Source organism: Lynx canadensis, chromosome A1 (genome assembly GCF_007474595.2).
Source record: "Lynx canadensis isolate LIC74 chromosome A1, mLynCan4.pri.v2, whole genome shotgun sequence".
Taxonomy (NCBI): domain Eukaryota; kingdom Metazoa; phylum Chordata; class Mammalia; order Carnivora; family Felidae; genus Lynx; species Lynx canadensis.
In genome coordinates this window covers 205,315,464-205,892,179 of record NC_044303.2, presented here as the reverse complement: position 1 = coordinate 205,892,179, position 576,716 = coordinate 205,315,464, and the positions used below count along the sequence as shown (strand labels likewise).

Sequence of the window (576,716 nt, the reverse complement as noted above, 5' to 3'; positions counted from 1 at the left end):
CATTCTTATACACTAACAATGAAACAACAGAAAGACAAATAAAGAAACTGATCCCATTCACAATTGCACCAAGAAGCATAAAATACCTAGGAAAAATCTAACCAAAGATGTAAAAGATCTGTATGCTGAAAACTATAGAAAGGTTATGAAGGAAATTGAAGAAGATATAAAGAAATGGAAAACATTCCATGCTCATGGATTGGAAGAATAAATATTATTAAAATATCAGTACTACCCAAAGCTATCTACACATTCAATGCAATCCCAATCAAAATTGGACCAGCATTCTTCTCAAAACTAGAACAAGCAATCCTAAAGTTTGTATGGAACCACAAAAGACCCCGAATAGCCAAAGTAATATTGAAGAAGAAGACCAAAGTGGGAGGCTCACATCCCAGACTTTAGCCTCTACTACAAGCTGTAATCATCAAGACAGCACGGTATTGGCACAAAACAGACACGTAGACCAATGGAATAGAATAGAAACCCCAGAACTAGACCCACAAACGTATGGCCAACTCATCTTTGACAAAGCAGGAAAGAACATCCAATGGAAAAAAGCCTCTTTAACAAATGGTGCTGGGAGAACTGGACGGCAATATGCAGAAGGTTGAAACTAGACCACTTTCTCACACCATTCACAAAATAAACTCAAATGGATAAGGGACCTGAATGCGAGACGGAAACCATCAAAACCCTAGAGGAGAAAGCAGGAAAAAACCTCTCTGTCCTCAGCAGCAGCAATTTCTTACTTGACACATCTCCAAAGGCAAGGGAATTAAAAGCAAAAATGAACTATTGGGACCTCATGAAGATAAAAAGCTTCTGTACTTCAAAGGAAACAACCAACAAAACTAAAAGGCAACCAACGGAATGGGAAAAGATATTTGCAAATGACATATCAGACAAAGGGCTAGTATCCAAAACCTATAAAGAACTCACCAAACTCCACACCTGAGAAATAAGTAATCCAGTGAAGAAATGGGAAGAAAACATGAATAGACACTTCTCTAAAGAAGACATCCAGATGGCCCACAGGCACATGAAAAGATGCTTAACGTCGCTCCTCATCAAGGAAATACAAATCAAAACTACACTGAGATACCACCTCATGCTGGTCAGACTGGCCAAAATGAACAGCTCAGGATACTACAGATGCTGGAGAGGATGTGGAAAAACGGGAACCCTCTTGCACTGTTGGCTACAAACTGGTGGCAGCCACTCTGGAAAACAGTGTGGAGGTTCCTCACAAAATTAAAAATAGATCTACCCCATGACCCAGCAATAGCACTGCTAGGAATTTACCCAAGGGATACAGGAGTGCTGATGCATAGGGGCAACTGTACCCCAATGTTTACAGCAGTACTTTCACAATACCAAATTATGGAAAGAGCCTAAATGTCCATCAGCTGAGGAATGGATAAAGAAATTGTGGTTTATATACACAATGGAATACTACTTGGCAATGAGAAAGAATGAATATGGCCTTTTGTAGCAACGTGGATGGAACTGGAGAGTGTTATGCTAAGTGAAATAAGTCATACAGAGAAAGACAGATACCATATGTTTTCACTCCTTATGTGGATCCTGAGAAACTTAACAGAAGACCATGGGGGAAGGGGAAGGAAAAAAAAAGTCAGAGAGGGAGGGAGCCAAACTATAAGGACTCTTAAAAACTGAGAACAGGGGCGCCTGGGTGGCGCAGTCGGTTGAGCGTCCGACTTCAGCCAGGTCACGATCTCGCGGTCCGTGAGTTTCGAGCCCCGCGTCGGGCTCTGGGCTGATGGCTCGGAGCCTGGAGCCTGTTTCTGATTCTGTGTCTCCCTCTCTCTCTGCCCCTCGCCCATTCATGCTCTGTCTCTCTCTGTCCCAAAAATAAATAAACGTTGAAAAAAAAATTTTTTTAAAACTGAGAACAATCTGAGGGTTGATGGTGGGGATGGGGCAGTGGGAGGGATTGGGTATTGAGGAGGGCACCTGTTGGGATGAGCACCGGGTGTTGTATGGAAACCAATTTGACAACAGATTTCATATTAAAAAAAAAAAAAAGAAATAGTGGCCTTGGGAGGACAGGACATTTCTGAACTGCTCTTGTCCCCATTATAGTAGCTTATCTACTGCACTTACTTCTCTGGGTTATGAACATCTTACATCTTATTCTGAGATGGAGAAAGTATATCTGGCTGCTCCCAAAGACCATACTAAAGCTCTGGGAAGCATGGGAAGCAAGCATCTGACCTGTCTATTAGGTTACAGCCATCTTCTCACCATTGCACAGAGTAGAGGACTCCACAAACACCAGAAGGAGGTCAGGTCCTGGGCCACCAAAATACAACAAATATCATTAGAGAAATTCTCCAGAGTGGGGGGAAATATAGGGAGGAGAAAGATTTCAAAGAGAAAAAAAGAAAAACAAAAAGGAAAGTCTGCTATGCATGAACTTTTTCTTCTTGTAATTTCTTTTGTTCTCAATTTATTTTTTTTAATGAATTGGTACATAGTCATTTATTTTTCACATATTTTTTTTTCTAGTCAACACATTTTAAACTTGTCAGGAGCTACCTGCAGCTTTTAAAAACATTTTTTTTCCCTATCCTTTATAGCAGTGTTTTTTCTGATTGTCCTCTAAGTGTCCTGAAGAAGTAGCCTCAAGAGATGAGAGAGCTCTAGACCATTTTGTTTAATTTAATTATTTAATTATTTTAGCTATATTGAGGTATAATTGACAAATACAATTGTAAGATACTTATGTTTAAAAATTTTTTTTAACGTTTATTTTTATTTTTGAGACAGAGAGAAACAGAGCATGAATGGAGGAGGGTCAGAGAGAGAGGGAGACACAGAATCCGAAATAGGCTCCAGCTCTGAGCTGTCGGCACAGAGCCGGACGCGGGGCTCAAACTCACGGATGGCGAGATCATGACCTGAGCCGAAGTCGGACGCTCAACCGACTGAGCCACCCAGGCGCCCCAGTTGTAAGACACTTAAAGGTGCATCATAGTGATTTGATATATGTGTCTCCCTTCACATATTATCTGGCTCTTTTCTTTCAGGGATGGGTGTGGCAAGAACAACTACGGTTCTGGTCTCTTAGCAAATTTTATTTATATGATCATTCCCTTAAGTTATCCACATTACTCAATTAGGTGGCAACCCTGTGGAAGCAATAAAGTGCTATTTCCTTGAACCAGTATTAAGCTGTCCTGTTATTCTAATGGTGGCAGATAGGAAGTAAGTAGTTATTAGTTAAAAGGGCTTAAAGTCTGTGGGATCTCTACAAACAAGAAAACAATGCCAGAGTGTGCCTTTGAACTTCAATGCTTTCAAATGGGACAGGGTCAGAAGAACTTAACTGGGGCAGGAAGGAGGACCATAGAGGCTGACTTTATTTGTTTTTGGAGGGTCAGGATACAGATGAAACCCTGCAAGAAAACAAATTCTTCTAACAACAAACCAGAGGAATAGGCCATTGGTCCTCCCATTTTAGGTCAGTCATATCAGAGCTATGACTTCCTGGTGATTTTGTAGGGAGTGAGTTACAAATTTGGGTTTAAAGCCCATCTTCCACTTGTCTGGATATCAAAGAGCTCTTCCTGGATCTTGCATTTTCAGCTCTCATTATGTCTATTAATGCACCTAAAAGTCATGAACACTTAATTGAACAGTTTATATTTTACTTGAGGTGATATTTCATTGTTTTGAGTGAAGAGTAAAAAAAAATGCATATATCTCATGGAAGATTTAGCATATTCCTCAAAGCTGAAACTTAACCACTGTTCCCTCTCTTGCTGTAGCAATTTATTAGTTTTTCTCTTCATTTTCCATGAACACCTACATGCTGTCAAAACAATTTTATACAAAGGTGTCAGCTGAATGAATTGGCATATAATGAATGCCTGTACCCTAGGAAATAGCCTTTTGATTGAAATGTTCTGTAAATGTCTTTTTTATACTACTGAATTATCTGGTCTTTTCTTTCTTTCTTCTTCTTCTTTCTTTCTTCTTTCTTTTTCCTTTTTTTTTCTTTCTTCTTTCTTTCGGTTTTGTCTTTCAGATAACAGAGCACTAATGCAGCTGTGGACCATTCTACACTAAAAAAATCTTTTGATTTGGCCCCCCCACTGGGCAGAATTCACATTCTGTAACACTATCACACATTTACAGTTTACCTGATTGGTGCCATACACTTTCATGTATATTGCTTAATCTCTGAACATCTTTAGTGACAGCTGAATTCAATGTCATGTTTCTTGCTACAGCGTTTCTTCCTGGTCGTCTACCACAAGCCTTATTTTATAAGTACATCAACAAGTACTAAAGTATTTTTAGGATTTCAGCACTAGATATTCATTCAAAGAATAAAAGCATGCGTTAGATTGCATGTTTCTTTTTTATATTCACAAACAATATAGTCCCTTAAAATGTGACAGTTTACATTGAGTCACAAATTATGTTCTTATTTTCTCTGTTCTTCCTATATCTGAGGCAAAGATTAGCTGACTTGTGGGATAATAGACTAGCATCATGTTTTGGTGATTTCAAGCTCATTGGTGACATATTTTCTTCTCTTATTTCAGTATTTAATGGCAGTATTTCAGTAGCACCAGTATTTCAGGGACAACTGAAAGAATTATGCATGTTTCAACCATCTAGATAAATTCCAAATCATTGCTAAAATAGCCATTTAATGCAGGAGGTCAAATCGTATAATGCAATGAGTGCCCAATAGATTCTAGTCATATAGTTTGGTAATGATGATGATACAGAAGTTGATAAATTATAAAAAATTAAGAAATTTGCATTACAAGTGAATTCGGCAAGTTTCAAGAAAGGTAAAACCTCTATTCTTCCCTATGTCTTAGGTTGTTTTAGGAAATAAAACAGAAAAGAATATTTTATTTGGAAAGTCTAACTTCAAGGTAAGAATTGAAAGGGAATTACATTTTACTTAGGAGTAAGCCAAAGCAAAACCAAATGAAGCAAAAGCATGCATATAGTAGAATATAAAAATGTCAACACTGCCTAGAGACACATAGTGAAACATTTGAGGAAAAAGATCCACTGGCTAAGCTCCTTATATCAATGACTTTTTGCCAGCAACTTTCCCATTGGTACTTACAGATTTCTATAGATGTGTTTGTTTTACTCTATGTCTCTCCCCTTAGCTGCCAATCTATACACACATCATCTTTCTATATGTGTCATACTAAAAGGACAAGAAGTATCGTATTGTCAACACTATTAAGTTATATGATCTAGTGCAGAAAGTGCAGAAATAATCTCATAAGTATCTTATTTATCCCAAGCCATGACATTTATATTGATATAATCTACTTTCTTGTTTCAGAATTTTAGTTTAAGTAGCAGAACATTTTAACTTTCACTTTCTAAAAATATTGAAATTTCAAACTGTCAGGGAGGAAGTTACCTTTTTTTTTTTTTAATTGCACAGAATTTGCAGAGTCTTTTCCAATATGCCACCCAGAATGTTTCTCCTGGAATGGTGTTTCTCCTTTGCATTCTCATTCTTTTAAAAAAAAAACAAAAAACCACAAAGCTTGATTTTTCTTTCCAATTTATGGCCACTCTTATATGATATTGAGCAAACCATTTGGTTTTGTTTTGGTTCCTTAAATAGCTAATGACTTGGAAAGATATAAATTTTGTTTAAAAAATTTAAAGCAAAATAACATTATCCTAAAATTTTATAAAAAATCCTCTACATCTAAAATCTAAAAAGGATTTCCTTAAGTATTTTCAATGCCACATCTCTCATGGTAAATGGGTGCCCAAAATATTTAAAAATTTTTTTTCAAAATATAACACCAATATTTTTTTATCCATTTTTGACCATGGACTGTGATCTTTTTGGGTAGACTAACAGGAAGTTTTCAGATGGTCTTTATTCCTTAACACTGGTGGAGACTGGTGCTGGTGGAGAAATTTGGCAACATAAAAGTTAAGAGAATTCTGTGTTACCTAAGTTGGAGAGCTGGCTTTCATCCTTGACTCTATAATTATGTCACTATGACCAAGTCAAATCTTCTTTGGACCTCTGTTTCCTTATCTATTAAGTAAAAGATTTGACTACATGATTCCTAGGATGATTTCATGATTGATTTGGACATATTCTCACTCCAGATTCAGTAACAAATCTATGAGGAAACTACGATAAAATATTGTTCCAAATTTTATCTTATTTTTAGTTCTTATATATGTAACTTCTTGCCACATTTGTCAAATGTTCATAATGCTTTAAACAAACTGGAAACCAGTATCTGTCATTAGCAAGATGAATAAATTGCATATAGTCATATCAAAGAATATTACTATAGCTACACAGAACATGGTGAATCTACAATATTCAATGAAAAGAATAGGACATGCAAGAATATAGTTTTATTCCTTTTGTAGAAATTTTAAAACCAGGAAAAACTAAACTCTACTATTTAGGAGTACATACATAGTTTATAAAACTATTTGTTTTAAGAAAAGGAACTATTATTACAAAGGTCATGCAAGTGTAGGAAATTGTTTTCCATTAAGACTTTTGATTTAGGGGGCACTTGGGTGGCACAGCTGGTTAAGAGTTCCACTCTTGGTTTCAGCTCAGGTTATAATCCCACAGTTTGAGAGTTTGAGCCCTGCACCAGGCTCCATGCTGAGTGTAGAGCCTGCTTGGGATTCTCTCTCTCTCCCTTTCTCTCTACCCTTCCTCTGCTCATGCTTCCTCTCTCTCTCTCTCTCTCTCTCATCCAAATAACTAAATAAACTTTAAAACATTAATAAAAAAAGACTTTTGATTTAGTTTGCATGGTATCTGTGGGTATGTTCACACGTTAGATAATGTTGTTATCTAATGTTTATCTAAATGTTGTTTATTTTATTGAGGGCACTATGCTGCTCACCTAAGGATATAGCAAAGTGATTTGGTACCTAAGTAAATGACACAGAAGGAATAATCTAATATCAACATTAGCATAGCTAAGACATAGCTGTCCTTTCTTATAGGGGACAGACATTGACTTGGAAGTCTGTATTTTTCCTAATCTCAATCTGATGAGTTCATATAGATGATATGAAAATGTAAGTGTGTTTGATTAGGTAGGGACAAACTGAAGGCAAATTTATCTTATCAAGGTATTAGGCATTGACTGACAAAACATATTGCAGTGAATTTGCCAACAAGATATATTTAACCTCAATGACGTCATATTATATAATGTGAAAAGGGAATTTATATTTAACTCCTCCTTCCCTTCCTCCCTCCCTTCCTTTACAATTTAAGATAGGTATTAGAAAGTGATGAGGGAAAAAAAAAGGCAACTAATTAATTATCCATGAGACACTTTATATATGGGTCTAATTTGTAATTTTGACAAAATGATGACAGAATATTCACCTTTCTGATTAATTTTGATAAGATGATGACAAAATATTCACCTTTCTCATGTCTTCATGACTTTAATAAAGCCATTAAGCAATGGCCTAGATTCTACACTTTGATATCTTACCTGTTCAGATAGGTCCGTATTCTTGCTCCCACTTCCTTAAAAATGAAACTACATCCCATTCCATCAGGAACCTAATGTCTGCTAAGACTATATGGTTGGTTAATTTGTACCAAGGTTTTAACAGATAAATAATTATATGCCATCCCATTTTTTCCCAGGTTGTATTTCTATTTTATTAAATACCTTCAATACCCAAACTAAGGTATACTCTATTTTTGAGAATTCCAACCTCTGGGCTGAATGGTAAGAGATATACTGTTATCAGTGTTGGAGAAGATATTTTTTGCTCTACTATCCAATATTATCATTGGATTTTTTACATAATTTTAATGTATATATTCCATATATCCAAAGCACTACCCTACCCAAAACTTTATTTAGTGCTAACACCACCTGAAGTTTCATTTATTCAATAAAATTTTATTTAGTTCATTTTTTGCTGCAGTCTCTGTGTTGGACACTGAAGACAAAGATTAATGATCTCTATAATCAAGTATTTCACTGTGGAATTCACAAATTGCAGTAGAGTATAAGTATAGTTGTACCAGTAGAGCAAAGTACTAAAAGAACATTGAGAGGGAAGCACCTGAGAGAGCTGGAAAATGAAGTCATCTGTAAAGGGCCTTCACTATGCCTACCTGGCTCCTAGACCCCCAAGCTGCCCTTCATCCCATTTTCTGTCACTAATTTGCTGAGAAGGCTTAGGCAAGCAACTTTTCACACTCATGTTTTAAGGGGCACATATATAAATAAGAGAAATGGAAAAGCCATCTCTGATCTATCAGTTCTAATACACAGCATAATAAGGTTTAAGAGGAAGGAATACATGAATAGTAATAACATTTATTTTACCAAATCTTAACCTGCCTGTTATTTATATATCTCTAAAGTCTCTAAACAGTATTTTAGGTATTTCTACAAATGTCTCATGAACACATTTATTTACCTATTGTGTGGCATTTAACCTTTTCTTCCCTTCTATTGGTATAGTCTCCTTATGTTAGTCACTCAGTTATGCTACAGAAACAAACCCTGAAATTTTAATGGCTTTGCATATAAAAGTTCCTTCTTACTCAAAGAGCATGCCAGATTCTCTGAGGATCTGACAACCATCCCAAGATAGCTTGGAACTCTCCTCTAAGTTGTAACTTGTAGATCCAATCTAACAGGTTTCACCATCTTACAATGTTTCCAACTCAATAAGTGGCCTGAAGGGTCATTAAGGCAAAGAAATACTGGAAGGACTTGCGTTGGCTTTTGAATGCTTTGGCCCAAAAATAAATAGGTCATTTCTGCTCACAGAGCATTGACCAGAAGTAGTCTCACTTTATTGCATTGAGACTGGGTAATGTGAGGAGCACATGGATATTTGGCAAGAAGTTAGTATCTCTGCCTCACTCCATGATAATTTCCATGGTCCATTGCTGCCATGGATTCTTTGCAGCCAAGAAATGCCAGAGCGGTGCTATATTTTCTGGAGACTCAATGCATCAGAATCCGACAGTATTCTATCCTGCAGTGTGGAACACCCTCCTGCTAGCTTTATGCTATACATTCTTTCTGGCCATCTAAGCGATGCTACTGGTGGACTGAACTCACAAAGCTTTTAATGGGAATGTTTTCAGTTTCTGCTTTAAGCTCACACAGATGTAATACCTAATGGTTATCCAAAAAATAGAAGCCATTTTCTCCCTTCTAGGTTATATACAACTACCTCTAAGTTTTCTTTCAGTCGTTCTCTTCATAGAGCCCCACATTTAGTCCCTTTGACATGAGGCTTGCGTTTTCCTGTAGAGTTCTGTCAATAAAAATAGGTGAAGGTTTTATTAAAGGCATGGGCTGCAAAATACATACCAGCCCTTAGTCCAGTTAGAGGTTTAATTCAGACCAATTCAAGGAGACATAAGCATGGAGAACAGTGTTTGCACCATTTCTAGGCACGTGATATTTGAGGAGATCAATGTAAATGATTTCATGATCAATTAGTGCCAAGAGGAGGCCACTACCAATCTCAGAATTTTTTTCCTCTTACCAAACTTCTCATAAGGCATTAGAAGGCAATCTCCTTTCTGTGAATAGGGAGAAAAGAGTGAGGACTATATGTCATATCATTATACGTAAGTGGTTTTCTCCCCATTGTTTCTCTCCCACCAGGGCTAACTTCACTTTTTATATTCTCTGTATTCTTTGCACATTTCATCAACATTTTAACTATAACTTTTAAAAGACTGTTGGCAAGAATATTTAGTAATCATGCTACATGATCAATTGAACAAGTTTTTTTTCCCTCTCTCTCTCTACTGTGAAGACTGAAATCCACGGTACTCCAGTGAATCTATGTCACTTTGAATCAACTAATATTCTGGCTGTTAGAGATGGGTTATCTCAAAGCTGCCTCTGGAAAGTTCCTGTGCTGTAGGTCACAGACCAGGCTCTGGCATCCTGTCTGAGACACTTTTCTGATGGGAAGGCCACCCAAGATGGGACTATCCTTCAGGCTGAAAGAGGTGGAGTCAGGTCAAGCCAGTTTACCAAACTGCCAATTTAAACAATGACATAATTTCACATGCCAAAAGTCTATTTGTACACAATCAGGGAGTGATCAAAAAGGAAACTATAATAAAGAGAGTCTCTACTGAGTTTGGATCCATTCCTGTCTCTGTTTGTTTATGTTATTTCTCCCTCTCTTAACTTTAGAACATTAGCTCTTTGAGAAGAGAACATAGCTTTTAATATTAGGTACACGATCTATCCTGATGTGACAACTTAATAAATGTTTAATATGTGATTAGGCCAAAATTGTCATAGATTTTTTAAAAGTTTTTTTAATGTTTATTTATTTTTGAGAGAGAGACAGAGACAGAGGTGATCAGGAGAGAGGCAGACACAGAATCCAAAGCAGGCTTCAGGCTGTAAGCTGTCAGCATAGAGCTGATGCAGGACTCGAACTCATGAACCATGAGATTATGACCTGATCCAAAGTCAGAAACTTAACTGACTGAGCCACCCAGATGCCCCTAAATTTGTCATAGTTTAGACATAGTTTAGAGAAGCAGTCATTCTTTGGATAGCACAGTCCCATTTAACTAAGGAAGAAAAAAAAAACTTTTAACATTTTCTTTGAAATAATCATTGGTTTTAACTATGCTGTGTGTGTGTGTGTGTGTGTGTGTGTGTGTGAACCCAATTTTGCTAGTACAAATCAATTGAGTTCTCTTCTCCCAAGTACCAGTGTCATTATTTCTACATGAAATAGGTAATAAAATTAAACAGAATATAATTATTAAAATTTAATATTTTCGGGGCACCTGGGTGGCTTAGTAGGTTGAGTGACTGACTTTGGCTCAGGTCATGATCTCACACTTCATGAGTTCGAGCCCCAGCATTGGGTTCTGTGCAGACGGCTCAGAGCCTGAAGCCTGCTTTGGATTCTGTGTCACCCTCTCTCTGCTCCTCCTCCACTCATACTCTCTCTCTCTCAAAAATAAATAAATATTAAAAAATATTTTGAAAATTTAATATTTTCAGTGGTAGTAGAAACAGCCTCAATTTGGGGAAAATATTTAGACATTTAAAGGTGTACAGAAATATGTGAAAATAGGAATTTAGACCCATGCAAAGAAGAAGGTCTTGAAAAGAGGAGGAAGATCCAAAGAAGAGAAAGGAATCATAAAATTTTGGTACTGACCAGAATAATTCTACGAAGTTATGAATTAGTTAATTATACTACCCTAGTAGTTAATCCAGAGAAATTGTCAGGCAGTGAAAATTCAAATATTTTCACCACTTTGTCTAAAGGTTCCTTAGATTTTTAGCCTTTTCTTCTTCCCACTCTACTTTTTTACTGTGAAGTTAATTCCAAGAGAAATTATTTCCAAGTCTATCTCAATTAGAAGCTCTGATGAAGAGATATAACCAATTATTGAGGACATAATGCTAAAGACCATAGTCAATGTTAGAAGGTAATATTGCCCATAGACCCTGGGCCTTGAATCGTAGAAAGTCTTGCTGCAGTCCTCATCTAGCTGTTGCCCTTCCATTTGGTGAAAGTGTACAGGGTCAAAAGGATACACCCATCTACATGTTCTTTAGTCCAGACCATTCTCTGAGCCTGGAATTCCCCACCCAAAGGCACCAAGCCCACCAGGGCCAATGCACACCTCTTTAATAAGTCTCTCAAGGGCAGACTACATCTATGATGTGTAGGTGCTTCTGTCTAAAAATTATATTTTGTAAGAATACCACATGAAGTAGTATAATATTATTTGAAAATAGACTAGACTGTAATAAGGTACAGACGCTTAATATAAATCCAATATGACTATCTTATAAAATATAAAATACATCAATTAAAATAGTGAATATAAAATATACACAATCATAAAGAAGCAAGAAAAGAGGAATACTGGATGAAGTGGAGATGAACAATTAACACATGAACTGCAAATGGTAGATTTGAAAATAACAGCCATACTGATAATTATTTTAACTATAAGTGGTCTAAGAATACTATTTTAAAAGGCAGAGATTATTACACACAAAAGTAGACCTATATGACATGTATAAGAAAATCAAATAGATTAAAAGAATGAAAAACTCAGAATGTATAAACATAAGAAATCTGGGTTGGCCAGAACAATAAGTAGACTTCAAGATGGAAAATTTCCTACGATAGATGTAACAGAAACTGACAGAATTTAAAGGATCCTCTCTCTGCCAGAAAACACAGATGACCAGAACAATACTATCAAACGACTTGATTTAATTAACATATATATAGAAAAAGGAACACAACAGGGGTGCCTGTGTTTCAGTAAGTTAAGGAACTGACTCTTGATTTGGGCTCAGGTCATGATCTCACAATTTGTGAGATTGAGTCTGTGTCAGGCTCCTTGCTGACAGTGCAGAGTCCTTTCTCTTCCCTTCCCCTCCTCACTTTCTCTCATAATAAATAAACTTTAAAATAAAGAAAGAAAAGGGAACATAACAAAGAATAATGCATACTCTTTCAGGTTGCATATGAAACTTTCACCCAGATGTATGCTCAAACCATTAAAAGGCTCAATAAACATAAAAGGACTGAAATTTTAAAAATTTATCATTAATATAGTAAGTAATTTTATTTATTTTTCTTTCAAGTTTTTGTTTAAATTCCAATTAGTTAACATACAATATAATATTAGTTTCAGGTGTAGAATTTAGCGATTCAACACTTACAACAACACCTGGTGTTCGTCACAAATGCCCTCCTTAATCCCCATCACCTATCTAAACCATCACCCCCACCTGCCTCCCCTCTGGTAACCATCAATTTGTTCTCTTTAGCTAAGAGTCTATTTCTTGGTTTGCCTCTCTTTTATACCCCCTACATTCATTTGTTTTGTTTCTCAAATTCCACATATGAGTGAAGTCATATGGTATTTGTCTTTCTCTGACTGACTTATTTTGCTTAGCATAATATTCTCTGTCTTAATCCACATCATTGGCAAAAATGGCAAGATTTAATTCTTTTTTCTTATGGCTGAGTAATATTCCATTGTATACACACACACACACACACACACACACACACACACACCACATCTTCTTTATCCATTCGTCAGTTGATGGACATTTGGACTCTTCCTATAATTTGCCTATTGTTGATAATGCTGCTATAAACATCTGGGTGTTCAAATCAGTATTTTTGTATCCTTTGGGCAAATACCTAGTAGTGCAATTGCTGGATCATACAGTAGTTCTAGTTTTAACTTTTTGAGGAACCTCCATACTGCTTTCCAAAGTGGCTGTACCAGTTTGCATTGCCATAGCACTGTAACAGTTCCCCTTTCTCTGCATCCTCACCAACACCTGTTGTTTCTGTGTTAATTTTAGCCATTCTGACAGGTGCGAGGTGATATCAGTTTGTAGTTTTGATTTGTATTTCCCTGATGATAAATGATGTTGAACATCTTTTCTTGTATCTGCTCGCCATCTGTATATCTTTGGAAAAATGTCTAGTCATGTATTCTGCACATTTCTTCACTGGATTATTTGTTAAGTTTTATAAGTTCTTTATGTATTTTGGATACTAACCCTGTATCAGATATGTCATTTGCAAATATCTTCTCCCAATCCATAAGTTGCCTTTTAGTTTTCTTGATTGTTTCCTTCACTGTACAGAAGCTTTTTACTTTGATGAAGTTCCAATAGTTTATTTTTGCTTTTGTTTCCCTTGCATCAGGAGACATATCTAGTAGACAGTGTCAAAGAGGTTACTGCCTGTGTTCTTTTCTATGATTTTAATGGTTTCCTGTCTAACAGTTAGGTCTTTAATCTATTATGAATCTATTTTTGTGTATGGTGTAAGAAAGTGGTCCAGTTTCATTCTTCTGCATGTAACTGTCCAGTTTTCTCAATGCTATTTTTTGAAGAGAATTTTTTCCACTGGATACTCTTTCCTGCTTTGTCGAAGATTAAATGACCATATAGTTGTGGGTTCATTTCTGGGTTTCCTATTTTGTTCTATTGATCCATGTGTCAATTTTTGTGCCAGTACCATACTGTCTTGATCACTACAGCTTTGTAATATAACTTAAAGTCCAGAATTGTGATGCTCCAGCTTTGGTTTTCTTTTTCAAGACTTCCTTAGCTAGCTGGGTCTTTTATGGTTCCATACAAGTTTTAGGATTACTTGCTGTAGCTCTGCAAAACATGCTGTTGGTATTTTGATAGGGATTGCATTAAATGTGGAGATTGGGTAGTATAGACATTTTAGCAATATTTGTTCTTCCAATCCATGAGCATGGAATGTTTTTCCATTTCTTTGTGTCATCTACAATTTCTTTCATCAGTGTTTTTTAGTTTTCAGAGTATAAAACTTTTACCTCTTTGGTTAGGTTTATTCCTAGATGTTTTATGGGTATTGGTGCAATTTTAAATGGGATTGATTCCTTGATTTCTCTTTCTTTTGCTTCATTATTGGTGTATAGAAATGCAACAGATTTATGTACCTTGATTTTCTATCCTGAGACTTTACTGATTCATGTATCAGTTCTAGAAACTTTTTGGTGGAGTCTTTCAGGTTTTCTATATAGAGTATAATGTCATCTGCAAATAGTGAAAGTTTGACTTCTTCCTTGCTTATTTGGATGCCTTTTATTTCTTTGTGTTGTCTGATTGCTGTGGCTAGGACTTCCAGTACTATGTTAAATAACAGTAGTGAGAGTAGAAATCCCTGTTTTGTTCCTGACCATAGAAGAAACTCTCAGTTTTCCTCCATTGAGGATGATATTAGCTGTGTGTTTTTGTATATGGTTTTTACTATGTGAGGTATGTTCCCTTTAACCCTACTTTGTTGAGGGTTTTTATCATGAATGGATGTTGTACTTTGTCAAATGCTTGTTCTGCATCCATTGAAAGGACCACATGATTCTTACTCTTTATTAATGTGGTGTATCATGTTGGTTGATTTGCAAATATTGAATGACCCATGCATCCCAGGTATAAATCCTACTTGATAGTGGTGAATGATTCACTTAATGTACTGTTGGCTAGATTTGCTAGTATTTTATAGAGAATTTTTGCATACATGTTCATCAGGGATATTGCCCTGTTGTTCTCTTTTTTAGTGGAGTCTTTTTCTGGTCTTGATATTAGGGTACTGAATTTGGAAGTTTTCCTTCCATTTCTATTTTTTGGAATGAGTGTCTGTTCTTGTGGCAGTAGCATACTGTCTTGATGATTACAGCTTTTTAGTACAGCTTGAAGTCTGGGATTGTGATGCCTACTGCTTTGGTTTTCTTTTTCAAGATTGCTTTGGCTATTCGGGGTCTTTTCTGGTTCCATACAAATTTTACAATTATTTGTTCTAGCTCTGTGAAGAATGCTGGTGTTAATTTAATAAGGGATTGCTTGAATATGTAGATTGCTTTGGGTAGTATTGACATTTTAACAATATTTGTTCTTCCTATCCAGGAGCATGGAATCTTTTTCCATTTTTTTGTGTCTTCTTCCATTTCTTTCATAAGCTTTCTATAGTTTTCAGTGTATAGATTTTTCACCCCTTTGGTTAGATTTATTCCTAGGTATTTTATGGCTTTTTGTGCAACTGTAAATGGGATTGATTCCTTGATTTCTCTTTCTGTTGCTTCATTGTTGGTGTATAGGAATGCAACCGATTTCTGTGCATTGATTTTATATCTGCAACTTTGCTGAATTCATGAATCAGTTCTAGCAGTTTTTGGGTGGAGTCTTTTGGGTTTTCCATATAGAGTATCATGTCATCTGCGAGGAGTGAAAGTTTGACCTCCTGGCCAATTTGGATGCCTTTTATATCTTTGTGCTGTCTGATTGAAGAGGCTAAGACTTCCAATACTATGTTGAATAACAGTGGTGAGAGTTGACATCCTTGTCTTGTTCCTGACCTTAGGGGGAAAGTTCTCAGTTTTTCCCCAATGAGGATGATATTCACGTTGGGTCATTCGTATATGGCTTTTATGATCTCGAGGTATGATCCTTCTATCCCTACTTTCTTGAGGGTTTTTATCAAGAAACGTTGCTGTATTTTGTCAAATCCTTTCTCTGCATCTATTGAGAGGATCATATGGTTCTTGTCCTTTCTTTTATTGATGTGATGAATCACATTAATTGTTTTGCGGATATTGAACCAGCCCTGAATCCCAGGTATAAATCCCACTTGGTTGTGGTGAATAATTTTTTTCATGTATTGTTGGATCCGGTTGGCTAATACCTTGTTGAGGATTTTTGCATCCATGTTCATCAGGAAAATTAGTCTATAGTTCTCCTTTTTAAGAGATTCCTTTTTAGAATCAAGATAATGCTGGCTTCATAGAAAGAATTTGGAAGTTTTCCTTCCATTTCTATCTTTTAGAACGGTTTCAAGAGAATAGGTGTTAACTCTTCCTTAAATGTTTGGTAGAATTTCCCTGGAAAGCCATCTGGTCCTGGACTGTTGTTTTTTGGCAGATTTTTGATTTCTAATTCGATTTCCTTACTGGTTATGGGTCTGTTCAAATTTTCTATTTCTTCCTGTTTCAGTTTTGGTAGTGTATATGTTTTTAGGAATTTGCCCATTTCTGCCAGATTGCCCATTTTATTGGCATATAATTGCTCATAATATTCTCTTATTATTGTTTTTATTTCTGTTGTGTTGGTTGTGACCTCTCCTCTTTCATTCTTGATTTTACTTATTTGGGTCCTTTCCTTTTTCTTTTTGATCCAACTGACTAGTGGTTTATCAATTTTGTTAATTCTTTCAAAGAACCAGGTTCTGGTTTCATTGATCTGTTCTACTGTCTTTTTGGTTTCGATAGCATTAACTTCTGCTCTAACTTTATTATTTCCTCTCTTCTGCTGGTTTTGGGTTTTATTTTCTGTTCTTTTTCCAGCTCCTTAAGGCATAAGGTTAGGTTGTGTATCTGAGACCTTCCTTCCTTCTTTAGGAAGGCCTGGATTGCTATGTACGTTCCTCTTATGACCGCCTTTGCTGTGTCCCAGAGGTTTTGGGTTGTGGTGTTATCATTTTCATTGACTTCCATATACTTTTTAATTTCTTCTTTAACTGCTTGGTTAGCCCATTCATTCTTTAGTAGGATGTTCTTCAGTCTCCAAGTATTTGTTACCTTTCCAAATTTTTTCTTGTGGTTGATTTCGAGGTTCATAGCATTGTGGTCTGAAAATATGTACGGTACGATCCCTATCTTTTTGTACTTACTTAGGACTGATTTGTGTCCCAGTATATGGTCTATTCTGGAGAACATTCCATGTGCACTGCTGCTTTAGGATGAAATGTTCTGAATATATCTGTTAAGTCCATCTGGTCCAGTGTGTCATTCAAAGCCATTGTTTCCTTGTTGATTTTTTGATTAGATGATCTGTCCATTGCTGTGAGTGGGGTGTCGAAGTCTCCTACTATTATGGTATTACTATCGATGAGTTTCTTTATGTTTGTGATTAACTGATTTATATATTTGGGTGCTTTCACATTTGGTGCATAAATGTTTACAATTGTTAGGTCTTCTTGGTCTATAGACCCCTTGATTATGATATAATGACCTTCTGCATCTCTTGATACAGTCTTTGTTTTAAAGTCTAGATTGTCTGACATAAGTATGGCTACTCTGGCTTTCTTTTGTTGACCATTAGCATGATAGATGGTTCTCCATACCCTTATTTTCAATCCGTAGGTGTCTTTAGGTCTAAAGTGGGTCTCTTGTAAACAGTGTATAGATGGATCTTGTTTTCTTATCCATTCTGTTACCTTATGTCTTTTGATTGGAGCATTGAGTCCATTGACGTTTAGAGTGAGTACTGAAAGATATGAATCTATTGCCATTATGATGCTTGTAGAGTTGGAGTCTGGTGATGTTCTCTGGCCCTTTCTAATCTTTTGTTGCTTTTGGTATTTATTTATTTATTTGTGTGTGTGTATATATATATATATATATATATATATATATATATATTTTCATCTTTTCTCTCCTCAGAGAGTCCCCCTTAAAATTTCTTGCAGGGGTGGTTTAGTGCTCACAAACTGCTTTAATTTTAGTTTTTCTGGGAAACTTTTTATCTCTCCTTCTATTTTGAATGACAGCCTTGCTGCATAAAGAATTCCTGGCTGCATATTTTTCTGATTCAGCACACTGAATATATCCTGCCACTCCTTTCTGGCTTGCCAAGTTTCTGTGGATAGGTCTGCTGCAAACCTGATCTGTCTTCCCTTGTAGGTTAGGGACTTTTTTTCCCTTGCTGCTTTCATGATTCTCTCCTTGCCTGAATATTTTGTGAATTTGACTATGATATGCCTTGTTGATGGTCGGTTTTTGTTGAATCTAATAGGAGTCCTCTGTGCTTCCTGGATTTTGATGTCTGTCTCTTTCCCCAGGTTATGAAAGTTTTCTGCTATGATTTTCTCACATAACCCTTCTACCCCTATTTCTCTCTCTTCCTCCTCTGAGACCCCCATGATTCTGATGTTGTTCCTTTTTAATGAGTCACTGATTTCTCTCAATCTTAAATTGTACTCTTTTGCCTTAATCTCCCACTTTTTTTCTGCTTCGTTATTCTCTATAAGTTTGTCCTCTATATCACTGATTCTCTGTTCTGCCTTGTCCATCCTTGCTGCTGCTGCATCCATCCGCTGATTGCAGCTCAGTTATAGCATTTTGAATTTCATTCTGGCTATTTTTTACTTCTTTCATCTCTGCAGAAAGGGATTCTAATCTATTTTCAACTCCAGCTAGTATTTTTATTATCGTGATTCTAAATTCTGGTTCAGACATCTTGCTTGTGTCTGTGTTGGTTAAATCCCTGGCTGTCATTTCTTCGTGCTCTTTCTTTTGGGGTGAATTCCTTCATTTTGTCATTTTCAAGGGAGAAAAAGAATTAATGAGGTAGAAAAATTGAAATTAAAAAAATTAAAATTAAAAAAATATTAAAATTAAAAATTGCACACACACACACACACAACAATCAAATAGATGATGCTAGATCCTAGGTGTGTTTTGGTCTGGGTGTTGAAAATGGTTTGAGAGATTAGAGAAAAAGAAAAAAAAGGGGGGGGGGGGTAGGAAAAAAAGGAAATAGTTTGAGAATTTGAAAAAAGATGATGTGGGTAAAATAGAATTTGAAAAAATATACACAAAAGTAGAGAATATAGTAGAAAAAATTATAGAAAAATATTTTTAATAAAAATTAAAAAGAAATGAATTTTTTCATTTTCTGTATTTAAGAAAAAGAAAAGAAACTAAAAACAGAAAAGGATAAAAAAAGACAAAAGAAAAGAAAAGAAAAAAAGAAATCGTTTGAAAATTTGAAAAAATGAATACACTGTAGTAGACTGAAATAAAATGATGGGAGTAAGATAGAATTTGAAAAAATTTACATAAAAACAAAAAATATAGTAATAAAAATTAAAGAAAAATATTTTTAAAAGAAATTGAAAGTAAAAATGAAGTTTTTCTCTTTCTTCATTCAAGAAAAAGAATAGAAATGAAAAAGAGAAAAAAAGAAAAAAACAAAGAATAAAGGAAATTGTTTGAAAATTTGAAAAGGTGAGTACACTGAAGTAGACTAAAATAAAATGATAGAAGTAAAGTAGAATTTGAAAAAAATTGCACAAAAATAAAAAATATAGTAACAAAAATTAAAGACAGGTATTTTTAATAAAAATTGAAAATAAAAATGAGTTTTTCTCTTTCTGTATTCAAGAAAAAGAAAAGTGTAAAAGAGAAAAAGGAAAAAGAGAGAGAAAAAAAGAAAAAACATTGAATAGATGAACCTGCTAACAGATTGAAGTAGGACTAAAATTGCTTCATTTTCCCCTAGAGGTCAGTCCATGTAGCTCTTTATAGTCCATACATTAAGCCAGCGGTGAGGTTTGCGTTCTTGAAGAGCAAAGTTGGCCCAGTTGTGTAGGGCTTGGTGTAACAGCTCTGCTCTCCACTAGATGGCGCTGCTAGCCTACTGGGGTGGATTGCTGCGGTGCTCGTAGGTGCGCATGCGCATGCACGGGAGCCGTCAAAAATGGCGCCACCCAGCCACCCAGTCTGTTCTCCCAGATCAGCAATCGCGCACCGGTCCTCCGTCTTCAGCTCTCTTCCACTCTCCGCTTTTCCACTTTCCATGACCAGGCCCCAGGCAGTATCTCTCTCCCAACTTTTGTCTCAGATGTGGCTGTTTTCCCCAGCCCCTTACTTCCGAAGGACTGCGGCTTTGACTCGTTCCACCCCTCTGCGGGAGGGTCTCACTGAGCAATGGCCAAAGAGCAATGGCCAAATGTCGGCTGCACCCAGGAATGCCCACTGGACCCTGCTGTTGCTGGTGCCCCGAGACTGTGGCCAGGTGCCAGCCCGCCCCCCAAAAAGATCACAAGACAGTATAGCATCAGCGTTTCAGGGATTAAGGAAAATTGCAACACACATCTGGCACCAGGCTTCACCCTCAACAATCTTGCCCCAGCACCAGCAAATGTGGCTGCCTTCCGGGGTCTGCTGGGACCAGGTGGCTTCAACAGTCTCTACCAAATGTCCTTCCAGCAGTGGAACCGCTTTTCCCTGTGTGGCCTGAGAACCTCCCAGACCTCACTCTGTTCCTGGGGATTCACCTTTCCCACCAGAGCACCACCAGTTATGGAGCTGCAGAGTTGCAGCCTTTGCGCTCCCCTTGTTTACAGTCTTAATGGAATTTAAACCCTCTCCTTTCTCCTCTTTTAGTTTAGTCCCTGAGGGTGTTTCCAATTTTCCACTTTCTCTCCAGCTGCTTTTGGGGAGGGGTGCTTTTCCCATATGCTCTCCCCCTCCCCAGTCTCCGTCCTCTCTCTGCCTGCAAAAGGAGTTCCCTACCTTTCAGGGCTTCTTGCTCCCCAAGTTCAGCTCTTTGTGTCGCACATACCTGCTGAATTCTGTGGTTCAGGTTGTGCAGATTGTTGTGTTAATGTTCCAATCACTTTTCTAGTTGTGTAGGATGGTTTAGTGTTGGTTTGGCTGTATTTCATGGACAGGAGACACACAAAAGCTTCCATGCTGTTCTGCTATCTTGGCTCCTCCCCCTTTATGTTTGTTATTAATTGTTTTATATATTTGGGTGCACCCATGTTGATGGCATGAATATTTGTAACTGTTAGATCTTCTTGTTGCATAGTCCCCTTTATTATGATATAGTGCCCATCTTCATCTCTTGTTACAGTCTTTGGTTTAAAATCTAGTTTGTCTTATATACATATTGCTACTCTGGCTTCAATATATTTAGCAACTTAATTTTATGACCAAAAGTAAATTAAACTAGATATCAATAACTGAAAATATTTTTAATTTTAATTTTTTAAATGTTTATTTATTTATTTTGAGAGAGAGAGAGAGCACAAGAGTTGGAGGGGCTGAAGGAGAGGTAGAGAGAATCCCAAGGAGGCTCCACACTGTCAGTGCAGAGCCTGATGCAGGGTTTAATCTCACAACCACAAAATCATGAGCTGAGCTGACGATAGGAAGGAAATATAATGAACAATTATATGCAAATAAATTCAACATAGATGAAATGCACAAATTACTTGCAAAGTACAAAACATACACAAGAAGAAAGAGCAAATCTGAATAACTCTATTTAAGTTAAAGAAATTGAATTTGTAATCTGAAATATTTGAACAATGAAAATTCCACGTCTGGATGACTTTACCAGTAATTCTGCTAGATATTTAAGGAAGAAATAATACAAATCTTGCACAAACTCTTTTGCAAATAAGGGATAAATGAAAAAATTTTTACTTCATTTAATGAGACCAGCACCACCTGATAAAAAATAAAACCAGAAAAAAGAAACATGAGAAAATAAAACTATAAACTAACACCTCTCATGAATATCAATGCAAGAATCCTCAGAAATTTTTTTGTCAAGTTGTAAGCCGGTGTGGGATTAATTCAGGAACTGAAATTTGGTTTAGTTTTTGATAATCAATGAGATTCACATTTTATAAGAATAAAGATAAAAAATATGATCATCCAAACAGATGCAGAAAAAACATTGAGTACAATTCAATACTCATTCATGATTACATAGAAATGGAAGGGAATTTTCTCAACTTATAGTATTTATAACAAAATACACAGCTAACATTAGACTTACTAGTGAAAGTGTGAATGACATTCCATCTTCTAAAATCAGAAACAAGGCAAATATACTTATGTTCATCATATCTATTGAGCATTGTACTGAAGGTAGCCTATGTAATAAGAATAAAGAAAAAAGTTATATTTTGGAACCAAAAAGTAAAATTGTCTTTGTTTTCAGATAAAAAGATCATATATACGGAAAATCTTAATCTAAAAAACAAAGTTTTCATAACTAATGAGCGCATTTTTAAAGATTACAGTTTATAAGGTTGATACACAAAAATGACTATATACTAGTAATAAAAAATTTAAAAATAAAAATTAAAAGCAACACCATTCACAGTAGCATCAAAAACCCAAGATAGAGGAAAAAATTTTAATTATGTGCAGGTTCTGTATACTAAAGACTATGAAACACTGCTGATAGAAATTACACATAAATATATGTAGAAATATACCATGTTTCTGCATTGGATGATCCCATATTGTTAAACTGTCATTTCTTCACAAATTGGTCCATGGTTTCAATGTTAAGCTAATTAAAAGTCCAGAAGGCTTTTTTGTAGAAACTGACAAGCAGACTCTAAAATTTATATGGAAATGCAAAAGATCTAAAATAGCCAAAATAATTTTGAATGAAAGAAAAAGAGAATTTACTATAAAGCTATAAATAATTAAGACTATGATATTGGCATAAGGACTGTGTGTATATATATAAGTGTGTGTGTCTGTGTGTGTGCATATATATATATATATTATGCACACACACATATACATACACAAGAATATGCCTATAGCTGTAGCTATAGTTATATATCTAGTAATAGACCCACTTATATTTGATCAACTGATTTTTGGGCTTTCTGAGTTGGGCTGTATACATAACTCATTTTTAATGTGTTCCCCAGACACTACCAATTTTCTTAAGTTTAGTCTATGGTAGAGCCTTTAAAAAGTATAATAAGACATATAAACACTCCAGATTTATGATCGTGTTTTTACCAACAACATTCTCTAACAATATGCTCATTGACATTCCTCCCTAGAGACACCAAATATAATGGGAGAAAATGCAGAGTTTGCAGAACCTTCCATTTTTGTGGAAAGCAAAGCATTGGAGATCCAAGTCATGCGATTTGCATGGACTGACACTTTGCTCTGAATTGCACCTAAATTGCCAATGAGAAACTGGTGAACTTTATACATTCTGTGGGTCACTCTGTCAACCTCATGAGCTTTGATGTGATTTCTTTCAGTTCTTGCAATCCATTCAGTTAGGTCTGTTTTCATTTTCCCATTGGCAACTTTCTATCCTGAGTCACATTGACCTCTGTCTGCCCTGAAACAAGGAGGAGGCCAGTTGGCTGTTTGGGCTCCTGCTGTGAACATGTGGGGAGGAAGTAGTGACATACTTTCAAAGGCCCAGTTTGCAGTGTCCCTGAAACATCTCCTATACACAGGAAGTCACTCACCAACATCTTTGTATTCTGTCTTCCTTAGGCCATCATTTTAATCTTGCTATTGGAAAGACAGTACAAAGAAATGTTTCTTGCATACAGCCTGAACAATCAGCAGGTTTCATGACACTTTCTTAGGCTTTTAGATTATGTGTTCAGGAAAAGAATTTATAACCTGGCATTTGGCTAAATTCTTTTATTCTATGGACCTAATAATCGGCTCCTCTATGTTGTATAAAATATCAATATCTTGTTATCTTACATATTTGCCCCTCCCTCTGGCCAAAGCTTTTGAAGAATTTAGCTGGGTCACCAGCTATTCTAACTAAGCTGTGAAACCACCATGGCTTTTTTTCTCCTTTATAAATTTTATTTTTTTATTTTTGGGAAGGGGGAGATGATAAATAAGTTTAGTTAAGTCACTAAACTTACTTGTCTCTCTATATTCATACCATATGTTTGAAGGAAGGAAAGAAAGTTGATTGGTCTTAGGATTGAATTCACAAAATCACAATCGTTCTCATCTTTAACAAATGATTCCCAAGCAAACTTCTGCTGCCTTCTTTTGAAGGATCATACTTTTGCACAGAGGCCAGCCAGCATGCAGCTGACTAGGAGGGAGTTTTCCAAAAGAGCAATCTCTGCCCAGCTCACAAGAAATGGCCTGTGAAGTGTTTCCAAACCAAGGCTGCCAAAGAAGATCTTTGCCAGCTAGTTGTGGTCCCCTGGTGTCCAGGATTCTCAAGGTCTCTCCCTCACAGCTGCCTAAATGCACAGTGGAACCTCTGAATATTCCAGGGGCAGGTTTAGGCATACACAGGATGGGGTATGGAATAGAAACAGGGAGGAAAGGGGAAGACATAAAACAATGTAAAAGCACAGGAAATTCCAGATTAACTGGATAGTATTGTAAAGATGTGAACATTTTGCTTTGGGACATAAAATGAAGCAAAGTTAGCTGTATTTGAGACACATTTAGGTTGCAAATGGAGCATAAGTCAGGGAACCTGATGGTTAATCCTGCAGTGCAATGTAGGCTGGAGTCTTTAGATGAAGATTGTATCGTTATGAGTCTAAGGTATATATGAAAGGAAGTAATACAAATAAAAGAAGCATTATGGAAAAAAGAATTCAAAGTGCTTGGGAGTTCATTTGGATATAGAGTTCGAGAAGAATGAGTCAAAACAGATTTAGGTACTGGACAAACCCAACAGGCAATGCTGGTTTAATTGGACTTTCCTATGATTTAGGTTTGGAAGACATAAATGAAAGTTTGCAGATATTTGTCAAAAAACTGTGTAACTTTCACTGAGTTTCCACCAAATTAGTATCATTTTAATGTAGACTGTTATACAATAATATTATATGACAGGTAACATTTCTAAGAAATCTTTTGTTATAAAAATATTCGTACCATTGCAGAAAAGAGGATAAGAGCCATAGACTTTTCCATTCTTGAACTAGCTGATATTTTTAATGCATTTATTATTGCTTTTTCCATTAATCTGCAAATGTACTTAGTCCTTTCCTTCTCTGCTTTAAATTTTTTTTCTTTAACATTTATTTATTTTTGAGAGAGACAGAGACAGAGTGCAAGCTGGGGAGGGGCAGAGAGGAGGAGACACAGAATCAAAGCAGGCTCCAGGCTCAGAGCTGTCAGCACGGAGCCTGATGCGGGACTTGAACTCATCAACTGTGAGATCATGACCTGAGCCAAAGTCAGCCGCTTAACCGACTGAGCCACCCAGGCGTCCCTCCTTCTCTGGTTTAGATTCTATAATCATTACTATAATCATTACCCTTTATACACTCCTAATTCTTCTAATTTTCTCTCCCATCATTATACTCACTGGCAAACCCCAATCTTGGTTAAATCCAACTGTCTTCAGTCTCGGTGCCTGTGGATGAACAGTTAGTTCAAGATGCTTGGAAAAAAACACAGAGCCATGCTATAGTTCCCAAGTACTCAATGGTAGTACAACAGTTTTCCCTAGTCAGTTCATTCTCCCCCTCTCTGAGACCACTTTTTATATCTTCTCTTCTCCCAACTTCCCTCTCCTCAAAATCACTCTCATGCCTTTTTTTTCTCTTTTCACTAACAAAATAGGGGTAAGCAGAATAGGCCTTCCTCATCTTTTTCACACCATTTATAAACTATCTGCATCTATAACTGGTGCATTCTACCTTTCTCCTATTACAGTGAATAAATTATTGATGCTTGAAACTATGGCTGATATATCAATTATACACTTGGTGTCATTCTTCTACTTAAGGACTCTGTTCCTGGAGTTATTCCTCCTTGCCTCTGTACCATCAGTTTTTCTCTCTCTATTATATTCTCAACAGCATACAGACATGCTGTACTATCTCTCATGTTTAACAAAGCAAACAAACCAAGTCAGTCTAAACAAACAAAACCAAAAAAAACCTCAGAAAGCTTGACCCCGTATATCCTTCCAGCTACTGTCCTGTTTCTGCTTTGCTGTTTGACTAAACTGCCAGAACTGGTTATTTATCTTTTGTCTCTAATTTCTCATTTCATATTTCAACTCATTTCAAATAGAACTTTATTTCCAATAGAAATCTCATTTTCAGGGTCAATAATGAGCCTCATGTTGCAAAACTCAAGATTCTCGTCTCAGTCCTCTTATTTGAATTCTTAGTAGCATTTAATAGAATTGATCATTGCTTTGGGAACATGTCTTGAAATGTTTTCTTCCCTCGGTTTCTGGGATACCATACTGCATCACAAACTCCCTAACTGCACTATCTTGTCTGTGGGGTCCTCTTTGGCTCAGTGTTTCTAATTTGCAGCCATCAGAAATCTTGACCTGAATTCTCCATTTGGTGATCCCATCTAGTTCCCTGCCACCCAAATGACCCCCACATTTCTATCTTTAGCTCTGATCACTCCTGTAAGTCTTGGTCTAAAGTATGTAACTGCCTATGTGATAGCTCCATCTAACTGGATATTTTTAAAATCAAATTCTCCATCTCCCCCAACATGTTCCTCCCATTTTCCTCATCTTAGGAAATAATTCTACATTCACTCTGCTGCTCAGACTCAAAAGTTGGAATTCAGACTCTTTCTCTCACACCTAATTTGTCAGCAAACCCAGCCAGCTCTACTTCCAAAGTGCATCTTAATCTCTTCTGTCTTACCACCTCTATGATTATCACTAGAAGCCAGCTTTGGGTTGAGTTGTAAGCAGTATATCCTAGGGAGTACTGGCTGATTGTAGGATGTTATGTTTTTCTAATTTTCTTTGCAAGACTGTATCCATCTATTTATTTTAATCTCATTTCTGTTTTAGAGTTACATGATATCTTCAAAGGGTATCACAGGTGGAAATTTAAAATTTAAAACCATTAAGTGCACATTTTAGCTAATTGGGGCTTTAGTTGTTAGGAGAAGGAGGTAAGAAATGGTTTCCCACCACATGTTAAGGGCCTAAATCAATCCATGTGATTATTGTGCTCATGAATATTTTAGTGCTTAGTAATTAATATTGTTTGGTAGCAAGATGGTCTTAAGCCAAATAGTGAGAGCTTCATGTACCAAGTGCCAGAGGTTCTAGTTCTGTTTTTACCAAGTAGGAAAATCACTTAACCTCTGTATGTTTTTTCCTCTATGCACTGGGTACAGTGACTGCCCTTTATTACACAGAACTGCTATGCAGATAGATGATATGTGTAGAAACATTTTGCACTTCTCAAAGGAAAGAAAAAGTTTTAAAATAATTTACTAAAGCACAGCTAAAGGTTGCCCAGCTATTTATTTATTGACATTATTTTTTTCTTCTTTCTATTTAAAAAAATTATACAATAAATATGAAAAACTATCATAGAAAGAAATAAACTTGGGTTGAAAAATAAAGGAAATCTTCAATAACTTAGTAGTCTTTCTGCTTTCTACTTTATTATAGGTGGGCCAATCATGATATCAATACTAATACTAATTTTTCATGCACAGAGCATTTTTACTCTGGGCCAGATACTGTGCTGAGTATTTTTACAAAACTTCCTGTGGCAAGTGAGAAATGTATTTCCTTACAAGCACCTTTAGTCGTAACATTTATATTCTATCAAAGAGGCTCCCCTAACAACAATGAAAACTGATGGCTACCATGATAATTGTAGATATTTTTAGCTGCAGAGGGTTGAAGCAAAATGGACTAAATGGTGAACTCTCGGTTAATAGAAAAAAATTAGAAACAAAAAATGTAGTTATGTCCTAAAAATTCTGATTAGTTGAGATTTGGGAGGTTTTAGTTTTACTTCTGCATTGGGTTATGTTATTATTGATGTTCCACAGCTTCTAAGAGTTGATAATTATTGCATTAAGTAACAAAGTTCTAATCTAGTCAAGTACTATTTAATGTATTTACTTTGCATTTACTCTCACATTTCAGTTTTTGCTTTTTTTTTTTACAAACTTTTACAATAACTGATTTTACAAAAGATTAAATAAATAGTAATAGTCACAACCAGTATGAATTTCCATCTTCCTGTTTCCCAACATAAAGTATTTTGCTCTTGCTATGCAAGGAAATGGTTTCCTTGGCCATTCTTTGCCACTCTTGGCTGCATTTTAAGGAGCTGTGTACTTTGCTAATGTGTAAATTAACTTCCTGTCTTTTGTCACATGCTTTTACTCCATGATGTTTTACTTTATGTCTATCAACTTACTTTGTCATATATTCCTACACCATGACCTGATATGAAATAACATTTTTATCTCTCCCATATTGCTATTTGAAATTTATGCTGTGCTTGTTTTCAAAAAAGGAAGCTTAAAATATCAAACCTAGATTAAAGCAGAACAATTACAGATCAAAAAATGAGTGCCATGAGCAATCCTTATACATATATAATATTTTATCAGAATATGGGAATAAAATTGTTCCCAGTCTTGAAACTAGATTTAGCTTTATGCCATTCAACAGCTAAGTCATAAAAGGAAACATAATGGATATTTTTGGCCCCCTTGTCTGATAAAATGAGGCATCCCAGCTCATGAGATGGGATTTATATTTTCCTTCAGTTCAGTTGTTAAAAAAATATATTGATGAAGTTTTATTATATTAAAAATACATTACAACAGCTAAAATGTGGGTTGATGTGCCACAACAAGAGAAGTGTCCCATTAACAACTTTTGCAGCCCCAGACTAGTGTCTCAGTTCCCTTGTCAGTTCCTTTGGAGTTCCTGCCCCAACTCTGTGCCCACTCATATATATGTATGATTCATCCTCTCATTACTTCCTTCCTCTTTCCACTTCCATCTACTGATCCTGTTTCTATCCTTTGAAGGTCTCTGCTTACTGGCTTCTATCTAAGACTTTGACCTCTACTCCTGACTCTCTACCTTTTGTCACATTTAAATATTGTGATTTGATTAACTGACCAGTATTCAGATTACAGTATCACTCAATAGATATCTCATCCAATGCCTTTGATAGCCTACTGGCCTTTCTCATGTCTCGTCTGGAGAGAGCTGCCTTTGAATTCAGTGTTAATTCTCCGTGCAGTCAGTTGTGGCCCAGGTTGTAGCCTAACACAACATAAAGAGAATGTATATTTTTCTTTCCCTACTAGGTAAGAAATTCTAGAACTTTACTAGGTTCAAATCCCAGTCTCCCATTAACCGTGTAACTTTAAACTCTTTCTACCTCGGTTTCTTCACCTATAAAAGTAAATGTAATAATAGTTTCTCCAGCTCAGGGTCATTAATAAGGATTACATTAGTTGACACATGCAAAACCCTTTATGGGAGATGAATGCCACCTAGTATGCACCACATTATAATTATAATCATTGTCATTACAGCATTCAGACCATGATAGACCACATAGTGTGCTTTTCTCAGAACAAAATTCTAGGAGGAATTTAACTCATGGAACTTACACATGGATGTTGTAGAAGCTGTGTAGTCCTGCCCAGATCTCAGGAACTCTTTTTACTTCTTTGGTATTCCCCACTTGTAGCTGTTTAGGAGTTGCTGCTACCAATCTCTGGAGAGACACTCATAGCTAGACCCATCACTCCTAGGTTACTTGAGGGTTATATGCCTCTCCTTTGGAATGGCCTTTATCCAATGAATGACAGATACAGGCCTATGCAAGCCCAGCCCCTTGTCTAGGCAGAACAAATTCTGGCATAATTTAGGTTTTATATCTCTATGTGCGATCAGTCTGAGACAAGGTTTTATCTGAAATCACCTCCTTGCTAATTTGCTTCACTTGACTAGCCTGCTTCCCTCACTCCCATAGAGGATTTTTCTGAGCATATTCTCCTAATAAATCACTTGCACATAAATCCCCATCTCACATTCTGCTTCTAAGGAAGCTGACCTAAGAAAACATATAACATAATAGACCCCATCTTTATTTGTGGTTTTGTGTAAATTCTTTTATTGAAATGTAAAATCTAGTATTAATTGTTAATAAAATTCATGGTTGTGATACTGGCCTCTTTTTAATTCTCATAGTTATCTGATACATGATTATATTTATTTGTTTCTATTTTAATTTCCCTTTATTGTTGATTTTAAAACTTTTTCAAATATGTAAAACAGTAATATGATTACAAATCCCAAGCTAGATAAAAATGAATATTTGAAGAAGTTACATTTACTTTCCACCTCATTTCCATATACTTCATGTAGATACCCAGTTTCACTGGTTTCTGGCTTAAACTTTTTTTTTTTTTTTTTTTACCAGTTCTCTATTTGTTGATTTGGTTTTGTCCCTGCATCCATCTATTAAGTTCTTAATTTCAGTTATTACATTTTAAAATTTCAGTGTTTCTATGGATATTTTTAAAATAGATTCTACTTCTTGGCTGAAAAATTTCACCTCTCCTGTATCTTCTTGAATGTATTAATCATGGTTAAACCCCTGCATAATAACTTCAAAATCTGGATTTCCTATAGATATTTTTTCCTAGTTTTCAGTCCTTTGGACTTGTCTTTTGGTATGCCCAAAGTGACAAAAGACATCAAACCAGAGATTCAAGAAACACTAATAAACTGAGTAGTATAAATAAAAAGAAAATCACACATAGGCACATCATGGTGTCAAGATGCTAAAAAACAAAGATAGCTTTGATTAAATGCAGGATCTTGCCTATGAAGAATCATTTAATAATCAGAGATTGTATCTTTTTCTAAAGAGAATTTGCTTTTGTTTCTGGCATGTAGTTTTCCCAGGGGCAAGTTAGCATAATATAAGCAGGGACTAAGGGCCCTCAAGTCTCTCTGCCAGTTTTTTTGAGGGCTGATCTATTTCTGTTTGGCCCATTCTTAGGATTCCATCTTCTGGGGTTTCAAATGAAATCCTGGAATGTTTACCAAGGTTCCTCTATCTTGTCAAACCTTGAACTCTAAAACTGTATCACTAAAACTAAGACTGCCAGACTCTACTCAGCTTTTTAATATGTCATCCTTGGGAGTCAATATGTCACTTTTTTGTCACTGCTGGCCCACTCCCCGTGGTCCTTCAAATCCCTTCAGAGGTGGGTGCTTTAGGCAAGACAGTCTTTTTCCATTTGAAATTACTGTCATGTCCTATGTGGAATTCCTTGAACTCTCTGCTCCCTATCTTTGTCATGGCACAGACAATTCAGAATGCTGAGACCAGGGCTGTGCATGCAAACTATGTTGATAAGCAGAACTGTATCATGATGTCTCCAGGAATGATAAAGGGATTAAGGGCTCAATAGAACATTAGGACAGGGAAGGAGGAAGGGCCACTGTGGAAGGGCAGGCTGACCCCTGCAATCACCAGCACTTCTGAAGGATCCCAGACACAGAAGACAGGGGCTATCTTCATCAGAAGTGGAGATGTGCATCCGTGGGGAGCCCCCTCCCAAATTCTTCCTGACCTAGGTTTCCTCAAGAGGTGTTTCCTTTTGGCTGGCCAGGAGAATACAGGTATCCAACACAAATAGGTGCACATGAAAGGAAGGATCCTCCAATTTTCCTTTCTGGGTAGACTTTCCCTCTAACCTAACTGGCAGGAAATGGTATCTGTAGTTATGATACTAGGCCCAATTACCCTGAGCCCTGGGCCCTGGGAAGCTGCTGTGCTGACAGGAGCGTAGATGGAGAGGCGAGAGGAGTCTGCTGTGTATCCTACAGGCAGTAACTCAGGGGCCCCTGCCGTGTGAGTCAGTGCTGGTGCCTGCTGTAACCCACCTGTCCACCACTGTACGCTAAGTAGCAGAATTTGCTGCTGTGAACTCACAGGTTTTGAGTTTAGTGGTTTTGTGCTCATTTTTTCTTGACAATTTCTCTGGACAAATGCTTAGCATGATAGTATAGTGACTGCACACGTTGTTCTTGTGGTAAACTGAAAATAAATAGAAATTTCTGCCCCACCCCCCAAAATGGAACCCGAAGAATATACTGCCCCTACCTTATGCACTTCTGCCTTAATGCATGCTGAGGCACCAGCAGTTTTATTGACCACCATTTTTGCACCATCAGCGCAAGTGTCAACACGGTAAAAAAGGTAATTGACTTTTTAGTATTATCATGAAAATAGTTTTGAACTAAATGGGTCCTGGAGAGCCCCAGAGGTGTGTGGGACCACACTGTGAACTGCTACACTAGGATGTCAGTTAAAGCTAGGTAATAGACACAACTATATCACACGATTTAACATGAAGTATTCAAAAGTAAATAGCAGACCATGTATTTGATTAAATAAGTAGAAAATTATACCATACTTAGAGCTTCTTAACTTTCATGAACCCCTGAAAATACACACAGATGGAAAATTTGTGTACAGGCTCCTTGAAATGATCTGTGGATCCCAGGCTAAAAATCTGTCAGTGGATACTGTGCATTACTCTTTATACTCTTTCTTGTCTCTCTCAATGCCCTTTCAGTTCATACCACTCTGTCTCTGTGGAAAATGTAAAATCCCAGTGTTTCATAAAGGCCATGAAAACCATTTGCAATTCCTTTTGTTGAATGAACTTCATGCAAAGTGGTTCAGATTCCTTTTGTTTTCTCCCAGCTTTTCTCCTGTCCCTCTTACTTAGCAATGATACCGCTATCCTTCTTTACTGTCATAATTATTGAAAAGAGTAATTCCCACTGCCACATATCATTGCAATGCCTGTTGTCAACATTTAACACTAATCCCTAAATTTCATTTCTCTCGATCACTTACCAGGGCACCTCAATACCTAAATCCACTCCATCAGGGTTAAAACTAACAAACATTAAGTCTGCATTTAACCTCAGGCATGATTGTAAATTTAGAAATAACATTTTCTAAAGGAAGTCGGTAATGGCATGAGGCATAAGTATGTGCATAAGAAAGGATTATGGAAAGTACACGTATGAAACTTAATGGCCATGCATCATGCCAATAAGTGGCATATCTCTTCTTTAAAATAAAGTTAATCTTCATAAATATTAAGCAGCTATTTGGATTCTGTCTTCAGTGCTACATCCACTGTTATCTACTGCCTTTTCTTAAAACAACAAACTTCTTAAAGGGAAAGAAAACAAAGGAATGTACTTGCCTTTTTATTTTCTAGAAGTTTGGTGTTATAATGCAATATAATAAGAATTGATAAGATACCTACTAGACACAGAATCTATGCTAGGCTTTATATTAAATGAATGAGAGATGATTCCTGCCATCTAGGTGCATACAATTTGGAAAAGGAGAAATATATACAAAAAAAAAAAAAAAAGTAGGTAACCTGGAATATGATGAGCTCTAACAAAAAATGCAAAGTTCATAGAAACAGAAAGAGTAAGATTAATTCTGTTTAGGGCATTACTAAAAGGTTCACAGAGAAAATGGAACTCAGCAGGAATGAAAGTTAAATAAAATCACAGGAAATGGAGATAGGGGGGAAATTCTAGGTGAAAGTAATGGATATGGGGAAAGTGGTGGGGTGTTTTGGGAATGAAGAATTCTTCAGTTGAGAGCATTGGGTAAGGAAAAATAAGACAGGGTAAGAGGGGTATTCTTGAGAGGAAGCCCTCCTCATCTGGCCTTGTCTTACCCCTTCTCAACCTTATCTCCTATTGTACTTCTCCTTGCTCTCTCACTCCAGCTACCTAGGTCCTCCTTCAGGTCCTTGATCTCAAAATGCACCTCTGACCACATGGCCTTCACCCATGCTCTTCCCTTTGCTGCACGTCTTTGCCTAGATAAATCCTACCTATTGTGCAGATCTTAGCTCACTTCCTATCCTTAAAGAAGTCTTTCCTGATTCATCTGACAAGGTTAAATCCCTATTTTATGGTATGCTGTCATTTTCCTTTCTAATACTTAACATTTAAAATACAATTTTATAAGTATGTGTGATATTTTCATTAATGCATATCTTTTGCCAGACTAAGAGTTCTAAGAAGTAGGAATGTAACCACTTGTGTTCACCCTTTTATTTCCTGACAAAGCACAGTACCTGACACATGGCAAACATAATGAATACTTGTTGAATGAATAATGAATGAAGGTGGAAATGAATTAATGATACACAAAAAGAAGAAAGGTAGCCATAGTGACAGAGTTTGCCCACTCCTACCAAAATGATATGAATATAAAAAACACAAAAAAAATTGCTTTTGAGTTGTCAACTCAACTAAGTGTTTTTCAAGTGTTTACAACTGGTTTCCAGTGTTCCCTTCAAAAATTCATATTTTATGATTTTGATTCCTTGCTATGATGCAAGGAATTTGGATGAAAAAATTAATGGGTACCCTTGGGAGATAAAGCTTTGTGGCATAATTTTAGTTTCATTTATTTTGAAGCTTTTTATTTAGAATCTGTTGATTTATAAGAAAATACAAGTCAGGTCTTTCCCACCTACTGGAAAAGAGCACAGCACAGGCATACCATGGATGCTCAACGTTTGTCATCTGGAAACACATGTGGCAAAAAAGAAAACCCAAAAAACCTAGGTCCTTTGTCCACAAAATCACTTCTGTTCTGCACTGTAAATGAGTCATTTAAGTGGTGACAGCGTGAATAATCACAAAGCTTACTTCATTTCTTATCAGAGAAAAATATGACAAGTATGAAAAATGAACAGATTAATGTTTGGTGTTTCAATAATAAGAGTTTCATTTGACCAAATTTCACATAGATTCTGGAACATTCAGTGATAGGGGAATTATTTCTAAGAAGAGTAGAAATTGTTGTAGCCTTGTTTTATTACTATTAAAGGTACCAGAAGAATCCACATATCCCCAGGCAAGCCAACTCCTTTCTTTCTATCCATCCTTCCTGTATATCTAGACTTTTAACCCAGCACACCCATACCATAGGCCTTAGGCTTGTATAACAAGCCATGGTTGAACACGTGCTCCCCAGCTTGGGGATTTCCTAGAGTTTACAAATGCACTGTAATATGTACCACGCATGGCCCGTAGGTTCTCATAAATACTCCTTCCCCTTCCTTTTGTCCCCCTGTCTGAGCCCCTCAGCAACTCTTAATTCTTGACCTGCTTGATTTTTTACCCATCCTATTTTGTCACCGGGAGCTAGGGAACACTGCCTCTCAGTTGTGTGCTCTCCGTTCCCCACCCCCATAGTGAAGTGTGGTACTGCACACAGCCCAAACCCAGCGACCAGGCTTGTGTAACCAGAAAGATATTTGTTGCTGCAAACCAATATTCCAATTTGTCTGTGTAATATAAGACCTAGAAAAATATGATTAAAAGTGCCCTGATTGGTCTATGCCAGGCAACCTAAAAAGTGAGGAGGAGCACAAAAGTGACCCCAGTCCTTAAGAACCAGCCAAAAATGCAAGAAAAACAGCTGAGAACATCTAGGGGCTGCTCTTACACAATTTTAGGAAATGAAATGTTTTGAAAATGTGTATCAAAGCAAGCCTAGTTACCCATTCAATGCACCTAGGTCCTGCCCATTTATCTAGAGACTTAATCAGTGATGCTGAAATGTGGCTATATATGTGAATAGCCTGGATTTTTTCCAATTATACATGCCTGGGCCCACCCAGAGAAATGAACCTGATTCTCTGTTGGTGGGAGGTAGGTATATATATTTGGAAAAAAAACTTCTCAGGAGATCTGGATGGCATTCCTGCTTAAATGCCAGACTTAAACAAACCAGAGGTACTGAATATAAATGTAAGCTTAGCTGGTCTTATCCATCCGCCTAGGGTAAGTAGTCTGGAATGTGTTTGCCAGTGGGAAAAAATGAAGATCTGTACCATTTGGATTGCTATATAAGGAACTAGGAAAAAAGTAGGAAAAGTAGGCTTATCACTGGGATCCCATGAGTAGGGCCAGGCATTGAAAAATATAGGGCTCTAGGTCCATATATTTCTCTTGTGTGAGGGGATAGAATTGAGGGGGGTGATGGGAGGCAAGGGAATGGCTCATAATGTAATCCCAGTTTATAATTCCTTCTGGATAGCAACAGTAAAGATAATTTCAGCAGTTGGGGTAGGACGGGGGCTTTCTTAATGGTGGTGGCAGCAGGGGTTCTGTAGCCATCACAACAACATTATAGTAAAAGAGTATTTGGTTTTTCCCATGAGCATTCCTTGTGCACAAATCTTAGGAAAGTTTGAAGTGGCAGTACAGCTTCTATACCGGGGAGCTGTTATGGAGAAACAAGACTCTACATTGGGCCCTGGGGAACTGATGCACTGGAGTTGTGAAATTGTTGCAAACTGTCCCAAGCAATTCAGTTTTCTTAATATTTTTCTTGGTAGAAAAGAATGTCTGCTAATAAAATTTGAGATGCTAAGGGTTACTCCCCCCAAATCTCACTGGTTTTTAATGAAATCCAGTGTCAAATAAAATCTTCCACACATATAATATTTATTAGACAAAATTCATTAACAAAACAGGTACTAACAATTAATGAATCTATTCGTAAGCTTAATGATGTTCCTTTTCTCTGCCCTTTAAGATGCTCAAGGATACCTGGTACCAGAAGTTCATTTGAGACACATTCCCAAGTCTGTGCCCTCTAGAGGGCATGAGGCAAACAGATATCCCCATTTGTACCTCTGCATATACTCCCTTCTTTCCTTACTTCTAGTCTCTGTTATATCCCCAGGGGCTATTCTCATTCTCAGTTACTTCACCTTGTTCCTGCTCTTTGCCTGGATATATATGGAGACAAATATATGATAAAACCCACTAGTAAAACTAAAAAACGTTTAGAAAATGAACTCTTTCTTGGTCAAGAACATGTGCAAATGCTTTTGATATAATATTAAGTTAAAGAATAAGAAAAATTTTATCAACAGTATGATGTCAACTACACAAAAGAAAGATCATATGGCAAAAAGACTGGAAAGAATAAAGACCTGAGGTTAACAGGTGAAAACTGGCTTTCTTGGGGTGCTAGAATGACATATGATTTTCTCCTGCTTTTTGGTATTTTTTTCTGAAATTTGGAATTCCTTTATTTTAAAGTATTTTTAATACTTTGATAATCATGAAAGAAAAGTAATTTATCCAAAAGACTAAGATCAATGCACTGAATGCAGGTTGAAATATCATAACTTGGAATTGAGTTATATAATGATACTCATACTACATAAGAGTAAGAATTATAGCAAAAGAAACTAACATTAAGAATCTTTTTTCTTAAAAACATTTATATAGATTTCTAAAGACTTTTTTCATTCAGTGTTCTTAACAAATAAAAAAAGAGTTTGCAATGCTGATTTTTACAAGTATTAAAGGATTTCAAGAGACTTCACTAGTTTGGATTATGATTTCACATCATGATTGGTCCTCCTCATAGTCCTCTAAACCCTTCTTAGTTTGGATATTCCATTCTGGAAAATAACCATATTAGTCTCACCAGCTCACCACAGCTTCTCACAAGCTACCTACGTTGATATTCTACCATATATATAGCTCCATTACCACATATTTGGCCATTGGAGGCACTCTCCTTTCCCTACCATCCCCAGCCCTCTGGAGGTCCAGGGTTCCTAGGAATTTACAGTATCTTAGGCTCTTAAAAATGGAGTTGTCTTTGTGAGCTGTTTAAAGAGCTAACTAAGCACAGTCTTAGCACACAAGAGGGCCTTCATCCTGTTGGACAATCAATAGGTGATAGAATATTGTTGATCAACAGATCTCACTTGATGGAATCAAGAGATTCAGGGGTACACTGCCCAGAGATAGAGAAGTCTCTGGGTTTTGTTTTGCATCTATTTTAGCTTCCTGTCTCTGGAGACTCCTGGCAGCTTCTTGGGGTTTGCAGATTTCTTCTGTCCACTTGCTATCTCTCCTCTCCCCTCTCCCATCAGACTGTTTTTGTCTAGAAAAGGAGCAAGAATGTTCTGTCTGTACATATACATCAGAATATTTCTGGTTTATACCTAAACCAGTGGCTTTTTCAACTTAAGAGGTAGAATTTGTCATCTTTGTTTTCTTGGTTATTTGGTGATCTCTCTTCCCCAACATCAGTAAATGAAGACTAAATAGAAAGAATATATGCTGATGAATTCCTCATTGTTTTGACCTGTTAGAAATTGCATAATGCACTGATTTGGTATCCACTTGCCTTGTAGACTTATCTCACTTCTAACTATTATCCAGTTACACTGGACCATTTGCAGTTCCAGGAGTATGTTGACTATACTGTGTCCTTTATGCTATTCATTCTTACTTGCTCTTCTCTTTACCAGAATGATCTTCCTCTTCCTCATCTTGCAAACCTCTTCAAAATTCAAAATTAAATTCTAATGTCCTCCTCTGGGAAACCTTCTCTGAATCCTCATGCCATCCTCTGAACTTCCAGAGTAACAAGCAGCAAATTCAGAGATGGTCCTTGAGGTTAATATCCCTTCCCTTTGTAGCTTGGCAAGTTGCTGGCTCAGCAAGCCTGAGTACCTCACCTGAAGAACAGGCTGATCCAGGGACCAATTGCTATAGGCTCCTCCTTGATAACAAGGCCATTTTCTTGTCAAATATTCCGTTGTTATATAGTCGCCTAGAGGACCGTGGCCTTTCTGTATAAAAATGAAGAGTGTTTCAGGGGCAGTTTGCTGTGGCTGGCTTAGGCACACCACTCCATGAGAAAATGAGAACCCAGAGTGTTAAGGGTTTTTACTCTCTCTCTGCTGGCAGTTTATCACCAATAAACTCTATTTTATATTTTGACCACATGTTGACTGTAGCATATGTGTCTCAGTGCCCATTGTGCCTGGGTCTGTTAGGTCAGGACCTTGCACGTTGTAATCAATTCATGCATTTGTATCCCCCAGTAGACTGCAAATTTCTTGGGGGAATTTAATGCTTTATTTAACATTGTAACTCTAGAATCTAGAACAATTCTTGCACATAATAGGTGTTCAAGAAGAGATTAGTGAATATTTCCTTTTATTCATTAAGCCCCCCCATAAATTCCTGTCCTTTTATTGAGTTAATGATTCCCCAGTATGTTTGTTGAATATCATTCTTGAATGAAGAATGATAATCCTTAATACAGAGGATTAAGAGGTGTAATACAGAGGATCCCCTGTATGTAGATAAAAGGGATGATACTAAGTCAAACTGGAAACCTTAGAGATGTCCCTAATTACATAGTTAATAATTATTCCTCATATTTTAATGCCCAAGAACCATTTCATTTTAAAGTTAATTACAAGGTCCTGGTCCATCCAAAATGATCTCTGCAATGACTCATGGACCATTCCTTACTCTTGTTTATGAGCTCCCAAAAGAATTTTAGTGTTTTATTTAAATGTGTAATTGTGTGCATGTATACTTGTCTTCCATTATTTCAGACTGAGACTTCTAAAAGTAAAATTGTTTTATCTGAGATAAACATTAAGGTAATTTGCATCTACACAACTTGGCATAGCTTGACTGTTGTGTCAGAGAGTACAATACCATCTAGGAATATGTTTAAATGGCCTTTATTTAATTGGTTGCAGGAATTATGATTTTGATAAGTTTCATTCTAATCTAATGTGACATCAGATGTAATCTCCTATGTAGTAACATTGATAGTGCTGAAGATAATTATCTTATGAGTAGTAGTTTTCTATGAGGCGAGATTTCTGGGATGGCAGAAATGCCTCCTGCTCCTCAGTACTTCTTTGACCTACCCAAAGAGCCATGTATTCCAGAGTTCATACTCTGTGTCCTTGCCTGACCAAACTGGGGACTGTTTAAGAGTTTCAAAAGATGTAACTCATTAGGCCTTATCAGACACTTATACTGGTGGTGTTTCAAAAAGTGATATGGCTTCCTCAGTAGTCCCTCAAAGGTAGTTGGAAAGAATAGAGTTGAAGGTGGAAGTAACTCTGGACTTCCCTTTGGACTGCCGAAATCAAAATATATTATTTGTATCCACTGGGCATCCCTGTAAAATTTCATTGAAGGAACTACTATTCTACCAGACATACCTTATTTAATATATTCCTAGGCTGAGCCTTTCAGAAGTTGAGATAGAGCTTTTTGTTTTTTAGGCTTTTATTACATTAAAAATTGAAAAAAAATGCTCAAGAAAGGGTTAAAATTAAATATTCAATATTGTTTGTGTGACTCTATGTATACTGCCATTTAGAGAAAACATCAAAATGCTAAGTTTGAAGACTATGGTGAATACCCTACTTTGATGGGTCCTGGTCCTAAGTAAGATTTGATGTTGTGACTTGGGAGCTCATAAAGTGACTGCAAATTTTAAGATGGGATGAGGAAAGGATGTAGAAAGCAGAGACTTGAAGTATCTAAAACAAATCACCTACTTCCAGCTATGAGTCTATCTGGTTGACTTGCTTGGGGTTATTCTCTAAATCAGGACAAACTTCTGTATTTACAAATTGTTTCTGAAAAAACCCTGGATGACCTAATCTTGCCCCCTCCAGCCTTTATGACATCTATTTAAACAATTATTCTTGATACATTTTGGTAGATCAGATTATTGTTCCCAACTATTCTCTCCCTCACTGTGATAAAGTTATTCATCTACACCTTTTGCAGCATCTTGCAGTGGGTGGAATGTGCATCCTCATCCATTGACTTAGGGCTTGGCCATGTGACTTGGTTTAGCCAATAGAAAGTGGATATAAATGTCAGTGTGTGAGTTCTGAACAGAGGCTTTAATGCCATCACATGCTTCTGTTCATCCTCTTCTACAACATTTGCCCTTGAAAACAACATGTCCTAATGGTAGCTATTCCAATAGCCTGGGTTCCAGAATGAGAAAATGCATGAAGCTAAGCCAAGCCAAGCCTTATTTATTTGACCTATAGCCCAAATGTAATGAGAGCAGGAAATAAATATTTGTCAACTATTGAGATTGTTCGTTACGGCAACAAAGCTAACTAACATATGAATTTTATGCTGTAAGTATTTCTGAGCCAATGCTCTGATTCTCTATTAGACTTGGTATAGCTCTCAAGCCTGAATATTCATTCAAGGTTCTCTTTAAATCCAAGTCTCTCACAAATAACAGGAAGGGAGAAAACTTCACCTTCCATAAGTCTTACACTACTATTCAAACAATTTCCTATCTACCCTCAGACTCCCCCTGATGACTTTACATAATAGAAACATATTTAATAATTTCCGTATTCAGTATGTGTACAAATGCCCTGTCATATGTCTTTCTGGATCATTATTCATCTATTTTCATTTGCAAACTATTAGTTCTGTGAGATATTATGTTTTTATAATGAATTGGTGCCCAGCCTGGTGTATATGGATATTAAATAAATTCTTTATTCAGAAAGTGAATTTTCCTTGCAAAGTATTACCACTTCTAGCAGAAAATATGCCTGGCAGAATGTCAGATGGATTGGGTTTCACCTGCTTGTCTATATCCAAGCATTTATGTTCACTCTAGTCTAGACTTTGTGGAGCATATTGGATTCCAATTATATGTCAGAAATTTCATCTTTTGTTCTGATATAATACCATTGATAATAGGGTTTCCAAAATTTCAGTTGAGTGGAATGAGTTCTCATAAATTGGATTAGTGAGCATAATAGTTGTGAATTTTTTTAAAAATTCACCATCTTGTGTTCTGAACTAATTAATGTTCTGTGATAAATTCCTTATTGCTTAAACCTAAGAAGTTGGGCAGAATGGATCTTAGTGTTTGCAAACCAGAACCTTGACCTATTCAGGGATTCTCTCTTCAACTCAATATTCTCAAGCAAAACAAAACAAAACAAAACCCCAAGAATTTCTTTAAATAATATATCCCCTTAAACAAAGGAAAATGAGTGGTTTTTGCAAAACAGTCAAAATTCAAGAAAGAGACTAGACAGGCACAGCACTCGTTCATAGACACAGTTCACTCGTTCACAGGCACAGTGAACATAGACACTCGTTCATAGACATAGACACTCGTTCACAGGCACAGTTCATAGACACAAAAACAGGAGAATGTCAAAGATTATATTTTATTCAAAATGTCTGCAACAGGTATGTACAGAAAAGGCTCTTGCACAAAGCATTGCACTTTATCAGGAAGCCAATATGAAAAGAGAAAATAAAGCACAGAAATTTCACTATGATGTAATGTAAAGAACTCTGGGCTGAGTATCAGAGGTACTGAGGTATAGAATTACCTCCTTTAGGAAGTAACTATGTGACCTTGAGCAAGTTGCTCAGTTTCTTCAATGTAGTGGTTGTATTAAATGATTTCTAAGACCATTTTGAGCTATAAATCTCTACAATCTAGAAAGAAGTAAGTGCGTGGAAAATAAAGATACAGAAGCAGGTATTTCCACAAGCATTGCCCTTCAGTCATATATTTGCACATGTTAAATGTACACAAATTATAAATTTCTCCTTAATTTTAACTTTGAAAATCAGGCTAAGAAAAATTGGGGGGCAAGGAATGTTGTCTTTGCATCAACCATAAAAACTTACCCCTTAAAAAATATACAACTTTCATGAAGATGGCACCAAAAGTAAAGAAAGAAGCCTCTGCCCCTCCCAAATCTGAAGCCAAAGCAAAGGCTTTGAAGAACCAAGAAAGCGGTGGTGAAAGGCATCCACAGTCTCTCTCTCTCTCTCTCTCTCTCTCTCTCTCTCTCCCCCCCTCCCACAGAAGATCTGCATGTCACCTATGTTCCAACAGCCCAAGACATCACATCTCTGAAGGTGGCTGGAAAGAATTCCCTCAGGAGAAACAAGCTTGACCACTATGCCATGTTCAAGTTCCCCTGACCACCAAGTCAGCCACGAAGAAAATAGAAGACAACACACTTGTGTTCATTGTGGATGTCAAGACCAACAAGCACCAGATCAAACAGGCTGAGAAGAAGCTCTATGACATTGGCATGGCCAAGGTCAACACTCTGATCAGGCCCAATGGAGAGAAGAAGGCATATATTTGACTGGCTCCTGACTCTGATGCTTTGGATGCTGCCACAACAAATTTGGGGTCAGCCAAACTGAGTCCAGCTGGCAAAATATAAATATAAATTTTTTAACCATAAAAATATATACATCTTAATTAGCATCGTTTTTCCCCGTTCTTCTACCACTGCCCCTTGGAAAGAAAAATCTTTGTCAACATTTGGAGTAATGAAGGCTAACAACTGCTTTTTGAAACACTGATGGTTCACACTTCATGATGGTGATCCAATATAGCATCATTATGGCTCCCAGTGGATTTATTTGATTGTGAAACACTGTACTCATCACATTATCTTTGCTTGTTTCCAGACTTGGGTCTTAAAACTGGTAACATTTTAGATATTTTCACTCTTTCACCTGCCTGAAGTTTGAATTCTTTACCACAGCATGCCTGCCAAAAGTAATGATCAACTTATGCTCAGACATCTATGGTGGAGAGTCCTCTCAGGAAGATTTTCCATTACTGAATCAAATTATTTCTCTCCATAGGTTCTACCTATTAATACATATTGAATTCTTTGAAATCACAAAACATAAGAATACTAACACTTTCATAAGCTGGTCTATCATGAATTCATTTTGATTCTTTCAAAATCCTAGTCACTTTTTTTCTGAAAGCATTTGAATTTGCATCCAGAGCTGAATTCAACTTCCACATGTGGTCTTTAAAACCCACAAGGACTTCTTCATTTGACATTATTCATTATTAATATAGCCTAATATTCTGTTAAGCTTTTCAGGTGTATGCATTAAGCTCACTCTCATCAATAATAAAAGTATTTTAAAACTTTTTAGTCTTCATTTCTTTATCTTGTAGTTATGAGATGCATTTTTGACCCAAATGAAAAGTTTTACATAATTTCATTACATTTATTTTAATATATTTGATTTTTAAAATAATAATTCTTATTAAAAATATGTGCACCTGAAATATATAAAGAAAAACAGCAGGAGTTAAGATGGTGGAGAAGTAGGGGTGCTCTGAGCTTTTCTCATCCCTGAAACATAGCTGTATTGATGTCAGATCATTTGGAACACCCAGAAAATGGATCTATGGAGTGACAGAAGGATCTCTATAGTTGGAGGGAGACAGTGTGGCAGGTGTCAGCTGCGTGGAAGTGAATTGGGGGAGAGAAAAACTGGTGTTACAGAGAGGAGAGAACACTTTCCCTGGAGAGACAAAGGGAGAGAAAGAGAGAGAAGTTGAGAAAGTGCGGCATCATGTTCACACAAGATGAAAATCTCTCTGGACCACTGACTGGAGAGCGAGAAGTACTGAATGTTTCAGGTGTTTTTTTGGAAACAGAGTTTGGACTGCAAACTGAGGTTTTTGGCAGTGCGCCACTTTCTCCAGAGTGGAGCTGTGGTGCACAGTTCTGGGGAGGAGGGAGCTGGCAGCTGAGTGCATTGTGTGGTGTAAGGATCTCCAGGGCATATTTGGAGAGACCATTCCCTTTGTGAAGTACTTTTTGAAGAGGATATATGGCCTCCACAAGGACAAAAGACCTTGCAGGCACTAGCAAAAGGCTTTTCATCAGCAAAGGACAGAGGCGCACCCAGAGGGAATATAACCTTTGTTGCTTTTAGCAGTGCTATACCATAGATTCTGTACAATGTGCAGCATGGGATTGTTTTTCAGGGACAAAGGACTCCAGACACAGCATGGAGAGGCTCTACTTTGGGGGAGGGTGGCAGATCCAGCAGTGGGGGCCATTAAGACTTCAAGTTCTGAATCCCAGCTATGTACAAAGGGAAAAAACACAGGAGAGTTATGGCACAAGGTGAGCTGACTGCCCTTGCTATTCTGTGAGGGCTGCCTGAACAGTGGGGAGGGAGGGTGTGAGATCCCCTGTCCGGAGATGAGAGATTGGGGTGGTGCCATTTCCCCCTAACACCAACATGGTTGGACTTCAGAGAGCAACACAGCGACCCCCAGTGGAGGCAGGACCCACTTACACCAACACCCCACCCCCCACCCCCCATCCTTCGCCCATGGTTCGCAACTGTTTATTTACTGGGGTAAGATTGACCCTGAGCCTATTCAGTGAGCCTCTCGTCTAGAAGACCTGCACAACCAGAACCCTGTATACACCAAGTGTACTGAAAATCAAGTGCTTCAAAGTGTCACCCGCAGTTATGGTGGAAATAGGACTAAGCTTATGTTTTCTTCTTCTTTTTTTCCTTCTTCTTTTTTTCTTTTGAAATCAGGCTCATAGTTTTTTTTTTTCATTTCCTTTTCTCTTTTTTTTTTTTGGTTCAGGTTTTTTATTCTTTTATTTTTCTTTTCTTCTTCTTTTCCCTTTCTTTTTCTTTGGACCCAGTCTTATAGTTGTTTGATTCTCTGTTTGGCTTTTTTTTATTCCCTTTCCTTTTCTCTTTTTTTGGGATTAGGCTTTTTTCCTCCTTTTTTTCCCAGGCTTACTTCAACAAACAAATCAAAACACACCTAGTTGAAGGTCCAAACACTCCCCACTGCAAGCAAGGAGGAGCTCTGCAGAGGACTGACCAGTGGGAAAGAGCAGCCAAAACGCAACAGCAGAGTGCACACAGCATACACCAGAAACACTTCCTGAAGTACCAGGCCCTGGATGGTGTATTACCCCTTTTTAATACAGCAGTATTCTCAGGTGCAGGAAACATAACAAACTTTTAAAACACACACAAGACAGAAACTTAGCCAAAATGACAAGATGAAGGAATGCTCCCCAAAAGAAAGGTCAGGAAGAAATCAAAGGCAGGGAGTTGCTCAAAAACAGATATATGTAATATATCTGAATAAGAATTTAGAACAACAGTCATAAGATTCTTAGCTGAGCTTGAAAAAAATCATACAATACACCAGAGAAACCCTTGCCTGAGAGATCAAAGACCTAAACACTAGTCAGGCTGAAAGTTAAAAATGCTATAACTGAGATGCAAAACCCACTGGATACAGTCACAATAAGGATTGAAGAAGCTGAGGAGAGAATAGGTGATATAGAAGATAACATTATGGGAAATAATAAAGCTAGAAAAGAAGAGAGATAAGCTATTAGATCAAGAGGGGGCACTTAGAGAACTTAGTGATTCCCTAAAACAAAACAATATCTGTATCTTAGGAATCCCAGAAAAAGAGGAGCAGGAAAAAAGGCAGAACGTTTGTTTGAAAAAAAAAATATGGCTGAGAACTTCCCTAATCTGGGGAAGGAAACAGGCATTTTTCAACTAAAAAAGTCAACACCATGACATATCATAGTGAAACTTGCAAAATACAAAGGTAAAGGCAGAATTCTGAAAGCAGCTAGGGGAAAAGGTCCTTAACATACATGGGGTAGACATGTAAGGTTAACAGCAGACCTGTCCACTGAAACTTGGCAGGCTAGAAGAGAGTGGGAGGAAATATTCAATGTGCTGAATGGGAAAAATATACAGCCAAGAATTCGTTATCCACCAAGGCTGTCATTCAGAATAGAAGGAGAGATAAAGAGTTTCCCGGACAAACAAAAACTAAAGGATTTTGTGACCACTAAAAATCTCTGCAAGAAATTTTAAGGAGAACTATCTTGAATTGGGGGGAAAAAAGACCAAAGCAACAAAGACTACAAAGGAACAGAGAGCATCATCAGAAACACCAACTCTGCAGGTAACACAATGACACCAAATTCATATCTTTCAATAATCACTCTGGCTGTAAATGCACAAAATGCTCCAATCAAAAGACATGGGGTATCAGAATGGATAAAAAAAATAAGATCCATCTATATGCCACCTAAAAGAGACTCATTTTAGACCTAAAGACACCTGCAGATTGAAAGAGAGGGGATGGGGAAGCATCTGTCATGCTAATGGATGTCAAAGAAAGCTGGAGTAGCCTAACTTATATCAGACAAACTAGATTTTAAAACAAACACTATAATAAGAGAAGAAGAAGGACATTATATCATAATTAAGGGGTCAATCCATCAAGAAGATCTAACAGTTGTAAATATTTATACCTCCAATGCAGAACAACCAAATATATAAAACAATCACAAACATGAAGACACTAATTGATAATAATAGCATAATAGGAGAGACTTTAACACCCCACTTACAACAATGAACAGAGCATCTAAGCAGAAAATCAACAAGGAAACAATGGCTTTGAATGACACACTGGACCAGATGGACTTAACATATATTCAGAACATTTTATCCTAAAGCAGCAGAATACACATTCTTCTCAAGTACACATGGAAAAGTCTCCAGAATAGATCACATACTGGGTCACAAATCAGCCCTCAACAGATACAAAAAGATTGGGATCATACCATGCATATTTTCAGATCACAATGCTATGAAACTTGAAATCAACCACAGAAAAAAAAATTGGAAAGCCCTCAAATATGTGGAGGTTAAAGAACATCCTACTAAAGAAGGAATCGGTTAACCATGAAATTAAAGAAGAAATAAAAACATAGTTGGAAGCAAATGAAAACATAACAGTCCAAACCCTTTGGGATGCAGCAAAGGCAGCCCTAGGAGGAAAATACATTGCAATTCAGGCATACCTCAAGAAACAAGAGAAGTCTAAAATACACAACCTAACCTTACACTTAAAGAAGCTAGAGAAGGAGCAGCAAATAAAGCCTAAAGACAGCAGAAGGAGGAAAGTAATAAAGATTAGAGCAGAAATAAACAATAGAGAAATGAAAAACCCCAGTAAAACAGATCAATGAAATTAAATGTTAATTCTTTGAAAGAATGAAAAAAAATTGATAAACCCTTAGCCAGACTTCCCAAAAAGAAAAGTGAGAAGACCCAAATAGATAAAATCATGAATGAAAGAGGAAAGATCACAACCAACACCACAAAAATACAAACAATTATAAGAAATTACTATGAAAACTTATATGCCAACAAGCTGGGCAATCTGGAAGAAATGGACAAATTTCTAGAAACTCACACACACTACCAAAACTGAAACAGGAAGAAATAGAAAATTTGAACGCACTCAAAACCAGCAAAGAAATTGAATCAGTTATCAAAAATCTCCCAACATACAAGAGCCCTGGGCCAGATAGCTTCCCAGGGGAATTCTACCAGATATTTAAAGGATAGATAATACCTATTCTTCTCAAACTGTTCCAAAAAATAGAAATGGAAGGAGAGCTTCCAAACTCCTTCTATGAAGCCAATATTACCTTGATTCCAAAACCAGAAAAGGCCCAACTAAAAAGGAGAATTACAGGCCAATATCCCTGATGAAACTGGTTGCAAAAATGCTCAACAAGATACTAGCAGATCAAATTCAACAGTTCACTAAAAGAATTATTCATTATAATCAAGTTGGATTTATTCCTAGGCTGTAGGGCTGATTCAGTATTCTCAAATCAATCAACGTGATACACCACATTAATAAAAGAAAGGGTAGAAACCATATGATCCTCTCAATAGATGCAGAAAAAACATTTGACAAAATACAGTTTCCTTCCTTGATAAAAACCCTCAAGAAAGGGTAGAAGGAACATACCTCAACATCATAAAGGCCATATAAGAAAGACCTACAGCTAATCTCACCCTTAATGGGGAAAAACTGAGAACTTTCCCCCTAAGGTCAGGAATACTACAGGGATGTCCACTCTCACCACTGTTTGTTCAACATAGTACTGGAAGTCATAGCCTCAGCAATAACATAACAAAAGAAATACGAAGTGGCAAGGAAGACTTTAAACTTTCACTCTTCACAGATGACGTAATACTGTATGTGGAAAACCTGAAAAACTCCACCAAAAAACTGCTAGAACTGATACATGAATTCAGCAAAATCACAGGATATAAAACCAATCTACATAAATCTGTTGCATTTCTATACACCAAAAATGAAGTAGCAGAAAGCAAAATCAAGGAATCTATCCCATTTACAATTGACCAAAAACCATAAGATACCTAGGAATAACCTAACCAAACAGGTAAAAGATATGTATGCTGAAAACTATATAAAGCTTATGAAAGAAATGGAAAAATACACACAAAAAAGGGAAAACCATTCCATGTTCATGGATTGAAAGAAAAAATATTGTAAAAATGTCTATAGTACCTAAAGCAATCTACACATTCAATGCAATCCCTATCAAAATAATAACGCATTCTTCACAGAGCTGGAACAAAGAAATCTAAAATTTGTATAGAACAGAAAAGACCCCAAATAGCCAAAGTAATGTTGAAAAAGAAAACCAAAGCTGGAGGGATCACAATTCTTGACTTCAATCTGTATTACAAAGTTGTAATCATCAAGACACTATGGTACTGGCACAAAAACAGACATAGATCGATGGAACAGAATAGAGAACACAGAAATGGACCCAAAAATATATGGCCAACTAATATTCAACAAAACAGGAAAGAATATCCAAAGATAGAAAGATGGTCTTTTCAGCATATGGTGCTGGGAAACTGGACAGTGACATGTAGCAGAATGAAACTAGACGCTTTCTTACACCATACACAAAAATAAATTCAAAATGGATGAAAGACCTAAATGGGAGATAGGAAATCATTAAAATCCTAGAGGAGAAAACAGGCAGTAAACTCTTTGACCTTAGCCATAGCAACTTCTTATTTGACATGTCCCCAGAGGCAAGGGAAACAAAAGCAAAAATGAACAATTGGACCTCATCAAGATAAAAATTTTCTGCACAGTGAAAGAAATAATCAACAAAACTAAAAGGAAGCCTATAGAATGGGAGAAGATATTTGCAATTGACATATCAGGTAAAGGGTTAGTATCCAAAATCTACAAAGTACTTATCAAACTCAACTATCCAAAATCTATAAAGTACTTATGAAACTCAACACCTAAAAAACAAATAATCCAGTGAAGAAATGGGCAAAAGACCAGAATAGACACTTTTTCAAAGAAAACATCCAGATGGCTAACAGACACATGAAAAGATGCTCAATATCACTCATCATCAGGGCAATATTAATCAAAACCATATGAGATACCTTATACCTCACACCTGTCAGAATGGCTAAAATTAACAATTCAGGAAACACTAGATGTTGGTGAGGATGTGGAGAAAGGGTATACTTTTGCACTGTTGGTGGGAATGCAAACTGGTGCAGCCACTCTGTAAAACACTATGGAGGTTCCTCAAAAAATTTAAAATTGAACTACTCTATGACCCAGCAATTGCACTACTAGGTATTTATCCAAAGGATACAAAAATGCTGCTTCAAAGGGGCACATGAACCACAATGTTTATAGCAGCAGTATCAGCAATAGTCAAAGTATGGAAAGAGCCAAATGTCCTCAACTGATGAATGGATTAAATATATATATATGTATATATATATATATATATATATATATATATATATACACACCAGAATATTACTTGGTGATCAAAAAGAATAAAATCTTGCCATTTGCCACAACGTGGGTGGAACTAGAGTATATTATGCTAAGCAAAATAAGTCAGTCAGAGAAAGACAAATATATGATTTCATTCATATGTGGAATTTAAGAAACAGATGAACATAGGAGAAGGGAAGGACAAATAAGATAAAAACAGAGAGGGAGGCAAACCATAAGAGACTCTTAAATACAGAGAACATACTGAGCATTGCTTGAGGGGACATTGGGCAGAGGATGGGCTAAATGGGTGATGGGCATCAAGGAGTGAACTTGCTGGGATGAGCACTAGGTGTTATATGTAAGTGATGAATCACTGGGTTCTACTCCAGAAACCAATACTATACTGTATGTTAACTAACATGAATTAAAAAATAAAGAAAGAAAAACATCAAAACAACCTGCAGCTATAAATCACCTGAAAAAAACCCTACAAATTGTCTAAAATTTCAATACCTTGGAATAACCTTATGATAGTTGTTGAACATGATTCCAAATCTATCTCTATGTATATGTGCAGTTGGGTCAATGGACAGATATATTCAGAAAAAAACTAATACAAATATAATTATACTATGCATGTTATTTTATTTTTTAAATTATTTTTATTTGAATGTAGTTGACACACAATGTTGCATTGGTGTCAGGTGTACCATATGGTGATTCAACTTCTGTATACATTGTGCTATGCTCATTACAAGTGTAGCTCTCATCTGTCACCATATAATGCTGCTACAATATCATTGACTGTATTCCATATGCTGTGACTTTTATCCCTGTGACTTCTTCATTCCATAACTGGAAGACTGTATCTCTCATTCTCCTTCACCCATTTGTCCATTCTCCCACTACCTTCCCTCAGGCAACTATCAGTTTGTTCTGTGTGTTTATCAGTCTGATTCTGCTTTTTGTTTGTTTGTTTATTCATTTGTTTTGTTTTTGGATTCCATATATAAATTAAATTTGTTTTTATATTCCACATATAAATTAAATCATATGTTATTTGTCTTTCTCAGTCTGACTTATTGCACTTAGCACAATACTGTCTAGGTTCATCCATGTTGTTGCAAATAGCAAGATCTCGTCCTTTTTTACAGCTGTGTAATATTCCACAGTATATATCTACCCTAAATATACTCTCTTAAAGTTATCAGTATAAAAGTATTTTTTATTAAACTTTAAAAAGGAGAAGAATTAAAATTGAAGTTAATTATAAATTTCAAATATCTCTTTATACATGATGTCTTTTCTAAAGTTAAAAGGAAGTGAAAACTTGGGGATGGAAGCCATATGAATTTTTTAGTACATTTCATTTTAGACAGTATCTATTAAATTGATAATTAAATTATTATGTTAAAAGGCAAAACTATGGATCAGTAAAATTATCAGTGTTACTAAGGGCTAGGAGTTCTGGGGGAAGGAAAGAATGATGAATAGATAGAGCACAAATGAAACAATTGTATATGATACTAAATGGTGGATGCATTTCATTATACATGTGTTCAAACTCACAGAATATTCACCCAAGAGTGAACCCTAAGGTAAATTATGGACTTTGGTTAATAATAATCTATCAGTATTGGCTCATAAATTGTAACAAATGGACCACAGTGATACAAGATGTTAAAATAAGGGAAACTGTGTGGTTAGGGAGAGGTGCATATGCAAATACTATGTACTTTTGGCTCAATTTTTCTGTGAACCTAAAATTACTCTTTTTAAAAATCTCATTAATTAAAAACAAAAACTAAAAAGTGAGGATAAGTCAGAGAAAGACAAATACCATATGATTTCACTCACACGTGGAATTTAAGAAACAAAACAAATGAACAGATTAAAAATAGACAAACATATAAAAATGACTCTTAAATAGAGAGAACGAACTGAGGGTTACCAGAGAGGAGGTAGATAAAGGGATGGGTAAAATAGATAAAGGAGATTAAGAGTAAACTTATAGTGATGAAAAATGAGCAATGTATAGAATTGCTAAATCATTATATGGTATACCTGAAGCTAATATAACACTGTATGTTAATTATACTTCGAGAAAAACAAAAATAAATAAATAAAATTTTAAGGGTCAGCAGAAATAAAATACCAAAACCCCAAACAAATTAAAATAGATCTAAAGTATTTTAAAAATAAAAAAAGATTATGTATTCTCCAATATATAATTAGGTATCTTCTCCCTAGTCCCAAATTCTTTTATTTTTGTAAGTTTAGATTTTATAATATTTATATTCTATTTTTCAACCACCAATTTTATGTTTAAATGAGTTCAATGCTCACTCTCAGTCCTTCCTCCATATATTCTTAATTTTTTGTTAATTTTGAATTATCCTCTAGTTGGTTAGATTTTCTTTCCTTTTTTAAAAAAAATTTTTGTATTTAAATTTTAATTTAAACAGAGAGAGAGGCAGAGAGAGAGAGAGAAAGAATCTTAACCTCCATGCTGAGCATGGAGCCTGACATGGGGCTCAATCACATGACCCTGGGATCGTGACCTGAGTTGAAATCAAGAGTCGGATGCTCAACTGACTTAGCCATCCAGGTGCCTCAGTTAGATTTTGTTTTGAAGAAGAACTTACAGGTGTGAATTTTCTTGATATCTTTTATGTCAGAGAATAAAGTTTCCAGCCAACAACTTGGCTGGAAAAAAATTCTTGGGTCACCTTCTTTTCCTCAAATTTGGAGACAAGTTCCTTTATCTTTGAGAATTGAGTATCACTAGAGAGAAAACTGAGACAGCCTGATTCTTCCCACTTGAAGGTGACCTTTTTTGAAGTTTAAAACTAGAATATGTCTTGATGTCTAACTTTCTGTTGAAATTACCCATGACATTCAGTAATTAGAATGTGTTTTAGTGTCCAAGTTTCTGTTTCAGTTTTTCCTGGCACATAATGTAAAGAAAAATTTAGCTCCTCATTTCAAGAAAAATTGAAATGAATTATATACTTCAGCTCTACATATATTTCTTTTTACACTTTTTAAAGCTTCTACTTTTAGGGTAATATTATTTTATGCTAGATAATTTTATTTGTCATCTTCATTCTAATAGCTTTGGTTTGTCTGTTTCCTTATAGCCTGTGAAAATTGTTGGAGTTTCTGAGTCTGTTACTCAACACTCTTTATTCCTCCAGATTTTATTTTCTTTATCCTCAAATTGGATGAACATACTGTGGTAGAGTCCCCTTCCTAAAGAATGTGGTGAGAAAAAAATCCCTCAAGATAAGGGAAGGCAACCTGGCTATGTGTGCATATGTGACATCCCTCATGACCCTGTAACATGAGACCACCCAATCAGATTGTATGTCTGTAGGTTATCATGTATGGGAGATAAAGAAGAAGAAAATTTATAAAAGGCTACATACACCTCACTGTGCTGGGGGTGTTTTTCAGGTACAAACCCACTGAGCCCATGCCAGCACAAATAAAGTTGCTTCCTGGAAAGAAAAGCCTCAGTGTCACGACTCTCTGTGTGAACCTCAGTCCCATTATAATACCTTCTGTATCTTCTCCAAGTCATGATAAATATTGGCTAGGACAGAACCCTGTTGCAAACTTAGATATTTTGATTTTTTTGAAAAAGAAAAAAAAAGAAAAGGATTCAATTGGATGAATTGTATTTTAAGAGAACCATATTACTCCAACTTTTATTTATGCATAGTGTTATAATGATGTGTTTTGTCAAGTATCTTGGTAAAATTTAGATTTCCATCAAGTGCCTTTCTCTGCTCTGTTTATCAAAAAATCTTCTTAATATAGAATTTCACTGCTTTTTGAAACTAGTAATCTCTGCTTTCACTTCTAGGTGCTTACAAACTATTTCTTCATTAATGTTTCCTAAAAGCTTACTTGAGATTGACATCACATCTACTAATTAATATTTTACGGAAATTGCAGCTTAGTCTTTTTTGATAATATGAAGATATTTCCCTATCTTGAGTCTTCCAATTTTTGCGTTCTACATGATTCTTAAAGGTAACCAGCAGAAGTTAACAGTCCTCACAAGTGTGTTTTCCATTTTCTCTAGAAAACAATGAAACTGGGTCAGGAAATGAAGACTCACTTTTTTTTTGATGTTTATTTTATTTTAGAGAGAGAGAGACACACAGAGTGTGAGCGGGAGAAGGGCAGAGAGAGAGAGAGAGGGAGACACAGAATCCGAAGCAGGCTCAGGCTCCAAGCTGTGCAGCACAGAGCCCAATGCGGGGCTCAAACTCATGAACTGTGAGCTCATGACCTGAGCCAAAGTCATCCGCTCAACCAACTGAGCCAACCAGGTGCTCCAAGACTCACTTTTATTAATCATATCATAAAAGTAAGAAAAGAAAATCCAGACTTTTAATCTGCCTCTGAAATATAATTTATCTTACTATCTCTCAATTGTCTGATACTTGTTGTCTCCTGGGAAAGCTGTAAACAATTGCAGGACAGAGGAAGTTGTTCCTTCATTATAGTATTCTCAGTGCTCAGCATAGTGCCTGACCCATTGCAAATACTCAATAAACAGTTATTAGTGGAATGAATTACTAAAGTGGCTTTTGTGGATTGGGCTAGCTGCTGACCAACCAACCATCACAGCATTATTTCTCTAAATGAATTATTTTCTCAGTTCTAACCAACCAATTTTCAGAATATGACTTATTTATCTTCTGAATATTTTCTCAAACTTGTTTGGGGGATTTTCACGGGGGAAATTCTGTTATTTCATAATCTTCACTTGAACCCAGGGACAGACCTGCAGTATAAAGACAAAAGGCATGAACAAGTGACAGAAGAAGAAATAATAGGAATCAAGAAAATAACTGGGCATTATTTGGTTGCTTGGAGCAACCAAATATGTGGTTATTTTTCTTGCTTGGAGCTCCATTCTAGCTTTGAAGACAAACCAAAACATAAAGCTGGGTTAATAAATAGACTCACTGAGCCATGATGCTTCCTCAGACCAGGGATCTTAGGTTGTGTGTGGCTTTTCAACTTTCAGTGTTACATTTTCGTAACCTTTAATCTTGGCTTTATTAACCTTGGCATTGTTAAAAAAACAGTCCCCTGTGTATTGCCCAGGAGTGCCTTTGGTGAATACAAATTGCAGAATGATCCTAAAGAGACAAAGCTGTGGGAACCACAGGCATGTCCTCTTGCACTGCTGATTGTAAGCATTCGGAATGAGATTTCAGGTGAACCCCATTTTGTGTAGAAACAGATTTGGCTTGCTGCAGATTGCCCTTCTCTCTGGTTTCTAAGAACGGGGATTGTGCTGAAATCTCCATCATTTGTATCTTGTCTAATGATATTCACATAACTTACAATTTCCAAAGTTCTATCTTGGCAGTCATGAGAGAAGAAAATAAGCCATAGAAAATTAAGAATAACTTCCCAATTTATAATAGCCTTACCTAGAAGACCTTGCTACCGTGATTCAATAAAAAAGCAGCAGGACTTTTTCATTCCTATTCAGGTGCTCACTCAACTCCCAGTAACAGATGGAAAATAAACCGCATGCCCAACCTCAGACCATAACTCCTTCTTGCACTACAATTACCTGTTTTGCCGATTATAAAGCCAAGTATCTCCTGCAGACTATCTGCCGTGACAAATGATGAATATTTTGGAGTCTTAAGAGTTCGGTGTTAAAAGGCAAACTTGCGGCCAGCCATGGAAGACTTCATTATCCCATGGGGGCCTATTTCTATCTAGTCCTGAGAAACCAGAGGCCACCTGTGGAAGCCAGTGAATGGGATCGAATTATTTGGAAACGCAGCTACAAGGGCAAGAAATAAGCCTGAGATGACACAAAGGCTCCGTGTGGAGTGTTAAATTACTTGGAAGTGTTGAGAGCTCTAGACAAGTTGTTGAAAGAGGATGTTCACAAGTTCTGCCAAAACTGTATGGAAAAAAGGAGGACAGTTAAGAATATCTTTTATTATTGTTGTTATTGCTACTTTTGTGTTCTCAGAAGGAAAAAAAAAGCCAAACTCAGTGGCAAAGTTGGTGAATTATGGAGCATTCTTAAAGAAATAAAGATTTATTTTTTTTTTTCACAGCACTTAATTTCATATCTGCCAGGCCTTCTGGTGTAAGCAGATGAAGGCCATTTACCATTCCTATGTGAAGACACCATGAGCTTCCTTAAGTATGTGCATTGTTATTGTTCCTCTTCATTGGCTTCACAAATCACTCTTTCCATCAATGGGTACTTTTCACTGTCTGAATGATACAAAGTGGCTTAAGCATAAGACCTAAGGAAATGAAGAATGCCTAAAACATGAGATGGAACTGTAGCTATATAAGGCGCAATCCTTACATATTTTAAAGCATTACAGTGAAAGTGGTAAAGACCTAATCTTCCATGAATTTGCCTTGGATTAGTTATAATTAAATTGAGGCCTTAAATTTAGCAGATGACTTAATTCAGTCTTAATTCAAACTGGTACATGATGCAAGACTGCACACTTAATCCTGAAAATCAGGTGTCTCGTTTTTGTTCAAATTTCTATTAGTGCCAAGAAATATATTCTTCTGATTGTTAACATTTTTCTTCACAGTGAACCAAAGTATTATTTTTATAAGCAAGGCATTGTTCTAGATATTTTAGAGATAGCTCTTTTGATCCTCCCAACACTGTAAAGTAGATAATAAAACCTCCATCTTACTGAGGCACAGAGTGGTTAAGTAACTCATCGGAGCATACACAGCCAGTAAGGGGCAGAGCTAGGATTCAAAACACGGTGGTCTAACCCAGGGGCTATGCTCCTAAGCATCATGCATGTTACCAAAATGTATCCCTCTCTAGCTTTGTGATGCATTGCTACGATGATCTTCTGATCAATATCTAACATTGCTTTAATGAATTCTGTAATTGCAAATTAAACAATTTTATGAGAAGTTTAAAGAGAAGGAGCAAGCACAAAAGAACATATCTTGTATTTTTGAAAATTATACATCATTTATTTTCACGTGGAGGTTATAGGATGGAAGTTAGGAGGAAGATTTCAGCTCAACATGAATGAATACAATTTACCTTATTACTATTAATTAATTTTATTAATATTTTCTGCTCTGCCAAAATACAATGAATCATTCGAGGAGTAATAAACTCTCCTTCACTGGGGTGTCTCAGCAGAGGCTTGAAAACTATAGGTCAAGGAATACTCTTGAGGGAATCCCTGGATTTGGTTATAAGATGGGTTCAGTGACCTCAAATGTTCATATGATACAGTGTTGCTGATTCACACACCCTCATTGGGTAGCCAGAGGATATCCCTCATTTATCATCATGCTCTAAACCTGCCAAATTTGATATGGCTTCAGTAACATTGTGTCATGAAGGGTTCACTGGAGTATCAGAATGAACACAACAAGTTGTTCCTCAAATTACAAAAAAATGAAAACAAAGGAACAGTGTAATATTTTGATACTCCTTTGAGCACAATAAACTGAACAGATTTCAGGAATATCTTAGATTTTATGAGACATAGCTAAGCTCTTTTGCAACTCCATTTTTAGGAATCTGCTACTGACTCAATAGCAATAGCTTATGTGTATAGCTGGGCATCTAGACATTTTAGTGCAAAGGCTCTATTTCAGGAATTTTTCATTTGAGTTATGAAGGGCTTCAAGTTTTTTTTTAACTTGCTGAACTTTTGACAAGTTGTTGTGTAAATATGAATTCTTACTTTTGCTCTCATCAGATTCTCAAAGAGGAGACTCAGAAAAATTTTGGAATTACTATGTTAGATTTATACCAGGATTTGACACCAGGTTAAATATGTTCCATGGTAGAAAGAGCTGTTCCTGTTACTATGGATGTAATTTAGAAAGGTGGGGGGGGGGGGGGTTAATTGGGCCCAAGGCACAAATTCCTATTTTTAATTGAAATGACTTCCACAAAGGAATGCTAAATATCCAACTGTCAGTTGAAATTAACCTTTGAAAAGAATTGTTTCAAAAGGGAAGTTCTGGTAGCAAGTTTTGATAAGGTCTTATTTAAATGGAAGGGTTGATTTTTAATTGCTCTTATTACCTGACTGCTTACAGGTGTAGCATTGCCTATTCGCCAATCAATTAAAGGGGGGAATTCAAGCCACTTTTTTTAGGAGGAAACTTCTCCACGTTATGATCAAGATCAAACACAAAGTGTCATTTCTTTTCCCATTTTGCTCTTTGTGGCAGTTGTCAAATTTGGTTACTCTTTGATTTGATTCCTTCTTCCTGTGTTTTCACCTTTGAAAAGATTTCAGTTTGCAACGAGTCCAAGCTACATTTCAGGACCTAATTTTACGTGCATGGTGTCAGCAGCATAGATAACTTTTCAGAACCTTTTCTGACAACCGGAAACATCATAGACTCCTTAGGATTTTACAAAATGACCAAATTTTACCTAAGTGCTAACTTAACTCTATAATGGTCTGCAATAGCTACCATTGTCCATAAGTGTAAAAGAGACTTCTTGTGCTAAAAGGAGACCTCTGGGTATTTCATGGGCAATAAAGGGCAGCTTTTAAAATTCAAATGCATTTTATTTAACTCCATTTCTTATAATGTTATAGACTTTCACTGAGCGCCCACATAAGGATGACTAGATGGCATTTATGAAAGGATGTGAGATTATCATGCCTCCAGAAGAAATCATATACTCAAAGATCTAGGCATTAAACTCATCCATTTTATAACATATAGGCAACAATAAAAAAATAAAGTGGCAGTGCTTGGTCCTTAAGCTCCCATGGCCACGTCACTGTAATTGGATGCTAGCTGCAATAAAAAATGACTTAAAATCTAAATGCCTTTGCAAAGACAACCACAAGTAGCCTGGTCTACATTTCTCTCCAGTTCTCTTATGCCAGCTTGTCCTAACATATGCTCCTTTCTTTGCCTGCTTGCCTCTGAAGTCTCAGCATCCTTCAGGCTGAGGTTGCTTGTGTTCCCACAATGACAAAGTCAACTATAAATATTGCTTTCTCCTTTGCTATTATTTAAATCTAGGGAAAGTTTGACTAGCCACAGGAATGAGGAATTTGGATAGAATAATTTTTATTTCTAAATTGTCTTTACAAAATTGATATTTCACATGGATTAGTATTCATCCATGTCATCAGTATAACATTTTCATTATTCTTAAGAGAAGAGATTTGGGTTTGAAGTGGGGGGTGGGGGTGGAGGGCTTGAGAGAGCTAGTGGTAATGCCATTCTGATGCACCATCTGGGTTCTTTAACTTTTGACCTCTTTTGACCATGCATACAACATTCCAAAATGTTTTCTCAATTCTTCCCTCCATTTTCCTCTTCTTTCTCTGTTCTCCAATGTCCTTCACTGCACAAACATAGTAAAATCTGAACAAAAGAGGAATGAGAAATATTCCATTCTTCAAGTCCCTGGTTTTGTCAGTCATAGTAAACTTTGGACAGGAGCTCTTCAAAAGGCATAGATCATAGAGAAATTTCTAGCATTTTGGTCTCTGAAGTACATTCACACATATGTTCACCTATTCATGCTTTCAAATATCTTTGAGTACCCCAGTAGTTCTTAGGGATAGATAAGGATACATGCTACTTCCTTTAAGGGACACATTGCCTCAATTCCTTCCATAAAATGAAACCCAGGACTTAAAGTAAGGAACAAACAAACAAACAATAACAAAATAGAGTTGGAATGATTTATTTCCTCTCCTTTCACATATCAAACCTTACCGTGTCACTATCTAGCACCTTAGAGTTTGAGGAACACTAAGTGGATTGATGGGGGGATGGATGGATGGATGGATGGATGGATAGATTAATTGACATTGACTGTTGACTGAATTCAAAGTCCTTAGCACATAGTCCTGGGTTTTCCAAAGAGGGAGCTTGAGCTTACAAAGAAATCATATAGAAAGTTTGAGTTTTCTTTGTATATATAAACAATATGTTACATATATGATTACATATGTAATATATATTAAATATAACACATTACATTTTAATACATTGCATATGTATTTTATATATGTAATATATATTACCTAGATAATATTACATATATATTAAATATGCACGTACACACATATACATATAGACATACTCTTTATATATACACATAAATACATACATATATATGCATATATATTCCCAAAATAACTTCTCATACTGTATAGTTTACAGAACGAATGTAGCTCCTTAATTTTTCAAGAGTTTTAGGTGACTTTGTCCAAGAAGACAGAGTTAATGTCACAGCTGGGACTAGACTCTGGTTCCTGGACATATGATGCAATGTTTTTACTTCTAGATGTTTCACCTTTACCCTTTTAGCCATATTTTTTCCTTTCTTCATTATTGAAAATATTTGATATAATTTAATCATTATTAATTTATATATTTAATTAATACACATTAATTAATAATTTAATAATTATTCTTCTAATTTAGCCTCAGAAAGCCAGTCACTGATATTTCTCAAAGGCATACAGAAAATGTAGGATTAGTGTCATAGATTCTAAGTCTGAAGTTCTCTTTTGGCCAGCAAAACAGTGGGATGCAGGATGAAAAGTGAGAGATGGCTAAGGTCCAGGAGAAGACAAGAGCCCTGTGTAAGTGTCCTTGCCCCGGTTTTATTAGGATCAGAAGGCTTACAAACGTGATGGGCATGCACAAAGAGACCATGGGCATGAGGGAAAAGGGGGCTTTTGAAGATATATGGTGTTTGGGTTTTGGGTTAATATAAAACAAAATCCTGGCACCGGGCAGATGGTTGTTAAAGGCAGACAGGAGGTGCTGTGTCTGTTTATCTTAGCTAGCCTAGGGGATAAGACAGGTAAGGGGAATAACCTCAGGGTTAACAAGGCATCTTTTCTTTTGTTAGTCAGCTCCACTCTGGGGAGCATCAACCGCCCCTCAGCGTGTGGTCTATAGCCCTATTTACCTGCTTACCTAATTTGGTCCTTCCTTCCTGTGAAAGCAGCTTTCTGCTATAGTACTAAATTGCGGGGTTGTTTTCGCCCTGAATCTTGCTTACCTCATATACCTTTGTATTGGGGGCCTTTGTCCCCCCTATATTCTGGGACCTTTGCTCCTCCCTCTCTATTCTGGGGACTCTGCACCCCCTCTCTATTCTGGGGTGCCTTTGCACCTCCATATTCTTGGTGCCTTTTCACCTCCCTATTCTGGTGTGCTAATCTTGTTTACCAAACTTAGGTGTGAGCATCCTATGACTTTGTACTTCTTTATGCTTGTTACCCCATTGGTGTAAGCCCAGGGGATTCCTAAACTTATTCCCTACAGATTAGGATTTCTTGTGATGAAAGAAGTGGAAAATTAGTTGTCATAAGAGAAGACCAATGACTGTAATGCCTCACATTTTTACAAGTCTAAATAAAATTGACCTTTGCTGAGTCTCAAAAGGATTGACTATGACTATAGAATATAAGCAACAAACAAACCAGCAAACCAACAAACAAAAACATCTGTCATACTGAGACATGGAAATTGTGGCATATCTTGGACTTTTTCCAACCAACTACCAAAGCGAGGAAGAGAAAATTATATAGATCTCCTGAGATGTATCCATAAAGAAGTCATTGTAATTTTAGCAAGATTTGAAATCTCGAAGTCAGTAGTGTTGCAGTTGGCAGAAAGGTACTGAAGCATAGTCTGAAATCACACATACTTACCTTAATTCCACAAAAGATTGAAATGAAAAGTAAGGTAGAAACCTATCAATTTGTTTGTGTAGACCTAATTCCAAGGTATACAAATTTGTTGAAATATAGGCCAAAACAATGAGCTCTGTCTTCCTAAGTCTCAGCCACCAGACAGTGTCCTGTCTAGCTATCAGGGTTCCAGCCCTTTCCCTGAATTTCTAGCCAGGCCATTCTGCCTGTTTTGCTTATGTGCCCCAACATGAAAGGTCAAGCAAAATTATCATGTTCCCAGGTAAAAACTAATGCTGACATTAAGTGATTCACGTAAAAAGAGGAAGGTCCCAAACATGTTTACTCTGCCTATCTGCTGCCTACCTTCTGTATTTTAAAGGAATCTATGTCCCCCACACCCCTTGCTTCCAAAGTAGTCATTTTGATGCATATGCCTGAATCCCAATTCCATGTCCCCATCCTCTGCCATGGCAAAAATTAGACCCATGTTGGCAACCTGATCCGTAGGTTGGCCAACTTGGAGAAAAAAAGACCAACAATTGGCTTAGGCAGTTAGATTCCCTGTTTGAAAAACTGAATGGGATTAACCCTCGGAAGATGGCGGCGTAGGAGGACGCTGGGCTCACCGCGCGTCCTGCTGATCACTTAGATTCCACCTACACCTGCCTAAATAACCCAGAAAACCATCAGAGGATTAGCAGAACGGAGTCGCCAGACCCAAACGCAGACGAGAGGCCCACGGAAGAGGGTAGGAAGGGCGGCGAGGCGGTGCGCGCTCCACGGACTGGCGGGAGGGAGCCGGGGCGGAGGGGCGGCTCGCCGGCCAAGCAGAGCCCCCGAGTCTGTCTGGCAAAAGCGGAGGGGCCTGACGGACTGTGTTCCGACAGCAAGCGCGACTTAGCGTCTGGGAGGTCATAAGTTAACAGCTCTGCTCGGAAAGCGGGAAGGCTGGAGGACAAAGGGAGGGAGAGCTGCTGAGCCCCCGGACGACAGAGCTCAGTTTGGTGGGGAACAAAGGCGCTCGCCAGTGCCATCTCCCCCGCCCATCCCCCAGCCAAAATCCCAAAGGGAACCGGTTCCTGCCAGGGAAATTGCTCGCTCCGCGCAAACACCCAACTCTGTGCTTCTGCGGAGCCAAACCTCTGGCAGCGGATCTGACTCCCTCCGGCTGCCACAGGGCCCCTCCTGAAGTGGATCACCTAAGGAGAAGCGAGCTAAGCCTGCCCCCCCTGCCGCCGTGCACCTTGCCTACCCACCCCAGCTAATACGCCAGATCCCCAGCACCACAAGCCTGGCAGTGTGCAAGTAGCCCAGACGGGCCACACCACCCCACAGTGAATCCCGCCCCTAGGAGAGGGGAAGAGAAGGCACACACCAGTCTGACTGTGGCCCCAGCGGTGGGCTGGGGGCAGACATCAGGACTGACTGCGGCCCCGCCCACCAACTCCAGTTATACACCACAGCACAGGGGAAGTGCCCTGCAGGTCCTCACCACACCAGGGACTATCCAAAATGACCAAGCGGAAGAATTCCCCTCAGAAGAATCTCCAGGAAATAACAACAGCTAATGAGCTGATCAAAAAGGATTTAAATAATATAACAGAAAGTGAATTTAGAATAATAGTCATAAAATTAATCGCTGGGCTGGAAAACAGTATACAGGACAGCAGAGAATCTCTTGCTACAGAGATCAAGGGACTAAGGAACAGTCACGAGGAGCTGAAAAACGCTTTAAAGGAAATGCAAAACAAAATGCAAACCACCACGGCTCGGATGGAAGAGGCAGAGGAGAGAATAGGTGAACTAGAAGATAAAGTTATGGAAAAAGAGGAAGCTGAGAAAAAGAGAGATAAAAAAATCCAGGAGTATGAGGGGAAAATTAGAGAACTAAGTGATACACTAAAAAGAAATAATATACGCATAATTGGTATCCCAGAGGAGGAAGAGAGAGGGAAAGGTGTTGAAGGGGTACTTGAAGAAATAATAGCTGAGAACTTCCCTGAACTGGGGAAGGAAAAAGGCATTGAAATCCAAGAGGCACAGAGAACTCCCTTCAGACGTAACTTGAATCGATCTTCTGCACGACATATCATAGCGAAACTGGCAAAATACAAGGATAAAGAGAAAATTCTGAAAGCAGCAAGGGGTAAACGTGCCCTCACGTATAAAGGGAGACCTATAAGACTCGTGACTGATCTCTCTTTTGAAACTTGGCAGGCCAGAAAGAATTGGCACGAGATTTTCAGGGTGCTAGACAGCAAAAATATGCAGCCAAGAATCCTTTATCCAGCAAGTCTGTCATTTAGAATAGAAGGAGAGATAAAGGTCTTCCCAAACAAACAAAAACTGAAGGAATTTGTCACCACTAAACCAGCCCTACAAGAGATCCTAAGGGGGACCCTGTGAGACAAAGTACCAGAGATATCACTACAAGCATAAAACATACAGACATCACAATGACTAAACCCGTATCTTTCTATAATAACACTGAATGTAAATGGATTAAATGCGCCAACCAAAAGACATAGGGTATCAGAATGGATAAAAAAAACAAGACCCATCTATTTGCTGTCTACAAGAGACTCATTTTAGACCTGAGGACACCTGTAGATTCAGAGTGAGGGGATGGAGAACTATTTATCATGCTACTGGAAGCCAAAAGAAAGCTGGAGTAGCCATACTTATATCAGACAAACTAGACTTTAAATTAAAGGCTGTAACAAGAGATGAAGAAGGACATTATATAATAGTTACAGGGTCTATCCATCAGGAAGAGCTAACAATTATAAATGTCTATGCGCCGAATACCGGAGCCCCCAAATATATAAAACAATTACTCATAAACAGAAGCAACCTTATTGATAAGAATGTGGTAATTGCTGGGGACTTTAACACCCCACTTACAGAAATGGATAGATCATCTAGACACACGGTCAATAAAGAAACAAGGGCCCTGAATGAGACATTGGATCAGATGGACTTGACAGATATATTTAGAACTCTGCATCCCAAAGCAACAGAATATACTTTCTTCTCGAGTGCACATGGAACATTCTCCAAGATAGATCATATACTGGGTCACAAAACAGCCCTTCATAAGTTTACAAGAATTGAAATTATACCATGCATACTTTCAGACCACAATGCTATGAAGCTTGAAATCAACCACAGGAAAAAGTCTGGAAAACCTCCAAAAGCATGGAGGTTAAAGAACACCCTACTAACGAATGAGTGGGTCAACCAGGCAATTAGAGAAGAAATCAAAAAATATATGGAAACAAACGAAAATGAAAATACAACAATCCAAACGCTTTGGGACGCAGCGAAGGCAGTCCTTAGAGGAAAATACATTGCAATCCAGGCCTATCTCAAGAAACAAGAAAAATCCCAACTACAAAATCTAACAGCACACCTAAAGGAAATAGAAGCAGAACAGCAAAGGCAGCCTAAACCCAGCAGAAGAAGAGAAATAATAAAGATCAGAGCAGAAATAAACAATATAGAATCTAAAAAAACTGTAGAGCAGATCAACGAAACCAAGAGTTGGTTTTTTGAAAAACTGAATGGAAATCAAAGGGAAAAAAATACTCATTTTAAAGCAGAAAACCTAGAACACTCCAGACAGGTTGACAGCAGCTGAGTGTTGCTAATGGCAGGGCACCAGAGTGACAGTCTTTAAGTTTTCTGTTTATAGGCATTTAGAGCCTCTTCCATCTCTAGCATTGAGCCCTTGCATTTTAGTATATTTCATCTGGTTTTCACTCAATGAGCATTTCTACAGTAAATTTCCTTTTGTTTAAGTTAGCCTGAATGACTATTTTTCAAACCAAAGAGCCCTAAGACAATACAATGAAGATATCTCAGGTGTTATATGTAAGTGATGAATCACTAAATTCTACATATGTTAACTAACTTGAAATTAAATACAATTTTTTAAAAATGAAAATAAGGAAAGGAAATTAAAATGATCAATTTCTGCCCTAAAGGAGCTCACTCTATAACTGGTAAATCTATGTTTATTTAATTTGATCTAGATAATTACTTTTCCTCCTATTTGAACATAAAATGTAGGGGACACTTCCAATGTAAAACTTTCAATTTTTTTCTGAAAGTAAAACCTGTTAATAAAAAAAATCATCTCATTATCCTATGACTAAACTCTAACTCTGAAAGTGAGCTCTGCAGTTCTTGAATTCATTCTTCTGCTCAGACTGCAGTCCTTAGAACTCCCCAGAGAGATCTCTGTGTCCTCTTGTGAATGCCTCTTGCTGATTCTCACCATTTCTCCCTTATTCTTTAATTATAGACTATTGAGTAAGCCCATTTCTCTTACACCCGCCTAATGTGAAGCTGGCATTCTGCTGGTTTTCATGCTCTGTCTGATCTGAATCTTTGACATGCCTAGTAGGACAACCAGTCCTGTAACTATTTTTACTGTAGTTTTGATCCTTTGTTGCTTTACCAGGAACAAACTGTTTACCGGGATATTCTCAGACATCAGGGACAGAGCTAGTTAAAAATTATTTTTTTTAGGTCTCAACTCAGAGTACATGAGCCTAAAGATAGAGCCCCAAAATCTACATTTTATCTAGCTCAAAGGTGGTGCTGATACAAGTGATTCTTGAATCAACTTTGACAAACACTGTTCTGGGGCACTGGATACCAAAGCCAGTAGGAAACCAATGGATTATTATAATCCCCCAGGACCATTTTTAAATGATCTCTTTTGGGGTCACACCCATGAATGTTCTAAATCAATAGCTCTAAAGAAGAGGATGGAATCATGCTAACTGACCTAAAAAGTGAATGGAAAAGCAAAACAGATACTCCTTGGACTGATTCCAGCAGGTAGAGTTTCTTCTGGTGAATTTAAGAGTGTGGGCCATTTGCATGAGAATCATCTACTATGCATGTTGCATGTGGACATGCAACTCTCTGGACACAGTGGTCACAATTTCTGGCAGAAGATGGGGAATCTGCTCATTTGAAAAGCTCCTCAGTGAGACATGTGTTCCTGCCTTCCTTTCTTCTAATTACTGATCATCATCCAAGCATGAGAATTACAATATTTATAGATTGTTGCCAAATTTGAAAAAGCATCACTTGGCTATGTAAAAACCATTAGAACTGAATTATCTTTCTCATTTCATGAGGTATAATTCACAAAGTATCCCTCTGGATCCTCAGAAAAGTTTCAAAAATTAAATACTATTATCAACATGAATAATGTGTAAGTAGCCTTTTCTGGTTTGGAAGTACACTTTAGTATTTCACAAGAGTCTCTTGGAAGTGTATAAATTTATTGTGTCATTGTGACTCCCTCTTCATCTGCCCAAACATTAACAGAGCCAGAAAATGTCACTGGGTAAGAGTGGGATTGGAGTACTTCCTCAGAGAAGATTATACTTGGTTAAATATGGCCAGTTTTTCTTTTTAAAACTATTTTAAGGAACCAACAGTACAAACTGCCTGGGTTTTCACAAATTACAAATGGCCTCACCCTCCAAAGAGCATATAATTCATATGCCACTAATTTCCCACTGTATAAATCACCTTCAAGTAATTTTTTTCTGTTTGTCCCTTCCTTCCAAGAAGCTCCAAAATTTGCCCAAAGTTAGCATAAGGAAGGTGATAACAAAGATTAGAACAGCAATAAATGAAATAGAGAACAACAACAACAACAACAACAACAACAAAAACAATAGAAAAAAATCAGTGAAACTAAAAGTAATGAAACTAAAAGCAATGTCAATAAGCCCTTACCTAGACTGATCAAGAAAATAATGGAAAAGACTTAAAGAAAATCAGAAACGAGAGAGGAGAGATTATAACTGATGCCACAGAAATAAAAATGATCATAAAGGACTATTATGAACAATGACACACAAATAAATTGGACACTTTAGAAGAAATGGATGAATTCCAGAAGCATATATCCACCTGGACTGACCAAAGAAGAAATAGAAAGCCTGAACGGATCAGTAACAAATAAGGAGATTGAATTGGTAATCAAAACCTCCTAAAAAGAAAATTTCAGGACTAGAGGCTTTCACAGGTGAATTAATCCAAACATTTAAAAAAGAATCCTTTTTAAACTCTTCCAAACAATAGAAGAGGGAATATTTCCAAACTCATTTTGTCAGATCAACATCACCCAATACCCAAACCAGACAAATGCACCACAAGAAAAGAAGACTATAGGCCAGCATCCCTGATGTAAAAATTCTCAACAAAATAATAGCAAACTGAATGCAACAGCACATTAGAGTTATACACATGACCGATTGGGATTTATTCTTGAGAAGCAAGGATGGTTCAACATAGGCAAATCAGTAAAAGTGATATACCACATAAACAAAATGAAGAATTAAAATCATATGATCATTTTAATAGATGCAGAAAAAGCATTTGAAAAAATTCAACATCCATTCATGATAAAATCTCTCAACAAAAAAGGATGTCTTGCCCTTTGCAACAAAATGGATGAAACTGGAGGACATTATGCTAAGTGAAATAAATACCCCAGACACAGAAAGACAAATATTTCCTAAATAATTTTTTCTCAGTAGAAAGTACAATATAGGCTCATTTCATAGGCTCATTTACATAAAAGGAAAAATTTGATAATTTCTTCCTTCTCCAAAGTAAGTATCTGCTGACCAATTGCCTTTTAAACCTTAAAATCCTACATATCCATGAAACGTATTACTAATTTGATTTTTGAGATTTTGAGTAATTAACAGTTAAAAATATTAAATGAAACATTTTTTAAAAATATTATAATGTTATGGGGTGCCTAGCTGGCTCAGTCAGTTAAGCATCTGACTCTTGATTTCAGCTCAGGTCATGATCTCACAGTTAGTGGATTCAAGCCCACACTGGGCTCTGTGCTGACAGCATGGAGCCTGCTTGGGATTCTCTCTCTCCCTCTCTCTCTTCCCCTCCCTGCTACTCTCTCTGTCTTTCTTTCAGAATCAATAAATAAATTTTAAAAAATACAATGCTATTTTCCATAGCAGTTATTTAGACAATAATATGATAAAATGTGCTTACCTCCTTTCTTGGTTACAGTTATATTCTCCCCTCCAGTACGTGTTTGCTTTTTCAAATATCAAATAAAATTCTAGAACAAATTAAGTGAATCATAAGGTTAGGGCCCGAGCTGGCTTCATGGACATGAGACCTCTGCATCTGCACAGAGCCCCTGGCTTAGAAGGGCTTTGTGCTGGTTTTAATGCTCTACTGTCGTTATCTTAAAGATTCTTGAGAATTCTTCAACAAGAGCCCTGTGTTTTCATTTTGCACTGAGTTCCACAAATTAAATAGACAGTCTTACTTGGAAGTACTTTGAAACACCATCAAATGCTAAAGGTCATATTCACCTTATAAGTGCACTTCCTCCATATTAGGATGTATTGACTGACTACATAACATGGACACAATTTCAGACTACATTTATCTTCATCACTGACGATTGCAGTAAAGTGACCATGAAGCAAAATATTGACCACCTTAATCTACTTGTTTTGTATCCTGGAAAATTTTATTTGGTCAGCAGCGTTTTCAACATTACATGGCTTTCATCTCACATATTGGGTCCAGCTGATTGAATCAGGTTAGAGTACATCATTCATCTTTTAACAATGAAAATCAGGATGATTAAAAAGTGACAGTTTTAAATATATCATAAAATATAACCAAAGTAATAGAAATTGAATTAATATGGCTCTAACATGATTTTCAAAGGTCTCCAGGCTAGAGTTTGGGCTCAATTTCCTGGCTGGCTTAAAATGAGGCCAAAGAATTTAAATGATGTGCCTGAGGAGAAGCCATGAACAGTGACTGAACTAGTTGGGCCTGTGAGCAGAGAGGCTGCCGTAGATAGGAAGCATTGTAGGTTCTGAACTTTGAAAGAATCAAGAACACAGTTTTTATTAATAAAAAATGTGCATACTTAATTCCAAGACTTGAAATGGTACCTACCCATTTGGAAAATGTTGTAATATTGATGTCATAGGTTGTGACCCCAGGGGAAGAGACGCTGGGATGGGATTTGCAAGTGGGTGGCTTATTGTGGAGTGTCTTCAGGAACAGTACTCATAAGGGAGTAAGGGAAGCAGGACTGGGCAGGGGAAGAAGTTGAACTGATGAGTTTGCAACAGAGGCATCAGCCACTCCCACAGGAGCCCTTGGGCTGGTTTAGTTCTTTAGCTATATCCCAAACTAAAACAGGGGCTAGGTTTTATACCCTGAGGAAGGCCCCAGCTTGGAGCAGTCAACAGGCAACACTCCCGTCAGGCAGGAGTGTGGGGGCCTTGGTCCTGCAGAGGGGACCTAGGCTGTGCACCTCAGCATCCACTAGAGTTCACCCCCTACATCACTCAGATCTGCTTGCTTCATCCCCACTGAGAAGAACTCTTCCAGGATTCTGGTTCGTCTCTTTTCCAGGAAGACTTAGCATAAGAAAAGTTAGCAGAATGAAACTGGAGTCTCCATGATTATAGCTAGTCTCAGAGTTGCAACTAATTCTTATCATCTTTTTGTTTGACTACCCATTCTAGATTATTCTTATTCTCTGCTAGTCTAGTACCTCTGCTAGTCTAAGGGGATTACCTGAGGGGGTGACCCTGACTCTCATCCTTAAGTTTAGAAGTGCAGCTTCTGTACTTGTCCATTTATTGTCACAACTGGACAAACCTGCTTCTGCATTTGTCCATTTATTATCAAAATTAGGAGAGAAGAAAGAGACACCACAGTGAATCATCTGAGTGCCAAATATATTCTCCCTGTTACCAGTGTGTAACAAACATCCCTACTGTCTCCTGGTCATTAGGGTCAATTATTTCTGTTGGGACGGTGCTTCTTCCTTGCCTAACTACTGGTCTTGATACAAGGGAGCAAAAGTGACCAGGAAGAACCAGTTATTTTCCCTCATGAAAGCCTTCTCCCTTTGGAAGCAGATTCTTTGGACCAATAGCGTCTTATAGAGAAGGGAAACACACATTCTTCAAGTGCATCTCTGAAATCAATGGTAAACCCAGCACAGAGAATGCAAGAGTGAGTGTTAGTATAGGGATTATTCGTATTTAATAATATTATAATAATATTAGTAGTAGTATAAGATAAGGTCAAGGATTAGGAGAATGATTATTGTAGTGATTCAGGCAAAAACTAATGGGAGCCTAAAAGTAAGGCAGCGGCAATGAAGAGGAAAGATCAGCAACTGAAATACTAAAACTATGAAGTAAGCCAAATGAATAGAAGGAGTATTCTAAAGGAGAATAAGAAATTTCAGATAATCCCTATGACCCTAGCTTAGGTTACTGCTAAGGAGGATAGAGGAAACAGGGGAAAGAGCAGGTTTTGTTTTTTATTTGGCTTGTTTTCAAGTTGCCACAGGAGACTTACTATTTTAGAGTCCTATGTTGACCAATCAGTGACATTAAGGGGGGCCCCTGACTCCTTATTTGCTAGTCTCAAACTGCAGGCCTTCTTCAAATGACTTGCACATGAAAGTTGAATTCTGGAAACTGTAACAAGCATAACTTCATATCTTTTAAATGCTTCATATACATTATCTCCTATAGAAATTATTTTAAAGTAAAACTAATACGTCAGCCTTGTGTCCATCTTGATTTTTTCAGTTGTCTGTTCCAAACTGGACCCTTTCATATTGAAATCATGCCGGCATCTCAGACTCGGCTCATCCAAATTCAGCTGAGTCCCACCTCTGCCAGTTTGTCCTCATCTGCAGGCTTTAGCACTTAGAGCCTCTATTTGTGATAACGAAACCTGCATCCTCTCAATTGGGTTTGCAACAATAGCCCACAAGCCGAATTTGATCTACCACCTGTTTGTGTAAATTAAATTTTATTGCAACATAGTCACACTTCATCGATATATTGTCTGTGGCTGTGTTTGTTCCACAGTGGCAGAGTTGAGTAGTTGTGACAGAAACTCTATGGCCCACAGAGCCTAAAATATTTAGTATCTGAACCTTTACAGAACAAGTTTGTGACACCTGCCCTAAGTCAGCCAGGACCAAAATCTCAGTCATGTTAGACTCACTTTTCCTTTTCTGTCACCTCATCTGCTCCCTGTCCTAAATGTTACCACCACAGAAGTCTCCCACTCTCTACCCTCGCTGAGCCTAACATACTTCAGCACTCTGCAAACCCTTAACATGGTCTCTTACAGATCTTCCATGGCCAGATCTGCCCGGTTTCCATTTCTTTCCTTGGTGATATGAGAGGCTAGAAAGAGTCCCTCAGTCTTGCCTGTCTAGGGGGTAAGGGTGGAGGAGGGGGATGAAGGGGTGGATCAGGGGAAGCTTCACAGAAAAAAAGAAATGATCCAGCTGATAAAAAGATAAATGGGCATTTTTTTCAGAAAGACAAAGAGGAGGGTAGATGGAGATGTATAGATGAAGACTGTGAAGAAGGCATTGAGAAAACAAGGTGTCTTCAGATTGTCTGATATCTTCAGGTGTCTTCACATTGGTATTGTGGGAAAAAGTAGTTAGCATTGTGGGAATGTAGTGTCTGTATAGAGGAAAAAAATGGTCTATATTACCTAGGGCATGATCTGTTTCCTGGGTCAAGCTGAGCTGCCATTCTCATCATCATGAAGGTACCATAATTAGCTCCCAAGGGATAAGACCTGCATGCTTTTCAGATGGTAAATTTGAAAGGAATTATTTTCTGATTAAAATAAAATCTTACTTATCTTGATATCAGACTTCCGGGCAATTTAGTTATCAATTAAACAGTCATAAATTCACAATTAAAGAGGAAAAGCCTCAGAAGTAGAAAATAAGACAGTGCCAGCATATGTTCTATGCCTATTGGTATGGTTATGGGTAAACTTACCCTCTTGCCTTTAAAAGCATGATTATGATTTGTTCTGGCCTGTGGATTAAAAGCAACAGGGAGTGTGTTGGTTGAGTATGAGGATCCAGTGTACTGGGAAATTGTGTTAGATGGAAAATTCTACAAACTAAAAACCATCCCAGGCTGGTTGGGCTGGGAGCAAGAAACCTTCCACTCTTTAACATCCCTGTAGAACTCCCCTCCCTTATAGTAAGATGGACCTTCAGCAAATGGGGATGTAGCTACCCGTACTTTCAGGCTTTTCAGAGGCTAACTCAAACCTCCTTTTCTAATCTAAACTCCTAGTCCCTTCCTTGCCAGACGTGAGCAGAGAAGGAAACAGAGGTGCTGCATAAGGATCCAACCTGGTCCCATGACATGCCTGGCACCACTCATTGCTCTCACCTTGCCTGGTCCCATCCACCAGACCCTAGCCAGCTTGAGAGTTACCATCTGCTCGGTCTCATAGCATCTTTGCAGGTATTTTAATTTGCTAGTTGCCGTAACAGACTACCACAAACTGAGTGGCTTAAAACAATGGGAATTTATCATCTCATAGTTCTTCAGGCTAGAAATCTGATGTCAAGGTGTCAACAAGGCCATGCTTCCTCTGAGGTGTGAAGAGGAATCTGTTCCATGCCTCTCTGTAGCATCTGGTAGTTTGTTTGGCCATCTTTGGTGTTCCTTGACTTCTGCATTACCCATGATTTCATGCTCACATGATGTTCTCCCAGTGTGTGCATCTATGTCCAGATTTCCCCTTCTCATAAGGACTCTGGTCATCTTGGATTAGGGGCCCACTCTACTCCAGAATCACGCCACTATAACTAATTATATATGCATGACTCGATTTCCAAATAATATCACATTCTGAGGTATTGGGGTTTTAGACTTTAACGTAAGAATTTGGAGCTGGGACACAATTTGATCCATAACACTAGGGTTCAGAGAAATGACAAATGTGAAAGCACCATAGAAACTTAAATGGGATATATAAATACTACTGTGGGAGAAAGGACAGAGCCTTCTCTATTTTCCTGACATTTGCACAAAGGAATAAATTTCACCACTACCCCTACACGGTCAATGTGGAAGGAAATACTTCTTGCTTTTCTCTTTCCACAGGGTTCTTTCTCATCTGGAGCAGAGGATGAATCATTCGTTAAAAACAATAAAGATTATATATGAGAAAGTAAAATAGAATTTTGAATACAAGATTATAGATGAGAGTGAATATTTGTATATAAGGGGCAAATGAAAGTTGAAGCTACACTGTAAGTGTTCCTCTCACATAAGAACTGTTATAGTCACTCTAGTGACTGCATTTCTGTGTGTCACTGTGAGCATTGTATGGGACACGGTGCTAAGCGTTTTGAATATGCTATCTTATCCACATAACAATTCTGTGGGCAATATTGTTATGCCCAGTTTAGAAATAAAATGATGACGTTGAGGTTCAGACACTTCACCACTGAAAGTTACCCAGCTAGGAGGCTTCAGAGCTGGCAGTGCAGTCTAGGTATCTGAATTTGAAGCCCCTGCTCTAACCACTATTCCCTGCAGAGAGCTCAGAATGTGTGGGTGGGAGTGAAAGAGAGGGAGAGAAACAGGATAAGTGTGAACATTATAAAGGGGGAATCAAGAGGATTGGGAGCAGGCTAAATTTGGTAGGAAAGAAAGAGTTGGTAGGGTTCACTGAGGTTTCTTTCGAGCTTGTATGACAGGAGAATTGATAATAATTTTGACAGAAGTGAGGATGTACAGAGAGGGAGCAACTGGGGCCAAGAGAGGGGCAGGGTAGGGGTGAGCTCAGTTTCAGCCATGCCCCGAGTGGGCCTCATAATCCCAAGAGGAATAGTCAGGGAGCCCATGGTGCCAGCAATCCAGTAATCCACAGGCACAGATGCAGAAGAAAAGTCAAGTGTTGCAACAGACACAGGAGAAGTTGGAAGGAAATGGAAACATCAGGTTTAAATTTTCTCAGTTCTAAATTTTTAGAGCTTTTTCTTACAAGAAGCCACTTCAATCGTGTTTATTGATGATTGGTGAGAGGGTGGGGTGTGAATTATTTTTCTTCATCACCACTGCCCCGTTCAAATTCAATCTTTTGGGATTAAATATCTCCCCCATTTTTTCTCAAGAAAAGGCAAAACAACTTAAATTACAAAGTATCCAAGAAAAATAAACCTCTATTCCTTATTCATTTCTATTAATGTCTGCCTTTTTCTCAAAGAATCAAGGGAATTTAGCATTTTTCTTTGTCTTTTTACTGGTTTGTTGCATGGTTATCAGGTACTTAATGTAATTTCTATTTCTTGTTTTTCTAGTTGTAAAAGAAATCTTTGACCATAAAGAGATTTTGTGAATTTATGAACATAGGGAAATAACATGTTATTTTCTTTCACATAAAACTTTTATGGAATAAATATTTATATAAATCTGCATACATACATATTAAATTAACTCATTTGTATGTGGGGGAGAAGATAGTACCAGGTGATTTCTTATAATGTAAATGCTGAATCACTATCTAATGAATCACGTACTTAAAAATGCTGAGAACATATTGACATCCTGACAGTTTGTGTCATCTCTTCTACCCTCACAAACCCTTCTTCCTTCTGTTGTCAACTGCTATACCCCACAGAATGAAAACTTTCTACATTATCTTTCCCTTATCTCTGTCCCTGCACCTTCCAGGAGCTTGCTAACTAGACTAAAGTGGTTAGTCTCATTTGTTCTTGTTCTTTCTTTTTGCTTTATTTGGTATAGTGCAATAGTGTGTTGCTAGCTCTTTGTTGATTACCATCCTCTAATAAGCCATGAGCAAGTTGTCATTGTTTCAACCTTAGAGCAAATCCCTACACATGAGAGAGACAGAAATTAATCATTCCCAGTGTATCCTAAATGTGCTCTCAAGACCCGCACATCAGTGTTGCCTGGAAAACTTGTTAGATATGCAAATTCTTGAGACCCACTGCATCAGCAATTTGGAAAGGAGGCATTAAGCTCAGAAATCCTCATTTTAAAAACATCCACCCTGAAATTTGAGAACCACTATATTAAAGTAACTGAATTTACTCGACATAGAATGAGGGTTGTTCCTTAAAGAACAAAATTAATATTCCCTGCCTCTTATCAGGAAGAACTGGGCTCATCAAAAGGGCTTTTGCTGTTTGATTATTTGTTTTAGGAGGAGAAATGGTGACCTGCCTCTGCCATTAGCTGAGTAACCTTGGGCAAACCTCTTAACCTTTCTGGGTTTCATTTTCCTCATCTATAAAATTAGAACCTCAAACTGTATGGTCTCTATGGCATGCTCCCAATTCTAATAATTTACATTCTAACTTTTGCTACAACAATTTCTGTTATGATTAATAGCATTTATTTTTAAGAGGGCAGAACAGAATTTGCATCAGAAGGTGATATTAGCATGCGTATGTGGTGTGAAATCCACATCTTTGGCCTCTCTAGGTAAGCAGTCTATCAAGCGTATTTTGTACCAAAAAAAAAAAAAAAATTGAGTTACATCTCTATAGTAGATATAGTAAACTTTTTCTGTAAAACGCCAAATAGTAAATATTTTAGGCTTTGGGTATTATTGGTCTCTGCAACAACTACTTAACTCTGCTTTTGTAACATAAAATCAGCCTTAAACAATATGTCAAGGAGTGTGGCTAAAATTTCAATAAAACTTTACTTATAAAAACAATGGTGGGCTGGATTTGGCCCGTGGCCCATAGTTTGCTAACCCCCTGCTTTATAATGCATTCATTTAAAAAATGTAAAAGATTTAACCATTTCCTCTTGGATTGCTTAGTCATTAGTCAGCTATTTAATTTCCAGTTCACTAACAATCCATTAGCTTATTGCAGTGATCAAATGGAACCAAAAAATATAAAATGTTACTTTCCTGCCTTGATGGTGATTGATCTCTAAACAATCAGCTAAAGCATTGTGTTGACCCGACCCAGGTTTCTGCCTAATTCCCCACCTTAAAGTCCAATGGAAACAAATGTTCTGCTCTCATAGACTCACTTTAAATGTTTGGGTTTAGTGTTCCTACCATGTCACAGGGCATACCAAAAGAGAAATTAATTTACTTCTATAGCTGTGGATCTTACAGTGATCATTTAGCTGATAGTCTAATATAAAATTCTTATCCAAAGACTGCCTCTGGAAAATAGGTTATTAACAATCTGTCTTGTCAAAATTTATTGATAAGACATCCTTAACAAGGCTCTTTTGTTTGAAACCTTGACTGCAAAAGGTAAAGATACCATTGCATTATTGTTACAGCAAGTCGCAACATGCAAATAAATTCAATACATGCTGTTAATGACTTTTCCCAATTAGCAGGTTAGTGAGCCTGGGTAGAGAAGAAAGAACCCAGATAGTGCTTTAATTCTTAGTGGTGTGAATGCATCATAGAAACACAAGCAATTGGGCTCATTTCATACATGGAAAAAGAAAAAATAACACTAGACATCTTTCCAAGTATAACAAGAAAACATGTTGGGTAATTTTGAAATTTCCCACCCTTCACTCTGGTCCCAAGTGAAAGCATATGCCAGAGCAACAGCTTGAACTTATTCTGAACTTTGAGTTAGATTCATGCTAACTTTCCTTATTTTGTTATTCTTTCAGTACTATCTGCATTATCTTTCTGTGCCTACTTACAATTACTCCTCAACAGAGCTTTTGTAGAATACAGTGCTTAATGGAGGGTCAAGTCTTGGACTGTTGATACTTCCACAAACTTGATAAACATGTTGTCACTGTGTGCTGAGTAGAAAATGGGCACTAGAGAGATAACAGCCTATTGTGTTTTAGAATGGTTTCCAATAGGCTATATTTCCAGAAGGTATTAGTGAAATGAGAAATGAAGATGGGATTGAAATTATATGGGTTTACGTGTATGCATCTGAATATGCAAAAGGGCACCTGAAATCCACCTACCCCTGCTTTTTCTAAGAAGGATATAATATGGTCTATGACTCTTTCTTCAGTGACATTTCATTAGATAAATTTATCAGATTCTTCGGTTTCATGGGTCACATTCTAGGCCTAGATACTTTCCAGTGGTTATTGTTTTAATCACAAGGCATGCTACAGTGGACATCACCCATATTCCTTGCATATTCACTGATCAAATTTATGCTGGCAGCACTCTACTACAATACCCTGCCACATGGCTTATTCTCAGCCCAAGTATGGGACAAGCCAGAAATGGTGGGGAATTAAATCTTCCAGGAGCAGCTCTCACTCAGGCATGGCTGACGTTGAAGAATAAATATCCTAACCTCCCCAACCTGTCAGCTTTGATAAATCCAGGTGTGTTCTGTATGTAGTTCCCCAGAGAGACTGAGTGCCAGTTGCTCCCAGCAATAATCTGCTTGATAAGGTACTTCATTCCCTTCTCTGTCTTATTTTCTGCTCCCCTACTGATTCCCTCTGAGATGGCTTCCTAAATAAACCACTTGCACTCAAATCTTTGTCTTAGCATCTGCTTCTCAGGGGACCCAAAGCAGATACTTAGGAAATCTTTTACACATTGGTACAAGCATTCAGTAAGTTCAAGTTCAACTTTCTTCTCTTCTTGATATTTAATTAGTGAGGTAAACTGAAAAGAAGATGGTGATTAGAGCTCAAAAATGGGTTCACCACAGGTCTCTCAAATCTCTATCTCTGGAGATGTCACAAGTTGAGATAGATGCTTTGCGGCCTGAAATGGTTGTGGTAATACTTATCTGAATCTCTGGGAAAGGACTCAGATTTCCAATTTATACAGCCTGGCTGGATTTGACAAGTCAAAACATTATAAGAAGTATTTTAGTCAAAATTGATTTGGATCTCCCTACTCTCTATCTATTGAATTATGTTGTCTGAAGATAAAGAGATAAAGGTCTCAATGTTAAAGTTACTGAACTATACTCATGCTTATCAAAAGCAGGGTTAGGATACTTATTCTGAAACATACTGAGTTCATAATATGTGTCAGGGCCTCCTTTGATTCTTATAATGACCTGTAAACTTAGTGATATTACAAACTCCATTTTACAGATGAGAAAACTGAGGCCAGAGAAGTTAAGTAATTTACCTAAAATCACATCCAGTAGAATCAGGTTTCTAGACCAGAATCTTCTCAGCTGGTGGTCCAAACCCTTACCCACTAAGCTCTTCTGCCTCTGCAGAGGCTCCTTCCTTAGCTATCAGCTATCAGATACATGATGAGAGAAGTTCTATATATGGTACAATCATGACATAGGGAGAGACCAACTTTGGACCCAGAATAAAGAAACATAGATTTTAGGGCCAGTTGGTTGTGTGATAGACAACTTTTTCCATTCCGTTAAGTCTTATTTCTCCTATGTAAAATGAAGGTGTTGGATTAAATACTTCTAGGGTACCTTGTAGTTACAAAATTATACTGCATTTTCTTTGGAAAACATTGGAAAGAAAGTTTTCTCTTCAAACTGCTATAGTTTTATTAATGTACCAGAATTGTCAGCACCTACAGGTTTCAGAAACCCAAACTGAGATGTAGCACTGAGTTAGAGTATTTTTGTTGGATTGAAAATGCAATGTTTATCGGATTGAAATGTTGGATGACCGTAGATTAATAGGCAAACTTTAGGCATAAGAGAAAATTTTTTTAATTTTTAATTTTTAATTTAATTTTATTTTATTTTAATATATGAAATTTATTGTCAAATTGGTTTCCATACAACACCCAGTGCTCATCCCAAAAGGTGCCCTCCTCAATGCCCATCACCCAACCTCCCCTCCCGCCCACCCCCCCATCAACCCTCAGTTTGTTCTCAGTTTTTAAGAGTCTCTTATGCTTTGGCTCTCTCCCACTCTAACCTCTTTTTTTTTTTTTCCTTCCCCTCCCCCCATGGGTTTCTGTTAAGTTTCTCAGGATCCACATAAGAGTGAAAACATATGGTATCTGTCTTTCTCTGTATGGCTTATTTCACTTAGTATCACACTCTTCAGTTCCATCCACGTTGCTACAAAGGGCCATATTTCATTCTTTCTCATTGCCACGTAGTACTCCATTGTGTATATAAACCACAATTTCTTTATCCATTCATCAGTTGGTGGACATTTAGGCTCTTTCCATAATTTGGCTATTGTTGAGAATGCTGCTATAAACATTGGGGTACAAGTGCCCCTATGCATCAGTACTCCTGTATCCCTTGGGTAAATTCCTAGCAGTGCTACTGCTGGGTCATAGGGTAGGTCTATTTTTAATTTTTTGAGGAACCTCCACACTGTTTTCCAAAGTGGCCGCACCAGTTTGCATTCCTACCAACAGTGTAAGAGGGTTCCCGTTTCTCCACATCCTCTCCAGCATCTATAGTCCATAAGAGATAATTTTAAATAGCCATGCAGATGGAAAGGGAAATTATCTCAAGTGTCCTCACTTAAAGATGTTGCTACACTTTAATTATCTCTATTAAACTGGTCTATGTTCATCACATAATACTCCAATTTTAATCTTACTGGAAAGGAAATGGTTGCAGATCTAGTCAAGGGACTGAAATATTGATACAGAATTCAAAGGTCTCATCACCAACCTTTTAATATGGTGTTTTTCATCCCTTTTAACATGTATGAAAGATGAAAAACAGTGACAAAAAAACTACCAAGTGCTAGCATTCTCTCATCCTTAAGCCTTCAGACAGAAGAAAAATGCTGTCCCTAGTAAAACAGTAAATCTATTGTTTAAATCATATAACCTTTACATGGAAACTTCTATTATCACTCAGATGTTTGAGGTTGGAATCTGAAAACTCAAAAGGTTCATTAACGTTATAAACACACAGATGAACCATTAGGCCTGGTGTGAGTAATCATGTGGATAAACTTTCACTAAGAAGAGTCAGGAGAACTCACATTTTAATCTTTACATAATAATACAGACTTGTGCTTCCTTTTATAATCACAATACTGTGGCCATCTGTGAATATGGAAGAATCCTGAGGTGGTAGGATTTCAACATTTCCTGGGCCTCTGGCTCATTATACCTCTGAAAGCATATCAGAATGAAACAGTTTGGTCAAACACTGTAACCTTCTGAGAACAGATCGAAGTAAGACAAGTAACTTCAAAATTCTGGTTGTGAAACAAATCTCTATAAAGACCAACATCAGCAAATTAACTGATGATAAAGCAATATTGCTATTCTGCCAAAGATACTTCTTTTTAGAACTTTCTACCAGCCATATTCTGGGGTGATCTTTTGACTTTTCTACCAATCCTCTGGATCACCTTCTCTGTGATGTCATCAGAAATATCCTTAATACCTAAAGCATGCCAGCCTGTCCTCAAGCACTGGCAGGCAGCCTTGCCTAGCGAAACAGACTACCCAGCTTCAGCTCACTGGCTGTCAGATCCCTGAATTCCTTCCCATTTAAATATGTTCTGTCCCCAATTGGACAATTTATAAAACACTGTGGGGATTAAACAAAACACCCATTAGTAGTTTTTCTTTGTGCCCAATTAGCATAAGTTACAATAAACAAAGGATCATAGATTCTTTTCATAAAGAGACAAGGATATTTTGCCATTAGTCTTTTAACTAGATATTTAACCATACAGTTACCACTAAATAAATGTTAGTTATTTATAAATTAGGCAACTTTACAGAATCTGGGGAAATCAAACCAGAGCAAGAGGGTGTGAAGGGAAAGTTTGAGGGGAAAAGGGTTGGGGGCAGGAGTCAGAACCAGAAGAGAGTAGCCCTAAGAGAGTCTTATTGGACTCCTCTCTTTTCCCATCCAACTGAGAAGAAAGCCATTGCAGGAACCTACACAGAATGGTATTTATCAAGTCAAATTAAAGTATTATGGTGGGAAGTCTTTCTACATTCTTATTTGGTTGTTTGACCATTTTAAGGTGATTCATATAATTAAGTTTTTTAAGGTTCTTTGAACATGTAAAAATGACATTACTGGAATTGAATCATTTTAATATATGTGAATGATCCTTAATGCATATAGAATATATATGTTCCTGAAAGGATGATCTTAAAAAGTTATGTATAATGAATCTAATTTTATCAAGGAAAATTTACAGGTGTATTTCCATAAAAAACAGTATCTCCAAAGCATTTTAATATCTATGCTATAAGGAAATTTATCAGCTCACCTCCCCCAAACCCAGCCTTTATTTGCTGTCCTCCTTCTAGGATTAATTCAGAGCCCCTTCAATAAGAAATGGATACCTAATACAGACCGCTTGGGAGGAACACATCATGGGACATGGAAACTAGGGTCAACATCAGACAAGGATGCAGATTATTCTCTTGACCATGCTAGTTACGAGTTATTTCTTTTTTTAAATTTTTTTTAATGTTTTAATTTATTTTTGAGAGAGAGAGAGAGAGACAGGCATGAGTGGGGGAGAGGCAGAGAGAGAGGGAGACACAGAATCTGAAGCAGTTTCCAGGCTCTGAGCTGTCAGCACAGAGCCTGATGCAGGTCTAGAACTCATGAACCGTGAGATCATGACTTGAACTGAAGTCGGATGATTTACCAACTGAGCCACCCAGGCGCCCCTAGTTATGAGTTATTTCTAATTCCTCAGTTAGGAAATAGATCTCAAAATATTTGAGAGACAGAGAAAGAGAGAGAGGAAAAAAAGAGAAAGAGAGAGCATGTAAATATACATATACATAGATTCTCAACAATTTGTTGGGGTCAGTAAAATATATAGGGTGGTGTCATTTTGTTTTCTTTAAAGCTTCAATCTAAGGAATCTCCTTCCAATAGTAACATATACAGTTCCAGGTGATATTTTGAACCTTACCTATTATAATTAATTCCGGTACCCCAAATGGATAAACTAGATAAGTAATGTCTCTTACAGACCTCTGTCTCAATAATCTACTTTCAAATTGGGTTGGCTGCAGGTTGCCTTAGTACATTGTTAATAGCAATGCTTGTTAGAGTATGAGTCACTTTAAATGGTTCAACCATAAATTGGTCTCAGACAATGTGTGCATATAGCGTAGCATTCACGCTTGTTACTTGGGGGAGGCTCCTGGTAATATTCTGTCTCCTCTACCTTCTATTTTTTCCATCCACCACCTCCCCTACCTTCATCATTGCTCACTCTTGAATGCTTGCCAAATAATTTATGTCTGTCCAGACCTGAAATGAGCCAAAGTACATTTTAAAATGGCAGGTGTGACCTCACCTGGATATATTTACCGCCCAGAGTCTCAGGGTCAGAGCATATGAAGCTAATGCTTTTTCCAGGCCTTCCACAACAACTAAACACTGTTTTGGTCCTTCTTATTTGGGTATCAGATTGCAGAATTCATTCTGTGTGCACACTCATGGGCTTTTTTTGGCAATATTATTCATTAGGTATATATTACCATCAGAATATCTGTGGCATATATATTTTTTTCAGATGCATTAGCAAATATTTTGTTAAATGAATTCCAATTTATTATTTTGGGACACTTTTATGGATGTCTGGGACTCAAGCTGCTTTCTGGTCTAGCTGCAGATTTTATATTAGAACGATTACACATTTTTCAGCCATCCACTAATGAGCCATTAAATGAAACTAGTTTGTTCACTGCAACCTAACCAACCCCAAGCCATTAGACACACACATTGTCTTTTTTATTTCCTGTTGTTTGGAATAATTCTTCTTTCCACATACTTGGAGAGGCTCCTAAGGAGATGAATTCATTCCTTAAGTTTGACATCTTGTTAAAAAAATGTTAATAAAAATCTGAAGACTTAACAAAGACCCAACCCAGGACAAAATGTTGGTAGAGGAAGCTTGGGGGTTTGGTTCCAACTTCCTTTTCAATGCCCTTTCTCCATTCTTGTCCTTACTGCCTATGACATCCTAGTCCCCATAGCATGAAGGAGAATGATCTAACAAACTCTTAATTTACTATAGGGCACTGGTTCTTACCCAGAGTTAATTTTGCCACTCAGGGGATGTTTCACAATGTATGAAAATATTTTTGGTTGCCACAGCTGAGAGAGGGGGTATGCTACTGGCATCTAGTGAATAGAGACCAGGGATACTCTATAAACCCCACAATCTCACAATGCACAAAACAGCCCCCACCACAGAGTATTATACTCCCCCAAAGAATCAATTATGTTACCTGTTACACTTTTCAGAGTTTTTTTTATCTTTTAAAAGGGATCAGGAGAGAAATAAAACCTATGATCTTATCACCTACAGTTTCAGATATAAAATGGGACACAAGACCTATCAGCTTTCAGTGATTCAAACATAGCCAAGAGATTTCTATCACATACCACACACACACACACACACACACACACACCCCAATGTTTCAACTCCTAGAGACGATTAGAGCAGTGCTCAGAGCCCAACACTAACTTAAAACTCTCTTGTTCTCCTTTATAAACTCCTTTTCCCAACCTAGAAAGGAGACTTCTCTTGCCATAGTGGGGAAATTTTCTCTTAAATCAAGGATTCTTCCAGACTTTGTTGTTTGTATTATCAACTCTGTGTTCTATATCTCTGTATTGGCCTATATAGTTTTCAATATTTTAAAGGAAGCTTTTGAAATGGTAAAAAAAATTATAAATAGGTAGCTAAATATAAATCATTAGTTTTTTAAATGCTTTGCTTTTGCAGTTGAGGTCATGTCTTTCAAAAATGTTGCTTCTGCTGTAGGTTACAGAAGGTTATAAAATAATTCGAAAATTAGAATTTAGATTTTATCTTTTTCTGTGTCGTTCCCATCCTGATAGTCATGGCTTTAAGATGAAAACCTTCATCACCATTAAATGTTGGGAAGGATGTAAAAAGAAAGTGAATTAGGAAAAATGTAACTTACCAAGAAAATTTATAATATAAATTTTTCCTTCTTTTTTCCCAATAAGCCACCACAAGGATGTTTACTCTCATCTAAATTCTTCCCTTCTAAACAGGTGGGATTATGACTCTTTCCAGAGTCTGTTTCTTTAGAATATAATGCCAAGCTCTTGAGATCATATATCAGGACCTGGATACTGGGTTAAAAACTCACCCCCCTCCCCCCCACCTGACGCCTCTATGCTCCTTGCTCTGTGTTTCCTACCACTCCCTCATCCTCCAGGGCTCTGCCCTCAAGAGCATGAGAAGCTTCCCTGTGTGTGTCCGACTCCACAAGCTTCACTGACAGAGTGTGAATGAGTCACTGCTCAGATACTGGCCTTGACCTATAAGGAGAGTAGGCACCAGCCAAGCCTGGCATGATCCCAGGACCTGGGCTCCAGTCTCTGGTCTCCCTCTGACTTCCAGAGAATTCCTGAACCCCATCTGAACTCTGTCTAAATGCCTTTTGTTTTTTGTTTTTTGGTGATAAAACTAATGTCAAATTTCCATTTTCCTACCAAAAGGAAACCCAAAAGGAGAGCAACTCTTAACTGTCATCATGAAAATCTTCCCCCCTCAAGATCCTTCTCTTGCATTTTGGGCTAATATCATTGGAATCAGTCTTTTCTCTTAAAGAAAAGCTTCAATTCTTTTCAATGTTCATAGTCTAAGAGAATCCTAATTTTCCATGACACTGCCCCCTTCCTCCTCTTTTCTTACTTCTGCTGATTATTTCTGGGGATTTAAAGTATTCTGTAGTATACTTTCAAGCTAAATATTAATAAGTCCACTGCTCTAAAACCAAAATCTGGCTCCCTCTCTGCATATACCATCTCTCCTAGGGTTAAAGTCCTTGCCTCAAGCTGACTTACTCCAATTCTCATATATGGTTTGTAATAGTGCACAAGAATTTTTGAAATTCTGGGCTGGTGTTCCCAAAAGAAATAGAGGGGAAGGGGGAAAAAATAGATATAATCTTTTCCTACAACTGAAATATACCTACTAGGGAACTGTCAGTTCCTTCCCATGGATCCTGAATCACAAGGAAGAGATGAACTTTAGATGGGATTAAAATATTTTGATGCTAAATTATATTAAATGATACTTTAGTGATTTTGATTCTAAATTACATGTTATTTTTTATTCCTTTTACTTTACATTTTCCCCACAATTCTTTTATACCTCTCCCACCATTTAATTATCAGTGATAGCTTTTTTCATTGCTCTGCCCACAAAAGGAGAGTGAACACATCCAAAAACCAAGGGATAGATGAATTTCTGAATGGGCTTTTGATGAACACATTGTATGGAAACAAAGTAAGAGACAAGTTTTGTGGGAAGAATAGATATTTTTGTTTGATTTGCTTGGTTTAGAGATTCTGTTTTCTGAAATTCCAAAAGCTTAACTTTTCTAAGCGAGATGAAAGCTAAAAGCTAGATTATAGAGTTTGAAAAATAAACAATAAAATTGAAGTGTTTACAGAATGATAATGTTAGCCATTCTCCCACCCACAAATAAGTTCAATTAGAAAGAAGGAAGAGGGGAAGTAGAAGAAATTGGCAATATTTAGGTCCCAAAGAGAGTATCCCAAAGAAATAAGGCAGGAAGATGAAAATTTTAGTTGCTTTAGATTGTTATAGTCCTTGCCCCCTGAGAAATAGATGCCAAGATGGGATTAGAAATGAAGCAGATTTCCTGGGGTAAGAAAAGTAGGGGTGGAGACAAGACAGTTGTCAGACCATGATCTGGAGCCTGTGGAGGAGAAAGGAAAGGAGGGGGCAGGAAGATGTAGACAGCAGTGCAGTTTCTAAGAAGATTTTGGTAAAGCCTACAGCGGGTCCTCAAGCCAAAGTCCCCCATCAGATGAGCCCTGTGCCTCCCAGGTGGTTTTCTGACCTTCATAGCCCAGCCATGCTCCTTACTTACTGGGAACAGTCCCTAGAAAGTTTAACATGGTTCAAACACAGTGACGCATTTCTGAGCATGGCAGGTAGAGCTAGGGATCAGTTATACTCTCCATAGTCAGACATCTGAGAGTCGTGCTTTCATGATAACCCCAGAAATCCACAGTAGATTAGGCTAAATCTTACAGCAGAGAGGACTTGCACTTGCTTCCTGCCTGAAAGAGTGCAAGTCTAGGAGTCAAGCCTCAAGTCCAATACAACACGTGGGTGGTCAAATGCCAATGACAGGCAAAGGCATCTTGGCAGATTGGCTTAGTGTAGTATGACACAGCATCCAAAAAGCTGGCTGGGAATGAGGCAACTCACAGGACTCTTGTCAGTGTGACTATGACACTAAATTATGTTGTGATCTGAGACAAAGGCAGAGACCACGGATATCAGTTATCGATGATGCCGGCCAGTACCTTATGTATGAAAACCAGGTGGGACTAACAACATCTCAGCTATCAGAGCACATCAAACAATGTGCACACATGGAGAGGAGCTATACCACAGCAAACACCAGTATGTACAGGGGACCCCATAGTACATGCTGCTGTAGACACTCAGTGGTGATAGAGACCTCAGTAACTAAGGACGTGTGCAAACACAGATGTCTGGATGGGGAGGGTAGGGAGCTACTAATGCTCTTCCCATTTGGTGGAGAGCAGTGTTTGTGTTTTTATGATGTATCTAGCCCTGGACCAAAATTAGTGTTATACAATTGTTGGATAAGAGCTTGATTACTTAATTTTGGGGGTCATTATGTAGTTAGTGCCACATATGCAGTTAAATCATTAGAATACTAAGATCAGCGTGTTCATCCAATTTCATTAATAAATAAACAAGGAATGAATTACAATATTTATTTGCTCTTTTACACTGTGTATGTTTCTAATTAGCTTGAAGTTAATATGTCTGAACTGTTAATAGTAAACAGATTTGGTTTCAAGAAAAAAACATTGATTCCAATAAGAGCTGACTCAAGTGTTTGCAGAAGCTAAGTATTAGCCCTATGGCAAAGTGCTAGAGTTCATTAACTGGGGAAAGAGTCAGGAACTGCTATAACAGTGGAAGTAAGTGGGAAATGGGGAGACCAAGATTCTTCCTCTGGTAAGTAGAGCTGTGAGCAAGTCAAGCCAGGATTCCCAGTCACGGCCCATTGTGGGCTATACCATTCTGGAGTTAATGAACAGGAGCCAAAACAGAACTTCTCTTCTCCCGGCCTTACCTATTCACCATTCTAGGGCCTCCATGCCCCATTTTAAGCCCAACTCCTCTGTTAAGACCATGTCTTCCAAGGTAAGCACTGGCTCCCAAGGTGTCATATGGCATCTGGTAAGTGTCCTCCACCCTCCTCTCCTCACCCACGTGCTTTGTTGCTTTATACGCCTCTGAAAACAGTGGAATAGCCACCTCTGCTCCTGCCTCCCTGCATGATTTCAGAGAAGGAATATGCCTCCACCCGAGAGGTTAGGAAGCTACTGCTGCTGTTTCTCGTCTTCTCAGTCATATTATTAAAAGTAATATTTGTGTTTATTCACGAAGAAAGAGGATCCCCCCCCCAGCTTGATTGAGGTATAATTGACAAATAAAAACTGTAGATATTTAAGGTGTACAATGTGATGTTTTGACATACATATACATTATAAACATTTCACGGTCAATTAATTAACACCTCCATCATCTTACATAATTACCTTTTTTAAAAAAATCGAGTACAATTAAGATCTACTCTGTTAGCAAATTTCCAGTTATGATACAGTATTTAAAAAATTTTTTTAATGTTTATTTATTTCTGAGAGAGACAGAGACAGAACGCGAGTGGGTTAGGGGCAGAGAGAGAGAGAGGGAGACACAGAATCCGAAGTAGGCTCCAGGCTCCGAGCCATCAGCACAGAGCCTGATGTGGGGATCGAACTCACAAGCTGTGAGATCATGACCTGAGCCTAAGTTGGGACGCCCAACCGACTGAGCCACCCGGATGCTCCACGATACAGTATTTACTATAGTCATCATGCATATCTGAAACTCCAAAGGAAATGAAATCAGTATATCAAAGAAATCTGCACCTCCCTGTTTGCTGCAGGACTTTTCACAATAGCCAAGATATAGAAACCACCTAAGTGTCCATCAATGCATGAAAGGGTAAAGAATATGTAATATATATTGAGCAATGTGAGGGCCAGGGGCCTACCCCTAAGCAGTTGAAAATCTGCATATAATTTTTGACTCCCCGAAAACTTAACTATACTAATAGCCACTGTTGACCAGAAGCCTTATCAATAACATAAACTGTTGATGAACACGTATTTTGTATGTTATGTGTATTATATACTGTGTTCTTACAATAAAGTAAGCTAGAGAAAAGAAAATGCTATTAAGAAAATCATAAGGAAGAGAAAATACATTTGCATTACTGTACTGTATTTATTGAAAAAATTTACATATAAGTGGACCTGCACGGTTCAAACCCATGTTGTTCAAAGGTCAAAGATGTATATATATAAACACACAAACATGCGCACACACACACACACATACACACACACACGGAATATTATTCAGCCTAAAAAAGAGAGAAGAAAATCCTGTCATTTACGACAACATGGATGGACCCTAAGGCCATTATGCTAGATGAAACAAACAAGTCACAGAAAGATAAATACTGCATGATGTCACTTATATGTTGCACCTGAAAAAGTCAAACTCTTAGAAGCAGAGAGTAGAATGATGGTTACTGGGACAAGGGATGAGGGAAATAGGAAGATGTTGCTCAAAGAAAGAAGTTTTAGCAAACAATCTGTCTCTGCTAAAGCTGCCATTGCCCAGTGTTGAGAAGCTGGCTCCATCTGAACAGAAGCCTTGAGCAGGCCCCATGTGATGATACCCCAGTCTGTGCCTCAGAGAAGGTGTGCGTTGTACCATCAGGTGATAATCACTAAAACATGGACCCCAGAGTGAGGCTGCACTTTGTTATCTGGTCTTTCTAGGGATTTTTAGGAAATAGTACTTTTCATTTTCATTCTGAGTCCTTTCTCTCTAGGATTCAAGACAGCCCCAGTGATGGACACTGTGTTGGGCTCAGTCATTCCTAATCTCAAACCTGTGCATCCTCCTCACTTCAGAGTGGGTCTCTATTCTCCTTTCCGTTGGAGTACATACCTGCAGGTAGGAGGTTCTTACATGGAACCTTCAACCTTATCATATGTGCCTGAAACCAAGGGTAAGCATGGGCTCCAGCTGGGACTCCTGCTCTAATTCTTTGGTCTTTTTATTCAAAAGGACATCACTTAGAGTGTTTCTTTTCCAATAGATATCAAGCTGTGTATAATGTAAGAACAAATGAGTGAAAGACCTTGTGCTCAAGAAATCTACAATCATATTACAGAGTAGCCCTGAATGTAAATGACTTCTCTGATAATGTGCTGTGGGAGACTAGAGGAAAAACAAATAATTTTCCATTAGTGGCATCTGAGGAAGTTTGCAGAAAACTTGACACGTAGGCTGGGCTGTGAAGGGAGGTGGAGTTTGGACAAATATTATTGCTGCTAATGTCATCATAACTTCTCTCATAAAGATCTGTGTATATATAACATGAAGAGAAAAATCATGTGGGGCACATAAATGTTCTTTAAATATTTGAAAGGTTGTCAACATTGTAGAGATTTATTATTTGTAGCTCCAAAAAATAGAAGAACATTACTGGGTGGGAATTACAGAAGACAGATTTTTTTTTAAGTGTTCAATTTTCACTACTTTTCGAAAAGGCTTCCTTGTGAGATGCTTTGTCAGGCACATGCTACCTGTTAGGGATATTATAGAATAGTGGTTCTCAAGGTAGGATCTGGAAACTTCTGAAGGTTTCTGAGACTGTTTCATGGGATCCATGAAGTCAAAATGAATTTAATAATAGTATTGTGGTTGGCAAAATAACACTCTCTTCATGAGGTCCATGGTCAAATTTCAGGAATTAGTGAATATATTACATTACATGGTAAAGAGAATTAAGATTGTAATGGATTAAAGTTATTAATCACCTGACCTGGAAATAAAGAGACTATCCTGTATTATCTGGGTGGGCCCAGTGTAATCACAAAGGTCCTTACAAGTGGAAGAGAGAATCTAGAGAGGGAACCAGACAGAAGGGGACTGGGCCTAACTGTTGCTGTCTGTGAAGATGGAGGAAGGGGCCACAGGCCTAGTAGTGTTGGTGGCCACATGAAGCCTGAAGGAAAAGACCAAAAACCTATTGACCCTGAGAGCCTCCAGAAGGAACACAACCCTGCCAACATTGATTCTAGCTCAGAAAAAGTTTTTGGACTTCTGACCTCCACAACTATGAGATAATAAATTTGTGTTATTTTAAGCCATTAAATTTGTAGTTGTTACAGCAGCAGTAGAAAACCAATACAAATCCAAAGATATTATTTGGCTTTTCCATTCTCATTTGCTCATGAGTGAACGACAGGATTTTTCAGAAGCTATCTGAATGCAATAATGCAACAGATTGAATGCAGAAGCAGATATGAGAACCCAGCTGTCTTCTATTAAGCTAACATAAAAAAGGTTTTGTAAATACGTAAAACAGCACTGCTCTTACAAATTATTGGGAAATAGTTATTTCTCATAAAAATGTTATTTATCTTAAAATGTAATAGGTCTAGGTTTAAACTTCTAATATGGCAAGTCTTCATAACTATAACCCACAAAAACAAAAGCTTTGGGGTTCTCAATAATTTATGAGTATAAAAGGGAAACTGAAACAAACAAACAAAAACCCTTCAGAACCACTATCATAATAAGAACTCCTGATTCTACTAGATAATCATGTCCTTTAATCTCCAAGATTATACAAATATATGAAAGGGACACAGCACAAATAAATTTTGATGTGAGAAATAAGAAGGAAAAGTTGTGAATTCATGAATAAGAGAGTCACGTTGAGGAGAGAAGGCCAGAGAAGATAATTCTGGAAGGGCATGAGTCTCAAAAGATGCTGGGGTTTTGTGGAAGTCTAAGAGGCTCTAATAGGAATGGAGGAAACAAAGAATACACTATATATTTGGTATCCCACACTGCCTTCTCTTCTGGAAAATGAAAAATAAATTCTAAATAATACATACATACATACATACATAAAATCCATTTGGAGTACATAATATCTGTCTGGATTTACTGGTGTTGTTTGAAATAAACAGGTTGAAATAAATGTCACTGTCTCACTACAAAATATAATTGACATCTTGAGGAAACATCCTGGTAGAAGACAAGGGAGAGTCTGAAACTTCTATTCAAGACAATTTACTCTTGAGAGCTACATAATCTCTCTTCAATACTACTTTACTCAGATTGGAAAAATGGGTGATTTCCCAATGTGGAAGATTTCAAAGTTTCTATGCCAAAACAAAACTTCTTGCACTTGAATCAGAAAACCTCCCAGTGGATCACCAAAGCTATAGCCATATGTTACTTAGGCATAGACCACTTACAGACTGGTGTACTTGGCTGAGTATCAGAAAAGGGAAAAGAAGATTTTGAGCAGCCCAACAGAGGCCAAGGATTCCCAACTTTAAAGGTGATGCAGTTTGCCATTAAGACAGCCTCTTGACTGCTGTTAACTCTAATTCTAGGTCTAACATGCTTGCTGGTATGCTGCCTGAGCCACAGGCACCACAAAAGAAACAGAAAAGCTAGAAGGTCAAGAAAAGGAAGCACATAGGGCAGGCACCCTAATAGAGGATGACATTTCTTGCGTTCCATCTGCCTTCGAATATATCTTCCTTAATTCTGATAATCCTAAAGGATAAATGGTATTCTTTCCATTTTACATGTGGAAGACATTGGGGCTTAGAGATTTTGAGTTCTGTGCCTCGCATTGCACAACAGGCCCAGACCTGGCCAAGAGTCCGCACTGAGCACAAATCACATAGGTCAATGTTTAGTTCTATATATGACAGCATTTTATTCTTCCCAAATGGGCTTCTCACCAAAAATTATTTAGAAACAAAATATATGGGTATGTTGTTTCATATACGACATACGCAACAAAGTATTTGGATAAAAATATCTTTAAGGTTGTAGTCAGTGCTTAAATGTTTGTGACTCCTTAAAGTCCAGTTGCCATAAGAAAAGATATTCATTAAAATGTATTCATTCTTTCTCCCTGACCTTTTTTCATTGCATGGTCCTTCATAGAAGGGATTCAGAGAAAAGCTCTATAAAAAAAGAAGCAGATGATGTTAATGAAGCCATGTTTTTAAAAGGCTGGTTTTATTTTATCTAATTATATCTATTTCAGAATTAGGTTAGAAATGCTTTTCTCCTCAAAGACTTACAAAGCCAGAATATCTAGAGCTTATTAATGAGAATTGTGAAAGCCTCCAGTAAGATGCTTTGGAGAAAAAACAGGCAAGTGGCCCAAGGGGACCTAAGCTCCCCTGGAAATGCCTCAGATAAGAGTGTGGCTGGAGTGAAGCACCAGGGACAGAAGGGATGACTGTGCAATGTTTTTTTTTTTTTTTTCTTTTAAGATAAAAAATTCTTTTAGTAGCTATTTTTTCCCCTTTGTGTCTCAGGAAACCACCAGTCTTTACTGAATCCTCTTTCTTCCCAAACTACTCCTCTTCTCTCCTTCCCCTCCTGTCCCTTCCCCTGCTCCTCTTTCCTCTTTCCCCCTTCTCCTTTTAGCCAGTTCTTTCTTTTCCTTTCATCCATTCTTTTATGCTTTGAACATTTTTCTCTTTATTTCTATTTCTTCTTTCCTTTTGTATCACTGTTTTTTTGACATCTTTATTTTTTTTTTAATTTTTTTTTTCTTTTCAACGTTTTATTTATTTTTGGGACAGAGAGAGACAGAGCATGAACGGGGGAGGAGCAGAGAGAGAGGGAGACACAGAATCGGAAACAGGCTCCAGGCTCTGAGCCATCAGCCCAGAGCCTGACGCGGGGCTCGAACTCCCGGACTGCGAGATCGTGACCTGGCTGAAGTCGGACGCTTAACCGACTGCGCCACCCAGGCGCCCCGTGACATCTTTATTTTTTAAGGAAATACTCTAAAGAGCAATGCTTTCCCAAGAAATATCACATCCTTTTGCAATTGGGTCAGACCTGGGGGAAAGAACCCCTGAGCTGTCTCCTGCTCTCTTCAAAGATATAAAGATTCCGTTGTGGAAGTACAGCTTAACTGCTTTCAGTTTATAACATTCTAGTATAAAATTCATCTTGATCAAACTTTAAGGCTACATATTGTACATTTCAATTATAATCACCTTCTTTGTAAATGTAGCAAATTACATTCTTATTTTTGCAAAGAATCTCAAGGGCATAAATAACTAATGTATCCAGCTAAACTTGAAAAGACATTAAGTTCATAGAGGGCCGGGATCATGCTGCTCTTTTTATGTCTTTATATATTATTATTAATTAAATTTATAGTTTACATTAGGGTTCAGTCTTTGTGTTGCACATGTTATGGGTTTTGACAAGTGTATAATGATATGTGGCCATCATGTCTATATCATACAGAATAGTTGCACTGCCCTAAAAATCTCTTGTGCTCTACCTATAATTTCCCTCTCTCCAACCCCAACTTCTGGCAACCACTTCTCTCTCTTTTTTTTTTTTTTTTTTGGAGAAGGAAAGAACATTTATTTTTATGCTTATTACTTGTTATATTATCATTTTTTTGATTTTATTTTTTTTAATTTACATCCAAATTAGTTAGCATATAGTGAAACAATGATTTTAGGAGTAGATTCCTTAATGCCCCTTACCCATTTAGCCCATCCTCTCTCCCACACACCCCCAATAACCCTCTGTTTGTTCTCCATATTTATGAGTCTCTTATGTTTTGTTCCCCTACCTGTTTTTATACTATTTTTGTTTCCTTTCCCTTATGTTCATCTGTTTTGTCTCTTAAAGTCCTCATATGAGTGAAGTCATATATGTGTCTTTCTCTGACTAATTTCATTTTAGTGTAGTACCCTCCAGTTCCATCCACATAGTTGCAAATGGCAAGATTTCATTTTTTTTGATTGCTGAGTAATACTCCATTGTATGTATATATACCACTTCTTCTTTATCCATTCATCCATCGATGGACATTTGGGCTCTTTCCATGCCTTGGTTATTGTAGATAGCGCTGCTATAAACATTGTGGTGCATGTGTCCCTTCGAAATAGCACACCTGTATCCCTTGGATAAATACCTAGTAGTGCAATTGCTGGGTTGTAGGGAGTTCTATTTTTAATTTTTTGAGGAACCTCCATAGTGTTTTCCAGAGTGGCTTGCATTCCCACCAACAAGGCAAAAGAGATCCTCTTTCTGGCATCCTCACCAACACCTGTTGTTGCCCGAGTTGTTAATGTTAGCCATTCTGACAGGTGTAAGGTGGCATCTCATTGTGGTTTTGATTTGTATTTCCCTGATGATGAGTGATGTTGAGCATTTTTTTCATCTGTCAGCCATCTGGATGTCTTCTTTGGAGAAGTGTCTATTCATGTCTTTTGCCAATTTCTTCACTGGATTATTTGTTTTTTGGGTGTTGAGTTTGATAAGTTCTTTATAGATTTGGATACTAACCCTTTATCTGATATGTCGTTTGCAAATATCTTCTCCCATTCTGTCAGTTGCCTTTTAGGTATGCTGATTGTTTTCTTCACTGTGCAGAAGCTTTTTATTTTAATGAGATCCCAATAGTTCATTTTTGCTTTTGTTTCTCTTGCCTCTGGTGACGTCTTGGGTAAGAAGTTGCTGCGGCCAAGATCAAAGAGGTTTTTGGCAACCACTTCTCTTGTAAATAAAAAGCATTCCTTTAAATAAATGATCTCAGGACAATTAACTACCCATGGGTTAAAAAAAATTAATTCTTACCTCACACCAAACACAAAATCAATCACAGATAGATTGAAAGTCTGCAAGTATAAGCCAAAATCATAAAGTTTTAGAGAATATAAGAGAATATCTTTATGGCCTTGTGGTATAGACAGATTTCATAAACAAGATACAAAAGCACTAGCCATAAAGGAAAATATGATAAATTTGGCTACATTGAAATTAAGACATCTGTTCACCAAATGGCATTATAAAAAGAATGAAAAGATAAGCCACCACGTGGAAGAAAGATGTCTGCAGTAGTATAACCAACAAAGAACTACTAACATATAAGAAGATACAGAGAACTCTAGGTCTATCCCAAAGGACAGCAAAACCAGCCTTTTAATTTTTTTCAATATTTGTTTATTTATTTGAGAGAGAGAGAGAGCACATGTGTGCACACGAGTTGGGGAGGAGCAGAGAGAGATGGAGAGAGAGAAAGAGAGGGAGAGAGAAAGAGAGGGAGAGAGAAAGAGAGGGAGAGAATCCCAAGCAGGCTGTACACTGTCAGCACAGAACCTAATGGCATCGTCACGAACGATGAGATCATGACATGAGCTGAAATCAAGAGTTGGACACCTAACTGACTGAGCCACCCAGGCACCCCCCAAAACCAGTTTTTTTTTAATGGGCAGAAGATTACAACAGATACTTTATGAAGGAGGATATGTTAATGACCAACAAATATTTTAAAAGGTGTCAACATCATTAGTAGCTGAGAAAATAAAAATCAAAACCCCACTGAGATAACACTATATGTACTAGAGTCACTAAAGTTTAAAAGTTAGACATGATAAAGTGTTGACAAATATGTAAAGGATCAGAAACTGTCATACACTGCTGTTGGCTCTGTAAACATTGTGGTATTATGAAGTAAATGAAAGATACCTTTACCTTATTATACAAGCACTCTCATCCTTCATATATAGCCCCAGCAATAAGTGGACATGTGAGCTAGGGAGAACACAGAAAAATGTTCATAATACCTTTTTTTCATAATTGCAAAAAACTAAAAACAATTCATATACTCATCAACAATAGAATAAAAAATTGTGCTTTAGTCATACAATGGAATACTATGCAACACTAAAAATGAATGAGCTTCAGAAATCTACAGAATTATCGACATCTCAAAATATGTTGAAGAAGGAAAAGCATGTTATAAATAATGCATATAGCGTGAGCATGATTCTCTTCATATAAAATCCAGAAACTGGCAAAAGTGAGCTTTAATGTTTAGGGATACATAAAGAGAAGGAGGGAAATGTTTACTATAAAAGTCATGGCAGTTGCAGATGTCTCTAAGGGGGGGATAAATTTTCACTGGGAAAGAATAGACTAAGGGTTTATGGAAAGTCATTAATATTCTATTTCTCGAACAATGTGTTCAAAAATATTTGTAAGGTAGTGCATATATGTTCTATACACTTATCTGTATCATGTTTAATTAAAATATTAGTTTTTAAAACTTGAGTTTAAAATAAAAGACATCTGGGGTGCTTGGGTGGCTCAGTTGCTTAAGCGTCTGACTTCAGCTCAAGTCATGATCTCATGTGTGGTTCGTGAGTTTGAGCCCCACATGGAGTTCTGTGCTGACAGCTCAGAGTCTGGACCCTGCTTCAGATTCTGTCTCTCTCTCTCTACCCCTCCCATGCTCGTGCTCTCTCCCTCTCAAAAAATAAATAAACATTAAAAAAATTTTAAAGTAACGGAAATAAAAGACATCTAACTCCCATCCTTTTCTCTTCTTTAATAAATAAATAAATTGGGAACAATGGATAGATATTCTTTACAATACAATTCCCATTAATAAAGGCAGAAGGGAAGGAGTGATGTCAACAAGATGATGGAATAGAAGTTTTCTATCACCATCCCCCACAGAACATCAATGTTGGCAACCACTCATAGGTAATTGTAACTATGTGGGAGACTGGGAGTCCAGTGGAGAAGTTCTAACACACCATAAGAGAAAAAACATCTAAGAATAGATGCATTGAAGAGGGTAAGAAAAATTTCAATTTATCCATGTCAACTCCTCCTCCAAGGCAGCACAGCTCAGTGCCAAATTCTCACAGAGGGAAAGTGAGAACATAGTGAGTGAATGTCTGACTTCCTCAGCTCTGTGAGACACTGCCCAAGAAACCCACTTATTTATTATCAAATGCAAAATACTCAAGTGATTGGCATGACTGAAGGGTTAGGAGAGGCTGGAAGCACATCAAACAGCACTTGGAACTCATCACAGGGCTGCTGATCCTATTAACCACATTGTAGACTCCCAACAGGAAGCCCATCCGTGAGCCACTAGGCATGCCTTGCCTGCAGATCCCTTATGTGGCCAATCCCCAATGCTCCATTACCTCAACCACCACCCTATGGCCAGCTCCCTGCACATTCCCATATGGACTGTGAGTGCAAGTCTTTGCAGGTGCTTGCAAGCATGCACAGAATGCCAAACCAACTCTGCAGGATTGAGAGAAGGCACACAAACACGAGCACTTCAGGACACTGCCCTAGGGAAAACAAATGGCAGGCTCTCAGCATTCTACCTGGCTTTGCAGGATCAAGAGAGGGCATACAATCTTAAGACTAATCCCCCAAGAAGGAAAAAGAGTTGTGGAGTGGGCGCATCCATACAAAAGGTCTGAGAGAGTCTCAGAAACCTTTTTTGGCCCGACTTGTGAAAGCTTTTCTCTTCTGAACCCATCCAGTAAAGACTGGAGGAGGTGACACCTACTTCAAATTCAAAGATAGCAATACAAGACTTCAAAGTGTGCACACACACACACACACACACACACAAATAAGCAAACATGCTACCATCAGAGGAACAATAATTTTCTAGTAACTGTCCATAAATAAAGGGAGATCTGTAAATTTTCTGGCAAAAAATTCCAAATAATTGTTTTAAGGAAGCTCAGCAAGCTATAAGAAAAAATAGACAACTCAATAAAATCAGGAAAAAATACATAAGTAAAATAAGAAGCTGAACAAAAGAGAGAGAAATTATAAAAGAGAAAAAAAAGAACCAAACAGAAAGTTTGAAACTAAAGAATACAATGAAAGACATGAAAAACACAATCATGAGTGTTAACACCAGACTTGACACCAGAAGGAAAAAAAATCTGTGAACTTAAAGGCAAGTTATTTGACATAATCTAGTCAGAGGAGAAAAAATAAAGAAAATGAATTAAAAAAGACTATGAGATTTATGGGATACCATCAAGAGACCTAATATATGAATTATGGGGGTTCCAGAAAAAAAAGAATAAGAGGTAGAAAGTATATTTAAAGAAATAATGGCTGAGAACATTTCAAATCTGGGGAAAGATTTGGGCACGCAGATATATGGCACTCAAAAGTCCCTCAAGAGTTTCAACCTAAAGAGGTCTATACTGTCATACATTATTAAACTGTCAAAAATCAAAGATGAAGTGAGAAATTTGAAAGCAGCAAGAGAAGAGACTATCGCATACAAGAGAATCCCCTAGAGCTATCAGTAGATTTCTTAGTAGTTCAGGAGAGAATGGGATAATATATTTGAAGTGCTGAAAGAAAACTGCCAACCAAGTATACTTTACCTGACAAAGTTCTCCTTCTTCTGAAGACTTTCTCTGACAAACAAAAGCTGAGCAGATTCACACTAGACCTGCTGTATAGGAATTGCTAAAAGGAGTTCTTCAAGCTGGAATGAAAGGATGTTAATTAGTAATACGAAAACATAAAAGCACAAAACTCATTGGTAAAGATAAGTATATGGTCAAATTCAGACTATTGTAATACTATAAGGGTGGCATGTAAATCACTTTAACTCTGGTATAAAGATTAAAAGAAAAAAGCATTAAAAATGATGATAGCCACACTAATTTGTTAAATACCCAATATAACTAGATATACAATACAAACAAGAGGTGAACTGTGACATCAAAAACATAAAATGTGGAGGTGGGAATAAAAGGGTGGAGTTTTTACATGATCAGTTTAAAACAGACTGTTATAACTACAAAATGTTTTATAAGTTAGAGAGGGAGGGAGCCAAACCATAAGAGACTTAAAAACTGAGAATAAACTGAGGGTTGATGGAGTTTGGGAGGGAGGGGAAAGTGGGTGATGGGCGTTGAGGAGGGCATCTGTTGGGATGAGCACTGAGTATTGTATGGAAACCAATTTGACAATAAATTTCATATTAAAAAATAAAAAAATAAAAGGAAAATGTTTTATATAAGCCTCACCATAATCACAAAGCAAAAACCTTTATAGATGCACAAAAGATAGTAAGAAAAGAATCAAATCATGCCACTGTAGAAAATCATCAAATCACAAAAGAATACAGCAAGAGAGAAACAAAAGAAGTACAAAACAGCCAGAAACAATTAATAAGGTGATATTAGTAAGTCCTTACATATAAATTACTTTAAATGTAAATGCATTAAATTTTCCAATCAAAAGGCACAGAGTGGCTGAATGGATAACACACACACACACACACACACACACACACACAACTTTATGTGCACTACAAGAGACTCACCTCAATTTTAAGGACACACACAAGCTGAAAGTGAAGGGATATGAAAAGATATTCCATGCAAGTGGAAATCAAAAGAGAAGAATAGTGGCTATATTTATATCAAACAAAATAGACTTTAAGTCTAATATAACAAGAGACAAAAATCATTGTATAATAATAAAATAGTTAATTCACCAAGAACTGAAAATAGTAAATATATTTATACCTAACATGAAATCACCTAAATATATAAAGCAAATATTAATAGATCTGAAGGGAAAAATAGACAGCAAAACAATAAAATAGTACAAGACTTCACTTTCAATAATGGGTAGATCATCCAGACCAAAAAAAAAAAAAAAAAACAGGGAAAGATTAGGCTTGAACTATACTTTATACCAATGAATCTAACAAACATATACAGAACATTTTATCCAATACTGCAGAATACACATTCTTACCAAGCACACATGGAACATTCTCGAGTATAGATCATATATTGGGTAACAAAACAAATTTTCACAAATATAAGAACACTGAACTCCTTTCAAATATCTTTTTTTGACCACAATGTAATGAAACTAGAAATCAATAACAGAAGGACAACTGTAAAATTTACAAATATGTGAAGATTAAACAATATACTCCTGATCAAGTAACGGGTCAAAGAAAAAATCAAAAGAGAAACAAAAATTATATCTTGTGACAAATGAAAATGAAAACACAACATACCAAAATTTATGGGATGTGGCAAAAGTTTATAATGATAAATGCTTATATTAATAAAAAAATCTCAAATAAACAACCTAACTTTACACTTCAAGGAACTAGATAAAGAAGAAGAAAACTAAGCCCAAAATTAGAAGAAAGGAAAGAAATTACAAAGATCAGAGTAGAAATAAACAAAGTAAGGACTAGAAAAACAGAAAAGATACATGAAACTAAGAGTTGTTTTGGAAAAGATAAAGTTGACAGATCTTAAGCTAGACTAAGAAAAAGAGAGAAGACTTAAGTAAGTAAAACCAGAAGTGAAATAGCAGACATTACAACGATACCACAGAAATATGAAAGATCACAAGAAAAACATCATGCTTTTAAGATGAGGCAAAGTTTGAGAACTGAGAATCACTGATCTATCTACTGCTGCTATTTCAGCTTAAGAAAATGAGTAGGAGAGCATTTCTTCTTTTCTATTCTCTGGAAGAATTTGTAGAAATGGAATATCTGTTTCTTGAATATTTTTATTTAGTGTTGCCTATAAGATTATTTGGGACTACAAATCTCCATCTTTAAAGTAATGCTGCCATGAACATCTTTACAGACCTGTTGAGGTTTTCCCTGGGACATACGTGCAGTAGCATGGTTGCTGGATCATGGGGCATTTGTAAATTTAACGTGACTAAGTTCTGCTTGTCTGCTCTCTGAAATGACCATTCCAGCCTACAATCTACCAACTAAGAATCAGGACTATGAGAGCCCCATGTCCCTACTTACTTGACAGTAAAGAACTTTCAGATTTTTGCCACTTTAATAAAACAATATATCTACTGTATTGTCTTGCATTTCTTAGAACTATGAATAACATTGAGCCTCTGTTTATTTATTTATTTATTTTTTGTTAACAGAGAAATGTATCTTTTTTTTTTTTCAACGTTTATTTATTTTTGGGACAGAGAGAGACAGAGCATGAACGGGGGAGGGGCAGAGAGAGAGGGAGACACAGAATCGGAAACAGGCTCCAGGCTCTGAGCCATCAGCCCAGAGCCTGACGCCGGGCTCGAACTCACGGACCGCGAGATCGTGACCTGGCTGAAGTCGGACGCTTAACCGACTGCGCCACCCAGGCGCCCTGAGCCTCTGTTTAATATGCCTGTTAATTTTGAGGAGTTCCTCTGCTGAAGATTGCTTTATTCATTTTTTTTGAAGGGGATGACTGTTGATCTGAAGATTGTGTAGTGTATATTCTAGATATAAGCCTCTTATCAGTTCTAATATTGCAAATATATTTTGTCATTCCAAATCTGTCTTGCCTTTACCCATGTTCCACCATTTTTCAAAGAAAAGCCTTAATTTTAATCAAAGTCATCAATCCTTTGTTTGATGGTTTATGTTTCTGAAGTATTGTTTAAGAAGTTCTTTTTCATTCAAGGTCATGAGGATATTCTCTTCCACCCTCTACATATGCTACCTACTCCCCCGACCCCCATGCTGGGTGATTTTGAAATAAATCTGAGACATACCATGAAATCCATAAATATTTTGGTGTGTATCTCAAAAAAAACAAGTTCTTAAAAAACAAATCCACAATACTATTATCAAGCTTTAAAAATGTAAGAATAATTTATTAGTATCATCAAATAAAGCAGCTTATTTTTGACTTGGAATTATTGGGAAGTTTAGATATATACAGAGGTTACAAGATAGGACCAAATGTGGTAACAGTCCTAAGAAAAGTGCAAAGGAGCTGTGGGAGTTTGCGGAAAGGAGGATGATTTCCAGCATTAAAGAACATCTCACCCAAGGGAAAGGATCGACATTTAGGACATTTTACAAGTGTTTGTTTTTGGCTTTTCTCAGAAAAGTGGTTCTGAAATAGTACACAGGAGGAAGTCCTTCTTCTACATGGAATACTTGTGGATTTTGTGTTGTTTCCCTTTTCCCTAGTAAGCAGGAAACAACAGGGCAAGGGATTCCATTAGAAGCAAAGCAATTGTACATTTACAATTTAGACAAATTCTGAGCATTCAAAGTCAAATTCTGAGGATTCCAATATGGGTTCATCTTCCTATTTATCTTCTTAATTGAAGAATTCTCTTTTTCCTGGTTTAAAATCTTATCTTTAGCCACTAAGGGTATCTCTAAATTGCTTGCTTGAGACAAGGCTCTCCAGAATTATGCATTACCAAAATGTACCAAACATTTCCCCAGGCCTTCCAGTCTGTCTTTAGTATTTCTGAAAGATTCATTCAGGTCTAGCACTAAAATGTAATATCTAAGATAGATGAGAGGATCTCTTTTTCCTGGTATAATTTTCACCTTTTAGGAGCTCAAGATGCATAAGGTTAAAAAACAAAACAAAACCAACTTCCAGCAAATAATGATAGAATTGGATTATAACTATGGCTAAAAAAATCCTGAGTCCATATTGACATAAATAAATAATCAAATGAGTAAATAAATGGGAGAGAAGGGACACCTCCTCCTTACAGTAGAATTCTAATGAATAAATGTAGAAAAAGCGATAGAAATAGAAAATCATCTTTAGGTGATTGACATCATAATAATTGTTACAAAGGAGAACTATTGATGAATGTTAAACTTAGTAACATATAATGAAAAAGAATATTTGAAGAGGCTCAAAGTGTCTCACTATAATATATTAACTAATTATAAAAGGAAAAATGGTAAATTTACAGTGGGGAGTCCTGGCAGATACCGCCTTAACCAGGTTAGCATCATTAATAATAAAACATACTGACATCAAACACTCCCAAAATGATGCTCCAAGAAGGGTACTCTTGATCAAAATGCATAACTTCAGTACTGATCAGTACTCCTCAAAAGTGTAAAGGTCATGAAAGAAAAGGAAAGACTGAGGAACTATCACATAGTAAAGGAGACTATGGAGCCATGACAGTTAACTCAAACACGGGATCCTGGATTGGATCCTAAAATAGGAAAAGGACATCAGGGGACAAGCTAAGAAAATCTGAGTAAAGTCTGTGGATTATCTACAATATTGTACCAATGTTAATTTTTTGTTTTGATCATTGTATCATGGTCATGTAAGATGTTAACACTGGGAATACCTCAGTGAAGGGTATGTGGGAAATTTCTGTGCTATTTTTGCAACTTTTCTTTAAGTTCAAACATTAAAAAAATAAAAACTTAAACATTAAGGAAAACCCCCTCTTACAACAATACATAAGTATGTCTTGGTTTCGGTGAAGCCATTTATAATTAATTCCCCCTTTGGATGGCTGGACTGGGACATATTGGGACAGGGGATATTTTCTCTGCAGAGAAGGCATTTTCTTGGAGACTTCAAAGTCTCACTAAATGCTCTGCAGACCTCAGAACCAGCAATAGAACAGTAAAGTGGAGAAGTGCTTTTTTTTATGATCCATGCATGGTTTAGAACACCTCTGGGAGTAATTTTTGTTGTTCTCAAATAGTTGGAGACATAAAGAACATCCTTAGGCATAAGTGTGTGCTAGAGGAAGCCTTCCAGCTACATGCAGAGTTTTCTTTCTGTCCCCTTACACTTACCTTAAGAATCGTGAGCGTCCCTTACTCTTCCCTCCACCCTGCCCTTGACACCCTCCCTAGACTCTGCTCTCTGGAATTAAAGTAAGCATAGGTCAGAATAAGTCCCATTAAATGTGCACATGTGTGTCTGTAGTTTAGGGAGTTCTCGTGATACTAACCTCCAAACTTCTATTGTCCTTCCACAGGGGAGCAGCAAAACTGCAGTCACTGAGTTTGTACCTGCCGCCGTAGTCTCTTTTTTTCCCCTTTCTCTTTAATTGTCATCCCCCCGCATCTGCCTTTTCATTTTACATGACTAGTTCTTTTTCTGCTTTGTCTTTCCTATTCCCTCCTAAAGGAGAAGAAATTCAATAGTACTAATTATATTGACAGTGTATCTGTCAGGCTAATATAACAGGTCTTTTCCATTCATGGATGGCATGAAGTTTTTAAGGGCTTGGGGAATTGCACATTATGCCAAAATGATACTAAATCTTGGATTAACCCCAGTGAGCAGGAAATACTCCTGGATCCACCAATACCTTGGGAGCAGGGGCAGCCTTTCAGGTCAACTGTCTTGGAACAAGACCTCTGACTTAGAAAGTTAACCAAGAAGTCTCCCAGGAAAGCTCTGTCTCACCCCCAAACTTTCCCAGCCATAGTAGAGTCTGGAAAACTTGATCCATTTCCATGAACTGTCCAGTTCAGATGTGTGAACCATCTGAAGCAAGTTCTTTTTACACTAAGCCCCAGGCTTGCTTCACCATTCCTATCTCTAGAGATAACAGATGTGGAAACAATATCAGGATATCCCCTTATCTTATTAATTAATAAAAGGATGTTTCAGGAAAAAGACTGAGATTGATATGAGCACTGTTTTTAGCAGTTTAATTTTAGTTTAATTTTAGTTTAATTTTAGTTTAATTTTTTAGACCTCCCCACTCTTCTTTGGCATTCCACCATTGTTACAATAGTTGAACTAATTTCTGGTCTTTAGTAGAATTTCAACAGTTTTAGGTTGCCTGGTGGCTCAGTGGATTAAGCGTCCAACTTTGGCTCAGATCCTAATCTCACAGTTTATGGGTTCGAGCCCTGTGGCGGGCTCTGCTCTGACAGAGCAGGGCCTGCTTGGGATTCTCTCTCTCCCCTCTCTCTGCCCCTCCCCGCTTTGTTCCTCTTTCTTTCTCAAAATAATAAACTTAAAAAAGAATTTCACCAGTTTTTCCATTAATGTCCTTTTCCTATTCCACAATCCAGTCTAGGATCCACCTTGCATGAAGTGGTCAAGACTCCTTTGTCTCTTCCAGTCACTTTTGGGTACTTTATTTCCTTCTACCCCAGCAAGATGGTAATTTACATTTTAGATAAAGTGAGTTTCATTTATTGTCCTTGCCTGGCTGGAGCCACTGGAGTCTACTTCTAGAAGCTGCCATGCTGCAGACAAAGGTGGAGCTGGAATGCTGACCTGCTTTGCTTCTCTCACATCTCCAGTTTGCATAATAGGGAAATCAAGGAAGCCTGGGATTTGGACCAAAGCTTCAAGCTACAAGCACAAAATATTCTTGAGTCTTGTCCTTTATCTTACATTTTTCAGGGATTTATGTTTTATTCGATAAATTATGCATTACCCCATTTTTTTTTGAGAGAAAGAGCATGAGCATGAGTGGGGGAAGGGCAGAGGGAGAGAGGAATATTAAGTAGACTTCACGCCCAGCACAGACCCCAACTGGAGGCTCCATTTCAACGATTTCACGACTGTGAGATCATGACTTGAGCAGAAATTAAGACTGAGGTACTTAAGACACCCCTGCATTACCTATTTTTAATTCAGAAGGGATACTTCCCTAATTTTATAACAAAATGAACATATCAGAGAGATGCACCATGTTTATTCCATGGCCAGAAGTATTCATTGCCATGTCTCTGCATACTTCAGTCTGAGAGCCTCAAGCCCTGTTATTTTACCATTTCAAATGTAAGACGGTGTATTACACAAGCTGTGGTAACTAAATGCTAGTGTTCAGCCACCACCTACAACACTGTTCCGATAGGCAAATGCCTTCCAAGTTAAAACAAATGACTTACAAACAAACTTTTGGCTCACAATCCACTTATAAGTCTAGAGCTGTTTGTACCAACACAAGATCTTTGCCACAGGGTTTTTACAAGTCATTGCAACAAATGGTTCTTTTCATTTCTTTGAAAACCCACCGCTTCTTCAAGTTGTACATTTTTTCCCTTCTAGATAACAAATTGCTTAAGCAGAACTTCCTAATATGAATATCTAGTTGGGGAAAATAGTCTGACAACAATAAAAAAGAAGATAAATGAAAAAGCAAGATTAAACAGGACTCACTTATAAGCAAAGGCCTTTGATTCTATACTTTGTCCTTCAGCTTCAGAATTCAATTTTCCTACTCAATTTTCTGCTGTTCAAATGATGCAGTCGTTTCGTTGCTTGGATTTAGATGCTAGACTTCAGTCTGAGAGCAACAAAGTTGGTGAAAACCTCACAGGAAGCCAATGTCTTTTAATCTTTTTTCCAGGTCCTTTGTATTTTTCTTGAAGAGATCAAAGGCAAGTACAGGTGAAAGCGATGTGGTTTGAAGTGTTGAGGTATGGAGCCAATGGCCAAGATAGAATTCCTGGGACATCTTTGGTAAAAAAAAAAAAAAAAAAAAAAGGAAGCTGATTTTGTTAAAGCACAGGGACAGGACCCGTGGGCAGAAAGAGCTCCACTGGGGTTGTGATGGGTGACTGAATATATACCTTCAGTATATATATATACACCTTCCAGCCTTCAGTTGGAAGGGGGTTAGGGATACTGTAAGTCTCTAAGAAATTTTAGAAGCAAGATTTCCAAGACCTTGGGGGACTAGCTGTTAATAAAAGATCATGTATACTGTCTAGTAAAACCTCAGTCATGAGACCCTTCAGATTTATATCAGGGGCCATATGCTTGTAGTATGATTATTAACATATATCTTGGGGGAGGGGTGGAGATAAAGGAAGTTTCCAAAGGAATTTTATATGTAAAAATTTAAAGTAGAGTTAAAGGATTGTGGGAGGTCGGGATATGTTAAGCTAAGATTCGCTTTTGCTCTTAGCAAAGTGTTAACATGGAAGCAGTGAGCTCCCAAAAGAAGGTTACTCTTCCTGTCTCAAGGATTTGTCAGTGGGCTGTAGGCAGTAAGGAAATTTAATTTTCATTTGCCATTGTTTCCCACATCAAAAACAGTGTTGGCCAGTGACCATCAAAAAAAGGGCACACCCTGGGAATCTTATTCTTCTTGGAAGACAGTTTTTACCCAAAGGAGAGGAGGAGAGTGGGGTATTGTACAAATATACCTAGAGGTCACTGGAGTCAACTTTGAACTTCCTATCCCCATTTAGATTGGGTCATGGCTGTATTGGTTTTGGCTATGGAAACCTCCATCAGGGGGTAAAAATCTTTTCTTCCCTTCACGTGATTTTTCCCCAAACTTGCTGCTCCCCTTCTTTAAGGTATGATGCTTAGAGGGGAGTGTCATCATTTAGGTCGCAACCCTTTCTGGGTTCCTTTCAGATGGAGGTAATGCAGAAGGAAAACACACCACAGGGGGAGACCACCTGTGGTCATGAGAATGTAAAAGGTGACAGGTAGGATCATAATGCTCCAAAATCTGACTTCCTGAATGATTTTCAGGTTTTTCAAGATGGAATACTTGTCTCTTCCTCTATTACAATTTGGGATAATTGGATGACATAAGAGGATCTTAAGATATATCACAAGAGCCCAACCTGAGAGCATGACTTGTGCCAAATAGAAGTAGTTTAAACTTCATGCCATTCACATAAAATTCCTAGTCTCTGTGAATTTATCCTTTATATTAGGTGTCTGCAAATTATAATTCTCAGGCCAAATCTGGCTCACAGCCTGGTGGTTTTTTTGTTGTTGTTCAGCTTACCAGGTACGACTACTTTTTATACTTGTAAATGGTTGAGGGAAACGAAAAGAAGAAGAATATTTCCGACACATGAAAATTATTTGAAATTCAAATTTCAGTGTACATGAATATGTTTTATTGGAACACAGCCATGCCCATTCATTTATGTATTGCTTTTGGCAGATATTGTGGCCCAACTGCTGGAGTTGAGTAGTTGCAACAGAAACCATAAGATGGTCTGCAAAGCCTAAATATTTACTATTTGGCTCTTTATGGAGAAAATTTGTCAACCCCTGTTCATATCCACTGAGAATTTGCTTTTGCTCTGTGATGTACAGCAGCGATGTTGGAGCACGCCTGGGGCAGGGCCAAAGTGCTTTAAGGGAGTGGAGGAGACATGCCTGGAAAAGCATGGCAGAGCTTTAGAAGACCCAGGGTCCCAGGTTTCTGCAGCTAAAGCTGCTCTTTGCTTTGCTCTAAAGAATTTTGTGCATATTTTTAAGAGAAAAGAACTAAGATCCAGTAAAAGGTGAACAAATTAGGACACAGAAAACAAGGAAAGAATAACTGTATCTATATCACAGACATGCAGTTTTTTCTCTGACTCCTGTTCTCTGCCTCACAATCTTCTATAGTTCCACTTGAAATAAGAATTAGAGGAGGAGGATAAGGAGGTGGGGAGGAGGTGGAGGAAGGAGAGAGGGAGGGAGAGAGAGGGAGAGAGGAAGAGAGAGAGAGAGAGAGAGAAAGAAGAAAGAATAAGAAAGAAGGAAGGAAAGAACATTTTAGATGAAAGCAGAGTAAAGAATCAGTAGAAGTCAAAGTGAGAAAAGTAGAGAAAGAGAGAAGATAATGGAGTAGTGAGAAGGGTCTTGCAGAAAAAAAAAAAAAAAAGGGTTCTGAGCCATAGATGGTGCCATCTTCTATTCCTACTTCAATTTAAGCTTTCTAAAAGGAGGCCACAGAGGCTTGATTGATTGATTGATTGGAAATAAAATCAAGAAAATAAGGACATAGAAAGAGGGTGGAAGTGAGACAGGGGCATCAAAAATTAATTTTACCAACTGTAATATGCTAAAAGTAGTTTTTAGCTTTTGTCATGGATTTAACTTTCGGATTCCTAATTTGAATAAAAGCTTATACATGAGCCTAATGTGTAGATGACACAAAGACCTGTAACTGAAGGTTACTGATAGGCTGTAACTGAAGCTGGCCTGACCTCCAAGCATGTATACCCTTCACCAAGAGTTTCCAGATGATCCAAGGTCCTCTCTCTCTCTCTCTCTCTCTCTCTCTTTCTATCTCTCTCTGTCAAAGGAATAATCACCACCTTCTCATCTGAGGAGGATCAGTTTGACTTTATGGGAGTCACTTTGAATCTAACTGCCACAAAGAGAGAGAACATAAACATGTGTTTGCAGTCTCTGCCCACGTTGGACTTGTAGAACTGCCACCAAATGGTTTATGGTTTGGTAATCACACAGATGAATTCACAGCTCACACATTTTAAAGCTATGTTGTAATTCTCCCAGGAAAGTCAAAAACACTAAGTAAAGGGTTAACTGATGATGCCTATGAAGCAGAGGTAGGTCTGTTTCCTGTAGTGTTGGGCAACTTTAGAGGGCACCACAGACCTAGAGGAGGAAGACCATGAATCCCTAATTTTAAAATAACAACATTAGCAGTACAAGGACTACCAATTCTTGAAGTGAATAGAGTTCTTTTAACCTCAGTCCCTGGCAGATTTGGACTTATGTTGAGCAGGATCATTTTATTGACAGAGTTGCCAACATAACAACTGGTCTTCCTTTGAAGAGTTGTCCACTCTTGTTCACACTGCAGCACAGAGATCAACTTGTCAGAAGACCAGGAGACATCTGGATTTCTACACGTTCTTCGCCATCTGTTCAGATCACATATTAGAAAACATACAAGTGTGCCAAGCACACCTGCCTCTTTCTCCGTTACATTAATAGCCACCTTTTCTTAATGGAGCATGGAAATACAAGACTTTATGATGTTGCAGGACTACTTTGAAACATTCCAAAACTGCCCTAACAAAAATGGATTTGGACCTTGCTAACTATATTGCCCTGAGAAATGCATTACCAGTATTTGTGCTCAAAGAGGACATTCTCTACCCTGAAACACTGCCTTGGAAAGAAAGGTACATTGAGGAAACAGGTAAATAAAGCCCTCTACCCACCCTTCCAGCCTCATCGCTTCCCTGTGGCTAAAGGAAACATGACATTTCCCATCAGCTCTATGCCAAAATCAATGGAGAAAAATGTTTAGCACAAAGTACAAATTATCTCCTATTTTCACAAAGAAGACTCCCCTAAGGAGCCAATTAACATTTAACATGAGTTCTTCAGAAGAGAACCACACGCCTTCTGGGTAGGCAGATATCAAAATCAACAGATGTTCAAGTTAACACTTGGAATCGCAGCCTCATGCTGAAAACAGGACCTGTATAATTCATCTCCAGTGTGAGCCAAAATCATGGAGCCCACCTAAAACTCTACTAAATAAAATCAGTCAAGATGGTCATCAGTGACTTGTAGGGTTTATGACCTCCGAACAAATATGAAGGGCAAAAATTAGGGGGGAAATGTTATTGCTCTTGCATAGGCTGTTAAAATTGAGCAAAAATATAAGAAGTAATATCAGCATGAAATGACTGTTTTTCTTGTATAGAAACTCTATCAAAATTGAAGGTGTTTTTTTGAGCATAATAAATCTGATTTGCTCCATCCGGGGCATGAACAATTGTCAGATGATTATGCCTCAAATAGATTTTCAGGGTTCCATTTCCCTGTACCAAACTGCAAAGGTTCTTTTTTCCCCGCTCTACTACTTACTCTGACAAACTGAGCATGGTGTTTATTCCTGCATGAAAGCCTAAGGTCAGAGAAATTTAGAAAGATTAAATGCATTATGATTCTTAAAATGAATTGTTGGGGACAGAGAAATGCTGAATGCTGGAAAACCTCATGGATCTTTTTCAGTAATGTCTAGTTTAGGGATTGGAGTGGGTGAGGAGAGTTACATGAGGAGGAAGAGAGTGCAGGAGGGAAGACAGCCATAAGGTACACAGTTACGTGATGGCAGGTTATTATTTGACAGTAAGTTTGAAATGGTTCCAAAGAATAGTAAATGAAAAGGCCAACACAAACAGGTGGGAAAAGTCTGGCATTATTGGTGAATGTGACAACTGAAGGGAGGCTTCCTCCAGGAGGGCCTAGACAATACCCTGGATTTAAAAGCCATCCTGTGTGTTACATGGATAAAGGGAGCTCAAACTTAAAGAGGTCTTTACGATTCTCCATAAAACTAGGCAGCAAGACTCAAAATCCACAGGACAGTGGTGTATTTTTGTAGTCTGTAGGAGGACAGCAGCTCACAGTGCTGTAGTGCGCTAGACAATGCAGAGAAAGGCTAAGTAAAGTGCACAATGCAACATTTAATTTCAAATTAAATGTTTGAAATTTAATTTAATTTACTACCACGACTCTAGTAGCTTTCTGTTGCTCTCCAGTCAAGTCTCCAATAGTCAACTGATCAACAAGTATATGTAGAATATAAACCACAGACCTACTACTGAGCAAGGTGCTATGAGAAAGGCAAAAGCCCAAGCAGTTTAAGGTCTAGCCCAGAACACAGAGCTTATCCATAATAGCCATTTAATGAAATAAAATGTAAAATATCAGATTATGTGATACTAATAATTTGAAGCTATGAATAAATATAATAAAGGTCAATTATTGCTATGGTCAGAAAATTCAAAGAATAAAATGGGCTAGATTCACCAGGGAAGGCTCTAGGAGGAATTTCCAAAGGGTTTCTCAAGAGTCTTTGTAGTGGCTTAGTACACCCTCCATAGTGTCAGTGAGAGAGGGGCATAACTGTAACTATGTAGGGGTATTTTTTTTTAACTTTTATTTTTAGGTGTGGCAAAACTCACATAACATACCACTTATTACCTTGGGATCAAGGAGACAAAATGTCTAGCAAGGCACAAGGCAGTCTCCCACAGTGAAGAATTTTCCTACCTAAAATGCCAGTGGTGCTCTTATTATGAAACACTGCAATAAGAAGAAATATCAAGAAATAGGCCATTGAAGTAAATCAAATACCGAGCGATAAAGCCATAAACTTTGAAGGAAGCAGTGAAAAAGAGGCACCAATCCATAGAACACTGACAATTGTAACTAACTGTGAGTGACAAATAAGAGTGAGAGGTGAAAGTTATCTGTGTGATTTAGGACAGGTCATTGATCATTTTTGGGTCTCTATTCTTATTTATTTGCAAAATGAGGGTATGAAATCTCTGAAGTTTCTATTAGCTCTCACATTCTATGGTCTTTTGACACTAGATTTTGAGCCTAAACACTGACTGTCAGAAGCATAAAAGAAGACATTTAGAAGCCTGGCAACACCTGTACAGAGGCCCTGACTTTGAAAATCTTGTGAAGTTGGTCAAGTTTGACTTGATAATTCCTCAATTGTCTTCATTTCCATATTTCCCACCAAATACCTGCCAAGGAACATTCAGTTGCCTAAACTTCCTGAATTGCTCCGGAAGGACTTGACTTTCCAGAGCCATACTCCAGCCACATAAATATTTTGCGTATTTCTATCAGTTAGCTACTTCTATAAAACAAACCACCTCAAACCTAGTGTCTTACATTTTGAGCCTTAAAACAATAATCAGTTATTACTTCCCATGAGCTGTGGGTAAGCTGGGCAGTATTGGCGATCTGGAGCAACATAAGTTGATCTCAAATATGTTTGCTCCACCTAATTCATTCTGTGGTCAACTATCTAATCAATGATGCAGGCTGGCTGACCTAGACCATTCCAGTCTTGTTCTCATGGGTGTGGCAGGGCTTTAGGGAGCAGAAGTTTCTTATGGCCTAAGTGAGGAACTGATATGCTATCATTTCTATCACACTTTATTAGCAAATAACAAGGCCAGACTCATCTCTTAATGGGAGGAGCTATAAAGTCATATTGCAAAAGTCATGATTACAGAGAATAGAATGTTTGGGCCATTTTTGCAGTCAGTCTACCATCAAACTTTATCTGTCTTTAGTCTATGCTCTCAGGATATAGCTAAGTGATGGCCACTAATGGCCCACTAATCAAGATGACAATTTCTTTAAGGGTAAGGATAATTAAGTTTTTAATCTTGGTATTTTTGGTTAGTACAATACAAGGGTCAAAGCAAGCTCTCAAAAAAAAAATACTTGTTGAAATGACAAGAAACTGGTTTACAAAGACTTTTTAATTTTTACTGTGGAAAATGTCTTTCCTACCTTTTCTTCTCTAAGAGTTAAGTAAACTATTTAACAGTATGTTTTATAGAATGTTATTGTATTGATTTGGACTACTACCCATTACTAGAAAAATCTAAAGCCGTAATTTTACTACATAGCATGTTTTAAAATGTTATTTAGCTTATAACTCCTTTATATTTTGCTGGGGACTCAATACGTTTCTTCACTAATGAGCAACAGAATGCTTTCAGTTAATAGCTGGACAAAAGCAGCTACACTAACACTACTAGGGAATTCTCCAAGTGGAGAGATGGAACTACTCTGAGTTAACATCTCATGTGATTTTAGATTTCTTTATTTTCTGCATGGTTTCAGCCAAACACTGGTTTATCATTCTTCCTTGCCCTGAATATTTTAGAGTATTTCACATGGTGATGAAATATCTATTGCAGTTTTCTTCTATATGCGTCTGTTCTTCACTTATGAAAGAGCCGTCTGTATTATTTTTTTGTTTTTATTTTTTGAGTATAGTTGACACATAATACTCCATTATTTTCAGATGCACAACATAGTGATTCAACTTCTCGATATGTTATGCTATTACAGCCATATTTAAAAATCTCACCCAACAACTGGTCCTTTCTGTCAATTATCAGATTGATTAGGGCTTGCTGCTTTGATTTAAAAGAAAAACCAAAAAACTAACAACGTGTCTTATCCTAGAAATACTAATAATTATTCTCAAGGGAGGGCAAACATTAGGCTGTGGTACAACTTAATAATTCTTTGGTGAAGAATCACAACAAAAGCCAAATAATTTGGGTAGATACTTCTCTTTCCTGCTGTTTTCACAATAACCACCTCCCTAAGAAACAGTGAAGACTTTGGGATAAATAGGTTTTTGGTTGTGGTCAAAACTGACAATGGCTCAGACTGTTATTAAACCTGCATACTCTGGAAAACAAGGATAATAACAATTTATCCCAAGGAATATTTATGAGGACTGAATTACTTAATTCAAGTAAAATATTAAGTAATGCCTGGCACGTAGTAACTAATCTTATTATTTACTGTAGCTCTGTTAATTTGCTCCATGGACTAGTCATTGCCCTTGCACATGAACAAGTGTGATGCTTACTCTGAACAAATGAGGACTGTTGCATTCCAACTCAGCATAGCTTGTTACTATCACTAACAATAGTTATAACAACAATATGATTAATAGATATTGAGTTGACGGATGAAAGGTCACTTTATCCAAATAACTAACCTCTAAAAGGAAGGGTGAAACATAACCACACTTTTATCCAAAAAATGAATATTTAACAACAATGAAAACTCAATATCCAAAAGATGTCGATGATTCCAAAAGAGATCTAAGTAGATTCCTTGTGTGAAAAAACAAAGTGAGATATCTGTGTCACACAATGCACACAGATAAATCCCAGCTGAAAGAACATCTCTAAGACATTGGGGTAGAAAACATTACATTAAGAAACAAAAAGCAGAAGACTAATATATTCAATTCCTTTAAATTCAAGAACGAGAATGTTTTGTGTGAAATAAAAGTTGCCATAAATAAATTTAAAAAACAAACCATTGGCTAGGAAAAGACCATTGTAGCACAAATAACTGGCCAATGATTGGTATTTCAATATAAATATAACTGCAAATGAATATGAAAAATTCGAAAATGTAATAGGAAAATGGGCAAAGGATATGAATGTGCAGTTTACAGAAACCAAAACCTGAACGTCCAGTAAATATAAGAAAATGTTTTACTTCCCTGATAATGATGGAAATACAAATTAAAACAACTATAATGGGGCACCTATGTGGCTCAGTCAGTTAAGCATCTGACTTAGGCTCAGGTCATGATCTTACAGTTTGTGGGTTCGAGCCCTGCATTGGGCTCTGCGCTGACAGCAAGGAGCCTGCTTGGGATTCTCTCTCTCCCTCTCTCTCTGGCATGCCCTCACTCATGAAAAACAAAACAAAAACAAAACAAAACAAAACAAATACAAAAATGGCAAAAAAAAAAAGTTTAAATTTGGCAAAATCAAGAGTTAGTAAGGAATTGAGATAATGGGACCACCGTGGCGTTGCTGGAGTAAATAGAAGTTGCCACTACCTGAGGGTGCTTCACCACATCTAGTAAATGTGAAGATGTGTATATTCTGTAACCTAGCTATTCTAATGCCTGCTATACACCCTGGAGAAATTCTCCAACATGCATATAAGATGTATATACATAATGAAATATGCAAGGGAATGTTTATAGCAATCCTGTTTAAAAGAGTGAAAAATTCATGTAAATTGTGTTAGTTATACAATGGAATATTGCACAGCATTTAAAATTAATGAACTAGAACTCCATGAATTATATAGGCCAACCTTGAAAAAGTTTGAATGAAAAACACATTGCAGAATGCTACGTAAGTATGACACTACTTATTTAAAATTTAAAAAACATACAACAGTATATTATATAAATGAGTTATTAATACATGTGCACTGTGAATGCATAAACCTTGGACAGAAAGGATCCCATCATCTTCAGGCAAGTGGTTGCATCTGAGAAAGAAGAGAAGGGAATCTGTGATAATATAAAAAACCTCAATTGTCTTCATGCTTTTATTTCTTTAAACAAAATTCTTTTTTGAAAGTTTTTTTTTGAGAGAGAGAGAGAGAGAGAGAGAGTGCAGGAGGGGCGAGAGAGAGAGGAGGGAGAGAGATCCCAAGGCGGTTTTGCACTGTCAGCACAGAGTCTGATGCAGGCTTGAACTCACGAATGGTGAATTATGACCTCAGCTGAAACCAAGAGTCAGACACTTAACTGACTGAGCCACCCAGGTGCCCTAACAAAAATTCTTAATATAGGAAAATGTCAATATTTTTATAATCTGTTTGGCATATATGCACATATTAAAAATAAATTTAAAAAATTTTTTTGGTATTTTTGACATTCTTGAATATTTTGTCATAGAAGAGGGAAAGCTTACCAATCCTTTAGGAATACTCATAAAGTTATTAGTAAACTGAAACATAACATTCACATTTCCAGCTGTCACTCATTGGGTGATTTCCATCATATAAAAGACAATTGAGACCAAGAGACATCTCAGTTGCCAAACAAAAATTGTAAAACTATATGCTCAAACTCATAATTATTATTCCTAGCAGAAATTCTCAGATCCTTATTTACAGCTTATCAAATGTAATTTTATAATTGGCTAAAAGTAGTAAGAAGTAAAATGTAATTAGAAAAAGAAAAGAAGAAATAAAATACATAAAAAACAGACATGAAATTTGTATAAGTTAAATGGTTGCTATTAAATATGCCTATAAGTAAATCCATAAAACCCTATACTTCTACTTCATTAGGCCCTGAGAATATTATACCAAATGGCACAATAATACGGATTGGTAATGATTACAGATAACTAAGAACACTTGTCATTATGTTCTACATACCCTAAGAATGTAGGAACGTGAGCATTTTAGAAAAATGCCCATCAAAAAAGTTAATCTTTTATGTTTTCATTTTGAAACATAACGGGGCTTTATTTCTGTTGCCTACATTGTAGTAACAGCCTTAACCCAAAGGTGAGTCTAAAAATGGGAATTGTAGACAGAGTCAGGTTATAAGTTTTGTGAGGGTATGAAACTAATATTTCATTAAGATACAATTTGCAAAAAAAAAGAAAAAAGATACAATTTGCTACTTTTATAAATGAAGCTTTCCTGAGAGTGTGATTGAAAGAAAGTAAAGGGGAGTGAGGTATCTTCTCAGAGAATAAATAATAATTCTAAAATTCTTCACACAAAGATTACTGCAGCTTTTTAACCCCTGTATGTCATACACTATATCTATGAATATTCAAAACAAGGATTAAACATTAATAATGTGCGATGAAAATTAATTTTATAAATTTCTTATCTCAAAGCCTAGCTCTCTTAGTTTCACTGAAATCACATTTGATTTAAAAAAAAAAAGTGTAATGAAGTAAAATGGAATCCCTGATGGTAATTTGCGACAGATGGAAAGGAGATTATAATGATAACTTTGATAGTGTTTTATAAATTATTTTTAGTAGACTTTATTAAAAAATTTTTTTAAAAATGTTTACTTATTTTTGAGACAGAGGGAGACAGAGCGCTAGTGGGGGAGGGGCAGAGAGAGAGGGACACAGAATCCGAAACCGTCTCCAGGCTCTGAGCCCTCAGCACAGAGCCCAATGCGGGGCTCTGACCCACAAACCGCGAGATCATGACCTGAGCCGAAGTCAGATGTTTAACTGACCACCAGGCACCCGCCTTTTTTTTAATTAAAAAAAAAAAGTTTATTTTTTTTTGAGACAGAGGGAGTAGACTTTATTTTTTAAAGACTTCGTTATTTTAGAGCAGTTTTAAGTTTATACAAAATTGATTAGAAGGTACCAAGATTTCGTGTGTTCCCTCGTCACACCTGCATAACCTCCCCATTATCCGCATCCCCAACCAGAGTGGTGCAACACGTCTGTTACAACTGATGAACCTACAGGTATACATTAATAATTACTCAAGGTCCTTGGTTTACCTTAGGGTTGTCTCTTGGTGCTGCACATTCTGTGGATTTGGACAAATGTACAATGACGTGTAGCTATCATTCTACAGCTGACTCCTGAACAATGTAGGGCTTTGGTGCCAATCCCTTGCAGAAATCCACACATAACTTTTGACTCTCCAAAAACTTCATTACTAAGAGCCTACTATTGACCAGAAGAAGCCTTACCACTCACATGAAGTTGATTAATACAGATTTTGTATTTTATATGTACTATATCCTGTATTCTTACAGTAAAATAAGCTAGAGAAAAAATATTAAGGAAATCATAAGATAAAATACATGCACTGTACTATACTTTAAAAAATCCACTTATGGGTGGGACCGTTCAAGCCTGTGTTGCTCAAGGCTCAACTGTAGTACCATATAGAGTATTTTCACTGCCCTAAAAATCCTCAGTGTTCCACCTATTTATCTCTCTCCTGGTAACCACTAATTTTTTTTCTGTCTCTATAGTTTGCCTTTTCCAGAATGTCATATGGTTCAGTTATATAGTACATAGCATTTTCAGATTGACTTCTTTCACTTAGTAATGTACATTTGAATTTCTCCTGTATCTTTTCATGGCTTAATAGCTCATTTCTTTTTTAGCACTGAATAATATTCCATCATCTGGATGTACCACAGTTAACTTATCCATTCATTGGTTTTCGCAATCATGAATAGAGCTGCTATACACATCTATGTGAAGGGTTTTGTGTGGACATAAATTTTCAAATCCTTTGGGAAATACTATGTAATTGCTAGATTGTTAGACTGTGTTTAGTTTTGAAGAAACCACCGAACTCTCTCTTAAAGTGAAGATACCACTTTACATTCCCACCAGCAATGCAAGTTCCTATTGCTTCACATCCTTACCAGCACTTGGCCTTATCAGTGTTCCACATTTTGACCATTCTGATAGGTATGTAGTGGCATCTCATTGTTTTAATTTGCATTTCCCTGATGACATGAGGTGGAGCATATTTACATATGCCTATTTGCCCTGTGTGTATCTTCTCTGGTAAGGTGTCTATTAAGGGCTTTGGCCCAAAGCCCAAAAATGTTTTTTTAAATGTATGTTTATTTTTGAAAGGGGGGAGGGGCAGAGAGAGAGGGGGACAGAAGATTCAGAGCAGGCTCTGCACTGACAGCAGAGAGCCCATTTCGGGGGCTGAAAATAATAAATGGTGAGACCATGACCTGAGCCAAAGTCGGACACTATTTTTTTTGTTTTGTTTTTAGTTTTCAGTTGTTGCAAGGCCTCCTGTTGTTCTTTGTTCCATTTAATTAATTAATTAATTAAAATCCAAGTTACTTAACATATAGTGTAATAATAATTTCAGGAATAGAATTCTGTGATTCATCACTTACATATGACACCCAGTGGTCATCCCACAAAATGTCCTCAATGCCCCTCACCCCTTTGGCCCTTTCCCCCACCCAACACCCTGCCAGCAACCCTCAGTTTGTTCCCTGTATTTAAGAGTCTCTAATGGTTTGTCTCCTTCTCTATTTTTATATTATTTTTCTTCCCTTATGTTCACCTGTTTTGTATCTTAAATTCCACATATGAGTGAAATCATATGATATTTGTCTTTCTCTGAGTGACTTATTTTGCTTAGCATAATACACTAGTTCCATCCACATTGTTGCAAATGGCAAGACTTCGTTCTTTTTGATTGCTGAATAATATTCCACTGTATGGAATGGAAGAAGAATAGTCACATCTTTATCCATTCATCAGTTGATGGACATTTGGGCTCTTTCCATACATTGGCTCTTGTTGATAGTGCTGCTATAAACTTTGCAGTGCATGTGCCCCTTCGAAACAGCACCCCTGTATCCTTTGGATAAATACCTAGTAGTCCAATTGCTGGGTCGTAGGGTAGTTCTATTTTTAGCTTTTTGAGGAAACTCCATACTGTTTTCCAGAGTGGCTGCACCAGCTTTCATTCCCAGCAACAATGCAAAAGAGATCCTCTTTCTCTGCATTCTCACCAACATCTGTTGTTGCCTGAGTTGTTAATGTTAGCCATTCTGACAGGTGTGAGGTGGTATCTCATTGTGGTTTTGATTTGTATTTCCCTGATGATGAATGATGTTGAGCATTTTTTCATGTGTCTATTGGCCATCTGGATGTCTTCTTTGGAAAGGTGTCTATTCATGTCTTTTGTCCATTTCTTCATTGGATTATTTGTTTTTTGGGTGTTGAGTTGATAAGTTCTTTATAGATTTTGGATACTAACCCTTTATATGATATGTCATTTGCAAATATCTTCTCCCATTCTGTCAGTTGACTTTTAGTTTTGTTGTTTCCTTCACTGTGCAGAAGCTTTTTATCTTGATGAGGTCCCAATAGTTCATTTTTGCTTTTGTTTCCCTTGCCTCTTGAGACATGTCAAGTAAGAAGTTACTGCAGCTAAGTTACTGCAAAGAAGTTGTTGCCTGTTTTCTCCTCTAGGATTTTGATGGCTTCCCGTCTTATGTTGAGGTCTTTCATCCATTTTGAGTTTATTATTTGTGTATGGTGTAAGAAAGTGGTCCAGGTTCATTCTTCTACATGTCTGTCCAGTTTTCCCAAAACGATTATGCTGAAGAGACTGTCTTTTTTCCATTGGATATTCTTTCCTGTTTTGTCAAAGATTAGTTGGCCATATATTTTTGGGTCCATTTCTGGGTTCTCTATTCTGTTCCATTGATCTATGTGTCTGTTTTTTTGCTGGTACCAGAGTGTCTTGATGATTACAGCTTCATAATACAGCTTGAAGTCCAGAACTGTGATGCCTTCAGCTTTGATTTTTTTTTTAACATTACTTTGGCTATTCAGGGTCTTTTCTGGTTCCATACAAATTTTAGAATTGTTTGTTTTAGCTTTGTGAAGAATGCTGCTATAATTTTGATAGGGATTGCATTGAATATGTAGATTACTTTGGTAATATCGACATTTTAATAATATTTGTTCTTCCAGTCCCTAAGCATGGAATATTTTTCCATTTCTCTGTGCCTTCTTCAATTTCTTTCATAAGCTTCCTACAGTTTTCAGTGTATAGATATTTTACCTCTTTGGGTATGTTTATTTCTAGGTATTTTATGGTTTTTAGTGCAGTTGTAAATGGGATTAATCCCTTGATTTCTCTTTCTGCTATTTCATTATTGGCATATAGAAATGCCAGATTTATGTACATTGATTTTATATCCTGTGACTTTGCTGAATTCATATATCAGTTCTAGCAGTTTTTTATTAGAGTCTTTTGTGTTTTCCACATAGAGTATCATGTCATTTGCAGAGTGAAGGTTTGACTTCTTCTCAACAAGGTTACTTGTAATGTGCATCCAAACCAGACGGAAGAGACACCTCCTTTGATGTTGGAGGAGGTTATTGAGAGGACATGAGTATCAGTTGAACTGTGAGCTGGACCCAGGCCATTGGAAGCTCTTTACCCTCTCTCCTGTCCTTCTGCTCACCATTTCCACACTAGAAGTTATTTCAAGGACATAGCCTTGAGGGAGTAAAGTGTTGTTGAGGCCATCTGGACTTAAAACAGGACTGAACCCAGTTAAGCCTGCTACAAAAATTTAAGATTCTGGTGGGCTGGTGTGGAGACCTACTTGTCTTGTGGCCACCCAAGAAAAGCCTAACATGTAAGTTCCCTTGCTTCTTAAAACTTTCACTTACCAATCTGGAGTGGTCTGTCTCTTTTTTCAGTCTCTCTTTGACCTCTCTATGGAAGCCAGTTTCATATTTCATCCAGGGAACTATTGAGGTTGCAATACCAATGTTTGGTCTACTGCATGCTTTCTCCTCTTATCTTTTTAATTGTATTATTGCTAACGTTAGCATGTTAAATTTCTCCATCTTACATTTATTTATTTTAAACAATGAAGGAAAACGTAATAAAACACTCAAGTGGATCAACAAACAAGTACCATTGTAATATAAAAATGGTTGTTTTATGGAAACCAAATAGGTTGGCTGTTAGGCCAGAGATGGATGGTAATGCTTGATATTCTGCTGATGGACAAAAGTCTAAATTTGAAATAAGAAAAGTGATTTAAGGGCAGCAGAGTAAGAGTTGAATTCCCATAGATCACATAAATCTGCCTGCCTGCTTTGGTTAAAGTTTGGTTGAAGATTTAAGTATCATGGCTCTTGAAAAAGAAGAAATACACACAACACACACACAACACACACACAACACACACACACACACTTTAGGTGATGAAAGGTGTGAAAACCTCTGGTCCAGAACTCAGTCTAAATAGAGAGAGTGATTTCTCTTACCACATATTTGATTCTGAACTTAGCACAGATACAGAAAAAGGGGTTAAATGTATTTTAACAGACCAGCTTATTTGAAAAGGTGACACATTCAGGTTTTCTGACCAAAACTACCAGCTTTGGCCAAAGGCTAGCGGCTCTTTCCCACTTGCTTCTTGCCCAGTGCTGTCGCCTTATTTTGGTTCCTCAGTCTGATAGACTGTGGTCAGTAATAAAATACTGTCACCAGACAGAATCCAGTGAAACCCATTTCAGATAGTTTTCTGAAAAAAGATATCCTTTGTTACCAGAGCACAGGTACAGTCAAGAGTTTAGATTTCTTCTTTTTGTTATTTTTAATTTTTATTTTAGGGAGAGAGAGAATGCAAGTGGATGAGAGGGACAGAAAGAGAGAGAATCTTAAGCAGGTTCCACACTCAGTGCGGGGCTCCACATGGCTGTCCACATGGGGCTTGATCTCACAACCCTAGGATCATGACCTGAGCCAAAATCAAGAGTTGGATGCTCAACTGACTGAGCCACCCAGGTGCCCCTCAGTGGCTTTCTTCTTCAACTAGCTCCATCAATAGCCTTCACACTGAAATAATTAGCTATTGCCTTGGGTGTGGGGAAGAAGACAACTTCCAGACCTTAGCCATTAATTTAAGAGGGTTCACATTAGATATAGAATTAGTGTCATCCTTGATTCAGTTATTATGTCTTAATAAATGCCTCAGTCCACATTGGATATACCAAAATGCAGCAGGAATTTTATAGCTGCTGTGAACTTTGTTCATGGCCATCAGTAGAGAACACACGAAGTACATGATCTCATATTAGACATTGTGACGGTGAACAGCGTTGGGAGACAGTCACATGCAGAAGTTGAGATGCCTATACTCAAAGGGATAAACCAGGCATTCAAACATATCTAAAGTTTGCATAAGGTTTTGAGCTCCCCAAAAGTTTGACACCCAGCTGATTTTTGTTCTGCAAATAATAGGGACAACTATGTAAGTAATAAAGGGCCAGTGTTTACAGTTGTCCCTACCCCTTGTCCCCAATCCCACCCATCTATTCTCAATCATTTTAACTATCACTCACACCTCCCCCAACACACACACACACCACACACACACACACACACACTTTTCCCAATTATATACTAGTCTATCTTGACTAAAGTGAAAAAAAAAGTCTTCTTAATTCAGCCAAATTAAGGTGAATTTTTATATTTTTTTAATGTTTTTATTTATTTTTGAGAGACAGAGAGAGACAGAGCATGAATGGGGCGGGGTAGAGAGAGAGAGAGGGAGACACAGAATCTGAAGCAGGCTCCAGGCTCTGAGCTGTCAGCACAGAGCCCGATGTGGGGCTCAAATACTCGTACTGCAAGATCATGACCTGAGCTGAAGTCAGGTGCCTAACCAACTGAGCCACCCAGGTGCCCCAAGGTGAGAGTTTTTAAAAGAAAACTTTAAGAGAGGAAAAAAAATGAGAGCACAAAACAAAGAATATAGAAAAAGATGAATTTAAAAGCATATGTTTCTGAGCCAAATTTAACTCAGTTCACTAACTTGAACAGGTGAAATTGGCTGGCACCCCTTACTTTCCTTCAGCACTGAGTATATTGGCATATCAAAAATCACTTCCAGAGGTGTCTGTGTGGCTCAGTTGGTTAAGTGTCTGACTTCTGCTCAGGTCATGATCTCACGGTTCAGGAGTTTGAGCCCAACCTGCTGGGAGCCTTGGGCCTGCTTCAGATGCTGTGTCTCCCTCTCTCTCTGACCCTCCCCGCTCTCACTCTGTCTCTCTCTCTCAAAAATAAACATTAAAAAAATTTTTTTGAAGTCACTTCCCTGACTAGGACTCACTCAGTGATGCCGCTGGCTCACTTACCTGCCCCACCCTCTTCCCTGAGATGATTTGCAATGGCCAGAAGTCCTCCCACCAAAACAAAACAAAACAAAAAATAAAACACACTTCTTGTGCCTCCATTTACCACCAAGCTTCTTGAAGAACAAAGCTGAATTCACTGCCTTGCCTCTACTTGACCACCTGCCACTCACCCTTTACCCCACTGCACTTTGGCTTCTCCCTCCAGCATGCCTCTGAAACTGTTCCCAGAAGGTCAGCAATAACCTCCTGATTGCCAAATCCAATTCCCAGTTCTCTATAACTGTTCTTTGACCCTGTTGACCAATTCTTCACTCTTGAATCTCTTTTCCCTTGGTTTCTATAATCCTCCTACTTAAACTATGAGAGAATGTTTGCATTTGTTTGTTTCAGAATTGACTACAGAGGGCTGGTAAATAATATGAGTTCCCATCACATGTTCTCTTGCTACCTCTCTGACCATTCTTTCTCTGTTTCTCTGTCTCTGTTTCTTTTTTTTTTCTCTCTCTCTCTCTCTTTCTGTCTGTTTTTGGTAGTGACTTTTATGCTTACTTTTTCTTAAATATAATTATTCTACCTTCATTTGTACACTTTCCCTCTTTGCCTCCCAGATTTCTTCCACTTCTATAGTTCCAATTGTGACTTAATGAGACAAGAAACTTAATGACCCAAGAAACCCTGCATCCTTGGCTCCTATTTCCCACTGTCTGCATCTACCGTTGTATTCATTGATAGGCTATATTATTGTTTTGGCCTGGAGGGGTGAATGGAAGGGCAATCTATCCATCCCCTTTGCAGCCCCAGGTTTTTGCATTTAGGTTTACTCACTCGTTAAGGCCTAATCTGAATGACACCACTTTGATCTCCTTGGTCAGAATCCATTAGTCCTTCCTATGAATCCTAACTCAGCATTACTCTTCTAAGACCTCTCATAGTACATCATGCAGATGCACTCTACTATGCTCCCTAATGTGACTATTACCAAATTATAAACTCTTTGAGCCCAGAAATCAGTCTTGAACACTTGCTATTTTTAGCACAGGGCCTTGGATTAATTCATTTACATGTTCACTTATTTCCATCAAGAAATATTTATTGACAAATATTTATTGGAATAAATAAATTTATTTATTGGAAATATTTATGCCAAATACAATGTTGGGCATTGGAAGTACAGTGGCAAGCAAAACAGATACGGCCTCTACCCTTAAGGAACTAGTTGGGGGAAATCACTATATGAAAGGAAACAAATAGGATAATTACAGAGGGTAGTAAGTACTATGAAGAAAAAAATGTAATGATAGAGACTGATGGGGTGGATCAACTTTATTTCTGAAGTTCAGGAGGGGTTCCTGACATCTGAAATGAGATCTAAGTAAGAACAAGTAAGCCAAGGAAAGATCTGGAGGAGTGATATTCACACTAAAGGGAATAATCATATCAGATTGGAGAGGTAAGCAGGAGAGAGATTGTGTAGATTGTGCAGTACTTCAAAAGGATTTCAGATTTACTTTTGGTGCATGGAAAATATAGGTGGGTTTTAATCAAAGAAGTAATGTGACCTGAATTCCAGTTTTGAAAGACCACTCTGGCTACTATATGAAGTACAAACTGAAGAGTGGACCGGGGGACAAGGAAAGAGGTAGTGCAGGAATAATGGCAAGGAAAAATGATGGTTTGTACTAGTTTTGGACTTAGGATATAGTGGAAAAAATGGTTACACTTGTGATAGATTTCAGAGTTAGCACCAAAAGGATTTGTATTGGATAAGATGGGGTGTGAGAGAGGGTTATCACACAGTAATTACTCAATAAGGATTTTTGATTGGCTGATGGCTTATGAGTTCAGATCCTTCCAAGGTAAGTAATTAAGATCCTCCAAGTATAAGTTAACAATATAAAAATGAACAAATATATGTATGTAGATATGCAGATATGTACATATGATTCTCACCAAGGGAAGAAGCTGGTGTTTCAATTTGAGCCTGAGCCCAAATGTCACAATCCCTTCCTCCATTTCCTTCCCATATTTCTATACTTCTTAGGAAAAGAATTAAGCATTTTAAAGTGGATCTAAAGGGAATGCAGATCCCTTTAAATCTGTGGATATGCATATGTAGACATATCTGCCTTTGTCTTTTTGAGAGGTCTTTTTGTGTTTCTAACCACATGAAAGGCCTCAGTCCCTAAACAAATTGACAGGTCAGCCTAGATTCAATCAAAGAATCATTCAACAATGAGTATAAGAAGGTGCTTTGACCAGCTCATAAATGTACCTGTTAGTAGTTCTTTAAAGTTGTGCAAGCTTTCTCTACAAATGAACAATTTTTTGTGTGCATTGTCTCAAAAATCTCCTAATGGCCCCTGGCCCATCTCTTATCACAAGGGGGACAAATGCTTATGGGGAAAAATCTTAGTGACTTGAACAAAAACTTAAATAAGAGTTCAATATGTAGTAGTTTTAAAAGCTCACAAGGTCAATGAATATTATACTTCTGGCTATGTTTGCATTGACTTTTCCTGCAGTAACTAACCCCGTCTCTTCTCTCTCCTAGCCATCTTCAATTCCATTTATGTATCTATGTATCTAGCTATGAATGTATGTATTTGACTAATGGCTTTTTGGAATTTTTTAAAGATAATTTTAGACTTTCAGACGAATAGCAAAATAGTACAGAGTTTCTACACACCATTCTCCCAGTTTTCTTATGCTTGCATTTTACATAACCATAGAACATTTATGAAAACTAAGAAAGTAATCTTGATATAATTCTAGTAACTAAAAAACAGAACTCATTTAGATTTTATCAGTTTTTTCCACTAACTGTCCTTTCTCTGCGCAAGGATCCTACAATACATTTAGATCAGAGGTCAGTAAACTATGGCTCCAGATATCAATATGGCCCACTGTCTTTTTTGTAAATAAACTTGTATTGGAACATAGCCAAGATCATTTATTTACATATTATTTCTGTCAGCTTTTACACTAAATTTGGTAGCAATGAATAGTTGGACAAAAGTCACATGGCCTACAAAACCTAAAACATTTACAATGTATCCCTTTATAGAAAACCTTTGCCTACCCCTAATTTAGATGTAGTATCTAAATTAGGTCTCCTTCACTCTGACAATTCCTTAGTCTTGTCTTATATTGCATAACCTTGGCATTTTTGAAAAAGCACTGGTCAGTTATTTTGAAGTATGTTCTTCAACTTAAGTTTATCTGAAGTTTCCTATGATTATATTGAAATTACGTATTTTGGGGAAGGCTACCAAGGCATGATGTGCCCTTCTCAGGGTATCAAATCATCAAACATGATGTCACTATTTTTAATGATGATGTTAACCTTGATCATTTGACTAAGGTGGAAATGTACTATTTTTCCTTTTGAAATTAATATTTTGACAAAGATACTTTAAGGTTATGCAAATACCCTATTTTAATTAAAGTTTAGTCAACAGATTTAAGCATTCCATAATGGACCTTGTCTGCAACAATTTACTATGCTATGCTAATAATGATTTTCTATTTCTATCATTCTTTTTCCATTTATTAATTGGAATTCTTTTGTAAGTTGTCACTTCTAGACCGTTTATTTATTTTTTTTATCAATATACATTCATAGATATTTATTTTAGTCTTTGGGTTATAATCCAATACTATCATTATTTATTTTGTTCTTCAAACTATTCTAAATTTGGCCATTGAGAACTTTTAGAGGATCTCCAGTGTCCTTTTGGTATGATCTCATTTTTTGTCTGTCTATTTGTTTGTTTGTTTAGCACTTCCTTATTTTAGACACTACAAGATGCTCAGGTTAAACTTGTGTTTTCCCTGACTCAGGCCTGGAATAAACCAGTTCTCTAAAGACTTCTGTTTTTGTTTGTCTGTTTGTTTTAGTTTGACAATGGTATTTAGAAAATGGGATCTTGGTATTAGATGTTCTCCTTGCTCTTGAGCGTTCATTATTCTAGCCACTCTCAGTGGATAAAGCCAATATCCTAACTTCTATTTATTTAGTTAGTTATCTGTATAAGTATTTAAAAACAAACATGAGTCATTTTGATGCCTCGGATACCAATCCACCCTTGCAGGGTTAATTCTGCTTTCCTCCTTTTCCTTATTTATATCTTCTTTCTCTGATGGTGAGAAACCTGGCTCTTATTATCTACCATACATATACTTATTTATCAACTACAGTATGAAAACAAAGTCATTTCAGAATTTTTAAATTTTTATTTAGTCTATTTCAATTCAGTCAAAACACTATTTCTCAAAGTTACTTTGGTGAGCTCCTTTCTTTCCACTCCCTTTGGTTTTGTGATTTATCTTCTGTATTCTATTGATTAGAATAGTTCCCACACTTTAGTGAATAAGGCCCTCAAGGGCAGATTTATTCTTATCTATTCTCTAGTTTCCATCAACCATGTAGGACTAATAACTCCACAAACTTGATTTTTAGGTTATGCTTATGTTTCATTGATTAATCATTTTTAAAATAAATTATTTAGCCTGATAATGGAAAATCAAAACAATAGCATAATAGCACAGACAACTAGTCATTTCAACCTTTTTGGCCACTGAGACATTCTACTTAGCAACTGCTTTGACTCTGCTAAAACTGACTCAGGCACATGAATGCAAAGATAAAACCCAGGAAGCTTTAACAGATCTGTCTTCCTTTAACAGATATACTCTGCTTGGGTTTTTCCCTTATTATCAATTCATTCTTGGGTCAGAGAGAGAACAGAAGAAGGCAGGTCTTCCAAGAGCTACTGTCTGGTTTTTACGTGCCCCACATTTGCTTCATTTAGATATTGGACACATGAACTAAAACTAATTTTCATAACCATATAAGCTAAGACCATGAAGAATTTTAATATGCCTACTTTTTATATTATACTGTAGGATGGGGCTGTCCCTAAATTTGTTTACATTTCTCTCAGTCCTTATGGGACAACATATGCAAAGCATTTGGGGATTATTGCCAAGTCTTCTAGAATTGAGACGCTGCCAGAATGAAATGAAGAACAAATCCTTTAGGGAAGGCAACAGGCTTGCCATGAACCGAGAGACCCAAGAAATGGTGTCTGGCCTCAGGACAGAGCAGAAGAGGGAGGAGGTTTAGTTCCCCGTTAAACTTGAAGTAGGTTTAAGTGAATTAGAAGAAACTGTCGAACATCAAGTCTGTCATTAGATAAAGAGAGTCACAGCTACAACTTGCCACGTAGAGGTCTGGAAAGCCTAACTCTGAGATGTTCCCTTACTCACTGATTTGGTACCAGAGCTGAGACTAACTCTGGGCTCAGCTCTGAACTTTGAAGGGTATGAAAGAAACAGAAGATGTGGCCTTGCTCTCCAAGGACTTTGGAGACTCACCATCTACTTTCTTCATGGTCAGCCACCAGAGTGTGATAAGGAATAACCTTGATTATAAGACTCAGCTCCTCTGAAATACCAGCAGAGTTAATTGTAAGTAGAGTCTAAATCATTGCATATTTTTTCAAATCTAATATTTATGGAAAGTAAGATAAGTCAGTGCTGCTTATGACAGTGGAGATGGCCAAGGCTAAGGAAGAGAAGAATACAAACACATTGTTCAATTTCAGTGTTTCTGAAAATGTATGAACTAAAGGGACCTAATGCTCTGCTTTAAAGTAGAATCAAATCTGGCACTGAAGTTGAGGCAAGTGAGAACTTTCTAAGACTAAACAGCTAAGAAAGGGGTACTGCAAAAAGGGGCAATCTTTGGGTGTTTTTAAGGTATTTTCAGCTGTTTGAATTCTAGACTGGAATAAAAGACATAAGAATAAAGGATAGTAGAACTTCAAAAAGGCAAAAAGAAGAAAGAAAGGAAAAGGTGCCATAAACTCAGGGGAAAATACATCCTCAGAGTGCTTTTTAACAACTCTGAACTGAGACATCAGTCATCTAAAGCTGATAAGACTAGTGTAATCATCAGGAACAGAGCTCAGAGAAGTAGTAAGAAATAGTGGGTAAAAGCCAGCAGAAGCAAAGATCAAGAGCTGAGTTCATGACAGACCTTCAGAAATGGGTACCTTCCCTGTCCTGGGTAATAATAAAGGTTAAAGCAGAAAAACCACTTTGACAGTATACAGGGACAGGGAAGGTACCCATGCTTTATACGTAAGGAAACTAAATAGCTTACCATGCAACTAGTTGGTGGTAGGACAAGGTAACATGTCTTAATCTCTCAAGTACTCTTTGCAAAATATCCTGCTGCATCATCCTAGCAAGATAGGTCATCACCTACAAACCCGATTTTACACTCTGAGAAGCTGTCTAAAAATGTCCTGTAAGCCCCAAGCTCCTTCTCACCCTGCACTACGTACCCTCCCCACTGTCTCAGAGGTAGCCATACAGCTCTGCTCTGTCCCATGCACTGGACTTACTGCACAACGAGCACATCACATTCCTTTTGTCTAGAAAGAAAACTCTCTTCCATTTCTTCCCTAGTTCAATTTAAGTGTGATTCTAGTGGGACTTCTTTCCAGAAAGCCTTCCTTGAATCCCAAGTTCTATTGTATTATATGGTACTACTTCGTAGCATAACACAGTTTCATATGATTAATTGATCAATATCTTTCTTCCCCATTAGTCTAAAAGCACCATAAAGGCAAGACAATGTCTGCTTTACTCATTATCATATTACTGTACCCAACTCAGTGCCTGGCCCATAGTAACTGTCCTTTAAAAAGTTGTTGATTAAAGAGGGACACCTGGGTGGCTCAGTTAAGTGAAGCTGGACAATTAAGCATCTGACTCTTGGTTTCAGATCAGATCATGATCTCACAGTTTTTGAGTTGGAGCCCCACATCCGGCTCCCACTGACAGCACAGAGCCTTCTTGGGATTCTCTCTCCCTCTCTCTCTGCCCTCCCATATTCATGCTCGCTCTCTCTGTCTCTCTCCCCCCCCCAAAATAAATAAATAAACTTAAAAAAATGTTGTTGATTAAAGAAATGACTGCTGGGACTTCTTTTCATGTGCAAATCACTAGCATTCTAAAATGATGTATCCATGTTAAATATTATGTCTAGATCACATCTAGACATGTATGGGAATCACATCTCTGCACGGTATGCTTGTAAATCTAGATCCCCATTCCCAGAGATTTGGGTTTAGTTTGTACAAAGTGGAACATGGTAGCCGTAATTTTTGTGTCAAATATCTCAGGTATTTCTGCTGCAGGTAGTCCATGGACCACACTTTGAGAAACACTGCCAAGGTAAAATGTTTGCAAAGAAAATGTAAAAAATGGCTGTAGCCTTAAGCTATATCTAAAGTAAAGACAATTGATGGGAGGGATAAAGCGTGGACAGAGAGAGAGAGAAAGGGGGAAGGAGGAAGAGAGATGGGGAGAGAAGTGGTCAATCTCTAAAAGAATTCAGAATAGCTCTAAAGAAAATGAGGCAGTGAAATCACACATTATAATGTATCTTCATTGTCTCTTCAGTTTAATTTGGCTTTCATGGGAATCCATGTACATATCTTGTATATGTCTTTAATGTGTTCTTTTTCTCTTAATGAAATGCAAGAATTAGGGGAAATGTGAAAATGGGTAAAGGTGATTTTTTTAGAAGCAGTTCCAATTTGAACTGTAGAATGGGTGATATAGTGTCTTCTTATGTTGGATGATCTTAAAATAACAAATACATCAATGAAAACCATATTTTTAAAAATATTTATCTTTGACGGGGGGGGGGGGAGATAGTGAGAGAGCAAGCTGGGGAGGGGCAGAGAGAGAGAAGGAGACACAGAATCCAAAGCAGGCTCCAGGCTCAGAGCTGTTAGCACAGAGACTGACACGGGGCTCAACTCACGAACCATGAGATCATGACCTGACCCAAAGTCTATGCTTAACCGACTAGGCCACCCAGGTGCCCCCAAAACTATTTTTATAGCTGAAATAACAGAAGAAACAGAATAATTGCCTGTGGATAAAAGCAGGGTAGTAGCCAAATTCAGTTAGCTCCTGGGTATTTTTGTGCTGATTGGTGGGATGCATTATTTCTACCACCAACAGCTTGAAGTAGTTCTCTGGTCTTTACATCCCTGATCAGTTGGTCAAGACCTTAGATCCTGTTTCTTTTCACATGATCTCTACCACATAATCCCCACCCAGAGGATTGGTATCTGTGCAAACACTCTTCCATACATGAATTCTTATGATAAAGAGATTAGAGAAGTATACAACAGTCATTCCTTACCTTCTTTTCACCTCCAAGAAAGCTTTTTTGGCGACCCATTTTTTCAAATGATTTTAGTCATCTAGGGTCAGACAAGTTAGAGTTTTGTTGAAGAGCCAGTTGTGTTGGTACTAGAGAGTAATGTTTTACTGAATAGAAACACTACTCTTTGCATCTAATAAGATCCTGTTTGCCAATGGATCTGTTAGAGTAGGCGGATAGACACAGGCAGGAGGGGAGAAAGAAGAACGATGGAATAACAAATGGACAATTGCCAGAGACCACCTGGTCTCCACCCTGAGATTGTCCAGCTCCCATAAACCACTCCCTATTGTGGTTTAGCACAGACTGACAAGCAGAAGATACAACTTTGAAGCACACTTACTTGAGAAAGACCTTGTCCACTAGTAACCCTGAGGTTATTATAATATCACCATAGCATCATTGCATTGCCATGGGTTACACTTAGGCACTCACGGGGAAAATGACTAACATAAATTTGAGCAAAATGTTGAAGGGGAGGAAAGCAAGGTGGATCCAAGGGTGGAGTGATGATAGAGATGGGAGGGAGCACACCAAATAAATCCCCATAAAGGAGAAGAGTCAGCGACTTTGAGCATTGCCATCCATCCTCGGGTCAGTACTGTCGCTCTTTGCTAAATAAAAACTTTGCTACTTTAACTCTCTGTTGAATGTCTTGACTGAATTCTTTCCAGAAGACAAGGACTGAGGAGTTCCACAACCCATCACCCGAGAACAGATCCGTTTCTATACTCTGTTCTAGTCCACTGATTTATTTGCCTTTGAGAAGTTGCCTAATATACTAAGCAAGGGCATGACTGAATCCAGGTTCTCCTATGTATTGACTTTGTGACCTTGGGCAAGGTTCTCTGGCCTTAGTTCTTCACCTATGAAATGGAAATAAGAATAGTATCTCTCTCATGGAGTTGTCTAAGGATTAAGTGAGTTAATGTTTGTAAAGCACTTAGAACAATAAATTTCAACGGTATACTATCCAAGACAGTAGGTTATAAAAATATTACAGCAAATTTTTAACATCCAATAACATTAGATCCTTCACCAATGCTCCCTCCTTATTCTAAATAGTCGTGGTTATTATTAATCAGTTATGCATCCATATGTACTTTAAAATGCTTTTGTCCCAACCCATTGAAATTCTGATTGTAATTGCATTAAATTATTATTTTTGGGGGGCGCCTGGGTGGCTCAGTCGGTTGAGCTTCCGACTTCGGCTCAGGTCATGATCTCACGGTCCGTGAGTTCAAGCCCCGCGTCGGGCTCTGTGCTGACAGCTCAGAGCCTGAAGCCTGTTTCAGATTCTGTGTCTCCCTCTGTCTCTCTGACCCTCCCCGTTCATGCTCTGTCTCTCTCTGTCTCAAAAATAAATAAACGTTAAAAAAAATTTTTAAAAAATATTATTTTTTAATTTGGGAAGGATTGATATTTTATAGTAAATCTTCCATCCAAGAACATAGGTTTTGTTTCCAATCCAAGTCTTATTGTATGTTTTTAAAGTATATTTTACAGCTTTTGTCATAAAAATCCTACACCTTTCCTGCTATATTTTATTCCTATGCATGTTATAATTTGGATGACTTTGTGAATAGAACTGTTTTTCTTCACTTCTGTGTATTTTTAAATATTTATTTGTTTTTAAATATAAGATATATACCCATGGATCAAAATAAAATATGCACTCAAGAGTATCCAGTGAAAGTTCCTCCAACACCTTTCCTTGTTTTTCTCCCTTCTAAGGTTTGTAAAAGGTCCTTATATAACTTTAAAAGTGAAGAGGTTTCATCTTTACAGCACAAGAATAAGTTACATACATGATGCAGAAAGATATTATAGGGTTTTCAACCTAGTGTCATTTAATTACATCTAGATTTCAACATAGACATCATTTCTGGTGGTTCAACCTCTTTCTCTAACTCACTGAAAACATCTGGTACTAATGCAGGATATTTTCATAAACTAACTGATCTTAATGAGCAAACAACAGTTACTCTTTGATGAGTAAACAAGGGCTTTAAAGTGTCTTTATAAGATGTTATTCGATGGAGGTTAGTAAGAACATCAAACAAATAAGCATTTTTTACGTCTACATCTATAACGACTTTAGTGAAATAATACTCCTCAAAACTGTCACACACTCTAAGCAGTGTCATGCTAGAAGAATGCTCACTTGGGACTCTATCCCTGCAACTCTCTTCATACATAGATAAAAAATAGCTATTTGTCCCCATTTACACCTACACTCCACAGCCCTTCTGTGTCTTGGAGCCTTTTCTGATCTGAGGTCTGAGGTTGTGTTTATTGCAGCCTCAAGTCTCTCTCTACCCTCAAGCAAAACTGTCCTCCTCTGCCTCTCCTAGTTCAGTTAATGACTTTACCGTCCGCCAGTTACCCAGCCAGAGAGCCCAGTCATGGAAGTCTAGTTCACAGTGAGCCCAGAACCAAGAGAGACCCATCAAGCTTTATGCTTTCTTCTTGTTGGGGCAGAGGGTGGGTATGGGGGAATAGGAGAGGTGCAGAATTCTGGCTTTTACTTTGTATGACATATCATGGCATGCCCTGATTGTGGATCCTTAAGATTCACTGAATGGCAGGTACTTGAATCTTCATAAGGTTTATCTTCCACCCTCTGCAACATGTGTATCTTTCCAAGGCTTCCAGCATATTAGGTAACTCTTGTTTGTTTTTCCCAATTAGTATGATGTCATTTATGTAATATATCTGTGTGATGTTCTGTGGAATGCCCAGGCTATTTAGACCATATCATGGCACAGAGCAGAAGAGTTCAGAGAGCCCTGAGACAAAACTGTAAATGAATATTGGTGTCCCACATGAATGCAAACAGTTTCTGATCCTCTCTCTTGATTCAGAGTGAAAAGGATGTATTCTCCAGACGAATGATTGCATACCATGTACCTGAGGCATTATTAATCTGTTCTTCTAATGGCAATACCCTCCTTGGCCACCCAATCACTCTCACTGCGCTGAGGCTACTACTTGGTTAAGCTGCACTAGTCCTCAGTCATTTTCCAGGATCCATACAGTTTCTGCTGAGGCCAGACTGGCACACCGAGCAGAAATATGATAGGGAATACTACCCCTGCAATCTTTTAGATTTGTAATGGACACACTCATTTCTGCCATCTCACGCAACTGTCATAGTGCTTTTGATTTACTCTCTTAGCCAGGGTGGGGGGTAGTTTCAGAGTTTTCCACCTGACCTTATCCCTTAAGATAACTTTTACTGAAGAGGCAAAGGACCAGTTTGTGTGTGTGTTGGAGGGGCATATAACTTCCATGCCAAGTGTAACAATTGCAATTATACATTCAGGGACTGGGCAAATAATTAGAGTGGGTCCACTAGGAGTTGCACTTTAGCCAGAATTCTAGAACTACTTTTTTTTTTTTTTTTTTTTTTTGGTTGCAGATGGTAAACAGCATCCTTATTGGCTGCCCTCGAATATGCCTCTGGGGATGTCATGCTCTATTTACCTTTCTGCAATTCCTTGCCAGTTAAGCCCTCTTGCTACCTTTATAACCTTGCCAGGCGTTATGGTAATTTCAGCTGCCTGGCTCCTATCAGTTAAGCATTGCCAATGGCTTTTATCATTTCAGGCCCCATGTCCCCATGATATTAATGAACCTAACTCTTTGGCCACCTCCTTTACTATTAACATTGGTCGACAAAGGAGAGCTACTACCACATTTTTGGATATTGCTGACTGGTGTCCTCAGTAATAGCCTTAGTGAGTTGTGTGTCTTCTGGGCTCTGGTAGAACACAATCCTCTGTTGGCTTTTCTGGTCTCATATAATAATATCCATTCTGGTATGCCTACTTTTCAGCAGCCTCTTAATCCCTTCCTTTATGGTCTGCCAGCGCAGATGGGGCATTTCCGCTTCACTCAGCATTGGCTATAGTGTCTTCCGGACCTCTGAGAGCCACCCTGACAGTGAGTTTGCCCCATCCCCTGAAGCCTTGGCAAATTGATAAATCCCATGTATTGATAAATTGACCCTGACTCAATAAATTCTTGCTTTGTCTTACATGCTGGCCTCCTTGATCATGCACCCTCAAAATCCAATCCCAAAGGTGCTCTAATGGCTCCTGCCGATACAACCTAGCTAATTCTTGTATCTCCTTTTATGTATAACATTTCTCTCTCTCTGTCTCTCTCTTTTATAGAATTAAAACTTCCCTGGCAAGGCCTTGCTAGTTATTGGTCTAGCAGCCAGGAGAGGAGTTGCAGACAACTCCAAGGGGTGGGCACTTATTGCCTTGTGGGAGAGGGACCTCTGCAGTATTCTGCCTCACAGGACAGGTGCTCACACTTATTAGGGAGTGTGGTACCTCTGTAGGCTCTGAGGGTTCAGAACCAGCATCCTCAAGGGCATCCACCTAGATATTTGTATCCAATATTTCAAGATCCTAGGTTTTCCCAACTTGGGTCTGTTAGTGTAAGAGTTCTGCCTTAGCTGAGCATTCAAACATCTATATAATTCTGTAACTCTAACTACCAACTGTTTGCTGCTTAACTGTGTCATAAATCCCACTATAGGAGATATGGGCTTCTGTTAGTTACTAGTGAGGACCTCTGGTCTTCACACTTAACCTATAACTTCTTACTGATGGATCTAAGTTTCTCATTATTACTCGGAAAGACATCAGTACAATTTAGCGGTAGCCAGCCAGCTCTGCTGTCTTTGTAAGCATTTGCATTACCACCACTATCTTTTAAATTTATGAATCAATTCACCCATAAAGGGATTCCCCTGCCCCACCTCCACTATGAGATTTTCCCAGGTAACCTTCAGTGAAATTTGTAGCAGTTGGACCAGTAGCAATATCCATGTCATTTTACCACCTGTGTTGTTGGACCATTTCTGGCATCCTTTGAGCTAGTTGAGGAGTCCCAAGAAGCATATACCAACATGGGATTAGTTATACAACAAATTTATTGGAGAAATTACCTATAAGGGACAATGTATAGGTAGCTATAGGAATCTGGGAGAGCCATCAGACTGGGATGCAGGTCCGGCTCCTGTGAGGGAGAGAAGGAAGGAAGGAAGGAAGGAAGGAAGGAAGGAAGGAAGGAAGGAAAACCAGATGTGCTGTAGTTCTAAGAGTGTTTCAGCAAGGTTTATTTCAGTGTCACTTGCAGATATGTCCTATAGAAAGGGACTGCCTTACTATCTTCATTGTGCTCAATCATTGGCTAAGAGCAGCCTGTGGGAAGTCTGATCTTAGCTTAAAGGCAATGATGGAGTCAGAGGGCAGGCTGGAGATTTTTATGGCCACCAAAGATACATTGTTTTAAAATTTTCATTGCTATAAACAATTCTGAAATTAATATCTTATATGTGTGTTTATGTATGTGTGTATAGCATAATAATTGCTCTAGGATTTACATAAATAGTTGCAGGATTACTGGGCCACAAGTTATATGCTTTTTATAGCTTATAAAATTTTCAGTGCATTCTTCCATGTGGCTATAGTAACTTAAGCTCTCTGTAGCATTTAATAAAAATTTACATGCTTTGCCAGTCTTGATCTTACCCATTTAAAAATATTTAAGAGATATGATAGGTAAACAATAAAATCCCTTTTTCCTTTTACTTTGTATTTCTCTGATTACTAATGAAGTTGAACACCTTTCTATGTGTTTATTGATTCTCTGAGTTTTTTCTTGTGTAAATTGCCTGTTCTTGTCTTTCCCCCACTTTTCTTTTAGTAGTCTTTTTCTTTCTTGATTTTTAAAATTTGTTTCAATATACTCTAGATACATTATCATAATATGCATTATCTGTTGCATACATTGAAAATATATTTTCCTATAAGTTTCATTATCATCTTCACTTTGTTTGTAGGACTATTAATTACATAGAAAGATTAACTGGTGATATAGCCAAGCTTTACTTTTTTGATTTGTGTTTCTTGGACCCTGTTTAAAAAGCCTTCTCCCATCCAACACATAAAGATTTGCAGCCATATTTTCTTCTAATGGCAGATTAAAATTTTGTTTTTATATTTAGTTATTTTTTGGTCCACATGAAACTTATTTTTATATATTTGCATGCATAGAAATGTAATTTTATTCTTCGATGTGTCCAAGATTACATATCTAATTCTTGACTGTTTCCAAACTTTAAGCAAATGCTCTTTCTACACCCTGAGTTATCCTGAAACAAGTGCACTGCATGGGCACTTTGCAGAAGAGAATGGGTAGGAATATTTTAGATGCAGTTTTTCTTATTCTGGTCTACTCAAATTTATAGCAAACCGAAAGGTTGCAGACAAATAAATGGGCAGATGGGCTTTAGAATATGTTTATTGACAAAACTTTTTGAATGACTTATTATTAAATGATATTTGACTAAAATTCTAACAGGAGTAATAGCATTCAGCTGTCATGCTTTTCAATTTGATGTACAAAAATGAAATTCAAAATTACATTCATTTGACTTTAAATCAATTATTTTAGAATTGACTTCAGTGCATAAAGCTAAATTGTTAAATGGAATCCATTAAAAATATTAAATGAGTTTATACAAAAAAATAAAAGGAAAGGTTTCTTTTTTTTCAATATATGAAGTTTATGTCAAATTGGTTTCCATACAACCCAGTGCTCATCCCAAAAGGTGCCCTCCTCAATACCCATCACCCACCCTTCCCTCCCTCCCACCCCCCATCAACCCTCAGTTTGTTCTCAGTTTTTAAGAGTCTCTTATGCTTTGGCTCTCTTCCACCCTAAACTCTTTTTTTTTTCCTTCCCCTACCCTATGGGTTTCTGTTAAGTTTCTCAGGATCCACATAAGAGTGAAAACATACGGTATCTGTCTTTCTCTGTTGGCTTATTTCACTTAGCATCACACTCTCCAGTTCCATCCATGTTGCTACAAAGGGCCATATTTCATTCTTTCTCATTGCCATGTAGTACTCCATTGTGTATATAAACCACAATTTCTTTATCCATTAATCAGTTGATGGACATTTAGGCTCTTTCCATAATTTGGCTATTGTTGAGAGTGCTGCTATAAACATTAGGGTACAAGTGCCCCTATGCATCAGTACTCCTGTATCCCTTGGGTAAATTCCTAGCAGTGCTATTGCTGGGTCATAGGGTAGGTCTATTTTTAATTTTTTGAGGAACCTCCACACTGTTTTCCAGAGCGGCTGCACCAGTTTGCATTCCCACCAACAGTGCAAGAGGGTTCCCGTTTCTCCACATCTTCTCCAGCATCTATAGTCTCCTGATTTGTTCATTTTGGCCATTCTGACTGGCATGAGGTGATACCTGAGTGTGGTTTTGATTTGTATTTCCCTGATGAGGAGCAACGTTGAGCATCTTTTCATGTGCCTGTTGGCCATCTGGATGTCTTCTTTAGAGAAGTGTCTATTCATGTTTTCTGCCCATTTCTTCACTGGGTTATTTGTTTTTCGGGTGTGGAGTTTGGTGAGCTCTTTATAGACTTTGGATACTAGCCCTTTGTCTGATATGTCATTTGCAAATATCTTTTCCCATTCCGTTGGTTTGCCTTTTCGTTTTGTTGGTTGTTTCCTTTGCTGTGCAGAAGCTTTTTATCTTCATAAGGTCCCAGTAGTTCATTTTTGCTTTTAATTCCCTTGCCTTTGGGGATGTGTCAAGTAAGAAATTGCTATGGCTGAGGTCAGAGAGGTCTTTTCCTGCTTTCTCCTCTAGGGTTTTGATGGTTTCCTGTCTCACATTCAGGTCCTTTATCCATTTTGAGTTTATTTTTGTGAATGGTGTGAGAAAGTGGTCTAGTTTCATTCTTCTGCATGTTGCCGTCCAGTTCTCCCAGCACCATTTGTTAAAGAGGCTGTCTTTTTTCCATTGGATGTTCTTTCCTGCTTTGTTAAGGATGAGTTGGCCATACGCTTGTGGGTCTAGTTCTGGGGTTTCTAGTCTATTCCATTGGTCTATGTGTCTGTTCTTGTGCCAATACCATGCTGTCTTGATGATTACAGCTTTGTAGTAGAGGCTAAAGTCTGGGATTGTGATGCCTCCTGCTTTGGTCTTCTTCTTCAAAATTCCTTTGGCTATTCGGGGCCTTTTGTGGTTCCATATGAATTTTAGGATTGCTTGTTCTAGTTTCGAGAAGAATGCTGGTGCAATTTTGATTGGGATTGCATTGAATGTGTAGATAGCTTTGGGTAGTATTGACATTTTTGACAATATTTATTCTTCCAATCCATGAGCAGGGAATGTTTTTCCATTTCTTTATATCTTCTTCAATTTCCTTCATAAGCTTTCTATAGTTTTCAGCATACAGATCTTTTACATCTTTGCTTAGATTTATTCCTAGGTATTTTATGCTTCTTGGTGCAATTGTGAATGGGATTAATTTCTTTATTTGTCTTTCTGTTGCTTCATTATTAGTGTATAAGAATGCAACTGATTTCTGTACATTGATTTTGTATCCTGCAACTTTGCTAAATTCATGTGTCTGTTCTAGCAGACTTCTGGTGGAGTCTATCGGATTTTCCACGTATAATATCATGTCATCTGCAAAACAGTGAAAGCTTGACTTCATCTTTGCCAATTTTTATGCCTTTGATTTCCTTTTGTTGTCTGCTGATTCTAGAACTTCCAACACTATGTTAAACAACAGCGGTGAGAGTGGACATCCCTGTCATGTTCCTGATCTCAGGGAAAAAGCCTCAGTTTTTCCCCATGGAGGATGATGTTAGTTGTGGGCTTTTCATAAATGGCTTTTATGATCTTTAAGTATGTTCCTTCTATCCTGACTTTCTCGAGGGTTTTTTTAAGAAAGGTTGCTGAATTTTGTCAAAGGCCTTTTCTGCATCGATTGACAGGATCATATGGTTCTTATCTTTTCTTTTATTAATGTGATGTATCACATAGATTGATTTGCGAATGTTGAACCAGCCCTGCTTCCCAGGAATGAATCCTACTTGATCATGGTGAATAATTCTTTTTATATGCTGTTGAATTCGATTTGCTAGTATCTTATTGAGAATTTTTGCATCCATATTCATCAGGGATATTGGCCTATAGTTCTCTTTTTTTACTGGGTCTCTGTCTGGTTTAGGAATCAAAGTAATACTGGCTTCATAGAATGAGTCTGGAAGTTTTCCTTCCCTTTCTATTTCTTGGAATAGCTTGAGAAGGATAGGTATTATCTCTGCTTTAAACGTCTGGTAGAACTCCCCTGGGAAGCCATCTGGTCCTGGACTCTTATTTGTTGGGAGATTTTTGGTGACTGATTCAATGTCTTCGCTGGTTATGGGTCTGTTCAAGCTTTCTATTTCCTCCTGATTGAGTTTTGGAAGCATGTGGGTGTTTAGGAATTTGTCCATTTCTTCCAGGTTGTCCAGTTTGTTGACATATAATTTTTCATAGTAATCCCTGATAATTGCTTGTATATCTGAGGGATTGGTTGTAATAATTCCATTTTCATCCATGATTTTATCTATTTGGGTCATCTCCCTTTTCTTTTTGAGAAGCCTGGCTAGAGGTTTATCAATTTTGTTTATTTTTTCAAAAAACCAACTCTTGGTTTCGTTGATCTGCTCTACAGTTTTTTTAGATTCTATATTGTTTATTTCTGCTCTGATCTTTATTATCTCTTCTTCTGCTGGGTTTAGGCTGTCTTTGCTGTTCTGCTTCTATTTCCTTTAGGTGTGCTGTTAGATTTTGTATTTGGGATTTTTCTTGTTTCTTGAGATAGGCCTGGATTGCAATGTATTTTCCTCTCAGGACTGCCTTCACTGCATCCCAAAGTGTTTGGATTGTTGTATTTTCATTTTCATTTGTTTCCATATATTTTTTAATTTCTTCTCTAATTGCCTGGTTGACCCATTCATTCTTTAGTAGGGTGTTCTTCAACCTCCATGCTTTTGGAGGTTTTCCAGACTTTTTCCTGTGGTTGATTTCAAGCTTCATAGCATTATGGTCTGAAAGTATGCATGGTACGATTTCAATTCTTGTATACTTATGAAGGGCTGTTTTGTGACCCAGTATGTGATCTATCAAAGGAAAGGTTTCTAGATAAGATGATATCTTGAGCTTAGCTTCTCACCTCGGTGTTTATCAATTAGGAATCTTGCAGCTGCAAATGAAAGGAAACCCAATTCAAATTGTCTTTGGTCAGAAAACATATTAATTGGCTCACGTATCTGAAAAGTGTGAGGGATACACTTTTTACACTCCAGGGCTCAGATGATAGTGCCAGGCCTCTGGTTTGAGGCTTTGCCACTGACTATGGCAAATCCCCTCTTACACAGCCTCTCCCCTCACAATTGCAAACAGCACTGATGCAGCATATCTAGCACCACATTCTCTCAGGCGCAGACCCCATGGAAGAGAACAAGGACCTCTTCCCAGAAAGTGCAGTCAAAGGCTTTATCTGTCTCATTCTCTGATCTTTAAGCACAGGGACTGATATTTTTGCAGATTAGCTCCCAAAGGAAAGGTGATTTATGGTTACAACAAAAAGGTGCCTGGATGCAGGGTCTCTGGAACAACAGAGATTTACTATGTTCCCTCTTATCCAGATTCCCATTCAAATGGCCATCTCATATAATAATAAAGGAAAAACCCACTCAGTCCAGGGAATAGGTAAGCAGTAATATTCCCAAATCAGAATATTGGAAGGATTTCTCCAGATACTATGTATATGTGAACAGATTAAAAGAATCTACCCGGCAACTTATTTGGGAAGGGAATAACAGAAAACCTGGTAGAAATCTGCTATGAGTCTAAATCAAAGAGTGAAGAGTGGAGGGAAGCAAAGTAAGCCCAGAAAGACCACACACCATGGTCTCAGGAAGTGTAATAGGTTTCAGGACCATAGTATGTGAGACACCCATGGTGCTGATGGCAAGCTTACCCTTTCTCTGAACCACCAGACTGATGGAGAGTATGGCATTGGGCTCTTTTTTTTTTTTCTTAATTTTTTAATGTTTATTTATTTTTGAGAGAGAGAGAGTGCAAGCAAGGGAGGGGCAGAGAGAGAGGGAGAGACAGAATATGAAGCAGGCTCCAGGCTTCGAACTGTTAGCACAGAGCCTGATGTAGGGCTCAACCCACGAACTGTGAGATCATGACCTGAGCTGAAGTCAGACGCTTTACTGACTGAGCCACCCAGGTGCCCCTGCACTGGGCTCTTAATAAAGGAACCTCCAGGCAAAGAGTGGAGATCTTGCTTTGGCCTCCCCCTGGCACCACAGTAATGGTGACAGAAAAATAATTCCTTACATAGGTAAGGATTCCTGTCACCACTCTGTCTAGCCCTGTCTCTTCTTCTCACACCCTCCATATTTCTGGATTTCTGAACTAAGAGAGCTGCAATAATCTCCAACTTCTCTCTTCTCTCTTTCTCTGATCTTTAAAAAATGAACAGAAATTCACATGGTACCTGAAAGAATCTATTTTAATTCCCAATCCTGCCAATCATAGATTTTCCCTTATAAGGATGAGGAAAGAATTAAAACAAACAAAAAGAAAAGAAAACAAACAAACAAAAAAACACCTCCCTGGACATATGAAATAACATATGCATTCCAAAGAGTTGTTTTTTTTTTTTTCCTGAGAAATCAGCCGATGATCAGCATTCCCCATAAGATAAACTTGCCACAAGAAATAAAAGTATAGTGTGTTCTGAATTATGTTGTATGAAGGTTCAATCCAACATTAAGTTCATGGACGAAGAATAAGTCATGAGTGATTATACTGTGAGACTAAGAAAGATTTCATGCAAAGTAATGTATGATCCTAGAATTTAAATTTGCAATGGAGATAAAAAAGCAGATTAGATGAATGCTGTATATTCCAAACCCCAAACTTGGATCAACCTAGATGTTTATTTTTAATCTGTCAACACCCAAGGAACTAGGAAAAATGAAATTGTATAAGTGATTGTACTTTAAATTGATGATTGAAAAACTTTACTTTGTCATTCAACATTTCCCAACAATTCAACTACAATTGTAGTTTACAATTGTATAAGTGATTGTACTTTAAATTGATGATTGAAAAACTTTACTTTGTCATTCAACATTTCCCAACAATTCAACTACATTTTCCAAGTAAATGCGGTTTCCCACTAGTTGGGTTGACCATTTCACACCTTCACTTAAGACATTCTACATAAGCAAGGACCATGCTAGAATCAATACAGAGCAGGAAATGAAGGCGGCGGTATCTAATAAGATTCCAAAGTTTGAGAGGTTGTGGCCAAGAATATGCATATCCCATTAGCAAGTAATTGTGGTTAAAAATGAGATTAAAATATTATTTTTTATTTTTTAAAAGTTGGACATCTTACACTTAGAGAATAATCTTACCTCATCTTTATTAAGAATATATAGGGGCGCCTGGGTGGCACAGTCGGTTAAGCGTCCGACTTCAGCCAGGTCACGATCTCGCGGTCCGTGAGTTCGAGCCCCGCGTCAGGCTCTGGGCTGATGGCTCAGAGCCTGGAGCCTGTTTCCAATTCTGTGTCTCCCTCTCTCTCTGCCCCTCCCCCGTTCATGCTCTGTCTCTCTCTGTCACAAAAATAAATAAACGTTGAAAAAAAAAAGAATATAGAGGCCATCAGTTTGGGAATTCCTTACACCAGCAAACATACAAACCTGCCTCTTTTTTTTTGGACTGGTATAGATATGTATGTTTATGAAAATAATGCAAAGAATCATCCTCTTTAAAAATTACTCATTACAACCTGAAATGATTTTTTATGCTCAAAATTTTAACTGAGAAGCTAGTGTTTACCTTTTTAGTTATATAAAACACACATACAGAAATATACACAAAATGAAAAATGTAGCTCAATGATTTGTCACAAAGTATATACCTCGACAGCCACCATCCATGTGAGAAATAGGACATCACCAGCACCCAAAAATCCCCTCTGCTCCCCCCATTGTTATCTCTTCCCCCAAGACAACCACTATTCTAACTTTTATTGTAACTATTCTTAATTGTTTTTATTTCCAGGCTATGCATTCCTAAACATTAGAGTTTAACTTTGTTTATATTTTTAAGGTTTTTTTATTATTAAAAAAATTGACATACGAAGTTGTATTGGCTCCAGGTGTAAAACATAGTGATTGAACAATTCTATACATTATGCAATACTCACTACCATCTTTTCTTTCTTCCCTTTTTTTATAAGAGGACATGTCCTTACCCTCTTCAAAGATCAATCTCTGGGGTGTCTGGGTGGCTCAGTCAGTTAAACATTCAACTTCAGCTCAGGTTATGATCTCATGGCTCATGGGTTCAAGCCCCGCATCAGGCTCAACACTGACAGCTTGGAGCCTGGAGCCTGCTTCAGATTCTGTGTCTCCCTCTTTCTCTGCTCCCCGCCCCCCGCCCCCCGCTTGTGCTCTGTCTCTCTCTGTCTCTCAAAAATAAAGATTAAAAAAATTTTTTTCAAGATCAATCTCTCAGTCCCTCTACCTATATCATCTAGGCATATTCCCATAAACCTAAACACACAGTTTAGTTTCTCGGATTAAAAACTAACAATTAAATAAGAGTGCTCATCTTACCACAAAACTTGCTATTCCCGTTTCCACACCATTTTTTCCCTGCTTTTCATAGCACAATATCTCAAAGAATTGCTTACATTCATTTTCTCCAGTTCTTTATCAAATATTCATGCCTCCACCTATATATCTGGCTTCTGTCCCAACCTCTCCACTAACACAGTTTTTATTAAAAACAACAATAATCTATATATTGCAAAATCCAGTGGATACCTTCTTTTTCCTTAATGATCTCTCAGCCGCATTTGAAATAATTGGTACTCTTTTCTCAGTGAAAATATTCCCATTTTCTGCTTTTTCACATCATGCTCTTCAGGGTTTTTTTTTTTTTTTTTTTCTTATCATACCAACTATTTCTTCTACATCTCCTTCGCGGTCAACTCCTCCATCCAATGTCTCAGTGCTGAAGTTCTTCAGGGATCCAAATGGAGCCATTTTCCCTCCTCTATCTATACATCCTTTCTCCAGATCTTCCCTTGATGTAAATACTGTCTATGTGCTAACAATGCTGAAATTCTAATTCCAGAACAGACTTCTCCTCTGAGATTCTGTCTCATATGAAAAACTCCCTCTTAACATCTCCAATGGCTTATTGGCTGTCTCATGACTGTTTCTCTACTGTCTTTCCTATCACTACAAATTGTCCCATTGTTTTCAAGCAAAAGACTGTGGAATGATTTTCTTCCTTTAGCAAAACATCCAGTAAATCAGCAAATCTTTTTAGGAGCAATCTGTTGCCATCACCTTAGTCCAGCCACATCTCTCACATGGACTCCTGAGATAGCCAACTAACTGGACTATTTTCACTTTTGCCTTTCTACAACCTATTCGCCCTCCATAGAGCATTCAAAGCAGTCCTTTGAGAACATACATCTGTCAGCGCACCTGATTTCAGCTCAGGTCATGATCTCATGGCTCAGGGATTGAGTCCGATGTCAGGTTCTGTGCTGACAGCAGAGCCTGCTTGGGATTTTCTCTCTCTCTGCCCCTCCCCCATTCATACTTTTTTCCCTCTCTCTCTCAAAATTAAAAAAAACAACAACAAACCAAAACATCTCTCTCTGCTGACAAGACTTCAAGTGGCTTTCCACTGCACTTTAAATCCTTGTCTTCTTCATCTCATGCCATGGCTGTTTTTTCTCACTATGCTCTAGTGACACTGGACTTTTTTCATTCCTAGATTTGGCTTTACATTTTCTTCTGCTTGGGCCATTCTTTCTCCAGCCTTCATATGACCAGTCTTGCTCATCTTTTTGCATAAGTGTTACCTCCAGAGGGAAGGTTTCCTTGCCCATGCTCTCCTAAGTAGAGTCCTGAGGGTATTCTCTACCACAACACCCCATTGTTTATTATCTTTCTTTTCTATCAGCCATAAGAGAGATGCTACCCAACAGGAGCTATGACATTTGGTTGAGGAATGCAGCCTCTGTCCCAACCAAGGCCGATGGAAGACAGCAGGTGAATAATTACCTCAACCTCACTCCTCATCCTTCTGATCCCTTGCTGGTTTCTTTTGACAACCAGAACTAGAGGGCAAAAGAAGCTAGATAATACAGTCAATAGAGGATAGCCTTCTGCAAAATGTAGCAGGACAAGAGGGGCTGAGGGACAAAAATGAATCTATGGGGCAAATGGAGACTGCTCTGTATATAGATTGAAGATAGAACAAAGTGAGTTTAATAGGAATTCAAGAAGAAAAGCATAAGGCATACCGTGCAAAGGCTATGATCAAAGAAAAAATAGGAAAATAAAATCTTTCCTGAATTGAAGAAAGATCTGAGTCTACTAATCAAAAACACTCCTCAAAGAATAGAAACGTCAGGGCTTTGAAAATATACTCTCAAGATACAATCCCTTCAAATATTACTCAAAGATTTACTAGAGCTATCTAAGAGATAAAACTAAGTGAAGAACTCAAGAATGAGGAAAATAAAATGAACTGTAAGTAGGCAATGAAACTAGAAAGCTAGAGACATTTTAAATTTTAGTTACTTTTAAATATTTAGAAAATCCAATGCAAATATTAAAAATAAAATTGTAAAACATAAGAATCTTATAAAATAGACTCCCAATTTAAATAATAGATTATGTTAATAAAACTGGTAAATTGAGAGAGGAAGAAAAGAACAAAATTATTTTACAGGTGTGTCAATAGAAACCATTCCATTCTTGACACAATTACAGAAAAACAGATATAATTTTTCCAATAAAAATGATAACTCTAAGTCATGTTTATCTTTAAAAAAATCTATTGAACAAAAGGAAAAAAGAAAACCATAAAATATCAGGGTAAAAAATAACCTCTGAAAAGCATTAACACAGAAATACATAATCCTAACATAACTGTATTGATACCCTCTACTAAAAAAATAAAGGCTAATGAATTTATCAAATTCCATCTTTATTTTAATTACAAAGATGTGCTTGAAGGTGTAATTCAGACAGATGAACAAGGGAAGGGAAGGAAAAAAAACAAAAATAGAGGCTTGGGGCGCCTAGGTGGCTCAGTAGGTTAAGCGTCCGACTTTGGCTCAGGTCATGATCTCACGGTTTGTGGGTTCCAGCCCCACATCCGGCTCTGTGCTGACAGATCAGATCCTGGAGCCTGCTTCCGATTCTGTATCTCCCCTTCTCTCTGCCCCTCCCCTGCTCATGCTCTGTCTCTCTCTCTCAATAATAAATAAACATTAAAAAAATAGAGAGAGGCACACCATAAGAGACCCTTAACTATAGAGAACAAACTGAGGGTTACTGGAGGGGAGATAGGTGGGCGGGGGGGGGGGGGGTTAAATGGGTGATGGGCATTAAAAAGGGCACTTGCCTCAGAGCCTGGAGCCTGCTTCCTATTCTGTGTCTCCCTCTCTCTCTGACCCTTCCCCGTTCATGCTCTTTCTCTGTCTCAAAAATAAAATAAACGTTAAAAAATAAAATAAAAAAAAATAAAGAGGGCACTGGTGGTGTATGTAAGTGATGAATCACTAAATTCTACTGAAACCAATACTATACAATATGTTAACTAATTTGAATGTAATTAAAGCTTGGAAGAAAAAAAGCATAATTTATAAAGATTTAAGTAAAAAGAATATTTTCTGGTAAGTATAAACAAACAAAAAATCAGGTAACTAATCTATTGTTAGAAACAACGTAGAATTCAAGCCTCAAAGCATTTGATTAAATGAGGAAGGTCACCATTTTATATTTACTTAAAGTATAGTATTAAAGAAGATATTATAATCATGAAACTTTGTGGAATAAATATCAAGACACTGAAATATATAAACAAGTGATTGCCAAAACAAGTTCTCAAAAAATTACAATTTTAGTGGGAGACTAACACACCATTCTAAAACAGACAAAATAAGAACATAACATATTTAAATAATAAAATTATAGATTTAAATAATAAGTAGATTTAAATAATAAAAGATGTTTTAGAAGTTAAAACAAATGCTATATCTTGAGAATACAGGTTAGAATAAGCTTATTTCCTAGTCCAAAAATGAATTGACAATATTAATATTATTTAGCTAATATGTATTTAATTCCATTTTAGGCCAGCCACTATGCCAAGTACTTTTTTGTATATATCATCTCATTTAATCCTCACCATAATACAAGAGATAGACAGACACTATTAAACATATTTAAAGATCTAGGAACTGAAGCTTAAAGAACTTATCTAATTTATTGCCTCCAAATCACAATTATTGTGAGGGAGATAGAATTCTAACTCCAGCATATGTGACTTCAGAGCTATGCTCCTAACTGATTAATTCTTATTAGGAGAAGCTGATCAGAGCACATTCTCTGAGCACAAAGCAATAAAATTAGAAATTACACTTTTTAAAAAAAAATTTTTTTTTTCAACGTTTATTTATTTTTGGGACAGAGAGAGACAGAGCATGAACGGGGGAGGGGCAGAGAGAGAGGGAGACACAGAATTGGAAACAGGCTCCAGGCTCTGAGCAGTCAGCACAGAGCCCGACGCGGGGCTCGAACTCACGGACCGCGAGATCGTGACCTGGCTGAAGTCGGACGCTTAACCAACTGCGCCACCCAGGCGCCCCAGAAATTACACTTTAAAAAAGATAGATTAAAAATTCTCTTAATCTGTGTTTCATCAAAAAGAAACCCAAAACAAACTAATGACACTGAAAATACTACATGAAAATAATATATGAGAATCCGCAAGAGCATTATTTAGGGGTACAATTATAACTTTAAATTATTTTATTCTTAAAATAAAGAGAATGAAAATAAATGAATTATGCACTTAATTCCAGAATTTAGAGGAAGAGGAGAAACAGAGGGGGTGCAAAAAACATATCTAAGGAAAATAAGAAGAATAAAAGCAGAAATTAACCAGTCAGAATTTTTTTTTAAAGAATCAGTATGTAAATACAGGAGCTGTATACACACACACACACACACACACATATACACAAAAATACACTGAAAATTTTCATGAGACAAAATTTTAACTCGCTGTATGATATACTCTGATGTTACGAATTTCTTTAGTAGCTTTGTTGAGATAAAGCTGGTAAACAAACTACACATATTTGAAGTGTACAATTTGGTAAGTTTTGACATATGCAAACACCTGTATCCATCAACACAATGAAAATAATGAAAATATCCGACATACTCAGAAGTTTTCACATATTCCTTTGTTAAGCCTTCCTCTCCCTTTTTTCCCTCCCCCACCCACAGATAATCACCAATGCTTTCTGTCACTATAGATTAGTTTTCATTGACTAGGTTTTTATAAATATAGAATCATAGAGTATGCAGTTTTTGGTCTGACTTCTTTCACTAAATATGTAATTATTCTGAGATTTATCTATGCTGTATTTGTTGACAGTTCATTCTTTTTATTATTGAATAGTATTCCATCATGTGGATATATCATAATTTATTTACCCATTAACATGTTGGTATTCATTTGGACTGTTTCCAGTTTGAATCTATTACAAATAAATGTTCTTCCATTTGGTTTTCCATTTTTAATCTGGCCATGGCCCTCTTAAACTGATTGCACAGCCTTTAAATGAACATGTACCATTGATTAAAACACAGTGCCTTATAACATGGAATGTATATGTCAAGTATATCGAAGAGGCAAGAATAATAGGAAGCTTCTTCCTGCTATACTAGAGTACCTCATTCCATATAGACCCACCTCTCTATAATCCCAGCAGATAATCAATGTTAACAGTTCACTTTTAACACTCCTGCTAACTATTAATTCTATTTTTTTTATTTAAATTCAAGTTAGTTAACATACAGTGTAGTCTTGGTTTCAGGAGTAGAACCCAGTGTTTCATCTGTTACATATGACACCCAGTGCTTACCCTAAAAAGTGCCCTCCTTAATGTCCATCATTCATTTAATCCTTTCCCCCAGCAATCCCCCTCTCCAGCAACCCTAGTTTGTTCTCTGTATTTAAAAGTCTCTTATGGTTTGCCTCCCTCTCTGTTATCTTATTTTTCCTTCCCTTCCCCCATGTTCATATGTTGAGTTTCTCAAATTCCACATATGAGTGCAATCATATGATGTCTTTCTCTTACTGACTTATTTTGCTTAGCATAATACACTCTAGTTCCATCCACATTGTTGCACATGGCAAGATTTCGTTCTTTTCATCGCTAAGTAGTATTCTAGTGGTGTGTGTATGTGTGTATGCATGTATACGTATATGTATACGTATATGTACATATATATATCATATCTACTTTATCCATTCATCCATTAACTATTAATTCTTAAGAGAGCATTTGTGGAAGTCATCAAAGAACAAGAATAAGGGGTACCTGGTTGTCTCAGTCAGCGGAGCATATGACTCTTGATCTTGCGGTTGTGATTCAAGCCCCATGTTGGATGTAGAGATTACTTTAAAATCTTTTAAAAAAAGAACAAAATGAAACATGGAAAGATTGGTTGGGGATAATAATGATTAGGGGCAGGAGAGAGACTAGAGATTATAGAAGGAGAGAAAGTGTGGATGAAGGCAATTGATAGGACCCCAAACACAAAATTCATCTATGTGCTAATTTCACCTAAATCATCTCCCTTGACCTTTCATATAAGACATAAATCCCACATATTTTCCTAGATTTATTAGTTTCTGTCAGTTAATCTACTTTTGGTTTTTTGGCATAGATTCAAATGGCAATTTTTCATTTCTATTACTATTTTCAAAAAATTACCTACTCAGTAAAAAAAAAATTAATCACTAAGAAATAGAACTGTGGCAATTGCTATCAGGTTCAACCATGTATGACAGATATGTTACACAAAACAGAGTTTTATTTTTCTTCCAAGTGAAAATGTCTGGAATAGGCAGTCCAGAGCAAATGCAGTAGCTGTGTGGTGTTGGGGAACCCTGTCCCTTCCTTTGTTCGCAGAGGCACTTAGCATCTTGGTTATCTTTCTGTGCCTATGCAAACATCTAAGGGTGTGTGTGTGTGTGTGTGTGTGTGTGTGTGTTTATGTTTTCACAAGCACACATGTGCATGTACAGGCACACACACACAGAGGATGGTACGGTGATATATTCTACACACCATTCAGCACTGTACTTTTTCTCTGTAGCTCCAGATGAGTACCAATTAGTTCATCTTATTATTTTTAACCTCCCCCCCCCCACACACACATCTTTTTCCTTGTGATCAGACACATACTTGATCACCTCCTTCTTAGAATCAATATTCCTTTGACCTTAAGTTACTATAATCCCTTATTAATGGTTTCATGGTTAGTCAGTGTTCCAGTCTGTGACAAAAGTAGCCTCCATAAGACCTACTAGTTCTTTAAATGCATGAGGAATTTTGCTTATAGAAAAATGAGTAAATATCAGAATGTTAAAGAGAAGAAAGGTGAAGGAGTAAAATAAAAGTTATTGACCACCTTGGAAACTGACAGTATTTTGCACAGGTATCGCCTCTTTTAATAATCATAGCATTTCTATGAAGTAAGTATTATTATTTCCATTTTGGAGATAAGACACAACCTCCAACATGATTTTTTTGGATATTAAAAAAATTTTTTTAAGTGTTTTTGTTGAAATCAAGTGTTGGAGGCTCAACTGACTGAGCCACCCAGGTGCCCCTGGATGCATTTTTATTGAAAGATAACATACAGAAACATGAACACGTAAGACGTGTACAATTCAGTGAATTCTTACAAGCCTGTTTAATCACCACACATATCTAGGCTTAAAACATTATCAGCACCCAATATCCTCACTCTTGCCCTCTCATGGTCAATAGAATAGTCTGGCTTAGAAGTGGAAGTCATGAGACTGGGTGAAATCATTCAGAAAGTGGCCACCATGGAAGGAGAAAAAATATTTGAATGAAGCATTCTGGGAGCCATTTGACAGCAGAAGAGTCTCATGCATGCACTACTTGTGAGCACCGTGTTACACTCAGAATAGGTTATATTGGGCAAAATCTCACAAACCAAGCAGAGCACACAGGGATCCCCTGAGCCACCATCTCCACAGGCAGGAATCCAGAAGGATACCACCACTCTAATGTGCTGTGTATGCACAAGAATAGACAACAATGTCTAGATACTATGTTACAATGAAAGCTTCCTTATTGAGAAAGTGACTCCTAGAAAGTCCACTCTGGAACCCAGCACTGGTACCTGCCAGTTCTATTGAGCTAATTCAGCATCACTAAACTACCAGAAGGGAAGAACAAATGAGTTTCCAAAGCCATCTGTATGTCTCTGCTTGCCTAAGGAAGAAGCAAAATCTAGGAGTTGAGACCTCTCAATTATTTCAAACGTTGCTGATTGGTTAACTAAGATGAGGACTACGGATTGACTGTTGAATTTAGCAATGGGAAGTTCATTGATCACCTAGTATTAATGGAGTATTAATGCCAGTATTAATGGAGTGGCTGAGGAAATGGCTGAGTGGAGTGGCATTAAGAGCAGTTTTAGAAGAATAGTTGGAAAGGGTGAGTGTAAGTAACTCTTTTGAGGAGTTTTGCTGTCAAAGGCAAGTAACAATAATTGAGTGACAGTTGGGAGGAGAAATGGCATCAAGAACAGGTTTTATTCTTAATATAAAAATTATGACAATATGTCTGCCTACTTACAAGAATGATTCAGGAGAGAGCAAAAATTGATAGTAGGAGAGAAGGGAGACAGTAATGTCCGGAGTGACATGTCATAGAAGTTTGTGCACAAGAAAGAAGTCTGGGTTTAGTATAAGTGAAAAAACTGACCCATCAGAGATATGTGGACAGATGCTGGAATGTGGGTAGATGCAGTGGTGTTGGCAGTGGAGGGGGCACCGGTCTCTGGATTCTCTCCTTGGATTACTTCAATTTTCTTAGCGAACTAAGAAGCAGTGTTAACAGCCAAAATGAAGGTGAAGAAGAGGTGTTGCAGGTTTGAGGGGAGATTAATGATGTGAAATAATCATCTGAAATTGCATGCTTTTTAAATGATTGGTAAGTCATTCTAAATGGGCTCAGACTGGGAGGGTAGCAACATTAGTCAGAAAATTAAGCAGCTGAAAACGTAAGCATTATTTATCGAGAAAAATATGGGCATGACTAAACTCTCATTGCTCTCACAAAACTCAATTCTGACAGTTACCTTCCATGACTTAACATCAAGATACTGAGTTACATGTTTGCTGCGTTTGACTTTCATTACATTTCACTTTGGAATCGAGAACTATAAACCAATTTCCTTTTAGACGCTTGACATTTCACTGTTAGTTACTGTTTAACAAGAGCCATATCAGCTGTGTGGCACCTTCAGGGAAGGGATGGATGAGTGTGTGTGTTTCTGGCAAGATAAAGAATAAATATTTTTAGCTTGTTTCTTCCATTTCCTTTTGTTAATTCTTTCTTTCAACTAGGAAGAAAAATCTACGTTTCTCCGTTTCATTTTGGTGACAGTGTATCAAAAGGAGACTATCCACATAAACAGAGATAGCTCCATTTTGTTTTACAGGCATATTTGTCATATTAAAATCTGGGTTATCTCCCCTCGTGGGGAAAAGAAAAGGAAATTATATTTCCAGGTCTGTTTTAATGTATCCATAAAAAGGAGCAATTTCTGTCTGTTCCTGAATAACACGAAAGCTTCTCTTCCAACTGCCACTGTGAAAAAAAATAGGAAAGGAAGACGAAGCTTTATAGAACTCTTTCATTTTGATCACTCAATATGTCTTCAATAAGCTGCACAATTTGATTTTTAAAAAAGATAATAAAAATGCAATGGCAGGTCCATTGGGCAAAAGTTGTGTCTTTAACTTGAAGTGGATGAAAATAACAGATGGAGAGAGAAGGTGTGAAAAGAGTAATTTTATGAAGTAAATCCTGGGCTTAGTGCTTTTTAGGACTCTCAGTGCTTTGCTGAGTTAAATATTGACTTCACTTTTCAGTACTCCTATTGTTTGTCTGATAATAGCAAGTGGAGGATGAGCAGGTTATTCAACAACAATCTGTTACAGCCCAAAATGGCAGAAAGATCACCCTAGGCTTCCAGTAGTATACAACAATGGGAATAATGAATGAATGAATAAAACTCAAGAGAACCCTGAGGAGGAAATTACAAGATTGTGTCACAGTGCCACCTGGCCTATACGATAGTACTCTGTCCATATGGCATCAGTCTACTAATACAAACATGAAATTGACTATATTTTACATGGAAATTATACATTTTCAAGCATAAGATAAATTTTAGATGCCAGTCCTTCAAACAGAACAATTTATGTCATACTGCCTGTAGGAGACTTTCCATTTGGATCATTCACTGATTGTTGAACAGCTTTGAAGTGGCCTTTCTAGATCCAAATGGCCTTTATCTCAGATATTATAACTTACTAGTATTATCAGATTAGAGACTTTAAGATGAGTACAGGTGAGGAAATGTACATATCAGAGACCTACCCCCTGAATAATATTGCTTAAATTAGAATTTATAATAAGTTACACTAATGTAAATTTTGTAGGATATATGGCCTTTTTAAACCTTGGGGTGAATTCACTTGCATAGTTAAATATAGTTTACAGCTACTCATTCATCTTAAATCATGATGTCTTGGTTTTGAAATTTATTCATGGCTTTTAATTTAATCATATTCCTCAACAGGAGCACAGGACACTCATTCATCAAAACTATAAACCTTTTTCTTTTCTTGCCATATATACTCCATTTTTAAGGTAGAGGAAGGAATAAAACTTAAGAACATTTCAGAAGACATGGCATACCAAATCAGCATGTGCAGAGGCTTGCACCCTACACTGTATATAATTTTCTTTCAGATTATGTTTTAGTAGGAACTTATCCAGATGAGATCTAAAGTAAAGGAATGTTAGAACAGAAGGGACCCCTAGAGAGTGTCTAGGGCTTAAGGCCAATCCAACCTTCTTGTTTTATAAACTCTATTTTATAAACTCTCCTAAATAAGTTAAGAGATTTACCCAATGTCATATTAATGTGTAACATGGCCCCTTTCTTTTATTGTGTAGGAAATTTATTTAGGAATGAAGTACCATGTGTACATAAAAGTATAGACTTGGGGTCAGAGTAACCCACAATAAAATCCTTGCTAAAATGATAGCTAGCTATGTAACCTTGAGCGAGCATACAACCTCTCTAAAACCCAGCTGCCATGTCTTAAATTGGAGATAATAAGTAGCCTACCACATAAGGTTATAATGTGAGTTATGTGAGATAATCAATCTAATAGGTCATCACGCATAGAGAACAGTAAGATAACACAGGAAACATATAAATTCATCATGCTAAAATTCCTGATAGTATTGTAACACATAGTGAATAAAATCTGCTCTTAATAGCTTAAAAATTGAATATGAATAGAGTTTTATCAAGAAATATTTCAGGCTATTTAAATTATATTTGTGCATCTCATTAGTTGCACAGGGTATAATATTGAACTTGGGGCACCTTCTATGTAAAACCGAGCCACTTTGAAGGAGGGCTATAGAAGTGAAAAAGTGTGGGGGAGCAGCCAAGATAGCGGAACAGCACGGAAGTTTTTTGTGTGTCTCACGTCCATGAAATAGAGCCAGACCGACACTTAACCATCCTATACACCTAGAAAACTGATTGGAGGATTAACACAACAATCTGTACAACCTGAACCACAGAATTCAGTAGGAATTCATCCCAAAAGAAACAGCATGAAAAAACAACAGCCAGGCTTCAACCAACACGGATACAAGCAACTTGTCTGAACCAGAATTTAGAATCACGATAATAAGAATACTAGCTGGAGTCAAAAATAGATTAGAATCCCTTTCTGCAGAGATGAAAGAAGTAAAAAAATAGAATGAAATTAAAAATGCTACAACTGAGCTGCAATCATGGATGCACGCAGTGGCGGCAAGGATGGACGAGGTGGAACAGAGAATCAGCGATATAGAGGACAAACTTATAGAGAATAATGAAGCAGAAAAAAAAGACGGAGATTAAGGCAAAAGAGCACGATTTAAGAATTAGAGAAATCAACGACTCATTAAAAAGGAACAGCATCAGAATCATGGGAGTCCCAGAAGAGGAAGAGAGAGAAATAGGGGTAGAAGGGTTATGTAAGCAAATCATAGCAGAAAACTTCCCTAACCTGGGGAAAGAGACAGACATCAAAATCCAGGAAGCAAAGAGGACTCCCATTAGATTCAACAAAAACTGACCATCAACAAGGCATATCATAGTCAAGTTCACAAAATACTCAGGCAAGGAAGGAATCATGAAAGCAGCAAGGGAAAAAAAAGTCCCTAACCTACAAGAGAAGACAGATCAAGTTTGCAGCAGACCTATCCACAGAAACTTGGCAGGACAGAAAGGAGTGGCAGGATATATTCAATGTGCTGAATCAGAAAAATATGCAGCCGAGAATCCTTTATGCAGCAAGGCTGTCATTCAAAATAGAAGGAGAGATAAAAAGTTTCCCAGACAAACAAAAATTAAAGGAATTTGTGAGCACTAAACCAGCCCTGCAAGAAATTTTAAGGGGACTCTCTAAGGGGAGAGAAGATGAAAATATATATATGTATATTTTATATATATATATGTATATTTTATATAATGTATATTTTATATATGTGTGTGTATATATATATATGTATATAGTGTGTGTGTGTGTATATATATATATATATATATATATATAAATACCAAAAGCAACAAAGATTAGAAAGGACCAGAGAACACCACCAGAAACTCCAACTCTACAAGCATCATAATGGCAATAAATTCATATCTTTCAGTACTCAGTCTAAATGTCAATGGACTCAATGCTCCGATCAAAAGACATAGGGTAACAGAATGGATAAGAAAACAAGAAGTTGAAAAAGTGCATGACCCCACACACTCATCTGCAGGGCAAAGTAACATATTATAGATACATATATATGTGACTGAAAATTTTAAGTAAACTGGCCCTCTTGATTTTTTTTTTAATTAATTGAATCTGAATCTAATCATATTAAAATCATATTTTGGCATCCAAAGTGAATAGGTTATCATTTTGAGCAGAGGCAAGTGTAAGAAAAATCCAACATCATACTCTTACTCAGTTGTTTGATTTCTGCATGTACGAACTCTGAACCTGAACATCAAACATATGTTTGCAAAGTATTGCCAATGAGATACCAATAAACAGTTATGGCCAGCTGGCTTTGAAGCAACTCTTTTTGGCTGATAGACAAATTGTACTTGGGTCAGAAAGAAAGCCAAGTCCCTAAGGATTCTCTCATACATAGCATTCTAAACAGCAATAGCTCCATTGTTCAGATAAGGGGCTCCTTAATCAAGGCCTCCTTGTAAATAATCTAAAGCACATCCAGACAGCAATGACTCTTGCTGGAGCAAGGTTTTAAGTACTGCTTGAAAATTCTTCAAAAAAGTACTTAGGAGAACTTTTAACTCTATTGCAAGTTAGGGTCCACTTAATTCAAATGCTATGTCATTTCCAGTTGTCTAAGAAGCAGATGCCAAGACAGAATTAGATGCTTGCAGGATTTACTGTAGGAGACCCCTGTGAAAGACGTGGGGGAGCAGAATAGGCAAGGGGAGCATCACACTATGATGCAGGTCTAGCACCTAAGGAAAGAAGGAAGGAGGATCGTGTGGGAAGAGTCTCAGACTATACTGCAGCTCTGAGAATGACTCGGTCAGGTCGACAGGGAGCCCCAGAGCACAGACTGCCCTTTAGAAGAATCTGCTATTGGACAGAAATGGCTCACTTCTAGTAGCCAGTCACTGGCTGGGAGCAGCCTAGAGAAAGTGTGGCCCTGGCATACACATTATGGCAGATTCCAAGGTGTGGCCACTGGAGGCTGTCTGCCAACCCCAGTACTTGCATAAAGTTCTCTGGGGTGGAAATCTGAGCACCACCATGGCTGCCACAGATAGCTTTCTAAAATAATGCCCACAGGATTCTCTAACCGTGCTACTTAAAAAGACAAGAGGGTTAGTTAACAATGGTTGAAACAACAATTAAATGCAGTTTAGTATATATATGTTATTACATACAATGAAATACAGACAATTGCTGGGGCTCAGAAGCATGGCTTAAGTAATTGCTTCTGTTGTGCTGAGTTCAGATTTCCTTCTTGACTATTTCATGGCCCAGATTTCCTTCATCCCCCTCATGAGTTTCATGAAGTTCTACATTGAAATGGCTTTTCCATCAAATAATTGACCATATTACTAATAATACTACAAAATTATCAGTCTCAACTGCAGAGTTATTATTACATGAATTCCGACTATGTACATTATTTCAGTAATTTGATGACTGTTCCTAATTTCACAACAACTATTACAAAGGATTCTTCTTCCTTCTTTGACAATCAAAATTACGTGGAAATGATGACCGCATTTAAGATCCCACAGAGTTCTGGGGCACCTGGGTGGCTCAGTTGGTTAAGCGTCCGATTTCAGCTCAGGTCATGATTTCGTGGTCCGTGAGTTTGAGCCCCGTGTCGGGCTCTGTGCTGACATCTCAGAGCCTGGAGCCTGCTTCAGATTCTGTCTCCCTCTCTCTCTGCCCCTCCCCCATTCACGCTCTGTCTCTTTCTGTGTCTCAAAAAAATGAATAAACATTTAAAAAAAATCCCACAAAGTTCTGTTTCTGAGCTACTTCTGTTTTACCCAGAGAAGGTAGGGTGGTGATGAAGGAGGGTGGGTTTTATGTCTCTGGTCTTTGGGAGGAAACCCTAGGGACTGAGCCTGAGAAGAAACAAACCATAGTCAGTTACACCTTGCTTCTGCACAACACTGCTAGACCTCTCACCGCAACACCTAGAGGTATTTCTATCAATTCATAACAACTGAGTGTAAACTATAACAGCACCCCCCACACTTTCTGACCAGCCCAGCCTTCTTTCTGGCATATCTGGAATTTATGTTTTTAAAAGAATCATCTCAAACTTCCAACTAAAACATTTCATTTTGGGTAGAGATTTGTACATCATATATAAAGCATTCAAGCAGAAAAGCTATTGTGTCTTCTTTGAATCCACTAGGGAGCAATAATTACAGTTTTTCCTTGGTAAATCCCGTGTCTGGATAAATTAACAAAGTAGAGATTAGCTCCTGAGCTAAACTTTTTACCATGATAGCATAATCCAGCCTTAACCTAAAATGTGCCAAGGATTCTGACAGCTCCTCCACAAGAAAGAATGCTCAACCCCTCCCTAACTTATGCAGAGAAAATACTCTGCCAAGCACAGGGATAGGGTGCCAGCACTTAGAAGAAAGAAAAGAAATTGATCTCTAGTAGGAGCTGGAATGACCAGCCTTATTCCACTTGAGCTCTTCCTTTCCTCAAAGTATATGAATCAGTTGAATCTCCCCAAGAGAGTCCTTATGGGAATTTTTAACACAACTATCATTCTCTGTGATTCATTTTTGCTTAAGGGTATTAGGCCATCTCAAGAAAGTTGGTTTAATAACAAAGCCAAATTTTAAGGTAAACAATTCTTACTGAAAGAAAAGCTGTCGGGGCGCCTGGGTGGCGCAGTCGGTTAAGCGTCCGACTTCAGCCAGGTCACGATCTCGCGGTCCGTGAGTTCGAGCCCCGCGTCGGGCTCTGGGCTGATGGCTCAGAGCCTGGAGCCTGTTTCCGATTCTGTGTCTCCTTCTCTCTCTGCCCCTCCACTGTTCATGCTCTGTCTCTCTCGTCCCAAAAATAAATAAACGTTGAAAAAAAATTAAAAAAAAAAAAACTAAGTGCTTTTAAAAAAAAAAAAAAAAAAAAAAAGAAAAGCTGTCTAGTGTTAGTAGAAGTGAGCTTTCATCCTCAGTTTGCTTCAAGGGTTTATTTCAATACGTGGTCTACACAGCTTGACTACACTACCTATTTCTTTTTTTTTATTTTTTATTTTTTTTTTTCAACGTTTATTTATTTTTGGGACAGAGAGAGACAGAGCATGAACGGGGGAGGGGCAGAGAGAGAGGGAGACACAGAATCGGAAACAGGCTCCAGGCTCTGAGCCATCAGCCCAGAGCCTGACGCGGGGCTCGAACTCACGGACCGCGAGATCGTGACCTGGCTGAAGTCGGACGCTTAACCGACTGCGCCACCCAGGCGCCCCTACACTACCTATTTCTTAAACCAAAGCATATGTGCTACTTTTATCTTCATAAAAATCACGTGCTTTAAAAAAATCATTGCATTTTAAAAAATTACAGAAGTTGTCCTTGCTCATTGAAAAAAAGCTCATAAAATAAAACTATATGAGGAGTGGATTTGTTAGTTTTACATACTCACTGGGAAAAATTTACACAGTACACAGAACTATATGAAATAAGGAGTGAACATTCACCTTTCCCTACTTGTCCCTTCCTCTATTTTTACCCCTGGGGTAACCAGATATTTCGCTCTTCATTTTTATAGAATTTGACTCATACTTTAGGGGTTTTTTTGGCAATTATTTTTATTTAATCGCTAACAGCAGCCCATATCAGGGATGACTGGTCTATAACATTCTTTTTTTAAAAATTTGCTTAATGTTTATTTATTTTTGAGATGATGCAAAGGATACGTGGAATTTAAATTTTGATATTTATTGCCAAAGTGCCTTTTAAAAATGTTATTAACCGTACCATCTATCTCATCATTATATAGGGGGTGTCCTTTTCCCCATGTGCTTGTGTCACTATCTTTTTGATGTGTTAATTTCCCATGTGGAAATCTCTGAAAACATTAGTATCTTCAGAGATACATTTCCAAATATGGAAATGTGATTTCATTTATTCCAACATTCTATAGTGGAGCAAGGTTTGGACGCATACTCGGTATACCAAAAACTAAGAAGTGAAATAAGTGAATTCACTAGTGGAACTGTGTATTAGCAAAGAGTAGTTTCTTCCTGTCTGGTAGTCCCCAGACTGGTAGGAGTTCAAACAGTGGTGGTGATGATGCCCAAGCTACCTTCAAGATTTCAATCTTTCAAGTTTTCAAAATGGAGTTTGATGTTGTGAAAATATCATAGGTTTTGAAGTCAGTTAGAACTGGGATCAAATCTCTACTCTCGTTCTGAGTAGCTAAATGCTCTGAGCCTCAGTTTTCTCAGATGAAAAGTGGGGGTACCTTGTCCTATCTCATAGGAGTGGACTATATAAGGTAAACTAATAGCCTGTGATAAGTAAATGGATAAGTATGACCATATAAAAATTATTTTCTGTATCAAAACAGTATACCATTTTAAAAAGTTACAAGGTAAAGAATGTAGAATTATTTTGAAAATTTCTTTCATTCATATAATTTAGCAAAATTTGTGAGTTTATCTATAAATATATACCTCTAAAAGTGGAATCTCTGGCCAAAAGAATATATGCACTGAAGATTTTATAGATATGCCAAATTGTCCTGAAAAGGTGTTTGCCCCTGCACCTTGACTAATAATGTATGCTATTAACATGTTTATCTTTTCCAATCTGATAGATTTAAAGTTATTATTTTGATTTACATTTTCTTAGCAGTAAATGAATTTGAACATCTTTTCATATGTTCATAATGCTTTATTTTTATTTTTCTTTGAATTGTCTCTTCTTAATCATCTTTGAAATGCCTATTTTTCCATTGGGTTGTCTATTTTTAATAAATCAGTTGTTTTAAATTTCTTAATGTTATTTTGAGAGAGAGAGAGAGAGAGAGCACATGAGCAGGGGAGGGGCAGAGAGAGGGAGACACAGAATCTGAAGCAGGTTCCAGACTCCGAGCTGTCAGCCAAGAGCCCAATGCCAGGCTCGAACTCACAAGCTGTGAGATCATGACCTGAGCCAAAGTTGGATGCTTAACTGACTAAGCTACCCAGCTGCCCCAATAAATCAGTTTTTAAGATCTCCTTTTATGTTAATTAAATTTTTATTCTGTTTTATCTGTTGCAAATAATTTTCTATATCCTTTTGTGTTTTTTTTACCATAGAGATATATTGCAAAATTAAAGCAAAATTCTAGAATAAATGTGCATACATAAATAGTATTATGACATAGCTACATCTATATCTAAGTCACTTTCTTCTAATGCAAAATATACACTACCTATAATAAAACCAGATAGAAAATCTACAACACCAAATTCCTCCCTATTGAATGAAACTGTGTTAACTCAATGTTATCTCATAGTGATCAGCAGCTCAATTTTGTATTTATATGGATAAATTAATAAAAATGGGAATAAATGAGTGTAATATCTGGCATACAATCTCAAATGTGGAATTATTGGGGGGAAAATATAAATGAAACAGGTTTTAAAATGTTTTAAAAATTGTTTTAAAAATGTATAACCACTTCATTCATCCCTGTGAACGCATATACAACTTCTAGTAAATAAATTAATTTTGTTGCTCATCAAATAAATATATTTGAATCTTGACAAGACCACTCTACAAATTAAATCTTGACCAAAAGAAGGGATTTTAAAATTGGAATTTCATGTCCAGAAATTCTGGTAGGGCTGCAGATCCTACCAGTCCTGTTATGGATGTTTACAATAATTTAAAGTTAATGAGGCTGTTTATTTCTGTAAAATTATTTTCAGATAGTGATCTCAAGGGGTAAAAAACAGGTTCTGGGTTGTATTTTGATAGTTTTCAGGATGAAATCAGCATTCATCATGTATAAGGCATGTAAATGTGGTTAAAATTGTTTAACTCTTTTGTATGTCATAAGCATGGATGAAACAATTGATATATTTCTAGTAAACTTAATAAACCCCAGAAAAGGCAGTTGATAGATCAACCTTTTACTTCAAATAATCCCAATAAAGCTGGAAATCATAAATAAATCTCAGATACCTTGCTCATTTTGGTTTTTGCTTATCTGGATGGATTTTGTTTAAACCCTGGAACACATAGTTCCATAGACTCTTTAATGTTTTCATGAACTATGAGGGCAATTAAATTAAAAAAACAAAATTTATTACATCTCTTTATTTTTGAGAGGCAGAGAGAGACAGAGCACGAGTGGGAGAGGGGCACTACACAGGGCCCGACACAGGGCTCGAACTCACGAACTGTGAGATCATGACCTCAGTCAAAGTCAGACACTCAACCAACTGAGCCACCCAGGTGCCCCAGAGGGCAATTAAATTTTAAACACCAATATTCTCAGATCTAAGATATTAGCAAATTGAAATAACTTTTGAACCAAACTTTCTGTGGTTACTATGAAGTAAACACTTTGTTTCTTAAAATTATATGTTATCAATGGCTGTGTTAAAAAGAAGTTAAAAGGGGGCGCCTGGGTGGCGCAGTCGGTTAAGCGTCCGACTTCAGCTCAGGTCACGATCTCGCGGTCCGGGAGTTCGAGCCCCGCGTCGGGCTCTGGGCTGATGGCTCAGAGCCTGGAGCCTGTTCCGATTCTGTGTCTCCCTCTCTCTCTGCCCCTCCCCCGTTCATGCTCTGTCTCTCTCTGTCCCAAAAATAAAAAAACGTTGAAAAAAAAAATTTAAAAAAAAAAAAAAAAAAGAAGTTAAAGGTGAGTATGAGATTGCCTGTAATTTCTGGCAAAGTTTTCCGTTTTGGGTATCTCCACACAAATTTTCAGAGGAAAGAAGGTCCTTCAGTCTTATCATATACGTCACCAATACATCATCCAGCCCACCATGTCAAATCCCTGTAAGATGACCTCCAGGAACAACTTCTTGAACGTATTGGTTTTAGAAGAAGATGCCCTTCCAATGCTTGGCTTTCACCTATGGGTAGGGTGCACCTTGCAGATGTTTTTTATTTGTTATAGTTTTCTTCTTATTTGTTATAGTCACCAATTGTCAGAGCCAATATTGTGTCTGACTTCTGGCAAATGAACAGGACATTATGATACGAATTTCAAAGGCTAAGTATCCCTGCTTGTTATGTTAGTTTTATCCCCTCATTTCCTTTCTTTCCCATTTTCTCATTTGTTTTATTTATTCATCTTTATGGCTTATATATTTCTCTGCAAACCATCTCAAGTCCTCGTTTAGGATAAGGAAACTAGAAAAGCATTAAATAATTAGACAAATAAGGTAAATGCATGATAAAGTGGATAATAAGGCATATAGGCAAATTAAAAAATTCTGACATCATATGTTGGTTTATTCAAGTCAGCAGAAATAAAGTGATTATTATGTATCAACTGCTTTGATTTATCCATATTTTTTATTGTATAAAAATAATTAATTAATTAATGATGGTACCTTGTATCACATCACACAACAGATGTTATTTGTAGAATGTTGCTTGTGAATCAGATTATTATAAAGCAAATTCTATATCTAATCTTCTACAGGAACTTGCCATTTGAGCGCTTCGTAAGCACAGAGCTTTAGTATCATATGAATATTGTATAAATATTCAGCTTCTGATACGGATGAGGTTTTTGTTATACATATTCAGATTTTACGTTTCCTGATTGAAAACAAAACTAGAGCTTAAAAGTATAAAAAAACCTTGTTCTTTCATTCCTTCCACCTACCTCCCACTTTCCAAAAAATTTCACTCCCTAGAGGAAACCACAGTTAATAATTTAATGTCATTTTTACAAATAACTGAAAAATAATGATGTGTGTGTGCACACACATATGGCAAGAGTTAAACAGACACTTCAAAAAGCGGAGGTCCAAGTAACTAGTATATATGAAAAGATGCTCAACTTCCTTAGACATCAGGAAAATACTAATTTAAATCAGAATATAGTGCTACTCCACAGACACCAGAATGACTAAATCCAAAAAGGTGAAAAATATTAAGTGTTGGTGAGGATATGAACAACCACTATCATATAGTGCTGGCAGAAGTACAAATTCATACAATCACTTTGAGCAGCGTTTGGTTGTATGTACCCAATAGAAATGGGTACAAATGCTCACCAAAAGATACATATCAGAAGTCCATAGGAGAACTACTTACGATGACTAAAATTTGCAAATTACCCAAATTCCCATATATACAAGCATTTTTACTATCAGGTTGTTGGTGTCTTCTAGATATATATTTCTAATATATTTTGTAATATATTGCTTTCCTTTTAGTTTGTTTTCAATATTGAGCATCAAATTGCCTTAAATATGAAATCCAATGCTTTATTTTTATTTTTAAATGTTTATTTATTCTTAGAGAGAGAGAGAGAGAGAGAGAGAGAGCATGCACACAAGCAGGAGAGGGGCAGAGAGAGAGAGAGGAAGACACAGAATCCGAAGTAGGCTCCAGGCTCCGAGCTGTCAGCACAGAGATGAAGTGGGGCTCGAACTCACAAACTGCGAGACCATGACCTGAGCCGAAGTCAGTCACTGCACCTACTGAGCCATGCAGGAGCCCCTGAAATTCAATTTTTTAAACAAGCATTTGCTGAGTACTTAATGCATGCTGCATTCTGCACTGAGCTCCTCAACTGGATGTCCTTTCCAAGATGCCCTTAGACCAATGCCTCCATTAAAGAAATGTACATGCATCTAAATGAAATCAAGACCTATGAAAGAAAGGTCCTTCCACTGGCTCTCTTGGGGCCATGTCCTAATTCACAAGACAAGGAACGTTTGGGTGAATGAGATTGCCTATCCGTGGGCTGTGCTTTCTTTAGATTATCCTTTGGATATCTCAGACTTTGGAGTTCCCAGCCTAAATGTCTTGAAGTCCTGAGGATGGAAAGAGAGAGAGAGATTGGTTAGAGCTTACACATGTGAACTAGGGTCCTTCACATATGTATAGGAGACCTCTCTGTGTGTAAGGGAGAGCCAGGAGTGGGAAGAGAAGTGGGGAGGATGGACCCTGAGATCAAGCCGATCTTACCACATTACCACTTGGCGATGCAGAACTCTGAGAAATCCAAACTCACATCTGTCATCCCAGGTCATTTTGAAGGTACATTTCTCAAGATAAGAAGATAGAGTATATTGTATCCAACAATTTGTTAGTTTGACCATCACTTTTGGATATCTAGACCTGTGGTATGTGGGCTCCATTTATCTTCTGGCTCTGAACCCCACAAATATTAGAGGTGAACCTGCATGGAACGGTATTAAAAATGCAATAGACTGCTTATGTCCCCCCACCACTCCCTATTAACTTGGTTCCTGGAAATTTGAAGAAATTTTAAAGTTTTTGCCTCAGACAGATGCTTGTGGTATGCTGGGGTAAAAACAAACCGATGGTTACCAGAGGGAAGGTCGGTGGGGGATGGGTGAAATAGGTGAAAGGGATTAAGAGTACACTTATCACGATGAGCACGGAGTAATGTATAAAATTGTTGAGTCATTTATTTTACCTGAAACTAATATAACACTGTATTTTAACTATACTATAATTAATATTTAAACACACACACACACACAAGATGGACAAGATGGAGAGGCAGTAGAGGAGTCCAAAGAATGGACTCAGCCCAGAAAGTCTCTGGGTCCCCATCCAAACCTGAATCTGCCTAATTGTGTGCTTGGTCCAGTCCCTTTGCTTCTCTAAGCCAGCTTCCTCACTGATCAACAGAAGATAATTGCACCTTCTTCACAGAACTACTGTGAAGAAAAATTGACATAATTTATGTGAATGTTTTGGAATACTGAGTATTAGGGAAGTATGAGAAACAAATTTATGAGGCAAATGCAATTTGGACAGACATTCTAATCTATTATTTGTCTACAATAGCTGAGACCTATTTTATTTAGTCCTCAAACTTTCTCATTAAAGATGCTGTGCTTTCTTGTGGTGAGAACCATAGGCTTGGTTCAGCAATTGCTACAGAGGGCTGGTAACCTTGAGAAAAATGCTGCTACCCTGCAAGCCCTCTCTCTCTTCAATATACCTAAGGGAATTTCCAGCCAGGAATTCTCACATCTCCTCCCCTGACCTCTCCTGATTTCACTGGGTAGAACCTTGGTGGTAGGTAGGTAGGTCTGTTCCTTTTATGTGCAAAGGATTCAATGTTCTTCCCCTTGGGTCGTTTCAGAGAAGTCTGATAAGCAATCAGATTGGCAGTTTATTTAGTAATTGGAATATTCTGTGTGCCTAATTTCTATAAAGGAAAGTTGCTATGAGAAAACTTTTTCATACTCCTCAGGCCTTTCATTCACATCCCTTTTTGCTTTTATATTTCCACTCTTTTAAAGATGAGAGTATAGAAACAAAGAACAAAATAATCTGTGAAGACAAAAGTAGGAAAGGACTGATGTGGAGGAAAGAAGAGATACAAATGCAGGATCAAGGTTAAGTTTGCTAATTCACTTCCTTAGAGCGAGGGCTAAGTTGGGTCAGAGCTGGGGTTCCGGCCTCATCTGCCAGATCAGGGATTCTTTCCACCATTTCATTACTCCAGAAGGTGTAGTTGGAAGTTCACGGTTCTCTCCCTCTCTGTGGTGTCCATAATGGGACTGAATTTGATAGGGGAACAGCACTTTATAAAGGATCGATGAAGAAGAGCACACACTAAGGTGAAGGACAAGGATGTTGTCAGGTTTGGAAACCACATTGCATGAGAAGAACCGAAAAGATCTGCCACGTTTGGCCCAGAGAGAAAGTAACTTGCAGTGACATGAGTGAAAGTGTGTCTCAAAAAAAAAAAAAAATAAATAAATTTAAATGCCTAATTTTGTTCCTATGAGCTTGAGAGATAGAACTGGGTATAATAATAGAATAGCAGAGTCTGGCCAAAGTACTTTAACGAATGGTGTAGTCACAAAAAGGAACATGCTTGCTTCCAGTAAGGGAGTTAGTGGGTTACTCATCAACATAATTATCCAGACAGAAGCCAGATGACTTTTCTATTATGTTTTTTAAAAACAAGGTTTTGCATTTGATGGGAGGAGGGGAAAAATAATCTCAAAAATTGTTTTTATTTTTTAAATCTTTACACTTAAATGGTTTTTTTTTTTTAAGTTTATTTACCCACTTTGAGAGAGAAGAGAGCATGCAAGCAGGGGAGGGGCTGGGAGAGAGGGAGAGAGACGAGAATCCCAAGCAATCTCCACACTGCTAGCGCAAAGCCTGATGCAGGGCTGTGAACAACATGAACCACAAGATCACGACCCTCGCTGAAATCAAGAGTCTGCTGCCCAACTGGACTGGGCAACCCAGGCGCCCCTACACTGAAATGATTTAAAAGGGAACATTCATTCATGAGTCCCTACTGAGACCTGTCTTATTTTGTTCCTTTCCCCCAGGTGTCTGTCCATTGTCTGGTGTTGCTCAGGCCTTGAGCTTGCCTGTGGGTGGCTCTGAATCCACCAGAGAGTCAAGGCAATCATATTCCTTTTAGCTTTTATGAGCTCTGAAATGAAATACCTACTGTTTTTGAAATTCACAAAATCAGTGGTGGGTTGAAGCTTTAATTCTAGTTCTGGGGACCTCCTCATAAGTCTCGGCTAAGAATTTCTAGATCATGAAATGGGTGTTCCCATGTTGCCTTTCAGTAGAGGAAGTTTCCTAAGTTGTTTTCTTCCCTTTATGATTCCTTTTGCATCCTCTCAACCAAGGCATTTGTGGCTGGAGTGGGGATGAGGATGGAGAGGTTATCCTGCTCAAGGATCGCTTACAATGTGTTCATAACCATCACATGCTCGATCTCCTCTAATACACTGCTCAGTTTCTGAGCAAGGAGAGAATTCCCAGCATTCTTGTACCTGTTACCTGGCATTCCTCAGCCCCTTACCCTGCCATAGTTCTCTATAATCAGCACTTCAGTGATTTACTTCTTAACTGTGTTCACTGTCTCTCCTAACTAGAATGCAAGCCCCTTGAGGGCAAGGTCTTTATGGGGATGCTGTATCAGTTTTGTTCCCTGATGCATCTTAAGTTCCTAGAACCAAATTTGTCATGGTATATGCTCTCTAACATCTGTTGAATGAAAGAAACTGGTGGATGGGAATTCAGGGTTAGTTTTTAAAAATCCTTTAAAGTAAGTTTGAGAGACATGGAACATGGCAGCTCTGTATAGAGATCTGGGTTTTGAGGTACAAATTTTGGATGGAATAAATTTTCATTTAACTTGGTTAAGCATTTGTCAGGCACTTTACCATTTGCTGGGCACAAACCTAGACTTTTAGGTACTAATATTAAGATACCTGTGCCTCTTTTGGAGGTCTCAGAACTAATGGGAAAGTGGACCTATCAATAAAAACCATAATGAAAGTAGGTATAAAAGCCTATGAGGATGCAGATGCAAAAGGTAATTCATTAATTCCGCCTTTGGGAAGAGCGAGGAAGGACTTTATAGAGGAAACCACAAACTGAGCTGGACTTGGAAGGTTAAGGAGAATTTCCCTACACGGTTCAAAGTAGGATATTCCAGGCAGAGGAGAAGGCATGAGGAAATGCAATTGCACACCACCAGGCAAATGTGCTTTGGTATGCCTTCATTTGAACATATTAGTCAACCTAAGACCTGATACATTTCCCCCCATAACCTAGAAAATATAAAGAGGGACATACCACTATAGCCTATACATAGTCATGTATGAGATCAAGGACCTTTATTTGTGGGACTTAAAGACTGCCCTTCGTTGTAAGTTGCAAGGCTGTATCTAGTTCCATAACATTTTATATTAACCAACATGTCTTTTCCTGTGCTTTTGGTGCACAATGACTATTTTACCAAGATGGAGCAGAAGCCAAAGCAATCAGTCCACATCTTCTTGACTCAGGGAATGAAGGCTACTGCTGAACCCAGAAAAAAAGAGAAGGCAATCCTTCTTTTATAGCATTGCTCTTAAATCATCTCAGGCCATAAACAACAGAACTTAGAAAATGTTCTGTGAGTCCATCTGGCACCTCCTAGACTATGTCAAGATTCCCTGGGCTGGAGGATGGGGGAAAGAGGATGAAAAGGCATATAAAGAGAGAAGGTGGTGGTGCCAGAGTCTGAAGGGCCAACTCGGAAGGTCATCTCAAACAGGAATGGAGTCAGCACGTGAGGACTGCCTTGTCTCCCTCCTGTCATGCCCCTTTCATGCCCTTTCAGCCGACATGGCATGGATAGAACACCCAGCAGGAGTTCCGCCCTGCCTGGGCCCTCATCTTTGTCTATGTGAGCAACTCCTGTTTTAAAAACTCTAGACACTGGGAAGCACCCTACTGCTCTCGCAGAGCCCGGAACCCTGAGAAATCAAGGGACCGGAGAAGAGAAGGAGAGACACCTGTACTCAGGTGGGATAGAACAGGACCAGTTCAAATCAACATCCACTGACTCCTGCCACGGTATAGGACTGTGATGATACAAACCCCTTCTAGAATCTTTCCTCCTTCTTTCATTCTGGCTGTCCTTCTTTGCCTGGAACATTTGGGTTGTTGAGCCATAGCTGAGACTCAAAAAGGACTCTTAAGGAACAGAATTTTCCATATCTTGATTCCTTTAAAAATAGGAGTATCTTATGTGATGCATTCTTGGGTCCTGAGTTCCTTCCTTCCTTTGCCTTCTCTGTACTACTTGCCATGTACCACTCACCATGTGCTGCTCTCCACACCCCAGGAATCTTTTATTCCAGTGCTAAGAAGCTTGGTTTCTTTAGATTGTTGTTTCAACATTTCTCTCTGGTTATAAACTCGGCTTTGTGTTTGGAGCCCTGTAAAAGAAAAAAAAAAAAGTCTATTTTGTAAGCCCAAGCTGTTAGAAGCTGTTAGATAAACGGACATTATAACTGGCTGTCAGTAGTAAAGTAAATAGTAAAAAGGTAGCATGCACTGGCTGCTCCCTTCAGATCTCAGACAACCAGAACTGGACTTTTGTACTTTCTGCTGAGGAAAAGCATGTGGTGGTGACTGGGAGTTTGATTGCTTTACAAAACGACATGCTCATGCACAAAGATATTAACTTTCTGAAGCACTTTGACAACTTCTCCTGTCACTTTGTTTTCCCACGGTGAAAAGTGGTGGACAGGCTCGTATTTGACAGATGAACTGTGTTCTGCGCAGGGCAGTTAAACTGCGTTCCCTTAGTCATACACAAGGACAGTCCTCCGGCTGAGGCCTGTGTCCGGGACCCCCTGTAGCCCCGTCGCTCTGGCTTCGGGACAGACGTCTCTCCTAACAAGCCTTGTGTTTTTGGCAATTACTTCATCTCTCTGTCTCTGTTTTTCTAACCTCTAAAATAAGATCCTGTCTACTTTAACTATCTTTTTACCCAGGAAGCAAGAGTTTGGAAATTGGTTGCAGGTGGAGAGAGGCGATGTTTGGTTGGCTCATCACGCTTTCCGAGCTATCCTGCTTGTCTTTTTCCCATTCCTGCAGATAGCTAACTTCTGTAAGTGTTCTTTTCAATTTGTTGACTGCACTTCATGCTCTTTTAGGTCCTGCCTTCTTTTTTGGGAACAGGGGTGGGCGGAGAGGAAGGAAGTGTCCTGCAACTACCAATATTTTCCTCTAGGAGGAGCCGCGCAGCCCAGAAGAGAGTGACACGCACCAACTCCAACTCCTCGCCGGGGAACGCTTCATCCCAGCTGCTCGGAATGCTTGGCCCGGACGGCGCTCCGCGCCTCCGCAGCGGGTCTCGAACCGGTCGCCCCGAACTCCCGCTTCACCTCGCGGCGGCAGCCCGGGTCGCGGGGGCGGCAGGCCCGGCCAGGAGTGACCCCTGGTGAGCGGCGGCCGCCGTTTCCCACCCATCCCCTCTCGTCCTCCCTTCCCGTTTCACCCCGCCCCCTCCTCCTCCCCAAGCCTGACAGCCCGCGAGCTGCCAAGCAGGGCGCAGCCATGGGAAGAGGAGGCGGTCTAGGGAGCGGCGGCGGCGGCAGCGGCGGCTGCTGGAGCGGCGGCGGCGGCGGCGGCGGCTGCTGCTGAGCCGAAGCGGCGGCGGGGACCCCGGGCTGGGGCCCACGCAGGCCGGAGGCCCCCGCGCCCTCGGCCCCAGCACGGAAGCGACCCGCGCCCTCTATCCGGAGGCGAGGCTCGGAGGTACTGGAGGGGGGCTGAGGGAGTCGGGCTCTTCTTTCCCCCCTTTTGTGCCAGGGGACCTGGGAGTGGACCCTGGGGCACCAGTGTTTATGAAAGTGGGGGTCTGGATTATGTATTTACACGAGTAATTTTTTTCCGGGTGACTTGGGGGTTGGCTGTGCTCCCCTCCTCCTCGCGAAGTTGTTTTCTGCTGGTGGGTTGTCGTAACCCGATCCACGCTGTGTGTGTGTGTGTTTGTGTGTGTGTGTGTGCGCGCGCGCGCGTGTGTGTGCACGTTGGTGGGGGGCGTCAGGGAATTGGGGGCACAGGCGAACCATCCCACGCTGGCGCCTGCTGTGACCGATGTTTGCGGTGTCTGGAGGGGCTGCCTCGAAGCCAGTTTTGTTGAAGTCGTAAAAGTTTTGCGAGTGTTTTTATTTGACATCATCAGCGGTGCTGGGGCAGGAAACTGCTGAGGCTGCCGCTGCTGAGCGGGGAGAGAGGTCCCTGGCGGCGCGACCGGAGGAGAGGGGAGGTCGTCGGGCTGTGCTCGTCGACACCGTGCGCTCCTCCCCAAAGCGCACCGCCCTCTGCGCCTTTGTGCAGGCTGCAGCCACGCTTTGGCACCCGCGGAGCTGGGGTCAGTAGAGTCACTGCCACCAGTCCCCATGAGCTGGAGTGGGTGGAAACCGTGGCGAGCCGAGCACCCCCAGCCCCGGACACACTAGTGTTATGAAATCAACCAGGCTCAAGTTTTGACAGAACTGCCCGGATCTTGAGAGCTGCGGGTGAGCGGGGTAGCGGCGTGTCAGGGGAGAGGGTGCTGGCCGCGCGTGCAGGGTGCCGGACAGGGTCACCACTCCCGGGCGCGTGGGGGAGTCTAATTTGGGGCGAGTGCTTTATATATAACCGGAGTGGGGGACGCCTTCTCGGGCCGGGCTGCGGGAGTTGGTAACTTGGCTCCGGGTTCGTGTGCTGAATGGGTGTACGTGAGCACTGTGTGTGCGCGCGCGTGTTGTGTGCGCCTGGGGAGGCGTGTCGGCGCCTGAGCCAGTAGGGTGTACAGGGTGGGAGGAGGAGGCCAGAGAGGTGCCGCCCGCCCGTTTGTGCAGCCAGGAGACCTTGGAAGGGACAGGGAAGGTAACGGGAGGCCAGAGGGTTGGAAGTCGCAACCCTGCGTAGGATTTAAATACCACGGACTTTAAAACACTGACTAAACCCGTTGCCTTTGAGGAGCTGAGGGCTAGAGGTGAAGGTTCCTGAAGCTCTCAGGAGACTTGCAGAGGAGGACAAGGGTTCGAAGACGTGTGTATGTGTAGGCACAGAACCCTGGAGGCCCAGACCCAACTTGGAGCTGTGGATCTGAGATTCCCGGGGTGCTGCTGTGCACAGTCCAGAGACTACATGGTCTCCGTGATGTTTACCTTTAGAATCCCTGGCATGTGTGCCTGGGAAGGCACCCGTCTCTCCTCAGACATGTTGTGGCAGCTGTGCCCTAAGCGATTGGTGTTCTAGGCTAGTTTCCACCTGGGTCACCCTGCAAATCCTTTCTCTGGAGTGCCAAGGTATATAGACCTTGGAGGTAACTAGTAGGAAACATTTTCCAGAAATTAAGACGCTGGATAGAAAAAAAATAAAATAATTTAGTAGACAGGACTGTCGGTTCCATCTTTTCTGTGATTGGGGATTTGTTTCCTTTTGAGAAAAGCAAAGCTTGGTGTTCCCAGGTTAGATTTAAAGTTGGTGTTCCCAGGTTAGATTTCAAGGGGGTCTCTGGTTTCTCTTCAGATGGACTTTAGATGGAGCTGGAAGGATGTGTTTTCACCCAGACACCCTTGGAAAAAACATCGTTTGAGTTTAAGCACCACCCATCCCTTATCTCCTTCCACACTTGTAAACTTTTGATTCACATAAGTCTAAGGAAAGTTGGTAAGTCAACATTCAGCTTTTCATTTGGAGTAAATATATCACAGTGAAATTATAGTTTAGGTCTACTGAATGTCATGGAAAGCCAACACTTAATAGGCAAAGGTGTGAAATAAAAGTCTGTAAATGCAGTGACAAAGTGATGACTCCAGTGTATTTTTTTTTCAAACCGAGCATAACTTTGTCTTGCAAATATTTGTTCTGGGCAGAATTTGGGGTTGTGTTTTTGATTATTTGTGTGTAAACAGCAGACTCCACATCATAAACCACTTAGAATGGATACTAGACATCTTCTCCATGCTATCTCTGGTGCTTGTGCTAACAGATGTTTACGGTGCTTGGTAACCTATGGGATTGTCATGTGCAGTGTCTTGTTAGGTCAGGACATAATGTTTATAGCAGAATGTAATAAATGGAGCCCCAGTTGCAGCCTGCTTCTGCCAAGTGCATGAAACACCCCAGCATGGAAACAAACCTTGAAGTTGGTCCAACTTGGCAAGTCTTTTTGGCTATCTGCTGGTAAGCATTGTTAATGTAAAGATAAATCTGAGTGATACAGTGAGAATGTGGCACAGCAAATTGCTTAACTTAGAAAAACAGGCATGGGTTATATTGATTAAATCTGCTATCCTGAAGATTAAGCTTCTCTGGTCATTCTGCTAATAAATTGCACAATTATGGAGACTTGGTTTAGTTTTAGAGAACAATTAAAAACATGTCAGTAATGAAAATAACTAGTGTGTTTACATACGTCCATAAAAACCCTCCCTTTTTTTTTAAAAAAAGAGAAAACTCTATAATCTCTATGGTAGTTATTTAAATAATATGAGATTTCAAATCATCTAATCACTTTCTGAATATTGAATAGATAAGAATTGAAGTTTGGGGTGCTTAGATGCCTCAGCCAGTTAAGTGTTTGACTTCAGCTCTCTGCTCAGGTCATGATTTCCCAGAGTGGGTTTGAGCCCACCTCAGGTTCTCTGCTGTCAGTACAGAGCCCACTTTGGATCCTCTGTCTCCCTCTCTATCTTCCCTGCCCCCGCTCATGCGCACGCACGCTCTCTCTCTCTCAAAAGTAAATAAACGGAAAAAAAGTGAGTTGAAGTTTGGTAAGGCTTTGGAGTTAGCCCTCTGTTCATTGTGTAAACAAAACAATGTAGGATGTCTTCTTGGCAAGTCATTTTTTTTTGGACCTTGGGCAATATAATATCAATGATGTGCCCAATAAAATGGTTGGTGAGTATGAGCCAACTTCAGAGGTACCTATCATAGGGATGAACTTCCACTTCAGTAGCCCTTTCTATAAGTGGGCCAGCCCACCTCTTCTTGAAAATAATCAGAGGGGGGAATCTTGCTTCTGTCCACTGGCCTGTCCATTCTAGGAGAGATTCATTTTTAGAAAGTTCTGCTTTGCACTAAATCAACACTTTCTTCTACCTATTGACCTACTGTTCAGTTGCTGGAGCAACACAAAATGAATCTAATCTCTCTTCCTTTTAAGTGCTGTGTTTGAAAACAAACATTATGCTCCTTCTTCCTGAATACCTTTTTTTTTTTTTTTTTTGCTTATTCTTGCAGCTATTCTCACCCACATTGGGGTCCCACCCTTCCCTGCCCTGACCAATATGCCCTAGAGTCCGCATTTATGCTGCCCCTCATCATGGTTGTCATCTCAAACACAGATATGAAATCCTTAGTTCTAGACTTTCTGTATCCATGAAGGCAGGTTAATCTTCATGTACTATTTTAGCCATCTCATTACACTGTTCACTAATTTCAAACCTGTAAACAAGATAACAATTTAGTCTTTTCAGATTATTAGTCATCCATAGTCGAAACATATAATTGTTTCAAAATATTTTTAAACTGTACTTCAATAATAAAAAAATTTCTTTTCATGCCTGAACTTCCTATAAATCTATGGAAAGTGTCTTACTGTGCAGGTGTATAGAATTCTACATGCAATGAAAATGGCTGCTTAATTTCTCCCTGTCAAGGAACACCAAGCCAAAAAAAAAAAAAAAAAAAAAAAAAAAAAAAAAAAAAAACAACAACAAAAAAAAAAAACAAAAAAAAAAAAACAAAACAGACGTAGAATGTTCTGGAGACAAGCAGATTGAAGTTGCATATCATGGACAGGTAGGGACTACGATGTATTATTTTCCTGGACCTTATTGTGTCTGCTTCCACAAGCATGAGTCAGTACTAGTAATCAGGCATTTACTGATGGCTCATTCTGTCCAAGTCAGACCGTATGCCATCTGGCCCTAAATGAGGTAAAAGTACAACTGACAGAAATGCTTCCTTCGGCAACTGGGATTTAAGATGTACATACAGGACATGACTGAGTCAGCAACCTCTTCTTCCCCTGGAGGTAAATGGCTTGTGATGTGGCAGAGAAGTCCAAAGCAGGTATATCACTGCATCGGTTCTAAGGAAGGTTCCTCCCTCCTGCTGTGTGTCTGGATCCAAGTCAGACAAAGGCTCTGATGGTCTTCACTTACCAAGTTCTAACCTTCTTGGGGGAAGGAAGCAAAGCTGGTATATACAGGGGGAGAGGGTCTGGTTCAAAGGCAAGTACTTTGAGGCCCATTGGACCCTAGTTTGAATCTGAGCTTTACCACCAATGTGCGGATTAGCTCCTCTGAGACTCACTCTTCTCCTCTGTGAAAATTACGATGCTTACCATCCTGGGCTGAGGTATTTCCACACAACCTCTGTAGCATTTATGGCATTGCACTGCACATTAGACACCTGCCTGGCATGATTGATTTCCCTTTTATGTATCTGTCTGGGGCTTCCCAAGGAAGTTATGTTTCCCCTGCTACCAGCTGAGAATCTGCCTCAGCTGAGAATCTTCTGTCCTCTTGCAAGAAATGTTTATGGTTGATGATGATGACAATGTTGTTTTTCTCAGCAAGTCTGAGTGTGAACAAAATAACCATTTTTCTTGGCAAAGAGAGAAAACCAACCTGTGATATAGGCTGACATCTGGGCCTATCAGAAGCTCCTACTTTGTGCATTGACCTTTTGTCAGAACAAGGGGCCAATGCAGCCTTGTTCTCTTTAATAAAATTGTTCATGCTGTCCCCCCTCGTGTGTGTGTGTGTGTGTGTGTGTGTGTGTGTGTGTGTGGTTTGCAGTGAGATTGCTCACTAAGCCCCTTGAATTATGATCTCCATCTATATTACATTTTCTTCTTTGCTTTATTTTGTTCTCCTATAAAGGGAGGAAATAACCAATGATAAAGTACATATTTTTTTTAAAGCTCAAAAATTTATTTCACAACTCTCCACCTCCTATTTAGCCCCAACCTCCTGCAAAAATGAACAAACAAACAAAAAATTGCAAGTACATCCCCAACAAGTTCTTAGACATGCGATTTCCAACCCAAAGTTCTACTTTGGTATAAGAAACCTCAGGCTTAGGATGGCATAATATGAAACAATAGTAAACTCGATGTCAGGGAACTTGTGTGCCTTCAAGCTGTGCCTCAAATGGGCAATGTGATTTTTGCAAACTATTGAACTTTCCTGGGCTTCATATTTCTACACATTAATAACAGACAACAGCAACAAAAATGAGGAATAAACAAGATGCCTTCTTAGGATTCTTTACAGGGCTATGATTTGAATTCATTTGATTACTGAATTTCTCTTTTCTCTCAGCTCCTTTGGGACTTTGCTTGAAAACTCTTTAAGAACACCTATTTCATTCGCTTTCAGTTTCGTGGTCTACTTTTTCATTATCTGTCTTCCTTGCTAGGAAGGGTTCCTCGAAACAGGAAATAAATTTTATTCATTTTTATATTTTCTGTTCTTTGCTGAATGCTTGTAAACACAGCAGCTGTGGAAAGAGCGTTAGTGTAATTAACGTGGAATGTTTTGGATAGTTGAGCTATAATTCATATCACTTATTTAAGATACAATTTTCATTAATTTTTTTTTTATTTTCAGAGAGAGAGAGCACAAGTAGGGGACATGGGGAGAGGGAGGGTGAGAGAGAATCCTAAGGAGGCTCCATGCTTAATGTGGAGCCCAACATGGGCTTGATCCCATGACCCTGGGATCATGACCTGAGCTGAAATCAAGAGTCAGATGCTCAACTGACTGAGCCACTTAGGTGCCTCAATAATTTTCAATATAAGCATCGAGAAATAGCATTTGCTTATTTTATTCCTTCACCATTAATATTTTTAATCAATTAAGGGAAACAGATAAAAATATAATCACACTATGCTTTCTGGAGCCATAGCAGCTCACCAAGGTCTGATGCAGAAAATCTTTCTGAAACTGTGTTCTTTTGTTGTTTGTTTGTTGTTGCCATGAGGAGTACCAGAATCTCAAAAGAAGGATGATGGGGTGCCTGGGTGGCTCAGTGGGTTAAGTGTCCAACTCTTGATTTCGACTCAAGTCCTGATCTCAGTATGGGAGCAAGCCTGAGGGGGTGGGGAGGGGGAGAGGCGGAGATGATCTGAGCTGAGCTCGAGAGAAAGAGAGCAGAGAGAGAGAGAGAGAGAAAGAGAGAAAGAAAGAGAGAGAAAGAGAGAGGGGAGAGAGAGAAGGACCCTCCTTCTCTCTCTCCCTCCTCCCTCTCCCTCTGCATTTCCCTCTCCCTTCCTACCCCTCACCCACTCATGCTCTCTCTTAAAAAAGTAAAATGTCACCAATATATTTTTTTAAAAAGAAAGAAAAAGAAGGGTGACAGAAACAGTCATGGTTTAGTTTCAACATCTTTCTTCGGTGCCTCTCACTGCCTTTTAATATAGGCAATGAAGCCTTAGGTCAGGTACCAATTTTACTTAATAATGATTTATAAGAAGTCTGTGATTTTGTCAGAAATTGTTGGGCTGTGTCTTTTTAATTAGCATCTAAACCCACCTTCAAATACTCCATTTCAAAATCATAGATAATTTCTTCTACAGAGTCCTTAAAACTTCCAGATGTGTTTACTGCTTTGATTAGGCCTTGCTTCTTTTGGTATTGACAAGACTTCAGTCAGTTTTCTTTAGAATAATATCGTTATAATCCCAATGAATTACACTTCCTAGATTGTGAATTTGTGTAAACATAAACAAATCTATCTCCAGCTGGCTGGGCTTCTGAGTGAAAAGTGTTTCCTGGTGAAGATGCTCATTTCATGGGGATTTGAGGCAGATGATAGAGAATACCCTGATAAAGCCCTTATTCGGTATTAGAACATCAAAAGATTTTGCAAGTTGAATAGGTTCTTTTCTGTAATTACCTGTGGTGGACAGCCTGCTATGCTAGACATTTGCTATAGTGACTCCTCCTTGATTGTTTCTTCAGTTGTTTATAAAATAAAACACTGAAAATATATTTTTTAAAAACTTTGGAGAGGTATCCCTCTCTGTTCCTTTAGAATATATTAGATATATCATAAAGTCATTGGTCAAAAGAGAAATTCTTTTTTTTCTTGCTTAAAAAGTGTACTTTATCATAACAAATATCATATCTATCTTTTTTTGCTTTGAGTTGCCATGTCAGAAAAAGTAGAGTGTAACTAGTACAAAATAGACATCCGTAGCTCTCCCCCGGGATGCTTATTGAAACAAAAGGTGCTAAGTGATGCAGTAAACAGCTCACATCAAGTTTGGTGATGGCAGGTGACAAACTTTAGTCAGACTTCCAATTCTGATTGCCATTGGTTAAGCAGCCTTTGTCCTTGGTCAGGATGATGGCATATGATTCTAATTCACCGTCTCTGTGGCTTCTTTAGACACTTTCAAGCTATGTTATTGTTATTCCGGAAAACCCCAATTTGGCAAAGCAGAGTGAAAAACAGTCTGGCACAACATATGTGAATGATGAATTATGGAAAGAATACTGAAGACAGAGCCTCTGCATGGCTTCTTCCCCTAGGGGTAGAGGAGGACACCAGAGTCCCTGTGCAAGATGATGAGGAATGAAGAAAACATAGCACGTTGATACCTAGCATGTCAGAAAGATTGAAGAAAGAGGAGCAGGAATAAAGGCGAATGATTTCTTTCATATTCGCAGTCAGCATAACATCTTATTTCCTTTAGAGACATTGGCAAAACCGTGCTCTGCTTGTCATAGAACAGTTGTTTAATAAATATTTTTTGATGACCTTAGTTTGTAGTAAACCAGAGAAATGGAAGTGTTGATAAGAAGGATGTGGAGAGCTGGGGGCAAAGGGATATTGAACAGGTCAGGTGATGACTAGAATCTAAGCTCATAATGCAAATTTGGTATTATTCTGTTTAGGTTAATGATAACACCCATACTTGATGACCAGCTTTCCCAGGCGGATCCTGTTCAGGGCCTTGGCAATGTCGAGAAGTTTTTAATATTTGAAGCAAGATGGAGATGTGTTGGAGTTTTCTGTGCGAATCAATAGGACTTGGGAGACATATACAGTTTGCCAGCTCTCAGAATGCCTCTCATCAAAGAGCATGAAATTTTAATTCTCTTTGCTTTTGTCCTGAAACTTCATTGCTTTTATTTATTCCTTATAGTACATGTAGGGTATGTGAGAATTAGGAATGTCATCTGAAAAATACTTTGAAACTACTTGGGAAAAAGATGCTGAATAAATAATTTTTTTTTATTAGCCTGCAGGATGTAAGTTTGGCCAAGCTAGTGGTATTTTTGGGATCACTGAAAAATCAAAGACAGGACATATATTTATTGAGCCATTACTGTGTTCCCAGGAATGTGCTAGACACTCTGGGGAATATAAAAGTAGTATAAGACATGACCCTTGACTCTGGGGCCTATCATTCAAGCTAGGAAGGCAACACTAATAATGTCTGTTGTGTGATTAAGTAGACAATTATACAATTTAATGAAAAATTGTGTTACAGGGTTATAAATGCTATATTTATTTTGAGACAAGGAGATTTGTTTGGCCTGAAGTATTTGGGGCAAGCACTTATGGGCAGAGTGGCTTCTGAATTAGTACTTAAACTATGATATATATAGAGAGAGAGAAAAAGAGAGCGAGACAAACCAAGAAACTGACTCTTAACTATGAACAAACTGATGGTCACCAGAGGGGAGGCGGGCAGGGGGAATGGGCTAAATAGGCGATGGGATTAAAGAGGGCACTTGTGCACTGGGTGTTTTATGGAAGTGGTGAAACACTACATTGTACATCTGAAACTACTATTACACTGTATGTTAACTGAAATTTAAATAAAACTTAAAAAGAGTTATAGGCTTTTTTTAGTGCCCAGAGTCAGGACACTAAATTTCTGTAATGCCCGGGGTAGCCTTATACCCCGGGAAGAATTATATGTCCTCAAATGCCAGTAGACCGCTGTTGAAAACTGAGTGCAACATCCTCACTTTATTTATAGGTGAGGAAGTGGGAGTCCCTGAGAAGTGACAAGACTTCTCTAGGATTAAAACTCCACTGTGATAGTGACAGGTTTATAACCCAGTTCTTCTAGCATTCTTTCAAGGGTTTTTTCTGCTATACCACATTCCCACCCATAAACGTGGACTTTACCCATGGAATAGGGTGTTGTTTACCTCTGTCATTCATATGTGAGGGTGATAGTTAAGCTGTGTTAACCACCTGAGTGGGGGGGTTGTGAACTGAGGCAAATGACACCTGACCAGCAGTTCTTTTCACTGTAAATTAGGGCTGGCAGATGCCCTCTGAGGGGCCAACCACTGTGAAAGCCTGAAGGTAGGTTGGAATTCTGGAAAGGTCATGGAGTAGGCTTTGGAATCCCATAAATCTGGCTTGTCTGATGAGATCTGAATCCAGCTTTGCCATTTACTACCTTTGCAACTCTCAGCAAGTTCATTAAACTCTCTCTCGGCTTTATCTGCAAAGTGGGGATAGTGATTCTTACTTTACGAAGCTGTTGTGGTTTATAGGAGTCAAAACAATGCCCGACTCATATGGACACTGCAGAAGAGAAGATTCCCTGCAGCACCCTTTTGAGAGACTTGGAGAGAGGAGACTTCCTACCTTCACCCATAAAGATCACTTGGTATCTGCTTTTTTTTTTTTTTTTTTTTTTTTTTGCTTCCTCTGCCTTTCCCCATTCCACCAAATTTAGGGCTTTAATGAGTTCTGAAGTGTTTCTTTTGTTTAAACTATTGAAACGTCTCTCCTTCGGAAGAGCACTACTGGCCAGAGGTTAGTTGCTCATGACTGCACTGTCAGTGTGCCTATACTGTTACTGTACAACAGAAACAAAACCTATATCCAGATGGATATAGGAATATAGAATATAGGATATATAGGATATATCCTATATCCTATATAGGAGGATATAGGAACTATATCCCCTATATCCTATATAGGATATAGGAACTATTACTGTACAACAGAAACAAAACCTATATCCAGATCCATTGGTGGCTTATAAAATTTGGATTTTAAAAATCAATATTAAAAGTTATTCCTGGATGTATATGTTTGTCAGAGAGATCTCTGCCAGTGTTGGGAGACCCTCCTCAGGCAAGGTGATACTGTCTGTAAGTTCAGGGGCAATTTGAAGTTGGCCAGTTGGGGTGGTAGTGTTGTGGTAAAAGGCCTTTCTGGGTAAAGAACAGCCTATGGTGGTCCACTGAAAGATACAAGAGCCTGGAGGAATGCACACAAAAGCCTAAGAGAGTTTCAGTCCTTTACTTTGAGGAAATATGCAGACTTTGACACATAGGTACACACTTTCCCATTATGGGAACACTTTAAAATTGTTTTTCTTTGTTAAAAGCTAATTCTCTAAAAGGGTAAAATGATACAGATATAAAGTGAACAGATGGAAAATGATACAGATATTAGTTAATGAAGTAATTTAAAAAGATAATTGTGTAGCCATTTTAGAGGAGAACTCAAAGAACCACAAATGTATATAGAGGAATGTTGAAGAGAATTTGCAAAATCCAATCTATCCACAGGACGGTAATCAATTACATTCCACTGGACACAGCTGACTTGCACTGTATGGACAAAAATTATTTTTATGACTGATTTCTACAGGTTAACTTCTGTCTCCTCAGAGCTGAAAAACAGCATAGTCAAAGACAAAGGCTCTGATCTCCATAGGATCAGCTAATCCCTGGGGGCCTCAGCATTCCATTGAAAGGATATCCAGTAATCTCCTTGCTCATTTCAAAGTCAAAAGTTTTCCTTACACCTTTATGATTCCATTGGCTTGAACTCCTAATTTGCTGATGAAAATTTGGGGAAGTGGGATTCCTATAACCTTTGGAATTCTCCATCTTTCCCAAATATATGCTTTAGTTTTAAAAACTTTTGATTATGGGAAATTTTAAGTACCTACAAAATAAAGAGAATAGTATTTTGAGCCTCAGGTACCCATTCCTCAGCTTCCAGAGTCATCAGTATTTTGCTCATCTTGTTGCATCTTTCCACTGTGGTCCTGACTATTTTAAAGCAATCCCCAGACATCTTGTGTTTTTTCATTTGACTTTCATAGACTTTAACATGCATGTCTAACAAGTAAGTTTCCTATTTTTTAGTAACCACACAGTCTATATTTTATGGGGATAGAGAGATATACTTGGAGGGGACATTATACTCTTCAGGCCTGATTTTGTGATATGTTAAGGGGTCATTTCAACAAAGTAAAATCAGTGTGTGTGTGTGTGTGTGTGTGTGTGTGCGTGCGTGTATGTGTGTGTATCTATCTTCACAATGGTTTTCTCTTGTCATTCAGGCCCCAGCTCAAATGTCACCTTTTCAGAAAGGACAGGACCTCGTTGACCCCAATCTAATAGAGTAATCTTCCCCCAGCTAGGTCATTCTATCATATGCCCCTGTTTAGTGTTGACATTACTTATCACTATTGATACTATCTTGTTTATTAGATTTCCTGTTGTTTGTCCATTTCCACTGACAAAAATGTAAACTCCTTAATAGTAGGAACTTTTTTTGTCTTGTTCACTTTATATCCTATAGAAAATCCTCCGGAAGTTTTTGTTGAATAAATAAATGAATGCCTTTTAGTAGTTAAGAGAAGTTTTTGTTAGCATTCTTCCAGATATTTAAATCTCTTTCACACATCCAAAAATGTATACCTTTCATGTGCCAGTTCCTAGCATGTTTATAATTTGGTGATTTTCCTCATGGTATGGAGTGAGGAGCACCTTCCAGGGACCAAAAATAATCCAGGACAGCTAGAATACCTCCCTGTAAATTACCTTGAACCGATACATGTAGTAGCCACTTTATCAGCAAATACAGTTAGGAATAATGTGTTGGTTTGGATTTCTCCCAGAAGCAGACGATGAGATAAAGATTCAGGTAAAAGTTTGTTTAGAAAAGTGAAGTAAGGAGGGGAAAGGAGCCAATAAAGGGTGCATTAGGAAACAAGATACCTTCAGCCCCTGGAATTTTTGATCTTCCCAGAGAGATTCTGGGAGCCCAGGCAAAATACACATCTCAGAGTCCCTCTCAGTGAAAGGTTTGAATATTCCCCAGCCAGCTTTCATCAGGCTTAGTTCCTGATCAGTAATTCTGGGGAGGACAAAGCAGTCTCCGGATGCAAAAGCGAACCCTTAGGAGAAGAAATGCAGGTGCCAGCAGTTAGGCATTAGGCAGTGGGAAGTAGTAGAGGTGAGGGGATCTGGCTGGGGAAGGGACAGGCAACTTGCCCCGAATAAGACCATGTGTTTTTTTAAATACACTTCTTGTTTGGACTAGTTTCAGATTAACAGAAACCTGTGAAGAAAAATATTAGAGTTCCTATATATTCCTTGTCCAGTTTTCCCTCATGTTGACATCCATAATCATGGTCTAGCTATCAAAACTAAGAAACAAATATTAGTACAATGCTATTAACTAAACTCCAGACTTTATTTGTATTTTCTCTGTTTCAGCTAATGGCCTTTTTGTATTGTAGGATTCAATTTATAATATCACATTGCAATTTTACAATTTTTAAATACTGTGCATACACTGTTTTATCTGAGCCTTCTCGTGATTAACTAGTCTTTGTAACTAGGTGGTTACTCACTTTCTCTGAGTGAAAATACAATGATGTTGACATCCAGCATCATTGTGAGACAAGGCTATGTTTTGAAAACAAAACAAATACATCAAAACAACAATAAGAGCAAAGTCTACTCAATAGACATATGTGTAACTGAGCCTCCATCAGTTAGCTAGGAGGTACTCATAACAGTGTGACGACTTGGAAGAAATTTGATTCTGCACGTGTCCTGATCATCAAATATGAAGCAGGACCCCCTAAATCAGACATGACTGAGTCCTTCCAATGTGCCTAGCATTGTATGTGCGTGTTGCACTTAATTCTGCTGTGAGTCGCATAGCCTTGAGACTGTTAGGCTTACTTGCTCAGGGCTCTTCAGAAATGGTAAATGACACTACTGAGATGAAAAACGTCTCCTGCCTTGGCTCCTACACTCTTACTACTATACTCAGTTATCCCCGTTTTTCTCTGCTTGCCCAACACTTCATTGTGGTGACTTTTTGCTAGGCATGTGCTCTTTAACAAGTCTGTTATTACTAAACTGCAGTGGATGTGGATGCATGGTATATTTCTAAGTGAGCTGGGTTAAGCGCCAACCTGAAATCTGTGAATTTTTCAAAGCCCACCTAACATTTGTAAAACCTGTCATCTTGGTACACACATACATTGACCACAGAGCTCTTCAGAAAGACACCCATACATCAATGATAAAGTTTTGATACAGGGCTAATAACAGTCTTAGAAGCAAGCATCTCTAAAGAGCAGGGCATTGATGTTGTGTAATAATTAAAATATTTTACTGTTTTATAATGCATTTGAGTTTGGGTTGCTGACCTCCATTTTTCAGTCTTTTCATAGTTTTTTTTTTTTTAAGTGTTACCTCAGGGATATGAAGCATTCAATGAAATCTTTGATTAATCTTTATACTTGCAGTGGCCCAACCGAAAATTTGCCTTGGTTGCCTTAGAGTGCAGGACATGAAATTCAGAAGGAAAAATTCCTATAAATTATTTGGGCTTTGACTCTGGGAAAATAAACAACATGAATATCTAGACTAACCAATGCTGAGATTCCTCTAACCTCTAATTCTAAATTCAGAAAAGAATAGGCTTTAAGGTTTTTTATTTATTTTTACTTTGATTACAAGTTTTGGAAGCCTAGAGTTAGGATCTAATAACACAATCTATGTAAAACACAAATTATTGTCTCGCTATGAAATCTAACTTCCAAGAAGATACAAAGGGACAATCATGTGAAAATGGACTTTTTTTTTTTTGAAGAAGGAATAAACAGGGGTTGACTGAAAGGTAATCGCTTCAGACTCTAATGTTTAGAGCATTAGACATTTTTAAAGGAGAAAAACCATTACCTTTCAGAACCTATGCTCAAAACTGTTTTCTTTACTTAAATGGCTACTTTAAATTGGCATGGTTTTAAACCATGACCTTCGATCCTTTGTATGGGCAATTACTGGCAAAATCTGTTTGTGCAGATTTGCAAACTGTGCTGTAGCAAGCTCCCTTAGGGGCCCTGGGGGCTCCGGAAGAGAGGGCCAGGCTGGCTGCATTGCAGGCCTCCAAACCGAGCAAGAGGCCGTGTGCCCATCTGTTTTACACATAGTGCGTCTCAGAAATTTTAAGTTGAAGAAACTGCCTCTCTCTTTAAAAAAGCAAGCAAACAAAAGGTTTTAAAATCCCATTGTAGAGTTCCTTATGCGGAACAGACTGCTTTCCTATCTCTTGGTAGGCAGTCCCTTGGTTTCTAGATGAAAAATCACATTAGCTTTTCTATGTCCACATTCAGATTTACTTTCCAACTCCTCAACTCTAAGATCCTGTAGGGTAAAGGACTGCATAATCTCTACTTAGTGGGCACACAACAGTTGGCTTCACCAGTTACTGTTGTGTGGGCAGCATTAAGGAAGTGGTTACTATGACCCAGGGCTCTATAAAGTTCTTTTTCATGTTGTATTGTTTAATCCCATGCAAAACCCCCATGATCCACTGAATTCTACATTTAGTGGAACTGTGGCATTAGGAGGTTAAGTAATTTGTGCAAGGACTCACCATTGGCAAGTGGCACAGTCAAGAATCAAACAGATCTTCCTAATTCTGACTCTAACTCCCGTGCTTCTAACCATTTTAGCCACCACTATGTGATGGTTTTAATACAATGTTCACACATTTTTTGATATTTCTAGAGGTGGAGTCCAGGTTTCCTCTCCTTGAATGTGGGCTAGACTCAATGACTAATTTCTAACAAATAGAATGGAAGTGAAGATGTGCAGCTTTAGAGACTGGATCATTCAAAGACATTGTGGCTTCTGTCTTAGTTGCTCTGTCTTTTGGATCATTCTCTCTGGGGGAAACCTGTTGCCATGTTTTGAGCTGCCGTATGGGTACACCCAGATGGAAGGGCAGTAAGGGAGTCCCATAACCAGTGGGGACTGAAGAGCTCAGACCCCCAGTCCGATAGCCAGTATGAAACTGAAGCATCTTGATGACCACCACCATGGGAATGACCTTGGAGGTAGAGCCTTCAGACCCAGTCCAGCTACAGAATGACTGTAGCCCCCTCCCCTCAACAGCTTGACTGCAACCTCATGAATGTCTTTGAGGCAGAACAACCTAGCCAAACCTCTTCCAGGTCCCTGCCCTGAGACTACAAGATAATAAATGTTTGCTGTTTTAAGTTGCTAAGCTTTGGGTTAATTTGCTATGTGGCAATAGAATAACTAAGGCAGCCTAACATTGCCTTATTTTTTTTTAAAAAGAAATTGTCTTAATTTCATTGAATCTTAAATTTTGAAATACTGACACAGCAAGGAGGAGTTTTCCAGAAAAAACATGCTACTCAATGTAACTAGTAGAATATTAATACCCCAATTAACATAATAGTTACGATGATTTCTCTGGGATTTGGGATTTTATAATCAAAATGACAACTTCTTTAAAAATCCGTGATTTAAAGAGGAAGGATATTAATAATAACCACATTGCTGAAGATAGCATTTTGAACTTTCAAAAAATCCTCATGGGAAAACTCAGGAAGTGTTCTGTTTGATAAGTTATCACTCATAATCTTAAGTTGTCAGGAGCATGCTTGCACTTTATGTGATTTAAAGAGGGACATAAAGCAAAGTTGAATTTTAACCTCTTCCCTGGTGATTTTACCCAGCTTTTCAAAGAGGGTCCTAAAAGCTCATAGGTCAAGCAGTTTCTTGATTTGCTCTGCCTGACAAATTGCATGAATTCTGCTTTATGGCCACTTGCAGTTTAATAAATGACTTGGACTTTGATTAATATCTTTTAGCTTGAGATTAAGAATTCGTATAAGACTTTGGGATATAGTCCTATAAACTTATTTAAAGATGGACTCTGAAAGCTGGAAGGAGGTGCATTGGTGTTGGTTTTAGTACATGCATAGGTACTGAATTTGGAGGGGTTTTTTATGTTTATTTTTGAGAGACAGAGCACGAGCAGGGGAGGGACAGAGAGAGGAGGACAGAGAATCCAAAGCAGGCTCTGTGCTCATAGTAGCGAGCCCAATGTGGGGCTCAAACTTATGCAAGATCATGACCTGAGCCAAAGTCGGACGCTTAACCAACTGAGCCACCCAGGTGCCCCCTGAACTTGAAGCTTTATAAGTCCTTACAAAAGATCCCACTTGATTTGCCTTTAAAAATTATGTGAAAGTGATTTTTTTCTTGTATATTTACAAAGCAATTTAAGTGAGTTAAGGAATTCATCATGAAATAGATACGGCTAGTTCTTGTTTGGTAATCAGAATGAAAGTAAGGTAGAGCTGCTACCTTTTCCTTGCCTAAGCTGGAAAACATAGATCAGACTCTCCTAGTCTTTCCTTTTCAATGTGTTTTCCTCCATGCAGCTTGCACCGTGAGTTCTCAAAACCATTTTTTACATTCAACTGGACTTGATAGTATATACTTGACCTTGATTCATGGGTTTGTGCTGCAGAGGGAGATAAAGAGGAATACTGATAGCCTGAGTGTAAAAATCCAGTACACATTCATTCATATGCTCACCTACTCACAAACTCACTAATTTAATCTACACTTTGCCCAGAGTAGTGGACTAGGTGCTAGAATACTTTAATAAGCAACCCAGAAATAGTCGCTTTTCTATTAGAGTTTATGGTCTAAGATGGAGAAAAACATTAAACAAGTATAATTAAAAAATTAAAAACTGGTGTGGGGCACCTGGGTGTTTCAGTTGATTCAGTGTCTGACTCTTGATTTTGTCTCAAGTCATGATCTCATGGTCATGGGATCGAGCCTTGTGTCAGGGTCTGTGCTGAGCGTGAAGCCTGTGTGGGATTCTCTCTCTCTTCCCCTTCCTCACTTGTGCTCACTCTCTTCCTCAAAATAAATAAACAGACATTTTTTAAAAACCTGTTGTAAGTAATATGAAGTAAGAGTATAAGGGGATTTGATCTGTTTGGGGCTTGGTGGTTGAGGAAGGTTTTCAAAAGAAAATATTTAAAATCTAAAGGAGTAGAAGTAGGAGGAAGACGGAAGAGCAATCTGGGCAAAGGGAACAGGAGTCAAGAAGATACCTGGTACTTTCGAGAACTGAAAACAGTCAGGGTGCCCAGAGTTCAGAGCAGGGAAGGAGTATGATGTAAGAAGGGGCCAAAGAAGGGACTATATCTTACATGGTGTTGCAGACTGTGTTATAGTCTTTATTTATCGTAAAAGCAATAGAAAACCATAGAAGGTTTTGAAGCATGGGGGGGGGGGTGGTGTGTGACACCATCAGGTCTGCATTTTAAGGAGATTACCTGGCTCTCAGAGGCCAAGGACAGAAAACAGTTTAAATGCTGATAAAGGGAAAAGTGAAAGTCCTGCATATGTCCTTTAGATTAGTAAAGTGGATGTTATAGGACTTTAAGGAGAGGTACATGGGTGTAGTGATGGGGGCAGAGGCCAGAATGAAGTGTCTTGGTGAGTGGGTGGAAAGGGAAGGAGACAATGGATAAAGGTAACTCAAGACATTTGACTGTCAAGGGAATCAAAAGGATAGAGCTTTAGCTGGAGAAGGAAACAGTTATGGGAGGGTTTGATAAAGGTGGGCGATTTGAGTATGTTTAAACGTTGATAGGGAAGGCCAGTTGGGTGGAACCCTAATCACGTAAGGTTCCTGAGAAGATAGGAGTGGTTAGATCCAGAGCGCTTGGGAGTAACTGGAGAGGAGAAAGGGTGCTAGCCCTTCTGTCCAGGGAAGGAAGGAGGAGGAATGTGTGCAGATGTTGAGGTGTGGTAGCTGAAAGTTAAAGACATTTCTATTCCGTGGTCTCTATGTGTTCTATGGCCTCTATCTGCTTTGGAAGGTCAGTGTGAAACAGGAAGGAGGTGGCATACTGGAAAAGAAAGGAGATAATTTCAGGTGTTTGAGGAGGAGAGAGAAAGCTAGAACATAAAAGGGAATAAATTAGTAAAGCTTAGTAGGATTGCTAGTCATTACTTGAAGACCGGACTGGGGTTGATGATCACAAATTCATGGTAGTGCCACTGTTAAAAGTATTACAAAATATGTGACCCTTTCTGGAGGTGTTCCACAGTTCACCAGGTACAGAGAAAGTGGAATCATCTAGACCTAGGGCTTTGTCTGAGAGGTATGATGGAAAGATGACAGCAGCACGGGAGCCATGAAAATGACAAACCAGGAGTCAAAGTCAAAGCCAAAGCTGGTTAAGCATAAAGTAGACAGGAGAGGGAGGGAGTAGAGGTCTGCGTGAAGGTTGTAGTCAGAGAAGCTGATTAAAGGTGATGGGAGAACAGAAGTCAGTGATGAGAACAGGTTGGTGCATACCACACCAATTAAATCCAAATCTCAGGGGCGGGGCCTAGCAATTATTTAAAGGTCCTCGGGCAAGTCCAGTGCTTTTTAAAAAAGGAATATAATGCCAATGTCATTGTTATTAAGCCCATGATGGCAAAAGATACTAGTAGTGTGAAATCAAGTTGAAGAGACAAAAAGAGAAAGCAAAGAATTGTGCCTTTAAAATAAAATAGGTGTGCCTGGGTGGCTCAGTTGGTTAAGCTTTCGACTCTATTTCGGCTCAGGTCATGATCCCAGTGTTGTGGGATCGAGACCCATGTCGGGCTCAGCACTGACAGTTTGGAACCTGCTTGGAATTCTCTTTCTCTCTTCCCCTGCCTCTCCCCCACTTGTGTGCACATGTGTGCACTCTCTCTCTAAAATAAAAAAAAAAAGTAATCAAAAATAAAAAGACAGAAACCACACATTTTCTTCTTTACAAATTGAAGTCATAAGCCTTGCCTTCTTTTTATTCTCTCTGCTATTAGATGTCCAAGGCAAAGAATTAAAGATTATTATGAGGAAGATGGTGTAATTCAGGATGACTTACCTGGGGGCTAGATGCTTAGGTATTTGACTAATGGAAACTGGAATTAGAAGCATGGTGACTATACAGTCTCTTTGGAGGGACAATGCTTGGCTCACTTGTCATGGGATGGTATCAGACTGGCTGCAGAGGTCTGTGTGTGTGGCTCAGGTCCCTATATGGGGCATGGTCAGCCCTCAGCCCAGATCCTTGGACTTGGCGGCTGTATTACAGTCCACTCATCTTGAAATAGTGGCAAAATTCTATTCATTGAAATCACATATGAGGGTTTGTTAAGGTTTTATCTGGAATTCAGTGACAAGGGTCATCACTGCCAGCTCTTTCAGTTAAGGAAACTTATCTCTGTTCTTTCCATGTTAAATAGAAGTCCACTGTATAGATCAAGGACATTTTCTAGAGAAGACCATCATAAAAAGATTCAGGTAGACATAGAGCACATTGTGAAAACATTAGCATGTTTTACTAGTATATTGGTCAGGGTTCTCCAGAGAAACAGAACCAATAGGATGTGTGTGTGTTTGTGTGTGTGTATAGAAAGAGATTTATTTTAAAGACTTAGCTCACAGAAATTATAGAAGCTAGCAAGTCCAAAATTTGCGGGGTGGGCAGGCAGGCTGGAGACCCAGAGAAGAACCAATGCTGCAGTTCAGGTCTCAAGGCTGTCTGTTGCAAAATTCCCTCTTGCTCAGAGCAGGTGAGTCTTTTCTTCTATTCAGGCCATCAACTGATGAAATAAGGCCCACCACATTATGGAGAGTAATCTGCTTCACTTAGGGTCTACTGATTTAAATATTAATCTTATCCAAAATCACCTCACAGAAACATAATTATGTTTGACCACATATAGGTTTCCCCCAATATCTGAAAGTGGAGCATTCCTGTGAACACTTTTGTAAACTAAAATGGCATAAAGCAAAGAAGCAGTTACTATTAATTTACATGGAAAACTTTCTGAGTGGTCCCAGATCCCCAGAATAACCTCTCTTAGGCTTTTGTGATACGTTAGGATGTATCTTGCTAATAGATACACAAAATAAATCAAGATAAAGCACATGTTCACAGACACAGTTCAAAGCTGTGGTGGTTTAATGTTGAGATGCTGAGTGTAATTCCCAGCAAAGGAGCTGGGTGGTGCCACTCTTACTGTTTGGGGTGGGTGCTGCCTCTATAATGGCTTGCTGAGCTCTATTTTCACTTTTTCCGTTTTCCTAAGAGCAAAAGTCCTCTTTGGATTTCTGTCCGTTGGCGAAAACAAGTACTAATGTAGGTCTTTCATAAAAGTGAAGTGGTGTAACATGAACTTTTGAAAAGTGGGGGATGCTTCTATCTGGGCGCCGTGGCCCAGGAAGGTTAACACATAAAATTAACCATCACACCAAGGGAAGTTATGATGCTGTCTTCTCTGGATTCAACAAGATTGAATTCAGTCCAATGGGTTATTTGTAGGGTGCTTAACGTACGTCAGGGGCTATGTGGAATATAGACATTATACTACAAGTTTGGTCTTCTTTGGGGTATTTTATATATGTCTTTTGGCATTGTCTTATAACATTTCCGGTGGCTCTGTGCACACAGCACACACAGTGCTCAGTGACAAGTGACTTCACACACTTGTGTTTAAAGCCAAAGCTTTGTGAAACAAGACACCACAGCAGTTAATAGATTTCAATTTGGCAGTGGCTGTAAACATTAACCAGAAGGTTCCCTGTTGTTTTCAGCTCGCACACCTGGATTGGAGCAGAATAAACAGCCACAGCAGTCCTGATTTAGCCTCCTTTAATTCTCTCTCACTGCCGCCAAAGCATCTGAAATGCTGTTCTGGCCACTCACTTTCTCAAAAACCATCTTCCAGCTTATGGATTGACTTTCAGGTTTCCTAAGCCTGGTGTTCACAGCCCTGTGATATTACCCCAGCCTACCTATCTATCTGTATTTTCTGCTGAGCTTCAAACTGAACTACTCCTTGGCCCTCAAAATATCTCGTGTGTGTCTGCCCAACAGCTTCAGTGCATGTCGTGCCCTCCGCCTTGGCCCTTCTGTGTCTCATTCTGCTACCCTGAGGCTGAGCTCAAACGCCACGAAACACAGCTCCATAGTGTCAGCTCTGATCCTTCCCCTGCCCCACCTGCCATCTTTCCAGCTACAAGCTCCTTTATTCTTTCCTAAGTAAATATTGGCACATTTGCGTAGATTCACTCGTGAGTTTGTCGTGGGCATTGGCTCACCTTGTGTGGCCCGCTGCCACGATCGATGTCTGCGGACTCCCCAGTAGTCTCCTTGCAGTACCTTGCACGTGATGTGCTCTTCCTGTGTTCTTGCCGAGAAGATTAAAGTGAGGGACCCGATGGGTGAAGCCTCGTATGATTTATCAGTTTCATCCAAGGAAAGATTTTTTTGTTGTTGACTTTTTTGTGCATCCTCCACAGTACTTTAGTGATATTCTAGGCAGTGGGCCCACAGTGGGCATTCACTAATCAGCAATTGATGGATTTATTCTCTATTTGATAAAGTTTGTTGGGTGCTTTCAGGCTAAAGGAGGCTTGGTCTGATGATACAAGTCTCGAAAGGCAGCATTATTCCTGAGGCACATGGGAGGAAACTATGGTATCTTTTAAAGCCCAGGAAAGAGAAAAATGAATCAGTCATGAGTCAGATTCATCGGTGGAATTGTGTTACCGTCAAACTCTAATGTATTGGTGGTGATGTCTCCAGAAAATACCCCACTCTGAGAGCACCCATAGCCAACTTTATGTACTAAAAGAGCAGTCTGAGCATGTTCTGCTGGGGAAGAGATTCAGTAGTCCAGCAATCCCTGTGATTAAAAGAAAATGTTTTTTTTATTTATAAACTGGGCATGAGTGTGCTTTTCTGTTTCCTCCAATCTCTGGTGGTGAGTTTTGTGAAAATGTTCCTGATGTTTCCTGATTTAAATCACAGCAAAAGAGACTTGGATAAATATCAATAGAGACTGCCTATGGTATCTGTCTTCTGATTTGAAAAATGTACTTCAGTTCAACATTTGCTCATATGTCATACGCAATGCTGAGTAAGGAGAGTCTGACTTAAGCTCAGCGTGATTCACAGAAGAGGGCAAATTTTTGTTTATTAGTTTGTTTTAATGTATTTTAAGGTTTTTATTGAGATGCAGTTGACGAACAACATTGTATAAGCTTAAGACATGCACTGAGGTCCCCTGAGATAGATAGATAGATAGATAGATAGATCACACATATATATTAGACACATATGTATAATAACTATATTAAGGTTAGAAGGTTAGTTAATATATCCATCCCCTCATATAGTTACCTTCGTGTGTGTGTGTGTGTGTGTGTGTGTGTGTGTGTGTATGTGTTGTGAGAACATTTATGATCTACTCTATTGGCAAATTTCAAGTATGTAATAGTTTTGTTAACTATGTCACCATGTTGTACATTAGGTCTCTAGGACTTATTCATCTTATGATGGAAATTTTATACCCTTTGACGAGTATCTCCTCATTTCACCCACCTTCCAGCCCCTGGTAACTACCAATTTGTTCTCTGTTTCTATGAGTTGGGCTTTTTCATGTTGCACATATAAGTGAGATATTGCATTTTTTTTTCTTTCACAAGACAGACTTAAAAATGGGGTCAAACAATTTATGAGATTCCTAATTGAAGCCAAAGCAAAACAGCCACAAATACTAACAAGGCTCACTGTGGATAGAAGCCATAGTTGCCGTAGAAGGCAGAGCTGCCCAGGAAACCCACCTTTGTCTGCTTTACCCACACAGGTGGGGCAGTGGGCATCAGTGTGCACTCAGTAAACCCATGTTCCAGACCAAGTGCCTGCATGAGTCAGGCACCAGGGGTGTGATAAAGCGCAGACCTGGGCTTTGGGGGACACAGCCTTGAGGCATCGCACTGCCACACTCACCGCGAGCCCAATGGGAGGCTGCAGAGATGGGGAGTAGGGACTCATTACTCCTGGAGGAGTCACGGAAGGCTTCCCAGAAAATGTGCCATTTGAGGTGATTCTTGAGTGTTCTAGAAGAGGCCACTAGGCTGAGAAAAGGGGAAAGGTGTTATTTAAAGAGACAACCCAGAAGCATGGAAATATAAAAGAATATGGTGTGTCAGGGAGAGATAAGGTTTGAAGTGGCTGAACCGGAGGATATTTGAGGGAGCTGAAAGGAGATGAGGCTAGAAAAGGAGATAGAGTCCATGAGCTGTGTCCGGGATCTTGGACTTTTTCTGGGGCATTGTAGGTAGCTGTACCAGAATATCTTCTGTAGGTAAGTGACACGATCAGATTTGTTATTTTAGAAAGATAGCTCAATGTGAAGGAGTGAGACGCTTGCATCGTGTTAACTGACAGGTAGGGCGGAGGTGTATTTTTCAATAATAAACCGAATGAGCAATAACTTGTCTTACTCTTGCACAATGAGTAGGATTTTGCCAGCATCTTCGTAAGATGAAAGGAAGCCTGGTATTCGTCACCAAATCTTTTGCGATGTAACTCTAACACAAGGCTGTATTCCATTTTCGAGGACATAGTGTGTGAAGAGCACATCACGTGCAGTCAGATGAGGGCATGCCACACAGAGTTCTCTGTCACAGGCAGGCAGGAAACCAGACAGGATAGTTAAGCATGGCTATTGGTATTGGCAAGGGTTCAGCTCCAGGGAAAGTAAATACACCAAGTCAGTGGCGGTGAGGGTGACATGAGGAGAGTTTTCTGTTCCTTTGTGCTGTCACAGGGAAAGGAAGCTTCAAATCCAGTGATACGGGTTCCTGTGAACAGCTTGCTGTTCTTCCACTTACTGTTCATGGATTTCTATCGAGTGAGCCAAGTGATCTTCCCATTAGATTAAAGCCAACACTTGGCAGTTTGTTTCCCCTGAAGCAGACCTGCTTATGGACACTTTTCTGTATGGGATGAATTTTCGAGCTTTCATGAAACTGGATTCCCAGGTGGCACAGGAGGAGAATTTGGAAAATCGTAATCACATCATTCATTGACTCAGTACTTATGGGGGCGCTGACTTGCTTCACAGGTGAGGGAGGGACTGACAAGCCCTCTGCTTTCATGAAGTTCATAGTCCAAGTAAATGTGGCCTGAGAGTCACTGGATTTAGGGAAAAAAGAACTCTAGCATCAAAAACTGACACTTGTGCTGGGGAAACATTTGAAATGTTTTACAGACAAGTATATTGAAGCCCAAACTCCCATTCATGGGCAAAAAAGTAGCATTTGTGTTAGGGTTTTGCTAACAGCATAATGGAATGAGAGGTCCTATTCTTGCTCTCTTGCTCGCTGTGGGTTGTGTTCATCTTTGGACCATTGTTTCCTCATCTGTAGAATCCGTAGGTTAGACCAGAGTAGGGGTTTTCTACGTTGGTTGTCCATTACAATCACCTGAACACTTACCCTTGACCAATTAAATCAGAATTGCCATTGGAGGAGAAGGCATGCATATTTTTACAGGTCCCAGTGATTCTGTTGTTTGTTGTTGTTTTGGAAGCTGCACTAGGTTGGAGGTCCCTACTGGAAATCTACAGGGGAATTTTCTCTGAATGTGGGAATAGAGCTTAATTATTTTTTAAATTTGTTGTTAACATTTCAAAAGAAAGGTCCAGTTTCTCTTGGAAAAAAAGGGAAAGATTGGGCAACAATTAAGTGTATATTTTTGAGTGGCATAAATTCCACAAAGTAAACCACAGTTTCTGCTGGGCCCACTTCATCCATTTGTGTTACTTTCCCGGCTCTTGAAAGCATTTCCATTTGTGAAACTGAACTAGATTGTCTTAAAGTCTCAAATTCTTTGAATCGTTTGTTTCCAAAACCAGAAAAGTGATGGCAAACAAATGACACCTTTATCTATAAGCTAGTCGTTATATGAAATCAAAGGGAACTCAATCTTTGAAGATGGAAAAATCCCAGGGTCCAGAGGAAGGGGAAATGTGTCTTGTTACCAGCAGAACTCCACATACTGCTGTATAGAGAACACCTGCTTGGGAGGGGGGGCAGCAGAGGATTAATTCATTTTCCGGTGACTTTTAATGAAGCTTCCTCCCCTCCTCTTTTTCATTCTTTCCTGTTTAGGAGTGGGATCATTAGTTGGGATGTGACTGGCTTTCCCTAGGGAGCAAAGAGGCAATTATCAGAGATTTTGCTCTCTTCTTCCTGTGCTTGGTTGTGGAAGGTTCTTGAGGTTCTTGCCCTCCTTCAGCTTCTTTGTGGCTTCCTGCTGTGTCTGCCTGAGAGCAAATACCTAGGTGGGAGAGAGGACTGATTTGTGTGGTTAATTGGCAGCCGCCTGGAGTGAGATCTAAGTGGGTATATTTGAATTGATAGGATTTTTACAGGTTGAAAAGATGCATTTGGTTTGTGCAGGACTTCTTACCCAAAGTGAATAATCCTCTCTGCCGTGTTCTATTAAGAAAACAGTATTTTATGATATATTATATGTGATGACAATAATAAAAATAACAGTTAATGAGCATTTTATGTGCCAGCAATGTTACAACTGCTTTACACGTATATCTAATTTATTCGCCACAACTAACCTATAAAATAGGTATTATTATTATCCCTGTGTTATAGATGAGGAATACTAAGCCTCAAAGCCCGGGTGAGACCCATTTACCTGGATAACCAGACCTCTGTTAGCAGTTTTTTGGTATTGTTTTTGACAAAGACAAGGTACATTGTTGCAGATTAATTGTTATTTTTCCCCCTAGTTCCTCCAGTTACTTCACTGGATTATATTTTTATGGTCTGTTGATATTGTTCACTCGTGCTAGATTACAGAATTCTCAGTAACCTCAGAAATCTTGAATATAAGCTTATCACCTGTATTTCCTACCTTTAACTTAAAAAAAAAAAAAGGCACTTGTAACCCAAGCAAATTACTTATTAACCACATGACCCTGGGTTTCCTTGTTGGGAAAATAGAAATGACAATATATACCTAACCTCAGCCCACAGGGATGTTTCTAGGATCGAGTGTGTTAATGAATGAAAATGTATTTCATCAACCCTAGAAGATGTCCATGTTTATCTTAGATACTGATGTATTCATTATGATGTAGAATATGAGGTAAACATACTTGTGCTTAGGGACAATAATCCATGGCGATTTTTCCATTTTAGAGATTTAATCCCTTTCGAGGTATGTGGATTGATCAGACAAGAGGAATTTTTGTCTCTGAAGCTCAGGCTGCAAGTTGATTTCATTCTTACACTTGTTCCCAGAACAGTCTCCTTCCATACCTGTTCGAGGCATCAGCTGGCAAGCTGTTCTCAGTGCAAATGGATGATGTGATGGATTGTTTTTTCCTGTTGAAGCCATGTCTACTCTTTGTCCTGAAAGGTTGCTTATGTGTGTGTTCAACCTCGTCATAAGTCGACACACGAAGTGAATCTCTCTCCTTGTATAGCTCATGCTAACTTGTCAGGAAAAGATTTGCTGGGAATAGGGGTGGGGTGGGGGCACAATTTCTCCCATCTGCTAAGTATTTTAAATTATGAGTTGACCCTTTCATTCATTGTGTCACGTGTGGTTGTGTGCTTGTCATCATTAATTTTTACTTTATGGTACAGATAGCCTTTAAAAAAGTAAAAAACTAAAAACAGGGATCCATATTCTTCTCAGGTCCCAGTGGCTATGTGCGTGTATATATATATAGGTATGTGTGTGCACACCTAGACATGTATATATAGATATGAATTTACATATATAGGCAGAACGTGTGCATACTTACTATAATTAATACTACATCTAATCACTGCAATGAATTCAACAATGACAGCAGTTAGAAAAAGGCCAGGAAACATAACCTTCCCTAGTAAATGCTCTAGCCACCTGAGAAACTCCATTTTTCATATTGTGGGATAAGATAAATATTTATTTTAAAACAACTTTCTCATAAAGTTCTCTGGCACATAAAAACCAATATTTGTTAATTCTTAGAGTAATCTTCTAAAGGTAGTGAAAGATAAATGTTCTGAGCTCTCTAATCTCTCCTCTAAAGATTTATTAAAAAGAAGTTTAGGAGTTTTAATTTAGTAATTAGAATGTATTTTGAGGTTTTATTTGGTTTCAAGATAACTTGAAGTCTTTTAAGAGCTACTTATTAATACAAGTTATAACTCTTATTTGCTCAAACTCAGTTAATGTGAATTTCTGCTTAAAGGAGAGGATTTTTATTTCCAACCTCGTGAGTAATGTCTAACTTGAAAGAGAATGATGCCAAACTAGAGAAGCTGTATAAATCACACCATCGAATACCTGTTTTCTGGCACTAATAAATTAGTCCTTTGACTATGTTCAACATAATGAAATATCTGCTTGTTTATACTTCAGTTTCAAAGGCTAAATGCCCGTTGTTGTTACCCTGTGTTTCAGTCAAAGGTTTTTACTAAACTTTGTTCCCTGGGGCGAAATGCTTGACAGGGTGGATTTGTAGTATAGTTGTGAAAATGTTTAATCAGTTTCATTTATAAAGAGCCTGCGAACAAGGTAAAGAAGAAATTGAAAGACTAAGGAGTGTGACGTGAGGGCAGTGAGATGAATGAGTTACTTCTTTGTGTTGCTAGCAGGCTAGAGACTTGATCAAGAAGTCCCACTGTCCTGATACACTAATGATGTTCTAGCTTTTTGAAGCTTAAACTTCTACATCTCTCACCCCAAGAGGGACAGCAGGAGAAGTAGACTGATCGTGGGTGTTTGAGGCCTCTATTCAAGTCCTGCTCTTATCATTTTCTAGCCACGTGTTATATGTGGACTGACTATTTGTGTCTCCCCAAATTCTTATGTTTGAAGCCCTATCCCCCTGTGTGACTACACTTGGAGACAGGGCTTGTGAGGAGGTGATAGATAGAAGTTACTTGAGGTCATACGGGTGGGGCCCTAATCCAATAGGGCTAGTGGCCTTAAAGAAGAGAACAAGACCCTGGAGCCTTCTCTCTGCCATGTGAGGACACAGCTAGACGGCTGTGACTTCCACCTGCCAGGCAAGAAGAGGGCTCTCACCAGGAACCAGGTTGACTGACATCTTGATGTTGGACTTCCAGCCTTCAGAACTGTGAGAAAAAACTTTCTGTTGTTTAAGCCTCCTAGCCTGTGGTATTTTGTTATGACAGCCCGAGCAAACTAATTTATTATGGAAGCAGGTTACTTGAATTTACTTCATAGGTGAGTAAGTTACTTAAAATTTCACATCCTGCTTCTAGCATTTACTAGGCATATAGGCCCATTTCTTTTTCCTCAACCTGCAAAATGGTTTTGTCTGAGTTTTAAATGAAGTCGCATATGTACCTTGCTTTTCATAATGTGGACCTGTAGTAGGCTCTTAAAGTTGGTTTCATTTCCAGGAAGTTTGGAAAGGATCTTCAATTATGCAAATATTTGCCTTGGGGAGTGCTTATTCCTCTGCAAAGGGTTCACCTTCTGTTGGAATAGTCTGGTGACTGATTGCAATAATTTTTTTCATGTTAAACTTACATTTTTATCTGCAGGGTGTTAAATCTGCGTATACCAGTGCTCAACCCAAAAGCAATATAAATGTTTCTTAATAGTTGATGGGCTAATAGGGAATCTGAAAGAAACCAAACATGTAATAATGAAAGCTATATTAATAATGCTCATCTGAATGCCTGTCAGTAAGGAAATAATTGTCTTTCATTTTTAATCAATGAAGCAAAGTTAGAGTTCTAGTGCGTTTTCTTCAGATGGACTTCTAGGACCTTATTCAGTATCATTTGAGAGACATGAGAAAGCTCCCACGTTCCTGAATATATCCTAAGGTGTGCAGCAGCCTAGCAGCCCACCGTTAATCATGCTTTGTGGCTGAGGAGTGGGAGATCCCTTGAGTATTTCATATCTAGGATCTGCTTCCAATCCTGGGGTGGGCATTTTCCTTCTTTGCCGATAAGGAAAACAAAGTGACATAGATGATTTTAAGAGGAGCCCACTTCAATGAAGGGCAGGTCCTGACCATAGAGGACACAACTGTCCCTCTTAAGCGCAGAGGGGAGAAGGAGGCAAGTGAACTTGCTGGGCAGTCAGGCTGGCTAGATTTTGTCCTCTTCCCACTCTGTTGTCCACCACATTTGGTCAGAATGACCTTTTCCTAAACTCAGACCTCATTATTTCATTCGTTATCTGTGTACACTTATTCAGTTGTTCCTCAGTGCTGTTAGAGTAAATCTTCACTTTTTTCCTTGAAAAGCCACATGGTCTGGCACCTGACTACCTCTCCAGCTTTCTGTCACAATCCTCCTTTTTGGCAGTGGCCACATTTATCATCTTTCAGGTCATGAGACTCTTTGTTCCCCCACTGTGTCCCCCTTACATAATGACGATCTGCTCAGTTGTCATTTCCTTAAGGAGGCAAAGAAACTAGAGATGCAACCACCTTGACTGGCTGTATGTTTATCCGTGTGATTATTTGATTTGTGGTCATCTTTTCCTGGTAGTCTGTCAGCATCATGAGGATGGGACTGTGCGTGACTTTGGTTCCAACTCTACCCCTAACCCCTCCCTTCCTTGGCGCTGGGTTCAACACCAGAAGTCTTTCAGTATTTATAGAAGGTAACATGAAAAGAGGAAAAGAAATGCATGAAGATTTATCTAGGGAGAGTGAGATGGGACCTTAGGGAAGCAGGGTGCTAGCAGAAGAGGCTGGTGGAAACTAGTTAAGGAGCGTGGAGCATGAAGAGCATAGAGAATGAGTGTTACTGTCTGCAATTTCACCTCTGGCGACCACCTCCAAGTCCCATACCTAAAAGCTTATAGACATAACCCCTCGAGTATGTGGTTTCTTCTTCCTATCAGAGAGGTTGGTACCCAGGGACCAAGGACTGCCTCATAAGAAGTGAATTCTGATGAAGTTGTTCAGGGTCACATTTTTGGAAGTAAGGTCTTAAAAATGAGTGTCAAATCTAATGTTCACATTTCCAGCCCAGATACAGACACTGACTTGAACACAAAACTGGGAATTACTCTGTTTAGGACTTATTTCAATTATTGGTTTTCTCTTGTCGTCTGTAACAGGTCATGGCTGTGTTTCTGCCCTTAGAGTTATTTTGATGGTTCTCAACTCAGACTCTCCGAGTCAGAGATAGGTTTTATTTTTCAACATGTCTATGGGAATTATGAGGTCACTTCTTATTAAAAATGAAGCTAAATTAAATTTAATAGTACTTGTTTAGAACTTTTTTTTTTAATTTTGCACCCAAAAAAGATGCAAGATTTGGGGTGGGGGAAGGAACTTTAGATTTTAATGATTTTATTAATCCAGATGTAGATTTAACCACTTTGTCATAATGTGTAATTTATTATTTCTTCATGAAGGAGATGTACTTTCAAATAGATAATGAGATTATCCAGATATTTGCCATTCCTTATTACTGAAAGCAGGTTTCTTCCTCTGTTTCTGGTTTATTATGGTTATGAGACTGAGTACTTTGTTTTAGATATTTGACAACAAAATGTTTTGTGTGTTTGAGAATGTGTGTGTGTGTATATATCTATATATCTATATATATATCTATACCCTATACACCCTAAAATCCAGAGATTATGATAGAAGGTTGAAATGTCAGCATTTCCTATTGCACAAAAATGCATTACTAAACTGGAAAACTAGAATGTGTTTAAAAATGTAATATTTAAGTTCTGAATGGGAATTGGCACATCATCTAACTGAAACTTTTGAAAAACCAGGAAATTGCCAGAAAATAATTAACAAGAACTTAGTTTCAATATTATGCTGATAAATATTTTAAGAATAAGTTATAAAAAAGCAAGTGGGAGATTTATGATTTTAAGGCTTATACTGTAATTCCTGAAAGATTGTAACATTTATTTAACCTTTTCTTTATTTAATTTAGAATAAAATTACTGTCATCTCTCTAAGCATTTATGTAATAATGTTTCATTTACTTTTCCATTAAAAATTACTAAGATAAATAAGGAGCCCTGGTGCATGAGATATAATTTAATAAACATGTATTTCTTGGTAGAAAACTAATCAAGTCCTGCTACAAATGTATATTTACAGAGAAGCACAGTAGACAAGCTTAATGATTTAGTCAATGATACGACTTCAGGGAAAATGTTTTTATGCCTTATTGGCCATATCTTTTAATACTTGAATTGGAAATAAAATTACATTCCAAGATTATGAGGATTGTGGAATTTTATAATTGGATAGTTACGCCCTAAATTGATTAACAGCAGTAGAAACAGCATAGAAATGGATTTTAGGTTAAATCTGAGAATGACTTTTTTGAACTAAAATCTCAGCATAGATGACAATAGGAAATTCAGATATTTTCCTGGAAATTTTCCAAATAGGATAGTCAGTCATCTTTCTGGAAATATTAAAAAAAAAGGCGAGAGGTGGGTGGCTTGACCATATACATCTTCAGAGACCTTTCAACCTTTAGCTGTGATTCATGTATTTTATCATTATAGAATTTTTAAAATAGGAGCTACCTTAGAAATAATTTAGTGGTAATCCATTGATTTTTACCAAGGAGAAAATTTGCTCATAGTCACAAAATTTATTTTTTTCAGAACCAGTACTGGGTTCCAGGGCTTCTGACTTCTAATGCTCTAGCTTTACGATCTTCTATCTGCTAATGACTGGTCCTTGGAGCTCCACAGTAATCTACGTGTGTATTTATTGAGCACTTACATTTGTATTTATTTATTTATTGAGCACTTACGTGTGTATTTATTGAGCACTGCTTTAGATGCCGAGGATATAATGTCAACGGTGAATGGGAGCTTGCATTCTGGCTCAAATGTTAGTTTTCTCTCTTCTTGTTCTGATTGAAACTGCCCTTTTGAGGCTTGATCTGCAGCATTCAGTTTTAAGTTTATTGATACGTTTGCATTTTTGAAAGAATTGGCAGTGGGGACATGTCATCTGAAACACCTCCATGAAAAACTCAGATGCACTGTGTGAATGAGGTCTCTGGAAGGTGGCAGCTGATGGAAAGGTGTGCAGGCTGAACAAAGTGGACCTGGTTGAGAGAAAAGACAGAGAAAGAGCCAAGTGGGAAGGAGAGGAAAGGTAGGAAGGTCATGAATCCATTCTGCATATGTGGGCTAATGGACTGGAAGAAGAAACAGAACCAGGGAAGTCTCAGCCATGTTATCTCAGTTTTGTCAGGTTATAATGGGGATCAAAGAGGGTTGAGGCAGGGGGCCTCCTGGAGTCCTTAGCAGAGTCTGTATTCTCAATTATGAATGTCTGCACTGACTCATGCACACACACAAAATGTACTGGCTAAAGTCTGTTATTATGAGCAAGTGTCTTCTGTCTTCACAGATAAAGGAAGAGAATCAGATTCTTTTCGGATTAGAAATTACCAGGCTGTAGTGAACCTAGTGAGTGAATTAAACTGACTGAAAAACCAGGATTTTCATATGGCTGGAATATGTTTATTTCCATGAAAATAATGAAGAAATACATTAGGAGAAGATTCTCCTCTGTGGAATAATCATTTCCTGTTGCCGATTGACCAACTCTGTGGCCTTCAACATAGAGAATGATCATTCTGTTAAAGGTGCTTCCACCATAGGTACCGTGTGACACAGACCCCGGTTCCTTTTAGTCTAAGATATAATGAAAAGCAGTGGGATACACTGGTTAATGATGAGCATCTGGAGGCACCTGAGTGGCTCAGTCAGTTAAGTGTCTGACTTTTGATTTCAGCTCAGGTCATGAGCTCACAGTTGTGAGCCCAAGACCTGCATCATGCTTCCCACTGAGCGTGGAGCCTGCTTGAGAGTCTCTCTCTCTCTCCCTCTCCCTCTGCCCCTCCCTTGCTTGCTCATGACTCTCTCTCTCTCTCTCTCTCAAAATAAATAAATGAAACATTAAAAAAATAATGAGCATCTGAATCAAGAAGAAAACAGAATAACTAGGCCCAGAGGCTGCCATCAGGTTGACAAAGCCAGAACTGTAACTTTGGATGGAGATTGTTTTTCTTTTATGGAATATGATGATTTTAAAGAACAAGTTTGTTTTAAATATGTCTGTACATGTCAGGCAAGGTAAATTTCAGTATGGCATTTTGAAGTCCACAAAATGGAGTCATATTTAATTATGAGTTTATGATAAATGGTAGTTCCAAATAACTTTATTCTGGGAAGAAGTTCTCTTGTCTTGGGAAAGAGGCAATTTGGGAGGTTGAGACAAGACAGATATTGTCATTTTATTACTTTCTGTTAACAAACTGCATTTTCCCACTTTTTATTGGGAGAGGTAGGTCCAGGGAACTTATGATAGCCTCATGGGAAGTGAGAAAAGAAGGAAAATTATTCCTTATATTTCTATAGTCTAGAAGTTGTTGATAAAGGAAGAAATATAATACTAGGATAGTGTCTTAATCCATTTGGGCTCCTATAACAGAAGAGTAGGTGGCTTATAAACAACAGAAATTTCTCCTAGTTCTGGAGTCCGAGAAGTTCAACCTCAAAGCACCAGCAAAATCAGTCTCTGCTGAGGGTCTGCTTCTTGGGTCGTAGACATCCATGTTTTCACTTTGTCCCCATGTGGCTGAAGTGACTAAGGAGCTCTGTAGGGTCTCTTTTCAGTGCACTCATCCTATCCATGAGGCCTTTACTTGCATGACTTATCACCTCCCAAAGGCCTCACCTCTTAATACCTTTATATTGGGTGTCAGGTTTCAGCATAGGAATTTTGGGGAACACAAAATATTCAGTCTATAGCAGGTGGATCATAGACACTGGGATTTTACATGGCAAGCTTTTGAGATAGGGAAGACAGTATAGTTATCCCCACTTTACAGATCAAGAGATTGAGACTTAGACCTGTTCACATCTAGTATTCCACTTTGACAATCCATTATCTGCCTCAGCCTATATTAGAGGAGATGCCGAAGAGATCAAGGAGAAAAAAGAGTCTCACGGTGGCACAAAGGTCTGCTTTCTCCTTGCCATTGCTACTGCCCATCTTTGCCTCTGCAAGACATGTCTAAGCACCTTGCCTTAGAGTCTCATGAGAGTTTCCTCTCTTGCCAGTATTCAGGCATCTTCCAGAAACTTAATTCCCAGTACAATCAGACCAGTGCCCAGGGAAGACTTGAGAGGAGAGCAGCCTCCTCAGACCTACAGACCCAGGGCATTCCTGGACTCTGTTCTCATGGTATTTGGGTCACCTCCTCAACTGGGAAATGGAGCCCTTGGTGCCAGAATAAGTGTAAGGTGTGTATGAGTTCTTAAGTTTGGACTTTACCTGGGCTATTGCTTCTTTTTCTGTTTACTGGTTTTCACATTTTAATGTTTCTTTCTGGAAAGTTCCCAGGAATACTTACTCATTGGGGGCAAATATTCATTTTATCTTTCAGAAAAACATGTCAAGAATTAGCCTATGTCAACAACCTAACAGTTTTACCCCCTAAAGAGGGTGGAAGGAATGAAGGGGTGTGTGTGTGTGTGTGTGCGCAAACGAGTATACATATATATCGCATTATCTTCTTAAATTGTCTTGCAATTTCTTGCTCCTTATTCCTTTCATCTAATATGTCAGAAGATTATTTCAATTAGCCAAAGGTAAAAGTCCAGATTCATATTTGCATTCCCAAAGGCTTCCCTCCAGAATCTTGGTGGATCATTTTATCTCTAACATTAGTTGAATGCAGATGTTCTATTGCTGTGTCCTGCTGCTTAATTTAAATGAAGTGTGACTTTTAGTCATTCAGAAGACCATCAGTGTCTATCTTTCTGATAATTAGAGTTAATCATCATAAACTCCCTTCAGAAATAACCTTTCTGGAGAGAAATTCTGAACTTAGAGACTACTTTGCCACAGATGCTAACCTTACATTGAAAGATCTTGCCTTCTGTGAAGCCCACTGTGAAATAGAAACCTCCCCCTTAGGGTTCTGCTCTGTGCAGTGCTAGAGTACTTATTATTCAGCTGAAGGAATACTGGATTCAGTTTGAATCTAAATTTGGAGTAAAAAAATGCCACTCAGTGGAACTGCTTCTGTGACCAGTTTGCCTTCCAACTCTTCCTTTTCTCCCTATCACCACATTCTTGAGGAGTTTGTTTGTTTATAGCTTTTGGGAACTGGCTTTAATTATTTTGTAAAAAGACATTGCACTGAACCCATTGGGATAAGAGCCCTGAGAGTAGTGGGCACCCAGGAAATACTGAACTCAAGCGAACTCACTGACTGGGGGCATGTGTGTGGACAAGCCTAGAGCAAGGTAATAAATCCTGAGAATTTTCTCATTTGTGAGGTCATAAGTAACTATTTATGCTACTGTAAACTGCCTGCAAGTATCTGAGTACCTTTCTGTTCTTACCTTCAACTGGGCCAGTGCTCCAGTGCTCAGCTCTGGAATAGTCTGTACCTTGATGTTTTTCTGAGGAAATGCGTTTTTCCTTTTCCCTCGGATTCCTGGTGCCTGGTGTAGCACTTTTTTGATTTGCTGGTGTTCTGGCAATAGGTCAACTGACTCTCATGGTTCTTAACATTTCGGGTAAATACTTCCAACAGTTGTGACTGGAAGGAATCCAAATCAGTTCAAGGCATTTGCATCCATTCTGTGTTCAAGGCACTGTATTTTGAGTGATTTTTCCATTGGTTGGTAACTTTAAAAAATATGATTCAGAAGAGGCTATTCTCTGAGGAACTAATGAAAAATCAATCAGTTTTTTATTTTTATTTATTTGTTTTAATTTTTTAATGTTTATTATTTATCTTTGAGAGAGAGAGAGAGAGAGAGAGAGAGCAAGTGGAGGAGGGACAGAGAGAGAGAGGGAGACACAGAATCTGAAGCAGGCTCCAGGCTCTGAGCTGTCACCACAGCTGACGCCCCCTATCAGTTTTTTATATATTGAGAGATTCACTTATTATGTAAGCAGTGTGATCAGTGATCTTCCATACTACCCAAGGAAGAGAAGACAAAGTTCTTCCTTATTTCCCAAACATTATGCCCTCAGAAGACATGGAGAGATGGTATGGCACAGGGATTGAGCACACACATGCAGAAGCCAGACTGCCGGGATTTAGATCCCATCTCCACCACCTGCTAGCAAAATGACCCTGGCAAAATTAGTTAACCTTTCTGTCCTTCATTCTGATTTGCCTGAAAATTAAATGAAGTATTATTGTGTCTTTGTTTAAATACATGAAATGTTGGGGCGCCTGGGTGGCTCAGTCGGTTGAGCGTCCGACTTCAGCTCAGGTCACAATCTCGCGGTCCATGAGTTCGAGCCCCGCGTCAGGCTCTGGGCTGATGGCTCAGAGCCTGGAGCCTGCTTTGGATTTTGTGTCTCCCTCTCTCTCTGCCCCTCCCCCGTTCATGCTCTGTCTCTCTCTGTCTCAAAAATAAATAAATGTTAAAAAAAATTAAAAAAAAAATACATGAAATGTTCACATGGGGAAATAAGGATCCTTAGAGGCTTACACATATTTCCAAAGTAACACAATCACTCAATGGCAGAGGCAAGAATAGTATCACTGCTTAGTGCCCTAGTGGAGAACCATAGTTCCTAAGAAGGATATGGGGAATGAAATACATTGAAAACCAATCAACATTATTATTTTTTTATTGTTTTTGTTTAATTTTATTTTTTATTTTTTAAAATTTATATCCAAATTAGCATAGAGTGAAACAATGATTTCAGGAGTAGATTCCTTAATACCCCCTTACCCATTTAGCCCATCCCTCATCCCACAACCCCTCTAGCAACTCTCAGTTTGTTCTCCATATTTATGAGTCTCTTCTGTTTTGTCCCCCTCCCTTTTTTTTAATATTATTTTTGTTTCCCTACCCTTATGTTCATCTGTTTTGTCGCTTGAAGTCCTCATATGAATGAAGTCATGTGATTTTTGTCTTTCTCTGACTAATTTCACTTAGCATAATACCCTCCAGTTCCATCCACATGGTTGCAAATGGCAAGATTGCATTCTTTTTGATTTCTGAGTAATACTCCATTGTAATATATATATATACCACATCTTCTTTATCCATTCATCCATTGATGGACATTTGGGCTCTTTCCATACTTGGGCTGTTGTTGATAGTCTGCTATAAACACGAGGGTGCATGTGTCCCTTTGAAACAGCACACCTGTATCCCGTAGATAAATGCCTAGTAGTGTAATTGCTGGGTCACAGGGTAGTTCTATTTTTAGTTTTTTGAGGAAACTCCATACTGTTTTCCAGAGTGGCTGCACCAGCTTGCATTGCCGCCAACAATGCAAAAGAGATCCTCTTTCTCTGCATCCTCGCCAACATCTGTTGTTGCCTGAGTTGTTAATGTTAGCCATTCTGGCAGGTGTAAGGTGGTGTCTCATTGTGGTATTGATTTGTATTTCCCTGATGATGAGTGATGTTGAGCATTTTTTCATGTGTCAGTTGGTCATCTGGATGTCTTCCTTGGAGAAGTGTCTATTCATGTCTTTTGCCCATTTCTTCACTGGATTATTTGTTTTTTGGGTGTTGAGTTTGATAAGTTCTTTATAGATTTTGGATTCTAACACTTTATCTGATATGTTGTTTGAAAATAACTTCTTCCATTCTGTCGGTTGCCTTTTAGTTTTGCTGATTGTTTCCTTCGCTGTGCAGAAGCTTATTATTTTGATGAGGTCCCAGTAGTTCATTTTTGCTTTTGTTTCCCTTGCCTCCGGAGACGTGTTGAGAAAGAAGTTGCTGTGGGCAAGATCAAAGAGGTTTTTGCCTGCTCTCTCCTCAAGGATTTTGATGGCTTCCTGTCTTACATTGAGGTCTTTCATCCATTTTGAGTTTATTTTTGTGTATGGTGTAAGCAAGTGGTCCAGGTTCATTCTTCTGCATGTCACTGTCCAGTTTTCCCAGCACCACTTGCTGAAGAGACTGTCTTTATTCCATTGGATATTCATTCCTGTTTTGTCAAAGATGAGTTGGCCATACGTTTGTGGGTCCGTTTCTGGGTTCTCTATTCTGTTCCATTGATCTGAGTGTCTGTTCTTGTGTCAGTATCATACTGTCTTGATGATTACACCTTTGTAGTATAGCTGGAAGTCTGGGATTTGATGCCTCCTGCTTTGGTTTTCTTTTTCAAGATTAATTTGGCTATTCGGGGTCCTTTCTGCTTCCGTACAAATTTTAGGATTATTTGTTCTAGCTCTGTGAAGAATGCTGGTGTTACTTTGATAGGGATTGCATTGAATATGTAGATTGCTTTGGGTAGTGTCGACATTTTAACAATATTTGTTCTTCCTATCCAGGAGCATGGAATCTTTTTCCATTTTTTTGTGTCTTCTTCCATTTCTTTCATAAGCTTTCTATAGTTTTCAGTGTATAGATTTTTCACCTCTTTGGTTAGATTTATTCCTAGGTATTTTATGGTTTTTTTTGCGCAACTGTAAATGGGATCGATTCCTTGATTTCTCTTTCTGTTGCTTCATTGTTGGTGTATAGGAATGCCACCAATTTCTGTGCATTGATTTTATATCCTGCAACTTTGCTGAATTCATGAATCCATTCTAGCAGTTTTTTAGTGGAATCTTCTGGGTTTTCCATATAGAGTATCATGTCATCTGTGAGGAGTGAAAGTTTGACCTCCTCCTGGTTGATTTGGAAGCCTTTTATTTCTTTGTGTTGTCTGATTGCAGAGGCTAAGACTTCCAATACTATGTTGAATAACAGTGGTGAGAGTGGACATCCCTGTCTTGTTCCTGACCTTAGGCGGAAAGCTCTCAGTTTTTCCCCATTGAGGATGACATTAGCGTTGGGTCGTTCATATATGGCTTTTATGATCTCAAGGTATGGTCGTTCTATCTCTACTTTCTTGAGGGTTTCTATCAAGAAAGGATGCTGTATTTTGTCAAATGCTTTTTCTGCATCTATTGAGAGGATCATATGGTTCTTGTCCTTTCTTTTATTGATGTGATGAATCATGTTAATTGTTTTGTGGATATTGAACCAACCCTGCATCCCAATTATAAATCCCACTTGGTCGTGGTGAATAATTTTTTTAATGTATGGATGGATCAGGTTGGCTAATATCTTGTTGAGGATTTTTGTATCCATGTTCATCAGGGAAATTGGTCTATAGTTCTCCTTTTTAGTGGGGTCTCTGTCTGGTTTTGGAATCAAGGTAATGCTGGCTTCATAGAAAGAGTTTGGAAGTTTTCCTTCCATTTCTGTTTTTTGGAACAGTTTCAAGAGAATAGGTGTTAACTCTTCCTTAAATCTTTGGTAGGATTCCCCTGGAAAGCCACCTGGCCCTGGACTTTGTTTTTTGGCAGATTTTTGATTCCTAATTCGGGTTCCTTACTGGTTATGGGTCTGTTCATATTTTCTATTTCTTCCTGTTTCAGTTTTGATAGTGTACATGTTTCTAGGAATTTGTTCATTTCTTCCAGATTGCCCATTTTATTGGCATATAATTGCTCGTAATATTCTCCTATTATTGTTTTTATTTCTGTTGTGTTGGTTGTGATCTCTTCTCTTTCATTCTTGCTTTATTTATTTGGGTCCTTTCCTTTTTCTTCTTGATCAAACCGGCTAGTGGTTTATCAATTTTGTTAATTCTTTCAAAGAACCAGCTTCTGGTTTCACTGATCTGTTCTACTGGTTTTTTTTTTTTTTGTTTTGTTTTTTTGGTTTTTTTTTTTGGTTTTGATAGAATTAATTTCTGCTCTAATCTTTATTATCTCCTGTCTTCTGCTGGTTTTGGGTTTTATTTGCTGTTCTTTTTCCAGCTCCTTAAGGCATAAGGTTAGGTTGTGTATCTGAGATCTTTCTTCCTTCTTTTGGAAGGCCTGGATTGCTATATACGTTCCTCTTATGACCGCCTTTGCTGTTTCCCAGAGATTTTGGGTTGTGGTGTTATCATTTTCATTGACTTCCATATACTTTTTAATTTCCTCTTTAACTGCTTGGTTAGCCCATTCATTCTTTAGTAGGATGTTCTTCAGTCTCCAAGTATTTGTTGCCTTTCCAAATTTTTTCTTATGGCTGATTTCGAGTTTCATAGCATTGTGGTCTGAAAATATGCATGGTAGGATCTCGATATTTTTGTACTTACTGAGGGCTGATTTGTGTCCCAGTATATGGTCTATTCTGGAGAACGTCCCATGTGCACTGGAGAAGAATGTATATTCTGCTGCTTTAGGATGAAATGTTCTGAATATATCTGTTAAGTCCATCTGGTCCAGTGTGTCATTCAAAGCCATTGTTTCCTTGTTGATTTTTTGATTAGATGATCTGTCCATTGCTGTGAGTGGGGTGTCGAAGTCTCCTACTATTATGGTATTATGATCGATGAGTTTCTTTATGTTTGTGCTTAGTTGATTTATATATTTGGGTGCTCCCACATTTGGCCCATAAATGTTTACAATTGTTAGGTCTTCTTGGTCTATAGACCCCTTGGTTATGATATAATGCCCTTCTGCATCTCTTGATACAGTCTTTATTTTAAAGTCTAGGTTGTCTGATATAAGTATGGCCACTCTGGGTTTCTTTTGTTGACCATTAGCATGATAGATGGTTCTCCATCCCCTTACTTTCAATCTTAAGGTGTCTTTAAGTCTAAAGTGTGTCTCCTATAAACAGCATATAGATGGATCTTGTTTTCTTATCCATTCTGTTACCCTATGTCTTTTGATTGGAGCATTGAGTCCATTGACGTTTAGAGTGAGTACTGAAAGATATGAATTTATTGCCACTATGATGCTTGTAAAGTTGGAGTTTCTGATGGTGTTCTCCGGTCCTTTCTAATATTTTGTTGCTTTTGAGATATGTATATATGTATATAAATATATATCTCTTATATAAATATATATCTTTTATATAAATATATATCTTTTCTCCCCTCAGAAAGTCCCCCTTACAATTTCTTGAAGGGCTGGGAAAACCAAACAACATTATTAAAGAGAGGGTGAGAGCAAGGGAACTCATCATTCATTTATCTGATGGCTTAGTAAGTATTGATATAATGCTTACTATAGGCCTTGGAATGATATCAACAATGTGAAGACAAGTATAAAAATATAAGAAATTTATAGAGCATTTACCTAACGTGGGTTAGGCTAGATGACTTTTTTTTAGGACTGGTGACCATTCCACTGAAGACTGTAGTCATAAATTGCAAGACAACTTTTATGTATATAGCATGGTACCATGTAGACACTTAGCAGAATTTGAGGATGAGTTTGCAGACCTTAGGTTACCAACTCTAGAGCAGGTCAACACAGTTGGATGGGGGATGGTTATTATGGAGTTCCATTCTTTTAATATCAATTGGAAGATGATCATTATAAGACAGTTTTAAATCCTTCTAGAGACATAATATTCTATTCTTAGAGAATCTAGTTTAGAGAACATTCTTGTTTTAAATCTAATTGGTTATGAGCTTAATTGTAGCCAAGGGTTTCGCACAATTGACTCCCAAAATTAATTCAGTTGTGTATTCTTTGAATGCTATTCCACAAAAATAGAAGTATCTACTATAAATATGTATAGACCACACTTAGGTTAGTAATTTCAGGTGTAGGTGAGATGTTTTAAGAGGAATATGGCAAATTAGAGAACACCTAGAAGCAGGTGCCAGAATAGTGAAAGGGTAATAAACCATGCCAAATGGTTAATAGTAGAAAAAGAATTAGATGCCTAAGTAGAACTCAGTATATTGTTCATAAGAGCTAAAAGGTCTGTCATTGGTAGAGTAAGAAGAGGATTATTCTCGAATGCTCCCAGAATAGGAATGGTAGATGGGGGACTATGGCCTAGAAATGAGCAAATATAAGGAAGAGTTTCTAAACATTAAAATCAATTTCCAAGGAAATGGCCTGCCATATAAGAGGAGGAGCTCTGTGTGAGTGGATCTATGCAGTTGCAGCCAGATGGACAAGCTTCTGAGCTCTAGGGACTAGACTCCTTCTGCTAGATGGGACGTTCAACCAGATCACTTTGGATGCTCCTTGTATTCTAAAAATCCATTACTCTGTGATTTCATGACTTGGATGTTAGCTCCAATGCTGCTGTTATGCTAGCTAGTCTAATATTAAGTCAGTGTTGCAAATGGCAAGATCACATTCTTTTCTCTCTCCCTCTCCCCCCGCCCCACATCTCCTCCTTATCCATTGATCTATTGATGGAAACTTGGGTTGTTTCCATATCTCAGCTATTGTAAACAATGCTGCAATAAATATATAGGTGCATATATCTTTTCAAATTAGTATTTTCATTTTCTTTGGGTAAATACCCGGTAGTGGAATTACTGGATCATATAGTAATTCTGTTTTTAATTTTTTAAAGAAACCTCATGCTGTTTTGTAATGGCTGTACCAGTGTGCATTCCCACCCATAGTGCATGAAGGTCCGCTTTTTTCCACATCCTTGCCAAGACTTATTATTTCTTGTCTTTTTGATTCTAGCCATTCTGACAGATGTAAGGTGATCTCTCAATGTGGTTTTGCTCTGCATTTCCCTGATGAGGAGTGATGATGAACATCTTCTCATGTGTTTTGACCATTTGTGTGTCTTCTTTGGAAAAATGACTATTCAGGTCTTCTGCCCACTTTTTTAATCGGATTATTTGTTTTTGGTGTTAAGTTGTAGACATTTTTTATGATTTTAAGATATTAACCATTTGCAAATATCTTCTGCCATTCAGTAGGTTGCTTTGTCATTTTATTGAAGGTTTCCTTCACTGTGCAAAAGATTTTTATTTTGATGTAGTTCCAAAAGTGTATTTTTGCCTTTGTTTCCCTTGCCTGATGAGACATTTGTAGAAAAATGTTTCTATGGCCAGTGTCAAAAACATGACTGCCTAGGTTTCCTTCCAGGAGTTTTATGGTTTCAAGTCTCCTATGTAATGGTCTTCCATCCATTTTGAGTTTATTTTTGTGTATGGTGTAAGAAAGTGGTCCAGTTTCATTCTGTGTGTGGCTTGTCCAGCTTTCCCAGCACCATCTGTTAAAGAGGTTGTCTTCCCCATTGTGTATTCTTGCCTCCTTTGTTGTAGATTAATTGACCATATAAATGTGGGTTTATTTCTGGGATGTCTCTTCTGTTCCATTGATCTATGTGTCTCTTTTTGTGCCATTATCATACTCTTTTGATTACTACAGATTTGTAGTATGTCTTGAATTAGGGAATTGTGATACCTCCAGTTTTGTTCTTTTTCAAGATCGCTTTGGCTATTTGGGGTCTTTTGTGGTTCCATACAAATTTTAGTATTATCTGTGAAAAATGTTGGTACTCTGATAGGGATTGCATTTACATCTGTAGATTGCTTTGGGTCGTGATGAACCTGAAGGGTATATTGCTAAGTAAAGTAAGTCAGACAAGAGAAAGACAAATATGAAAGAGCATATGATTTCACTCATGTGTGGAATTTAAGAAAAAATAAGCAAAGAAAAAAACATAAAACAAACAATCAAACAGACTCTTAAATACAGAGAAGAAATTGTGGTTGCCAGAGGGGATGCTTAGGGTGGGGGATGGGTGAAATAGATAAAGGGGATTAAGAGTCCGCTTCTCTAAAGAAGATATCCAGATAGCCAACAGGCACATTAAAATATGCTCAACTCCTCATCAGGGAAATACAAATCAAAACCACACTCAGATACCACCTCACACCAGTCAGAGTGGCTAAAATGAACAAATCAGGAGACTATAGATACTGGCGAGGATGTGGAAAAACAGGAACCCTCTTGCACTGTTGGTGGGAATGCAAACTGGTGCAGCCACTCTGGAAAACAGTGTGGAGGTTCCTCAAAAAATTAAAAATAGACCTACCCTATGACCCAGCAATAGCACTACTAGGAATTTACCCAAGGGATACAGGAGTGCTGATGCATAGGGGCACTTGTACCCCAATGTTTATAGCAGCACTTTCCACAATAACCAAATTATGGAAAGAGCCTAAATGTCCATCAACTGATGAATGGATAAAGAAATTGTAGTTTATATACACAATGGAATACTACATGGCAATGAGAATGAATGAAATCTGGCCTTCTGTAGCAATGTAGATGGAACTGGAGAGTGTTATGCTAAGTGAAATAAGTCATACAGAGAAAGACAGATACCATATGTTTTTTTCACTCTTATGTGGATCCTGAGAAACTTAACAGAAGACCATGGGGGAGGGGAAGGGAAAAAAAAAGGTTAGAGAGGGAGGGAGCCAAAACATAAGAGACTCTTAAAAACTGAGAACAATCTGAGGGTTGATGGGAGGTGGGAGGGAGGGGAGGGTGGGTGATGGATATTGAGGAGGGCACCTTTTGGGATGAGCACTGAGTGTTGTATGGAAACCAATTTGACAATAAATTTCATATTTAAAAAAAAAGAGTCCACTTATCTTTTTTCGAGACTCTTTTTTTTAAGTTTTTTAATGTTTTTATTTATTTTTGAGAGAGAGAGAGAGAGAGAGAGAGAGAGAGAGAGAGAGAGAGAGCGCACACGTGGGGGAGGGGCAGAGACAGAGGGAGACACAGAATCTGAAGCGGGCTCCAGGCTCTGAGCTGTCAGCACAGGGCCCGATGTGGGACTTGAACTCATAAACTGCGAGATCATGATCTGAGCTGAAGCCGGACGCTTAACTGACTGAGCCACCCAGGTGCCCCAAGAGTCCACTTACCTTGATGAGCAATGAGCAATGTATAAAATTGTTGAAACATTATACTGTACACCTGAAACTAATGTAACACTGTATGTTGATTATACTTTAACAAAAAAGTAAATAACGAAACTGAAAAAAAAAAAGGTGTATGACTAAAGATTGGGTGAATTGGTATGCGGCCATCAGCATGGCTTTTGCCATATAAGCAGCTGAGGCTCAGAATGAAGCTGGTCTAAGTGGGAGAGATATGAATGGCTCCAGAATAAGATTGCTCTGTGGCTAGAAAGAATTTATTCTCTGGGTCTGTGTTGGATACATAGTAGGTCATAACCAGAACATAATTAGGTGAATCCTGGTGAGTGAATTAGAATGGTCTATGGCAATGTTTTTGTCTGCCAACGTGCTTCTGAGTGGCCCCTCTGCTACTGTGGCAGTGCCTGGTTCAGGATGGCCGTGAGCTCTAGCGGCTGCCTGGGGAGCCAGTCACTTGATGGAACACAGTCGGGACTAGACTGTTAAATAAAACCCCTTCTGTGAGAGTCATCAAAAATAGCTCTAGAAGCCTGTAGAAGTCTTTGGCAAATTATTTGTGAATAACGTATGTCTCTCTGACCTGAGTCCGGAACCACAATGGAAGATCCTGTTTGAACTTTAAAGAAAAAAAGGGAGGGGGGCATGGAATCTAAGAGAGAAGTAAATTTTGATCACTAAATACAACATTCCATGAGGAGGAACATTATGGTAATGTGCATCCTATGAAAACTGGATGCTCAGGGGCACCTGGGTGGCTCCATCAGTTAAGCGTCCGACTTCGTCTCAGGTCATGATCTCATGGTCCGTGAGTTCGAGCCCCGCGTCAGGCTCTGTGCTCACAGCTCAGAGCCTGGAGCCTGTTTCGGATTCTGTGTCTCCCTCTCTCTCTGCTCCTCCCTGTTCATGCTCTGTCTCTCTCTGTCTCAAAAATAAATAAACGTTAAAAAAAAATTAAAAAAAAAAAAAAGAAAACTGGATGCTCAGATGAGATGATCAAGGAGGTATTGGGTAGTATTTTGAGGATCAGAAACCTGTATAGTTAGGAGCAATACTTTAATTTTCTACAATATTTTTTCACTTTTTTACCTTTAATTCTTTAACTTTTTAAACTAAAAAAAATGTTTAATTAGTCTCAGGTGTTCAGCACTGATTTGGCAATTCTATACATATCCTATATGCTCACCATGATAAGTTTAGTTACCATCTGTCACTACACAAAGTTATAAGATTATTGACTATATTTCCCATGCTGTACTTTTCATCCTGTGGCTTATTTTTAACTGGAAGGATGTACCTCTTAATCCCCTTCACCTGTTTTGCCTATCCTTCCACTGCCCCGCCCCCCCCACTCCCCACCTCCTGCCCTGGCAACCACAAGTTTATTCTCTATATTTAGGAGTCTGTTTTCTTTTTTGTTGTTTGTTTTGTTGTTTTTTGTAATTTCCATATACAAGTGAAATCATTTGGTATTGGTCTTTGTCTATCTTATTTCACTTAGCATAATATACTCTAGGTACATCCGTGTTTCACAGATGCTGAAATCTCATTCTTTTTATGGCTGAGTAATATTCCATTGTGTACATATATATATACACATATATACGTGTATACGTTTGTGTATATATACACATATGTATATATACACGTATGTATACATGTATATACGTGTATACATACATATGTATATATATACACGTGTGTATATTACGTACATATATACACGTACATATCCACACACCACATCTTTATCTACGCATCTGTCAGTGGACCAGTCAGAATGGCTAGTATCAAAAAGACAAGAAATAACAGGTGTTGGCAAGGATGTGGAAAAAGGAAACCCTTGTGCCCTTTAGGTAGGGATGTAAATTGGTGCAGCCACTATGGAAAACAATATGGAGGTATCTTAAAAAACTAAAAATAGAAGTACCCTATGACCTAGTAATTCTACTTCTGGGTATTTACCTAAGGAAAATGAAAACACTAATTTGAACTATGTCTCTTTTGAGAGCTTGATCTTTCCTTGGATTCAGGGAAACCAGTAAAGGGGGTTAGACTTATTCTTGGGCTGGAGCTCCCCCTTGGTTTGGCTGTAAAGGTGGCAGTGGAGATTTGCGCAAGAGCAGAGGCAGGATTGTTGTCATGAAACTGTAGAAGCTCCTCACTTGCACAGGCCCCTTCCAGCATTCTGGAAAGGGCTCTAGTAATGTATTGTCATGGTGGTTTTTTGTAAAAACTCTAAACACAATGTATTTCAATGGTAAGTGTTAAAATCACTGTCACTTTCCAATTCAACTTCCCTCCTTTGTGCTTCCCCTTCACATGGGTGACTTTCAAGTTATCATCGGCATTTTGTATTTGTTATGTGGTATCCTTTTCTTAAAAAGGATCCCTCAAATTGCAGGAGTTTCAAGCACTATAAAGAGGGATCTTCCCCCGGGCATAGGAATGGAATAGCTAATGAATCAGAAATTGCCTATGAATCAGAAATTGCCTATGAATCAGAGCCAAAATGTCAGAGTCAGAAATAAAAGCGGGGAGATGCCATAAGGGAGGGCAAATGGGAATCCATGTCCCAACCAGCATTTGCCAGTAGGGAAATCGGGCTTTTTATCCTGGTCTTTGGGGTCTGTTTTGAACAGACTACCCGTTGCATGGAACGGTTGCATGTCATGGTTAAGAAAAATACATCAGATTAAATAATGTTTAAAGTCATGAATTTTTGAAAATAATACAAATTGAGTTAATTGTGAAAGTGATAGTGAGAAAACTGACTGAAGAGAAAAATTGTTTGAAAACTGTATTTCCCTTTTCTTTGGCACTTTACATAATGATAATGCCTTTTCTCAGACTTACCTTCTGAGGGAGAAATAATGGCCAACAGAAATTCAGCAGAAATTGGAGACTTCTGAGGTTCTAACAATTACAGTGCTTCCGGGTATCACTGCCTCTGCTGGGCTTTCAGTGAAATCCTGTCAAGGCAGTGGTTTGTCTTCTGTGTCCTCCACCCCGTCTCCCCTCACACACACACACTTGGGGTTCTTGTTGGCATTCACACTGCCTGTCTTTTAATTGGCATTATGCCTGGCTTGCAAATGAGAAATCTGCCCAAAGAGCCTGTGCTTGTTGGAGAAAGTTTCCTGTTAGCCTCATCTGTCAGTTTAGGATTCTGTGAGATCTCCAAGGTTCATTTGATTTGGATATGTGAAAACAAAACAAAAACCTGTTTCTTTACAGTATCCAAAACCTTTTATTGATGATAAGGGTTATCGAGGAAAGGGGTGATCATTCATGATATCAACTATTTCCTGAATGATACCTAGTTAACATGTTAGGGGAGGGAATCAAATCTAAAAGTGATACCCATTTTATGAGGCCAAGTGATGTAGCAAGAGCTGAGAAAAACTTACACAGTGAAGGTTTGGCCCATGTTCAAAACATTATCATTAACATAAAGACGGGGAAAGGGTAGCTGACCAATTCACCCAGATCTGAAGTCTCAAAATTCACTGTCATTCTGTCAGAACACGGTCAGAGAAGGATTAAAAACCAACAACTGTAACATTCTGGGCTATATTTCCGGGACAGGATTTGACTCAGATTTTTTGTGTTTCGAACCAACCACTGTAGTCTCTGCTCAGCACAAAGTAGATGCTTCATAATGCTTGCTGGTCATCACGCAGCCCGATAATGGTGTGAGTGCGCATCCTGAACGCTTTGCTCTGGGGAGATGGTTTCTCTTTGGAGGTTCCACACTGTGGGAAGCCTTAAAAAGCCCAGAGAAATCATCTTAATAGATAGGCGTGTGATTTATTCCATGTAAACCTAGAACTTAGTGAAATAATGTTCTTTGGACTAAACTTTTGAGGCTCATGTGCCTGGTATATAATTCATTACCTGAAAAAATGATTCATTTTTTCAAGTAGAACCATAGGTGTCCCCTGTGAGGATGCCCTTTCAGGCTGGCAGCTGGGAAGGTTTTCAGAAGTTGTAAAAAGTGACTGATCAGAAACATTTTCCAGAAGAGGGAGGTATGATACTGTGATTGATCAGCCTGTTGCTTTGTCCTGGAATCGTGGAATCTGATCAAACTGAAAAAGGTGCTCTTCTTATGTGTGTTCTCTTCCAGAAATTCAGTCTGCTACTCCTTTGTCTTAAGTGTAACTGAGCTACCCTGAGGAGAGCTCAGAACTGCTTTTAAATTCAAGAGGACAACTGCTTCCTGCTCATTCAGGTCCCCTGAGGCTTGACCCAAGACAAGAAAAGGGTGCTTAGCAAGGGCTCTTTGCCAGAGATTCAATATATGAATTTTACTACAAGAATAAAAAGTTGGCCCACTTATAAAAGGGTAATCAAAAGTTCATTGCAGCGTGTTCTTCCTTTTCCTACGATGGAATCAATTTAAATTCTGGCCTCTGAGCAGCAATATTTTTCATAGAGGCAAGAAACCCTTCTGCCAAGTGGCCCCCAGAATACCTGTGATCCCCATGCCAGGAGTATGGAAAATGGAAGGGCTAGGCATCCTTCGACAGTTTACACTCCTGGTTCTTTTACTTTAAAACCAGCCGGGAAGAATTCTGAGAGGCTTTTACCCAAAGCTCAATATTTATGAACTGTTCAAAAATGAAAAAAGTGCCCTAGCACTGGCTTGGTGGATAAAAGTACACTATCAAATTTGCCCATTATTTTCAGGCTGCTGAAAGATGTTTGAAAAACCAGCTGTGGAGCTAGAAGAGACCTTCTCCCTCCCTCAGAATAGTCTCATGCCTACAAATCCGTGCTGGCCTATTTCTGTTCCCTCTGATTGCCCTTCATTCTCTTACGCTCTACCTGTATGGTCTAACATCTGTTGAATTTTCTCTCATTCTTTGTGGTCCAGCTCAGTGGCCTCTTCAGGGTGAAGGCCTCCTTGTTTTCCTTATTTAGAATTGATTGTAATTCCTTACTGTTCTCTAAGCATTCTGTAAATATCCATAAATACCCCTATCGTAGCCTTTCTCTGTGCTGTAGTTATTAATGGACTTGTCTACTCCCCCTCACCCCCGCTTTGTTTGAATAAATGAATACTGGATTCAACTTTACAGATGAGAAAATGAGCTATGAAGAAGTTTAATGATTTTCCCAGGGCCACACAGAAGAGTTATGGACTTCATTCTGAGTCTGTTGTGCCAGTGTGTTTTCTCTGCTAGGCATCTGAAGATTTTCTTCTTTTTTGCTCCATTTGACCCATTCTGTACACACACACACACACACACACACACACACCATATGTGGATTACATATATATGTGCCATATATAGCAGTCCCTAAATCATAATCAAGCTGTCTTTCCAGATTCGTAGTCAGTTATGTGATAATCTGAATGCAGTTTTACGTAGACTCATTATTATTGTGCTCAGAAGACAGACCCAGAAGCCATCTGACAAGATTTTTCAGTTCCGAGGGATATGCTTCCTAGCCTCATACAGGCCTTTAATTCATCTCTCACCTCCATCCTACATTCCTCCCTGCAGCTGTTCTAAATCTCCACCCTGAAGTCCGGACCCCACCCTCTTGTTCTCAGCGGAGGATCTGCTTTAACCGAGATGATTTAGGTCCCTGGTTCTGAAACTTTAGTGCGTATACAAATCACATGACAGGCTTGTTGTAGCACAGTTCCCTGGGCCTCATCCTCAGGGATCTGATTCGCTACATCTGATTCGGGGGTGGTGCTCGCAGAGGATGCCAGTGCAGCTCTCCCGAGGACCACACTTTAAGAGCCACTGATTTAGTCCATTCTGTGTGATGGCTGTCTCCTCCGATACAAAACTTCTCTCCACTGTTAGCCTTCCTTTCTGTCTGTGAGTGACAATTCAGACAAGCCTAATCTCTTCCAAAGCCAAACCCTTTTACCCGCAGTTTTTATCCCAGCTCGTTTTGTCTGGTTCAGGGTCTTGTAGCCCATCGGTCCCTCTGCAGCTTTTGTATCACCTATTCTATTGCCTTTATTTCTCTCTTACTAACAAAACTGCTTTAATTTCTTCTCTCAGGGGTAGCATTTAAGATACATTGGCACATCTAATGATCATAAACAAAATTATTTCTGTAAGAATACATGACAATTTCAAATTCATTTCCATTGGTTAGGAACTGAGATACTGTAATCTGGGGATTGGCTTGAAGACAGCAGAATTAAGCCATGTTATTATTATTTTTTTTTATGGAGGTGGATGGAAGAGACTGATGACACATCACTAAAGAGTTATCTTGTACATTTCTATATTCTAATAAGGATGGTTCCTCTAGGAACCATATTGGAATAGCAGATTTGGTTCACTGACCTGAATTTGTTGCCCTCTAGGGCATCGTAGGACTGCCGCCAGCCTTACATTAAGCAGTTGGAGGTGGGAGAGGGGAGGGCAAATGTACTTTGAAACATTTCACAATGAACTCCTTTGCATTCTAATGATTATTCTCCTTCCTTAAGGACTTTGCTGCATAAGGATGCTTTGTCTGTTTTTCTGATGGTCACTTACCCTTCTCATTTGCATTCACCTTGCTTCATTAATCTTGATTACTTATAATGAATCATAATCTTATCCAAACATACTTTGCAATCATTCCTACCTGTGTTCTTACTATTAATGCTTTTCCTAATTTAATACTGGTATTCTTTAAAATACATAGGAATTAGATAAAACATGTAGGCAAGACATATAAAAGAAATGGAAACTTCCCTGCTTTACTCATTTTCTAAAAATTGGTTATATTCCTATAACACATGCAACTTTGTTTTTATTCATATATAACTCTAGATTTTAAATTATCCAGAGGAAACCTAATGAAACATTATCTCCTATCTAAGGTGTGTATTCTGTGAGATCAAAGACCATATCTTTTATTCCTTTTGAACCCTTAATAACATTCTGATAGAGGGCTCTGAGCTTAATCAGTACCAATTGAATGAATGAGTGGTAGTCATGAGTGAAAGAGTGTAAGCCTCTAACTTTATCCTTTAAAAGTCTCATTTGTTTGAATTCAAATGATGCTCTTTAAATAAATGTTTAATGCTGTGAAATGGTTCAGAATTTCCCTCTTGTCCTCTCTCTGCATGATTTATAAAAATACCTGGTTATCATTATTTAATAGTTTTTTTTATTTTTAATCCAGAAGATGGGTTCCAAATCATCACTTTTTCAAATTTGTAGATAACAGTCTTCTACATAATTATATCCTTAACAGGCTCAGTATTTCAGGGTTCATTTTTTTCTTCTTCTTTTAACATGCTGTTACTATTATGACGTTGATTTTTTTTTAGAAAATTTCATACAATTTGACCATAATTTTTCATGGTGAATCTCAGTCCAACTCTGATGATTGAACCCTCCTCACATTAAGGGGCCAAAGTGGTTCTGGATCCTAAGCAATGGAAAGGTTTTCTCCTAGTTAGAGCAGTTTTATCAAATAGAATATTATCATGAATATTTTTTAGTGTATCAATTTTTGGTATGGGAAACATTTTTCTTTGTCTAATAACTCATTGGCAATTCACTGCCATTTTTAACATAAGCTTTGACAAATAGACTTAGGCTGAAAAACTCTATCTTCCATGGTTATTTTGGGCACTAATTTAATTTCCTTGTGCCTCAGTCTCCAAGTTTGCTAAATAAAGATTATACTACAATATTGTTCATCAGTAGGATTAAAATGAATAGAGATCATGAAATACAACATAATAAAAAGATCACTGTGGAACAGATTGCAGAATTGCTACAAATCCAACACAAGTGATCTACCATAATGCCAGACTCTTAGATGTAGTTTCTCAAGATAGTGGGCCTTCTTTGTTCCTCTTTCTTCTTCCAGGAAGAAAGAAACTATATTTCAACTAAGAGGCAAATGCCATTTGTCCTCTAGAGTAGAAGACCCGACTAAAAGAGTTATTTACTCCATCCATCAGACTGCAAGCAGACTTGTTTTTAAAAACACTAGTAAAGATTACTTCCTATATATCTTAAAAACCCTCCAAAGGAAAGGGTGCCTGGGTGGCTCAGTCAGTTAAGTGTCCGACTTGGGCTCAGGTCATGGTCTCGTGGTTTGTGAGTTCAAGCACGCAGCGCAGAGCCCGCTTTGGATCCTTTGTCTCTCTGCCCCTCCCTGACTCAGTCTCTCTCTCTCAAAAATAAATAAATTTTTTTAAAAAATCCTCCAAAGGAAGATTATACTGTTGAGGATCTTTGTCATGGCTCTGAACATTTGGGTATTGTGAACTTTTCTGCCAACATTTAACTTAAAACTTTTTCTGAGGGGCGCCTGGGTGGCTCAGTCGGTTAAGCGTCCGACTTCGGCTCAGGTTATGATCTCGCGGTCCGTGAGTTCGAGCCCCGCGTGGGGCTCTGTGCTGACCGCTCAGAGCCTGGAGCCTGTTTCGGATTCTGTGTCTCCCTCTGTCTCTGACCCTCCCCCGTTCATGCTCTGTCTCTCTCTGTCTCAAAAATAAATAAACGTTAAAAAAAAAATAAAAAAAAAAACACTTTTTTCTGGCTTATCTTGGCCAAATCAGAAAATGAGAACAGCTGCTTATCTTTCTTGATACGGCCTTAATGTGCTTACACTTCTGCCTCTCACTGCCCACCACAACATACCTACTCTGTCTACTCCCTGTGCCCTGTATTCTGGCTCCTGTCATCTTTTCTGTAAGCTTAGTGAGCCTAGCTGTATTTGTTTTTCTCATATAAAGTATTCTCTAAATCTGTGATGAACTCTAACTATAGTACTAAACTCTAATAAAGTAATAATGACATCACCTTTATCATAACACTGCTAAATTTGTATATTTCGTCATTTAATCCACATAACAATCTTGCAAGATGGGGATTTATATTCTCCTTTTATAGATGCATAAACAGAGGTCCAGAACAAGTAACATGTTCAAAGTTAGTAAATGAGTGAGCTAGACCCAGGTGCATGGAGTTCTAAAGCCCACTCTTTTAACTACTATGTACACAGTCGCCATATCCCTTTTTGCTAACTATGATACAGAACCTTATTCACATCTCACCTGCTCTCTATTTTAACTTCCCATTTTTTTTCACTTGGAAGGGTTTCAGTGTATTCATTTTGTGCATGTGTTAATATTGAAGACCCACCATTTCTTATTTTACATAATAGTGATTCTTTTGTCTACATGTTTATCTTCCTTTCTAATGTAAGTTTCTGGTGGAGAGTAATTTTAAGCTGCTCATTTAGGGACTCTCCACTGAGCCAAACACATACATTCCTGACCCCCAATAGTCTACCTCATCTTCATCAGCACAGCTGACATCTAGGCAGTGTTTACCATGTACCAGACATTTGCGTGGATTATTTCAATTAATCCTCACAATAACCCTGTCAAGTGGATTATATTGCTATCCTCAAGGTTAAGAGACTTGCCCAAGTTCATCCAGTTACTACATGGTAGAGCTTGAGTCTATCCAACACCGATTCCACATGCTTAACTACCCCCATGTTTCCGTCAGTGGGATCTAGGGTTCTACCTACTGTCTGTTCCTTCCATTCTTTACCATCTGTTCTCTCTACTTCTCACTTCCCTCCCTACCTATTCTTTCCTTCCCACTCAATCTTCTCCATCTTCCTCTTTCTTAACTTTGTCCTCTTTTGGTCCACTCCCACCTTCCCAGTGCCCTCCCACCTCATTTGCCTGGCCCCCTTTTCACTTTTTTAACCTTTTAATCTTAAAACAAAACACCTTCACGCCTAACAATGGACCCTCTAACTTCCTTGGCAATTTCTAATCATTACCATATAAGATAATAATTAGCTAGGTGAAAACAGAAGTAGAATGTAGAATTGAAATAAAGTATTTCTTTACTTTTTCTATTAGAAACATAAATGATGAGTGACTATAATGTCGTGAACTCCCTGGTTTCTAAGTATCCAAATAAAGCACTATTTAAACACACACAAAATTGTTTTATGCATTGATGGCCATTTTATTGGGCAGCATATTTTTAGCAATGCAGCAACGACCACAAAATAATTCAAGTTATCATACAGAAGCATAGATAGGCTCATCACATGGCCTTCCTTCTTGTGTTCTATTGTCTAGAGAGTTACTTTGGAGATCATTATACACTGATATGAATTACCACTGGAGTCTCATTTGGATGTCTGGGCTTAGGCATTTTGTTTTTCTGTCCAAATCCTGAAGTCATGGTCATTCATCTTTTAAATAAGACTTTTAAAGTAGGACAAAGCCATAAAATAAACATTTAAGAAACAGCGTTGGATATGCCCAGCTAAACAAACTGCCCTTCTATTTAGCTTTGAACTCTAAATCTCATTTAAACACCCTCCCCCACTTTTTTTCTCTAAAGAAGAGAAGCCAAAAAAAAAAAAAAAAAAGCCTAACAATTACAGTAGATTCTAAAGAAAAATATAGTAAGAACATTTTGGTAAGAGAGATTCCCACATGGAAAAGTACAAAAATTGGGCAAGTACTTAAAGCTGACCAGTAGAACTTGGAAGAAGAACCATGGAATGAACTTCTGAGCTTGTGGAATGGTGTGGAGAAGTTTTGATTATTGAAATGTTCCCGGAGATCCAGTTTTACTCATTGAAACACTAGAATGGCTTATAGGATCCCCTGTGGCTTCTACCTTAATTCTTACAGAAAGATTAGGCTCTGTGCTGCCTAAAACCACATTTATTATCAGTAATGGGATCACCACATGAATTATATTATGAATACTGCGTACCATTGCATAGAAGGATCACAAAAATATCTGAAAATTGCACAAACTGATTATAACCCTGGCCCAGGAATATGAATTATCTTGGCAGAGCTGTGTTGTCAAATTTGCCTGATTATACTGCATTTGTGACAGCTGGGATAGCCTTCGTTGGCATATGCCACTTTGCTGTGCCCAGGCTGTTAATGCCATAGACATGGCTGCCCTAGTAAACAGGGCTTCAGCCTTAGCCTGGCCCCCAATATCCTGCCTGGTCTTTCTGGATTGACGTTTCTATGACCAAGTTTCAGAAAGAAAAACAAACAAACAAAAATTGAGGCATTTTTCTTTTTTTTTCCTTTCCTTCTTTCTTTTTTTAATAAAAACTACTCTCCATCCCCTACGAAAAGCACTATGGTGGCATCCATTGTATCACACCTTTTACTTGCACAGATTCGAAAATCATCATCAAAAACATGTTTCTAAGAAACACTACCTTGAATGTAAAACATGAATATATCACAGCCTGTATAACACAGGGGCTAGTTTGATGTTAGAAAGCCATTTTTCTTTGTTTTAAATCATCAGAAAATCCAACTGTTGAAGAGAAATTGAATATTTTAATTTTGAAGTAAGCCTGGTACTTGAAGAGAAACACATAAATCTTCCTTGGGGAAAAAAAGAAATGGAAGTTCCATTTTGGACACTGCAAATGACAGTGCCAGCTGTTGTCATAATATTTCTAACATCCACCGAGGATTAATTCCAGGCCCAGCAAGTTCATTGGATGAGCAGAAACGGCCATGGAAGCACAGGCTGGTGCTTATGCTCTGACATTGTGACATGAAGCAGGAGACCTCTGTGGAATTGGGTATCTAGCCAACACTGGATTATCATGCCTGTGGATCATTCACTTGGTGGATTATCTACGGAAATTTTAATCCAGCACTTGTTCTCCTCTGCCTCTTGGCTCTCTCCCTCTATAGTGGTATACTGGGGAAATATGACCTCGTTTGAATATAAGCTCCCATGAATATTCATTAAGTGCTCACAGCCTACAAGCTGAGGACACTGAGAGATGTGAGACACAGGTCTGGTGTTAAAGCATTTTAGAGGCAATTAGCATAATGAAACAGACAAGGGTTTCAGAGGCAGGTATGGCCCTGGGCTCATCACTTAAATTTTCTGAGGCTCAATTCCTTTTCTCAGTTTTCCTTTCCTCCTGCTCAAGGAGGCAGGAGGTGTGAATGAGGGGGTCTGCTGTCCAAAGGGTCAGCTGGAACTGAGAACAGACATGTGGGTGGGACACCATTAAGCAGGTGGAGGGAGAGGGCATTCTTGACAGCAGGTGTGGGTCCCGCCAAGGCATGAAGGCAGGAATGCATGTGGCATTTACAGGGCAAAAGATTAGGAAGTTTTAGATAAGCCTGGATGTAAAGATCTTGAACAGCAAGCAGACTGGGAGTTCATGGAAGAGTGACTACTAGCTGGAGTAAAAGAAAAATCACAGGCCTCCTTTCCCCTTCTACTTCCCCTCTTGCCTGTGTCATATTCACCAATTCCAACTTTTCCTTGCTGTCTGTTCCTGTGCAATTCCTTAAGCAATTTTAAGAAGTCAAACCTGCAGGAAGGGATCCCTTTTTGTCTGCACTTGTATGTCCACTTGTATGGTCCCTGTGAAGCTCTGCAAACTACTAGATGGTGACTCTAATGATGAGGCAAAAGGCTGGTTGAGTTTATAAAACTAGCAAATCCATATAGTGGACAGTGGTGGGAAAAACAATGAGTGGCTAATGTTGAGGAATATGAGGATTAGGATAGGGAAAAGTAAAATATAGTGGGAATAAGTAAGAAGTGAAGTGAAATGTGGGGAAGGGACTACTTAACGATTCAGGTTGAAGCCATGTAGAAATTGATTGATGGAACAATGTCTCTGATATGTGGAGCTAAAAACTGGAGTTTGTTCTTGTCTTTGGTTTGAGAAGGGGGAGGCATGTTCAGGAAGATGCTGAAGAGTTTTTCCTCTGTAGGCAGAAGTAGTTGAGGTGACCCAGGGAGGTGGAGAAGGCTGTGGTTCCACTTGGCTTAAGGTTTTGTTTATATAGAGAGGAAAGAGTGATTTTTAAATATAATGAACTAATGCTAACTCATAAACTAACACTTGCAAATGTTGGTTATAATCCAGATTTTCTTTTTGCTGCGGACTTGGAAAACAAATCTGCGGAGAAATATATTTAGAATGTTTAAATATTTTTGATGGAGCACACTTTGGTATCACAGCTTAAAGGTACTCCTAAGAGAGAGCTTTTACAAATGGGCCATCCTGAAAGGACATATTTTCTGTGCATTCAAATTCAAGGCAAGGGAACCAAAAACCGTGTTGCCTGGGTAAAGATTTTGAGAGTTAAATGGGAATTTGGCAAACAGCGGGCAAAGTTGACTTAAAACACAGATAAGCCTGCAAGTGTGTAAAGGGTGGAGGCATCAAAGAATGTCAGAAGCAGTTTAGATCACCACAAATAAAATAATGGAATGTAACAGGAAATTGGAATCCATGCTGTCAGGAAAGTCTTATTAGTATGTAGAAACTCCATTATTTGGTACATTTAAGATAAAATGGAAATTGTGTTTTCAAAGGGCTAATGCTTCCCTCTCCCTATGAGTGATTGGGGCGTTTTCCAGTTTTAATAATTTTGTAGGGAAAACAGCTTTTGGTGCCAAATGTGTTTCTGGAGGTGGGGAGATAGAGGACTTAAAGTGTGTTTAATGAAAGCTGTTGCTTTGAATAAAGCCAGCCTTTCTTTAGAAAGGAGAAGGAATTTGGTATATCCTATCAGGGAAAATGTTCTTTTAATGCTGGATTTTAAAAATATTATTAAGTTATCAAGTCTATTTTTTCAAACTCCCTAAATACCTAAACACTTCCAGGCTTCAAGTAAAAAAAAAGAAAAGAAAAGGAAGAGAAATCTGTTTCAGTGGAGGGTTGTGAACCTAAAAATTATTTTTTGCAGTTACATGAACATACAGGATACATAGTCTCAGACCTATGTATGTGACTTTCTGAGAGGACCTTGGTATCCAATTATAAATGATTGTTGTGGAGGGATCTAACACATAATTTAGAAGGATCATGCATTGTCTGTTTCTTATTCGTGGGAAATGGGATAGCAGAATTAATGGGATAGCAGAAAAGAAAGTAAACTTTTCAGAGTCTGTTAATGCTTATAAATTTAGAGCAAAAGAAATCTTTTTAGAAGTACTGCTTTTGTATCCATATACCCGATTACCAGTTTCATATACATTTTACACAGGTATTAGGTTTGAACTATTTCTTCCAGCTTTCATTTGCCAGGACAGACTATCTATTAGTAAGATACAGGCAGGTGGATTTAGTTTTCCTTATCTTGCCTACATTATGGTCATGCTGCAAACCCTCCATCGTGGTTTTGTTGTAGGTCTAGATATCTAGAGGTCAACTAACATGGTTTTACATAATCAGCACAGAGAAGCCTTTTAAGACACTGACAGCGAGCACTTGGAGGACAGAACGTGAATCTTACAGTTTCTTGGGAATATTACTCACTGCAGCAGAAAATAGGTGTTCTAAACGGGTGCCCAGAAAATGCTTGAGAATATAAGTTCCATAGTGCAGCATATATTTTATTCTACCTCTCATGACCAAACTCTCCATAAGCTCTATTGCTGACCTATTTTTAGGAACTCAAAAGGAACAACAGAAACTAAAGGGAACATCATCACCAAGACTGGACCTTAACTCTCTGTGGCTGACCTAACACTTCTCTTCCTGCTGGAAGTATTGGCAACCGTATCCTGGCTGATTGAAGTGGTGGGATGGTCATTTTTAGGGGTCATTTTTATCTTCATTCCTGGATACTAGTAACATAGGTCAAGATGTAATGGAGCCCTATTTAAATTTCTAATATTTAGAAACCGACTCTGATTATTTAAGACTTGTTGGGGAGGGGTGCGGAATAAAAGAGCCAGATGTTGTCTTCTGTCTTAAATTCCCAAGCATCATCAAGCATGGATGGATATATATGAAAGTGGCAGTATCCAGGAGACACATAACTAATCCTACAAACCTAAGCATTCATTCAACACTCTATCTTCTGGAAATTTGCCATGAGGAAGTCGGGCATTTCTGTGTACCTTTAAGCATAGCCTAGCATGAATACGAGGATAAGAGAGAAAACATACTACCTTAAATACAACTTATGTAAAGCAAACTGATCCTTAGACAGATGGATAACATCCTTAGCCAGAATTTAAAAGTCCAATAGAGAGTCTTCTTGACATATTAGGTGTTTATTTCTGAACATTGTCTTTCATAGATAGATGAACTGCAAAGAAGGTATAACCTGGTGCTATATGAATGGATTAGTTCTTTTGTAGTGCTTGACTATCAGAGCCAAACTTGTAAATGGTTGGAATTAAGTTGTCAGCAGAACCCCCTTTAGATAGGTGATGGAAGCTCCCACATCTTGCTGTTTCTGAGTGTTTCTTGGTATTTCTGAATCTCTGAATTTCTGAATCTTGCCTCACTGAGACAATATGCCAACATCTACACTTTATTGTATGGAACTAGATGACATATCTCCCAATTCCTATCTATCTATCTATCTATCTATCTATCTATCTATCTATCTAAGGAGGAGGATAGATTACATTTATAAGGTGCAGGTGTTGTTTAAGGGTACTGGCTACTTTTATAGGCAAGGAAAAAAAGAGAAGAGAAAATAATGGGTAGAAGGAAGGTATTCCCATGTCACATTCAGGTCACTCCATCTGTCTAATAAGTACTTAGAGACAGTCTAAGTCACCTTGTGTGTACTTGGAGATTCACACACAGAAAAAGAATACAGCAGTGGGCTCCTTAGAGAGTGACATGGTATGGCTACAGAGTAAATATAATTTTTTCCCTGTTCACCCCCCCAGAGACTTATGAATTATTTATTAGCTAATTTTTCCACCAAGATTACAATCATCTCACCTGTTGCTTGCCAGCCTGGTAGATTATTAATATTGGTTACTCTATTTATTTGCATATTTTCCTTATGTAGGCTATTCATCCTGTTTGTATTACACACACACACACACACACACACACACCCATTACCATCCCATATTTTTCTTCTGGACAGCTTTTTGTTACTGCCCCATTCCTATGAGATCAGGAAAAAATGCACAGGCTTCAAAGTTAGCCCAACCCAGACATATGGGGTAGTAGGTTCATTTGGGTTGGAGGAGAGTTGTTCATCCAGATAACTGAAGCTTGTATATATATATCTTCAAATCATAAGAAGAAACATTTGCAGTAGAGGAAGCCTGAGAGCCTTGGCTTGTAGTGGTCTAATGGAGGTGATGCTCAGAAATCTCAGAGGTAATTAGCTCGCTCTCTCTCTCTCTCTGTCATCTTTATATAGGAGATTATGTTGACTTCTCCATCTCTTGCTACAGATTAGTTTGGGGGCCATCAACAAGCTTTCCTGAAGATCAAGTCAACCTGTCTGTCCTTGCCTTTACTATATACATCGATCCTCTCTTGACAGCAGTTCTGTCCACTAATTCACCAGTGATTCTACTAATTATGTCAAGTAGGAGTGATCCTTGGTGAATGCCCCTCTTTTTATTAAAGGAAGGAAGGAGAGAAAGGAGGGAGAAAGGAAGAGCTCCCCGTGTCCGGCCAGCTATGATTTAGCCCTTGGTAAAGAGTTATTACAAGTTGAGATGGTGCCAGGCTGCTCCGGTGATTCAGCTCTTCTTTTGTCAGGACCAGTTGAGGCAACGCAGTCAGGAACTTCCCTGCTTTGTGAAGAGGTACTTTATGTCAGAAGGGGAAGCATAAGCACAAAAATAATTAGGCTTTCTGAGTAGAGGGAATTAGTTCTTGATTAGTGAGCAGTTCCTGCAATTTAAGGTCCAAAAGTATCGTCAGTTAATTCAATATGCCAGGCTTCCTCATCGTTTCCAATGACTCTTTCTCTCTTTGAAGGTCATTGGGCAAACTGGTCTGAGTATTTTCTTAAAAAATCTTGTTTCAGAGCTAATGGCATGCAGAGAGTTTAAGGCCGGATATGTTGGATGCATCTATGTCGAGATGCAGATCTGGAACTGTGCCTGATCTTGAGGCACCGAGTGGAAATCCATGTGCTGTGTTGTGGGAGCCTAGTTTCTGGAAGCTAAGCCAGTATTCTTTGACCTGTGAAGCTTGTGTCAGGTATGCCTTGTCCAACAGCATATCGACTGCAGCTGTTGAAGGACAGATTGCCTTCAGGACAGTTGGCACCCATGGGTGGTTGAATACCCAGAGTTCACAGCTAACAGAAAACTCCTTTGCTCTCATTAGTCATTTGCATTCATAATTTATCCCTTTAGTTGAAACACTGACCCCAATGTAGAGCATAGTAGTTTTCACATTCCATTTTACTCCGGTATGGTCTCTTCCTAACTTTACTAATTTTACCTTGTTTCTTTGTCTTGCCAAAAACCCGGGGCTCTGTGGCTCAGTGGTAACATTTCAGAGCAGCTCACTAGACTAGCAGTAGGCAATGTGGCAGGGCCTAGTGTTTTCTGGCTGGCTTGCAGGAGCATAAATCCTGAGGGTTTTTTTTTTTTTTTATCTTTTAAATTATGGATCTTTCTGTGAATTTTAGTCCAGATTCTTCAGTTTCTAAATAAAACAGTTGAGGACCACAGTGGTAGAGTGATCATCTAAGATTACTCAGCCAATTGGTTGCAGGGCCGGAATAGAAACCTAGGGCTCTTGGGATGGTGCTTTGAACAAGACCCCAATGACCTTTCACTCTGTCAAATGTGTAGATGTTCCATAATCTTCTCCACTCAGTGTTTCCTTTTCATCCGCCAATCCTAAAACCTCTGGGTGTGATTTTCTTCCTCCTCGTACTTTCTGCCTTGAGCTTGTCAGCCGCAGGATGAAGTGTTGGCCAGGGGGTTACAGAGGGTTATGTTTCATTGCTGTGAGAGTACTTTAGTGCCATTCAAGAAATTCATTCATTAAGAAATTAAGTTGCAGGTTATCCCGGCATCTCCAAGGCCTATCTTTCAGGAATAAGAACAGTTTACTCCCACGCTTGTATTTCCTCTAACTCTCCCTTTAATCTTTAAAATACCCATTGAGAGAAAACAAACAAACAAACAAACAAACAAAACTATGCATGGGCATACAGATGAAATACCAATAAATCAAGAATCTTCTCCCTGACTAAAGTTTAATTATAAACCCTAGTGTGTCTTTCCTTCAAGCTTTTATAAAGCTCTTATTATATAAAACTTTCAAGGTTTGTAAAAGTAGGCAGAATAGTATAACGAATCCTCAAATATCTGTTACCCAGCTTCAGTCGTTAGCAACTCAGGGCAGACTCACTTCATCTCTGCCCACACAATTTCCCCCTCCTGTATTATTTGAAAGCAAATCCCAGACAACATTCCATTTTATTCATTAGCATTTCAGAATCAATCTCCAAAAGATGAGCATTTTTTCTTCTTTTTCCCCAGCTTTATTGTAATATAACTGATACATAAAATTATAAGATATTTAAAGTGTACTTTCTGATGATGTGATATACGTGTACATTGTGAAGGGATTCCCCTATCTGGCTAATTAACATATCCATCACCCCACTTATGAAAAGATAAGCATTTTTGTTATATTTAAAACATTTTTTTAAGGTTTATTATTTTTGAGAGAGAGAGGGAGACAGCACGCGAGCAGAGGAGAGGCAGAGAGAGAGAGGGAGACACAGAATGCAGAGCAGGCTCCAGGCTCTGAGCTGTCAGCACAGAGCCCGACGTGGGGTTCGAACTTGTGGACTGTGAGTTCATGACCTGAGCTGAAGTCAGACACTTAATCGACTGAGCCACCCAGGCGCCCCAAGAGACAAACATTTTTAAATAATTGAATATACATGTAGTGTTCAAATTACAGTTGTTTCAAATGTCATAATTTGTTTTCAGAGTCTGAATCAGGCTCCAAATAATTTCCATATCTGTAATTGGTTTTAAGTCTGTAAGTTCCTTTTAATCTATAGGTTCAGAATCTTTCTTTCTATCTGCAATTTATTTGTTGAAGAAACCGAGCTGTTGGGAGAGTTTGCTATGGTCTGCATTTTGCTGATTATTTCCCCATGGTATCCTTTGCCATGTTTTTTCTGTCCTCCCTATAGTCTATACGTTGGTAATTGTACCTGAAAGTTGTGTTAAATTACTGTCTCGAGAAAATGAAAACGTTAAGCACTGATGAACACTGGAGGGTAAAGTGGAGTCATTGGTATGAGGTGCCCAGTCAGGGCTGGCTTTTGGAATGTGGAGGAGGAAGACCGTGAACTTGGGGTAAAGTGGCAGTTGGAAGCATGGACTTTGGAGCCAGACTGTCTGGGTTCCAGTTTCAGTTTTGTCACTTCTTAGCTGGATAGCCCTGGGAAAATTCCTTGACCTCTCTGTGCTTCAGTTGTCTCGTCTGTTCAGTGAGAACAATAATAACACCTACGTACAGGGTTATAAGGATCAGGAGGATCGACATGTGTGCATGTAATGTGGCATACATTAGAACATTGGCATGGTGTTAGCACTTTACTATATTTATGAGAGAAGGCAAAGGGGAGCTCAGGGAAAGAAGAACAGTAGAAACAAAAGTGTATGGCCAGGGGTGCCTGAGTGGCTCAGTTGGTTAAGCATTCAACTCTTGATTTCAGCTCAGGTCATGATCTTACGGTTCGTGGAGATCAGTCCCCCACATTGGGCTCTGCGTTGACAGCACGGAACCTGCTTGGGATTCTCTCTCTCCCCTGCCTCTCTCTTTCTTTCTCTCTGTCCCTCCCCCACTTGTTTCTCTCTCTCTCTCTCTTTCAAAATAAATAAATAAACATTAAAAAAAAGAAGTATGTGGCCATAGAACAGCCAAAAGACCAGCCTTCCTGAAAGCTGTGCCAGATGATCCTCCTCTAAGTTTTTTTCATGGAATTCTGTTTCCCATCTCTCTCCACGTTCCATTCCATGTAAGTTATTTTCATTATATGAACATTTTGTGTGTGAGTAGAAAAGAAAGCAAAGCGGTGTCACCAGTGCTGAGTGGTGTTGGGGCCAGGAACCCGGGGGCCTCAGATGTTTGAAGGATACCTGTTTGGGCCCTATGTTCTGCTGCTGCCTCTAGCCCTTACCTCACACACTTACTACTCGTGCCCTACTTTTGTGCTTCAAGAGTCAAAGGCTAGAACTCTTAATGGTGTTTCCCATTCATTCATTCCTTCGCATGGAACCCCCATGCCGTAGTTCACAGATTGTTTTATTCACTTGAATATTTATCTTAACCTATTTCTGCAATCAGGTTGCCTTCACTGCCCTTCCTTATCACAATCTGCAATAATCTTGGAACATTTGAGTCTTGGCTTTGCGTAAAGGCACTGTTTCTAATGTAGGAATGCCTGATTCTCCACATTTCATTTCCTTCCTCTACTTCAAACTCTCATGGTAATGATTATTGGTGAGAGAGTCTTTTCTATTATTGAACGTTTCTTGTTTAGTTTTGCATGGTTTCAGTGTCCTTTAAAGCAGAGACTGCCAAGCTATAGGCCACCTGTTTTTGTAAATGGGACTTAACTGGAACACAGCCATATCCATTCCTGCATGTGTTACAGTGTTGCGGTCTCATGGAACGGCAGAGATGAGAATAGTTGCAACAGAGGCCCTATGGACCACAAAGCCTAAAATATTTACCCTCTGGTCCTTTACAGTAAAGGTTTGCTTATGGCTGCTTTGAAGAAAAAGGGTTATCAGATTTATATGGTGCCAAAGAACTGCTGGCTAGAAAAGAGAAATTGTAGAGTTCTAGATTTTCTTTTAAAAAATGGAACACATTGGAAAAGTCGCTTGTTCACGGGTGACCTGCATGCATTTAGGTATCAAGACACTGTGCACGCTTGTACTTGGGGGAAAGAATGACAGGCCTTCTCTTTGTGTGGAGGTCTCCAGGCTAGAGGTCATGCAGAGGATTGCTCTCCCTCTTTACTCTTCCATTTTGCCGTAATTTCCTGAGGATGAATGCGTTGTGACCATAAGGGGATTGGATACTTCCTGATGGTTGCTTTATCTCAGATATTCTTAGGTTTCTCTTCTGAGAAAGGCCATGCGTTCTCTCTGCTCCAGTCTGGCAAGGCCCAATCTGCCACTTACCTTGGGTTCCTACTGCTCACCTTGAAGGGAATCTCTTTCACTTGCCTCAGGACTTGTTTGCTCCGTAGTATCTGCGCCAGTTGACAGCAAGTCAAAAAAACACTTTATACAGAGGCCTACTTTCAAAATGTCAGCTAGTAGCAAGTAAGGTCGGGCTTAACTTTTCCTTGACTCTGGAGATCTGATGGGAAGGGAAAGGAGTGATTTGTTGATTGGACTGACTTTTATATCAGTCATTGTGAGCAGTGTGACACATATTATCTCATTTAGATACTCATAAAAAACCCTGCAAGGGGGGCGCCTGGGTGGCGCAGTCGGTTTAAGCGTCCGACTTCAGCCAGGTCACGATCTCGCGGTCTGTGAGTTCGAGCCCACGTCAGGCTCTGGGCTGATGGCTCAGAGCCTGGAGCCTGTGTTCCGATTCTGTGTCTCCCTCTCTCTCTGCCCCTCCCCCGTTCATGCTCTGTCTCTCTCTGTCAAAAACAAAAATAAACCCAAAAAAAAAAAAAAAATTAAAAAAAAAAAAAAAAAAAACAACAAAAAAACCCTGCAAGGGAGGTAATACACTTCAGGAAACTGACACTCAGAAAAAACTAAGTAAATTGCCCAGTTCCCATGATAGTTTCTGTCAGCCAATGCCACGAGCTTCTTCTAGCTTTCTGTTCCATAATCCTTACCTTGTTGGCCCCTTTCTCATGCTCATGAAATGGCTGCTAGAGATTTAAGCACCGTGTTTCTAAGCAAGAAGAAGGTTAAGGATAAAGGACAGAAGGTAAACAGACAAGCTAGCCACATCTGTCCTTTCCTCGATGTCCTACTTGGTGACTTCAACTTACATCTCATTAGTCACCATCATAGGGCATCCTCTTCTGCAGGGAAACCTGAAAATATGCAGTTTGTTTTGTTTGTCTTAAGCTGCACACATTACCACTCCCATAAAAATATGTTCTGCAGGTACAGCAGTGGGGGAGAAATGTTTTTCAATAGGCCATTTACAATCTTTTCTTCAAGAGGTCCTTCTGATACATGGACTGATTAAACATTTCTGATCTAAACTCTCATGGATCTTGCTTTTCCTCAGTTCAAATGAATTTGATAGAATAAAGGTTATTATCCCTCTCTAATCTCCTGGTACAGGGCAGAGATCCAGCAGATAGAATTAATTCCTTCTGGCTTCCATACTAAAACAAGACACATGCCAGTGAGGAGTGGTGACTGCTTGATGTCCTCAGCCAAATGTGGGGAGGTGTGATGACGTTCCAAGTCCTCTAGCTGTGTATTAAACAACAGGTGTCTCGTGGACCAGCCAACAGTCCCTTTGGTGAGGCATGGGAGGCCGCTTGGAGCGGCTGGACCGCATCAGCTTGCAGAGACAAATGTGGCCCCTACTGGAGCTCTGCGGGCTAGGAAATATCTGGCACCCTCCAAGTGACTACTGTTCAGTCAGCAGCTAACTTTCATCTTCTAGTCGCCAATCCCCTGTGGCTCTTTGTTGATTGCGCACATGCCCCCGGACCTGGCTGAGACCTGCTGTGGTCTAAGGAGACAGAAATAGTGATGCCTCCAAAATGTAAACACTCACGTGGGTAGTTTTCACGTGCACGTTCATAAGGAAGTGCTTTAAGGGGAACAGTTATCAAATACGTGGGTCTTTCCCCCATTCGTGGCTACCCACAACAAAGTTCTTTTCCATGTTTTTGGGGGGTGGGTTTTTTTTTTTTTTCCGTCAGTCATAGAGCCTGAAGAGAACAGTGTCCTAAAAACAAGAATTTCAGCCTGCAAAGGAAAACAGAATCCACCCTGCCTGGTCACCTGCAGGAGTCAGTCAGCTCAGGAGAGCTGGACTTTTATGGTACTCTGCAGAGGGGGCCAAAAACAGTTGAGCACTGTGACTGGACCCCTTGTTCAGACGGGAAGGGAGGGGATTTTTAAAACAAAATGCCAGAAGTGCATGTAGTACAGAGGTTACAAACTCGGAAAGCTTGGAGCGTCTCGGCAAGTAACACAAAGGTGTGAAATGAGCCAGTTGCACCACAGGCAAGCATGTGTCCCTTCTGTAGAACTGGTTGCTACAGGGGAATGCTAGTCCTGATTCCTCCTTCCTTTCGGTTTTCCTTCCTTCCCCTTCCCTTCCCTGAGAAGCCATAAATGTGGAGTTTTGTGTCATAGTCCAATTTGTTAGTGTTGCCGGCCAGGCTTGCTGCTAGCTCATCTGACTCCTTTGTACAGATTAGGAAATGGCACCCCTTTCTTCATACATGGACCCATGGCTGTGCAAGTCAAGTGCGGGCTGAATATCAATCCTTGCCTGCCCCGTGGCAGAGCCTTTGTGCCAGACACAAGCTGCCCAACTTTAAGATTTTATTTTATTATTTTTGTAAGTAAACTCTACCCCAACATGTGATTTGAACTCACAACCCTGAGACCAAGAGCTGCATGCTCTACCAACTGAGCCAGCTGGGCACCCCACCAGCTGCCCATTTTGAGACATGGCCCCAAAAGTTACGTTTGTTTGGCTCACGTAACGTTGATATTGTGGTCCACACTTAGCCCACAGACTATCATTTTGTAGCCCTTGGGGTTGTGGTTTAAACAAAGCTTCAGCATCAGACTACCCAGCTTCAAATCTATTTAGTATTTAGGCATATTATTCAGTTTTTCTCTGCTTCCACCTCCAGTATCTGTAAAATGGGTATAAATACTTGGACCTACCGCCCAGAGTTATTACGAGGTTGAGATTAAATAATGGATGAAATGCACTTAGCCATTCAGAGTATGGCTAATAGCATTGATAAGTGTTAGTTAATATCAAAATCATGTAAAAAACAGACTTTGCACATTCATTGGCCTATCCTTGCAAGTCAAGTTTTGTTGGAGAATTCACAGCATCTGAAATGGATGAGAAAGTACATTTCAGACCTTCAGGATTTCTTCCTATTTATACAGAAAATGCTACACTCTGCCTCTGGTAACTTTGTGAGGGTAGGGAGCTCAAACTAGCATTACTTACCAATGGCCTACCAGGGCCATAAAAACCTTCGTGAAGTAAACGTTTGGACCACTGTCTCTGTCTCCCTGCATAAAGCAGTTAGAGGGGTTCACAGCTGACATCCGTAACATGATGCCTTAAAATCATTAGGAAAAGATTAAAGTTAGTATCATCTGTTGCAAAAGGCAGGGTGTGTGAGATACGTTTAGAATAATTACAATTTAAAAGGGTTGGAGTTTCAGGACACTCGGGCTCAATTATTTGAGTTCATTTTCTAAACTGGCTTCTTCTCTTGGAGTGGGGGGCAGAGAGTAGATAATTCTATTGTTAAAAACCATCATAGTTCTTTGCATCCAACGTGCATCAAGGCTCTACGTAAGCTCAACTCCCGTCAGTGAGACTCTACTGAGAGAGTGATGATCCAGGACTGACTCTGCAAGGATTTGGGTTGAAATGAGGCAAAGTGTTGCTCTGGGAGGTCCAATCCTATCAAGTGTTCAATATGTTCTTTAAAGAAAAGGCAGACTGTCAACCTATTCCATAACATGACCAGGAAGGGCATCCAAGAAACAATGTATTTAGTTCTACCTACATCCAATTAACTTTTCTCTCACTTCGTTAATATCTGGGCTTCCCCTAAGTACTCAGTAAGTCCTAAAAAATACGAAGACTCTCGGTGAGACTTGGGAAGACAAGGATCGCCCCAGGAATTCTTATTTCCTTCACATAGACTTGGTTTGGGCTACCATAAATCCAAAGCTGTGCTCTCTACACCTGGATTTTTCAGTCTTGCCACTGTTGACATCTTGGTAGGTAATTCTCTATTGTGAGGCTGTGCTGCACACCGTAGGATATTCAGCAGCATCCTTTATCTGTTCTTGCTGGCTGCCAGTAGGGCCCTCCCCCCCAACTTGTGACAATAAAAAAAGTCCCTGACATCACCAGATGCCACCTTGAGGAGATCTTCCTGGTTGAGAACAACTGCTCTTGGCTAAAAGTGTTGAGATTTGTAAACACAACAGGTTTGGGGTGTGTGTGTGTGTGTGTGTGTTGTGTGTGTGTGTGTGTAACCAAAAGGCCCTAGAGTTGGAAAAGTTTTGAAAATAAGCTGATCTGCAAACTGTGTCCAAAATGCTTAGAGAAAAATCCTGTAAGGGCCATGTTTGGCAGATGGGTGATTTTGCTAAGCTTCGTGGCAGCTTTTCCATGTGTTGTGTTAATTGCTATCACACTAGATAAATTGCTAACCAGTCTAGAAGGATGAGTCGTCATCCAAATCATCCATATCACCCTTAAAGTATTTATCCAGACTTGTAAACAGGAGCATTGCTTGTCCATTGGCGCTTGCATCAAAAGCTCTTCAGGTGTAAACTCATCGGGAGTAAGAGTAAGAGTAAGAGGGACCTCAGAGATCAAATCCACTTCTTATGGTTTATAGGACAAAGCACTGAGGTCCAGACAATAGTTTGCAACATAATTTATTATGGTAAACTTTGGTGATTCAGACACTAGCCTGAAATTTTCAGCAATACAGGTATAGAACAGTATAGGCACAGAATTACTGAGTAAAATGTTAAAAATATACTCAAGTCAATTTTCAAAGTTTTAGGAATTAAGAGAAACCAGAGACAAAATTAAAAATGTTTTTCAAATTCAAAAAATTAAAAATACTATCAGTGTACCTTTTGCTTCAGGATCCCAAAATTTATAATTATTTTCTCTTTATAACACATGATTGCATAGTATCAACTGATTGGAAAGGGTAGATTTCCATTAATGTGTCTTATCATACTTATGAATTATGCCCACTAAATGAATTATTTGGAACTTGAAAGGAACTATGGTTTAAAATTTGTCCTTAAGACAGACCAAATATTCTCACCCTTTCTCTTCCCACCTCCATGCAGCATTATCAACTTCACCCAGATTATAATTCTAAAATAAGGTGATGTGAATGAATTCATCACATTGGTACAGGATACCCATCCCTGTATCCAATTTCTTTAACGAATTGGAGGAATATACAGTATTATATGGAGAATATGTAGTATTCATGTTTTTCTCCATGTGGTCAGCTCCTGATCCAGAGGAAAAAGAGTAAGGCAGGAAGATGATCAGATTCAGATGGTGTTCAAATGGAATATGAGAACATCACCAAAGGAAAGGTACAACATGTCCTGGTATGTGCAAGTTTTGATTACAAGGTGTACTCTTGCTGCCTGGTGTGGTGCCCCAGGCTCTGTCTAACTTTAGTTTATGATTACCAGGGTCTCTGAAACAATTCTCCAAGGTCAGGTGTGGATCCAACTTTTCTCCTGTGCTCCAAATATCTTCCTGTGCCCGAGCAATAAAAAGAAAGCTTCCTCTTATAATGCGGTATAAAGGTTGTCAAAAGACTTCAGGAAATGCTTTCGACCTTTTTTGGATCTCAAGGATGATCTTATTCAGAATAGGTATGGTGTCAAAATACAAAATGTGCTAGTAAAATAAGCACATGATTCACTTTAAAAATAATGCTTCTTGGAGGAGTGGAGATACGATCTATTCCAGATTTTAAAGAGAGAGGTGGTTGAAGAGATACGGTATTTTTACCTAGGACTGTGCTGTCACCTTTGGCAATGATGTGAAATGAAGAATCCCTTTGAAGATTGTTAATAGCATTTAACGAACACTGAGAGCCTGTTATGAGCTCATCACTGTTATAGGTGGTAGAGATTACACAGTGAACAAAACAAAATCGTGTTTACATTTAATGAAGGGAGACGGTCAATAAACAAATATATGATATGTCACATAGAGATAAGTGATATGGGGAACACCAAAACAGGGTAAGAGGATAGGTGAAGCAGATTGACCAAGAACTTAGTATTTTATATGGGATCATCAAGGAATGCCTCTAGTAAGGTGACATTTGCTCAGAGAACTGAAGGAAATAAAACGGAGAGTCTTATGGATATCTGTGGGAAGATATTAGAAACCATTATAAATGTTCCAACAGAAAATTTATTAGGACTCAGAATAGCAGGCCTATCTGTCCTTAGATGAAAGAGGGAAAGATAAAAGGGGGAGCTTAGGGAAAGCAATAGAGACACATTGAATGTGTTCACTGAATTTATACACTGATTAGACAAACCGTAAAATTGAATTATGTGTTTGCCAATCTTTTACATGGTTTTTAAATATGAGACCCATAGCTCTGTCTTTTGTATAAACTGAGTTATAATGAAGATGGGATTGTCTTTTTGAGCTGTCCTGCAAAACTTAGGCTAACTCAAAAAACAACAGTTCATCAACATTGCCCAGGTTAGAGGATGTTATTCATCTGGGCCGGGAAGTAAACAACCAGATTGGGCCTCACTGTGGGCCCAAGTCCATTTGACCAGATTTTAATGGGAAGAGAGCTTGCTGGGCAGGGCAGTTTCAAGGAGGAAAAACAGAAGAGTATAGGTAAAGATCCCATGTTACTTGGCTTCACATTGCCTTCATGTCCCTCTAGTCTGGTCTCATATGAGCGAAATGTTCTTCTTAAGGGTATGACATGTTCTCCAGGCCAGGGGAAGGATGCTGAGGACTTCAGTCATAGAACCTTTCCAAGAGTCTTTCAGGAAATTCTTACCTTCTATTCTGCATCTCCTTATTAGCTCAAGAGGGGCTTTATTCTTCTTAAACATGTAAAGAAAAGAGGCATCAGCTGCCCTTTGCAGCTAGGAATTGCTCTAGGTTTTTTAATGCCTAACATCGAATGGGGTCACATGTGCTCGTTGGAAGTGGTTTCCCTGTTCTCAAGGACAGTCAGATTTCACCTCTGTGCCTCTCAGGATTGCCTTGCCTTCGGGGTTGTTGAGCATGCATGTTGAGAGTTGTTGACTGTTAAAAGAAAGCAGGACTGGCATAGGACCAACAAGAGAATATGCTGGCATTCTACTTCTTAGAGCTGAGGAGAATTTCTGTTCAAGCCCAATCCTGGGACTGATGAATCAAGAGTGATTAAAGAAGCAAGGAAGTACTTCCTGAAAAGGGATGGCATCCAGACACAAGTCATTACTTGACCAATTTTGTCCATAGTTTGCAAGTTTCAAGTGCTTCAGTGTTTATGGTTTTTTGCTTTTACAAGTCATAATTAAAAAAAAATTATTTTTCTTTGCACTCAGAAAACCTTTCCTGAGCACCTACCCAGAGTCCAGTCCTATGCCATACATGTCCAAAAGACTTAGATAACATTGTCCTTGAACTTGTAGAGTTAGTTTTGTTAAAAAGATATAAGACTTGCAGCAGCAAAAAAAAAAAAAAAAAAAAAAAAAAAAAAAAAAAAAAAAAGAATTCCAAGAAGGAGCAAGTGAGAAGCCAAGCAGGAGGCATTAGCTCAGCAGAAAGAGTCCAGGCTTTGGAATCGGGTAGACCTGGATTTGGATCAGTGCTTTGACTCTGACCAGGAGCATGCCTGGTGAGATTCACTTATCCTATGTGGGCCTCAGCTTTTTTCTTCTGTAAACTAGGATGATAATATCTATTACATTGTCACATTGGATTGCTTTGGTGACTCAATAATATTATACACAAAGCAATTAGAAGGCTGGCACATGAGAAGCACTTACTACTGTTACTTGATTAGACAAATAGGAGACCTGGGTTCTAGTTTTGATTCTGCAATTATTAGATAACTGCGATAAGTCACTTTATCCTACCACATGTGTAGATCATCTATAAAGTGAAAGGAAAAAAATCTCTGGACAATGTGTTTTACTTCTAAAATTCCACGTTATTTTGGACTGAAATGTATTGAGCAAAAATCTAAGTGGATGCTTCTCCTTTGGAATACTAATGCTAACGATAAATCATCAGTATTTACTGAGGACTTACTCTGGAGCCAGGAGCCATATGGGTTCTTTACTTTCTTTGTGATTCGTTCCATGTGACACACTCAATAAAATGGATAATCTTGTCCTGTTTCCTATCTTCTAAGCAGTATTTTATCCAGTTGAATATTTCTTAAGTCAGGGTTCATTATATAATAAGTATGTTTAATGTGGTAATTTTTCCCCCAAAAGCCATTTCTAAGTGAGATAGGACATCTCATAATTAATGGTATCTATGAAGCAAAGGAAACTAATGTTTTTTTCCTGTATTTTGGGTGGTAAAGCTGGGTCTTGGCGGTGTAAATTTACATGCCCAAGATTAATGAAGTAACAAAGGCAAAGCCAGTATTTGAACTGAGATTTGTCTGGTTTTGCTCATTTACCACACTTTTTAGTAACAAAGTTTATAAAAAGTTGCCAATGTATCATCTTTGTTCACTTCCTTTCCATAGCAAAACAGTTTTGATCCATCGCTAGGTTGAACTGTAGGTTTCCTATTTATTAATTCTTAAAAGAAGTACATTTTTAGTCTTCCTAGCCAGACTTTATAGACTATATATCCTGCACAATGAAATGTTCACATGTATTTGATGTTGACATCACTGGTGACATTGGTCAATCTGAAAAGTTATTTTCCTTAAGATAAGAAACCACTAGACTCATAGATCTCCTTTAGAAATTTCACCCTGACCTGAGTTCAGCTGAGTAATAGCAAATTTTTCCCTAGACTTTCAGGAACCTAGGTCCTTACGAGGAAATAAGGATGTAGTCATTAACAGTTGATTATTAAGCAAAATCATTGAAAATTAACAGAAGTATTCTTTGACCTTAGTCTTTACAGCCAAACTGCTAATCTTGGATACATATAAGACTGTGTTACTAATCTGTTGACATTTAGCACAAATTAGCTATCCAATGGGCCAGTTGTTACTATTGAAGACTTTTTTTGAAGTATATTAAAATTCTTTTTTAAGTTCATTTATTTACTTTGAAGGAGAGATGAGAAAGTGAATGCGTGTGGGGGCGGGGGGGGGGGGCAGAGAGAGAGGGTGAGAGAATCCCAGTTTCCACACTGTCATCACAGGGCTCAAATTCACCAACCCTGAGATCATGTTCTGAGCCAAAATCAAGAGTCAATTCTTAACCGACTGGGCCACCCCTGTGCCCTGAGGTAAATTAAAATTTTTATTCCCTGTGTTTCTTTCTCTGAAACAGAAACTTAGGGGCTTTTATTAGGAGAACCTCTCAAATAATCTAATAACCAGCTGTCCATGGTATTAAATAAGCTCTGTTGTCAAAATTATTATAGTTTCAAAGTAATAGAAAAAGATTTTAACAAAGGTGACCACTAGACTTTGTAAGTGTCCTTTAATTCAGGAAGTGAAACTTCGATTAGAAAAAAAAAAAGGGATATGTAGAGCTGGTTCCCTGTTAAATGATTCTGAAGTTCTTAAAGTATTCTGTCTTGATACCGTATGTTTTCACTCTTATGTGGATCCTGAGAAACTTAACAGGAACCCATGGGGGAGGAGAAGGAAAAAAAAAAAGAGAGAGGTTAGAGTGGGAGAGAGCCAAAGCATAAGAGACTCTTAAAAAATGAGAACAAACTGAGGGTTGATGGGGGGTAGGAGGGAGGGGAGGGTAGGTGATGGGCATTGAAGAGGGCATCTTTTGGGATGAGCACTGGGTGTTGTATGGAAACCAGTTGGACAATAAATTTCATATATTAAAATAAATAAATAAATAAATAAATAAATAAATAAATAAAAAAAAATAAAAATGAAAAAAAATGTCAAATGACTTAGCTTAAAAAAAATGAGAACAAACTGAGGGCTGATGGGGGGTGGGAGGGAGGGAGGGTGGGTGATGGTATTGAAGAGGGCATCTTTTGGGATGAGCACTGGGTGTTGTATGGAAACAAATTTGACAATAAATTTCATATATTTAAAAAATAAATAAAATAAAATAAAATTAATTAATTAACTTAAAAAAAGTATTCTGTCTCTACTTTTAATAGGACATAGGTGTTAGCATATTCACCTAGACTCACTGACTGACTGACTGACTGAATGAATGAATATATTACACATGTTTGAGATTTGCTTTTCCTTCCTTTGTTCTAGCAGCTTCAGGACTGACATGCAGTTGTAAAATTACACATGGTAGAATTTGAAATGCTGTATCAGTCCAGGTCCTGTCAAGAAACAATCTAACTTAGGGGCACCTGGGTGGCGCAGTCGGTTAAGCTTCCGACTTCAGCCAGGTCACGATCTCGCGGTCCGTGAGTTCGAGCCCCGCGTCAGGCTCTGGGCTGATGGCTCAGAGCCTGGAGCCTGTTTCCGATTCTGTGTCTCCCTCTCTCTCTGCCCCTCCCCCCGTTCATGCTCTGTCTCTCTCTGTCTCAAAAATAAATAAACGTTAAAAAAGAAACAATCTAACTTAGAAATTTCAAGAGACTTTAATGAAGGGGAGATGGACAGAAGTGTGGGTAGGGTTGAAGTTACCAACAAGGTGTGTTGAGGCACTCAGACCCTCACCACGAGGTGGGGGCTGTTACCACCCCTATATGTGAAGCAGCAGTGGGAGGAAATGGTGTTACTCTAGTTCTGGAAAAGCAGGTGCCACAGAGGAGGGACAGGTGACAGAAGCTAGAATCCTGTCAGGACTTAGGATTCTAAGGAGTTGTGGGGAAGTCCTCTCTGACCTCTCTTTCAAATCCAAATTGTTCAAACCCAGTACGAAGTCAGCCAGCAAGCGAGGGTGGTGATGGCAGCCCATAGCAGGCAAGCCTCCTGAGGTGGAGGAGGAGAGAAAGACCTAGAATGGATCTGCTAGGGGAGCAGAGCCAAATAGAATAACCAGCCCAGATGGGAAATGCTATTTTAGAGTCCACAAGCTGCCAAAAAAGAATAGTATATTTAAATAATTCAGGGTCCTGACCTCATTTGATCTTGGGGTAGCATCCACTTTCTGGTACTTTCTTGCAAAGACACTTACAAATGCCTCACAGCAGCCAGAGTCACTGGTCAGTTCTGCCTGGCTCAGTCTCCTCACTCAAGACTGTATGTGGTTGTGGAACTGAGAGGGCTCATTCTATAGCTCACTGATGGGTGAAGGTCAAAAGGGAAAAAAATAGAAAAGACATTGAGAATCTCCCCAGAAGTGTTATAATTAGGGATGGAATAAGAGCAGTAGGGAAGCCTGGAGGAGGCATGTGCACGAAAATGACTTGCAGATGAGTTCACAGCAATATGGTAATGTTCTGTCCCACACTCCTGCTACTGGTCCCCTCCACTATCTTCTAGAGCCCTCATTTGAGGGCACGGTTGGTAGACTCTTTATTATAAGTAGTGAACCTCAAGAGATGTGTACTCATGGTATGAGTGGAGATATTACACATCTTACCCATCTCCCAACAGGAAGTTAGTGTCTGAGGTTACTGTTGTTCCACCAGCTTGAAGGGGAAAAGGAACATTTTAAAAGTAAGGAGGAAAAGATATCACTATATGATGAAATGTGTATCTGTGGATGGTCACTTGCTCTATGACAACTGCTTAAAGCCTACACGGGCTAACTGTCCACTTGCAGCTGACAAGAAATAAACATCCTTACCACAACCATATTCCATGGTTCATGTCTTAGTCCATTCAGGCTGCCGTAGCAACATACCAGAGACTGCGTAGCTTAAAAGCAACAGAAATTTATTTCTATAGTCCTGGAGGCTGGAAATCTGAGATCAGAGCATCAGCATGGTCACACGAGGACCATCTTCCAGGTCACAGACTTCTTGTGTCCTCATGTGGTGGAAGGGAGCTCTGTGGATCTCTTATAAGAGCACTAATCTCATTCGTGACAGCTCTACGCTCATGATCTAATTATCTCCCAAAGGCCCCACCTACTAATACCATCACCTTTGGGCGTTAGGATTTCAACATATGAATTTTGGAGGAGACACAAACATTCAAACCATAGATAGAAGTTCATTATCATAATCTTTTGCACTTCTCTTGCTTCATCATACTCTCTGGCAAAATTCCACCCTAGATTATATCCAGCTCTCCCTATACCATGCATGTACCTGAGAGCTCAGTAACACTGGAGAAAATACACACCATGCTGACTTGGTTTCTCTTTAAATGCACAGCCACTACCCTCATAGAGTCCTTCGTAATGTCTGGCAGTGTCCTTATTTCCCTAGTCCATTTTCTTTTCTACTCTTCTAGACAACTATTTCATACCTTCTCATTTATCATCAAGCCTCTAACACTTACTTCCCACGTCCTACCTCTTGGCAGATAACTGGTATTCCTATTTTACTGCAAAACAAAACAAAATAAAACCCAGAGGCAATCAGAAGAGAATCTACAGGCTCCCACCACCATATCCACTGTGTCTCAGAATCGGTGCCCATATGCTCTGCCTACCTCCCGTTAACAAAGAGCTAAGACGGACCTCTCCACTTGACGCTTGCTTTCCCCCTGGCCTTCTAGGCCTTCTACTCAGGGATATTACCCCAGAAATTCTCCCCTTTCTTTCTTGTATTATATATTTTCTCTCTTCACTGGATCATTCCAGTCACCATAAAAACATGCTGTAATGTCCCAGTACTATTAAAAAGTAAACATGGCTGTCGATCCTGTGTATTTAGCCATTGCTCCATTTTTTTTATCCCTCTTTTCAGCAAAACTCCCTGGGAGAGTTGTCTATACTACACCGATCATGGTGGGATGGCAGATGGAAACTGAAACTGTGCTTGGCCACTGGGACCTTTGCTCACCATATCCTGGTTACTCAGTTCAGTAGCAATTCCTTAGTCTTCCTCTTCTTTGATCACCAACCCCCTCCTTCTTTACTTGGTGTCCAGGACACAAGACACTCTCCTGATACTCTTCACATCTCACAGGTCTTCCTTCTAAGCTTTCTTTGCTGTTTTTGCTCATTACCCCAACCTCTGTTAGAATGACCCAGGAACCAAGCCTTAGACCCTTTTCTTTTGGGGGAGGGGTGGGTACTCCTCTGCCACCATAAACACTTCCTGCTCCTGTTCCAGACATCTAGACTGTTGTGCTGAGAAATAAAATTAAGTCCATTGGCTTTGTAGATATTAGCATGTCTAGCTGCCAGTAGGCTGCTGGGAAGTCAGGTTTTGATAGGAATTGGAATATGTTTACTCTTGTTGCTTAAAATAATACCCATACACTGAAAAGCTCCAAATTAATCTCCCCTGAGCTCTGGACATGTTGAAATCTCCACTTGAATGCTTTATAGGCACATAACATTGACTTTACCAAAACTGAACTGATCACCCTTAATTATGTCATCCTTTAACCATCCCCATCTCAGCTGGTGACACCTCCATCCTTGAGTTGCTTAGGCCGAACCATATTGGAGTCTTGCGAACCATTTCACGCCATTTCCACTCCTACCTTCCTGGTCCAAGCCACCATCCTCTCTCACCTGCATTATTGTAAAGGCTCCTATCTGGTCTGCCTGCTTCTGTACTTGCTTAGCCTCTCTCCTCTGATCCCCTCCCCCCACCAGTTTGTGTTCAGCACATGACATCATCGCATGCCTCTGCTTAAAGCTCTCCAGTGCCTCCCCATTTCACAGTGGCCAATAAGGCCCACTGTGGTCCGGTTCTCTGTAATCCTGGCTTCACTTGAGCAGATGTTTCTACTGTAGTACTCTATGTGTTCTGAAAAACTTTGTGCTCTGCAAAACCTACTCTAAAAATAACAAGGCTTCTGGGAAAATTTGGATTGGAGCAGACCTCTCCTGTCTTATATGATTTAAAACCTCAGCACTAATGAAAGCAATAAAGGATAACTTGGAAAAGCTGTTCAGGTGAGAGGGGACACATTTCTGGGGAGATACCTCTGGTGCAGGTGCTCCTTTTTAATTCTCTTAAATGGAGCTGAAGACACTCCAGCCTGTGCAGTAGCCAAGCTGAGGGCTTTCCCCTTTCCTGCTAAGATTAGAATTCTGCTCCTATTCTGGCTCTTTCTGCCTAAGGAAAATCTTGTTGCCATCTTATACCAACGTTATCCTAGTATTAACCAATACTCTATGAGCTAATTGCTGTTACAGAAACACATGTTGTAACAGAACGGCCTGTTCTCACCTACTGTCATCGTGTCTCTTTCTCAGATGTGTCAAGCAAGCATCTCCTTGAGGCTTTTGCACTTGCTCTCCCCACCTGGAGTTCTGTCCCTCCAGGAGTCCTCCTGGATTTCTTCATCTCTTGCAGATCTCTGTTCAGATTTTTGTCCTTCATAGCGCCAGCTTCCCTGACAGCTCATTTAAAAGTTCCACGCTCTCACCCCCTCCAGACATTCTTCCCTGGATGCCATTGTTTATTTTTCTCCATAGTACTCATCACCTGATAGATATTACTCATTTATTGCCTGACCTGCATCCATGAGTATATAAGCTCTGTGAAGGCAAGAATTGTGTCGTTTTTGTTTCCTTTGCTTCCCTTGCTTTTCTGTGCTGTATCTTCAGTGCCTAGAGCATGGCCCAGCATGTGGAAGGCATTTCATAAATCTTTGTTGAATTAATGAAATTCAAATTCCTTTAGAATTCACCTGCATTTCCTTCTTACCTAGAAAATAGTCCATCTGCCTTTCTACCTTTTCTGATTTTGTTTTTGTTTGTAAAGATATTTCATGAATATATGTTTATATTTGTACTTCTATGTGTTCATTTACATGTGTGTATATGTATGTGTGGGTATATAAGTACATATATATGTATGTGCGGATATATATCCACACATACATATATATGTACTGATGAACTAGCAATATTCATTTCTGCATGTTTTTCTACAGCAAAAATTACTCTGTATCTAAATCCTTTAGGGCCCTATACTTGAACGTGAGCTGCCCATTGGCAACTAGCTAAGACTATTAATTAATAAAGGTAACGGAACAAGTAAACTGCCCATAACTGTTTTTGACTTGAATTAAAAGCTTTGACACATCCTCTTCCCCAGGTCTCTCTGCCACTTCTGATTCACCTCTCGGCTTGTGGTGCTGTCACTGCTCCCCACCCCCCAGCTCACCAACCCTAAACATTTTTTAACACCTTAAGGTTCTTACTTTGATATCCTGGATTCATGGCTCTGGGAGAAAACTTTTTTTTTCAATGATCAAGGAAATAAGGTTGAATTAGAGAGATCCTTAGTGAGGTTCCAGAGGAAAACGGTGCCCTGCTGTAAGCCGTTTCTCGGCTCTGCCATTGGCAGGTTGTGTTTCACTACCAACTATTGTACATTTCCGCATCTCAGTAGGCTAATGTAGCCAAATTTGATAATCAGATGATTGCTAGAGACCCAGTGCTTTAAACAACAACAAAAGTACCTCTTTTGTGAGATTTCAACTGCGTAGGGACAGTTATTTGGAAGAAAAAGTCCTGTTTAGACTCTGCATTCCTATCTACCGGAGCTGGAGTAACAAGAGTATGCCTTCTTGCGTGGTATCCGCGTGACTTTGTGGATTATCCAGCTTGTAGTCTTCTCCCTCCCGTGTGGAGGCCAGCTGTCTTTAGCCACTTCACAGCTCATTAGCAGCCCAAGTAGAAGCCTGGGAGAGGAAATAGATGAGATGAAGCTTAAATATGTCACGTTGGTTATTTCTTAGCAACTCTGATAAAAGCCTTAGCAGGATGAGGTTAAAACTGGATTGAAGAGGTCTGGGGATTGTCTGTGACTTTAACTTACATACGTTACCTTCCTCCTTTCCCTGCCTCCTTTTTTCCAGTGGTTAAGTGTGAGTTGGTTACCAACATTAATGAGGCCAGTATGAAAATTCTTTATGATCCTATAGGTCTTTGAAAAAATTATGTTATCACTTACAGGAAAATCAAAATGAAATAAAACCTACTATGCTCTGGATGTTATTTTTCCTAGTCAACATTGGGAAGTTCTTCAGCTGGTCTTGACGACGAGTGGCTAATTATAATAAAAGATTTACTAAAGTCAGTGGATCCATCTTAACACCTATGCTTTGGATTCTGCAGGTGGGAATTTGACTGCTTGCAAGTGGCTTCTGGGTACAGGTCCCCAGTCCAGATTTGTTCTGCAAATCCACCATGAGCCAGGTCCCCTCCTTGGAGAGGAAGGTCCAGAGATTCTGCATTGAGAAGATAAATTCACTATACTACGTGGTAGGATTTCTAGCCTTGCTTCTCTAAAAACCAGACCTCTCTTACTTCCTGTTAAAACTTATCCTCAAAAAGCAAGTTTTATCTGGGTTTATGCAAACTCCCACCTAGCTCTGATCCTGGACATAAATGGTTCTAGATGCAGGAAGAAAGAAATGTAAAGATACCCTGAGACCAATTACAGAGTCTCAGGGTACAGAGTTAGCAGAACCAGGTGTGGGTTTGAGAAATAGAAATGGAAAATTGGAGCAGGGCCTAAGTAAGAGAAGCAGCTAGGGCAGTAAATAGACTGGGATCTCTGGTGAGGTAATACCCAGGCCTGTCTCTGGAACTCTGCCATGGTGAGAACACTGGTGAAGGTTTGTAGTCATTACACAATGACAGACGAAGATGGAAAGAAAAGATTGTGGGAGGGGCAGTGGAGGGTCCCTCTAAGTAATATGATCCCAGCCCTATTGGATAAAGGAGCTCTGTAAGATTTCCTGTGTTTAGTCTCTGTCATCTGAAAGTAGATTAGCCCTTTAAAGACCAATGGGACACTCCATTTCACTGGAAGTTTGTGACATCTCAGAGAAGGAAGAGCAATGAGGACAGGTGATGGGAACAACAAATTCTTAAAACAATCTCATAAAAGGTGGCCAGGAGGGGGCAGTCATCTTTTATCAAGAACACCGACTGAAAGTGCAAAGAGTGCTTATGCCACAAGGTCATAAAGCATGATGCAGGCTTTACCAAAATGCGACGTCTTTACACACAGTGGGCATTTAATGTATGTTTGCTAAATACATACTAGCTGCTATTTTTCCCCCTGATCTCATCAGAATTCTGTATAGACCTTCAACGTGGTGCCTTTCAGAAAACCAAAGAACGACTCTAAGGGGAAATGATTACAAACCCAGAAACCAGTTTTGCCTTACTGGTAAACAGTTTTCTTCTCCTCATAGTTTATTTTGGCAGAGGCTAGTGTCTCTCTCATGCAGACAGCTACTGTTTACAACTGTTGTTGTCATATTTTTCCTTCTTCATCTCCCGGTATATGGTCTCTCTGTTGTTAAATGCTGTCAGTTTACTAATGGAACTTCCTTTATAAGCTGCTCCATTTTTCTTTTTTCCATGGAATCAGTGTTATAATGATCTGTTTCATCTAAAAAGCATTGGCTATTCTGAGTCAGGCAGTTGTTCAATGGAAAGAAGAGTGATGGTAGACACAGGTTGAGGACCAACCTAATGATTTCATGCATTTGGCGGTAAGGCTTAATTAAGATCCCAGTTTCATTCTGTTGGGATTTGTCTATTACCTGCTGGAACTCAGACTTGAGTGAACACTGGGTGGATCTAAAAACAGTAAGCCCAGAAGTTTGCACTTCTCTCAACTATAACTGTTTATTTAGCTGGAGAAAATTTAGTGGGTGGTCCAGGCTTCATAACCAGTAAGAAGGGAGTTGGGCTGTAAAAGCTTTGGTAAGGAGGCCAGTAGGAATCCTTCCATGTCGTCTGTTTTACAGGCCTGTAAATGAGTTCATTAGGTACGTTGGTCTTGTGGGAGCCATTATTTCAGCTTTCTCTCCATCGAGTTGCTTAGTATAAATCTAAGAACTATGCCCACCAAAGGCTCTTCTGGACCCATGAAATGAGTAACAATAGTAAATGCTAATAGAAACAAAGGCTTCATTTGGCTTACTTTTGGAGCGAGTTACAGAGCATAACTGTGATATTATAGAGTAGATTTTTGTTATTTACTTATGTGTTCATGTGGGTCATTGTAACCTCTAATTGGTATTTGTTCCTGACTTTTGTCAACGTGCTCCCACATGGGACAGGCAAAAGGCTTGAAGTTGGGATTAACATCACCAAGGTAACATAGGTTTTCCCCCTCATAAGAAAAACAAATAACAACTATTCAAGAATAGGGCACCACTGAGAGAATCCTAAAACAGAGGCTGCAGCTGAAGAACCACCCTACACCACAGAGGCTAAGACAGATTGCAAGAGTAAAAGAAGCAGCTACACACTGACCACATTGCCCCTCCACAAGGCCAGCACCAAAGGCAGAGGTCTCCCTTGAGCCTCCAGTTCCTACATTGGGAAGAGAACCCCAGGGGGACAGTTAGCACCACCCCCAGCATTGTAGGTTTCTTTTCAGGAGCCCCCACTCTAATCTTGCACCATGGGGATTTCAGGGAATCTCAGCCACTGGGAATCTGACTATGATGGAGAAAATGAGAGGGACTTGCAACAAGCAGCACATGGATCTTGGCAGACCAGGTTCACGCCTGCTGTGTCCTCGTAGTAAACCCAGCCAGAAGATTTGCTCATCTGTAGAACCAAATCAGGGTATACTCGGATGAGGGAACTCCATGGAGTGCAAGTCTGCCTGATTTGGGTCCTCAAATGAGGAGTTTTGCTAGCCCTAAACAAGGAGCTGAACCATAGTCCGACTCACCATGGGGAATGCCTTCTGGCCCCATCTGACCAGAAGGCCTGGTAACAACTCCTAAAAGCAGTGTGGCCTAGCAGCACTTGAGCTGAGAGGCGAGCAGGCAGAGTTGATCATCCCCAGAGCAAAGCCAGTACCAGGCATGGAACATTCCCAATGTATGCAGAGGCAGGGAGATGAATTCACAGCCAAGGCTGAGGGTAGCTCCCAGCTCCTCCCAATCAGAGAGCCTGTTTGGGAAACTGAGAGCAGTCTGGAGCAGCCCCTACGCTCATGCCCAGGCGTGAGAGCTGAGACAGCTCCACCTACCATGGAGAGTATCTTCCAGCCCCATCTGACCAGAAGAGCTAGAGATAACTACTGGAAGCTGTGCAGTCCAGTGACACTTGAACCAAGAGGTTGGCAGAGCTGGTACTTCGCAGAGCAAAGCCAGTGTCCCTGTTTGGTCAGGGAACTTGGGATGCAGGTTGGCTTGAGTAGGATAGCCACTAGCATGCTTTACCAACTCTAGAACTGCTTCTCCTGCTGTGCCCAGTCAGAGAAGCTAATTCATAGCCCCACCCATTGCTGAATATAGATTTCAGCCTGTTGAACCAGGGAACCAGACCCGGGCACATAGGAAGCTGTAGAGCCCATTCAGCAGCCCTACATATAGTGGCACTTGAACAGAGAGCACAACCCTTGGCTTTGTCTGTGGTCTCACCTGACCAGGAAATTGAATGCACAGTCTGGACTGATTTGGGTCCTCAAACAACAGGTTGTATAGGTCTGTCTTGATAGGGCAGGGAAGCTAATTCATAGCCCCATCTACTACTGAATATAGTACCCAGTCCCAACCATCTAGTAAGCCTGACCTAAGAATCTAGGCAACTGTGGATCTCATCCTACAGCTTCACTTAAGTAGGAAACAAAGCCAGCAGTCCTATCCAACTGTTCTCAGCCAGTGGCAAACCACTTCTACCACCATCCCCATCCTCTGAGCTTGGCAATTGCCTTGCTCAAAAATAGATCATAAAAGCAGGTGCCACTTGCCCAAGGACATTACCAGCAAGCACACACAGAAACCCAAAGTGAGCGGACTGGTGAAAAACTGTCTCTGCCAAAGCAGAGACCTGTAAGGTCTGGGAGAGGAGCCTGATTACTCAAATGAGGAGACAGCAATGTAAGGAGTCAAGGATCATAAAAAGGTAAATATGACACTGCCAGAGGAAAATAATAAAGCTCCAATAATAGGACACTAATAAAATGGAGATCTATGAACTGTCAAAGAATTAATAATAATTCTCTTAAAGAATTTTAATGAGCTACAAGAAAACACAGACAACTAAATAACATTGGGAAAACAATGCATGAACAAACAAGAAGTTTGACAAAAAGATAGCAGCCATCAAAAAAACAAATAGAAATCTTAGAGTTGAAAAATACAATAACTGAACTGAAGAGTTTAGTACAGAGTTTCAAAAGTAGACTTGGCCATACAGAAGAATCAGTGACCTGGAGGATAGGACACTAGAAATTACCCAGTCAGAGAAGGAAAAAGAATGAAAGAGTAAGGAAAGCCTATGGGTATTATGGAACACAATGAAAAGGAATATTTGCATTATGGGAAATCCAGGAGAAGAGAAAGGGACAGAAAGTATATTTTTAAAATTTTTTTTTTCAACATTTATTTATTTTTGGGACAGAGAGAGACAGAGCATGAACGGGGGAGGGGCAGAGAGAGAGGGAGACACAGAATCGGAAACAGGCTCCAGGCTCTGAGCCATCAGCCCAGAGCCCGACGCGGGGCTCGAACTCCCGGACCGCGAGATCGTGACCTGGCTGAAGTCGGACGCTTAACTGACTGTGCCACCCAGGCGCCCCTAGAAAGTATATTTAAAGCAATAATGGCTGAAAACTTCTCAAACCTGGGGAGAGGAATGGTTATCCAGATCCATAAAGCCCAAAGAATTCCAAAAAGATTGAACCCAAGTAGGACTATACCAAGACACATTATAATTAAATCATCAAAAGTCAAAGAATTTTAAGAGCAGCAAGAGAGAAGAGAGAAGTTCCAAACAAGGGAACCCCCATCAGACTACTGGCAGATTTCTCAGGCTAGGAGAGAATGGGATGACATATTCAGGATGTTGTAAGAAAATAACTGAAAATCAGGAATTCTATACCCAGTAGAGCTGTTTTTCAGAAATAAATAAGGGATGAAGACTTTCCCAAACAAACAAAAGCTGCGGGTATTTATTACCACAAGACCTGCCCTAAAAGAAATGTTAAAAGGAGTTCTTTGAAAATTAAAATAATGCTAATTAACATCATAAAAACATAAAAAGATAGAGTAAATCCTTCTGGTAATATGTTTTGTTCTACAATATGGTAATAGTGGGGCATAATTCACTTAAAACTCTAGTTTAAAAGTTAAAATCAAATGTAGTAAAAATAACTTTTGGCTACAATATTCTGTTATAAAATTCATGTTACAATAAAATAACATGTAGATTTTAAAAGCAAAAACTTAAAATGTGACCAGGAAGAGAAGTAAAATTATAAAGTTTATGCATTTTATTGAAACTGTTATCAGTTCAAAATAGGGTATTATAAATTTATGTAAGCCTAATGATAACCACAAAAGAAAATCCTATGGTAGTTATATAATAGGACATGATAAAGAAGTCAAAGTGTACTGATAACAAAAGACATCAAAACACACAAAAACAGCATGATAAGAAACATGGAACAATGAATCTACAAACAACCAGAAAATAGCAAAATAGCAATAGTAAGTTCTTACCTATCAGTAATTACTTTAAACATAAATGAATTAGGGTTTCCAATTAGAAAACATAGAATTGTTGAATTGATTAAAACAACAACAACAACAACAAGATCTAACAATATGTTGGCTTCAAGAGACTCACTTTAGCTTTAGAGAAGACACACATGGACTGAGAGTGAAGGGATGGAAAAATACATTTTAAACAAATGGTAACCAAAAAAAATAAAAAAATAAAAAAGGAAAAAGAAGAAAAAAAACACAAAAAGTAAAAAGCAGGGGTAGCTATCCATATATCAGACTTTAAATCAAAAATGTGAAAATGATACAAAAAAGGTCATAATGTAATGATAAAGAGGGCAACACATCAAGAAGATATAACAATTGTAAAGACTTGTGCACCCAACATTAAGGCACCTAAATATGTAAAACAAAAACTAACAGAGCCAGAAGGAGTAATATAATAATAGCTGGGTATTTTAATTCCCCATTCTCGGCAGTGGATAGATCATCTAGACAGAGAATCAATAAGGAAACAGATTTGAGCACCACTATAGACCAAATGGACCTAACAGACATATACAGAGCATTCAATCCAACAACAGCAGAATGCACATTCTTCTCAAGCACACATGGAACATTTTCTTGGATAGAACATTTGGTAGGCCACAAAACAACCTTAGCCAATTCAAGAAGATTGAAATCATACTGAGTATCTCCTGTGAGCACAATGACATGAAATTAGAAATCAATAATGAGAGGAAGACTGAAAAATTCATGAACCCATGGAAATTAAACAGCAGTCTGCTCCACAATCAGTGGACCAAAGAAGAAATTAAAGGAGAAATAAAATAGCTTCTTGATATAAATGAAAATACAAACACAGCCTACCACAGTGTAGGATGCAGCAAAACAGTTCTAAGAGGAAGGTTCATAGCAATAAATGCCTAGATTAAGAAGCAAGAAAGATCCCAAATAAACTACCTAACTCTATGCCCTAAGGAACTAGAAAAGAGAAGAGCAACCAAGCCCAAAATTAGCAGAAGAAAGGAAATAATAAAGCTTAGGGCAGAAATAGGAGAAAACCAGTAGAAAAGATTAACCCAACTAAGAGTTGGTTCTTTGAAAAGATAAACAAAATTGACAAACCCCTAGATAGACTATCCAAGAAAAAAAGAAAACCCAAATCAATGAAATTATAAATGAGAAAAGAGACATTACATCTGACAATAAAACATTCGAAGGATTGTAGGAGGCTACTATGAATAACTGTATGTCAACAAATTGGACAACCTAGAAGAAATAGAAAGATTCTTAGGAACATACAACATACCAAGGCTGAGTCAGGAAGATATAGAAAATCTGAGGAGACCAATTACTAGTTAAGGAAATTGAATCAGTAATCAAAAATCTCCCAACAAATAAAATCTCAGGACCAGATGACTTCATTGGCAATTTTACTAAAAATTCAAAGAAGAATTAACACCTGGAGCACCTGGGTGGCTCAGTCAGTTAAGCATCTGACTCTTGATTTTGGCTCAGGTCATGATCTCACGGTTTGTGAGATGGAGCCCTCTGTTGGGCTATGCAGTGACAACATGGAGCCTGCTTGGAATTCTCTCTTTCCTTCTCCAACCCTCCCCCCTCCTCTGCTCATGTTCTCTTTCTCTTTCTCAAAATAAATAAGTAAACTTTAAAAAAAGAATTAACACCAATCTTTCTCAAAATCTTCAAAAAAAATAGACAGAGAGAAGACACTCCCAAACCTATTTTCAAGGCCAACATTATCCTGATACCAAACCCAGAAAAAGACACTACTGGAAAAGAAAACTACAGGCCATTATTTCTGATGAATATAGATGCAAAAATTCTCAATAAAATACTAGTAAACCAAATCAGCAGCAAAGCAAAAGGATTACTTACCATGATCAAGTGGAATTTATCCCTGAGATGCAAGAATGGTACAACATACACAAATAAATCAATGTCATACATCACATTAATAGGATGAAAGAAAAGAATCATATGATAATAGATGCAGAAAAACAAACATTTCACAAAATTTGACATCCATTTGTGATAAAAATTCATAACAACTTAGGCATAGAAGGAATGTATCTCAACGTTATAAAGGCCATATAGGACAAGCCCACAACTAACATCATACTCAATGGTGAAAGGTTGAAAGCTTTTTCTTTAAAATCGGGAATAAGACAAGGTGTCCACTGTCACCACTCCTACTTAACATAGTACTAGAAGTCCTAGCTAAAGCAATTGGGGGGGGGGGAGGAAGAAGGAAGGAAGGAAGGAAGGAAGGAAGCAACGAAGGAAGGAAGCAACGAAGGAAGAAAGGGAGGAAGCAAGGATCAGAATTGGAAAGGAAGAAGTAAAATTATCTCTGATTGAAGATGAAGGATTTTATATAGAGAAAATCTTAAAGATTAAACTGTTGGATCTAATCAATAAATTCAGTAGTTTCAGGACCCAAAATTAATATATAAAAATCAGTAGCATTTCTATACACTAACAATGAATTTTCTGAAAAAGAAATAAATCCCATTTATAATAGTATAAAAATAATAAAATACTTGGGGATAAATTTAACTAAGGAGGTGAAAGAACTCTACTCAGAAAACAAGACATTGATAAAAGAAATCAAAGAAGTACAAATAAATGGAAATATATCCTGTGTTCATAGACTGGAAAAATTAATATTATTAAAATGTCAATACTGCTAAAAGCCATCTATAGATGTAATGCAATCCCAAATAAGATTCCAATGTCATTTTCTTTACAAAACTAGAAAAAAAAAACACTCTTAAAATTTATATGGAACCATGAAAGCCAAAGAAATCCTGAGAAAGGACAATAAAGCAGGAGGCATCACACTTCCTGATTTCAAGGTATGCTATAAAACTATAGTAATCAAAACAGTATGGTACTGGCATAAAAACAGACAAATAGACCAATGGAACAGAATTGAGAGCTCAGAAATAAACCCAAGCATATACGGTGAACTAATATTTGACAAGGAAGCCAAGAACACTCAATGGAGAAGATAACCTTTTCAATAAATGATGCTGGGATAATTGGATATTCACATGGAAAGGAATGAAATGGGACCCATATTTAAAAAAAAATTTAATGTTTATTCATTTTTTAGAGACAGAGAGAGACAGAGCATGAGCCAGGGAGGGGCAGAGATAGAGGGAGACACAGAATCCAAAGCAGGCTCTAGGCTCTGAGCTGTCAGCATAGAGTCCAATGCGGGGCTTGAACCCATGAACCATGAGATCATGACCTGAGCCAAAGTTGCCCTGAAAATGGGACCCATATTTTAATGCCACTCACAAAAATTAACTCAAAATGCATAAACTTAAATGTAAGACTTGAAACCTCATGAAACTTTAGAAGAAAGCATAGGAATAAAGGCCTTCGACATGGGTCTTGGTAATGATTTTTTAGACATGAAACCTAAAACACAAGCAACAAAAGCAAAACTAAACAAATGGGACTACATCAAACTAAAAGCTTTTGCACAGCCAAAGAAACCCTCAGCAAAGTGAAACAACAACTTACAGAATGAGAAAAAATTATTTGCAAACCATATACCTGATAAGGGGTTAATATTCAAAATATATAAAATACTCCTATAAGTCAATAGCATAAACAAACAACCCAATTAAAAAATGAACAAAGAACCTGAATCCATAGAAGATGCCCAAAGGCCAACAGGTACATGAAATGATGTTCAACATCACTAGTTGTTAGGAAAATGCAAATTAAACCACAATGCGATATCACCTCATGCCTGTTAGGATAGTCATTATCAAAAAAGAGATAACACATGCTGGCAGGGGTGCGGAGGAAGGGGGGGGGCGGGGGCCCACTACACTGTAGGTAGGTGGGATTGTAAATTGGTGCAGCCAGTCTGGAAAACAGGATGGAGGTTTCTCAAAAAAGTAAAAATAGAACTACCACATGATCCAGTAATTCCATTTCTGGGAATGTATCCAAAAGAAACAAAAATACTAATAGGAGAAGATATGTACACTGCCGTGTTTACAGCAACATTATTTACAATAGCCAAGACCTAGAAGCTATCTAAGTGTCCAGCAATGGATGAACGGATAAAGAAATTAGGATATGCAATAGAACATTATTCAGCCATTAAAAAAAAAATCCTACCATTTGGGACAATATGCTTGGAACTTGAAGGCATGATGCTAAGTGAGAGAAGTCAGAGAAGTCATACAGTATTTGTCCTGTAGGTATGTATGATTTCACTTATATTTGGAATCTAAAACAAGCAAAAGAACAACACTCGTAGAAAGAAGAGGTGGGGGATAGGGGAGGGGGAAGGGGGAAGGTGGTAGAGAGTACAAACTTGCAGTTATAAAATAAATACGTACCACAGATATAATGCACAACATAATGAATATAAACTAACACTACTGTTTGATCCACGGGAAAGTTATTAAGAGTGTAAATCCAAAAGTTCTCATCATAAGGGGAACATTTTTTTTAATTGTATCCATATGAGAAGATGGCTGTTAATGGAATCCCTTATGGTCATCACTTCACAGTATCTATAAATCAAGCCATCATGCTGTGTGCTTTAAGCTTATACAGTGTTGTACGTCAATTATTTCTCAATAAAACTGGAGGAAAAAAAGACCTGAGACTGGTGCAATTGAGATGTAAAACCTTAATAAATTGTCCCCTTAATTACTTCCTTTAAAGCACTTCAGTGAATTTGTTAGATTTTTCTCAAGTGTAGCAGAGATTAACATTAATTTCTTATGTTTCACTGCTACTCTTAATGCCTAGAAACAGTCCATCTTTATCATAAAGACTTAAAGGCAAAAATTCCTAAAGAGGCAGTATGGTCCAGGAATTGAGGACTCTGAAATCAGATGGGCTACTTGGAATCCTAGTTCGGCTACTTCCCCACTGTGTGACCTTGGGCTTCAAGGTCCTCTCCGGCAACATACAATGTTTGTAGAGCTTCACAAAATGTAATGAGCTTCTAATAGTGTTTCACCCTGTTGCCTGGGAAGTAGGAGAGAAATGTTAAGGGGAAAGGAGGCAAGGCTGAGGGGCAGGGGCAGTGAGAGAGAAAGCTAAAAAAGGTAAGGTAGAAGAAATCTCCAGTATAAAATGGCTATTTTTTTGTTTTGTGTTGTTTTCTAAGAAGAGACATATAGGTGTGCTCACGTAGCTTTGAAACACCTTAGCACTCATCAGCAAAAGGTGGAAACTCATGCTGAAGCAGAGTGACCTACATCCTAGCCATTTGCCTGGGCATCCCTTTGGTCAGATTGAGCCCTGCTGGAACAAAGGATCTCGGGGACAGGATTGGGACAAACTTAATGGGGCTGTTTGCACTGGATTGCCAAAATGTGTAATTACTCACCGGCGCTTGCTAAGGAATCCATTCAGGGTTTTTGGCCCAGAAAGGATTACATTTACTATTTGGAGGCATCTTTTTCAGGCAACCTGTCCAGGCTTTTGTGACAGTTCTTAGTTTGACATGTAGCAGTTGAACCTACTGGTTAACTCATTAGACATCTGTAATTTAGGAGCTCATCTTCTCGAAAGAAAAAGAACCCTTAATCATGTCCTAGTTCTTTCTTCTAAGAATGACCATAACTGGGAGTTTAATATCAATGGACTAATTGGAGGGTTGAAAAAATATGTTTTGGAAAGACAGTGATAACTTAAGAATTGTCTTTAGATGAAGGTTTCCTTTTTAAAACCTGAACTGAGCTTTATCGAAACAATAACTGAACTTTGAAATAAGAGCGAACTGCCAGGTTAGAAGCTCCAGGAGGGCAGGGATGTGTCTGTGCTGTTTATGACTCTAACCTTTGGGCCTCGATTAGTACCCAGGGCATAGACACGCAATAAATGCCGAATGAATGAGTACAATATTTATAGTATTGTGGCTGTCCCTTCGAGTAATAATAAGCCAAAGGGGGATAGAAGATGTCTGTAAGCCAAAACTGAAGTCCTTATGCTTGAAATGTCATCATGTCTTTCTGGTCAGAAATTACTTCGTCTGTTCCAATTAAGAGAAAATTGTGAGGTTAAGGAAACAAAGTGAGATGTTCTATTCATATTGTGTTTGACATCTGCATTAAGTTTGGAGTAAAAATTCCCCAACTCCTATTGTGTTGAAATTGTCAGATGTTTCTTAGTGGTATTGTTCGTTCCAATTTGAAGTGAAATTAGGTTGCTGCCATAGAGTAGACATATGTTTTACGTTATTAAAATGGCATGCCTTCTGGGCATCGCTGGGTACTCCAAAAGCTTGCAAGGTTTCTCTTGATGCTGTGCCCTATTGCTATTGCAGAGTCTGATAACCAGATTAGGCTTATTCCCTCCCTGATATTCTTTTGATCATTTCACAATACATCAAGTTCATGCACACAACTAACTGGCTCAGTTCTCTAGTCTTCTCCGATTACATCTAAAAGTTTAGACATTAAAAAAAAAAAATGGTGAAAATCCTTTCCCTTCGCCACCCTCCCCTCCCTTTCTTTCCCTAAAAATGTTTTTTTTTATTTCATGAAACTAGTAATAATATTAATCATTAATTAATTGTACTGATACTATTGTACTGATACTATTAGGGGATGTGTGTGCCGTTGTTTCGAACCAAGCCTGTAGACATAGAGCAAGTGGTCAAGAGAGATGACAACTGATGGTAGCTGAAGTTGCTTCTTAGAATAATTAAGTACTACACTGGCGATTATATTAATGCTGAAATTTCTTATTAAATGTATTTTGTGTGTGTGCATGTTGTTGCTTGTTTGTTCTCTTACAGTCTTCTTGGGATGTGAGAAACACATATGCTTAGGAAACAGAGCCTCCTTTTCTCCTGTTGGTATGGAAGACATATGCAGAAGGAATGAAGGGATGTGTTTTCTCTTGCCAGGGCTCTGTGAGAAATAACACTGGTAGAGAAAAAGACTCACAGAGAAGTAAAAGCTTATGACACTTTCTCCTGGAAGATTAACCTTACCTTCTTCAGTGTTTCCCCTGCCTCAGAGAGGCACATTTGGAATGACCAAAGCAGAGTGCCCAGCTTCTCTGCTCAGAGTTAGCCAGCCTTTCGATCCCCATCTTCCTCTTTCCAGTGCGAGTGGAACATTGCATGACCATTTCTGACTTTTCCTGCCATTAGCACACTCAGCCTAGATGAAAAATTCCTAGTTGAGGGGGGTGGGGAATTTTGGCATTCACAGAGAACCAAGTTGATATCTGATGTGTCCACTGGAGAAAAGGGAGAAAGAATTATTCTTTGGGACTCTGAAAATGTAAACACAAATAGAAAATTAAAGCTGAAGAATCCACTTGGAGTCAATAAAAAGTGTTAAACTCTCCATTTGTCATGTGACTTATTCTTGGCATTCAAGAAGCCAGAGGCTCTTGTGGTCTAATCTGGAAAGAGTCACTGACTCGCTGCGTCACCTTGGCCAATTGGTTGATCTCCTTGTGCCATAGTGCTCAGTCCAGCTGCTGGATGGGATGAAAAAGCAAGACCTCACTGAAACCAGATGCTGCCTCTCTGAAAAGCTTTCAGCAATAAATAATATCGTATATACTTTGTTCCTGGCAGCAAGTACTGAACTGTTATAACCCCCTGTTTTCACTTGCTTCTAAATTTCTGGAAATTTCTCCTTTGGGCTTGAATTTTTCCATGCTTGTCCTCAGCCCAAAGCTTTTTGGAAAGTTTGACCAGAATTTCACTTAGCTATTTTTCCTGAATGATGGGAGAACAAGGGCACTGCATTGTTTTTTTGCTCATAAAATAAATTTCAATTTTTCCTGGTCTACCTCAGAAAAATAGCTGAGCTGCTATATTTAAAGCATTTAGTAAAGGAATCATGGTACAGTAAAGAATGCCCGCAGAAGACAGTTTTAGGTTGCTTGGTATATTCTGTCTTTAAACAAGACCACACACAATCAGGACACATAAAAAGTTTGAGTTTAATTTTAAAGATGGCCAAAATGGAAGATTCCAAATATTTTCTCAGTAACCCATCCCTGGTTACCAGAGGCAACTTGAGCTACCATCAGTTGTCATCTTTCTTGACCACTTGCTCTATGTCTACAGGCCTGGTTCCTAAAAAGACTTCATGATTATGGCATTGAATTTTGAATAAACTTGACCATGTCTTTCAGGTAGCCTTCAAAGAACGCTTCTCTGATCATCATCCTTTCACAGCACTTATATTTGCATACATGCGTGATATCTTCAGTATGTTTCCCTACCATACCAATAGCTCCATTAGGGCAGGACCATCTGTTTTACTCACCATTGTCTCTACAGCACTTAGCTTACTGCTGAACATACAGTAGAACCCATTGCTGATTGAATAAAATGGCCTTGGGTGCAGTTGTTCTTGCTGGAATTTGTTCATAGATTTGCCCACTCAGACATGCATGCATACATTCAACAAGCAACATTATCTACTTTGTGCCAAAGCATTACTGGGAATCCATCTGTACTATGTCAGATAGCACAGAAGTTCTTAAGGATTTATTACATATGCAGCAAAACAAAAACAATTACATTATTTGGATACCATTACTGTACCTATAATTGGAATATTGGGCTAAAAAAGCCAAAGCCAACCCCGGGGAATTTATCATTTATTGAGCATCCCTATATGCCTGGCACTGTATTCGGTACTGAAAAGAGAACAATCAGTAAGACCGTCTCTGACAGGAAGTCACTTACAGGTTAACAATGGCAAGAAGACAATACTAAAATAACTATTATACAAGGGAGAACATAATAAAGAGTCAAAAGCAAGAGAGAGATTACTGTACCACAAGATATCTTGTGATCTTATGCAAATCTGACGAATCAAGAAAAGTGTTTCCTTTTTGGTCAGAGGTCCCAGGAAATAAGCAGTTATGGTTCCTTTCAAAGCCACATCCTACACTTCTCAGTCCTACTAGCCTTGCATGCTCTCTCTGTGCCTTCAACCATGAGAAACTGGTCAAATATATCAGTACTGGAAAACAAACTGGAATGAAGCTCAAGCTCTTGACATGAAGGTTCTTAGGGTTGTTGTTGTGTCCAGAAGACCCTAAGACCTCTTCATGTTTTACAGGCATGAGTATGTTTTTGTCTGTAGGTTTCCTTGTTTTGCCCCAGGTTTGAAGAACATGTTACAGTGACATAAGCGTGCACAATTATAGGTGATTGAATTGAGGACTAAGCTCCAGCCACACTGATTTTCCTTCTGTTACCTCATCCACCAGGCTCTTCCCTTGCCTGGAATGCTTTGTGCTCAGATTTTGGCATAGCTGACTCCTCTTGTCATCCAGTCTCAACTCAACTGAAAGATCTTCTGTGATCCCAGTTAGATGAGTAAGTCCCCCACCCCCATTTCCATCACCCTGTTATGGTTTCTTTATAGCATTTATTCCGTCTAATAGTTCTTTTCTCGCTTACTAGTTTATTTTTTATTGTCAATTTTCTTTCACTAGAATGTCACTTCCATGAAATAGGAGACCTTTATCACCCGTTTGGAGGGCCCTGGAAATTGTGTGGCATATGATAGGCACTCCCACATGTTTATTGAATGATAAATTGAATGTGTGAGTGGCTAGGTGCTGAGGGAAATGGTCTGCAGTCCTATTGCGCTCTTTGCCTGAAGAAAACTTCTTGCAAGAATATCAGGTGCAGGGGCGCCTGGGTGGCGCAGTCGGTTAAGCGTCCGACTTCAGCCAGGTCACGATCTCGCGGTCCTGGGAGTTCGAGCCCCGCGTCAGGCTCTGGGCTGACGGCTCAGAGCCTGGAGCCTGTTTCTGATTCTGTGTCTCCCTCTCTCTCTGCCCCTCACCCGTTCATGCTCTGTCTCTCTCTGTCCCAAAAGTAAATAAACATTGAAAAAAAAAATTTTTTAAAAAAGAATATCAGGTGCCTTTGCCTTAGCTTGAGGTGCCTTTGCCTTAGCTCCAGCCCATACCTCTCTACATGTGCAACAGTGGGCACTAGGAACACACATATCGATGTTTTTCGATTAAAGGATGGCATCTTGGATACAGGTTCCCTTTAGGCTGTAATGTTGTTGAGGCCAGTATCTCTCAAGATTTAATTCATGTTTCTTAACCTGAGCCTTTCACACAACTGATATACCAGGTGTGATTTAGAATTTTGCTTCGGGTTTATAAAGCTGTTTATGCTGTATATCTTCTCTGAAACTTTTCCAGCACATTTTAAAAGCTCTACAGTTTTGCTTGCTAATGATTTTCATCTGCCAGAGAGCTTGTCTATTTAAAAAGCAGATCACTGAAGACACTTTTGGCACATATATTTCATATTACTTAAGTTAATTTTGTTTTAATTTTGTTTTGTTTTGTTTTGCTTTGCTGGGAAAACCTGTAATAAAGGAAGAGAAAAAACTGACTTCTCTTTTTAAAAGTGAAGATGTTACTTGGGCGGAGAGTTGTAGTTACATAAAATGTACTTCTCTAATTCTTAACTGAATCAAAAATGGGACAAGCAGATAATTTTTGGAAATAGTTTGGGTTGAAAGGTTTTGGCATATTCATGGGTTCTCTCAGCTGCTCAAAAATAATTTTGAAAGTCTTATTTGCATTCTCCAAATTAAAGATTTTGGCCAAAAGGAAATGCTAAAGTCATGGTTTTTCTCAGGTTGACTTGTTGGGTGTTAGGAATTTATAAGCAGGATTTTGAAGGGGGATCATAGATGGGACCTTTGTACAAAGTCATTGGGCCAAAATAAACACTCCATTGTTCCATAGTTTTGTATTGCAAATAGGAAAACATCCCTATAATTATTCTATTAAGGGGACACAGATTACCAGATTTATAAGAAAAGGCCAGTGGTTGATTGAGCCACTTTTTGTGTGAAGGGTGGTGCACAGTAACTGCCAAATTTCTGTCAACACAAGAAAAAAACATCCATATATCAAAAAAATTTTTTTCTCATGTATTATGTAAGAAATTTATGCATGCTAGTACTTAGCAGAAGAAACTTTCTGTTTTCAGCAATCTGTTGAAAAATCTTGATCAAAGGCATTTCCTATTTGAAGCTTAAAAGTGACAATGTAAATACAGATAAATTCAGTCTTAGCATCTTTTTACCACGTTTTCACTCTGGCAATAATATTAACTATGGTGATCAAAATAAAACTGCTAAATATAAAAACATTTTTCTCAGGAAGCATCTAGGTGGCCCAGTTGTTTAAGCGTCCACTTTGGTTCAGGTCTTGATCTTGCACTTCATGAGTCTGAGCCCCGTGTAGGGCTCTGTGCTTCCAGCTCAGAGCCTGGAGCCTGCTTCAGATTCTGTGTCTCCCTCTCTCTCTATCCTTCCCCTGCTCGTGCTTTGTCTGTCTCTCTCAAGAATAAATAATCATTTAAAAATTTTTTTTCTTTGATCTTGAAATAACAAGTCAAAAAAAAAAACCCCACCCACTACTCATCCTACAAAAGAAATTGGTGTCTAATTATCACTCTTTTCTGCTGCCAAGGTGGGTTGTCATTGCAGCTGCTGGCTGGGCAACTTTTCTCACTCACAAGGTTATTTGTCCCTTCATAAGAAAGAGGATCAAAACCCAAAGATGTGCCTCCTTGTAGTGAGATTGGCTCTGTTTCCGTTCAACCAAGCCTCCTTTACTGGAGGAGAAAAATAACATTTTATCAGGGCTCATAACTTTCTGGACATTATGCAAGATAATGGAGGAGGCAGAGATGAGGTCTTGCTTCCAAATGTCAGATCTCTTTCCCTTTGGGCACTGAGGAATGAAGGGGCAGAACTGAAAAGCTCTAGATCATTTTTAAGTAGATTTTTTTTTTGTGACCCACATGATCACATTTATCAGGCACCTTTTCCAATATGAAGCAGTGTCAGTTTAACAGCAAATATATTCAGTAAGTCTCTCCTGTCCAAAGGATATTGATAGTTTGGTAAAGAGAAGACAGTGTACATCTCACTGTCGTAGACAGGCTGTGGTAACCTGAGTGAGCTCAGGTGACAAAGAAAATACATTGGAACTACAGAGCAAGAAAAATCCCTCCTGATTTGGTAGCTGAGGACAACTTTCATGACAGGCGGGGTAGGCCTGGAAAGCTTGGTAGATCTTACAAGATGAAAAGAGCTAAAGTGTCGAGAGAAATAGCTGGGTATGCCAAGTAGTATTGTACATTATTGACTAAGAGTTTGGGCCAGTCCATACAGCAAAGTTAAAGAAGTTGAGTATAGAGGGGAATATAGCTTAAAAATAGACCAGGACAAGTTGTTTGGGGCCTTGATTGTCAGCTAAGGACTCAGGGTCCTTAGGGAAGTCATTAAAGAATATTAAACAAGAAAATTTCATGTTTGGAGATAGACTTTCAATTCCTGGCGGAAAATTAAATGATGAATTGGGGACAGAAGAGTTGGACAACAGGGACTGTGTGGTAATAGTCCCCAAAATGAACAAAGGGAATAGATCCACTTTTGTATGTGATTACAGTAAGACCTCTTCACAGATTAGTGTATTTCAAAGGAGTAGTATCTGTTTAGAGCACAAATTAAGTGGAACAATTCAGTGGAGTTTCATTGTAATGGGATTTAGTTTGGTGATCCAGCTGTGGAATTAGGAACAATATCTCATGATGATGCAGATCACAGTGAGCTGATAAACCCTGTAGGACATGTATATTCAAGTATATACATCAGTACACATTTCTCTTTACTTGTTAAAATTCTGGCCATCTTCTTACTATCTGCAATGCTGAAGATTGGAAGGCTGTTTGTCTTTGCCAACAGTTAAGGCAGCTCATTCCCTACAACTACAAGATGTCTGAGTCCTGAAAGTGAATCTGTCTGGCAAGTTTTGAATTTGACAGCCTTCATGAGAGTGAGTGTTCCACACTGTTTAACTGAAGCCCATGTCACAGACACTGCCTAACTCATGGTAGGTCACTCAGTTCCTGCTCCATTTGAGGTCTCAGCTGGTTTCAGATCCATAGTGGAAATACCCTCCTTGCCTAAGCTGAGTTAATGAAATACATTCACTCTTGTCATCCCTTCATCTTTGAGATATAAGATCTATGATTTTTTGGCGGGGGATCTATGATTTAAAAATATCCCATTATTAACTAAAAATGGAGCCAAACTTCATTCTCAGGACCAAAAGAAAAGTGAACAAATGGAGGGACTCTTTAGCCCACCTTCCCTATGACGCGCGCGCCCCCCTTCCTCACCTGCAACAAGTTAAATGTAACATTAGCACTAAACAGGCTACAACTTACAACACAATTAAAATTGTGATCAAAGAGGAGAAATTGTCATGTGGATGTTCAGTTTTAGAAATGATAATGAGGAAGACTCAGACAATCAAACATTTGTGAATGAGTGGGGGCACTTACCTCTGAAATGACTGACATGGGAGGAAATGTCCACACTGTCTTAGAGAATAACAGATGTTGCCAGTTTAGTTGAAGGGGCAAGACAGAGAGCCATGATAGAACTCAGAGTGGCACATACGGTGTTATCTATTGCATACTTTGCCTTTTTGCTGTAAAGCGGGGACCACATTGGAACATGAAAAATAAAATCTTTTCAGACTGGGAAATAATTAGATGTCAAATCACAGACTTTTAAATTTTCTAAATACTGATGCAACTCAATTGGGGCTCTAGAAATGACTACCAGTGCCCAATCTTTTATTAACATATAAGGAGTGCCTGTTTTGCACAAGCTCTGTCATATTCAGAGATAGATTGTTGGCACAAACTAAGTCAGTCACCTATCCTCTTGGCTTTTCGTCTCTTTTAATGAGAGGAATAGCTGGAGTGTTTTCTAGGGAAGCAGTTGAAGCTGCTGGTCAACTCTATGGGAAATGTTTGTGAAGGATACTATTATATGACATGCAGAATAAATATATAAGGAAAATACTTCTTCACACATGAAATATAAAAGGAAGCCTATTTGGAATATCTTTTTTTAAGAGTAAAATCCTTTTATTTAAGCCACTGATTCTCTTTCTAAGGAATTCTCAGTAGGAGCTTCTGAGTTTATCCTCAGTGGTTCCGGTGACAAGAAAAGAAGATGAATTATGGCCTTTCTCCAGATACTTTCTGCCATCATTTGAGACCATGAATGTGGCATTCTGGTGCTTTTGCACTCAGGAACTGACATAACCACAGATGTGTGAAGCTCACTCTGGATCATTACACTACAGGGCTTCTGCCTGTGCTGTCATTTTATTGTTACTGTATTATTAATTATGATGGCTCTCAACCAACTGAAATATGCTATAGTCTGTGAAATGTTTTGGTTCTTGTTTTAATAAGTGTTTGCTGGAAGGTTCCACGGTGGTCTACGTGAGTAAGATGAACCAGCTTTGGCATACCCATTTGTTGTGACTTACGTGACTAAATAATATCCCCAGGTCCAGCTTACCTAGGGCTTGTGCATGTGTTTGTGATTTCCAGGGACAGAGACTGAGAACCATTTGTTAATCATTGTGCCCCAAATCAGTTTTTCACTGGAGTGAAGTGCTTAAATTAACTTTTTTGAAGCTAGTAAAAAATATGCTTTTTTTCTTTTTTCTTTTCTTTTTTTTTTTTTTTTTGCACTAATCAGACACGGCTGGCACCAGAACTCTGGGAAGCCTTGTGACAGGACCTAGCCTGTGCAATCTCACATGTGATTTGCCGTTCTTCCTGGAAGGTCCACTCTGTGGCTTTTCTCTGGAATCTATGAAGAAAATGTTCCTCAGCCTAGCCTAGAAACAGGTATTGAGAAAGCTCCCCTTCCTTGTCATATTACACTGTGTCTGGGGAGGGCCAACTGCTGAGCCATGAGGGTGGGTAGGGTGGATATGGGGGTGACAGTCATGGATTCAGTGACCGGAACTCACCTGAGTAACCATTCCAACCCTCCTCTGTCAGTGTTGTCCAGGAGTGGGTGCCCTACACAAACTCCTCTTTATCAGAACCTCTTTTTATCTTTCTATCTGCATAAATTTGTGCGGGCTTGTTATTTTTGACCCTGGGCAGGGATATAGATTTAGAGCTCTCTAATACTCTTATTTTTTTTAATATACTCAGGACCCTAAAATAAGTGTCCCTGTACCTGCCACCCAGATGAATACATCAAAAGTAAATATTTTTCCCATGTGTGCTGCCTAGCTTCTATTTGTAAAGAAACAAAGTACACAGGTGAATTTGAGGTTCCCTGTTTTGCCTTTCTCAGCATCACCCTACTCTCTGCTACCCCAGAACAACTGCCATGTGTTGACCTTTGTACAGTCCCGTTTTTATACATTTAAATTTTGCTACATATATAAAACATGATTATTGTATGCGTGAAATACAAATTATTTGTGTATTTTAAAATACTCATGGGATGCCTGGATGGCTCAGCCAGTTAAGCGTCTGACTCTTGATTTCAGCTCGGGTCATGGTCTCACAGTCATGAGACTGAGCCCCATGTCAGGCTGTGCACTGGGCATTGAGACTGCTTGGGCTTCTCTCTCTCCCTCTCTGTCTCATGCACATGTATTTGCACACTTTCTCTCTCAAAAAAAAAAATAAAATTTTCATATATTTTGCTTTATTATTTCTTAAATATTTATTTATTTTTAGGAGCGCGCAAGTGGGGGGAGGGACAGAGAGAGGGGGACAGAGGATCTGAAGCAGGCTCTGCACTGACAGGCAGACAGCGGTGAGCCCGATGTGGAGCTTAAACTCACGAACCAGGAGATCATGACCTGAGCCAAAGTCTGACACTCAACTGACTGAGTTGAGCACCCAGGTACCCCCATATGTTTTACTTCAAATATGGACTGTGGTATTCTGGCAATCACTACTTTTACTATCAAACATTCTGTTTTCAGAATTTATGTTTTTATATTCCCCTTGCTCATTCTTTTAAAAATTTCTGTATATTACTCCATCTCATGAAAATATTACAACTTATCCATTCCCATACTACTGAAAATTTAAAATGATTCAATTGTTTTACAAAAATAAGTTGTACTGAAATCAATACCCTTAGACATTTCCTTTAGGATACAGGTAATAGAGTTTTTCTGGAGTATATATCAGTGGGCTTACCACATCATAGGGTATGTGCATTTTCGTGTTTGGTAGACACTAACAAATTGCTCTCCATAGTGCTCTCTTACCAATTTACACTCCCACCAGGTCCTTGCTCACACTTATTATCAGACTTAATTATGTGTGGGTTGGTAGATATGAATCAGTATCTCATTGTTTTAATATTCATTACTCTGATTATTCGTAAAATTGAACATCATTTTTATAGGGCCATTAGGATTTCCTCCTCTGTGAATTATCTATTTCTACTCTTTATTTACTCTTTTATTGTCTGTTCTCTTTATTGATTTACAAAAACGTGTAAGTGTGTATGATCCTAATGTATATGTATTTTAATATATGTGTTTATATTTCATACATTGAAAAATATATTGTTGAAAATTTTGCCTCCTGTCTGTTGATGGCATTTTAATTTTTTTCATGACCTCTTTTAACACAATCTTTCAATTTTGATATAGTTAAATTTCTTTTATTATTTTGCATTTTGTGCCTTGCTTAAGCAGTCACTTTCTCCTCCATGAGTATATTATATTTAAATGTCTCCTGTACTCTCAATTGCTTTAATTTACTTCTCAAAGTTTTGTTTTACATGTGTAGACAATGAATTTACATGGAGCTAATTTGTATATGTGGAGTAAAGCATGGATCTATTTTTATTCCATATGAAAAACCAGTTGTCTCAATACCATTTACTGAGCTCTATTCTTTCTCCATTATTTGCAGTGCCTTTTCTGTTGTGTTCTAAGATCATATATATGCTTTAAATTTTTCTAGGCTTTTTTTCCCTGTTGATCTCAACTTTCCTATCCTTATAAGGTACCATGCCATGTAAATAGTATGCCTTTATAATAGGCATTTTTTTCTTGTGCCACATAATTGTGAGAACGCTTGAAAAGTTTCATTTTAAGTATGCTGTTAGGTACAGGTTTTTGGGTGACATTTTTGTCAGATTCAGAAAACTCTGGATTTCTAGTTTATTAAGAGTTTATCATAAATGTTAAATTATAAACACTGGTTTTCTGCATGGTAGAATAACCATTTGATTACCTCTTTAAAATTATTAGTGCAGTAGATTATATTGCTAAATCTTTCTGATATTGAACTGTCCTTGCATTCCTGGTATAAATGTTACTTGTACAGGATGTTTCTATTGTATTATCTTTTGGGGCTTTTTTTCCCCCCAGAATGTCTTGAAGCATATTTTGGTAGACTTTCTTTTTTTTAGGTATTGATTTAAATAATCACTCTTCAGAAATGTTTCTTTGCAAAGCTAAAAATGCAAAGGTTTTTCTTTCATTTTTTTTCAAATATGTATAGTTATTTCCTGGCAATAATGATTCTCATTTCTGCCTACTGAGAAAAAACATCCACAGAACATGAGTCTATAACATCTCCTCTTTCTATTCCTAAACTATGTGAGGCCTGCCACTTTCCCAAGGCCATGATTATGCTCACCTTCTCTTTCCCTTCTTAGAGTCTGGGTGGGGTATGACCTTCTCAGTCTTCCCTGATGTGGGTCCCCTAACAACTGTGCTGATTCTTAAGGCAGCAGAGGCCTGCGACAGCCACATCATCAGTGCTGACCTTACACCCATGTACACATGCACCCCTCAGCTGGGCCGCTCACTCCCACATCAAGCAACATTAGTGTTCCCATTTCACACAGATTATCTATCCTTCTCCCAAAGTAGAAAATCTAACACATTTTAATTGTTCTTTGAGATAAACTCACCTATTTTCCTCATCTAAAATTTTCTTTCACCGTTTTTGATCAGTAGAAAATGTGGCCTATATTGTTTTTACAAACAATATTTGTTTGAGTTGGCTATCATGTTTTACCTTTGTTTTTCCTCACCATTTATTTAGTCATCTAATAAATCCTTATTGTATGTCTTCTATTGGCCTGCTGTGGTTATAGGTGCTTGGAAATATAGCAGTGAACAGAACAGATAAAATCCCTGAACTCATATAGTTGACATTCTAGTAAGAGGAGATAAATAAAAATCAGAAAATAAATAAAAATAAGCACTATGGAGAAGAATAAGATATAAGAGTTATTATTAATCTGGGTTTTCAGGGAAGAGCTCAAAGATGAAGTGATATTTTAATGGCTATTTGATGAAAATCTGGGAGAAAAATATCCCAGAGGGAATAGCATATGCTGCATGGGGTCTTCAAGAAACATCAAAGAGTCCAGTGTGGTTGGAGAAGAATGGGCAGGAAAAGTGTGGTAGATGAAGGCAGAGATAGTGATTAATGGTGGGGGGAGAGGGTCAAAGGAGACCCAAGTAAGACTTTTAGACCACTGTAAGCACGTTGGCATTTACTCTAAGTGAGATGGTATGCCATCTGAGGGTCTTGAACAAAAAACTGACATTTTCTTGTTTTAGCAAGATCTTGATGGGTGACTTATATATTTGGGGATAAGGGTTTTCAAGACCAGAAGCATGTAGACTAATTAAGAAATATTGGTGACTTGGGTGAGGGAGATAAAGATAGAAAAGATAATCCCCTTGCTCATTCCAGATAAGAAATATTGGTGACTTGGGTGAGGGAGATAAAGATAGAAAGAAATTATCACATTCTGGATGTAATTTGAAGGCATATCTGAGAGAATTAGTTGATGGATTCGTTTTCAAGGTATGACTGAAAGGCCTGAGAATCTGGAAGGATTAAGGTGATATTTAATGAAATTACCAACACTGTGGAATGAAAAGGTTAAGAGGGTAAAATCAAAAGTTTGTTTATAGATTTATAAGTTTGAGATTCCTATCAAGCACCCAAGGGGATTATTAGTCAATTGGATGTATAAGCCTATAGTTTGAGTTTTGAATTAAAGGTATATATTTGGAGAACATAATCATATAGATGACATTAATGACATATTACAAATGGAATCACCTAGGAATAAGTGTAGGTAGAGAAGAGTGGATGATAAGGACTAAGGGTATTCCAATGTCACATGGCTGGGAAATGAAGATGACACAGCAAAGTAGACCAAGATGAAGTATCCAGTGAGGTAGTAGAATCAATGGAGAATAGTGTCGAAATACCAAATTATGATAGTGTTTCAAAGAGTGATCCATTATGTTGGATGCTAATAAATCAAATGAGATGATTAAGAACTAACCACTAGATTTAGCAATGTAGAGGTCATTAGTGGCAAGGACAAATCTATGTCATTGGAGTGGTGGAGGTTAAGGCCTAACTTTAATGGGTTTAGGAAGGTGGACAAAGAGGAATTGAGAATAAGAGTCTAATGTAATTCCTTTGAGAAGTTTGGCTTTAAATGGGGGGCAGAGAAATGGGTCAACAAATATAGGTATAATAACTGGAATAGTTGGGATAGAACATTTTAAAAAAGACTTTCAGTATATTTTTAAAATGATTGATGTCTTCTTGCAAAAATAGTTCTTTTAATAATTATTTAAATTAGAATCTTTAGGTAGAAAACTGTTTTCATATGCCCTCCACCACCTGCTCACCACAAGACTTAGTGACAGTTTAGCTAGGTATCAAATTCTAAATGGATGGTTATTTCTCTGACACTTAAAGGTTTTCATTTGTGTTTTGACATTTGTTGTTGCTGAGGAAAAATCTTCTACTGGTATGTTTGAATTCATTAGTGGATAACCGGCCTCTTACTTGAAGTCCCTTTAAAGAGTTTTTCTTTATCATGATGCCCTATTGTGAATTTACTTTTTATTTATAATCCTCGGTGAGTATTGTGGGTTTTTAATCTGAAAACTCATTCCATTCTTTTGATTTTATAAAATTAATAATAACCTTTTCCAAAAATGATTCTTGCACTTGAATTAAATTCTCTCCTGGAACTCCCACCATATGTGGGTTGGAGCTCCTCAATCTGCCTTCCATGGCTTGTAATTGCTCTTTAACAATTTTCCAGTACTACTGTCTTAGTTATTAATAAATAAATAAATAAATAAATAAATAAATAAATAAACCTACCATTGCAGTAGTTGGCACAGAGGAGGAAGTTCAAAGTGTAAACTTGCAGTGCCATGTTGGCCAGCACAAAGGTTCATGTGAAGAAACTATCTTATTCTCCTCCCTTCTCCTCTCCATTTGTCTTCATCTGTTCTGGCTCTGTAACAGAAATACCATAGACTGACTGGCTTATACACAACAGAAATTTATTTCTTGCAATTCTGGAGGCTGAGAAGTCTAAGACCAAGGTGCTGGCAGATGCCATGTTTGGTGAAGGCCTACTTCCTGGGTCATAGACAGCTGTTTTCACTATATCCCCAGATGGTGGAAGAGTACAGGGAGTTCTCTGGGACCACTTTTATAAGGGCACTAATCACCTAATCACCTCCTAAGAGGCCCCACCTCCAAATATCACATTGAGGATAAAGTTTCAATATATGAATTGGGGCAGGGGGTATGAAAATTTAGCCTTAAAGCACCATTTTATTTGTGTAAATAGGCCAGCAAACAAAGCCGGGTTTGGCCCACTAGACTGACCCTACAGTATAATAGGCTGTGACTCACAGTTAGAAAAACAAGAATATGGGGGAATATTAATTAGTGCAGCCATTAAATTTTATATGCAGTTTTTGTATTTTGGGGTGGTGGTGGTTGGGCAGGAGGGTATTGTGCTTTTTTAGCCAGCAAGGAAAAGGATACTGCCATATAATTCCATGTAATGGGGATTTACTATAGTGACATCAGATCTCTGCTGCTGTGCATAGCCATTCTCATGTATCTCTCTCTCGGTACATCTTGGGTCCTTCATGGATTTTTTTTATAATGTCTTCAAGCTCCCTATCCTCTTACTTGAAACTTCTCTAAGCTTATAGAATTTGCTTGGGTCACCCAAAATTTAATGTCAAGTAATTACTATTGGACAGCAGTTGGTATTAGGACTTCATTCTCAGTCTAATCAGTTCATATTAGCTGAGTCAGGTTGATTTCATTGGAATCAACAAAGAATTGCTAAAAGCTGCATTTCCTAGATAAAGTGGCAATCTAATTGCAGGTACTGAAGAGACACTAATGTTAGATGGAAAAAGAAAAAGAAAAAACATGAGACAGCTTTTGTATAGGGTCTGTTTTCAGCTTTCTTTAGAAATTTTATTGGAAAGAGAATGACAGAAAGGGAATTCATAATTTGTTTTACATTGTATTAATACCAAACTTCTACATAAGTATTGTGCATTTATTATCAGAAAAATAAAATAAAGATTGGCTTCAGGAAAAACAATCGTTTTGCAAACCAGGATCACATACTCCTACTCTTGATTTAGCTCATCTCCTTGGTACAAATATGAAGCATCTGTGAATAAAATGCTGTTTGGAGCAGAGAGCCTCATGCTTGTCCCACTGGCACCATTTCAAAATACATTGCTCAGTATACAGTTTGGTTTTGAGAAGCTGGGTGCCCAAACCTGGAAAAATATAACCCACGACACTAATAGGACAGGCTCCTTTTCCTAATTTCCTATACTTCCCTACTCTTCTTTGTATAACCAGTGTTTATTAACTGTTTTTACTAACTTGAGGTTTGGAAATTTGGTTTGGGATAGGGTGGGATAGATTGTCCCATTTTCTTATTAGACCAAAATATTTCTGTCTGACTATGGTGGTCATTTCTGTGGCCTTAATAATTCCCCCAATAAAACAATTCACAGGTTCTAAAGTAAAAAATACTTCTGGTTGTAGCACACTAATAGGATTCATAACTCTTGTAAAAAAAAATAAAGGACTCAAAAAAAGCCCTGTCACATTATACATTCAGGTACATTTTCTTTCTTCAAAAAAGAAAAGAAAGAAAAAAAATAGGTATTAAGGATAAAATTTCAGCCTATGTTTTTGTGCAAGTCCTGTGTAATTACTCTTTCCAACTACCCTTACAGTTGAGCCTAAAAATTAGGTGAAAATGACCTTATTCTTTCAAGGATAAGCTAGAAAGATCTATGCTGGCTGGTCAAAAAACCATTGGCCCCTCGGTCCTTTGCCGGTGTTCAAACCCACATTTTCTGTGATTCTTCTGCAGAGTGACTTCCAGAAGTGTTCCCCAGATCTAGGTAGCTCTTATCCATGTGTTTGGTGACCAAGCACATCAACATCCAAGCCAACGGGAGTGGAGAAGGGGAAGTAGAGGAGATGTGCATTTCCCTAAAAGATGCACTTGCCACTTCTGCTCACATCCTCCAACCCAGTACTGAGTCATGTGACACAGTTTGCTGCAAGGTTGGCTGGGAAATGTCTTCTTGCACTGGATTCCATTACTAGTTGAAAGTAGAGTGAGTGACTATTAAGCACAACTGGTAAATATGAGACCACCTTAATGGATTGTGGTATGAGTACTGTGGAGAAGGAAAGTCATGTGAATGTCTTATTCAGAAGGGTGTCATAATCACAGTTGTGTTTCAAAACATAATTTTTGTGTAAAAAATGGATTGGAGGGAGTCTTATTGGATGTTAAGAGGGCATTCCTGAAGTCCAAGTGAGACAGAGTGGCTGGGACTTGGTGATAGCAATACAGAAGATAAGGGCATGAAACGAATTCAAGATGCTGAAGAGGTGATGTTGACAGAGGAAATGGGGACAGAGGAGGTAGAGAAGATGGCCGGGTAACTCCTCTGTTTCTGGCTTGTGCTACAAATACTGCAGGAACACCAAGTTGAGGGAGGAAGTGTTTCTGGACCCCTGAATTCAACTTCAGAATTGTGCTTTAGAGACCTCCGTCAGGAAGGCTGCCTCTACACATCCAAAATATGAGTTCGTAATAAATTAACTTCCAATTCACAATTAATGAGACTCCTATCTAGTCATTGTTAATTAACCTAGTCAAGTGAATGTTCCCTTGTGAGGTTTTCTTATATTATAGGACTTTGTGGATGATGTCATAGAATGGTTTCTTGCATACAAACTTAGGAAAGCCAAGTAGGCAGAAAGGAGTTTTCACCAACAACAGGCCTTGCTAATTCCGGCTGTGGTCACAAATCATGAGCAGTCTTCTTGTACTAATAGTATGGACGGGAGTGTTGATCATACACAGGAATGTTAGTAACATAGCCTTGCATTTATAACAACTCAGCCCGCACTCGGTGATGGAAATCATCATGACTGTTCCAACCATGTGAGGAACAACAAGAAAGATGGTGAAACTCCAGAGCTAGAAAGCAGTTATTTTGTCTCTTGTGCCGCTTGTGGACCTAATTCACTAAATGTTGAGTGTGTAGCACCTTTTGCTGACTTGTGATTTTTTTCATAGAGAGACCTACTTCTCTTTATTACAAGTTAATTCAAAAGAGAAACCCGCGTAATCTCAGTACTATGTCCTCCTGCCAGTCAACCCAAATATCCTATTAGTGGGATAAATATCCAGTTAATATGTAGGTAGTACTAATAATTTTCTAGTCCACTACTTTGCATCGTTGATACTATGGTTAAACATTTAACAGTTAAGTGTGTTAAGATTTCCAGTGGGCACTAATGCTTTGGAAGTCATTCGTTTATCCTTCATTTAACAAGTATTCAAAGTGTTACACTCTGGGCACTTGGTATACATCAGTGAAACACCAGTGAATATAGCAGATGGACACCTCTGCCCTCTGAGAGCTTTCATTTTTGCGCTCCTTAGACCACGGGATTAGAGTTAGTTACGCCTATCACTGTCGTCAGCCTGTCCAGCTCATACTCTTTGTTGAATTTTAACACTTGGCTGCCTTCTCCTCTGGCCTGGCTGGCTCTGCTGTGATGTTGTGATGGGTCTCACGAGGCTCCAGCCCAGGCCTGGCCTTCACTTCAGTTGGCAGAACCCAAAGACGTTCTGGGCAAAGGTCGGGGGGTGGGGGGAGGTTGTTATATGAGGCAATGGTCGTGTGCTTTCATCTACTCTTCTGGTACCAGAGGCGTGTGTGTGTGTGTGTGTGTGTGTGTGTGTGTGTGTGCGCGCGCATGTGAGGGGGGGCGGGGCTCACGAGAGGGAATATAATTGATTGGGGAGGATTTTGCTGCCATATATAAGTGAAAGCAGCAAGTCCGAGAAACTGGTGATTAAGACATGCCAAGCAGTGACCAAGAAATTCACCATATTCCACCTTCATGCCTCCTCTGTCTGACAGATTTTAACCAAGTTTGTATAATATGGTCTGCTTGCACACATGACTGAATGAAAAAGGGCATCTAAAAACCTCTTGCCCTAAAGCCCAGAGGAAACCCTATGAAAATCCAGCTTCTACTTCAGGAATGTCTGCTGGACTATTTGTTAGCGTGCCCTTCTTTTTAACTTTGATTAAGAGGCTGAGAGTCAGGTCTCTTTTTTTTTTTTTTTTTTTTTTTTTTTTGATGTAAATCTCTGATGGCTCAGCCAGTTGCTTTCTTTCTTCTCCCACCTCACTCTTTCCCCTAACTGCCCTAATTTCCCTTGCTCCCTCTTTCCTCTACTTCGTCATCCTTCTCCTTTCTACTCTAAACAAAACCCCCTTTCCTTGTGCTGGAGTTCATAAAATATTATCAGAAAAAATATTTTTTTGCGTATCAGAAATGCATGTTTATTTTTTATCTGAAAATGACTTAAATTTTTAGAGAAATGATTTTATTATATAAATTGGATTTTGTTTTTACACAGAATATAAAGATTGAAACCAATGGTGTAGTGCTTCTACACATAAATTAGGTCAAGTGACTTCACATATTAAAAAGAGGTAAGAGAAATATTCTGGTTAATCAGATTCAAGAAGCAAACAGGACACAAAAACTGTGCAGATAAGATCCGGTCAGTAACTTTAGTTAGGACACTGCAGATTATACTGGAGTAACACGTTTGTAGGGCTATAGCATGTACCACATTAAAATGGCAAGGAAAAGCTAGAAAGGCTTGACTGAGGGATTTTCCTTAAGCAAATTAACTTCTTATCAACTGCCAAAACAAAACAAAACAAAACTGAACATATGAATGTTAGTGTACTGAAGGCATACTCCTTAGCTGAACATGTGAGATATAATTTGGGTTTCCAAACTTTGTTCTTTGAATGAAAGGCTAGTTTTCTGATTATTTAAGGGACTCATACATTTTGAGAATGTCAATGGAGATTATAATTTGCGTTCAAGAAACACTTCATAGTTTTGATTCTGGTCCATGTGTGCTTTTCATTTTCTTCTAGGTTTTCTGAAGTCTTAGAAAAGGTCAACACTTTTTTGTGTATATGTTTATATTTATATGATTAGCATACAGTGTTATATTAGTGTCATGTGTACAATATAATGATTGAACATTTCTATACATTATTCAGTGCTCATTATGATAAGTGTACTCTTAATCTCTTTATCTATTTTACCTATCCACCCCACGTCCTTTCTGGTAACTACCAGTTTGTTCTCTGTATTTAAGAGTATGAATTTTTGTGTCTTTTTTTTCTGTGTTGTGTTTCTTAAATTCTACATATGATATTTATCTCTCTGATTTATTTCACTTAATATAATACCTTATAGATCCATCCATGGTATACCATCCATGGTATGTGGTGTGTATGTATGTGTATATATATATATATATATATATATATATATATATATATATACCACATCTTCCTTATCCATTCATTTGTTGATGGACACTTGGGTTGCTTCCATATCTTGGCTCTTGTTTTTTGTTTTGTTTTGTTTTGTTTTGTTTTGTTTTGGCTCTTGTTAATAATGCAATAAACCTAGGGGTGCATATATCTTTTTGAATTAGTTTTTGTTTTTTTTTTTTACTTTCCTTGGGTAAATACCCATTAGTAGAATTACTGGATCATATGGTAATTCTATTTTTTTTTTTAATATTTCAAGTAACCTCCATACTGTTTTCTACAGTGGCTGCACCAATTTGCATTCCCACCAAAAGTGCATGAGGGTTCCTTTTTCCTCATATCTTTGCCAACACCTATTATTTCCTGTCTGTCTTATTCTAGCCATTCTGACAGGTGTAAGGAGAAAAGATACACTTTAAAGAAAAAGAAAACATTACTTTGGTTTTTTGTGCTTCTAGCCTAGCTATGCTTTGTGCTCTCTATGCTTTTGTGCTCTCTATGCTTTGGGTTCCTTACTGCATGCCTGAATCAAGCTATCCCACCATGCCTGATATGATGGAAATGCCACTTTATCTCATTAAAATGCACTTAGATGAACTTTCCACAGAAGGACGTGCTCCTACCCCTTAAAATACCCATTTTTAAAACAGTGTCAGGTGTCTGTGTTCATTCCTTCAAAATTCATTTTAAACGGAGTGTGCTAGGCATGTGTGAAATAGCATCTCAGGAGAGAGATGGGAAAATCATGGCTATCTTACATTGCTCTGATAAGGGTTTGTCAAGGCTGTATGGAAGTAGAGAGGAGGGGCTCCTAATTTTATCTGGTAAGTGAAGAAATGCATCTAAGTTGAAGTGACCTTGATCTGAGGGTTGGGGGGATGAGTAACAGAGATGGGTGAAGTCGGAAGAAGACAGGTGGCAGAGGGGCCAAAGAGGTGAAGAGTCTGGAAACTTCAGAGAAGTCCCCTCTCGTGGACAGAGGAAAGGGGCGGTTTGGGAAATTAGTGCAAGATAGGAATGGAAGGGTAGAGAGAGGCCAGGTCAGGGGTGCTGGGTGACCCAGTCAGTTAAGTGTCCAACTTCAGCTCAGGTCAGGCTCTTGCGGTTTGTGGGTTCAAGCCCCACATTGGGCTCTGTGCCGACAGCTCAGAGCCTGGAGCCTGCTTCTGATTCTGCCCCTCCCTGCCCCTCCATGCCCCTCCCCTGCTCATGCTCTGTCTCGTTAAAAAAAGAAAGAAAAGAGGCCAGGTGAGACTACCCAGGGCTGGATGTACCTTTCTAGGAGTTTATCATTTGATAATGAGGAGTCTGAATCAGAGGCTGTTGATCAGCAATTTAGGAAAATCACTGTGGCATCCGTGTAGAGGATAGATTTTTGCAAGGTTCTATCCGGGATTATTTTCAGAAATTTCAGTTCGGTTTGGTCCAGACTTTAGGGCTGGTTATGAGTAAACTCCTTTTCTCAATGACTCAAGGCCTCTTTTCCTACCCTAAAGAAGCTGGCAGGGGGCACTCAGCTCCTGTTGAGGGTGGGTAGTGGCCAGCCCTCTGTGGCTGCCAGAAGAAATGGGTGGCTGTATGCCCATACGTGTTATGATTTGCTTGTCCTGAATGTCTAATGATAAATGATATTGCGTCTGACAGCACATGTGAGCTGAGGGTAAGTGTGGCTTTTTGCTTCTTGAAATCACAGCAACAGGTGATTGCTCCACAACAATGTGGAGTTGTAAAAAAGGAAAAAAAACACCATTGGAGGAGGGGCAGGAGACCTCAGTGCTGCTCCCAGCTCGGCTGTAACCAGCAGTGGTGTCTCACTGCACTTCGCTTACCTCGGCTGTGAAGTGAAACGTTTAGACTAACATGGTCCTCAGAGCTCCCTCCAACTCTCGGATTCTCACTGGGCTTCTGGCTTCCACATTGGCTCTCCTTCCCTCCATCAGCACTAACCTCGGACTTCCAGACATTCTGATTAAGAGAAAAACTAGCAAAACCACTTATGTTTAAACCAGTTGTAGTTTAAGGAACGTAACCTGGTGATCGTGGCAAATAACTTGCAGGAAAATAATTATACTGCATGCTCTGTGCTGTGCTGATGATAAAAGGAAAGCAGAAAGCCACCTGGATACATCTTCTTTTTTTCTCTTGACTTTTCCTGCTTGCCCCTCCTGCAAAGGTAGAGAGGAAATTGAATGGGGAATCTGAAGGGACTGAGGGTGAGGTTACTCATGGGGAGGCTGACCTGTGGAAGCTGAGTTCTGCCATATTCCAAACAAGTGCAGCCTTTAGTCAGCATTCGCAGCCATTCAGATGGGTCCTAGGCAGAATTTTGACCTGTGACCCTCTGTCCCTTTGTGAAATTCTCTCGTACCTATACCTGGCACCCTCAGACTGTATTCTGGCTGCCCAAAGTTCAGTCCTGGGCCCATCTTCTAACCCCAAAATTGCGCTGTGCTCTCTTTTACCCAAACTAACTTCTAAAGATCCAGAAACTATAGGTAGATGATACTGTGGATGTTCTTGGGTGGAGGGGAGAACTTCTAGTGCTTCTGGCCCACCTTATATCCAGCAATACTCGCCAGCAAAACCAACCCACATATCTGTCCACTCATCAAATCCTGCAAAGTACTTTGGTGGTGGGGTAGAGTAATAAATAGCGGAAGTGGGACTTTTTCTGCCCTGCAGAGCGTTAGATAGTAACACAGGCACTGAGAACTCATTTATTCCACAAACGGGTTCATCATCTTCTGACTGTGGCATTGTGTATAGCAGAGGTTAAAAAAAGTCCGCGTGGAGGCACAGAAGAGTTAACACTTAGGTTTCTCGGGGAGTGTAGAAGGCTTCATGGAAGCATAAATAGGTTTGTGATTTGTCTGGCAGCAGCCTTAAAAGTAAAGGAAGATAGACCACGAGGAAGGCTGCATCAAGTGTAAAAAAGGCAGGAAAGAGGCAGTGGGGCTAGGATTGGGAGAGGAGGAGTTACATTTCCTAGAGAATTCTGAGGTAGAATCACTCTCTTATAGCATCAAGTTACCTGTGAAAAGGGATGGGGTAACCAAGGTATCTAGTTCAGGTAGCTGCAGAACCCTAATCTCATCAATCAAGACAGGGAATATGAGGAATGAGATTGGGGACAGGTAGGAGGTGCTGAGTTCAATTTGGGCAGGAGTTATTTCAGATGCTTATGGGTATTAGTCCCTATGTCTGGGGAACCTGCTCTCTAGTTCTGCAGTATTTACATGAGGCTTTATATAAACTGCCACCCTGGGGATTCCCTGTAGCTTTTCTTCCTCATTTGGAAGTAAAGTTTTAGTTGGTAACATGATCACAAGAGGTTGGGTATAAAAAAAATTCATTTGTGGGGCGCCTGGGTGGCGCAGTCGGTTAAGCGTCCGACTTCAGCCAGGTCGCGATCTCGCGGTCCGGGAGTTCGAGCCCCGCGTCAGGCTCTGGGCTGATGGCTCAGAGCCTGGAGCCTGTTTCCGATTCTGTGTCTCCCTCTCTCTCTGCCCCTCCCCCGTTCATGCTCTGTCTCTCTCTGTCCCAAAAATAAATAAATGTTGAAAAAAATTCATTTGAATCAGTTTTCAGGTTAGAAGATAAATGTTGTATTACTGTTCTACAAGATATGAAACTGAAATCACCCAAAGAGATTACAATGGAAAAGCACTGAAGTGTTTGTTTCTTTGACTTCTTGGTAGGTGGACAGTCTCTGTGATTCATTAGTGAGTGGGTCAGGGTTTGGCTCAGCCTGCTTGTTCCAGTCATCATCCACCAGCCAACTGATTTAGGAGAAACATGGCCAGCTCATTGAATTTCCATTTCCTGAGTTACGTTGTGGTCTCATGGGGTGGTAAACACAAGGCTCCTGAGAATTAAATGTTTAATGCAAAGGACTAAAAACAGGCTCTCCTGAGCCAAGATGTTAAATTTACAAGGACATGTTGCAAAGATAGCCTGTACTTCCCCCTTCCAAACCACCTTTTCCATAAAATAAATGCTGCTTATCCTTGTCTTCCCCCTACCCTATTCTGTCATAGACCTTGACCTTTGTTTTGATTTACCTTCCCATTGACACATCATCTGTTTTTTAATTCCCTGGCTAGACCTGGGGTGAAGATGAGAAGCAAGGCCAACAAACTAATTCAGACAAGTGCTCGCAGTGTTTCTCACTTTCCCTGGGATCATCTCATGTCCAGATCTATGTGTTCAAAAAATAAATTCCATCAAATGACCCAGAGGTGTTTAGACTCTAGGAATTCAATTTCTACTAGCCAAGCTCAAGAGATGGACCAGTATACCAGAATGCCAGTTCATTCATTTATGCTCCATTTCATCTGTCAAGCAATTTCATTTCAGCTATTTATTGTGTTCGTTATCCAGAAAGAGAAGAAACCCAGAAAGTAAGATAAGAATCAGAAGTTTATTTGGCAATCGTAGAGTTGGAATAGAGGGAACTGAATGACTTCAGGTGAGAGCATCACCTAGCTCTGAGAGATTATTGTACCTGTTTCCATATTGGCACATTCTTGTTGGCTGATTAAAGTGCTCTTGGCCAAGGATAGCTGGAGGAGACAAAGCCACAGATTATTTGGTATCTAAGTTTTTTTTTAGCATTCCTTATCCATCATTAATTGATTGAACTAGATTGCCTCTCAAGTCACAAGTTTCTGTGCTCTGGAAAAAGGCCCTTACTCACTTGGACATGTTTCAAAGGTGACTGGATAATTATCTTCCTGATTGATGTTTAGGAAATCAACCTAGGACTCTCTAATGGACTTTTAGAGACTGTGTTAGTTTCTTTTGCTTCCATAAGCAATCATCATAAATGTATTGGTTTATAACAATACCCATTTAATACTTCACAATTCTGTAGGTCAGAAGTCTGGACACAGCATGGCTCAACTGAATTCTCTGCTTAAAGAATGCTGAAATAAAAAAAAAAAAACTTTTTAGGGCTCTGTTACCTTCTGGAGGCTCTGGGGATGAATTTGCTTCCACACTGCTTAAGATTGCTAACCCAATTTAATTCCTTGTCATTGTAGGACTGTCTTCTCTGCTCCCTTGAAGGCTGTCAGCTAGGTGCCAGTTTTCGCTCCTGTTTTCGTCTGCCTGCATTGCATCTCATGTTTTCTATGCCGTCCCCTCCAGCAACAGCACATCAAATCCCTCTCACATTTCTCACCTCTCAGGCTTCCTCTTCCGCCACATCTCATTGATTACTTCTGTTTTATAGGATAATTACATGGACTCACCTCAGTGATCTAAGATAATCTCCCTATTTTAAAATCAGTTGATTAGTAACCTTAATTACATCTGTAGAATTCCCTCAGGGAAGTACCTAAATTAGCATTTGATTGAAAACCCAGAGATGGTCATCTTGAGGGGACCTCATCAGCAACACTTTGAAATAATGTTTCATCATTCCTTGAGTGATCTTATCTATGAATGATTTCATCCATTACATGTATTCTTTTTATCTTGCCATTTCATGGGATAATATTTTCTTTTCCTACCTTTATATTTAGTATTTCAACCCCAGTTGGCATAGAAGGCTTTCTATTGCAAAAATTACATTTATTGGTTGACTGGATGGGAAAGATTGATGTTTTGTTTTGTTTTGTTTTGTTTTGTTTTCTCTCCCTCCACTCAGCTGAGGAAGGCTCCCTGGGGCATATGAGCTCCATTTGCACAAACTGAAACATCATAGCACATTTGGTTTGGACTAAGTCAGTGATTCTTAACCCTAGCTGCACTTTAGAATCACATAACAAATGTTAAAGTGTTAATACTCAGGCCCCACCACAGAGATGCTGTTGTATATATGGTAAAGGCAGGGCATTTTTTTGTTTGTTTGTTTCCCACATGGTTCTAATTTGCAGTCAAGGCTGAGAACTATTGATATGCTCCAGACATTCTGTTTTGAAGATAAGGAAGCTGAGGCTGAGGGTGAGAAATGATTTGCTGAAAGTCCCATAACCAGTGACAGATCTGGTGCTCTGTGCCAGTTCTGTGCCACAAACAAAGGGTTTATGATTTAACTGTACGTAGATTTCAGTGCTCGGTAATTATATGTAAAATGGATGTTAGGAAGGACTGGAGCATCCTGCCTCTTGGTTTCGTAGCAAGACTTACTTCTTTCCAGGACTTTAAGAAACTATTACATCTTGAAAAATGACTGTTTCAAGGTCCCTTCTCAGCAGCTTATTCTGCTCATGAGCAGTAATGAGCGCACATACATTCTGCGGTAGCCAGGGAGCTGGCCACATGGACACCCACAGTCTCTGTGTCCCTGAGCTGCACACTTTCACATGGTAGCCACTTAACTGCATATGACTGTGGAACACTTGAAATCTGGCTTGCGCCACTTGTGATGGGCTGCGTGAAATACACACTAGATTCAAAGATTCCATATGAAAAACACCTCAATGCTTTTCATATTTACTCTATGATGAAATAATATATTAGATATATTGGGGTAAATAAGATATCTTATGAAAATATTAAAAAATTAAAATTTTATGTATTTCTTTTTTAACGTGCTTCCTCGGAAATTCGAAAGTATGTATGTGGCTGGCACTTGTGTCTCACATTATATTTCTGTGACCCAGCACTGTTCTAGAGGACATCTTCTATTAAAGCTGTTAACAATGAGTGGTCCAAGTCCAAACTGTTACACGTCCTATGATCTCGAAGAGTGAAGTGGTATATTATAAACTTCCTGGAGCTGAGACTTGACATTGATCTGCCCCGTGTCTGCCATCTATCTGGCAGCCAGTCAGTCTGGCCAAGTAGACTCCTTTCTATTTATATATATAGGCTTAAAGGAGGTGGGGGATGCCCCATGTCATGGAAAGCGCACACTTTATAGCTCTTAAGTAACGTACCCGCGAGTAGGCCAGGTGCTCTTGGAGGCTGTAAGGCCTAGAGATGAATATTATATCCCTTGAGCAATACTCCTAAAGAACCTACTGTGTCAGCATTTATGAATTATTACCGCCCTTGACAGGCCGGAGCACTGAGAATATTGTGGTCTGACCCTGTCCATAATTCGAATCCAAACTTTTCCTCTTTCTTTTTTTCTTGCCCTCTGTAGCTTTCCTGCCTCACTGGTACTCTGCTCATGTGCTCGGTTGGCCTAGTTTCATATTTACGGTGCAGCATGGGAAGGTGAAGACAGGTCTTGGAGACTCTGGGCATGGTTCTGTTGGGGGATTCATGGAACCTCTCAAAGTTCCTCTAAACTTTTGTATTCTCAACGTCAAAATGAGGCTGTCTTTCACAGAGTCTTTGTAAAAGTTGAATGAAATAATAAGGCAGTTTTTAGGGGAGGCATCTACTCTATGTCAGGCCCAAGGCTAGTTGTTGGGGACACAACGTGTACGTGAGGCAGACCTCCTGCCCCCAGTTACTCACAGCTAAAAGAAGAGAAGGACAAGGAGCCTGGCAGCGTCGGGACAAGCAGTCCTCAAAGAATGGCAGCTTTCATTACATTGCGCAGCCTGGGATTTGGCTTACCACAAAATCACGGATGGCGTGCCGACAAGGGAACTGAGACCCACAATGATTAAATGAGTGCCTGAGTTACCAGGTCAGGCAGTGTCGGGCTGGCACCAAGGCTTGGGATTGCTGACACCTTCTCTGGAAATGCTTTTTCCAGAAGATCATATTGCCTCACTCTTGGTTTCTCAACTTGTTTGCCTTAAAAGAACAAGTTCATTTTGGACTTGATGAAAGGAAAGAAGAGTTTCTCCAGATGTTTGCTCTATATGTTATCTGGGTCTGTTAGTAAGTCCTTTTAGTGCACTGACTTACTTTACTAATCATTGTCAGATTATCATTTCATCAAGATAACGAATGTTTTTGCTTGAAGACTTCACTCACTGTGATCATGTCTTCAACAGCCTATCCATTTCCTGTTAAATTAGGTAAAACAAAACCAATTTCTATCTGAGAGTTTGAAAGAAATTCCAACATCTTCAACTTTGTTTAAAGTATATTCTCCATGTTCTATATGATGTATCACACTAAAAAAATAAATGGTTTAAAAAAAAGCCACTTGTGAAAAGAGAGAGACACAGCAGAAATCCAGTAAGAGATTTGCTTTTTCAAATTCTGTTTTGGAAAAACAAAAATGACTCTGTAGGTGCAGTGGTATAAAGTATGATATAAAAAGGAACACACTGTTCAAATACGTACCTATGCAATTGATTTTCTCTTTCATGTGAGAGATACACCCACATTGTGAATCAGTGGATGCACCAAGTGAGTCAAGCTGGGTGAGTTTGGCCACCATCCACAAGGGTAGTTGTTATGTCAAGGTACTGCAAAGTGCCACCGGATCTTACTAATAAACTCAAACAGGTTGCCCCATGCACCAATAAAGGTCCACTCCTAGCAGAATGCCCATGCAGACCAAGATAGGGGCAGCACTAAGTATTTAGTTCTGAAAAGGCCTGTATTTTTTCACTTCTCCAGAAAGGAAGAGTTTAATACCAAAATTCCTATAACCCAGCTGCCTTTTGTATTCTCACAGGGAAAGTCCTAGCTTGAAGTCAAGCCTCTTATCATTGGAATTCATCTACCCAGTTCTCATCTCTAGAAATGCATGATTCACAAGACAAATGATCTGGACCCAGTTAACAACAGCATAGACTTTTTTTTTTTTTTTTTTTTTTTTTACAACAGCTGAGATAGTAATTACGGGTGAAATCAGCCTCTAGATTTTTTCCCACAACTGGGCATCCATGTCAAAGGTGTACAATTACCTATACACCCAAGCAAAAATGAGCAGCATTCCTGCTTTATCCTAGAAGATGCACACATTACATTATGATGACTCTTCATTTTCCTCGGACCCTTATGTGATGTAAGTGCATGATTGAAGAAGGGAGTCGTACATGTTGTGGCTACCTGAGAACATATTTACTGACTGCTTTACCACCTCCCTAGGCTTCTATTTCATGATATATAAATGAGGGCCCCAACCCCAATCCACCCAATGGAAGCATTACAAAACATAATCTATTTATTACTAGTATCAGAAAGAGTCTAACAAAGAACTTATTTATTGGATACATGTAAAATGCTTTGAATAGAACATCTCATTTAATCTCCTCCTGATTTTCCTATGAAAAAGGTAATAAGATTATCATCCTTATATTAGAGACTAGTAAACAGGTTTGGTAAAGCTAAGATTTGAACCTAGCTCTCTCTGACTCCAGAACACATGCACTTAGCCCCAAGCTCACCCTCTCTGTAAATGATGATCAAAGATGGCATTTATGGTAGAGGCTGATGTTAATTTCTAAAGACTTGGGAAAATATCTGTCAATGATTATTAACTAAATATGCTCAGCAAACAGTAAAACAGATGGCATCAAATGAAATTGTGTCCAGGGTCCACTCAGCAGTCCTGTCTCTTACATCTTCTATCAATGTCAGCAGATTAATCTTTGTACCTGTCACCTGCATGGAGCCTAGATAACATCATTCATTTCCTGAGCTGATGGTGTGCTGGGTCCCGTTTGTACTAGCTTGTGGGTCCACGTTCAGTGACTTCAGGCAATCCAGGTTCAGTGACTTGATAACTTAAAATCAGTCTTGGTGAAGGTATTTACACCAAAGAAAGTGGTAAATGCTACCAATCATGGTCCTTCTTTCTCTCACTCTCTCTCTCTCTCTCTCTCTCTCTCTCTCTCTTTGAATTCCAGAGAGACAGTTGTTACACATTTATCAGTGCACCACTGTCTATGACTCAAAGAGAGATACAGTGTGAATTGTCACCCTTCTAAAGGTAAACTAAGGCATACTGAGTACCCTAAAAAAAAAAAGCGTACAAAAATAATCATGTCTAATTCTTCAGTGAATCTTCAGTCCCCATCATTCTGCATTTGGGACGACCTCTTAAAATATAACCACAGGATTTGATACATCATTAGAAATATAATTTTTTATTATTGTTTGTTACAAAAGCATATATGCCCACTGTAACAGTTTAATGTTTCTGAATGCAAGTACAAGCATACAAACCATAATATGTATATGTTAGTGTTGTCAAAGAGAAATATAAAATATAATGAAAGCCACTTATGTGATTTTAAATTTTCTACTGATCATATTTAAAAAATAAAAAGAAACAAGGAATATTGGTTTTCAATAATATATTTTATTTAACCCAGCAATCCAAAATATAGGTTTAACATATGGTAAGCATAGGCCTTGTCAAAATATTTTGTATCCCTTTTTTGTACCAAGCCTTTAAAATCCGTGTATATTTTACACTTATAGCACATCTTAATTTGAATGCTAACATTTCATCAGAAATACTGATCTGTATTTAGATTTCATAAAAATCTAGATTCACTAGATTCACGTCTCAACCTGTCCCAAATATACTTAATTAAATGCTTAAACTATCTAATTGAAATTTTGTAAAAATGTTGCATACTTATTTTCTCAGTTACATTAACCCTGTTTCCAATGCACCACGGACACTGAATTGGTAACTGAATTGGTTAATGCAGGTACATATGATCTATGCTTTAAATGTTTTATAAAAAAGGAGACTTAGTATATATAATATTCCAAAAGGCCTTTTTCCCTCACACATTACACATTTAAAATAATTTCCTATCCTGTATTCCCCATTAGATTCTGAGAAGAGAGAAATCTCAGCAAAACTAGTGAGATCAGTAATGTTTGTGAACTTTTTCTATCTCACTAACAGGAAAGAAATAAAATGACCTTAGGCATTTTAGGTGTGAACAATTTTCAAGTGACCACCACTATAAAAAGTGGGTAATGACACGAACAAATGTAAACTATTCAAATAAGTGCCCAGTACTAATTACAATGGGTTGTTACAAATACTCTTTTGGATTAGCCTCTTTTTCAGCATTGAGTTCTTAGCACAGCTTCACCAGTAAATCAACTCGATTCAGTTTTGCAATATTTCATTACTAATCAACACCTGCATCAGAAAGTACACATTTATTAGGTTATCTAACTAGAGTCTTGGTTTTGCAATATAAACACCTCTGCTTCTGTAGGGATTTTTTAATCAGCTCTTACTTTTTTGGTATCAGAATAGCTAGTTCAGTAAAATGAAAATTTGGGGATATACTATTTCTATCAATTCAGCTGCCACTCTGGTATTTTGCCTTAACAGGGCTACAAGTTCCTTAATCTTTCATACTATTCCTCCTATATCTAAATATGCTAACATCATTCTTCTAGGGATGCTGTTGACCTCTTTCCTTTTAAATACTTGATACAAATCAGAGGGTGTAGGTAGCTGTGGGTGGTGGTTCATTTTGTCCCTGCCAAATTACAAACCAGATATGAACACATGTTCCCCTATATGGCTTAACATGGTTTTTTTTTTTTAATTTTTTTCTTCAACGTTTATTTATTTTTGGGACAGAGAGAGACAGAGCATGAACGAGGGAGGGGCAGAGAGAGAGGGGGACACAGAATCGGAAACAGGCTCCAGGCTCGAGCCATCAGCCCAGAGCCCGACGCGGGGCTCGAACTCACGGAGCGCAAGATCGTGACCTGGCTGAAGTCGGTCGCTTAACCGACTGCGCCACCTAGGCGCCCCTTAACATGGTTTTTAAGATTACTTTTAATAAAGTTGATATGGGGGTTCTTCATTAAATAGTCTAGTCTTCACATTAAATTCATCTGGTACTCATCCTCTCTATGTAAATATCTCTAAAATCCAGTAATGACCTCATTCTCTCTCCCAGTCTTTGGTCTCCTACCTTCATCTTCCTACCAGACATTTCTAACATTTCCACAAGTCTTTCAATCACTGTTAAATCACTTTAATACCAAATATCCCAAGACAGTCATGTGATCTTACCCTTTCTAAACAGCTCTGATCCCAAAGTTCTGATTTCTATCAATAGCGCCATCTTTCCTCCACACATATATTCAGCCATTTACAATAGACATGTTTTATCATCTTCTATATCCAGTCATCACCATATCTTGTCATATTTCTCAGTGATACTTAATGAGGAAAGTATGAGGGGCAGATTTAGCCCAAGAATAATCCATTTTACACATGCTTTGCCTATCCCAGAACTTCTAGTGACTTTCTGATTAATATGAGTTGAAATGCTATTTCGGGCTAGTCCTCCTTTGCCGGTCCAGTTTTATTCCCCTTTATTCATAGTTTCAAACCTGTTCTCTATCTCACCAGCTCATTCTAACTACTGCCCTGAGCTAATCAGATCCAAAGCCATACCCAGGATATTTGTACCATCTGAGCTCTTACCCATAATGCATGTTCACATCCTACCCCCACTATTCCTTACCTAGCACAATCTTCTCTGTCATTCAGTTGCTGGTTATTTCCCCACTCTGATCTTTCTTGCATTTTTAGGTATACTTCCTCTTTTCATAATTTCACGTGCCTGTCCTGCCTAATTCTTGGGGTAGAGAACCATGATTGTGATTGCTTTTGTATTCTCCATTGTGCCCTGCACAATTCTAGAACTAAGAATTCAACAACTACTTGCTCATATTAAGATTAAAAAAAAAAAAAAAATGGAAGCGATTCCTTTCTTGGCCTGGAATTGGTTATAACATATTGGGAAAAAATATCCTGTTTAATCTCCATCTCTTCTCATGTGTTTATGTACCGTCTTATAGCCAAGGAATAAAAGTCAGTATATCACAGGCCTAACTGTAATTTGGAAGTCTCCTCTGCTGGGCAGTTTATAGAATGAAAACTCACACCAGCTGGATTACACTGCTTTTCAGCTAGCTCTCCCTTGTGGAAGTGGGGGTTGGGGGTATGGGCAGGCAAAATGCCTCAGGCTTTGAAAGTGGAAATGGTGTGAGTTCCATCATGCAAGAATAGAAACTTGTCTCCCCCACCCAACCACCGCCCCACCCCAAATGAAAATCTTGCTGTGAGGCTATAGCCAAAGAATGCATAAATATCAGTAGAAATTTACAGAGGTATTTTCCCTAGAAAAATATTACAAACTTACATTGCAAAATAAGAACCCAGTAGGCTAAGGTACAATTTGGTAGATTCCTCTGGAGTACCTGCCTCTACATAGAGACTTATGGTGGGGAAGGGGAATAATGGTACTTTCTCCTTCTCACATGGGCACATCACTGATGAACTACATTAAAGTTTCAGACTTTGTGTGTTGACACTTTGTCCTCTCCTAGGGACATTTTTCTCTCAGCTTAAACCTAATAAAGAAGGCTCCTCTCACCTAGAAGCTGCCACATGGAGTTCTGCAAAACTGAAGGGAGCAGCCTCTAGTCAAATTGAACAGAATGTCCATGAGCCCAGCCACATGCTGGCTCTGGGGACCGCTCAGTAAGGAACTACTTTCAGAGTCAGCCCCACTGAGCCAGCAACAGTGGAAGGAGAGTTTTAGTCTTTGGATGAAGCAGTTAGCTGTTCCTGAATCCAGCCACACTTCTCCATCCTCTTCTCTGCTCCCTAGTTGGAGCGAGACTTGGGGCCCTATGCAATGCTCTCAGTGCAGTGACCTGTTCTTATCTCCTAGGGGTAAAATAGCAGTTTTAAATACCTCCTTTTCTGTAGGGCTGTGCAAACAGATGTATGGCTAATTTTGCTCTAAGGACTCTGATTTGTTTGTTTCTTTATGAGATAGAATGCGTTCTATGGAGATATGTTGTGAAAATTTGAAAGAGGTGAAGTTCATTTGCAGGCAGCAGCTTTCAAAAGTTTGGGGACGAGAGGGAGTCAACTACAATTCATCTGAAGCAAAACTCGCTTGTTTCTGGCATCTGCCAAGTGTCTTTGAAATATTTGAAGATGTGACTTCCAAACCAGAGAAAGCAGCCTTCTGAGAAAGGCAGACCTATTCATATCTTGATTCAGTTGGGAAGCAAAAAACCCTGCCTAGAACTGGAACTCCCTGTTAAAACCTGATATCGAGAGAGCGAGTGCCAGAGGAGGTGTCTCTACCTGACACTAAGTGCATTGGGGGATTGCTAGGAAAACTAACACTGTTCAGAGCCCAGTTCCTTGATGCTTTTCCTCCTTACAAACACACACACACACACACACACACACACACACACACAAAACAAAACAACCTTAAAAATAAATTTTAAAAGGAAATATCCAGTTAACAAAAGGATGGCATTTTCAGCCTTTCACATATTTATTTTTGCCCTTTTTACACATTTCTGCTGGCGGCTTCCAGCTAGGATCACATAGCCTATTCACCTAGCAGTAAAGAGAGCCGCTCAGTGGTTCGCATTTGCAAAGCAGATGAGGACGATGCAAAGGCCCTTAGCCCAGAGCCTTCCAGGTGAGGAACCTAAAACATGGATGCTACAATAACTGCAACTCACATTTGTGTGCAATCCTGTAATTGGCAGTGTGTGCACATGCAGTGTCACTCAGTTCTGTCAGTGACTCCGCGAGGCAATGTTTGAGGGCATTCTTTATACGATAGGCATATACATGGGTATTCAGACCCAGGAAGATATTCAGTTTATGTAGAGATGTGTTTTCTTAGAACTTCTTAAGAATGTGAAATCATATGGAACAACAACAAAAAAATGATGGGCCATCCACTATCTAGAAATGAAAGTTTGAAATATCACACTTTATACCTATTCAGAATTACACAGCCATTACTGGGAACCACACCATTCCATTACCCATGAGAACAAATGTTCTTGTTCATCATTTCAGCCTGATTAGGGGTAATGAGAAAGGCTATTTCATTATTGTCAAGAATGTACCATAGAGAAAATGAGGCCAATAGAGGCCCCGGTGGAGCTCCCAATGTGATGATCAGGTATGCCTGAGTGATGTGTAAGTAATGTAATTTTATGAAAATATTGCCGCTAAGCTTTAAAGTAGTTGGCATTAGTTGTCAGATGTAGCAACAGCTCTCCAAAGGACAGTGTACTGAGTTCATTTTAAACCAGCCCAAACTTGTCTCTTCAGAGGTCCTAGAAGTGGACACCTGGCTTATTTATTCCAAAGAAGCTTATTTCCCCCAGGTAAAAGTGTGGGCTGGCTGAGGCATGATCTGCTCCCCTATTCATCAAACTGAAGGGATTAAGGCGTGGCCACACCCAGATAGCTAGCAAGGCCTCCAACTGACCTTTCTTTGAGTGGGGGGGGGGGGGGGTGGTGTTCACATTCCTGGGCCTTTCAGAGACCACATTCTTCCTAAAACAGAAAACAACCCACGACAGGCAGGGTATCCTAGGCAGGCCACCTAGGAAGCACAGGTGTTTTGTTTTCTTGTGCTTCTCACCTTCTCCTTTCTGCTCCCTTCTAGCTACACCTCCTCATGATGGCTCATCAGCATGGGTTTCTAAGTATTAGTTGAGCTCCTTTATTCAGTGAGAAACACTGGAGGAGTTTTACTATTACAAGTGGTTTGTTGTGTTTTTCCTTTTATGGCCTGTCCAGCTCAAGGCCCTATGCTTGGTGATACTGCTGACAAGTTTTTCTATTTCCAGATCAAATTAACGTGAAACCACACTGGCCCTATTATTGAAGCAGTGGGAGGGGGGGAGGGGAGGAGGAGGGGGTCCTTTGTTGTAAAGTGTTTCTAGGGCTGTTGGCCAAGATGGGAAACTCTCTAGTGTCCATGTTATTTCCTGAGGCAAGCACACATGGGAAATAGAATTTATTACAAACCTACTGTTTGCCCTTATGAAAAGTATAATAATATGAGACTCTGGGGCAATGAAAGATTTACTGGGATTCCTTCTGGAACTGACATGCATGTCAGCTCATTCATGGTTTAGCCAGCTTATAAACAGTGTGTAATGATAATGGTCTGCTTTTATCTTACTGTTTTTTGTATGATTACTCCTTTTTGTATGATTTCAGGTCCTACAGGTATGGATCTCTGGCAGCTGCTGTTGACCTTGGCAGTGGCAGGATCAAGCAGTGCTTTTTCTGGGAGTGAAGGTGAGTTCTACTTTCCCATTCCCACCCCCAGTGTTTTGAAATAACACTGAACTTTATTTGTTAAATATAAGTTCTTTGGATGCTTTAATTAGAAGAGGTAAGTTTTAAGTAGCAGCAAATGGGAAACTGGTCTTAGCTTTAAAATCATAAACTGGGTGGACTTTTCTGTGGATGTTTTAGGAGGAATACAGTTTTGGCATCTCATCTTTTCACATCAAAAATAAATGCTGCAAATCATGCTGAGGACATTTATATTGAAAGCAAGCCAGGTCTCTTGGTCCTGGGAGAGATATTGAAATTGCACTGGAAGGTTGGTTATTAACCTACTGATCACTCTGTTCATCCGTGACTAAGGATATCATCGCCTATTTCCAGAGCTCAGAATTAAGGTCTCTGAATCATATTCTCTGAGAACGGAAATTGCAGGTTTCAAATAAATTTCACCTCTCACACTCTGGATGGTTACCATTTGGCAAAGTGTGAAGGAAGACACAAATGAAAAGAGTTGAATAATGTACTCAGAACTCATGATTTCCTTGGCCATCTCTATAAGTCTCCTTCCTTTTTTATACACTCTTCCTAGTGAAGTCCCAGTACATTCAAACGTATGTCTCATAGCAGAAATAACTGGAGCGAGAATGAGTAATGAAAGGGAATGAGAAGAAGGATGTTTCTGTCCAGAAAGTAAACTCTGCTTATAAAGGGGTACGAGACTTTTTAAAAGATTGTCTTGAGTGCGTGATTTTTTTTCCTTGCTTGAGTGTCCAACATAAGAAATAAAGTCTATTTCTCCTATGCTCTGACACTGCATTCAGTTGTTGCTTTAAGAGTAGCTGACTCCCCTACTCACTGGGCAACTCATGTTGGAAAACACAGTTTAACAACAGAGGTAGTGCCTTAAGATGTCCTCCCTGACCTTTGAGCCAAAAATAAATCTGTAGTAGTGAGCTGCTGAGGGCCACCAAAGTAAAAAAAAAAAACAAGAAGGGTAAAATATGTTATTTTATCTTGTAAAGCAATTTTAAAATATTTATAGAAAAGAAGTCATAATTGTTTGAAATATTTTTGGGTCTCTCTGGTGTTATAATGTCAACATTATGCAAGTCAAACATGGAGAGAACTGCAGGCTCCATGTCAGCAGCTTTTCCCATGGCTGGTTTTAGACCCTGGTTCTGAGCCAAAGAATTACAGCTGAGAGCCTCTGCTGTTCCAAAGTCATGGTAGTTTAATCTCTACTTTCTTCATTAAGGTAGCTTTCACTCCACTGGGCAAGGCTTGAGGAATTTAAAAAAAAAAAAAAACCTGTGAAATGAAAAGTATGGCAAAGGAGATCTTTAAAGAAAATTAAAAACGTAGCCCCAGCTGAAAGAGTAGAGCTCAAGTTACATTTTAGACCTAGAGAGGCTGCAAAGAGCATCTATTTCAGCTGCTTTGACATTTTAGCTTTGACATAAACCTTTAACTTCATAAGGAGAGTGGAGAAAACACCGCCATTAACTGGTTTTATGTTTGCTTTTTGATAGTTTTTTGTTTGCTCTGTTTGGGGGTAACAGAGATAAGAAAATGAATTGGCTTATTGTAAACAAATCATGTAGCCTACCAGTACTTACACATAATAAGTAATTTAGCAAAGGAAAAAATTTCTTTTTTCTTCTGTTTTTTTTTAAATTTTAATTTTTTTAAATTTTTTTTTAAATTTTTTTTAAATTAAAAAAAATTTTTTTTTTTTAATTTAGTGGGCTAACCAAAATTCTTTTGAAATATGTGGCTACTCCAGGGTTCTACCTTAAAATGGCCTAGGGATTGTTATGGATGAGTATGATGTCTACATAAGAAGGTGTAGATGAACATGTTCGAACATGAGCGTGCACGCACATGAGTGTGTTTACCAGTTCTGGCCATCTATCTGATGAGTTCTGCCAGAGTGGTCACGTGACAACGTGGATTGAATCTCAGATGACATTCGGGGGCCATGTGGTCCTTCTTCTGCCAGGTCCAGATTGTAGCCAAATTGTTCTTATGTTGTCTCCCATTATATGAGGCAGACTAAACATACAGGTAAGAATTTAAAAAAAAAAACAAAAACAAAAACCTGCTACCACTGTAGTTTCACCGTGAAACCATTCATTTGAAATCAGTTTGGTCAGGGAAAGATGTGACACTGCTGAGGAAGGCATGTGGCAAGTGTTACTTGGAGAAAAGTTACCTAGGAGCTGGTAAAAGATGACACATCTCTATGCCTAGGGAAGGTTGGCACTTGAAGCCTGGAGCAGGGTTTTTCTTGCTTGGGCAGATGAGTGGTTAGAAATATACCGGCCCTGAGAGGATTTTTCATTATGTCTAATTGCCCTGTGAGAAATTTAATGAGAGCTAAACATGGAACAGTGCACCATTGTGTTAGCTCCGATGTTGTAATAGGTGCCCTCTCATTGTCTTTCATCCTTATATTAGTCTCTACATCTGCTTCTCATAACCAGTTACATAGTCTCCGGGACAATTTCTTACCCCAAAATCAGGAATGACCAGCAGTGCCTTATTTTCAAAGGGGCTTCACAGGTTAAACTGTCAACTGGCTGCATCAGAACTGATGCTCCTGGGATGATGATTTTTAATGAGAAATGTGTATAAAGATTTTGAAATATTCTTCAAAGGAGTGCCTGTTATAAATTAGATCACATCTCTGCTACTTCAGTCAGTCCACAACTGAGGATCCTCTTTGACCTCAGCAACCAAACATGGGAGCATATTAGCCCTTGCCCTGAAGAATTTCAGTCTAGTTGGGACATAAGGAACTTCTAGAAATTAATGAGAAACTGTATAGCTTTAAGGTCTAAATTGTGCAATGAATACATATGGTCAAGATGTTCTGAAAAAGAGTAAATGAAGATGGACTGGAATAGTTACTTCAAGTTTAATGTATAGATATTTTTTTAGAGCTTTCTTTTTTCAAAGATTCAACTTAGGGCTATGAGGAATATAGTGATTCTTCTCTCAAGGAAGTTACCATGAGTTAAGAGATCAGGAACCTGCACAAAGAATTGCCGTGTAAGACCATGTCTATTAACAATTGAAATAGTGGCCCCAAACTACACTCCTTAGGAGGAGTGAAGTGTGGAGGGTCACCTCCTGCTGTAGTGAATTAGAACTTCATGAAGGAGGTCGGTGTTATTCAGCAGAACTACAATACTTGTTTAAGACTTTAAAAGGCTGAGAAGAGCAGGAGGAGACTCTCGGAATAGCCGATGTGATAGAGGAACAACATAAACGGAAGCTCACAGGTGTAGGTAGAAGGTGTACATGGAGAACAACTCATTCAGCTACTGAGTTTTTCCCATGTACAGACACTGTATCAGGCAATGAGTGGTTCTATTTTACACATTTGGTATTCAACAGCTATTTTTTGAGCACTTACTTTGCAGAAGGCATATGATTCATTTGGCCAGAGTGTGCTATACATGAGCACTCCATTTGTAATTATTCACTTCGGAAGTAAACTTAGGTCAATAGATTGGAGTTAAATTATAGAAGGCTTAGCAATAGCAAAAGCTTTGTGGAAAAGGCAGGTCTTGCTGGGTCTTGAGGAGTGAAGATGGTATTTGGAGAGAAAGAGAAGAGACAGAATGTAAAGCATATCCTGCAAGTCATAGTTCTTCTCAAAGCTGTAGGCCATGCATAAGTCCTAATGATGGGACATTATGTGTGTGTGTGTGTGTGTGTGTGTGTGTGTGTGTGTGTGTCTAATATGTGTAAATTGCATCTATAATATTTATGTATAATGTACATTATATATATGTGTGTGGATGTGGCATGGATTGCAGGCAAAGCACATAATTAGTATTTTATCGGCAGATTAAAAGATGCTACATCATTCTGTATCAGTCAAGGTAAGAAATGTGCACTAGGAGTGAGATGCTGCATCCTAAAGGAATCAGGATCCTCAAAATAATATTTTCTGCATATATTTGAACATTTTTTATAAACTTACGCAAACTGACACAGCACTTATGTAGGAAAAAAAAAGACACCTCTCTTCTCATTGCTAACAAAAAGGAAATAATGACCCAGTGGAAGGAACATTGTATTTTTTTAATAACTCCTCCCCCCCACCCCGACAGTGAGGCCCCACAGGGCCCTGAGAAGTTGCCAAGACCTGTAGGATATATATCAAACAAGGTTTAGAGTCATGGTTATAGTTGGGAACCAGTAAATGGTGTGCCTATCAAATGATTTCAAGAAGTTCTAGGCTTTCCATGCATACTGAAAGTGAAGATAACCTCCACAGAGCTCTAGATTGCTGCTGTCTTCACTGTCACCAGGAGGCAAGAAGAAATCTTTCATTCTGCTGTCATGCCATAGCCTGCATCCATGTACATCAGCAACCCTGTGTCACCTGGTCCTCTTGATATCACAAACCGCTTCCACACTGGAGCTCAGCAGGACGTAGCAGACCAGGCTGAGGAGCTCCTGGCCTCAACAATTTAAAGGGTGCCAGTGGAAGATGTGAGCACAGACCTCTGCAGATGATGACACAAAACAGTCTTTCATCAAGTTTTAATCAAGCACTTTTATGGATCCGAGGATGAATTTTTTAATGTTATTTTTTATTTTTTTAAATTTACATCCAAATTAGCATATAGTGAAACAATGATTTCAGGAGTAGATTCCTTAATGCTCCCTACCCATTTAGCCCATCCCCCCTCCCACAAACCCTCCCGTAACCCTCAGTTTGTTCTCCATATTTATGAGTCTCTTGTGTTTTGTCCCCCTCCCTGTTTTTATATTCTTTTTGTTTCCCTTCCCTTATGTTCATCTGTTTTGTCTCTTAAAGTCCTCATATGAGTGAAGTCATATGATTTTTGTCTTTCTCTGACTGACTAATTTCAGTTAGCATAATACCCTCCAGTTCCATCCACGTAGTTGCAAATGGCAAGATTTCAGTCTTTCTGATTGCCGAGTAATCCTCCATTGTGTGTGTATGTATGTGTGTGTTTATATATATATACACATATATATATATATGTGTGTGTATATATATATATACACATATATATATGTGTGTGTGTATATATATATATATATATATATATATATATATATATATCACATCTTCTTTATCCATTCATCCATTGATGGACATTTGGGCTCGTTCCATACTTTGGCTGTCGTTGATAGTGCTGCTATAAACATGGGGGGTGCATGTGTCCCTTCGAAACAGCACACCTGTACCCCTTGGATAAATGCCTAGTAGTGCAATTGCTGGGTTGTATAGTAGTTCTATTTTTAGTTTTTTGAGGAACCGCCATACTGTTTTCCAGAGTGGCTGCACCAGCTTGCATTGCCACCAACAATGCAAAAGAGATCCTCTTTCTCCTCATCCTCGCCAACATCTGTTGTTGCCCGAGTTGTTAATGTTAGCCATTCTGGCAGGTGTAAGGTGGTGTCTCATTGTGGTTTTGATTTGTATTTCCCTGATGATGAGTGATGTTGAGCATTTGTCATGTGTCGGTTGGCCATCTGGATGTCTTCCTTGGAGAAGTGTCTATTCATGTCTTTAGCCCATTTCTTCACTGGATTAGTTGTTTTTTGGGTGTTGAGTTTGATAAGTTCTTTATAGATTTTGGATACTAACCCTTTATCTGACATGTTGTTTGCAAGTATCTTCTCCCATTCTGTCGGTTGCCTTTTAGTTTTGCTGATTGTTTCCTTCGCTGTGCAGAAGCTTTTTATTTTGATGAGGTCCCAGTAGTTCATTTTTGCTTTTGTTTCCCTTGCCTCTGGAGACATGTTGAGTAAGAAGTTGCTGTGGGCAAGATCAAAGAGGTTTTTGCCTGCTCTCTCCTCAAGGATTTTGATGGCTTCCTGTCTTACATTGAGGTCTTTCATCCATTTTGAGTTTATTTTTGTGTGTGGTGTAAGCAAGTGGTCCAGGTTCATTCTTCTGCATGTCACTGTCCAGTTTTCCCAGCACCACTTGCTGAAGAGACTGTCTTTATTCCATTGGATATTCATTCCTGCTTTGTCAAAGATGAGTTGGCCATACGTTTGTGGGTCCGTTTCTGGGTTCTCTATTCTGTTCCATTGATCTGAGCGTCTCTTCTTGTGCCAGTACCATACTGTCTTGATGATTACACCTTTGTAGTATAGCTGGAAGTCTGGGATTGTGATGCCTCCTGCTTTGGTTTTCTTTTTCAAGATTGCTTTGGCTATTCGGGGTCTTTTCTGCTTCCATACAAATTTTAGGATTATTTGTTCTAGCTCTGTGAAGAATGCTGGTGTTACTTTGATAGGGATTGCATTGAATATGTAGATTGCTTTGGGTAGTATCGACATTTTAACAACATTTGTTCTTCCTATCCAGGAGCATGGAATCTTTTTCCATTTGTTTGTGTCTTCTTCCATTTCTTTCATAAGCTTTCTATGGTTTTCAGTGTATAGATTTTTCACCTCTTTGGTTAGATTTATTCCTAGGTATTTTATGGGGTTTTTTTTGTGCAACTGTAAATGGGATCGATTCCTTGATTTCTCTTTCTGTCACTTCATTGTTGGTGTATAGGAATGCAACCGATTTCTGTGCATTGATTTTATATCCTGCAACTTTGCTGAATTCATGAATCAATTCTAGCAGTTTTTTAGTGGAATCTTTTGGGTTTTCCATATAGAGTATCATGTCATCTGTGAGGAGTGAAAGTTTGACCTCCTCCTGGCCGGTTTATGGATCCAAGGATGAATTTTAAATTTATGTTCCTGCCTTTAGATTGCCCATGGTTTATAGAAGAGAAGACAGATAAGTAAACATTATTTAATTGTGATCCCCTTATGTTACTAAAAGAGTTTTAAACAGGGTAATAACACTGCTAGGTTTTCACTTTGGAAATACTACTGGTAATAGGATGGAAGTGAATTTGAGAGAGATGAATGTAGAGGAAGATGATTGTAATAGGTCAGGAGAGAGAAGATATAAATGTGATGGTTGTGATAAAAAAAATAGATGGATCACAGAGATGTTGAGGAGACAGAATCGTCGGTACTTGGAGCCCAATTATGTGTGCATTTTTGACTTCAGGAACTGCCAGACCTTTCTTCCTCCATCCATCTCTAAGTTCTCATATTTTTAGTTAAGGTTATCAGCATCAGCAATGACTCACTGTTAATACGGGGAAGTCCCAGAACACAGCTTGGACTGTTAGCAGTGAAGTGGTACTTGCATGGAGCTGCTCTGTAAGGGAGGAGACATACTCACACTGATATAACAGGGCATCTAAGCTTCCTTCCTTTTGTACCATTTTCCAGAACTCTTGCCCGTGCCCAGCTTGGGCTGCACAGCTAGCTTCCCGCCTCTGTGGTATGGCTGTGGTATGGCTCAGGCTACTGTGCACTGAGGGTTTGCCATGGAACAAAGGCCTGGCTGTCTCCCCATGTAGTCTCCGGACATTCATGACTATATCCTGAGACCTGGACATACCCCCAGATATTATATCATCACCAGAGTATGTACCTACCTCATGGAGCACAATGAAATATATGCGGGATAAGTTGACAGCAGCAAAGCCCTGCGCCGGGCACAATCTGGGAGGTCGGTCAGGCTTACACATAGCTAAGTGACTCACCCCTACAAAGCAACTGGCAGTGTGGGTGATTAGGTTTGTGCCTCAGCTAATTAGTAAATGAAAGGGCTGGGACCGCCCAGGAATAGTCTGAACCTGGAACATTCAATTCACGCATGCCAGTGACAGACTGTGCTTCTAGTCTTCCACCTCAGACTCCAACTCTTTCGGGATGAGCCAATCCTGGTATGCAAAATGTATCCCCACCACTTTGGTTCGGTAGTCTAAACTGGGGCTCTGGTTATGGGGTAGACAGGAGCGAGGCTGATATAATAGATTTGATATGTGGCCAGAGCCTCTATTCATGGGCACACTGGGCTTCCTGCCTCTGGTTGGAGGCTAACCCACGTTTGGCTGTGCAGAAGTCCGCACCAGCTTGGACCAGCCCAGCCAGCCCTCCACGACATGGGACCCAGCATTCCTCAACCACCCAGCACCTTTTCCCTAGAAAACCCTCTTGGGAAGAACCTGTGGTTGATGGTTTTCTCCTCAGTGTGAATTTAAGTCAGTGAGTTATTTCCCCAGGGTTAATTCAGTTTAAACCTTAATTTTAATCTCTATATGATATAGAATTTTAAGCATTTCAGAGCCAGCAACAAAGGCATTTTTGAAGACCTAGCCCCTGCTCCTTTTAACTGCCAGCTTATCCATAGCCTGTGCTTCTAACTTGTCATCAGGCAGTCCCCGGCAGCCACGACCCTCATCTTTCACAAGCAGCAGGCATCACCTTCCTGTTTTGGCTTTTCCAACACTTGTATGGGTGTTGAAGTAATGCTGTCAACAGTGTCATTCTCAAACCCAAAGAGAAGCTTCCTCATGATCTGTAGTTAGCAGCGTAAAGGCGGTAATGATGTGTAACATAAACACACTTTGAAATCTGATGCATCTGACCATACAAAGCTAGGATTCTGTGGTGGCCTGGCTGGTGGTAACTGTACAGACCACAAGGGCCGGGGACCTGGAGCCCTTCTTCAGCCTCAGCTGCAAATCAGAGTTTTCTCTGGCTCATATTTCTCAAATCTGTTCAAATGAATCCACAGTATTTCACCAGATACATCTATCAGGAATCTCTGCTTCTGTTTATACAACAACTTACTGGCCTTAAGCCTTAACCTTAACTCATTACAGTGTCTTCATTACATTTTTTTGGCAGGTTTGCACGTACCAAATCATGGTGGATCATGTCCCAAGCATGAAGGAAATGTTTTAGGATGTTGTTAATAGAATCTCTCACCAAAAGGCTGGACAAGGGGATGGGAAGGGGAGGTAGGATCAGGGTATAGGAAAAGTAACATTTGTTGTGTGTCCCAGTTCTCAATGAGGTTGTAATGACATCTGTGTTTTAAATTATGTGACAAAGTCTGGATTGGGCTTGAACTAGGCAACCTAATTGTTTTCAAGTAAATGATTAACAAAATGACCCCCATGTACCTGTGTAATAAAGTGTCATGGATTTAAAACTCACCAAACCTTAAAATCGATAAAGGATGTTTTGCTCTTCCCTATATCCCCCTCCCCTACACACAGTAGATCTTCATTTATTTCTTGAGTGAATGAATGAACCAGAATGTAAATCCTGACCTCGGACTTCTCTAGTCATATCCCACAATTGTCACTAGGGATCTGTTATCTTGTTTTAACCAGACTGGGGGCTGAATTAGGACCCCCTTCCAGTGGGAAATAGCTGTGCAGCTATAGAAGCTAGAACCCAGTGGCTTCAAAGAAGCCCTGAGCATCCGTGTGTCCTACTCTAAGCCCTGATTTATGGGCTTTCTCTGTGGATGGAATGATCTCATTCTGCTATATACTTCAGATGCCATCAAGGTCAGAAATCTGTCCTACACACCAATGTCTAAGAGGCTGATGCCCTTCCTAAGTCTTGTCAACTTTTTTCCAAGTGACTGAACTCTGTACCCCATGCACCAGCCACTGCCTACCATCCTGCATTGAAAGAACCAGTCACCCAGCACCAACCCCCACAGATAGACACCACGTTTATCTGTGCCCCACCTACCTGATTAAATCATTTCAAATATTGACAAACATAGAGAGGTATGATGAGGCCTGCAGATCCCAAATCCAAGTTTTCTCTGCCCCTTTGGACATTGAACTTTAGATTACGAAAACTCTGACTAGTGATTATATGCATAGCTAGATCACTTTTCCCAGCTCCTTTCCTTAAATATCAGGTCTTTCCAATTTTCCAGTGAGAACCCATCTTAAAGTATGAAACTCTCAAAATTAAAATTCAAAGTTATACTGCTTAAGTCCTTAGTTTCTTAGTCTCTGAATATGAATAAAAACTGGTATTTTCTGTATTGTCTAATCATTTGGTAAAACTTTGCAAATTTGTGGAATGAGAAATAATGTTTAGAGCATTTGACTTCTTGATAGCCACATGCTATGTGTAAGAATTACCAGATTCACATCATCGGAGATTGGTGATGTTGACCACTATATTTTGGAGAGCCTTGGCCTCCCCCAAAATAAGAGGTCATTTTTTTTCATTTTTTTTTTATATTTTTTTTTCAACGTTTATTTATTTTTGGGACAGAGAGAGACAGAGCATGAACGGGCGAGGGGCAGAGAGAGAGGGAGACACAGAATCGGAAACAGGCTCCAGGCTCCGAGCCATCAGCCCAGAGCCTGACGCGGGGCTCGAACTCACGGACCGCGAGATCGTGACCTGGCCGAAGTCGGAGGCTTAACCGACTGCGCCACCCAGGCGCCCCTATATTTTTTAAAAATATAATTTATTGTCAAGTTGGCTAACATACAGTGTCCTCTTGGTTTTGGGGGTAGATTCCCATGATTCATTGCTTACATACAACACCCAGTGTTCATCCCAACAAGTGCTCTCCTCAATGCCCATCACCCATTTTCCCCTCTCCCCTGCCCCTCCATCAACCATCAGTTTGTTCTCTGTTTTTAAGAGTCTCTTATGTTTTGCGTCCCTCTCTGTTTGAAACTATTTTCTTTCCCCTTCTCTTCCCCCACAGTCTTCTGTTAAGTTTCTCAAGTTCCACATATGAGTGAAAATATATGATATCTTTCTCTGCCTGACTTATTTCACTTAGCATAATACCCTCCAGTTCCATCCACGTTGTTGCAAATGGCATGATTTTGTTCTTTCTCATTGCCAAGTAGTATTCCATTGTATATATAAACCACATCTTCTTTATCCATTCATCAGTTGATGGACATTTAGGCTCTTTCCATAATTTGGCTATTGGTTGAAAGTGCTGCTATAAACATTGGGGTACTTGTGCTCCTGTGCATCAGCACTCCTGTATCCTTTGGATAAATTCCTCATTGTGCTATTGCTGGGTCATAGGGTAGTACTATTTTTAATTTTTTTTAGGAACCTCCACACTGATTTCCAGAGGGGCACCAGTTTGCATTTCCACCAACAGCACAAGAGGGCTCCTGTTTCTCCACATCCTTGCCAGCATCTAACAAGAGGTCATTTTTAAAGGAAAGGACCATTTTGTGGCTTCTTAACATTTAGGACCTACCCTCCCTTCTCCTCTGCTCAGCCATTGACCCAGCTGCTTCCTTGGTTGGAGCAAGAGGCACTATGCTGTTCTGAACAATAGCTGGTGATGGAAGAATGTGTTGTGCTGATAGCAAGGGAATAGGGAAATGGACAGGAGTCCATCAGAGAGCCCTGCTCCACATCAGGCGGTTTGGTCAGATGTAGCAAGGAGTAGAATGCAGCGAAGTCCCCAAGGGGCCATGCTCTGACAGGCCTGGCTTGTGTATGTCTGTGCCCAGCTGCCTGTGTGAACCATGCCAGCACCATATTCTCTGGATGTTTGCTCTGAACTTCATAAGCACGGTTGACTAACATTCTCACTCTTCGCAGCTATCATTAAGCCTGACTTCCTGGAAAGCTCTGATCGAGGAATAAAAGAGCTGGATTAATTTCTGTGCATACCTTGGCTATATCTGTATGTCAAACTCATGTTTATTATAGCCATTGTGGGTGTGAAAGGCAAAAGTGTAGCTACTCCCTGTGTGACCTGTCTTATTTCCATGAATGGGTGCTAAAAACCTGTATTCCTAGGTCTAAAAAATTTAACTTCATGAAAAATAAGAATATTAAACACTTTCATTAGCATGAGATGTATCTAAAATAGAACTCTTCCCTGTGGAATTTAGGGGGTGATTTTTCCAACATGTTGGTTGGGAGTGGATTGCTATGAACCCAAAGTCAGAGCCTCTGATATAGGGAGAGTCAACTGATGCCTTAAACCGGAAGATAGAAGGAAAGGACTGAAATTCCAGGCTGTAATGAGAGACTGGCTGCCACTGAGCCCACAGTGGCATTCAGTAGATACTGCATAGACCACTGATTGATTTCTGCAGTTAGTTGACAGGAGCCCAGTTTGATTTTCATTTGATTTGGTTATGCAAGGTGTCCCTCTGGTGCTGTGGTCCTGCCCATGGCTATCACTTCCTTGGGGCAGCAGCCATCAGCCAGAGGCTTACACTGTCAGAGGCTGAGGGAGACTGTGGAGGAACTTGCCAAGAAGAGAAGAGGCTGGTCATGTGACTTGGCTGGTACTCAGAGAACATGCAGAGGTGCTTGGGGGAAAGGATCAGCAAGCAAATCTCTGTACCAATCGTATCCGACTCCTGTTTCTTCTCTCATTGTGAGGAGAAGTGGTTTAAGGTAGGGATTTCAGATCTTGAACTTTGTCAGACTTGGGTTTGAAATGCAGCTCTGCCATTTATGAGTCACGTGATTTTTTTTTTTTTTTTTTAAGATTGAATTCTTCAGGGTTGCCTGCATGGCTCAGTCAGTTAAATGTTCAGCTGTTGATTTCAGCTCAGGTCATGGTCTCACGGTTTGTGAGACAGAGCCCCTCATCAGGCTCTGCACTGACAGCATGGAGCCTGCTTGGGATTCTCTCTCTCTCTCTCTCTCTCTCTCTCAAAAAATAAACTTAAAAAAAAAATATTGAGTTTCCCAGAAGCCAGAAGTTGAGACAAAGATTTAAATGAAAGTGAATTGTTAGAAAATGTTCCAGGAAGAAGCTGACAGGGAAGTAGGGAAATAAGATAGAGAAATCAAAAACAAAAATCAATATCAAGTACTGTGAGGTGACTGTTTAGGGTGCTATCTGGTACATTCCCGTCCGGAAGCAGTGTTTCAAGTTGTCCAGATCAGCCCTCATTTGGTGGTTAAGGGCTGACCCAGGTGGATGTAAGTTCCTAGACACTATCAGTTCTCCAAGGCAGATCAAGATGGCTCCAGCAGCCTGAGGGCTGCAAAGACACAGGTGCTGGGTGTCCAGAGTGAAGGCACACAGGGAATCTGTGTGCACAAAACTAGTTAAGGGAGAGCCTACTAGTTAAGGGGTGGCTCAGTTGGTTAAGCATCTGGCTCTTGTTTTCAGCTCATGGTTTGTGGGATAGAGCCCTGAGTAGGGTTCTGCACCAATCACGGAGCCTGCTTGGGATTCTCTCTCTCTCCCCCCCTCTCTCTGCCCCTTCCCCACACGTGGGCTTTCTCTCTCTCTCAAAATAAATAAATAAACATTTGTAAAAAATGGTTAAGGGGTCTACATCGGCAAAGGACTGACAACATCTGCTACAAAGCCTTTTGTAGATTATTACAGCTTCTGAGCCTCAGTTTTTTCATCTGTTAAATAGAAGGAAAATAACTTGTTTAAAATCATTGGGGAAGTAACACAAATAGACCACCTGTTGAGATTCCATGGGAAAAACAGATATTCAATAAGGTAACTATTATTGGCTTTGAAGTGAGTGACTGCAAACCTTGAGGCCTAAATAAACAAACAGATATGTGCAGAATTTGATTTGTAACAATATATGCCTAAAAGAAGCATTTCAATTGCACAAGGAAGTTTTGAAAGCTAAAGATAATTGTAATAATGCCTTCAGAACACTGTCGATAAGAGCATTCTAATATTTAAGGTGTTTTCAACAATAGAATTGACATTACAGCATAAGATTTTACTAAATGAGACACTATTCTGTTTACAGTTTTTGTAATGAATCTTCAGAGGGTAAGTTTGATAAAAACCTTAGTGCTCTAGTTCTTGTATTTTTAATTAAATTAAATCTGACCAAGTCAGCAAAGGGGTCTGGCATGAGTTGAATCTGCTGCTGGTAGTTAATACTGGGCAAGTCAATTCAGTTCAGTGAGCGTTTATTGAGCACTTGCTGTGTGGCAGACACAATGTCAAGAGGAATGAGGCCAGGTCCCCAGGTTAGTCACTTAGGTGAATTAGGGATGTGGAAAGACAGAATTAAAACAAATTTATTGCAATAATTATATAGAAGCTTGTTAGTGGTTCCAGTGGTAAGTCCCTTATATTACTACCTCGGTTAATCTGCACAGCAATGCTAAGAAGAAGTTTCCGGGGTGCCTGGGTGGCGCAGTCGGTTAAGCGTCCGACTTCAGCCAGGTCACGATCTCGCAGTCCGTGAGTTCGAGCCCCGCGTCAGGCTCTGGGCTGATGGCTCAGAGCCTGGAGCCTGTTTCCGATTCTGTGTCTCCTTCTCTCTCTGCCCCTCGCCCGTTCATGCTCTGTCTCTCTCTGTCCCAAAAATAAATAAACGTTGAAAAAAAAATTTAAAAAAAAAAAAAAAAAAAAAAAAAAGAAGAAGTTTCCATATTACCCTTAGGGAAGAACACCAAGAATAATTTCATACCTAGTTTACAAAGCTAATGAGGGCAAAAGTGAGAGTCCAAGCCAGAGTGCATACTACACTGCCTGTCGTGTCCTAGGATTCTCTTGGTGACTATCTAACTGTAATGCCTCTGTAGGGATCTCATCTGATTCCTGGAAGTTGCTGGTTTACCTGATCAGCCTAGGAAAGAGCCATGGTTATATTACGTCAAAAAGACAGGAGGTGATTCCATGAGCTACTTCAGTAAATCCTTTAGATTCAGGTTAATTACATTTAATGTAGTACTTAGACTTTCACTGTTGGACCTCATTTCTGATATGATATATATGATATATAATATAGTTAATATAATATATAACTTCTGGTATAAGTTATACATATAAATTATCAGATATATATATAAAGCTTCTGATGAGGTATGGGTAATTTTCTCAAAGCAACTGGGCATCTCCTCCTGAAGCTAAATCAATAGCCAAAGTTTATGGGGACAGGAACCACCTCTTACCCTTTGGAAAAAAACTCCATGAAAAGTACCTCCTGGGTCACTGAACAGCTGTCTCCTGCTGTCTAGTCCTTTACCCACAAGGCTCTACACCCATTGTTGTAGGGAGGTACAAGGACTGCTTATGAAATCAACTCTGGGTTTTCTCTTCTGTATCATTCACGTATTTTTTATGAATCCAGAAGCTATCAAAGTAAAGGGAAGCAGTCTCCTCTCTCTCCTAACAGGTCTATAGAGTTATGCTACACACAACAGACACTTTTATGCCATATTCTTTTGCCTGCTTCTAAATCTACACTTCCTTACCCAAAGTTTTACCTTTCATAGGATTAATAGACCCTATTTTGCATATAGGACTTATGTCAGGTGAGCGTTGTTCTTATGCCATTTTTTTTTCTGATAGGATTTGTCCATATAAGTCAGTGAAAGTGAAACCAAGCTTATAAGAACAAGAGTCTTCAGTTCACTGGAATTTCTTTTTGTGTTGCTGTTTTAGGAGAAAGGGGCAAGTTGTCCGAAAAGAAAATTGTGTCAAGAAACTATTTGAAACAAATTTGAGATGTCTTCTTGGCCATTAGTGATCCCATCTAATGGTGTGATAGGAAAAAAAAAGTTAACAATCAGCAACCCTGCTTATGAATCTAGTTCCATCAGTAATCAGCACTATGGTTATGTGCAAAAGTTCTTAATTTCTCTAAATTCAGTTGCCTGTCTATTAATAGAACTTTCAGAGAAAAAATGCCTATCTGTCCCTTTCAACTCGAAAACTATTTTTTCTATAATTTCTCAGATATGGATGTGGTACTGTGGAACAGATTCCCTCCTGCCAAGCCCTATCTTAGGTCCTTTGTGATAGGCCTTCTTCGTCTGGACTTTTTTTTTAAATAAGTGTCCTAGAGTGCAGACAAGGAAGACAGGCTAATCAAATCTGCAGATGATGCAAAGCTAAATAAAGATAACTAACGTGCTGTAGGACAGACATAGGATCCAGAGTATCTCAACAGCCTACAGTTGGGAGCAAAAACTACCAAGATAAACTTTGATGGGGATAAATGTAAAGTCCTTTGTCCAGGTTTAAAAAAATTAACTTCACAAATAAAGGCAGTGAGATTCTTGGCTTACAGCAAGTCCTTTGTGAAAGACTTGGTTATTGAGTTCATTGCAAGTACAGTGTAACTAACCTGTTATGATGTGGCTGCCAAGGAGCTGCTTTAATTAGAAATAGAGAGTCCAGAACAAGGAAATTACCAGTCTTGACTCTGCAATGGCCACAACATATCTAGAATAATCTGGTGAGCTGCAGACATCAAGATTTAAGAAGGATATTGACAAACCAGTACAAAACAGACTTATTGGTGAAGATCCTTGAAATCATGTGGAAGGAACTAGTGATGTTTAGTCTGAGGGTAATTAAGGGGCAGTGACAAGATATTTGCTTTTAAAGTGTATCATCTTGAGGAGGGCTGTAACCAAATCTGTTTATATAGTGTGGTAAAATATTATACCATAAAAATAGACTTTGGGAACCAAACATATGCATGTATGAATTTCAGCTCAACCTGTATCAATTCTGCCAATCTAAGCAAATGACCTTCTCAGCACTTCCATTTCTCATCTTAAAACATAAAGATAATAATCCTTGCTCATAAAATTATCCATGAGAATTAAATGAGATAGCATGTTCAGTAGGTGGCGTAGTTACCTGGAAGAGTTAGGTTTTCCATAAAGGCTAATCTCCTCTTTAGTTCCAAAGGAGAACAGGGGCACCTGGGTGGCTCATTCGGTTAAATGTCTGACTCTTGGCTTCAGCTCAGGTCACGATCTCTGGTTCTTGGGTTTGAGCCCCGCATTGGTCTCAATGCTGACAATGTGGAACCTGCTAGGGATTCTCTCTCTCTGCCTCTCCCCGACTCATGTTCAATAAACAAACTTTTTTTAAACAGGAGAACGGGGGCAATTAGGTTGATACTCCATGCCAGGGCGCCTGGGTGGCTCAGTTAGGTACGTGTCTTACTTTGGCTCAGGTCATGATCTCACGGTCCTTGAGTTCAAGGCCTGTATTGGGCTCTCTGCTGTCAGTGCAGAGCCTGCATTGAATCCTCTGTCTCCTTCTCTGTCTACCAATCTCTCTCTCTCTCTTTCTCTCTCTCTCTCTCTCTCTCTGTCTCTTTCAAAAATAAACATTCAAACAAAAAGTACTCTATGCCAATTATAATTATCCCAAAGTAGGATGAATTAATAGGTCAGAGAGGGCTGGGGTTAAGATGTGGGAGTATGGAGCTAACTTGCCAAGGACTCTGGTGCCCTATTCTTGTTCAAACACAGCTTCATATAATAACACTTTGATTTTACAGAGTAGGTTTCCAGGTATGTTTTGTGTGAATAAGTAATTCAGAAAATTAAAAATAGGCAGAAAATCTGAGTAATGTGATCTCTAAGACTCCTCTGTTCTCCCTGATTTATGCTCTTCTGCATTGCTGGAATTGATGCTTACTAAAACTATAATTTATTGCTGGAGATTGCGTTATAAAGGATCCAGATATGTTGTTCACTACACCCACTAAGTCAGGGAATCATTCTTGGAAGTTATAGAAAGATATTCAGTTGTGACAAACAAAAGGGCTTTCTCACTCTCTCTCTAGTTCTCTCTAGCTCCATCACTTCCTGCTCCCTCCCACTCACTCAGGTATGGTTTTCTCAAATGCAAAACATGGAATTCACTTGCCAGCATTTTGACTCTGAAGTTTTTTTTAACAGCTGATATTTAAATCCACCTAGGCCTCTCTAGCTATCCTCCTAGGAGCTCTGATCATAAGAAACAGCTGAACTGGTGAATGTTCTGAATTCATTCCTATTGAGATGCATGGAGGTATCCAGGTACTGACTACACCCAACTGTCTTTTCTAAAAGAACAGAGTTAGCAAACCAAACATCCATCCTGACCCAGCAATTAGGAATCTAACCATGAACTTGCTATTCCCATGCAAGGTTAGTTGTTTCTATGTTTTGAGGAAGATGATTGAGTGCAAGAGGTCGTTTGATATGATAATACTGAGTAATTTCTTACAGGATAGACTTAATCAGAAAAATATTGTTGGACAGGAGCTCACAGAACATAGAGTTATACTAGTTTTCAGAGATGGAGGGCCTAGATGAGGGTTTCTCAAACTTGGCCTATTGATATTGTAAGCCAGGTGATTTTTTTTGTGGTGGGAGGTGTCCTATGCATTGTAGCATGTTTAGCAGCGTTCTTGACCTCTGCCCAGTAGGTGGTAGGAGCTGCATTCCTACCCTCAGTTGTAACAACCAAAACATTTCCAGACATTGCTAAGCATTCCCTGGGGGTGGGCAAATGGACACCCATTGAGAACCACTGTTCCAGATCTGGTGATTGCTTGTTGAATGGATAGTGCCAGGATTGTTGTGGGAGTCAAATTACAGAAAGCGTGTTTAAGTACTTTTAAAAATAAAATATTTACATGTTTGGTTACAGTACATCTCTTACCTTTTCACTGATTCATACGTTCATTCATCTAAGATTTGGGGGGTGGGCAGGTGCTGGAAACCAATAAATAAACTTAGAGGCTTTAGGGTTTGCCAAGTAAACAAAGAGGTTAGAAGAAAAAGATCATGGAGACCTCCAAAATGAATGTGTATATATAACGTGCACAAAATATTGTGGGAGTCCCAGGAAAGAAAGGCCTGCCTTTGACCCAAACCATAGAAAACTAGTTGGACTCTACAGCTGAAGCTCTGTGATAGTAATTACAGATGGACTAATTCTTTTTCATACAATGTCATAAATTTGTGCAGTGTTGCTAGAAGTATTTAAGGTGCCTGCCAACAGTCAGTATGCAACACAGATTAAGGTATTATCATTTTTAGGGCTACTTATAAAGTGATATGAAATCTTAATGAGCAACTTAAGAATTGAAATGGTTACAGACACCTGTTATTTTCCCATCTTTTTTTTTTCCATACTTGCTAAATGACAGCAAACCATATGAAACAATCAAATAAAAATTATAAAGCCCCAAACTCCAACCCAGGTTTCCTTAAGGAGGGCACAAATGTCAGAAACACTCGCAAGGAACACCAGGAAGCTTATAATTTTAGGTCTATTGATTCAAAAACAAACATTCTTAGCAACATAAACACCTGTTTGAAACGCTAAATCTGACATTGTATATTTCGACAGAAATAATTCTGTACCAAGGAGATTGGGTTAACCATCATGAAAGTACCAGAATTTCCAAATTTCTACGGTGTTCTAAATAAAATCGTCACTGACGAGGAAAGTCCATCTAAGGGCTGGTGTGCCTGGTGGAGCCACATTTGCATTAAAGGCTGCAACTTCTTTCCCCCTTTAAACTTTTCCTGTGATTCTGCCTATTCTATGCTCCAGAGGTACTCATAGGTTAGATAGAACAAGAGTTGTTAACTGTAGCATGTGCTGCACTAATGGTTATGAGTCACATTTGTTTTGGAAGATTACCCTTAAAGCCTGTCACTCATGCTTGTTTATGAGGAGCGCAGTGACTTAAACATCAGCTAACAAATCCTCATGAATGCACAGTCACATCTGACTGCTTCCAGCAAATGCTTCCTGTCTCTTCTCCCTCTACCGCTCTGAGAATTAAAGGCTGGTGGAGCGAACAGGAAGACATCCGTGAGCATTTATTAAAAGAAGCATGGGAGAGTATGGTAACTGCAAAGCCAGCTGTTGAAATTAATATAATTGGTGTGAGATTAAATTTCATCAGTCTTAAGACCTGCCTTTTACCACCAGAGAAATCAATCTTCATATTTAAGTTTACACTAATATGGAACATTCCACATACTGAACTGTCACATGCCTTTAGAATAACCATGCCATGCTGCTTCTTTAAGCATTACAAGTGAAACAAACAGCTGACAGGTGGATCTTATAGTACATTCAGAATCCTTGTGACTTCACCATTGTTATTTTTTAGTCTCAATTTGACCATATGTATGAGAAACACACCATATAGGCATAAATAAATATATACTGATAGTCCTTATTTAGCGGCCCATGAAAACAAAGTCTGTATTGTGATAAATCAGGAATTTATTAGATATATTCGTGTCTTATTTCTGGATTGAGTGGATTGTCTTTAGCTTCCCTCATTTGAAAACAATAACTATGCTTTTCACAAAGTTACCATGAATTCATTCAACAAATATTTTTTGAGCACCAACTAGGTGCCAGGCACCATTGGAGTGCCTCAGTGAACAAGAAAGATAAAAAATCCTACTGTCCTGGGGCTTTCCTTCACAGGAGGTGTGTGGGGAGGGGGGGGAGGCAGGGGGAGGAGGTGTTTGCAGAGGGTGTGTGGGTGGGTGAGGCAGATGAAAGACTGTAATAGTAAAAAATAATTGTCTAATATGTTGGAAGGGGCCATAGGAAACCATTTCATTTGTTCCTTGTTGGAGTATTCCCCAAGGTTGGCCATCAATATTTTATATGAATCTCCTTGGTTTTAAATGTTAGACACCAATCTAAAATCATTTGACACTAAACTTATTCTCATGGTCTGTCTGGAATCTGCAGCACCAGCCCTCTCTCTGGTTATTGGAGAGGAAGCCCAGGCCCAAAAGGGTTAAGTGACTTCCCCAAGATTCCAGAAGTTACTGGCAGGAGTGGGGCCAACATGCAAACTCCTGCTCCATTGTGCATTCTTCCATAGATCGCTTTGAGAGCAAGTGACCTAGTTGGTGGAATCCACTTGAAAATCTATTTTGAAACATTGAAAATTTGGAAATGTCTTTAGGTGCATGCAGAATGGCATCCTCTTGACAGAAAGGTCAGTAGCAGAAAGATTTTGAAATGTATGAATTAGATTGAGATAAGGCCTCTATGAAATCACTCTGCTCTTTCATGTGGCAGGCCAACCACAGAAGCATGGGCTCTGATTCATTTACCCTCATCCATCTTTCTCGCTCACATATTGTCACCGTTCACTTCTTTCTGTTTTCTAGAGCTCCGGAAGACACAGTTAGAGATGGTCTATTGGCCTTGCCATCCCAGCTTTCTCTTAAGACTGTCTCCATTTCTCTTCTGAATAAACTTAGACTTGGCCATCATTCTTAGAGTTCCACTAAATCATTTGATGAAAAGATGGTAAATCCAGGTCAAGAACAGAACTGAAAAGGCACAGCACTCTGATGGAACAGAATGAACTGTAGTCAACAGGCACTGTTTCTAGACTTACCACCATAAGGCAGCCTAGCTAGAACTTGGTTTCCCTAACTGTAAGCGGGGTTTTAAAATCTTTTTATTTACAGTCTTGTTGTGAGGATTAAAAGGTTGAGGAAGAATGTGTCTGTAATAGCACTCTGAAAACTGTAAATGGTGGTCCACACTAGCAATTTCAGTTACTTCTGCCCCTTTTGTCTCTAAAAACAGGTTACTAGAGGGATACACAAGTTACCATTATTTTCAAGGTTGCTTTAGGCATATTTGTTGTTAGTGAAATTAGTCTTCTGAGAGTTGGATGGGACCTCCGACATCCTTAGGGAACCGATCGTGGCTATTACTCAGAATAAGCTGGGAAGTTTTTGAAAAATACAGATTCATAAACTTTATACCTAGAGATTCTAATGCAGAAGATCTAGAGTGATTTGAAATTTATTTTAATGTTATATGTTTGTGTTTGTTCTAGGAAAACTTTGAACATGAATCTAAAAATTACGGGTTTGGGAAACCTTGCTCCAACTTCCTACTAATGCCGAACTCCTTCTCCTGCTACCCATGGCTTCACTTAGAAACGGAAAACCAATAATTACTCAGGCTCTCATCTTTTCCACTCCATTAACTTGTCCCCTTGTACCCCTAGTGCTTGGCACCCCACCTTGACAGCTATTATTGCCAAGTGTCTACATTAATAATCCATGTTGACATCCTCTTCTTTCCACCTGCTGCCCTCTAGTGGAGGTGCTGACAAGCAGCAAAATATTTAAATGCGAGCACCAGGGGTTGACCAGTCTAAACAGGTGAGCTCACAAGGAGTCAACGCAGTCCCCACAGGGGTGTCCACAGACCACAGCTATGAGAGAAATCATTAGGATAGCCTCAAGCTGTTTGGACACTGTTGACACACAACTTACATTGAGAGCAGAGCTTTATGAAGACCCCTGCATCTCTCTATGGGTTTTTTCCAGGTTTCAGAAATCTACCAGGAAAAGATTATCCTTGGGATATTTTTGCCTCTTTCTCCCCAGTTCTTTCTTCTATCATTTATCCAAATTCCACCTCTTGCCAAAGAAGGTGGTTCATCCCTACCTCCCCTAATCTTTGGGTTTCTCAAATCTTGCAAGGAAAGAAAGTACTTTTTTTAATCCTTACAGTTTAGAAGCCTCTAGTCACCAGATAAGAGGTACTGATGCGAATTCAGCATTAACAGTGTAATGGACACTTAGGCAGCAATGTGTTCACCTTGCATCCCTTTGAGATCCTGTGAGATACCTGAAGTAGCTCTCTTTTACCCACGAGGCACTGAGGTCAAGAGAGTTTGAGAAGACTGTGGTACATCATTCAGCAAGGGGCAAAGCCAGAACTAGAACTCAGGTGTGGCTGACGGCAAGCCCTTGTGGGTTCCTTTAATGTGCTATGCTACCCCCATGCAGTGATTGTTTAGTCTTCTGAGTAATAAATTATAACTTCATGGGAAATGAAATTAAGTCTCCTGGTACTATACTCATAGTAAAATCATTCAACTTTACTTTAATGAATGTTTAATCATCAGCCTATCTCCGCACAATCCCCATACCTCACTTTTAATACTCTTGCATCCAGAATTGTTTAGCAGAGGAACAGGTGGGGAAGTTTGGGTAGGAGGCGAGAACAGCAGAAGCCACAGTGCCGATGCAAAGCTGAGACTGGCTATCACAGGGTAGAGGCCACATATCCTGCAAGCTTTGATGAAACTAAGTAGTTATCTGTATTAACCAGCAGATAGATCGGAACTCCTAGGCCAAGCACTGATATAAACTGTGCGTATGTGTGTGTGTGTGTGTGTGTGTGTGTATCTCATCCCCCACAAGATCCTTCATGACTGATATACCAGCATGAGTTTACCCCTTTTGTGGTTTTTCATTCTTCTTTTATCCTTGATTGTTAATATCTTGGTAAGTGATTTTTTTAGCCATATAATTTTTTTCTTAAGGAACATAAACAATACAAGATTTCATTTGGCTGATGTTTTTCTTACCATTATATGTGATCATTATTATTGAAATATTTAATTTCTTTACTGGGATGTGCCTATTTAATTTCTTTACTGGGATGTGTATACACATACACACACGCAAACACACAAACACACACACACACACACTCACCTGGATGCCTTTTTTCCCTGTAATGATAGAAAATACAATACATATCTATGTGCATAAGAGAATTTGTTGTGAATTCTAGACCCACTGGAAACAATAGTACTTAGGATCTGGATTCCAGTTCCTGACCTCCTATCATTCTTAAACGTTTATTTATTTATTTTTGGGGTGGGGGGGGGGACAGACAGAGAGAGAGAGAAAATGAGCAAGCAGGGGAGGGGCAGAGAGAGAGGGAGAGGGAGAATCCCAAGTAGTCTCCACACTCAGTGCAGAGCCTGACTCGGGGCTTGATCTCATGACCGTGAGATCATGACCTGAGCCAAAATCTAGAGTCAGACACTTAACTGATTGAGCCACCCAGGTACCACCTTCCCGCCATTTTTAAACTTTGCTACCTTGGTGAGGTAAATAAAATGTGAGCCTCAGTTGCTCTTGTAAACCCAGGACAACATTACATATATGGCTCAATTAAATAGTCTTATCCAAAAGATTCCTTTGGCTTCTCTGGCCTGTGAGCTGTACCTTGATTTGTACAACAGTTGAAGCCACTGAATAGTTACGTGAAAACCATGTTTGTTTGTTTTTTTTTAATTTTTTTTTCAACGTTTTTATTTATTTTTGGGACAGAGAGAGACAGAGCATGAACGGGGGTGAGGCAGAGAGAGAGGGAGACACAGAATCGGAAACAGGCTCCAGGCTCCGAGCCATCAGCCCAGAGCCCGACGCGGGGCTCGAACTCACGGACCGCGAGATCGTGACCTGGCTGAAGTCGGACGCTTAACCGACTGCGCCACCCAGGCGCCCCAAAACCATGTTAATCAAAATTAAGTCTCCGTTGGTTGGATCTTGTTTTTCCATTGGCTTGCATGAATGATGCTTGCCTTCCTTTCTGACAGGTACTCCAATGAGAGAATTCCTTCAATCTGGTTTTCTCTCATGATTCTTCTGGTTCCTAAACAACCTACAGATAAGCACTACCCTGGCATAGCATAGTTAAAAGAAATCCTAGATTACACCTTTCATAAAACAAAAATGTCTATGTAAAGAATGACATCTTGTTTTTAATTTCATTTTATGTGTGTGTGATCTCACGTTTTCGGGTGCAGGGTACATCTGACTTGATAGATGAAGGCTGAGTTCCTGGAAGTCTGTCATTATCCAACCCCAATCCTGGAATGTTCCTTACAACTTCCTGTGCTTCCTTCCTGCAGCTAAGCACTGGCAAGCTTGCAGCGTATAAGAATTATAGCCACGCACCCTCCTGCCCCCTTTTGCTGCACCCTTTTTCAGTTTATTACTGTTCTCACAGCTTACCTGTTTAAAATCAAAATTTAAAAAACTCTTTCCCCCAAATTTTGACCATTTGAAGTTTCAGGATTCCAAGAAATAACCATCTCTTCATTTTTCTGATGAATAAAATACTAAATAAATGTACCAATGTAATCTTTGTAACAAACTTGGAAAAAAAAAAAAGGAGGGGCAGAGTTAGTAAGGCTGAAAGAGAGAGAACGTTGTCTAAACCTGGAATGTTCACCTGCCCAGTATTACAGGCGTCCATGTAACATGGAGGCGATAAAGCAGAGTGATGCAGAGAACAGACTGGATTTGAATCCTGTTTCTACCACTTCACCTCTTTGTGCCTCAGTTACCTCATGTAAAAGGGGATAATAGCACCTAGCATACAGGGTTATTACGAGGAGTAAATAAGTTGATACATGTAAAGAACTTTCAAGCCTACCTGGCACATAAACGTTCAATAGATATAAGCTATTATTGTTATAAAACTAAAGAAAGAGAGCCCAGAAATCATTCAGTCTGGTGGGATCCTTTCTTCCTCCCCCTTTGCCTTCTCTGCTCCCACTTGGCTTTCCTCCCAATCCACCTCTGCCTCCTATCTCTCTTCCACACAACTTAAGAATTTTTGGCAAAATGTTTAAAAGAAAAGAAGAGGTGCAAACTTTGGAGGGTGCCAGGCTTTCTGATAGGCAAGTATACCTGTTGGCCGAAGGGGCTGTGTCCAGTAGTGATGGGCTTTGTGACATCAGAAAGCTTACTTCTTAAGAAATGGGCTTAACTTTTTGATGGCTGGGCCTCTTCATATGGGTACATGGAAGTTGCCTCAGTGACAGAGGAGGACAGTTGGACTCAGGGATCTACAGGATGAAGGTGAAAAGAATGTCCTATGTGCTTTTAGGAGAATTTACTATGCAAAGCTCCCTTGTCTTCACCAACCTTTGGCCTGAGTTGCTGCAGTTTGCATGGAAACATAACGGAAGTCAAAATCTAAGAGCAACTTGTCCCTCTGGCCTTCAGTGTCTTTAGTGTGTCTTTCCAGACTCGCTGATCTTCACCCCTCCTTACCAAGGCCTCACTGACCTCGAAGGGCCCTTCTTGCCCGGCCATGAAGCACATCTGAGCCAGAGGCCTGGGACTACGGCCAAAGCTGAATGAAGGTGCAAAATGTATGACTAAAAAAAGCCCAAACACGTGGCACTGGGTACAGCAGATCAGTTTGTTGGAGAAATGGTTTATAAATAACATGGAAAGGGAAAAGGGTAGAGGGGCAAAATATTGAGCCGTTGTCTGATACTTGAGGTCAGTCTCACCATTTCTAACACCGAACCTCAAGGTGAGTGCACATTAAAAAAATGGATCTTGTGGATGAAATGAACTCTGCCTGGGCTTATTTTTAAGTCTAGTAAGCCAAATTTTTAAACAAGATTTCTTTTATTTGGAATACATTGGAAAACATGTGTAATTTGAGAACAAATGAATACAAAACAAAAGCCAGAAACAAACCCCATGAAGGTGTTATGCTTTCCTGAGGATGGTCTGTAAGGCTGGGATGCTGCAGAGGTGGGAATATTTAGGGATCTTACTGAAATAGTTTTTTCTCCTCCAAATCATGGCAGGGGATGGATGGACTAAAGAAAGAAGGAATGACGGGGAAAGGAGATCGTTAACTTGGGAAAGTTTTCTTTTTCTTTTCCCCCTTTCTTTTTTTGGTTTTATTTTTCCCTTGTCAAAGCCAGAAGGGATCTGAATTCTGGTCCAGAACTCCCAAGACCAAAGAAAGGGTCAGGGAAAGCCACTCAGGCTGGGAGCTGTGATCTTATCACTAGTCCAGATCCCTCCTCCTTCCTCCCTGGGAACCTTGTGCAAACACAACTGCCTGGTCTTCCTGTTTAGTGGCGAAAGTTTGGCTCCCTTCTCTTTCAGATGGGAATATGAACTTTGGGGGATAGCTTTTGCTGCTGTTTCTTTTAAAGAAACAGAGACTTGACTTGCTCTCACAGACTTCTTCCATGGCACACAGAAACCACAACTAACTAAAGAACAAGATCATGAGCTTAGACAAATGGGGCAGCATGCCCTCCCCTGGAGTTGTCTCCCATTGCCTCTTTTTCCCACCCTAGCCCACATCCATATCCATCACACTTTGTGGTTACCCACCTGCCCCTGACTGTGAGTTATAATCTCCCAGGAAGAGCAATCCATTGGCTCAGGGCCAATCTTCTGAGAAGGGACTGAACTTGTCTTTTATCCTTGCCAGGATTTCTATCGTTGCCAGAGAGGTGTGAGTCAGGGAGACTAAGATTGTCAGAGTTCAAGTGTGCATTGTTTAACATTATAATAATTTCCGGTCTTCCTTGAATCTCAACTTCAAAATCAAAATGATGCCCAGTGTCTGATCATATTGATGCAGTGTCTGGGGGTGTCAGGGAAGCTTCTCTGATAACACAGACTGCCAGCTGGAGGGCAGGCCGTGGTACATGGTGGTAAAGAGTGCCCTCTACTTTTGCAGGAGAATTTCAAATTCAGGCTCAGGACTTTACATCTCCAAATTAATTTTGGAGAATTTTAGTTCACTTTAGTCCATTAGCGGAATCTAATGAGATCTTTTTCCTCCATGACAACATTACCAGTTTTCTTTCATCCTTGGATTTGATAAATCCATAAGCGTTCCTTTTTTTCTTTTGGTCCTCTACCAAAGATTTTATACAAAACCAAATTCAAAACACTGTAACCTGCCCTTGAGGATTGTGCCCCAGGCTGTTCAGGATTCTCTAATGAACTTTCTTGGGTCTTTTCTTTAACTACCAGTGAATTCACTTATCTTTATAGTTATTCAGGTCACAGTAATCTATTTCACTCACAACATATGAGAGACGACACCACCTGTCTCACTGAAATTGAGAAACATTAGATGAGCAACACTCGCCTAACAACAGTCAGGTGATTCTTTCCATGAAAGGAAATGACGTACATTTCCTATAATGATTTGTTCTTGGTGAATCCATCTTGACATCAAGTGACCTATTGTTTCTTTTCCCGGTACTCAGAAACCATCTAAAAATTCATTCTAGAAGGTTGGGGGAGATTGAGATTAAAGGTATAGCTTTAAGAATCAACCTTTTAAACCTAATCATACATTGTGATATCTCCTGTTTTTGTCCTCCAAAAATCCTCAGCAATAACGAGTAGTTTACTGATCCATTTAATATTTCCCGGATCTTGGGTAGGTCTCAACTGATCTCAAATGTTTGAATTCATTATTAGTTTGAGATCGTGTTTATTGTCCATTGACTTTAGACTTCGGTTTTGTTAACCATATTTATTCTGTACTCTTCAGTCTTCCTGTTATTACCCTTGACTAAGAAGAAAACTCTTTAACAGTTTCCCTCTGCCTTCCCTTTCTTCTCAGAGTTGTCTATTCTTTTTCATATTTAGTTTTGTGAGATGAGGCAAAATGTATCTCAGCGTATAATTTTAGCATTTAAGTGTAAAAGTTTGGAACTATTGATTATTGCATCATCTGAAAAGAGTAGTCTGTAGTATCTCTTTCTTCTTTGTGTGTGTGTGTGTGTGTGTGTGTGTGTGTGTGTGTGCGCGCGTGCGCTCTCACTTGCACCTACATGTGCTTGTATAGGTTTTTTTTTCATTCTTTCAGTGCATCCTGAATATTTAAAGGTCACTTGTGCTACATGTGAGAGAACTGAGAAGCTACCCATGCATGAGGTTTAATTGAAGGTGGAGACAATTGCTTTGAGTTACTATTCTTGGAATAAGTTACAAGTTTCAAAATTACAAACTAAATATGGCAAATCATCAGATTTGGTGCCATTACTTGGCAAGACCCAGTAAAACTCAAGACCATTAAGTTTAGGTAGAGAGGAATGGTTGTGAGAAAATCAGAGCTAGAGAGGAACAGCTAGAGGGGAAAACATGTGTGAATGGCTCTGGGACCTTCGGAGTCAACAGGAGGTCATTGGGAAGATGGGGAAGGGAAAGGCAACACTGACCAATTATTCTTTCTTTCTAATTTCTTTCTTTCTTTCATTCATTCATTCATTCATTCATAAATATTTATTGTGAGCATCCTGCACGCCTGACATCCTTTTCAGTGAAACTAGGATGATGAGGGAGACAAAATGAGAAGTGAAAATGAGTTAGGAATCACTCTCCACCCTCCACAACAGCTGGACCAGTCCACATATCGATATGCTTTTCTGTCCCGAACACACAACCAACCAAAGAAATAAGCTCTAGCCAGCTTCTACTTCGACATATAATGTTTCAAAATAATAAAAAGACAGATTCCAGAAGAGTCTATCTGTAACTATTTAAAGAGACATAAAATGAAAATCAGAAAGGAAGAAGCATTTTTGTGGGGAAAGTTAATAAGGCTAGTGTTTAGTATAGGAGGACTGCTGTGTTGGCAGCATCCTAGCGATGTGGTCAAGGAAATGGAAACACGAACCCATTCAGTATTCAAGAGCTACTGTCTCCCTAAAAGCAACCACAGTTCATCAGGTTTTGCCACATGCTTGGATTGCAAACCGACTACAGAATGTTAAAAAGTTTCTGTTATAGAATTATCCCTGGATTTTTGCTGCTTGAATTCTACTGTGGGAAATGTGACTATAAACCAGCATCTAAAACAGGCAATTTTGATATTAAGAAGCTGTTACTCATGACAGTAAGCGCATGTTACTGACATTCCAACGGGTAACTTACAGATTTGCAGCATCAGAAACATAGTACGAGTGTACGTAGAACTCACAGAGCTGCTCACGAGTTGTACAGCAGTGAAAGACTCCTGGCCTTCCATGTTGGATTTCTTAATACTGCTGTGTGTGTGTGTGTGTGTGTGTGTGTGTGTGTGTGTGTGTGTGTGTATGCGTGTGCGTGCGTTGCCGGGACCATGGTTGATTTCCCTGATGTAAGCCTAGCAACTTGTTTTTCAGTTCAGCACAGTAAAAGCTGAGCAGAAGAGAACTCCCTGTTGGCCACCCACCTCACAGCGGCTCAAAGGGGACTCTGTGTCGAAGCATTCCACGTTAGGCAAATATACAGTTCTGCCATCAAAATGAAAAACACTTGAGCTGAATCATCTACCGTTAGCTATAGCTTCCAGCCCTGATTTAAAAGAATGCAGGGAGCCCTGCAAGTTGAAGCGGTTTTGGCAGGCGAGGAAACAGCTGTAACACTGTCAGGGGCTGTCTGTAGGAGCTGTGCGGGCTGTTGACAGCACTTAGAAGGCCCAGAAACAGGGCAGACGCTTTCCACATTAGGTCAAAGCAGTGGCAGCGGCCTGGTTCGTGAAGTGAACTTTTGACCCCATGTGAGGCGAACGGCTCTCCGGGCCCTCGTTCTGTCATTTCTCAGGCTAGTCTTCTCGTTCAGAACCAGAAGGTAGGATCTTTGCTTTTTGAACTGCTTCACTTTTACTGCGAGTTAGACGTTTTCATAGCTGCAGCTGAAGGGAGGGAAGATGAGGAATGAGACCTGGTATTTCCTGCTATCCCTCGGTGTCCACCATCTTCCCCAGGGGTGGGCAAATCACCTCAAGGACTGTTGCACCGAACCTTGCCAGCCAGGGAGAATTGTGCCATTGGCACAGCGGTTTTCATCATCTAAAGGCCTTCACACCTCTCTCTCTGAGACTCCCTCTCTCCTGTCTCCTATCCTCCCCGTGCCTGCTCGACTCAGCACCCTCCCACTGCCCTTTGCTGCCAAGGCATTCCTTTGCCATCCCTAACCAGGCCTGCCCTCCTGAAAGAGGTCCAGACCTTAGCCTTACCTCCAAACCTATTTACCTGTGCCCCAGACTGATGGCCCGTGGAAAGAACCAGATAAAATGATTTATGCTGAGGTATAACTTACCAAGTATTCTGAATGTGATAACTAAGGGGTATGAGCATTTTGATAGGGGACCATGATTCATCCAAATGAATAAATCTCTAATGTTGAAGTTTCTGTTTTCCTGCACCAGTTGGTATGGACAGTTTGGGGAGCCAAGGGATTCTTTCCTTAGCTGCTCAGGTTGTACTCTCTGGGTAAATGCCTAATCCAACTTCCCATTATTTTCTTTTTTTAAGATGTAGAGTTCAGTCATGTCTTAGAAAACATTTATCTCCACACCTTTGCCAAAATTCATTGAGGTCAGTGAAAATAAAAGAGAAGGCTTTTGGGGGAGGAGGGGCTACCATTTTGATTCAGGTTGTTAAACCAAGTCTCCAGCTGAATTGAAGATGCTCTTTGACAGCCTTACCTATAGATTGCTAAAACTTCAGAAAGTTTCTGTTAATCAGATTCAAAGTAATGCCAACTTATAAAGGGAGATAGATACCTTAGTCTGGTTAATAAGGGTAGTAGTTGCCCTCTAGAAGGCAATGATAAGAGGGAAATGATTTAAAATTTTCCATGAAGGCCAAGCAGTTTGCAGTGGAAAACCTGGCCTCTACCCTCAAAGTTCTGTTATAAATTTGTCATTTAGAAGCATGTAGTTCAGAGCATCATTCTTATTAAAATGCTAGTTAATTGTGCAAGCATTGTTCATTATTACAAAACAGTAGACACTGTAAAAAGCATTTATAGAAATCAATATTGGATTTAAATTGTCAGCTGTGTAATTCCCTGTTATCGTTTCCTTGGATACAAATGCCTTGTGTCAGGTACCATATCTCGTAGGTCTACACAGCATCTAGCAAAATGTTTTGTGTAAAGTAGACAATTAACAAATGCTTATTTAATGAGTCAGTGTAGTTTAATTTTTGTTTTATTGTGCTTTCAATGTTTTCCTTGGGATATGGGAGATTAAGCCAACGGAAGCTGTCTCTTAGAAGCTCTCATATATGAATATGGATGTCAAAGTAACTATTTTTGCATAAACAAACTATTTTTGCAAAAACGTTCAGCTGAGTTCGTGAACATTCTAGATCTATATACATATATGTACATATAGCACTGGGCAGCTGAAGAAGTGTGAGGCATCGTCACTTCACTCTTGCTTCCCTAACTGGATCCCAGACTTTACACTGCTACCATTTGTATTTAGTGGGCCACGAAACGAGTGGCCCTGCTGAAGGTATCTCTGAAGGCAATGCTCTGGAATGTAGTGCCTGGGCCTGGAATTTGAAGTGAGGCTCCAAGAGCACATCATACACATTTTCCACTTGTGGGGGAATCCCCCTTCGCTGGAAATAGCCAGTGATTTCAGATACTTGATCCAAACCCTGTTTCCTCTTTTGAATTGAATAGGCTATTAACCATTCTTGAGGCTTTGAAATAGTGACGGATCTTCCTAATTGGGAATTCAGCTGCTGATTTCTTAGGCAGAGTATTTTGAAGTTGAAGGTTGAAAAGGGCACAGGGCAATAAACATACTTAGAATAGTCTAGTTCAGCTTCCCTCCTCCCAGTCACCATCCGAGATTGTACCTGAATCATCCTTAGAACATTAAAAAAAAAATCCCTTACAATCCCCAATGCACTATTTCTATTGGAAACCCTTGCCATCAGAGTTTTACTCTGTATTTAACCTAAATGGTTCTTTGTGAATGGGGAACGTATTTGCATTGCCAGAATTTTGTCAGCATTTTGCTCATGAAAATATCTTATATCTTTGTGTATGCTATCACATTAGCCTGCCTGTCTTCTAAATCAGAAGTTCCCAAACTTTCAAATGTGATCCCCATTTACTGCCAACTTCTATAGCTCTTCTTTGTCGTGGTTGTATCTTTATTTACTGAATTGCTAGACGGTCCTTGAAAGTGATGTGGATTTGTGGATCCAAATAGCTCCCTTCTCTGGGTTTCCTCTCTCCCACATAGATGAATGCAGTCCTTAGCTGAGAGGAATCAGTTTGGGATTAAATAACCCTAAACCTTTCATCATTTTTTATAGTTCTTACATGCTTATTTTCATTTTCCTGAAAATCTTAAGACTGCATTTTATATGTCATTAGAATAATGTCATGGTCACATGAACAGACATTTCTCCAAAGAAGACATACAGATGGCCAGCAGACACATGAAAAAATGTTCATCATGACTTATCATCAGGGAAATGTGAATCAAAATTACACTGAGATAACACCTCATACCTGCCAGGATGGTTAAAATCAACAACACAAGAAACAACATGTATTGGTGAGGATGTGGAAAAGGGGGAACCCTCCTATACTGTTGGTAGGAATGCAAACTGGTGCAGCCACTGTGGAAAACAGGATGGAGGTCCCTCGGTTAAAAAGAGAACTACCCTATGATCCAGCAATCGCACTACTGGGTATTTACCCAAAGAACACAAAAATGCTAATTCAAAGGGATACATGTACCCCTATATGTATAGCAACATTATTTACATCAGCCAAGATATAGAAGCAGCTCAAGGATCCACTGATTGATGAATGGATAAGGACAGTGTGGTGTATATGTATATATATTACAATTGAATATTACTCAACCATAAAAAAGAATGAAATCTTGGGATACCTGGGTGGTTCAGTCAGTTAAGCATCTGACTCTTGATTTTGGCTCGGGCATGATCTCAGGGCTCATGAGCTGGAGCCCTGCATTGGGCTTCATGTTGACAGCGCAGAGCCTGCTTGAAATTCTCTCTCTGCCCCTCCCCTGCTTGTGCACTGTCTCTCTCTCTCCGTCCCTCCCTCTCTCTCTTTCTGTTTCTTTCTGCCAAAATAAATAAACAGACTTAAAAAAAAGAATGAAATCTTGCCATTTGCAGTGACATGGATGGAGCTAGGGAGCTAGGAGCTAAAGAGTATAATGCTAAGCAAAGTAAGCCAGAGACAAATTCCGTAATTTCACTCATATGTGGAATTTAATAAACAAAACAAGCAAACAAAGGGAAAAAGACAAACCAAGAAACAGACTTTTAACTGTAGAGAACAAATTGATGGTTATCAGAGGAGAGGTGGATAGGGGATGGGTGAGATAGGTGATGGGGATTAACGAGGGCACTTGTCGTGATGGATGAGCACTGGGTGATGTATGAATTACTGGAATTAAACAAAAACTTTAAAATAGAAAAAGAGGAAAAGAAACAAAAATAATGTCATGACCAGGGCTGAGTTTAGATAAAGCTACCATTTTCCTCCTAGCCACAGAGGTAGCAATGCCAACTGTAGAATCCCTTTAGAATGCTCACTTTAGTAACAATAAAGCACACATAGTGTAATTTTTTAACATTTTTCTATACATACTTAGTAACCAATGTAGTGGAACAGGAGGTCCCACTTTTGTGTCAGAGGGCCCCTTTATATATTCTTCCAAATTATTGAAGACACCAAAGAGCTTTTATTTATAGGAGTTATATTGGTATTTACTGTATTCGAAATTAAAACTGAGAAATGTTAGAACATAGCCATTAGAGTGATAACTTCATCATGTCCTCTAGCTTCTGGAAAACTACACTTGTGAAAGACATAAATGATGTAGTGTTATAATAATAGTTTTTACTTGTGGACCCACCAACATAGAACATATTCATGGCACATTCCATAACATCTAGAAACTTACAATCCAAGGCTGAAGATTAATACTAATAAATGATGTGATCCCATTTCAATTCTGATTTAATGATGCTTCCTGCGATAATCCTAAAAATATAGATAGAAGCCAGCATATATTCATTAGCCACTTGGTATTGACTACTCTGTTATTACCTACCTCGCAGAATTGCTTCAACTGATTTTCATTTTATGAGAAGCAGCCCTCTGAAATTTTTCCCATAACCTTAGCAATGATGTAGAGCACACGGTTCCCTTTTGTAATGACCCATGGGAGAAATGGTATAACGACCTGTGGGAGAAATGCCAAACGCCATAGTAAAAATTCTGCTTCTCCTCAGAACGTACTGTGTTTTTATCTCATGGCCACTGTCAACCTTGTAACTGTGCTTTGTGGTCTGCTTTAGAGCTGAAAACCCAACTTCTATTCATTTAACATTCAGAGCCCAACGTCACTGCTTCTGTATGAAAATTTCCCAGGAATTATCTTATTCCTTTGGATCTTGTTTTTCCTTTGTTCTGATTTTTCTTTGCATATATTTTTTTATTATGTCTTGTGGTGGATTTAATCTCCAGGGGGAATGAATGAATGAATGAATGAATGAATGAAGAAGATATGTGATCCAGTTTAGAGGGATCAGTGGAGTACCGGGAGTGGTGCAGACCAAGGAGAGTTTGCTGTATAAGGTTTCATGGATGAAATGGATCTTAAGTGGAGCTTAGGAGGAAAAGGAAGCAGGCTGCTGAAGGCAAGGGGTGTTTCAAGTGAGCGATTGGCTCTAACAAAGGTGCAGCTGTGGACTGAGTGAGTGATGTTCTGAGGGCAGTAAGGGGATCTGTCTGACTGTGGGATTGGAGCTGACTGCCTTTTTATGTTTTTATTGGATCGAAGAGGCAGCTGAGGATGGGAGCTAAGGAAAGGTGGAGTCAGTTTCCTAATAAAGAAGGATTTTCACTTTGGTTTCTAAAATAAATGAGAAGGTAGAGAATTAAAGACTGAGAGGCCAATTAGGAGAAAATTCTGATGGTATATATGGAAGAAAGGCCTGTCGAAACACAAGTAGGGAGAAGCACGTGAGAGTATGGAGAAGAATCAGTGAATTGCAGCCAGCTTTTGTCGCTGACCAGCATTAAAATCAGTTCACTATTGACTTTCTGCCAGGTCTGCTTTATCCCTTACCGCATGCAGAGCCTACCCCAGCAGGGAGCACATAGTGGGTGCTTCAGAAGTGTTGTGTTAGGGTGAATGAAATGTGTCCCTGCCTCCAAGGAAGACGAAGAGAAGTAGATAGGTAAATCAGTAGATAAAACGAACCATGCATCGATTGCTTTCGGAGGGTCTTATGAACAAGGACAAGCAGAAAGCATGCCGCTACAGTCAGCCAGGGAAACCCATAGAGACGACAGGTGGCAGAAGCAGGTGGATAACCCCGCTTTGCCTTTTCCCAAAAGCAGGGGTAGCACATCAACAGTCTTGCAGGGTCAGGGCCCTTGACTGTGGGATTTTTAAGTCACCTGATGAGGAAAACATCAGCTTCTTCCCTGGTATGATCAAGAGCCAGGATACAATTGAAGTGTATGTGAGAACTTTGGCTCAATCCCACCAGCTTAGTGTTTGTGCTTACAGGTAGTACCAGCCTCTTGCCTGGCACGATCAAGTGTCTGAGGTCCAAGCCTTCAGGTTGAATAGAATTGATTGGCTTCAGCCTTGGACCAGAACTCTTCCACAGAGCATTGCAGGAATCCGCTTCCTGTTCTTGGAGGCCAGCTTGTAGGGAGATCAGTCTTGAGCAGATTAGTTCTTAACTCAACTCACCAGCCTAAGTGAGAGGGTGGCCTATAAGCACTGCACTCTGCTTTGCTAGTAACCTATTGCATTTCAACCTGTAAGACTTGTGAGGCCAGTCCCTGACATCCCCACAGGACACAATGAAAAATGATTAGAACAGGCTGGATGCAGGTTGTGTTCACTCAAGGTAAATTGGCAAGGACCATTTGCAGTGGTATGCTGGTAAATGTTCACCAACTGCTCTTGGTGGTGGGGCAGGAGCAGGTTAAGGAGAAGCAGCGATTTGTAGCATTCGCTGATTTCCATGGTATAAATACACCCACCATGGCCAACTTCCAGCCACCAGTATGATTGAAAAAGGCATTGGGAAGAGGCACAGCCATCCACCATTATATAGTATTTCTATCATACAGATACAACAGACATCAATAATTTCAAGGTCATAGATAATAATTAAATTTGGTAAAATAATTATGAACTGATGGGTTTTAAGTATTTATTACATTTATTTTTAATGTTTTATTTAACTTGATATGTTTTAATTTTTAATAGTGACTGTGTTCAATAACCAGCTCACAAAATTCCTTAAAATTTGGCAACCAGCTCACTTCCATGAGCTGGTAAGAGCTCATTCCAACATACCACTAGGTAAGAACAACTGGAAGAAGTACTTTGTCCTTCCCGAGAAAGGTGCCAACACTGGCATCCATGGTTCCAATGCTCCAACTGTCCGTGGTTCTGGGGTTGAGGCAAGACCAATTAGATGCTACAGTATTGTTCCCAGGTCTCTTCCAACAGCCAGGAAACTGTCATTCTCAAAGGAGAGTGAGTCGTCCTCAATGGCCTACCTAGCTTCAGGTCCTGTATCTATGGTTGACTGTTCCATTTGCAAAGTACTGTGTAGAGCTACTCCATGAGCTTTGCCAGGAGACTGGGAGGCCCTGAGAGCAGAGTGATATTGTTAGGAGACACTGGAATGATTGCTAGCTCTCACCCTGCCACATCTAGTACCAAGTAGGAAACCCAGTGATGTATTTGGTGAGAACTCCACCAAGGAATTTGAGACAGTCTCAGGAACATTTTTTTTAGAAGGATTCGAATGTAGGATAGTCAATAGGCAGAAATGAAGAAGTAATTATGGTTCTGAAATGGTTCAAAGGAAAGTGAAGGAAGGAAGCTATCATTGAATTGGGTCTTTAATGATGAGTAGAGAAGACTCATCACTGACACTGGGAGGGAAGGATGAGAGACTGGTTATCCTTGGTGGAAGAAACACGGTAGACAAAGTGTAGGAGTGTGAAGGAGCATAGGGCGTTTCAGTATTGTCCAGGTAACCACTTGGGTACCTGGGTAGTGGGCTGCTATGGTCTGAATAGCAAAGTTCATATGTTGAAATCCCAATCCCCAAGGTGATGATATTAGGGGCACGCCTTGGGAGGTGATTAGGTCATGAGAATAGAGCGCCCGTGGAGGGATTAGTGCCCTTGTAAAAGAGGCCCTCTAATGCTCTCTAGCCCAGAGTGCAAGGAAAGATAAAAGTGGAAGATGAGATTCAGGGCCAGGTTGTCAAGGGCATTTTATGCCATAGTAAGGAGTTTCTAATTTTTTCCTTTCAGTAACAGAAAGATGTTAGAATATGCAGGGACTGAAAGAATCAGGTTTGTTTTTGTAAGAATTAAAAAAAAAAAAAATGCTTGGGCACCACTCCATCACCTGGGGATTATGGTAAAATTTCCCAAGTCAGTACACAGGCTGCTGGGTACCGCTTGAGGCTTTCTTCTTGCCTGCTATTTCAACACCGGGGCCTTTTAGGGGTTGGCCCCAACTTGTTCTTAAAGGGAGTGTTTGCTCAATGCCAAAACAGTAGTCTTCATATTTCAAGTTATTCTACTCCTTTCCACAAGGTAAATTAGAAAAGCAATATACCTTTAATCAAGTTAATCTTTCATCATTTAAGTAACTGTCCACTGATCTTCTGCACATAAATGGCTGTGAACCCCCAGAACTCATTATGCTTTCATCTTGCACTTGTCAGACTCATCTTCTGCCTGTAGTTATAGAACTTTGTGTCCTGTCATTTTCAGGAAGTATGTTTCTATAAATCTGTATTGAGAATTTGGGAAAATACACATAGCCAAAGCCTCTTAAAACCTTTAAAAAATTAAGGACCAATTACTTGAGATCATCTTAAAAGGAAAAACTTAAGAAAATAGATATGTCACTTGAGAGTACAGATATGAATGTAAACTATGAAGGGTATCCGTAGACAGGAGCTTCTCAAGAGAGTGCTACTTCGTTTACACTCAGATTATTTGGCATAATTTCAGAGCTATGGGTCATTCAGTTTTGTAGTCCAGAAAGTATAAATTTGAGTTATTGAGTCTCTCTCTGTGACCACTTCCAGGGGCAGCGGACAAAGCTATCCTGTATGATACCAATAGCTTTAGTGAAAGTTTGGTCAGTATCACATACCTCATTGAAAGTCATGACCAGGGCACTGGCAGGCTCAGTTATGAAACATCTGACTCTTGATTGGGGTTGTAAGTTCAAGCCCCATGTTGGATGTAGAGATTACTTAAAAATATGGGGCACCTGGGTGGCTCAGTCAGTTAAGCATCCAACTTCAGCTCAGGTCATGATCTTACTGTTCATGAGTTCGAGCCCCGTGCATCAGGCTCTATGCTCAGAGCTTGGAGCCTGCTTCCGATTCTGTCTCCCACTCTCTCTGCCCCTCCCTCGCTCGCTCGTGTGCTCTCTCTCTCTCTCTCTCTCTCAAAAATGAACATTAAAAAAAATTTTAATAAATAAAATTGAAATAAGGAAGGAAGAAAAGAAAGAAAGTCAATCAAGACCATCTGAGGTAGATTTTGGCATCCTTACCCCTAGCCTGGTCTTCTGACTTGCATAAGTTGCAGGTATTTCCACATTTCCATGGATTCCAGATCAGGGAGAAAAATCCTACCGGAATTAGCCTCCTAGTGCCATGTGAACCAGAGAGATCTTGAATCACAGAGCTCATAAACTTATGTCTGTGGGCCATATCTAGTTCATGGACATGTTTTGTTTTACCCAGGCAGCATTTTTATAAAGTCAAATTGATTAGTATCACTTAAAATTTGAATGATTTAACAAAAACATACTCTTATTTCTGGCTTTTCTTTGACTAATTAGACAAGCCTGGTCCAGAATTCTTAAGACCATTGGCTGGATCTAAGTAGCTTCTGCCCCTTTTAGATGGAGCAAACATTCTCCACTCTTTTACTGTTCCCCTTCATGGTGGCTTCAGACATTTTTGCTACCCACTGGTTTCAATAGGCCACAGTCATATTTAAAAGACTGAATATCTTCTTTAGAGAAGTGTCTATTCATGTTTTCTGCCCATTTCTTCACTGGGTTATTTGTTTTTCGGGTGTGGAGTTTGGTGAGCTCTTTATAGATTTTAGATACTAGCCCTTTGTCCGATATGTCATTTGCAAATATCTTTTCCCATTCCGTTGGTTGCCTTTTAGTTTTGTTGGTTGTTTCCTTTGCTGTGCAGAAGCTTTTTATCTTCATAAGGTCCCAGTAATTCACTTTTGCTTTTAATTCCCTTGCCTTTGGGGATGTGTCGAGTAAGAGATTGCTACGGCTAAGGTCAGAGAGGTCTTTTCCTGCTTTCTCCTCTAAGGTTTTGATGGTTTCCTGTCTCACATTTAGGTCCTTTATCCATTTTGAGTTTATTTTTGTAAATGGTGTGAGAAAGTGGTCTAGTTTCAACCTTCTGCATGTTGCTGTCCAGTTCTCCCAGCACCATTTGTTAAAGAGGCTGTCTTTTTTCCACTGGATGTTCTTTCCTGCTTTGTCAAAGATGAGTTGGCCATACGTTTGTGGGTCTAGTTCTGGGGTTTCTATTCTATTCCATTGGTCTGTGTGTCTGTTTTTGTGCCAATACCATGCTGTCTTGATGATGACAGCTTTGTAGTAGAGGCTAAAGTCTGGGATTGTGATGCCTCCTGCTTTGGTCTCCTTCTTCAAAATTCCTTTGGCTATTCGGGGCCTTTTGTGATTCCATATGAATTTTAGGATTGCTTGTTCTAGTTTTGAGAAGAATGCTGGTGCAATTTTGATTGGGATTGCATTGAATGTGTAGATAGCTTTGGGTAGTATTGACATTTTGACAATATTTATTTTTCCAATCCATGAGCAGGGAATGTCTTTCCATTTCTTTAAATCTTCTTCAATTACCTTCATAAGCTTTCTATAGTTTTCAGCATATAGATCCTTTACATCTTTGGTTAGATTTATTCCTAGGTATTTTATGCTTCTTGGTGCAATTGTGAATGGGATCAGTTTCTTTATTTGTCTTTCTGTTGCTTCATTATTAGTGTATAAGAATGCAACTGATTTCTGTACATCCAGATGGCCAACAGGCACATGAAAAGATGTTCAGCGTCGCTCCTTATCAGGGAAATACAAATCAAAACCACACTCAGATATCACCTCACGCCAGTCAGAGTGGCCAAAATGAACAAATCAGGAGACTATAGATGCTGGAGAGGATGTGGAGAAACAGGAACCCTCTTGCACTGTTGGTGGGAATGCAAATTGGTGCAGCCGCTCTGGAAAGCAGTGTGGAGGTTCCTCAGAAAATTAAAAATAGACCTACCTTATGACCCAGCAATAGCACTGCTAGGAATTTACCCAAGGGATACAGGAGTACTGATGCATAGGGGCACTTGTACCCCAATGTTCATAGCAGCACTCTCAACAATAGCCAAATTATGGAAAGAGCCTAAATGTCCATCAACTGATGAATGGATAAAGAAATTGTGGTTTATATACACAATGGAATACTACGTAGCAATGAGAAAAAATGAAATATGGCCTTTTGTAGCAACGTGGATGGAACTGGAGAGTGTGATGCTAAGTGAAATAAGCCATACAGAGAAAGACAGATACCATATGGTTTCACTCTTATGTGGATCCTGAGAAACTCAACAGGAACCCATGGGGGAGGGGAAGGAAAAAAAAAAAAAAAGACGTTAGAGTGGGAGAGAGCCAAAGCATAAGAGACTGTTAAAAACTGAGAACAAACTGAGGGTTGATGGGGGGTGGGAGGGAGGGGAGGGTGGGTGATGGGTATTGAGGAGGGCACCTTTTGGGATGAGCACTGGGTGTTGTATGGAAACCAATTTGTCAATAAATTTCATATATATTAAAAAAATAATAATAAAAATAAATAAATAAAAGACTGAATAGCAGGTATCACACAGGCAGTCAAATACAGGCAGAAGAAACCGGGCCTAGGCACCAAGACAGAGTCCTAAAACGTGACTTTGCTAGGCTGGGCATTGTCCCTTTAGTCACTGGATCATGGAAACAACCAGAAAATCCCAGGGAAGGGCTGCGGAGGCACAGCCTGAGGGCTGTGGGGCCCTCAGGGGCTTGGGCTAATAGCTTTTTACCAGGTAGCATGGAAGTATTTTCAAAATGTTAAAAATCTATGTCATAGGTAGGGTTCTCCAAGACGCAGACTCTGAAATGGAGATTGGCATACAGGATGTTTATTAAGGACACCACTTAATCAATTAATACCTGTGGAAGAGAGAGAAAGGGAGCAGAAGTGGGCAGAGGGGAAGTCAAGCTGCAAAACAGGCTCGTGGCAACCTCAGCTAACTCCATGAGGAACTCTGGAGCCAGAATGGCCCTTCATAATTGTTTCTGATGGGACTAAGATGGTCAGGCCATTCTGCCCCAGTACACATCACTCACTGAGGGTTGCAAGGGTCTTGCCCTCAGTTGAGGCAGCCCTCTACTGCTGAGGCAATCCTTCAAAGGGGCTGAGAACCTGAAGGCTATTGGCCTAGGGAACCTGGAGTAACTCCAGCATCTGGAGTAACAAGTCCTTCACTGAAGGGGTCTGGAGAGCCCATCACAACCAGAGCTGTGCCAGTGAGAACAGATGAATATCAATTCTGCCTCTAGGTACAGAGTGTGACCCTGTCCTACAGGTTACCCAAGGCTGTGCCTAAATTCTTCAGACTGATTCGGAATCAAGTCCTGGCCCTAAAGAGAGCAGTATGGTGCCATGATACTCTCTACCCCATTTACTGACTTATTCAGTCACTGCAGAAATAGTTTTCATCTTCACATAATATTAGATCAGCAAACTGTTACCACTCTGTGTCCAGAAATCTGAATCAATTCTTACTATATCATATTCTAACTTCAGAAAAGAATGCTTTTTGAAAAGGACCAGAATCTTCTTTCCCTTTTCTTCCCCCAAACCTATAACTCTGCTGTGTTAACCACCAAATGAGTGATCAGGTGTCTTCAACTGTGGTTTGTATAATTGCTGGTGCAACTTTTTACTTTTATTTATTTTGTTTTAATCTATTCATGAAGATTACTGCCACAGGCATTTGAAAAAAATCTCACTGCATTGCAAGAGGGATGTGGGGGGACCTGACCCAGTAATAGATACATTTCTCTAAGTGGTTCTGAAACAGTTTGCCCAAATAAGAAATTACAGTCCCAAACACATCATAGGTTTGTTATTTTCTAAAATCTCAGTAAAGCCTTAATGCAAATGTAATTTTCCTACTACTCTCCTCTCTCTCCCATCCCTGACAGGATTAATGTCATTAATTGCTAAAATCTAATCTGATTTATTATAATTTCATACTGTATTAAATATATGTAAGGTAATTGCCCTTAGCTGTCAAATACTAAAGAAGCCGTTTCTAATTCAGTTGTGCTGGATCTTATCTTTCCTGCCTCTTACTCAGCTTTTTATTCATCCCTAAACATTTAATGAAAACCTACTGTGTGTCAAAGTTGTTTTTAATAGGATTTATAGCTCAAAACTCTATCTCTTGTCTGGAAATGTGAAAACTAGAAAAAGAAAGAGGGAAGGAAACAGTATAAAAATAAGTCTGGCAGTTTTTAATAGTTAACTAATTTCTTAAACACACTAACTAGGCGTTCCATATTGTGCTAAAGGTTGAGAAAGATACAGCCATCAAAGGCTTTGTTATCCTTACTCTGAGACAGCTTACAGTCTAATCAGGGAGCAAAGACTGAGACATATAAGATAAAAGCAAAATAACAAGGCACCAGAATCAATTGCTAAATGTTGTGATAGTTTATAAATGATGGTAGAATTCAGAAAACTGCAAGGGGACAAGATAGATGGGGGATGGGTCGGGAAGACTGCAGGGAAGAGAAATAGCCTAACTTGCATATCAAGGAAGGGGGTGGGACTTGGAGAGATAAAAGGAAGAGGCTCCTTCCTGTGTAACAAGGATGGTAGAGGTACCGAGATTTATAAAGATGAGAACAGCAGAGGGTTGATGTTGGTGAGAACTTACTACTAACTTCTCCTAAGAATTCTGAGTGTTGAAAACATCCAGCACCTGAATCTACTTTCAAGATTTCCTGGCAAAGTGAAAGAAGAAGGTATTTCTTATTGATTTACAACTGAGATTATTGACTTGCTCAAATACAATTTGGACTGATTCTGATTCCCTACTGGTAACCTAGAAGAAGCAAGAGTTAGGCGTCCAAGATGGAAATTTCTGCACTGTTTGGCAGTGTGGATGTGAGCAAATCATTTAATCTCTGTTAAGCCCTGGTTTTCCCATCTAGGAATGTAAATGACAGTCTTATCTATCTTCCTGGGTTATTGTGGCTGTTAAATTATATTACTAAATGTGGGAAAAAAATTTTTTAACTATTATATTTTTGTTACCCTCTCTGCCTGACCGTACTTTTATGTCATGGATTTAGATTCTTTTCACTAAAAACCTTCACTGGAAAGATTCATTTTCACTAAAAAGTTACCTGTATTCAGCAATGGCTTTTGCACTACAAGTAGCAACCATCAGACCGCCATGAGATTTATTTAGTAATCATTAATATTTCAATCAATTGATTTATTGATTATATATTAATGTATATTAATTAATATTTAATATATATTAACAGTAATCAATTAATACTTTTTAATGAGGTAGCAAGAACAGAAGAGTAAGACACATCTTGTATTCTTTAACATGGAAGGTTATACCATTCATCATAATGTTAAGTATTGTTTAGTGACGCACGAAGACATAAGTGATGGACCTATGGGTCAAATGTAAAATATATTGCTTTTTGTGGACTGTCAAAGAAGATTGAAAGGCACTGCTTAATAGTATAGTACTGAAAGTGAAAAACGTTCAGTTCTCATTTTTGAACCCTCAAGTTAAACTAACCAAAAAGATAAGTTTCAAAGATGAGTTATACTATGTAAAGAAAGTGACATTATGATGAAATAGGGCTTTGAACTACATTTGTGGCATTTCGTTCTTATGTCTGTTGTTAAAATTCCAGTTGTGTCTCCCATTCTACTATATGGTGTAGAAAGCACAGGGTTTGTTTGTTTCCATTAAAATCTGTAAGCTTAGAACCTCATCTTACCCTACTTTTTATAGTTTTTGAAAACTCTCAGGATTGTGGAATCAAAACATAAAGCTCAGTGTGTATACAAATCCATTTTATCAGTTTCGGTCCAGGGAGGAAAGAGCTTAACTGGAGCAGTGGGAGAAGAACCCCATGACCAGAACCGTACAGCGGAACACAGTCTCTGCCACAGAACAGAGAGAAGCGGGGAGGGGGCTTTAAATTATTTTTGGCGCAAATAACAAAATATCCCACCAACGGTGGCTCAAGCTATATGGACATTTACCGCGTACTGAAAATAAGTTTAGAAGTAAGTGATCTCCGATTTGCTTGAGCAGCTTAAGCTGCTGAGATCTCATCAAGATCTCTGGCTTTGCCTGGCTTTCTGCTCTACCCCTCAGTCAGCTTTTGGGTTTCATGATTGTCTCTGCATGATGAATGGATGGTAGCTGTAACTCCAGACATCATACACATATTCAGGGCCTGAAGATTAAGAGAATGATGTCCTCAAGCTCTTTGCCTGTGCCTGTCCATTTTGTAAGGCATCTGAAACCTTTCCAGAAGTCCTCAGCCAATTTCCACTTAAATTTCTTTAGTCAGAACTCTGTCTCTTGCTACCTCCAGTTACAAAGGCTGTCAGAAGGGCCAGCATCTGGTGAAGGTGAATGGGATGCCTGAACTAGTTTAGGCTAATCCCAATTCAGGGCACATGTATAGAGGACTTTGGTAACCAACTAATGGTGCCTGCCCACAGGAACTTCTTAGAAGAACTAGGGTAAAGTCCAGTGCCCTGACCGATTTCATAGACACAAGTTCTAGGTCACAGGTTCAAAGAAGGAAGGAAGTTAGTTAGAAGGGAGGTAGAAGGCCCAAAGTGGCCAGATTCATTTCTGGTAATTCTTGTTACAGTAATCTTTTGCTTCTGAAAGATTAATCTTTTTCAGGTGTCATTTGAAATTTCAACCTCCTTTTCAACCTTAATGACTACGTTTTCTATCACTTGGTACCATGCTGGAGTGGGGGAAGTAATGGTCCAGTAACTAAGAAAAACCTTGGAAGATGAGGTGGCCTTAGTGACTGTCACTAAAATATGAACATGACTTTAAATAGTAAATCAGGAATCATGAAAGGCTCTTGACAGCCAAGGCTCTTAGGAGGCCCTTGAATGGTAGGAGGCAAAATTTTATAAGTGGGTGACAGGAGTTACTCTTCTTTTCTTATTCAAGTGTCAAAGAATGGAAAGGGAATTTCTAAAGGAAGAAGACCAGACAGAAATCACAAGAGTATGGAGGAAATGTGAGGATAGCATGTTCAAGGGGGAAATGAAAAGTAAGAGAGAAGGTCCTAGATGCTGAGATTAGCCATGTTCTTCCAGCCTCTGGGTCCTCCTTGGCAAGCATACCTTTGGCAGTGAATCTAACCTGAATCTGAACCCCTCTAATCCGTTGAGACTTTTTTAAAATTTCAAAGCTTGGCAGCCATTTTACCTGGCTCACACTTCATTCTTAGGAGAAGCAGCAAAGAAAAGTGGCTCATAAGTTCATGGTATGGTGTTTTGGGGTCTCCACAGTGGCTTGCTACTGGCTGACCAGTTGAAATCATTTATTTTTTTCAAGTCTTTGAGATTCTGGGAATGCAAGGTTTGGCTGCTATATTAGTCTTGGTTTTCTGAGATGCAGTCCTGCAAGAGATTTACTGGGAGATAAGAGGTACAAGAGATTTATTTTAGAGGAAATGCCTGTGAAGAAAACTGGGGAAGAAATTTGAGACTGGGCAAGCTGTCAGACTACAATTCAGGACCAACCCCTGTGAAGAAGAAAAGAAATGAAAGAAGGAATGAAATATGGGAAGGAAGGAGAGAAGGAAAAAAGATAGGAAAGAGGAAGGGGCACTTAGGTGGCTCAGTTGGTTAAGCATCCAACTTTGGCTTAGGTCATGATCTCGCAGTCTGTGAGTTCGAGCCCTGCATTGGGCTCTGTGCTGAAGCCCAGAGCCTGGAGCCTGCTTCGGATTCTGTGTCTCCCTCTCTATCTGCCCCTCCCCTGCTTGCTCGCTCTTTCTCTCTCTCAAAAATAAAGAAACATTAAAAAAGAAAGAAAGAAAGAGGAAGAGGGGAAAGATCTTAGATTGCAGTACTATGTTAGGAAAGTTTGGGCAGCCAGTGGGAACTCTTCAAGCCAAAGTCAACTGACAGAGGAATCCCCCGTCTCCCAGGAACGGACCTGCCTTGGTGTCCTTGCCATGCTAAGTCATTGGCTGGATGGATTTCAGAACACAGCAACTGCGGGCATAGGCCAGGGATGCTTTTGCGGTAGGAGATCTGAGAGATGCCTTTTCAGACCACCACAACCCCAAAACCTTTGGGGAGCAATGGGTTATACAGGCAAAATTTGGAGATGTCTTATTTTTCAGATGAAGAAATACATTGATGAAGACCCTTTATTAACAATTGGATTCATTTTTCACATCCCAGCTATCATCTCATTCCTCCCATCAAAGAATTTTTAGTTCTTTCTCCTTGACTTTACTTGTGTGATCTTATACCCCAGGTTTTGTGAAACACTACTTTTTCAGATGGCCCACTGGCCCACGAGCACACAATATATCTAAATTTAGGCTGGAAAAAATATGGCTATAGCATCCAAATAATAAAGTCCAAATTTTCTTAGCTTGGAGTTCAGTCTCCCACAGTCTAGTCCCAGCCCACCTTCCAACCCTAGTCACCACTTATCGTATTTTAGGCGTTTGAAATAGTTGCCATTTCCTAAACGATTCTTGTTTATCCACTGCTGTCTCTTTGTTCATCCTGTTCTTTTCAGCTATAATTCATTCATTACATATGTTTACTGTTCCCCTCCCATAGCCTGAGCCCTGTAGTTAAAACTAGGTATATATGAGGGAACAAAACAAATGTAGTTTATGTCCTCTTGAAGCTTTGAATCTAGTGGAGAAGCAACAGACACTAAATAGGTCAATAGACAAAATACATGTCTACAAATCATGTGTGAGCATCAGAAGTCAAAGAACAAGATGTTCTGACAGAATTGAGGAGGGCTCTCTTTTAGATAGAGCGGTCACAGAATAGATGGCACTTAACGTGAAACTTGAATGAGGACGGAGGTATAGTCACATAAAGAGCTTAGGCTCTGCAGGTACAAATTTCACCATTTGCAAGATACTGCCATGGCATTCGTAGAGTCTTTGCGTCATCAGATTCTCAACCATTTGAGTCCCGTGTTATGTATATCCTTCATACATAATACATGTTTATACATAAAATGTTGTAAGTTATAGTATATTCTTGTGTATTTCATATTTCCTATCAGACTATAAGCTGAAGTTTTGATAAATCATGTCTCATTCATCTCTCTGTATCTAGCATGGTATTTAGGATAGCACCCTCTGGTTGCATCCAACAAACACTTGTTGAATACATGAACAATGTCACGCTCTCTGCAAGTTTGCCCTTTCTGACATTTATCAGAATTGTAGAAGAAAATGGAGACTTCATATCATAGTTGGAAAATACCATTCACTTAGCCAAAGAGTTCTGAACTTCAACCAGAGGAAAATCTAAGCAGATGAGATCATTTCTGTTGAGGGAATGCACTGTAGGTTCCCTTCAGGATAGGATATTGTAAGTTTATCATTTATTTGAAAATCAGGTATTACAGGTAACAAGTTTTAAGAACACCTGGCCAAGTAGTAAGTCAGTTACTATTTTGAAACAGCTCTTCAGTAGGTAGTTACCACTGGCAGCTAGAATTTAAAATGTTTTACTGTATCAAATTACCATGTGTGTTCAAACACAACCTCACCTTACACATAACCTACAGCTCGGTATGTAGCAATATACAGATTTTTACAGTTGTTACTTTTTGTTGTCTTTTTCCCTGTCTTCTCAGAAACAAGGGGTTACAAAGAGAAGGAACATGATGTATTGTTGATAGGCTACAATGTCAGATCTTCACTTCAGAGCTTATTCACAGAAGCACTTTTATTTAAAATAGACCTTTCTCGGGGCGCCTGGGTGGCGCAGTCGGTTAAGCGTCCGACTTCAGCCAGGTCACGATCTCGCGGTCCGTGAGTTCGAGCCCCGCGTCAGGCTCTGGGCTGATGGCTCGGAGCCTGGAGCCTGTTTCCGATTCTGTGTCTCCCTCTCTCTCTGCCCCTCCCCTGTTCATGCTCTGTCTCTCTCTGTCCCCAAAATAAATTAAAATGTTGAAAAAAAAATTTTTTTAAATAGACCTTTCTCCTCAATGAGGACTATTTTAATGATATCATTTCTTTTCCTAGAGGAAACCCCACGATAGGCAGTTTCATTAAGACAAAACTGCGATTTGCACATTGTAGTGCCTTGACTCTCCAGTATGGGAATGTTCCTCATCCTAAATCCAGTGTTATTATACCTAATTTTACTTCCTCAAAGGTTGCTTACAGTAGAAAGATTGAAAAGATTTACGCCAGCCTTCACCTAGAACGAAAGAGACCATACACAGTATTTTAAAAGAACAAGTAAATAAGAAAGATACTTACCCAACTTCTGTACTGGTTTTTGTAACCTAAATATTTCCCAGAAATAAGTGTTTAGGACATAATTCATTTGAAATGAATCAACGTCAAATTAACTTTTTTTGCCTGTAAACACTAACATGCCTTTTAACATCTGCTAGATTTTTTAAATATTATAAAATTTGACCTTATATATGTAAGTCTCCATTCAATAGCAAGTACTAGAAATTCTACCCAGTTTACCGTTTCGCTCATTTGCTGGGCAAGAGGTACTTGTTGCCAGTATCTTTTTAACAACTGAAATCATTCCTTTTTTTTTTTGGAAGTTTATTCCCGTCCCTATTATACCACTGTCTCTCATCCTCTTAACCTCTGTGCTCCCCCCACACACTTGCAATTCACATTGCCCAAATTAAGGCTATATCGGAACAGTGAAAAAAATCTCATGTAACCAATTAGTCCAATACAGATATATCTTTTAATATGTTTCTACATTTTTTACTTCTCATTAAAATGTTATCTATCATAGAAAAAAAAACCTGTTAACTGATACTTTTTCAGTAGAGATAAAGCCATCAAAAGGACTATATAAAGTATATGCCAGCTTAATTCTGCACTGTTATTTAATTTATAACTCATACTCTGTCTTTATGATTTTGAACATCTTCATGCCCTGAGCCTTGCCTAGAGTAGAGGAATAAAATGGCAGAGGAATGATAAGGAGGCAGGGAGGAAAAGAAGAAAGGGGAAAGAGTGCATGGCACAGTAGAAGGAGACCTTACAGACAAGGCTGGAGACCTAGATTATATTTTCAGTTCAACTAATTAGTTGTCTGGTTTTGATCAGTCCCTTAACCACTCTGGGACCCAAGTATTTTGTTTATAAAATTGTGGCCCATTTAACAATTAGGCCCACTCAAACTCTAGCCCTCAATGATCTGTTTTGTTTGTTGCTTTCATGTCCATTTTGTTTGTTGCTGTTGGATTCCAATGATGGCCCAAGTGAAAGTTTCCATACATAGAAACACCCGAAGAAATATCAACTAGACTGTAGGGTTTACTCATGTGACTCTAGACTCTCTGCCTGGCTTAAAATCTCACTTCCGTTACTTAGCACCTTGTGACTTGGGGTGAGTTACCTACCTTCCCTGTACCTCACTAGTCATGTCTTTAAAATGATGGTGATAAGAGTACTTGCATAATAGTGTCATGAGATTTTTCTCACAAACTGAATGAGAACATGCTTAACATGGTGTTTGGCCCATGGAAAGTGGTTATTAAATAACATAATATTATTATTCCATGTTAAATATCTATGTGTCCAGGCACTGTGCAGAGTGTTGCCACATAACGTCCTCATTTCTGCCTGTTGTGAATTAAAAATTTTGAAAATGCCCAAGTTCTAATCTAGGGAGGTGATACATGAAATACAACAAAGACATTTATTTTTATTATTTTGATTTCTTTTTTTGGTGAAGGAAATTTTGTACTTAGATGAGAAATTATTATCCTGAATGATGAAGAGCCAAAAAGCTAGAGGTAAAGTAGAGATAAGAATGGTAAAGGAGGCAACAGATATGGTAAAACATGCAATGAAAACATGAATGTCTTTACTAAAGTTCACAAATAGCAGCAATATGCCTATAGATTCTTGGTGTATTGGTTTTAATATGGCTATTTGTGAAATGCCAGAGAAATGGTTGTTTACCTGCTTCCCTTAGAGTAGGCTGACTGAAAAATCACCAAATTTAGGTATTTAATTTCCAAAAAGAAAGTCTGTAACACAAACACACGGAATTAGCTCTTCTGCCTCAATGATGAATGAACGACTCTAGCCCCATTGTAAAAATAGTTTTGGTGCAAAGACATCAATTTGGCCTTTCTAATGTATTATGACTTACGGAAACTCAAAAAAAGTAGGCATTTCACTTAAGTCTCTGGGAAGATGAGCTGTCTCATTTATTTGACCTAAAGTTATAGGCATAACATTTCTTGGAAATGTTTTGCCAGTGAGCCTGCTAGGAAAGCCATTTAATTTTGACATATTAATAATTTTCACAATAATAGGTGATTTGCCACACATGGAGGATTAGTATTGGCAACTCACCACAACTCTTGACTGTTCTTTAGTTCCTTCACAAGTCACAGCCCCATAGATAAAGATAAAACTATTTTCTGGCACTTCGATTTTTAACAACTTTTTGAGCATTCCTTGGATAGAGGCCAAGAATTTGCAGTGACTTTGCCTTACTAGTGCCGTGTCAAATGGTGACTCCATCAGGCAGTATTAACTGATGAGGAATAATAATGGGAAGAATGGAAAGACCATACCGAGGATGTATTTGGTAACCACATTCTAGACCAGAACGTCTCTGAGGTTGTGTAACTGTTGCTCAAGTATTTTTCTAATGTGTTATTATTTGTTTTAGATTTTTGATATCATAAAACTTTTGGCTATTTAATTTTACCTCAAGATATTTGCTTGGATGAAGATTTAGGAGGCTGTTTATCCTTCCTGGTTTAGATTAGAACTGCACCTGCTCTCAGAGGAAGAGCTGCACCTTCCAGAGATTGCCGTCTGATTCCAGGGTCCCAAGCCTCGCAAATATTGCTGTAATGGTTCCTGGTCTGAAATTCTCAGCCTACCCAGCATGCAGTGTGGCCCTCTAAGTCTCCTCTACTGTCTGTATAATGTTGAGATCCAGAGAGAACCTTCTACAAATCAAGCCTTGCTTCCAAATTGCTCTTCCAGAGGAGAAATTATATTTTTTATAGTTATTTCAGATAAAGCTGTTTCAAAGTCAAAATAAGTGTATAACATTATCTATGACTGTGCCCTCTTGGCATTTCTTTTCCTGTAACTCCTACCTTAGCCATCGCCCAGGCTCTGCTTCAAGTCCTACTTTACCCATGTAGGTTTCCCAGACTGCTCCAACTTTCAGACCACACCACTGACCTAGTTAGTGACTTATCAGGCAGCGTTTTTGGAAGTCCCTCCAGTAATGCTTTGTTAATTCTGGCTCATCTTTGCAGTTGTCTCACTGTGTGAGACAGTGAAGCTTCTCCAATGAAGCTGTAATCTACTCGAACATGGGGATTTGTCTTATACTATTTGCTTTCCATGACCCTTGCCTCATGTTGTTTATTCTTGTTTGATAACTGATTGGGCAGATAACTACCACCTGATAAATACATTTAAGAAATGAGTGAGCCAAGTATTTCTTGGTGGCATTTTCTACCAGGCATCATTATAGGAAGCTGTGTAATTTGGAGAGTATCATTCAAAAACATGTGTAAATTATTTCAGGTATTTGATTTTGACATTGTCTTAAACAGCTACTTGAAAGTGGACAAAAATGTAAATGAACGAATGAGTGAGTGACTGATGTACCTAAATGTCATGAAATGTGGAAATGACAAAAAAAAAAAGAAAAAAGAAAAAAGAAAAAAAAAAGAAATGTTAATCTAATATGTTTTCCTTGTCTAATCTCCACTGGGGGTGGGGAGCAGGGACAAACTGGTTCTTGATCCTTGGCATATTAAAGTTAGGGACATTTAGAGAAGGGGATATCTGGTTGGAAAATAAGCTGGCATTGCACAGTGTAAATGGTTAAGCCAAGTGTAAATTTTATAGGCCAAATAGAATTTTTGCAAGTCAAATGACTTTTGAAAACTACTTGTACCCTGGCTCAAAGGGCATTTTTCTTGCCCTCTGTAGTAAGCAGTCAGTAAGCTGTGTTTGGAACCCGGACCAAATGCTGGTCTTTCATTTCTCAAATTACAGTTTAGGGATCCCAGCTTGGAAGTCCCTCCATACACAATTTAGTAGAATTAGCAGTGTGAACAGAACCAGAGTGTAACTATGCCTTGTTCCATCTAGAAGAAAATTGGAATGGACTTTCCATTGAAAGTCTATCAATTACCTAATCCCAGATGTTCTGACACAGTTTTCGTCCAAGGGTTGCAGAACAGAAGGAAGCGCCTTTCAAAAGCTTAATTTTCATTACCCATTTGGAAGATTTTGGGGGGGTCCCTAAGAAATGCAAAGATTATGCCTAGTGTTTGAGAAGTAGAAAAGAAAAAACAGGAGGAAAAACACTTAAAGAAGTGCTTCTAAAACTTTCATGTGCATATGAATCACCTGGGAAACTTGTTAAAATGCAGATTCTTATTTTGAAGGCTGGGGTGGGGCCGTTGTTTCTGCCCTTCTCACAAGCCCCCACCCATGTGATGCTGACGCTGCTGGTCCAAAGAGCACAGAACCCAGAGTAGCAAGCTCTCCAAGACATAGAGAACAGTTTTGCATGAACACAAATTGCTACTCTAGTCTAGGTTACAATTCCAAGGAATTAATGACTCAAAATTGCTGCCTTTCAACACTTCTGAGTCATTTTGTAAGAATGAAAGGTTAACACTGGCCACTTAACATTTCAAATGTGACAGGAGCATTTATTGATGCATTAATTTGTGTTTTGTTCCAGCTCCCATTCCGAAAGACAGCCAAGTCTTCACATTCTCTTGGCTCCCGGGGATTTGCAGGTCTAGAACAGGACTTTTCTTCCTAGGTTTGTTTATAAATACTGGGGAGAGAGGTGAGCATCTTTGGAGTTAAGGAGAGTTGGGACCTGAAGGGAAGAAAGAGAAAGACAATGGATTTTGTTTTTGTAAATATTTATCTCTGAATAAGATTGCCAAAGACCTTTCTCAACTCAGGAGAGGGAATTGAATTGAATATCCCACCAACTTGATAAGAGTTGGGGATGTCAGAGTCACACTCAAATCAGTTTTAGAGAAGTATAATAATGTGGCATTCTTCACATGCTGATGACTTTGCAGAAAATTCATACCTGCTTCACACGAACTCTATACCTGGCCAGTTTACAAGACTGTGTCTCAAAGATTTTTTAACCTCCACAACAAAAAATGCTACAGTGAAAATAAGGATATTTTGGGGCACATACACTGATGTGCTGCTGTTAACTGAGAGAGAAGTAGAAGAGGCATAAATAACCCACCATATAGACTTGAACCTTTGTTAGAAATATGCATTCAGTACATAATGCTGGACATTTACATAGGTTAATACGTTGCATATTCTCCAGAAACCATTTTTTTAATATTTATTGATTTTTGAGAGGGAGAGAAAGAGAGAGAGGGAGAGTGAACAGGGGAGGAACAGAGAGATAGGGAGACACAATCAGAAGTAGGCTCCAGGCTCTGAGCTATCAACACAGAGCCTGACACGGGGCACGAACTCACAAGCCACAAGATCATGACCTGAGCTGAAGTTGGACACTTAACCAACTGAGCCACCCAGGCGCCCCACTCCAGAAACCATTTTTATATACAACTTATGGCTGTGTTGGTTAAATACTGAGTTAGATAACTAAAGGATGTTTAAGATTTTAGTTATTTTCCAAATTCATTCTCTAGCTTCTTCATCATCACAGTCTCATTTCTCTGCTCATTAAAGAAATTAGATTATTTTCAAGAAGTCACAAGACAGATATTGTCTTGAGCGTTTTTAACCAGGTTGATACTGTTGACAGGGTAGCCATAGAATATAACCTTCATGAGGACAGGGATATTTCAGTCATACTAGTCACATGCTAGGTAGAGTAAGTTACCAGGCATCATGGGTCGATTTAATGAATGAGTAGAAACAGTGCTTTATTCTGTTGTTACGAATAAAATTTCAAGTATTTGTACAGATAACCTCTGAAATATTATGATTTGAATCGGGTATTTCGTTTTATTTTTTAATTTTTAGGCTTTTCCCACAGCCTTCTGCAGAGAGGAAGCAAATAAATGTATTTAGAGGGCCGACCTGGGCCTTCTACTCCCTCCTCTTTAAGATAGAGAAGCCCTATCTTAAAATGAACAGATGGAGTCTTTAATATCAGAATGAGATTATTCCATTAAGTGGAAGTGTTGAAATTTTCTAGAACCTTTCCAACATGGCATTGCAGGAGCCCCAACTCAAGAGAAAGGGGGAATTTGACATAGCCTACACTGCAGGGAGGTGGGGAACATTTGATAGAAATTTATAACATTTTACTTTTATTTCTCAACAAGAAATGAACATTTTTATTAATTTTTGGACACTGCTGGGTTTGATGTTTTAGCAAGCACAAATTTAGGATCACTTATATGTTTTAGCACTTAATGGTCATGAGGGTGAGAGGGGTACTGAAGAGGAAGTCATCATCCACTGAAGGAGGCAAGCTAGGGGGATGGCTCTTAGGAGACTTGGCAGGAGATATGGAAAAGGAAACTTTCACATAGAAGTTAAGTCATGTGGAAAGCCTTATTTTGTCAAGGTCTTCTGAACAAGTAGGAACAACAGAGAATAATGGATATGACCTTAGTACTTCCAGAGGTTATTCCTGGACCATTGTAAGAGTCCCTTAGAGTCCTCAATTCCTCAGGCATGCAGCTGAAGAGTGCCACTTCCTAAAACAGCCCTTTTGTCCCACCATACTCTAGGTCAAGAATCTTTGTGGCTTCCCCGTTGCCAGATGCTTCAAGTCTGTGTTTTGAGGCCATCTGGCTCCATACTGAATATCCAGCTTTTCCTCCTTCTCCTCCCAGACACACCCCCTCTCATCATGGCCGTACCTGTCCCTAGCAATGCAGCTACAAGCCAGTCTTGCCCTTTTATCATTTCCCTGAGGCATGTTATTTCCCTCATTTGGCCATCTATCTGCATCCTCCATTCTCCAAGCTTTCACAATCAATTTTAGTCCCATTACTTACACTAAAAATTATCAAGTTTCTCCTGATTGTGCTGCTCTCCTACTTCTCAAACTCCTTGTTCATCAATGACTTCTAAACATTTTAGGCCTTAGGAACCTCTGGTAGCATCTGCTCTGTTAGTTTTGCTCCCCGACTAGATTGTAATTTCTAAGCCCAGGAATCATGTCTTCAACACTTTTCCTGAGCCCACAGAACCTAGCAAAGAGCGAGGCATTTAGGCAATGCCTTGACTGAAATGATTATATGTAATCAGTTTGTCATCCCAATATTTGTGATCATCAAGAAATGGGTGTAGAGAAGACATTTTCAGAAATATGGACATACCATTCATTTACCTTCATGCGTGCCACTGGTCATGAATATACATGGGTATTATGGTTAAGCTGAAGAAACAGGAAGTTACCTACTAAAACCACACTACAGAAGTAGAAATTTGAAACAAAAATACACTTACTTCGTTTTAATTAAAGAAAATTATGTGGCTATAAATTGGCGTATTTCTAAAATATACTGATTTGTGCCAGTCTATGGTAGGAAGATGTCCAAGGAAGGAAAACAATGTAAATTATTTCCTAGAAGCTTTGGATAGATTCTATTTATTGGAAATAAGTATTCCAAATAGTCCACATTCCAATGTGACTTCAAGAACTTTTTTGGAAGTCTCTGTGTCCTCTAACACTGTTATGCTACTCATTTATAGCATACACTTGGGTCACATTTTCCTGTTTGGAGAGATCATCCTAATGATAGTAACTGTATACAAATAGTTTGCATTCCATGTTCCTCCTCAGCAATCTTTTCAAGAAAAATTACTGATGGAGAACTTCAGTGGCCAGTTCAAGGGGAAGGATGAAATGTCAACAGTTGTTGGAATAAAGCCAATTATGAGAGGTTTTAGAAAGGAGGGGTGTATTGCAAAGAGTTGGAGATTTTGCCTAGGAAGGGAAAGATGGAAACGTTCAGCAGGAAAAGATAAAGAGAAAAAAGTTAAGAAGATAGAAGAGAGAACACAGGCTAATGATCATAAGGACACTGTCTTGTCTGAGGCATCTGTTTGCATTCACAAGTTGTGAGACAGGAGTTGGAGGAGTAGAGCAGAGCCTTCTAAAGAAATGCTTTATTTTTTAAAATATCTTTTAAGCTTATTTATTTATTTTGAGAGAGTACACATGCCCGTGGGACAGGGGCAGAGAGAGGGAGTGACAGAGAATCCCAAGCAGGCTCCTCACTGACAGCACAGAGCCTGACACAGGGCTCGAACCCATGAACCATGAGATCCTGACCTGAGCTTAAAAGTTAGATGCTTAACCAACTGAGCCACCCAGGCACCCCTGAAGAAATGCTTTAAATGCTGGACTGAAGAATTTGGACTTAGGGTGCCAGTTGAGTTCATAAGCAGGGACATAGCAGAATGCAAATGGTATTTTAGGAAGATTAATCCAGCAAGCATACAAAGAATGGACTGGAATCCTTGATCCAGACAGAGATAACACAAGACTTTGGAGTAAGGCATGAGTGAAGAAATGAGGCCTCATTAGGGAAGTGTTAAGAGGGAAGGAGAGGAAGGGAAGAGCCTAGGAAATCCATAAAGGAAAGAAAGAACCAACATCATGTTCCGACAACCAGCAGGAAAAGGAGGAGTTGTAGACAAGTCCAAAATTTTAAGCCTAAGAGTCTAAGAAAACAGTGATGATGCCATTGCTGGAGATGGGGAAAAGATAGTAGCTACTCTTTAGATGACCAACTATTTGCATTCAAAGCTTCTTCCTGCTTTACAGCCCTTTATGCCCAGCTAAGCAAATTAGCAACCACTTATCTGTTGCTGATTTTAAGGAATTGTCATCAAGTTTCCAGGAAAATACTTACAGGTGCATCTGTAGAACACATAGCCTACAACTTTTAAATTTGTTGCAGATAAGGTAACAAACAGGAAGTAGGTAAAGTTCCAACTATTACAGGGCCAAGGGCTTCATTCATGTATTTATCCATTCAGCAAATATTTATAGAATGCTTATTTTGTGCCAGGAAAGTAGATTCTTGCTTTTTCAGGCCTTATATTCTCATGGGGAAAAAAATAGGAAAACAATCAAGAATACAACTAAATGAATAAAATAACACAAAGATAAATAAGGGCTCTGAAGAAAATAAAACATTGTGTTGTCCCACAAGTGACTGCAGATACCTCTTTCAAATTATTTGATCAGAGGAAGCATCCCTGGGAAGATACCATTTGAGCTGAGGCCTCAATCACGCACAGGTCATTTAGGTGCAAGGAACAGCAAGAGCTGGGACTGAATTAGTTGAGCAAGTTTCAGAGCTGGAGTATAAGGATAAGAAGACATTGGTATAAGAAGTAAAAGTGGAAAGCAGGAGCTTCTCTTGGAATTTATTAGGATCAGGAGCAGGTGACAGGAAGCATAATTCAAACGGATTTAAAGAACAAGAAAACTCATACATATAACTAGAAAACCAGAGGTAGATTGACTAAATCCAGTGACTCCAAATTTCTTTTCCAAGAGTTTTGTCTTTGCTGTCTTAGGTGTATCAACTTCATCTTTGGGCTTGGGTTGAAGTAGATAAAGCAAGGAGATTATGGCATACTGTAACATTTTTTTTCCTTAAATTTTCTTTAATCCCCTCAGTAAGATTCCCTTTGGGCCACATCCTCTTTCTTGACTTCTGAAGCATCTGGGAGTGACCCTCCACCCTCTTACACCTGCTTAGAGTGCAGGGGTTGGGTCAGCTTCCCTTGAGGTACATGAGCTGCTTGGGGAGGAAGGGCTCCTGAATAAAATTAAGACTCTGTTAGGAAAGAAGAAGGAGAAAGGCAGTCTGGAAAGGCAACCAGCCATATTTACTACATAAGAGATCTTAGTGGCCATTATAAAGAGTTTGGACTTACTCTGTATACACACCAAGCCATTGAAGAATTTTAGACAGTGAAGTAGCATGATCTGATTTATGGTTTTAAAAGGTCACCCTGTGGGAGCGTGGCTCCGTCGATTGAGTGTCCAGCTCTTGATTTTTGCTCAGGTCATGATTCTGGGGTCCTGAGATTGAGCCTTGCATCAGGCCAGGAGCCCACTTAAGATTCTCTCCCTCTCCCTGGCTCGCTCTCTCTCTCTCTCTGTCTGTCTAAAAAAAATAAAAATAATAAATAAATAAATGATAAATAAATAAATAAATAAATAAATAAATGGTCACTCTGTGAAATGTTTTAGTGGTTAATTGAAAGGTAACAGAGGGGAGGTGGGAAGACTGGGTGGGAAGCTGATAGTCCAGGAAAGAGATGTTGGGAGCTTGAACTATAAAAAATAGCAAAGGAGATGGAGAGAATTGAATTGAGATGGAATTGACATAACTTGTTGATGGGTTGAACTGGGGGGTAGGAGTTAGGGAAAATGAAGAAACAAAAATGGCTTCCAGGTTTTTGGCTTAAGTACCAGGTTAGATGGTAAAATAGTTTACAGAGATAATGGTAAGTTGAGAAGGATCAGGTTTTGTTAGGAATTATCAAGAGTTCTGTGTTTTGATTGAGAATATTGAATATTGACTATCTAGTGAAGGTGCCAAAAGAGGCCGAGTAGAGTCTGGAGTTCAGTGGAGAGGCTCAGGCTGAAGATAGAAACCATTACGGAACCATCAGTATATAGATGATGTTTAAAACCGTGAGACTTGATGAGATATGCCTTGAGGGGTGGTGGGAGGGGGAAGGCTCTGGAAGCAGAGTCTGCAACACAGTAAGGAGAAAGAGAAGCCAAGAAAGGGGACCAAGAAAGAGCAGCCAGTGAGATAAAAAGGAAAACAAGCAAATTTGGCATCATAAAACTAGGCAAAAGAACATGTCTTTAAAAGGCAATGGTACCACTAAATCAAATGCATCTGAAAAGTTGAGAAATCTAAGAACTAAGAAGAGAGCTTTGGGTTTGATAAGAACAGGTTTAGTGGAAGGAAAGGGTCAGAAGTATAGCTGAAGTGGATTCAAAAGAGAAGAAACTACAAGTGGAATCAGTCATTCAGGCAGGGCTTAAAAGATGCAGGAATAAAAGAAGATTCTGGGATGACAACTCCTAAGAACCCAAAACTAGAGTATAATTTCCAGAGGAGTTTTTTTTTTTATGTTATTCTTTTTTTTTTTCTTTTTTTAAGTTTATTTATTTTGAGAGGTGGGGGGGTGGAAGGGCAGAGAGAGAGGGAGAGAGAGAATCCCAAGCAGGTTCTGCCAGCACAGAGCCTAATGTGGGGCTCGAGCTCACAAACCATGAGCTATGACCTGAGCCAAAATCAAGAGTCGGAACGCCTCACCATCTGAGCCACCCAGGCGGGTGCCCCTGATGGTATTCTTTGGAAAGAGAAATGTCCTGTTGGGGTCTTCATTTGAAATGAGGTTGGTGGCCCCACCATTTCTAGCTTCTATAGATTCCTTTTCCCTACATAGTCCTTCTATTAAAAGGAAATTAGGCAATTGAGATTTTGCAATTTAGGGCAGGGGGCTGATAAGATTCCTTTGGGATCTCAGTTGCTCTTCCACTTGCACCAGCTCCTGCTAGGACATTCATTAAATATAAATGTAAATTAAATGTAAATGTAAACTAAATATAGATGTGAATTAAATAATATAAATATATGTATACTTGTTGCATTTGCTACAGATCCTAAACTTGAACTCTATAAGGTCCCTGATTTTCCTTTGCCCCATCTACCCAAAGGTGTCCCTTTCAGTCCCTTTAACTTACATCCACCAGAAAGTAGAGCAGGGCAGAAGTTGTGTGGGGCTCCTGTCCTTCTCCCTCCCCCTCACCTCCTGGCCACAGCACAATAAAAACTCTGTTCAGAATTTGGCTAGCTGCTTCTTTTCCCACATTCGATCAGGGAACACTTAAAGCCATACAGTGTCCCTGTCCCGCCAGAAAACCTATGGGCAGGGTGCCCCTTCAGGCCGCCACAAAGACTCACTGTGCAAAGTGTCTATGGCCAGAGCAGGGGCCACATGTGGACTATCAATAAGGCTTTTGATTTTTCCTTATGTCATGTCATCATCACATTAAACATAATTCGAGCAAGGAAACAAAACTTAGATTCTACACTGTAAGACTTTGCCTGCCCTAGAGCTACAAAGAAATGTACCTACTTTTCAGTTTCAGCATGTTCCTTCCAGAAAAATGTCATAAGTTTTTTTTTTACACCCAGTATAATTTTCCCCTTTAAGTGGATGTTATGTGACTTGATTGACTGTTTTGACTCTGCTTGTAAATTGTCCATTTTGGAAACTCTAACTGAAGTTAGATTTAGAAGTGAGCTTCGGCACCCATAAAGGTTGCTTCTCACTGGAGCCAAGAACTACAGAAGGCATGAGGAAAAGGACAAAGTGCAAAAAAACAAGCATCAGGTACCTTGCTGCCAAGGTACGTGTCTGTGATGGATTGTCACCTTACCCGTCTCCATTCACTGTTGGGTAGAGCTTCCATTTTCCACTGCGAAATAATTCTTGGAGCTGGTCCCGTGTTAGCCACAGAGCAGAGCTCCAACAATTTCTTTCCAAAGCTGGCCTTCAGAAAATGAATTTAAACCTTTTGAATCAGGTATCTGAGCGAAGCTGTGTCAAAGTTTTCTGTTGTTGTTATTGTTGTTGTTGTTTTTATTGTATCTAAATGCGACAAATAGACTATAGGATGTACGTGACCTACCACCAAGACGCTCTGTTAATGAACATACCTATAATCAGACAGGTACACATCAAGGGAGGGGTTGTTAGAATAAAAAGTCAGAGAGGCATCATATTACAGATATTTACTGAGGGCCTGTGTATGCAGGGTTAGAAAGGATAACGTGTGGTTTCTACTTTCAAAGGACTTGCAATCTAATTGAGGGGGCAAGAATGGAAACACATGCAAACTAAATAGTGCAACATACAGTATAGGGCACAAGTAACTGTCAGATAAGTAGCAAAAATAATAAATGTCATTAATTGAGAGTTAATTGTAATAAATACGTACTAGTATATAAATAATTACTAATACTTACTATGTGCCAGACATTCTGTTAAGTAGTTTATGTACATTATTTCATTTCCTGAAGTACTATCCTCGCTCTAAAAATGGGAATTACCTCTGATCTTCTCCCCATTCTAAAGAAAGAAAGAAGAATGAGGCAAAGATCTAGAATCAGGAATATGCCAGATGGCAAGCAGATACATTGATCGGAGGCTAAAGACCCATTTAGGGGATAGAAAGAAATGAACCTTGAGGCCTGTGTTAGTGTGTTCACCACCATATCCCAATGCCTAGCATAGTGCCTTGCACAAAACAGTTGCTCAATAAATATATCATGAACCAAAAACAAAACAAAACAAAACAGCCCTCTGGTTTGTGTCTATAACCCAGATCAAGTACAGTGAGATAAGAGTAATAAGTGAATTAGAGCCATATACCAAATAGTCTCAGAACCCAATGCCAATACCTCCCAGTCCCCCAATTACAGTAAGGGATTCAAGTGGGAAAGGTACACCATAGTGGGACAGGTCTGACAGCAACAGCAGCTGCAACTCGCTGGGGTTCCTGTCATGGAAACTGACCTGGTGAGCAGTTCGCAAGTCCTCACTCTGGCCTGCAAGACTGTACGATATCTGACTCTGGGCACCTCTGCAACCTCAAATCCTTCTTCTCCCCCCTCTTCCCCTCCCTCTACTGCCACCGGGGCCTCCTTGCCATCCCTCAAACCAATCTCAGAGCCCAAATTCCTCCACCCTGCTTTTCAGGTCTGTAATAGCCACTCTCGCCACATCTGGCTACCCTGCCCTGCCCCCTGGCACTATCTGTTTATCTGTCTGCTGTCTTCCCCTACACACACTAGAACATGGGCCCAGAAAGGCAGAATTCCATCTGTTCTCTTCACCATTGTATCCTCAGCATCTAGGATCACACCTGGCATGCCATTAAGTACTCACACACAGCAATTTTTTTTTTCTTAATGTTTATTTATTTTTGAGAGAGAGGGAGTGGAGGAAGGGCAGAGAGAGAGAGACACACACACAGAATCTGAAGCAGCTGTCAGCACAGAGCCCGACGCGGGGCTCGAACTCATGAACCGCGAGATCGTGACCTGAGCCGAAGTCAGACGTTTAACCAACTGAGCCACCCAGGCCCCCCTCACACACAGCAATTCTGACTGGAGATAATGCTCCCTAGCTCTCAACTACCTACTTCCCAAAGGAACAAGATTTTGTTCAAGAACTGTTATGTGGAAATTGATGAGTAGAGCTTGGAAACAAGAGACAGAGTGGCAGGAGCCAGACCAACCTGTTTATAAAAAATGCCTTTGCCCAGAAAGGGGAAAATACACCTTAAAACCTCTGGCAAAGTACATGCTTTCTTAGGACACCTTTAGCATGCTGTGCTTCTGAAATGGTGCCTTGGCTAAACAAGATCCATAAATTTGCCAAAACAACCAATTCCCAGGACGTAAGAGTCACTGCTACCAGTCTCAGCCTCGTAAACGGACACGGGGAACCGTATGCCATGATATCAAAAGACTGGCTCACTGCTGTAAGCAAAGCCAGGCAAGTGAACCACCCAGGTGACAGGAAGGGAAGTGAGAAAATTAAACAATCTTATTTTCATTATTTCTTTCCCTCACTGAACACTGTTAAGGAGCTAGACGCCATGAAAATGGGTTAAAATATGCTGACTTTGCCTCCGGTTTGAGCATTCATGGTTCCTGGAGGGCATTTATCATAGGACCGAATAACGTGTTTGAGAGTCTTCTTTTGTGCAAATTCAGACTCCAGAGGCCACAGGATGTCTGATAAATTCAAAGCAATAATATAAGTAATGTCGTGATGCCTCCCAACTTTCCTTGTTGGAAGAGTTCGTGGTGAAGTATTCCGTAATCTCATGAATATGTATGGGGCACTCACTATGTTTAACAAACTATGCTAATGGGATGGTGAACCCAAAGGAGAATGAGACATGGTTCTTGCCTTCAATCTTCAAAGAATTTCTCACTCATTGGGCACATCAGATAACTAAGATGGTAACAGGAAATAATAAGTGCCCCAGTCCAGGTATTTTTTTAAGTGTAAAAACACAAAGGATGGAGGGATGGAGTCCAAGTGGGAGAAAATAAGACACTTCATGGAAGAGAATACACTCAAACTGCTCTTGAAAGGTGGACGGAATTTCCATAGGATTAGATGGCAGAGGGCCTTGATGTGTAGCATTTGCCGACTTTTATTGTGTAAATATTCCCAGTTTGGCTGATCTCAAGCCGATGACGTGATGCCACTGAATACAAAGTTGGGAAGAAGTGCCAGCCCCAGCACACCATCTATGAGTCACCATCTGAGCTTTGGACCTTATTAAATCAGTCTGACCCTCCTGCTTTAATGAGTGGATTCACAGGTCTTAAAAACCTCTAAAACAACATTATAAGGGAAGAGACACTTCTGCCCTTCTCCCTCCGCTTCAGTCTGACCTTTTAATACTCTTTGTCTGTCCTCCTGTTCTCAGCCCTATGTCCCCGACTGGCCTACCTAGTATTGATCTTGGCCAAGTGCCAACCTGTGATTCTGGTTGCTCTTCTTAGCGTTGTCTATGAATGCTCGGGCCGGCTATCGCACGGCACAGGGACTGGCTTCCTGCCCATTGCCGGTGTTGACACCCCTGCTGTCTCCATAATGAAAAGCAGCTCTAGGAGCGGCTGGCTAGCTGGGCAGGGTGTTTAACTGTTCTTGTAGCAGTTGGAAGGGAAAGCCAGAGAAATTGCTGGGAAGCTTTGCTGAAGGAAGATGCAAGCCAGCTGAGACCGGGAATTCATATTAATTGCTCCTTTTAGTTCTCCTTAAAAACAACAACCACGACAACAAAAGCCGCACCACCAATGTGTTCTCCTTCAGCCACTGCACCTTTAACTGGTTTTATCACCCAAAGGGTTACATTTGAAATGCCAGGCCCCAGTATCTGTCTTTAATTGCAAGCAGATGTCCTCAGTACGTGCATAAGCTTGTGTCAGGAGGATGTTTTTTTTAAAAAAATTCACCAAGGAGACCGCTGCCAGACAGGAAAGGAATATGTGAAACTTAAAGTTATTATTAGGAAACTTCCCCCATTGGGCCCACTAAGCAAGGGGCTGGCCTGTGAGAAAAGGAGGTCTCTAAGATCTCTCGCTGCACATGGATTCTTACCTTGAGGCCCAGCTACTCTCAAAATACATTTAAAGCAAAATATGGCCACTGCGGATTTATTTCAGCATGCGCTTTTCCTGATGATAGTTTCTCTTCCAAATTGTTATATATTGTTTCATAAAGAAACTTTTTTAGCATTAAAAAGTGCTTGAAACCATCTGCATCATTTCATGGTTCTTTTTGCTTGTTTCGATTATCTCACGTGATGTGCTCTGTGATTTACTGTTCCAGTATAAAAGAAACACACTCCCTCATTGAGCTCTGGGGAGGTAATATTGTCTGTTCCAAAGGTCCAAAGATTTCCTGTTCAGATTACACAGGCTTCTTTAGAGCTGCCAAGAGTCATAATATGTACGAGATAATATGCTTTAATTCAGAAGAAACTGTGAATGGGGATTCAGTTAATCCAGTGAGCCACAAAGGAAAGGAAGTTCCAGCTTAGAAGTATCCCTGCAGTCAGGCCCAGGATTTGCTGTGCCCAAGGGTAGCCATGGCCAAGAAGACAGTGCAGTTCCAGGACCTGCTGTGTAACATCACTGTCATGCGTCTTACCTGGTCTCTCATGAATCGACCCCTGAAGGGTATTTCTGCTCAAAGCCCCAGCAACCTGGCCCCATCAATATATCTTGACAGAATGTCTGCAGTATTCAGACAAATCATCCTGTGCTCTATAGCACAAGTATGCCCTCATGAGCATCACCTGTGTGTGGGAAGTCCTCACAGTAGAACCCCAAAGAGGACACAGGGACTCCAACCAGAGCAAATACACCTTGTCATAACAGTCACCTGGCTGGGGAATGGGGCATAGAAGATAAACTAATAGATTCTGGGGACCTTGCCAATACACAGATTGACCAGGGCCCTGGAGATTCAGATTCTATAGATCTGAGACAGGACCTTGAAATCCGTATGTTTAACAAATGTCGCAGTGGATCTTGATGGTCAGGCAAGTTTGGGAAACAGTGGAGAGGGGGTGGATTCAGAATCTGGCTCCAGTTCAAATTTGGATTCTACCATGTAATTGCTGGGTAGCCTAAGATAAGTGAGCTAGTTGGTCTGGGCCTCTGACCCCTCATCCATAAAACATAACTAATAATACTTCAGAGGGTTGTTGTGAAGGTAAAATGGGAAAATCTATAAAATGTGCTTAGCGTAGTGCCTGGTGCATTTTTAAGCACATAAGCAATGTGAGACATACGCACCTCACATTTTTTAACATTGCCATCAGCCAGTGCCTTCAGACAGCAGGATAGTTTGGGGTGTGGCATCAGTGTGACCAGATACCAAGCTTGACCTTGAGCCTGCAAGGGCAGGCTGAAGGGAGATAAGGACTTTAAACTGAATACTTTTTAGTGAGGTTGATCATAGTTTGACCGAAAAGAAGGGCAGGAAGGCAACAGGTGGGTCTGGAAAGAGCTGTAGCCATTGAAACCCAAGGAGAGAAGATTTCTGCTATACGGTCAAGGATAAACAGACCTCAGAAAGACAGGCAATAGTCAATCAAATGTGAGGTTTCCAAGGAGAGACACAGTTTGCTGAGAATAAATTATTTTTGTTTGATTCCCTTTTAGCCTCAAAGCCAAAGTATAGAGCATTTATAAGTCATCATCATTTGCCTCATTTATGTAGCAGGCACCATGATTCTAAAAAGTGTCATGCCCTGTTGTCCTAACAGAGGTTACAAAGATGAAATACCCACCCCAGGAAGCTCGCTGCGTGTCAAAGGGCACAGGCAAATGAGCAGTGACAGCAAGGGGGGTAAGAGCAGTATCCAGGACTGTCGGATGGAGAACAACTAACCTTCCTGAAGGAGAAAGCAAAACCTCTCAGAAGGTTTTTTTTCCCAATTGTATTGAGACAAAATTGACATAAATCGTTGTGTAAGTTTAAGGTGTACAGTGTAATAACTTGACAGATGTAGGTATTGCAAAATAATTATCACAGTCAGAGGCAGTCTTGAGATAAAGATTTCATGACAGTTACATCATCGTTATCATAATCCTAAACTCGTAGGGATAACAACTGCTAACATTAATCAATGCTTAATTTATGGCAGATTCCATGTGAGGCCCTTTACGGTACCTCTCGTCACGTGTAAAATGACTGCCACATGCATTACTTTTGTTTATTGACTTGTGTTTGCACGGTCTATTCGGAGCTGGGTCCAAATGCCATTGCTGCACAACTGGTAAATTATGATACTCCCCAGAACATTGATTCTTCCCCTCTAGCTCCCTTCCTGGTACAGTAGAGAATTCACTAACTTACAAAAACTAGAATTGACTGCATTTAGTCCCAGCCTGAGTCTTTGACCAAAACCACCTCCCCAGAGTCCCACTGTCTACATTCAGCCTGCACAGGAGGATGTAAATAGTGGAGGGTCTCACTGGGCTTAGGGCAACATCCTGTCCTCCTAAATCCAAAGCCCTAAGCTCACACAGCCTCGTGAAAAACACTGTCACATTCTTCATGAGAAAAGATGGGCCCTTGCTTTCAGGGTAATGGCTAGCAATAATAACTGAAAAATAATAATAGCTATAATAAGAATATCTAACATTTACTAAGCACTTGTATTGTATATTTAGTATATTGCGTGTACTAACTGATTTAAACCTTGCATGTATAGATACTTGTCACTGTCCCCATTTTATAGATGGAGAAACCAGGGGCAGATATATGCCATAGGTAAAAGTTGAGTACAAGGTTGCACATAAGTAGGAAAGATCTGATTGCAGCTAGTTCTAGTCTTGGGGTCCTGTTCTTGGGCAGGTCCACCCTGAGGAGCTCTACTCAGGATACTGCAAAGCAGGAATTCTCCAACATTTGCAGGATCAAAATTAAGTTGTTTGGAATGACCATCCCCAATGCACCCTGACATCCCCCCCAACTCAACACACCCCAGCTCAGCTTTGCTCCACCCACTCCCAACAGAGAGATCGAGGCTCTTTACCTACCCAGCCTGTGTCTCACTTTTGTGCAGTGGTTCTCCTGGCCCCAGCTGCCTTTCCCTTTCTCTCCATTGCCTGTTCATCCCAAGGTCGGCACCCATCTCAAAGAGTCCCTTCCCCGGGAAGCTTGTCCAGACTTGCTAAGGGCCATCCCACTGCTCCTTTACAGATTCCTACCCAGAAAACTGTGGGCTCGCTGAGGCCAGGGGCTGCAGCTGACCATTTTATAACAGCAGCATTTAAAAGCTCCTATGTAAATATGTCAGAGTGTTCATTATCTGCTTATTGTCGCATGCATTCGTTTTTCCCTCACTGCTCAGCACTTATAGACATTAAGGACAGCTTTGACACTAATTAAAATTAGCAACTTAGCATGACACCTCTGTTTGCTAAGAAGACAGTTTTATTCATTGTGTTTTGCTTTTGTAACCAGCAGCCTTTTGGGCCTGGTGCAAATCTGTGGCCTTTCCTTGAGGACGCCATTTGTTCCTTTTATGTCTTGACTCATCACATATTGTGGAGAGTGTTAGCTGAGGAGCACATTTGCTTTATGAAAATGTTACCAAATGCTGATACCATAAAGAGGAAAGCACCAGATGTCTGTCTGCAAAGAAAGCAAAATCCTCGTTTGTGACGAGTCAGGGGTAGCCAGGGCTCCCCAGGCATTTCCGGGCCTGGGGTTTGGCTCTGCATGCTCCCTTGGGGCCTCATAATTGACCCCCACATTCCATCTCAGTCATCATTCTGGAGAAATTTGTCAGCTTTACTGCTGATCTGTGCCTGGAAACTGGTGTCCATTAGTGTTCCCAGTTTTAAGCTGAGACACATTTGCTGGATAATTTTGACCAAAATAACACGTAGGATTGTATGCTGTCCTGTGATTGATTTAATTTTACTCTTTCTCTGAGCTGTCACGAGTTTCTTAAGGTGCATACAGTTGTCAGTGGAACAGGTCATTTACAGTCAGAAATTATGTAAACTTACCAACTGAAATAATGTTTTAATGCCCAACTTAAGGCAAGGGGTCATAAAACAAAGCATTCTCTGATGTGTGGTAAGGAATTGGAGGGGAGCATGTTCTAGATAATGGTAATAATAAAGACTGAGGATATCAAGGCCTCTGGTCAAGTAGACTTGAGGGTATTTTCATAAAATGCAATTTTCCTTCTGGTCACGTTAAAAGCAATGTGTAATACGTTATCTATTCTGGGCAAATGTGTATTCTCTTTGCTTTCTGTCATAATTCTTTATTGCATTTGGCAGCAAATGAGCTTCTAATATTAACATTTAGAGAGAGAATAAAAAGAACTCATAGTTCAGAAGTCATAGTTGCACATAATTTAAAATACTAACTCACCAAAACCCCCAAAGCCTAACTTCACTTGGAAAAATGCTCTCACTGATATGCCCAGAATGAAAAAAATCTTACAAAGGTTAGAATCCTGCAGGGTTTAGTGAGAGGATCCTGACTTTATCTGCTGGGTTCTATATTATGAACACCACACCCGACAGCTGCTTCCTCCTGGTAACTCAGTGGGAGCAGTTCGTGAAAAAGCACATTGAAGAGTGGACCGGGGCTGGTGGGCAGGACCCGCCTGACTCTGAAATTCAGGGAGACAGGAGTGAGTCGGCTCGCTGCCCAATGCATCTTTGTTTTGCTCCTTGCCCTTTGTTCATAATCAGAGAGAGATTTCTTAGCATTGTTTCTGCAGACCTCTACGGAGGCCCCAAAAGCATCAGCAGCTTCCCCGCTTCCACATGATTCCCAGAGTTTATTGTGAGCCCGGACCACGTTGCCCCTCTACGGAGGTGCAGAATCCTAGAGAAATCCCCTTGTCCACCCAGATAACAGTTGCGTAGTAGCAACAGTTGTAGCAAAACAACCTGGTTCAGAGGTTCAAAGACAACTGCATTGATCATTTTCCATTTTTCCTGTTTTTAATGCAACCTAATAGTGGTACCCATAGAATTATAGCCACTTTTAGAATAGATGACTCATTGCATGCCACACGTCACAAATCCTGTGTCCCTCCTGTGCAACTTTTCAGTTCCCTTCATCCCTTCCCCACCCCCAAGATTGCTCACATGTTTATTTCCAAGAATAAACTTGTTTGACTGAACTGTTTTTAATATTGTTTTGAAACGAGAATTTGTGTCCCTCTGCATTTTCACAAGCAAGGCTCAAGCTTGGACTCAGATGTTATAGGAAGGCAATTTTCCATTGTTTCTGACCATGTCTAGCCATGAGACCAGAGGTGACTAACACCAGGGTTTCCATGTGCTCTGATATTTATGAGTTCTTTTTAGAGGGTAGGTACACTTTTAATTTTAAAAAGAAAAAGAAAACAAGAGAGGATTATTGTGAGGTTGAGCCAGGTCACATTTTGTCACTTGAAAGTGAAATTGTAACAGAGTCACATCAGACCATTTTTACAGGGATGACTAATGGTTTTCTTCTCTTTCTGTTCCAGCCACACCAGCTATCCTTGGCAGAGCATCCCAGAGTCTGCAAAGAGTTAATCCAGGCCTAGGGACAAGTAAGAATTTCAGTCCTTTTTCTGTCATCAGTGATATTGTCCATGCTTTACCGTATTCAAGCTACTATTTTTTTCTCTGCCTTATTTGAGATTTGGTACCTGGATAAATGACTGATTGAATTTGCATAAATAAGCAAAAGTATATATACTTTTAAAGGATGTCTTTTTCAGCTTCTCTACAAGAGGGCTTTTTCATCTCTCTAATTTGCTTGTCTTTAGAGGTTAAGTAAAGCCAAATTAATGTGAAGGGCAAAAAAAGATAAAATAATTGTGGACCAACAATTCATTTATTGAATTTAGGAACTGCCTCCTTTTACAAATCGTGTATTATGTTGTCAGTATGATTTTGAGATGTTTATTTACCTAGTGCTCTCATTGACAGTAAAGCTTTCCCTTCAACCATATCGTCTTATGATCCAAAATTCTGCCTTCAAGCGAGCTCTTCTCCTTAAAACGCCTTTGCACATCACCCTCTTGTCCTCTGACAATTTCCCCTTCATCCCTAAGACTGAACTCAGACATCAGCTCTGTGGGGACGCTTCTCTACGACTTGCTCTGCCTCTGTGCTCCCAAGGAACTTTGTCCACTGCTCCATTAGAGATCCACTTCATGGTGTCTGAGCGTATATTCTGGTCCTGTGCGCAGAACTCAAACCCTCCTGTTTTAGAAGCCTCTACCATGTTCGTCTGTTCCCTAATAACCCCCTGATATGAGGGGTTAGAAAAGGGGTGGCTTTTTAGTGATGTTTGGGTTCTCCCAGCCAGTATTTTTCAAAGCCTTCACGCAGCAGATAATGTAACTTACTGCTACTTTCTGCAAGGAAATGAAAAGGAATCAGTTAAGAATGTCTTCCTATGTATAGAATGGTGGGGTCACTGTATTGTGCACCTGAAACTAATATAATACTGTATGCTAACTATACTGGAATTAAAATTAAAAACTTCAGAAAGGAGAATGTTTTACTGATGTGCATGCTCCGCCCTGCATTGGTCTCTCCTCCACACACGTAGGACTCTGCTCCTCACTTTCCCTGGAGGGGTCGTACGATTTTTCCCATTTTCTTTGTAAAGTCACGCTGGGCCTCGTTGCAATACAACCTCTGGGTATGGCAGATGTGTTGAAGAAAGTCCTGCCAAGTCATTTGGCATATGTTGATTTTCTGTCTTTGTGATAAGCAAGAATACCAATTACCCTTTCTCTGTGATATATCACAGAGATACTGACCTGCCCACACAAGGCAGAATACTATCCTTCTAGCTTCTCCTTTTCAAAAGTTAGCTCCCCTCCATCCCAGGACTGATTGGATAAAGTTACTCCCATCCGTGGATGTGGCTACCAGTGCACACTTTTCCACAGTGCACATGCTTGGACACAGGGCCACCTTTATCATCCAAGCATCTCATTGAGATGCCACAGACCCTGGTGCTCTTATCACCTCCCTGTCACTGTATCCCAAGCGTTTAATTCTTTGCTAGGCACCCAGCCCTAACTCTGCACCCCGGGGAAGAAAGACATGAGTAAGATATTGTCCTAACATCAGCAATCTCATATTCTCACTCAGGAGATAACTTCACACACGAAGCTGGTGTTCAGCGTGAACTGTCTGATCATTACGCAGTTATAATTCATACATTTCCTATGTGCATTTTTCTAAATTCTCAGATTCAAAGCAAAACCCCCATGGAGGAAAAACAAATTACACCCCCTCAGGGCAAATTCCAGGCAGAACTGACCTAACATACATAGATGCCACCACACCCCGCCAGGCCACCTGTAGTTTATTCTGGGGCTATTGTAATAACCCCTGAGTAGCAGTCTCCCTCCTCTCCCCTTCTCCCCCCTACTCATCTCTCCCTTCTTGTATCCACCTTCCTCTGCCAATGACAATTTTAAGAACCCAACATATCACTCTGCTCTAAACAACTCAAATTTCAAACTTCAAACCTACCCCAAGCCACTGAAATCCAACATCCCTCATCCCCGCTTATAAGTCTACACTACTTAGTACTCCCCAACAACACTGTGCTTTCCCTCCCCTGGGACTTGCTCATTTCAGCCCGTCTTCTGGAACAATCCTCCTTCCACCTCACCCTGCCCGTAAATATAAATCCTGCCCGTGTTTAAGGCTCAGCCAGAACACAGTGCTTGGCCCAAAGCAGTACTTCCCTTCTCCATGTTCGTCTTCGAGGGAGATCATGCTATTTTATACCACTTTTAAGGAATATATCAAATGCTGCTTTGCAGTAGAGCTATTTGCATATTTCTCTTATCTCCCCATCGGGACTGTGAACAGCTGGATCTTATTCAGAGTTGTGTAATTCACCGGGCCTAAAACAGTACCTTGAACATGGTACCTTGAACGGTACCTTGCATATGAATTAATTAAATGGAAGCACCCTTCATAGCTCCCTGGTTACCCATCCTTCTCCACATTTAACAATTCCCACAAGCACCCCTTGTTATGGGGCCTCTGGGCTGGCTGGAACCCTCATGGAGGATCAGATCTCCCCACTTGTGTTAATTACACATTAATTACCCTGTTCCATTGTGGAAAGGACTCCTAGGAATCAAATGGTTTATACTCCGAGGACAGCTTCCTTACAGGCAAAGGTAACAGTAGAAGAAGGGTATGCATTGGTCAGGGTCTGACCCAAGTGTGGGCCTTTTTGTCCCCTCTGTGAAACACAGATGTTCTTTGTCTCCAGATTTAGAATCACTGCCTAAGTGCCTGCCAAACACCTCTGTACCAGGAAGCCCAAAGTCTTCTCATGATGGGTTTTCTATAGTAAGCTAGTGATGTAGGCACATTCTAACTGTTTGGACGCCTTTAACCATCAGTCCCCAGGTTCCACTTTAGGTGCGGATTGTACACCAAATTACATTGCTAAGCAGCATTGACAGACTTATATATCCTGCACATCTTTCTGAAAGAGATTTTGTTCTCTCACTTTTAAAAGCCATTCCTTTTCACTGAATTTACTGCATATTGCTGTGAGGGTGTAAATTTTGTGATCAGTGGCATTTCCACCTGAAATTAAAATGAATATCCAACCGGAGGAAAGTATTGAAGTTTCATTGACTGGCATTTGGAGCATAAATGAGTCCAAGATTTTATGAAAATGGGCATTCTGAACATAAACATAATGACCGAGGTCAGAGTTAAGTTTTGAAAGGATTCCAAAAGATTATCATCTTAGATGGGCACAACAAATGAATTGCTTACAGTTTTATAAGTTCACAAACAACTTCCTTCACATCATAAGTTACTTTTCAATAGAAACATGATTATGAGACAGAAGTTTGATACAGTCATCGTCACCTTTACATGTCCTTATCTTACGGTCTTAGCCAGACTCCTGTCCTCGTCTGCTAATTTCTCTCTGTTACCTCCTGCTTTTCCCTATTCCAAGCCATCCTGCTCTCTGCTCCCATGTTCATTCTTCCTGCCTACGTCTCATGCAGTGATTCTTATGCCTGAACACCTTCAGTAGCCCCCCACTATTTTCTACCTTATGAAGAAGCTCATCTCCTTGGCATTCAAGAAGGTCCATCATGTGGATCCTAAGTGCTTTTCTAGCCTTATCGCCCTTGTATGCTATGGATACCCACGTTCGTGTCTCTGCTTTTCCTGCTTCATTGTATCTATTCCTAATAACCCCTTCACCAGAACTTCCCTCTTCTTTCCTCTGAGTCAGGAACATCCTTCATGGATTGTTCTCTTTCAGGCATATTTCAAATATCACTTTATCCCCCAAGAGGATGAGTACTTCCATCTTGGAATCTGTGTAGGCCTTCCTTGCTTTCTCTTAAGGAAAGAGTATATAACACAGTACTTTTCAAAACTCAGCCTGTGGAGCAAGATAGCAAGACAGACTGTTTAAGTCCCAGATCTACCACGTACTTCCTGAGTGATCTTTCCTAAGTTTCATAAGCTCTCTGTACCTTGGCTGTTTGTTTTTTGTTTGTTTGTTTGTTTGTCTCTACAATAGGGGTGCTAACAGTACCTACCTCATAGCTGTTGTGAGAATTATAAGTGTTGATATATTTAAAAGACTTAGAATAGTATCTGGCCCCATGGTGTTTATTGTGTTCTCTCGTGGCCCTTATTTTATTCCAACAGGTATTAGGATTGAACTGGATGAAATGTCCTATACTCAGCTTTATTTTGGACCTTAATATCATGTCATTTGTTTCAACCTAATGGATTCTTGTGTATGCTTTCTATTCCCTTGTAATAGACTATACTGTCCTCAAGGGTAGAGGCTCTATTGTATATGTCCTTGTCTCCCACAGTGCCTGACACATGCCAAGTGCTTAATGAGTAGTTTCTGGATTTTGAACACACGCACACGCACACATGTAAAAAAAATCCAGGTTTTCCCTGATAGCATAATTACTCTTTGGCTAGCACAGAGCACCTCTATGCCCTCCAGCAGGCATTTATGAAAGGAGAGGGACAAATATATACAGGAAGAAAAATTTCTCTTGTCCATTGCTATAAAAACGTATAGTCTTTCCCAAAAGCCTTCCACAGAACCTTAACTTCAGGTCATGGGACTGGTGTCGTGCTCTAGTCTTAGGGTATGTCACAGGACCTCTATGTCATCACTGTGGTATTCTGTTGGCACTTCAGCCACTGAGGGAAGCGTAGCCCCACTCCTGCCTGTGACCCATCATTGCCCCCATCCAAGCTGAATGACCCTCTCAGCTTTGAGCATTCTTTTTCATCAGATATTTTCAACTTTATGGGCTTACTAGCTGACAATAGGGCTAAAATAAGCACAACACAGGGGCGTGTGTCAGAGCAGGGATGGTATCTGAGAATCTGCAGGATTTACTTCTAACAAAGAACTTGAGCTTCAGACATGCTTTAGAGAGCAGTTCTGACAATGGGTTCTGAAATTAAAGCTGACATTGAATTCTTGACAGGCTACTGTTTATAAATAAGTCAGTAAATGATTCAGTAAGTAAACACAGATTATTATGATCCCTTTTAAGGAAACAGTGTTTATGTTGGCTCTCTCTTGCACCCAGACTAGTGGTAGCCCTTCCTGACTCATAGCACTAATCTCTAGGTAACGCCAAGCATCCTACAGGTACTAGTTACACCCCCCCCTTCCTTGCTTCTCTGAAGTACGAGGAAGACAGACAGAATTATGTACTTTACACAAGACGAAATGGAGGTGCAGAGAAAAGACGTTCCTAGACCAACAAGACCAACAAGAGAGTAAAGAAGATACTGTCAGTGAAAGTACTTTGTATCTCTCCCAGGATACGCAAAATAAAGTGTAGACAATGCGTATTATTGATAATTCAAATAACAGTGTTCAATTACAAGGCAAAATATGGCCTTGGCAGTGACTTTTTTCCAGCCCCAAACACCCAGACAATGCCTGCCGTTACTCCCCAGCTGTCCGTGTTTTATCATACACCGTCCTGTTTTCACATGTAGTTGTTGGGAGATAAAGAGTCTTTGTAAGATAAATACTAGGTCTTAACTTTTTTATCCTTCCTCAATTCCTAGCAATTTGCTGAGCCACAGTCGGGGGTAGGTAGACATTTACTACTTCATCTACAAGAGAGCTGTTCTCTGTGCAGATGCATCAGCCAGTGTTAGCGGCACTGTGGGAGTGGGAAGTAAGCCTGCAGCTCAAGGCCAGCCTCCTCAAGTACTCGCAGCTCCTTACTGGTTATAAACATTTATCAAGGTCTTTTCTTTCTTCTGGAACCCAAACAATAAGAAAGTATTTAGAAATCTGTGGACATAGGCCTCTAAAAGCCTTGAATCTTAGAAGTGACTGATTTTTTTTTTTAAGTCTGCAAAGGATGACTAAGCAACTCCCTAAAAATCCCAGTGGGCCCTTTGTGTGCTCTATACACCAATTTCTAGTTTGGTTTCTCTTCCAAAGCATAACACACATTTTTCAAGGATGAAATCCAAGATAAACGTTCTTTCACCCTGGGTGACCTCAGTGGGTGGTGAACACTTTTTAGACTCTAGAAAGCTAAAGCCTCCCAATGTTGGTTGTGACCTTGGAGTTCTTCTAGCCTGCAGCCTTCTGATTCACTGCTGAGTTCTTCAAAACCAACTCTGTAATTACCGCTCTCAAGAGAGCTCTGGCTTCTGCACACAGGAGCCTCTCTAGGGACAGAACCCCTGAATCTGTCATTCCAGAAGAGCCTTTGACCACACCAGCTTCTAGTTGTGATGAACAGTTTCTTCAGATAATATACACGTGTACATTGGGGGAAAAAAATTTGAATTTGTTACGTAGATGTGCACTGATTTTAATACAAAGTAATCTATACACTTAGACGATACTACATCACATTTATAAAGATTCATGGAACTCAAACACACATGCCATTAAATAGTAGTTCAAATAAGAGTATGCCTCATGGCAAATATATGCAACATGAAATAACATATTTAAGTAAGAAATAACTCAGGTGATTAATTACTAAATAAAAAATATATCACTTAGAAAAGAAGTTATACAACTTTCAAAGGGCTTCTTAAAATATATGATTTCGGGCACCTGAGTGGCTCAGTCAGTTGAGTGTCTGACTCTTAATTTTGGCTCATGTCATGATCCCAGGGTCATGGGATCGAGCCCCGCATCAGGCTGTGTGCTAAACATGGACCCTGCTTAAGATTCTTTCTCTCTCTCTCCCTCTGTCCCTCCTTGACCCACCCCTCTGAAATAAAAAAAAAGTTTTAAAAAAGAAAATGCCAATATTCCAAAAAAAAGAAAAAAAAGGTATGATTTAGGGGGACCTGGGTGGCTCAGTCAGTTGAGTATCTGACTCTTGATTTCAGTTGAGGTCATGATCTGAGGGTCATGGAATCAAGCCCTGCTTTGGGCTGTGCATTGCGTGTGGAGCCTGCTTAAGATTCTCTCTCACCCCTTCTGTCCCTCTCCCAGCTTGCATTCTGTCTCTCTCTCTGTCTCTCACTCTCTCTCTCTCTCTCAAAAGTATGATTTATAAGAAATTGATTTGCATGTAATTTGCAATCTGTGATACAAAATAAGCTATTTTCTTTTAAGGTCAACAATTATTTAAACTACAGGTTGGCAAACTATAGTCCCCAGACTAGATGCTTGCTTTTGTAAATAAACGTGCCTGTTTGCTTCAGATTGTCTATGGCTGCTCTGAGGATAGACTAGTCATCATGTTTGTATCGGTTGTTGTCTCTTAGTCTCCTATAGAAAATTATTTTCAATTTGATAACTGACATTAATCAGGATACTAGATTCACTATATGAATTTACTTCACAGTCAATTCTTCTGAAATACACTATATTGTAAAGTAGATTAAAAGTATCTTCTAATCAATGTGGACATGTGGATTTAATTATTATTATTATTGGTGGTGGCAGTGGTGGCATTGTTATTGGTACTCTGTCAGATGAAAGCATCTGTAAATGCTCGGTGATGGATGAAACAGGCAATAATTTGCAACTCAACTGTCTGCATACATCATCATTTTCACATAATACGTATCTTCTGAAGAATTATAGTCAGTATATCACATGGCTCTAGTGTGAGGGCAAACCTGACTTTGCAGGTCTGTAAATCTTTTATAAACTGACTGCTGCCACTGAATTCCAGCCAAAGAATAAAGACAGAAGACTCTCTTGTTAGGAAAACGTGTAATGGAAGAGACTCCTAAACCTGAAACCTCACAGCATCACCATCGATGTTAGGATTCGGATGAATAGCCTTCATGAGTCCTCGAGGTATTCTCAAGTAGCAATCGTGTGTTTACTCCTACAGGCTAACTTCTGATTTTTCATGTTTTATGGAAAAGCAGCCTTGAACACTTCTTTATTCTCTCTTAAAATTCTTTAATAAATAAGAATTTTCAAACTCCAAATTTGAATTAATGGGAAAGCAAATATTTGCAGGCGAGCCCATCTGTGGTCTGTGCTGTCGGCACACGTGGCTATGTGCACCTGTCGCTGTGAAGCTCCTGCCAGGCAAACCCCAAAGAAAGGGAGAAGCACCTGGATAGCATCCTTTCCGCTAGTGAAGCTTTTCTGTTTCTGAATTCCAAAAGCATTTGAAGTTGCCCATCTTTTGCATTAAACTCAAGTGGCTTGTGTACACCTGGTGTCTTCCCTTCTAGATTGTGAGTTATTTTGAGAGCAAGGACATAGTCTTCCTCATCTTTATATGCTCTGTCCTTTCCTTCACAATTTAAACAGGGCCTTGCACAAAATGGGAGCTTAATATTTGTCAGACTGATATCATGTGGGAGTTCCAGGAATTACCTGAGAGCAACTGCTTCTAGAAGGGAAGTGGAGGGAGAGGTGTTAGCGAAGATTATCATGATATTTGAGTTTAGCATCCCAATTCCCCCTACACACACACACACACACACACACACACACACGCACACACACACACACACACACACAGATGAGTAACATAACTGTTTCCTCAAACTTGAGAGCAATAGATACATTTTCCTCTTCTGCCATTTTTCTTTCTCATGGGGAAGAGAAGAAGGTCCTACGGAAGCCTTGGAAATATTTGCTCTTATCAGACAGTATTGGTTTTGGCAAACTCTTATTAGTTCCAGTTGATGTCTTAGGCTATCTGATGAGGACTTTAGGGTTTGGGAGTGGAGACCACAGGTTGCCTTCTGTGTATGCCCCCAGCATCCTGCCAATATGCCACGAGCTCCAACTTACCCAGCTATAAACGAAGGTGTCAACAGCTGTCTTTAAGGGTCATTGTGAGCAGCAAATAGGTACATAGAAAAATTCCTGGCACAAAATAGGTATGGAATACTTGTTAGCTATTTTATGATCTTTACTACTGCTGTCACTGCAGAGTGGTAGAAAGAGCGGTAGTGGCCTGGGCCCCCAGAAGTACCCTCCCCCCCTCCTGACCCCACTCACCAAAGCTTATCTCCAATTTAAGTTCATTTCTACTGGGGGTGGGGGGCAGTAGGAAAGAGGCTTGATCTTATATAGTATATCTCACACCTGAGATATACTATATAAGTATAAGGGGAATGTTTGTATCACCCAGTTTGAGAAAAATTGATTTAACAAATAAATTTTAATGTTATGGACCTGTCTTTTTCATTCTGCTTTAATCTCTTAAAAAAGTGCAAAACTTAATTTCATGGCCTGCGAGGCCCTCGTCCCAGAAGCCCTGCTTTTGGGTCCTGCCACGAGCACCGCCATCTGGACTGCCTGTTTAAGCCAGGGAAGCAGGGGGCATTGGAAGGGAAGCCTGAGGGGTTTGCCACACTCTAGACACCAGAGGACAAGACGTGGGCTCCGGGCAAGAGCCTCTTCCTAAGGAAGAGGGTGCTGGGGAAGAGAGCAAAAGGGCAGCCTGAAGCCCAGCCTACTTGCTTCGCAGGCAGGATTAGGTAAAATGTTTGGCACCTAGTGAAATGTTACTGCCTTTCCTTCCTCCTTTCCCTGAAAGACTGTTCTTAGGCATAGACAAGAGATGAGGCTGTACAGATCACCAAAGTGTGTGTCATCGAAACAAACTGTCTACTTTTCCAAAAAGCATCTTTACCCCCTACTAGACTAAACTCAGTCCCAAGGAACATTTACTATCAGGATGATTCATTTGACAATAATCGTGTGCTGTTTTATTGTTAGGATTCTCTTATATGGAGTCACTAACTTAAAATTTGTTTTTGCTTCAGGAGTTCAGCTCTAAGGAGGCTTCCTGGATCAAATTTCACAGCCGCAACAAATAATACATTAACTAGTGGTGACATACTCAGGCCAGCACCTATGACAGCCCATTCAACTCACGCTACAGGTGAACTGTGGCTGTGCCGGAGCATTGGAGCAGGAGCTCAAAGGAACAGAAAGAGGGGGGATAATTTCCACCCTACTTCATGACACCTCACTATCCCTACCCACTGTCTCCCCCTATGCCCTACTCTAAATACCCTGACTTTCTTGGATGAAGGCAAAAATTGTGAATTAGATGAAATTTTTCTTTGGTGCCTTCCCCCAAATTTAGTTTGTGACTGAACAATCTTGGCTAAACCATGACTAAATAATCTCTTAGGGTATAGTCAGCCTCGATGTGAGTTTTCAAACCAGAATAACACATGCCAACTCCTTCCTGCCCTGCATACCTCCCCCTGTTGAGGTTTTTATAAAAGCAGGTACCTTGTTATTAGTCATCAATTATTGCCAGGACAAGAGAGGAGCCTCCAGCTCCTTTTGGAGATACCCAAAGCCTGGGAGATAAGTATATCAAAAAGATACCTGGGGAAGCTAGGCTGCTAAGAAAGAGAACAACTAAGAAAAGAAATAAAATATTTTCATATGGACAGAGTCTGGGATGAAAGAAGCAGCCTTTTCAGGCAGCTGAGTGAAAGAAGCAAACTGAGTCCAGAAGGATTAGAAGTCTTAGGAGACCAAGATTTCCCAACTACCAAAAAAAGGGAAGCTCAGCTTTATTTGGGCTGCAAAATGAGAATTCCCTTCAAGTGAGATCATATGATTCATCGGACAAAAGCTGGTCTCCCTCCCCTGTTTGAGCCCATAAATCCTTTCCTCTACTCACACCGCCTTGACCACTGTCACCACCTCTAACAGTTCTAACGTACCTCTTAAGGGATGGCCCATAAATATTTTTTTCTGGACTACTTTCTTTGAAAAACAGAGACCTGGAGATAAAGGGCTGGAGGCTTGGTTGGTGCATCCAGAGCCACAGCCACAGACTAAAATCCTAACAGGATGTCAATATAAGCAGGTGACTAACCCTTCAACCCCCAAGATCCTAAAATGCTGGTTCTTGGTGAGTGTCTCCATCAGAATCACCTGTGGACATTTTCAATAAATACAAATGCCAGAGGTCTCCCTCAGACCTGCATTGATGGAGCTCGTAGGTATTGTATTAGTTTCCTGAGACTGCTGTAACAAAGTACCATAACCCTGGTGGCTTAAAATAACAGAAATTTATTCTCTCACAGTTATGGAGGCAACAAGTCAAATATCAAGGTGTCATCACTGTTTATTGTCTCTGGAGGCCCTGAGGGAGAATCTGTTCCATGCCTCTCTCTCCTCGGTTCTGGAAACTGCTGCCAATCCTTGATGGTCCTTGGTTCGTAGATGTATCACTTCATTCTCTGTCTCCATCTTCACAGGCCTCTCCCCGGTCTCTGTGTCTGTTCTCCTTTTCTGTCTCTTATAAGGATACCCATCATTGAATTTGGAGCTGTAACCTAGGATAATCTCATTCTGAGATCCTTACCTTAATTATATCAGCAAAGACCCTTTTTCAAACAAAGATCACATTTCACAGGTACTAGGGATTAGGATTTGGACATATGTTTGAAGGATACAATTTAACCCACTACACATATATATGAAAAAAAAAATCTCCTCCAAAAATGATACTCTGCACACTCCTGCAAAGAACTCTGCCCTTCATGTATTAGCCCACCATTTCCCCAGTGCTTAGGAAATACTAGGCCATGCAGAGTTAAACAGGCTTCTTTACTGCAGAACTACTCAGATTCTCTAATCTGCTTGGGTGCATTATGATTGTCCCAGAAAAAGAAAAAAAAATGGCACTTCCTGAAAATAGTTGATTGGGGAACTTCTTTTCAAGGGATTATCTATTACTGCTTCAGTGGCCACCGGTGCTCAGGGGAGCACAGGCTGCAGGTAACTGGCACTTTCACAGCTCTGGTCAGTGATTTGGGCATGCTGCGGGTCTAGCATGTGAGTGTTCAGACATTTAGGGTGTACTGATCCCTCTCTGAGTATGAGTGCATCCTTCAGTAAATATCCACCGGGGTTGTCTGGAAAGTTTGTGTATGTGTGTGGATTTTTAGATGTCATCTAGTCTCTGGTCTTGCCTTCTGCTATTTTCGGAGGGATTGTGATGATAGAGTGGAGAAAGGGGGAATGGAAAAGGAAAGGTAGCCAACATTACACAATGTGCATTTTTTTTTCTCCAAAATGCCCAGAATAGCCGAAAAAGGAGAAATGACTTCATCATTTTTATTCCTGTAATTCCAGTCTGTGAACAATGGCATCAAAATGTGATTCATCAGTAAGTTCATAGCAATATATTGTTTTAAATGGTCACCTTTGGAGGTTACAAGGGTATGTACTCATTAGTCTAAAAATTGATACATCAAGGGAAATACGCTATTTCTTTGAATTTTTTGTATGAATTGCATTTCAGGGTAACTGAATCGTTGGTGAAGCAATGTTTTCTTCTTGTGTCTCTCTCTTGCTAATATACATTAGCTAGCATGTGTATGTGTATATAAATATGAATATGTGTATGAATATGTATGTATAGATGAAATGGTAGGATTAGAAATCACCAGTTTAGAACCCCTAATGAAGTTATAGATTTAGGCAAGGTTGTCCGTGAATGATAAAATACTTCGGTGAACTCTGTTCTGGGTGATTCAGGCTGACAACACTTTGAACCCAGGTCAATCTTACCAACATCTGATATCATATGTCCCTGACATAGGGGTTTGCCACACCACCCATGATAGACTCTTTCTGTGAGTGTTAAGCTGAATTACATTAAGCCTCCAGGTCATACTGCCTGTTTATAGGAAATAAGAGGCATAGAGGAACATTGTAAATGACTCTAAAATGCAATAAGCTGAAGGAAAATATCCTCAACCAAAAAAAATCACAGAATAAAAAGAAGAGAGAAGAAATATCATGGATTTGAACAGGCAAGACATTGTGCGGGCCTAGTTTGCATCCTGATTCAAACAAATGAATTGTCAAAAGACATTTTTAAAAATATTTTTTAGAAATTTGAGCACAGACTGGGCATTTAGTGGTATTGAGGGATCATTATTAATTTGTTAGGTATAATATTCATATTAATTTTTTATTTTCTATTTTTTTTAATGTTTATTTATTTTTGAGACAGAGAGAGACAGAGCATGAACAGGGGAGGGTCAGAGAGAGGGAGACACAGAATCAGAAGCAGGCTCCAGGCTCCAAGCTGCCAGCACAGAGCCCGATGCAGGGCTTGAACTCACGGACCGTGAGATCATGACCTGAGCCAAAGTCAGATGCTTAACCGACTGAGCCACCCAGGCGCCCCATTAATTTTTTAACAGGAGTGTCTTTATTAGCTTTTAGAGATAGCCATGTAGTTATGGCTAAAAGCAGATGACCAAAAAATAGATAAACTACACAAAACAGGACTGGTAAAATGCTAATAATATGTCAAGCTGGGTGATGAATATGTTTTATTGTTGTTATTATTAATAATAATATACATGGTTTTACTAGTGTTACTCTTATTATTATTTAACATGGTTCACTAAGCCAGGCTCTCTATTTTTGTGTGTATTTGCATGTTTTTATCTGTTTGTGTGTATTTCCATAATAAAAATAGAGTAATACCTCATAAACAATCTCAACCCCCATCCCCTAGTAAAGACAATTCATATTCCCAGTGAGACCCATGAAATTAGCCTTACTAGTGACCAGAGTGTTATCTCTCTGAAAAGTAGGAAAGACCCTCATAAGAACACATCAGTTGAGAGAACTGCTGTAGGAAAAACCAGAAAATGTTTGCATTCTGGCTAACTAGACATTAATGTGTTACGCTGCACGGTGTAATCATGAGGGTTGATGTTGAAAGGCGTCCTTGGTTTCAGTTGGCAAGGAAAAATATAAACGACTTGGCTAAAATTTAAGGCTGTGGTTCTAAGTCGTATTTGAGTTCAAGTTTGGAAGATTTCATTGCTGCTATTACCTAGTGTGATGTTATTTGCTTGCACACCAGCTCTGCTCTAGGTCTGACACTGGTGCAAACATTTTCCTAAGCTGAAGTCACATTATAGTAAACACTGCTGTATACAAGTAGAGATTCTGAGACGATATGGCCACAGAGCATTTACATTCTGCCCCCGTGGGTTAGCCTCTCACCACTCATAAAACAAGAAATAGGAAAGATAACCAACAGGCTTTTGATTAAGTCACAAATCAAAAAGAAAGAGAAAGAAGAGAGAACGAGTTAGTTGCAATTTTCTAAATGGAGTCTTTTTCTCATTTCTGCTTTCTAGCTATTTTCTCTTAAAGCCACAGCTTGAAGGCTTGCCATTTACAAGCCTACAGAGAACATTTGGAATATGGCCAGCCACCCCTGCCCTTGTCCATGCCACATGGCCTGCTTTCTCCCCAATCATCTCTGCACAATGTCCCAAGTCGGGAGCCTAGAGGCTGAAAGCAGTGCAGGTAACATAGTCATTCAAGTTCACATAAATAAGAAGGAATCCAAATGATAACCAAAAATAATAGAATTTCATTTCCAGGACTCTTCAGTCAGCTTAATGTTGCTGACTGATTTCTAGGAGCCCTAGGCTCAGCTCTTAGATGTCTCAGAACCAAGGAGAGGATCATTTATACCATATGCATTTGCTTATTGGCCTAAAAGCTTTCAAAATTTATTCATAACCTGGCCTACACCTATTCTAAAAAGAAAAAGAACAAAACCCCATATACTTGGGAAATAATCCCTAAAATACAGTCACAAGACATGTACCTAGATATGTCTTCCCACCAAGTCATCCTTTACGGTTGACCACAGTGTTGTCTCCTGTTCTTCCTACACTTAAGGTTCCACGGAGCAGGACGAGGCAAAGAGCGTCAAGGTTTTATGAAACATTTTAAAACAGAGGCTTTGGACAAGCAAGTGAGAGGTGCGCTGAAAATGCAGCATCTGTCTCGGCCTCTCTCAGTGTCACAGAATTGACAGGTGCTGTCTCCTAGCTGACTACCAACGGACCCAGCAAACATAATCCCAGCATGTTCCACTCACTTCCCATTTCTCTCTTTGCCAGACTGAGTCCGTACCCATATAGTAAGAAAATGGTAGCTTTCAGTCTACACCCGACTGAGGGTTGGACATGCCAGCTAATATGGATAAATCTCCAGTCCCTCCTAGTAAAAGCAAAAGCTTTCTTTTTATTCATCCAGGTAAATAGTCAAAAGACAAGTTTAAAATAGATTATAGTTAAGTTCCACGAGGACAGAGATTTTTGCCTTGTTCCTTGCTATGTACTTGGTACCCAGAACTGGCCCATATGGCAATGAATGAAATATATCTTAAAGGAATGAATGTCCCGCAGGACAGAAGTTTTCTGTGTTTGGATGAGTCATCATCATGTAGCTTCAGAGCCTAGATAGAACATACTGCCACGATGTTGATCCTGCAGACGGACTTGGAGTGCTTGGGCATGATGTGCAGCAAAGCAAATCAAGTGAGGACATCCTCTAGGCCCCACAGGGGCCACCAGCATGTTGGTCTCCATCACCTTACCCATCCTAGATTTTCAAATTAGGAGTCATTGTGGCAGCCAGACCAGGAATTCTCATATTGGGGTTTGGGGTTTTTATTTTCTTTTTTGACTTCTAGGTATCCAAAATTGTTGTTTGGAGAAGTATATTCAGACCATGACTCTTCCATTACCACACATTTCTGTTACCAACAGAGGAGGTAACTGAATCACTTAAAATGAAGCAATTCCATCCTCTTTAGTACACTATAAACATAGTCTTAGCTTTGACTGTAATTATAGTGGATGGTGCTGCTGAGAAAATGGTGTAATTATAACATTACGGTTGAGAACCATCTGACTAGAAAACACTGAGCTGCACTGTGTAAGGTTTAAGACGGGATTTGGGTCCTTTTTTTCATTATGAGTGAGACTAATTAGCCAACTGCAACCAAGAGCTTTGTGGTATGATATTAATACTATAAGAAAATTAAAAGCCTAAGTAAAAATGACGGGAAAACCTGATGCTTTTCTTTAACTTTCACATGTTCTTAGAAGATCTTATATGAAAGTATAAAGAAGAGTGGAGGGGCTTACCAACTTGCAGGACGCATGAGTGAAATAACAAGGGGATAGCTTAGAAAAATCAGCACTCTAGCTCGCTTCTCCCCTCTCCCCTCCAGGCAAAAGGATCTTACACAAGTATATCAAGTGCCTAAAGTTTTATTTCCCTGAATATGGCTTTTTCCCCCTCTTGAACAGACTTACCCAATGGTCCAAGATTTTATGCTACCATAAATTTTTAAAAAAGTGTTCTGTGTCTTGGTTTGGATATGGATGACACTGCGTGTTTTTGTCGAGTCATTGAAATGTAAACTTAAATTTATGCTTTGCACTATGTGTAAAGTACCTTGATTTAAAAAGCGTTTTTAAGTTTTTAAAGACCAGAGATTTCCAGCAACAAGAATAAGTAGAAAGAGCATAGTTAGAAAACCTGGCCTGGTGTACCTGCTCCACCATATAAAAGTCATGGACCTCTTGAAGCCTATGTCTTTCTTTTCAAAAATAGAAATATATATATGTATTTATTTTTAAAGTTTATTTTTATTTATTTTGAAAGAGATACAAAGAGCAAGGAGGGGAGGGGCAGAGAGAGAGGGAGACAGAATCCCAAGCAGTCTCCATGCTGTCAGCACAGAGCCCGATGCGGGGGTCAAACTCACGAACACTGAGATCATGACCTGAGTCAAAAACCAAGAGTCGGATGCCTAACTGACTGGGACACCCAGGCACCCCCAAAATGCAAATATTTATATTTACACTCTCACCTTCACAAGGATCAAGTATGACAATGATGTGCACATTGCTTCCAAGTGTTCTGGGACTCTGTAACTCATAAGGAGTTCTCAGGTTTCCTCTCAAAGGAGAGGAAATTATGGGTTGCTCCAAATAGTGAAACAGGGTGGCAAAGAATCTCTGTCATGTGACTAGGTCTGGTTATTTTTTCTGGTGAAGGGGGACATGGCTGGCAGTGCAAGTTGTGTGTGTGTGTGTGTGTGTGTGTGTGTGTGTGTGTGTGTGTGTTGGAGGATGAAAGGGAAAATAATTTGTCTTCCTGGCTTCATCTCTACTCCTGGCTTTTCCTAGAGCCTTATTCCTCTCTTTGCCCCAAGCCTGGAAACAGGGACTCCTCACCCTCCTTGGTTCATAAACATCAGAAAGCTGAGATTTCATTTGGCCTTCTCTTACCCTACTCCCTTGGTCTATGAATGTTCTACATGTCTAACAATAACAATAACAATAAGGAAAAGAAATCAAAATAAATGGAAATATTTCCTGTGCACGGCTGCCTGCAGATTTGGGTTGTTGCACTTAGCTTACTTGGTAGTGTCCTCAATAAACCGTGACAAACTGCAGTACCTGTAGCTCTCGAGATCTTGCCTCTTAAAACTGACCAATATTTGTTGTTCCTGGAATCAGTAATGATAATCTCTCTCGTCTGAGAGGTTCAGAAAGCACAAGTGATTTTCCTAAAACTTCCTTCAGATGAGAGTATTTGAAAAATGAAACTCAAAGGCACAGCCCTCTTAGAAGTCTTGCCGAAGCACTCAGACAGGCATGGCTTGAATCCTGACGTTGCTGGTCACTTAGCTGTGGGATTTTGGACGAGTCACTTAACCTCTGAGCCTCAAACTGCTGATCTGTAAACAAGGATAAATACAACCAACTTCGTAAGCATGCATGAAAGTTTCCACTGAGCCGATGTTAGTTTCCTTCCTTTTTGCTATCCAGCTCTGAAAATGCAGTGGTGCAGGAAGCCATTAACATTTCATTAACACAAGTGAAAAGTATATAAATGTATCAACCCCAAGATCTGAGGTCCTACAGGATACTTTTTAAAAGGGATTTGGAATTTGGAATTTTATAAATGGAATAAGGACTGTTTGTAAAATAATAATAACTAATTTAAAATAAACAAACAAAATACCTTAATTAGTGAACCTGGGGAGAATAAACTGAAGATTAATATTCAGCAAAAGAGGAAATTATCAAACTAATAAGGTACAGGGCCCTTGATATTTGCAAAGTAATACAGAGCCATAAAACCCCATTGAAGAGGAGACAAAGCCAAAAAGTCTGGTTCTTTTTGAAGAGCTCTTGAAAACAGACATCTGGAAAATTATGGTCTACTCCCTGGACCTTATTTCCTACTCTGGATAAGCAACCTTCTGAAGCACAAAAAGAACAGCCAGAGTAAGTAAAGGAGATGAAATGATTTATCAGAACTAGTTAAAATAATTAAATCTGAAAAGCATGATCCTGGACATGGAGTAGGGTAATTTCTGCAGTCTTTTTGAAAATAAAGTAGCCCAATACAAGGATTTTGTTTGACTGCTATAAAGCAGTGTGACAGGTTGAGAAAACAGAATGTTCTGAAAATCCTGTTTATTTTGGGGGTAAGCCAGCCATCCAGGGGAGAACCAGAGTCCTTTCCTTTAAGAAACATAGATTTGGAAGAATAAATTAGAAAGGTAGATTTCAACCTTCAACCCACTACTAGTGAATTGGGAGTATTTACTGAGCACTATTGCAAACATAAAATTATCTTAAGGGATCCAGGAAGTAGACGGACGGGAGCCAGGGGCTAGAAGGAAAGAAGAACTTAACACCTGAAGTGTTTACAACTTATTGAAGCCTCTTTGTCCCAATTTTCCTTACACCATGATGTTATTCGAAGTCATACACGAGGGTATGAATTTACTGGAGATAATATTATAGAGAGCAACAGTAACACTTAAATGCTTCCATTATGTTTACTACCCCAGTTATCCACAGTTGCCTGGGGAAATTGCAAGTAGGGACAGGAAAATGCCAGTACCAGCCAGTTGCACATAATGAAATTTTTTGCTCCAACACTTTCACGGTATCATTAAATTAGATTGGTTGGGACTAAAAAGTAGTAAGACTGATTTTCTTATGTGGCGCATGAATTCATTTAACTCAAAAGATAATTCCCAAGGAAGAGTTTTAAAAATCCTTTGAGTGGTAACAACCTCATTGGGATTTATTTAAAACTTCCCAATCCACTCAGTTTTAAAGATAATGTTTTTAAATATATGAGTGCTGGCATAATGATTAAAATGATATGTTTTATCACTTTGTAATCACATCAAGTACTAATTAGTTGAAATAAAATCTGTGAGAGTAGTGAATACAATAAAAATATATCCAGCATGTGGAAGTCTTTATGAAGCAATTCTTCGTACCAGAATTGTGGTTGTCTTTTGGGGATTCTGAACCAAATTCCCCAATTAAGTAGGTGACATAGCCTTTATCTTGAACACATTTCCAAGCATCGTAAATTCATGAGTGCAAGTAACCACTGTCAGTTTACACATAGAAACTCTAAGGTGATTTTATATCATTATAGGCCTTCATTAGCATAAGTTGGACTTCATCTAGTCTGCTCCTTGGGGACTTTGCTGGGGAAAAATGGAATTGTCAAGTAGGGGGAAGAGATCCTGGAAATAGGGTTTGCCCGGTTTCTCCATCCTTGGTAAAAAGGGCCCCCACTTGGGTATTAAGGACCTCTACAATGAATCTGAGAGCTTTCATAAATGCTGACAAGGCTTGGGCTTCCTATGATAGGATGCCAAAGAAGCCACTCTGCTCACATGTTCCCTTCAGGTGTATCTGGTTCACATCTGAGAGGTTTGCTCCCAAGAAATCTTCAGTCTCCACCCAGGCACCTCTGTAATCTTTCTGTCTCCTTCCCAACATCTTGCACATCTCAAAGGGGTTAGAGAAACTCCAGATTCTCGAGGCTGGACCAGGTTTTCAGTGGATACCCTGGTTGAGTGTCGAGAATGAAACAGAAACCTTGGTGTGTGGCAGCCATTTATCAGTAAGAAAGATGTTGAGAAGAAGAGGCCGGGGGCCTAAGGTTAGTAGACATACGTGGACCAAGAGATGGGCTTCTCTTGCAGCTGGCCCATAGTGTCTCCTGGAGCAGTGAGAAACGGGAGACATACTTCTTAGAGTGACTGGCTGAACTGTTTCCAGCTATTTCTCTCTGCTCCTCCATTTCCACCTATTCTCCCAGTCATATCTGTGCAGTTAATTTGCTAATTCAAAAATATTTTCCAGACTGATATTATCAATCCAAAAGATGGGTGGTAGTTTTTTATTAAAAGGGAAAGTTGTACTGATTTTATTTAGTAAGTCTTCTGCTGTATTCTCAACCTCAGCATTATGTCCCAGTACAATTTTTTTTGTAGTTTCAAGTTTTTATTGAAATTCCAGTTAGTTAAAATACAGTGTAATATCAGTTTCAGGTGTAGAATTTAGTGATTCATCACTTGCATACAACCACCCAGTACAAATATTTTCTAAATGTGATTTTAGGAGTGCCTGGGTGGCCCAGTCGGTTAAGCGTCTGACTTAGGCTCAGGTCATGATCTTGGCGTTCAGAGTTCGAGCCCCGCATTGGGCTCTATGCTGATAGCTCAGAGCCTAGAGCCTGTTTCAGATTGTCTGTGTGTGTCTCTCTCTCTGTCTCCGCCCCTCCTCCACTCGTGCTCTCTCTCTTTCTCTCTGTCTAAAAAATAAACAGTAAAAATTTTTTTTAATTTTTTTTACATTTATTTATTTTTGAGAGACAGAGACAGAGCACAAGTGGGGGAGGGGCAGAGAGAGAGAGGGAGACACAGAATCTGAAGCAGGCTCCAGGCTCCGAGCTGTCAGCACAGAGCCCAACGTGGGGCTCGAACTCACAAACCATGAGATCATGACCTGAGTTGAAGTCAGATGCCCAACAGACTGAGCCAGCCAGGTGCCCCTAAAAAAATTTTTTTACAGTGATTTTAAACTTGATGGTATAGTTGCTTCACCTTTGAATTAAACTCCAGGCTAAAAAAATTAGTCAAAAAAGTACAAAAGGAAAAGGTCATTGTTTGAAATTCTATAAAATGAGCTATATATTAAACTATTGGGGGCATTATTGAATTGTGTTTATTTAGGATCATTCAAAAAAGGAAATGTGCAGGTGCTACTATATTGTATAGCTGTGCTGATGCATAGCTTTCAAATTACAAATCATAAACCAAGAATTGTGGGGCCAAAGGAAAATTCAGAATTAGAATGTGGTAAACCCCCTGCTGCAAAAATTAGGGAAAATGTTGCACACTTCCCACTCCTTATACCAAACAAGTGAAATGAAAGTACTGGATTTTGTATCACAGGTACTTGTGACAAAGGGAATTCTGAACTTTCAAATGTAATCCTAAACTTGAGTTTTTGACCTTGAAAAATAAAATGTCTTTAAAAGTGTGACAGTGCTGAAGTGTGAGTTTTCTTTTTTTTTAAATTTTTTTTAATGTTTATTTATTTCTGAGACAGAGAGAGACAGAGCATGAGTGGGGGAGGGGCAGAGAGAGAGGGAGACACAGAATCCAAAGCAGGCTCCAGGCTCTGAGCTGTCAGCGCAGAGCCCGATGCAGGGCTCAAACTCACAGACCGCGAGATCGTGACCTGAGCCGAAGTCGGACGCTCAACCGACTGAGCCACCCAGGCACCCCAAAAGTGTGAGTTTTCAAAATCACAGATTGCATGTGATGGGTGTGGCTACAGTGTCGGATGGGTCTCTGGTCTGATGAGTGCCTGCTTTTCAAGACCATGCTTTTATTTTCTCTCTTTTTCTTGCCCTATGATTTCACTGACCTAAGTGGGTTTTAGTACTGTTCACAACACAAAGAGGCCAGAATGGATTATTGTGTTAAAAAGAAATTGAGATCTTGTTTTTTATAAAGCACTAGCAAAGTTATTAGCTGATGCAGAATTATAAGGAAAGTTTGTAATCATTGAAAGGAGCAAGAAAAAAATTGTTTTTAGTTCGTGTTGAAGATCTACAGTAGTGCTTACAATTACCACGTGCTGTTCTAAGCACTTTATGTATTTTAAATCATTAAGAGTCATCCTAACGATCCTACTGTTATCCTTATTTAACAAATGAGAAGATAGAGGCTCAGGGAGAATAAGTGACTTGCCCACATAGCTGAGAAGTTCAGAACCATGAGTCAAACCTAGGCATCCTACTCATGCACTCTTACTCATTACCATTGTGCTATGCAACTTCCTTATGTCTTCTTGATGTAGAACTCTTCTAGAATAATAGGAAGTGGTGATATAGAGGTTGAGAGCATGGGATTTGAAATGAGACCTCCTGGGCGTGGTACTTCCCATCCATGGGTACCATCAGTCCCCATCTCATACCACAGTTAAAAGGATTGAATGAGATAATACATCAAAATCTCTGAACATAGGGTCTGACAGATGGCCGTACCAAATAAATGTTAGCTCTTGTTATAACAAATATATTTAAATCCACTTCAGTATATGAAATATGAATCACCCAAATATCCTGGGCAAAAGATGATAAACATTTATTAAGCAGGCATTTCTTAGAGTTCAATCTCATAATAATTCAGTAAGATTACTTTTACTATTCCCAGTTCAATGAATTTGAGGAAACTCAGACTACAAGAAAGATATTATTTTCCTAAAATCAAATAATCAAGGGTTCAGACTCAGGGCACACTGGTCCCAAAGCCTTAGCTCCTTCTATCACCCTTGCCTTGTTCTAAAGCTCAGGTTTGTTCAGCTAGTTCCGATTCATTGATCAAAAAACACAAGTACAAAACACACGAGAAAAAGTAATGTCAAGCTTGTGAAATTGCACCGTAGGGCAAGTTAACAAAGCAGCTGTATTGACTCAGTGGATAACAACTATCCTGCTCTGTCCTAAGACCTGTCTGAGCCCATAAATAAAGTTGCATTGATAATTGCAGCGTGGTGAAAGACCACCCAAGAAATCTTGGTGGATGTAGGAAGTGGCAGCTGTAGCTCCTAATTGAAAGCTATTGCTTCTTAAATCAGTACTGAACCATGCTCCAGGGTTATTAAGCCTGCTCTGTCCATGGAAGATGTGAAACTCAACAGCTGACCCAACCACTTGTCACTGTTGACAGTCCTATAAAATTTCTAAGACAGGAACTCTGTGTTCTAGTTCAAACCAAGTGAATATTTCCTGTTTGTTGACCTACAACTTCAAGGGTGCTAAGTCATCTGTCTAGAAAGATTCCTTTACTCCCCTCTGTTGTAAGTTACTGTAGTTCTATAAAATAGTCAAAAGGAACGCCTGCCTTTTTTCTTTTGTCAAATATGCTAGCCTTTCCTTCTTTTTTTCTGTTTCCTCTATAGTTTACCTTTTTTCTCATCTGTTTGCCAGTGGTACCCTGAATTTTAGAACTAAAAAGGTAGCAACACAAAGGCAGTTGAAAATGCACTGGTTGTGAATTTCAGAGATTGGGTACAAATCTCACCTCTGCCTCTTACCAGCTGAATGAATTTAGGAGGACATTTACATTTCCCATCTATAAACTGCCATCTGTGGTTATCTTGAGCATTAAATGTATGTGTTTCTGGAACACAGTTGCGTGTAGTATTAGCTGGATCTGTCTCAGTGCCCTACCCACCACCTAGGCAAAGGTACATCTTAGAAGAGCTTAAACAAGTCCTTTTCAAAATGAAGATTTACAATCTCTCCTTAAATGTGTTTAATTCTAGTGTTTAATTTTCTTGATGAGCCAGAAGTTTTCCATCTTACAGAAGCCCATAACATGAATATACAGTCTTTCAAAGATGAGCCTCTAATCATCTTGGGCCAGTCGGGGAACCTCTGATCTTTTCTCCTTTTCCGGTTACCAGACAGCACATTTTGCCTGAGAATCGAAAGTCAAAAGTATACAAATCAACAAGGGAAATCAAAAATAGCCCCTTCTTGAGAATTTGATTCAGTAGATCTCAGGTGGAGCCCAGGAATCTGGATGCTTATCCAAGTGGTCCTGGTGGAGGTAGATCAGACTCGTAGGTCCACACTTTGGAAGCACTGGCCTATAGGAAGGGTTCATACCTTCTGTAGCACAGTTTACACAGACCATTGATTATGGCCTCTCAGCCAAACTCTACAAAGAAAAGGGAGCCAACGTAGAAGAAAACCCATCAGGGCCATGGAAACCCCTCATCTGTGAAGGAAACTCCCCTTGTGTTTGCCCCAGAATATCAGACTATTTACTCCAAACCCATGTCAACCTTTTATTTTTAAGCCATTCCTCATTCTCCTGTACAGTTTAAAAAGGAGAATACATTTTTAGTAATTTTCTTGTTTATGAGGGCTCATGTGAAAAGATTTAATTATAGGAATAAGCACTTGGCTTATACTGCAGTGTCCTTCTGCTCTAATATCTGAGTCTGTCTTTTGCACATAGTTGCATTTTATCTGATGGGCAGATGCTTCCATTTTAATATTACTTTTACCTTTGTTTGTGCTTCCCAGAGAGCAATCCTTTAAGGATGAAGGCATGTGGAGAGTTGTAAAAGGAGGAGGAGCCCAGGGCTGTGCCCTGGATCTGTGTACCTAAATGTGTACCCTATAAGTCAAACCTGAGGAGGGAATGAAAGCAGAGTAGAATAAAATGGAAAGAGTTTGAATACTAAGAATTTGGGAATCTGTGCTATTTTGGGACATTGGTAGTCCCTAAGCCTCTTGCCTCGTTTTTTATTCATTTATCTGCAAAAGTTATCGGTTACGGAAACTTGGATTCTATATGCCATTAGTAAAGCAATTTTTAAACACATGCTCACAATATACATTGCTCACCTATTTGTGAATCGTATACATTTTGTTCATTGTACGATGTATATAAACATATAAATTTTAAAGTGTTGATAAAGTTGAACCAAGCAATATTATAAAACATTTTAACTTTAATAGAACAAAATACTTCCTTCAGTGTGTTTGAAGTTTACTTCTTTTGCAGGGGGAGTCCTCATTTAATAGTTTATACACAACTTGAAGGTTACATTTACTTCAGTATTTGCTTTTCATTACTATCTCCTACCTGAAAAGGGGCACAAGGTACAGCAAGTTAGAGGTTCAAAAAATGAACACTAGTTGTAGTAGATGTCAATCTGTATTTCAAATGGTCTTTAGGATAATTTCCCATTTGGGAAGTGAACTTCCCGTCAGATTTGGTTGGAGACTGTTCTACAGTATGAACAGTGTCAGCTCATTTCCTTCTTGTTGACATGGGCCGGCACCATTAGAGTTACTTTTTATATGAGATTTCTTTACGTGAATCCTTTCAAGCCACTTGTTTGTTACCTCATGATCAACCACCAGAATGTGTATCAGTGTAATGTGTTTATCCATTAAATCAGCCATGTAGAATAACTCCACATGAAAAATAACTCTAACATGAAGAGACAAGTAAAGGTACTGCTAACTCATCCTCTAAACCACCGGTGGCTCGCCCACTCTTTCTGAGGGTTTCTCTCTTACCAAATATGACTGTGACCCTGACACACAGGCTGAGTGAAGGCTCCGTGTGACTCTAAATATTCAGTGTTATTAAACCTTAATTTCCATCCTACTTGAGATATACCAAACCTAGAAATAAAAGTTTTAGTGTTTTCTTTTCACTCCCCAATAGATTAGCTTGCATGGTCCACTTTGAAGACAATAAGCTAGAATAACCTAGAAAATCTTTCAGTCCCACTAGTGATTATCTAACCTACTTTTTCTAATTTTAAATACCTCTGTTGCCAGCATTCACAGCCTTCTTTTATGCTTTGTCTGTCTTATGCATCCTGATGTCCTATCCTGCAACATCTTATCCAAGTCCTCTTCTCACTACTTCCTATCCCCCACTCACTGATTACTGCTCTGCCTCTGACAGCCAGGACAAGGATTCTGGAAATATATAAAATATTGCCCTACCTATTCAAGCATCAGTGATTACACAATTCAACGTTGAAACGGTTCATCACAATTTTTAGCACCCTACTATGTGTAAGGAGGAACCTCCATAGAAAAACATGTAAGAAGAACGACAACTTCTTTAGGAATGTTCAAGAGCATGCAAGAGCTTGATAATTGTGGGAACTTTTACTTGATTTAGGCAAATTTAGACTCAGTCTTTGTGTGGTTTCATTTTGTTTTCAATTTCCTGGTTTACTGACTATACACCTAGATACCTATTTGCTGCCATCTAGTGTAATAAAATAGGTTGATTATGCATGGAATTCTGAACTCATTACATGGTTGACCGTTAGTACTTAAAATAATGCTTTAGTTTAGTTTCTTACAAGCTTTCAACATGCCTACTCAGATACCTATTTTTCTGATCACTGGAACCCTGAACATGGTCTTAATATTGTTGTGGAGTTGGGGCACATGGGTGGCTCAGTTGGTTAAGTGTCCGACTCTTGATTTCAGCTCAGGTCATGATCTCGCGATTCATGAGTTCGAGCCCCGTATCAGGCTCTGTGCTGCTATCAGCGGCAGTTTGGAGTTGTATCTCCTTCTCTCTCTCTGTCTCTATCCTACTTGCTCTCTCTCTCTCAAAATAAGTAAAAATAAAGTTTAAAAAAAATATTGTCGTGGAGTGTAAGGCTCAGGATTTGCTCTCTGTAAACGTGACAGTTGGAAATTTGGTAGGGCCTTAGAGGTTGGTAGATCCAAAGTAAATAATAATGACCACAATTAGCAACCATGATTTCTCTTCAGGGAGGGAAGTAAAATCTTTTTACCAGCTGTGCCACTTTGGCCAATTCACTGCTCGTTTTTTGAACATCATTTTCTTCATCTGTAAAATGAAATGGTGGCCTTATTGACTAGCTCTAAGACTGTGTGACTACATATAAACTGTTTTCTTTTTGAAGCTGTCAAAGCCATTTTCCCAGAGTCCTCTTTTATGTCTGAAGTAAATGTTGCTTCTCTGACTCTTCTATGTGTTTATCCATCTTTTGGTTAGAAGTTAGCAGAAAGCCTGACTTGGAAGAGAAAGAGGCAAATATGGACCATGATTCTTAAGAGTTGTCCAACCAACAGTTAACTAGATACTCAGCAATATACATCTAACCTCTTCCTTTAACTCACAATGGCAAATTTGGAATTATAATGCCTGTTATAAATGATCTGCTTCCTAAACTTGATCGCCATTTTTCTGTCTATTTCCCACCAGAACTTCTCTATTAAAGGTTCTAGGTCTATTATAACTCATACTTGTCTTTCCTTTCTTTATAAAGTTCTATATAGCTATATCCTGAAATATTTCATTTTCTATTCCAATATATCCTAAAATGTTTATTTTCACATTGTTTCATACCTGTAAATCTTATTTTCCCACCAGACTGAAAACTTTGCAGATGCAGGGACTATTTCTTATTTCCATGAGGGGATCTGGCATTGCTCTCTAGGAAATATATATGGGTCTGATAATAAGGATGATTTTCCTATGTGCTTCATAGAATGAGGGTAAAAGATGAAGTATAAGATCTTCTCAAATCAAGTATAGGACAGTTAACCTTTAAGCTCTAGTCTCTACAAGTTCATAAAAGCCAATAACTCTGAGACTAATGCCAAAAAAGTAACCTTACGATAAAGAGAAAGCCCAAATAAAACGGAAAGAGGCAGTGCCGCATATGAGGGAAAAAAAATCTTTGAAGTGAGAAAAATCTGGATTCAGATCCCAGCTTTGTTACTTGTTAGTTTGGTTTTTGACTAAATAGTATTTACCTTTTCTGAAGCTGAGCTTCTTTACCTATAGAATGAAGATTATAATCCTTTTGCACAACATTCCTCACAGAAGAGTTTTAAGGATGAAACGAGAAAGCAAATGGCAAGAACTTAGCACATAGTAGGAACTCAATCAATGAAAATTAAAAAGAACTATCGTTTAAGTAAAATGATTTTACTTCTATACAATAAAAATTATTCTATTTAAATGCAATTTTACAATTTAATTATATTCAGGGCAACTGAGTGGCTCAGGTGGTTGAGCGTCTGATTCTTGACTTCAGCTCAGGTCATGATCTCATGTTCATGAGTTCAAGCCCTGCATCAGGCTTCATGCTGACAGTGCAGAACCTGCTTGGGATTCTCTCTCTCTCTCTCTCTCTCTCTCTCTCTCTCTCTCCAGCTCTCTCTGCCCGTCCCCCACTCACTATCTCTATCTCTCTCTCAAAATAAATAATAAACTTAAAACAAAATTTTTTTACGGGCACCTGAGTAGCTCAGTCAGTTGTGTCTGACTTCGGCTCAGGTCATGATCTCACAGTTTGTGAGTTCGAGGCCTGTGTCAGGCTCCCTGCTGACAGCTCAGAGCCTGGAGCATGCTTCAAATTCTGTGTCTCCCTCTCTCTCTGCCACTCCCCTGCTCACCCCCTGTCTCTCTCTCTCTCTCTCTCAAAAATAAACATTAAAACAATTAAAAGATTTTTTAAAAATTTTAATATAATCAGAGTTTAATATAATCAGGGTTATAAAGTGGGTGATACATTCCCATAGAGCTGTGGTTCTCACCAGAGGTGATTTTTGGCCCCCGAGGACATTTGGCAATGTCTCTCTAGACATTTTGTTAGTCATAACTGGGGGAGAGGGGAGTGATACTGGCATCTAGTGGGTTGAGGCTAGGAATGATGCTGAATATCCTATGCAGGATATTTAGTGCACAGGACAACCCCCTGCAAAAAAGAATTATCTGGTCCAGAATACAAGTAGTGTCGTTTTGAGAAATCATGCCATTGAACCTCGGGAGTCCCTTACTTCTGAGCTAAGTTTGTTTTACATTTAAGACCAAGTAGGTGCACCGATAAGAAGGTAGCTTCCATTTTCATGGATTATGAAGAGATTTGCCTAGTCTTAAATGACTTTCTAAGTGAACTATTCCAGTGCTTTGGATTCTCATTATGAGGTATACTTCTAGGCTAAGTCCTTGCAATGCATAATGACCTGATCTATTTCAAAAATATCAATAGACAGAGTCAGGATCCACAAGAAACGCTGAATTTGTTCTCTTAGTAATGGTGGTGGTTCTTTGTTGAAAACCAACCATATGACAGGTACTTTTGTAAATAATCTGATTTAATTTCATCAGCTGTGTAGATATTTTGCTCTCATTTTATACCTGAGGAAGCTGGGGCTTACAAAATTTATATAATATTTCTAGTAAGTCGCACATCTGGGATTCAAACCTAAATCCCGCTGGCCTCCAAGCCTGTGCTCTTTCTACTATTCCATATTAGCCCTACTTAGCAAGGATCTAAGATCAGAAATGGGGGCGGGTGTGTTTTAAAGAAAAAAAGGTAGGAAGGAAAATTAAAGAAGTTTTAGGGGCTCTGCTGAGGAGCCCTTGAACATCTATGAACTAGATGAAAACTCTGTCTCAGGAGAGTGGACCAGAGGAGATAGATGCTTTGAAGTGGGGGTTAGAGCTACACCATAATCTACAGTTTGCCAATTTAGCAACATTTAAAAGGTATTTCATGTTTAAGCCCGATGCGATATATTTTCTGAATTCTTCCTTTTTAATTAAATATGGTTTTCCTTTGAAAGCAGTTCTACATCTAAACCAAATATAATGGGAGCTACATATGCAATTTCAAATTTCCTAGTAGCCTCATTAAAAAAGTGAAACACAGCTAAAAGTAATTTCGATAATATATCTTAGTCCAATATACTCAAAGTATTATCATTCCAACATGTAATCAGTCTGATAAAAACATTATTAAGAATTTTTACATTATTTTAGCCCAATAATTCTTCATAATCCAGTGTGTTTTACAGCACATCTCAATTGGGACACTAAATTTTCAGTAAAGTGAAATGTAGTCCTACTGAAACAATGAAGTTATATTTAATACAAAAAAACACTCTGTACCATTTTCACTTTTCAATTTGAATATAAACTACTTAAAATTTAATAAAATTAAAAATCCAATTCCTTGGTCACAGTGGCCCCATCTCAAATGCTCAATAGCCACATGTGGCTAGAAGCTACCATATTGGACAGCACAGATCTAACTTCTTGCTCCTCAGAATGTGGTCACCAGAAGCAGCGTCGGCAGCATGTGAGAACTTAACAAAAGTTGCAAAATCTCAGTCCTCACTTAACTGAATTTTACTTACTGCATTTTAACGAAACCCCTAGGTGATGCCTTTACACACTAAAGTTTGAGAAGCATCTTTCTAAAAAACACAGATTTCTGCAACAAAGAACTCCAGAAAGAGCCAATGAATGAAGAACTATGAAGGCTTAGGAAATTTGTTGCAGTCGATTGATGCCAGGGATTGGCATAACGTGTTCTGTTGAGAAGTTACAAGTTTCCCACAAAGCCGACTATGGCTGTTCTCCTGTGTGGACTGACACGGGGCCATCTTGGAGCCTAGGGTTGGCTCTGCTCCCAGGATTATGGCAAAGAATCTAACACTAACTTCCATGACTCCCACAATTAAGGCAGCTGCACTCTCACTGCCATATATACTTGAAACTGCAACTTTAGAACCCTTGAAACACAGCTGTAAGCATATGTTTCTGCTCCACACAAGTGGAATTTAAGGCTGGACCTTACTGGGAGACCCCAGCAAGGTCACCCACAAGAGAGGCTCGTGTTCTTACCACACTGCCTTTCCCTCTGAGCCAACACAGACACACTCAACATCAGATCCTTATTGTATACAGGGGCTTGTCCAGTTCCCCCTGAGATTCAATGCATGCTGTTTCACCTTGCTAATTCTTGTTTGGTTTGTTCCACACAGGACTTGGTATTTGAGGGACCTTTTAATCTAACATAGAAGCTCATTGTTCTAATTCAGTGGTCCTCAACCTTGGTTGCACCTTAGAGTCACATGTCATGTGGGGCATTTAGAAAAAATACCAATGTCCAGGCATGACACCAATCTTTTTACTCAATATGATGAAATAGCGTTATTTTTTTAGATGTAATTGACATGTAATGTTGTATAAGGCATCATCCAATCTAATTAAATTAGATCTCTAGAAGGTATTTTGTTAGATATCCCCACGTCAGTCTAATGTGCAGCCAGAGTTGAGAACCACTGATCCAGTTAGAGCCCTTGGCTGGCAGTCAGTTGCCTTAAGTCAATGTTTCTTAGTCTTTACTGTACATACAGATGACATGGGATCTTGTGAGAATGCAGATTCTGACTCAGTACGTAGGAGGGTAAATAACACTAACTTTGTGTACAGATGTGTCCCTAGTGGCATTTGGTTGGTGATCACCCATCAGCACTTTTCCATGTTGGCAAACTGGGATGAGTTCATCACCCTCTCCTTGGTCCTCTTTGGAACCTTCCTCTGTCCCTCCACCCTCAGCTCTTATTATTCACTACTTTTTCTGGTTTCTTAAAGCAATTATTATCTTTAACTGCCTTTTATTGTTAGCTACTTCTCATATGTACATGTATTATTTCCTGTACTAGCTTATATAGCTCTTCAAAGGCAGAATCCATTTGTCATGTTCTTTTTAAAATTCCCATTGCACCTAGGGAGTGCCTTACACATGATAGATGGTGTATACGTGCTTCTTGAATAACTGAAATTTGGAATGTCTGTGTGGAAGTCTGTTTTAAAAATCCAAAGAAAACAAAATAAAATAAAACAGAATCTGAAGGACTTAAAAATGCAAGGTGTTTTTTCTTTGTTGAGCAGAAAAAGAGTTTAGAGAGGTAAAGGGGTAGAGGAGATTGGAGATGTAGATTTTTATGTTAGCTTTTTTCACTGTGAGTACATATGTGAATTTTGGAGAACTACTTTGTAAGTTAGTGGTTTTATTTGTTTGGAGCATGGCACTATTGGCATATTGGACCAGATAACTCTTTGTTGTAGGGACCGTCCTGTGCAGTAGAGAGTGTTTCACGGTACCCCTGGCCTCTCCCTACTAAATGCTGGTATCACTCCCTCCACCAGTCGTGACCATCAAAAATGTCTCAGACGCTGCCAAATGTCTCCTGGGAAGGAAGCTCGTCCCTGGTTGAGGACACTTGGTTTAGGAGAATGCAGTGTGACACAGCTGCCTTACTGTAGCAAGAAATACCTTAAAAATTAAAACATGCGCACAAAAGAATGACAAGCTGTGTTCCTGTGTAAGTATTTATAGCAAAAATGTTCTCTGCTTCTGCATTGTGGAGACCATGTCCACATCCACCATATTTATCCTTGTATTTATCATATTGGCCATTCTTTTGTGGAAATAGAAATATATACATGGAACAGGTTTTCTTTTTTTTTTTTTAATTTTTTTTTTCAACGTTTATTTATTTTTGGGACAGAGAGAGACAGAGCATGAACAGGGGAGGGGCAGAGAGAGAGGGAGACACAGAATCGGAAACAGGCTCTAGGCTCTGAGCCATCAGCCCAGAGCCTGACGCGGGGCTCGAACTCACGGACCGCGAGATCGTGACCTGGCTGAAGTCGGACGCTTAACCGACTGCGCCACCCAGGCGCCCCTGGAACAGGTTTTCAATCTGAATACAGACTTGGGAATTCAAAAGTGGTCATAGCAATTCCACCAAGCCAGAAAATGTACACAGAGCAAAAGTTAGGGAAGAATGACTGGGCTGATTCTCTTTCTCGGGGAATGGGGCCAGCCTGTTTAAATAAAATGGTCTGTCTTGTGTGCCATGATCCTTGGACCAAATACACTATTCCAGCAAGTGAACGTGTTAATCTGAAGCCTGATTTATAAGCAGGTGTTCATTGATTTGTTTGTTGAATAAATGAACGCATCAATAACTGAGTGGTGAATGTAGCGGTTAATCCTACAACCAAAAAACTTTGGTGTGCTCACTACAAAAGACCATGTTTGATTGCATTTGAAACTCCAAACTTTGGAAATGAAATTACGTGATAGAATATATCATTATCAGCGAGTATGAAGTGACCTCAGCAAAATTACAAGATGGGGAAAATAAAGTCTCATTTGTCAGTTGGTTTCTTCTGGCAGTAGAAGGCTTCCCTTAAACTTCGGGAGGTTCATATTTTTCAGTGACAGAGATTTGATGTTGGCAAAGCACTGCCATACTTTTAGGCTTGGATTAGAATGTCCCCACACTTACTTTTTCCTCCTGTTCCTGGCCAAGAACTTGCATATGAGAACCAGACAAGAGGCTCCAGCAGTGAAAAACAAGCACAGTGCCTTCTGGGCTCAAGGAAAAAGATGTAAGTCAGCAGTTCTTAAATTCGGCTACACTTTAAAATCACTAGGGAGCTTTTGGGACACCTAGGTGACTCAGTTGGTTAAGGGTCCAACTCTTGGTTTTGGCTCAGGTCATGATCTCACAGTTTCATGGGTTCAAGTCCCAAGTCAGGCTCTGTGCTGAGAGCACAGAGCCTGCTTGGGATTCTCTGTCTCTCTCTGTCTCTCTCTGTCTCTCTCTCTCTCTCTCTCCTCCTCCCCTGCTCATGCTGTCTCTGTCTCTCAAAATAAATAAATAAAATTTAAAAAATAATAGTAATAATAAATAATAAAATCACTGGGGAGCTTTTAAAGATCCAAAGACCAGATAATTAAATTGGTAATTCTATAAATTACCTTCCAGTTGAAGCCTGGAATTCAAGCATCGGCATTTTTTTAAACCCCAGGGGATTCCAGCATGTAACATGTTAACTCTGCCTATAGACTCTTCAGCTACTGTTTTTCAGGAATTGGAATAATCTCATTAAAAAGATGGGGTGCCTAGGTGGCTCAGTCAGGCCCTGACTCTTGATTTCAGCTCAGGTCATGATCTCATGGTTCATGGAATCAAGCCCTGCGTGGGGCTTTGCGCTGACAGCGCGGAGCCTACTTGGGATTCTCTCTCTCCCTCTCCGCCCCTCCCCCACTCACATGCATGGCATACGCCCTGTCTCTCTGAAAATAAATTAATAAACTTAAAAAAAAAAAAAAGAACCTGACAGTCCCATTCGCAATTACTTTAACTAAATTTCATGCAGGATATTTTCATAGGACCGAAGGATTCAGTGGTGTGTTCTGTTCAGTGATTTGGCAATCCCTCTTGTGTCACAGCAACATTAAAGTTAAAATTCATTAAAATTAATGAAAAGTGATTTTCAAATCGAAAAGGTAAGGCTTAGAAAACATAAAAATTAAATTATATGTAATAAATCTTAGAGTAAGTGTAACTTCTGGCTTTAAAAAGTTTAGATAGATTTTCTTATTGAGATAAAATTCACGTTAAGAAATTGCCATTTTGGGGCGCCTGGGTGGCGCAGTCAGTTAAGCCTCCGACTTCAGCCAGGTCACTATCTCGCGGTCCGTGAGTTCGAGCCCCGCGTCGGGCTCTGGGCTGATGGCTCAGAGCCTGGAGCCTGTTTCCGATTCTGTGTCTCCCTCTCTCTCTGCCCCTCCCCCGTTCATGCTCTGTCTCTCTCTGTCCCAAAAAATAAATAAATGTTGAAAAAAAATTAAAAAAAAAAAAGAAATTGCCATTTTAACCACTTCAAAGTAGGTTTTGGTGTATTCACAGTGTTGTGTAGCCATCACCACCATCAATTCAACTTTGGCGTGAAACCCTGTACCCATTAGTAGTCACTTCCGATTTCCCTTCCCCTCATTTCCTGGCAACTACTAATCTGCTCTCTGTCTCTGTGAATTTGCCTATTCTGGACATTTTCTATAAATGGAGTAATGTAATTAATATGTACTCTTTTGTGTCTGGCTTCATTCGTGTAACAAAACGTTTTCCAGCTGGATCCATGGCGTAGCACGTTATCAGTACTTTATGCCTTTTTATGGCTAAATGATATTCTATGATATGTTTATGCCATTTTGTTTGTCTGCTCATCAGCTGACAGACATTGGGTTGCTTCTACTTTTCATTATTAAGACTAATGCTACTATGAACATACTTGTGCAAGTTTTTCTGTGAACGTATGTTTTCATTTCTGTTGGGTATACATATATCTGGAAGTAGAATTGCTGGGTCATAAGGTAACTCTGTTTAACTTTTTGAAGAACTCCTAACTGTATTTCTGTGGTGGCCGTACTATTTTACATGCTGTCCAGAAGCTCCCAACTACTCCAGTTAGTTAATCCTCCTGCTTTATATTTTAATTATTTGATTATATTATCTTTAATATTTGATTATGTTGTGTCATATTTTTATAACATGTAATTTCTATTATAAATATAATGTATAATTTCTATTATAAATATATTTGTAATATATATAATCCAACATATTTGATTATATAATTATTTGATATTTATCTAGGATGTCCCTTACCTTAACCAAACAGAAAATAAATTTTATTAAATGTAGGGCTAATTGTTACTTGGACATCTCAAAACCATGCTATATGGAATCTTTTTTTTTTTTTTTTTTAAATAATGAAACCGTGGCAATTCTTTGTCCTAGGTCAGTTCTGCAGGGCAGTAAATGTGTATCTTTGAAGTGATGTTCCTGTTTCTGCCTTCCAGCAGCTACACTGTTGGAACTTGGGGCTGCTTATAGCTGCCTTGGCACGTCTCCCTCTCTAGCCAGAGGAAAAAACACCAAGGAAAATAGTGTCCCTGTCATTCCACCAAGAAGCCCTGTGAGTCTTAAGAGAATTGATGAAATCTAGGGAGAAGAGAGAAAATTTTTAATTAGCTAGAGAAGTATATGATCACTCTGTCCAGGACAATTAAATGAAATAATGTGAAAACACTAAGTAAGCTAAATGCACCAGCTACATGCTATTGACAAGAAAGGAAAGAGGAGAAAGGTGATTGATTAACCCCCCTGAGTGTTGAAAACCAGGATTAATCATGTTCAATCGTAAGTACCTAAGAAGGGAAGTAAATTCAGTACATGTTATAAAGTATTCCATGAAAACCAAATAAAGCAACAGAAAGTAAGTTTTGGTAAAAAGATAAATGCTTAAGTGCTGGTAGTAGTAGGTGGCACTCTGTTTTCTGACATTGCCATCCACATGAGCTGCCTGTAGACTCCGTTCAGGTCAATGTCCTGGAAGACGGCGTGTGCCAAAAACACTTCTCCAAGATACTAACGACTTGCCATTCAGTTCAGTTGACTTGACATTCATCCTAAAGTACCTGGTCATGATCACCAAGCCTTTATTTTAGTCAGCCCTACAATATTTTTAATGCACCAAGAATCCATTTAAAAGCGTACTAGAGTTTAATTTGAAATAGAAAGAAAAAGATGAACATTTCAGGAAAGAACTTGGGAACCCTTGTTCTCAACTCTGAAACAGTAAGTACCTAAGCAGAGGATTTTACAGCTGTGCTTTCCTCAGTGCCTCGGAGACCCATAAAGGAAAGCAACTATGAAGGTGAATTCCTTACATTCAGTATTGTCCAACATGAAATACTGTATTAAATTTTTTTGCCAATCTCTACCATTAATTCAAAGCCTTTTGTGCCAATAGCCTACGCAAACTCAGTGTTTGTGGTTTCATAACTACTTGGCAATGGCATAGGTTAAAAACAAAAGCCTACCAGTTTTCTTTAATGTGCTCTTTAACATTATGTTACCTATAAAGTAGTTCAGTGACTTTTGACAATAGTGATCAACCAGGAAGTTTACAGATTTCTTTTACCATATTTTGATCAGCATCTATCAAGGACGTGACCTTCAGTGAAAGGGAGTGTGTATAAGGAGGAATCACTGATTTCCTGAAGCTCTTCAGATAGAAGAGCACTTTGTAAATGACAGAAGTACTTTGGAGAAAGATATGTGGCCTCAAAGCAGAGCTTCAAAAGGGAGGACCCCCACAAGTGGGGCGGGGAGGCTTAGTCCTCTGAATCTGTTTACAAGTACTGTGTAAAACCCAGGACCCCTCAGTACAGAACCCCATCCCCAGGAAGCCCCAGCAAATACTTACAGGCTGGATTCCTCTACAAATAAATGAAATGGAAAACCTTAAAAATATGATTCAACCACCCAGCCCATTCCATTCAGGGTGGCTTTGGCTCAGAGAGTTGAAATAGTTGGAGGGACTCTTCATGACAGAACCAGAACTCTCCAAATTCCAATTCAGCCCTCTTCTGTTTTAATGGGCTTTTTCTGAAAAGATCATTGCCAAGAAGCTGATAACACTTGTGCCACGGGTACCCAGGTCACTAGAGAAAAGCATCACGTAGCATTCTCAGTGTTCCAGAGATCCTCTTGGGCCAGCCCCACAGTGCCTGCCTGAGGTGCCCCTAATTTTCCTTCCTGCTGCTTCTTCATAGACTTACAGCATTCTTTTTTAACTGCTTCTCAAGAAAACACAGAGAAAGGCTGTGCTTGGTTTTTTTTTATTTCAATACTAATATATAATAATATAGCAACATCTTCTAGTTATCTAGAACTCAGACTTCAGTAGTTGTGACTATCTAGAAGATAACCACAGAAAATCACCTCTAAACTGTGAGGGAAATAGCTGTCACGATATGACCACATACACTTCATGTGGGTTAACTAGCACTCGTGGACTTATAATTACATGTAAAATGCAGGATAAATTTCAGATCTAGCAGCGTGCTCAGCATTTGCTCTTCGTAGGTAGCAACAGTTAACAAACCATAAATTGGCAGTCCCAGCGGACTGCGAGGATGGAAATAATAACCACAGCAAACACTTACATGATGATTACTCGTAGCAGAGCTCAGATCTGCCAAAAAGGACCCAAAAGGCATCTGGTCCAATGTGTGTCGTGCTTCTCTCTCATTGTAATATTTCCTCTTTCATGATGTGGTCCAGTGGATGTTCCACATTTCGGGGCAGGTGACTGCTGAGTGCCTTCCAGTCCACAACCCAGAGCTCTCTGAAGAAGGTTGTCCTTTCCCGCCAACCTTCCCCTCCTCTTCTTCCCTTTCCCCTAACACCCAGCACCAAGCCGACTTTGGGAACTGGCGGGTGATTTCCTTTGTTTTTGTTTTTTCTTTGTCATGAGTAGAGGATAGAAAAGCATGTCTGGTGAGGGAGAGTAAGAACACAAGACTTCTTCAGTGTGTAACTGCTACTTGACATTCTCGCTCTGCATACTGTCAGGAAGATCATCTCCCCCCAAGGGGAGAGCCACTGGCCAGTGAAGAGGGGAGCCGACCTTGGCCACCCCAGCTGGTCTGACTGGCAGAATCAGCCGTGGTCACTGTCAACGGTGACGTGTTGCAACCAGAGGGACCTCCAGCCCCCTCTGACACCGTTCTTCTATCATTGCAGTTTGAACACATTGTCATTCGATCATCATTTAAAGACGTGAATTTGGTAAAACCCTCTTCAAGCTTTCTAAATGATAACTGCAGCAGGAATACCAGTTTAACTTCTTAATAATTTCCATTACCATTTTATAGTCCTATCAGAAGTTTAGGCAGGATTAGCATTGAGACATGTACCATTTGCGCACCTGTTTAAAATATCTCTTCGTTCTCCAGTGCTCGTCATGAAGCATTATTTTACTCTTTTGAGGTGAAAGTTAATATTCATATCTTTCCCACACCCTCCTGTATGAAGCTCATGGGAGTTTATACCAGGTGTCACTCTTTTTTTATTTTTAAGCTCTGCACCCAGTGTGGGGCTTGAACTCACGACCCCAAGATGAAGAGCTGCATGCTCTACCAACTGAACCAGCCAGGTGCTCAAACCAAGAGTTACTCTTGATACAAAGCTCTGCTAGAACTGATCAGAGAACCTAATAATGTATAAAGCCAACTTTTCAGTGCTTACTTATAACTTTATTTCTCTACATGGCTCTCAGCCTGTGCCATTGCAAACACATTGCAAACACATGGGGACCTTTTAAAAATTGTGATAACCCGGGGTGCCTGGGTAGCTCAGTCAGTTAAGCGTCTGACTTCAGCTCAGATCATGATCTCAGTGTTCGTGGGTTCAAGCCCTGTGTTGGGCTCTGTGCTGACAGCTCAGAACCTGGAGCCTGCTTCGGATTCTCTGTCTCCCTCCCTCTCTCTCTGTCTCTGTCTGTCTCTCAAAAATTAATAAACACTGAAAAAAAATTTTTAAATAGTGATAACCTGGCTGCACCCCAGACAAATTGACTCAAGTCTCTGGGAGTAGGCCAAGGCATCAGTATTTTTTAAAGCTCCCCTGTTGATTCCACTGTGCAATTACAATTAGGAAATGCTGCTCTTAGGGCTTGCCAGGTTACTGATTTCTGAGAATTGAATCAAGAGCACATCTGAGCTTGTCATTTTTCCCTTCTGGGAATTTTTTGAGAAGCCAGAGAAAATTGTCTAACAAAAAAGCTACTGTTTTTTTGCTAGTTCTGACTTTAGACCTAAAATCACACACCACCTGTATTTCAGTCTCACCTCTGCTTCCTACAGCAGTATAAACATGGGCAACTCACTTCTCTAAACTCCAGTTTTTCACCCATCTCTAGGTGGATATAATGCCCACCTTCTGTAATCATTGTTAGTATTAAAGGAGACAATATATGTAAAGTATTCAACATGATATAAGATGGAAGGTGATGTATGTAACATGGTAATTATAACTAAAATAAATATAGAGTTGCAAGTCAAAATCCACATTTTCAAAATAAAGGCTCCAAAGAGAAAATAAAAATAAATACCAAATCTGTTCTCAAGATTTTGAGTGCTGATCAGTGTTAATACTAACATTTCTTCAAAATGTGGGACCACTCGAGTTAGAATACTCAATTCTTCTAGTAAGGGCCGAAGATAGGCTCTCTTGTGAAGTGCAACATTCTTTACAGAGATACTATAAATGGATATTGAGCTACATTGTCTCTAGATTTAGGCTAAAAAAAAAAAAAAAAACATGAAAGAGCAGGAATTATACTAGTTCAAAATTATTGTTTGTGGCTCATCAGAGAGGACCTGAGAATGTATAATAGCCATTTGTTGTCTTTATAATGAAATGTAAAACAAGCTTCTGTGGGCCTGGGTGGCTCAGTCAGTTGCATCCGATTCTTGATTTCCGCTCGGGTCATGATCTCACTGTTCATGAGTTTGAGACTCACTCCAGCTCCATGCTGACAGTGCAGAGCCTGTTTGGGATTCTCTCTCTCTCCCTCTCTCTCTCTCTGCCCCTGCCCTGCATGCATGCATGTGCACTTTCTTGCTCTCTCTCTCTCTCTCTCTCTTGCTCTCTGTCTCAATATAAATAAATAAACTTAAAAAAAAAAAAAAAGCAAGCTTCTACTAGGATTTTCAGAGATAATCAGAGAGGTGCTCATTTTAAGTTTAGGCCAGTACCTCTTAGACTTGGAAAAACCTCAGCATGACACTAAGGAGCTGAATATTAGAAATGCCAGCTATCTTCAGCCACAGTAGTAACAGCTGAAGCAGGAAGCAACAGAGAAGGAGCTAAGCAGCCAGCTACACTACAGTTCTTCTTGCCTCCAACAGAGAAGTTACATACTTCCCCACACGCACCGTGAGGCATTCCATTTGCTAAGAAAAGTGGCTTATGCCATTGTTGAACACCACTTTCAAGTTCTAATATATTGGATTCATTTATTCAGTATAAATAGAATTCAGCTAATATTATTCCCTACCCTTCCTCCAAATTAACCCATCAGTTGGGACTTCTGCTACTCAGACTCTCAGAAGGCTGCAAAGTGCCAGCTGGGGCTTGGTCTCATCTGAGGCCAGACTGGGGAAGGATCAGCTTCCATCCTTGCTTGTGTGGTTGCTGGCAGGATTCAGTTCTTCAAGGGTTGTTAGACTAAGGGCCTCATTTTCTTGCTAGTTATTGGCCAAAGGCCACTCTCAGTCCCTTTTCATGTGGTTCTCACCAACACAGCAGCTTTCTTCATCAAAACCAAGAAGAATGAAAGTCTGCTGAGGTGGAAGCCACAGTTTTCATAGTCTAATCACAGATACGACATCCCCTCGATGCTGCCACATTCTGTAGATTAGATTAGCAAGTTATTCAAGGAGATTAAATACATAAGCTTATAAATGATAGGAAGCAGGGATCATTGGGGCCATTGAGAATTAGTCCTGTCTACAGCACTTAGCAGGACATACCCATGTGGAAGGAAGGAAGGAAGGAAGGAAGGAAGGAAGGAAGGAAGGAAGGAAGAGAGAGAAAGAAAGAAAGAAAGAAAGAAAGAAAGAAAGAGGAAAAGAAAGGAGGAAGGTAGGAAAAGGAGGGTGGACCGTGAAAATACACACCAAAAAAAGACAAGTTAAAAATAGCTTTGCTGCACTAGGTCTGTATCTGAATGCCTGTGTAGGCACACACTTCATCACATTAGCACCACAACCAGAAATCTCCTATTTCTTATGTATAATGAGAAGATAATACAGGGCTTTCTATACATCTGGAGTTAAAAGGAAACAGAATAAACAAGAGTACTATGTTTAAGTAAGAAAAATGTGTTTTAAATTAAATTTTTTAAGTTTTTTTCTCCCCAGCTAACAGAGTTTTGGTTTTTTTTTCCTTTCTGTTTCAAGTTTTTGAGTTGGGTTTACTATTTTTGCCATGATGTGGCAGGCTTGTGGCACAGAGAATAGAAGAAACTGAGTAGTGTTTCCTTTTGGTGCTCTCTGGTTGTTTCAAATGCCAAAATTACGTTTTGGTTGTGTACGTTGTTATTAGTGGTGGTATATGTCATTTCATTGTAAAAATGAAGTTGTAAAGTACCTTGGATCTCATCTCTTCCAGCCTCTCTATTGAGGAGCCTGAGGCCCAAACAGCTTGGGAAGAACAGGGCTAAATAGTATCAGAGCCAGGACTAGAACACAGATCTCTCACTTTGCAACCCGGCACATTTCCTCTTCTTGCCTTGTATGCAGAGGAGTAGTCACAATATGCAAGACTCTCCTCACACCTGCAGGAATTAAAAGTAGTGGTGGCTTAAATATGTTTTATTAATTACTTATTTTCTGGAAGGATCTGAAAATACCCTTTTCAGTGCTTCAGCTGATAGAAAAAGGAACTCTTCCAGATACTCTACCGTATAATAGGTGCTTACCTAACAAAACACACACCCTGTTCACTATATTCACTTGTAGCAGCTCACACAGACTCCTACACTTCAGTGCTCTCAGGGGGTTCTTAAATGCTGACCACCTAGAGAGGGCTGACCATCTGCCCTTGGTACCGAGCAGATCCTATCCATTCCCCAAAACTCTGTGAATCCCTTAGCTAATACAGGAAAAGGAATATTTCTTCCAACAATATGACCATGGAATTTTATTAATAAAGACATTCTGCCACCCGTATCTGCAGATAGGTTGCAGGACCTATCTGCAACTCAGGATTTCCTGAAGATTCATTTTCTTGTGGCCAGACTATTTGGGGCAGCAGGTGTTCAGAAACAAGGACACATTTCCCCAGCCTGAGCTTCTTTGCTTCATTAATATGGGTGTTATTGGAAGGAGGATGGGGCCTCTATTTCCCAGCCCATCATGTCCTTACCCTGCTCATTTTTCTACATGGGACTCCCCCTCCCCCAGCCCCCACCAGAAGGGAAATTCCATAAGGACCAGAATGTTAGCAGTTTTGTTTCCTGCTCTACTCTTGGAAGAGAACCTGGCACTAAGTAGATGTTTAGTAAGTGTTTGTCGAGCGGATGGTTGAATGATGGATTTATTGAGAAGGTTTATAACATCCCATTCATTACGAGGTTGACAAAGGAAAAAAAGGAGGCATGTTTTGGTTCAGAACGCCAGATGTGAACCTGGAACTTGGAATCAGGAATTTTTATGTGTTTGGTTGCATGCTATTTATTTTTAAAGTATGTTTTAAAGTATTTACAAAGGTACTTTAAAATTGAGAGTCTCCCTGTTGCTCAGGGATGAGAGCTTTAGATCAGAGAACAAATGTATTAAGTTTACAGTATAATTGAAGTAGAATCAGATAAGGAGAGGAAAAAAAGAAAAAAGAAACTTGGCTATCTCCAAAAAAGGCCATGGAAGTCAGAGAACAATGAGAATTGATATACAAAAATCGGTTTTGCCTCAGACTTGTCTGCTGCAGATTTCATAGATGCAGAGGAGTTTGGGCTAATATCCTAACACTTAGGGGAAGTCATCACTTCCCAAACTAGAGTTGACACATACGTATGCATGAATTTTTTAGTCATCATCTATTTAATGCATGTAATGGCTGAATCTTTTAAAAGAATGCAAACCTAAGTGGCTTTTTATCAAACAATCCATAAAGGGAGGAAGGGCCCTATAGTGGAAGCTGTGATCCCACGCCACATCCTTTGTCCCACCTGATGTCAGTGCATGCATCTGTGGTGGACAGTCGCCATCATGAACCTTGCCGGGACATTTCAGGTGCCTGCCCAGGCCTCTCCCAAGTCAGGCAGGACCTTCAGCCCATGTGCAGGTGCATGAACACCCCCAGGGTAGCCTTCAAGCAATGGGTGATGGGAGTTGGTGGATAAACAGCCCAACCTCCCATCCTTCTCTAGGACACACTCTATAGCTTTTCAGAGGGTCCGCTGTGGAGTTGGGCCCTAGCTGGCCACTACGGTAACTCTCCCCTTCCCACTCCTCCTTGCCCTTACTTCCTGTCCCTGGGGTCACCTTCCAAATAAACCTTCTCTCTAGCTCTGGCTTCTTAAATAGGCCCTAAAAAATAATGTTTGCAATGAAGACAAAACAGTTTGCTCCTGGAATCAAGAGCTGACAGAGAAATAACTGGCAGGCAACAAGCTCTGAAACTGTGACCCAGGAAAAGACTGTGTCTAGAAAAAGTGGTTCTTCTTTACCACTTTAAATAGGTGTTTTATTAGGACCAGACATTACCCTCCTGATTTCATGCTTTGCCTTTTCTGCTTACTCTGCAGATTCTTCTGGGAAGCCTAAGTTCACCAAGTGCCGTTCACCTGAACTAGAGACTTTTTCGTGCCACTGGACAGATGGGGTTCGTCGTGGCTTCAAGAGCCCAGGATCCACACAGCTGTTCTATATTAGAAGGTGCAGCCTTCGTGCCTTTCTGACTTTTTCCTCCATGGATTTTCTGATGAAAGTATACTGAACTGCATGCAGTGGTGGAGATGGAAATAATTTATTTTGATGACTTAAATGTATTCATTTAGTCAAAAATTATTAATTAAGCCCTTTCTACGTGTTTAGTATAGTACTATTTAGGCACTGGAGATATGGCATTGATTACAAAAAAAGGTAAAGGCCCTAGACTCATGGGCTTCGTTTCCAATTGGGGAAGACAGACAATAAAAAATTTAAAAATAAATGTCAGCTGGTAATATGGGTTATTAAGAAAAGTAAAAGCCAGAAAGAGGATAAAAAGTGTCCACACTGTATGTGAGTACATGCATGTGCATGAGAGTGTCTGAGGGCGAGTGTGTGAAAGTGAGTGAGCATATGTGTGAGTGCATGAAAGTGTAGGTGCAAGTGTGAATATGCATGAGTGTGTGTGGAGTGTGTACAAGTGTGTGTGCAAGAGGGTGAATAGTATGTGCATGTGAGAATGTGTGAAAGTGGGTATGTGGATGTGCAAAAATGTGTGAATGTGTAAACGTATGTGAGATAGTATGTGGAAGTGTGGATAAGTGTGAGTGTATGTGTGTGTATGTGTGTGTGTGTGTGTGTGTGTGTAGGGAGCTTGGTGATACTTTAGATGAGGAGGTCACAGTGGGCCTTGCTGGCGTGTTGTATTATAGCAGAGACATAAGTGAAGTGAGAGAGGCCACATGAATATCTGCAGGGGCGGGGGGAGGAACTGTTCAGGCAGAGGATATTGCAAGTGCAAAGCTCCTGAGGCTGAGCTGCTGGAGGAAAGCAGGAGGCCAGCAAGAATGGCACAAGCCTAGACGTAGGGATGCGATGTTTGAAGACGTCAGAAGGTTAGCCAGAGCCAGACTGTGCCAAGCCTTGCTGGTCACGGCTGGGCTTTGAATCTGACTTTATCTGTGGTGGGCTTTTAGAAGAGATGTATGTTTTGAAAGACTCAGCTTGGTTTCTATGTAAAAAATGGACAATGCTCCTGTTAAATTAGTTATACTCAGTAAGGAACTGTAATACTTTTCAGTTCCATTTTGACTGGTTGTCTTGCAAAACGACAGAGGAAGAGTGAAACAGAGTCTCTCGGTATCATCACCACCCAAGTAGTTTATTTCTGACTTCTCCCCTAGAATTATTTCCCTTTCTGTTCACTCTTATGTTGTCCCTTTTTGCTTTTTTAAAATTTTTAGGTTCAAACACTTTATCATTTCCCCTTTTCCACCCAACTCCCAGGGAAGGCCTAAGCCGAGAGGTAAGGTTAGCCAGGACCCTTTACCCCAGGGTGGGGATGTTTATCAGTCCAAGGAGGATGCCATCTACCCCCACTGAGGAGTGGGGAAAGGGAGTGAAGACGCGGTGAGCAGTTCAGGACATGGGCTCAGGGCCAACAAAGCCACATCTCAGCCTGGCTGGCACTCACTGCATACACCAGGCAAAGTAGTTTGTTCACAACTCAGTCACCTCATTTGCAAAACGGAGATCATAGGCCTGGTCTCATGACGTCTTGTGAGGATGTTTTAGATAATACATGAAACACGCTTACCACAGTGCTTGGCACATTGTACGTACTCAGCAAGTGGTAGCTGCTATTATTGTTTATAATATAGTAATCCTTTAAAATAATAATGATACAGAAATCCAATGCCTGAGCTTACCAAATTGACTTTTGATTCTTTACTATTAGTGATTATTGGTGTGCTCTAAGACCATTTTTAGTGCAAAACTGGGTATTCAATTTACAAATAAATAGTTTGAGTTAGCAACCCCTACTGGCCTTCCCCACTTACCGGGTGTGAGAGCAGTCTCCTGGATGTACCCACGGAGGTGACAAGGTTGGGCACCAAATGCACTTTTTCTCTGTTATGGCTGACCCTACAGAGAGGTAGGGGCCAAGAGGCTAAGCTGGATTGTGTGAATACAGTCAGACAGGAAGCGTATATGTTTGGTAACTCTCTTGAATGCCTGTTGAATTGACTGTTGAGTGAAGAGAGATTTTGGAGGTACAGTTCTTCTGTTTTTGCCTCAGCAACAGAGAGCCAACTCAGCGGAAACAAAACAAGTTATTTGTGCAGGTACAATGAGCTAAACGGGATAAAGAAATAGCAGAGTCGGGCCCATTTTGTGAAAACGGGTTATTACCACCCCAATAGTCTCCAAATCTGAACGTGAGCAAAAAGATAACCCGAAAGGTAGAAAGCCCTCACAAATATGTATCTGTTCCTTACCCTCTTCTGTCAGGGTCGCAGACCTTTGCCTCCAGGCCTCCTCTGCCCACCCTCGGCCTCTCAGCACCCCGGTTCCAAACCCTGGCTCTGTGCTAACAGAGATGCCACGGAAAGTGTGACCTGGTGGCAGGGAAACCAGAACATATTCGGAAGGATGTCGTTAACTGTTGCCCCAATGGAGTTTGGGATCCCAGGGGAAAAAAATTGTCACATCTTCAACCTCGTGATCAGAGCCAACCCAAACTTGCAAAACCAGTATTTTCTGTTTTCTCTACAAAATTGTAATTATTTTGAAGATTTAGCCAAAATAGCATAAGCCCCCACCCGGTTTATCTAGGAAGGGCAGAATCAAAGGGCCTGGAGTGTCAGGCCCAGACCACAGCATCTAGTACACAAATGTGTTACACTTCCCATTGGCCCCCTTGCACAGAGAGGACTCTACAAATGCACTTTCTGACCCTTGTCGTTGTTTCTTAGAATTCAGTTCCCAGGCAACTTCTGGAAGTATAGAACCATGACCCCTCTTCCCTGACATACAACACTGTGACAGGATGTCATCCAGAACTGAAGCAGAGGGGACAGGGAGGGGCACAGAAGGGGCCCGGGCCACTGGGCTTTCCGCTTACCAGCCTGGCCTTGGTAACTAAAGCACAGAGGAGCCTAAACATGTCAGGCCGTCGACAGGATGGGCCCAGAGGCAGCCACACGCTTGGCTGGCCCTGCTCCCAGCCAGGTGAGCTGGAGGAAGGGGCAGCTGATGCGGAGTGGTCTCTGCCCCCCTGGGATGGAGGTGGTGCCAGGTCTCATCTCCGAGCTGGGAGAGGACCCCACCTGAATGCAAACCACAGGCACCCCAACAGGAGGCTCCAGGGAGACCTGTCAGAGTTGCTGTGCTCTCAGCTCCTTGCCTGCAGACGCCTTAGTTTTGAAGAAAGTGGGCGGATGTGGGAAGGCTCAGTCCCTGAGGCTGCATCCCACGCCTCTGCCCTCCCCCGTGCTCACTCCCCTCAACCAATTATCCTAGCCTTTTTTTTTTTTTTTTTCAGTTTTTATCAGTAAGTTTCATTTAGAAATTTGGGACATTTTTTTTTTAATTTTTTTTTTAACGTTTATTTATTTTTGAGACAGAGAGACAGAGCATGAACGGTGGAGGGTCAGAGAGAGAGGGAGACACAGAATCTGAAACAGGCTCCAGGCTCTGAGCTGTGAGCACAGAGCCTGACGCGGGGCTCGAACTCACAGACCACGAGATCATGGCTTGAGCGGAAGTCGGACGCTCAACCGACTGAGCCACCCAGGCGCCCCATGGGACATTTTCAATACAAATGTTTACAATATATATATATATCCTAGCCTTTTAAAGGGAAGTTGATCTTCCATGCAAGGTTGTAGGGGAGATTAGAAGGGAGAAAGGGCACTATTACTTTTTTTTTTTCCCAATGAAAAGGTTGAATTTTAAGCCTGAAACACATGATCTGTATGTAATGAAAATAGTCGTCCTTGGAACATAAGTGATGTTTTACTTTTAGGATTTTTCTTCCAGTTGCTAGATGGAACAGCATTTGGATAGAAAGCATTTCTTCTGCTCTTTATTCTGATTTTTACTGATGGTCTGTCTCATTGTACAGCTTTCCTTCTATTTCACAAGATAGACTAGGAACAAACGTAGTGCACTTAACTCTTAGCGGCATGACAAAGGGAGAGTAGTTTCCATATGGCTTTGCTTGCCTGCATACAAATTCAACCGGGGAAAGCAGGCAACAGTCTCTGTTTTGTGAGTCCATTTGTTTCTTGGGGGTTTTTTCTGTCTAAATTTAAGAGTTTAAAAAGAAGTTTTAAATATTTATTTAAAATAAAGTTCAACTTTGGTTAAAGATGGGGAGGGCATTGGGAGTCATGTTTTGAACTAACTGTTCTCAACCCGTCGTGCTTAAGATAAGTGCTTAAGTTGTTTGCTCTGTGGAACTCATGGATTTGGAATAATCTAAACAAGATTTTTCATACAGTCCCCATCCCCATGGGGATGTCACAAGTTGAGAAACCGTAAAACACACAGAGCTAAACTCCCTATTACAGTCCAGACCTGCCAGGCACTGTTCTACATCTTTACATTTTAATGCTAACTTTTATACTATCAACTATGCTAAATACATTTTGTATCTATGCTATTAAATAAGAGGCTCATTTCTCTGGACAATCTTGCTAAACCATTCTCCCGAATACACTTTTATTTAGCTTGACAGTCAAGATAAAATAAACCATACTATATGTCAATGACCCACCTAGCCCTAACGTTTTAAATCCTTTTCCTATTATTCTTAACATACACACACGCACACACACATGTCCACATATACACACAAATGTATACATGCACATACATACACATATACACACGTACACACACATACACATACACACACGTACATGCATGTATACACACACCACTCACACTTCCCATCAGGGATGGATCTCCCTCTCATCCAAGGGTATGCAACTTTTGAGAATCTCAACCAGAGTTTAAGAAACAATTCACTGGCCATGTTAATCCCAAGTTCTTTCCAACAGCTGATGAGCACCTGTCTCAAGGACCCCCTCATACTGCACAAGTTTCCCCCTAGTGCCAATAGACCAGCCTGAGAAACAGCTGTAAAGAAGGAAGTGTGTGTTATCTCCCTCGTCCCTTCCTTCCAGTCCCTGCCTTCCCCACAGCCTTGTCGCTCGCTGCTACCCAGCACCCCTCCCTGGGAAGGAATCTCACAGACCCCCCACTGTCTGGCCTACCAGCCCCAAGCACCTCAGCCTACACAAGGTCATTCCCACCTTCTTCTCATTCAATCACAGACTCCCTGGCTTTATGTCTCCTTGACTTACAAGCCTTTTTCTCAGCTGATACCTCATGAATAATAAGCAAATAATGAATTACTCCACCCAAGTAGCAATTCTAATTTAAGAAAAGTTGTCCCGTTTATTCCATTGTCTCCTATTTCCCTCACCACACTCGTGCCCATACTTGCATACCTCAATGCCTTTGTCTACTCTGTTCCCTCCTTCCTTTCCCTGTTGCCATGTATTTGCTGGAAACACCACCTCCACCTTGAAGCCTTCCATGAACAGAGCAATCATTCCTTCTTCTGAACTTTTAGCACTATTTGTGAGCCCAAACTCATGATGCTTTGTAATACAGCTTTTTAGTCATCCCTCTGAGGCAGGAGTCATTCCTTAGACACACGTGCATCCCCTTAATGTCCAGCACAGTATTTGATATATAATCAGTGCTTATTAAATATGAATGCAATGAATACAGGAGACAGAAAAAAATAAAAAGTACTCAGGTGTAATTTCTGCGTCTTCTTCTAGCCTGAAGGTAGGAATGAAATCTTATTCACCATTGTATCCACACAGTGCTAGTGCCAGATGTAATGCTTCTGTAGTACTTGTATAGTAGGCCCCCCAAAGATGGCTTGCTGAACTCATTCAGTCAGTCAGCCAGAGGGATGGGACTCTGGAGAGCTGTGTCACATCCTAGCACGTGTTTGCTCTGTTCTTGCCGTGGTGGACTTGAGTCTGGGCAATCCTTGGTTGCTCTGCATTTTTGTTCAGGTCCCCATGGCAGCTGACCAGGGAATTTCCTTTCCCAAACCTCTGCTTCCTTCCACAGTGAACTTCCCAGCATCTCTTTTCCATCCAGCTCACACACCCTGCCAGTGTTTTAGGTCATCTGGGTAAATGATGCTTTCTGTAGAGTAGGACAGAAGTGAATAAATGTATGGCAGAGTGTAATTACAGAGATGTGGCTTCTCTGATTCCTTCGGTATCCTCCATGTGGCCATCTTTCCTCCATGATTTGTTGTGTTTGTGTGTTTTTATCAGATCCAAGATATAGGAAAATATGAATTTGTTTTCTTAGAGAAAGTACAAAAAGGAACAGATAGGCAAACACATGGATTCAGTGGAGCCTATTTTGTTTCCATTTTTTATATTATAAGTAAACATCCACTCTAATTACAAAATAGAAAAAAAATTGCTTTCTAGGCTTGGAAAATTTTTTTTAACTTCTGGGTTCATGGCCTTTTGTCTCGTTTACAGGTGGGGAGAAAAAGGCTGGGATTCCCATGCTTCATAAATGTCACCTGGATGTCTAGCATGTTTACAGTGTTCCCAAGGCTCTTCATACACTTAAGGAAAAAACCAGGAGTATGGGAAGGAGTTCAAGACATCAGGATAACTCGCCCAAGCATAAGACAGCCTTGGGAAGATGATAGTGATTCCGAGTAGTGTGGTAATTTTCCACCTCAAAGCAACCCAATTCTCAGTGTCCCTCCTCCTGGAGAACATGCCTCCCTAGTATGTTCCACCGTGAGCTGAGGAAACACCCAGTCCAAAGAGCCATTGTATTTTGGGAATCTTTACAGTTTGGGAGATGACCCTCTGGAGTGTTTTAATAAAGGAACATTTTAGACCTCCTTAAGCCTCAGAACCCTCATCTGTAAAATGTGGACAATAAAGTACCTAACCACAAATGACTTAATCTAGGAGCTGGCACTTCGTATGCAGTTAATGAACAGATGCTTTTGCTATAGTCCATGTCCCAAATGGCCTCCTCTCGGTCTGCAGACACTATGGATGATGTCCACAGATGGGGTACTTCTTGGAAATGGTGCTGCTAAAATACTTGCTTGTAAAATATTTGTGTTCCAGTTTATTGAATCTGACTGTCAGGCTCTTCGCTTTGACTTAAACTATGGCATGATGCTTGGAACAATTCATGCTCTTTTACCCTCCATTTCAGGAGCACTCAAGAGTGGACTCAAGAATGGAAAGAATGCCCCGATTATGTCTCTGCTGGAGAAAACAGCTGTTACTTTAATTCATCTTATACCTCCATTTGGATACCCTACTGTATCAAGCTAACCAGCAATGGTGGTACAGTGGATCAAAAGTGTTTCTCTGTTGAGGAAATAGGTAAATCACAGGTTTGTGTTTTATTTGACATGGCTTTAGATTAAGTAAGCAGGGAAGCCTCAATGTCCAAGTGTGTTCAAGTAGGAAGCCTTGGTCATTGTAATCTAGGTGAATGGAAGTCTGCTCTATAGGGCATGAGATCAGCCAGCGAACAAGAGAGAGAAGGCACGGGGGACTTAAGTCGGCTCTAACATAAATGGCAGTAAATGTTGTCGAGAAAAGAATGGGAGCCTTCCAGAGTCTTTTCCTTGAGGAGATCTTGAAAGCTGAATTGTGTTCTTGGGTGCCACCACAAGAGACAAACTCAGCATACTCCCACGATTCCTTCATTCCTAATTATTCAATATGATTATTATATTCAGATCTGACATATGTTGACCTTTGATCCCTATCATTGCTATAACCAAAGCCTAGATTTTCTTTATCACAAGGCATAATAATTCTGGAACTTTATAGTTACAAAATAACCCCAAATCGGTTTAGAAACATGTTTATAAGACCTCAAGACAAACATTGGAGATAATCAGCTCAGTGAACTAAATGAAAGATCTAGACAGATTATCCCTTGCCCATCATGCGGACACAAGGGGAAATGAAACAAAACAAAACAAACAACTGTAATTGGAATTTTTATGTTTATACTAAAATAGTGTAAACAGCAAAATATAGAGAACCAAAGAAGGACTTTGAGTAGATGACATTGGTGCCTCAGACTCTATCCACAAAGGCTCATTTGTTATAGATAGAAGTTCCTTGAAGTTCCTCTGAGACGTGCTGTTCTTACAAGCTTGTGTGTGGTTTCCCAGGCATCAGCAGACTAGAAGAGGCTGAGCGAATGTGGCTAGAAGCTGCAGGCAGAAACAAGTAAATCTGATAGCCTGTCAGGGAGAAGAACAAGCAGAAAAGAGAACCCGACTGCTTAACTTGGAGAGACTATTCAGTGTATGCCCCAATATCAATAGATGTAGCTTTTGAATGGCTGAATAGGTAGTAGTAAGAATATCGGGTCAAGACCCATGTTCTAATCCTGACCCTGCCAATAGCTAGCCCCACTCATTTCTGTGACTGGCCTTCACTGAGGGCCTGCCATGCCCTGAACACTGTGCTGGGTATGGTGGCTACAGAATGAGTAAGATATGGTCAAGTAGGGGAGTCCAATGTGTTAAATAACCGCAGTACCGTGTCTTAGGTGCTGGACTCAAGGTGTGTGTAATACGTAGTAAGCTGAGGTAGTGGCCAAAGATACAGATGATTGACTGGGCCTGGGGGATGAGAAAGGGGTGCCCAGAAATTGTGGCAGTTCACTTCCTTCTGAAAGCATCAGTGGGAGCTGCCAAGTATACAGGCTGGCCTGTGTCTTCCAACAACTACTAAGTTCCGGAAGTGACAAACAGCACAGAATGTTGAAGGACTCAGGAGACCTAACTGCCTCGGTTAGGCAGGCCTGACTGATCAGCCAAGAGAAATCGTAAGTGTTCCTATGTGAAATCATAAGTGTATTCAGTAAGATAAGACTATATCTTACTGCCAAGAGGTGCATTTAAAGATATTTAAGAAGGAAAATGACGTGGGGATAGTAATAGCTAACTAACACTTACAAAGCCCTTACCTATGGGTCGGGTATAATAACCATGTGAGATAGATTCTATTATAATCCCCATTTTACAGATGATGAAACCGAGGCTCGGAGCATTTAAAGGCTAACTCAAGGTCAAACAGCTAGTAGGCAGAGCTGAGATTTGAACCTATGCAGCGTAACTCCAGAGTCCATGTTCCTAATCTCAAAGTTGTACGGTCGCATTACTAATGTCTCAGGAAAATCCGTCCTGCAGTGGAGAGAGTAGATTGGAGTAGCACGGAGCAAAGATAGAGGTTAGAAGGCTTTGTGATAACCAAGACAAAAGATGATGACAGATGTTACAACCATAGCAGGGAGGGAGGGAGCTGAGAGGGGGAGACAGCAAAGAACAAGGTAAGCCTGATAGATCTGAAGATGACAACCATGGGCCTCAGCGTCCTCATGTATTACGAGAGTATCCTACTACCTTACAGGGCTTGTCTTTGGATTTAAAGCACTGTATTATTAGACATTTGTTATTCATTCATTCAGCAAATTTCGATTGAGTCTTTTCCTCGGGCCAAGTACATCTCTAGGTGCCAGGAGAAGAAAACGTCTGCCCTCATGGGATCTTATCCCAATAGGGTGGAGAGAGACAAGGCTATGAAGAAAACTAACATAGGGAAGGAGAAGAGGCATGCAGGAGAGGTTGCAATTTTAATAGAGTTATCAGAGCTGGCTTTGCTGGGAGAGAAAAAAAATGAGAGAACATTGTATCCATCTGAGGTAAAGATCACGTCAACAAGAGGGCACAGCTAGGGTAAAGCTCCTGTGGTGGGAGCTTGCCTTTGCTCACTTGAGGAACAGCGTGGTTGGGGAGCACCTGCCGCAGGGTGAGCCAGGAGGGGCCTGGAACAGGCCACATCTGAGAGAGCTGAGAGGCAAAGCTCCAGTACACCTGAAGCCATCGAATGACTTTGGCTTCCACTTGGAGTGGGATAGGAAGGCTGTGGAGGGTTTTATACGAGTGATATGCTCTAAATCAAGTGTGAAAGTAACCACTGTGACAAGTGTATTGAGGACTGTGTTGAGAATAGCCTGAAGGAGGATCAAGACCAGGGTGCCTTGGTGGCTTAGTCAGTTAAGCGTCTGACTCCTGATTTCAGCTCAGGTAATGAGCGAAAAGTTTGTGAGATGGAGCCCCATGTCAGGCTCTGTGCTGACTGCATGGAACCTGGTTGGGATTCTCTCTCTCTCCCTCTCTCTCTCTGCTCTCCTGCTCGCTCTCTCTCTCTCTCTCAAAAATAAGTAAATTAAAAAAATGAGGACAATAACAACAGGAGGAGACCATTTAGGAGGCTAATGCAGCAACATGGGTTAAAAAAAAACCCTAACAGCAGGCCTGGGTTGAGAGGTGCAGCAGTGGGCAGTGGCTGGGCTCGGAGACTGTCTTGTCAGTACAAGTGACAACTGACAAAGTACAACTGACAGACTGTGGGGGTGGTAAGAGAGGGATGAGTCCCAGAAGACCTCACTAACTTCACCCTGAACGACTGGAGGAATGGAGGCACCAGCAACAGAGAGAGGGAAAGTGACAGGGGAGGGAGCATATTCTGGGGAGAGGACCAGGGCTGCCTGGGGATGTATTCAGTCTCAGGTGCTTTTCCAACATCTTGGAGGACCTGTCAAGTACAGCATGTGGCAGTATGTACGGAGGAAAGGGAGAGGTTATTATTATGCTTGTAACGGTGATATGAGTCCACTCAAAAAACACCATGTTCAGGGCGCCTGGGTGGCTCGGTAGGTTAAGCCTCTGACTTTGGCTCAGGTCATGATCTCACAGTTACTGAGTTCGATCTCGATGTTGGGCTCTGTGCTGACGGCTCAGAGCCTAGAGCCTGCTTCAGAGTCTGTCTGTCTGTCTGTCTGTCTCTCTCTCTCTCTCTCTGCCCCTCCCCCACTCATTCTCTCTCTCTCTCTCTCTCTCTCTCTCTCAAAAAAAATAAATAAACATTTAAAAAGTGAAAAGAAAAAGACCATGTTCCATATCTTCTATTTAAAGCAGAAAGGGGAGTTTTTAAGATGAAACATGAGTAATAAGTTGAAATTTTTCCATAAAAAAACATTTGGTCTCTTAAAGTGTTAAGTTTCGGCTCTCAGAATTGCTCAGTCCCCAACAAATTCAGAAGAGTGAAGCATTACTGTCATTATTGTAGCCATACTGTGGCTCAGCTGTGTTGCAAATCCCTCCAATTTAACTTCTGAAATGTGTTCATTATTAAATTTGGATTTCCTAATTTTTTAAGTTGTGTCCACTCTACGGGGTGGGGGTGGTGGGGAAAGGGGGGGCACTATCATGCTCCTTCACAGTGAAGTCTGTTTTAACTCTGGTTAAATGCAAGAGCTTCCCCTTTTGACCACCAGATTTTAATAGCCAATTATGTCTCCTCAGAGCATATATTTGTAGGCTTATCTGTGGTCAACTCTGGGGATCCAGACTTTGCAGCACTCTGGGTACCCTTCTTCAAACAGTAGAAAAGAAAGTACATTTTACTCTGTATCTGCAAGTGATTTTTGAAAACCTCTGTACTGAGACATGAAGTGCAATAATTTATTGGGAACTACCTAGAACGTAAATTTAGATACGTTCCTAGCTTTGGAATCCGTATTTCTCTGCATCAACCTTTGGGAAATTGTGGTCTTTGCGGTCCTAATAAGCAGAATACAGCCGACTTACCAGAGAATGTACAATATGTCAGTAGAAACCAAGCAAAACACTGTTTCAGATTGTTCACATGCAGTTAAGTAAAAGGCAGAAAACCCTGACTCCTCACCATTTGAGAGTAGAGTGCAATGCCCATCCTTCTTATGTCTAAAAAAAATCATGACATGTGACTGGAGGACAACAAGCTAAGGAGCCTGTGCTGTGTTTGGAAGGATTGTTCTGGTAGCTATACAGAAGTTAATATAAGATCCTTGGCGCAGGTAATAAGCAATTTGGAATAAAAAAGATTTTTCGATCCCTGGTTCCAAAACAGCCACATGTTTAAATGCTGTAGGTCTTTCTGACTCTGTTCCTTCAGTTTTGAGTTAAAATGAATTCCTTTGCCAAAATCCCAAAGCATTAATTCTTTGGGGGCTAAAAGAATTGTAAGACATGGCAGATCCTCAAGAAAAGTTTTAGGTCAGGTTGTGGACTTGAAAAGGAATTTTTTGTAGGGGTTTTCTTCAAAGTTAAAAACAGATCGTACTCAAGTCAAAAAAAATGGTACCCTCTTATAAAATGAGTGTATAATAAGAATATTGAAAGAATTAGGAGCGTAAACAATAAAAATGCATGAAGTAATTGGTCTCTTCAGAAGAAAGCACTCCATTAATACCAAGCTGTACCTGTCTGTCTCTCTGTGCACTAACTCTCTGTCGAAACGCACAGTGCAACCAGATCCACCCATTGGCCTCAACTGGACTCTACTGAACATCAGTTTAACAGGGATTCATGCAGATATCCAGGTGAGGTGGGAACCACCGCCCAATGCAGACGTTCAGAAGGGATGGATAGTCCTGGAGTATGAACTGCAATACAAAGAAGTAAATGAGTCCCAGTGGAAAACGGTAAGATATCATTACATATCACACTTAAAAATGCTTTGGCTTTTCTTCTTTTTATCTCAGCAACACCTCTCTCATTTATCATTGGACTTCCTTTTGACTTAATACCACATGCCCGTGCTGTATACTCCATATTTTCTTATTTGAGGGAAACGGATATGATCAGTAAAATATCATCTTGGAATTCTGTCCCACAGCAGGTGCTGACAGGGAGCTTATACAGAAGCCTATGGAAAGGAAGGAAAACTATTTCCCCAGTCATCCTCAGTGTCCAGTTTAACATTAGAATAAAATCGTGTACTCTAGCACTTAAGCTGTCTTTGGGGATGTGGCTAAACATGAGAAGAGTTATGATCGAGGCCAATAGTGAGCTATGGCTAAATATTCTCCCATGATCTTAGTCGCTACTGCTCACAAGACCCCCATTAAATTAAGTGCTTAAGTGACTCCAGGAGGGAAACAGAGGAAGGGAATTTGTCCCCTAGAGGTTTCAGAAGGATGTTTTGTTCCATACCTCAGGGGAGAATCAAGCTGAGAAGTTTTTGTGTAGGCAAGCAGCAAGGATGTGGTTGACCTCTGAACTCCTTACCTCCTTGACAAATTCATGGGAACTGGGCACTTAGATAAATTCCACATGGCACACAACAAGAAGAAAAACAGGATTATCTTGCTGCTCCCTGTATAACTAATTCTAAATCAGTCTAATCATAGCCAAGCCCTGGCCAAGCCCAGTGGATTCTGGCCAGTCATCAGGTCGTGCCCAGTGCCCTGACAGATTCACTCTCAAAATTTTGAGACACCAGGCCTGTCCATTCCATGTTCTGCTGAAAAAGAAGCCAATTTTGTCATTAAAGTTAATTTTGGAGCGGCTGTGAACAGTTAAATACTGGACTTTGCGGTACAGTTTCCAGAATCGTTTTAATTTAGATGTCTGTTCCACTAACTTGGTGCAAAAATCCCTGGTTGGATGCAGAGTCAAATAAGACTTTCTAAATTCAGGTTTCGGTCAAACATTTATTCCACAGCCAATGAAAGGACTACCCCACACGAGGCACTGCACTGCGTACTCCAGAGCAGAGGTTCTCTGAGTGTGAACTGTGAACCCCCGAGGGGTCCTGAGAGCCTTGCAAGGGAATCCACAAAGTCAAGACTGTTTTCCTACTCATACTAAAATGCTGTCTCCTTTTTTCACCATGTTGAGATTTGTGGCAATGGTACAAAAGCAATGGTGGCAAACCCACTGTCACCTGAGGAAAAATCAAGGCGGTCATTGCAAACCGCACTGGCAGGGTCACCATGCGCTCACAGTCAATGAGAGCGAGAGCCAGCTTCACTGAGCAATGTCCTTGATGCAGCTGCATGTTTTATTTACTTTATTGAATCTCAACCTTTGACAACATAGCTTTTTTAAAAAATTTTTAAGATTTTATTTATTTTTGAGAAAGAGAGACAGAGTACGAGCAGGGGGGCGGCAGAGAGAGAGCTGTCAGCACAGAGCCCAATGCAGGGTTTGAACTCACGAACCGCAAGATCATGACCTGAGCCAAAGTTAATACTCAACTGATTGAGCCACCCCAGCGCCCCTGATGACATAGCTTTTTAATATTCTTGATGACACATGCCAAGGACACATAGCATATGTCTGCTGTACACTGAGTCCCCCACGGTTGTCTTAATAAAGCCAAGTTGCCAGCCGGATCAGCTGCTTTTCACGTGGAACGCCATTTTTGCTTGAAAGAACAACTGATAACCCCATAGATGGTTTCTCATAGCGGCGTTGGCAAGTATTTGGCAAACGTTTCTTGGAAAAGAATGAAGTGTGCTTATCAGTTCAAGAAAAACAATGGACAATAGTTGTTACCAATGATATTTGAACCTTCAAAGGAAAATCAGAGTTTTGGGAAACTTGCCTCTGCAGCAGTGAGCCTGGTAGCTTTCCCAATCTTTGAAGATTTTCCTGATGCAATGGTGATATTAGCCAAAGTGATTTTTCATATTGTATAATAAAATGTGTGAACATTTAGAAAATTTGCATAACTCAGTGCACGAGTATTTTCCAAATGCCAAATACATGATGTAACCAAAATCATGCATAGGGAGATGATCCATTCAAAGTGCTAGATGGAAAGGTGTATTTTCATGTAGTAAGGTAGTCAAGATTCATTGATACGGTTTCAGATTCCACATTGCAAATAACCTTTAAGGAATTACCATGTGTTATTTCCTAGTTGCAGTCCTATCTGACTGCATTCATGTAACATCCCCCAAGCAGATCTTATGCCTCTGGTATTTGATGCGTCTCATCCATTCTTCACACTGGAGCCAGAGTGATCATTCTAAAACACTCTCTCGCTTAACATTCTTTTAATAAAAACTCAAAAAATGCACATATTAAAATCCACTTTTTACTTGTATGATTCTGTGAGTTTTGAAAAATCCATAGAGCTTTGTTGCTACCACCAGAATCAGGATACAGAACAACTTATCATAACCTTCAAAAAATTTCCTCATGCTGTCCCTTTGAAGTCAAATCCTCCCAAAACCCTAATCTTTGGCAACTACTGATCTGCTCATCTCTGTAGTTTTGCCTTTTCCGGGAAGTCATACAAATGGAGTGATATAATAAGTAACCTTTGGATTCTGGCTTCTTTCACTCCTCTTAATGCATATGAGATTCATTCATATTGCTGAGTGTAACATTCCTTTTTATTGCTGGGAGTATTTCAGTGTACTATAAAACTGGTCATGTTCACTTTATTTCACATGATGGTTGTGAGTATTTAAAAAAAACCCATTTGGTGGAAGCTAGTTGAAAAATAGAAAGTTCCAGATTAATGTCAACACATGAGGGCACTTAGCACATTGGTTCTGCCCGGACCTCATTTCTGTGTTCCACACTTCTGCATCCAAATGCCTCCTGAACATATCCACTGGGATGCCTCATTGGCATCTCAAAAAAACAGCATGTTCAAACTTCCTCCTATCTCCCCAATTTCCCCCCTCAGTAAATGACAACATGTCGATAAAGTTGTTCAAATTTAAACCACAATATTATTCTGACATCTATCTGTATCTTAATCTTATTCCTTATATCCAAATAATTACCAATTCCTATTGATTCATGCTCAAGTTATATCATGAACTGGTGTTATTATCAGCTCCTGTGTATTACTCTTTGCCCACTCCTTCCCCCACACTAAATCACTTTCCATGGCTCAGAGTGATCTTTGCAAAATCCATAGATTTCTTTATTAAATAACAAGATTTCTTAGATGTCTATCCATAGACATGTCTGTAAGTGAATATTTTGCTACTTTCTTTATCCAACAGAAGGTCACAATTACTCTGAACTATCCCCAGTATTGATTTTTCTGCAGGCAATCATATTTAATACCATAGGCTAAGATGTGCCAATGGGCACTTTTTCAAAATTAACATTTCTTAGAAACTTAAAAAAAAAACTACCACTTGTTGAGTTTTGGTATTAGTGTTGAAGAAAATCCACATGGACTGGCTGAATCCATCGACGACTCTTGATCTCAGGGTTGTAAGTTTAAGCCCCACATTGGGTATGCAGATTACTTTAAAATCTTTTAAAAAGAATATCCATGTTATCTGAAAAGGCTATTAAAATATCCCTCCTTTTCCTCACTATATGTCTGTGTGAGACCAGATTTTATTCATGTACTTCAACCAGATTCACCCAATCTGAAGTGGGTGACTTCAGATTTAATGCAAATGTAATACAGAAGCAGATGTAGCTCCTTTTCTCCGCCATCATGGTGTGTGCGGTTCACTGTTCCTTACCACGTCTTCTCACAAGGGATTGCACATGAGATGATACACATATTTATGTTGCATGAAGGTCATGTGTTCCTATCCTATTACTCTGTAAACATCACCACTACCTGAACAATAGACATGCTTTATCAGGGGAATGATTTTTCTCTGTTACTATGCTTCTGCACCAGTAGATTGGCTGGTAATACGTGAGACCTTTTGTTTGGAAAAAATATATATATAGAAGTGGATGTAAAAATACCACCATCTTGTATTAAGAAATCCATTAAAGAGATTTTGCAAAAATGTAAAACAAAGTAATTCTTCTCACTATAATTCTGTTGTCTTGCAAAGTATAATTTTTATAAAAATCAATTTAATACCATTTTTAAAATTTCTCAGTTTCAACTTCTAATACAGTAAATAGCAATTAGCATAACCCAAGTAAACCAAAACCTTTAGGATTCTCAGTAATTTTTAGGAGTATAAAGAAGTCCTGAAACAAAAAGGTTGACTATCTAGAAAAAGCAAAGGTGTGGGGCGCCTGTGTGGCGCAGTCGGTTAAGCGTCCGACTTCAGCCAGGTCACGATCTCGCGGTCCGGGAGTTCGAGCCCCGCGTCAGGCTCTGGGCTGATGGCTCAGAGCCTGGAGCCTGTTTCCGATTCTGTGTCTCCCTCTCTCTCTGCCCCTCCCCCGTTCATGCTCTGTCTCTCTCTGTCCCAAAAATAAATAAACGTTGAAAAAAAAAAATTAAAAAAAAAAAAAAAGAAAAAGAAAAAGCAAAGGTGTGAATCCAAACATTAGCATTCTTAGATTTACGAATCATAGTTTCAACCCTGAAAGCCCAGTGCATATAGTTGTGTATCAGCTGATGCACAGATATGAAACTCACACCCTGAGGAAGGTGCATGGGAGCTTGGGACTCAGTCAATTGACCATTCAGGGCTGCATCCCAGCTTGGCTTTGTTTCACTTTTAATTGCATCTCTGCTCAATCTCATAAGATAGTCCAAAGGGGTCAGTTAACTTTTACTTCACTTACCTTTTATAAGTGAAGTTATATACTCATGGTATTTTTTACAAGGGTCTCAGACAGAGTTGTCATGAACACCAAGGGTTTTCATGACTGAATGGGTGACTCAGTCAGTTAAGCATCTGACTCTTGTTTTCTGCTCAGGTTATGATATCATGGTTCATGGGATTTAGCCCCGCATCAGGCTCTGGGCTGACAGCATGGAGCCTGCTTGGGATTCTCTCTCTCTCCCTCTCTCTCTGCCCGTCCCCCACTCTCTCTTTCTCTCTCTCAAGATAAATAAATGTTTAAAAAAATTGACCTCTGCTAAAGAAACACACCATCTAATTAGTTATGAGCACAAATGCCATAACCATAAAACAAGTGAGGTTTGGAAGTGCCTGGGTGGCTCAGTCGGTTAAGCGACCGACTTTGGCTCAGGTCATGGTCTTGTGGTCTGTGGGTTCAAGCCCCGTGTCGGGTTCTGTGCTGACAGCTCAGAGCCTGAAGCCTGCTTCGGATTCTGTGTTTCCCCCTCTTTTTGTCCCCCCTCCCCCCGCTAGTGCTTTATCTCTCTCTCTCTCAAAAATAAATATTAAAATATTAAAAAAAAAAACAAATGAGGTTTGTAAGGTGGAGAGGAGGCTGGAAGCTAGTGTTTGCTGCTTATATCAGGAATTCAGGTTGCCAATGACAATATTGAATTTTGCCTTTTTTTAAAACTAAATACATTTTGAATATGAAAGTAATAGTCATGACCATGTAGTTATTTGCAATTTGTTTACCTGCCAAATCAAGTTAAGAATTTATGGGGGGTGCCTGGGTGGCTCAGTCAATTGAACGTCAGGCTCTGGGTTTCCACTCGGGTCATAATCCCAGTGTCATGGGATGGAGCTCAGCGTGGAGGCTGCTTAAGATTCTCTCTGTCTCTCCCTCTGCCCCTCTCCCCTGCTTGCTCTCCCACTCTCAAATAAATAAAATTTTAAAAAGGAATTTATGGGGTTTTTTTAAGACTTAATGTGTGGCATAGAATTATCCACAGTTATATGGGCCTTCTCTTGAGCACCCACTGTGTACCTGGTATTGAACTGGGCTTTGGAAATGCAAAGGTAATGAAGACCTTGTTTGCTCCAGGGAATTTGCAGTGTAATATAGAAATATAAGCAGTGAAATATAAGAAGTAATATCTTCTTAATACTGATTATCTGTCAGGATGGAGTAGGAAAAAGGGCCAAGAAAGACTTCCTAGGATATCAGCAATACTTGCATTGAGGATTGGCAGAGTGTAGGCCTTCCCTCAAAGGCAGGTGGCAGGGTTCAGTGCAGGCTGTGGGAGCCAAATCGAGTGGGGTGTGGCTTCTTTAGAGGGTTGGGAGAAGATAAAGAGAGGACCATCGGTCAAATCACTGACGGCCTCTTTTTAGTTTTGTTATTAGTGAAATCTGTACTCTAATAATATTAGTTACAAGAACAGAAATTAGGGCTTCAAAACTAGACACATACAGTTTAAAAAATATTTAAGGAAACCAATAAGGTAAGTTTAAAATTCAGAAGCTTGCCTTTAAAAATGCACTTTAGGTGGGGAGCCCTGGGTGGCTCAGTCGGTTGAGCGTCCAACTTCGACTCAGGTCATGATCTCACCCTCATGGGTTCTAGCCCCGCATCAGGCTCTGTGCTGACAGCCCAGAGCCTGGAGCCTACTTCGGATTCTGTGTCTCCCTCTCTCTCTGCCCCTCCCCCACTCGCACTCTGTCTCTCTCTCAAAATAAACATAATAAAAAAAATTTTTAATAAATAAATAAAAATGCACTTTAGGCATGCAAATATATCATATATTAAAAAGCTTCAAAAAAGATACAAACTAACCATCCCATGTACACATGGGGAAAAAATAGGGACTTTGTGAGTAGAAACTTACTGAGGTGAAAGGAAATTTATTGTAGAAGCTGCAGGCCCAGCCTCTGACTCAATAAGACAAATTATGAGAATCTTTTTAATGGAAAAATCCATGCTGTTGAAAATGTAAGTGTTCCTAATTTTCTATAAATGGTAACGAGGTGTTCTATCTGAAAACACATGAAAAGCACATATTGAATACCTACTTTGAGAATTTAACTTGAAGGAAAACACCATTATTACTTGGGTCTATTTCTTTGATGGCCTTGTGTCTTAAAAGTCTAATAGCCTTATTACCCTTCCCCAGGAAGGTAAAAGAAGGGTTGTGGGACCTTGATTTTTGTTACCAAGGACTCTAGCGGCATGTCTTTGCAAATTTTGAATAGCAAACCATTTGAAGTACTTTTAAGCCTTCTAGAAGAAGCAGAATAGGTATGTAGTTGCTTCTAACAGAATAATTTAGACAACTGTGATTTTTCTAGGACCATTTCCAGTTCTGTGATCTTATGAGTGACTACCCAGAATTTCCAAAGAACAAACTCTGTGTGTGTGTGTGTGTGTGTGTGTGTGTGTGTGTGTGTGTTTGACTATAATTTGTTTTGGTGTAGAAATAATGTTGGTTTTTTTTTTCTGTTCTTACGTCTTCATGCAAAACTGTAATATCCCAAAGGGTAGAAAACATATCTGTAGTTTTCTTTATAGTTCCACCATTCTCCATAGTAATTCTATTATGCTTTGATTGTATAGAATATCTGACGGCCTAGTACAAAAATGGAGTTGCAATTCTATAAACAATCCTATTATTTCTTTGGGTTTATTCCAGAATAGCTTGGAGAACTGTGATCCATGTAACAAAATGTTTCTTAACAAAGTTATTTGCTTTGATCTTCCTTTAAGTGGCAAACTCCCCCTATGTTATTTCACAGAATTCATTTTGAGTACAGACGCAGAAACACTTTATAGAGTTTATTGCATTGAGTTGTTGTCTCGCTAACCAGTAAGTTTTATATTTTGTCTTGAAAGATGGACCCTGTATTGTCAACATCAGTTCCAGTTTATTCACTGAGACTAGATAAAGAATATGAAGTGCGTGTGAGATCCAGACAACGAAACTCTGAAAAATATGGCGAGTTCAGTGAGGTGCTCTATGTAACACTTCCTCAAATGAGCCCATTTGCATGTGAAGAAGGTAAAAGATTTAAAATGGCAGCCAACGTGGCTTTTGTCAATGTCGTAACATTGTTCAGATCACGATCCATTAGCTTCAAATGTCGGGGTGAGAGACCTCAAGTTCACAGTGTATAACAGATATTATTCATTACAGAAGGGGAAGGAGAACTTAGTTTTTGAATTATTTAATTCAGGAAATGTCCTGGGGGAGGTGTAAGTTAGAGAGGAGAAGATGTACTAAGATGTTAATGGGGGATATCTCTGGATATCAGAATTTCAGATGATTCTTTTATTTATATGTTTCCATACTTCTAAAATTTTCTATGAGTTTGTTTTGCATTTATAATCAGAAAAATGTTTTTCAAATACATAGTGAAGAAATACTGTGTATTTCAAATACATAGTGAAGAAATGGATGGATGGATGGATGGATATGTGGCATCTAAAAGCCTACTATTGGGGCGCCTGGGTGGCGCAGTCGGTTAAGCGTCCGACTTCAGCCAGGTCACGATCTCGCGGTCCGTGAGTTCCAGCCCCGCGTCTGGCTCTGGGCTGATGGCTCGGAGCCTGGAGCCTGTTTCTGATTCTGTGTCTCCCTCTCTCTCTGTCCCTCCCCCGTTCATGCTCTGTCTCTCTCTGTCCCAAAAATAAATAAACGTTGAAAAAAAAAATTAAAAAAATTAAAAAAAAAAAAATAAAATAAAAGCCTACTATTGTGTCAGCATAGGTTGTCAATGGCAGCTGCTTAGTGGTTTTAGAAAGCTTAGGTATGGTTTTCACCGGGAGAAAGCCTTAATAAGTAGCATGCTAGTTATGTGCAAGGATAACATGGAACATTTGAAGATCTTATATAAGAAAAATACAAAGATAATGCAAGTTCAGAGAAATGAGATCTATGAATTCAAAATAAAAGAATTAAAACTTTTGATACAGACATAAAGAAGTCTGCCTAATAATGAACAATAAGTATATAAAGTTATCACTCCCACATGGGAATTAGCTATAGTGCATCTACAATTAAACACAGAGGGTTCACAGGGCTATGTATGAGGATGTGAAGTTTGTTAATGAAGCAATCACAAGCAATAGAGAAATTAAATTTATTTTTTTGCATTGATGGTACAAGTAAAATCCATGATACTAAATAGCACTTAAATGAAAATGCCTGTAGCACTGGTTTTTTTTCTAAGTTCTAGTTAACAGGCTTATTATTTTGTATAATATTTGATATACTGAAATTCTGGTTTCGAAAGTAAATTTGCCACACACCCTTTAAGCTTCTTGTGATGCCATTTAATTCAGTTAGCATAGATTTTTTTAACTGATTTTTCCTTCCAAAAAATGTTTTCCTTAAAAAAAAAACCTGAAGTTCTAGCTTTGTTATGTTCCTGAATACATACGGGAACTGTCATTGATATTCTGCAATTGATACAAAGTTACAGATACCACAAGATATAAAATGGTATTCTCTCCTCCATTAATTCTTTATGCTATACATAATATCTCCTTTGGAGATTTTAATAACTGAATAAGAAAATAAAAATAAGAAAGGAACATTACAGCACAAAATCTTACTTTTAATAAAGCAACATTAAGGTAAACTCCACCTGTCTTTTTTGTGTAAAGTGGATAACCTTGATGAGGATGTGGAAAAAAGGGAACCTTCCTGCACTGTTAGTGAGAAAGTAAATTGGAGCAGCCACTATGGAAAACAGTATGGAATATTAAAAATAGAGTATTAAAGTATGGAGTATTAAAAATAGAAATACCATACAATCTAGTAACTCTACTATTGGGTATTTATACAACAAAAATGAAAATACTAATTCAAGTGCGTATATATATATATATATATACATACATCCCCATGTTCATTGCAACATTATTTGCATCAGCCAAGATATAGAAGTAACCTAAATGTCCATCAATAGGTGAATGGATAAAAAGATGTGATTTATACACACACACACACACACACACACACACACACACACAGTGGAATATTATTTGGCCATAACAAGAATGAACTCTTGATATTCACAACATAGATGAAGCTAAAGGGTATAATTCTAAGTGACAAATACCCTGTGATTTCACTTATATGTGTGATCTAAAAAAAAAAAATAATAACAACAACAAAGCAAGATGGAAACAGACTCATAAAAACGGAAAGCAAACTGGTGGTTGCTAGATGGGAGAGCACAGGGAGGATGGGTGAAATAGGTAAAGGGGATTAAGCGATACAGACTTGGAGTTATAAAATAAATAATCACAGGGATGAAAAGTACAGGATAGGGAATGTAGTCAATAATATTGTAATAGCATTGTATGGTGACAGGTGGTAACGACAGTTATCATGGTGAGAACTGAGTAATGTTTGGAACTGTTGAATCACTATGTTGTACACTTGAAGCCCAAATAAGATTGTATGTCAACTATATTTCAATTAAAAAGTGGGTAACCTCTTGGTAAGTGGTAAGAACACTGGGGACCTACTGCAAGCAGCTGGTAGGCACTTGGTCTTAAGAAATGAGTTAGAAGTGGGGCACCTGGGTGGCTCAGTCGGTTAAGTGTCCAACTTTTGATCCTGGCTCAGGTCACAGTCTCATGGTTCATGCGATCAGGCCCCACTTCGGGCTCTGAACTGACAGCATGAAGCCTGCTTGGGATTCTCTCTCCCTCTCTCTGCCCCTCCCCTGCTGGCATGCATTTGTTCTCGCTTGCTCTCTCAAAATAAATAATAAACTTTGGGGAAAAAAGGTTAAAAAAAGAAAAAATTTTTAATTTTCAAAAAGAAATGAAACGGAAGTTTTACAAACAGATTCCCCCAAGTCTGTTAACACGTATACTAAAATCTGAAAATGGGAGCCCCAGTAGTGATCTTCTATCACAGGATATTTTTTAAGCTGTAAAATATATGGTCTTCATGTCTAAGAAGTTTCAGTCATGATTCAAAAATAGAAACTCTGCCTCCATCTTTTTGATATATCCTCAGTCTGGAGGATTAAAAAAAAAATATTACCACACTTAAAAAAAAAAAGAAAAGGGGCGCCTGGGTGGCGCAGTCGGTTAGGCGTCCGACTTCAGCCAGGTCACGATCTCGCGGTCCGTGAGTTCGAGCCCCGCGTCGGGCCCTGGGCTGATGGCTCAGAGCCTGGAGCCTGTTTCCGATTCTGTGTCTCCCTCTCTCTCTGCCCCTCCCCCGTTCATGCTCTGTCTCTCTCTGTCCCCAAAAAAATAAATAAACGTTGAAAAAAAAATTTAAAAAAAAAAAAAAAAGAAAAGAAAAAAAGAAAGAACCAAGTGGACATTATTTAGGTAAAGTAGTATGTTAACAAACAGCACTTTTTTCTAGAGCTGAAGCCACTAATGATGCACCCTGAACACATAAGGTGCTTAATTAAACGGGTTGCTGCAGGGTTTTTTTAATGCAAACATGGATTGTGCTTAAATTGTTTGCTGTTTCTTCATTTCGATTTTTTTTTCATATGTGAAAGGATTTGAAGCAGTGGACAGAAATGTTCTTGGAAAAGAAAATACTCCAAATCATTGCATTCTGTTTTAGTGATTAGCAGGAAAAATCGGTGACTTTACTAGATGAATACAAATTAAGAAATCTTTTTATGTGAAAAAGGAAAGTGAAATGTAAACTTCAACTATTCCTAACCCTATGAGTGAGATGCTATTCTTGTGTGTTTCAGATTTCCAGTTTCCATGGTTCTTAATTACTATCTTTGGAATATTTGGGCTAACGATGATACTATTTTTATTCGTATTTTCTAAACAGCAAAGGTAGGTGGGAAATGGTCTAATATTTAGATGTTTTTTCCAATGTTTAGATTTCCATATGTGTTGCCATTTGTAACTTGATATTTTCTTTTGCAAATCATGAGTGAAAAATTTAATTAATGCAGTAAAATATTATCCCTAGGTATACATTTACCACGTTGTTGTGTTCATCATAGAGAATTCACAGGTGTCTTTTCTAACTGGAAAGTTGTATAGGACACAGGACGCTGAGGCTAGCGACTGCACACCTTGTGATATGAACCTCCTTCACAAAATCATTACCTCTGAGCTGCCCCTTGACCTCTTCAGAGTCCTGAACGAACAGGCCCATCCACTCTAGGATGACAAGGTGGCACAGAACCTTTAGCTGAGTTTGACACAGGCCTAAAATAGAAGCAAATTTAAAAGGCGAACTAAAGCCACCTAGATAATTCAATCTAATATAACCATTTTAGACTTCGTATGATGGCGATTTCAAGTAAATCTGGGTTTTCTTTAAATTATTAAATTTTATTTCAATGTTACAAAGTACCTGAATTTGTAAATACAGCTACAATGCTTTCTAAGTTTGAGGAGATTCTATTCTGTATTGGTGTTGAAGACTTTGTTCCAGCTATTATTCTGCTACTGCTGTTTGATTATCCCCTTAATTTCTCCAGGCTGCATGTTCTCATCAATAATATGAGGATGTTGGATTATAATGAGGCTTAAATGTCCCTTGAGCTGTATGAGCTATCACTCTCTGTTTTTCTCCCTGAAAGAAATTCCGTACAGACTGGAAATAGGAATATAGGAAATGTTATTGGTACTGATTGCAAATTTTCTTACTTTTAGAGTATTTTTTTAAGTCCCCTGGGTTAATCCTGCCCCTTCTCCTAGACTAGGGTGACTAACACTCCCAGTTTTCCTGGGAGTTTGAACACCGAAAGTCCCGTGTCCTGGGAAACCCCTCAGTTCCAGACAAACCAAGGTGGTTGGCCATATTTCCTAGAACTAAAGACATGTTCTCCAGCTGAAGCCTAGAGACATCTACAAATCAAAATAGGGTCTATGTGAACACATTGCACAAGCTTTTTAATTAGAGTAGCATCTCCAGTTTCATACTGTAAACCAATGGGAAAGCAGAAGTCATTCTGCAGAATTTCATTTTTATCTAACTTTTTAACAGCGTTTCTTTTACAAGCATGAGTGTTATAAAGCATGACAATATGGTTTTCATTTGTTGGGGGGAAATAGGAAATGTAAATAAATTTATAGAATTTTAAGCAATTTATATATTTAAATAATGCCAACAACAGAAGAGTCAAATAATTCTGTTGATTAATTTGAATTCATTGATCTATATAGTTGATGGACTAATTTATATATAAGTACAGTAGACATACCCACTATGTATATAAAGTAATTCACTCTTAACATAAGCTGTCAATTTTGAGTCTTTGTGAAGGCCATGTAAATTTGTTATATTGGTTAATTATATTAGCTACCAATATTTCAAAGAAAAAATAATTCTCTCAACAAATAGGATGTTAAAGAAAATATATTAATCTTTGTATAAAAGAGTTTTCTATGAATAATGAAGCTCTTAACTTCAATGCTTAGTCAGAATTACCAAATTATAAAATTGTTCTGAAATCTTTATTGTACTCTCACATTTCCTGTACTAAATAAGTTCTTTATAGAAAAGAATTAGTTTTGTTCTTTCATTTGCCCATAAAAACCCTTGTCATGGTCTAAATTTCCATGTTCCAACGAAAGTAGGAAACAGGAGAAAACAGTTGTCAACAGGTGTGGAAAGAACATGAAGTTCTAATGATTAAAATTATCCTCCAGGGGCACCTGGGTGACTCAGTTGGTTGAGTGTCTGACTTCAGCTCAGGCCGTGACCTCCTGGTTCGTGGGTTTGAGCCCCGCATCAGGCTCTGTGCTGACAGCTCAGCGCCTGGAGCCTGTTTCAGATTCTGTCTCCATCTCTCTCTGCCCCTTCCCCACTCGCACTCTCTCTCTGTCTTTCTCTCTGTCTCTCTTAAATATAAATAAAACATTAAACAAATTTTTAAATAAATAAATAAAATGATCCTCCAAAGAATAAGGTTCTTATGTCAGCTTTCCCCAGAATGTTAGGGCTCTAAAGGGCTCAGGTTCTACATTTTGTATGAAGTTTTGAGTCCATGCCACTTTTCCCTTTCCATATTTATAATGTGATTTGGATTTGAATAAAATGATGGCAAAGTCACAAACATAGCTTCAGGCCAGGTTATCTTTACTCTGTATTCAGTCATTCTCACCATACACTCATCCCGGCCTCTGAGCTATTACTAACGGGGAAAGAAACTGAATCAGCATCAGACAGGAGTGGCAAACTGGCAATCTGAAAGCCAAGCTCAGCCTGCAGATCTTATGTTTTGTTATTTTATGTATTTGATTTTGGAGTAAAAATTTTGCTACAAGATGTTTACAAACTAGGGAATTTCCACACAAAAACCCAGATTTCCAGGTCATGTTTAAAATCTGAAAGATCTCGTGACATTCAGTTGATATTCCTGCATGGCAACATGTGTTGAAGCAGAGGACCAGCTGTTCCATTTGGGAAGGATATGTGTTCTCTGTGACCATTCCCATCCCTCCCTTTGACATTGCAACAGGCCTGCTTCGTGCATTTGCATCACCTGCTTGAGCCCTATAGGCTGCAGGCTCTGTTACCCTGGCGGGAAGTCAACTACAAGTCCGAGAAAGCTAACATGTGCCTAAATGCATTATACTCTGCAAATCAAGAGGCAAACATAACAAAGTCAAGCATTAGACATTTAGGAATCTTTGTTTCCTGCAATTACAATTGTGTTGCATTTTTCTATGTTTTTGACATTTGAAATATTCATTTAGAGATGTAGGACCAAATAACACAGCAGCATGACAGAAGGCAAAAGGCCTGGGTTTGGGGGTTAGGTACTTTGGATTTGAGCCCCAGCTGTGCCAAGTATTAGTGTATGATTTGAGTACCTTCCTTAAATCTCTAAATCTTTCCACAGATAATATCTGCCTCCCTGGGAGTTATAAGAACAAATAAAATGTTTAGTGTCTGGTTGACAAACTTGTTTTCTAAAGGCCCAGATAGTAAATTTTTAGGCTTCTGGAGCCATGAAATCTTTGTCACAACTACTCAACTCTGCCACCATGGCATGAAAACAGTCATAACAATATCTAAACTAATGAACATGACTGTGTTTCAATAAAACGTTATTTACAAAAGCAGAGAACAGACCAGATTTGGCCCTCAGACCATCATTTACTAGCCCATAGGTTAGTGTGAAATATATCTTATGGTGTCTGTTTTATCAGAGGCATTCCAAAAAAATGGTAGCAAGTATTAATAATTTATATTTTTTCTGTATCTTCTATTCATCAATAAAAATCTGTTTTAACACTTGCTCCGCTAAGTAAACCTAGTGGAGGCTACTTACAGCAATTTAAAAAGTGAAATTTGGCTTATTCCTTGGTTAGGTAAAAAGGCAAATGGAAATATTCAGAAGATGGGTTCCCTATTGAATAGACTAGACGATCCATTCACATTAAGTGGAATATCAACTAATATCCAAAAAGCAGTTTATCATCCCTGCCTAACAGTGGTGCCTCTGACTCTTGTTGTTTTAAAACAATAAATGAACTGACTAGAATAGCTAATCTCTGAGCTTTATTCCAGAGCTGCAATGTTAATTTTAAGACACAAATTCTAGTTATGCTATTAACAAAATAGATATATGAGGTATTCAAGTTTATTCAAGGTTTATTGAGTACCTTCTATGTGCCAGGAATTGTTCTAAGTGCTAGGGATACAATAAACTGCAAGACAGGCAGAAGAGACATTGAAATGAATCATGATCAAGAAATAATTTAAATATTGGGAACAGAAAATTCAAGCACATCATAGAATTGGGTATATAAATCCATATTGATCAGTTAGAGATAGCTCAAGTGTAGCCTTTCCCAACTGAAATGAAGCCTGCAATGACACCTTGGTTTATGAGATCATCTTAGGTAATTTTATGATTAATGTGAGCTGTGTGGTACAAACTTATCTCAATTCATCCCATTTTTGAGGGTGCAAATAATTTTGGCTTCAAGTGAATCAGCTCTTCTTTCTTTCTTTCTTTTTTCTTTTTTCCTTCCTCTTTTCTGCAAACTACTGATGAGACGTACATTAAAATTGCCATCCTTATAGATGAAATGGAAATTGGCTTCAGATAGACTCAGATTTCTCATTCCCAAATACTGCTGCTGGCTGTCAATAAAGACATAAGGAAAAAAAGATTGTTTTATTTATTTGTTTTAATATATGAAATTTATTGTCAAATTGGTTTCCATACAACACCCAGTGCTCATCCCAAAAGATGCCCTCTTCAATACCCATCACCCACCCTCCCCACCCTCCCACCCCCCATCAACCTATTATGTTTTATTTAAATTGACTTCACATGAGGGCTTTTTGTTGATTTTTGTTGCTTTTTTCTTCTTCTGTAGTTCTTCCTCATCATTTACTGCTTACTATTTTCTTTCTCATACTCCACTTATATGGAGTACCAGAATATTTGGAATAAGTAATAGTTCTATTAATATTTTATTCCTATCTTTTGAAACACGAGAATGTATAACTTTGCAGATACGTCAAACCAAAATTTTATTTGTTTTCAAGGATTAAGATGCTGATTCTTCCCCCAGTTCCAGTTCCAAAGATTAAAGGAATTGATCCAGATCTCCTCAAGGTACTCAATAAATTATCTAAGGCCTAGATAACACTAATTAAATACCGCCTGAAGCATACTGTCCTATGTTGAGAGCTTTTGCAAGCTATGTGTATCCCATTCCATTTTTAACCCCTCTGGAGAAAAATGTTTCAAAATAATAATGTATCTCTTAAAATTGTGAGAATGTCTTATGATGTATTTGAAAGTTCTACACTAATGTGTTTATTATATGGCTTTGTTGCTATCGCTTTTCTTGTGACCATAATTTTAGTCTCTGAATGTTATTTGTGAAAACATTTAATCATTATGAGTTCCTTTTGATAGGTTTCATTTTCTTTCTGTTTCCTAGGAAGGAAAATTAGAAGAGGTGAACACAATCTTAGCCATTCATGACAACTATAAACCTGAATTCTACAACGATGACTCTTGGGTTGAATTCATTGAGCTGGATATTGATGACCCCGATGAAAAGACTGAAGGCTCCGACACAGACAGACTTCTAAGCAATGACCATGAGAAATCACTTAACATCCTTGGAGCAAAGGATGATGACTCTGGACGTACCAGCTGTTACGAACCTGACATTTTGGAGACTGATTTCAATGCCAGTGACATGTGTGATGGTACCTCAGAGGTTGCTCAGCCACAGAGGTTAAAAGGGGAAGTAGATCTCTTGTGCCTTGACCAGAAGAATCAAAATAACTCACCTTCTACTGATGCTACCCCTACCACTCAGCAGCCCAGTGTTATCCTAGCAAAGGAAAACAAACCAAGACCGCTTCTTATTAGTGGAACTGAGTCAACTCATCAAGCTGCCCATACTCAGCTGAGCAATCCGAGTTCACTGGCAAACATCGACTTTTATGCCCAGGTAAGCGACATTACTCCAGCAGGGAGTGTGGTCCTTTCCCCAGGCCAAAAGAATAAGGCAGGGATATCCCCGTGTGACATGCATCCAGAAGCGGTCTCACTCTGCCAAGCAAACTTCATCATGGACAACGCCTACTTCTGCGAGGCAGACGCCAAAAAGTGCATCGCTGTGGCCCCTCACGTCGAGGCTGAATCACGTGTGGAGCCAAGCTTTAACCAGGAAGACATTTACATCACCACAGAAAGCCTTACCACTACCGCTGGCCAGTCTGGGACAGCAGAACGGGCTCCGGGTTCTGAGATGCCTGTCCCAGACTATACCTCCATTCACATAGTACAGTCTCCGCAGGGCCTCGTGCTCAATGCCACAGCCTTGCCCTTGCCTGACAAAGAGTTTCTCTCATCGTGTGGCTACGTTAGCACAGACCAACTGAACAAAATCATGCCGTAGCCTTTCTTTGATTTCCCACAAGCTACATATTGAATGGTGAGGAGCTGGCTAGGGCATGAGTGCTTATACCAAAACAATGTTTAAACTTTTGGGGGGGATGGGGGGAGCGGATTCTAAATGCCTTTTTCCTGAAGTGTTGAAAGATAATATTAAAAAAGAAACAAGAACGCCTGATCAGATAGATATTCCTATTGTGAACTGTAAATATTTTAAAGAATCGTCTCAAAGACTGTTTAGTGGCAGTGATTGTCTTGTTAATGTGGGTGTTAATTTTGTGATACTAAGCATTGAATGGCTGTCTCTAATGTATAGTAAATCAAGCTTTTTGAAAAAGCAAAAAATCAGGTGGCTTTTGCAGTTCAGGAAAATCGAATGCAAATCAGAGCACAGGCCAATGTTTTTTAGATAATCCGGAACTAAAATTATAGGTAAGAAGGCAAGAAATAGTTTGGATATGTAAAACATTTATTTTGACATAAAATTTATAAAGGTATTTTTAAGAATTTACACTACAAGCATGGCTATTTTATATTACACTACACGCTGTGTACCGTAGTTCATGCAGACCCATCTGGAGAATGTAGCAACCGCACTCTAAAGCCGGTTTAATGCTTTGGTCGGTCCACCTAAAGAAAAACAAATAAGCAAGTTAGTTTTTTACGCGGCCCTTTTTGTACCTCCCAAAACTCCTTAAGCAATTCTGAAATGATTGTTGTTACCTGCATTATTGGCACATGCTTGTCTTAATTTAAATTTTTTAAGAAATACTTGTTAATTGAGACCACTTTTAAGATGTATGCACAGGTCTACTCATCGTGAACCAAACCAAAACAAACAAACAAAAGACTCTTTCTTACCCAAATTTCGGCTCAGGTCAGAGAGCTCCCTACTAAGAGAAGGAGAGGGTATTAGCTGGTCCTTACTGACAGGCTGCTCAGGGGCTATTGTTGCACACGGAGTGAGTGTTTAGGCAGGCAGATCATGAGCGATGGCCCCAGAACCTTTGTTGTAGTATCTCTTCTAACACAATGTGATTCTATTGCACAGTGACCTAAGAAGGGAATAAAGTACAAGAAGCATTTTGTAAGTCGCAGCAAATTGAAAATGAAGTTAACCAGATAATGGAACCAAAAGATCAAGAAATATACCCACTATTCATTGTAACAAGAAACAGAAGAAACAAGATTTCCAATCCCCTCAGATAAGTCAAAATGTTCTTAAACCAATGGGGAAACTTTCTTCCTCACCGAACTCTTTCTAGGGTTTATTTAAAGTAGCAAAGAAGTGTCCTCATTTTTTATTTCCCCTCTGAGTGGATTGGCCTCCAAGAGGGCAGTCAGAAGAGAAAGAAGCGTCCTGAAGTAATGTTGAAATTATCGTTCAACATCATTCTTGGGAGCGTTGGGATTATTCCCCAAAAGGTTTGTCCAAAGAGAAGAATCTCATCTCACTGAAAAATGCTTCTCACTTTAAGTTTTGGTTGTTTTTTTTTTTTTTTACATTTAATGAAACTTTAAAGTTAGCTTTAACTTAAATAGTATTTGCCATTTAGCTCAGACCTTTTTAGGAAACAGGCTTAATGGTTGGTGATTTTAAATTCCCTCTTTCTTGCGGGAAGGACAGTGAAAAGCTAGAACTGGGTGTTCCAAGTTCAACATGTTACTTTGTAATAGGTGTTTAATAGATCTTTTCTGCTACCTTGCTGCTATAGTTTTCTCTCAGAGCTACATAATTTAGTTTCATATACAATTTCATCAGTGTAGAACCTAATTCAACTTAAAACTGTGTGCTTGGGAAAACTATCTTACTATTTCACCATAGGCTGACAACAATTTCTATAGCCAAAAATAGCTAAATACCTCAATCAGTCTCAGAATGTCATTCTGGTACTTTGCTGGCCACACAAGCCATTATTCACTAGTATGACTAGTTGTGTCCTGCAGTTTATATTTAACTCTCCTCATGTCTGTGGATTTTTTTCCTTCAAAGTTTAATAAATTTATTTTCTTGGACCCGTGGTGGCATGCTTCTATTGTCAAACACCCACATGAAAGGCACCCTACACCAGACCACATGCTCTTCAGTTCTTCTCATTGGAAGGGGAGCTGAGCACAATTAGTTTAAACACATTGGCAATGGATGTGGAGATTTTTGTTATGTGCTGGCAGCTCCCTCCCTCTCTTTTTGAGGAAGCAGGAGCCCAGCTCAAAATTACTATTCCAGCTTGCCTAGACTGTGCCTTCTCCTTGGCTGTAACACCTCGTGGGCAGAGGCTCTTAGAGCCATGTTTTGGATGCAACATAGCATGTGTGACATGAGGAGTCGGGAGAGTGAGGAGGAGAAAGTGGTGCTTGTGTTGCAGGATTTGTTATTTTACCTCCATACCCGGGTCCGTTGTCTCGCCGCTTTGAAGAATGACACAAAATAAAATGAGCAACGGGTAAAAGTTTATTAGAGTCTAAGACCAGAAGGTAGAAATAGTAGCAAAGCTCTCTCTGTAGAGAGGGGACATTCGAAAGTGAATGCCCACGGACGATAGGCAAGGGTCTTTGTTTTAGAAGGTTCCGGTCAGCACCCCTCTCCCTTCCCCCTCGTTCCTTCTCAGGTCCTACCCTTACTGACTGATAACTCTAGGTGCTGGGTTGTCCATTCCTGATTGGCTCAATCATTGTATGAGGGATGGTCTATGGCCATACTGTTCCTTGGGTCTGGGTCATGTGTTTTATGGTCTACTTATGTTTAGTCAGGTCTTTTGTCAAATTCCTGAGGGGAACCCCAGGGAGAGTAGTGGGTGTCTGTTACATTCTTAAGAGGAACCTTAAGCCCAAGGGGCTTTGCTGTGGTCAGACGCTCCCAGCATTGTTCCTAAATATGTGGTTTTTTTCCCCACTCGGAGACCTCAGTTCCTAACCTCTCCCTCTCTGCCTATTTTGTCCTAGCTTTTCCCTCTCATACTTGAGCATTGCCTTGAAGCTACACTTCTAGCTGGAGCACGTTGCCCAGGAGGAGGGAAGGCAGGCCCTCTGTCCCACGCACACACTGGCACAAGTCAGTCTGTCACACTAGCTACTTGTCATCACGGGAAGGACATAAGTCAGGCCTGCATGGGGATGCCCGGTAGGTAGGTTGTGTCGGAGCCTGAAGGAGCAATAAAGCCATGAAGCGCAGATTCCTCCTCAGGAGACAGGCTCAGGTGGGTTAACTAATAAATCACAGTCTCTTGTGCAGGCACCGGGTCCATGAAAAGTGAGGATGGAGTGATGGTGTGAAGCCCACGGAGCAATGATTTATTGCCGCAGCAAGTTGAGTGCAAACCGCCACAACTTTTCGTTACACGAGAGGGTTTGCGTTCAATCCAGAAATAATTCTCTTACCTGCTGCCTCTGCCCTTTGAGCAGCTATTACCTGAAAGAACTATGGGTGAAGCCTCAGGGTTTCCCTACTCCTTCCTTTGCAAATATGGTTTAGAAAATCACGTCTCTTCTGTCACTAAGATATTGGAATACACACTGCCTTAACATTACAAACCAAATAAAACCTCACCACTTTAAGCATGAAATATTTATTTCTTACAGATGCTGTAGAAAACTCAGCCTTGTGGTATTACAGGCTTCTCAGTCTTATGGGGTGCTTCAAGGTATCGGGGGTGAAGGGAAAAGAAGACCTCTTTACGTCCTTGGGTTGGAAGAGTACAACCCTTTCTATGACAGAACATTAATGTCCTGTTGAAGATGGCCACACATGTGTTTTTCTGTATTTAATCTTCTCATTGGTTCTACTCAGACCTACTAACACTGAAGTCTGCTCCCATTACATATTTACACAGTTTTACACTAAAATACTAAATGTTCGTGTTCTCTGCTTAGGGTAAGAAATAGGGGGGAAATTGCACATTACTTAAATCCAAATGCTTTAGTTTAGAATCCAAGATCTACACAATTTGCCCAGTCTCCTTTGCTAGCTTAATATGTGAAGGCTATGCATGAAGGGTACAGCTTCTGAATGAGAATGTGACCTTTGGTTAAGATTCAAGCTCTGTTCTTTTGGAAATCTAATAAGGGTATTATGCCAACTATATTAACTTAGGCAATTAGCATCTCTATGTCCTTGCCTATTCCTCTTCCTGCACCCGAAAACCTCCCAATTACTAAACCTACCTGTTGGAATTTCCCTGATCCCTCATGGCCCCACTCAAATGCCTCCTTCTTGCAGTCCCCAGTTCCCGTCACATTAAGTGATCATTCCCCTCTTGAAACCATTTTTAATGGCGTTTATAACACTCTGGTTGTTAGGTCCCCTAACAACCATGTAAGATGGGTGGTGTACCAACATGTATCCTGGAGCATAAATGTTCTCTACAATGTTCTTAAATGAGTACTTCTGTGGTCACATAAGTTTGGAAAACACTTCACACTACACTTCCCTCTGGGAGAGCCAGTGTGCCTATTGACATTTTAAAGCTTCTACAAAACACCTGCATGCACACACACGCACCTGTTTAAACTCAACACATCATTTCCTACTTTATTTAACAGCCAAAAATATAATGGCGAAAGAGCACCCATTATTATATCTATTAACACTTGGGAAGAGCTGCTCTGAGAATTCACAGGCCTAACACAAAATGAAGTTATAATAAATTTCAGATGAATGTGAATCTGAACAAAGCATCTTTATGTGATGCCATTAAGCTTGCTTTCTCAGCAACACTTCTCATATAAAAGGCAAAGCAGCTACACCTTTAAAATAACCACAGATTTTTCACAATTCAGATACATTACTTGTTTTCATATATGGAATGACATTTCTAAGAGCTTGGAGGTCTTAGAGCATTTGTTGTCCTCTCTATGCCAAGGACTTTCTATCTCCTTGAGGAAACAGACATTGAATTTCCTACCTCTTCGGCTGGAAGACTGGAGGAGAATGCTTAACACGTGAGACTTACCAACATCAACAAAACTCTTAGTCTCAGTGCACCTGGTTTTCTCTCAACTAAGGTTTATAACACAGAAATGCTTACATCACTCTTCATGAAAAGGAGCATATTTTGCTTCTGTAAAGCTCCAGAACAATATGTATCTGTTACTACCTGAACAAAAATAATTCATTCCTTACTGCCATCTGCTGAGTTTTGAAAAAAATACCCAGATGGAACTTCAAACATAATAAACTTTTGCACAATAGGCCCAGGAAACAGTCTTTGCAGGGTATATAGAAAAGCAATTTTCTATTGATTTTTTTAAAAGAATCTAGGGGCGCCTGGGTGGCACAGTCGGTTAAGCCTCCGACTTCAGCCAGGTCACGATCTCGCGGTCCGTGAGTTCGAGCCCCGCGTCGGGCTCTGGGCTGATGGCTCAGAGTCTGGAGCCTGTTTCCGATTCTGTGTCTCCCTCTCTCTCTGCCCCTCGCCCGTTCATGCTCTGTCTCTCTCTGTCCCAAAAATAAATAAACGTTGAAAAAAAAAATTAAAAAAAAAAAAATTAAAAGAATCTATACATGATTGTTCTGTGGGCATTAAGGGATTTTACCAATATTTTCTGTAAGCATGAAATAATTTGTCAGGAACTTGCATGCACTTTGGATTTTTTATTATAGTACCATTGGGAAAGCCAAAGTAGAAAGATTTGTATTGTTAGCTTTTTTTTAAATGGTACCAAATGATAAAAATTATTTGCATAGGATTTTTATTTCATAAAGCACTTCCATATGTAATATTTCATTTAAACATAACAAATATGTGTTGCAGACAACCCAAAACATTACTTTTAACATTTTGCAGGAGAGAAGACCAAGGCTCAGAAAACCTAATAGATTTTCCCAGAGTTAACTAACTAGTAAGAGATAGAGCCAGGACAAAAATACAGAACTTCTGACTAGTGCAGTATTCTAAAAAAGGGGAGGTCGGGGCGCCTGGGTGGCACAGTCGGTTAAGCCTCCGACTTCAGCCAGGTCACGATCTCGCGGTCCGTGAGTTCGAGCCCCGCGTCGGGCTCTGGGCTGATGGCTCAGAGCCTGGAGCCTGTTTCCGATTCTGTGTCTCCCTCTCTCTCTGCCCCTCCCCCGTTCATGCTCTGTCTCTCTCTGTCCCGAAAATAAATAAACGTTGAAAAAAAAAAATTAAAAAAAAAAAATAAAAAAATAAAAAAGGGGAGGTGATAACATTTCTTGATGAGGGATGAGGGAGTTTCTGATCCTATTCATAGTCTGGAGAAAATGGAAAATAGTTTTATAATCTCCATGGATCCAAAGAACCACCTGCTAAAGATAAAATGTTCTTTTTCTGATAACCATAACCAGCAGCATGTTAATAAATGTTTAACAATCCCTCTGGGGGAGAGAGGGGAGGTCAGAGGTGTAACATTTGCCAGTTTCCATTGTGTAAATACTCCCAATGTGGCTGATTTTAAGCTATCAGTTTCATCACTGAACACAAAATTGGGAAGAGATTGTACAATAGGCTCTCATGAGACTGCGTGAACTGGCTCCAGTAGGCCACTGAGTCCACACAATTTTATAATTAATTCCATCTAATGGATGACAGTTTTAATAATGAGTAGACCACATTTCTAGCTAACAATCATTAAGCACTTATCATGTGCCAGGCACCGTTCTAAGCACTTTACATCCATGAATTTAGTTTAATCCTTACAACAATCCAATGAGGTAAATTCTGTTATTCCCAGTGTACTGATGTAGAAACTGAGGCAGACATAGTTTAATGAATTTGACCTAAGTCACAAAATTAAGAAATATTAGAACCAGGATGCAAATACATGCACTCTAGCTCCAGAGCCTATGCTCTAAATTCAGTGCCCGCCAATTTCCAGATGCTAATTGTGTCCAGATTGGATGTACATAATGAAACAAAAGTCAGCCAACTACTGAGCACTTGAGAATCCAAGCAAATAGTTCACATTCAGTATTGCTAATCTTTACATAACACAGCATCATCCTCCCGGGCCCTCAGGGATAATCATCTAGATTCATATCTGGGAAAAACAGAGATTGGCAAATGCTGCTTCTGAGTCTTCCGTATGACCATGGTGACTTCATCTTGTGCCGTTCCCCTTTGCTCCAAGTTTGCTGCTGGCCACTGAACAGAACCAGACCATAGACCTTCCTTGTACTAGTGATGCAGTGAATTGGGGAAGGTCAAATTTCTTGAAACTTTCTGCTCCCTTTATTTACCAAAGGCACTCCCAAACTAGGCTGTGCAGAAAGGTGTGATTCATGGTTCCCTTTCAGTCACCGAATGCGGGGGAGTGAGAGAAGAAGCAGACCCCAGGCATTCCCTCCCTGCCCGTGAGCTCAGTGCTTCCAGCTGACAGTCCCTCAGAAGATGATCACAGGCTGGTGGGTTAAATAAGAGGCTGTGCACCTCAAGCCCGATCCACGTGTGGGCAACACCTCTCCTTAGGAGGCTGGGGTTTGGCGCCATTCTGGGAGTCACCGCAGGTGGCACAGGACCGAGGACACTTTACACAGCAGAGTAATGTGGGATAAGGATGACAGCCTGCATTCCCAGGAGCCCGTCATTGCCCCCTCTGAACCTTGCTTTTCCCGTTTGTTAAACGAATGTTCTGGGAAGATAATCCAGAGGTGTGCTGTTTAGTATAGTAGCCACGTGTGTCTTAGAAGTATAAAATACACACTGCATTTCTAAGACTTAGTACAAACAGCCACATAAGGAAGAACTTAAAATATCTCATTAATAAATTTATATTTTGATTACATGTTGATATGATAATATTTTAGATATACTGGGGGAAACAAAATATAGTATTAAAAAATGTTAAAGGTTGTGATTAACTAGACAGAATTATAACATTACCAAGAAAATTTTATTTTATGGCGCGTGTGAACACATGTGAAAACAGTAAACAGGGTTACTCTCATGTTACTTAATAGGGTACCTCTCGTGAACATCCCCAACCTCTTCCTTCCTAAGGAACCTCCAAACCAACCTTCTTCAAACCATCGAAGGGTGATTATCTCCCTTTTTTAGAAAATCCCTGCCCTACTACCACAAAGGTTGGTTTGTCTCATACCCCCACCTCCACCCCTAATAATTCCTGAGACCGTGCGGGGTCAGTGTTCTCTTCCTTCACAGTTGAAAGGTAAAGACATTGAGCTTCAGGAGCTTCCTCGGTGTGCGAAAGGTCACAGTGCCAGTGAGAGGCAGAAGAAGGATGGCCCCTCTGTCTCCGGAGCCAGCCTTCTCACTAAACCACAATGCTTCTGTCAGGCCTCCCTGACCCCAGGAACATGCATAGCCACAGATAATCATCGAGGAGCCAACACCATAAAGAGGTTTTGAGGAAAGTTACTGAGCACCTACGGTGCACCAAGGATTTTCTAGATGAAGAGGATATAAGTGCAAAACAGGTTCTGCCCTCAAGATCATACTTGAGATGGGGGTCAAACAGATAGATGGCTGTGACACAGTGATAAATCAGTATTAGTGCTATACAGAGAACATAACGAAAGCACAAGGAAGGAAATAATCTGCCTGGGGAATTTGAAGAAGTTTTTGGTGTAGGCTCAAGAAAACACGGGGCAGCCATATGTACTGCTCACATTTCTGCCTATTGGAAGGATTTTTCCTCCAGTATTGTCTTCCTAGGACGTTCCAGATTATGACTATAAATGTGGTTAGTGCTAGCATATCATGCAAAACCATTTGCACCAAACCTGAATTCTCCCCTCCTTTGTCAACTGGCTATAAGAAATTGCCATGAGAGTAGAGTGTGTGTGAAGTCTGAGAGCCTGAGAGACAGGAAGCATGCAGGAAGAGAAGTTGTACAAGTTTGAACCAAATTACTTGCCTGCCTGAACCCAGTCTCTTTTAGACCACTTCCACTTGATGATGGATTGCTGCTGCACACCCCCAAACCACTTTTATTTTTGAGAGAGAGGTTACAAGAGTGGAGGAGGGGCAGATACAGAGGGAGAGAGACAATCTTAAGCAGGCTCCACACTCAACACAGAGCCTGATGCAGGGCTCGATCTCACCACTGTGAGATCATGACCTGAGCTGAAATCGAGTCGGATGCCTAACCAACTGAGGCATCCAGGCACCCCCACACACACTCCCAACCTTAAAACATGATGAGCTAGTTAACACCTGGTTCGTGACTGGCAGTCTAGTTCCACAGCCATTTGTTGTCCCATAGTCAGGATTCAGACTCTGCCGAGATCCAGTATCAAACCAAGAACTATTTCTCAAAAAATAGAGGACAACGGAGGACATGGTTTACCCCCAAACCCTAGAGATCTAAACCGTGATTCTCCTATTGGCACTATTCAGAAACTTCATTCAGCATCTCCATTTGCCACAGAAACTTTGAGTGTTGTTGCATTTGCTGTCTCATAACTCCCAGTGGGAGGGCTGTTTGCACTACATCCTGGAATTGCTGAAGTGCCTTTTCTTACTCTGGGCCCACTGAAACCCAGCAGCCTTCTGGGGTACTAAATAAATGTTTCAGAAGAGCACACTCAAACGTAATGTATGTTGTCTCCAAAATCCAAAGAATCCCATCAAGCATTTTTAGTGGTCACGGTTCAAGGTGCAATAGCTAGTTTTAAATTTTGAAAGGGATAGTTGGACATATCGCAGACCACTGAACCCCCAAAATCAACCATCTCTTATATTCTTAGACCATCCAGGCTAAAGAACAACACAGAGTGATGTGGAGCAGGGAAGAAGCAAAGGGCTTTTTTCTAACACACATTTTAGTCCTGAGACTGTTCTCTGCCTTCTTGACGCCACGAATTAATATTTGATGTCTTCATATTATCTTTTACTTCCTTGCCGCTTATCTTACCTCATTGGTCCTTTGTTGTAGTTAAGACTCTTGGCTACAAGTAACAGAAATCAGGAATGCCCGGGTGGCTCTGTCCATTAAGCTTCCAACTGTTAGTTTTGGCTTGGGTCATGATCTCATGTTTCATGAGTTTGAGCCTCACGTTGGGCTCTTGGCTGACAGCATGGAGTTTGCCTGGGATATTCTCTCTCTCTCCCGTGCTCTCTGCCTCTCCCCCACCCTGTGCATGCAAACGTATGCTTTCTCTCTCTCTCTCTCTCAAAAATAAATAAATAAACTAAAAAAAAAAAAGTAACAGAAACAAAAGGCTGGCTAAAAAGATTTCTCTCTGAAGTCATAGTGGTGTCTCATAAAAGCCAAGCACAGGAATGAAGAGCCTCATGATGAATCGAAATGAGAAATTGGAAAGGTGTCAATGTCCTGAAAGAAACTTCGTTCCACCCTTTGGTTTCAGTCTCAGCGCTCGCTCGCTGTCTCTCTCTCCCCACTCCCCTGAAAACTTGATTTTCTGTTCCCCAATGCAATTAGAAGAAGGCAGCCTCCACACAGCTCCGCAGCTGATAGCACATTTCCAACCACTCAAAAGAATGATGACGTTTGAATTTCCATTTTAAGTATCAGGAGGAAAATGAACTTGGCCCAGTCTGGGTGAGATCTCCATATTCATCCCTGTGTTAATGTGTAGGGTTCGTTTTTTTTTTTCATAATCAGGGATGCTGAAATTTCCAGAGAAAATAGGCTGGGTTGACATTTGACAAAACTATCTACTAGAATTCTTTTCCCTCAGTGAAAAAGGGAATCTTTCATTCTAGATTTTCAGTTTTTTCTTTATTTTCCTCATTGCCTTTTGGTATTAAACAAACATCTATGCCCAACTTCTTTAAAGTTTACTACATTCTGAATTGACCTTTTGAAATTTACAGAAGGAATTCATTTTTGGAAGAGCAAATGATTACTAGGGTCAACATATGGAAAGAGGAATTCGCCACTTGCCAAGTTTGGGCTACTGGTCCCGGACCACCAGTCTAGAAAAAAACAGAATCCAGCCAGTTTTCTCTGGTGGTGGCAGCCAAAGGGCATTGATCAAAGCGTATTTTTGTTGTTTACATCTGTTCAATTTTAGTTGACTGAAGCACATGATAAAATATTTTTTCTGATTAACTTTCCAGAAGTTAAATTCTTAAGAATAATCTTAATTTATGTGGTTGAATTTACCACAGTAAATTCTTCACCTACCAAGTGTCCCACATCACTACTTAGCAAGAAGAAAGAGTTTCAGAAGGAATTATAACTCTTACGAAATCAGCTTGTGACAAAAATCAAAGAAAAGTTGGTGACCCAGCTAAATATTGTGAAGAAAATAAATATTTTGATAGTTTGGGTGTATGTGAGGGAATTTGGATGCTTTTGAATCAAATGCTTTTGATTCTTTTCAAATGCTTTTGATGCTTTTGAATTTCAAATGCTTTCTGTCATTTCATCGTTGATATATTTGAGAGGTAAGATGTAATCACAGATGAGGAGGATGAAAAGCTTAATCTGGCCCATGGAATGACCAACATATCTTGGCCACACTGCCAAATCTGGACAGTTTGTATCTGTGAATACCCAAAGCAATGGCTGATCCCAGGTAATTCAGTGCTACAGGCAAGAACTCCTGGACTACAGTAAATGGGAATATTTTTATGATATTTTGTCTGTATTTTTATACTTGTAAGTTCTTATTGCAATGAAATGACAGCATAGATCAATACATGTCTTGTAATTACTAACTTGAATATTTCAAGTGATTTCAAGATGACTGAATGTTATAGTCCTAAAAGTATACAGGATTTTATAGACTAAAAGTGTAAATTTTTAAAACAACCAAATATTAAGGCAAAGCTAAGATGACAGCACCTTACACATAGACATTAATTGCACTTGTTTACTCACTTTAGCCAAGTGTCTTCACACAAAGTTAATTCTCTACTTGCTTATGAGGTAGATAAAAGAGGAATTACACTCCTATCGGAGTTGAGACAGAGAGTTAATGAACTTGCCTAGAGCCACATAACCAGAGTGTCTGATACTGTATCCATGCCTTTGCACTAAATGTTCTGTGTTCTTTCCTCATTTAAACTGTGTGGACTTCGGGTGCCTGGGTGGCTCCGTCAGTTAAGCATCCAACTCTTGATTTCATCTCAGGCCATGATCTCATGGTTCGTGAGTTCAAGCCCTGCATCGGGCTCCACAGTGATAGCAAGGAGCCTGCTTGGGATTCTCTCTCTCTGCCCCTCCCCTGCTCATGCTCGCTCTCTCTCTCTCTCTCTCTCTCAAAATAAATAAATAAAACCTAAAAATTTTTAAAAATTAAATAAATTGTATGGATTTGTTCAGACTGAGACTGGAAAAATTACAACTATCCTATCAATAACAATAATCAAATGTGAATGTATACACAAAAATATGAAATTTCTAAATGAATTATTAATTTCAAAAAGAGATACCAACCTATATTAATTGAATTACAGTTATGTATATTAAAAAGCATCAGTCTAAATATAAGCATGATAACGTTGTCTGGAACGTTTGATCTCTGTTCTGGTTTCAGCTGGAGGAATAAAATGTATAGGTCTTCATTGCTTTTCTTTCTAAGCAGAATATTCTACATCTTAGGAATGCTGTTCCTAAAATAACGCTGATCGATAAAATAAATTGGGAAATTTTATTTTATTCTCTGGAATAATTTAAATAACAAAGGACTTCTTTAAAGTTTTGATAGACCTTGATCTATTGCACTTATGGAAATAGATTGCTAACAAATTTTTCAATTTCTTGTACTTTGTTGAACTCTTAGTCAATGTCTATTGTCTATGCTTTTCCAGCACTTTATCTAAATCTTGAAATTGGTCATGAATTTTATCAAATTTATTCAGCTACAGTTATATATACTTTCTTATTTATTTGATATTTGTGTTTTCTTTCTCCTTTTTCATCATTGAACTCATCAGATGTTTATCTATTTTACTGCCCATTTCAAATATTCATTCTGGGTTTTATAACAATTTTAATTATTAAAACTCTAATCATTAAGACTCCTGGAAGAAAACATAAGAAAAACCTTCCTGACATTGGTCTTGGCAATAATTTTTTGAATAGGACACCAAAAGCACATGCAACAAAAGCAGAAATAGACAAATGGGATTGTATCAAAATTAAAAGCTTCTGCACAGCAAAGAAAAAGATCAACAAAATGAAAGGGCAACCTATAGAATGGGAATAAATATTTGCAACCCATATAGCCAATAAGGAGTTAATACTCTAAATATATAAGGAACTCATACAACTCAATAACAAAAATACTAATAACCCAATTAAAACATTGGTAAAGGGGGAATTTCATCCACTATGTGGATTCCCCATACAAACACTTATTAAATTTGGTGGGAGAAAAACATGAGCAAAAATCCTAAATAGATACTTCTCAAAAGAAGAAATTCAAATAGCTAACAGGTATTTACAAAAACTCTCATCATCCCATAATCAGGGAAATGAAAATCAAAACCACAATGAGATACCACCTCATACCTGCTAGGATGGCGATTAGACAAAGGACAAGTGTTGTGGAGAAAAGAAACCTTTGTTCTTTGTTGGTGGGAATGTAAATTGATGCAGCCACTATGGAAAACAATATTAAAAATAGAACTGCCGGGGCACCTGGGTGGCTCGGTTGGTTAGCCTCTGACTCTTGGTTTCGGCTCAGGTCATGATCTCACGGTTCATGAGTTCCAGCTGACAGCACGGAGTCTGCCTGGGATTCTCTCTCTCCCTCTTTCTCTGCCCCTCCCCCACTCATGGTGTCTCCCAAAATAAATAAACTTAAAAAAAAAATAGAACTGCCGTATGATCCAGCAGTTCCACTTCTAGAATTGAAAAGATGAAAACAGGATCACAGGGAGAGACCAGCACTCCCATGTTCATCGCAGCATTATTCACAGTAACCAAGATAGGAGAACAACCAAAGTGTCCGCTGATGGATGAATGGCTAAAGAAAATGTCAGACACACACACACGCGTGCACACACACACAGAGGAATATTGTTCAGCCTTAAAAACAAAGAAAACCTGCTATTTGTATCAACATGGATAGAGCTAGAAGAAATTACACTAAGCAAAATAAGACACAGAAAGAGAACTACTGCATGATCTCACTTATATATGCAATCTAAAATAGTCAAACTCACAAAAGCACAGAGGCTAAGAGGTTAGGGAGAGGGAGAAACAGGGTGATATAGGTCAAAGGGTACAAAGGTTCATTTTTGTAAGAGGAATACTTTCTGGAGGTCTAATGTACCACATAGTGATAATAGTTAATAATACTGTATTGTATACTTGTCATTTGCTAAGAGGATATATCCTGAATTAAATCTCTACCCTCCCACTCCCACATACAAAATGGTAACTATTCAGAGCTAATAGATATGTTAAGTAGCTTGATTGTGGTGATCATTCCACAAGGTATACTATATTAAAACATCAAGTACTATGTCTTAAATATATATAATTTTTATATGTCAGTTATATTTCAGTAAAACTGTTAAAAAAATGAAATAAGTTATTTTCAGGAATCCTGGTCAGATACGTGTTCCCCGGGAATGCATTACCAGCTATTTTTGAGAAAAGATAGAAATGAATCAATGAAAAGAACTGAAAGTGCTGAAAACGTGACTCTGACTTCAAAATTACAAACAATTCCTATCGCTTTATTCAACCCAAACTTCTATCCAGGGTCTTTTTGACCCCATCCCTTCCACTTTTCCTTCTCTCTATAAAGAGAGCAAGCCTATTAACATTATCTCTCTCCCCTCCTCCTCCCTCTGTGGTTTGACTGCTACCACACCGTTGATATGACATTTATATTCCTACTTCTTTTCTCCTCTATATCCTTGAAGCCAGGATCACCCAAGCAGTTTTAAACTTGTCTTCCCTCTACTTTACATCTACTCCTATTTTTTCTCTTTCTTTGCTTATTCTACAGCAGCCTTGAATCTTATTCAAAAAATCTGAACTTTAAAGACAGAGTCAGACCAGTAGGGTTCCTTCTGTTCAGGAGATAACTGATCAGAGGTATGGTATGTAATTGTCAGGAAAGCTACCTCTGGCTCTTGGGTGTTTTCATGATTGTTCTCTGCTCTAAGTTTCTTTTTCACCAAGAGAGACACTTTATTTTCCTTGTCTTCATTCTGCCTATATTCAGAGTGGTGAAAGACGCTTATAGTTACCAGAACACCAGTCCCTAGATGATTTCAGTTTTACTATAAAAATGAGATGGCAGAAGGGTAAACCCTTGGTTAACTAGAATGCCCAATTTGAAGAATGCTTCATTATACTTTCTGTCAAATGTTACTAAGTATCTGAGTCCACTTCTCTAGTCTCTCATAAAGTATCAAGGTCATTAGGGGCGCCTGGGTGGCTCAGTTGGTTAAGCAACTGACTTCAGCTCAGGCTCAGGTCATGATCTCACGGTTCGTGGGTTTGAGCCCCGCATCGGACTCGGTGCTTACAGCTCCGATCCTGGAGCCTGCTTCAGATTCTGTGTCTCCCTCACTCTGTTCTTCCCCTGCTCATTCTCTGTCTCTCAAAAATAAACAAACGTTAAAAAAATTTTTTTTTAAGTATCAAGGTCATTACCCTGGATTTCAATTCAAATTATGTTGCCCTATGTATATAGATGTAAGTGATCTACTGATCATATGTATCCTGAAAGTCTTATAAATTATTGTCATTTATGACAATACTTAGTGGCTATGGTGCAAGTCCAAATTGGTGCAACTTTTCTAGATAGGTGTTTGGCAACATGTATCTTGAATCTTGACAACATTCGTAAACTTTACCCAGTATTTGCACTTCTACGAATTTAATTATAAGACTAATCAGAAAAACTAGTCTTAAAGAGTCTACAAAGAATGATGAACCTAAAAGTCTATCACATGTATTTTGTAAAAGTTAGAACATTATTACCCAACATTACTTAGATATATTTTAATATACCCAACTACTAAAATTCATATTCTTAAGGGATAAGAAATGTTCATAATAAGAGAATAATGGAGGATATAAAGCAATATAATCAGTATGGTCTAAATTTGATATAATATGCACATATACATGTACACAAGTACTTGTATGTATGTATATGTTAGATGGAAGATTTATGGTATATACATCAAAATGTTAATAATGGTTATCTCTGGCAAGTAGGAAGATGGGTGTTTAAATTTTTCTTGTTTTTACTTCAACATAATTTCCTGCATTGTCTATAATTAATATTTATTATTTTAGGGTCATAAAATAATATATAACATGCTTTCAATTTTCTACTGAAATTCCTACCATATACCTCTTTCTCTCAAAAGTCAAAATGCAGAGAAATGAACTTAAGAGTTCTAGTCTGTGGTTTTTTTCTCAAATGAGGTTTTCATATTTTGTTGTTTCTATTATTTTAACTTTCTTTGAAATTTTATATGCACAGACCTATTTGAAATATTGTCTTCACTCATATGACCAGTGCTTTGAAGGGGAAAACCCAAATTATTGCAGAACTTAGGATTTTTCCAGCAATTTCAATTATTGGGATTGCTCAGGACAATCATTGGCACACAAATCTATAATTATTCATGACAGAGGAAATATTTGTAAAATGAAAATGTCATCCATAGTCCTGCTCAGGAATGTGACTTGAAAGTCTCTGAAATACCCATTAATGCATCCTCTTATTAGTATCCTCACTTCCACTACCTTGGTCCAGGCTCTGATTATCTCATGCGTTAATCTCCTAAATTGTCCGCCAGTTTGCATCAGATTAGGAAAGCTACCTTTCATCTAATTTGAAAACGGTCATTTCTGGAAAATGGCAGTAAATGAAAAACAATTGCCAGATTTGTTACACTCTCAATTGCACTCTCAATTGCAGATATGTTACACTCTCTCACGTTTCAAGTAAGAGCAATATCCTCAGCCTTTGATGCCTTAAATACCACTCCAAAACTTAGTGGCTTAAAACAACAATAATTTATTAGCTTGCAAGTTGGTGTGTTGGCCACTGGGGCTGGGCCCAGCTGGGCAATTTTTCTGCTTATCTCAGCCAAGCTCATTCACTCAATTGTCGGCTGATGGCCTGTCTGAGGCTGGATGGTCTAGGATGGACACACCTGTTGGGCATTGGGTGAGCTATCCACTAGAGAGGCTCTTCCATATGGCCTCTAAAACAGGGTGATTCATGTGCAAAGCCTCCTGAGGACTAGGCTCAAAATCTCACAACATCCCTTCTTCGGGAATGTCACAAGGCCAATCTAAATTAAAAGGGATGAAGAAACAGAACCCCCTCTGAGGGCAGGAGCTATAGTGAATCTTTGGCCATTTTTAATCTACCATGCTATGTGATGAGCCTTCACACACACAGTAAAAAGTGAAGAAGTGTCAAGTGACAAAACAAAACCAATTTATTAATGACCTTGATGTCCTTCATTTAAAAAAAAAAAAAAGCCATGGATTGGGGGAATACAATGTGTCCTAAGCAGTGAAGCACTTTTCCCAAGGGATTTTAGGCAAGCTCAAGTTTTATAGAGCTTAGAAAAAGCAACAGGGAAGCAAAGCAGGATTGACTAGGTCAGGGATTTCCTTTTGAAGACCAGCAGGTCCCATTTTCTAGAGTAAGGTAAGCTAGCTAAAGCTGAGTTGGAGACCTGTGGTTAGATTTCCTTGACAGATACTTCTTGTAAGAGCAGGCTGACTTAGGTTTAGATTTGTGACATGGGCTGGGCCACTAGGGCAGTCTCCATTTTGTGGATCTCAATATACAAATCAACTTAAGAAATTAAGAAAGTCACATTCTTAGCTACGCAATCAGACTCCAACAGTGACCCAACGGTAACTCTTATTAACTCTTACATTTCCTCAGAGGCATTCATCTGGAGGTCTCTCTCCTCTAATCATCCCACCCTGTTCCTGTGGCCCTGATGCTCTTTTTCTATATCCCCCTTTTTACTTCCTGACACAGTCTAAGAAAGAAGTTCTGATTTTGTTGGGTAGTCTCAATCCATATAGAGCATATCTATTAGGCAGATCACACTAGAGCAACTCCAGAGGGCACTGGCCAGCTTAAGGATTTCCAATTCTCAAAGGGGAGAGGAGAGTCTCTTTTGCAAAGAGATCAAGCCAGAATCACCTGTTGATATTACACTTTTCTTTATTCATCCAGAACAATTCTTACCCCTCCTTCTAGAAGAGGCTAAAAACTACAAGAATTGTCTTCCCTGTAAAAGCTTCCCAGCATCCATAGGCAAAATCAGTGTGTTTCACCACTATGGTCTTCTGGTTATCTCAATTTCTGGACTAGTTACATTTTATAGTAATACACTGGACAGAGCACCAGGAAGGATGGGGAAGGTTATAGAAATATTTCTGCTAGGTAAAATGGGCTCAGATTGAAATTCCCTGGAATTTCTTGGGGAGTCTACCTCTAAAGGCCTAGAAGTATAGTATTGACTCAGCCTCATAGTTTTCATAACACTGACAGAAGACAAGTCCTATGACACTGTTAAATTAATTAAACAAGGAGGCCATTGGACTGAGGAGGCTCAAATGCCATGAGGTTTACGTCAGCAAACCAGAATCTAAGCCTGTAAATGCCTCAAGGTTATGAAATCAAAACCTAAGGACAACCAATCACAAACAGCCAATTAGGCTTTAAGCTATATTCCATCAATAATTTCCTTGCTTGGCTTCCACCTTTTCTCTATAAACAAATCTCTCCCCAGCTCCCGTTGTCAGAGGCCTCCTGACCACTTCTGGTTTGGAGCTGCCCAGTGGAATCAATTTTTGCTCAGATAAACTCTTGAAATTTTTAATATGCCTCGGTTAATTTTGTAACATGACCAAAGTAACCTCATGTTCATTGATCGCCGAAGGTCACGCACACAGGACAAAGACATATCCCAATGAGATGTATTTCTGAGGGGTTCTCAAATGGGGTCAACTGAAAGATGACATTTAATAGTCTTCTATTTCTCTGCCATTCTCTGACTAGCATTTCTAATGAGTCTAAAAGAATGGGCTATTTCCGTTTAGATCAGTTTCAGAAATATAATTCAGTGATTTGTAGATGACTATTACAATGAATTTGTTGTAATTGTTGAACAAGAATTAGCGAAAAAAAAAATTAAGCAAACAGGAATTAGGGCAATTAAGGAGACACAGATTCAGGTCGAAACCTGAATCCATATCCAAGTTAGACAACGAGGGTGCAGGATTATAAAGGCAAAAGATTACATGTGTGGTTCTTAATCAGGTCCCTGACGCAAAACAGGGATAGAAAGTAAGCGAGCCAAGGATTGCTTGAGTTAATACGCAGATGAGGGATTGAGACTCGTCAATCACTTTGACGCCTTTCAAACTGAAGACTGCAAATGATACAGGTGTCCTGGTGAAGAGAGAGTTAAACCCAGGCTGAAGGTTTGCAGCAGGCAAAAAGTTCATGGTTCCTCCAATGAGGACATGCATAAGTTCCCCCAACCTTACAGCTTCCGACCTGACCTCATTTTAAAAGAGACTCTCTTAGCTAGGCTTGCTTATTCCATTTTGAAATCTCCTTTTACATAATAAATAAGGTAACTTAGCTAGAGTCAGAAAACCCATTTTTGGACTGTTAATATTGTCGAGGTGGAAAAATTCTCCCTTCTACTCTTCAAGGTTATGTGGTCTGGTCGAAGTGTTAAACTGACATGAGACAGATTAACAGGAGAAGAAAATTTATTTAAATTATGTTCAAACATACAGGAGCCCTGCAAAAGGCAGCCAGACAATTGAGGATTATATACCTCCTGGAACGAAAGAAAGGGCTAGGGGTCCGGAGCTTCAAAGTGGGGGGAAGGCAATTTATGGGAAAGTGAAAAGAGGAAAATGTTTGTTCAACAAGGATTGCCCTACTGGGTAGATAAGTCTCTCAGATGAAATTATCTCTGGTAATAGCTCTCTTCCTGGTACAGGTCCCCTTTCTAATGTAAAATTACCCTTAGAAAAGGGCAACTTCTACTCTGTTGTCAGAGCTTCTCCTGTGTCTGCTGTTTCCCAAAGTAATCAGCTCAATATGATCCTCATGCCAAAGAGCACTATGCATAGCATAATGCCTTACTTTATTAAAACTTTTATCAGAACTTTTTAGTAGACATCTGTCTCAGCTATATTCTAATTATTTGGCCTTATTTAAAAGGAGTTTATTGGACAATAGCTGTTTACTTTTGCTCAATAATTTCAAAAGTTATAATGCACTAAATCTCTAAAGATGAGGTTGCAAATGGTAGAAGTCAAAGGATAAATCTCTTGGTTTGTTATTATCTTACTCCATAGGATGGAGGCCCCCCTACACTTGCCCCCAGACAGGAATTTTACTGACTTGTTATTCCTCTGGTACTCCCTATATCCAATAATGCATCAGCATTTATGATGATCTAAGTTACAAAATATCTAAGCCCTAATTATCCACTCTCTGACCTCCAAACACCCATTCCATCACCAGGATTTAACCTCTACATATCCCTTGAATTTTCTCTTTTAAAAGTTCAGACTTTTATTGTCTGATTTCCCAAATTTCTCTTTCATAAGCTCTGGTCTCACCAGAACTGTCTTTCTAAAATATAGATGGGATCACGCCAATCCTTTGGTTAAAACATGTTGATGAGCTCCCACTATGATAGGGAAAGATAGGATAAAATAGAGAGGGAAAGGTTAGGGCCTGAGGTCCCTGGGTGGGGAAAAACACATTATTTTTGGAACACTGCTGGGAGCATCTGACCACAGCAAAGCCCCTTGGGCTTAAGTTTCCTCTTAAGAATGTAACAGACACCCCCTACTGTCCCTGGGGTTCCCCTCAGGAATTTGACAATCAAAATACCTAACTACAGAAAGTAAACCATGAAACTTATGTTATACGAGGGAGGAACAGTAGTATGACCAGTCAGACTCCTCACACAATGGAGTCGAGACAATCAGAAATGGACAACCCAGCACCTAGAGTTGTCCACCCAGTAAGGGTAGGACCTGAGAAGGAATGAGGGGAAAGGGGGGGGGGGGTGACCAGAACTTTACGAAATAAGGACCCTCTCCTATAGTCGTGGGTATTCACCTTTGAATACCCTCTCTCTATAAAGAGAGCTTTCATACTACTTACTTTCTTATTCTCTAATAAACTTTTGTCTGCTGCTCATTTTGTGTCCACCTCTTCATTCTTCAAAATGGTGAGACCATGAATCCCAGGTATTGAGGTTAAAAAAAAAAAAAAATCCTGCAACACCACGGCCATCAAGGTTAAGTTTATGCTCCTTAGCCTCATCTTTAAGACTCATCACAAACTTGGCCTGCAGCACCAGCCTTCTGTAGACACTTCTAACTCCTATCTCAATCTAGAGCCAATCCTTAAAACTCTGAGCTTTCGCTTTGGCCTGAAGATGTTGATGGCCTGTGTGGATTCTATTTTTAACGAAACGACTTAGTGACCTTAACCTTGCCTGGTGTCCTGTATGCCCCTGACTCCACCAAATCTGACCTACTGAAAGAGCAGTGTTTCCTCCCCCCCCCCCCGATCATAACAAAGAAACTTTGGGAATAAACAAATACACCTGTAACCTTTTGAATAGCTCACTGACACCATAGTTTCTGAGCTCACTTTAAAGAATTCTTCGCACTGGTTCATGGCTATAAAACTGTGACTGTTAGCGATAAAGCACAAGAGGGAACCTAGGAGGAGCCTGCATTCCTGGCAGGGGGTTATGCAATGCTTTGAGACGTCAACAGAGGGAGCTGTATCCCTCCTCCTCTGCATCCCAAACATTACCCACCCGCCGCACACAGACAGGTCCTAAACGTCTAAGCAAAAATATATAAATAACAGAGGAACTCCAAAAAAGTAAAAAGGGGCGCCTGGGTGGCTCAGTCGGTTGGGCATCCGACTTCAGCTCGGGTCATGATCTCGAAGTTTGTGAGTTCAAGCCCCACATAGGGATCTGTGCTGCCAGCTCGGAGCCTGGAGCCTGCTTCAGATTCTGTGCCTCATTCTCTCTCTGCCCCTCCCCCACTTGTGCTCTGTCTCTCAAAAATAAATGAATTAAAAAAAATTTTTTTAAGGAAAAAAGTAAAAAGCTGTGGGATGAGAGTGCAGGCGTCAAAGGCAGGGCCAGCTGCACGGATGTGTGACCAGTGTAGTAGCACAGAGCCGAGCTTCACGTATAGAAGGGCCTATTCCTGGTTTCATGTTCTGCTATTCTGTCCCAAAATTCTTAATATTATTTTAACAGGAGCCCCACGCTTTCATTTCGCACAAGGCCCCACAAATTTTGTAGCGAGTTCTGGTCAAAAGATTTGAAGCCTGGCACTTTCAGCCACACTAAGCCTTTCCTAGGGAAATATTTGATGTGTTGGATTTTCTTCATTAAGGTTTTTTTTAATTTTTTTTAATCCAAGTCCAGCCATAAAGTCTTTCGATTTAAAATTGGTTAGAAGACATTCTGCCAGTGTTCGTTTCATTTTGCCACTTGCTAACCCTGGGCAGCTGATTTTCTCTGATTCTTTCAGTAAGCAAGAGGATCCAGGTGGAATCTAATTATCTCCATTTGTTTCCTGTGTGCCTATTTTCACTTTCTTCTTCCTGTTTTTGGCAATATTATTTTCCAGTATTTACAACAGCTGTGATGGAATCAGCTTCACTGTTGGGAGCTGGTTTTGAGTGTTTGGCCCAAAGATCCAGGGGGAGAGGTTGGCACTTTCAGCCCACTTAGAGGTGCCTAATCCTTCAGCTGAGCCCGTGAGGTGACTGTAACTTAGATTTCTGTTGTAATTCAAGTTCCTGGAGCCGAAATTAGTCTTGTTGGTTCTCAGCAGTATTTTATTTCCCATTGTTGTCTTGTTTGTTCCCGTCCAAGGCTTTGAGAGAGTTCAAAGTACTTTGGCAAATAAACAACATTGCTCCTGATGGAGACCTGACTGCAAGGGGAAATCATCCAGGGGGCCCCAGAGTAGCTGATGAAGGTGTTGAAGAGACAGGTTATCACTTCTTTCTGTTTGACCCAGATTCTCTCTTTAAAATCCTAACATAAATCCTTTAGGGATTACTAGATCAACTTAAATGGAACTGGAAATTGCCTTTTAACAGCAACATCAATTAAGAAATGGACATGAAGTCTTCATAATGCATGCCATGTAGCTGGGGAGACATGACACTAAGCAATTTGAGAATCATGCTAGCATATGAAGCCCATGGATAAATTGTTTCGTAGGAGTTGTAAATGATATTTCAAGTACGATTTATCTCCTTAAATCTCTTCAAACTATGCACGCAATTGGTGTACAATTGTTATTGATGCTTCTTGGTAAAGATGGGAGATGATAAACAAATCACAGAATCCCATCACCCTATAACCTAGCAAGATAAACAAAAAATAGATGAAACCATAAAAAAGTTCAACAACAACAAGAACCAGACAACCCCATATCATACATTTAAAAAGATGACAGCCTTAGGTGCCAGTTAAGTGACTGACTCTTGATTTTGGCTCAGGTCATGATCTCCCAGTGAGATTGAACCTCACGGTGAGATTGAGCCCCACATCCGCTGTGCACTCACAGCACAGAGCCTGCTTGGGACTCTCTCTCTCCCTCTCTCTCTTTCTGCCCCTCCCCTGCTCACACTCTCTCTCAAAATATATAAATACACATTTTTTAAAAAGATGACAGCAAAGAGAGTAACACAGGCAGGTTAGTGAGGGCTCCTCTACCCACCGTCACCCCTTACAAACATTACTGTTGAGTCAGAAAAGTCCCGAGACTTCCATTTATGCCTCCTAACTATGGAGAGAAGTAGACTAAACAAATACTTCCTTATAACGGGGAAGGATGGAGTGGAGAAGTAGAAAATCTCCCAGGTGAAATGGACGGAGGGAAAAACTTGGGCTGAGTCTCGGCTGGAACACAGGCTTCAGACCTCCATGAGCAGCCTAAGAAACAATCGGTGACATGAAGATATTATCCCATGGAGTAGAATAAGCTCTTATTACAAGGTAAATTCCATTAGTGAAGATTGAACACAGCCTCAGAGGAGATCGCTAAGCCCATTTTTCAACAAAGGCTGCAAACAGCTTTATCAAACTTGTTCCACATTCAAGATACTGGAAAGTGGTTAGAACTCAATTCCCAGTCTTCAACTATAAGTCAGAGACAAGATAGATTAATGAATGAACTTAACATGAAATAGGACATTTATATTTGGTTGTATAATGGATATTACTAGAAATTGCATCCCTTCAGTCTCCATCAAGCTGAAAGCCTCTCTCTCACCTGGTCATGAGATTCAAAGAGTGAAAAGTGCCTGTTGAGGAAGGTCATCAAAAAGATGTGACTGCCAGTTGACCTATGAGCTGGACCTGGGCACTCAGAGGCTCTTCATCCCTTCTGCTGTCCTTGAAATGTGCATTCCACTTGCCTTTCCCACTTCTAGAGGCTGCAGGGCCTTGAGATAGTGATGTGGTGTTAAGAACCACCTGCATAGTATACATGACTGAACCTAGTTACAGCCTCTATGTAAACTTATGGTTTGACAGGTGGGTTTGGGGATCCATTCACCTTGCTGCCACCCAAGACAAACCTCATAAGTTCCCTTCGTTTATTAAAACTGCCACCTATCTATCTGGAGTGGCAAGTCTCTTGCTTTGGTCTCTTCCTGCCCTCACAGTAAGGGGGGACTGGTTTCAGATTAGACCAGTGAAGCTTCCTGGAAGGTTACCAACCAACAGTGCCCTAAAACTCAGGAGGACAAGAACCAATTCCCTTGTAAGTAGTGCCATGAAGAATTCCCATAGGAGATCTAGAGGCCACTAAAACAGATTAGTGAAAAGTAAGAATAAGAAAATCGATCAGGGAAAGTGAGCATTAAGAAGAAACTGAGGGGTACCTGGGTGGCTTAGTCGGTTAAGCATCAGACTTCAGCTCAGGGCACGATCTCATGGTTCGTGAGTCTGATCCCTGTATCAGGCTCTGTACTGACAGTGAAGAGCCTGCTTAATTCTCTCTCCCTCTCTCTCTGCCCCACCCTCAACGGTGCTTTCTTTTTCTCTCTCAAAATAAATAAATAAACTTAAAAAGGAGGAGGAGGAGGAGGAGGAGGAGGAGGAGGAGGAGAAGAAGAAGAAGAAGAAGAAGAAAGAGGAGGAAGTCTCCTCAGACTTTCCTTGATCACTATATCTAAAGCTGCTCCCATTCACTTTTTGAGTCAATATCCTGGATTTGTGTTTCTTTCTTTGCTCTTATTTCAGTTTTTATTTACCAGTCATTTACTTATTTATTATGTATTTCTCTCTCAAAACTGTAAGCCTTCTGAGGTCCAGGACCATGTCTGATTTATTCATTCCTATTCTTATAGATCCCAGAACAGGTTTGGTGCCCAGCAAGTATTTCTTGATTGAACAGATGGGTAATTGCTCATGGTCTTAAAAAGGCAATCCTATGAGATGTGAGGTCCAAATTAAGATAGCACCTTACTTGTCTTTCTCTCCATAGTGCCTAGACACTCAGTAGCTGATACCTTGCAAGGACTTAACAAATATTTTTGAATGAATTAATAACTGAAGCTGTTTGTAACCTAAAAAAAAAAAATCGACATATCACTCATCTTAAGATCCTTATATGAATTAATCAGTAGCCTCTGATTTTCTTGCAGTTGGGTAGGCTCATATGTTTATTTTCTATATCATGGTATTTTTTAATGGACTTGCACATTACTTTCTTTATACTCCCTTTGTTAATATGGCACAATAATATAATTTATTCCTCTTAGGTTTTTCAGGCAGTTTCTGAGCAAATACTCAATGAATCCTTTCTGTTTCTCAATTGGATGATACTTGATGAATAAAACTGTGAATACAACTGTGAAAGGCATTCCCTTTTTAAAAATGAAATCATGGGAAGTTTATATAGTTTCTCATTGACAGAGATATTTTGAACTCACTAGACTCTTTGGGAAAAAAAAAAACTAGTATCTATGAACTGGAAGAGAAGCTTATGACTCATTTCAAACTAGAAAACTCAAGCTAAATTTTTCTGATTTATTTCTGGTGTGTTGGTTCATTTCTATTTATTCTCATTAGCTAGGCACTATGGAGAAATATATATATAAACTAGAGATTCTTCCCCCAAGGAGCTGATCAAACAGCGGGAAAAAAATTCCAACAGCCCTAACAAAGGCCACAGGAAGGCCAGCCTGGTCCGAAGTGTAATAGGAGCATAGAGTAAGGAAAGGCATGTCACAGCTGATCGATATGATCAGTGAATGCCTTATGGAGAAGGTAGCATCTTAGGTGGGTCTTAAAATGGGCTTATTTCAATAACCATTATGATATGGGTTACATGGAACATTTTATATGTGCTAATTGGATAGAACCAGCAATTCAAAAGGCCATTTTTAATATCTCTATGTGTTGTTACATCAAGGAAAGCTTATTGGGTAGCCAGAAGTTTAAAAATTAAACATAAGGGGTGCCTAGGCAGCTCAGTCGGTTAAACATCCAACTTTGGCTCAGGACATGATTTCATGATTCGTGGATTCGAGACCCATGTCAGGCTCTCTGCTTTCAGCATGGAGCCTGCTTCAGATCCTCTGCATCCCCTCTCTCTGTCCCTCCCCAGCTTGCGTATTCTCCCTCACTCTCAAAAAACAGATAAACTTTAATAAATAAATAAATAAAAATTAAACAAAAATGCACACGGACATATATGCATAAATAATATACACAAATTTTGTGAAATTAATGAGCTCAAGAACATGAAAAAAACATTTTTCAAAATATTTGATAAGACCAGTTTAAAATCCTAAAATTTTAGCTTTTTTATTTAGTCCACTTCTCTTATTTTAAAATTGGGGGGGGGGGGGAAAGTCTTGGGAAGATGAATCAACCTTCCCAGCTGACTAACGGCAGAGAGAGGGCTCCACCCTACATTTCCCACTTTGACCAGATTATCTTGTCATCATGCTCTACTACCTTCCCAATAATCAAGTATGAATTATCCTATTACAGTATACATGTATTTGCTGGCCACATCTTGGATTTCATAGAAAACAAAATTCATAAAAAATATCTCTCTTCTCCCACTCAAAAAAAAAAAAAAAAGTAGGCCAGAGTTGGCAGTGGATACAGTTTCAAACTGTTATTGACCAAAATTCTAATCCTTTAGTCATCACAACAGGCCTATGAAGTAGGCATCATTATCAGTGTCAATTTTACAAATAAAGAAGCCGAGGCTGGTATACTTAAAAACTTGCCCGGGATCACCCAGTTGGGATATAAAAGAGTTGGGGGCTTGAATTCACGCGGAGGGAGCCTAAGCCTTTACCATTAGTTACCAAGACCGTTTTGTGGATGGGAGATCATCTCCATCAGCTGACTCTGGACTGCACAGACTGATTATGTTCATGCTTTCATCTCCATCACCTAGCACAGTCTCTTCGTACATTATAAGCCTATTTCATAAGTTACTCAAATAAATATGGATTATTAATTCAATGATGCTGACTCACTGCTCCAAACTTAAAACCAATGTGATTTATTCTTTGGTTAGGGAAATAATTAGGAATCTGGCAGGCACTGGATGTTGGGTCATGTCCCAGAAACCAGAAAAAAATATCTAAGAAGCACCAGATGCTGAGGCGAGCAAGGGCCAAGGAGGAAGGGACCACCGGAGGTGGAAAACTGGCGGCCCAGGTCGAGGCCGGGAGAAGGGCGGGCCTATTGTTGGGGGAACTTGCTTCCGGGGAGGGGACAGCAGTGCGGGGCGGACCAGCACCCGGAAGTGGTGACGCGGGAGACTGTGGGGAACTGTGAGCGGCGTCAGGTACGCTCCAGGCTTTTTGTCCCCGGGTTCGAAATTCCCACTTTGGCCTTGGAAATTCTTTTCTTCATACCTCCTCACGTCTCCTAAGCCATCCACTCCCGTCAGGCCTGGTGCGGCGAGTCCTGCAGTAGAGTTGGGTCCCTCTGGTCCCCGGCACGCGGGTGGAGGGAGCGGGAGCCCCGGGCCTCGGGACCGAGCGTGCGTTCACGGAGCGCAGCAGGGAGGGGAGAGGAGGAACCCACCCCCACCCCCAGTCTGTCCTCGGGCCCCGCACGGGCCCCGCCGAGCCGGGGAGGGGGAGAGACGGAGCTGAGGCCCAGATGCTGGTTGGCATAAGAGCCAGGTAGAAAAGGGCGCTGTCACCCACCTGAGGGGGGTGGTTGCTGCTGGGCCGGAAGGTCACAAGTCAGTCCCTGCTTCTCACCGATGAACTAGACCGGCACTGAATCACCAGCTTGTTTCCTAGTTTCACGGGCAAGAAGGCCACAGCCACTGAAGAGGTGTTGATGGAGGAAATTGGGGGGTACCGTGAAGACACCTAGAAATGGATTGGATGGCTTTTCAGCCTGTGTGACAAACTCCTACACCGGGCGGAACGGCATGCAATAACAGCCAGTGGAATATTAGCGATGGTTTTAAAAAGAAAAACACTCCCAGAGTCTCATTAGAACAGAGGCGTTTGGGAGGAAAATCAAGCTGAAATTAAAATGAATTTAATTCAAGAGCTGGGATCTGAGAACTGTAGTAAAACCTTTTTATTTAAAACGTTAGGAACTAAAAAGAAAAATGTTGGGGGGGGGGCGGGGGAAAGTTTTGCATTAACTACCTCAGATTATCCTATAGTTCTATTAAAGAGTAACAGTTAATCAAATACTGATGATTGTTAAGCTTTACCCCAAAAAAGAATTTTGCTGTATTTATTATGGGACGCTAATTACAATTATTTTCCTGCCTTAAAGATCAAGTTGTAATTTTTAAAGGGATTTTTATATAGTTTTACTTGAATAATAATTCAGTAAGCTGAAAATGCACAGCTAAAATTCTTTTATTTAAAAACCACTAATAGTTGTCAGATGTCATACATTTGATTTAACGTCCAATCAAAAAGAGGAAGGAAACGAGATTTGTGAAGTAACAAATTGTCAAAGCAATGTCTGTTGTGTTGTACTTCATTTGAAACAATAATATGACCCGTAAAATTACTTTAGGAATTTTATTTACCTTTTACTTTGGACTAGTTTCCATTACCACTTTCACACACCAGGCATTGGCATATGCTCTTTCCTTAATCCAGAATGCCTAAATTTCAAATTTGGATTTTCTCCTTGCACTTTGCTTGTGAAAAGTCTGAAGTGTCTCATATTTTTAGATTGTATTAATCCTAATTCTTCTAAACACTCTCCCATCCCCAAGTGTAAATGCTAGCCGTTTTGTGAAAGTCAATTTCTTCATCCTAACTGGATGAGTTTACCTCTGGAATAATGTAGAATTTCTTATGATTGGTTCCATAGGACTAAAACTAAAACTCATTCTTTGCAGTTAGCTGGTTATACCCGAAGGAATTTGAGGGGCAGGGGGACACAATTCAGTCCATGGCAATAAGCACACTACCAGCAAAAAATACTCGTGGCATGATAGTTATGAAATATTTTAAACACCGTACATTGAGAATACCTATATTTAAAAGTCACACATCAGATTTAGCAGTACACCAGATTTTGAGTCCTGTCATACTGATGGCAGGAAGATGAGTTGAACAATGGAACCGTTTTTTGTGTAACAGGGACAAATAATTTCTACATATGCACATAACATTGCACTAATTTTAGATTTGTTTAGAGAAAACTTGGGTGGCATGCAGAAGAATGGAGAAGCCTTAATGCTTTTGACTATTATTAATAATGTGTATAGCAAAAATTTTCCACGTGCTGTGGAGCTCAAGTAGGTGCTCTATGCGTGGAGTATAGAAACGTTAGTATTTGACTTATTGTCACTATTGTACAGCTTTTGTTTACTTCCTCATCTATTTTTTAACCCTATTTACTCTTCACTAGTTTAGACATGAGTCAAAGCAGCGAAGGATGTATGAAAAAGATTAGCGGTGTGAATCTTGACAAGCTTATAAGTGATTTCTCACAGATAGAAAAGGTATGTAAAGATATAAAACAGTTATGGTAGAAAAACTATATATAGTATAAAAGTATATAGTATAAAAGTTATAGTATAAAAGGGAAATAGATTTTGCCAGTGGAAGAATTTGGGAAGTAAAGAAAAATGTACCAAAAAATAAGCAAAGTAAAGACAATGGAGATATATTTTTGCTAAGTCCTTTCTCATTTTTAAAATCCATATTTAAAATATATTTCATTTTGGATCATTTGTACTAATACATCAAAATGTTTCTGGGACAAGGAAATAGTTGATATACTTTGGCTAAAGTTAAAAGGAAAATACATACTTAAATGTTCAAAATGTCTATAAACTCAGGAATGGTTTAATAAGAATTGAAATAAAATAAACTCAATCCTCAGTCTCTTACCATTATGACTAACTCTAATTTTTTTTTTTTTTTACTCTTTCCTCTGCTGTTCCTTTTTCCTTCTCTGTTGCCTAAAAACAGATGTATTTGAAGTTCCTCTCCCCAAATCTAGACAAATTACATGATAGACCAAACCCACAAGTATATATTAGGTTTTTTCCCCCTTGTCTGCCTTCGAGAGGAATAAGAATAGTTGTTGAGAAGATATAGGTGAATAAATGAAAGATTTGGGGAGTGGGTTTTTGAAGCAAGGGTGGGAAAGAGAATAATACCTACCTCTATTTTCTCTCTTTATCATTCTTCTCTATTCCTTCTTTTCCTCTGCACAGTCTGGCATGTCCATAATAAAGGAATTTCATGACAATGGGTATTTTGAGATAACATTATGAGCTTTTTTTTTAAGTAGGCTTCACACCCCTGCAGAGCCCAATGCAGGACTTGAACTCATGATCCAGAGATCAAGACCTGAGCTGGGGTCAAGAGTCAGACATTTAACTGACTGAGCCACCCAGGTGCCCCACATTATGAACTGTTTTAAACAATGAACTTGAGTTTTCTTAACCAAGTGATTCTTACTAAAATAAGAGAGAATAGAGAAAGAAATAAGAAGCACTGTTTGTGGGAGAGGAATTGGTGCAAAATTTTTGGAGATTATTTAGAAATATCTGTCATATCCTTAAATATTTTAAATAAGAAATATTGATTTTTTGATGTGATAAAGTATTGTGATTGTATTTTTAAGAATCTTACCTGTTAGAGATACATATAGATGGTGATATTTGTGGATGAAATAATATAATGTCAGGGAGTTGCTTTAAGATAAATTCAGAGGCAGAGAGAATGGGGAAGTGGGTAGAGATATAGATGATACAATGAATTGAGGATTTTTGAAGCTGTCTGAAGGGTATATGTCAGCTATTACACTGTACACAAAGATACCAAAAAGGTATGTTGAAGGTTTATTCATTATTTGTAATAGCAAAAAAAAAGTGAAAACACAAATTATCCTCAGTAAGGGGACTAGTTAAATAAATTACAGTATGTTCATAAGTGAAACTCAATGCAAGTCTTAAAAAGAACGAAGTAGACCTAAATGTGCTTGTATGGACATCATCTCCAAGATAATAGTTCTAAGTGGAACATCCAAGGTGCAGAACAGAGTATAATATGATCCTTTCCTATAGTTGTATAGTTAATCATAAAATATTTTGGAAATATGTATAAGGAATTGTTAACCATAGGACTGAGGGTTGAATAGTTGGAAAGAAGGGGATTCCAAGTTAGCTTATATTCTTACTTTTCATAACTTTTTATAACTGTTAGTCTGTTTTAACTTTTTGCCATGTTACTTTTAAAATTAGATAAATGAGGAAGTTGGCTTACATAAAACATATGCCAGACTTAATTATTAGACTTTCAGGTATTAAGTGGTCTGTATTTTCATTAGTCTTCATATCATTAGGTAAAAAAAATAAAATAAAAATAGTGACATTCCTTGCTTTGGTAATATATATTGTTTCTTCTACAGAAAATGATAGAAACCAGTGGAAAGAATAATATACTGGATATGCAGTTGGAAAAAACTAACTATTTGTTGAAAGTAACGCAAACAAAGGAGGTTTCAATTAAAAAAGGTTAGTTCTTTACTGCCTGAAGAAATACAAAATCTCATAAGAGTATTTTTCGGTACCACAACAATTAATATTATACCATACATTTGTAAAATATTTTAAATTCACATAGAACTTTCCGAGCTATCATTTCATTTTATCTTTTATAGCCCTGATACATAGGATTGGTATTACTAAGCCACCTCAATAATGAAGAAACATAGGATGAGAGAAATTAAATAATCTGTTGGAGACCACTAAACCAAGAAATGGCAAGTCCAAGCCTTCAAAACCATGGGAAAAAATAACAGTTGAATTCCTGTCTCACAATTACACCAAAAGAAATTTCAGATGGGTCAAAAATTTTAGTGCCAAAAATGGGCTGTTTTAGTCCAAAGCTCTCCCCTTACTTCTGGGACAACCAGGCCATGTGTGCCTCTCAGCTCCCAGCAACCAGTTGTCCTCCCGGCTGTGTCCCTGGTCTTGGTCCATCCTTTGCACGCCCACTAGCCTGCAGGGAACCTGAAAACCCAGGCTCTTTGCAGGGCAAGGCGCTGCTCTTTGAGAATGCCAACTTGCTTTGAGGCACAATGGTCTGGGATTACACCCAGGTAAGTGAGCTTCAGCTGCACCTGCAGCCCTCAAGGCCCAGTAGTGCTTGGCTTCACTGTGCAACCAGTTCAGGGTATCTGGAGAACTCGAGAGAGCCAGAATTCCCTCATGTTCACATGGAACTATGAGAAGTTCCTGGTATGCCCCCAACAGTCTGTGCCTGACATTGAAGCCCTGCTGTACTGGAGCCCATCTGTGCCTTAGGTGCCCTTTGTACCACTGCTGGCGGGGCTGGGTGGTCACAGTGCTGTCCTCTGGGGAGGTTTCATCCATGATGGAGTTTTCTCTAAATTTTCGTGGAGGAATGCTTGATGTTTAGGAATGTTCCCCAGGATAGTTGCTGATCCTGTTCATCCCAACACCCTTTTCCCAGACCAATACTCCTCACTAATAAAGTGCCCTGTGTCAGGAGGGAAAGGAGAGAAAGCCATATGTATGTGCCCTTGACATGGTGTGATGAAAATGGCACTTCACCTCTATGATCTTCCTCCTAAAGACCCATAACCCCATCTAACCATGAGATAAGCGTCAGACAAATCCCCAAAAAGGGCTTTTCTACAAAATACCTGACCAGCACTCTGCAAAACTGTCAAGGTCATCAAACACAAGAAAACTCTGAGAAACTAGCACAGCCAAGAGGACACTAAGAAGACATGATGAGTAAATGCAATATGGTATTGTGGATGGGATCCTAGAACAGAAAAAGAACATAAGGTAAAAACTAAGAAAATCTGAATAAAGTATAGATTTTAGTTAATAATAATGTATCAACATTGGTTCATTAATTGTAACAAACATCTCATACTAATGTTAGGTATTAATAACAGGGGAAACTGGGTGTAGGATATTTGGCAACTCTAATACCTTCCTGATTTTTCTGTACATCTAAAACTATGCCAACAAATAAAGTTAATTAAAGGTGAAAAAAATGAAACCACCCAAAAAAATAGAATAGAATATGGGTTTTTGTGGGGTTTTTTTGTGTGTTTGTTTTTTAGTACGGAGAAGGCCTTTCCAAGTGTGACATCCATCAGTAGGATTCTGGTTAAATTATGGCAGCTGATAAAAAAAAAAGTAGTTCTATATGATACAGAATAATTTCCAAGATACCATAAATGAAAACAACAGTGTTCACAACCATCTTCTATCATTTTTATAAAAATATCTTTGTACACACAGAAAACCCTGTCCCTGATACATTTGTATATCTCTGGAAAGATAAACAGCCTCAGTATCCTGGTAACAGTGCTTGCTTTGGGGGAAGGGAAACTGGTTAGTCTAGAGGCCGAAACTGGAGAGATAATCATTTTTTACTATACTAGTATTTCGTGTGTATTTATCATTTGAAAAAATAATTAAATACTTTTTTAAAATCCAGCTCTACTTATTCTAAATCTAATGGCCTTTTTACTGGATAATACGCAGCAGAAGTAAAAGAACTAGTAGGAATTAGTTTGTAGAGTCAAGTGTGTACCAACTGACCTAGAGAGGAATAACAAACTACATATATGATTCGATTTGTTCAACAATAAAGAATGAGGTCATGACATTATATTTTCTACATTGGATACCAGATAAAGAATTTCTGTGCCAGTTGAAGATGATAATAATGTTAGTATTAATGGCCAAGTACTTTTCATACATAATTGTATTCAACATTTCCAAGTGCTTTGTGAAATAGATATTAATGTTCAAATTGCTAGTTAATGGCTGAGCCTAAATTGAGCTCAAAACCACCATTTATTTACTAAATTATACAGTATTAAGAAGTAGCTTAGGGGCACCTGGGTGGCTCAGTCGGTTGAGCTGTCAACTTTGGCTCAGGTCATGATCTCATGGTTTGTGAGTTCGAGCCCCACGTCAGGCTCTGTGCTGACAGCTTGGAGCCTGGAGCCTGCTTCGAATTCTGTGTCTCCCTCTCTCTGCCCCTCCCCTGCTCATGCTCTGTCTCTCTAAAATAAATAAATGTTAAAAAAAATTTTTTTTAAAGAAGTAGCTTAATATTCTGAGCTCTAGCTTTTAAGAAGCATTGGGTAGGATAGTATTCATTCTAAAATCCAACAGAAATGATAATGTGGATAAAGGTTTGCAAAGAAAATTAAAAGCCATTATTCTAAAATAAGGAATGATATTCTACCTTATGAACAATTTTTTATTGAGCCATTTTCCTTTGGGAAAAAAAAGTGTTGAGAGAGCCACCTTGTGTTCATATTTTGAAAAATACACATTTTTTAAAAAATTCAGTATACTTTCAGTTTCAGGGCTCTGTTTTCAATTTGCTGATTACAGTTGACCCTTGAACAACACGAGTTTGAACTGCATGAATTCACTTACATGTGCATGTTTTTTTGATAAAGACAGTACAATACTATAAATGTTTGCTCTTCCTTCTGATTTTCCTAATAACATTTTCTTTTCTCTAGCTTACTTTATTATAGGAATATAGGCTATAATACATATAACACAAAATATGTGTTAATGACTTCATGTTATCAGTAAGGTTCTGGCCGATAGTAGGCTATTAGTAGTTAAGTTTTGGAACTTTTTTTTTTGTTTAAAGTAAACTCTACATTCAATGTGAGGCTCGAACTCACAATCCCAAGATCAAGAGTCACATGCTCTACCAACTGAGTCAGCCAGATGCCCCAGTAATTCACTTTTTGAAGTCAAAGGTCACACTCAGATTTTTTTTTCAATTTTTTTAATGTTTATTCATTTTTGAGAAACAGAGAGAGACAGAATGCGAACAGGGGAGGGGCAGAGAGAGAGGGAGACATAGAATCTGAAGCAGTCTCCAGGCTCTGAGCTGTCAGCACAGAGCCCCACGCGGGGCTCGAACTCACAAACCGCGAGATTATGACCCGAGCCGAAGTTGGACATTTAACCGACTGAGCCATCCAAGCACATCCACACTCAGATTTTCAACTGCACAGGAATCAGCACCTCTAAACACCCATGTTGTTCAAGAGTCAACTGTGCTGAAATAGCTTCAGCTATCTATTTATTCCTCTAAAAGGCACAAAGAGAAGTGATGGCAGAGTCTATGCCTCCTTAATTTTTTTAAGATTTTATTTTTAAGTAAGCTCTACACCCAATGTGGGGCTCAAACTCACAACCTTAAGATCAAGAGTCGCACACTCCACCGACTAAGCCAGCTACGTGCCCCCTTAATTTTTTAATTATAGCAGCTAACAGAGTAACATATATGAAGTAGGCAATGTCAAGTGTGATTTAACTATCAATCTATTACTAGGAAATAGTAAAAGAGAAAAAATGGAGGATGGTGGGAACTTTGAGTAGGTGGTGGGGGGTGGTAGAGGGGGTACAAGGAAAAGTGAAAAACCACAACAGAAGAACCTTATATCTGCATAAAGCTTTTAACTTCTGCAAAGTACTTTCATTTCTATTAGCATAGTTGAAGAAAGTACTGGAGACTGAGTGTAGGACCTCTAACCGAAAGGCAAAATTTTGTATTTTCCCTTCACAGTATGGGTTCTTTCCTTTAGTCAATAAATAGAAATACTATTGAATACCTATGAAATAGCCACCATATTAGAAGCAAGAAATATCAAAATTGATAAGATATGATCTTTACCTGAAAGAGTTCACCATCTAGTAGGAGGAACCACAAATAAATGAAATGTGATAAAAGGAGAAAAGAGATATATACAAATTGTTGAGAGACAGAGGAGAGAAATAACAACAATAACAATATTGAACATTTGTGAGTAAATTTAGAGAGTACTATTTTCTCATTTGGTTGTCAGATTAGTCTTATATATGAGAATAGTCTTATATGTGAAGGAGGATAGGTATTACCAATACTTTTATTTTGTAGATGGAGAATCTAAAGCTCAGAAAGCTTGTCCAGGGTGTCATAGCTAGAGAGTGGAGAGGAAACTCTATTCTATTTCCTTGGACTCCAAGTTTCATGGTTTCATCACTATATCCTATAATTCCCCAGGAGGTATTGAATAGCAGATTAAAGAGCAGGATTTGAAATGAGAAAAACATATGCTCAAGTCCATACCTTCCACTTATTAACTCTAAAATCCTGGGCAAGTAACCAAACCTCTATGGATGACCGTCTCTCTTTGTAAAATCAGGATAATACCAACTTCTCAGTATCATTTTGAAAACTAATTGGGGTAATGTTTATAATGCACTTAGTGTAATACCTGGCAGAGTAAACAATCAATGGTATTATTATACACAGGTAACTTTTTATTAGATGTAAATATGGTATTTAATATTTAACCATCAAAACAGATGCCCAACTAGAATGGAAGTTAGTATGTCATACCAGTGCATACTGGCTGAATATTGGTCTTGGGCCTCTAAAACCTAATGAAAGAGAATAAGGCTCAATATTTATTAGTTGTTAAGTGAACTACATAAAGGTGAAATTGTCCTATTGAAAAAAAAGGTGAAATTTTCCTTAAACTTTAGGAGTTTTAATATTTGAAAAATATTGTTATTCTTTTATGAAGCCTTCATCACTGTATATTTAGCTAGTATAATTGTAAACTTAAACTAGTGCAACCTGTTCTCCCTAACCTTATAGTAAAAATGTGATAGCAATAACAATCAGAAAGAGTCTCTGATTCTGTTCTTGTCCTCTTTCCAGGGCGTCCAACCTACTCATATTACTCTAAAGGACCGCTCCTGGACTGGTCTTTGTGGTAGTAAAGTAGCTAAATCACAGACGTGTTGTTGGACTGCTGGGGTTCAAGCTGTAGCTCTACCACTTACTAAGTAGAAGTGTGACCTTGGGCAATTCACTAAACTTCTATGTGTCAGCTTCCTCATATTTAAATGAGACAAATACTAGGACCTACCTCATAGGGTTAGGAGGGCTAAATTATTCAATATTTGCAAAGCATTTAGAATAGCAATACGATATATATTATTTTCAGACCGTTTTTCCACTTACCCCTTTCTTGCTTCAGTTTACTATTACATTGCCTGTCTATCAATCAATCAATCAATCAATCAGCAAATATTTATGGAGTGCCTGCTATGGATCACAACTGCTCTAGAGAAATGGTGAACAAAACAAAATAGTCCCTGATCTCCTACAGCTTACAGCCAAGTGGACTGCTTGAAATTACAGAAGTGTCCATCTCTGTTGCTACCCATCAAAGGCTTAGCTTTTTCTAGTTATAACCAGCTTATATTCACATGTCAGGGTATGAATGCTTGCAATGAACGCTCCATTTCCCATTGTGGCAGAAGTCATTAGTACCAAAGTTGCTAATTCCTTGTAACTCAGCACATTGAGTTTTTACCTCTTTGCCTTGGGACTTAGGCATGAGTACTAAGAGGACAGGTTGGAGGACAGTGAGGAAGAAAAACATTATCTTCTCCCAAATGACACCTCACCAACTCTGGCTCTCGATCTTAACAAAATTTAGGGTACCTTGACTCTCTTTCCTTGAGATGTTCTTTCACAGAAAACTCACATGGATACACCGCACATAGTTCCCCAGGCATGTCCAAGTATGCCTTAACTTTAGGGTAGATATTGCTAAAGCACATGGGGTAGGGAATCCCTACTATACTAAATTTATTGTGCTGTGGAAAACTCATTACTAAATCCCAGAATGCATTTGGTTTAAAGGGTTATTAAAAACTACTTATTATATTATTTACTTCGAGATACCTGGCTGCTCCATAAAGATCTCATAATTGTCAGGGCGCCTGGGTGGCTCGGTCGGTTGGGTGTCCGACTTCGGCTCAGGTCATGATCTTACGGTTGGTAAGTTTGAGCCCAGCGTCAGGCTCTGTACTGACAACTCAGAGCCTAGAGCCTGCTTCAGATTCTGTGTCTCCCTCTCTCTCTTTGCCCCTCCCCTGCTCATGCGCTCTCTCTCTCTCTCTCTCTCTCTCCTCTCAAAAATAAACATTTTTAGAAATCTCATATTGTCAATTATTTTAAGTCTTTCAACTTTGAGAGAATAGTTCCAAAATGAAAGAGAATAATTTTCAAATAAATGTGTCTTTCATATTTTAGAATGTTCTGCTCTTCATAATATGATAAAAGGGCTACAGCAGACCATTGAACATCAACATAATTTGAAAGGTAAGTTAGAAAAAAATCTTTGAAAATATGATATATTTGAGTGCCTTTAAAAATAGAGTTTTTACATCACTGACAGTAAGTTTCTTTTAATCTGCTCTTGTTAAACTCATCAGCTAATGCCAAGACTTCTCATTACAAAATAATACGTTCCTAAATTGTTATGAAATAAGAAATACCATGCTGAACAGAATAATTCAGTCATATTCTGACAGGAACATCAGAGGATGTTTTATAATCAGTTATAATAATTCTCTTTATTATTTTCAAAAGTTTAGAAATATATTTGTTCTCAGAAGTACTCTTGGTTTTTAATGATCCTGTGTTCAGTTTTGAAGGGTAGGTATTTCGTAGTAGTTACATGATGAATATACTATTTCAAACAGAAGTGATAGTTCACTATTTAGTGTTTTATCAGAGACTAAAGCTATGTTTGTGTAAATGAAGCCAGCATATTCAGCTTATTTTATTTTTACTAGTCATGCTAACCCAATAGGCCTATTCATTGACAAAACAGATGAAGCAACCAAGTGTTTGTCCTGAGTTAGCTACAGTGCAGTGTTACTGGGATTTTCCTTTCATATAGGAGACTAGATGAAAGTCCCTAGTTCAGAGTCCCTTCCAACATAAAACTCTCATCAAACAAGAATGTTTTTACCTTAGTCTTCTATTGTTATCATAAAGTACTTTTTATATGTAGGTGAAGTATGATAATGATCTTACACACCATTTATTTGCTTTGGCATGTTATTCCTTATTGTCTTTATAATGTTCTGGTATTTATCTTTAAGAATTACTATTCTTCCTTTTTCCCCATTGTTTTACCTTAAAATATCTCCTCAAGGGTTGATGAAACAAATATAGAAATTGTATTAAAAGACTTTACACTTACATTGTCAAGCAGCATCTGCAGTACAGAAAGGATTCAGCTCTTCTGGAGAGCAAAAGAGTAATATAGAGAACTACACCTTCTCCAGTGCCTTTTCTTTCTGTGTTTTTACTGTTTGTTTATTTTGAGAGAGAGTGCGAGCAGGGTGGGGACAGAAAGAGGGAGAGAGAGAATCCCAAGCAGGGTCCAATACAGGGCTCCATCCCACAAATGAGATCATGACCTGAGCCGAAATCAAGTCGGATACCTAACTGACTGAGCCACCCAAGTGCCTCTCCAATGCCTTTTCTTTTGGCTTAGTCCTGCAGACTTCTGATTCCCTTATGTCCAATAGATTTTCATTTTTCTTGACTCTAGCTGTCTGCTCACTTTTTTTCAGGGTTTGATCCGCATCCCACACCTGGTCTGGGCTTTCATTTTCCCATCTCAATGCTAATGGTTCAGAACAACTTTTCCCTTCTCTGTGACTAAATACAACACCCAGCTGCATTTAAAAAATTGTGAATGTTCATAATCCTTACAGTCCTCTTATTCTAGGATTCAAACGGTACTTTAATTGAACTCTTCCTAGGATTTTGTTCAAATAAAACATCTACCAGAAATTAAAGTTACTTTGAAGTCTCAGAAAGTTGATGTTTAACATATTCATTACTGAATTATAATTAATTTTTTGTACAAAAGATATTAAATATTGACCAATGGTCAAGAATACAATATTTTCATAGTCATAATATCCTGTCTTTGAAGTAATGTGTGTTTGGAGTTTAGAGTATGGACATGGGTCCTTAGTAGAGTAACTCATCGCAATATATCAAATGATAGGGATTTTTCCTATATCATATTACTATATATTATATACTGGTTTAGGAGAACCCCTATAATACATTGTATTAAAGATAGTTACATTATGCCATCTAACTTATGGTTAGTTACTACCAGGGCAAAGAAAACAAGATTCGGAGATTTTTGTCCATTAGAGGAGAATTCAGGAATTTAATTTAGAAATTCAAACACGTTGGCAGGGTGTCATATGAAGAAAAGAGGGAGACACATGAAATCAACTGCAAACACAGAGCACCTTCAAAATCAGTAGAATTCAAACTCATTTTTCCCAATTATCTCTAAATGATTTCTTGCAATTTCGTATTGCTTTTTTTTCCCTGTTTGAACTGAACTTGAATAATTTGAATTTATTTCGGCCCTTAGACTCTATCAGGGTAGGTTTCCAGGAAGACATCATTATGTATAGTACAACTTTACAAAATTGTAGTAAGCAGAGTGATTTAATCAGAATTGATTACTGACAAGAATGTTTTAAAAAGGACAATAGCACATAGTTGAGTGCTATTTTGTAAAAGAATTATCTGAGAAAGTAAACTAATCAATGACAAGTTATTCCTAAAGAAAAAAGTATTGCTCAAATTAAAAGTAGTTTGAAAAATGTAGAAAAACTTCTTTCAACATGCAGTAATTTGACATGTTAGCTTCTAGTACATCCTTGGGAAAATGCTACATGTATATAAGTATATTCTGTATGGAGAAATGATCTGCTATGAGAATATACTTCAGAATCTTCATTATTTAAAAATTGCCTCCTTCCAAAAGAGATTTGCTAATGGCACGTTAAAAGGAAGCTAAAGAACAAAACATATAAACAAGGCCAGCTACATAATTTGCAGGGCCCATGCCAAATGAAAATGTGGGGCCTAATGTGCAAAAGGCAGGAAAAAAAGTAACATTAAAAGTTCTAACATATAGAGCTTTTTTTCTTTCTTCTGTGGTCTCTCTCAACTTGACAGGGTTTTGTATTTGCTGTTAATGTTGCTGTAAGTAAAAAAGAATGAAAAATTTTAATTAGGAACATAAATGTTACCATTCATCTTTATATTGTGCAAATGAATTTTAAATCCAAAGACATGAGCATTTAACTCCTATGCAGAATCACAAAAGTACATAATTAATACTTCCTAGCTTGCACATGCATATTTGTTTCATTCTTACTAGAATAGTGTAAATGCTGCGCAAAACTACCTAAACCATTTATTATTCATTTTACTTCTTTTTTTTTTAATTTTATTTATTTTTGAGAGAGAGAGAGAGCAAGAGAGGGGCAGAGAGAGAGAGGGAAACAGAGGATCCAGGCGGGCTCCACGCTGATAGCAGCAAGCCAGGACGCAGAGCTCAAACTCACAAACCTGAGAAATCATGACCTGACCTGAACTCAAACTTTCAACCAACTGAACCACCCAAAAGCCCCTCATTTTACTTCTTGATACCTGCCCTTGCTACCAATGCTCTCTACCTACACTTACTAAAGATGGACTAAAAGGAAAAGGAACTGTGAATTTTCCTATCCTTCTCTTTCCTTTTATGTCTTCATTTTTAGCATAATTATTGGGTTAATAGAGGGAAATAACAGAATTAAGAAAGGACATGGTAGAGTTCCTTCGTCATTCATTATTTCTTAGAATGCTACTGCTTTCTTTCTGCATTTGAAGCGAGTTCTAGTGAAAAAGAAAATGAGGCCCCTTGCTTACTTAGTTGCAGATGGAACATGTTTACCTTGTACTTGTATTTTTGAGTCTTGCTGAACTCCCAGGTATCATGAGTCCACCAGAATTCTGTGTTCATGGGGCATTGCAAGTGCCGTGTATGAATGTAGTGGCAAGAAGCAGTAGACATAGATGTTGCTCTTATCTTCTCTGCTCACATGCATGCTCCATTGTCCCACTGGAATTTACTTAAAAATATAAGTTCGAAAACAAAAAGAACTTCAAGACATTAATGGCAGAATGTTAAAGCAAGTGTTGCACCCTTCCGAGTGCAGGGCCCAACACGGACACACAGATTGCACACTCATAATGCTGGCCCTGCCTGTAATGAATAGGAAGAGAGTTAGGAAGATACTTGGATCAGAAACCTCACTTAAGGAGTAGGTGCTTCAGTATTGCACAAAAGTTAGCTCTAAATTTTCTAGAAACCAAGGCAAAACAAAATAAGAAAAAAAAATGGTTATATAACTATGAATTTCCAATTTAAAATAAAATAAAATAAAAACATTCAGTTAGTTAAAAGACAAAAACTTTTCCAGGATCTGAGTAAATGCCACTGGAGGACAATCTTAATTTAGGTCAACATAGCATTTCTTTTAAATTTTAAATTTTTAAATTTAAATTTTTAAATTTTTCTTTTAAATTTTTTGTAATGTTTCTTTTATTTTTGAGAAAGGCAGAGTATGAGCAGAGGAGGCGCAGAAAGAGAGAGGGATACACAGAATCTGACACAGGCTCCAGGCTCTGAGCTGTCAGCACAGAGCCCAACGCAGGGCTCGAACCCCGAGATCATGGCCTAGGCCGAAGTCAGACACCTAACCAACTGACCCACCCAGGCGCCCCTAGATCAACATAGCCTTTATTCAGGCAACCAATCAAGTAAAAACTCTGAATGTAAAAATATCTACTTTATTATGGAAAGAAATTATTACAAAGCTAAGCAATCTAATCATAAATGATATTTTTAAAAACTCGCTGTAAGTGAACAATGAATATAAAGACAATGTACATTTAAGGACTTCCTCCCAGTTCAGTACTAAAGGAGAATAGCTAATTTTAGAAAAATATACTGCAAAATTATTAGAGTCCAAGAGAATAAGTTGAATTTTGGCTGGGCCAGAGAAGGATTACTTGCCAAATATAAGGACCAGGTGGACTGTACACTGATACAAAATACTATTTGAATTTACAGATACTCTAGGCAGAGCATCAAGAGCCTTACCACTTGAAGAAGTAGCCAGAGTAGGAACCTGTGTTTGAAAATCTAATGTAGAATCTGGTAGGATGACGAAAAAGTAACAGCACCAACAATAATCATATGTTGTTTGTATTACAAATGAAAGGCAACATAGAGCCAACTGAAGTGTAATATAAAGTATTAAGGAAGGTTTGTTATTTCTTCAGTAGGTGGCTTTAGTTCACAGATAAGTTGTATGGTTCTATTTAGCATTTAGCATAATTATAGATGTGCCAAAACCAGATAATATGCAAGCAGTATAACATTTGGGTGGGTTGATCAGTTATTCTGGCAGAGGGAAGACTTATCGTCATTAAAATGTCAGTTTCCTGAAGTTAATATACACATTTAATGCCATTTTAAGTAAAATTCTAAGTTGGGGTTGGAGGAGATTGTATAAAATAATCTTGAAGCTATTTGATGGAAAAAACAAATAAACAAGAGAACTGTAAAAAAATAAGAAGAATGAAGAGAAAAGGGAGTTTTATTACCAGATAACAACATGCCCTGAAGCTGTTGTAATGAAATCATTATGGTATTGGCATAAAAATGGAAAAATACATCCACAGAAAAAATAGAGAACTAGATTCTAGAAACAGGCCTCAGTATTTTTTAATGTAATAGATGACACAAGAAATATGTCAATTTATTGGGAAAAGAATGGCATTTTAACATATGGTACTGGCACAACTAACTTTCCATCTGGAAGAAAAGAAAGTTGGACTCTTTTCTACCACATTAAAAATAAATTCCAGATGGAGAAAAGACTTCAGTATGAAAAAGAACAATAAAAACTTAAAAGAAAAGTCAGGATATATCATCAGCTGTATCCAGGATACAACCTAGAGCTAGCTGCAGGGTGTCTTCTTGACCAATCTGGAAACTTCAGATACTATATAAAGAAAAAAAGACCTAACAGACTTTTTTAACAACAACACAACAAAAGTACCACACAACAGCAACAACAACAACAAAACTTTGCATGTTATTTTGTCATGCAAAAGTGAAAAAAAAACCAAGTAATTTATTTCAAAAAGTGTTTTCAAATACAAATGTAGTTTATATCTACAATCTACAAAGAGTTCTCCATATACAAAGAGATCTACAAATTGACCAGCAGGGATAAATAGAATTTTTTAAATGAACAAAAGATATGAATAAAATTATGGAAATGTGTATGTGTATACATACATGTGATCCAGAGTTTAATAAGTTCAAGGGAAAAACTGAGAAGGAAACACAATTACACCAGGGGTGTGGGGTGAGGGGTGAGGAAAAAGGAGAAAAAAAAGAGGGAGAGAAAGAAAGCAGAAAGAAAATGAAAGAGAGAGAAGGGAAGAGTGTCCTAAGGGTAGCTCAGCATGTATGATATGACCCTACGTATATAAAATTATAAAAATGTATTTACATATATGCATAAAAAAATTACAGATTTGAAGGAAAATCCATTTTTAGGAGACAAGTTTTTTGCAAAGTAATGTATGTAGTACAATTTTATATTGGTAAAAATAAATAAAACCAGTACAAATGTGTGATATGTTTATATATGATTATATAAGCTGGAAGAAAAGTAGGAAAGAAATACAGACCATGCTGCTAACATTGATACTTTGGTGAGGTAAGTGGAAGGGAAGGCATGTAGAGATGATTAGCTTCCCCTTACAGATGCTTCACTTGCTAAGACAACCATGTATACTTTTATAAATTAGAAAACATCGGGGTCACCTGAGTGGCCCAGTCAGTTAAGTGTCTGACTTTGGCTTAGGTCACGTTCTTGTGGTTCGTGAGTTTGAGCTCCACGTCAGGCCCTGTGCTGACAGCTCAGAGCCTGCTTCGAATTCTGTGTCTCTCTCTCTCTGCCCTCCCCGACTTGTGCTGTCTCCCTCTCTCTCAAAAATAAACATTAAAAAACTTTTGAAAAAAGAAAGCATCAAATACCTTTTCTTTCATCTTTCAGTGATGGATGCTTCAGCATTTCCAATAGGTACAAGAGGTATTAGTTGCCTAGTTAGCACAATGTTTTTTTTTTTTTACACAGTTCCCAGCCCTTAATTATTCTGACAAAAACAAAACAAAACAAAACAAAACAAAAGAAAAAAAAAACAGAAAATCTTAAACTTGAAAATCATACAGAACTGAATGATACTGGAAAGTATAACTCCTTTGTTATAGAGTTCAAAATCCTCCAAAATCTCCAGTTTCCTAATTCTAGAATACATATATTCTATTAACAAGTCACATTTCATCTTGGAAACTTTCAGGTTACATGGTTATTAATGTACTGTGTCCCTATGGTTTGAAAATCCCATTAGAATGGGAGTGAGTGGGAGAAACATATCTGAAGTATTTGTTCTAAAGGCAGTAGTATATTTTATAAGTAAGTATTTTAGTTGGAAATATTTTCAAATTATTGGTGCTTTCCATTCAAGGAAATATCAATTTTCCAGCAAAATTTTTATAAACTAAAGCCACCATTCAGATTAAGCTCTTCATTTTAAAATATGACCCTTTAAAATATAACACTTTCTTATCTGTCTGATTACAGCCTTTGAAAGCAAACTGATTTTAGATTTCTACTCTCACTGTAATGTTGTGATTTAATGGATATTTATGCTACTCATCATCTTCCCCTGTAAACATAGTTCTGGATTTTCTCTTTCTGCTCCAAATACTTCTATTCTCCTAATAACCAGGACTCCAAAAGTTTGCAGTTACTATGTACTCTTCCTCTCCAACAATATCAATTTTACATATTCATAACCTCTTACCCATGCTTCTGCGACAGTTTCATATGTAGACTCCATTTCCAAAGTTCCTCTTAACAGTACTATATTGCAAGACAAGCCTTCCTAAAGCATTGTTCATATAACATCCAAAATCTTTAGGGGTGCCTGGGTGGCTCAGTCAGTTAAGCATCTGACTTCGGCTCAGGTCATGATCTCACAGTTTGTGAGTTGGAGCTCCACATTGGGCTCGCTGCTGTCAACATGGAGCCTGCTTTGGATCCTCTGTCCCCCTCTCTCTCTGCCCCTCTCCTGCTCACTCTCTTTTTTTTTTTTTCTCTCTCTCTCTCTGTCAAAAAAATAAAATAAACATTAAAAAAATCTTTAATGGGGCTCCTGGTTGACTCAGGTAAGCATCCGACTTCGGCTCAGGTCATGATCTCGCAGTCCATGGGTTCGAGCCCCGCATCGTGCTCTGTGCTGACAGCTCAGAGCCTGGAGCCTGTTTCAGATTCTGTGTCTCCCTCTCTCTCTGACCCTCCCCCATTCGTGCTCTGTCTCTCTCTGTCTCAAAAATAAACGTTAAAAAAAAATTTTTTTAAATCTTTAATGATTCATTATTGCTGTGACTAGTTATTGATTATGTTATGTTAAGATTGTAGGAGGAAAAGTGTAATAGGATGTTGAGTGGGACTTGTGCTATTAACCTGAAATTACTAACTAGGCCACAAGATTTAAAAATATATATTTCTGGGGCGCCTGGGTGGCGCAGTCGGTTAAGCGTCCGACTTCAGCCAGGTCACGATCTCGCGGTCCGTGAGTTCGAGCCCCGCGTCAGGCTCTGGGCTGATGGCTCAGAGCCTGGAGCCTGTTTCCGATTCTGTGTCTCCCTCTCTCTCTGCTCCTCCCCCGTTCATGCTCTGTCTCTCTCTGTCCCAAAAATAAAATAAAAAAAAAAATTAATTAAAAATATATATTTCTAAGCTAAATATTTCCGTATTCTAAAGAGAGCTGCTAATATGTTACCAAAAGTTAGGGTGAACCTAGACTCTCTATTATATTAACCCAAATAAAAGGCAAAAAAAATCACATAATTTGCAGAGACAGAGCAGAATCAAACATGGCAGAGATGTTGGAATTATCAGACTGGGAATTTCAAAACTGCTATGATTACTATGTTAAGGACTGTAAGGGATCAAGTAGATAACATGTAAGAACAAATTGGCAATGTAAATCCTAAGAAAGAAGCAAAAAGGAATGCTAGAGATCAAAAACTCCATAACAGAAAGGAAAAATGCTTTGGGAGGCCTATACACTACAACAAAGTAGAATTTATCTTAAGTATACAAGACTGAGTCAACATTCAAAGCTTCATCAATTTAATCCAGAACACCAACAGATTGAAAAGATGATCATATTAGTAGGTGCAGAAAAAGTATTTGACAAAATCCAGCACCCATTCATGATTGAAAATAAAACATCTCAGTAAACTAGGAGTAGAGGGAATGTACTCAACTTGATTTAAAAAGAAAATCTATAAAAGCCTACAACTAACACCATATTTCATGGTGAGAAATTAGAGACTTCCCACTAAGATCAGGAATAAGGCAAGGATATTCCTCTCTCACCACTCCTTTTCAGCATTGTACTAGAAGTTCTAGTACAATAAGACAGTAAGACAAGACAATAAGACAAGAAAAAGAAATAAAAGGTATGCAGATTCAGAAGTAAGAAATAAAACTGTCCTTGTTCATAGATGACATGACTGTCTAGGTAGAAAATTCAGAAGATTTGGGAGGAAAATTACTTGTAATTAATAAGCAATTATAGCGAGGTTGCATGCATTATACAAAGTTAATACATAAAAGTCAACTGTTTTCCTATATAACAGCAATGAACAAGTGAAATTTGAGAGTAAAAACACAATAACCTCCAAAATTCAATATTCAACTATATGTATAACAAAATATGTTCTAGATCTATGTAAGGAAAACTACAAAACTCTGATGAAGTAAATCAAAAAGAACTAAATAAATGAAGAAATAGTCCATGTTTATGGATAGGAAGACCCAATATTGTCAAGATGTCAGTTCTTCCCAACTTGATCTATAAATTCAGTGTGATCCCAATCAAAATTCTAGCATGTTTTTTTGTCTATATTGACAGACAAACTGATTCTAAACAATACAAAGCTATAATTACTGTTATCCAAGTCTAGTGTCTCATTCATCCTTGTCACTGGTCCCCAGTAGTCCCTGAACTTAAGCCCCGGCCTCTATTTCACACTGGTTTTGAATTACAAGTCTTGATGCCAAGTCTACTCCTGGCCTATATTTTAGCTTTGAGCCTTTTATGTCTGGCTTAGGTACAGAGTCTGGCTCTGTTTCAAACCCTCATCACACACTATATCAGGATGGACTCTTTCCTGATCTAATCTAGAGATTACCAAGGTGAGTATAGAAAACTCAAGCACTACTCCTTCTTAATCATCCCAAGTCAGAAGATAGCTTTGGTTATATACAAAAGATGTCAATTATGGTAGGTCTGAAACAATATGGCAAATTAAAGATGCAAAACCATATTTTAATATGTTTCTCTTTTTTTCTTATTTACATTTTACATGAAAAGACATTAAGTAAATATAACAATGCTCTCAATAATGTTGCTGTAAGGGGCGCCTGGGTGGCGCAGTCGGTTAAGCGTCTGACTTCAGCCAGGTCACGATCTCGCGGTCCGTGAGTTCGAGCCCCGCGTCGGGCTCTGGGCTGATGGCTCAGAGCCTGGAGCCTGTTTCCGATTCTGTGTCTCCCTCTCTCTCTCCCCCGTTCATGCTCTGTCTCTCTCTGTCCCAAAAATAAATAAATGTTGAAAAAAAAATTTAAAAAAAAAAATAAATAAAAAAATAATGTTGCTGTAAGATAAAACCTTCCTCCCTTTATAGCTTATATATCTAGCTTAGAATATTACTTATCTTCTCTTTTGGCAGTGGTTTTATTTCCATTACCCATCCTGTAATACCAACTATAGTAATTTTCAAATATGGATCAATCCAACCATACACCTGCTTTACTTACAAGGCTGCAATTACTGAAGACTAATGGTAAAAAAAAAAAAAAAAAAAACCATACATTGCAGACCTATGTTAATTTATGAATCTCAGTTTCAATTATACCTTTCATTTATCCTGACTTTTCAAACTTTGCAATCTTCTAGCCCCCAACTTTAAACCTGTTCTTTTCTTTCAACTTACTTTACTTTCTATTTCACAGAAAAAGTGAAAGCTGTCAGACAAATTATCTCATTTCTTACCACCTAGTACCTCTTCTTCCCACTATACCTCTTCCAAATATATACATACCTGGACATATCCTTACTACCTTCCTCTTTAGCTTAAAAAAAAGAGAGAAAATCCTTCTTCCTATCCAAAGTTAATTCCTCCACTTGGGTTTAACTCTTATCTCTCTTCTGGGGTATTGCATCTTCAATTGTCCCTTCTTTTCTGTCTTTCATTTATTTCTACTGTCCATTCCTCTCAGCATTTAAACAACTCACATCTTTCCCATATTTTAAATAAACAAGAAAATAAAGTTTCCTTAACTTTAGGTTGATTCCCTCCAAATGCCCTCACTCTTTCCTTTTACAATCAAACCTCAAGGGAATGGTCTGGTGTACTCACTCTATCCATTGCCTTACCTTTGCCTAGTCTTCAACTTACAACAATTGAGCATTTCCCAAAGTTTTCAGATTCAAAGTTCTTTTACTTGATCTTCTTACTGCTTTTATTGCTACTTATTATGATCCCTTTAACCTCTCTTTTCTCAGTACCACTCTCTCCTGCATCTCTGGACACTTCTCAGTCTCCTTTACAGAATACTCTCCTTTGGCCACCTCTAAATATTTCTCAGCCTACCAGAAATGTTTTCTGGATATCTCAAGCAATCAAATTTAGCAGGTAAAAATCTATAGTCTTCATTTCACTCCTAAAAGTCTTCCTCTTCTAATCTTTCCCAAACTGATGAACATTTTTTTCTTTTTTCTTTTTTTTTTAATTTTGCTTTGTTTTTTGAGAGAGAGGGATGGGGCGCAAGTGAGTGAGAGGCAGAGAGAGAGACAGAGAGAGAGAGAAGCAGGGCTCACCTGAAGCGGGTCTCAGGTTTTACCAGAGCTTGAACTCACTGGATATGGGACTCAACTCATGAACCTTGAGGTCGTGTTCTGAACCAAAGTCAGATGTTTAACAACTGAGCCCACCCAGGCACCCAAACATTTTTCAATTACCCAAACCAGAAACCTAGAAAGCAAAAGTTCCCCTTTCCTTTTTGCCTCTGCTATCCAGTCAGTCATAAGTCTCCTGGTAATCTTACCATCTAAATAATTATCTTCATTTTCTTTTATGTCCTGCTGCCACTGACCTAATTGAGGCTCCTGTTATTTCTTACTTGATCTATTTTTACTGATACCCATTCATCTAGGGTCAAAACCTGCCCATTCGTCATCTACACTGCCAGATCATTTTTTCAACATGTAACTAATCATTTCCCTTCACTGTTCAAAGTTCTTTGACTGTAACCTATAAGATAAAATTTAAAGCCATTCATATGCAATATGTCCATCTCCTATTAGGATATGGCTTCAACCTATGTAGCACATCCTCCTCAGAGTTTACATTCCAACAATACTGTATTTGAATTGTAACTTGCCCAAATGTGCTATAGTCACTCAAGCCCAAAGTCTTCTGTGCAGTTTTATGTATGTGAAATGCGTTCCTGCCACATGGGGTAACCCTTATCATGTAAGTCTTAGTGCAAATGGTTTCTCTTCTCTAAATCCTTTCCTGACTTCAGGCTGAATAAGACTTTTTTTCCACAAGTCCCCATGGTATTTCAGACACACTGCCATTCCAGAGCAATTATCATAGCATATCATAACCACTTACACATCTGTTTTACCGTTTGGCCGTAAGTTCTTTGAAGAGCAATAATTTTGTTTGTTTCAATATTTCCAGCGCCATGCATGCAACCTCGTGTGTAGTAGATGCTGTATGTATGTGTTGAATGCATATATGAAAGGAAACTCAAAATGTTAAATGTATTCCCATGTTAATTAAAATGTTTTGTGTATTAGGATGCCCTCTGGTTATTTTTACACAGGTGAAAATGAACAACTAAAAAGAAATGCTGATCTTATGAGAGAAAAGCTGAAGTCTCATGAACAAGTGAGTTTATGTATTTTTGTATTCAATCAAATTCCTGTAGAGCATTTGTCTTCTCAAATTAGAAAAAAAGGAGGGTGGTTTTCATTAATAAGGACAGCCAAAATTTGGAAAGGAAATATATATATGTGTATGTGTGTGCCAGAATTTTTAATGAATAAAATTTCTTAAAGAAATAACAGTTTTAAGGACTCTAGTCTCTTTGCAGACTATAACGCACTAAGGTATCACTTACATTACTTTGTCTTCCCACCAAAAAGAGATACAACTATTTTGCTACATATTTTTAAATTATGTTAATGAAACTTTTACTATAGAGTATACTCTGTTATATTAATTAGCACTTTTAAACTTTTTACCATAAAATAAATGAGTCTTGATCTTTCTGATTTAAGTAACCTTTTGCAATTTTATTGCATCATCCAAACGAAGGGAAGACTTTATGTGGATAACCAATTATTTCTCTCCCCAGGGCTACCATACCCTCTGCTACTTTTTCTTTTCTCCTATAGGAACAGCATACGGCAGCAATTATAGAACAAATAACACAGTGCTTAGAACATAAAAAGTGCTCAGTAAATGTCAGTTCCCACCACCCTTTGGGAGGCTTATTATCATAATTTTTTTCTCCTTTCCCAAGAGCCAACATGTCAAACCTTGGCAGACCTAAGATTTCCAAAACTCAAATTGGATCTGTATCAAGCTTAGAACTTCAAGTTGAAGGATCATTTCCATATTCAATCTGGTTCCTCACTTGAGTTAATTTAAATATGTCTGGAATATATCCCACCCTTTATTTTTCCTTTCCTTTATCCCTTTCCTTTCTTCTTTCCCATTCTTTCCATACCTTTCCTATAAAGCTCAATGATAGATGGTACAGTTAGGGTATCATTGGGGCAGAGAAAAGGGGGAGAAATTTTTACCTTCTTTCTCTTCTAAAATGTCAAGCCATAGAATATTGCTTAGCCTAAGATACTATAGGAATTGGAGACATCATGATGAGTAAAAATAAAGTCCCTGCTTTTAGGATGTTTAGAAGCTTTTCTTGAACCTCTTGCCTTCATTAATGTACCTTTCTTAGTATCCTATTTTATTTTTATTCTTGCTGCTTTCCTTCTCTCCTGCCTACATCTTAGGACTGTAAGTGGTTTATGTAGGAACATCCCTCTGGAAAAATTGTAAATTTTATCTTTGGGGGCTTTCTCTTCCAACACCTCTCTGAATGCGACTGTCCACATTAACACAATGATCATTTCTATGCTGCAGCAACCTAAGAAACTAATCTCAGGCACTTGTCAAGCACTTCTCAACTCCCAAATTCATTCTTCTCTAGCCTCCTCCTCATAAAACTAACCTTTACCATGGGTAGTGCTTAACTTCCTTCTGGAAATTAGGGATGTTTATATGATTTTCAGAAACAGAACTTCAGGTCACATTCAAAGGAGTCATCCTATGTTAGGTTAAGCTTGCCAGCTATCGAACAGAATGTACTATTAGCTCTAAAGTATAACTTTGGCTTTAATTGACATATTTTAATGCTATCATGGCATTTTTTTATACAGTTACCAAAATACTTTGAGATTATATGATATGTTAAACACTGGTGATGAGTATTCAGGAAGCAAAGATAAGAATACATTGTCTCTGGATGGGCTGTATCTACTTGGACCAGAAATTGTTCCTTCTCAAAGCTGATTATTCAAGCGATAAACAATATCTTTCCTCTCTAGATATGGTTACATATTAACAATATAAAGTATGAGAATTTCACCTTTCTAATTAGTGGAAAGTTGTGTACATATATTTAAACTGAAGAATTAATATGTATTTTAATCTTTAGGAATATAAGAATAATATTGCCAAACTTATGAGTGAAATGAAAATCAAAGAGGAGGGACATAAAATAGAAATAAGGAAACTTTATCAGGATATGCAGGAAAAAAGTAAGTTTTTATTTTTGACCTACTGAATTCTAAGACATCATAAAATAATTTAAATGCATGTATAAACTTTTTTCAGTAATTGCCCGTATTCTTGAATGAACATTGCCTTGATTCATTTTAATTTGGGTTTTGTACCTTTCAATTTATTTATGTGATATAAATTACAACATTTCTTAGCTGGATTTATGGTTTTTGTACTTAACATTATTTAATATGAAGCAGCTAATGTCCTTATATAAAAATTAATGTGAAATGTATAATACCTTTAATATTTATATACTTGGCATATAGGATGTAATTTCAATAATAAAATTTCTTCCTTTATTAAAGCAGGTCTCATGATCTTATGCTGAGAGTTATATGGTTTCATAAAAGTAATAAAAACTTTTCCAAATGAGCCCATACTTATGTACAACATATGTAAAAATTTGCTGGAAATGAATGTCAGAATATAAACCTACATCTACAAAACTGCTAGAAGAAAGCATAGAAGATAATCTTTGTGAACTTGAGTTAGCTACAACTCCTTGGAAAGAATTAAAAAGCACAAACAATGAAGGAAAACATTCTAACTTGAACTTTATCAAAGTTACTAACCTTTGTCCTTCAGCACTGTTAAGTACAAGGCCCTGATCCTGAAGACTGAATATGGCTAAAGTTCACTGGAGAGGATGGAAAAAAAGAGTCTCTCGGTAGAGAGAAAATAGAAGCCAAGACGTAGAGAGGGGAAGACATAGGACATTCTAGGGAATAATAGTCTATTTCTTACCTCTTCTTTGCACCACACAGAAAGGTTAGAAAGAAAAAAGCCAGCAGCCATGGCTAGGATTCTTTGACCCCTTGAATTTTAGGATAAAAAAAAAAAAGGGAGGGATTAAAGGTTTCTGAGAAAGTGATGGCCATACTTAGAGGTATGCTTTAGGAAGACTAACCTGGCAACAGTGTATAGGGTGTAGAGACTTGTGATTAAGAGCCTGGACATAGAGTCCAACTGAGGCAAAAATGAGGCTTGAAACTAAGTAAATAGTGGATTAATCATGGATGGAGACCCCTTATTTGTGGGGCTTGTGGATGAGTTGACTCCTTTTCCCCCTTAAGTCAGAAATGTCCTTGAGACTCCCATACTGGATAATATGGTATCACTGGTAGGAATAGGAAAGATAAGAGCAGAGGAAATTTGATGAAGCATAGAAACATGGTGTGAACATGACAGAGGCCCAATCATGTGGAACAGAGTATAGCGGGGGTTTGATGTAGCTCTAGAATCATCCAGTAATTTGGGACCCCCTGTACCTAGGAACCCAGGCCTTGTGTCCCTGTTTAACCACTAAGTCTCCTATTTATTGTCTCTCATATATATATATATGATATATATATGTAATTATGTCATATAATATGTCATATATATTATATATATATGACATATATATATTATATATATATCATATAATATTATATGTATTACATATTATTAATGTTATATTATTAATAATTAATTATTAATTTTATTATTACTATATTATATATTATATTATTTATATATTATATAATTATATATAATTCATGTGTTTTTTTAATTTTTAAAATGTTTGTTTATTTTTGAGAGAGAGAGAGCACGAGCAGGGGAGAAGCAGAGAGAGGGAGGCACAGAATCCGAAGCAGGCTCCAAGCTCTGAGCTGTCAGCACAGAGCCTGATGCAGAGCTCGAACTCACAAACTGCGAGATCATGACCCAAGTCAAAGTCGGACACTTAACTGATTGAGCCACCCAGACACCCATATATATAGTTCATGTTTAAGAATACAAATCAGCTTATTTGTTCAGAAGCAGTTAATGGGTGATCTTTGTGTTTCAAGCATTTTGTAGGGGCTTATTCAAAATATATAAAACCTACCCTGCATATAAACAGTTTCTAAAATATGTGTACTTATTACCAAAATGTACTTGCTTATGGATTGTTTAAAATGCTAATGAAATACAAGCTTATAAAATGTTTGAAATGTTAAGATGAATTAACTGATTAGTTATTTATTTATTTTCGTTGTCTTCAGTTGAGTCAAATGAAGAAAAGCATAAAGAACTGATAGAGAAAAAGGAGGTGGAAATTTCAGAGTTAAATGCAAAGTTAAAAACTCAAGAAAAGGAAAAACAAAGTGAAATAATCAAATTACAGCTCGAGGTAAGTGTTTAAGGGTCTGCTAAATTTGAAGATGCATCCCTTAAGTCTAGATTGAATTTTGGTTATTTTTCATCACAGTGAGATAAATTTCAGGTATGGAAACAACCCCGACACACTCATTCTCCGTCACGTGCAGTTCTCAAACACCAGACCACGCTAGCTACGCTACCTTGCAGCATTTGGCTGGAAGGTGGGATTCTTCAGTCGTTCAAAAGGTCCTGGTTTCCAGAGAGGGTACTGTTTACTCTGAGACTGGAGATCGATAATTCAAGGATTACCCACACTTTGTAGCTGAGTCTATGCAAGCTTCATAGGACTACCATTCCAGCAGTGGGGAGAGTGTATCTAATCGTTAACATTTTTCTCTCCTCAGCAGAAATTGTGGAACCCTGGTAAACCAATAGAAATTCCTTCAACTTTTATTAAAAAGAGGCAGGTTGCTCCCTAATAAATGTGTGGACAATACATATCAGAAGGGCAGACAAACTAGATGTTTAAAAAAATGTTAAAGGTGTTGTATGGAAACCAATTTGACAATAAATTGTATTTAAAAAATAATAAAAATAAATTTAAAAAATAAATAAATGTTAAAGGGACCTTACATAGGGCATCTCAAAGGCTGCAGTTCTAGTTCTAGGCTCTAAAGCCTTTTCAGTAGGTTGTTTAACCAGATGTCAGAATCTCAGAGACATTGATGTTTTGACAATATATTTGTTCTTTAAAATTTTTTTTCTAGATTCTACCCATCTCCATTTCCATCATTCTTCCATTGCTTTTCCCCAGTCTGACTCCCACCTTACTTTATGTTGTCAGAATTCCCCAGTTTAGTTATTAAAGATAACTTACTATTCACGTTCATGGAAGTTTGGTATCTCTGGGGTGTTTGGTGAGGTTCAGTGTTGAAATCTGTATAATCTTTGAGCAAAAGGGAAGTGATGTTGACTTGAGAGGCATTTTGCTGCTGCTACTGTCTCTGGTCAAGTGTGCCCACAACCCACGGAGAGGTCTGGATAGCCAACTGAGAAACAATGAGCCATGTTTCAGGTTCTACCATCAACTTCTAATCCATTGATTGCAAATGTGCATTTTGTTTGCCATCTGTGCCCTGTCTCTGGTGGAGCCCAAATCTGTGGTTTACACTGATGCACACAACTCTTTTTGTTCCTCGTCTTCATTGTAGCTATCCATTTTCCTCCTCAAACCAGAACACAATCTCACAGAGTTTGTTTTTAGACCACAGAGAGGCTACACTGAACTCAACCCAAAAGGAAGAATTATAATGAAAGATTTTGCAAAAAATATATGTATAGATGACCTATAAGAATGACTTATGAGAATTTTTTAAACCTGATTCAGTTTAATGTCAAAATAGTAAGAGTTCAGACTGAATCAACAAAATTATATCCAGATTCTACCACTTAGTCTCAAAGTTTTTACAGTAGAGTATATGAGTTTTTATCCCATGACTGTTGACTATACTACATTTCTTTACAAAAGGATACTCACAGTAACGTGAAAATATTTTTATCCATCTTTAACTAGATTCTCAACCCTAGTTATCTAGATTCTTTGCCTTGCATGATAGAATCATCTATCATCTATCTTTTCAATGTCTTAAAAAGATAATGCTGACTCCATCCCAGAATCTCTAAGGTAGTGCCCAGGTATTTGGTACTTTTAAAAAGCTCCCCAGGAAATTTTAACATGGAGCAAGGTTAATCTTGCTTGGGTGTTCCTTGCTCTTTCTTAAAAACTGTTTCTTAAAGAAAAACTTCTCTATATTGTATTGTACAGAGAATATACTTAAATTAGAGATTACATGTTAAAAGATATAATGGATTATACTTATATTTATAGAAGCAGTTGTATAACTAGAATGTTCTCAATGACTTTCTTTTTAAACTTGATTCAGTTTGATGCCAAACTAGCAAGAGTTCAAACTAAATCAAAATCCTATGCAGATTCTACTGTTTTGCCACAGAGTATCTACAGAAGGGTATGTGAGATTTTTTTCCATAGCCATTGTGTAAGAAAATAAATGTTCTCAGTGTGTTTCTATAAAAGCTATCTAGTATTTACTAACAATATACTTAACAGTTTTTCTTAAAATATATCACACAACCAGAAAGATACTAGGTCTTGAATAATATTTAAAAGTCACTTTCAATTTAAAATAGTAAATCTTAGGGGTGCCCAGGTGGCTCAGTCAGTTAAGTGTCCAACTTCAGCTCAGGTCATGATCTTGTGGTTCACGAGTTTGAGCCTCTCTCTCCTCCTCTCTCCCTCTCTCTCTCAAAAATAAATAAAACTTTAAGAAATTTAAAGACATAGTAAAGCTTAGCAGTAAATTAAAACGTTAGAGAAGTCCTCTGATCTTTGGTCATGTAAGGAATTCCATGATCTGTTCTGAACTAAGGCTGACCTACTATTCTGAAGTTATTTAGGCACTTAGGTAATATATTTTTTTTATTGTTCAACTCCTACTTTGATTCAGAACTTCAAGCTATATACAAAAAAGAGAATAAACTAAAACAAATGGTGCTAAAACGTGTTTTAATATCCTTATTCCAGTTGTACCCCATAAGCCTCATAAAAATAAAATCATAAACCTTTCAAAACAAGCTTTTTTAATCTACTTAAACCAGAAATGTAGTTTTTGTTGTTTTATTGCTTCTTGTATCTAATCTTACTATTTCTGAATTGCAATAACAAATTTTTTGCTGCTTTATTTAGAAGCTTCAACATCTTCAAGAAGAAAAAAACAAGGAGATTGCAGTTCTTCGTAATACCATTCACAATTTAGAGCAACGTCTCTCTGTTGACAAAGATTCTCAACTTAAACCTTTTGACAAAGGTTCTTGCCCTAAGCGTAGACGGTTTTGAGTATGACAGTAAATTCATTAGTTGCTACTTAATTTCTTTAAAAGCAGTTGAAAATGCCACTTCTGTCATTAATATAACATACTACCTAAATAATAACAATGAAAAAAAGATCGCTTTAAACATTTTAAATTGAGTTTATTTAAACAAATCCACATTTGGCCAACTGTGTGTACCACATTCTTGCTTAATAGTATTAACCATAGAGGAGTTCAGGTTTATAGCACGTAGTTTACCTATTGAACCATCATTGACTATGGAAATACTTTCTAAGCAATCAAGAGACAGACAACATTCATTTACCTTCTCCATTACATCTTTCAAGACAGACTATCTCAAATTTTAAACAGTATGATATAATGCTAGATAAAGAAAATAAGACATAAGAGTTTCATTCATATGTGATAGTAAAAATCAAGACTATGACTCTTAGACATACAAAGTATAAATGGATATTTAAAATGTAGTCACAGCAAAATATTCATGTGTCAGTATTTCTGGAACCTGAAAGAATTATAAAGGCAGTTCTTTATAAGATTTAATCAGTTAAAAATGTAAGATTAAAAAGACAAGTATTTTTTTGAGAAATAAGTAAAGAAAAAAATGGAAAACATGTCTTTGTTGTTCTTTCTCCATTCTAAATTGCTAACTATCCAACAGAAACCCCTAGGTCATAGTTTATGTCTCTGTTCTCATTAATACAAGTAGAATGCTGGAAAAAGAAAAAGAAAAACATATTAACCAAGTGCTGCAATCACCTTTATAATAAAATAATAAAAATTTGGTTTAGGTCAAAATTTCTTTGACTTAAATTTTAAAATTTGGGAGCCAATATAATAGATTTCCCCGTGTTTTGTACAAATCCAATTCTTAGTTTTAGATCATTGTTAATTAGGTAGCATATAAAAATGCTGGAAATGAAATTGTCTAGACTGACTTGGGGAGTAAAATCCTATTTAAAATATTTAGTATGAAGGTCATTTTCACATTTTGGCCTTATTTTCTCAGCTTCAATTGGTGCTGGCCTCTGTGGGCTTGGGCTGCTGAATTGCGTGTCAGGCAGCAGGAGGCAAACGTCACTGTCAAGATTCAATGACGTTCTCCTCTGCCCAGAGTCCCTGTCAGCTACATAAAGAGGGGAGGTTTTCTTTACATTGTCAGGTGATTGCAGACCCTGTTTTTTCAAATATCAGATGTCGTCAGTGTCAGCATCAGCTGCTAGGAGCCAACTCTGAATCTTTGGGCAATTTGCAGTGTAATTGATTTATACATCCCTTTCGTCAGAGCTTCTTTAGTGGGACAGAAAGTTGTAAACTTTCACTGCCTGCTGGCATATCTCAGTCCTCTGGATGGCCCTGTCTTTGGTGGTCCTTGTGCTTGTGGTGGTTATGAGGGACTTGAGAAGGGGGGTGCCCAGGGGCATCTGGTGTTTCTGGTTGCTGGTTCTCTGCAAGTTCACCATTCCCATGATGCTGATGCCCATGCTCATGATTATGATGGTGATGATGGTGGTGATGGTCGTGGTGGTGATGTGGCTGTGCAGCCTCAGTTGCATTTCCCACGGTAGCTGAAGATACAATTTTACAGAAGTCCTCATCTTCCGGTGTCTAGAACAAATTTATGAATCATTTTCAACAAATTCGTAGATTTAGGAGCTGTGCACAAAAAATTATTTGTAAAGCTAACATATATAAAATTCGAAGTAATTAGGATTAAACTGGCTTTGTTTTTCTAGCATCATGTTAATGAGATAAAATTTTGATGTGTTTCAACACCCAGACTTTTTATTAAAATTTGGTTCCAATCATACATAATTATAAAGTTCTTCTTGTGCAAAGTTTGCATTTAATCAGAGAATCCTCAAGCATCTTCCAAAGGAATTAACATTAATGTTTTGCAAATAGATAAAACAAAGCACAAGACAAAATTCAGCAGTTCAGGGGCGCCTGGGTGGCTCAGTCGGTTAAGCAGCCGACTTCAGCTCAGGTCATGATCTCACAGTCCGTGAGTTCGAGCCCCGCGTCAGGCTCTGTGCTGACGGCTCAGAGCCTGAAGCCTGTTTCAGATTCTGTGTCTCCCTCTCTCTGACCCTCCCCTGTTCATGCTCTGTCTCTCCCTGTCTCAAAAATAAATAAAAATGTTAAAAAAAATTTTTTTTAATAAATAAATAAATAAATAAATAAATACAATTCAGCAGTTTGCCTAAGATTCTATACTGGTTAAATCAATAGCAGAATTCAAATTTTCCTTTTCTTATCAAGAGCGTTTCCCCAATTTTTAAGAACCCTGAAGAAGAATTTAAGAGATACAGAAGGCTTAAAAAGAAAGCCATACCACTATATTTACATCTGCAGAAGCAAAACTAAATAAACTGGTTAAAAGAACTTACATCGATTGCAGTGAAGTCAAACAAATATCAAATCCTAAAAGCAGCTGAACTACATGGATACTTCTAATATTATATTCATACTTAATGTTCTATTCTGAAACAAACTAATTTCTGCTAATTCAAAAATGCCAATAAACTCTGCTGAAAATCAGTTTTTCATGCCTCCGCTTATGCCAGGAAATGTTTTGAACTTCACCATTCACCAGTCTTGTTACTGTGTCCCTACTGTTGAGCTGGCAGCTGCAAGTAGCAAATTACTGCCCATCTTCCATTGGGCATACAATCCCATTCTGCCTCAATCTAGTTAATTTGCTGCCAAGTCTTTATTGTCTTGTGTGCCTACGAATATAAGCTCAAAGCTTATAGATATCACAATATCATATGAAACTTTTACCCTAAAGTGATTTATAAATAAATTTAGTGAGTCTTTTTCATCTCAAACTGATTTTCTAAGTGGTATGGTTCCGTGTTTTGAAAGGTTAAAAATTCCATGGATTTTTGCATACAACTATTAAGTGGTACAGATTTGGTTATTTCTGAATTACTTTTGAGAATTTCATGCTATTTTTTAAGCTTTTCTTCAAATTCCTATTAATTAACATACAGTGTAATATTAGTTTCAGGTGTACACTATAGTGATTCAACACTTCTGCACATCATCTGATGCTCATGACAAATGCACTCCTCAATCCCCATCACCTATTTACCCTAGTCCCCTTGCCCGCCTCCCCTCCCGCAACCCTCAGTTTGTTGTCTGTAATTAAGAATCTGTTTTTTGGTTTGCCTCTCTTTTTTATCCCTGTGAGTTCATTTGTTTTTTTCTGAAATTTCACATATGAGTGCAATCATATGGCATTTGTCTTTCTCGGACTTATTTCACTTAGCATAATACTCTTTAGCTCTATCCACATCCTTAGCAAATGGCAAGATCTCATTCTTTTTTATGGCTGAGTAATATTCCATTGTATATGCACCACATCTTCATCCATTCACCAATCAGCGGACACTTGGGCCATTCCCATAATTTGGCTATTGTGGACAATGCTGCTATAAACAGCAGGGTGCACATATCCTCTTGAATTAGTACTAATACTAGTACTACCTAGTAGCACAATTGCTGGGTCATAGGGTAGTTCTATCTTTAACTTTCCGAGGAACTTCCATACTGTTTTCCAGAGTGGCCGCACCAGTTTGCCTTCCCACCAACAGTATAAGACAGTTCCCCTTTGTTCACATCTTCACCAAGACCTGTTATTTCTTGTGTTGTTGATTTTAGCCCTTCTGACAGGTGTGAGGTGACATTGTAGTTTTGGTTTGTGTGTCCCTGATGATGAGTGATGCTGAGCATCTTTTCATGTGTCCGTTGACTATCTGTATGTCTTCTTTGGAAAAGTGTCTATTCATGTCTTCTGCCAATTTTTTAATTGAATTATTCTTTTTTTTTTTTGGTGATGAGTTTTAGACGTCCTTTATATATTTTGAATACTAACCCTTTATCGGATATGTCATTTGCAACTATTTTCTCCCATTCCACAGGATGCCTTTTAGTTTTGTCGCTTGTTTCCTTTTGAGTATTTAATGTTATTTGATTAAAAGCTTATAAACAACTTGATAAATGTTTAAAATATACTATGTAATGTTCTAAATGTTCAAAAGTTGACAGTAGCGGTCTAATTAGTTTCTGAAACGGATTACTAGGTTTTATTGATCCTACAAGGTATTTTTTTCACATTTGAATATCTTTAAAATCAGAATGCATCCTATTATTGATGGTGTTGTAATAACAGTGTCCTACCTTAGCTGACAGCATTTTTAAAATAGTACATAAAATAATGTGTCCTACAATTGATGGCATCTAGGATACTATGAAAAAGGAAAACTCCGGGGCACCTGGGTGGCTCAGTCGGTTAAGCGTCTGACTTCGGCTCAGGTCACGATCTCGCGCTCTGTGAGTTCGAGCCCCGCAACAGGCTCTGTGCTGACAACTCAGAGCCTGGAGCCTGTTTCGGATTCTGTGTCTCCCTCTCTCTCTGACCCTCCCCCGTTCATGCTCTGTTTCTCTCTGCCTCAAAAATAAATAAACGTTAAAAAAAAATTTTTTTTTAAAAAAAAGAAAAAGGAAAACTCCAATTTGATTTGGCACATCAGATATATATGGTATATCCTATTTACAAGAGGTTCATAAATTTTAAGCATGTTATGGGACTGTTTCTGCCCTTGTTTCAATATAACGGCGTATATTTATAACTATTAGGCATTTGCAAAAATGCAAAATAGTCCCAGAATATGAGGAATCAATATAACTAGCATTTATTACATACTTAATAGAAGTCAGACATTGAGTTAATACTTTATTTGCATTACTTCAGTCTCCCCATCTTTAGAAAGAGTAGACTAAGCTTCATAGGATTATAATGAAGATTAAAATGTGAAAAATTATATAACTAGAGTAATTAACCTGTTGTGCTCCACAACAACTAAATTAATTAATTAAATAATTCATTACAAATCGAGATGGCTTCTTTACAACTGGAAAAATCTGAAGGATGTATAGCTCTCAGATAAAATTCAGAACTATTTTTAAACCTGAGTTCAAATTTTGCCAATTTTCCCTATTAACGAAACACTGTTTGGAATTGTTTTCCTTTTCAATATGGGGAGGGGGGAGTCTAGTTAATATAAACTAAAATCAATTCCTTGAGTATCTTTTTTTTTTTTTAATTTTTTTTTCAACGTTTTTTATTTATTTTTGGGACAGAGAGAGACAGAGCATGAACGGGGGAGGGGCAGAGAGAGAGGGAGACACAGAATCGGAAACAGGCTCCAGGCTCTGAGCCATCAGCCCAGAGCCCGACGCGGGGCTCGAACTCACGGACCGCGAGATCGTGACCTGGCTGAAGTCGGACGCTTAACCGACTGCGCCATCCAGGCGCCCCTGAGTATCTTTTTATAAACAATACTTAAATGTAGAGCTTCTCATAAAAAGGAGTAAATATTCTCATGGTTGTTGGGAGAAAAATATCAATAACAAGTAGAAAACTTATTCCACTGTGAAATAAATGCAGTAATTCTGACTGCAGAGTGGGCAGTGTAAGGGCTTCATGGGAAAGCTGACATAGTCTTAGAAAAGCTAACAGTCTTAGATCTTTGATATAGTAAGTAACTATCTGGGCCTCAATTCCATTTCAGGTAATGCCATGAATAAGCTTTGCCATCACCATGCTCTCGTGTGAACACATTCAGGGTACTACAATAATATTTTATGTTGGCTGAATTCTTTAGGCATTTTGAACACACCCAACATCATTCGGTGGTATTTGAAATATGCCATCTATGTTGGTTTTTGTTTTATAAACTCCTTCTGGATAAAAGCAGCAATACAGATCTGGAAAAAATGTCTTACAGTGTATGTTACATAACAGGAAGTAATTATAAAAATCACTGTTGTTTATTTTTAGTATACCAACAGAAACATTGCTTAGCTAATGGGTCATGAAATATTAACTTATTTAGATAACTCTTAAAAGACTTTCTCTTTTCTCCCAGGAGAAATAATTGAGAAAAATAAAATACCATGAGAGAGCAGTTTCCACATTTCTTTTCACAGTAAGCAATCTTAATGGCTTCTTCTACATATGGGAAAGTTAGGAAGGAGTAAGGCAAACCAAGATGGTATACAAGACGGCCACATCTAAAAAAAAAGGGCAAACATTACATTTATCATTACATATTACAATATTTTCTGTACCATGATCATACTCAAGCAGTTTGGGATAGGTGCTATTGGTTTAATGGTCTTATAACTAAGACCCATTCACACCTCCAATAAACTTCCTTGAATGGGGTCTCACGTGAGCTCCCTGGCACCACATACCAGGTTAGGTCAGAGCAAGACTACCGGGAGTCTCATACCAGCGTTTTGAAATCTTCTAGATATGCCACTATAAATGATATCAAAATACATAAGTCATTGTGACTTGGTCAAATACAATTTGGTATAGACTTATAAATTCTATGAATGCACAAACCACTACCTTACCATAAATCAGGCTCTGCAAATCACATGAGGTTTTCATAACTGCTATGGCAGCACAAATTCCACACAACAAAAAATTACAGTACCCTCAAGTCTTGGCCAATAGCCCATTTATTTAAAAATATGTCTGATGCAACAAAAATTTTCAGCATAATGAAAGAAATGGAATTATAATACTCAGCATTCTCAGAAATAGTGGAGTTGAAATGTCCTTCTTTCCCACATTTTTCCCAGGATATATAATATTATGTGACTATCAAAGAGCTACACTTTGCAACTGTCTAAATTAGAAGTTTGCAGTCCTAAAAGAGTACGTAATATTAAAAATATTTAGAGTAAGATGAAGTAGGGCTTAGGTCTAAGCAGAGTATGCCTCACCATTTCTGAAGAGTCAAAAGAAAACAGCACCAACTAAAAATGTTGGTAATATCAAATAATGTAAGCATGGAGGTTCCCTTAAGATACAAATGTTTTATTCATTCATGGAATCAAAAGCAGATTCATGCAGATTAGATCTAAATGATTAACACTTTATAGTTCAGAAATTCAGGTGTGTACCCTTTAAATTATTAATCAGATTAAAGATAAAAAAGTGGTCTGCAAAGTGTAGTTATTCTGCAAATTCTCAGGTTTGAATTGTACTTGATACACAAATTGATCCTTTTATTGAGGCAGAGTGCTAATTTATTGGGGGGGGGGGATTATAGTCAATTTTCTGTATTTCCCTACTAGAATGGTGAATTCTTTTGCACAAAAGAAAGTCAGTTTGTGAGATAAAACATTAAAACCATTTTAATAGCTCACTCTGAGTACTTGGTAATAAAACAAAAGAAGATGTCTTATTTTAAATCACTATTAAATTAAATGCTAAGAAGGCATCTTTTAATTTGGGGTGTGTGTGTGCATGTGTGTGTGTATACACACCTGTCATATACGAAGAAGTCATCTTTCTTCCCATTTAAGAGAGTCCAGACATCTGTTTCGTTTTCTTCTTGTTGATAAACAGGAATATGTTCTGAAACCTTATTTTTAAGATGCATATATTTTAATCGAGAAGAGAGTCCTTGATGATTAACAACAACATAAGAGATGTTCAAATATCCTGCTTGCTCCAGTTTTACTCTCAGGTCTTCCAATCTAAAATATTTGGGAAAAATACAAAAAAAAAGGAAAAATCTCATTGAATTTATTAGTGACTTCTCTCTCCTCACTCTTTTTTTACATGAAACTCTCTTACTACTTTTTTTTTTACTTACTCATATCTCTTCTTTATAAAATGTGATTTAATAAATACATCTTTTCCATTTCTATTTTATTTTATGTATGTATGTATTATGTATTTAATAGCTTTCCCCTTGAGAAATCCTAGACCACTGAAACCAGCTCACCTGGATGCCTGCAGGATGCACAGGTATCAGCTGGCTTGAAGAAGAGCAACCACGGTCACGGAACCACTTGAGTTTAGCATTGGATTTTGATCCCTTATGCTCCAGGCTGGAGGCTGCTTACAAAAAGAGCTTTGTCCCTGGCTCTCTGTTCTTCCCCATGGGAGAAGACAGAGAGCCAGGGCAAGCCCCAGGCTTTTCCACATTGCTGGGGTTGTCCTGTAAAAGAGGAAACCTTGCTGTCATCTTCACAGGTGACTTCACAGTCATAGCCAGGAATTTCTAGAAATACAGCCAGTACAGTCCCCCTTTCTATCACTATCTAGCCCATGGATTCTATCCCAGTGTTGCCGGGCTCATTCATCATGTTGGGCCTTCCTGCACCAAATCTTCCCAAAAGGAGTAAAAAATCAGCCAGAGGCAAGGGAGTTGTCAAAGCACCTCTTAACTATCTGACCTGACAAGATACTTTAGTAAGCATGCTATGGAAATCTGCCTGAACAGGCAGCCCAGTATTTCTCTAGGAGAATATACATGTTTAGAAAAATTTTGAGACTGTGCCCTCTATAACCCAATAACATTCTGCAGACGTGATTTTGTTTTTATTTAAAACGCACCAAGTTCTGATTGCTGCTTTCTGTCCTCCACCAATCTAAGAAAGGAAAGGGTAAGTAGAGGATTCTGCACAGAAATGAAAAGAGCCAGCATGGAAAGAGAACCCCGGAAGAAAGAGGAGGCCGTAAGGGCAGTTTACCAACATGAAGGTGGCCCATATGGGACCCTTAGTTCTTCATGTTCAAGCCTTCTGTATTTATAAGTCTCTTGGGTCCGGCTCCCTTTTGTTCTTCTTATTCTTTAAAGTCTAGCTGTATGTGAATATTAAAGGATTTGAATCTTTTCAGGTATAAAACTGCCTGCCAAAATGTTACTACCACATCCAAGATAGATAGGAACCAAAGGAAAAAGCCTGACTGACCAAGGAGAAATGTCACAAATCACGATCCCTTCAACCATTTAAGACCCACTGCAATTCACACTCAGTCTATTTATTGGCTACCATTACTTTCAAGAAATTTCTGTGACTAGATGGCACGTTCTTGGGTAAGTACCTCTGAGTAGAAAAGTTAAATATCTGACTAGAAATATTCCCCAGACTAGGGCTAACTCTCAGCAGAGAGGTACACATGAAACAGGTGAACTATAGACAGGTAGTGAAAACAAGGAACACATTCAGCAGAGAAGAGCAGAAAAAGAAAAACCCAGGAACAGGCTTATTCTGATGTAAGAATCTGTGGAGAGAGATCAGGGCAACATTCCAGAACTAGGAAGTTGACACATTTTCAGGCACTGATCTGGGATAAGAAAGTAAAGGTACTTGGGGGGGGGGGGGGGAGGGATGAGAGGAGGGAGCTAATGATAGCTGCTAGTAGGCAGCTAATGATAAGTTAGAGTGAGCCCAGAATTAAGATGGGAGTAGAAAGGTTAGAATCAGATTGATTTGGGATCTGGTGCACTGATAAGTATAGAATTTTTAAAACTTGATTATCTTTCATATCATTTAATATCACAAAATCCAAGAGCCTAACTTAAAGAGAGACAGATAAATCAAATGATTAAGTCCATCCCAACTATTCTCATGTTTTTTTAAAATTCTAATATTTAAAAAAAGAGAGGATATATCTGGACTAAATCTAGGGAATTTCTTTAGGATAGTATTTATACTGGTGACACAATTATCCTTATTATGGCTACTGCTCATTGAGCATTTACAGAAGTCTATGCAGGTGGTGCTAAGCAGTTTTGTTTTTTTTTTTATCATGTCAGTTAATCCTTACAACTATATGACCATTACCCGCCTTTTGCAGCTGAAGAAACATGGCCAAGAGAGTTTAGGCATCTTGCCCAAGTCCACACAGATATTAAGTCACCAAAGAAACTAGATTCAAACCAGTTCTGCTAAATCCAAAACATGACCTCTTAGCTATGAGGTAGATCACCTTTAATAACTATAGTAGCCAGGGTTTTGTTTATGCCCTGGGATGGCAAGGAGAACATCAAAATAATTCAATCTGTTTGGTTTTTTACTAGGATGGAGAGGTTTCCCCTACTTTCTAGAATAGAATTTCAGTAACTATAGAAGCTTCAGCATAAATTCGGCGCTTGGTTTCCTCACTTTGCCATACCCTTTCACTTTTGCATACCCTTTCTAGTGGCTAAGTAGCGAATATAAATGAAAAGGCTTTTCCCCTTATTCCCTTCATTTAATTCTTTTGATGAAAAAAGACATAAAGGGTAGTGGGTTACAGTGTTCACACTCGCAAATTTTCCTCTTCTGTTATATTCAATAGGCCGTTCAACTTTGTCTTAAGATCATTTTTTTGCATAATAAACATTTGACTATAGTTATATCTATCTATAACTAAATAGGATCTATTATTAGAAGCTGTTGAAAGTATTTGTAAATTTCACTAATCTCACCACTTTTCAATCACAGAACTTGATTTCTGGCCACATACAAACATTTGTTTAAAAGTCCCCCATTAAAAGGCAGAATATGCAGAAACTTTCTCCCTTAACTTCAAACTGGCATCTGAAGGTCCTTCCTCATTCACCTAAAAGTACCCACTCACCTTGTAAACTGCAAAACTTTGCACTTAATCACAGGCCACCTGATTTGAATGGGTTTGAACTCTTTTAAGGGCAACCACTTCTGCCCAGTGGACCCAACCTGCTCTCCCTGCCGCCAGGGATTTTTTTTGTTTGTTTCCTGAAACTCCTCACAGTATCCCTGGACGTTTCTACAGCACTGTAGAATGGCCGTGTTTCAGTCTCTGCTCTTCAAACCCACGGGCTGATTTCTCCTTAGAGTTCTCACTCTGCATTGCAGTGGGAGACATTTAAGCTTAAACAAGCCAAACTGCCTCTATAACATCACAACTCTTTGCAGAGTAACTGATTTTTCCAGCCTCCTCTGCTCCCATCTCTATCCTCCGGGGGCACAAGACAGGGCAGAAATCAGCAAAGGGCTGCGGACCTCCACCCACCACACCCAAGTCCAGACCCTTTTGTTCTTTCTTTTGTATTATTTTTATCACTTTACCCATCTCTCTTTTTAAAAAATCTATTCTAAGGACAGAAACATTTTATCAGACTCAAAATCAAATTATTTACCAGACTCTAAAAGAAATACTGGAGAACACAAAGTTCCTACTTACACAACCCCTTCGGATCACCCTGCTTCCTTTCTCTTTGCTCAGCTCCGCAGCTCCACAGCCAGAAGCCCTGATATTTATAGTCCTGTTGTTTACCTCTCTCCACCGCTGTAGTCCAAAGTTCACTGCCCCCCTCTGGCTGTGACCTTGCAAGCAGAGCAAACCCCTGAACTGGGTGTTACAATCAACTTAAAGAAAGCAGCAAGTGCTGCCAGGCATAAAAAGGGGGGAAACTTTTTTGTGATTATTGATTTATTCCCTATCCTTTTTAGTCACCCCAGTATCTAGGATTTAATGGTACAGTCGGGGGCGGGAGGAAGGACTAAGGGTAAAAGGGCCTCCAAGTCATGTTCTTTTTCAAACTATAATAGGGAAAAACATTTGCTGAGCCAGCAAGTTAAGCTGCTGCTTTAAAAAAAAAAAAAAAAATCTGTTTTTTCCTTCTGCTCTGTTGTGGCCAGGTTAGCCTAACCCAGACTGTGTGAGCTTTGTTACAAAAGTCACCTGCTGTTTCAAATCTTTCCCTCTCCTGCTGTTACAGAGTTGCTTGGATTATTTTACTATGTTTAAAACTTGGATCTGCGTGGGATCTCACAGGATCTCTGCTCTCTTCTTTTTCAAGGAAAGGAACAAGAAACTAAGCCTCCTAGCAAAGGGAAACCAAGCCTCAGTTTATTGTAACAGATGTTGTACTCCCTGTAAGACCTGTGGATCCCACAGAAGCATTTAAGAATTGAATGGGAAATATTTACAAATATAAGTACCATACAGATAAAAAATTTTAGTGGTAGAAGTTGAGCATGGAAAAGGATATAGAAATTTCACATTTTTCACAAATTAAATGGAAAGTTCTTACTCTTTCAGAAGGGGGTAAACGCTTCCCAATAACTGCTACACGTGAGCACACCATGGGGTATAAGGTAAGGAGCAATGTCAAACGTCATCCCTGGGTAGCCTGGTTTTCAAGTAAGCCTTGCTTATACTATTAATGTATTTTTCCCAAACAAACCCCTATTGATTGTTGTGTACTGAGTACTATTGTACCACACAGGGGTGAATACAAAGAGGCTCAGATGTCAGCCTTCCCACAAAGAAATTTATCAAATCAGAAGCTTGATTTTGAAAGCCAAACTGTTTACTCAAACTAAGCAGTAGTACTATTTTTGGGTCCCAGATCCCTTTGAGAAATGCCTAGTTTTTCCAGGGAATAAAAATGCAAATATACAGACTCGTTTTTTTGAAAGACTTTTGTCAAAAATCTTTGTTTAAAGCCGATTGTCCCCCCTGTACTTCATTTCCCTGACAGATTATTTGAGTAGTCATCTTGGGTCGGTCTGCAGCAGGAAATTTTACCATCCCCTCCCTCCTTTACAGTGGCTTAGCAGCTGCCTCCTGCCCCAAAAGGATTCCCTCCAGATGTGCCTCTAGCTACACAGCAAAGTACCCAGGATTGTGAGTGCAGGTCAGCGTGTGTCTAAAACCCCAGATGGCAAAAGGAGAAGACTGGGGGTGGGGAGCGGGGATGTTTGCAGGGAACCAATCCATCCTTAACAGCCTCAGCCTCTTCTGTGCCAAGCAAACTGGGACTAGTCAGCATTGTTAAGAGAACAGAATTTTGGGGACGCATGGGTGGCTGTCAGTTAAGTGTCCAACTCTTCGTGTCAACTCAGGTCGTGATCTCATCAAGCCCTGCGTGGGCTCTGCACTGACCGTGCAGAGCCTGCTTGGGATCCTCTCTCTCAAACTCTCTCTCAAAATAGACAAACTTTAAAAAGAAAAAGAAAACAGAATTTTCAAACAAACCTTTCGGTGATGTTAAATTACATTAAATCAAATGAAATTAAACATTTAATTAGGTGCTTACGCCAGGCATAGTGCTAAGTTCCCTTACAATGCTACTAAGTTCTCTTATACTCAAGGATCTCAAAATCTAATAGGGTAGATATACAAGCAAACAGAAAAAAACAAAAACAAAACAAAACCGTAAAGTGTGACAATGTCCTAATGGCTGCATGCGCAAGGTTCTGTTGGAAAGTTGGAAATGAAAAAAGCAGCATTAAACCCAGCCTACAGATAGGCCAGCATGCTGGATTAGTACACTTCAAGCAAGTTCAACAGGCCCTTTTTATTTTACCTTCTACTTCAGAGCACCCAGCAGACCTGGCCACAGCACCGTCTAGAAAGTTTTTTTGTTCCAATTTGTATGAATGATTAAAATCTGACCATTTGCTCCAGCCACCAGCACACAATCGAACATTAAGTTCATCGACTGCATTCTGTCAAGTTCAACTTTATCCTAATGGTCTCTCTGCATACTATCTCATTCTTCCCCATCCTTATTATTTGGCCCTAGAATGTTGATGCATTTATTTAGGTCCAAGTTTTAATAAGCATGTTCACCCTTTTATAGGTAGGAGGTAATTTCCATGGAGAATAGGACCCTACGAATCTGAGTCCAATATACACTTAAAAGAGAGAAGAGCTATGAGCTGTGACTCTATAAATGAGTTTATTAGCTACAGCAGGTGATAATACAGCATTGATCCATTAGCATTTGTAAAACACTGATGTCTCAATATATGAGAAAGTGAAAGTATTATTGCTACATGAAGAGCCTATGTAAAGTATTAACCCCCTTAGCTTGAGTGTTAGGTGGGGGTTTTACATGCAAAGGGAAATATCTTGGGAAATAGCACCAATAGACCTGTATGATTCTTCCTTTCCCTTGCATTTACTAAAAGGTCCTTTCCCTTGCATGTACTAGAAGGTGCTTTAGACTTAACCCTACGCATTGTTCCAAATCTAATATTGTTTGAGCATCCATGTTGAAAGATAAGCCACTGATATGGAAGGGATGCCTAGGAAAACTCAAGATGTTTTCAAAGTAGATAAATAAGAACAGTAGTCAGAGGAAGGCATGGAAACAGCAGCTTTGATTAGATAAGGACTAATTTGATCCTTTGCGATTCATGAGACTGAGATCTGCTTTGATGGGAGCTTTTCTTCAAGCTCACAAGTTTACAGATCTGAGAACTGTTTGCTGTATCAAACATAAATGCAGGTATGGAGGTAACTATATGGTGACAAATTTCACGTGGGACTGAGCACATCCAAAGGTAACAAACAAGAGACACATTTTGCTTGAAATAGGATGCTATTAATTAAAACAAACAAACTTGTCAAAGCCAGAGCTGATGCCCACAGCTCCTCACGGGACACGGTGTTGGCACAAACATGCAAGAAGCATGTAGGGGCATCAGATGGCCCCCAAGTGACATAATCCCCTGAATTAAGGAAACACCACATTCATAGAGTATGACGTTTGTGTTTTGACCAATGAAAAACCAGCTATGTATTTAAGTATTATTAACGCATTTGCTAATTGGTAGAAGAATTTTTAGTTTTTTTTAAAGCATAGTTGTTGGGGGGGTTGGGAGGAACAATGAAGTTAGTATTCATGATTTTTAAAACATTCATTGTTTGAAAAATAGGGAATAATATATTAGCTAATTTTTTTAAGTATTTAACATGGAATTTTAACATTATTGTGACCTATTAAGAATCACATACTCTGAAAAATCAATGTTCTATTCACTTACTTTAGCTTATCTTTAAAAATATCAGTAGTGTTTCTCATTAGGTTTTTTTTAAGCCTTGAAGAAGTGTTTTTGTGTTTTTAGAGAGGTGTCCACCTAACTATAGCTGCACTGGGGCTCTAACACACACAGCTGTTGAGCTTAGAGAAGCACTAAGGAGATTCTTGAGTCAACTGCAGCCACACTAGACAGAGATCATGTGGGAAAGTGGTGTTCTGATTCACACCATCTGCCCTGTACTATAGGTAGGTATGCCCCCAGTCCTCAGGGAAGAAAAAGCACACTGATATCGTAGTTAACCAGCACTCCAACTAAATGTGTGGCTTTGATCAAGGACTTCTTCTGTGAGTCTATTAACTTTTAGAAAACTGTTTTTATAAAAAGAATATTCTTGCCAAGAATATTCTTGCAAATCTGGCAATTATTTTTCATTATAATAATATTGATCAGGGCACCCAGCTGGCTCATTCAGTGGAACATGTGACTCTTGATCTTAGGGTTGTGAGTTCGAGCCCCACGTTGCGTGTAGAGATTACTTAAAAATAAAAAATCTTAAAAAAATAATATTGATCAGCCCTTATACGATTGTCTAGATTGGTGTCTGGAGTAAATTTTATGGAATTTCTTCCTAAGTGTGCAATCTAGTTTTCCCAAAATCTGAAATTAAATGCAACTCTGGCTCTTATTCTTATATTTTCTCACAATTGATGCTTAACCTTTATAATTTTCCCACTAGCCCAGCAGATGAGAGTTCTTGAACGTAGGGCTGACTGGACTAGTGTAATGCTGGTAGCATGGAGACATCTTAGCAACAAAATATGTAGAGCCAGCACCCAAATTTAGCTCTAGGCTCTCCTCTGCTATTTTCTTCTTATTAACCCTTCCAGTAGTTGGTGCAAGCAGTCATGAAAATCGTCCTTCTAAAAAGAAATAAACAGCAGCCTGTGGAAGCAGCTATCTTTTTAGGCAGGTAAATAATCATCTATATGGTTTAGTTTGAGAGGCACAAAACTACTTCCTCTGTACCTTAAGTCCTCCTAGGAGCATTGTCCTTGACTCCAGAAAGCGCTGGGATATAGCAAATGATTAGTTGAGAAAGAAGGCTACCGTTAGCACAGTAACTCAGTGCTGCAACAAGGCCACAGGCTTAAGGAAATGAGGCCAGGAGGGTCTGATAATGCAACTTAGAGCTTAGAACTGTAGAGAACATAAATAGTCACATTGTCATCATCACCCATTGTTTCTCATGTACTTATTGGGTGATATTGTTCACCAATGAGACACATGGTCCCTGAGCCTGCAGAAATCCTCACGTGAAGAAGGGAAGAAATTAGGTAGAGAATATTCCTTCTGGAGAACAGGAAATAAATAAGGGATACACCACTCCAGTTCTTCCTGGAAACTGGAGCTTTATCACCCTGTGCTTCAGTTTTCTAACTTGTATAACGGTATGCTTTTTAAAAAAAATTTATGTTTATTTCTGACAGAGAGAGAGAGAGACAGAGCATGAGTGGGGGAGGGGCAGAGAGAGAGGGAGACACAGAATCTGAAGCAGGCTCCGGACTCCCAGCTGTCAGCACAGAGCCTGATGTGGGGCTTGAACTCATGAACCACGAGATCATGACCTGAAGTCAGGCGCTTAACCAACAAATAAGTGAGCAGAGACCCATGTTAAATAAAATGACTTCTCTACATTGGGAAGGAAGGGGAGGAAGGCAGGAGCAGATCAGATGGATAAAGGGACCTGTTAGCTATTTGAAACACTATTGGCAATTTATCAGTAATTTACAACTAAAGCAACTATTTCCCTTTTGAAACAGGCCGTGTAAATAGACATCCATTTCAGTCCTAAGATATTCTGTGGTTATGTAACTAAAAAATATAAACATTCAAACAAAGCAACCAATAGAAGAATATATACTTTCTCTGATTAGAAAATTAATGGGAAAATGGCAAAATATTTGTCCCTTTTCGAAAAATGACCCCAAGATAACTATTAAAGCAAGTTTTGACCTTTTGGTGCATAGTTTAATCCTGAATGGGTATTTGTGCAGGATTATCTAACCATTAAAGCACACATTCTAACCTTTACAAGAAGCAAAAGAAAAAAAAATCTAACCTTTACAAGAAATTCACTGAGACCAGAGTGAAAATAAACAGAAGACATGCACATGAAAAAGACTGGGAAGATATACTCAGAATGACCAGTGGTTCTCCTTTAGTATAAGGGTAACTTCATTCTTCTTTGCTCTCAGTTGGTTTTTCTAAACAGTTCACAGTAATGGTTATCATTTCTTATGTGCCAGTCATGATCCTAAGTCTTTTATAGGTCACAGCTCGTTTAATCCTCACACCTGAAGCGATGAGATGGTGAGTAGCTTCCACCAGATTTGGTTCTAGAAAGTAGAGGAGCTGAGATCAAATTCAGCAGTTCCAGAGTTGGAGAGTTCAACTGCTGTAATAAATGTGAATTTACTTCTCATAGTAAATGTATGTGTGCGTGTAAATACGTGTGTGTGTGTGTGTGTGTGTGTGTGTGTGCAGTCGACCCTTGAACAACAATGGGTTTGAACTTCATGGATCCACTTATTTGCAGATTTTTAAAATAAATACAGTACTGTAAATGCATTTTCTCTTCCTTACAATCTTAACATTTTCTTTTCTCTAGCTTTCTTTATTGTAGGAATACAGTATATAATACATATGACATACAAAATATGTGTTAATCAACTATGTTACTGAGAAGGCTTCTGGTCAACAGTAGGCTGTGAGTAGTTATGTTTTTGAGGGGAGTCAAAAGTTATACACAGGTTTTCAATTGCACAGGGGGTTGGCATCCCAAACCCCACATTGTTCAAGAATCATCTGTACATCTGGTTTCATTTAAGGCTAGGCACATGTGTGCTGAGGCTTGGTACATTTAAATAAATGCGTGACACCTAAAGTTGAATTCCATTCTCTCGATTGCTAGAGAAATGTCATTTTAACTATTTCCCAAACTACCTTAACTGCTAGGCTTTTTCAACTGAAGAAAGAATAAACATGTGGGAGGAGGAAGAAGGTTCTGCAAAGCCTCTCCTACTGTTTGGTTGGCAGCCAACTCAAAACAGCATGCTCTCAGATTAACTACTTAGAGCCTAAAATTCAGATGATTTCAGATGAGCATGCTGTACATTATAAAAGACGTAAACTTGAAGTCCTCAAACCCCGTGCAGGAAACAGTTCTGAAACCTCTCTCTGAGGCTCTGCTTAAACACTGCCAGTGTGGAAAATTCCCACTCTGGGTGGTCGTGTGCAGGCTCGCTGAGTCTCCTGTCTCATAAATAATGTCTCCTGACATGTCCCTGAAGTCTTACGGTACAAGCGCCATCTCAGGAGCTATACAGAAAGGCATATGCGCTCAACCTGATATGGTTGGTCCTTCTACAGAAAGAGCCCCCTCCTTATGAATTCTGCCTTTCTCTTTGTGTCCTCACTCCAGTTACTCTGTGAGATAACTAAGGTAAAGCTAATATTTGAAAGCAGTAAGTCCCGATGGAAAACATCTAGTGTCATCACATCCTATCGAAAGTTAAGTGTTCGGGGGCGCCTGGGTGGCGCAATCGGTTAAGCGTCCGACTTCAGCCAGGTCACGATCTCGCGGTCCGTGAGTTCGAGCCCCGCGTCGGGCTCTGGGCTGATGGCTCAGAGCCTGGAGCCTGTTTCCGATTCTGTGTCTCCCTCTCTCTCTGCCCCTCGCCCGTTCATGCTCTGTCTCTCTCTGTCCCAAAAATAAATAAACGTTGAAAAAAAAATTAAAAAAAAAAAAAAAAAAAAGAAAGTTAAGTGTTCGACTCTGGAGGCTGACAGTAACGTTCCAAAGGTGCTCAAGTGTACAAATATTGCTATGAAACCAACCAGGCTTTAGGCATGTCATATCCAGGGGTCCAGTTCTTCACCTCTCTGACCCCAAACCATCAGACCCAGACCCTGACCTCCAGCTCTGGGGGAGCTGGAATCATCTGTTCTCCAGAACAGACCTGGACCACACCTCTGCTGCTGCTCCAGAGTCCCCCAAGTTCAGTGTTGAATGTGCCATGAGCTGTGGGTTTGGGCTCTGCTCACATCTAGCAGCTCCTGATTAACTGACCCTGGTCATACTTGCTGTCTTGGCTTTTTGCCTTCTGGACAAGGCTTTCGCTTCTTGCCAGCACTCACCTATGTATTTTATCATTATTTCAATCTCAGGACTGACAATTCTCATGACCCTGAAGACCTAACCAAGCAGATGGAATGAGCCCAAACCACTCGTTCCAGCCTATCTCCTACCACGCCTTGGGGTAGCTCCCCTGTTCCAGCCTTAGGGCCTCACTCACACATGGCGCCCCTCTCTGCACCTTCGTCAACACCGTCCCCCTTGCCCCAGAGTGCCTTTCCCTCCGCTCTCCAGTTCAGACCCTAGCACGGGGTTAAAAGTTCAGGCTCCGGAATCAGATTGCTTATGCGTGTGTCCAGCTTTTCTACTTATTAACTATATGACCCTGGGCAAGTTACCTAACTCTTAATGCTTAGGTTTTCTTAAGTGTAAAATGAGAGGGGCAGTGCTCTCTGCAGAGGCCCTGCCAGCAGCCCATCCTACACCCACTCCCTTCCTTCTCCTCTGTACACAGCTCTGAAGTTTCTAAGCAGCTCTGTACTCAGGCTAAATAATAAAAACAAAAACACCTCCCTTCCTCAGCCAGTCTTGCAGCCGGGGTCTCTATGTGACACAGTCTGACCAATGGGACAGAGCAGAAGTCTGAAGTCTGCTGGGGAGGCCTAGGGAAGTTTTTCTTTCCATTATTAGCACTTGTGGTTTTATTTATGTTTTTTAATGTTTATTTCTGAGAGAGAGAGAGAGCAGGGGAGGGGCAGAGAGAGAGAGACAGAGAATCTTAAGCGGCTCTGCGCTGTCAGCACAGAGCCTTACATGGAGCTTAAACTCAAGAACCGTGAGATCATGACCTGAGCCAAAGTCAGATGCTCAACTGACTGAGCCACCCGGGTGCCCCAGCACTTGTGGTTTTATGTTTCTGCTGGGATGCCAATGTAACGCCCGAAGTGGATCGGCCAAGGACTTTATACCGAGGATAAAAAACCACACCCAAGCTGGTAGAGCAGGAAGTTAGAAGGAGCTGGAGCCTTGATGTTTTCTCAAGCACCTGCCTCAGCCCCAGACCGCCCGCTCTTGGCCTCCTTCTTATGTGAGGACAAGTAAGCTTCCCCTTCATTATGCTGACATAGTTGGGGTTCTGTTACCTAAGAGCTTTGCACAGTTGTTGCGAGGATTGAATAAGAAAATGCACGTATGCACCTAGCACAATGCCTGGCTTCGTAAGTGCTCATGAAGTGTTCATTGATTTTGCTATTTCAAACCCCAACTTAAGTCCCAGCGGCTCCAAAGCCCACCAGCCTGCGTGAGACCTCCCTTCTCAAAGGACTCTCAAGCTTACATTTTGCGCCATTCACTGAGCCTTAAGTCTCTCCCACTGCTGTAATTTTAGTATTGTGGTTGTTAAACTTGTATTTCCTAGCTCTGCAGGTAGATACTATGTTGTAGGGGGCACATGTGACAGTCCGAGCTCTCCCTGCAATGCTTAGCCCCGTTCTGCTCGGTGCTGCTCCGTGAATAATCAGTTGATTGTTCAGGAACTTTGGAACCCCTGAAGCATTGGAAAAGTTGTTTCCTCACGTTTTTTGGTTGTACTTTGTGGCCAGATTCTTTAAAGCTAAGGAATTCTCTTGATGAATTGTACAGCTGATAGGTTTTTATGAAATTATCTAGGTAATAACCTTTCTTTTTATTTACCTTTTGGCTACTATAGAACCGATACTTAATCAATGGTAAGTTTTGAAAGGCTGCTAATTCATAGTAGCAATAACTATGTCTACACATTGTCTTACTTATCAAGTGATACAATATTCTAACAAGCTCCCCTCACCTCAGGAATCGGACTATAAAAAGACCTAGGACTGGAGCAGAAAACCACTGTCCAGTGAACTCTTCGTACCCTGTCCTCTCCTTCACTTGCTAGGATGGCTTGCATGGCCCACCGTGGGAGCCCCCCCCCCCCCGCTTCCCCATATCTTGCCCTATGCATCTCTTTGATCTGGTTATTTCCAAGTTATATCCTCTCACCATAAATTGGTAATCTGGTAATAAAATGTTTCTCTGAGTTCTGTGAGCCATTCTAGCCAGTTAATCAAACCCAAGAAGGGGGTCCTTGGAACCTCTGACCTACAGCCGGGTGGTGAGACATGCAGGTGATAACCTGGACATCTTATTGGGAGGGAAGGGAGTGTCGTGTGGGACCGAGCCCTTAACATGTGGAATCTAATGTCGTCTTCATGTAGATAGTGGCAGAATTGAGTTAAATTGTAGGACACCCAGCTGGTCTCAGGGAATTGTTTGGTGGTGTGGGGGAAAGACACGCACATTGGAATTGGGTGTCAGAATGATACCCTATCATTTAAAAGCAGTATAAAAATAAAAAATATGGCAAAAATCTCAAGATATCCCAGGAAGGGAAGATGTGGTGTTTGTTGTCTTGGTCACTGTTCCTAAGATGTGTTTTTTCTTTAATTCAACAAATATGTATTGAGTATCTAGATACTGATATTGCTGTGAGCACTAGCTGTATATTAGAGAGCAGAAAAGAAAAAGCAGAAGAATACTCAGCCCCACGCTTACGACACTGTAGTCTAACGGTAGAACGAATGTCAGCGAGTGCTAAGTAACAGCGAGTAGAAAACAGGAAAAGCAGCCGGTTCATAGAGTTGGTGAAAGCTTCCCTGATGAGCTAACAACTGAGCTGCCACCCACGTGAGATGGAAGGGTTAATCAGATGAAGCTGGAGGAAGAGAGCAGAACATGAGCAAAGACCTATAGTGAGAGGAAGCATGGCAGGCGGAAGGGACTGAATAAAGCCCGTGTGGCTGGAGCAGAGGGTAAGCGATGAAAAGGAGCCATGCACAGGGGCCAGACCATGCAGACCTGGTGGGAGTTTGTGTGCCACATGTCCGATTTGTATTCTCAAAGATCACTTTAGCGCACAGTGAGGAATGGGGTGAAAGGCAGCAAGAATGGCAGGTGGAGCCTAGATGGTCCAGAAAGGCTTCTCCAAAGGCCAATCTCTGTCTTTTCAACCATAAGCCCGCTTCTTGAAGGTTCCCAGGGGCTCAAAAGGAGCTTGGAGGGGCTATTTACACACCTGGCCAGAATAGTTCAGGGCTGGAAAAAGGACCAACTCGATTTAAAGAGTTGTTCTTTTTTTTTTCTTAATTCAAAAAAAATTTTATTTCTTTATTTTGAGAGATCGATAGCGAGCTGGAGAGGGGCAGAGAGGGGGAAAGAGAGAATCCCAAGCAGGCTCCACACTGTCAGCACAGAGCCCAATGTGGGGCTTGAACCCACAAACCATGAGATCATGACCTGAGCCGAAATCAAGAGCTGGACGCTTAAGCAACTGAGTCACCCAGGTGCCCTCAATTTAAAGAGTTGGCCTAAGGTTGTTGCTAGACTCCTATCTATCCTCCTAGCTTTCAAGTGAGACTCAAAACTCATGCCTTGTCAACTTGGTGACAGCAAATATATATTATATGTAGTTAGTTGTCTTGAGAAAAGGAAGTCAATTTTTTCCCCTCAAGTAATAGAATTTAGAGTCACTATGAAAAGTACAGATGTGACTGATAAGGAAGTCAAGAATCTTCAGAAGGTTCTGTGTTTTGGGCTGGGAAAGGAGGTTTCAGGTAGGGAAATTGTGAGTTGGCAAAACAGCTAGGGGAAAAGAAGAGGCATGACTGGTTTTCTGGCAGATTTTTAGCAGCTCCTGTCTTCCTGGGTTTCCACCAGCAGTGCCCAGATAGAGCCCCCCAGGCCTGGGGCCAGGTAAGCATGTATTTGGGTGAAAGTAAACAGAGCATTCCTCAGAGTTGAAGACTTCACTCAGAATCTTATTTGCATTTGCTCTGAGAAAAGCCTAGAGTTTTCTTGATCTCAGTCCAACAGCAAGGTTTTCTGGAAAATACGAGAAAACAAATTTATGCCAGGCAGCTAAAGCCCTGTAGGGAAGAAAAACAATATGTTTCTTTTTCTTTTTCTTTTTTAGTGAAGAAAGCTCAAGGAAGCAGACTTGCAATCAGTTTCTCCAGCATCCTGAGCCCTTGGAGCATGCACATTGGTCATTTTGTAGTTACACAAGCAATATCATTTAGTCCAATGCTGACACCATGAAAGCTGGGTCTACATAAGACGGTAAAAGTTGCTTAGCAACAATACTGACTGTATCCTTCTTTCCTTCCTTCCTTCTTTCCTTCCTTCCTTCCTGTGTTTCTTTGCAAACAATCGAGCATCAATCAAGCAGCCACATTTGGCAGCATGTAGGAGATCACAGTGGTCTGTCCAGAGACTTTGACTTCACTAGGGTACCACCAGGATAAATGTCTCATGAGCTCTAAGATCAGAGTCCCCAGGAGTGGAGGCCCTGACCTCAGCCTAAGCAATCAGGTGAGACTTGCCTCAGACCAGGTTCTCACTGTTCTTTGGAGAGATGGGTCCTCTTGGGTCCAGGCAATCTTCCCATCAGGCAAACTCCTGCAAAAATGTGTTGAAGATCACAACAATGTGGATACACTTAACACTACTGAACTGTACACTTAAAAATGGTTAAGATGGGGGGGCGCCTGGGTGGCTCCGTCGGTTGAACGTCTAACTTCGACTCGGGTCAAGATCTCACGGTTCGTGATCTCATGGTTTGAGCCCGGCATCGGGCTTGCTGCTCTCAGCACGAGCCAGTTTGGATCCTCTGAACCCTCCTCTCTCTGCCCCTCTCCCACTCACACTCTCTCAAAAAAATAAACATTGAAAAAAATATTAAAAATGGACAAGATGGTAGATTTTTTATAAGACTTTTTTTTTTTTTTAACACAATAATGTGCCCAAGGCCACACAGGTAGTAAATGAGAGAGGTGGCTCCAAAGTCCCTGCGTCCCTGCTCTTACCCCCTACCCTGTACTATAATCCAGACTTCGGCTTACTCTTTCACCTCATCTTATTTTAATGCCTAGCACAGCTCATACCATAACTGGATTTTCTGGGTGCTTCTTTATCTCTGTATTTGTTTATTATCTGTCTCCCCCACTAAAATCGGGGATTTAGGCGGAGTGGCTTAAACAATAGGAATCTATTTTCCCACAGTTCTGGAAGCTAGAAGAAGTCCATGATCAAGGTATCGTCAGGGTTGCCCGCCCCGCCTGTGGTACGTTGTTGTGGAAGCCCTAGCAAACTAACACTAAAGTGTTAGTTTCACAAACAGAATAAAGAGAATTTACTTAAAATTTTAAAAATCATTCTTTCATAGTAAATATATTTTCACTCATCTATAAACTGTTTGCAGCAGGTTACCCTGCTTTTTGAATGTTTGCCTTACACCTTTTCGCTTGTACAAAAAAGATTTACATTAGTACCTATTTCCGCTAACCAAAAGAAATCCAAAGAGGATTTTTGCTTTCACGAAAAAGGCAAAAAGTGACAATAGCGCACAGCATTGGTTTCGCAGTCTTCTAGAGGCAGCGAGAATGGCGCCACCCAACGCCTTCCCTGGGAACTACACTCAGCAGCTCGGTATCAAGCCTTTACAGCTTTTGAGTAGGTCTGTGAGCGTCTGTGCTTTATCTTAATTTATTTTATCATCTTTTAGTAAGATGTGTTTTGAAGTACTAGGAAAACCTAGAGGAGATTATTTTTGGAGTCTGGGAATGCTCGAAAGTGTTTCCATATAAATTCATGGCAATTGCTTCTTCACTTTATGCCTTTTTGACTATGGAAGATTTTACAACTTTACAACTCTTGGATAGTGGGGGAAGCCTATATTTGGTATGGGTTTCTTAAGGAATAACCTTCTGTTATCAGAAGATGTTTTGAGAGAAATTAGAAATTAGAGAATATTAGAAAATAAATTAGAAAATTAGAAAATAAACATAAGAGTTGAAAATATACATATGCAAAATGAAGAAAATAAAAATCACTCGTTATCCTTTACCAACTTATATTATGATGTAGCACCAATGATTTGTCTCAGCAGATATACACAGTGATGGTTCACAGTATTCTAATGGATCATGGATTTTCCCACATATTATCAATGTGACTTCAGCCAACTTTGACCAAGTCAGAACCTCTATGAGCTCATCTGTAAAATGGGGATAATAAGAACGGCCTCTCTGGGCTTTTGTCAATTATATATTAATAGAGTGCTGGATATAAAGCGCCTAAGTGCTGGTACATAGTAAGCAAACAATAAATATTCTGTGTCTTTTTACAAAGTCTGTATTTTACCAAAATGGGGTCATTCTGTCCATATTATTTTTGCAGTCTAGATTTTCTCATGTTTGTTAGAGTTTTATCTACCTATTAAGTTTCATTTCTGGATATATAAATGCCCCGTACATAAGAATGGTTTTTTTCTGGTCTCATGATGTTTTCATTTGAACAGGCTTCCTTTAGACCTCTTGGTATAGAATTCTATGCTGTTCTAAGACTCTTGATCTTTTAGCAGGCTCCTTGTGTTTGAGAAAACTTCCAAAAGCACAGTTGGGGTCGAGAACTCATTCAAATCCGAGACACTGCAAGGAGGCAAAAACTAAACAGAACCGTTCCTGCTGACTCCACATTGTAGCTGCCAGATGCCTTGGTTAACTCATGGAAAGGAAAACAAAATGGAATCATGAAATGAAATGCTTTAGAGACCACAAAATGGTGGTGGCTGAATGGACGTTTGCTTCTCTGCTGATTTTAGCAGTGGTTCTAAGGGTCAGGTGTGCCCCAAGCCCACACCTCTGACAGAGCCAGGCCGCCACAAGACAGAGCAGGCCTGTAGGAGGAGACTCCAGCTGTGGTGCCAAAGGTACCAGGAAGTTACCCCCTCGGTGCCCGTATCCTGGCTCTACCACCGAAAAGCAACCTCCTTCACCTGAAGTTCTGTCCACTGACCTTTCCTAAAATGCAAAAATTCATGAGAACATTTAAACCTCAAGTTCTTAGGATAAATGAGTTGCAGGTTCTTTCCAGAAGCGGGTTTTAACGGGGGCAGGGGAACAGCTTGAGAGAACGTGTGGCATGTGTGGGTAAGAAAGACATTGATTCCAAAGGGGAAGCTGGAACTTAAGTCCTGTTTGCCTCCAAGGTAAACAGTCTAAGGACTGTGCAAGGACCAGTCTAAGCTCTGGGGGCAATGAGGTGGCATGACTGGTAGTCGAGTTCTCTTACAAATACCCTACAGAGGAAAAGACACATTCCACCTGGGCTTCAGGATCTCTCCCAAGGACGTGCAGACCAGGGTGGCTTCCATATAGAAAACAGGTGGCACTTTGTGGAGCAAACTTGGACTCTATAGAAAACACAAGGCTGTGAGCGCCCACCTGTCAACTGCAGTTCTTTTCTTCCAGTAACTCCATCACATCAAGCCAACTCAACAAATATCTGCCAGGCATCCACTGTGAACAGGACACTGCATCACGGTAGACCTGCCCAATGAAGGCAGCGTCCTGCAGCTGGGAGCTCTCTCTTGCAGCAGCTTCCAGCCAGCTTTGGAACTGGAGGCTGTGAGGAAGTGAGCAACAGGAAGACTGGCCGAGGAACCCTCACCCTCGCCCCCATACCCAAGGGTCAACTGCTGTGCCCCCCTGCACTGAAAGGGAAGGATCACCATGATACCACAGGCTGACCCAATAGGGATTTTCGGCCAGCCAGCTTTTTTAAACACAAAGAAAGGGGGTGCCTGGGTGGTTCAGTCTGTTAGGCATCCTACTCTTGATTTTGACTCAGGTCATAATCTCATGGTTTGTGGGATGGAGCCCCGTGTCGGGCTCTGTGCTGACAGCTCAGAGCCTCTTGGGAGTCTCTCTTTCCCTCTCTCTCTGCCCCTCCCCTGCTTGTGCTCTCTCTCTCTCTCAAAATAAATAAATAAACATTTAAAAAATTAAAAAATAAAGACAAAGAAAGAATCTCTCTAAGGATAAACAATTTAACATGGATCTTTGAATAACAAATAACCCTAAGAAACAGATGTGACTGTTTATCTCATAAGAGACAGATTTTGTGGAATAATATGTTCAAGAATATGGATCCATGGCAAAATATTGCTGTAACTGATTACATACGTTATAATTCATTTTTTCCTGCTTGTTTTTCTACCACAGTTTAGAAGCACAGAAAGTTGCCAACATGAACTTTATGCTATGAAGGTGGCTCCAGTAGAACCCCTAAAATGACATAATTCCCAGAATATTGCTCATAAGCACAAAGCAATCACACTCATTTTTTTCAAGACGACTGAAGATATGAGTTCCTTTCTTCATGTGAAAAATGTACTTTGCCCTGGCCAAATGGATCACAATGCCTCCTAAGACTATAGTCTCCTTCTAGAGGAATCTGCCACCTAGAGCCTTGTGCTCCAGACCATCTATCCCAATTCTGGATATACATCAGAATCGCTGGAGAGCTTTAAAAACATGTCACTATCTAAACCCCATTCCTGCAGATTCTAATTCTGAGATTCTAATTAATCTTGGGTGGGGTCTAATTTTTAATTTTTTTAAGTTTATTTTTTTAATTTTAGAGAGACAGAGATAGCACAAGTTGGGGAGGGGCAGAGAGAGAGGGAGACACAAAATCCGAAGCAGTCTCCAGGCTCTGAGCTATCAACACAGAGCTTAACGTGGGGTTCGAACTCACAGACCTCGAGATCACGACCTGAGCTGAAGTAGGATGCTTAACTGACTGAGCTACCCAGGTGCCCCGGATAGGGTCTAATTTTTAAAGCCACCATAAAAGATTCTGTTTTTCAGCCTGCACTGAGAACCCCTGTGCTAGACTATTCCATAAGCTGAACTGGCCAGGCTAAGTACAATCCCACACTTCCTCCCCCATATGTGATTGATTGGACCCATGCTGAACAGTTGGCCCAAGGACAGCCAATACCTAAGTTGGCCTGGGTCCTTTGAGGTGGCATGAGTTGGGATGACCTTCCCCATATTTAAAGATTTTCTAGGAGAACTCATGGGATCTAGCACATAGCTAGACTCATGGCTAAGATTTATTACAATGACATAGTAAGGATACACCATCAGATCATAATGGGAAAAGACATAGGCCGAATCTAGAGAAATCCATGCACAGGCATCCTGTGCCCTCTCCTTCTGTGAAGGGTACACATGAACATGATACTTTCTCCAGCAATGAAAAGTACAGTAACATGTGTATGGTGTTCCTGCCCAGAACAGCCCTTTAGAGACTCGGCGTCCAACATTTTTATTGGGGGCTGGTCACATGTGCATTCTGCTTATCATTTTCCAAATTCCAGACTCCCAGAAGGAAATAATATATTCAGCATGAATCATGTTGTTTATGCAAACAGTCTAGGCACAGAGGACCACTCTTATCAGTTATGAGAATGGTGGAAACACCCAGATACCAGCCGAGGGCCAACTTTGTAAACTGTCCTTCTAGACATAGCAGTCTTGGGCCTGCTGTATTAACTCATTTCTGCACATGGCCCAAAACAGAGGTGATAATTATTAACTAGACTGATAAACTTTGACGACGGAATAGAATCTGGGAAACAAGAATAGCCTCAGACTGTTGATTTTGAGGGGAGAAATGACCAGGCACAAAGAGAAACAAAGATAAGGGCATAGTTGAGTCACATTGATGGTGATACTCTAGTGAAGAGAAGAAAGTCCAGTGCTGAGGGTTCAGCAAGATAACACAGCTATTCAAGCTCTGTTCTTCTGCTACCCAAATGCTGTTCCTCTTTTCTCCCTGAAAACTATCAACCCAGCCTCCCCTGGTTTTTCATGGATTTTCTGTATCCCTTAGAGTCACTTTATAAGTTTATCCTTTCTACACGTGGATCATACTCTCTATAAACCTTGATCACTCAGCCAGGGTAAGTCTTAATATCTTTTAACTGAAAGAGCTAAAAGCCCACTCATCACATGATGCTTACCCAGGACTACCTCACACATAGGCAGAGAAAGAGCAACCACCAACACCCAACCTCAAAAAGCAGAGGCGAGGGGGAGGCATGTGGGCTCATCACCCAGAATAGGCTTCACAAAGCCACAACTGTCATTCTCGGAAACATGCTGCCTTCCATGTCAGATGGACTTTTGGCTGAATTCAGTAATGCCTTTGCAGAAATTATTTGGAAGTTTTGGTCATAGAGACCATGAAGACTTGGTCTTCATAGTCCCAGAATCAAAACAACTGATTGAAAACTGTAGAAGAGATCCTAGTATCTACGAACTTCTATCTATGTCTACGTATATCTTGGTTTCACTCACTTAATGTTCAGCCGGACATATCTATGTACTTCAAAATCTTTTTTTTAATATTTATCTTTGGGACAGCACAAGTGGGGGAGGGGCAGAGAGGGGACTGAGGATTTGAAGTGGGCTGTACGCCCACAGGCTGACAGCAGTAAGCCCAACGTAGGGCTCGGACTCCCGAATGGAGAGATCATGACCTGAGCTGAAGTCAGATGCTCAACAGACTGAGTCACCCAGGTGCCCCAAAAATCTTTTTTTTTAAGGAAGCTCTATACCCAAGGCGGGGCTCAAACTCATGACCCCCAGATCAAGAGTCACGCACTCTACCAACAAGGCAGGCAGGCACCCCTCAAAATCTTCTTAAGCAAGGAAATAAACACCTAAATATTCAGTTCAGATGCTGTGAAATTTGGGCTTTTAGGTTGAAGGATTAAGTCCTCCCTGTATCCCAAGACCACTAGTTTCTTCCTCTCCATCCTGCAGCCCATCTTCCCAGTGCTAACACTTGCTGTCACCATTATATGTTCTTTCCATCATAGTGGTTATGGATTCAAATAAATGGTAGACTCTTAGACTTGGAAGAGACATTACAAATCACTTGAAATTCAATCCTCTGGTTTTAAAAGCGAGAAGCTGTTGGCCCAGCAAGATTTATAGACTTATCCGAGGCCTCACAGCTGACTTGAACCAGTAGAGCTCTAACCTCCTGACTCACAGGAGATTTAATTTGTTGCAGCTCTAGGCCCCTCATCTTCATCTTTTCCTGTGTAATAATGGCATTCAGGCTCCAAGCTGCAGGTGACTTCTGACTATTTCTGCACCTCTTATCTTTTCAAAGTCTGTTGTCATTCCAGAAAATATTAACATTCACAAGGCTGTGGATTTGTCATTGTGTAATAAGTAAATAAGACATCGTTCTCAAATGCACTAATGTTTGCAGACTAAGATCACATGTCCCTAAAGAGCAGGAAGTTACTTTCAAATTTTGTGTTTTTGAGTCTCCAAAAACAAGGCAGCACAATGTGTTGTTTGCTAAAGTTATGCTTGAAAGAGAATTTAACCTTTGCTCACCCATTTACTGTGAAGACTATGTCAAGTGACAGTATTCAGCTCAAAGAAGGTAAATGTCACCTGTATAACAACTTTACTCGGAAATTAGGCATCAGTAATCTATCAGTGATTAATGACAAAGAACTTAGTTAACCATTATTAAAATCCCAGCACTGTTCCAAGATTGGGTGTGATGGAGGGAGGCAGAGCAATACAAACTAAGATGCTCTCGGAACATTTAAAGTGCAGAAAAGCATCAATAATGTACAGAAAAATATTTCAGATAATAAACACTTAGATCATACAGTAAATCTTACAATGTCACAAAAACTCAAGGATGAGAGAGATCAGCAGGTAGAGGGCAAATCCAATTCACATTTTCTGACCAGACGTGTGCTTGAAAGTTGTTAGAATAGAGCTCCTGAGGCATATTGAAAGGTAAGCCAGCTTTGGTGTCCATCTGAAAGTTATTTCTAGTCTTTCATGCATATAATGAACATTTATTGAGCACATTTCTATGTACGTAACACTTTACTAGCCATTGCAAAGGATCCAACCATGGCGCCATTGCTTAAACTCTCAAGACCTCAGTTTTCTCATCACTGAAATATGAAAAATGGACCAAATAATACTAGGTCCCTTCTATATGTTCTATATGTCTAACATCTCCCAGATGAAGAAAGAATTCTTAAAATCTATTGGAAGCAGCAAAATGTATGTTTTAGATCAGAGATCTATCTTAACAGTAATCAGAAAAAGATTAGCTACAGAGTAACAATAAGACTAAAGGAAACTTCTCAATAGAAATAAAACTAAGACCACAAAATAAGAGAGAGTGCCTAAGAAACATGTCAGCCAAATTATCATAAAAGGGAAGAGAGAAAATTGAAAAAGTCCGAGTGTGTATGCCATATGCAATGAATGGCATACATTTTCAAACAGTCCTTCAAGGAACCCCTAAAGGATGCACTTAAGGAGCAGGAAAGGAACCAGGAAGAGTAGGGACCAAAGAATTGGGGAAGTACTCAGGTTAATACTCATTGGCTCTTTGAAATAACGATAACAACGGCTGAAGAGGGGGATTTTAAGGAGGTAAAATTAAAATATTAAACAGGGGCGCCTGGGTGGCGCAGTCGGTTAAGCGTCCGACTTCAGCCAGGTCACGATCTCGCCGTCTGTGAGTTCGAGCCCCGCGTCAGGCTCTGGGCTGATGGCTCAGAGCCTGGAGCCTGTTTCTGATTCTGTGTCTCCCTCTCTCTCTGCCCCTCGCCTGTTCATGCTCTGTCTCTCTCTGTCCCAAAAATAAATAAACGTTGAAAAAAAAATTAAATAAAAAATAAAAAAAATAAAATATTAAACAAAAAATGGAAGGTGGAAAGGTGATTGAGAGTAAAGAATTCTAAAGTCATTGTTTTGTTCAGAAAAAGTATAGCTCTATTAACTTTTGGCTCTTTAGAGGATTTTGTTAATGTAAGAATAACCGCTGTAGAAATAAAATTACAGTCTCTAATTTCAAAGCAAGAGAACTTCAAAACTGTGGTTTTAGGATGGATGTAGGAATGAGTGTGATTAATTTCTATAGAGAAAAAGAATGATCTAAAGGAAATATGACAATATGTTAATATTTGTTAACTCAATAGATACGTGTCTGTTATTTTCCATATTTTTTAAATTTAAAGTTACAATTAATTTTTTCTAAAGAGTCAGCTTCTGGTGTTTTTTTTTTGTTGTTTTTTTTTTTATTTTTTTTTCAACGTTTATTTATTTTTGGGACAGAGAGAGACAGAGCATGAACGGGGGAGGAGCAGAGAGAGAGGGAGACACAGAATCGGAAACAGGCTCCAGGCTCCGAGCCATCAGCCCAGAGCCTGACGCGGGGCTCGAACTCACGGACCGCGAGATCGTGACCTGGCTGAAGTCGGACGCTTAACCGACTGCGCCACCCAGGCGCCCAGCTTCTGGTGTTTTTAATTGACAGGTTTTGCTTGATCACATAGTCCACAATCACTGAACCTTCACCAAATAAGGAAGCTAAGCTAGCAGGACTCAGTTTTGCCTGGGCTGGCCCTCCTCTCCTGCAGAAGCAGAAGTAGAGGACATTTTCCTTTCTGTTTCTGTAAGTGGAGCATCTCTGGAAGATATCTGAACTTTGAGCACATGAGTCAGGCTTGGAGCAATAGTCATAGCCAACCTGTCCCACCAGGTCACAGCGACCTCCATGCGCTAGTGTGTGATTATCACTTAGGTTCTCCTGGAGGAGTAATCTTAGCCTTTCAAAGTCTTTTCCAAATCTCTATTAATCTACATTTATCATGTTCATGGTCTAATTGGGCAATTGTTATAAATTGATACACAGCATGTCTGCATGATCCCAGCATGCTTTACATTGGTTATAAAGATAGATTGTCACTGGAGCCGAACCCAGACAATTAGGAGGATCACAGATGAGCTGCTCACCATCTTTGCCAACACGCTGGGCACATCCTCTTCCTGCCTGTCAACAATCTCAAGAGTGGTCTGGCCTGAACATGTGATCGAGATGAATAATATATTAGCAGGACAATGAGACTTATTCACATATCCGAGCTAGTTTTGAGTTCTGCCTAAACAGAAACCAAACTATCCCCAGTGTACTGCTGAGTTAGAGAAGAGTAATTTATTTACAACAGACTCTACAAGACATCATATGGACCTCTTTTAAGGAAAAACGGTTTATGGATTTCCACCACTGATGTAAATTACTCTCACTATAGTAATAAGTTCTTTCCCCTCTCCTTTTTTTTTTTTTTTTTTTTTTTTTTTTTTTTATGATTGAAGCTTATCAAGAGTCTTGGATCTTGAGTTTCTGGAGCTTTTTAAAATCATATTTGGAAATTTTTAAGTTATTATTTCTTTATTTATTTTATTCTTTCCCCCCATTTAATCCAGTAACACATAGAGTTAGGTTGCTTGGAGTTGTTCCATAGCTCACTGATACTGTGTTTATTTCAGCTTTTCTCCTTTCTCAGGAATGACTGTCCTGCACAATCTGATGTCCAATGTCTTAAAACCATCGTTTCATATATTTCTTTTTTCTGTTTCTTAGTAATTTCCAACAGGAGGGTAAAACTGTGACTGCTAGTCCATTTAGGCTGGAAAGTGAACCATCAAGAGTCAATTTCAAAATCTTTCTCAAACAAGTATGGGGGCACCTGCCTGGATGGCTCAGTCACTTAAGCTCCTAACTCTTGATTTCAGCTCAGGTCATGATTTTGCAGTTGGTGAGATGGAAACCCGCATCAGGTTCTGTGCTAACAGTGCAGAGCCTGCTTGGGATTCTCTCTCTCCCTCTCTCTCTACCCTTCCCCTGTTCACACACGCTCTCAAAATAAATAAATAAATAATCTAAAAAAAGAAAAGAAAAGAGTGTGGAAGCTTCTCTTCCCAGAAAGCCTCAGAAAATATCTTCTTCAGGTTCGTTGATCATTAATGGTCATGTGTTCACCCTGAATCCATAAGTCTTGCAAGGAGATGGGATTGTGATTTTTAAGCTAGGCTTGAACCATGTGCCCCGCTGTTAGAACCTCTCTGTATGCTAGTGACATTTTGTGACAGATCATTCTTTGATGTGAGGGACTGTCCTATGCTTTGTCACATGCTTGGAAGCATTCCTGGCATCTACCCGCAAGTTGCCAGAAGCATCTCTATTCCAGTTTTGGCAACTGAAAATGTCTCCAGACATTGCTAAATGTCCTCGGGGTGGGGGGAAAATAGCTGCCAGGTGAGAAACCTGCTCTAGAAACTCCATGAGGAGGTGTGCCTACAAATGAAATATGGAGTGGTTACAAGAAGGGCAGGCAACCGCAGTGTCCGTTGTAATATACAAGCATTATATTGTATAACAAAATTAAGAATAATGTGTAATCCTTAGACACTAATAATAATCATGCTACAGATAAGTTAGAGAATCAAATCAGGTATGTATACAAAGGCACGTTGTAAAGTAAACCCTATAACACATAGTATGTATGTACTGTTTATTTGTACATCATTAGATCATATCTATACATGTATTATTTTTCTTACAAGACTTTTTTAAGTTCACTATTTAGTAATATCAGCAACTGGACCCAGTTTGCTTCCTCCTTAGATTAGGGTAGATGGTCGTGAACAGAGAACCCAGTACGTTTAGGGAAATTGAAAGACCATCTTGGAGAACTTCATTATTTCATAATAAATGTCACATTGTGCTTAAAAAGCATAGGAGTGTTTTCTCAGGTATAAGTACATGAGATAGTGAACAGAGCCAAAATCAGGAGTCAGACACTTAACCAACTGAGCCACCCAGGAGCTACAATCCCATCCCTTTCTTGCAGGAAGTCCTGATCTCTTTATGCAATTGGTCCCCTTCTCCAGAACTCTGCAAGTTCCAACCAAGGAAGGGGCTCTCTTCATCAAATACAAAATGTTCAGATCCTTGGAGCACCTGGGTGGCTCAGTTGGTTGAGTGTCCAACTTTGGCTCAGGTCATGATCTCACGGTTGTTGGGTTCACCCTGAGTCAGGCTCTGTGCTGACAGCTCAGAGCCTGGAGCCTGCTTTGAGTTCTGTGGTCTCTCTTTCTCTCTGCCCCTCCCCTGTTCATGCTCTCTCTCTCTCTCTCTCTCTCCCTCTCTCTCAAAAATAAATGAACATTTTTTTAAAAATGCTCAGATCCCGGGGTGCCTGGGTGGCTCGGTCGGTTGAGCGTCCAACTTTGGCTCGGGTCACGATCTTGCGGTCTGTGAGTTCAAGCCCCGCGTCGGGCTCTGGGCTGATGGCTCAGAGCCTGGAGCCTGCTTCCGATTCTGTGTCTCCCTCTCTCTCTGCCTCTCCCCCGTTCATGCTCTGTCTCTCTCTGTCCCAAAAATAAATAAACGTTAAAAAAAATTTTTTTTTTAATGTTCAGATCTTTTTCCTAGGGCATCAGGGCATTCTACTCTCATCTTGGACAATTATGAGGAGGCCACTCAAGTGATCTCAAATGTCAAGTGAAACAAATGTCTACACCAAGGTGATTTTCTATCTTTCTATAAATATGGAATTTTCGGGGCGCCTGGGTGGCGCAGTCGGTTAAGCGTCCGACTTCAGCCAGGTCACGATCTCGCGGTCCGTGAGTTCGAGCCCCGCGTCGGGCTCTGGGCTGATGGCTCAGAGCCTGGAGCCTGTTTCCGATTCTGTGTCTCCCTCTCTCTCTGCCCCTCCCCCGTTCATGCTCTGTCTCTCTCTGTCCCAAAAAATAAATAAATGTTGAAAAAAAAAATTTAAATATGGAATTTTCTCACAAAGTATTTTAAAATTCTACATCAGCCATTCACCCCACTCTTCAGAGTCTCCATCATATTGAGAGAGTTGAAAGAATTCCAAAGGATATAAATCTATAGGTGGGAAATGACACACTGCTTTTATTTGTTTGAATACACAGTGGACATTGTTAGACATCAAGACCTCCTAATAGCTCCCTATTCCAAAGAATCCCAAGCTCTCTGTAAGCCCTCCAGGCGCCTACCTTACCATAAATGAGTAAATAGTCCTCTCCTACCCACCCTTCTCGGGTGCATAAGGATTCCCTATTCTTCCCCTGCCCAGCCCAGGGCCTCTCAACCAGGGAGTTGTCTCCACTTATACTGCAAAGGGTGAGTCAAGATGTTCACCATTTGGCACTCTTTCCTTGTCCTTCCTTGGTGTGACTGAGGAATAAAACCCAGAGAGGAGGCATACCAGAATGTGTAAGCTTCTCATTTTGATCTAAAAAATCTCCATCCTAGGGACACCCAGCTGCCTCAGTCAGCAGAGCACGCGACTCTAGATCTTAGGGTCATGAGGGGCTTTTTAAAATTTTTTTTAATGTTTATTTATTTTTGAGAGAGAGAGAGAGACAGAGTGTGAGCGGGAGAGAGAGGGAGACAGAATCCGAAGCAGGATCCAGGCTCTGAGCTGTCAGCAGGAGAGCCCTACGCGGGGCTTGAACTCACGAACGGTGAGATTATGACCTGAGCTGAAGTTGGACACTTAACCGACTGATCCACCCAGGCGCCCCTCAGGGTCATGAGTTTGAGCCCCACACTGGGTGTACAGATTATGTAAAATAACAGTAAATAAATAAATAAATAAATATTAAAACCTCTCCATCCTAGTAGACAAGCCTTTCGCAAACCACCAACCAGCACCAATGCCAGTCCCTTTAGCATCTATCCCATTGCCAAGCACTTGTTCAATGCTGAGTGAATGAATGAATCTATGCATTTCCATGTGTCTCTGACTTCTGCAGGTGTCATCATGCCTTTTGGATCACATGATATATTCTACTTCTATATTTGTACTTTAACAGGAAAATCTTAAGACAAAATAAATTATTTTTGCTGTGAAATGCCATGGTTATTTTAATAGTAAGATTTCAACACTTTTGCTGTCTGAGGCTGTCAGCCTAGTCAGGGTCATTGATGTCAATGACCTAGTCAGGGTCATTGAGGCTACTAGCTTCCCCAACAAACAAGCCTAAAACTTCAGTGGCTTAATACAGCTGTTTTATTTCTAGTCCACTTTGCACGCTGATGTTGGTTAGGTGGCTTTCCCAGGTGGATTTTCTCCAAGCTTTGACTCAGGGATACAGGCTCCCTCCCAACCATGGCTCTACTCCCTAAAAAGGACAAGGAGAGAGTAGAAGATCTGGAAATGTTAGTGGCTTACACCACTTCTGCTAATATTCTGTTGGCCAGAATTAATCATATGGACCCAAAACACTGAGAAAGGTGGTTTCCTTGAGTGCTTAGGAATGGAACGTACGTGGTTTGGTGAAGACATTGCCCTGTCCTCGCCATCGGGGCTAAAGGCGAATTCCATGTTGAAGGGCGAAGACCTCACATTGTCATCTTTGCTCTATCTCTCCCATGCATTTCTCCTCAGGGCAGACAGATTCATCATGGGTATCTACTCAATCAGTCACTTAGAAATAAAAACTTTTGCTATAACCTGAATCATTACAGTGAGAACACTATACAACTTAGATTACTCCATGTAAACAGTCCGGTTTCGAAATCCAAGTGTATATTACTTATGAGATAAAAATTGTCTAGAGATTTAGTGAATATTGGTTATTAATGGTGAAAGTGGTAGCTATGATTTCTCTGCTTCATCTCTGGCCTTAACCCTTCACATCTCAAAATTCTCCCTACCAAGTCCCTCTATCAGTTTTACTCTGCTCAAGTTCTCAATCCTACTGGGGGAAGTAAAGTCAGTTCCACCCCCTCGGGCCAAGCCAGTGTGAGTTTTCTCTGCAAGTCAAGATCTTTTTATGCTGGGGCGCCTGGGTGGCGCAGTCGGTTAAGCGTCCGACTTCAGCCAGGTCACGATCTCGCGGTCTGTGAGTTCGAGCCCCGCGTCGGGCTCTGGGCTGATGGCTCGGAGCCTGGAGCCTGTTTCCGATTCTGTGTCTCCTTCTCTCTCTGCCCCTCCCCTGTTCATGCTCTGTCTCTCTCTGTCCCAAAAATGAATAAACGTTGAAAAAAAAAAATTTAAAAAAAAAAAAAAAAAGATCTTTTTATGCTAATCCTAACCTTCTCTAGGTGCTCCCACACCTTTTTACTCCCATTCTTTATCTACACTGCTCCTCTCTGCTTCTGGATGAAAAATTTGCAGGCCTAAGTACCATGCCTGTGCAGCACAATCAACAGCGCGCATTGAAGCAAGGGTCCCTTATCATTAGATCTTCAATGCTTACTGGGTGGTCTCCTAATCAATTGTTGCCACTGACCTCACCCTCTTCAGGAATTTCCAGAAAGAAGAGGGTTCTGTTGACAAATTCTCTTTCTCCACTTCCCAGTTAGCTGCTTGTACCATGACTTCCTTCACCCGTAAGTTGGTGATCAATGGGCCTTGGGAAAATCCAAAGAGTTATCAGCAGGAGGAGCAGTGATTTTATCAGCTTTGCTGAGAACCTGCTATTGCTAGACACGGTTCTAAGTGCTGTCAGTGGATGTTTAGGATGTTTAAGGACTTTTATTATTTTCATTTTACAAATGAGGGAACCAGAAAACTAAGTAACTTGCCCAAAGGGAAACAAAAGCAAAATGAACTATTGGGACCTCATCAAGATAAAAAGCTTCTGCACAGCGAAGGAAACAATCAACAAAACTAAAAGGCAACTGACAAAATGGGAGAAAATATTTGCAAATGACATATCTGATAAAGTATTAGTATCCAAAATCTATAAAGAACTTATCGAACACAACAGTCAAAAACAAATAATGCAGTGAAGAAATGGGCAGAAGGTGTGAATAGACACTTTTCCAAAGAAGACATACAAATGGCCAACAGATGCATGAAAAGATGCTCCACATCACTCATCATCAGGGAAATGCAAATCAAAACCACAATGAGTTACCACCTCACACCTGTCAGAATGGCTTAAATTAACAACTCAGGAAACAACAGATATTGGCGAGAACGAGGAGAAAAGGAAGCCTTTGTACTGTTGGTGGGATGAGAATGTGAAGTGGTGCAGCCACTCTGGAAAACAGTGTAGAGGTTCCTCAAAAAATTAAAAATAGAATTACTCTATGACCCAGCAATTGCACTACTAGGAATTTATCCAAAGGATACAAAAATGCTGATTCAAGGGGCACATGCACTGCAATGTTTATAGCAACACTATCAACAATAGCCAAATTGTGGAAAAAGCCCAAATATCCATCAACTGATGAATGGATTAAGCAGATGTGGTATGTGTGTGTGTGTATATATATATATATATATATATACACACATATATGTATATACATACACATATATAATGGAATACTACTCAGCAATGAAAAAGAATGAAATCTTGCCATTTGCAACAACATGGATAAAACTGGAGGGTATTATGCTAAGCGAAATAAGTCAGTCATAGAATAGAAAGACAGATATCATATGATTTCATTCATATGTGGAATTTAAGAAACAAAAGAGATGAACATAGGGGAAGGGAAGGAAAAATAAGATAAAAACAGAGAGGGAGGCAAACCAGAAGAGACTCTTAAATAAAGAGAACAAACTAAGGGTTGCTGGCGGGGGGCAGGGGGTTTAAATCGGCGATGGGCATTAAGGGGGCAGTTTTCAGGATGAGCACTGTCATATGTAAGAGGTGAATCACTGGGTTCTACTCCTGAAGCCAAGACTACACTGTATGGTAACTAACTTGAATATAAATAAAATAAAATAGAAAAGAAAGTTAAGTCACTTGCCCAAAGTACACACTAAGGGTTGGCAGAACAGCACACGCCCAGCATTTTACAGTGGTATGTGTGGCTGCTACAAGAGGGGAGGAACAGGAAAAGGAGGAGGGTATTCATTCCTCTATTCTAGTGGTGGGACAACAGAGGGGAAAAAATATTGTGGGCAGGAAGACACAAGTGCCCCACTTTTCCTCCACCTTCATTCTCTCTCCTCCTCCCCCACCAGCCAGTACCCAGAGGCAGTGGCTCCCTGCCTTCCTCCCTCCGGGCAGGCCCAGCTACCTTTCTACCCCTTTCCGCTGGCTCCTTTTCAACTCTCCATAGCTTAATGGGTTAACACACTTCAAAGGAGAAAACAGAGGGAAGCTCTGTTTTGGCAGTGAGTCCAAACAGCATTCTTCCAGCCATTTTTTTCCATTAAAGACACTGGTACTTTCAACCTCTGATTTTAAAAAACCATATATGTACCATTCTCACAGTCATGAAAGAGGAAGTCAGCAAGCCTTAACCTACCAACATCCTGACTGATTACTTGCTAAGGAATCTCAGAAGACAAAGCGCAGACCCGTCCATGAATTATTTCCTCAGGAACATGGAGTATGTCCTCCTTGTCACGTCCTGGGTGACAAGGAGGGGCTCCAGCTTTCCCCACACCAAGCGACCCAGCGGCCGTAGGTGAAGACTAAGCAGCCCTATCGTCTGCCCTTAGAACCTGTACGCCACCCCTCGTTCTCCTGGGCACGTTTGTTTCACTGTTTTCTCGCCTTGGGGCCCCTTTCCCCTGGGTCCCACCCAGAGGAACTTTCTGTGCATAGTACACCTCTAAAAAGCACAGTCCCAGGGCGCCTGGGTGGCTCAGTCGGTTGAGCCTCCGACTTCGGCTCAGGTCATGATCTCACAGCTGGTGGGTTCGAGACCCGCGTCGCGCTCTGTGCGGACAGCTCGGAGCCTGGAGCCTGCTTCGGATTCTGGGTCTCCCTCTCTCTCTGCCCCTCCCCCACTCGCATTCTGTCTCTATCTCTCAAAAATAAATAAACATTAAAAAAAAAAAAGCACATTCTTAGGTGAATGGAAACAGCAGCTTCTGAAAACAAAGTCAGACTAGACAGTCTGTGTTCAAAACAGACCTTCCTGATCTTTTTGTGTTACTTTTCAGAAAGGAACTTACGAACACCATCTCAGGCAGGTTTTGCTTTGCTAAGGGAGCCTACAGGGTTCGTTACAACCTCCCCACCTTCCCAGGGACTCAGACATGGCGGAGTACTGCCAATCTATGTGCTGCCTCCTCCTTTCCCTTTCCCTCGAAGACTTGATTCTGAGAGGGGGTCAGTTAACCACTTCCTTTCTATCTCAGGGAAACGATTTCGTTTCCAATTCTTAGAAAAATTGAGTCATAATTGTGGAGTCTTGCATTGGATAAATCAGATGTTTTCTCCACATACTTGCTGGCATTTATAAAAATCAACGAATGTTTTCTGACCAGAAACAATTCTTTTCACAGTTTTATTTGATTAAGAATTTGTTTCAAGTTTTCCTAACCATCCAGTGGCAGTTCAACTGAAGACTGAACTACAACATTTAAGATGAGATTTCTTGCCCACTCTTTTTTTTTTTTAATTTTTTTTTCAACGTTTATTTATTTTTGGGACAGAGAGAGACAGAGCATGAACGGGCGAGGGGCAGAGAGAAAGGGAGACACAGAATCGGAAACAGGCTCCAGGCTCCGAGCCGTCAGCCCAGAGCCCAACACGGGGCTCGAACTCACGGACCTCGAGATCGTGACCTGGCTGAAGTCGGACGCTTAACCGACTGCGCCACCCAGGCGCCCCTTGCCCACTCTTGATGGGCAGGTGCTCTCCCAGGAGGTCAGAGGCCCAGCAAACCCTCAGGCTTCCTGGGAGCTGCCTTCTGACAGTCAGCCACCGCAGAACAAGGGCCATCGATGTTCAGGGGACAGGAGCCCTGCCACCCCCATCTTAGGTTGACATATAGACCCACCTCCACATCTACTCTTCATCATAGCAGAAGCTTACTGAGATGGGAAGGGAATAATCCAATGCAGGAGTGGACCCATACAATCCACATAATTTGTCTGTGTTTTCAGTGTTTGAAATCATACACCTGGGGCGCCTGGATGGCTCAGTCGGTTAAGTGTCCAACTTCAATTCAGGGCATGATCTCACAGTTCCTGGGTCGGATCCCTGCATCAGGCTCTGTGCTGACAGCGTGGAGCCTGCTTGGGATTCTCTCTCTCTCTCTCTCTCTCTCTCTCTCTCTCTCTCCTCTCTCCTTCTCTCTCTGCCCCTCCCTCCCCCCCAAAATAAATATATTTTTTTAACTTTAAAAAGTAAGACATACACACACACGCACCCATGATGTTTACTGTGTTGCCATGTAGAGCTGTGACAGGTTTCACAAGTTAAGTAATGTCACGTATTTGTCATGTACGGAGGTCCTGTATTACCTTGTTTCACGTTTCATCATGTTTCTTTCAGTTGCCAATTGTCCCCCCCCCCCCCCCCCCGGGAGATGACAGGACATTGTGAGCTAACTTGGCAGGTAAGGTAGGAGTGGAGTGGGGGTGGGGTCCCTCTCCTTTCTACTGCATTACTGCAAGGCACCTTTTAATGCCATTAGCAAAACAGGTCATACTGACAAGGAACCCAGGTTGCCAAATATCTAAGGGTCAGGGTCTGCATTTCTCTGACAGGACCCTGTCAGAGAAAGACACGAGAAAGGTATTGCATATCAATATCAGGGTTTTGGTTCAGAGGCTGCTATTCTTAGGCATATGGATTCCAGTTTCTAGATTGATTATAAGCTGTCATTTGCTCTGCCATAAGACAGCCACTGTCTAGACCGCGATTCTAAGCTAGCTCTCTCCTAGAGTTACTAACTTGCGTTCTTCTAGAAAGGGGCCACACCTCGCCCGCTGTGTACCTGCAGCACCTCACATAGAGCCCACATGTCGCAGTGTGCCGTCACAGACATTCTCCATTTGCCTGTCCAGGTCTACTCTCCCACCCATCGCCACCCTGCTCTGTGCCTGCCATCACCAGGGGCTCCTTGCCTTCAGTTTCTGGTTGGTCTCCACCAGTGCAGAACATTGACAGGAGATGGAGGGAAGGAAGAGGCAGAGATCAGAGCCTCTTCTGACCAGGCTTTGGTTTGGCAGCCGCTGCATTCCTCTGCTAAAGTCTGCAAAGGTCATCAGGCAGCTTCTCCATTGGCTACAGTTCTCACTGAGTTCGTTGCTTCTAATCATGCCCCTGCCTTTGTAAACACTCCCCATTAAAGTCTGTTCACTCACCCCTTTTCACAAATTCTCTTTCGTGCGTGTTATGATAGGGCCCTAACCAATAAGGATGCATATAAATATTTATGGAGTTGCAAAGAATTTTTTTCGACGTGATGTAATTCAGGAAAACACATAGCTGACAACTTAGGTATGAAAGCCGTCTCAGAGGTCAAAGCCTTTCCAAGATTATGGCGCTTGAAAAGTAAACTTCCTCTTGAACCCCAGCTCTAGCTCCACAAATCCCGTCCCCCAGACTCACACAGACACACACACTCAGGATGCTTACTTCTCGTCCAGAGAAACAACTCTGGTGGCTCACTCTACACCACCAGAGAAACCCCTTGAGGTTGGAGGACTCCACAGCCCCTCCTGGATTTTGGTGGTTCCAGCTCTTTCCGCATACATACGCACGCTCACACAGACGCGCCCTCACGTGCACATGGACACACACACAGTCTCACAAACGTACACACACTCACATACGCATCACACACTTACACTTTCTCCCCAGGACGTCTCAGAAAGACCAGATCAAGAGGGATCTCCAGCTCCAGCCAACACCGTGCTGTAGACCTCCCTGGCCTATGTGCGTTGTGTTCCCCGGCCTCAAGGGCTGAGAAGACACAAGTGACACAAGACACCGCCGCACTTTCTGCTGCAGCATGAATAACGTTTATTTCAGACAAAAGCCCACCCACTTGCAGACTTCACTGAAATTATTTTAAGACAAATAATTTATGAAAGACGAATTTGGGTTTTTTTTCCAAGTTTCTGCCTTGCCCATGGAAATAAAACATAACTGTAACCAAACAACTTTCAAGAAGGAGATTTTTTTTTTTTTACCAAAAATGGTAAATTTTTCAAATGCTTTGCAACGCATCTGTTGTTCAGTCCCACGAGAGTCCTGCGCTGTCCTTGCTGGGAGGACAAAATAATGTCGTCTCTGAGTCACCACACACCCCAACCAGGTCAGTTAAGCAAGCATTCTGAAGCTAGTGCATCTCTGTCTGCTGACTTACTTGAACTTTAGTGAAAGGTGGGGAAGAGCAGTCAGTGTCTGAAGGCAGCTTATACCATTCCTGCTGCTATCACTCCTGGCCGGAAAAAAAAAAAAAAAAAAAAAAAGATTCACATTTGCCTAGTACTTAGTTTAGGAAATGCTAACATATACTGAGGAGCCTTGGTATCGCGATTTAACAGTGAGCATCGATGGACACAGAACCTTTAGGGTTCCATCAACATCGTGCTTCTGTGCCTTTGTGCCAAATAGGCGTCATATGGAACAGAGAAAAGTGTCAGGTGGGGCTCCCTAAAAGCATAGCCTGCGACGGGAATCCTTGTGTAGGAGATTTGTGCAGAGGGTGTGTGCAGGGGAAATCAGAATGGAAGGAGGAAGCGGGACAGGCGGGAAAAGAAGGCAGGCAAAGGTGAGGGCTCTAGCTGAAGTCAGTCTCAGCCAGGTCCCACAGAGCGCTCTGATGCATGAAGGGCTGGCTCCACAGAGTTTCTCTACGTTGAGTCAAAGGAAGGAGGTGTCCCCTAGCTTCTCGGGACAAGTAGGCTCCCCAAAGCCAAGGACAAAGTTCTGGATCGGGGTGGGGGGGGTCAGCTGTGAGCTGCGAGTGGCCAACAGTCCCAGCAGCAAGGCTGGGGCTCCAGCCGGCATAGGGGGGCTGGGCGGACACTAACAGCATCGACACAGAGTACTTGCAGATTTGAGAGTCATCGTGTTCCCAATCTGTATCTTTTGCGTGTGTGAAGAAATTGACTGAGGTAGTTCTCAAACAGTACTCCCAAAGTTCACCGGGAAACTGGGACTGGGATAAGCAAGCAGAACCTTAGTTTCTGCAGTTATTTCCTTTTCACTTATTTCACACAGTGATTTTCAGGTAAGGTTACTACTAGACAAAGGGTTACTCAATTTTTAAAAAAATGTTTTTTTAAAGATTAGAAACCACTAACGCACTATGCCATGGAAGTGCCTTGATAATCAGAGTCCATCTATTGTGTTTGCTGAGAATCCCACAGTTTGGAGGAAGGGAACACAGGGTAAGCTTTTGATAAATATCTGTTGGGAAAAAATGAAGGAAAATTTATTAACCCATTTAATCCTCACGACACCCTATTTTCTCTCACACTTACAAAGGAGGAAACTTAACTTCAGAGACTTGACCAAACTCAGGTTGCCTGTGCCCACTGGAGTTTGGCCTCAGTGGTTTATTAGGAGTAAATACGCCTGTGTTGGGGTTGGGGGGCTATGATGTGTTCATGCCCTTTCTCCCTACATGTGTGAAAAGGTGCCCAGAAATGAATAAGCAGCAAAAACAACTTAGAGTATTTGAGTATTTTGTGAACTAGAAGATCAGCAAATCTCAGGTTAGTAACTTGTAAATTTTAATAAAAACCTCTCACTGACCTGCGGGCACCCTCATGGACCAGTGTGTGGGAAGCAACTTGACCCTCTTCACTGGCTTCGCTGAATCTGGGTCTCAAGTCCCCTAATCATAATGCTACAACATCTTTTACCAGAACCTATTGGTCTGATGAATTTCCCCTTTTCTCCGGTGCCCTTTCCTCTGCCCCCAGATTTCCAAACATTTAAGATCCAGAATGTACCCTCAGGATGTCCACTCCCTGCTCCAGTGAGAAGTGCTGAGTCAATCACTTAAGCCTCTGGACTCAGCACAGCTTCTGTTTCCTCTGGGGAGTCACCTTCCTCTTCCGGTGCTTCCTCTTCCTCAGGACACAGAGATGAAAGAGGAAGCAGAGCCCAGGGTCAAGCTGAAAACAGGAAGTGAATGGGCACAGGTTGCAGTCCGACCGACAGGAGTCAGCGCAGGGAAAGCAATCTTGATGAGCAGACCACCAAGCCGTTACTTTAAGACCCCTCGGGGCCTGGGTCACCTGCCTCATGCATAGTCCAGGAGATAACTGAGTGGGAGTGGGGAAGTCTCAGCACCCCTGGATTTGTCACCTCCTCCCCCTGCTGGGGAGCTCATGGACTCTCCTCTTCTTTCTTTCACCCGGTACTCACTTCACTCCTGGGGCGCATGCATGTCCACCCAGTATGTGATTTCAGAGGGATCAGAAACCCCTTCCAGCAAGAAACTCACCAATTAGACGTTCCTTTTGGGGTTAATTACCTTCCTGTACAAAGCTGATTATTAAAAGGAAAAAAAAGACATTGATAAGAGATCACGTGGTCCTGCATTGTCTAGAGGGCAGACAAAGGAAGGCTTTGAATCTGCTGGGTGAGGCCAATAGGAAACTTGGGCCTTTTGTACATTGTTCAAGAAGAAAGAAGAAAGGAAAAGAGAGAGTTCTTGTCAAGTTAGCAATCACATATGTTAAAATTCCACATAAAGGGCGCCTGGGTGGCGCAGTCGGTTGAGCGTCCGACTTCAGCCAGGTCACGATCTCGCGGTCCGTGAGTTCGAGCCCCGCGTCAGGCTCTGGGCTGATGGCTCAGAGCCTGTTTCTGATTCTGTGTCTCCCTCTCTCTCTGCCCCTCCCCCGTTCATGCTCTGTCTCTCTCTGTCCCAAAAATAAATAAACGTTGAAAAAAAAAAATTAAAAAAAAAAATTCCACATAAAAACAGGAAAATCCTCAAAGCACTCCATAATTTGAAGCTATCCATTGTTCACACCATAGAAGAAAACAAAACACAACACAACAAGCACACCAGCCTGATCTGGGTGACTCATTTCATCACGTTGCTTCCTTCCTAAAAGCTACTTGATATCTACCAGTTTGGGGCATGTGGGAGACAGGACAAGAGGTGACCATGAAATAGGGTTTAGTCAACTTGTCTCCCCATTCATTTAGGACAATCATAACTTCAAATATTCTATTAGGGGGCCCTATTACATGCTGAATCTGATATGAATTCATGCGTTACTTTTCAGTTAAGAAAGCAAAGTCATAATTAATGCCTTGGAAAGACAACATTTTTCTTTCAATCAGGAAAACTGGGCCTGAATATTTTCTCTTTTACTAGCTGGGTGACTGGGCAACTCAAACTCTCTGAGCTACAATTTTCTCATGAGCAATGAGAAATGAGAAATAGCAAATGGTGTAATGCTAGCTGACTAATAGGGTGGTGAGGAATAAACTGAGTTAGAGAACTTATCTAAGGCTGCCGTTAAAATGCCTGGGACTGTGACAGACCTTCAATAAATGGTAGCTTTTAGTTGGGCATTCAGAGAGCAGCTTGCAGGCCTGGGACACAGGCTGTAGGAAAAAGTTCTACCAGGGGAGTGTGTAAATGATCTCATCACCCCTAAATGAAAGTGACAGTCTGCAAAGTTTACCTTGAGGATGAAATGAGATAGCATGTAAACAGCTAGTGCGTGAGCCCCAAAACCATAGGTACTCAGGACTGCTTGCTGTCATCATTAATTACACTGTGCTCTGTCCCTGCACTTTGGATCGCTGGAGAAAGCTTGAGCGTCCAGAGACCTTGGGAAAAGAGGACCTTTCTGAGAAGAAGGCAAAGGCTGGTTAGCTTCTCATCTGTGGTAATTCTATCTGAGGCCTGCTAAACTCAAGAACACATGGGGAGCCAGGTCAAAGGCCAGAGGAGACCAGAGAGCTCAGACCTTCACTTCCCTCTTGGCTGTTTTATCAAGTTCTCTCTCAAACAGGGATTCAGAGTGAGTAGAAGGAGTATAGAAAGTGACGGGCACAGTGCAGCAGAACTGTCCTTGGGATGGAAGCAGCAGCCTTGGGAAGCAGCATCCTTGCTGGGAGAGTACAGGGCTGATAATCCTCATGCGATGACTACAAACTTAAAAACAAATGAGACAAGGGGCGCCTGGGTGGCTCAGTCAGTTAAGCGTCTGACTTCAGCTCGGGTCATGATCTCACTGTTGGGTTCAAGCCCCACGTCAGGCTGTGAGATGACATCTCAGAGCCTGGAGCCTGCTTCTGGTTCTGTATCTCCCTCTCTCTCTGCCCCTCCCCCACTTGCACTCTGTCTCTCTCTGTCTCTTGAAAATAAATAAATGTTCAGAAAAAAAGGAGACAAGAGGAAGCAAATTAATCGTGAAAAATTATCCCCTATCCGATTACAGCAACCGCCCTTTGGTCAACAGCCAGGGAGTTCACAAAACAAAACAAAACACAAAACACAAAACACAAAACAAAACAAAACAAAAGCTGCTGAAATGGTCCCTGCCCCATTGATAGATTTTATGCCAGCATTCCAGTGCTGCTCTGCTGGTCAAGATACAGAGCCACACATTGTTTTTGAATGATTCTCATCATAAATATACTACCCAAAATGCAAAATGAGCTCTCTTTTGGATTTTTTCTAAAGGGAGGGCTGGAAGGGGAAAAAATTCATAAATTTTAAGGATCAAAGCCAACTACTTAAAAATCTGAGTGTTCGATCGAGAAAAAGATAACATGGTTTCACTATAAAAATTGTGAATTCAGTGTTTAGCCCATTCAATGAGAAAGAAAAGACCATGAGGAGAGAAGAGAGAATATTTATAGAATATTTGTCCTGATATTCAGCTCTTCTCCAGTATAACCCACATCTGGAGTCATTAGATGTCAAACATGGAAAAGCACAATGAACTGTGTGTTCGGGTCCATTTTCCTGCTCCAAAGCAGCACAAAGTGTGTGTGTGTGTGTGTGTGTGTGTGTGTGTGTGTGTGTAGAGAAAAAGATGCTAAGAAGGACACCCCACACACACACACACACACACACACACACATACACAAGCTTGTTGCTCTCCAGCACAGGGTAGTAAGACGACAGGAAAGCTCTGACCTCACAAATGGGAACTTTGATCTAGAAATGCTAATCAAACATTTTCCCTGCAGAATCTACTGGTAAAAGAGTAACCTCCAGTGTGGACTTGGCTATGAACTCATCTCCCAGTGATCAAGGTCCTCTCTCTGACATGGTTTTATGATCTTTAGGTTACCAGACAGTCAGGCATTAGAAGGGAGATAATTCTAGATTACCAGGGCCTCAGCTTGATTTGCATCAAGTGACCCAGACAGACTTCCAAGAAATAGAATGACCTAAACCAGGGACTCTTAAATTGGGGACTTCACATACCCAACGTTCTTTGAAAGTAGTAATGGGGTCTGAGAAGTTTCTTTAAGATTGTATTTCAATGTCAACTATACTTCAATAAAATATATATAAATATTTAGAATATAAACTAAGCTAAACTGATTACAGCTTATATGAATCTTACTACACTTATACAAACGTGCCGTTTCTTGGTATTCCAATTACATCCCTTTGATTTTTTTCAGTGCTGTGGTACAAGGGTCCAGTATGTTCAAATTACTTGTATTTTTGCAAGGGAAAATATATCAAATCCAGAGATTGGATTACCTCTATAAATTTATATTTGTAATTGAAAATATAAAAAAAAATTGTTCATGAGGACTCTAAAAAAATTGTATTTCAAAAAAACTCTATCTTCATTTGCCTGCCCTAATGGTACAAATACTTACTAGACTCTCAAGTTTTTTTGTTTGGTGTTTTTGGGGGTTCATTTTTGTTTTTGCTTTAGCTAAAATTATGTCAATTCATTTTAATGATTATTACAGATAATTTGTGATTCAGCAGAAAATCTAATATGTGAAAAACCCAAACATAAATTAGACTGGTTCCTGATAGTTACTTCACCAAAATATTCACAGGGTTTAAATATTAGAGTTTTCTTACACATTTCATCTTAACTTTTTAATATACATTGAAACACAGCAAGTTTATAGATATAGTTCTTTTTTTTTTTTTTTATTTTTAGATATAGTTCTACCAAGTCCTTTGGGCATTGTGTTTTCAGTTAAGTTCGGACACAAATGTTTTAAAAAAGGCTGCTGGACTGAAAGACTGGCCAGAATCCTTTTTGAATGTTGAAAATTTTAATGAGAATAAAATCTAAATCTAAAATTATCCCATGTCATCAGGAGTAAATAAACATCTTCCTCCTCCATTTTTATAGTGATTTTATTTTTAAAAAATTTACGTACAAAAAGCTGTACATAATTAGTATATATAACTTGATGAGTTTAGAGATAAGTATAGCGATTTTAAACAATGATATGATTTGCTCAGAACTTTCTCATATAAATTTCTATTGCATAAAGTAAGGCATACCCATAACTTGCAAAAATATGTACAGAAAGGATAAAGGACATTGATAGAGCAGATGCCTTTCTTCTCCTCCTCCCATTAACCCAGGGTAATTTAGATTTGACTTGAAGCCACGTCCCTAGCAATTGGATTCTGCATAAAGTCATGGGGCTTAGTACATGGCCAACTCATAGGACTTTGGACTATCTTTTGTACTCTTTTTATTAGGATTGACACATCACAAAATTGGAAATTGTCCTGAATAGTAGCTTTGGTGTGTTCCACATCTGGCCCAGTGATGGTGCAGTTGGTATAAGTCCTTCCTGCTTAAATGGAAACATCCCACTCCTTAATGGCCTTGACTTGCCAAAGGTGGATCTTAACTACTCTCTTTTTTCTGGAGGAGAAACTATTGTGATCATTTGAAATATATAGCTTCGAAAACTATCTGGGAAGCAATGTTGGTTTTTTTTTTTTTTTAAGTTTATTCAGTTATTTATTTATTTATTTATTTAGAGAGAGAGAGAGAGCACGATCAGGGAGGGTCAGAGAAGGCGACAGAGAATCCCAAGCAGGCTTGAACTCACAAACTGTGAGATCATGAAAGGAACCAAAATCGAGTAGGATGTTTAACCATTGAGCCACCCAGGCTCCCCAGCAGTGTTTTCTATTAACATCTATTAATGTAGCTTGTTGTAATATGTTCAGTAAAGGAAATAGGGAAATGATGTTTCTTTAACCCAAAAGCACAAAAGACATGGTATATATACCATGTCCTGTGGTACTTCATAGGAAAGCAAAGAATCCTTGGTCTTTTCTGGGACTTCACAGTTTAATTCAACAGGATGATTACTATGTAATTATAAAACCATGCTGACTTATTGAGTATTCCCTTGAAATCAGACCCAGAGGTAAGCACTGGGTTTATTGTGCGGGGAGTTTATTGGAGAGGTTATCCCAGGAAGCAGGAGCAAGCCAACTTAGTGAGATAGGAAAGGTGGGTGTGTTTTTATGGTCCCTGCCATAGACAGTTAACAGTCAATTCTGCTGGGACTTCTGAGTAGCGTGCAGAATTTTCTCTTCAGTGGTTCTCCTGAAAGATGGAAGGTGGAATAAATACTATGATGTCGGTCCCCAAGGGGTGTCCCATGGGCTTTAACTCTTTAGCACTTCTGAACTGCCCTTAGCAGGAACCAGACAAGCTCCGAGTGCAAAGGAAAGGCCTGGGGAAGAATATGGAAAGACACAGGCAAGAGCCAAATGTGAGTCAGTCACTCCTGCCCATCACAGCTGCCCCCGAAATCAGAGGTGGGCTCAGAGGATCTGATGGTGCCCCAGAGGCTTTACCACAGAATGAACCACTTATATACCTGTCATTTGCGCTATGTAAGCTCAAGAGAGTTACAAGTTCTCTTTGGATCAATAGGAAACTCCTCTTTGGGCCAAGATAGAATTTTTTTGGTCTTGATCATCAAAGTTCTCAACAATTGATCTTAGTTCTTTTATTTATTTTTTAAATTTTTAAAAAAAGTTTATGTATTTATTTTGAGAGAGAGCGGGGGATGAGCAGAGAGAGAAGAGAGAGAATCCCAAGCAGGCTCTGCACTGCCAGTGAAGAGCCTGATGAAAGGCTCAAACTCACAAACTGTGAGACCGTGACCCAAGCCAAAACCAAGAGCCAGATGCTTAACTGACTGAGCCACCCAGGCTCCCTGCTCTTAATTCTTTTTTTAAAATTATATATTTTTCCCAATTTTAAACATAATACTTGCTATACAAGATGCTTTAAACTCTTGACAAACTGGAAACAACCTAATTATCTGACAAGAAAGAAATGGTATCTGTGATTGGCAGCCTCCAAGATGGCCCCCTGTGATCTCTACCTCCTGGTATTCATACCTTTGTGCAGCCCCTCCACATTGCCCCAGCGTAGGTCTGTGGGACCAATATAATAAAGCAAAAGTGATGATATTGCATTTCCAAGATTAAAATATAAGATAAAAACTTGCAGCTTTCTTTTCTCCCTGCCCATACCTCCCTTGCCTTCTCTCATGGATGTCTCCCTTGAAGCAAGCCATGTCATCAGCAGCCCTGTGGAGAAACCCACATGACGAGGAACCAAAGCCTCTAGCCAACAGCCACGTGAGTGAGCTTGGAAGAGGACCCTCCACCCTGCCAAGTCCTCAAGGACTAGCTCTGGGGGACAGCTAGCATGCAACCTTATGACAGACCTGGGCCAGAACTACCTAGCCAAGCACTCTGAGACTACCGACACTCAGCAATTGTGTGAGACAAGAAGTTTTGTTTTGTTTTGTTTTGTTTTAAGCTGCTAAATTTTGAAGTAATTTGAAATGCAGCAATAGAGAACTAATACAGCGTCCACATAAAGGAGAGCATTGTGCAGCAATAAACTATCAGATTTTCAAAGAATGCATGATGCCATGAAATGTGAAGAACAGACAATATTAAGTGAAAATAATGGGAAGCAGGCCCATCTGTGCAATCTGTTGTGTATCTATTGTTTCCGTCTGGTCAGCAAATGTCCTTCCCCTTCCCCTGGTGATAGAACTTCCCCTTCTCATAAAGGAACAAGCCGTGTGTTTCAGGTGGTACTGACTCAACCCATACAGGTCAAAGAAGTGAATCTGATTAAACCTAAGTACCAGAATCCCCTTAGCACAACATGAAAGACAGGCTCATGAGGACAATTCCTGGAACTTTTCTTCCAGTTGTCAAAGGAGAGGAGGGCCTTGACTTCCAAATAAAGTTAAAGGTGGTAAAGATATCAGACACCCTGGACTTAGTATTCTTTTTTTTTTTTTTAATATTTATGTATTTGGGGGAGAACACAAGCCGGGGAAGGGCAGAGAGAGGGGAAGGAGGACCCGAAGTGGGCTCTGCACTGACAGGCTGACAGCAGTGAGCCAGACACAGGGCTCAAACTCACAAACCACAAGATCATGAGCTGAGCCAAAGTCAGACACTGAGCCCGCCGAGCCACCCAGGCGCCCCCGGACTGAGTATTCTTAAAGTGACAGCTAGCCCTGGACTTCTAAGTTATGAGTCAATAAATTCTTTTTGCTGAAGGTAATTAGGGCTTGGGTGCCATCATGAGTAATACACAATATTATCCCAAAATTTTATTAAAATAAATAAATTAAATTATCTGTGAACAGAAAAAATGGTAGACTCCACCAAATATTAACAGTGATTCTATCTAGACTTGTGGCTTCAGATTAGTGAACTTGTTACATCAGAAATTTTTTTAAAACACAGATTCTCGGGGCGCCTGGGTGGCTCAGTCGGTTAAGCAGCCGACTTCGGCTCAGGTCGTGATCTCGCGGTCCGTGAGTTCGAGCCCCGCGTTGGGCTCTGCGCTGACAGCTCAGAGCCTGGAGCCTGTTTCAGATTCTGTGTCTCCCTCTCTCTCTGACCCTCCCCCATTCATGCTCTGTCTCTCTCTGTCTCAAAAATAAATAAACGTTAAAAAAAAAAAAAAACAGCAAACACAGATTCTCAGGCCTTACCCTTGGAAACTTTGACTCGGTAGTTCTGGGTTAGAGACCAGAAATATGTATTCCTAACATTATCTCCATATAGTAATGATGAACAAACAGCACTGGAAATTGCTGAGCCTAGCTGAGTAGTTTATAAGTGACTATTTCTTTTCCTCTATGCATAATTTCTAATTTTATAATGAATGGGTATTATTTGGGTAATGAGTACGTTTCTTAAAAGTACAGTCATTAGTAATTTAGAACACTAGTTATCGTATTGATTCTAAAGGAAGATATTACCCAAGCTGCATCCAGGGTTTCAGAGTCACATTTCTTCCTGAAAGAGACCATTAACCTTTAATCAACACCTCTATTCCTATTGCCCAGTTCAGTCAGTGTCCACACTGGGAAGGGATAGACACAAGGGGCATTGGAACGGAAAAGATATAGGGTGGCCAAAGGAGAAGTGGATTCCTGACTACTAGAACGGCTAGAGCAGCTCTTCAGGGTGAAGCAGATGTTGAGTGCCTAGAGGTTGGAGGACAGATCCAATCCAGGGGGTGTAGTGTCCAGAAGGCATCGAAACACTTAGTAAGAACACAAGCCTGATGCCTGGCTGTGTCCTGAAGGCCCTAGGAGGAGAAGACGTTTGGGAAAATGCTTCTGCAGAGGACCTGGGAGTAGCATTGGGGTTCTGCAGCACCAGGGAAAGAGCCCAGAGTCTGCATGGTGGTTCAAGGGCAAGCACGTAACTATCAAGTGGGAGCCTAGGTTTTAGAGCAAGTAGAGTCCTGGGTAGATTATAAATGTCATCATTCGGGCAGAGGGGCTTAGTTGGGCAAGACACTGGCGTGGTATGAGATAGGGGCTTAGATTCAGGAACCAAACAGAAGCCTGGTAAGAGGAACAGGGAATGATGTCCAAGCAGGACCAGAGGCCATGTCAAAATGGTGCTCAGCCACTGTGCCCTGGCCTAAGAATCCTAAAATTCCTGGGGATGTTTTGGATTGCCTCTGGTAAGCATGAATGCACAGTAGGAGCCAAGTGAGTTTACATCATCAGAGACTGAAGGATTCTGGGGGGTGGGCACTGGACAGATCCAATCAGCACAGCTTTAGTGAAGGAGGGATTCAGCTGGGGTTCAAGTGAATAAGAAATTAGCAGCTTCTGGTTACTCAAATGGGATATATGGAGAATTGGGCTCAGAGACATAACTAGATAGAGGGGGCCTCTCAACAACAACCCTGAGGCTTTTGATGGTCTCTGCTGCAGCAGCAATGGAAGTTTCTGGATTGAGGTGAGGCCTCTTCAACTGTGAAGGCCATTACCTCCTAAGGCCATGTTAAGGTATGTGTAATACAGGAAACAACCTGCATCTGCACGTTTTTAATTGAGTCCACCCAAGCAGCTGACAAACAGCTTCCCCAGCCCCTCCGAAATGTGTATCTCCTCTTAAGCTCCAGCACTAGGGGAGGAACAGAAATCTTACAATTTGCCTCCCCTGTATCTAGAGCCAACATTTAAGGTCACGCTAATTCCACGAACCAAAAGGAGCAAATTCCCTCAGGGAATTCCTGGTCGCTAGGTCAAGCCAAGGCTGGATCCCAGCTCCCACCGCTGGCTTTAGGACCCAGAATGTCTTTCTCCAGGACCTGGGAGCTATCTCTTTGAAATGTAAACATGAGGGAAGTTGAGCCACAGTTTCCAGGAAAGTGGGAGTCCAACTTCAGGGTGTGTGTCTTACTTTAAATTTTAAAACTCCTGTCGTGAAGATAGAAATTTGTTTCTCCTTTGGATAAAGCCACTGAGCTAATTAATGCAAATAGGTATCCCAATAACCAGGTGAATTTATGGTGCACTGTGTATGACAAATGGAGCTAAATCCTCTTACTTGAGAACTATTATTAAGTACACTACATGTACGTGATGGGCCGTTTCTGCTGGGCTATGTGAAAGGTGAGATTTCCTCTGTCTTTGCGATCTCTCGATGGGTTGCTCATGATGCTCACTGATTTAATGTTTATTCAATAATAAAACTGTTTTCTTTTTCTCCTACTTTTGTGGAGAGGTTTTCTAGTGTCAGGGAGCAAGAATTCCCGTCCTCTCAAAGGTTCTTCTAGCTGGACTAAGAATCCAAAAGACATGAGGCAGAGCAACAGGAAACGATCAAATTTAATAGTGTATGTACAAGGAATCCACAGTGACATGAAAATTCCAAAGACAGTTGGGAGAATGAGATCTATATGTCATCTTGAACTAAGGAGAAGGATGTGGGGTCTGGGACTCCAGAGGAAAGGAATGCACCTCACGGAGCCATAAGAAGAGCTGATGTTTGGGAATTAGATGTTTGTCCTGTCATACAGGCAGGTCACTCAGATAAAAGTTGTCTCTGCTAATAACCCTTATTCTGGGAAAGACCCCCAATTTAGATTCTTCTGTGTAGTTAAGAGAGAAGCAAAAGTTCCTCTTGAGCCCACAGGGTTGCGTCCTCTCCTGATGAGCCACCAAGGTGCCCTTGGGCTTGTTTTGCGTTGTTTATTTTTCACATTGTACATCACATTGTGTACAAATGTGTACCTATCTTTTTTTTTTTTTTTTACTAAATCTTGACTGCTGTCTTTTTTCATGTTTCCAAAACCTCACTGTATCTGCTTGAAAATCATTGAGTGGATGTAGTAATTATTTAACCATTCCCCCTCTTAGAAAACACTTGAATTATTTCTAATTCTGGTGCTTTTTTTAATACCAGAAATTAAACTGAAAAAAAAATCTGCATGCAAAAAGCTAAATCTTGGCATATATTTACAGAAGGCGGGTGCTTTCACCAGCAATTTTCATTTTTCTTTTCTAGTAAAGGGAATACGTTTGTCATGTTTCTTGTATTCACTATTTACTCTTAAGAAGGGCACGGTCATTCCTTTAGACATTGTTCTCAGGATTCACAAAACTGGTTTTTCACAAATTTGACTTACTACAGCAACATTTGGTATTGCAATGGGATTTGGGGGAACTCAAAATTTGCTGTCTCCAGTAGATGTCAGCAAAGCTCTTAAAACAGCCTCCCCAACTTTCCTGCGCAGGTGAATCTCCTTGAAATCTTGAGCAACTTAACAGATGACCATAGGGGAAAGTAAGGAAAAGTAAGATACAAACAGAGATGGAGGGAAACCATAAAGATTCTTAAATACAGAGAACAAACCGAGGGTTGATGCGGGTTGGGACATGGGGAAAATGGGTGATGGGCATTGAAGAGGGTACTTGTTAGGATGAGCACTGGGTGTTGTATGTAAGTGATGAATCACGGGAATCTACTCCTGAAGGCAAGACTACACTGTATGTTAGCTACCTTGACAATTTTTTTTAAGGCAAATTCTAATTCAGTAGGTCCGTGTGTCTAATTAGCAGTCAAGGGACGCCTCTCTGGGTTCATGAAGCATGCTGGGCATAGCCAGGCTCCCAAGCCCTGCTGCTCAGCCTCAGGTCTTGCATGGTGCAGTCAGGTGATGGACAGGCTTTATGAACAAAGGATACGATGCCTGCATCCTGGGGTCAAGAACTTTTAAAACTCCTCTGGATGATTCTAATGTGTAGCCAACGTTAAGAACCCCAGCTCTATTCACACCACAACTTCAAAATTGTATACATCATAGAGCCAGAAACTGTTAACCAGCTAGGACTTTACACATTGTCTTGTCCTACCGAAACTTTCATTTTGTAAGTGAAGAAACTTAGGCCCAAAGATAACATGCTCAATCAAGGTCACACCGTGATTTTAGTTTAGTGCAATTTCCACAACAACATAAGATAACTGGGATATTCTATTCTCATTTGGATGCTTTAATCACACTCTCTAATGGGATTCTTATGGCCTCAGATGATGTCAGTGCATTTTAATTTACTTTTCTCGTGTGACAGGGATATAAAGGGCTGCTTCTACATCTTCTCCAAAAACAAGGCAAAGAAGTGTAAGAGAAGGTGAAGAGATGGAGAGAATAGCACCAGTAGGTCCCCCCTTGTTATCTCCTCTTGAGAAAGAGGCCCGTGGATGTGCCCTTTGTCCTTGCACTCACGCGGCACACAGCCCCCGCTGCCCTAGCATAGTCCATAGACCTCAAACCCACCCATCAGCTGCTTAGACCCAATTTCACCAATAACGGGGGGATAACACATGTGGGGTTGCTGAAGGCTACATGATTGGACCACCCAATTAGAAGTTCACTATCAGGGGGGCGCCTGGGTGGCGCAGTCGGTTAAGCGTCCGACTTCAGCCAGGTCACGATCTCGCGGTCCGGGAGTTCGAGCCCCGCGTCGGGCTCTGGGCTGATGGCTCAGAGCCTGGAGCCTGTTTCTGATTCTGTGTCTCCCTCTCTCTCTGCCCCTCCCCCGTTCATGCTCTCTCTCTGTCCCAAAAATAAATAAACGTTGAAAAAAAAAAAAAAAAAAAGAAGTTCACTATCAGGGGTACCCTGGCTGGTTCAGTTGGAGGAGCATGTGACTTGATCTCAGGGTCATGAGTTCCAGCCCCATGTTGGGTGTAGAGATTACTAAAAATAAACAAACAAACAAACAAAAAACTTAAAAAAAAAATGTTCACCGTGAAACTTCAGGACAAAATGGAGATCTGCTCAGCTCAATTTGCCCAGTGGTGTTGTTTACACTGCTGCAGCCAATAGGCTCCATCCCTTCTGGCAAATCTAAGTTCTCAGGCAAAAGTCTGCTCTTTGTGCCTCTGCCAGGAGCAGAGCTCTGTCCAACAAGTCCTGTACATTTGCCCTTAAACCTGAGCTCTGAAAAGGGAACCATGTTGCAATATCTCTCCCGATAAGCGCCAAAGATCGCTCCTTAGGCCCCTCATCTCCCTCCAACCGCTGCTTCATTTCTCAGCTTTCCTTTAGAGCAAAACTTCTAAATAGAGTTGTCTATACTTAGACCTCCACTTTCTTACTGATTGTGGTTTCAACACACAACGATTAAGTGGTCACTCCTACCACTCCCCTAAACTTGATCTCGTTCAGGTACCTCTTCCTTCTTCCAACATCTTGGGGCTCAGTCTTCAACCCTCTCGTCTATCTTCTTTCCTCCCCTTAGACGGTCTCACTCAGAACCAGAGCTTTACATACATCTAGATACTGGAGAATCTCAAACCCACATCTTTACCCTGATCTGTCCCCTGAACTCCTGCCTCATGTCTCCAGCTGTCGGTGTTTAGTGAAACCCTCACCCTAGCCCTCCCTCCAGCCTTCCTCCTTTCAATAAATGGCCCAAATATTTACCCAGTTGTTCAGAATCAAAATATAGGATACTTTTTTTTTAACTCTTTTCTTCATATCTCACATTCAATTCATCAGAAATTTCTGTTCACTCTACCTTCAAATTTTATTTCAAATTCACCCCATTTTACCACTTCCACTGCTACCATCTAGACTGAAGAAACCATCCTTGTCCACCTACACTGTGACAGTAGCCCTTCACCTGTACTCCCTGGTTCCTTTTTCACTCCTCACTGGTCAGATCTTCAGATAGAAAGAATGTTCTCTCGACTCTTAAAGGTAAAGAACAGGGGCGCCTGAGTGGCTCAGTCAGTTAAGCGTCCAACTTCAGCTCCAGTAATGATCTCGTGGTTTGTGAGTTCGAGCCCCGCGTTGGGCTCTGTGCTGACAGCTCAGGGCCTGGAGCCTGCTTCAGATTCTGTGTCTCCCTCTCTCTCTGCTCCTCCCCTGCTCTCTCGCTCTCTCTAAAAAATAAATAATAAAACATTAAACCTTTAAAAATAATAAATAAAACAAAGATAAAAAACAAACTGGGGGTTGCTGGAGGGGAGGTGGGTGGGGAATGGGCTAGATGGATATTAGAGAGGGCACTTGTTATGATGTGCACTGGGTGTTACACGTAAGTGATGAATCACTAAACTCTACTTCTGAAACCAGTATTGCACTATATGTTAACTAACTGGAATTTATATAAATATCTGAAAAGAAAAATGCTCTTTCCAAAGCATAAGTTACATCTTATCTCATCCCTGCTTCAATGGCTTCTCATAATTCCTCACCATGTCCTAGAAGATCACCAATGTGGATCTTGCTTATTTCTCCAGCTTTATCTCCTTTTACTCTTTTTTTAATGTTTATTTATTTATTTTGAGAGAGAGAACACATGAGCAGAGGAGGGGCAGAGACAGAGGGAGAGAGAATCCCAAGGAGGCTCCATGCTCAGCACAGAGCTCAACGTGGGGCTCAATCCCATGAAACGTGAGATCACGACCTGAGCTGAAATCAAGAGCCAGATGCTTAACTGACTGAACCACCCAGGCACCCCTCCTTTCACTCTTTGCCTTTTTCCCTTCAGTCTGGCCAGAATGACCTCCTTGCTTTTCCTGGGATGGGCCAAACTCACCCTTGTGTTTGTTGTCCTGTTTGTCTAGAACATTCTTCTCCCTAGATATTCACAGGATTCACAGTCTCCCATAGTTCAATCTCTGCTCATATGTCATCTTCCCAGAGAGACTTTTCCTGACTCCTCTATCTTAAATCACCACCCTTATTCTTCTTCCTTTCCATCCTACTCATATATTTTTATATTCCTTCTTACTTATCCTGACATTATAGGATACACACATTTGTTTATTGCTCTTTCTCCTCTGCTAGAACATAAGCTCCATACAGACAAGGAGATTTTGAACTGTTAAATTCTACATCCCCAACACCTATAACTGGGCCTGGCACCTAGTATGTGCCCAACCAATATTAGTGCAGGTGACTGAGAGACTACCAACGTGCAGGTGGGGACTTGGAAGGTAGGTCCCAGAGACAAATGAACTCCCAGGCAACAAGTCAGGAACTGACCTCCCCCTCTGATGTTCAAAAATGTTGCTTTTTTACTGAAATGTCACTTGTGGATTTCCAGTGAAATGTGCTTCAAACCAGTCTCTGAATCGTGGCCAAAAGCCAAGACTTCACACATGATTTTCAGAGGAAAACAGGAAGTGGAAGAAGCAGTCAGGCGACCAGTGTCAGAACAGCTCATAACAAGGGCACACTGGAAAAGGGACTTGGAGATCTGTCAAATCAAAGAAAAGTAGATGAGCTAACATTCCAGGGAAAACAGAACTGTTCTGAGATATGTTGACAGTGTCAGCCACCGCCCCTCAACACACACACACACACACACACACACACACACCACAGAGGATTTATCAATTCTGAGTGGAGACAACAGGCTCTACCATGGCACAGGCCAATTCTGCAGGCAAATAGAAATATTAAAATGGCAAATGTAAAACTTGATGTGCCTCAAATACCTAGCCTTTTCTCCCTAAGTGACATTTGCTAAATTCTGGGGCTGTATGAGAGGCTGAGAAACTATCCAGAAAGCTTCTAGAAGGCAGAGTGTTTTGTCCCTTTCAGGAAACATGACCCGTGAGCAGGAAAGGCCTGTCTCAAGCCCATGGCCACTCTCTCCCTCCAGATACCTGATAGGAGCTGCATAGAGCAGGAGACTCTAGAGCTGGGATGAGAACTTCTGAAGAAGAGAGCCGGATCTCCTTCAGTCTTTTAGGGCTGAAGTTGGAGATTAGCATGGCTCTCAATGAAAAAGACCTTCTTTGAAAGTGCAGCAAAGTCTTGAGCCCAGTCTCATCTTTCCTCAAACACTGATAAGTCTTCATTCTATCTGCCTAAGGAGCAGAGAGGGAGCCCTCTCTGGTGGAAGATCACATTATATGGAGGCTCCATCTATCTCTTTTTCATGCTTTTGGCATACAACAAAATGATAGGTAATAAGGCAAATCCATAACTAAGTGGAAAAAAAAACAGATAATAGAACTAAACCCACAGATGATCCAGATATTGATGTTACTAAAAAAAAAAAAAAAAAAAAAGGAAAACCATAAAATCAATAATATCTATTAGACTAAATAAGTCTAGTTTGAGTATTTTTATCCCTTACATAATCATTAAAAGAATAGTTGGGGCGCCTGGGTGGCTCAGTCGGTTGAGCGTCCGACTTCGGCTCAGGTCATGATCTCACAGTCCGTGAGTTCCAGCCCCGCGTCGGGCTCTGTGCTGACAGCTCAGAGCCTGGAGCCTATTTCAGATTCTGTGTCTCCCTCTCTCTCTGACCCTCCCCCATTCATGCTCTGTCTCTCTCTGTCTCAAAAATAAACGTTAAAAAAAAATAAAAAAAAAAAGAATAGTAAAATAATGCATAACCAATAAGTGAATAGAAGAAAACACTGGAAGGATAAAAATGTCTGGATATTCCAAAAGATTAAAAAAAAAAAGAAGGAGAAATGGAACTAAATTTATGGGCCAAATAGAAAACAAATATTAAGATGGTAGATATAAATCCAATTATATCAAGTTATGTCAGTTCATCACCGAGACCTAACTATTTTATGTGCTATAGACTCCTGTGGCCTGTTCTCTATACCCACTACTATGGTCCAAATTCAAACCTGCAATAACCTATCACCCAGACTATTTCAATAAATTCCTAACAATTTTCCTTATTTATGTCATGGCCTCCTTCAATCCATCCTCCATAGAAATGCCACCATACTTTTTTATTTGATTTTGAGCATGCCCTTTTTCTGCTTAAAAGTTTCAGTGCCGCCCATTAACTTAAGGAAGACATCACAAAATGAAAATTTGCCAAATAGGCTGCCTTCTGGAAAAAATAAGAGGGTGCAATGGCTCCACCTGGTGGTAGAACTGGGGAGCTGTTTGATTGCATTGAGACCAACCAAGAAGTGGAGAATGTTCCTTGTTTTTACTCTCGCCTTCCTCTTCCAGGAGATCATGATTACCTGCCTTGAAGAAGAATCTATGGCTGGTTGGACCTGAACTCCTTACAGGCAAAGAGTGAGGACATTTTTGTTCCCAAAGAAGAAAGGGAAGCCCTTTATTGTGGTTTGGGAGCTGCATATATTAGGAAGGTATGAGTGGATCTAAGTGGGAAAAGGGGTAAAGTTTTTTGTTTTGTTTTGTTTTTTATTTTATTTTTTTTTAATTTATATCCAAAGTAGTAAGGATATAGTGCAACAATGATTTCAGGAGTAGATTCCTTAATGCCCCTTACCCATTTAGCCCATCCCCTCTCCCACAACCGCTCCAGTAACCCTCTGTGTGTTCTCCATATTTAACAGTCTCTTATGTTTTGTCCCCCTCCCTGTTTTTATATTATTTTAGTTTCCCTTAAGGGGTAAAGTTTTAAGACATAAACTTACCCATCTTCTTAGACACCTTCAACTACCCCATTTTTCTCCTACTTGGTGCCATGCCACCTTGGATCTTAGCTGAAACACTGGCCCACCAGGTATGGGATCTAACATCCTGAAAAGCCTGGAATCCAGGATGAAACAATCCAAAGTGCAATACAGTCAGCTCCCCTAAGGATAAAATTGAACCAACGAGAAATGGAGACATCAGGGAATCAGGCAAATGAGCTACCTCTTCTTTCTTTCTTCACCAAACCATCCAAGGCATGGTTTTTCCTTGTAAATCCTGAGCCAAGTCACCACTCTGCTGACTTATCTGCTTCCCAGTTCTCAGTAAAGGCCAGGGCAGCACAATAACATCCATCGTGTTGCTTAGAATCTCCCCCTTTCCTTCCTTTCTTTCTCCCCTGGAAATCACCAGGCCTTGTACAACCCGAATGAACTGCTAGCATCTGGACTGGAGCACCGTGGCCAGTGGCACCTGCCTTACAGGCTGCACTCTTTCTAGTGGTCGCCCCAGGAAGGCCCTATGGGGAGGACGGCAGGCTTGTCACGCCAGAGGTGGGCCTTGGCCTCCTGAGAGCTTCCCAAGGCTCAGTTGCTCTGATTGCCCTGGGATTCATATCCCCAGCTGCAGGCTGGGGCTCAGGACACTCTGGGCAGGGTTTGTAGTTTTCTTTGAGCAAACATCCACATCGTGAGCAATTCCAGGATGACAGAACACAGAAATTGTCCAAGAAAATCCAAGGACAATTTGGGGCTCTGCTGAAAGGGATAACCCAACTTGGGGTAGTAAGGTAGCTCCTACAGCCCAAAACATTCCTAGAGTCAGGCTAATAACACCTGAGGTGCTGTCTCCTCCACTGCAGAATTCCAAGCCCACTTTGCACAGGTAACATGTAGGTTTGCCACAGTCAGTCTCCAGACCTAAAGAAGCAGTGTGTCTGGACAGAGACATAAGGTGAAGTTTGTTCGAAACCTCTAAGCATATCAGAAATCAATAAAGGGCAGAATGGCGGATGCTGGCATTAATCTTTGGTGACATTGATTCAAAATGCCAGAACTGATAGAATTGAGGGGGTAACTGGGACGATCTGGATGATATTTTTCAATGTGAATTGATTGTCATATGGGTTGGAGCAGAAGCAGAGTTGGACAAACTTCAGCAGAGGACCTAGTAAAGAAAGGTCCTTTGAGGGCTGGTATAGCTTCCAACCATCATAGAAAGTCTGCTCTAGAATGTTCATGGTCTATTCCTTAAGGCGTCTCTTCCAGGTAAGACTAGTCTGGTTTTATGGACGAGGTTTAGTTTACAGTACTAGTTAGTTCTGGGGCAGGAGTCGAATTCAGATCTACACTAATCCCTCTCGAGATTGATTTACATCTCCCTATTTTCATTTTCTACTTTTGAACATTCCAATCTAAGAACACGAATATGTTTATGTGCACGTGAGCAAATAAAGTACAAGATCATTGATTGGCTCTGGGATTCAGACTATATGGGCCTCAATATTTAGTAACTTTGTGTCAGTATCACCTCTAAAACCTTAGGTTTTCTGCTGGAAGCCGAGCTCTCCCAGCCTGAGTGGCAGGGCCCGGGCTATGGACGGATTGGTGACTGCAGGGCAACCCGACAGAGAAGCTTCTTGTACTCCCGCTTTTAGGTAATTTGGCCTTAAAACTACCTGGGGTATTGTCTGTTGGGGAATTGCCCTCGGCAGGCCCCCTGGGAAAAGAACCATTAGGGAAGAAAGTAAGGTTCAGCAAGAAATTGTGCGGCCTTACGTTTAGTCCTTGCCATTCCCCATGGAGACTCACTCCTCTACTTACAGGAAGGAGAGCCTCATACCTTTGCCAGCAAAGAGGGCCTGTAAAGGAGAGACATATGGATTTGAAAGCCCCACTCGGCAACTAAGGAGTGTATCTCTGGGCACAGATGACTTCAACCCCTAGGCCCACCTGGCCCCCGGAGGCATTCCAGATGATGACTGAACCTAGTCGGTTAAGGTACAGGATGGTTCATCGGTTCCTAGGTGCATTGTCTCTCTGAGAATGTATGGGGCGTGTGTTTCTAAGGCTTTTTCAGCCCCTTCCTGGCACCTCGGACCGAGGCAAACACATTGTTCTTCTGGCCTCATGTGGTTAGGAGGTCATGTCCCTGTAACTGTTCCACTTGAGGTGTTGAGAAATGGAGGGCCTTTCACGAGAACAGCAAAGCAAATGCTTTGTAGATTATAGATAAACGCAGATGCATAATGGAATAATGTAAGAAATTAATCAATAATCAAAGGGTATGTGGGAACATTAGGAGAAAATCGCCATGTTATTTCTTAAAGGTTGATCACACATAGGAACATTTTTAAAATTAGGTAACGTTAGAAAAACATAGATGACGTATATGCTACAAGGAAATCACTAGCAAATATAATGCCACGTTTGCTACAATAAATCGGTCAGATCAACATACTGCGTTTGTCTGTGTCCATTTTTGTTTTTTGTTTTTATTTTAGTTTTTTATTTTAGTTCTGTTTTGTTTTCAATTTTTCGCCAACGCCATTCATCCTTCGGGAACCCCTGACTCCGGCAGTTCTCCACCTGCAAAGTGGGGCCAGTAAGAGTACCTGCCTCAGAGAGTTAATAATGGTACAACAGGTAAAATGCTTTCCAAAGTGTTTAGTACAAAGAAAGTGCTCAGTCAATGTCTATTGCTTCTATTGCTATTCTTTAAGGTAACAACTAGCCATTAATGAAGAATAAACACCAAAATAGGAACAGAGTTTTAGGTTGTTCTTTCTATGAGAAGATAATTTTGACTCTTTAAATCATATACACTGTGAAATCTCTTTATACTTCTTATACCTACAGTTAATTCTTGAGTCTCTGTTTTCAGAAACACTGGTGGAAACAAATACAGTTTTCCTCCATCTAGCATATAGATTGATCGTACCTTTGTTTCTATGTTTAATGGAGTAGTTCTGTCCATTAAACAACCAATTCTGTCCATTAAACACAGTCTAATTCACAGACACTGAGCATCTGCTTCATGCTAGGCACCGTGTTGAATGCTGGGCACACAAAAAATGAATGAATGAATGAGGCCTGGTTCCCATCCTCCTTACACTCTTAGTCTAGATTGAGAGCCAGACAAGAAACACCAGGACCCCACAAGGTTGGCTTGAACACCAGAAAGATCATGCTGAATGCTCATGATATCTTCTAGAATGGCTCATATTTTATGAGGGTATAGTGAAATACTAAAAGACATTTCTTAAACCCAAGAATTTAGAAAACAGAGGGAATCAGAGAAGGCAGTTGAGACCCCACAAAATGGCAGCAATTAGAAACTTGAGCAATGGGCAGCAGAAGGTGGACACAGAGAAATGGGAACACGGGCCAGTCATACTGCTGAGTGGAGGCTGAGGATGACAGATTAATGATGGCACAACTCTGGTCTGGGAATGGCTCAGGGAGACTCATGAACAGAATGATGTAGCCCTGATGACACAGCCTGGGTAGACGTGGACACCAAAGGATGGAGCATATCCCAGTGCTGGCGTATCACTGGTATGAATTCAAGGGCAGGACGAAGCCTGGGGATCAGAAGGGATGGCTGTAAACAGAGCAAGGTGACAGCAAATGGTTCAAAGAATACAGAAGAGGAGCAATAAGAGAGAAGATGATGACGGGGGAGCTAAAAGGGGTCCATCATTAATGAAAAAGGGAGGACAGGCTAAGCCTGAGGCTGAAGCACACCCAGCCCCATCTTTAGCCAATTCCTATTTGCCCACAGTCCATTTTCCTTTTGAACAATGTTTATCAAACTTAATGGGCATACAAATCACTTAGGGACCTCTTTTATGTTTTTAATTTGAGAGAGAGAGAGAGCATGAGTGGGGGAGAAGAGCAGAGGAAGACAGAGATTCTTAGGCAGGCCCCATGAGGGCCAGAAGAGTGGCTCTACCCTACCACCCTGGGATCACGGGATCATGACCTGAGCCATAATCAAGAGTCAAGCGCTGAACCACAGAGCCACCCCAGAACGCTGGGCATCTCTCTAAAATGCAGATTGTGACTCAGTAGATCGGTGGCTGAAGATTTTGCATTTCTATCGAGTTCCAGGTTATGGTGATGCTCTTTGTCCTCAACTTTGGCTACATGTTAGAACCACCTCTAGAGCTTTAAAGACATCAGTGCTCAAGCATCACACTAACCAATGATTGAGTCTGGAAGCATGGTACCTGGGCATTAGTATTTCTAGAAGCTTCCCCAGATGACCATAGCTCCAGCAAGGGCTGAGAATCACCACTCTAGGGAAATGTAATGATTCCCAAGTCTCATTACTTCCAGTATAAATGCTCCTCAACCACATTTTTCTGTCTCTGTCATTGCCTTCTGTGCTAGTTCTCCTAGAAGCCCCTCACCTCTCCCCTGCAAGATTAGCTTCTCTCCCTCTGTTGTCAAGTCATCTAAGATTGGAGACAGGCTGGGAGCCAAGATAGCCCCAGTCCCTTATAGCCTCTCCCACCCCAGCCCCACCCAACTTAAATGGGCTTAAATAAGCCTCCCCTGATCTGTCAGGATGACCAGGGATGAGTATCCAGTGCTGACCCCAGCTCTCAATTTGGTCTTGCTTCTTGGTTCAATCTCCCACCTGCTCGATGGAGGATAACAAGCTGCCACAGGTAAGTTCCTAATCACTTGAACTGTAGCCCTAATGACCTAATCTTACTCCAGTTCCTCATGTATTCCTAGGTTCCTTCCAAGACTTGATTTGGTGCTCAAAGAAGAGGATAATGAAGGGTGAGCCAGGTCGTGTAGTATACACCAAGAAGTTATGAAACAACATCTGTTGCCAATGGAGCAGCCAGAAGAAATACGTTGAGAAAGCATTCTGGTCCCTTTCCAGACTCAGGTGAATTACAAGGGATGGTTGTGGACAAAACAGTATAGAACCGTATCTGTATTGTTCTTCATTGTTTCCCACGACATAGCACAGTGCCTGGTATATGATGTGTAAGTATGTGTGTCTGAATAGATATAAATATTCATAACTAGAGGACAGAATTTTTCATCTCTGACCCCCAGTTGATTGAAAAATAGTAGGGACACCTGTGTGGCTCAGTGGGTTAAGTGTCTGCCTTCGGCTCAGGTCATGACCTCGCGGTTCATGAGTTCAAGCCCCGCATCGGGCTCTGTGCTGACAGATCCGGCCTGGAGCCTGCTTCGGATTCTGTGTCTCCCTCTCTTTCTCTGCCCCTCCCCTACTCGTGCTCTGTCTCTCTCTCTCAAAAATAAATACATGTTAAAAAAAAATTTTTTTAAGAAAAATAGAAGACAAATGATGCTAAACATGTGTTTTTGACTTATTTATTAGCAGAAGTTGTCAGATACAAATGAAGATAATATATATATGAGCTCAGAAACAGAAATTCCTTGCTTGGGCTTGAGTGGAAAATATAGAGAAATAAATTATATCCCTTCAGTGCTAACATTCACTGGACATGCTATAAAAATATTGTGGTTACCCGTGAATAAAGTGCTTTCATAAGTATAGAACAAATTTTATAGTTTTCCAAAAGACGCTCTAACCTCTTCTCTCCCTTTCTCTACCTTTTTCTCCCACCAGAATCCTATGATGCCCTCTTTGCAGGATGACCTGGCTTTTGGCCAGCACGAAACACTGGAACACAGTGAATACTGGAGGGAGGAAACGGGAGAGGGCTGAGGATTTGAAAGAGAAGGGCAGGGCTAATTCTCCATATAGAAAGGTGCTATTGGGGAAAGAAGGTTTTGTTGTTTTTTTTTTAATTCTTTAAGATGTTACTCCAGAGCTTAAGGACAATGGGAAACCAGCCTCCAAAAGGGACAATTGTACCATTTCACTCCCTCATGACTCCACCACCTTTTTCAGCCTGACTCACTAGATTAACTGTCTGCCTGGGCTATTTCACTTGCAGTCCCAGAGGACCTGAAGTGGAGACCTCCAGACCTTTGTCCTTAGTGGTAGTAAGACTCATAGTTCTGACTGATCCCATTCCTGGGATGCCTCCTAACCGCATCCCTGGACTCCGAGCTGTGAGCAAATAATATCTCTGCTGTGGTGGAAACTCCCTTTTGAAATTCAGCCTGTTAATGCTTGTTTATGTTATTGACTAAACAAATATTGACCAGTCTTTGCTTGATAAGAAGAAACTGTGTTGAGAAAAGGAGTCATCTGGCAAAGGGTAGATGGAAGATGTACTAGAGAGGGTAAATATGGGACCAAGGAGAGGAATGAGAAAGAGGAAGGAAATGTTCTAACGAAACTGTGGCCCAGTTAGGACTCACATGTTCCTTCCGACTTTATCTGATCTCAGGGGGAAATGTTTCAAATTTGTCTTATTTCAACTGTTCTTGTAGGGCTGAATATCTCAGCACCTGGAACCACAAGAGGTGTGGGAGGAGAGCTAAATGTTAACTGGGATTCTGGCCAACAGTAAGGTCTCTTAAAATTACTAACTCCGGGGGCACCTGGGTGGCTCAGTTGGTTGGGCGTCCAACTTCAGCTCAGGTCACGATCTCAAGGTCCGTGAGTTCAAGCCCCGCGTCAGGCTCTGGGCTGATGGCTCGGAGCCTGGAGCCTGCTTCCGATTCTGTGTCTCCCTCTCTCTCTGCCCCTCCCCCATTCATGCTCTGTCTCTCTCTGTCCCAAAAATAAATAAACGTTAAAAAAAAATTAAAAAAAAAATTACTAACTCCAGTACTTTTTAAATGCTTCTAGAGTCTAACAGGACCTTATAGTTTGCACTTAGTAATAGTGCAGTTAACACAGAAAGCATTATCAGATTGCAAGCATGCATTCATCCTTGCAAAGATTCCATTTTTTCATAAACTGGAAATGGATGAGGCCTTTAAACTATCAAATATTTGTTTTCCTAAGTCAGATAAGTTATATTTACATGGCCAGTTTTAAAAAATATGTAATATAAATATAGTTTGTAACTAAGTTGTGCTATAATCTCAAACAACTCTTCTCAATATTTTCATATCCTGGCACACATAGAAGATGAAAATATTTGGGGCATCTGGGGGGCTCAGTCGGTTAAGCATCTGACTTGGTTTCGGCTCAGGTCATGATCTCACGATTTCATGAGTTCAAGCCCCTCTTTGGGCTCTGCAGTGTCAGTGCTTGGGATTCTCTGTCTCCCTCTCTCTCTCTCTCTCTCTCTCTGCCCCTCCCCCCCACTCACATTGTCTCTTTCTCTCTCAAAATAAACAAACTTAAAAAAAAAAAAGAATATGATGAAAATATTTGGCACCTAAGATAAAGTGAAGATGATTGGGGAGAGGTTTATGAGGCCTGATTTTAAAAATCATTACTTTTTTATACAGTTATGATAAAAAAAACACAAGCTGTTCAGGAAAACAGTAAATATTTAATTTGTTTAAAATTTCTAGGTACAATAGTTTCAAAGTTCTATGATAGATTTGAGTTTCTTTTTTTTTTTAATTTTGTTAATGTTTTATTTATTTTTGAGACAGAGAGACAGAGCATGAGCAGGGGAGGGGCAGAGAGGGAGGCACAGAATCGGAAGCAGGCTCCACGCTCTGAGCTGTCAGCACAGAGCCCGACACGGGGCTTGAACTCACGAACTGTGAGATCATGACCTGAGCCGAAGTCGGATGCTCAACCAACTAAGCCACCCAGGCACCCCGAGTTTGTTTCTTTATATCAGTAAAATTCTATTGTGACTCATTCTTGTTGGTAGAAAAAAATTGAGTTCACTGAAATCATGACCTGAGCTGAAGTCAAATGCTCAACCAACTGAGCCACCCAGGCACCCCAGAGGAAGAATCTTAGGTAGGCTCCATGTTTGTGAGTTTGAGACCTACATTGGGCTCTCTGCTGTCAACACAGAGCTGGCTTCAGATCCTATATCCCCCTTTCTCTCTGCCCCTCCTGGACACACTCTCACTCTCTCTCTCTTTCTCTCTCTCTCTCTCTATGCCCCTCTCCCCCACTCTCTCTCCCCAAAATAAAAAAATAACAATAAATAAAAAATGTTTTCGAAAACGGCATGTGTAAGGTGGGGGTGCCAGTCTTAGCAAGAAAAGGAGCAAAAAGCATATTTTTATGGAATCCCTTCAGCTTCCCTTTCTCTTTAGGAAATTGAAACCAGCCAAGATAGATAGATAGATAGATATGGATAGATAGATACCAAATTGGATGTATCTAAGGGTAAATTGATGAATGCAACTCCATGCATTAAAAGAACAAAAGAAAAATACAGAAAAATCATTGATGAAAGTTCAACATTCACACTTAGAAAAAACATTTTTATCCACTCGTAAGGATCTTGCCATTTGTCTCTGGATTCAACCTCTAGTTCAATCTGACCAGGATTGAACAATTTTAATTTGTGTGTAAAATATCAATAGCAGTCCCACAAAACTTCCAAATAACAAAAGTAACTGTCCTCAACACGGGGCCATGGCTGCCTCGAGGTTGCCTCCTGGAGATTACTGGGAGGTGACGCTGGCTTCATCTGACTCAAAATCACGGGGCCAGTTTGGCAGCTATTCTGCAGGAAGCAGCATGTCTCCCAAGAACAGTTCTGCACTGAGCAGCTAGAGTGCCACCTGTGTTCCAAAGCCTGTGCCCAAGGATCTTACAACCGCATTGGGCGTCTGTGTCCTCTCGGCCTATTACAAGGAGCTGGTTCCCAAACTCCCAGACCCCAATCCTGCAGAGTATGTCTCAACTCTAATGCGAACACAAATCACCCGCCACCGATGAGATTCAGATTCGGTAGGTCTGGGGTGGAGCCTGGGATACTGCATCTCTAACAAGCTCCCAGGTGATGCCCATGCTATCTGCTAACCGCACGCTGAGTAGCAACTTAGACTACAAATCCTAGCTTACTTTTGGCCCCACTGGGAGGGAAGAATGGGAAGGGGAAAAAGCCTCTTCTGCTTTCTATTTACAAATCGAACCTTCCCATTGGGGGTTGCAGCGGCACCAATTTGCCAGCACAAAGGAGAGAAGGAAAGGTCTTTACCAGGGGACGTATAAAAATTTGTCTTGAGGGGCCATTGGGCACAGAGAGGTGGATGATATCTAAGTATAAGCAAACCTCTGCATGGTTTCTGCTGGAAATCAGTCAGAAACACTTGTCTTCAGGGCAAGAGTGCAGAGACAGCAGTCAGACTACAGTCTGAAATTGCTGAAGGCACTCCAAGGTTTTAATGATGTTGGAGAATAGGGAGTCTTTTTTGGCGGTGGGAACTATTTTTAAACCTCAATAAAGACATTTTATGCTCAATGATCTGTAGAGTGATTAATGATAAATAATACACTTATGAATGATTATCACTACCTTCCACCCTAGCCATGTTTTAAATATTTTTCCCCAGGGGTGCCTGAGTGGCTCAGTCGGTTAAGTGTCCAATTTTGGCTCAGGTCATGATCTCACAGTTTGTGAGTTCAAGCCTCGCATCAGGCTCTGAGCTGCCTGGAGCCTGCTTCAGATTCTGTGTCTCCCTGGCTCTCTCTGCTCCTTCCCCCCCCCCAAAAAAGTAAATAAACATTTTAAAATCTTAAATATTTTTCCCTGTGTTCTAAAACACCTTTTCACCTCGAAACAATAATAAGCAATGAGAGATCAAGAGAGTCTTTATCTTTTCACATCAAATGATAGGAAACCAGAAAAGTTGAATCCATTTATCTGAATGCTTTTAATTATTGATCAAAATTAAGTTTCTTCATTCTTGAATGGGAATCCCTTTTCTCATGTTCCACCCTCTGCCTTTCTCCCTCTAATTTTCTCATTCTAAATCAGTAAGACAGGTGGGGAGTTGGGAGAGGGGGGAGAAATCTCAATTTTCCATCATAAATTATGTCCTTTACCAACAAGAAGACAGACGTAGTGAGAACTGCCTTATGGAATCCTGAAAGATGGGGGAAGGATTGAACCCAAGGGAGAAGCTTGTTGGAAACCTAGTAAGTGGAAAAAAGCAAGGAGATGAGAATATAGTCTCTCCTTCTCTCTCTCCATATATATGAATATAGAAAAACAGAGTGGAAGACGTTTGAACAGAATCTGAACACCTCTGGATGTAATTTGTAGATTTGGTTTGGGAAAATTTTTAATACTTAAAAAAATTTGTTTTATAATTATATAAAATAATTCTTAAAAATTGAAACCAAAATGAAAAACAAAGGTCCTAAATGTGTAACAAGTTTGTGTCATACCACACCAGGAGGAACTATTTCAAGTGACTTTAAAAGACCGTAATTTTACTATTTCTCTCTAGTAGAATAGACCAAAGACTCTTTTAAGTGCCTCAAAATTATAATGATTTTTTATAACCGTATTATTGGAGTCGGAATTGTTATTCTGGCATGCCTGTGGGTGCATTTGAGATAACCCATGTAATTAACTGTGTTTCTGGAAAGTACTGGGTGATAGGAGGGAAGAGAACAGAGTGGAAACTTGTTTCTCTCATCTGGAGGAAGCTTCTCTCTGGTTCGAGCTTCTAGGT

At 39.5% G+C, this 576,716-nt stretch overlaps 3 protein-coding genes across 10 annotated transcripts; 2 read left to right on the top strand and 1 right to left on the bottom strand.

Moving 5' to 3' along the window:
* The first annotated feature begins 173,263 nt into the window (after positions 1 to 173,263).
* On the top strand, positions 173,264 to 447,653 carry GHR (growth hormone receptor). 5 transcript variants are annotated; one of them, XM_030330518.1, is made up of 11 exons: positions 173,274 to 173,330; positions 274,957 to 275,108; positions 301,833 to 301,913; positions 371,927 to 371,992; positions 415,397 to 415,526; positions 422,592 to 422,764; positions 427,756 to 427,934; positions 435,643 to 435,808; positions 439,491 to 439,581; positions 444,269 to 444,338; positions 444,670 to 447,653. In XM_030330518.1, exons 3-11 carry the CDS (start codon positions 301,844 to 301,846, stop codon positions 445,639 to 445,641), a joined length of 1,917 nt encoding a protein of 638 aa, XP_030186378.1. In that variant the 5' UTR covers positions 173,274 to 173,330; positions 274,957 to 275,108; positions 301,833 to 301,843; the 3' UTR covers positions 445,642 to 447,653. The 5 variants fall into 5 exon arrangements, with proteins under 5 accessions (XP_030186394.1, XP_030186378.1, XP_030186400.1 ...); XM_030330526.1 differs by lacking the exon at positions 173,274 to 173,330 and adding an exon at positions 269,707 to 269,723; XM_030330534.1 differs by lacking the exon at positions 274,957 to 275,108 and having other exon boundaries at positions 173,264 to 173,330.
* A 25,667-nt stretch (positions 447,654 to 473,320) lies between these two features.
* On the top strand, positions 473,321 to 503,940 carry CCDC152 (coiled-coil domain containing 152). Of its 3 annotated transcripts, none has more exons than XM_030330493.1 (8): positions 473,321 to 473,378; positions 475,438 to 475,526; positions 477,446 to 477,551; positions 484,153 to 484,221; positions 496,770 to 496,834; positions 498,672 to 498,774; positions 500,827 to 500,954; positions 502,867 to 503,063. In XM_030330493.1, the coding sequence occupies exons 2-8, from the start codon at positions 475,440 to 475,442 to the stop codon at positions 502,990 to 502,992; spliced, it is 684 nt and encodes a 227-aa protein (XP_030186353.1). In that variant the 5' UTR covers positions 473,321 to 473,378; positions 475,438 to 475,439; the 3' UTR covers positions 502,993 to 503,063. The 3 variants fall into 3 exon arrangements, with proteins under 3 accessions (XP_030186353.1, XP_030186344.1, XP_030186362.1); XM_030330484.1 differs by having other exon boundaries at positions 473,324 to 473,378; positions 475,433 to 475,526; XM_030330502.1 differs by adding an exon at positions 503,688 to 503,940 and having other exon boundaries at positions 473,335 to 475,526; positions 502,867 to 502,950.
* A 7-nt stretch (positions 503,941 to 503,947) lies between these two features.
* Positions 503,948 to 514,959, bottom strand: LOC115524106 (selenoprotein P). 2 transcript variants are annotated; one of them, XM_030330456.1, is made up of 5 exons: positions 514,860 to 514,959; positions 511,648 to 511,863; positions 511,184 to 511,396; positions 509,797 to 509,914; positions 503,948 to 505,441 (listed from the first exon to the last, which is right to left on the bottom strand). In XM_030330456.1, the coding sequence occupies exons 2-5, from the start codon at positions 511,848 to 511,850 to the stop codon at positions 504,800 to 504,802; spliced, it is 1,176 nt and encodes a 391-aa protein (XP_030186316.1). In that variant the 5' UTR covers positions 511,851 to 511,863; positions 514,860 to 514,959; the 3' UTR covers positions 503,948 to 504,799. The 2 variants fall into 2 exon arrangements, with proteins under 2 accessions (XP_030186316.1, XP_030186322.1); XM_030330462.1 differs by having other exon boundaries at positions 504,818 to 505,441.
* Between the last annotated feature and the right edge of the window lie 61,757 nt (positions 514,960 to 576,716).

Excerpts from the sequence above, each read along its gene's own strand:
- CCDC152 (XM_030330502.1), top strand. The coding sequence starts at position 475,440 with ATGAGTCAAAGCAGCGAAGGATGTATGAAAAAGATTAGCGGTGTGAAT. Across the intron at positions 496,835-498,671 it reads AGCTGAAGTCTCATGAACAA|GAATATAAGAATAATATTGC; the intron begins GTGAGTTTATGT and ends TTTAATCTTTAG. Across the intron at positions 498,775-500,826 it reads TCAGGATATGCAGGAAAAAA|TTGAGTCAAATGAAGAAAAG; the intron begins GTAAGTTTTTAT and ends CGTTGTCTTCAG.
- GHR (XM_030330509.1), top strand. The coding sequence starts at position 301,823 with ATGATTTCAGGTCCTACAGGTATGGATCTCTGGCAGCTGCTGTTGACC. Across the intron at positions 422,765-427,755 it reads TTTCTCTGTTGAGGAAATAG|TGCAACCAGATCCACCCATT; the intron begins GTAAATCACAGG and ends CGAAACGCACAG. Across the intron at positions 427,935-435,642 it reads ATGAGTCCCAGTGGAAAACG|ATGGACCCTGTATTGTCAAC; the intron begins GTAAGATATCAT and ends TTGTCTTGAAAG.